This window comes from Schistocerca gregaria, chromosome 8 (genome assembly GCF_023897955.1).
Source record: "Schistocerca gregaria isolate iqSchGreg1 chromosome 8, iqSchGreg1.2, whole genome shotgun sequence".
In the NCBI taxonomy this organism is placed as follows: Eukaryota; Metazoa; Arthropoda; class Insecta; order Orthoptera; family Acrididae; genus Schistocerca; species Schistocerca gregaria.
The window spans coordinates 505724744-506301459 of NC_064927.1; the positions used below are offsets into that span (position 1 = coordinate 505724744).

General features: G+C 43.6%; 2 protein-coding genes and 1 pseudogene across 19 annotated transcripts in view; all 3 read left to right on the forward strand.

The window, feature by feature from the left end:
* Positions 1-19585: 19585 nt before the first annotated feature.
* On the forward strand, positions 19586-341396 carry LOC126284515 (mucin-17-like). Of its 18 annotated transcripts, none has more exons than XM_049983491.1 (26): positions 19588-19716; positions 95311-95585; positions 103211-103267; positions 120163-120465; positions 131216-131347; positions 139525-139612; positions 162037-162176; positions 169538-169628; positions 189044-189364; positions 216609-216671; positions 217032-217109; positions 217188-217400; positions 217479-217619; positions 217696-217830; positions 217909-218067; positions 237899-238048; positions 243219-243361; positions 261931-262117; positions 281928-282105; positions 300809-300974; positions 310131-310340; positions 317288-317541; positions 324972-325133; positions 329428-329514; positions 336592-336699; positions 340583-341396. In XM_049983491.1, the coding sequence occupies exons 1-26, from the start codon at positions 19638-19640 to the stop codon at positions 340809-340811; spliced, it is 4149 nt and encodes a 1382-aa protein (XP_049839448.1). In that variant the 5' UTR covers positions 19588-19637; the 3' UTR covers positions 340812-341396. The 18 variants fall into 18 exon arrangements, with proteins under 18 accessions (XP_049839459.1, XP_049839448.1, XP_049839449.1 ...); XM_049983492.1 differs by lacking the exon at positions 216609-216671 and adding an exon at positions 216897-216959; XM_049983495.1 differs by lacking the exon at positions 217032-217109 and having other exon boundaries at positions 217323-217400.
* Positions 125190-125307, forward strand: LOC126285472 (5S ribosomal RNA; annotated as a pseudogene).
* A 30026-nt stretch (positions 341397-371422) lies between the features above and the next one.
* Positions 371423-576716, forward strand: part of LOC126284568 (uncharacterized) — a 207753-nt gene continuing 2459 nt past the window's right edge. Inside the window, exons 1-5 of the mRNA XM_049983581.1 lie at positions 371423-371645; positions 524996-525207; positions 558783-558987; positions 573324-573527; positions 575272-575475. Of these exons, the coding sequence (XP_049839538.1) occupies positions 371594-371645; positions 524996-525207; positions 558783-558987; positions 573324-573527; positions 575272-575475 (877 nt within the window). The 5' untranslated portion in view covers positions 371423-371593. The remainder of the gene's footprint in view (positions 371646-524995; positions 525208-558782; positions 558988-573323; positions 573528-575271; positions 575476-576716) is intronic.

Consider the following 576716-nt stretch of genomic DNA (forward strand, 5'->3'; position numbering starts at 1 on the left):
ATGTTTCAGATAACCACAACCGGAGTTATAGCGACAACCTCCGATCTACTTCCCTTCACAGCTGCCTCAGGAAAATCTCAATTACACAGTGAAGATATTAGTATTTTTCAATAAAAAATAGTAATAAAACTGGAATGTATGCTTTATTCATTGCAGTAAACCCCATTTGTTTACTAAGTTCCAGTACGGAGAAAAAAATCCTGAATTTGAGCAATATTTTCGTCCGTCGCCCTTTTGCTCCCCCTTCAGCGACTGCTGCTAAATTATAAGAAGGCGGAATGTATAGACTCTACATGTTCATCTGTATACACATTTTATTTTAAAAATGTTATGTATGAATAGAGCAAGTTGTGTTTCTTGCGATGGTTGTCCCTGAATCCGTGCTGACTGTCTGAGATAAGACTGTTTTCCTCCAGTCGCGTCAAAGTGTGAAAGTTTACACAAGAAATTATGCTCTAGGATCGTGGAGCATTCTGCTGCTACCAATATCGGCCTGCAAGTTTTTACACTCTAAGAAGTAGAAAAAAAGACACGTCACGAAGTAATTATCCAAACTGAACGAAAATCGGTAGATGTGCCCTACAGACAACTAAATTATCACAATTTTAGAAAAATTGGATGATGTGTTCAATAGGAAAAGCTTCACAAACTGAATGAGTCAGTAACACAATTGATCCACCCCATGCCTAACTCGGACTTACAGAGTTGTTGGGTGTGCTCCTGAGGATATCGTGCCAAATTCTGTGGAGAGATTCGGCCTCCTTGCTCGCGAAGTTAGGGTTTGGCAAGCAAGAAAACAAGCGGTAGGGACTCTCGCCACCTGCGATCGGACTTTATCTTGCTGAGACGTAACACTAGGATGGTTTTGCCACAAAGGAAACGAAACGGGGCGTAGAATATGAGCGACGTAGAGCTGTGATGCAAGGGTGCCGCGGGTGACACTAAAGGAGTCCTGTTATGAAAAGAAATGGCTACCCAGAACATCAAACTGGTTCAAATGGTTCTAAGCATTATGGGACGTAACATCAGTCCCATAGACTTAGAACTACTTAAACCTAACTAACCTAAGGACATCACACACACCCATGCCCGAGACAGGATTCGGACCTGCGACCGTAGCAGCAGCGCGGTTCCAGTCTGAAGCGCCTAGAATCGCTCGGCCACAGCGGCCGGCCCAGAACATCACTGCTAGTTTTCGGGTCACTCAGGGGCGACAGTCAGATTGGTATCCCACTGCTGTCCGGAGCGTCTGCAAACACGACTTCACTCAGTCCGAAGTGGGACTCATCACAGAAGACAATTTTACTCCATTGAGTGGGATTCCAGGCCGAATGTGCCCAACACCGCTGCAGTTGGGCTTGTTGGTGTACAGAAGTCAACGGCAACGCAAGCTCACCCTCCTTTTCGTGAGCCGCCTGTTTTTTCCTTCTTTTGGTCACTGAAGCGCCAATTACACGTGGGATCGATGACGATGGTGAATCCGTGGCTCTGGATGCCTCTCTGACGATTGCTCGATGTTCAAGATCTGTCCTCTCTCTAGGTCGACGGTTTCCTTCTTGGTGCTGTGTTCGGCCACGATTCTCCCATTCCTGCCAACATCGTCGAATAGTGGCGTAGCTGCTGTTCAACTGTCGAGCGATTCGCCGATTACCCCAACTGGCGTCTTTGAGCCCAACTACGCGTCCTTTCTCAAATGCTAGCGTCTGCGTATATTGTTCTCATGACTGCGTGCGTGCCATACTGAGCTACCGACAAGGGAAACTCCACATCACACCCCCTCAGATTTAGTGGTGAAATGGCCCAGTAGGTAGCCCGTCAAAAACTGAAGACATATCAAGCTTGAAAACAAGAAGGTGTACTGAACTGTAGAAAAAGAAGCAAAACAGAAATGGCGGACGGTTTAAGCAGAAGACGTGCAACATTGAGCGCCTTGCAGGAACAAAAGCATCGTGGTGGTCACGGTGCCTGACTGCTAAGCGAACTGCGTGTTCGGTCAGAGGGTTAGCTGCCCTCTGTAACAAGAAAAACTGAGTTAACCGATCGACGACGAACTTAAACGGGTGTCTTACGACGCCCGCCCCGAGCAGATGCAGCGAACGAAAGCGAATAAAATGAGATATTAAAAAAAAGCGGAACATCCCTGTTCACATCTCCCTTGTGCCACACTTTTTTTCACAAATTTGTGAACTTTCAGTCCGGTCAGTGATGAGTCTGTTCTCCTTCTGTAATATTGGCAGTTGTACTATACACTAATTACAAAACATGAGTCATGTGGTAAGAATATATTACTGTTGCAAGTAAATATGATGAATAGAGAGAGCAGGCGAAATGTCGCGTAGAACTCTCACAGAAATGAAGACGACAAATAAATGGTTGTCAACTGTGTTACAACAAACGATTTCAAGAGTCAAAACTTCCAAAACGAAACGGAAGAGGCATAAGATGTGGTACTTGAGTAGAAGAAATGGTAGTTACGTACGTCTGGAGGTCCCACCTTTACATCTCGCTGTTGCAAACGGACGTTACACCACGATACGGACACAAATTTGAATATGACGCACAGACGCGTCGATTACTGGACGGACAGTTCATAATTTTGTGAAACAAACTGTGTGTCACGAGCAACATTTGAACACGGTTCTGCCCCTTTGCCCACCCACTCCGTGACCAGATAACCACAACGCCGTGCTTCTTATTATTGCCTCCGTGTTGAACATCTTGAGCTTGGACCGTTCACTGTTTTCATTTTTTTTTCTCACAGTTCAGTGCACTTCCCTCCTGTTTTCATGCTTGATCTGTGTTCTGTTTTTGACGGGCTACCTACTGCGTCATCTAACTCTCAGGCGGGTGCGATGGGTAGTTTCCCATGTGACTACACGGAATGAAATTCGCAACGACTTTATGCCCTAGTATCGGTATCTCCCCTGTTTACTATCCTTGCCAATTTCGCGGCGAAATTGCGCTACAGCGTCACAAATTCATCCATAGGCCGCCAAAGTTTACAATTTTGCATTTGATGAATTCTTCTCGGGTTATCAGCCGAGTGGTGGCGTCGTCTTGTCGCAACGTTTCAATGAGTTTCGTACCCATCACCTTCTGGCGAAGATGATGGGTACGACAGAAGATGATGGGTAAGAAACTCATTGAAACGTTGCGACAAGACGACACCACCTCTCGGCTGATAACCCGAGAAGAATTCATCATTGGAATACGCCGAGAAGGACTGCAATCGCATAAATTTTGCATTTTCTGTCGACAGCTGTTTGGATATCAGTTTCTGACCTATTTGCATAGCTCCTTCGTGGTGCGGCGTTTTTTTTTACCTTTAGTTTTTCCCCTTTAAATTGTGCATTAGGCGCCGATCTTTCTAAGATTTCCTAATAGATCTTTGGCAGCATCTGAGCGTGGAAATTGTTATATGCCTTCGCATGGCTCTTTTATGCACGCACGAGTTGATATTAACTTTTCTTTATCAGTTTTCCTTCAGTCTGCTTGGTAGTAGTCTCTATTTTCGCAATACTCTCCGAATCGTATCATTCAGCCAACTTGGATTTCTGCGCCTTTTATTGCTTTACTTGGTACGCATTTACCAATACCCCACTTTTTAAGTCTATTACGTCTTCCAGTTTTATGTGGAGGTACAAACCTTTTTGGTGACACAAAGAGTTGTTGGAACGCCTAAATGGACTCCCAGCAACATGTTCACCAATTGGAACTTTCATCGTCCGTGGAAATATTTCTTTCTGCGTGTCTTCCTGGTGTGAGATATGACGTGGGAGCAGACCTTTGCTGTCAATCATATAGAGCGGTCTGCTTTAAAACACCTGATAAGTGCGGGAAGATAGTGACACTCGTCGGCTGGTTTTATGACTTTGTTCTGCCTTGTTGTTTCGATTCCGCAGCTCCAAAATATGGGCCCATAGAAGCCGCTCTAGATGGATTCACCCTCAAACTGTACATTCCTGTAAGTCTTGATCCTGATTCTTCACATCAACACTGAAATGCCGCCCTGTATGCAGGCTTCAAATCATTCGCTTGAACCAGGGCACTGTGCCGAGTTTTCGCAGCCTTTGGTACAGCTTTCTGAAATGGTAACATAGGGTGCTTCTACTTCCCTCAATGAACAACGTTAAACACGTAAGAGAGCGAGATGTGCAGCTACCGCCTTTGCACAAACGTGGCATCGGTAACAATGATTTTTTTTTTGTACTGGTACGTATTGCACAACAACATCAGTTCAGTCGGAACTTGCTTTTGATGCTATATTAATACATTCAGTCACAAAGAGGAACACGTGTGACCCTGTCATGAAGTGTCGACAACTGACCGATACTTCTGGTTAGTATATTTGATCGTGACACTGTCACATAAATGGTAGATAAGCCATTGAACTTATTTAAATTATGATCGAAACAAGTATCTGGCAATAATTTCTCTTACATTTTCCAATTTTCCAGCAATCTAATGAAAGATTATGGTTTAATACAGTTGTAAATACAGCGACGTATGGAATACTTTGGTTAAAAGTGGACTATAGAAATCTGTTGATGTAAGTTATGGAAGCAACTTGGACATGACGCTAACGTTAATCAATTGGATGCTTAAAATTACTGCAAAAAAAGAAATGTATACAACTGAATTCTAATTACTCTTTTCCCTTACCATTGATTGTAATTATACAGAAACAACCGTTCTCACGTCACTTAAAAATTTTTAGTATTTTACTTCAAGAAGATTCTGAAACTACTAATCAACCAAGTTCTACAAAAAAATGTACCGCTTTACAAAATAATAATTTCTTTGTAATACAGCAATAAGCATAAGTACGTAGACAATACTTACTTAAACAGAGTTCAAGAATATATCTCAATGCCGTTGACAGATCCCATGAAACTGAAATTACAGTTTTAACTACAAAGGATTAATTTAGAAAAATCATTACAATTCTGTAGTTTACTGAACACTGGCGTTGAAGTACGAGGGTTGTCCACAAAGTTCGTATCGGTCGCTGTATGGAAACCACAGTGAAAATCACAAACATTTTATTTGCACGAGTTAGTTACACTTTCCAGATACTTCTCTACATAGCCACCGCTCCGACTTAGACATATGTCGGAGCGTTATACTAAATTTCCAACACCAGCGTCATAGAAGGCAGCCGCCTGTGCTTTCCGATAATTCTCTACGCTGATCTACAGCACGTAGCCTGCGCCCAAGTGTTGTCTTCGTATCCAGCGTTTGATGTGAAGAGAGATGATACTCAGGATCAGCCAATTAGGGCTGTGTTGTGGGTGATCGAACACATCCCATCGAAAAGGCTGCAGGAGCGTCTTCACTGCCCCTGCAGAGTGCGACTGTGAATTGCCACGAAGAAGGAAGTGCGTGGCAGTTGCGTCAGGTGGGCTGCATCCATTAAGGCGAAGCCTCTCAGCGGGCCCTCCTACTTGGTGGGAGACATTGTTGTTCTAGGCACCTTTACTCGCTCATGACTGAAAAGAGCGTCTTGATGCGATCGACGGTCATACTAGAGAGACTATCCAACAGATATGTGCAAAGCTTCATCGGGTTTTCACTGTGGTGTCCATTTCACGACCGATCGGAACTTACTTTCTGGACAGCCCTCGTATATCCAGTAATTACTTTAGAGTACAGTCTGTCAGTTATTGACTGACGCGCAAAAGCAGACGGTGGTAGTATTGCGTACACAAGCTATAAAAGGGCACTTCATTGGCGGAGCTATGTGTGAAAAGGTTTTCGACGAGATTATGGCTGTTCGACAGGAATTAGCAGATTTTGAATGCGGAAGGGTAGTTGGAGCTAGACGCATGGGACATTCCATTTCGGAAATCGTTAGGGAATTCAGTATTCCGAGATCCATAGTATCAAGTGTGTGCCTAGAATACAGTTGCATGCTAACCTTGTTTAGGGCAGTAAAGCTGGTAAGCTTTTGAAAGTCCCAGAGCGACGGTATCTCGCTACAGTACGGCAGTGACAACACGAGGCGGCCGCAATGAAAGCACTTCGCTGCCGAGACTGGACCAGGTCAAAACACATGGGTGTAGACATCAGACTTCAGCAGAATGTAGTGTGTCAGAGCAACCAAATAGGGTCACGTCAACTTCGTCACGTCAAGAAAGAAAGGCGACGGCGAATGCAACAAATGGTATCAAGAGCTTCTATGAACCAGTTTCATGTACGTCTGTATGTACACTACTACTACTGGCCATTAAAATTGCTACACCACGAAGATGACGGGCTACAGACGCAAAATTTAACCGACAGGAAGAGGATGCTGCGATATGCAATAGATTAGCTTTTCAGAGCATTCACACAAGGTTGGCGCCGGTGGCGACACATATAACGTGCTGAAATACTGTTAGTTTCTAACCGAATTCTCATACATAAACAGCAGTTGACCTGAGTTGCCAGGTGAAACGTTGTTGTGATGCCTGTGTAAGGAGGAGAAATGCGTACCATCACCTTTCCGACTTTGATAAAGGTCGTATTGTAGCTTATCTCGATTGCGGTTTATCCTATCGTGACATTGCTTCACGCGTTGGTCGAGCTCCGATGACTGTTAGCAGAATATGGAATCGGTAGGTTCAGGAAGATAATACAGAACGCCGTGCTGGATCCCAATGGCCTCGTATCACTAGCAGCCGAGATAACAGGCATCTTATCCGCATGGCTGTAACGGATCGTGCAGCCACGTCTCGATCCCTGAGTCAACAGATGGGGGCGTTTGCAAGACAACAACCATCAGCACCAACAGTTCTACGACGTTTGCAGCAGCACTGACTATCAGCTCGGAGACCATGGCTGCGATTACCCTTGACCCTGCATCACAGACAGGAGCGCCTGCGATGGTGTACTCGACGACGAACCTGGGTGCACGAATGGCAAAACGTTATTTTTTGGGATGAATCCAGGTTCTGTTTACAGCATCCTGATGGACGCATCCGTGTTTAGCGACATCGCGGTGAACGCACATTGGAGGCGTGTATTCGTCATCGCCATACTGGCGTATCACCCGGCGTGATGGTATGGGACGCCATTGGTTACACGTTTCGGTCACCTGTTGTTCGCATTGACGGCACTTTGAACAGTGGACGTTACATATCAGATGTGTTACAACCCGTGGCTCTACCCTTCATTCGATCCCTGCGAAACTCTACACTTCAGCAGGATAATGCACGACCGCGTGTTGCAGGTCCTGTACGGGCCTTTCTGGATACAGAAAATGTTCGACTGCTGCCCCAGCCAGCACATTCTCCAGATCTCTCACCAACTGAAAACGTCTGGTCAGTGGTGGCTGAGCGACTGGCTCGTCACAATAGGCCAGTCACTATTCGTGATGAACTGTGGTTTCGTGTTGAAACTGGATGGGCAGCTGCGTGTGTACACGCCATCCAAACTGTGTTTGACTCAATGCCCAGACGTATCAAGGCCGTTATTACAGCCAGCGGTGGTTGTTCTTTATACTGATTTCTCAGCATCTATGCACCCAAATTGCGTGAAAATGTAATCACATGTCAGTTCTAGTATAATATATTTGGTCAATGAATCCTCGTTTATCATCTCCATTTCTTCTTGGTGTAGCAATTTTAATGGCCAGTAGTGAATTAAACTGGGAACCTAGAAACGACTGAGAGGCTTTGTCCTGCCGCAGCCCTCAGTGGTTTACAACACCACAACAGGCCACAGCAGTCCACCCATACAGCCGCCGCCATCACCCCCCCCCCCATCCACACCGAACCCAGGATTATTGTGCTCTTCGGCCCCCATTGCTCCTCCCCCCTCCCCCCCTCCTCCCCCGGGGGACGTCTCATATCAGATGAGTGTAATCTCAATTTTAGTTTGGTAGAATAATTAACGTGTGCGTGTATGTGGAATCGGTGTTTGACAAGAAATCACCAACACAGTGCAACTGAGGCGGAATAACGGGAACCAGCCCCCATTCCCGAGGTAGGTGGAAATCCGCCTGAAAACCCATCCACAGGCTGGCCAGCACAGCGGACCTCGACACTAATCCCCCGGCGGATTCGTGCCCAGGAAGCAGCGCGGTAGACCACACGGGAGGCCGGGCGGGCGTAGCCAGTTATATACACTCCTGGAAATTGAAATAAGAACACCGTGAATTCATTGTCCCAGGAAGGGGAAACTTTATTGACACATTCCTGGGGTCAGATACATCACATGATCACACTGACAGAACCACAGGCACATAGACACAGGCAACAGAGCATGCACAATGTCGGCACTAGTACAGTGTATATCCACCTTTCGCAGCAATGCAGGCTGCTATTCTCCCATGGAGACGATCGTAGAGATGCTGGATGTAGTCCTGTGGAACGGCTTGCCATGCCATTTCCACCTGGCGCCTCAGTTGGACCAGCGTTCGTGCTGGACGAGCAGACCGCGTGGGACGACGCTTCATCCACTCCCAAACATGCTCAATGGGGGACAGATCCGGAGATCTTGCTGGCCAGGGTAGTTGACTTACACCTTCCAGAGCACGTTGTGTGGCACGGGATACATGCGGACGTGCATTGTCCTGTTGGAACAGCAAGTTCCCTTGCCGGTCTAGGAATGGTAGAACGATGGGTTCGATGACGGTTTGGATGTAACGTGCACTATTCAGTGTCCCCTCGACGATCACCAGAGGTGTACGGCCAGTGTAGGAGATCGCTCCCCACACCATGATGCCGGGTGTTGGCCCTGTGTGCCTCGGTCGTATGCAGTCCTGATTGTGGCGCTCACCTGCACGGCGCCAAACACGCATACGACCATCATTGCCACCAAGGCAGAAGCGACTCTCATCGCTGAAGACGACACGTCTCCATTCGTCCCTCCATTCACGCCTGTCGCGACACCACTGGAGGCGGGTTGCACGATGTTGGGGCGTGAGCGGAAGACGGCCTAACGGTGTGCGGGACCGTAGCCCAGCTTCATGGAGACGGTTGCGAATGGTCCTCGCCGATACCCCAGGAGCAACAGTGTCCCTAATTTGCTGGGAAGTGGCGGTGCGGTCCCCTACGGCACTGCGTAGGATCCTACGATCTTGGCGTGCATCCGTGCGTCGCTGCGGTCCGGTCCCAGGTCGACGGGCACGTGCACCTTCCGCCGACCACTGGCGACAACATCGATGTACTGTGGAGACCTCACGCCCCACGTGTTGAGCAATTCGGCGGTACGTCCACCCGGCCTCCCGCATGCCCACTATACGCCCTCGCTCAAAGTCCGTCAACTGCACATACGGTTCACGTCCACGCAGTCGCGGCATGCTACCAGTGTCAAAGACTGCGATGGAGCTCCGTATGCCACGGCAAACTGCCTGACACTGACGGCGGCGGTGCACAAATGCTGCGCAGCTAGCGCCATTCGACGGCCAACACCGCGGTTCCTGGAGTGTCCGCTGTGCCGTGCGTGTGATCATTGCTTGTACAGCCCTCTCGCAGTGTCGGGAGCAAGTATGGTGGGTCTGACACACCGGCGTCAATGTGTTCTTTTTTCCATTTCCAGGAGTGTACTATGAGCAACTTGTTAAGCAAGCACAGCAGGAGGAAAACCACTGATACCTTCGTTATAGCAAGCCCTGTGCGGTCATGACGAATGACATCGGATAAACATTAGCCACTACTTTGCTCCATAAGCACCCCAGCAGTTTAGCTCATAAGAGAAGGCCCTGCAAGCGGCGAACTGTCAGTTGTTCGCCCACTGCTTGAATACTGCCCAGCAGTGTGGGATCCGTACCAGATAGGGTTGATAGAAGAGATAGAGAAGATCCAACGGAGAGCAGCGCGCTTCGATACAGGATCATTTAATAATCCCGAAAGCGTTGCGGAGATGATAGATAAACTCCAGTGGAAGACTCTGCAGGAGAGACGCTCAGTAGCTCGGTACGGTCTTTTGTTGAAGTTCCGAGAACATACCTTCACCGAGGAGTCAAGCAGTATATTGCTCCCTCCTACGTATATTTCGCGGAGAGACCTTGAGGATAAAATCAGAGATATTAGAGCCCACACAGAAGCATGCCGACAATCCTTCTTTCTACGAACAATACGAGACTGGAATAGAAGGGAGAACCGCTAGAGGTACTCAAAGTACCCTCCGCCACACGCAGTCAGGTGGCTTGCGGAGTATGGATGTAGATGTAGATGTAGGTGTACAGAAGCCGGATGGAAATATGTGTGCATTATCAGCTGCGTTGACCTGGCTGAAGGCCGCTCACCACGCGATTCCTTAGAGGGCATTGACAGACTATGCCAACCACGAGCCAAGACGCTACTTGTATTTTTACGGAAATAGGTAAACTAATCCTGAATCTTCTGTCAGTGCGCCTATTGATGACCATACGTCACTACCATTGTTCCGAGGAAAACTGGCCAGGAACGAACTACCGACCTACTTACGCCGTCCTAATAGTCGCCTCTTGCGATATCAAATGTCAGGCATTACTTCTCACCACGGACAACACAGTCGCCGAAAGTCTTCACTTAACGACCGAGAGCAGCGACGTTTGCGTAGAGTTGTCAGTGTTAACAGAAAAGTAACACTGCCTGAAACAATCGCAGAAATCAGTGTGAGGCGTACGACGAACGTATCCGTTAGGAGAGTGCGGTGAAAGTTGGCGTTAATGGTCTACGGCAGCAGGCGACCGTCGCGACTGCCTTTGGAAACAGCTCGACATTGCATGCAGCGCTTCTCCTGGGCTCGTGACCATATCGGTTGGATCTTAGAAGACTGGTCAGATGAATTTCGATTTCAGTAAGTGCTGATAGTAGGGTTCGACGGTGGCGCAGACCACACGAAGTCATGAACCCAAGTTGTCGACATGGCAATGTGCAATCTGGTGGAGGCTCCTTGGTGCTGTGGGCTGTGTTTACGTGGGCTCGGTCCTATGGCCCAACTGGAAATGATTTCGTTCGGCTACTTGGAGACCATCTGCAGCCATTCATGGCTGGAATTTTTGTGGATGACAATGTGCCATGTCATCGGGCCACAATTGTTCACGATTAGCTTGAAAAACATTCTGGATAATGCAAGCGAATGGTTTGGCCATGCAGATAGCCCGGCATGAATCCTATTGAACATTTATGAGACATAATATATATGCCTCTTCGTGTACAAAATCCCGCACCGGCAACATTTTCGCAGATGTTGACAGCTATAGAGGCAAGCAAGGCTCAATATTTCCGCAGGGGACTTCTAACGACTTGCTCAGTCCACGCCACATTGAGTAGCTGCAGTACACCGGACAAAAGGAGGTCCGACACGACATTAAAAGATATCCGATGACTTCCGTTACCTCAGTATATGAGTATACTTCAAATTGCAATATTATGTACGGAGGATTAATTTAGAACAATTGTCATAGTTCTGTACTTCACTGAAAACTGGCTTTGAGATATATCATCAATAGCAAACAATAATTACTTTAAAACACAGCCTGTCGATTACACACTGAAGAGCCAAATTGACTCGTACACCTACCTAATATCGTGTAGGACCCCCGCTAGCCTGCAGAAGTGCCGCAACACGACGTGGCATGGACTCGACTAATGTCTGAAGTATTCCTGGAGGGAACTGACTCCTCTGAATTCTGCAGGACTGTCCATAAATCCTTAAGAGTACGAGGTGGTGAAGATCTCATCTGAACAGCGCGTTGCGAAGCGTCCCACAAATGCTCAATAATGTTCATGTCTGGGGAGTTTGGTGGCCAGCTTAAGTGTTTAAACTCAGAATCGTGTTGCTGGAGCCACTCTGTAGAAATGCTGGACGTCTGTGGTGTCGCATTGTCCTGCTGGGATTGCCCTAGTCTGCCGGAATGCACAAAGGACGTGAATGGACGCATGTGATCAGACAGGAATGCTTTCGTACGCGTCACTTCTCAGAGTCGTATCTAGACATATCAGGGGTCCCATATCACTCCAACTGCACACGCCCCACGCAATTACAGAGCCTCCACCAGCTTGAACAGTCTCCTGCTGACATGCAGATTCCATGGATTCGTGAGGTTATCTCCATACCCGTATACATTCATACGCTCGCTACAATTCGTCCGATCAAGCATCATGTTTCCGATCATCAACAGTCCAAAGTCGGTGTCCACGGGCCCTGGCGAGGCGCAAGGCTTTCCGTCGTGCAATCATCAAGGGTACGCGAAAGGGCCTACGGCTCCGAAAGCTGATATCGATGAGGTTCCGTTGAATGGTTCGAACGCTGACACTTGTTGATGCCCCAGCAGTGAAATCTGCCGCGATTTGCGGAACGGTTGCACTCCTGTCACGTTGCACGATTCTGTTCAGACGACATTTGTCCCGTTCTTGCACGATCTTTACCCGGCCGCAGCGATGCAGGAGATTTGACGTTTTATCTGATTCCCGATATTCACGGTACACTTCTCAAATGGTCGCACGGGAAAATCCCCCACTTCATCGCTACCTCGGAGATGCTGTGTCCCATGGCTCGTGCGCCGACTATAACACTCACGTTCAAACTCACTTAAATCTCGATATCCTGTCATTGTAGCGGCAGTGACCGATCTAACAACTGCGCCAAACACTTTGTTGCCTCGTATAGGCGCATTGTGACTGTTTACATATCTCTGTATTTGAATACGCATGGCTATACCAGTTTCTTTGGTGCTTCACTGTAGTATGATGTGAACTGCAACTGACGAAGTCTCCAGACAGCTGTAAATAATGGTCATATCCTTCCAGTGGCGCTTCAGTGTAATATCCTCTTTTATAACTTTATCATTATTACGTTATTTTAGTTCACTGACAAGACATAAAAAAGAACACTACTCATGTAAACTGAAATGAGACAATGGCAGGCTGCACACACTGTTCAAATTCCAGATGAATTATATTCAGTTCATAACAACACATACTGATGTTTACAATTGTAAATAATACTGAACCTAGAGTTGCCGTGTGTAGACAGAAGTATTTGTTTTCGACGTCCATTCAGTCTCTCTACACATTTGGCTCACACGTAGCACTTTTTGACCGAGTGTAGGTTCTATCCAGATCAACATAAAACGTCTAATAACACATTATGGAACCTCATAGAGGACTCTGACCGGCCAATAAACATTGTCGGAGGCCATCACATCACTACTTGTACTGCGTGGGCCGCTGTTCATGTGTCTTGTTTCCAGACTGCTCTATCCGATCTGGGGCGAGTCTTGATTGGTGAACACACAGTTGTCGCTCCTTCCACCTTGTCCTTTGTCTTCTTTACATCTTTCTACTATAGAAGGACGTCTATTCCGCTTTTGGTGTCGAACATTACAGAAGTTTACCTACCGACTATCCTCATACATGAATCTTCCTTTTTCGAGAAGCTATCGCCAACGAAAATTCATTAGAAATTTATGAAGTCTGAAAGAAGTTTGGTCCTTCATTTTCAGTAGTTAATAAATAGACAGTTAAGTCAAAAAGGCGATATAGTTCTCTCAAAGATGATGTATGTAAAGCAGCTGATCACGTTGGCGCTGTGGTTAAGGCTGCGAGCTAACATCCAGAGAAATTCGGGCTCACATGCGGTTCGTCTTCGTCCAAAGGCCTTGGCTCAAACTAGTCTGGAGGTTGGACCGCACGTGTCGCACTACACGGCCTAAATGAAACACTTGTGACCCGTCGGTTAGATTGTCTGGTTGATGGCAAGTTTGCGAAATTGTATGAAACATACAAGGTTAATATAACATATAATAACATTAATAATAATATCAGGAGCTAGATTAAGGACCCATAAATGATGTAGGCCACACAGTTGCAATTGGGTTAGAATAAGGTTTATTCAGAGAGCAATCTAACAGCGAAAGTGGTCGTATTTAGAATTACTATTACACTCGAGTGCATTCCCATGTGACACAGGTCACAATCGCATCGCGAATTACAAGTCCAATACTCCATCTCGTTCACTACGGGGAAAGTTAGAGTCCACACCAGGCAGGCGACTGGTCGCCGCTCAGAGACTGAGTCCCGTTATGCAACACAACGCGAAATTTTCTACATTATTTTACACTTTAACATACTCAAACAATCAAAGCCTGACCACTTTCACGTTCTAAATAAAGTAACAATAATATCCATTACATTCTTTTACATAAAACAAATACAATTTACTTCTTAACTTTGAATGTCATGGCCAGTAGCTTTGTACCAATGTGCTTTCTGATAAATAAATAAAGAACAAAAGTAACTGTTATGCACTAAACTTAACAACAATTATTCTATTACCTAATGATTCAATAAGGTGTCGTGATGTCATCGTTCAACGTGTTTAGTGTCGAGGAAATGATGATCTGATACTTAGCTGAAAGTACTGATTATTTAAATTTACTGTATCTTTTAAACAAATAAAGTTATGGAGTTGATATTTACAACATCTGTCATTTTTATGATGCGCTTCTGTATGAAATGTCAATCGCTAGCATCGACCAAAACGTTGAGATTTTAGCATTCAGGTCTTTGTTACAAAACTTGTTAATTTCATTTTAACAGTAAATCATAAACTATTATAGATATGATCAATATTTAAGTTTTATTGGGATCACCCTGAAAATTTATGAAGGATGTTAGATTAAAATTACTGCGGCTTCATTCCCTAAATTACTACAAAATTAAACAGTTTTTATAAATGTTTCCGTTTATGGCCAATTTTAGGTCCGTCATATTTAAGATTGCTATGTCTCCCTGGCCACAAACAGCTTCTCCAGGGTTTCCCTATGACGCCTGGCTCATTCGGAAACTACAGCGCTTAGGCCTCATTCAGCACAATAGACGCCTGCGGACTTTCCCCAGCTCGTGGTGAATCTGCGCCCTTTGTGGCAGCCGGTCCCGGACGACAGGGTTCGCTTCAGAGTTTCTGAAGTCTGACTCTCTCGGCCATATACTTAAATGACAGCAAAACGCTCGTTAACTCACAAGGACGAGCAGAGTTGAAATTCCTGTTCGATATCGAGGATTATGTTTTGTTTGCTTTCTTTAAATCGCTTAAGACGAATGGAGAAGGAGGAAAGATGAAATGTGAACGTTGCTTTGATACCTATCTAGTCTTTCATTCCATGAGCAGATGATCAGCGGAAGACGTGTGTGACGTATGGTGAATTCATTTCTGAGCTACTGACAGCTCTCATGAGGAGTAACAAAGGTAAGTTTTCCCTCTAGTTTTGTAAATGTATATATTAAAAATCTTCTTAAATTGGTGTACATCATTTATAACGAATTGCTTGAGAGAATATATATGAATATTATGAAAGTGCAGTTATAACTCCTTGAAGAGGCGACTACAAGATGACTATGGATGAATACCACCTATTATTCTAATTGCTTTAGTGAAATCAATGTTTTGTCCTAAAGTGAAGAAACATTCGCGGACCGGTGTGGCCGAGCGGTTCTAGGAGATTCAGTCTGGAATCGCGCGACCACTACGATCGCAGTTTCGAATCCTGCCTCGGGCATGGATGTGTGTGATGTCCTTAGGTTAGTTAGGTTTAAGTAGTTCTAAGTTCTAGGGGACTGATGACCTAAGAAGTTAAGTCCCATAGTGCTCAGAATCATTTGAACCATTTGAAGAAACATTCAGGATGTTGATACCTTGTACATAAATGAGTGGTTCCGTTTGTTTCCTAAGCTAGCAGTAAAATGAAGAGCAAACATTTTCAACGTTTGCGTTTGAGGAACCCAGTACCGTGTTTCTCCCAGTTCAGATTTTTAATCAGTACTCTGGAGGATCAAAAATAACCGGAATTCCTCTATAAAAATAATGTACTTTTTTACTAATACAACTTTAATCTCCACAGTACCGTACACTAGCACTAATGCACTTGTCCAGAGATTCACTCTAGTGTTGGAGGTACCTTTTAAATTCGTTCCATTTAATACCTACTAGTGCCACCGTAACGTTATATCTTACATCGTCGACATCGAGAAAACGCTTTCCTTTCTAGTACGTTATCACCCCAGGGAGAAGGAAAAAGGACGACGGGGATAAAACTGGTAAACGGAGCGGACAGATCAAGGTAGTCTCTTTCGTTGAGGTCGAAAGCCGGTGAACACTGAGAGCCTTGTACGTAGGGCCTTTGTCATAATGCCCATACCACTAGCTGAAATTCCACGAAGCTGCATGTTTCCACCCCAAACTTCTGCTGCGAAGTGTACCGCCAATCCAGTGGCCGGCCTAATAGAAATCTTCTTGAAACTTCCTGGCAGATTAAAACTGTGTGCCCGACCGAGACTCGAAGTCGGGACCTTTGCCTTTCGCGGGCAAGTGCTCTACCAACTGAGCTACCCAAGCACCACTGACGCCCCGTCCTCACAGCTTTACTTCTGCCAGTACCTCGTCTCCCACCTTCCAAACTTTACAGAAGCTCTCCTGCGAACCTTGTAGAACTAGCACTCCTGAAAGAAAGGATATTGCGGAGACAGGGCTTAGCCACAGCCTGGGGGATGTTTTCAGAATAAAAAGTCACTCTACAGCGGAGTGTGCGCTGATATAAAACTTTGTGCCGGACCGAGACTCGAACTCGGGACTTTTGCCATTCGCGGGTAAGTCATTCTAGAAACATCCCCCAGGCTGTGGCTAAGACATGTCTCCCTAATATCCTTTCTTTCAGGACTGCTATTTCTGCAAGGTTCGCAGGAGAGCTTCTGTAAAGTTTGGAAGGTAGGAGGCGAGATACTGCCAGAAGGGAAGCTGTGAGGACGGGACGTGAGTCGTGCTTCGATAGAGCACTTGCCCGCTAAAGGCAAAGGTCCCGAGTTCGAGTCTCGGTCCGGCACACAGATTTAATTTGCCAGGAAGCTTCCTATCCGCGCACACTCCGCTGTAGAGTGAAAATTTCATTCTAGAAATCTTCTTGTAACACACCCTTTCCTGGCCGCTCCGCCCATGGTGTCTAGTGGTTAGGTGAGGTAGCCGCCGCTGCCGGTATCCTGTTTACCTGGAGAATGCGGTTTTTCTTCAGCCAAGATCTTTGTGTCGTGGCAGACGCAGCTTGTTGCAGGAGCACAGAAGGCGGTAGCAGGGACTGTCCAGTATAATGCTTACTTTTTGCTCCTGTTTTCGGACTGGCTGAAAGGCACATATTTCAATCAGTTTCCTGGAGCTGAGGGGAGATGACGAAATGCGGGTGTTAGCCCACATGCGCGAGGGGCGGACAAGTGATGTAGGCTCTTGGGCGCAGCTTGTGTGTTCAATGGCGTATATCAGAAGTCTGGCGCAGCCGATCTTTCAGTGTCAATGAAGTGTTTTAGTGGAATACGAACTGTGCCTTCGGCCAGGAATCTCATTCACGAGTAGAACTGCATTGAGTGATGCGTCCCGCTTCGAACTGAGACCCGATGCCTAACAGAGGCATGTCTGGAGACGCCGCAGACAGCGCTTGCTGCCGACCTATATATCGCCCGACAACCAGGAATGGTGGTCTGGGCGTGCCGTGTCTTTGGTTGGCATCAGCGGCACCCTTACAGCACGCCGGTACGCCGAGGATACCCTACGTCCCATTTTGTTGCCCTTCGTGGCAAGCAATCGTGGGATTCCACTTCAGTAAGATACTGCCCATTCTAGAATGAAATTTTCACTCTACAGCGGAGTGTGCGCTGATATGAAACTTCCGCTGTAGAGTGAAAAATTTCATTCTTGAAACAACACCCATGCTGTGGCTAAGCCATGTCTCCGCAATATCCTTACTTTCAGGAGTGCTAGTTCTGCAAGGTTCGCACGAGAGCTTCTGTAAAGTTTGGATGGTAGGAGACGAGGTACTGGCGGTGAGGTCAGGTTGTGAGTCGTGCTTGGGTAGCTCAGATGGTAGAGCACTTGCCCGCGAAATGCAAAGGTCCCGAGTTCGGGTCTCGGTCCGGCACACAGTTTTAATCTGCCAGGAAGTTTCATACTGCCCATTGTTTGCAATAAAAAGATATTATTATTACTAAATATCATTAAATTTTCAATGAAAACACATTTTTGCATTATATAATACGATTGTGTTGTTAGAAATATTCTACGCTTATATTGAATTTTTCTTGGCTATCGGACTTGGCTTACATGTCAATTGTAGTTGCAGGTAGCGGACTCCGGGAACACCGGCGCTTGTCATAATCAAGGAAATCCCCCTTATACAGGGTGTTACAAAAAGGTACGGCCAAACTTTCAGGAAACATTACTCACACACAAAGAAAGAAAATATGTTATGTGGACATGTGTCCGGAAACGCTTACTTTCCATGTTAGAGCTCATTTTATTACTTCTCTTCAAATCACATTAATCATGGAATGGAAACACACAGCAACAGAACGTACCACCGTGACTTCAAAGATTTTGTTACAGGAAATGTCCAGAATGTCCTCCGTTAGCGAGGTTACATGCATCCACCCTCCGTCGCATGGAATCCCTGATGCGCTGATGCAGCCCTGGAGAATAGCGTGTTGCATCACAGCCGTCCACAGTACGAGCACGAAGTGGCGATGTGCGACTGAACGCACTTTAACAGAAATTTCTGGTTCGTCGTCAGTCAAATATGAATGACTTTCAAGGCGTTTGATACAGGTCATAACATGCCTATTAGAAATAAAAGGCGCGTGATATTTGTCGTAATAATAAAAATTAGTGAAAAGCCAAATAACATTGGAAGTTAAATAAAAGTTCATGCGAATACACGTGTCTTTGCTGCATATTACAAATGTAATATGTACCAAATAATACCACTAGTGAAACTCCCTGGCAGATTAAAACTGTGTGTCCGACCGAGACTCGAACTCGGGACCTTTGCCTTTCGTGGGCAAGTGCTCTGCCATCTGAGCAACGAAAGCACGACTCACGCTCTGTCCTCAGTGCTTTACATCCGCCAGTACCTCGTCTCTTACCTTCCAGTCTTTACAGAAGCTCTCCTGCGAACCTTGCAGAATTAGCACTCCTGAAAGAAAGGATACTGCGGAGACATGGCTTAGCCACAGCCCAGGGGATGTTTCTGTAATACCACTAGTGTTGAAAAACTGTAAATTAAAAAAAAAAAGATTATCGGGAATCGATCGAGCGATCCACGGATTACGGAGCTTCAACGCTAACCACACGATCGCCGCTAGCCCGTGTTCGGGGCTGCAGTGGGCCGGTACATCATTAACACGTAAAACCTCCCTTTCGATTTTTCTCGAAACCGCCCGAGTAGTGCGCCTTACTGCTTGCCCATTATGTTGTCCTGACGGACTGTTAGAAGCGTACAAATTTTGAAGTAAAACAGGGATCCGAACGCCCTGACCTCCCCTTATCAGTTCGATTCGATGTTCAACCGACTTTGGGCCATTGCTGCTGTCAGAAATGGCAGCTCTGTGTAGTAAATTTCGCGCCCTGTGTACCACCAAATCAGCAACAGATTTAGTCGTTTACTCTTCCTACTGCGCCGCACATACGCGGTACGTAACGTGGTGTTACTTTCCGCCGTGTCGCAGCTGTAATGGCGACCAGCCGACGCACGGCGCAGGAGATTGCGCCCCGGATAAGCGAGCGACGCGGAGCGTGATAAGCCGAGATAAGGCGGCAGCTGCGGCGGCGGCTGGCGGCTGGCGGCGCGCCAGTGCACCTCTGCACACCGACGACTGCCCCGCGCGCGCCGCCCTCTGCCCGCAGACATGGCGCCGCCGCGCGCCCTCCTGGCGTTCGCCGTCTTCTGCTCGGCCGTCGTCGCCGCCAGAGCTGCCGCACCCGACGGTATGTCAGTCGCCGCGCAAAGTCTGACAACAAATCCGGTGAAGTGGATTCGCACACCGAGGCTTCCGTACAAACATAATTACGTACAAACACAGTTCACCCATCTCGAGAATCTGGACGATTTTTACCTGCTATCGACGTTGATACTGCCAAGATGTCGGCCCCAGGATTTCCAACACTTAGGCTAAAGTATAATTTTAAATTGAAAGTCTGACAAAAAATATCAAAATTAAATATTTTTTTCGCATGACGTAATTACAAAGCAACAATTTTCTTTTTTTTTTTTAATTTACTTGCTCTGTCGACCCGTGTTGCTCACCAAATTTCATCACGATCTTAGGTCAACGGGAAGTACCATACAGGTGTCGATACGTTTGCGAGTATCAAAACGGGTGACATAAAGGGCCGTATTTTTTTATTGCACTGACTTAGAAGATTCAGATCGGTACACCGCCAAGGTATTGTTGGCCTCAGTAAGTGAGATAAATTTGAAGCTGGTACCTCTACCCGTTCCTGATGTAGAGTCGTCTTAACAGCCGGACTCACGGACACAGACAGACAGACAGTCTGACAACAAATGGGAAAAAATAATTTTCGGTGTGATATTTTCACAAATGTACAATTTTTGTATTTTTTTCTTTACTTGTAACCTTGAAATCTTGCTTCTTGCCAAAGTTCGTGATTCCAGATCAACGGTAACTACCCTATAGGTTTTGATAAGTGAGTTTTCGAGCAGCAAAATACATCACATAAATGGTCGTATCTTTTGATTGCTTTGCCTCAGAAGCTTCAGTTCTTCTTACTTCTCCGAGGCACCGTACACCCTAGTGTATGACGTAACTTTTAACTTGACACCTCTGTCCATTCCTGAGAAAAACGGATTTTAACAGTCGGACAGACATACGGGCAACAAACGGATCCTACAAGGGTGCCATTTTTACAGGCTGAGGCACCGGTCGCTAAAAAATAAGTAACCTGTTTACTATTTGTAAAGTCGGCGAGACCATACTTTGTCAAGGTTTTTTCGATCACGCTGCGGAAGTTTGGCTGGGAAGCCCTTACACGACTTCCGAGTTGTTCCCTGGCGATTTCCATATTTTTGGAGGCACTCGTCACCGTCAATTTGCATCGGACGGAGAGGTGCATGCGTGAGTACAATCACGGTTCCGTAGGCAACTGCAAATATTTTTCCACGAACGCATTGAGGTCTTGCCTCACGATGGCATAATGTATTAACAGTTAAGGCGATTACTAGTAAATAACAGACAGTTTACTCACCTTTTTCAATCTCAGTCGTTTCCATAGGCCAAGATCAGGCAGCAGAATACCAATTGGCAATAAGTGCAAAATCACAAGCAGCGACTGTGGTTCGAAATGCTCCGGTAAGCCTTAAAACAGATCGGTCTACATCTTCCGCAAGATATTCCTACATCGAACCTAGCAAAGCTGGTGCGCCCTCGCTTCTGCCTCAAAGCTTTTGGTGGCTATAGAAATAGCATTGTGGTGGGTCATGAGAGCCAGAAGTGATATTCTGTAGGTTGCAGTTCCTGTTGATTTTAAGCTATGCATAACTTTAGACAGTTTTGTGGTTGCATTGGTGATGTGCTATTGGGAAACTAATTCTTCGCCTAGGTACAGCCACAGGTACACAACCTACATAGAGACAGCATAGTCCGCTAACCGTATAGTTGGGTTTCTGTAAGTTTCGATCTTCTTTCATAAAAACGTATTTTGCCTAGTTCACTGTTACTGACGTCCACCCCCAGTAGCTGAGTGGTCAACGCGACAGAATCTCGATCCTAGGGGCCCGGGTTCGATTCCGGCTGGGTCGGAGATTTTATCTGCTCAGGGACTGGATATTGCGATGTAATAATGATCATCAGTTCATCCCCATCGACGTGCAAGTCGCCGAAAAGGCGTCAAATCGAAAGAACTGCACCCGGCGAACGGTGTACCTGGCGGGAGGCCGTAGTCACACGACATTTACACTGATACTGACAATTTGTTTCTGTGTATCACTGCTTCAAACAGATCAGGAACCAGACTTGACACCTCACATGGTAAATCTGATTCAAAAAGAAAGAAGCGTTGTACCATAGACTCAACGTCAGCATCGTGCGTTTCTAGAGAAACATGGAAACTGTAGTCCATTTCAGTCCACATACGAGTCAACAGGTCCCTGTTTATCGCATAGACAGCTTCAACAATTCGATTTCTCAGCTCTTGAGGAGTAGCTAAAATAGGTGGGATGAAGACTCTGTCTTTTAAGTATGCACATAGAAAAAAAATCGTAAGATGTGAGGACTGGTGACGTGGGAGGAAAAAACAATGAACAGGATCTTGTTGCCACTTCTTCCAGTCAAACGTTGTGGGATGGTGTTATTAAGGTAAAGCCACACTTCAACGTGAAAGTGAGGAATGGCACTGTCTTGGTCAAAATTGAAATCATTGGCGCCTTCATGAAGTTGATGAAACAACCAATTTTGCAGAATGTCAGTCCTGTCACGGTTTCGCCCACAAAAAAAAAGGTCCATAAACTTTGTGAACAGAAAGGGAGCAAAACACACTGAGTTTCAGTGAGTCTTTGTCATGTTCGACAACAGCGACAGTGTTCCGTGATCCACAAATTCTTGCTTTATGGTGATTTACTTTACCCGACAGATAAACGTTGATTCGTCTGAAAAGATGATCCGTTCGGAAAAAGTGTCCTCTGCCGTATTAAATGGAAATTGGTAGCTTGTGTTGTGGTAGCCGGGTTGCATTTGCTGCAGTAACTGCGACTTGTGGGGCCGCATATGCGGGCGTGACTCGGGACACGCCGCACCGCTGTCTGAGGGGGCTCAAGGTCCCCTGGCCCGCTAGCCTTGTGGACACCCGACGGCTCGGATGTGCTCGACATCGTCATCAGGCGTGTGTGGTGCCCTTTCCCTTGCATACACGACAAACTCTGTAACCGCCCCGTTAAACTGTTAAAAACTTAGTCAGTGGGGTCGTAATTTTGAAATGAGAGTTAGTATGAATGTCGCGTAATAAATATTGCGCCGTTGCGACAGAGGCAGAGGTAATTGTGTAAACGAAGCCACTGAATATTAAAAGTAACGTTATTAAGGAATACACGTGACTGACTACACAACACAAGGCGGCATTCGTGATTGAGTGGCTCAAAACGAGAATTAATACTGTAAGGGAAATGGGTCATAAGTAGTGCTCGGATTTATATGCGCCGAAAAGTGTGAATGTATGCATGCATCCATGCATTAAGAATCTGGTAAATATGCCCTAAAAACTTTAAAGTATGCACAATAAATAAAATTCATTATTTCAACATTCTCACATCTTTTAATCCTCCTAAAGTAATATTATTATACAATTATTCTTAAAACATTAATTAACAAAGTTAATATTTATTACTGTCTGTTTGTCTCTTTCTCTTATTCTATTTTAGCATCAGTTGCTTTTATTGCAATAAACAAATTTTTTACAGTTTTCTGGAAGAAATGATTTCCTTCTGTCACTTAAAATGTTTTTATACGAAGAGAAAGAGCTCTCTACATCACACGAAGTCACAGGACAGTACCGAAAAGAGGCTATGTCACTTACAGAATAACCATCAAGCTGTTTTTCAGATTCTCCTTGTAACACCTTATTCACATCCCAAAGAAACATTAAACCTGGATTCCTTACTTCAGTTTTCTCAATTCTGTTACGAAGACACTTTTCTATTTCTCCTGGTATGTCTCCGACGACAGCTGTTTCGTAGACCTCAAGGGCAGAAAACAGAGGCACTGCTTTTTCTTCCAAGCGTGTGATTGCGGCTGGGAGTTTCACTCTGCAGACTCTCCTCATTGCCAGCTGGGACACTTGCTGCTCCGTTTCTGTCCACCACGCCCAGCACCCTCTTCACACACAGCTGCTTCTGTACGTGTTCGCCGCCTCGTGATGATCGGATATGGGGCTAAACGAATACCTGGCATCATTTCAGTAAATAATTTTACTCTTGATGGCGCCTTCACAAACACTTTTTTCACAGAGGAAATTAAGGTATTTACTTCTGGAAAATACGCTCGAATTTCTTCAGCCAGTTGGTGAAGAGCATGTGCTAAACAAGTTATGTGAACTGTCTTGGGATAAAATACCTGACAAGCTTTAGCAGTATTAATCATTTATGCTGCTGCATCTGTAACTAACACCAGGACTTTTTCCTCGTTTTCTTTAGCAGGCCACAAAACGCGTAATGCATCACGAACAACCCTAGCAATAGTAGAATGGTTTCTTTTTTCCAGTGCTCTGGAGACAATGAGATGAGGTTTTCCTGGTTCAGATTCCGCCATTTTTCCGACGACAATGTTGGCAATATATCTCCCACATGAGTCAGTCTTTTCATCTACAGATAACCACACGTTTGAATCCCCAATATTATCTCTGATCTCTTGTATTACCTGAAAAGAATTATTTTATTGAAAATTTGTAAAGAACAGCCATGGTAATATGGGTCTCACTTTTCTTTGGGGGGGGGGGGGGGGAAGGATAAGTATAACAAAAAATGTTTCTTGATCGTAAACTAAGTGACACGACAGGCCATACGAAATTTTATGTTTCGATTTTAAAATATTTTTGTGTAATAGATTAAAAATTCTTAAAAAATTGAAAAGTTTTAATGAAACTTAAATGGAGGGTGGCAGATATTGGGGTAGCTGACATGCAAACTAATTTCATTAAATAAACGTTTAAACTTACCTCTTCGTAAACTTTGCCAAGATAGTTTTTCCTTATTGTTGATTCATCATGAACTTTTCGTTTGGTATATTTTTCGAGCAACCCTCGAAATTCTACATTATTTAATTTATTGAAAGGGATGTTGGCTGACACTAAAGCTTTGCAGAGATCTTTCGAAAAATTATCATTGCCATCATTTCCACTTCTGCTTGCAGAAATTGCTTCTGGTAAGGTTGTCTGGTTGTTGGAGATATTTTTATTAGCAGCGTTTCTATGAGCAGCTGTTTGTAAACGTTGTGTAATCTGGAATTTTTTATCACAGGGCACCTATAGCAATGATATTAAAATAAAGTGAGTTTATTTTCATTAAGTAAAAAACTAACTCGAAAATCACATTGATATTTAACTTTGAGAAAGCAAAAATAGAACTTACTCTGTTGTTAGAGTAAGATTTCCATCAATCCACTATCGAAGTAAATAAGCTTTACTGTTCTTCTCCTTCGGCGTTGTGGCAATATTGTCTCCTCCTGCGCACACTTCAGAAATCACGAAGAGAAGCACACTAGTTGCTGATTTATAGGTAGCTGACAATGGAACTTTTTCACTCTTGGAAATGTTGCCGCAGGCGGCATCGTTTGTTACTAATTACAAACCGTACTGACTTTTATGACGCGATGGCCGATCGAACTTTAAAGGTTTGCCGCATGATTGCCGATCGCTATTTAGTTTTTGTTAAGCTGTCTAGAGACATTTTTATAGTACAGGAACCGCTCATTGCCGACTGCTATGTTAGCCTCATTTTTAGGTGCCCTTTTACGGATTTGTAAATATGACAGAAGTAATTCCAATCAAACAAAGCAATAAAAGAGAAATTTACTCAGGTCGTACTCTTCTTCTTAAACTATTGTGGTGAAATACTTGTATTTCAAGAATCATTGCTGCAAAAGTAAAATATATGCATACATATGCAAAAGTTATTTATAAATGCAGTAACCCCTTAAATATGCATTTATATGCACTACCATGCAAATATGCAAAAATCCTAGCTCTAATCATAAGTATAGTTACGTCGGTACACACTTGTTGCATGCGGATAGCGGCACGTACGTTCTAAGTACTATCACTCCCCGTGGCCGCATAAAAAGAATTGTGATTAAAATGCATTTATTCACCTGAGAAAGAAAATAATTGGACTTCGTAATTACTTGAAACGAAAGACTGCAGGTTCCGAATGCCGCGGCAAATATGATGTAGATTATGAAATTGATATTGGCGGCAACGGAGGGAAAGATATGAACACATTCACATACCTCTACTGTTGAGCAGCGCCGTCTTGAAGATCGTCGCCTCCACCTAAGTCCTACATACAAAATTAAAATTATAATAATAATAAGCTTCCAGAGTTACAGGAGCTGCAATCCATTGTACCGTAAATGAGAAAATCGTATTCTTTCAGAAGTTGCTTTCATTATTAAGCACAATTTCACTTGAAATTACAGAGCACTTCGTTTACACGTCTTATAACCAGGACATGAAAACAACGAAAGGTAACTATTACTAAAATTAATAAACGAAGAGCGTAAATCTTCTTTTGTCCGTCAGTGTCAAATGCTATTCAAATGAATCTTTGGTATGAGAGTCGAATAATTATCTATAGTTTTATCAATCATCATCATCATCATCATTTAAGACTGATTATGCCTTTCAGCGTTCAGTCTGGAGCATAGCCCCCCTTATAAAATTCCTCCATGATCCCCTATTCAGTGATAACATTGGTGCCCTTCTGATGTTAAACCTATTACTTCAAAATCTTTCTTAACCGAATCCAGATACCTTCTCCTTGGTCTGCCCCGACTCCTCCTACCCTCTACTGCTGAACCCATGAGTTACTTGGGTAACCTTGCTTCTCCCATGAGTGTAACATGACCCCACCATCTTAGCCTGTTCGCCCTGACTGCTACACCTATAGAGTTCATTCCCACTTTTTGTTTGATTTCCTCATTGTGGACACCCTCCTGCCATTGTTCCCATCTACTAGTACCTGCAATCATCCTAGCTACTTTCATATCCGTAACCTCAACCTTGTTGATCAGGTAACCTGAATCCACCCAGCTTTCGCTCGCATACAACAAAGTTGGTCGAGAGATTGAACGGTGCACAGTAACTTAGTCTTGGTACTGATTTCCTTCTTGCAGAAGAGAGTAGATCGTAGCTGAGCGCTCACTGCATTAGCTTTGCTACACCTCTCTTCCAGTTCTTTCGCTATGTTGCCATCCTGTGAGAATATGCATCCTAAGTACTTGAAACTGTCCACCTGTTCTAACTTTGTTCCTCCTATTTGGCACTCAATTCGTTTATATTTCTTTCCCACTGACATTACTTTCGTTTTGGAGATGCTAATCTTGATACCATAGTCCTTACATTTCTGATCTAGCTCTGAAATATTACTTTGCAAACTTTCAATCGAATCTGCCATCACAACTAAGTCATTCGCATATGCAAGACTGCTTATTTTGTGTTCACATATCTTAATACCACCCAGCCAGTCTATTGTTTTCAACATATGATCCATAAATAATATGAACAACAGTGGAGACAGGTTGCAGCCTTGTCTTACCCCTGAAACTACTCTGAACCATGAACTAAATTTACCGTCAACTCTAACTGCTGCCCGACTATCCATGTAAAGACCTTTAATTGCTTGCAAAAGTTTGCCTCCTATTCCATAACCTCCTAGAACAGACAATAACTTCCTCCTATGAACCCCGTCATATGCCTTTTCTAGATCTAAAAAACATAGATACAGTTCTCTGTTCCACTCATAACACTTCTCCATTATTTGCCTTAAGCTAAAGATCTGGTCCTGACAACCTCTAAGAGGCCTAAACCCACACTGATTTTCATCCAATTGGTCCTCAACTAATACTCGCACTTTCCTTTCAACAATACCTGAGAAGATTTTACCCACAACCCTGATTAAAGAGATACCTCTGTAGTTGTTACAATCTTTTCTGTTTCCATGTTTAAAGATTGGTGTGTTTACTGCTTTTGTCCAGTCTGATGGAACCTGTCCCGACTCCCAGGCCATTTCAATTATCCTGTGTAGCCATTTGAGACCTGACAATCCACTGTATTTGATGCGTTCCGACTTAATTTCATCTACCCCAGCTGCTTTATTGCACTGCAATCTGTTGACCACTTTCTCAAATGTGATCCTATTTCCATGATCATTCCTATCCGATTCTACCTCGAAATCTGAAACATTACTGATCGTATTGTCACCTACATTGAGCAACTCTTCAAAATATTCCCTCCATCTGCCCAAGGCATCCACAGGATTCACCAGCAGTTTTCCTGACCTGTCCAAAATACTTGTCATTTCCTTCTTACCTCCCTTTCGAAGACTGCTAATTACACTCCAGAATGGGTTTCCAGCAGATTGACCCATAGTCTCCAACCTGTTTCCAAAGTCTTCCCAAGATTTCTTCTTGGATGCTGCAATTATCTGTTTGGCTTTGTTTCTTTCTTCAACGTAACTTTCTCTGTCTACCTGAGCTCTAGTATGTAGCCATTTTTGATACGCCTTCTTTTTCCTTTTACAGGCTGCCTTGACTGTGTCATTCCACCAAGCTGTTTGCTTCATCCTACTTTTACACACTACTGCTCCCAGACATTCTTTAGCCACTTCTAGTACTGCGTCCCAGTACCTTGTCCATTCCTTTTCCAATGACTGTAATTGACTACATTCAACTAACTGGTACCTTTCTGAGATTGCTGTTATGTACTTGGTGCCTGATTTCCTTATCCTGAAGTTTCTCCACTCTTATCCTCCTACATATGGACCTGACCTCCTGCACTTTTGGCCTCACAATACCAATTTCGCTGCAGATTAAATAATGATCAGTGTCATCAAAGAATCCCCTGAATACACGTGTGTTCCTCACAGCCTTCCTAAATTCCTGATCTGTTATTATATAGTCAATGACAGATCTGGTTCCCCTGCCTTCCCAAGTATACCGGTGAATGTTCTTATGTTTAAAAAAGGAGTTTGTGATTACTAAGCCCATACTGGCACAGAAATCCAAGAGTTGTTTCCCGTTCCTGTTGGCCTCCATATCCTCTCCAAATTTACCCATAACCTTTTCATACCCTTCTGTTCGATTTCCAATCCTGGCATTAAAATACCCCATGAGCAGAACACTGTCCTTGTCCTTTACTCTAACAACTACATCACTGAGTGCATCATAAAAACTATCCATCTTATCTTGATCTGTCCCTTCACATTGCGAATATACTGACACAATCCTAATTTTCTTGCTAGACACTGTCAAATCTATCCACATCATTCGTTCGTTTACATACCATATTGCAACTACGCTGGGTTCCATTTCTTTCCTGATGTAAAGCCCTGCACCCCATTGTGCTATTCCTGCTTTGACTCCTGACAGGTAGACTTTGTATTCTCCCACTTCCTCTTCTTTCTCAGCCCTTACCCGAATGTCACTAACACCCAAAACGCCCAGCCCCATCTTACTTGCAGCCTCTGCCAGCTCTACCTTCTTCCCAGAGTAGCCCCCATTGATATTAATAGCTCCCCATGTCATTACCATTTGTTTGCCAAGTCGTATCTTACGAGTCCCTGGTTTGTCTGTTAGAGGTGGGACTCCGTCACCTCCAAAGGTCTGAGGCATTTTGCTCTGATTGTTGCCAGCATCATATTTAAAGTACCAGGGAAGCAGGTTGCCAACCTTACTCGCCCCGAGTCCCATTGAGTTTTACCCCTAACGGTTGAGGGACTAACCGGTGGATTTGGTAGTGTTTGCCGTATGAGCACAAAGGTGACCACGACTCAGAATATGTCCGAGATGCCCAGCCTTATTCCAAAGTAACTGGTATCCCGACCGTCGGGACCACTTACTTGGCCACTCATACGTTGCCCGTGGTTCATGAACTAGGACATGACTACAGGAACCCTCACCATGAACCACAATAAGAAAAAAACTATTGTTTCCTTACAACTTTCACGAAGTCATAAATGTGCTCTTGCAGAGGCGGCTTCTTACTTAATCGACAGCGGAATGCACATTGCTGTTGAACAATAGATTGACATAGCGCAAATTCCAGCACACAAAATTATCTCTCTTTTGGTGTGGCCGCGCTGCTACAAACAGCGCAACTGTGCCAAAACTTTGAAGCTCTCTGTCTCGAGAGACATTCGCGATGTGTTTCGATCTTTTATAGTTTGTAATACACAATTAAATCCGTTCTTTCTTTTTGAATCACCCGGTACATCAACATTCCTCGGTTCTCTGCTTTTATAGTTCTCTTCATCAGTCCGTATAGAAAAACAACTAGTAGCGGTTATTGTTCTGTTTCCAATTCGTCGGTCTGAGGTAATTCCAAGTACCACTTCATTAGCTAGCGTTTGTCCCACGTATTTCCAGTTATTTTCTCACTGTGAGAGCTGAAGACTTCCAGTCTCTTTGTCCCGCCATGATGCAACCTCTGCTAGATGTCAAAGATAAGATATTATCGACTGACGCGTTTCTTACATTTGTTTTGTGATGTTATTGACGTGTCTGAGTGTTTCACAATGAAACTAAGTGTATTCTGTAGTCTGTACTGAGCTATCTTTGCCGGGTACGTGTCATCGTTCTGTCGGGCGTCATGAACAAAACAACGATAAAAAACCTATTTCTGTTTGAAGTATTGCTTCAAATCAAGCTCCGTTCCTGAGCCATCAGCGCATCTGGGTCCCAAGCGGGTAACCTGGGGTATGTCACCACACCAAACGATTTAGTGTGAAGATCCAGACTACGTGTACTCAAAAAAACTTTGAACATAGCTGCTAAGGTTCAGTGACCGTGTCAGAATTATATTAGAACAAATAAGCCCTCGGTCACAAATATTAAGTCAAAATTGACCAGGTTTCGACGTTACTATGAGCGTCGTCTTCTGAATTAAACTAACTGTTCTAAAACATAATAGATATATAAGACATTAATAAACTAAAGTGTGCACTGACAAGTCACATTCTAAAAAAAATCTAAGCCAGAACACGAGAGTGTCTCTTCAAGCTCGCGACCTAGCATTAGCAGCGATACGGTCCGTAACCAGGTTGGTCGGCTCCAATGGGATTCAGTGACGACTTCCTGGACGCCTCACACGCTGTTAGGACGCAAAGATAATTGATATATACTTCTGACGTCGTCAACGTGAACATTTAATAAACTCTCACCTGGCAAGATCGCTAAAATCATTTACTCATACAGGTGACCGGTTTCCGGAATTCCTTGTTGCCGTCTTCGGATTTATCTTCTTCCTGGTTTTTAACAAGGAGTGAAAATCCCCAACCGCATGGCTAGGCAAATCCTTACACACTTCAGTGTTCCTAATACTACAGATCTCCCCCACGCTGACGATATCAGAAGTATGTAAGGATTTGCCTAGCAGCCGGTCGGGGATTTTTACTTCTTGTTAAAAGCCAGGAATAATATAAGTCCGAAGATGGCAACATATAATTGCCGAAACCGGTCATAAACATGAATAAATGATTTTTGCGATCTTGGCAGTTGATAATTTACTTAGTGCGCAGAAGACAACTGAGTTCAAAAGTACCAAATTAAATATTGAAGGCTGCAGTTAACAGCCATCATTCAAAGTCTTCTGCATTTCGACCAGTTCCACATTAACTACGTTATCTTTTGTGGGGCATTCCCACTGGTCTTGCAAACAGTAAATTCAGCTGAACAAGCAGATTTCATCAACCCAGATTTCTGGAAGGCGTTCGAAGTTACAGAATATAACAAAAAGGTATGGCCTACTTTCAGGAATCATTCGTCACATTTAGAGAAATAAAATGTTTTATATGGACATGGGTCAGAAAATGTATTATTTCCACCTTTGAATTTATTTTCTACTTTGTAATTATATTTGGTGTGGGATACACAACTGGTTTGAATCAAACTGAACAAAAAAATTCAAATTGTTGTGCTGAATAATTCAATGAGAAAAAGTTTAGTGAGGAAAGAGAAATAACGAAGGGAGGCCCACAAGGTTCATTTTTGGTACCACTACTATTTCTTATTACAAGCTGTCAGGAATCTTCAAGATATCATGTAATCGTGTCGCCAACAGAGATTTTCAGTCAACGTTTAGCCCGAATCGGTGATGACCGTTTGTTAGAGCCTCATGTTCTTCCACCATGGCTCAGTGGAGAAACTTAGCATTCTTTCTTAGATAATACTCTACCTGTTCTGTTAGAACATGTGCCTTTTCGAGCACATCAAAACATGTACTTTACGCAAGATGGAGCTCCTTCTCAATTAAGTCTTTATTTTCGGAGGTTTCTAAATAATAGACTCCATGACAGATGGATAGGTAGAAGTGTACCAGTTCCTTGGCCACCTCGGTCTCTGGCACTAAATACAATGGGCTTTCATTTGTGCAAGCATTTGAAAGCTGTTTTTGTGAGAAACCCCAGTGCAAGATATACAGAGTATTAGTGCCCATATTGTGAAAGGCTGTGAAACGACACACAGTTTTTCAGTGATACATGAGCACATCAGGAGTCAATGCAACGGTGGGCTGATGCATCTATCCTTGCTAAAGGAGGGTACTTTTAACATTTCATTTAGGAAAGTGCTTCACACTGTGATAATGCGTTCTTGTTCTGTATGTTAATCCGATGATTAATGTGTTTAAGAGCTCTAACATGAAAATAAAGCACTGGACCCATGGCCATATAACATATTTCCTTCATCTGTGTGAGGAACGTTTCATGAAAGTTTAGTCATACCTTTCTGTTACACCCCGTATACCACACTACCGACTAATACACAGGATGTAACGGGTGTAAGTGCAGATACTTCTATGGGTGACTGATAATGGTGCAACGAACAACATTACACCAGTATTTACGTCATGTGCAGGTAACTATAGATATTAGATGTCGAATGTTTTTAGGATTGTTAGTACTTCCAAGTACAGAGGACAAGAGCAAGCGATTAATATTTATTTTCCTCTTGGCAGTTGATCAGGTGCTGAAAAATTGTGGACACATGGACGCAAAACTGTTAGTCTATATTGACAGGCATAGTCCACTTACTGATGCAGTAATGGCTGTGCAGAAAACATCAGGTCGTAAAGTTTGTGAAGTGTTTGTAGGAAAATTGTTTGACACAGAGAACAAACCAACTTACACACGGATGTGTACATATTAAGGAACCACATATAAAAATATCTGCACATATACCCTTTTCACCCTGTATGCCAGTGACACTAAGTACTTTTTACTAATAGAATATAGTACTTTAAACTGAATGGCGAAAGTTCAGCTGAAACGAAGGTACCATGAACGGTGGTATAAGGAAGCGTAAAACTAATACAGGTGTTCTCAGTACACGAGAACGATTTATCAGATAAGACAGCAACACTATCAGACTGTCCACTGACGACGCTGTTTTCCAGAGGAAACTACAGTCTCTGGACTGGACTGTCGTTGGTACAAACAATTTAGTTCAAGATACAGGTGCATTTACATCTACATGTATACTCCGTAAGCCACCTTTCGGCGTGTGGTGGAGAGTACTTTATCTACCTCTGCCACTTTGCACTTTTCCTGGTCCGATTGCGAGTAGCTCTCGAGAAAGAACTACTGCCAGCAAACCTCCGCCTCTATTAGGACCATGAGAAAAGGGTTGAGCCATTGGGAAAGTGCAACAGAGATGCTAGGCAAATTCAGTCTGGAATCTTTGAAAGAAAGACGACGCTCTCGAGCAACCAACTTGGGTAAATATAGAGATCTGGTACTCGAAGATGACTGTGGAAGGATTTAATGTCCTGAAGACAGCACGATTTTTGGAGACAGAGCACAAGCACAGATTGTGTCATGGATGGGGAAGTAAATCTGTCTAACCATTGCAAAGGAACCATCCCGGTATTTGCCTGGAGCGATTTACAGACCCGGATGTGAATCATCATTCTCCCGAATGTGAGTCCAGTGTGCTACCCATCGCGCCACCTTGCTCGCTAGGACTGTGAGGCACGAATGGTGCCACAAGAGTTAAATAATAGAGATTATATTGCATACAGGGGCATACAGAAATCAGTTTTCTCTCACTAATACGTGTACGACGTGCTCTACAGTACGCAGTTACATGGTGTCCCAGAAATGCTGCGACAAACTACAACCTGTAGAGGGTGTATTGAGGAACAACTTATGAATAGGAACCAGTGTCGAGAAACGTCATGCAATGACGCTACAGAGCGTCGAAGTTACAGGTGCCAGCGCCTGCCACTAGGACACTCTTGCGGCAGGAAATGTGACTTTGTACGCTGATGAACCATAAACCGATCATCTTGCAATGTTGTTTGGTATTTAGTGACTCATTGTCAGGATCGCCAGTGAAGAAGATGGAGCTATCTGGTGCATAGACTGTGGATGAAGCCCGACCAACATGCATTGATCAAAAATGATAGTGCATTGAGAATGGCTAGTTTCTAGCTGAAATCTAGATATGCCAATAAAATTTCAAAAGGACGACTGATAGCCGTAATCTATTATTTAGAAGTCAGTAACAGTCGTTGAGTGCAACAGCCTCTGAATGGAGGGTAACCTAACTATTAGTTATTTCCTTTCCTGTTCTACTTGCAAATAGAGCGAAGGAAAAACGACTGTGTATAGCCCTCCGTATGAACCCTAATTTCTCGTATCTTATCTTCGTGGTCCTTAGGAGTGCGATATTGCGTTATATGTAGGTGGAGGTAAAATCGTGTCGCACTCAGCTTCAAATGCCGGTTCTCCAAATTTTCTCAGTAGCGTTTCTCGAAAAGAACGTCGCCTTCCCTTAATCGATTCCCATTTGAGCTGCCAAAGGATCCCCATAACACTTAGGTGTAGTTCGAACCAACTGGTAACAAATCCAAAAGCCGACCTCTGAACTGCTTCGATGTCTTCCTTCAGTCCGACCTGGTACGGATCCCAAACACTCGAGCAGTACTCAAGAAGAAGTCTCACCAGCGTCCTATACGCGGTCTCCTTTACAGATGAACCACTCCCTCCTAAAATTCTCCCAATAAACCGAAGGCGACCATTCGTATTCCCTACTACAATCATATCCTCATGCCATTTCATATCGCTTCGCAACTTCACGCCCAGATATTGAAACGACCTGCCTGTATCAACCAGGACACTATACTACTGTATTCGAACATTATAGTTCTACCTACACATCCGCATTAATTTACATTTTTCCACATCTAGTGCTGACTGCCATTCATCACACCAACTAGAAATTTTGCCTACGTCGTCTTGTATCTTCCTACAGTCACTCAACTTCGACTCCTTACCGTGCAGCACAGCATCATTACTAAACAACAGCACAGCTGCCCACTCTGCCCGACACATCGCTTGTGCACATAGAGAACAACATCCGTCCTATCACACTTCCCTGGGACACTCCTGACGATACCCTTGTCTCTGATGAACGCTCGCCGACGAGGACAACATATTGGGTCCTGTTACTTAAGGAGTCTTCGAACCACTCACATGTGTGTGAAGTTCGTGGACGTGCTCGTACCTTCGTTAACAGCCTGCAGTGGGACCCCGTGCCAATGCTTTCCGGAAATCTAGAAATATAGAATCTGCCTGTTGCTCTTCATCAATAGCTCGCAGTATGAGGATGGGGAGTCTTTTAGAGAGGAGCGTTTCAATTTTTTGTGCTCAGACAGAAGCATTTTTCAGCTGGCTCCTTTCATTTGGCTGTTACAGCAGCAGGGGCAGCTCACGTAAAACGAATTATCTAGGTAAGTAAAGTTTTGGAAGTTTATTCATATACACTCCTGGAAATGGAAAAAAGAACACATTGACACCGGTGTGTCAGACCCACCATACTTGCTCCGGACACTGCGAGCGGGCTGTACAAGCAATGATCACACGCACGGCACAGCGGACACACCAGGAACCGCGGTGTTGGCCGTCGAATGGCGCTATCTGCGCAGCATTTGTGCACCGCCGCCGTCAGTGTCAGCCAGTTTGCCGTGGAATACGGAGCTCCATCGCAGTCTTTAACACTGGTAGCAGGCCGCGACAGCGTGGACGTGAACCGTATGTGCAGTTGACGGACTTTGAGCGAGGGCGTATAGTGGGCATGCGGAAGGCCGGGTGGACGTACCGCCGAATTGCTCAACACGTGGGGCGTGAGGTCTCCACAGTACATCGATGTTGTTGCCAGTGGTCGGCGGAAGGTGCACGTGCCCGTCGACCTGGGACCGGACCGCAGCGACGCACGGATGCACGCCAAGACCGTAGAATCCTACGCAGTGCCATAGGGGACCGCACCGCCACTTCCCAGCAAATTAGGGACACTGTTGCTCCTGGGGTATCAGCGAGGACCATTCGCAACCGTCTCCATGAAGCTGGGCTACGGTCCCGCACACCGTTAGGCCGTCTTCCGCTCACGCCCCAACATCGTACAGCCCGCCTCCAGTGGTGTCACGACAGGCGTGAATGGAGGGACGAATGGAGACGTGTCGTCTTCAGCGATGAGAGTCGCTTCTGCCTTGGTGCCAATGATGGTCGTATGCGTGTTTGGCACCGTGCAGGTGAGCGCCACAATCAGGACTGCATACGACCGAGGCACACAGGGCCAACACCCGGCATCATGATGTGGGGAGCGATCTCCTACACTGGCCGTACACCTCTGGTGATCGTCGAGGGGACACTGAATAGTGCACGGTACATCCAAACCGTCATCGAACCCATCGTTCTACCATTCCTAGACCGGCAAGGGAACTTGCTGTTCCAACAGGACAATGCACGTCCGCATGTATCCCGTGCCACCCAACGTGCTCTAGAAGGTGTAAGTCAACTACCCTGGCCAGCAAGATCTCCGGATCTGTCCCCCATTGAGTATGTTTGGGACTGGATGAAGCGTCGTCTCACGCGGTCTGCACGTCCAGCACGAACGCTGGTCCAACTGAGGCGCCAGGTGGAAATGGCATGGCAAGCCGTTCCTCAGGACTACATCCAGCATCTCTACGATGGTCTCCATGGGAGAATAGCAGCCTGCATTGCTGCGAAGGTGGATATACACTGTACTAGTGCCGACATTGTGCATGCTCTGTTGCCTGTGTCTATGTGCCTGTGGTTCTGTCAGTGTGATCATATGATGTATCTGACCCCAGGAATGTGTCAATAAAGTTTCCCCTTCCTGGGACAATGAATTCACGGTGTTCTTATTTCCATTTCCAGGAGTGTACTTCGACACCGTAAGTACGCCTAATATAAGATTAACACAAAATTATCTCCCATTCAACTCAACTTCACCTTACACTACTCTACATAAAATTGCTCTACGGTTATAGGTTTCATCAACAGTGTAGAAATAGGTAAACAACAATTCAAGGCGACAATGACAATTATGTATGTCGTTTCTGAAAGTATAATAACAGACATTCGGGAGGACGACGGTTCAAACCCGTATCCGGCCATCCTCATTTAGGTTTCTCGTGAATTCCCAAAATCGTTTCAAGCAAATGCCGGGATGGTTCCTTTGAAAGGGCATGGCCGACTTCCATCCCCAACCTTCTCTAATCCGATGGGCCGATGACCTCGCTGTTTGGTTCCCTCCCCTGAATCAACGAACCGAGCGAAGTATAATCGTTTAGAAAAGACAGCTTGTACAACAGACAGAGATAATGGACTACCGCAGTGGTCACGGATATACCTATGACAATGCTGCACATAAATTATCTAGTTAACAACTACTTTAAAAGAAATAATTTGCTATTTGTAATAAGATAATATCAAGAGGGAGTCCATCATTCGTGGTTAAAAAGTTAGCTTCGTAAAATATAGGTATGAAGCAGGGCATCCATGATGCCCTTCTGTCTGTGATAGTTAAAACTCTTTGTTATGTTAATATTTTTCACAGATAGTTTGAACCAAATCGATATTCCACGTCAGAAGCCAGTTAAAAAACCTTTCTGACAGTAACTCATCCATCCCTGTACGATTTGTATATGTTGAGAAAAGGGATGTTAACCTGAGAAATAATATATATGACTTGCAAGGACCGATTTCGACCAAGAAACGTTACGACAAACTTTCAGTTAAGTAGACGTTCCTTTTTCCATGGCAAAACAGAACCATTGAAAAAAACAACTAAGAAACATTACAGTAACGAATTTTTCGAAGCCCACTTGTTACCATTGGAGAACGTCGCCTGCATCGACCGAAGAAAGCAAACAGCTCTCAATTCCGCAGACTAGCACTCGAAGTCGGAAAGGCCGGCGAATATCGGCTGCATGCAGGCCACACCGAATTGCGACGATAATGTCGGTTATCGGCCGAATCGTCCGACATCAGACTATTGTGACTGCAGCGTTAGTCCTATGCCTTAATTGGCGAAAGATAGCGTCATTATGAACAGGACGATGAAAAATATTTGCGTTCAGGTGCAGAACAGACGTACTATCGGCTTACTATACTCTACGCTCGAACACAGTATCGACCTTAAATTATATTCTATTGTTTCTGTTATGGTAGTCTTCCGTGTTGCTGCTGCTTTGATACAGCTTACCTTGCTAGTCTATCCTGTGCACGTCTTTTTATTTCTGTGTAACTATACTGTTCAACACTCAGCTGAACCTGCTTACTGCTGCTCGCTGTTGAATTTTTGCACTATGCAATCAAAAGTATCCGGACACCCCCAAAGACATACCTTTTTTATATTAGATGCATTATGCTGCCACTTACTGCCAGGTACTCCATATCAGCCACCTCAGTAGTCATTAGACATAGTGAGAGAGCAGAATGGGTCGCTCGGCGGAACTCACGGACTTCGAACGTGGTCAGGTGATTGGGTGTCACTTGTGTCATACGTCTGTACGCGAGATTTCCACACTCCTAAACGTCCCCAACGTCCCTAGCTCCACTGTTCCCGATGTGATAGTGAAGTGGAAACGGGACACGTACAGCACAAAAGCGTACAGGCCGACCTCGTCTGTTGACTGACAGAGACAGCCGACAGTTGAAGAGAGTCGCAATGTGTAATAGGCAGACGTCTGTCCCGACCATCACATAGGAATTCCAAACTGCATCGGGATACGAGTACTATGACAGTTAGACAGGAGGTGAGAAAACTTGGATTTCATGGTCGAACGACTGCTCATAACCCACACATCACGCCGGTACATTTACCGGCGTTGGTTTAAGAAGCGTAAACATTGGACGACTGAACAGTGGAAAAACGTTTTGTGGAGTGACGAATTACGGTACACAATGTGGCGATCCGATGGCAGGGTGTGGGTATGGCGAACGCTCGGTGGACGTCATCTACGAGCGTGTGCAGTGCCAACAGCAAAATTCGGAGGCGGTGGTGTTACTGTGTGGTCGTGTTTGTTATGGAGGATCTAGCACCCGTTGTCGTTTAGCGTGGCACTATCACAGAACAGACCTACATTGATGTTTTAAGCACCATATTGCTTCCCACTGTTGAAGAGCAATTCAGGGATGGCGACTGCATCTTTCAGCACGATCGAGCACCTGTTTGGCGGAGTGGTTACACGACAATAACATCCCTGTAATGGATTGGACTGCACAGAGCCCTGACCTGAATCCTAAGCAACACCTTCGCGATGTTTTGCAACGCGGACTTCGTGCCAGGCCTCACTGACCGAAGGCAATACCTCTCCTCAGCGCAGCACCCCGTGAAGCATGGGCTGCCATTTCCCAAAAAAACCTTCCGGCACCTGATTGAACGTATGCCTGCGAGAGTGCGAGCTGTCATCAAGGCTAAGGGTGGACCAACAGCATATTGAATTCCAGCATTACCGATGGACGGCGCCACGAACTTGTAAGTCATTTTCACACAGATGTCCAGATACTTTTGATCACGAAGTGTATCTCCCACTCTTCCCTCCATTGGAAAAATAACTATTGTTTGATGTCTCAGAAGTGTCCTACCAACCGATCCCTTCCTTTAACCAGGTAGTGCCATGGCTCGGTCCATGTAAATACTGCCACATTCACTGTAACCAATTACCTTAGTACAGATATATAATCACACTTAGGGTCCTTGAACATCTTGAAGTCACTCAACATTTCGACGAATGTACATCGTATCGACTAACGTAGGTTAAGCACCTCTGAAGATAGGAACAATTTACCGAAATTGATAATGTTAATATTTCTTATATGTATCTCATTGTGGCGTCATAAATTATCGCAAAACGTTTACAAAGGTCACATATTTCCAATTGGCAATATGTTTTTTTTAAAAAAAAAAACTACTTTCATTGTCTCGTTTCCCAATATATTTCCCTCTTATCGCCTGGTTTAATTCGGCTACATTCCATTACCCTTGTTGTACTTTTGTTAATGTTTATTATATAGTAGCCTTTCAAGACACTATCATTCCGTTCAACTGATCTTTCACTTCCTTTGCTGTTAGGTTTTTGTACATTGATTACTTTCCTTTCCAGTTTTCTCCTTGGTTTCCTTTACGGCTCACCGAATGTACAGACTGGATAGGTAACATGTCTGTAGGTCACACCAGTCCGCCTGTCTCCTCCCCGCCCCCCCCCCCCCCCCAACCATCTCCCCGTTCCGCATTTTCGTAAGATTTCTGTAAATTTACTAATACTATAAATGCAGGTTTGTCTTATTTCAACCCGTCTACTATAAGGCGTAAGGTCAGTATTGCCTTACAGAAAGCTGCGTCCTCGAAGTCGAACTGTACCGTACATTTCGTAGTTCTACTCAGGGAAGTACAAGTAATGAACCCATCACAACCTACTAAAATGGACAGTGTTGGCATCGCCAGGGAACATTTAGGGCAGCCTCAGAGAGCCAAACTGAGGGCTATAAACCAGTAGCCACGACGCTCGCTACATATTTCCTCAGTCAGCAACTTGTTCGGTTTATCGCACTCAGACGTTAGGAATGTTGACCTTTATCAGGAGTGCGATGGATTTAATCTGTGTCTAAACGTTTCTCAGAAATGGAAATGATTGACGTTTGATATAGATAAACGATGCGGTCTAAATTTCTTTTGTACTTCCAGCAACAAGTTCTAATAAAATAATGATTTATTTTTTTAAGTTAGTTTAGAAACCGACAAAAAGGTTTTTTATTTTATTTTTATCTCGGAGTGGAACTATTATCGTCTCTATCTGAAGAAGTAAATACCGCAGAACACCTTTCAAGTTTGGGTTCCATACGCGACGTTTAAAAATCGCTACGAACTGAGTTACCCCATTTCAACATGTGTCGCATCTCGCACAGTCTTACAGTTTCATCACCATAAATTGTTTTTATTACTGTGCCATACATCGATTTACTTAAAATCTCTGTATTAATATTTGGATGTCTGAATCGGCCCATCTGGAATAACAGATCAACTATTACAGATCTTTGTTTCGTTTTTTCATGTTATTCCGTTCGCACAAAGGAAGCTGTGTCCAGGAATTTAACTTCTCATACAGCTTAGTGACCTAAAAATATATGATTTACTCAGCTTACGTTTAAGCCTTTGTTCACCAAGCGCTCTTCATCCAACATGACGAATTTTATAGTCTGTGTTTCAAGAGTAAGAAATTATTATGCGAACTAATACCTACATCAGAAAACATCTTACACATAGACGAATTATTATACTTACCGAAATTATATTCGAGCTGATGTTTCCTACTTTAGCTACTCTCATTTCAACACACCTTCCGCTTCGCAGTCACTACGAGTAGCTGAAAGCAATTTCTGCCAAACAATGTACAATCAAATTGTAACCAAAGATCAACAGGTTTTCAATTACACTGTTCTGCTTAGAAATGTCTGCATTGGCATTTGCACTATTACGGAGGAGAAACATCTCTAAACAGTAACCGACGAAAAATATCACTGTAGGTTTGTTTCGATGTTCATCTTACAGCAGCTGTTATAAGCAATTATTATTAATTGTCCAGTATTAAGCTTACTGCAGCTAAAGAGAATTCTTCACCAGACGCATTTTGCTTTTCTTTATTAAGTATCGTCTGTGGCCATTCTGGAAATATGGGTACATAATAGTCTAAATTTTTGGTATCTACAGATCGGAAACAGTATTTCTTTATAAAACTGCCGTATGTATTTTGTATTGTCCTTCTGAATCTTTGATGGGTTCATCTCATGCTTCATATGAAAAGTTTTTTTAAATTCTTTTAACTTGGTGACAAGTTATTGTTGATTCAAAACTAGCCTCCACATCACTCTCAGCAGAAAATTCTTCTAAATAATAGTTTCATCGAAGGATAAATCCCATCTAAGATTCGTAAAAAGAAGATTTTGAAGTTTTGTAAAGGATCAAGTGGAAAAGCTAGATCAAAATCTTTTGTTTGTATCAGCTTTCTTATTGAACTTATGGAATTTAGTATTTTGTGCCAAATAACTAATGAACACAAACACTTACATTATTTAGTATAATTTAATCAACTCAAATCCTTATTGAGTTGGTTTTTGTAAATGTTTAACACGGTGTTATATACACCTACCAATTGAAATCTCAAAGGCCTTGGGCCATCTGTCCTACTCTCCCATCCAGTATCGGTCAATGTGTTCTGAGTTAAACCTTGAACTTGTTTTAAAAGTACTGCCCATCGAAAGCTAAAAACCGAAAAAATTAATTATATTTTTTAGACAAGATGGAAGAAATTAGCGGTTTCCAAGAATGCTCTTGCCATATCATTAACAGCAACATTGGGAGAATGACTGCTACACGCGACATGGAATGCTCGCTAATTATACTGTTTACTTCTGAATTACATTCCTGCTTAATCGCCCATAATATTGGACCCATTGACGCATCTCTGCTCTCTGACATTCTGCAGATTTAAAACCAAGTCATTAAATTCTCCAATTATAAAAGGAGACATTTGTATTCCTGATGATCTTTTGACTGGTAAGTCGCCTAAAAAATTTCATTAATTTTAATTTCAGGGTCAAATTTATTGATTGAAACATATCTGATTTCGAGAGTCATCTGCTCTACCTTACCAATGTATGGAGTGCAGTCTAAAATTTCGAAAAAAATTGTATTTTTTATTTCATCGATAATATAAGACTTTACACTTTTATACAGAACGTCTATTATCTCGATTTGTATATTTTTCCCGAGCTTCCATAATGGGATCAAATACAGATAGCAAGTCAATCATTTTTCAGAACTGGCCGCTATTATAACTTGTCGATTGTACCTTGAAAAACCAGACCACTTTTGCCAATCATTTTGTTAATTGTTATGATTAATAGAAATACCTCTTTCCAACGATTTCTTTCGGCATTAGTAATTCCTTTAGCATCAGCAGCTATGATTTTTCAACACTTCAACTTTTGATTCATTTCTAGCGATGACTTTTGTGCCTGTATATAGAACCCTGCTCTGAAGGAGATCTGACTAGACACCTGAAACACTTGCAATAGGAACAATAAACGAGTACACTAGCTAGTCTCAAGAAACACGGTCTCTATTGCTTAACATTCTTGTACAATAATTTGATATAAAATGTCGGCAAATGTCATTGGCAGGAAATTTGTAATTCTGAAATGGTTTAGGTGGACTTTGTCTTACTAAGACACCTATTTTGGGGTCTCTTAAAATTCGTGGGCAAAATGCTGGACCTAAATAGCCAGAGTTTGTAGACGTTTTCTGAGGGCGTCACGTTGTTGTCACTTTCTTGAATGCTTTCATCTGGTGAAGACTCAGAGAGTCGTTAGTTACAGTTTATTTAGAAATCTCGTACGTTTGTTTGCAACTGTCATCCTTTGACGATTCTGTATTTGCCGTATTGATCATACATAACTTTGGATTTTCGGGGTCGTCATTTATTTTGGTGCAGCTCTGGATACATTTTTTTAACGCGCCAGTTTGTTTCTGCCTTTTGACTTCCTTTCCTGGGATTTTTTTGTTTGTGCCGGTAATCAGATCGTCTGACATTTTGGAAAAGGCGTGTGTATAACTCAAATTGAACTATATAAACTATAAAAATATAAAAAATCAAGATTTATCCTTGCTCTAAATAAGATTATACCCTAATTAACATAACGCTAAAATTATTCTCCCGTCAGTCGACATGAAAAATATTTGTGGGCTACACAAAATATTTTTCGTATCCTAAAAACAAATATTAGTGATTATATAAGTATTTTATAATAACAAATATTTGAGCAAATCGTAAATAGGGATTAAAACATTTTTCTCACATCTACAGCCAAAATGGCGCTCCAGTCAAATGTCCGGGTTGGCCACCCCTAGACCGTTTTCTGAGCGTGCAGCACATTTCTGTGGTCCTAAAAAATAAAACAACAATGTGTGATATGGTATAAGGCAGCCGAACAACAAGAGCAGACACCATGACAGAACTGAAGCTCACCAGCTAATGACGTGCATATGTATTTTATACAACTTACATTTACTTCAAGAAGCTTATTTAGAACTTTCTGAACTAATTATGCCACTGTAAAAAAATTATCATTATTTTTTATATATTACCTATTATGCTCGTTATAAGCACTTAAAATTTTCGTTTACACTTTGTGACAAGTATAGTTGTGTATTTTTTGCTTTATTATTTAATGTTCTTTTACCCCCACCCTTCGACCATACTTCTGATGTGTGTGTCATTAGTTGATTAGTTCCAGTTCTGGCATGATGTGTGCACTTGTTGTTTGGCTTCCTTATACCATTTTTGTACAGGCAATATGAACCGCTTCTAAGCGGCTACTATCTCTTGATGATTCAACGTATTCATTATTTTATTACATATTGTTTTATTTATTTAGAAGCATAGCAATTGTTGCATGCGTCTTATTTCTGAAACTCGAAAATAATTCGATAGCCTTACACCGATCAGGCAGAACACTATGACCATCACCCTACTATCGATATAAGCCCTTCCAGGCGACACCACAGTCACCTGGCGAGGAAAACTGCTGGTCAGACACACGCACGGTGCACGTAACACCAGTGAGTGCCGCCGGCCGCTGTGGCCGAGTGGTTCTAGGTGCTTCAGTCCGGAGCCACGCGGCAGGTTCGAATCCTGCCTCCGGCATGGATGCGTATGATGTCCTTAGGTTAGTTAGATTTAAGTAGTTCTAAGTTCTAGGGGACTGATGACCTCAGACGTTAAGTCCCATAGTGCTCAGAGCCATTTGAACAGTGTGCCGTCCGTCTGTAAAATGAGGGAGGCGCGCGATGTATGTGAGTTTAACCGATGGCAGGTTGTGATGGCCCGGAGACTCGGCACGAGCATTTCAGAAACGACTTGTCGGGCGTTCGAGGTGTGCTGCGGTGAGTGTCTTCAACACGTGGCAAAACCACGTCCAGACGTGCAGGCGTCGTCGGGTTGGGCGGCCACCCGTCATCACAGGTGTCGGACATCGTAGGCTGGGCAGACTGGCGAAACAGGACAGGCGGCGAAATGTGCGGGACCGACATGACACTTTCAAGCTGGACAGAGAACAAGGATGCCTGAGCACGCAGCGCGCCGAACACTCCTAACTATGGGCCCCCACAGCCGACTGCCTACGCGTGTGCCAATGTCGACACCACGGCGACTGAAACGGGCACCTGATCATCAGCACTGGACGTTTGTCAACTGGCAGAGCGTGTCATGGTCCGATGAATCTCGATACCTTCTTCATCATGTCGACGGGAGGGCGCGAATCCGTCGCCTTCCAGGGCAACAGCTCCTTGACACCTGTACTGCGTGACGGAGACATCTGGCGGCGCCTCCGCTATGCTCTGGGGAACACTCACGTCGCAATCCGTGGCTCCAGTGCAGCGCGTGCAAGGCACCATGGCGGCCAGAAGTCTCGTACACTCGTTGCAGACCACACACACCTCTTCATGACGATCACGTTCCAGAACGGCAGTGGCATTTTTCAGCAAGGTAATGCGTCGTGTCACAAGGCCAGAAGTGTGATGCCGTGCTTCAAGGAAAGCACAGGCGCGCTCCACTTGATGTGCTGGCCTCCCCGGCCGGCAGATCTGAACCCTTTCTAACACATCTGGGATGTGGGGTCGGAGCTCATCGCCCCCCTCCCTGGAATTTACAGGAATTATGTGACTTGTGTGTGCGGATGCGGTGCCGTTGTTATCCGTGACAAAGGTGGACACACAGGCTATTAGGGAGATGGTCATAATGTTCTGGAAGATCAGTGCAAGTTTGTACCACTTACTCATCTTTAAATTTTCAAAATTTTTAAACTTCTCGTTTTTCTAAGAATGGAACCTAGTGCCTGAAACCTGTTAAGGAAATGAAATTGGTTTTTCGCAACTGATTGCTGATTATTCCAAAAAACGATACACTAATAATAAATCTGTGAAACCGTTGTTTCTCTATGTCTTTCTTGAGACAGTTTTTCTTAATATGTTGGTATTTTTCCCACATTATCTCGCTTTTGGAAGAAACTACAAATAGTTTTCGTGTGTGTGTGTGTGTGTGTGTGTGTGTGTGTGTGTGTGTGTGTGTGTGTGTGTGCGTGTGTGTGTGTGTGTGTGTCTGTGAAAAACTGCAGGCAAGGCAACGCATTCACAGGTTGCCAACACTCACGCTGATCTTCAAAACTACTACACGGATTTTATGGGGATTTCGCTGGTAACTTCAGCGTAGATAGGGGCACGAAAGAAAAAATTATTTGTACATTTAACTCTTCAGGCTTTCCCCGAGAGATCTTGACATGTGGAATAATCTGGTCTACTGCTGGATGTTTCTGTCGCTCTGGCACAATATTTCGTCCTGGTCAAGAGGAAGGCAGATGGCACTTTGGGGCACAGTGTGTACCGTAAGCCCACCCACACTGACTTATATCTTCAAGCCAGTAGTTGCCACCACCCGGCACGGAAGAATGGAGTCTTGAAAACATTAGTTCACAGGGCTAGAGCTCTGTCAGATACGGAAAGTCTGGCCACAGAGATAGGACATTTACAGCTGGTGTTCAGCACAAATGGATACTCCTCCACAGACATCCAAAGGGCACTTCGTACTACCAGCCAACCACAGGGTACACAAGAGGAGGCGAAGAAGGTGGCATACCCGCCATATGCTGGACCTATTTCTGAAAAGATCAGAAGAATTCTTTCAAAATATGATATAAAGTGCATAGCCAGATGTCAGTTTCCAACGAGCACTACATTTCGGCAAGGAATCATGTTGTCATCATCATGTGATAGACTGGCTAACTAGGGCTGTCTAAGCAAGTCTAAAAGGGCACCTGATGATGGAAACGTTGTCGCTTACCGGAAATATTGTGCCCATTGGACACTGACATCCGGCCTTTCACCAGTGAATTATTCTGGCAGTCTCAAAGTTAGTGCAGTAAAACAAACCATGAATGGTAGCTCGTTTCGCACTTCTTAAGTCAATAAATACAGTCACTGGTCGCGCAGACATGATGAACAAGTTAGTTTAATTCCGGCACACTGGAACAGCCATGTTCTGAAAGGATGTCGGCACCCATGTTACACCGTCTGCTCAGACCTCGTATCACTGCCAGTATCAGTGCATGTATTTTATATCAGCAGAGATATGGCGCTGGCAATGTCGTGGATGAGCTAGTCCCTTATCTCCAAAACGCGTTCTCATAAAATCTCTAACATCGCGTCTTTGTTTCAATATTCGCTGTAAAAATCCCCTCCCCTTAAGAAAAATGAAAAATCTGATCAGGTGGACATTCGAGCAAGTGAAATACGAGTGAAATGTGTTAATTAAAAATCCTAGGTCAAGATCGGAAAAAACTAGTTTTAGCTCATTGACTAGCAATGTTCAGAGTAATATAAAATTATTATTTTGTTCAGTGGCTGATACATAATGAACAAACTATTTTTATATTGATCTGAAGGTGGCTCGTAAATGAGGTGAGACTAGTATACGATAAAGATATTTTTGCGATCTTGACCTAGGATATACATTTTAACGTAACCCTCCCTTGTCACCCTATTTGACAATGTCAAATAATAACAAAATGAATAAGAATGATCAGCTGATGAGTTTGTTCTTTAATTTCACACACATGGCCGGGCATCGTGCTCGACAGCAGCCGATATTTCTACAGACGAGTATCCGGTCATGATCAGAGATACTGCTGTGCATGGAAACTTAAATTCTCAGTCGTCAGGTTCATACAAGTCACAGATCAGACGGTGTATGCAGGGAGACTACCACACTGTAAATAATTAGAGCCACCACACAAAATGAGATAGCTAAAATAAGACCTTATTGACAGTAAAATATTAATTACAACGGCTGATGAAGTAGCTCTGTTGCTGACCCACCGTTGCTTCCTCGAAGGAGGGAGAAACTGCAGAACTGCAGGTGAAATTAAAGAAAAACCCACGTGTCTATTAGTAAGTAATTGGAAGTGAAATCCAGATTCTCTCTGTTTTCATATTCCATCGGATGACCGGCACCAAGGCAATGTCGTGCAACCGCAGATTTGTTTAGCTGTTGTAAGGGTGTGTGCCGCTTGCATTCTGTCCACGCGTCGTCTATGGTTCTGATATTGTCGCTTATGAATGACGAGAAATCTCGAGGAAAAAGGTTCGGAGCACCTACTTGTAATCAGGATGGGAAACAGCTTGAAGAATTGGCAATGATCAGAGGCATGAGGCTGCAGAAGACAATGGAAGCCACTACATTAAAGACAGCCAACGCGTATTCACAAAACATAGGGCCCGTGACTGGAAAAGTGTCATGATGATCAATCTTTATTGGCAAAAGATTCCGGATTTGTCAATCATTCGGACCTCCGGAAGGAGACTTTGTGTATTCTAGGAGGGGGGATTGGGGGGGAGGGGGGAGAGAGGTGAGAAAAAGATTGAATAACCAATGGAAGAGAAGAATTCTGCTACTCGGGCAGAAGACTGTCAGAAGTTTGAACGTGACAGAGAAGCTAGAAAATCTGAAAAGAGAAATGCAAAGGCTCAATCTATAGTGGTAATTAGCGAAGTGAACTAGAAACAAAATAAGGATACCCGGCCAGACTAATATACGGTATTATCAAAAGCAGGAGAAATCGAATAGCGGGACTAGGATCGGTTATGAATAGGAAGGTAGAGCAGAGAGTTTGCTAGCGCGAGCAGTCCCGTGTGACGGCTCTTCTCATCAGAATCGACAGTAAATAAAGTTAAAGTATCATGTCGACTTAGCAAGCAGAAGCTGAAGAGGTTGATCGAATACGATATTGAATCTTTAATTCAGTGTAGAAAAGAAGTTGAAAATACAGAGCGACTCCTTGCGTGCCAGAGATAAAAAAGTCTTTCACAAAATTTCGTCCGCAGGGTACTTTCGTCACAAAAAGGACGTTAAAGAGTGGCAATCTGGCAACACTGTAACCACATCTATGGTAACTACCCCTGTGTGATGTGACCTATAGTGGCTTCAGAGGATAGAGTTTCGGGTTAGCGTGCAGGAAGTCGACAGCTCGACCCTGGGTTGGGCCTTATTTTTTTATTTGCTAATTTCATATTGTAATATACACCATTTTTTTAGGCCACATGTATCTTAAATTTACATCATTTTGAACGCTTAACACAACAAATGCATAGTTAGATAAATAAGAAATAGACAGTGGAAACAAATGACCTGTCACAGGATAGTATATCTACAAAAGGAATGTCAATTTCGTGATACTAAAGATGATAGCACAGTACAATAAAACCACACCTACTTGTCATTTACATTACATGTAATATGAGCGCTCAGATGTCACACATTAGCAGCTAGTGACAATAACAATGTCCTTATTAGTGAGCGCATCATGTTCACAACAGAATACGTTGTCCTCAGAACAACAGATGCTGAATGCGACCTCCCTGCACGTCGAAACATTGCGCAACCCGCCGGACCGTACAGCAGCAAAGCCGCGCCCACAGTTGCAAGAGCAATTCTGCCAATTCTTCCGCATTCGTCCGCGGAGTAGAGTACACGTGCTCCTTCAGGTGCCCCCATAGGAAGAAATCCAGGGGATTTAGGTCAGGTGAACGCGGTGGACCTCCACGTCCGAGCCGTTTCCAGTCCAAATACCGTCGCACGTTCATTCCAGAGTATAGAAGTGCACCATCATGTTGCAACCATTTCCTCCGTCGAACATGTACTGGAACATCTTCCAGTGTAGCAGACAGACAGGTTGAGAGCAATGCATGATACCTTCGTATAGTAAACTAGTCAGGCAATATGTAGGGGCCCAAACACCTGTCACACAATATTCCGGCCCAGACGTTGATACCAAAGCGAACTTGACACCCACGGTTGTGGGTGACGTGCGGGTTAAGCTCACACCGATGGTGGCCATTGTGCTCCCTCACGAGTGATGGCTGCTTCATGCGGCCATATTACGATGTTGACGGAGACATGGTCGGCCTCCTGTTGTTGTTGGAGCCGTCCACAGAATGGCGACCTGCAGGCTGCAGGCGTTATGTGAGGGCACAACGACAGGGGTGTGGCCCGTCGTCCTGCAGCTCATTAGCGACCGTGCGCTGCGAGGCAGCAGGTGCCACGTGTACTGCACTCAGTGTTTCGGCGTATGACCTCCAGAATAGCTTCCTCAGTAGCTGGACTACGGCGACACCGTGGGCGACCTCTGTCACGCGATGGCGGAAGGAGAGGACCTGACTCCCGAAGGCGCAGCTCCAGACAACGAAACACACTTTTATCTGGATGGCGTCGACGAGGATATCTAGCAGCATATTCATGAAAGGCAACACCACACCGGTTATCAGATGCACCATGGACCAGAAGCATAACCACATATTCATCGTCTGTGTATGACGAGGCGTGTACGCATGTACATTGGAGCCTGTCACGGGTGCGTTACTCCGCTCGCAACGACTCCCAGTCTGCGGGACAGCGCACACAGTATACACACACCGCCAGTCCTGCGAGCTGTTCCACCTAATGCGCATTACCCCTCTGACAGATACTGTTCTGCACGATTCATCCCGACACCGCTAATTGTGAAATGTTCAGTTTCGAATTACATTGTTTCCATAACGGCAATAGCCGTGATATTCCTACAATCCCATGTGTAGAATAATAATAATAATGCATTGAGATACATACTAAACAGCACGCAGTCACCAGACTCAATGTTGAAAGGCATAATTAGTGGGACCGTGGTGATAACACATACCAATAGTAACTGAGTTTGCCGGTCGGTGTCGCCTAGCGGTTCTAGGCGCTACAGTCTGGAACCGCGCGACCACTACGGTCGCAGTTTCGATTGCTGCCTCAGGCACGTATGTGTGTGATATCCTTAGGTTAGTTAGGTTTAAGTAGTTCTAAGTTCTGTGGGACTGCTGACCTCAGATGTTAAGTCCCATAGTGCTCAGAGCCATTTGAACCATTTTAGTGACCGAGTTTGGACATTACTCGCAAAGCACGTTGCTAGTTCTACTGGTAACGTAAGTCCGTAACGAAATGTAGTGGACCTAAACGAGGCAAGAATAATAGTTGGTGCTAATCTATGGGACCAGTGGGGGAGGGTACAAAGAAAACAGGTTTCTCATCTAGTACATGAAGTGGTGAGGATAAATTCATGCCCACCGCGTGGATACGGCTTCTTCCAAAGCTGACTACTCCTCCAATTCTAAAATTGTAGTATGTAACTGCAAATGTTTGCTAGAGGACCCGCTGCAATCACTGTTGACGATTAAGATGCCAGATGCCGTATCCCCTGGACTACAATTACCAAGTAAAAAACGTGTGCCTCAACCCAGGATCGAACCATCGATCTCCTGCATGCTAGCCCAAAACTCTATCCACCGCAGCGACTCCACATCATATCTAGCGTGGCTGACAGAGGTCCTCACGATACATGTGGTTACAGTGTTGCCAGACTGCCACTCTTTAACGCCCTTTTTCTGCCGGACGTACTCGACGGACGAAATTTTCTGACAATTTTTAATTTTTTTTTTTTTTTATCGCTGGCGTAAGAGGTGTCGCGCTGCAAAACCCGACTGCGCGAGTTCCGCTTCACCCTGGATAATAATCGAGGTGACTGGAACGCTGTAGTATTGGAAGGAAGAGAAATCCTAGTTACGTCAGAATGAAATGAAAGCAGAGAAAGAATGATTGAGTTCTGCAATAAAATTCACCTAATAAGAGCGAATACACTGTTCAAAAACCGCAGGAGGCGGAGGTATACTTGTAAATGGGCTGGAGACTGGTACAATCAGAGCTGCATTACATCATGGCCAGACAGAGACTTTGGTATCAGATATTGGATTGTAAGGAGTATTCAGGAGTATATATAGACTCAGCTCACAACTTAGTAAACTGGAAAGAACACGCGGAAAATGTTGTGCTTTTTATTGGCAGGACACTTAGAAAATGTAACAGACCTACTAAGGAGACTGCCTACACTACGCTTGTCCGTCCTCTTTTAGAACACTGCTGCGCGGTGTGGGATCCTTACCAGGTAGGACTGAAGGAGGACATCAAAAATTTCAAAGAAAGGCAGCACGTTTTGTATTATCGTGAAATATGGGTGATGCTGAGGGTATTAGATAAGGATGTGAGACACTTAAAGTAGTAAAGGAGTTTGTTATTTGGGGAGCAAAATAACTGATGATGGTCCAAGTAGACAGGATACAAAATGTAGACTGGCAATGGCAAGGAAAGCGTTTCTGAAGAAGAGAAATTTGTTAACTTCGAGTATAGATTTAAGTGTCAGGAAGTCGTTTCTGAAAGTGTTTGTATGGAGTGTAACCACGTATGGAAGTGAAACATGGACAATAAATACTTTGGACAAGAAGAAAATAGAAGGTTTCGAAATGTAATGCTACAGAAGAATGTTGAAGATTAGGTGGGTAGATCACATAACTAATGAGGAGGTATTGAATAGGATTGGGGAGAAGAGAAGTTTGTGGCACAACTTGACCAGAAGAAGGGATGGGTTGGTAGGACATGTCCTGAGGCATCAAGGGATCACAAAGTTAGCATTGGAGGGCAGCGTGCAGGGTAAGAATCGTAGAGGGAGACCAAGAGATGAATACACTAAGCAGATTGAGAAGGATGTAGGTTGCAGTAGGTAGTGGGAGATCAAATAGCTTGCACAGGATAGATTAACATGGTGAGCTGCATCAAATCAGTCTCAGGACTGAAGACCGCAACAACAACAACAAATAATGGGAGAGAGTGTCACAGAAATGATACAGGATTTGTGCTGGAAATCATTAAAAGAAAGGCGTTTTTTGTTGCGACGGAATCTTGTCACGAAATTCCAGTCACCAACTTTCTCCTCCGAATGCGAAAATATTTTGTTCTCACCGACCTACATACGGCAGAACGATCACCAGGATAAAATAAGGGAAATCAGAGCTTGTACGGAAAGATATAGGTGTTCATTCTTTCCGCGCGCTATACGAGATTTGAATAATAGAGAATTGTGAAGGTGGTTCGATGAACCCTCTGCCATGCACTTAAATGTGATTTCCAGAGTATCCATGTAGATGTAGTAATGGTGAAGAGTGGACTGCAGTATAAAAGTATGTTTAGGAAGTATTAAAGACGAAGGAAGTGAGATGCTGAAGTGAAAGGAGGGGGTGGGGGTGGGATAATGAATAACGTCACAGGGAAATCAGTTGCAGACGAATGGAAATCTTTAAAAAGAGCAGTCACAGAAACTAAGAACATAAATGTTATTACAAGAAAGTTACTTGCAAAGAATATTTGGCTAACAGGAGAACTATTTCAACTGATTGCCAGAAGAGGAAAGTACCAAAATGTTCGGGAAAAGACGGGAATACAACAACATAGGTTACTTAGGAATGACAGAAATAGGAAGAGCAGAGAAACCAAGGCGAAATGGCTGCAGAAAAAAATACGAAGACGGTGCACATCAAATATACGGAAGGAAAGATGCTAAATTAAAATGGCCCCAATGCAACCCATCTTGAACCGTCTAAAATCACATAAATTTAAATAAGTGATCGATTATTATTTCCATTCCGAAATAATGATAGGTAGGAATGATGGTGAATTGTATAGTTCAGAGAAATTCTGACCTAGAGCACTGCAATGAGATTTATCGACTCAAAGGTAAACATGAGCATCAACTTCAAATACGAGCTGTATGAGAACCATAAGTGCTGTGAGTTATTGACAAATTTACGGATAAAAGTAGATATATACACGGACACAATCCAGTAGGGACCTATCTGAACGAAGTGAAGTGAGGCAACTATGTGTGACAGGGACACATGTTAATTGTGATCGAAGCTAATGTGTTAGTGATCAAACTCTTTTCCACTCTATTGCCAATGAAACGAAACTGCTACTAAGTGCATCCGCTGTGGACATCAGGCTATTCCATCGGGGCGTGAAATCAATTGACGGATTCCCTGTCAGCCGGAGCAGTATGCATTACCACAAACAGCGAAATTGAGCGTGTGGACGACGGCTGCGATTCGTGGCCCGGTGCGCTGCGATGGGGCTGATGACGTTCGAGGTAGAGGGCTCCAAATTCGATCACAGAACTCTATTTGTCACGGAGTAAGACTAATAAAATGCTCTCCGACAAAGTACGGAAGAATAAGCAGCGAGCGACTCCTGCGACGATCAGGATGGCTACCTCGTTTTCTTTGCCACAGCACCACCAGAAGTTCTCCTCCCCGGCAGTGTGTGGTCCCTTAGGAATTCACGCATTCACACGGCTGTTCCCGCCGGTCTCCAGGGCGGCTGTAATCGTGAGGTGGGGTAAGAGTCAACCTTCCAGTCGCAGCCTCCACGAGATGTCTAGGCAGGCAGCCCTCTGGCGTGGGCCACCAACGGACTCTGCTAGTTACACAGTCTAGGCGAGTCCCTACAACGGCGAAGCCTCAGCAGACAATGCCACAGGCTGTAGCGTGTGTCCTCTGTCCTCTCGCCGCTCTGGACAACAGCCCTCGCCCCTGCTAAACGGTGCCCGGAGCGTCCGCTAGCCGCCGATTGCTGACTTCAGAAGGAGAGCCACGGGTGACGAACTCAGGCCCTTGTCCCTACGGCCCAGTCTGTTTACCGTCGCGCCCGTGCGGCTACTGTGTACGCGGGCCGCATTTCTGGAAATCCGTCAACTTTCTCCCCTCGCCGACAATGTTCAAAGCTGGCAGCTGGAAAACCTATAGCGGTCGCGAGGTGGAAGAAGTAGCAATTAAAATATACTTGTCACCCTTGCTAATTATTTCCCTTACATGGCGGTAAGGAGCGTCCGATCACTGACTTACGTAACATAGTATATTAAAGGCAGTTTGCACATATGCAGGATCAAACATAATAATAGAAGATCGACTGGCGAGATGGATCTTACTAACACTGTGGGAGCGCCAGACCGCCTGCCATCCTTCAAGGAGTTATTCTTAGTACAGAAAAATCAAAACAACTTTCGATGAAATTGAAAGCAAATGTAATAACATTACTGCAATTTTTTATAATACTAATGAAACAAGGCACTTAAAATTCACTGTTAAGTGACGTAACATGGAGACAGTCCTTACAGCCAGTAATTTTTGAATGGGCGGTAGACTCCCACATGAGACTTAACCTCTTTAATAGGTAGGCCCTAGGCAGCACCTAGACAACACGGTTCACAGGGCTGGGACATCTACCATACGGATAGCAAGGTCAGTTATGCACGCAGAATCTCTAGGTCTGACAGACTAGTGGCCACTCATTCACTTACGACCAAACCACTGCCCACGTCAGTGCTCTTCTAACTTATCTAGCCTAAATGACTACAATGCCACTTCAACTAAGGCATTAGCCAAATCAAACTATATAGTTCTAGAGAGCAATTCAAGTCTCAAACAGCTATGATGTACACAGGGTGGTCCATTGACAGTCACAGGGCCAAATATCTCAGGCATAAGCGTCAAACGAGAAACTACAAAGAACGAAACTCGTCTAGCTTGAAGGGGGAAACCACATGGCGCTATGGTTGGCCAGTTAGATGGCGCTGCCATGGGTCAAACGGATACCAACTGCGTTTTTTAAAATACTAACCCACATTTTTATTACATCTTCGTGTAGTACGTAAAGAAATATGAATGTTTTAGTTGGACCACTTTTTTCGCTTTGTGATAGATGGCGCTGTAATAGTCACAAACGTATAATTACGTGGTATCACTTAACATTCCGCCAGTGCGGACGGTATTTGCTTCGCGATACACTACCCGTGTTAAAATGGTTCGTTTACCAGTTTCGGAAAAGGTCGATATCGTGTTGATGTATGACTATTGTAGTTTTTTCGTTTCATGCTAATTTCGTGAGATATTTGGCCCGGTCACTATCAATGGACCACCCTGTACGTGCAGACTGAACCAACGAATGAAAATTTGTACCAAGGGGAGGCTTCGAACCTGGGTCTGCTGTTCACTAGGCACCTGCGCTAACCAGTTCGCCACTATGGCGCAGTGGCTTTGCCCTAGCATGCCTCTCTCCCCTGTCCACATTCCCATTCACGCCTCAGGTAACTTGCTATTCCCCCTAAACACAGCCCAAATAAGATCTTATAATATTTCATTCTAATGACACTGACTGTAGTTAAACTTTGATCTTAATTCTAAACAAGACTCAGCCCCTTAACACTAGGAGGACACCAGGCCAGTCAACACAAAGTTGCCTGGGCATACGATGGTGGCTTGTCCACAGGCAGGTAAGTAAGCCTAGGTGTTTTACTGACTTTACTACCCACAAGTGAAGAGACGAAAACGCAGCAAGGTGGGTAATGCAGTGATCAGGCATTAGCAGGAGACACAACAACAACAACACTCAAACTGCAGTGCTCCACTCGTAGTTGTACAGGGTGAGTCACTAACTGTTGCCACTAAGAATAACCCCGGAAATGTGATAGGAGCTGAAAAGTCTGTGGGACGGAAGTTGCATGGGACAACGGCGGCCATAATATGACGTTGGTTTTTGTTGCTAGGTGGGGTCGCTACTGAGATATCATGGTCAACTATGTTTTTTTTTTTAAATGGGATGCTATAGTTTGGTACTTATTTTCTGATAGCGGCTACCGAGACGAATCCAATGATGTGTAACACTAAGGTCTTTGAAGGTCAATGAAGGTCAGAAAGGTGGCATGGACGTCCATTTACAGAAGGTGATCACTATGGGTATGAATCCAGTGCTGCAGTCTTCTTATCATGGATTGACTGGTATTCCTTATCGCTTCGGCACTTATCGAAGCACATGCTCTGACAATTTTCTCTCGCATATCTTCAGGTGTGGTTGGAACGTCTTTATAAACAATGTCTTTTACGAATCCCCGTAAGAAAAAATCCAGAGTTGTCAAATCTGGCGAACGAGCCAGGCACGACACATCTCCTCCACATCCAACGCAACGATTTGGGAATTGTCTGTGCAACACATTTTTAGCCATCAACGAAATATGTCTCGCAAACCCATGGTGTTGACACCACATTCTGTTCCTTGTTCCTAAAGGTATTTCTTCCGATAAGAAACCTAATGTTTCTTGCAGGAATGTGGTGTACTTCGTACTTATAAGATTTCCATCGATGAAATATGGGCCTATAATTCTGTCCTCCAGAATCCCACACCATACATTCACTGAACGGATTTTGGTGTGCAACTTGCCGCAGCCAGCATGGATTTTCAGTTGCCCAATGACGCAAGTTATGCAAATTAACATTTCCATGGTGATTAAAATTCTTCTGGGTATTATGGCGCGTCATTTTTAAAAACTAACAACAACAATAAACTAAAACCGACGTTTCGGCCGAATTGCAACGGACTTCCTCAGGGCACTGAACAAGGCCGTTGCAATTCGGCCGAAACGTCGGTTTTAGTTTATTATTGAGTTTTTAGCAATGACGCGCCATAATACCCAGAAGAATTTTAATCACTATGACACCGGCCGCGGAAGACTACGTTCTTATAACATTTCCGTGGTTCGTGAATGTAGCCCCGTCAGTAAATAAAATCAAATTAATAAATGTGTCATCCCTCTGAATATGAAGTTGGGCCCATTGGCAGAAATCAGTGAGACGCATACAATCTGTACCAGTTAATTCTTGGTGGAGACTGATACGGTAAGGATGATATGGATGACGGTGCAGATCACGGACAACACTACTCTGGCTCGTGGCAGATTCCCTTGCGATTTGAAGCGAACTCGAACCACAGTGCCAAGAGTAACAATTTGCGTTCCCTCGTTAGTAACTTTCCTGTGTAGGATATGTTTCCGATGCGTTAAAGATCCAGTTGTTCTCATTTTGTCATACACATATTTAAATGTACGACGTGTAGGGTGAGAACGCTGAGGACATCTTTCAGCGTATAAGTCTCTAGCTACCACTGAATTTCGTTGGCATTCTCCGTAAATGAGAAGCACATCGACTTCTTCTTCGAAGGAATACACCATTCACATTCACTTGATTCGACAATACTAGTCTTACCGTTCCTATTAAGGTTGTATTGCGAAACCGTCGACTGGTGTTTACATGTCAATGGCACGTTAGATGCATTCGCCGTATTCGGTGATTATTTACTGTTTGCACGATATACGAGAGAGAATTGTCAGAGCATGTGCTTCGATAAGTGCCGAAGCGATAAGGAATACCAGTCAATCCATGATAAGAAGACTGCAGCACTGGATTCATACCCATAGTGATCACCTTCTGTAAATGGACGTCCATGCCACCTTTGCGACCTTCGTTGACCTTCAAAGACCTTAGTGTTACACATCATTGGATTCGTGTCGATGTCTCGGTAGCCGCTATCAGAAAATAAGTACCAAGCTATAGCATCCCATTTAAAAAAAAACATAGTTGACCATGATATCTCAGTAGCGACCCCACCTAGCAACAAAAACCAACGTCATATTGTGAAACGCCCCCTTAGAAAAATTATACAAGACTGGTCTATATGAAACGTCCCCTTTGTAAAATTTCTACACGACTGTGCTTAAGCTGCCACACAATATTTTTAGCGCCACGCAATCTGACTTCCAAAAATCCCTACGAAAGAATGGCCCTGACTAACATTAACCTATACGTTTCACAAATCACTTACCTCACAAAAATCTTCGTTACTCAAGCTACTGCAATACAGCCAGCGCCACTACTGCCAGCTAAATAAAAGATTCAAACTACGGAAGGCACTAACTACTGATAGGCATAGTTAGCAAATGAAAAATTTTAATAGCGAACAAACAATGTATTTACCTCACTAGTCATAATATATATAGCAGTTCATGACACCAATTCTTACAAATTTCAAAACTCCGCCATCTCTCTCCCCATGTCCACCACTGCTGGCGGCTCACCTCCAACTGCGCAACGCTACGCGCTGTTAGCATCCAGCTGCCGCTGCCCAACACTACAATGGCGAGTATTACAACAATGCTAACCAGCCACAGACTGCACACGGCACAGCCAGTGATTTTCATACAGAGCGCTACGTGGCGGCGGCGTTACCAATAAAAAAAACTTACACAGCCTACTTACAATATTATGGCCCCCGTTGTCCCATGCAACATTTGTTCCACAGACTTTTCAGCTCCTATCATACCTTCTAAGTTATTCTAGGTGGAAATAGTGACTCACCCTGTAGTCGAATACAGTGCAAATAGCATGTGGACTAAATCCAACATAGGCCACTAATAGAAGTTCTCCTTAGTTACTTATAATGAAATAAAAGAGTGAACACGGCGCATATCAATCGAACAATTTAAATTAGGCACACCAAAGCGCGTGCATTCTAGACCGTTTAAGGAACTGAATGCGGAGCAGCAAAATAATAAAAGTTCACTGTGTAACTCTAAAAGTACCCCTGACAAAACAGTGCAATAGAACAGCAAGTATAGATCGTGGACTCCACAACAGTTTTACACACACACACGCACACACAGACACACACACACACACACACACACACTTGCGCGAGCGTACGCACACGTTATATAGTCTCCCGATTAGCAACAAAATGGTCTCCCGATTAGCAACAAAATGTTATTGTGGAACTTCTTAGCGCAAGAGTAAATCCAGTTTCCAAATATGTGATGTTAGTTGCTCAGGGGTGCACACTAAACCACGTGCAACATTATTCAGCACTGGTCTTCCGATCGGTACAATACGCAAACGTGTCTGAATAATACCATCAAACCTTCGAGGAAAAACACTCGAAGCACATTCGCCTATCAGGAAAGTACCAGATAATGTATCAGATTACTCTTCTGCAAGCAACGGGGCGATGGAAAAGCTGCCACAGTGACGTCTACAGAGATACTTTCACGACTCACCGGCACAGGGCGGTAAAAATATTACCCGACTACCAGACGCAGCCAGTGCGTCCAGCCAGCTCTGCTCTGTTGAATGTTACTAAAGGAACGAACCACATCCCCTGCTGCCGCAGACAGTGAGGTGGTGTCACTTCCAAAGAGACCACTGTGCGTGAGGGAATATTATTCCGTGGAGCGGGAACTCGACGAAGTTTATAGGCAACCTCCTGCCTGACCTATTCTGCCCTTTTCTCAGGAAGGCGTGTCACAGCTGTAACTCTTTACCTAGTGATGTCATCAAGAACTTCATCCTGGTGCGGCGGTCCCTCCGAGTTTGTAAGGTTTACCCAAGATTCATAAGAGTGGTATTCCTCTGCGTCCCATTGTCAGCAACTTGGGCGCCCCTACCTATAATTTGGCGAAATATTTAGCTTCAGTCCTCAGGCCATATGTGAGAAAGTGTGAACATCACATATCAAATCCGTCCGACTTTATTCGTCGATTAAAATCTTTGTACTGTGGTCCTTCTAACTTGCTCGTCAGCTTTGGTGTTATATCTCTCTTTACTCAGGTTCCTCTTGAAGAGTCCCTGTTAGTAATCGGTAGAAATTAGATGAAGAAACCACCAAATTATGTCGTCATTTGTTGACTTCAATTTATTTTCTTTTTAATGATGTATATTTTGAGCAAACTGATGGAGTGGCTATGGGGAGTCCACTCTCCCCCATAGACGCCAACCTTTTTATGGAAGACTGAGGAGATGGCACTCAAAACTGCGTTTGTTAAACCAAAGTGTTTTTTGAGGTACGTTGATGACATTTTTATGGTTTGGCCACATGGAATTGATGCTTTGAATCGCTTTTTAGATCTTCTTAATTGTCTCCATCCGAGTATTCAATTTACTATGGAAATCGAAAGTGATGGTAAACTTCCATTTCTTGGTGTTTTACTTCAAAGAAAGGAGGATGGGACTTTTGGACACAGTGTGTATCGGAAACCTACTCATGCTGACCGCTATGTTCATGTGACAAGCTGTCATTCACCACACCAACGTAGTGGAGTTTTGCGGACTCCGGTGAAAAGAGCTTATGCCATTTCTGACGAGGAACATTTGAAGGAAGAAATTGATCATTTGAAGATTGTTTTCAAACAGAATGGATATACGGAACAACAAATAATCCGTGCTCTTCAGTTTGGCCTGTCACGAGAGCCAATAGAGGATACGTTTGAAGCTGTTGCTTATTTACCCTTTTGCGGGAAGTGCACCATCTAAAATTTGAAGAATTTTAAGAAAATATGATGTTAAAGGTGTTTCTACGCCGGTGGCCAAGACTAGAGCCCTTCTTGGCTCAGTTGAAGATTATTTGGGATTGAGGAAGCCCGGGGTTTATGAAATTCCGTGGAAAGAAGTCTACTGGTCAAACTATTCGAAGTATTCAGGACCGGTGCGTGGAACATCATCGGCACACTCGTTTGTTCCAGCCTGAGAAGTCGGCAGTGACGGAACACTGCCTTAACGAAGGACATAGGACGATGTGTGACAAAACAATTGATCTCTCCTGTTTCTCGTTATTGGGAATGTGTTCTTAAAGAATCCATTCAAATCAGATTCTCCAGTAACATTATTAACAGGGATAAAGGTTTTCCTCTAAGTTAGATACGGACTCCGATTTTGTCCGCCATTAAACAATAACGGTCTTCTTTTCGATCATTGGATTCTCCCAACTAGTGCTGTTGCGATTTATCGTTTCTGCCGCCTTCTCGCAGCGGCGCGCTGCGTGTGTGCATGCCGCCAGGAGGCGCTGCCCATCATCTCACGGAGGCGCGGTGCTCTGTCCGCGGTGTATAAAGGATCCCGTCGTTGTGGCTGGAATTGAGTGCACTAGCATTAACTCACCTGAAGATGGCGGCCAGCTCGCCCGCCGAAATATTGTGTCTGGACGACGACATGATGCGGGTGCAAACCCCGCGAAGAATATTTACATACCAAACTGTCTCTATTTTGCACACAAAAAATTTAACGACTCTGCCTATTAAAGTGTGGCGAAGCGGAAAGACTGGAAGCACACGGCTTCGACGTTTTTGAACGAACCATCGTTAATCCCACATGACAACGAAGCTGTACCATCCAGTACGGTTTTCTGTGTCAGGACTTCTGCGCAACAAGGCAGATGTTGACGGTAGGCACAGTGTATCTCACTTGCAAACTTTTCCTAATGGTAGTGTGTGAAGAGCCTAGTTCACCAGTGTCTGGTAAATGCTCGCATGGACCTGGTTGTTAAGACCGTCGCAGGTGCGGAAGTAGCACTCAGAGCCCTGCGATTCTTGAGCATGTAAACCACAAGTGTGTCCGCAAATTCTCACATGGACCTTGTTACTATTGTTGTAGCTGTGAAAGCAGTACACCAAACTCCTGCTATTCTTGAGTGTATGAGACAGTGATTGGTGTGTCGCTATATACTCTGCCACATCCATTGTGGTCGACATTTCCAACGATGCCTGAAAGGGAACTGTCCTGTAATCATCTTGGTATTGAAGCTCTTTTTTCCGTGTTTGCTTTAACAATATATATGTTTTTGGATAGGGTCCGCCTTTAGCAAAACACAGTTTTGTTTTTTAACCCAAACATGTTTCACTGCAGTTGCAGCATCCTCAGTGGGCTTTTATTTTCCATCTGTTAAAGATAAAGAACGTTCTTTGTTGTTTTGTATACATGTAGCTATTAGTTTTTTTTATAAAAAATGTAATTATAGATATTTGAAAAAACACATAAATTATGAAAATCCATTCCTTTTTACCACATGGTGTGGTTTTTCTGACGTCTTGTGTTTCTACAATGACCGACAGTTTGTCATCTGCAACCACTTATACCTTAAAGTAGATAAATTGTTTAAGCCAAAATTACGATTTGAAGAACTATGTTATTATTATGCCTGAAATTATTTAATTCTATGTGTTTGTGTGTGTGTGTGTGTGTGTGTGCGAGTGTCTATTTACATGGTGTTTCACTTACTCTTTTTTCGTCTTCATCTCTGTCAAACACTGAATATTGAGTTGCCACTGCCACTGTCACTGTCACTCACTGTTTCACTGTTTATCAGCTATAAAAACAAAACATGGCTGGCAGTGGAACAGCTGGAGGTGTAAAAACAAGATGGCTGACAGTGGAACAGTTGAAGGTGTTCCTGGCGGCTGTTTTGAACCTTTCAGAGGTGACTGAGATATTTTTACTTTTTTATTATTTTTTTTTATTGTGTGTCTGTGTGTGTGTGTGTGTGTGTGTGTGTGTGTGTGTGTGTGTGTGTGTGTGTGTGTGTGTGTATAAAAGGGAGAGAGAGAAAGAGAGGGAGAGAGAAAGGGAGGGAGAGAGAAAGGGAGGGAGAGAGAGATTTTAGGTTTCAGGATTTTTTTTTTTTTATTTTTTTTTGGTGGTTGGGGGAGGGGGGTTAAGATCTCTATAGGTTGGTTTTGTCTGTTAATTCCTTGAGGGCAGAGAACAGAGTGCCATTGCAGAGAGCTGTGTATTCATTTATTATTTGTTTGCCTTCTACTATGGCTTTTTGTATCTGGTAATTTTCTTCGATTATCAGTTTCTGTGAGGGGCTGTTGCTGCATTTGAGAATGTCCTGTGTTCGTTATGCACTTTACACTGAGGTGACAGCGATATGTACGAATACGGATTACGGTGTTATTGCTGTCACAAGGTATAAAAGGGAAACGCATTCGAGAAACTGATACTTGTACTCAAGTGATTCCTATCGGGTTTTCGACAAGATTATGGGAGCACGAAGCAAATTAACTGAGTTTGAACGCGGAATGGTAGTTGGAGCTGGACGGAATGGGACATTCCATTTCGGAAATCGTTAGGGAATTCAGTATTCCTTGATCAATTGTGTCAAGAGTGTGCCGACAATACCAAACTTCAGGCGTTACCCCTCACCACGGACGACGCAGTGACTGACGACCTTCACTTAACGACTGACAGCAGCGGCGTTTGCTTAGTGTTGTCAGTGCTAACAGACAAGCAACACTGCGCAAAAATCAATGAGGGACGTACGATGAAAGTATCCGTTAGGACAGAGCGGCGAAATCTGGCATTACTGGACCGACGGTCGGGTCCGAGTGTGGCGCAGACCCCACGATGCCAAGGATCCAAGTTGTCGACAACGCACTGTGCAGGCTGGTGGTGGCTCTGCAGTGGTGCGGGCTGAGTCCACATGGAACGGAGTGGCTCCTCTGGGTGTCCAGCTACCTGGACACCATTTGCAGCCATTCGGGGACGGCGTGTTTCTGAACAACGGTGGAGTCCTTACAGGTGACAATGTGCCATGTTACTGGCCCACAATTGTTTACGATTGGTTTGAAGAGCATTCTGGACAATTCGAGGGAATGGTTTGGCCACCCAAATCGCCGAACACGAGTCTCGTCGAGCAGTTATGGCAAATAACTAATAGGTCAGTTCGTGCACAAAATCTTACACGAAAATCTTTCGCTATTACGGACGGCTATAGAGGCAGAATGGCTCAGTATTTCTTCAGGGGACTTCCAATGACTTGTTGAGTCCGTGCCACGTCGACTTGCTGTGTGTGCGCCGGGCAAAAGGAGATGCGAGGCGACGTTAATCCCACGACTTCTGTCTCCTCAGTGTATTGTACACTGACAGACAGAACAGAAATAAGACCCTCTGATAAAAGTGCATGTGTTTCCTCTGAGGGCTGTTGCATTACTTCGTGTTTTATGTTGTACGTTTAGGTGATTGTGTAGTACAAGTTGCTAGGGGGTAACAACTCTCTGTAAACCGACGAATGCGCCAGATTTTCTCAGATTTTTGCCGTCGTGCTCACTGCGTAAGATCTAGGTGCGAGGTAGCACTGTTGTTTTGCTACATCAAGAAACCTTAACAGGGAATATAAAACAGAGCGACATAATGCGACAGTTACAAAGTGGCTTCGTAAACGATCTGTTCAAAACTATCGCCTCCGTGTTTGGCGCTTCATTAAAAAAAAAAGTTTCCCTTTCTATGATACCTACCTGTTTGCACTATCTGTCAGTGTACTAGAAAACGTATCAGTCTTTCGTCGTAGTTTTTATATTTTTCTTTAACATTACTTTCGATAGATAAAGATCTTCTTCAGATCGGTCAAAAACGATAAAAATAAAGTTCTGAATTGTAGTGGAGACAGAGTAACTTGATGGGTCAATATTACCAGGAATACCTACATAAAACCTGAAAGACTTTGACTTGAGAAAGCGTTGGATATCGTCGTAGGGCAACATACTTGTGTTCAAAATGGTTCAAATGGCTCTGAGCACTATGGGACTCAATATCTGACGTCATCAGTCCCCTAGAACTTAGAACTACTTAAACCTAACTAACCTGAGGACATCACACACATCCATGCCCGAGGCAGGATTCGAACTAGCGACCGTAGCAGTCGCTCGGTTCCAGACTGAAGCGCCTAGAACCGCTCGGCCACATCAGCCGGCCATACCTGTGTTAATAAATTGTTATATGAAACATATAATTTTTTGCCACTCAGTATCAGAGCCAGTTTTCTGAGGAGAAATTACGATGAAAGGGAGAGACAATCATTTGTACGTTAACCAAATGATGAAGTAAGGTATAATAAAAGACTTAAAAATCTCTGCAACCTAAGGGTGGAGCGTACTATGAAGTAAATCGCTGTTTCCTTTATTGCAACCATGTCACACTTAATCGCCATGGAATCGAAAGCAGCGTCATCGTGAACACTAAACTACTGTCTCAGAACTTGTCATGAGTTGCTACGCCATTTCTATTTTGCTTACTGTCGTGGACATCTTGGTGTAGTGATTCAAAAGTGAGTATCTAAATACTACCGATTGTTACTGCAAGTTAGATCAGGTCGTACAGTAATATCAGAAATTTAGTCCGCCTTGATGCAAAACACCGTCTTATTCGATTATTTCTTTATTATCCCAAACTAGTTTTGGGGACAAATATCACCATCATCAGTGGGGTTTTTTAATCTAAAACATGCAGAAAATGTTATGGTTGTACAAACACAGTAAAACATTATTACATTTTTACAAATCGTCTTTTGAAATATACTTTTAAATTGACACTTTCATACTACCTTATTTATTGTATTTTATGAAAGTATCAATATGAAACTATACTTCAAAAGACTATTTGTGAAAATGTAATAAGTTTTTGCTGTGTTTGTACAGCCATACCATTTTCTGCATGTTTTAGATTAAAAAAAAACACTGATGATGGTGATATTTGTCGCAAAACCTAGTTTGGGATAATAAAGAAATAAACGAATAACACGGTGTTTTGCATCAAGGCGGACTCGATTCCTGATATTACTGTTTCTCTATGCGAACACGGACCAAATGGAAGAGTTCCAAGACAATATTATTAGCTACTGCTTAAAAGGGAAATGTTAACTCCTTTTACGTGGGGAATGGTAACCTGCCGTGATACGTTGTTCTCATCTCCATAATGTATGGTTCACTTTTCAATCAACAAGCTGCACAAGATTACTCTAGAGGCGTTAAGTCTTCGCTGTGGTCACTTGAAGAGTGCGCCCGCTGCCACGCCATTACAAACCAGCGGAAAATGGTTCAACTGGCTCTGAGCACTATGGGACTCAACATCTTAGGTCATAAGTCCCCTAGAACTTAGAACTACTTAAACCTAACAAACTTAAGGACATCACACACACCCATGCCCGAGGCAGGATTCGAACCTGCAACCGCAGCAGCCTCGCGGTTCCGGACTGCAGCGCCAGAACCACACGGCCACCGCGGCCAGCCAGAAACCAGCGGAGATGCCGAGAATATTTACTTGAGTGCTGTTAAGCGTTTACTCTCGAGAGGCACACAGATAAGAGAATCCGTCTCTGTCCGACAGAAACTTATGTTGTCTCATATTTCAAGGAAAGCATTGCATTAACAATATGAGTTGAAAATCAGTTATCTCTTCTTATCACTCCCTGATGCGTGTAGGCGACCATCGGCACAGCAAGCGTAAGAATAAATACATTTTATTTTGAACCGAAAATTAGTGAACATTAAGAGGCTCTGAGCTGAACTTTCCTGTCCCCTTTTAGAATTATCGCTTTCCTAAGCAGTTACAGTAGTGTCGGTTCGGGATTCGAATCCGTGCACCTTAGACACGTGGTCAGTACTCTTCCATTTTAGCCATCTGAACTCGATTAGTTCACTGAGGCCTGTTCTAATTTATTTATTTATTTACTTATCCGGTGTTACTAAAGAATACATAAAATTCACAAAGTATAACATAGACAACAAACAGGAGAAATACTTTCCATCTGGGGGTTACATTCGCAGTTTCACAAGACATTCTTCGTTCCGTAATCGAAGCGAATCCTTCGAACAACAGACAAATGGTAATTTCCTTCAAAGGTGCAAATAAAATTTGCGCAGTAATTAATGCACATTTGTCGACGAACGAAGAGAATAAAATGAACCCCAACAAAAAAAGTAAGGCATAGGAAGTGGTAGAAAATACAGTATACAGAATTCCACAAAATCATGTTAAATTTTCAATTGGCGGTTTTAACGCATAATTAGGGAAAGTAAAAAATTGGGTACACAATTGGAACAGTCAAAATGGAAACAGATTGGTGGAAGTGTGTAGAAATTTCTACCTCCAAACAATGTCAACTGACGTTAAGAAAAAAACCACCCAAAAACCTGGTGATCGTCCAACAAGAATGTGTGTGAATTCGTTTCGGCCATATCGACATACAGTAACCACATGAAACGGATATTGTAAATGCCGGCGTCGGTGGCCGAGCGGTTCTAGGCGCTTCAGTCCGGAACCGCGCGACCGCTCCCGTCGCAGGTTCGAATCCTACCTCGGCCATGGATGTGTATGATGTCGTTAGGCTAGTTAGGTTTAAGTAGTTCTAAGTCCTAGGGGACTGAAGACCTCAGATGTTAAGTCCCATAGTGCTCAGAGCCATTTGAACCATTTGATATTGTAAATGTTCATGTACGCAAAGCAGCAAATACCGAAACAGACCCCTACCTAACCCGAGTGAAACTAAAAGACCCAAAACTTCTGCAAAGGGATGTCACTAATTCTTAGATCTGACGGTACTCAAATCCAACTACTGCTATTGGCAAACGAGCTCGACAAAATACAAGCAGAAAATGGGTAACAGCTCAAGCACAGGTTTATCAGAACTGTTCAAAACCAAATTCCTTTACAAAGTCGGAAAAAACATACACGGCAGAATGAAGATTGTGAACAAGCGCTTCAAACTTAATTAGACAAACAAAAAGACGCTGTGAGAAGAGTCGACTCCATAAAACGGAAAAAAAACTCCTCAAAAAAGAAAAAAAAACGGTACCAGGAGTCTTTATTGTTGTTGTTGTGGTCTTCAGTTCTGAGACTGATTTGATGCAGCTCTCCATGCTACTCTATCTTGTGCAAGCTTCTTCATCTCCCAGTACCTACTGCAATCTACATCCTTCTGAATCTGCTTAGTGTATTCATCTCTTGGTCTCCCTCTACGATTCTTACCCTCTACGCTGCCCTCCAATACTAAATTGGTGATCCCTTGATGCCTCAGAACATGTCCTATCAACCGATCCCTTCTTCTGGTCAAGTTGTGCCACAAGCTTCCCTTCTCCCCAATCCTATTCAATACCTCCTCATTAGTTATGTGATCTACCCACCTAATCTTCAGCATTCTTCTGTAGCACCACATTTCGAAAGCTTCTATTCTCTTCTTGTCCAAACTATTTATCGTCCATGTTTCACTTCCATACATGGCTACACTCCATACAAATACTTTCAGAAATGACTTCCTGACACTTAAATCTACACTCGATCTTAACAAATTTCTCTTCTTCAGAAACGCTTTCCTTGCCATTGCCAGTCTACATTTTATATCCTCTCTACTTCGACCATCATCAGTTATTTTGCTCCCCAAATAGCAAAACTCCTTTACTACTTTAAGTGTCTCATTTCCTAATCTAATTCCCTTAGCATCACCCGACTTAATTCGACTACATTCCATTATCCTCGTTTTGCTTTTGTTGATGTTCGTCTTATATCCTCCTTTCAAGACACTATCCATTCCGTTCAACTGCTCTTCCAAGTCCTTTGCTGTCTCTGACAGAATTACGATGTCATCGGCGAACCTCAACATTTTGATTTCTTCTCCATGGATTTTAATACCTACTCCGAATTTTTCTTTTGTTTGCTTCACTGCTTGCTCAAGATACAGATTGAATAACATCGGGGAGAGACTACAACCCTATCTCACTCCCTTCCCAAACATTGCTTCTCTTTCATGTCCCTCGACTCTTATAACTGCCATCTGGTTTCTGTACAAATTGTAAATAGCCTTCGCTCCCTGTATTTTACCCCTGCTACCTTCAGAATTAGAAAGAGAGTATTCCAGTCAACATTGTCAAAAGCTTTCTCTAAGTCTACAAATGCTAGAAACGTAGGTTTGCCATTCCTTAATCTAGCTTCTAAAATACGTCGTAGGGTCAGTATTGCCTCACGTGTTCCAACATTTCTACGGAATGCAAACTGATCTTCCCCGAGGTCGGCTTCTACTAGTTTTTCCATTCGTCTGTAAAGAATTCGCGTTAGTATTTTGCAGCTGTGACTTTTTAAACTGATAGTTCGGTAATTTTCACGTCTGTCAACACCTAATTTCTTTGGGATTGGAATTATTATATTCTTCTTGAAGTCTGAGGGTATTTCGCCTGTCTCATACATCTTGCTCACCAGATGCTAGAGCTTTTTCAGGACTGGCTCTCTCAAGGCCGTCAGTAGTTCCAATGGAATGTTGTCTACTCCGGGGGCCTTGTTTCGACTCAGGTCTTTCAGTGCTCTGTCAAACTTTTCACGCAGTATTGTATCTCCCATTTCATCTTCATCTACATCCTCTTCCATTTCCATAATATTGTCCTCAAGTACATCGCCCTTGTATAGACCCTCCATATACTCCTTCCACCTTTCTGCTTTCCCTTCTTTGCTTAGAACTGGGTTTCCATCTGAACCCTTGATGTTCATACAAGTGGTTCTCTTATCTCCAAAGGTGTCTAATTTTCCTGTAGGCAGTATCTATCTTACCACTAGTGAGATAAGCATCTACATCCTTACATTTGTCCTCTAGCCATCCCTGCTTAGCCATTTTGCACTTCCTGTCGATCTCATTTTTGAGACGGCTGTATTCCTTTTTGCCTGCTTCATTTACTGCATTTTTATATTTTCTCCTTTCATCAATTAAATTCAATATTTCTTCTGTTGCCCAAAGATTTATACTAGCCCTCGTCTTTTTACCTACTTGATCCTCTGCTGCCTTCACTACTTCATCCCTCAAAGCTACCCATTCTTCTTCCACCGTATTTCTTTCTCCCATTCCTGTCAATTGCTCCCTTAAGCTCTCCCTGAGACTCTGTACAACCTCTGGTTCTTTTAGTTTATCCAGTACCCATCTCTTTAAATTCCCACCTTTTTGCAGTTTCTTTAGGTTTAATCTACAGGTCTTAACCAATAGATTGTGGTCAGAGTCCACATCTGCCCCTGGAAATGTCTTACAATTTAAAACCTGGTTCCTAAATCTCTGTCTTACCATTAAATAATCTATCTGAAACCTGTCAGTATCTTCAGGCTTCTTCCACGTATGCAGTCTTCTTTTATGATTCTTGAACCAAGTGTTAGCTATGATTAAGTTGTGCTCTGTGCAAAATTCCACCACGCGGCTTCCTCTTTCATTTCTTTGCCCCAGTCCATATTCACCTACTACGTTTCCTTCTCTCCCTTTTTCTACTACCGAATTCCAGTCACACGTGACTATTAAATTTTCGTCACCCTTCACTATCTGAATAATTTCTTTTATTTGATCATACATTTCTTCAATTTCTTCGTCATCTGCAGAGCTAGTTGGCATATAAACTTGTACTACTGTAGTAGGTGTGGGCTTCGTATCTATCTTGGCCACAATAATGCATTCACTATGCTGTTTGTAGTATCTTACCCGCATTCCTATTTTCCTATTCATTACTAAACCTACTCCTGCATTACCCCTATTTGATTTTGTGTTTATAACCCTGTAGTCACCTGACAAAAAGTCTTGTTCCTCCTGCCACCGAACTTCACTAATTCCTACTATATATAACTTTAACCTATCCATTTCCCTTTTTAAATTTTCTAACCTACCTGCCCGATTAAGGGATCTGACACTCCACGCTCCGATCCGTAGAACGCCAGTTTTCTTTCTCCTGATAACGACATCCTCTTGAGTAGTCCTCGCCCGTTGATCCGAATGGGGGACTATTTTACCTCCGGAATATTTTACCCAAGAGGACGCCATCATCATTTAACCATACAGTAAAGCTGCATGCCCTCGGGAAAAATTACGGCCGTAGTTTCCCCTTGCTTTCAGCCGTTCGCAGTACCAGCAAAGGAAGGCCGTTTTGGTTATTGTTACAAGGCCAGATCAGTTAATCATCCAGACTGTTGCCCCTGCAACTACTGAAAAGGCTGCTGCCCCTCTTCAGGAACCACACGTTTGTCTGGCCTCTCAACAGATACCCCTCCGTTGTGGTTGCACCTACGGTACGGCCATCTGTATCGCTGAGGCACGCAAGGTTAAAAATGACAAAGCGTCTGGTCAAGACGGTCTTGCTGCAGGACACCTGAAATTAGGAGGCCAAAAACTTTTAAAGAAATTACATTAATCATGCAAGAGTTTTGGTAAACTTCGAAAATTCCCTATGACTGGAAAACTGCATTTATGCATCTACTACATAAAAAAGCAGACAGAGGGGTTTCTCCTTTCCCAGTCCCATGTAAAATTCTATCCCATTCTCTCGTAGACCGAACACACACCAACTTGAATGCAAGTTTTGTAAATATCAAACGGGTTTCAGACCAAATAAATCTTTCCCGTAACAAGTTCTAGTTCTGAAATTAATTCTCAGGCATCAAAAAATTTATTATAAGACAGCATCGAATATCTTACACGATTTTAAAAAGTTACTGATTCGAGGCGTGCTCCCTCGGGATGGTAGATCCGCAACTATTCAGTACTGTGGAAACATGATCTTTTTTTTTTTTTTTTTGTCGGTCTCAGTTGCACGAATATACAATTTTTGTGCAGTGATTATCGATGTCGGACTGACACGCCCATTTGCAGAACACACACCTTGTTGTTAAATTTAACTAATCATACAGTGTGGTGCCAAGAGGCACGAATAGCTTCTATACAGAAAGTCGAACTGTGGGGAACAGGTAGGCCGTACTCTCTCTGTTGCACCAAACTTTGGTTGTATCAGTCAGTCAGTTCATGCAAGTGAGACATATAAATAAAAAAATTATCAAATTTCCTCGATTTTGAAAAATCTTATGACTCTGTGAACTGTAAGCCTCTCTTCCAAATTCGGGAAGAAAAAGGTCTGAGCCTCATAACCACTGTAGTTACTAGTGAAACATTAAATTGTGCAAAATCTGAGGTTAAATTCAAGGAAGTTATTTTGGAAAATTTTAAAATTAAAACGAGAATAAGACAAGGTGACAGACTCTCTTCACTTTGTGTTAGAAGAAGTAATCCGAGAGTAACGAGAACTGAAATCAGAGATTAAAATTGACGAACCTCTCAAATTGGGAACATTCTCTGATGAAGACAGACTGTTTAGCTTTTTCAGACAACTTGCCGATTCTGTGTCAGGTCATTGATACAGAGCACAAACAAATAGAAATTCTTAAACAGCGGAAGTAGTAGGGCTGAAAATATCATTTTAAATAGCAATTATTAATGAATAATGTTTAACAAATTTATTGAAGGGTTATTCCTGTCACTAAGACAGAAACAATGACAATGGAAAGGAAACACGTAGGAAGAGCAAAAATAGGGGTAGGCAGTAAGATAATATCATTCGTTTAAACATCTCTGTACAGATATATCAATATAAGAGGTGCAGCAGTGAAATGGATTATCTTGAAAGCTCCGCCAGCGTTACAAATTTATAGCACGATGTAAAAGAAATACGACGTGACTCACATGCATGGTGGTCAGAAACAATCTGGAAAGCTTGTAAGCATGTTACAGGGTAGGCCGTGCTGAGAAACAATTAGACACAAAAAAAATTCGATACGTTGCGCCGTTTCCGATTTAATTAGGATTGACGTTAGCCAATTGCGCCGCTTCGCGCGCAAATGCAAGCACTTACACGCGCTCACTAATCATTACAACGGCTGGTAGGATAGAAGGGTTACTACATAATTATGTACCAAACATACTCCCAGTAAAGTGCAGCCACCATATAGTTTGGCACCCAGAGTGAGGTCAGAAAATTTTAATCATCACAGTAAATAAATTACTTTTAACACTCTTGCTCGAAATAGATTAAATTTTAAATTTGTGTAACTATTCATTTACCCTGCCGGTTTCTGTTCTGTGTTCTAATATACTAAAGAGATGTAGTTTATTATCTCCCAATTTTACTTTTTCAGTTTTTTAAAACTAAGACATTGAAGTTAGACTCAACATTTTGAAACATTTCGTGGAGCTTTCATACAGACCGTAGTTGAATGTACCAGTAAATCATCCTTCTAGGCGCGCAGTCCGGAACCGTGCGACTGCTACGGTCGCAGGTTCGAATCCTGCCTCGGGCATGGATGTGTGTGATGTCCTTAGGTTAGTTAGGTTTAAGTAGTTCTAAGTTCTAGGGGACTGATGACCACAGCAGTTGAGTCCCATAGTGCTCAGAGCCATTTGAACCATTTTTTGAAATCATCCTTGAACTGAAGTATATAGTAGAAAAACGCAGTGACGACACAGCGTTAAAATTCAGATTCCGAGATAGTAGTTTGGGCTGACTTTTAAAGACCGTGTTTGGTGATTTTAGCACTATAACCTGTACGTTGTGAAAATATTCCTTGTCGCAAATATCGCTGGAGAGGAAGTCGCTTGTGGTGGGATGGACAATTTTCAGAAACGGCCTATCCCACCACAAGCCTGCAGAGGTCGGCTTCGGGATATCGGGGTGGTCATTCGTTTTTCACACATAAAACTCTGTCCTAGTCGCATTAGTACACACCAACACGACCGATGTCACGTTCATTTGTCAAACTGATTAGAACGTCCGAAAGCAGAGACGAATAGAATACGTACAATGCATTTTCCGTGCAACTGCCTTAATGGAACGGCTCGGCGTCAGTATGTCAAAATGGACGCTTCGAGATAAGGGAAAGGAGTATGTTCGCATAGTGATACGTAGTGATTCGTGCCTGTCACTGTCGCAGGCCAACAGGACCGATGTCACGTCACTTTGAAAAACTGATTAGAACCTTCAAAAGCAGCAGCGAACTCACGGTTGTATTTCACAGAAGAAAACAGTTCCAGCGTTTTAAATGTGTGTGAAGGGAGAGATGGGATGTGCCCAGAGGGGAGAGAGACAGAAGGAGACATACACACAGAAATATTTGACTTACTTTAGAGATAGAACACGCCGTACGGAATAGAAAGGTACTCGAAGGAAATCCGTTATGACACATTATATTCAGAATCTTTCGTGCGGCTTTCCAGCTTCGCCATTTCGAATAAAATATTACAGTTTCCGATAGCAGTACCTATCTTAGCCAACAGGAAATAACGCGGCTTAAAAACCGATTAGATTAGGCACATCGCAACGAAAGACTTCGACTATAACATACGTCATAATGGATTTCTTTCTAGTTCCCGTTCGATCGATATGATGTATTCCATCTCAGGTGCAAGTCAAATTTCATTTTATTCGTGGTTTATACTCCTGAAGCCTCTTCACAGGTGCCTAAACTAAGTTTTTTTTAACGAAGCGTGAAGTACTGGTTACAGCATGTGCTGAATTCCAAACAAGATAACCATTCACACAGGTTTCTCAATTTTCAGGGAAAGATAAGCGTAAGAGTTGATATGATAAAATTGTTAAGTCTTCGTTGCTAAGCGATAAAGTAATCATATATTTAGAAAAATACCAGATATTCAAAGGATTTCCCTACAGCTTCGAAAGCACGAACAAAATGGAAACCACGGCTCATTTCCTCCTCCGTCCTTGTCCGTCCTGGTACAGCTGCAATCACCACGATGCTTACCGGATATCAGAAAACTCCTCCCTTCGTTGAGAATTAGGCGCTAGCCTTACTGTTGTTTTAGCTTCCTCTCGCAACACACTTTGTAATTTGAGTAATTTGAATAGACTAACCCTGATCATATTATTTTATTGTATTGCACTGTATGGAACTGGGTACCTAGAAACGACGGAGAGGCTTCGTCCCCGCCGCAGCCCGCACTGTGTCACAACCCCACAACAGGCTACAGCAGTCAAATCAAACGAGTGTAATTCCAATGTTTGCATGGCAGAGTAATGATGTTGTACGCGTACGTGGGGGAACTGTTTGCCCTGCATAGTGTAACTGAGGCGGAATAAGGAGAACCAGCCCGCATTCGCCGAGGCAGATGGAAAACCACCTTAAAAACCATCCACAGACTGGCCTGCACACCGGACCTCGACCCTAATCCGCCGGGCAGATTCGTGCCGGCAGTCGTAATTAACCTTGGCCTCTCACTTAATCACTGCCATTGTTCCAAGCTATTAACAGAAAGTGACAAGGAGGTTGTTTGGGGTGGGGGGAGGGGGAGGTACCACACAGCTACATAAATAAGAGCCATACGAAGCAAGTAAAGCTCTGCGTTCTGACCCGTACGAGCCAACCGGGAGCGACCGACCGCCGAGTCAACCTATGCGGATGCGGCACTGAGAAGCACGAAGTTGGCACACCGCTCTTCGGGCCTTCGGTTTTGCAGACCTTGGAGCCGCCACTTCTCCTTCAAGTAGTTCCTCAGTCGCCATCACGATACTGAATGCACTGCGTTTCAGTCCTCCTAGCAAAGAAAAATCCTTGACAGTACTGGGAATCGAACCTGGACACTCTCACCAGCGAGTTACGGAGGCGGACAACAGTTATTGATGGTCTCAAATAAACAGATAAATTAAATCCTCAGACACAGATAGAAGAATCTCACTTAAACTATTAATGTGATGGCACTGAAATGAGTGTCAAAGCGTGCTTAAACTGTTGTTGTTGTTGTGGTCTTCAGTCCTGAGACTGGTTTGATGCAGCTCTCCATGTCACCCTATCCTGTGGAAGTTTCTTCATCTCCCAGTAACTACTGCAGCATACATCCTTCTGAATCTGTTTAGTGTATTCATCTCTTGGTCTCCCTCTACGATTTTTACCCTCCACGCTGCCCTCCAGTACTAAATTGGTGATCCCTCGATGTCTCAGAACATGTCCTACCAACCGATCCCTTCTTCTAGTCTAGTTGTGCCACAAGCTCCTCTTCTCCCCAATTCTATTCAATACCTCCTCATTAGTTATGTGATCTACCCATCTAATCTTCAGCATTCTTCTGTAGCATCACATTTCGAAAGCTATTCTCTTCCTCTCCAAACTATTTATCGTCCATGTTTCACTTCCATACATGGCTACACTCCATACAAACACTTTCAGAAACGACTTCCTGACACTTAAATCTATACTCGATGTTAACAAATTTCTCTTCTTCAGAAACGCTTTCCTTGCCATTGCCAGTCTACATTACATATCTTCTCTACTTCGACCATCATCAGTTATTTTGCTCCCCAAACAGCAAACCTCATTTACTACTTTAAGTGTCTCATTTCCTAACCTAATTCCCTCAGCATCACCCGATTTAATTCGACTTCGTTCCATTATCCTCGTTTTGCTTTTGTTGATGCTCATCTTATACCCTCCTTTCAAGACACTGTCCATTCCAACTGCTCTTCCAAGTCCTTCGCTGCCTCTGACAGAATTACAACGTCATCGGCGAACCTCAAGGTTTTTACTTCTTCTCCATGGATTTTAATACCTACTCCGAATTTTTCTTTTGTTTCCTTTACTGCTTGCTCAATATACAGATTGAACTATTGAACGTTTACAAGTCATTGGACCGTCAGTCACTGACAGGAGGACGGGAGACAAACTCGCCTTATAATTACTGTAATCCTCGAGGAAATGAAGGCGAACAAGAGAAAATTTCGGCAAATGATGCTACGATGGATAGTTTAGGTTAGGATTAAGGCTAGGGTTAAGTGAATGGCACTTTGTATGATCCTGTGGTTAGACTACAGTCGTACTATCGAAATATTCACTAACCGATTTGTCGTGGTAAGTGAGCAACAAGATGTTTAAACACTTTTCTCGTCGAACACCAGCTACTTACTCTAATCTTCTCAGACTTCAACGCACAGGACCTCAGTTCGAACACGGCGCCCAAGGTGTTGGTCCGTACGGTCCGGAGGCTGGCATTGCCTATGGCGGGAGCGTGTGTGACTTCCCTCACTGCAGTCCGACGTGCGAGGCACTGTTCACCGAGGACGCTATGTATAACTTCGGGTCCTACATATTACAGTCGACAGGCCAAAGTGGCACTATTGTTATGGCCAGTCTTGTAGTTTACGAATATCCTCGCTCAACTGACTAGGGCAGATCCTTTCCCTCAGGTCGTCCACCTGATTGCCTACAGCTTATTCTACATTATTTTACATTTTAAAATATTTAAATAATCGAAGCTTGACACTTTCATGTTCTAAATAAAGTAACAGTAACATCCATTACATAATAATTTTTTAATTCTTTTGCATAAAACCAATACAACTTCCTTCATAGCTCTCAATGTCAGGGCCAGTAGCTTTGCACTAGTGTGCTTTCTGATAAATAAATAAAGAACAAAAGTAACTATTACGCACTAAACTTTAAAACAAATGTTCTATTAGCTAATGATTCAATAAAGTGTCATGCTGCCATCGTTCAATGCGTTTTGTGTGAAGGAAATGACGATCTGATGCTTAACTGAAAATACTGATAATTTAAATTTACTATGTATTTTAAACAAATAAAGTTACAGGTTGATATTTACAACATTTTTCATTTTAATAAGGTGCTTCTATAGGAAATGTCGATCGTTAAGATTGACTAAAGTGTTCAGATTTAGCATTCACATCTTTGTTACATCATCATCATCATCATCATTTAAGACTGAGTATGCCTTTCAGCGTTCAGTCTGGAGCATAGCTCCCCTTATAAAATTCCTCCATGATCCCCTATTCAGTGATAACATTGGTGCCTCTTCTCATGTTAAACCTATTACTTCAAAATCATTCTTAACCGAGCCCAGGTACCTTCTCGTTGGTCTGCCCCGACTCCTCGTACCCGCTACTGCTGAACCCATGAGTCTCTTGGGTAACCTTGCTTCTCCCATGCGTGTAACATGACCCCACCATCTAAGCCTGTTTACCCTGACTGCTACATCTATAGAGTTCATCCCCAGTTTTTCTTTGATTTCCTCATTGTGGACACCCTCCTGCCATTGTTCCCATCTACCAGTACCTGCAATCATCCTAGCTACTTTCAGATCCGTAACCTCAACCTTGTTGATGAGGTAACCTGAATCCACCCAGCTTTCGCTCCATATACAACAAAGTTGGTCGAAGATTGAACGGTCCACAGATAACTTGATCTTGGTACTGACTTCCCTCTTGCAGAAGAGAGTAGATCGTAGCTGAGCGCTCACTGCATTGGCTTTGCTACACCTCGCTTCCAGTTCTTTCACTATGTTGCCATCCTGTGAGAATATGCATCCTAAGTACTTGAAACTGTCCACCTGTTCCAACTTTGTTCCTCCTATTCGGCACTAAATCCGTTTATATTTCTTTCCCACTGACATTACTTTCGTTTTGGAGATGCTAATCTTCTTACCGTAGTCCTTACATTTCTGATCTAGCTCTGAAATATTACTTTGCAAACTTCCAATCGAATCTGCCATCATAACTAAGTCATTCGCATATGCAAGACTGCTTATTTTGTGTTCACATATCTTGATCTCACCCAGCCAGTCTATTGTTTTCAACATATGATCCATAAATAATATGAACAACAGTGGAGACAGGTTGCAGCCTTGTCTTACCCCTGAAACTACTCTGAACCATGAACTCAATTTACCGTCAACTCTAACTGCTGCCCGACTATCCATGTAAAGACCTTTAATTGCTTGCAAAAGTTTGCCTCCTCTTCCATAATCTCGTAGAACAGACAATAACTTCCTCCTATGAACCCGGTCATATGACTTTTCCAGATCTATAAAGCATAGATACAATTCCCTGTTCCACTCATAACACTTCTCCATTATTTGCCTTAAGCTAAAGATCTGGTCCTGACAACCTCTAAGAGGCCTAAACCCACACTGATTTTCATCCAATTGGTCCTCAACTAATACTCGCACTTTCCTTTCAACAATACCTGAGAAGATTTTACCCACAACGCTGATTAAAGAGATACCTCTGTAATTGTTACAATCTTTTCTGTTTCCATGTTTAAAGATTTGTGTGATTACTGCTTTTCTCCAGTCTGATCGAACCTGTCCCGACTCTCAGGCCATTTCAATTATCCTGTATAGCCATTTAAGACCTGACAATCCACTGTATTTGATGCGTTCCGACTTAATTTCATCCACCCCAGCTGCTTTATTGCACTGCAATCTATTGACCATTTTTCCCACTTCCTCAAATGTGATCCTATTTCCATCGTCATTCCTATCCCATTGTACCTCGAAATCTAAAACATTACTGATCGTATTTTCACTTACATTGAGCAACTCTTCAAAATATTCCCTCCATCTGCCCAAGGAATCCACAGGATTCACCAGCAGTTTTCCTGACCTGTCCAAAATACTTGTCATTTCCTTCTGACCTCCCTTTCGAAGGCTGCTAATTACACTCCAGAAAGGTTTTCGAGCACCTTGACCAATAGTCTCCAACCTGTTTCCAAAGTCTTCCCAAGATTTCTTCTTGGATGCTGTTTGGCTTTGTTTCTTTCTTCAAAATAACTTTCTCTGTCTACCTGAGTTCTAGTATGTAGCCATTTTTGATACGCCTTGTTTTTCCTTTTACAGGCTGCCTTGACTGTGTCATTCCACCAAGCTGTTTGCTTCATCCTACTTTTACACACTACTGTTCCCAGACATTCTTTAGCCACTTCTGGTACTGTGTCCCTGTACCTTGTCCATTCCTTTTCCAGTGACTGTAATTGACTAGATTCAACTAACTGGTACCTTTCTGAGATCACTGTTACGTACTTGTGCCTGATTTCCTTATCCTGAAGCTTCTATACTCTTATGCTCCTACATATGGACCTGACCTCCTGCACTTTAGGCCTCACAATCCCAATTTCACTGCAGATTAAATAATGATCAGTGTCATCAAAAAATCCCCTGAATACACGTGTGTCCCTAACAGCCTTCCTGAATTAATGATCTGTTATTATATAGTCAATGACAGATCTGGTTCCCCTGCCTTCCCAAGTATATCGGTGAATGTTCTTATGTTTAAAAAAGGAGTTTGTGATTACTAAGCTCATACTGACACAGAAATCCAAGAGTTGTTTCCCGTTCCTGTTGGCCTCCATATCCTCTCCAAATTTATGACCTTTTCATACTCTTCTGTTCGATTTCCTATCCTGGCATTAAAATCACCCATAAACATAACACTGTCCTTGTCCTTTACTCTAACAACTGCATCACTGAGTGCCTCATAAAAACTATCCATCTTATCTTGCTCTGTCCCTTCACAATGCGAATATACTGACACAATCCTAATTTTCTTACTAGACACTGTCAAATCTATCCACATCATTCGTTCGTTTACATACCTTATTGCAACTACGCTGGGTTCCATTTCTTCCCTGATGTAAAGCCCTACACCCCATTGTGCTATTCCTGCTTTGACTCCTGACAGGTAGACCTTGTATTCTCCCACTTCCTCTTCTTTCTCACCCCCTACTAACAGCTAAAACGTCCAGCCCCAACTTACTTGCAGCCTCTGCCACCTGTACCTTTTTCCCAGAGTAGCCCCCATTGATATTAATAGCTCCCCATCTCATTACCATTTGTTTGCCAAGTCGTATCTTAGGAGTCCCTGGTTTGTCTGTTAGAGGTGGGACTCCATCACCTCCAAAGGTCCGAGGCATTTTGCTCTGATTGTTGCCAGCATCATATTTAAAGTACCAGGGAAGCAGGTTGCTAGCCTTACTTGCCCCGAGTCCCATTGGGTTTTAACCCTAACGGTTGAGGGACTAACCGGAGGATTTGGTAGTGTTTGCCGTATGAGCACAAAGGTGACCACGACTCTGAATATGTCCGAGATGCCCAGCCTTCTTCCAAAGTAACTGGTATCCCGACTGTCGGGACCACTTATTTGGCCACTCATACGTTGCCCGTGGTTCATGAACTAGGACATGACTACGGGAACCCACACCATGAACCACATCTTTGTTACAGAACTTGTGAATTTCATTTTAACAGAAAATCCTAAAACATTATAGATATGATCAAAATTCAAGTTTTATTGGGATCACTATGAAAATTTATGAAGGACGGTGGATTAAAATTACTGTCGCTTCATTAAGTCCGCCATATTTAACTCTGCTACGTCTTCCTCATCGCAAACGGCTTCAACGGGGTTCCCCTACGACGTAGGTTCTCGTCTCTCTCACTCGCACACTACAGCGCCTAGGCCTCATTCAGCACAATAGACGCCTGTGAGTTTCCCCATCTCGTGGTGAATCTGCACTCTTTGTGGCACACGGTCCTGGACGACAGAGTTCGTTTCACAATTCCTGAAGGCTGACTCTTTCGGCCATATACTTAATTGAGAGCGAAATGCTCGTTCACTCACAAAAGGTAGGGTGAAGTATTTTGGACAGTCCTTGGGCTATGGACCATTTATATACCGAAGAAGGATCTTCTTAGAGTCATTATCCTACAGTACAGGGCCAATATAAGAATTGGTAGGTTGTTTTGGCATTTGATGTGGTCTAGGGTGTGCCTTAGGGGATTTATGGAGGCACAATTAGTTCATCGGCGGTTCGATAGAAAACCCGAGAAAAGCTTACTCTACCATTTTTTCGTACGGAAGACTAGCAGCAGATTCCAAGACGGCTAAGCACAGAAGAGGCTCAAATTTTTACCATATATTCCTAAGATCCCTATCTCGAACAACGTTGAGAATTTTCTTGAAATCTTCATCCATCTTCGAGGTACAGGGGTTCATACTTACTCTACTTTTACACGCAAGATACGCACGCAAAATCCGACAGTAGCGAACTCTAAATAATAAACAACCGCAGCGAATTGCTCGAAGCTCACCAGTATACTCTGTAAGTATTAATGTAGAAACGACAACTTTTCCGTTTTGGGAACTCTTTATCCGTTGTAGAGAAACACGTCAAAAACTTGGTTCTTAGGTACCAAATCCGAGCAGCTGTTTGCAAGACGGCTACGCTCAGCAAATGGCTGAAATTTTTGCGATACATTCCTAAGATCGTGATCTCGAACAGTCTTGAAAATTTTCTTGACTTCTTTGTCCGATTCCGAGATTCACTCAAATTTACCCTACTTCTACACGAAAAATACGCTCGTAAAACCTGGTACGAGGTGGAAACGTGGTTTCGAAAGGGATGCAGCACGGATATGTCTCCATTATCATCATAAGGGTACTGGAGACCGCCTGTTAAGGTACTGAAGCACACAAAAAAATTTATTTGCACCTAAAATTCCGTCTGAGGTGTAAAATTAGTTTTGCGTTATTTCAGTTTCAACTAAGTAAACCATCAATTTTTTTAACCAATACATTTCATATGCGTAACATTTCTTGCTTCAACAGGAAAAAGGAGGGAAGCGGCGCAAAAATACTCCTATTGGAGTCAAAAAAAGACGAAGCTGCTTCTGTTTGGATGACTCTGACTGCAAAGTGGGATACCAAACTGCCTCATTCTACCTTACTTAGTAGCTTTAAAAATTTTCCCAAAAATTCTGAGATGGAAACATATTTGCGCTTTTTTATGCTGAGAGAGGGGGAGACTGTGGCAGCGGGAAAGAGACAGAAGAGGAATAAATACTGGAAGATAGTAGACAGCGAATATGGTACTGAAAGAACGAAGGAGACAATGGCAGTGTGACAGAATGAGAGGGACACAGTGCCAGCGGAACATAGTTGACAGTAGAAGAACTGCGCTAGGCAAAAAGTGAAGTAGACGGTGCTAGTGGGATAGAAGAGAGAATGAGGAAGTGGGAAGGGGTGAGAGACAGTGATGACGAGAGACAGAGCGTGTGAGAATGACAGCGAGGAAGAGACAGATAGAGACAGTGAGAAGAGACATCAGCAGAGGGAAGTACGAGATGGTAGAGATAGAGAGAGGAAGAGGGAGACAGTGACAGAGAAGACAGTAGTAGTAGAAGACAGTGACAGAGAGACGGAAAGAGATAACGTCAGTAAGTTGGGCTGAATGAGTGAATGAAAATGGATAGGTAAGAGTGGTGAGTAAGAGCGATGGAGTAACTCATGTAACAGCTGGGGGAGCCTCCGGTGAGTTGCATCTTAAAAATAACGCGAATAAGTTCGCGCGACAAAATGTTCAAAGATGCTGAATAAAGGCAGATTGAGGCAGCCGGAACCCCATTTTTCAGTCATATTCTCATGTTCCTAGCGTCGATAGGAGCATTTTTCCACTCTGAAGTTAAATTCGTCTACAATTCCCACAGTGCAGTAGACGTCACCTCTACGAGATCGCTTGTACACCCTTCCCTAACTGTCACGTGATGCAAGAAAGGAATGAAGGTGAGTGTTTAGCGTACCGTCGAAGGAGAGGTTAGTGACGAAGCACAAACTGGGATATATGAAGGACAGCAAAGGAGCTCGGCCGTGTCCAGAATCTGTCCTCGAAGCTGTCTGAAGTAACCACAGAAAATCTAAAACTGGGTGGCCAGACGGGAGTATTCACCGACATCCTCTCGAACGCGAGTGTCTCTCAGTCCACGGGCTGGAGACGAGAAGAGAGGTATCGTGTGCCGCCACCGTATCTGCTTACGGCGGCAGCTTATCGGTTTGAAAGCCACTACAGATGTAGCTTCTCCCGATAGCAGTGGAGCAACAGCACCGCACATGTGCTGGGTGTGGTCTCTGCACGATATCTACTGTGATAATAAGGACGGGGATTTCCCGAACTTTCAGGTATTGGCCGTGTGATGGCGAACGCCCCAGTTCTCAACGTTTAGCCCCTTTTGTTGAAAAATACGAAAGTAGGAACACACAGTACTACACTGGCGGACGCTCTTCTCGTCAGCCTAGGAATATGTCGCGCTGACATCACAGTTGGTATAAGGAGAGTAATTTTTGGACAATTGAACAATGGAAAAACGTTGAGTGGAGTGACGAATCACGGTAGACAGTGTGGTGATCCGACGGCAGAGTGTGCGTTTGGCGACTGATGTTTTAAGCACCTTCTTGCTTCCCACTGTTGAAGATCAATTCGGAGATGGATTACATCTTCGAACACGATCGAGCACCTGTTCATAATGCACGGCCCGTGGCGGAGTGGTTACACGACAATAACATCCCTGTAATGGACTGGCCTGCACAGAGTCCTGACTTGAATCATATGGAACACCTGGGGGATGTTTTGGAACGCCGACTTAGTGCCAGGCCTCACCGACCGACTTAGATACCTCTCCTCAGCGCAGCACTCTGTGAAGAATGGGCTGCCATCCCCCAAGAAACCTCCCAGCTCCTCACTGAACGTATGACTGCGAGAGTGTAAGCTGTCATCGAGGTTAAGGGTGGGCCAACACCATATTGAATTCCAGCATTACCGATGGAGGGCGCCACGAACGTGTAAGTCATTCAGCCAGGTGTCCGGATACTTTTGATCACACGGTGTACTTCTGTGTAGTCGAAACGTGAAGGAACAACATCAGCTAAATCAATACCAGGCAGACCTCAATTACTGATGTAGACGGACCATCGATCATTGCGGATGGGTTGCAAGAAATCGCTTGAAATCAACGGAAGAAATCACACGTGAAGTCGAAAGTGGTACCAGCTTTCCTACTAACACAATGAATGTACGTATCGATTTTTTTTTTTTAAGAGGATTACAGTGGTCGAGAAGGTTCACATAAGTGATACACTACCGTGACCAACCCTAATCGATGTTTGAGGTGGTGTAAACAGAGCGGCAGTGGATGACTGTTAAATGAATCACGCTATGTCCTGTGGCAATCCGCTGGGAGGTTTTGGGTTACGCCAGTGAAGTATAGAGGAGGTCGTGTTACCGTATGGGAGAATTTTTACTGGAATTGGTATGGCTCCCCTATTGAGCTCAAGAAAATGCTAAACGTCGAAGAACATGAACACATTTTATGGCGTTGGTTACTTTGTACAGTAGAGGAAAAATTGGGGGACGTTGACTGTTCGTACAATGCACCCTGCCATGGAGCACTACCTGTCACGCTATGATAACATTCCTCAAATGGACTCGGCTCCCCAGAGTCCCTACCTTGAACCAATTCCACACTTATGGGATGAGTTAGAACGTCGACTTTGATCCAGAACGCAGTATCCAACGTCACTACCTTCTCCGGTTTCGGCATTCCTCCACAGAAGTTCGGAAACCTCACTGAAAGTGTCCTCTGCAGAGTTGAAGCCGTCACGAAGGCAAAGGGTAGACACATCCATGTTCACTAATAGGTGTCCAGACACTTTTGGTCATATAGGGCATTCTGACGCGCCTTTCGGAACCGTACTGGTGGGCTTACCTGTGTCTGAAGTGACAGTTGTTGTGTTTAAGTGTTGACCCACTCGTACCTCAGTTCCATCTGTCATTTGTCACCGCTAGCGGCCGCCGCTTTAAATGGAAACACCAATCCCGCTTTCGACTCTGAAGCGGCGCAAAACACTTGTCTCTGCCATCGATGCTACCGCAGCCGCTCGGTCGCGCTTTAGTGGGGACTGGTCTGTACTTTGACGCTGGCGTATCAGTAGGCGTTTATGACGGTGTAAAAGCACTTGCAGTGCCCACTTTAATGTCACGGTCGATGTGACTGTGTGACGTCACTATCAGGACGAAATGGAGGGGGGATATTGATCGACACCTTCTCACACTACAGCCTTCATAACAAACTCGGAAAGAAAATATGACGTCCCTCACATTCACTCTAAAGCTATATTCAATGGGCACCAGGGATTTGCTTGTTAGAAAACACCTATGTTATATATCTTTGCACAAACTGTATGAGGCAGCGTTCATGTTGGCGTCCCTCACACAATCCATCAAATATCCTTGTTACCCACTCGTTTCCGTGTGAATGTGAGAATCGTTTCCATGCTACAGAAGGACAGATGCGGCATATCAGTTTATTCAAGCGTTTCGTGCAACAGTGCAGAGAGAAACTTAAACAGTAGCTTTCTTTTCATTCCCAGAGGTTATTGGCTTCAGCACATGTGGGTAGCTACTGCACATTGCGTCATTTTACAAGTCACGCAAAATCTGAATGTAAACCCAGCTCGTTTATCATCCCGTTATACTGTTTCAAGGTGTGTTTCTCTGTCGCTTCAATGCAGCTACTTTGTACACGATTCATCCCATGAGATTTTCTTTCCAGTAGCACACGTAGGTTTTCCAGTGTGCGATATATACTCAGATAGTACAGTCGTATTTCACGGATTCCTTTTGGGAGGCAGTTACACTTACGGAGACATTTGAGACTCACTGTGAAGCAGCTCCTACTTCAAAACAATATTAAGGAAGGGTTGATATATGTTCAGAAATAATCGCCAGTTTTCACATTTTATTTAGGTATTGAGCTAGAACGTTTCTTAAAAGGAAGAGTGAAACTTGTAACACGTTTTTAATGTGTGTAAAACATTACCAGTGATATAAAATGAGCTTATAAGAATGGGACGCAACTATTTTCCTAATAGTGAAATTATTTTACTCATTTAGAAGTTAAAGACTAGTTATCTGTAAGATATGGAAATAAGATATTTGTCCCATTAAGTATATTAATGCCATCGTAAATAGAGTACATTTTGTAACGTGACATAGGCTCCATTCATACGTTTGTAGTAGTTCAAATACTTGACAAGAGATGTCAGTTTCGTGGTGTAGATTAAGTTGACTTCACGTTCATTGAGTACGTTAAGTTGTGATGAAAAACTTACGAACATTTGAGTAGTATATCTATAGTGAACCAAGCAACTTCTGATCCTGAATAATATCTGAACGATCTAAATTGCGTAAATTGGCGCCATGTTCAAAAGCATCCAAATAAATTGAATTACTTTTTTTATAAAAATGTAGGTTATTGACATTACTGGTTTAACTTACAGTCATTCACGTCTGAAACATATGAGCACTTTTTTAAATGAGCTAAATTAAAAAGTGAGTGATCAACTTTAACACTGCACACGTGTCCAAGGGAACAATGCTTACACAATCCACCTGCACATCTGATTGATATGTAAACGTAAAATTTCTGATATTATAATCTAAAATACACCCTGTCTTCTGCAAAATGTCACACCGTAACAATACTTAGGTAGAAAAACCCCTCAGTACAGTGGATTTCTAAATTGATCTCAACTTCCCCCCTCAACAACCAACAAGTTCCCATTCATAGTCTGACATTAGGTATGTGCTTTTCGCAAGTGATATAATTATCGAATCTGAACAAAATGGTTATACTACCTGTAATCTATCAAAGATACGTTACTACCCAAGTCCAACAGGATACCTACGGGTTCATGATTCTAGGTACCACACCTCTTCCATCCAGGATGAAAACCACCACAACAACTAATAAAAAAACTAAACGTGAGTATATACACTAAGGAAACTTTTTCCTACCAAACAATGGGATCCGAACCCCGCCACTCAAATGCAACCACACTCCGTCACTATTGTTTCACTAGGGAGGTAGATGCTGGAGTGATAAGCCACAATTTAAATATAACTACACTTTCCGCATCAAGTTATTCATTATAAATATGCAATAACATGTAAACCCGTTTGGTACCTTTTAACAGAACCTCCATCAAGAACAGTTAACAATACCAAAAATTTCAGTTAGAGACCAGTGAAACTTGAATGCTAAATTAAAAATTAAAAACTAAAAACCAATAAAATTTCCTTAAAATTTGAGTTCAGAAATATCAAAATTTTAGAACACAGAAAATGAACATTGTTGAACTGACAGAACATATAATAAAACAGTCGTCTTCAAAACGGCAACATAAATTACAACAGTTGCACGTGACTCATATTACTGTTCCAGCCTCTTCGGCAAGACATGTAGCAAAACGTTCAGGCTCGGTTTGAACGCGGCGACAGCCTGTCGCATGCAGGCAGCAAATCTGAAAAGCAAACGTCGCTACGAGATTTAATGTTATCATTCAAAGGCTATGAAAGCTGCAGTCGATTAGAGGAAAGTCTGAGGTGGCCAACAGGTTGATAACAACATAATTGAGTAACGCCTCAGCAGCTTAAACAAGTTAAACGCCAGTCTAAATAGATGTAAATGGTCCTCTTGAGAACTTGAATGCATTTACACTGATCACAAACAGAACATAACTTACAGAGTTGTTAGCTTACTCAGGTTCTAGCCTGTAAACCACGACGTGACAGAATTTAATCAGTTCATAAACAAACCCGTTTGTCTCATAGCACAGAGCACGGCTAACCTTAGTCAGAATGCGAGTGCAATGTGTTAAGGAATGAAATTTTCACTCTGCAGCGGAGTGTGCACTGATATGAAACTTCCCGGCAAATTAAAACCGTGTGGCGGACCGAGACTCAAATTTGGGACTTTCACCTGTCACAGACGAGTGCCCTGCCGACCGAGCTACCGAAGCACGACCCACGACCCATTCTCACAGATTTACTTCCGTCAGTACATCGTCTCCCGCCTTCCAAACTTCATAGTTCTCCAGACTAGCCTGTAGAACTAGCACACCTGGAAGAACCAATATTGCGCAGACATGGCTCAGTCACAGCCTGGGGGATATTTCCGGAATGAAATTTTCGCCCTGCAGTAGAGTGCGCGCTGCGCAGTTTTAATCTGCCAGAAAGTTTCACGTCAGCGCACACTCCGCTGCAGAGTGAACAGGTCGTTCTGGAAACATCCCTCAGGCTGTATCAGAGCAATGTCTCCGCAGTATCTGTTCTTCCAGGAGTGATAGCTGAGTAAGTTACGCTGGAGAACTTTTATGAAGTATGCAAGGTCAGCGATGACGTACTGCAGGAAGTAAGGCTCTGAGGACGGGGCGTGAGTCGTGCTGGGGCAGCTTAGCTGGTAGATCAGTTACCCACGAAAGACCAAGTTCAGTACGAATAAGTATTCTTATTGATGTCCCTACTGTTCCTGCTCATGCTCCAAATAGAAAATATAAAGTACCAATGTCCTTATGGTTTGTTGAGAATAATGGTTTTTGCGGTAAGATGGCTAAATTTTAGGTGGTAGACTGTAAATCTACTTATATTTTGTTTCTTACCATATTTTGGTCTTATATTCGATTATGATTCTAGACTGCAATTCTAGAGGTGTAAATATTTACTAAGGCCTAAAATATTATTCTTTTAATTATAACCTTGAAGGTTATTAGTTTAATTAACTTAAGTCATTAGCATAATGAGATTAAGGTTGATGTTGAAATCAATCCTATTGTTGAAATTATTACGGTTATAGAAAGAATAATTCTTGATTTTTGAGACTTTATCTTTATAGATCATGAATTTTCTGTGTATGACATAATTAAGGCTGAGAACCTAATACATATGTAATAATAAAGTGTAATTGTAGTTAATGCAACTATAATAGTTATGATAGTTGTCTTGTTGTTTTCTATTAATGATTGTATTACAATTCATTTTGGTAGAAATCCAAGAAATGTTGGTAAACCACCTAGAGATAGGAGAGATAAGAATATTATGAATTTAATTTCAGTTTCTACATTTCTGGCTGAATAAATCTGGTTCAAGAAGAATAGATTTAATTGCTTGAAAAATAAAACCATGATTATTGTTAGTAGTAAATAAATAATAAAGTATAGTTCTCATATGTTTTCTCTGATTGGTAGGGATCTAATTATTCACCCTAAAAGTCTAATTGAAGACTATGCTAGAAGTTGGCGTAGAGATGTTTGATTTTAACCACCTATTGCTTCAATAATGATTCTTAAAATGATAATGGTTCAAATGAAAGTTCTTAGTTGAATACAATATGATAATACCATTATTGGGGCAATTTTTGTCATGTTATTAATGTTAGACAGTTATTTCATCTCGAAGCTCCTGTTACTTCTGGAAATCATAAATGAAAAGGTGCAGCTCCCGAATTTGAATCTCCGTCCGCCACACAGAATTAATCTGTCAGAAGGTTTCCAGGTATGAATGTTTCGAATCACAATGGAGTTTACTGAGAACCAGGATGACGGAACATGACGAAATACTAAAGGTACAAAAACTCTGAGTAGCACAGGATAATGGTAAGTCAGAAGCTCACCAAATAAAGCACATAAACCCCGGCAGATAGAGTGCAATGCCGAGCGGTGGAAATCCAGACCTTAGAGCCGGCAGAGCGTTTGGAGTCTCGCCTTCAGAACTGCGGTCTCCCTCCAGCACCAGCAGCAAGCAACGGCTCGTAACAACCGGCAGAAACCACGCCAGAGGTAAACACGTCCGCTATACACCAACAAGCAAACCCAGCCGGTGAACCAGTCCCTCGGTTAATCAAAATGCTCACCGCTGCCCAGTAAAAGCCGCATTGCGTCATCGCACCGCAAGCCATTTAAATCCAACGAAGACAAGCCAACCTTCTTCTCTAGACGCAGAGCATGGTCACGCCTTTACACACCAGCTTGCATGTGGCTGTCGTCTGGCGAGACGCATGCGCGCCAAACAGCTGGCAGCGGGTCAAAGACCATAACCCCACAAACACAGGAATCGATAGTATCTGCGCCACAGCTCAGTATCCCCATATTTATTACTGAATGAGCAAACTCTGTTCAATTAATCACCTCTTTTAGACAATCTTACAACCTCTACGTAGGAGAAGAACCTTGATGCCTTCATTCCTAAATAGATAATGACACAAACACCCATTCCTATGCACATAGGTCAACTCCGGTGTATACTTATTCACAGTTATTGTCGTATATTGTAGAATAACAATGTTAACAGTAACAAAATTGTCAGAAGAGATAACTTTTATCGTTAGAGTCAAGAACTGATAGATTTAGAATTTGATTATGTGCTTATCTTTGTATGGTTCACACCTTTAGAATCAGTTGTGTTTTAGAAAATGGCCTTATAATCCGAAACCTAGAGCGTATAACAATAATAATAATCGTCAATTTAGTAATGGGAGAACAACAGCATATTGCCTTAATTATCTGTTATTACCTTTATGTTGTAATTTCATGTACTGACACGTTCCATTTGCTCCTCATTTTGGTCCTACGGAACTTGACGGGTAAATAAATAAATGAACGAAGGAATACCAATTGTCAGCCGCTGGTGCTGAACTTGTTAGATCTGCACCTTACTTTCTCGTCGTTCTATGCTCACGGTCACAGCACATAAACACATTTACTTCAGTTAATATTTCCAAGTCGGGAAGGAACCTTATCGTTAGGGTAAGGTTATCACTAATAGCGATCAACTTGTTAATTCATAAATTTACTGGTTTATTAAGCTGTAGCATTTAATAACATAACATTCAGGAAAACACACCGTTAAAATGGTGGCTTCTGCCATTTAATTTTTTGATGCAGGTGACTGACACGCATATGTCTAAGCTCGCCAGCGGCCGATCACTGCCACGTGAACCCGCTAGTATTTAACAGTACTACCTGGAGCCACTACCGCTCTGCATATTGTTACGTCACAATACAACAAAGCGTACAAAATCCTTCCCGATGGGGGAGTGAGTTCTTACAGACAACGGACAACGCGAAAAAAACTGTACCTGTAACATTGTCATAGCTTGTAGAAAAACGGAGATGATTCCTTCGAAAATCTTGCGGCCAGTATTCTCTCCCATCCATAATCAGTTGCTTTCAATGTCTAGATTTGGGAAAGTATTTTATCAGCAATTTAGTTTCCTTTCTTTAGGTTTCCTCCCATGGCCATAAATAAAAATCAACGTTCCTTTGCCATGTTTGCCGTCTTCCAATTGACGGTCAACCTACTTCAGTGTGCTAGTATTGTTTCCTTTCTCTGCGTCTAGCAGTCTTTCTACAGACACCTCACATAATTCACTACCTGTAGTTACCTGCATAATCCTAACTGAGCAGCGAACTGCTCTGCGTCTGTCAGTATAGGCTATCCGTTTTGCGTTTACGCGCCCATACATCACACCGGCTCCGCTGCCCAGGCCAAAGTAAACATTACTGGTTCACTCGTGCCAAAGGTATTTGAGGAGGGGGGGGGGGGGGGGGTACTAACTAACCGAAAAACATACAGCTAAAAATAGCTATAATTATTAGTCTGCAGAAGAAGTAAACACTGATGTACACTCCTGGAAATTCAAATAAGAACACCGTGAATTCATTGTCCCAGGAAGGGGAAACTTTATTGACACATTCCTGGGGTCAGATACATCACATGATCACACTGACAGAACCACAGGCACATACACACAGGCAACAGAGCATGCACAATGTCGGCACTAGTACAGTGTACACTCCTGCAAATGGAAAAAAGAACACATTGACACCGGTGTGTCAGACCCACCATACTTGCTCCGGACACTGCAAGAGGGCTCTACAAGCAATGATCACACGCACGACACAGCGGACACACCAGGAACCGCGGTGTTGGCCGTCGAATGGCGCTAGCTGCGCAGCATTTGTGCACCGCCGCCGTCAGTGTCAGCCAGTTTGCCGTGGCATACGGAAATCCATCGCAGTCTTTAACACTGGTAGCATGCCGCGACAGCGTGGACGTGAACCGTACGTGCAGTTGACGGACTTTGAGCGAGGGCGTATAGTGGGCATGCGGGAGGCCGGGTGGACGTACCGCCGAATTGCTCAACACGTGGGGCGTGAGGTCTCCACAGTACATCGATGTTGTCGCCAGTGGTCGCCGGAAGGTGCACGTGCCCGTCGACCTGGGACCGGACCGCAGCGACGCACGGATGCACGCCAAGACCGTAGGATCCTACGCAGTGCCGTTGAGGATCGCACCGCCACTTCCCAGCAAATTAGGGACACTGTTGCTCCTGGGATATCGGCGAGGACCATTCGCAACCGTCTCCATGAAGCTGGGCTACGGTCCCGCACACCGTTAGACCGTCTTCCGCTCACGCCCTAACATCGTGCAGCCCGGCTCCAGTGGTGTCGCGACAGGCGTGAATGGAGGGACGAATGGAGACGTGTCGTCTTCAGCGATGAGAGTCGCTTCTGCCTTGGTGCCAATGATGCTCGTATGCGTGTTTGGCGCCGTGCAGGTGAGCGCCACAATCAGGACTGCATACGACCGAGGCACACAAGGCCAACACCCGGCATCATGGTGTGGGGAGCGATCTCCTACACTGGCCGTACACCTCTGGTGATCGTCGAGGGGACACTGAATAGTGCACGGTACATCCAAACCTTCATCGAACCCATCGTTCTACCATTCCTAGACCGGCAAGGGAACTTGCTGTTCCAACAGGACAATGCACGTCCGCATGTATCCCGTGCCACCCAACGTGCTCTAGAAGGTGTAAGTCAACTACCCTGGCCAGCAAGATCTCCGGATCTGTCCCCCATCGAGCATGATTGGGACTGGATGAAGCGTCGTCTCACGCGGTCTGCACGTCCAGCACGAACGCTGGTCCAACTGAGGCGCCAGGTGGAAATGGCATGGCAAGCCGTTCCACAGGACTACATCCAGCACCTCTACGATCGTCTCCATGGGAGAATAGCAGCCTGCATTGCTGCGAAAGGTGGATATACACTGTACTAGTTCCGACATTGTGCATACTCTGTTGCCTGTGTCTATGTGCCTGTGGTTCTGTCAGTGTGATCATGTGATGTATCTGACCCCAGGAATGTGTCAATGAAGTTTCCCCTTCCTGGGACGATGAATTCACGGTGTTCTTATTTCAATTTCCAGGAGTGTATTTAGGACAAATTTCATTAAGGAATAAATATACTGAGAGGCAGTAGTTAGTATACCCAGTTCTTTGAAGAGGTTTCTACAAGACGTCCGTTAGTTTACTCCACAAATAATACTATTACACGCTTTTGGACTCTGAAAACTTTTGTTTGACTTGAAGAGTTACCCCAAAATATTATACCATATGACATTATAGAATGAAAGTAGGCAAAGTATGCAAGCTTTTTCACTTGTATGTCGCCTATGTCTGCTAACACTCTAATTACAAATACAGATTTGTTAAGGCATTTCTGTAGTTCTGTGGTGTGCTCCTCCCAACTGAATTTATTATCAAGTTGTAATCCCAGGAATTTAAGACTGTCAACCTCTTCTATCTGCTGTTCTTCGTACTTTATGCATATGCTGGGTGGAAACCTCTTACAGGTTCTGAATTGCATATGGTGAGTCTTTTCAAAGTTTAATGTCAGTGAGTTGGCTTTAAACCATTTATTAATATCCATGAAAATATCATTAGCAGATCTTTCTAGAACTACGCTCGATATACTATTTATTGCAATACTCGTGTCATCTGCAAACAAAACGAACTCTGCTTCTGGCAGTGTAACTGATGAGAGATCATTAATGTACACAAGAAAAAGCAATGGCCCTAAGATGGATCCTTGTGGGACACCACATGTAATTTCTTCCCATTCTGACGCGTCTGGAAACGTCATCCAACGACACTACAGAGGGTCGCAGTTATAGGTGACGGAGTCTGCTCGTGTAAGTATACACAGATTGATTCTCTGATGATGTTACAAATTTTCAGGGATGATGGAGAACGGTAAATGTATCATTTTGAGATAAAGGACCCTGATCTGGGAACGAACAAGCTGAAAATCGTTCTGGCCCCTCTGAAATGTACCGGTACTGTTGTTGATAAGACTGTAGGGCAGGCAACTTTCAGAGTTGGTAGTATAGATAAAACCAAGGAAAGAAGCGTCCATTAAATACGGGCTCTGATATGTATACCTTAAGGGCTATGCAGTTGTTCAATTGAGGAGAAGTTGTCCACAGTAGTGAGGATAGACAAGTGCTTATAGGTCTTCAGGTGTTGATTTTAGAGCCCATGCTTACCGAACATTTTTTCTTGTTTTGGTCCATACTACCATCTCTGAAAGTTACCTACCCTATAATCTTAGCAACAACAGTATCTGTAGATGTATTTCACTGTCTTAAAACTTTCGACTCGTTCCTTTTCAGGCCAGGGTCCACTGCCTCAGATTAATACATTTACCCTTCTCCATCGTTCCTGAAAGTACATAACAACATCACGGTACCTCCCTGTATATGTGTACATACTGTACATATACAGGAGCCAGCCCTGTAGCTTCTATTCTCTATAGCATCGTTGGATGACGTTTCCCTGCACGAGTTCCTATCCTCATTTTGTTCCTCAAGACAGTTTCTGCGTCCCCTACGTTTGTCGGTGTACTTTTGAAACACCCTGTATATTTGGAGCAACGAGACGGCATTTTATGGTGGCAGCGCGTAACTGCTGGGCATAGGACAGTCGATACTGAGGAACTCACCTGGCACTGTTTTCTGACTGTTGCAGCCAACTGCGACCTGCTGTTTGAGGGCGACCCAGTCTCCAGCTCCAGCTGGAATAGCGCCCTCAATGCGTCCAGATACGTAGGCGACCTCATGGACACCACGGAAGCCCAAGTAGAGTATCTGGTGCTCACCACGAAGGAGGTGACCGCCTTCGCTGTCGACAGCCCGTCCGACTACATCGATGTGGTTTTCGATGAGGCCGCCAGCACGCTGAAACTCGTCGTCAACGAGGAGTTCGCCAGTTATGAACAGCAAATGATCTCTGCATCAGATCCGGTAATTCGCAGTGTGCTGTTGACTTTCAGAGCCTGGAAGTCGAAGAATTTACATCATAAAAGAATGGAAAGCAACATCCTTTTACCACCAAAACCCATTATACAAAAGCGCCTACTTCAGTTATCCGAAGGACGCTTTCCCTGGTCGATATTTGATTAAAAGATTAGCGCAAGATATCTACTCCCTGAAATCAAGTCGACTGTGTGAATAAAATATATACTTCCTCTTCAGTATTTGTCCCGTCCTTGGCAGGGCCTATTACCAGGGTACTCACCCCCCCGTGATTTGACTTCCACCTTGTAGCCATAGTCATAAGTTACTCTAAGTGAGAAAAGTCGTATGTTTTTATACAGCAGAGTTAAACAAGGTGTACCAGAACTCCACCGACAAACCTCAGGGATCGCAGTTGAAAGGTGACAGCAGTACGTGGAGCTGGGAGTGGTAAGGTAATGGGCTGCAGAAAGTAAAGTCATTACAGAACAAATTTTGTTTTATTTACCACTGGTGTCCGCAAAGGAAATTTGACACAACTGAAAAAAATGAAAAAAAAAACAGCTTCCAAGTAAATCTTAATACAGATTTTTTTTAAAAATTCATTAGCAAGCGAAAATCAGTTACAACTACACAATTCAACCAATATCCAAACAAAATTTACTACTACTGAGACCAGCTACGGAAGCAGTCTCCCAGGAATTCCGACGATATTTAATTATAAGATAATTTCCAAGCTTAACAAGCTTCAATGACTGAAACTAGTAAAAAAATTACAGTCTGTTTCTCTGCAGTAAGGCCGCTGATTCGCATATCCATCCGAGTCAGCTTTTTACTGGTGACTGCGTGTCTTAAAAATTACGAAAGCACACCACGCTACCCTGCCTTTTTAATACAAAACAAACAGAGCAGATTTAAACAAACACCAAATACAAAATTACGCAAAACGGTATACACCATAGAACATTAAACTCACGCCGAAAGTAATATTGCCGGTTAAGCAACACTCGGCACGCCACTGATGAGCAGGGGACGCCTACTCGTCATCTCCGAATTCGTCCAAATTCGTGGTACTCGTAGGGCGTGGAAGTGCCCCAAGTGGCAACTCCAGACGGCCCAGCGGTTAGGAAATAAAAGGAACTTCGATACGCGTCTATCACCATGTGCACCTTGTCAATTGTCCCTGTGATACTGTGTTTGACTCAGCAGTACCCGGTACGGTAGCTCAGCGCGTTCGGTCAGAGTGGTATCTGCCCCCTGTAATAAAAAAAAAAAAAAAAAAAAAAAAACGAATGAACGGATCATCAATGAACTGGAACTAGTGTCAGAAGACGTCCGACCCGAACAAATGCAACGAACAACAACGAACAAAATGAAATAAACAAAAAAAAGCGGTAAGAGATCGGATTTCGCATTGAAAGGGTCGCAGGTTCGACTCCACCAAGTGGCAAATATTTTTGTGCTCGTTGGCAACTCGAAGCCGGAGTTCCCACTTCACGCGAGTCGTTCCCGTACAGGGGAGAACATTTTAACTGAAAGTCACTGTCTGGAACCGGCGGATAAACACAGTATTGCAGTGCCTGTGTTGTTCAGAGGAACGATGCAATGTTCCCTCAGACACGTCTGCAGGTCCCAAGGAACAGGTGTTGCCGTGACTACAGCATGTATGAAAAAAATGAAGCGCATTCGTAGTTGCGAATGCAAACGACCATCAGTTGCACACTATGTGATCAAAAGTATCCGGACACCTGGATGAAAATTACTTACAAGCTCGTGGCGCCCTCCATCGGTAGTGCGGGAACTCAGTACGGTGTTGGCCCACCCTTAGCCTTGATGACAGCTTACACTCTCGCAGGCATACGTTCAGTCAGGTTTCTTGGGGAATGGCAGCCCATTCTTCATGGTGTGCTGCGCTGAGGAGAGGTATTCATGTCGGTCAGTGAAGCCTGGCACGGAGTCGGCGTTCCAAAACATCCCAAAGGTGTTCTGTATGATTCAGGTCAGGACTCTGTGCAGGCCAGTCCATTACAGGGATGTTACTGTCGTGTAACCACTCCGCCACAGGCCGTGCGTTATGAACTGGGGCTCGATCGTGTTGAAAGATGCCATCGCCATCTCCGAATTGCCTTTCAATAGTGGGAAGCGGGAAGGTCCTTAAAATATCAATGTAGGCGTGTGCTGTGACAGTGCCACGCAAAACGAGGGGCGCAAGCCCCTTCGTGAAAAATACGCCCACACCGTAACACCACCGCCTCCGAAGTTTATTGTTGGCACTACACACGCTGGCAGATGACGTACACCGGGCATTCGCCATACCCACACCCTGCCATCGGATCGCCACATTGTGTACCGTGATTCGTCACTCCACACAACGCTTTTCCATTGTTCAGTCGTCCAATGTTTACGTTCCTTACACAGAGCGTGGCGTCGTTTGACATTTACCGGCGTGATGTGCGGCTTATGAAGAGCCGCTCGAGCATGAAATCCGAGTTTTCTCACCTCCCGCCTAACTGTCATAGCACTTGTAGTGGATCCTGATGCAGTTCGGAATTCCTGTTTGACGATCTGGATAGATGTCTGCCTGTTACACATTACGACCCTCTTCAACTGTCGGCGGTGGTCACCAGACGAGGTCGGCCTGTACGCTTTTGTGCCGTACGTGTCTCTTCGCGTTCCCACTTCACTATCACATCGGAAACAGTGGGCTTAGCGATGTTTAGGCTTGTGGAAAGCTCGCGTACGGACGTATGACACAACTGACACCCGATCACCTGACCACGTTCGAAGTCTGTGAGTTCCGCTGAGTGCCCTAGTCTGCTCTCTCGCGATGTCTAATGACTACTGAGGTCAGTGGTATGGAGTACCTGGCAGCAGGTGACAACACAATGCACCTGATATGAAAAAGATACGTTTTTCGGGGTGTCCGAATACTTTTGATCACGCAGTGTGTAAGGGAATGACAACAACGGAAACTTGTACGTGCATGCACATCGGAAGGGACGTTGCATCGTTCCCCTTGACAACACAGGCCCTGCAATATTGTACTTATCTGCCGACACAAGGCAGCAGCTTTCAGTTAAAATGTCCTTCCCTGTCCGGATACTGCGAGTACATGATGTGCGTACGACGGCAGCAGCGACGATATATGGGAGTTCTCGTCTGGCCATGAGTCACGCCCGGGTAGCCAAAGCCGCTAAATCGACCGCCAGCGCAAAGCGGGAGACCTGGGTTCGTGTCCCATTCCGGTACAAATTCGCACTGTCGTCATTCCCTTATACAGCTGCCTGAAACTGCGAATGCATTCCACGTGATTCAATGCGGCTCTAGTCGCTGCAGTGCCTCTTCCTCCGGGTATGCACACAAAGGAGCATCGCATTCCTCTGGTCAACACAGGCAGTTCAGTACCGCCAGTGAGAAGGTCTCTGAACGCAGTCGGAAGATTCTGAACGCAGTCGTAACCCATCGACATGAGCAGGTGCACATCTGAGTAGTAAGGACCAAAAGGAGGGAAAAAAGGTTCTAATAAACATGGGCTCTACGACGCACACGTTCACAACTATGAACACCTGTTCGTCTTCGATGCTGTGAAACACATCTGTTCTACTGCAAGCTCTTTACATATTTTGGAAGGACGTAATATAGACCAAAACAAAACAAAAAAATAATGGAGAGTAAACATTGGTCTAAGATACATATCCTGAGATACTTTCATGAAATGGTGGCCAGCAGCTCTTATATATTTGAAAAATGTCATATTACCGCCTCGAGCCGCTGGTAAAATTATTTATACAAGCAGTTTCAGTCATCTAACAATCATCAGATACCTTATACCAAATAAAACAAGTAACATTACAGGATTAAACAGTCGCGAATCTGTTAGCTGATGTAAATGTTATAACACACATGTAATGGAATGTCCCCCATTAACATAAACGTGCTCACTAAAACCACGATAAGCAAAATGTAAAATCGTCTTCGGCAGGTGATGAAACCACGAATAATACACTGAAATTAAAACTAAACCATAATTCAGTGATGTGACTCATTACGGAAACCACATCTCATAAAGTCGCAAATGGTTCACATTTCTGTAAAGTTACCTGTTGTCATATCGTAATAAAAACTGCATCGCCAGTCTATAAAAACTGTGGTAGGAAATGTACTCAAGAATGTAACTTCTCAGGTTATGAGTCAAGTAAAGGCGTAATCTTGAAGCAAAGTTTATAAATGGTAGATACGTGTCAGGCGAAGGCATAAAAACTGCTCTTACTTTGAACATGTAGATTACTCAGAAACACGAATTTTTTTTAACAAACCTTCCCAGCAAAGAACCAAGTTAAGCTACTTATAAAGTGAACCTTAACAGAAGCCTGAAGAACTTCTTGTGACCAGTTACATCCACTCTATTAACAAATTCGTCTGCATGACTAGTGGATTTGTGTATATTTATTATGTAACATAGTGTGAGTATTGTGTAATATTTGCCTTCTCTACATCTTAAGACCGATATAAATTAATATTTCACGTTCCTTTAATTTGTGAAGGTTTGAACGCAGCTGAGTAGCATTTACCTTATGCAGTTTAGTATGCACGTATTAACATGTCTCTTACAGTATACTGGCTGATCAACACCCTCGAGGAGACTGCCACTAAGGTTTTATGAAATCTGAACGTAAAATTTCTCGTGTACAGTATGTACTCCACATTATATTTTCCTGCCATATTCCACAACTATTTCCACATTGTAGTGCCATGAGACGAAAGATATATCAAATCTGTTCTAAACGTCTTTTATGCATCTGTACATAAAATCATACACGGGGTCTGGACAAAAATTTGGGAACACCACGAGGAATGAATTCTTGAACGTAAATGAAGCCCGCAGGTTGCGCTGTTGTATTTGACCACGAACGCCATCTTTACAATATCTTCACTAAGTCGCAAGCGTCAGTCGCGCTCAGAATAGTATTCTGTGTAGTTGTGAGCTCATAATGTTGGAGCTAAGTAAATGCGAACGTGGGCCAATTATTGATGCTCTTATACACACATCAAAAATGGTTCTGCATCACCACGGTTCCCAGAACTCGTGACGACAGACGTTGACTGTGGATAATGTATCAGACACAGTCCCCTTGATTGTTTAGAGATGTCACTAAACCCGCCCAAAGATGTAAACAACCATGCATGAGCAGCGCCTGTTAGATGGAGGGTGTCTGACAGCCGATCACTTCCAGTCATTCCACTAGGAAGGAGGTTCAAAAAATATTCAAATGTGTGTGAAATCTTATGGAACTTAACTACTAAGGTCATCAGTCCCTAAGCTTACACACTACCTAACCTACATTATCCTAAGGACAAACGCACACACCCATGACCGAGGGAGGACTCGAACCTCAGCCGGAACCAGTCACACAGTCCATGACTGTAGCGCCTTAGGAAGGAGGTACAAGGCTCGTGTTGTCTGTAGTTCAACCATGCCTAGACGCCAATACCGCGCTTCGATCGCGTCTGCATTGTTACTTTGTGTCAGGAAGGGCTCTCAACGAGGGAAGTGTCCAGGCGTCTTTGAGTGAACCAAAGCGACGTTGCTCGGACGTGGGGGAGATACAGAGAGACAGGAACTGTCGATGACATGCCTCACTCAGGCCGTCCAAGGGCTACTACTGCAGTAGATGACCGATACCTACGGATTATGGCTCGGAGGTACCCTGACAGCAACGCCGCCATGTTGAATAATGCTTTTCGTGCAGCCACGGGACGTCGTGTTACGACTCAAACTATGCGCCGTAGGCTGCATCATGGGCAACTTCACTCCCGACGTCCGTGTCGAGGTCGATCTTTGCAACAACGACACCATGCAGGGCGGTACAGATGGGCCCAACAACATGCCGAATGGACGGCTCAGGATTGGCATCACGTTCTCTTCACCGATCAGTGTCGCATATGCCTTCAACCAGACAATCTTTACAGGCGTGTTTTGAGGCAACCCGGTTAGACTGAAGGGGTTAGACACACTGCCGAGCGAGTTCAGCAAGGTGGAGGTTCCCTGTTGTTTTGAGGCTGCATTATGTGTAGCCGACGTACGCCGCCGGTGCTCATGGAAGGCGCCGTAACGGCTGTACTAGAGTGGCCAGCATGTTCTCCAGGCATGAGCTCTATGGAACATGCCTGGGATAGATTGAAAAGGACTGTTTATGGACGACGTGACCCGCCAACCACTCTGAGGGATCTACGCCGAACCGCCATTGAGGAGTGGGAGAATCTGGACCTGCAGTGCCTCGAAGAACTTGTGAATAGTATGCCACGACGAGTACAAGCATGCATCAATGCAAGAGGACGTGCTACTGGGTATTAGAGTTACCGGTGTGTACAGCAATCTTGACCACCACCTCTGCGGTCTCGCTGTGTGGTGATACAACATGCACTGTATGGTTTTCGTGAGCAATAAAAAGGGCGGAAATGGTGTTTATGTTAATCTCTATTCAAATTTTCTGTGCAGGTTCTGGAACTCTCGGTACCGAGGTGACGCAAAACTTTTTTTAATGTGTGTTGTCGGCTCTTCAATAACCGTGGCAGCCCGAGCGTTTGGTGTTGGAAGAGGCGCCGTATCGAAGATTTATACCGCATACAGGGAAAGCGGAAAAGTGTATGTGGACTGATCGTGACAGATGGGTGTTTAAGCGGATTGTGACGCAAAATAAGAGGAAAATAGTTGCAAAAGTTACTTCAGAACTGGATGCCGCTCTCTTGAACCCTGCCACACCAAACCAACTCGAAGGGAGTTGCAGAAATAGGGAACTACACGTCGAACAGAAACTCTAAAACACTCATAAGTGATGCAAATTCTCACAACAGGAAAACGTGATGTCGAAGTCACAGCACCTGGACTACGGAGAAAAGCAAGAAATTCCTTTCGTTGTGTGAGTCTTGCTTCGAACTTTTCCCACTTCTTATCGAGTTTGTGTCCCAAGAGCAAAACATAGCGGGGGTTCTGTGACAATTTGTGTAGCCGTGTCGCGGTAATCCATTGATCCAAGTTTGCATTACTGACAAGGATTTTGTAAAGATTTTGGCCCATCAGATGTAGGCCCGTCCCACGGTAGGACGTTTGTCCCCCTGTGGTCACGCTGCGGTCCCAGACGGCACAACACAGGTCACGTCGCCCAGGATTGGTTTTGCGGGCACAACCGTGACTTGTCGCAACCCGCCCTGTCACCGCGGTCACATGATCAACATCATTGCTGTTTTCTTGTCTAGTTTGGAGATAAATGTGCGTGATCGGTATTCACTTTCATCATCGTTAGCTTGGCATATGTATTATTCATTCCGAGCCGATTGCAAGTTCTTCTGAATGCCAGCGTGTTTCATACACTGTATTAGGTATGGTAACGTATTGTGTTTTTGGTGTTTCCACGTTTTCGTCCAGCCCCTGTACCAGCTGCACGAGCATCAATTACATCATTAGCTTCCCGTCTTCGAATGGTAACTCTCTCTTCTTATTCTTCTGAAAACGTTTTGTCTCAGGGCGTTGTCCTTATAATTTTCAGGCGTGTGCTATGATGCCATACTCATCCCATGTGTACGGATCAAACGAATAAAGAAATTAAATCCAGTATTTGAATGTTCTGTTTCAGTCTATAATCGACATCCGCATCACGTTAACGTGCAGCGACACCAATACGGCTGGTTTTGTAAGTACTTAAGATCTCTCTTACATGTTTTTACTAAATGCTAGATATTACAAATTCTCTGGTCGCTTCTGGTTGTTACTTTTTCTTCATTTAATGTTCATTTGCTTAAGCTGCTGTATTTGCAGGGAATCAGACTATTTGTTGTTATATTTTCCGCACAACTTACTGTTGCAGTACACGTATCACTGTAATAAGTTCCACAGTCACGTGCCTATGTGATACGTGTTCTCTCAGTCAGCCACATCCATTCTGCAATATTAGTTAAGCCCTATGTTGTATAAGGGATTTTGAAATTAAACAGTTTATGAATAGCTTTGAGTTAATGGTATCTACGGTTCACGAAAAAAGATCCTATATCGATCTCAAGACCAATCAGTTAACTTGACGACACACACCATTTACAATTTTCACTCGAATTACCCATTGCTCTCTTAAATTCCGTTCGGCCACTGTAATTAAAAATGTATTGATTCGCATTGCTCAACATTAACAGCTGCAACGATGTACACTTTTGTGAGAGACATTAAGACAGATCTACGTGGTGAATACTGCGCACATAGTTGTTTTAATTTTGACATTAAGATCCATCAGTCTTCTAGTCTGTTACGTACCTGCCAATGACGAGGAAGAAATCGTGCTTCTTTGTTCCATATTGCACCCGACTCCGTACATTACAATTGTTTTGCATAGTAGTCACGCTGACGATGGTAACAGCGCTTATCGAAACCGGTCATCGGGAATAAAGTTTACTGTAGCGATCTTGGCAAACAGGTTTACCTTCTCTAATGTTTTGAAATAAATACTTTGCTCTCCTCATCGCGCCAACGACGAGCCGCGCTCCGACACGTACTTGTTCACCTCATGGGCCGATCCTTCAGACGGACTGTCTACGCGCCTTTTTTGCATGCGCCGAAAGCTCTTCTCGTCCCTTGACGGTCCAGCAGAGATGGGTGAGGGTAACATTCGATACATCGTAGGGGTATCGACATCTGAGCCCTTATGACGTGTACGTTGAAACTTTCTGTTGGTATTGTTTAAAAACGTGTGTTTATTGTTTTCCAGCTGAATTAAATGGAGTCAATGGAGATGCGAGAGTATGAAATGATCGCACTCCAAACCGTACGCGGCTTGCCTTCATACCGCGAGCTTCCAGTATTTTTATAGTCTCTCCAACGACCCCTTGTAGTCCTGTGCTACACTCTCCCCTTCTACCTCTCTTGGCACAGTAAATAACTTCAGGTGTGTGTCAGAGGTTTTTCTTCGGGTGTTTTTCCATTTCTGAGGGAGACGCCCTGGCCATTCTGATAAGGAAAAGCTCCTACCTCTTCGGATAATTACGCTTTTCTATATGACTTTGTATCTCAAGTCCCTAATATATGGGAGAAAGGCACCTACTCGTAAGAATAATGCAAAACCGAGAGAAGTAGATGAAGTTAAAACCGAATCGCCACTGCTCAGTGCTTTAGCAATGACGATTAGAAACGAAATTCGGTTAACTTTACATATTTTTATTACGTAAACTAATTCTTAATGAACAGTAGTTAGCGGAAAATTTGGAAAAATAGTTCCTCATCGGAACAAGAATAATTAAATTGAAACTGAACTTTACACTCGCTGTTACTAGCTGAAATGCACTGCAGAACTCAATTAGCCTTTCTCTTCCCTCATTTCTTGTCCCAAGCCCATATTCTCCTGTAACCTTTATTCTATTCCTTCCCTAAGAAGAGCATTCCAGTCCTCCACGACTATAATGTTTTCATCTCCCTTTACATACTGTATCCTCCTTTCAATACCCTCTTATACTTTCTCTATCTTTTCATCTTCAGCTTGCGTCGTCGGCATGTATATCTGAACTATAGTTGTCGATGTACGTTTGCTGTCGATTCTGATGGTAACCGTTTGCAGTAACACACTCTCTGCCCTACCTTCCTATTCATAACGAATCCTACTCCCGTTTTACCATTTTCCGTTGCTGTTGATATTACCCTATACTCATCTGACCAGAAATCCTTGTCTTCTTTCCATTTCATTTCACTGACCCCTGCTATGTCTAGATTGAGCCTTTCCGCTTCCCTTTTCTACATCTACATTCATACTCCGCAAGCCATCTTACGGTATGTGGCGGAGGGTACCCTGAGTACCTCTACCGGTTCTCCCTTCTATTCCAGTCTCGTATTGTTCGTGGAAAGAAGGATTGTCGGTATGCTTCTTTGTGGGCTCTAATCTCTGATTTTATCCTCATGGTCTCTTCGCGAGATATACGTAGGAGGGAGCAATATACTGCTTGACTCTTCGGTGAAGGTATGTTCTCGAAACTTTAACAAAAGCCAGTACCGAGCTACTGAGCGTTTCTCCTGCAGAGTCTTCCACTGGAGTTTATCTATCATCAAGTTTTCTAGCTTCCTTATCACGTTCAGGCTTCTGACATTCCACGCCCCGTCTTGGAAAGTTATCCTTTCATCGGTTATTCATGCTCCGTCTATATCCGTCCATAATTGCGATACTGTTTCCAGTGCCTGGATTTTGTGCACGAACGTCCCTCTCGATTGTGTCCCATAAATGTTCGACGGGATTCATGTCGGGAGATCTGGGTGGCCAAATCACTCACTCGAACTCTATAGAATGTTCTTAAAACCAGTCGCGAACAATTGTGGCCCGGTGTCATAGCGCATTGTCACCCATAAAAATTTGGAACGTGACGTCGATGGTCTCCAAGTATCCGAACAACAACCATGTCCAGTCAATGATCGGTACACTTCGACCAGAGGACCCAGCCCGTTCCATGTAGACACAGCCCACGGCGTTACGGAGCCACCATCAGGTTGCACATTGCCTAGCTGACAACTTGGATTCGCGGCTTCATGTGATCTGCACGACTCTCGAACCCTACCATCAGCTCTTGCCAACTGAAACTGGGATTCATGTGACCAGACTACCATTTCCAGTCGTCTATAGTCCAGCCGGTATGATCCGAGCCCAGGAGAGGTGCTACAGGGGCTGTAGTGCTGCTAGCAAAGGCACTCGGATCGGTCGTCTGCTGCCACAGTTCATTATTATTATGTCGTATTCTGCCTAGTGGCAGGTCCATGTCTACGTACGGAGAATTTCTGATTCCACTGTTCCCTGTCTTCAGCTTCTTCCTTCAGTCTGTTGTATCTCCTTCCATCTTTCATGTCGTCCAGATGTTGAATTCTTCTTCTTCCTCGTCCTGCGTTTCCTCTGAGTTTCCCTTCGATGACATCATGTATGAGTCCCTCGTGTCTAAGTACATGTCCAATCCAGTTGGCCTTTCTCTGAAGAATTGTACGCAGAATACTTCTCTTCTCTTCTACTCTTCGCAGTGCATCGTAATTTTTTATGCGACCTGTCCACTTGATCTTTTCCATTCTCCTCCAGCACCACATTTCAGAGCTCTCTAAGTATTTTTTCTCCTTCTTTCTCATGGTCCATGTCTCTGCTCCATACAGTGCAATGCTCCAAATGTAGGACTTTATCAGTTTCTTCCTCAATGCCAAACTCAACTTGCTGGTCAGCAGCTTTGGCCATGGTGATTCTTCCTCGTGTTTCGTTGGCGCAGTGGGCACCTTTTGCGATAAAACTTCCCAGGCACTTGAACTGATTCACATTTTCCAGTTCCCGATTGTTATATCCAAGTGTTTCTCACGTTTTGATATGCGCATCACTTTTGATTTTTCGACGTTGATTTCCATGCCGTACTTTCTTTCCGTTTGCACCAAACTGTTCATCATGTGCTGCAGGCGTCTCTGACTTTTGGCGAGCACTGCGTACTTGATGGTGTTGGTGAGACGTCCTCCTACTCTGAAGTTTGCGCATCCTTTCAGCGCTTCTCTCGCCAGCGTTTCTCCATACAGGCTGAAGAGACCTCGCGACAGACAACATCCTTGTCTCACTCCCCTTCCTATTTCTACACTGTTGGTTTCTCCATAGTTCAGTAGTACCTTTACCCTTTGTCCCAGGTACAAGTTCCTTATAAGTCCCCGACCTCTCCAGTTGATTTTTATTTCCTTAAGGACGTTCATCAATATACTCCAATTGACTCTGTCAAAGGCCTTCTGCCAGTCTATAGAACAAAAGCAAATTTCGTCATTAACGGTCACAAGTGTCTCCGACAATATCCTCATGATGCCAATAGCGTCTCTGGTCCGTTTTCCTTTCCTGAAGCCAAATTGATCTTCTCCCATCACTTCTTCAATTTTCTTTTCCAGCCATCCATTAAAACACCAGATATCGCCGCACTGTTCAAATCAAATGGGTCTGAGCACTATGGGACTTAACTTCTGAGGTCATCAGTCCCCTAGAACTTAGAACTACTTAAACCTAACTAACCTAAGAACATCATACACATCCATGCCCGAGGCAGGATTCGAACCTGCGACCGTAGTGGTCGCGTGGTTCCAGAGTGTAGCGCCTAGAACCGCACAGTCCTGACGGATGCGTTCGTCGTACGTCCTACACTGATTTCTGCGGTTACTTCTTTCAGTGTCGGTTGTCTATTACTAGTGACAACGCTACGCAAACGCCGCTACTCTCCGTCGTTAAGTGAAGGCCGTCGGCCACTGCTCTGTCCGTGGTGAGACGAGATATCTGGACTATGGTGTTCTCGCTACTCTCGATACTGTCGACCTCGGAATATAGAACCACCTAACGATTTCCAAAACGGAATGACCCATGCGCCTGTCTGCAATTACCATTACGCATTCCAAGTCTGTTAATTTCCGTCGCGCGACCATAATCACGTCGGAAACCTTTTCACGTGAATCGCCTTAGCACAGATGACAGCTCCGCCAACGCACAGCCCTTTTGTACCCTGTATGCGCGGTACTGCCGCCGTCTGAGTACGTGCGTATCACTGTCCCATCACTTACATCACCTCAGTGTAAACCATACTCTTAACGTGTCCCGAAAGGAATTACTCAAGGAGCGTCAGGTTAGACGAATGCGCTGGCCACGCATCAGCTCTTCCTTGTCCTATGCAGCGTTCCTCAAAATCGACATGAGTGCTCAAGTGTGGTGGGGCTCTGCACAGAGAAGGAGACAGACTACCAACACTTCTCGGAAGTGTGGTGTGCAGCAAGTGCCAGTCAGCTGCTCCAGTCAACCTAGGTCGCAGTACCGCAGGTCCTTGAAGATGGTCATCCGCAGGTCGCGCCCACATGTTCACGGAGAACTTTTGTCGGTGCGTTCTAACAGCAAGCGCATGCGGTTTCTCATAGTCCCAGATGTGGCTGTTCCTGCTGTTAAACTACCCGTCACGTGTAAATAAGGGCTCATCTGCAAATAAAACATGTATATGTGGAAGGCAACAGTATTCACTCTTTCGTGTGGAAACCACTACACAAACTGCATCGGATGTGGGTAATCTGCTGGTCCTAAGACTCTTTTATAGATGGTACGCGTGTAAGTTGTACTCCTGTAATACTCCCCAAACAGATACGCGACCTGTTCCCATAGCACGGGCTGGGATGCTTGAGGTTTCACTGCAAAATCAACGTATCAATTCACCCTCATGATGTGGTGTTCTCACGTCACGCCTGCGGCCACCGACATGCAGAGGACGCAAACTCCTTGTTTCTTTTGGGCTCCGCTGAGTTGCAGCCAAGGTGCTGTAATGTGGGTGACTTCTGTTAGAAAACTGACTTTCACATGAAATCCATATTCCACATTTCACGGAGTAATAACGGCAAGAAAATCTCAATTCAGGACTAGTAAGATGCACGACACTGAATGTAACAGTATTACAACAACACAGGCTGAATGCAACAGCGGTAAGATGCAGGTCGCTATAGACACAGCACTGCCAGACAAGTTGAGTAACCGGACTGGTTCAACACCAGAAAACAGCGACATCACTAGGGTCTGCGGAGAAGTTGTCTTGGAGCGGTGCGCATAACTCATAAACGGCGGCCCAAAAGTATCTGTTCCTTGACAAAAAATTATAGCGTTTGTGTGATCGATCATCCCTCAAAGACGGTCAGCGAGGTTCTAAAACACACTGTGTACAGAAACTAACTGATTAGATGCCTTTGTTTCTTGTTTGTGGCCCTCCCCCTGCCCCTACGTCTACAACACTTTCCTATGGAAACGTCTGCTGCAGGTTCCGTTACCCGACGTTGTCACGATCGAGGGGACAGAAAGACACTTCACGTAAGCGATTATTTATGTAGAAAGAGAGAAGCGGAGTTAATTTTCAGGGCAGCATGTTTCCATAGTCACCAGTAATAGTATTCCACCATTTCAGTTTGCTACCCCTTTAGCGTGATTCTGTAGAGATTAACGTACCTGCCTTTCACAGCGTATACTTTTGGCTGTTATTGGTTGCTGTTTTAATATTTAGCAAACGTGTCGGCACCTGCGAGGCAGCAGTGCTGTCATGAGACGCCGCCTCGCACCCTCAGCAAGGGCGAGCGCACTCAACTAGCACTCCTTCTCATGACCCACATTCCCATTGCCAAAGCACCTTTTGATTCGTGAATGTATAAGTAAGGAACAAGCTGTCAGAGTTATTTTTGCTATGAAATGGCATGTACTGGTTCTGAAACTTAGTTAGATTTTACTCTTTCTTGTTAAAATTTGGTGTTTTAAAAAAATGTATAACTTATTGTTTGTCATATTGTTTATACCGTGAAATCTGGTGATGGGCAGAGCCCGAAACATCATATTTCGAATAATTTCGTTTCATACTCGCCTCCTACGTTGCCTACTCAGTGGCGGAGATATATATATATATAACAGGGTGTTACAAAAAGGTACGGCTAAACTTTCAGGAAACATTCCTCACACACAATTATGTTATGTGGACATGTGTCCGGAAACACTTACTTTCCATGTTACAGCTCATTTTATTAGTTCTCTTCAAATCACATTAATCATGAAATGGAAACACACAGCAACAGAACGTACCACCGTCACTTCAAACACTTTGTTACAGGAAATGTTCAAAATGTCCTCCGTTAGCGAGGATACATGCATCCACCCTCCGTCGCATGGACTCCCCGATGCGCTGATGCAGCCTTGGACAATGGCGTATTGTATCACAGCCGTCCACAATAGGAGCACGAAGAGTCTCTACATATGGTACCGGGGTTGCGTAGGCAAGAGTTTTCAAATGCCCCCATAAATGAAAGTCAAGAGGGTTGAGGTCAGGAGAGCGTGGAGGCCACGGAATTGGTCCGCCTCTACCAATCCATCGGTCACCGAATCTGTTGTTGAGAAGCGTACGAACACTTGGACTGAAATGTGCAGGAGCTCCATCGTGCATGAACCACATGTTGTGCCGTACTTGTAAAGGCACATGTTCTAGCAGCACAGGTAGATTATCCCGTATGGAATCATGATAACGTGCTCCATCGAGAGTAGGTGGAAGAACAAGGGGCCCAATCGAGACATCAGCAACAATGCCTGCCCAAACGTTCACAGAAAATCTGTGTTGATGATGTGATTGCACAATTGCGTGAGGATTCTCATCAGCCGACACATTGTGAAAATTTACAATTTGATCACACTGGAATGAAGCCTCATCCGTAAAGAGAACATTTGCACTGAAATGAGGATTGACACATTGTTGGGTGAACCATTCGCAGAAGTGTACCCGTGGAGGCCGATCAGCTGCTGACAGTGCCTGCACACGCTGTACACGGTACGGAAACAACTGGTTCTCCCGCAGCAGTCTCCATACAGTGACGTGGTCAACGTTACCTTGTACAGCAGCAACTTCTCTGACGCTGATATTTGAGTTATCGTACGAAGAATTACCTCGTCCATTGCAGGTGCCTCGTCGTTCTAGGTCTTCCCCAGTCGCGAGTCATAGGCTGGAATGTTCCGTACTCCCAAAGACGCCGAACAATTCCTGTCGGAACACCTTCGTTCTGGAAACCTGTCTCGATACAAGCGTACCGCGCCACGGCTACTGGCCCGTGCTAATCCATACATCAAATGGGCATCTGCCGACTCCGCATTTGTAAACATTGCACTGACTGCAAAACCACGTTCGTGATGAACACTAACCTGTTGATGCTACGTACTGGTGTGCTTGATGCCAGTACTGTAGAACAATGAGTCGCATGTCAACACAAGCAAAAAAAAATGGTTCAAATCGCTCTGAGCACTATGGGACTCAACATCTGAGGTCATCAGACCCCTAGAACTTAGAACTACTTAAGCCTAACTAACCTAAGGGCATCACACCCATCCATGCCCGAGGCAGGATTCGAACCTGCGACCGTAGACGTCACACGGTTCCAAACTGAAGCTCCTAGAACCGCACGGCCACACCGGCCGGCCAACACAAACGCCGAAGTCAACATTACCGTCCTTCAATTGGGCCAACTGGCGGTGAATCGAGGAAGTATAGTTCATACTGACGAAACTAAAATGAGCTCTAACATGGAAATTAATCGTTTCCGGACATATGTCCACGTAACATCTTTTCTTTATTTGTGTGTGAGGAATGTTTCCTGAACGTTTCGCCGTACCTTTTTGTAACACCCTGTATAAGGTGGACGTCATCTGTGAATAGGATCGTGGCTGCCTGGTGATGAAACCAGTGACAGAACTGTCAGATGTGGAAAGTCTGTTGCTATTAATCCCGGTACGCGCTGTAAGTGATAAGACTAGTAACAATTGTCACAGGAGAATGTTCCAACGGGCGTCTGACGTACCCTGTACTGGTGGGCCAACTGCCCGGTACTGACACGGCGGTCGCCTTCCACAGTGTTAGTCACATTTTCCTCCAAGTCTGGTGTCCTTCATGTTTTACTCCTTCCTGACACGACCTCTCGCAGACAAATGCCGAAACGCTGTTGCAAACATTGAGTACTTGGTTGTTACCTGCGGGGATGCGTCTCCTGATACAACCAAGCTACCTGGCGCCCATTGCCATTTCCCTATCCTTAAGTAAAACAAATGTCGGCAAGCTCTCGATTCGAATACAGAACCATTGTGTACAATGCTGTATCACATCCACTACAAGGTGAGTCAACAAGAGAAATGAATCGGACACAACATTAGGAACTACTATGGTAGGAGATGGCGCTAGGGTATGACTTACGAGGTATGAGGAACAGTGCCACACTCTAGGAGGAAACCATGCATAATGTAACTGTGGCAGCATGTCACAGTGCGCATTAGACAGCAGTCTCTATAACCAAGTATGGCTGAATAAATGGTTCACAGCAATATACATATATAATTACCCTATATATATAGGGTAATTTTTTCCAGCATGTACAAACACTAGGGACTGACTGATGATTATATACATATAATCGATCAGTCCCTAGAGTTTGTACTTGTCACATCAGTTGTTGTTGTTGTGGTCTTCAGTCCTGAGACTGGTTTGATGCAGCTCTCCACGCTACTCTATCCTGTCCAAGTTTCTTCATCTCCCAGTACCTACTGCAACCTACAGCCTTCTGATTCTGCTTAGTGTAGTCATCTCTTGGTCTCCCTCTACGATTTTTACCCTCCACGCTGCCCTCCAATACTAAATTCGTGATCCCTTGATGCCACATAACATGTCCTACCAACCGATCCCTTCTTCTGGTCAAGTTGTGCCACAAACTTCTCTTTTCCCCAATCCGATTCAATACTTCCTCATTAGTTAAGTGATCTACCCATCTAATCTTCAGCATTCTTCTGTAGCACCGCATTTCCAAAGCTTCTATTCTCTTCTTGTCCAAACTATTTATCGTCCATGATTCACTTCCATACATGGCTACACTCCATACAAATACTTTCAGAAATGACTTCCTGACACTTAAATCTATACTCGATATTAACAAACTTCTCTTCTTCAGAAACGCTTTCCTTGCCATTGCCAGTCTACATTTTATATCCTCTCTACTTCGACCATCATCAGTTATTTTGCTCCCCAAATAGCAAAACTCCTTTACTACTTTAAGTGTCTCACTTCCTAATCTAATTCCCTCAACATCACCCAACTTCATTCGACTACATTCCATTATCCTCGTTTTGCTTTTGTTGATCTTCATCTTATATGCTCCTTTCAAGACACTGCCTATTCCGTTCAGCTGCTGTTCCAAGCCCTTTGCTGTCTCTGACAGTATTACGATGTCATCGGCGAACCTCAAAGTTTTTATTTCTTCTCCATGAATTTTAATACCTACTCCGTATTTTTCTTTTGTTTCCTTCACTGCTTGCTCAATATATAGATTGAATAACATCGGGGATATACTACAGCCCTGTCTCACTCCCTGCCCAACCACTGCTTCCCTTTCATGTCCCTCGACTCTGATAACTGCCATCTGGTTTCTGTACAAATTGTAAATAGCCTTTCGCTCCCTGTATTTTACCCCTGCCACCTTCAGAATTTTAAAGAGAGTATTCCAGTCAACATTGTCAAAAGCTTTCTCTAAGTCTACAAATGCTAGAAACGTAGGTCGGCTTCTACTAGTTTTTCCATTCTTCTGGAAAGAACTCGTGTTAGTATTTTGCAGCTGTGACTTATTAAACTGATAGTTCGGTAATTTTCTCATCTGTCAACACCTGCTTTCTTTGGGATTGGAATTATTATATTCTTTTTAAAGTCTGAGCGTATTTCGCCTGTCTCATACATCTTGCTCACCAGATGGTAGAGTTTTGTCAGGACTGGCTCTCCCAAGGCTGTCAGTAGTTCTAATGGAATGTTGTCTACTCCTGGCGCCTTGTTTCGACTTAGGTCTTTCAGTGCTCTGTCAAACTCTTCACGCAATATCCTATCTCCCATTTCATCTTCATCTACATCCTCTTCCATTTCCATAATATTGTCCTCAAGTACATTACCCTTGTATAGACCCTCCATATACTCCTTCCACCTTTCTGCTTTCCCTTCTTTGCTTAGAACTGGGTTTCCGTCTGAGCTCTTGATGTTCATACAAGTGGTTCTCTTATCTCCAAACGTCTCTTTAATTTTCCTGTAGGCAGTATCTATCTTACCACTAGTGAGATAAGCCTCTACATCCTTACATTTGTCCTCTAGCCATCCCTGCTTAGCCAATTTGCACTTCCTGTCGATCTCATTTTTGAGACGTTTGTATTCCTTTTTGCCTGCTTCATTTACTGCATTTTTATATTTTCTCCTTTCATCAATTAAATTCAATATTTCTTCTGTTACCCAAGGATTTTTACTAGCCCTCGTCTTTTTACCTACTTGATCCTCTGCTGTCTTCACTACTTCATCCCTCAAAGCTACCCATTCATCTTCTATTGTATTTCTTTCCCCCATTCCTGTCAATTGCTCCCTTATGCTCTCCCTGAAACTCCGTACAACCTCTGGTTCTTTTAGTTTATCCAGGTCCCATCTCCTTAAATTCCCACCTTTTTGCAGTTTCTTCAGTTTTAATCTACAGGTCATAACCAACAGATTGTGGACAGAGTCCACATCTGCCCCTGGAAATGTCTTACAGTTTAAAACCTGGTTCCTAAATCTCTGTCTTACCATTATACACTCCTGGAAATAGAAATAAGAACACCGTGAATTCATTGTCCCAGGAAGGTGAAACTTTATTGACACATTCCTGGGGTCAGATACATCACATGATCACACTGACAGAACCACAGGCACATAGACACAGGCAACAGAGCATGCACAATGTCGGCACTAGTACAGTGTATATCCACCTTTCGCAGCAATGCAGGCTGCTATTCTCCCATGGAGACGATCGTAGAGATGCTGGATGTAGTCCTGTGGAACGGCTTGCCATGCCATTTCCACCTGGCGCCTCAGTTGGACCTGCGTTCGTGCTGGACGTGCAGACCGCGTGAGACGACGCTTCATCCAGTCCCAAGCATGCTCAATGGGGGACAGATCCGGAAATCTTGCTGGCCAGGGTAGTTGACTTACACCTTCTAGAGCACGTTGGGTGGCACGGGATACATGCGGACGTGCATTGTCCTGTTGGAACAGCAAGTTCCCTTGCCGGTCTAGGAATGGTAGAACGATGGGTTCGATGACGGTTTGGATGTACCGTGCACTATTCAGTGTCCCCTCGACGATCACCAGAGGTGTACGGCCAGTGTAGGAGATCGCTCCCCACACCATGATGCCGGGTGTTGGCCCTGTGTGCCTCGGTCGTATGCAGTCCTGTTTGTGGCGCTCACCTGCACGGCGCCAAACACGCATACGACCATTATTGGCACCAAGGCAGAAGCGACTCTCATCGCTGAAGACGACACGTCTCCATTCGTCCCTCCATTCACGCCTGTCGCGACACCACTGGAGGCGGGCTGCACGATGTTGGGGCGTGAGCGGAAGATGGCCTAACGGTGTGCGGGACCGTAGCCCAGCTTCATGGAGACGGTTGCGAATGGTCCTCGCCGATACCTCAGGAGCAACAGTGTCCCTAATTGGCTGGAAGTGGCGGTGCTGTCCCCTACGGCACTGCGTAGGATCCTATGGTCTTGGCGTGCATCAGTGCGTCGCTGCGGTCCGGTTCCAGGACGACGGGCACGTGCACCTTCCGCCGACCACTGGCGACAACATCGATGTACTGTGGAGACCTCACGCCCCACGTGTTGAGCAATTCGGCGGTACGTCCACCCGGCCTCCCGCATGCCCACTATACGCCCTCGCTCAAAGTCCGTCAAGTGCACATACGGTTCACGTCCACGATGTCGCGGCATGCTACCAGTGTTAAAGACTGCGATGGAGCTCCATATGCCACGGCAAACTGGCTGACACTGACGGCGGCGGTGCACAAATGCTGCTCAGCTAGCGCCATTCGACGGCCAACACCGCGGTTCCTGGTGTGTCCGCTGTGCCGTGCGTGTGATCATTGCTTGTACAGCCCTCTCGCAGTGTCCGGAGCAAGTATGGTGGGTCTGACACACCGGTGTCAGTGTGTTCTTTTTTCCATTTCCAGGAGTGTATAAGCAATTGCATCCCCGCTCTCCTATTGTTTTATTCATTATTAAACCTACTCCTGCCTTACCCCTATTTGATTTCGTGTTTATAACCCTGTAGTCACCTGACCAGAAGTCTTGTTCCTCCTGCCACCGAACTTCACTAATTCCCACTATCTAACTTTAACCTATCCATTTCCCTTTTTAAATTTTCTAACCTACCTGCCCGATTAAGGGATCTGACATTCCACGCTCCGACCCGTATATATATATATATATATATATATATATATATATATATATATATATATATATATATACTGATGTGATAAAAGTCATGGGGTAGCGATATGCACATCTACATGGCCGTAGTATCGCATACACGTGTTATAAAAGGACAATGCATTGGCGGAGCCAGTCTATGGCAACTTGTGGAAAACCTCCCATATCCTGAGGTTCTCCAAACCCAATGAGCCTCCATCGACCATCCACCTCTTCCTATCGTCCTGTGTGTCTCCCCTCAGTGTTATGCAAGCTCTTGAAATCCATCCTTACCCAGCACATCCATCACCACCTCCACCAACATCACCTCCTCCCCAACACCCAATGCAGCTTTCGATGTTCCTTCTCTGTCAACAACCAACTTCTATGCCCAACTCATATCCTCTCCCTCTAGCTTAACTCCCGTCACTTCGCCATTTTTATCTCCCTAGACCTTGAAAAGGCCTACGACCACGTATGGCATCCTGGTCACCTGTTTAAACTCCAGGCCTAAGCTCTTCCTATCAACTATGTCCGTCTGATTGCCTCCTTCCTCTCCCACCGCCCCTCCTACATTACCGTCGATGACGCTGATTCCCACATCCTCTGTGGGTGGACCCCAGCGCTTTGTCTTCTCTACCTCCTGTATGCAGCTGATTTGCCCCCAACCCCCCCCCCCCCCTCCAGTACACCTCCTGCAGTATGCCAACAACACTGCTTTCCTTGCAATCGCTCCTACCGTTCAACGGTCTCAACGCCTTCTCCGCAATCACCTTGACCGTTTTGCATATGGCGGAAACAGTGGCTCCTCAAAATCAATCCTTCCAAGACACATGCAATCATCATAGGTCGTACCACTCAATCCCTCACTCTGGCTCCTTCATTTTTCCCTTAGCTCTTCTCCACCCTCACGTACCTTGGACTCACCATTGACTGTCTCTTCACCTGGATCACTCATCTCTGCTCTATCCAATCCACAGCCCACAACTGCATCTGTCTACTTAAACTCCTCTCTGGCCAGACATGGGGATAGAACCCCTCTACCATCCTCCACACCTACAAATCCTCACATCCATTCCTCTGTTATGCTAGTCCCACCTGGATATCCTCCCCCCCCCCTGTAAATTCTACAAGTCCCACCAGATCCTCGAGCCCCATGCACTCCACCTTGCCATCTGTATATGCCTACCATCCCCCATGCGGATCCTGTATGACCTGATTCCTTTCCCCAATCTGCTCCTTTTCCTTGAACATATCCGAGTCCTCTACACCTCCCACCGACTTGATCCCCCCTATCCTACACCCACTCTCTGCCGTGCCTTCACTGTTGCGTCCCCCCTACCCTCCACCTCCACGCCCTTCAACTCCTCTCCCATGGAGGCTTCCATCAACTCCCCCTTCAGAATAATGACCTCTCTTCCTCCATTTATCCCTCCTATCTACTCTGATCCTCACCTCCCCCTCCCTCCCTCTGTCCTTTTCCCTGGCTCCCTCCCCTCTTCCATCCTGTTGCCTTGTCCCTACCTACCTTCTCTTTGACTCCTTTCTCTCCCCCAAGTCCTTTTGCTTTCCCCTCCACTGCCTTCCCCACTCCTTCTCCCATCTTTCTTGCCACCCCCCCCCCCTTTTTCTGTGTCCTCTCCCTCCATCAATTCCTCCCTTTTTTGCTTTTTCTCTCCTCCCTCTTTTTCGCCCCCTCATCTGTCTGGATCCTCCCCCTCTCCCCCCTCCCCCGCATATGCCTTCGTACTCTATAGTGCAGTGTTTCCGTGAGTGTTCAGTGTTGTGTGTCCCCCTTTTTAAGTGTTGCGAACAGCCACCATACTGTCGCTACATGTGTTTTTAACTGTTGCGAACAGAAACCAGACTGTCGCCATTTTTTTTAATTGTGCCTGTCTATTTAGTATGTGTTTTAATCAGCATCACCAACCCACTGCTTTCATATTTCTTAGTAACTTTTCCGCCATGTTTCAGTTTTTAACAGTCGCCGTTTTACCTCCTGCATTCCTTGTTATGATATCTCCTCATTCCGTTTTTTATTTTTTTAACTTTTCTGTAGGCTGCAGAGCGGCGTATTATGTTGCTGTCAGACCCCACCCCCCTCTGCCGTGAGGGGGCGGGGATAGAAATTCAATAAAGGAAAAAAAAGCGGAGCCGTCATTTGTACTCAAATGATCCATGTGAAAAGGTTTCTGACGTCATTATAGGCACTAGAGGGGAAATAACAGACTTTGAACGTTGCATCGGGGCTTAATTAAATAGAATGCAAATAATTTTAATTTTAGTTCCTGTTTGTCCGGTTACGCAGTCTCTTAACCGGTTGGCCCTGAACAATATTAGTATGCAATCTGACTGCATAGAATAACAACAAAGAATGAAAGGAAATTTCCGTTAACACAATTAATTAATTAAGTCCCCAGCAACTATAAAAGCTACGAAACAAGAAAGCATAAGTGTAACTGTTCTGCGTGTGGAAGTGTGATTCAACGTACACATCTGGCACGGTTCTTCCTCAATACGACAAGATGCTTTAAACGCCATTTACACTGAAGTAATTAAAAAAAACTAGAAATACTATAATTGCATATAGAAACCAGAATTACGGTCTAACACAAGAACAGGAGCCAGATGCTTTGTTGACTGAACCTGTGACCAAGAGGCCTAAGACATTTAAAATAAAAAAATTTCTTTACCTTCATATATATTGACGAAAAATACACTCTGATCATTACAACATCCCCAATCCAACAACACCTAGTGTCTTGCCCAACAGAACAACTGCACACGACGTGGTCACAATTAGTACTCTAACTACGGCTACCTCAGAACCACAACTGCCCTCAGCAGCTTCTCAGCTGCAACTGGCAGTGGAGGCGGCTGAATAATACATTTGGCGCAATCTCTGGCGCTGTGACTCAGTGCAGCCACCTTTCAACGAGGAATGGTAGTTGGAGCTAGACGCGTGGGTTTTCTACTTCGGAAATAGTTCGGTAATTTAATAGTTCTTGGAAACCGTTTTCAGCCGAAGAGCAATAAGATTTTCATGGATGGGGCCACAGTTGTTCGCGAGTGGTTTTAAGAACATTCTGAACAGTTCGAGCGAGTGATTTATCCGTGCAGATCGCATGACATGAATCCCATCGAACATCTATGGGACATAATCGGGAGGTCATTTCTTGCACAAAATCCTGCACAGGTGACACACTCGAAATTACTGACGGCTTTGGAGGCAGAAGGACTCAGTGTTTCTGAAGCGAACGCCCAACAACTTGAGTCCATACCACATCGAGTTCGTGCATTATGACGGCCGACAGAAGGTCCGACACGATATTAGGAGGTAGCCAATGACTTTTCTCACCTCAGTATATATAAACAAGCCAGCCACAAACTATCTGCAGATCCAACATTTCAATGACATAAAGGCCAGTACATTTTAGCCATTTCATATTTCTCCAAGTACATTATAGCACAGAGGAGACCCCCAACAGAATGACCGAGGTTGTGTTATGAAAGTAAAGCAGCTATTAGCACGGATGTTAGTTGAAAGTCACTGTGCTTCATTGGGCATAACTCTCTTGTAATTGGGACGACTTTCCATTTCTGTGAGTTGAAAACCAAATCGTACCGTTTCATTCCCGGAAAGATAAAACAATGCTAACTGACAATAATATTCAAAGTCCTTAAGCGGTCAAAGATGACAGTTTCTTAAAGTAAACTGATCTGTTGTGTATTGCATGGCATGCTGTACTCTTCATGCCCCACATCTGTGTCCTCAGGGCTTCAAGGTTACGGTGAAGGATACGAACAACCATGCGCCAGAGTTCGACAAATCCAGCTACCCGTTCGACCTACCCATGCCGCTGCCTTCAGACATCGATCTCTCTTGCCTTGTGGACGTGATCAAGGTGACGGACATCGACTTCAGCAATTCGGACATCACCATCGACTTCGACGGAGATGGAGCCAAACTGTTCCGTGGAGAAGCGACCTACTTGGGAAGCCGGAACTACGAGATCCACGTGTACAGCACGACGGCTATCGAACTCAAGGAGACCACAACCTTCACGATGACAGCAAAGGTAGGCTATTGTCTACTAATGACACCACACGTGGCCCGATAGGGGGACAATGGTCTTCAACGTGACTGCGCAGCAAGTTGTAGCAGCGCAGTCTAGAAGTGCTCGGAGACACTACCTTCGCAGCAGACACGTCTCTCTCTGTACGCCTTCTACTGACCGCACGGCTCACTCGTAGGCCAACCGTTGTTCCTCATGTACGTAAACGATCTGCAGTGTAATACACGACAAGCAGAATCAGCTATTTTTGCGGATCACACTGGTTTTGTGATAAATCCAATGATACGTACAGCAACAGAGGAAATTGTAAAAAATATTCTTAAAAGTACCATTGATTTTTTTTGCGAAAAGTCTGTCTCAATTTCAAAAAGCCACAAGATATTCAGTTCTTTCCATCTAGAGGTATTACACCAATGATAAGTGTAACGCATGGTGAGGAAATAACAAACAGGGTGGGACCTACAAAATTCTTAAGTGTCCATACCGATGAGACTTTAAATTGGAAAAAAGCACATTTTGGAACTCCTAAAATAACTTAGTTCATCTACATTTGCGCTTAGAATCATTGCAAATCTTGGGGAGAGACAAATCAATAAGCTGAGATATTTTGTTTCACTCAGTACTGTCAAATTGAGAATATTCTGGGGACATTCATCTTTAAGAAAGAGAGTATTCATTTCTCAAAAAAGTGCTTTAAAATTAATAAGTGGTGCTCACTCACGATCATTTTGTGGACATATTTGTAAGGAGCTGGGCATTTTGACTATCGCTTCATAGTATATTTATTCCCTCATGATGTACATAATTACAGTACCAGAAAATGACATTCATTCTCCACATTAAAGTTGTCTTTAGCACAAAAAGATGTGCACAATGAAGCAACAAAAGTTTACTCAGCGATATAAAATGCTTGACAGGAAGAGAATTAAAATTTAAAAACAAATTGATAAAGTTTCTACTCGAGAACTGTTTCTATTCTGCAGAAGAATTTCCATTATTTTAATTTTTAAAGGTAATGGATAGAAATTGCTACCTCACATCTCCATAATTTGAAAAAAGTAAGCCGGCCGGAGTGGCCGAGCGGTTCTAGGCGCTACAGTCTGGAACCGCGCTACCGTCGCAGGTTCAAATCCTGCCTCGGGGATGGATATGTGTGATGTCCTTAGGTTAGTTAGGTTTAAGTAGTTATAAGTTCTAGGGGACTGATGACTTCAGAAGTTACGTCCCATAGTGCTCGGAGCCATTTTTTTTTTTTAAGTAAATAAAAGACTTGGAAGTGTTCAGCTTGTAGCCATATTTACAAACTAATGTGTGACGTGACTGCAAACTGGCTTGTTCACATCATTATGATTTAAAGTGCAAATGATCCACGGAGTACGATAGTAACCGTGCAGAGTGTGGCAAGACACAGTAGTTGTAGTCCTCACAGAGAACATTGCGACAGCTTATCGACGGTAGGAATAAGTGCACTCTCTCCAGCAGACCCATTTCTCACAAACGTCAGGAACTTGTAGGAACTGTTCCAGAGTGAACTGCCTCTGTTTGCGTTCTTTGTGAGGACAAAGAGTGTGTCTCCCAACGGAAGGCCTGCAGTACAAGTTTGTGAGCTCGAGAAGGGGACGTGATTCGCCCTGGAGCCCGTTGTCTATTGAAGACCAAAGCGTCTGAGAAACTGACGACAATGCAACATCGTAGGTCCAGGTAACGCGAGAAGAAACCTTGCACGCCTGCGGGAAAGTCGTTCCCACACAAGTGCCTGTATATACGGATAACCAATTTATTTCGTATTTTAGTGTTCAAACTGTTGCCCAGTTATCAGTTGTCCTCATTCAAATGGCTCTGAGCACTATGGGACTTACCTTCTGAGGTCATCAGTCCCCTAGAACTTAGAACTACTTAAACCTAACTAATCTAAGGACGTCACACACATCCATGCCCGAGGCAGGATTCGAACCTGCGACGGTAGCGGTCTCGCGGTTCCAGACTGCAGCGCCTAGAACCGCTCGGCCACAGCGGCCGGCTGTTGTCCTCATTGAGACGACTGATATTTCATATGAATGTCTGTGGTGTCTGAATAAGGCGATAGTCACTTTATAGCAGCATCAGTGAGGAGAATATCTTAAATACTTTTCCAGAATCGTCAAATTATTTTTGTTTTACTGTCACTTTCATTCCGCCTACTGGTGGCCAGTCGGCCAACTTAGCACCTTTTAACCATCGGATTGTGCAGGATTTCTACAGTAATACAAAATAACTTATGGCGTTAGTAATAGATGGTGATATTTATGACAAGATGACGGGACGGGATGTAAACTCTATCTATTATGAGGATTCTATAAGAGGCGATCAAAAACTTTCCTTGCTAAGGCCGTAAAGTCCAGAATAGGTATGCCAATAAGGCAAAATCGCCAGGAGTATTGACGCAATCGAGCCACCGACGCACCGGATTGAGGGCACCAGTTTGGTAAAAGACTGTATCCTGCTGCGTGCACAAGTCCGAAACTGCCTGCCACACATCCTCTCTGACAGGAATCGTCGACCCCTCATGCCTTTTCTGAGGGACCGATGACGTGAAATTCGCGTACTAGAGATACGAACTTTTGGCGAGTGCTCCAATGTCTCCCACTTCAGTTGGCGTAATTTCTGCGTTGCGACATTTGCCGTCTTGGGCTGTGCGGTATCATGGATCAGCAGCATCCCTTGTCAAAGTTTTCGAGGGCATACCGCTTTAACTGCGGCGATATGCGGTACCATTCACAGTGATTAGACTCCAGGTTCCTTCGGATCAGCAAGCTTTGGGCTCCGGTAATCAAAGAACGGGATGAGCGTCACCTTTCCAGCCCTTGAACCTCTTGGGACAAGAGGACGGCGGATGACACCAATGCATCACCGACGATGCCAGGGTTGCCAATGGTGATGTAACCTTCCCCTCACTTATCGACCTTAATGACAGTGAAAAATGTTCACCGAAGTCAATCTGTCGGTAAAGAGGGAGGAAAGGGTTACATCTAAATGAAAGGAAAAATGCAAATGAAATTGGGAGAAATTAATTTAGAGAAGAGGGTGAAATTAATAAAGAAAGTAAATGTGCAGTCGTTACGTTAAGAATTAATTGGCGTTAATTAGATATTTGAGATTTGGGGGAAATTACAGTCGCCCGTCCCATGGACAACTACTATAGTAACTGCAAATAATTAGCACTAAAAACGTGGCAACTGAAGGTTGACACGTGCTGCGGGAAAACTGAATGTTTGTCAGAAGTAATAAATTTCGCTACACTCTGACTTAATTTAGCAAAAGAATTTATAAAACTGGAAATTTGAAAGTTAATTTAGTGACTGAAATTAATAGTGGCCTTTGTTTCGGAAGCACTACGAAATTCAATAAAACAAGGTTAGTCTTGTGCTACCTCAAGAATCATTTCAAAAGCTACTTGAATCTACGCAATTTGTAAATAAGATATTTAACTTTGAACTTGAATTAAATGATTCTGGACAATTAACAATAGTAAAATTTAGTACGTACCAAGCTGAGCTACAGTCATAGGTAAGCTAAAATATGGTAACAAAACTCGCATTTCTGCTTGTGTAATCTAGATATTGTAGCCAGCTATGAATACTTTAACTGAACTTTGAAATTCAAGCAGTGAAATGGAATGATATTGCTTTAATGCTGGCGTATGAATTTCAACGACACTCGGGTTCATTCCAGAAAAGGAAGCGACCCTGCTTGGTAATGCAATTGGGACAATCAGCAACAAAGGTTCATGCTAAGTTGCTGTATTTTTGTGATGCAACAGTCTGAAAATCTGAGGTCTGCCATACAGTTATAAAACTTTACGTGCTTCCAGTCTTCCTTGTTGGTTGATTGAAGGTTTGAAGCCGTCGATCGGGGAGGTGGCGACAGTCACTCATTGTCGGCCGTAGTTGTTGCAGAAGCTGGATGTTGGCGCCCCTTCTTCTCGACACGGTCACCGGGCGAAACGGGCTCTTGATGTGCGCCAGCTAATGTTTAAAGGCCGCGCCACCGTGTCAGAAACTATCATAGCAAGTCGAGCGCAATTACATGCTGCCAAACTCCGAAAGCGCGGCAACTCGCGGGAGCGTCACACAACACACCTGCTCCACCGCCCTACTCCAGCCAGACTCTGCTCTGCTCTCTGCCCGCGCGCCACGCGACAGAGTTAACCCTACCAAAGATCCTAAACACTTTGGTTCTCCACACGACCTATCGATGTAATCGTTCGATAGCATAGTTTTCCCTAGGCCAGACTCGGCGTAAAAATACAAATAATATTTACAAAACAAACCACAATTACAATATATAAAGACACAGAAATTTCGTATTTTCAGGTAACAAAATAAGGAAAAAAGTATAGTACAATAGATGGAAATAGGAGTATATGCATTTCCGGCGCTACAGTGGCACCCACCTGCTTCCGTCGCATGTAACGATGCGTTCAGTGACCGTGTCGCCTTCAACACTCAAACGCATCAGGTGCTTCAGGCAAGCAGCCATCTGGTTTGGTTTTTGTTGGGCATTCAGCAGCCCGTATATCCACTGCTTGCAGACTTCACGGTAGCCTGGCTCTACCCAGATTACGTGCTGCACGCTATCGAAGTTGATGTCGAAGTCCTTTGTTAGCGCGCTAATGGTTATGTTCCAGTCCGCCCTAATCATATTATCAACCGCTCGTTTCTATTTAATTTTCTCTACTGGATGAAACTGGCAACGGCCTTGCCGCAGTGGATACGCCGGTTCCCGTCAGATCGCCGAAGTTAAGCGCTGTCGGGCGTGGCCGGTACTTGGATGGGTGACCATCCGGGACGGCATGTGCTGTTGCCATTTCTTGGGGTGCACTCAGCCTCGTGATGCCAACTGAGGAGCTACTCAACCGAATAGTAGTGGCTCCGGTCAATGAAAACCATCATAACGACTGGGATAGGGGTGTACTCACCACACGCCCCTCCTATCCGCATCCTAACCTGAGGATGACACGGCGGTCGGATGGTCCCGATGGGCCACTTGTGGCCTGAAGACGGAGTGCTAATGGATGAGGCTGGCCTCCCAGATCAACTGGCGTCTTGTCGAAACGCGTGCAGCACGGAACTTGGCGCACAATTCCACAGTCTGGTTTTCGACAGACGTGCTGCCCCATACGCACTCTTCATTCTCCAATGGTTGTCTACCGTTGTTTGTCCTTCAGCAGCCAAGGAAAGAATAACAGCACGTTGGTCCCGATTGGACGTGTTTGGTAATAACGTCGCTATAGTTCATGTTCCCACATTCACCACACGCGCGTCGGAAAGCATGAATGCCACACTAACCCCTTTTCTACATGTCGCTGCTGAGTTGAATATACACAGCTGCAACGCCCTCAAACGGAAACGTTTTGATCACCTGTTATATGGTGGGGGCTAGCAATTGTTGATGTCGGAAGTACTGCAAAAATATAGGGGAAAGGACGTGGTTGCCGGCGTGCGAAGAGACTGTCAAATGGAGGCGCAAAGAGACTTCATTTGGAATGGAATGGGTGTGGTAGGTGATGAATGGACGGAAGGATGGATTTTAGGGATGAGTTCATGTTCTCAGAGGGAAGGCGACGTATATAATGCTGAAAAAGGGACATGGAATGCTTGGAGGGGCATAGATGGAAAATGTGAGGTATTTATAGAGGCGCAGTAGCAGACCATACTGTTACCTGTCGCACCATTTGGAGTTACTAAAGAAGAAAAGAGAAGACGGAAGATTAAAGGAACATTAATACGAGGTCGCAGATAAAATAGGCTTAGTTATAAATGTTGGCGGCAACTGCATTGGGCGGAAGTTGTATTGAGGTGGAATACAAAGTAGTCAGCTAAGGAGATTTGGGGTAGCGTTTGAGGAGATGGAAAATATGGATATTTTACAAGACTATGGTAACAAATCTGACCATACGTTCATCTGTAGCACTGTGACAGAGTGAGTGGGTGGAGTGGATTGGGGTATATCCAGGACGGATGGAGGCAGTGAGCTCACGATTCTGTGGAGGTGGTTAGTTAATGCAGGTGAGCAGACGAAGCAATCACGTAATGATATTCGAACACAGCATCAGTGGTGGGCTGCTTCACGCAGTCACGTCCATTAAATACGTAGGGGTAGCGGTGCTAAGCGATGTCAGAGGGGACGGCCTCCCAGGTCATTAGTATTGCAGGTGAATAGGCGACTTCTGTTTATTGGGAGAATTCCAGAAAAGTGTAGCTCATCTGTTAAAGAGACCACGTATACAACAACAGTGTGACCCGTTTTTGAGTATTGCTTGAGTGTGTGGGATCCCTCACCATGTCGGATTAAAGGAAGATATCGAAGCAATTCAAACGCGTCTTCGCCGATACCCCAGGAGCAACAGTGTCCCTAATTTGCTGGGAAGTGGCGGTGCGGTCCCCTACGGCACTGCGTAGGATCCTATGGTCTTGGCGTGCATCAGTGCGTCGCTGCGGTCCGGTCCCAGGTCGACGGGCACGTGCATCTTCCGCCGACCACTGGCGACAACATCGATGTACTGTGGAGACCTCACGCCCCACGTGTTGAGCAATTCGGCGGTACGTCCACCCGGCCTCCCGCATGCCCACTATACGCCCTCGCTCAAAGTCCGTCAATTGCACATACGGTTCACGTCCACGCTGTCGCGGCATGCTACCAGTGTTAAAGACTGCGATGGAGCTCCGTATGCCACGGAAAACTGGCTGACACTGACGGGGGCGGTGCACAAATGCTGCGCAGCTAGCGCCATTCGACGGCTAACACTGCGGTTCCTGGTGTGTCCGCTGTGCCGTGCGTGTGATCATTGCTTGTACAGCCCTCTCGCAGTGTCCGGAGCAAGTATGGTGGGTCTGACACACCGGTGTCAATGTGTTCTTTTTTCTATTTCCAGGAGTGTAGTTCATTGCCTTTGTTGGAGTCTTGGCCTGGAGATAACGACACTTCTGTCTTAAGAAGGATGACGAAAAAAGTATTAATATAATTTGCATTCAACTCGGAACTGACAACGTCATTCAGCCTAGCGATAAAAATATTTTCCAATAGTGTAAAGCATTTTTCAGAGAATTGTTCAAATGTTCAGATGTGTGTCAGGTGGCTTGCGGAGTATGGATGTAGATGTAGATGTAGATGTAGAAATCTTATGGGACTTAACGGCTGAAGTCATCAGTCCCTAAGCTTACGCACTACTTAACCTAAATTATCCTAAGGACAAACACACGCACACCCATGCCCGAGGAAGGACTCGAACCTCCGCCGGGACCAGCCGCACAGTCCACGATTGCAGCGCCTAAGACCGCTCGGCTTTCAGAGAATTGTCGGACTGTATAATTTACGACAGCTCTTTGTCATTTCAGGTTATCAGCGGTACAATATTGTTAAACTTCGATCATATCTGCATTGTCAGTTTGCATCGCCAGCCGAGGTGGCCGAGCGGTCCTAGGCGCTACAGTCTGGACTCGCGCGACCGCTACGGTCGCAGGTTCGAATGCTGCCTCGGGCATGGACGTGTGTGATGTCCTTAGGTTAGTTAGGTTTAAGTAGTTCTAAGTTCTAGGGGGCTGATGACCTCAGCAGTTGAGTCGCATAGTGCTCGGAGCCATTTCAGTTTGCATCTCCACATTTTACGAATTTGATCAAGCATGCTTGGTACGGAGCACCATGTGCAGAACAAGGGCCACGACCATTTCTTACTTCATTCTTGTTTTGTATGGATAAAACTAGCAATTGTTGTGAAATGCCTGAATGCATTAATATTTTGCCATACGACCACACGTAACAAGCAAGTAACTATGATATTGATGGAAGCTGAGGATATGAATTAAAATTTGCACTACAGTCGAGACTTTAAACCAAGTCTTCCTCCTTACTAGAGAATAATGGTAACCATCACACCGCCACTACACTATACCGAGCGCTGCTGCACGGACCGCCTATGCTAAAAGACCTCCCAAACACAAACTTCATTTCATTTCTTAAGCTTATTTCCCCCTCTTAAATCGTCACTATTGCTGAGGGTCTCCGGCCTTGGAATACCACCCAGCACTGTACACAATCCGGAGATCCTGAACCTCAGGTGTACGTGATCTATAGATCTCATAATTAAATTTTCCTCCAGACACCTGAGTCTCATCTTAGTGACGATCTAAGAGGGGACAAATATAAGAGGATATGAATTGAAGTTCGTGTTGGGGAGCGCATTTAACTTCGGTTATCCGTGCAACAACCCTAGCCGTAGTGCTGCATTTCTGCCTAGGAGGGAAGGACACCAGGATTCAACGCCTGGCTCTTATACAAATTTTAATTCATTTCTTCAGCTTCCATAATCATCGTAGATAAAGATGGGACTCAAATATCTCGAGACAATTTAATCATAAAACAAGTAACTGTTTCATTGTTAGCGAAATATACGTTACTCAAAAATTACCGTAAGAATTGTTACAAAATACACACATCAAAAAAGTTTTGTATCACCCGGTTCCCAGAACTCCTGAAGACAGACATTGACTATAGATATTATATCACAGACACAGTCCCTAAACTCGCCCAAAGATGTAAACAACCATGCACGAGCAGCGCCTATTAGACGGAGGGGGTCCGACAGCCCATCAGTTCCAGTCATTCCATCAGGAAGGAGATACACGGCTCGTGTTTGTAGTTCAGCCATGCCTAGACGGTCAATACCGCGGTTCGATCGCGTCCGCATTGTTACTCTGTGTCAGGAAGGGCTCTCAACAAGGGAAGTGTCCAGGCGTCTCGGAGTGAACCAAAGCGACGTTGCTCGGACATGGGCGAGATACAGAGAGACAGGAACTGTCGATGACATGCCTCGCTCTGGCCGTCCAACGGCTACTACTGCAGTAGATGACCGCTACCTACGGATTATGGCTCGAGGAACCCCGACAGCAACGCCACCATGTTGAATAATGCTTTTCGTGCTGCCACAGGAGGTCGTGTTACGACTCAAACTGTGCGCCATAGGACGCATGATGAGCAACTTCACTCCCGACGTCCATGGCGAGGTCCATCTTTGCAACCATGACACCATGCAGCGCGGTAAAGATGGGCCCAACAACATGCCGAATGGACGGCTCAGGATTGGCATCACGTTCTCTTCACCTATGAGTGTCACATATGCCTTCAACCAGACAATCGCCGGAGTGTTTGGAGGCAACCCAGTCAGGCTGAACACCTTAGACACACTGTCCAGCGAGTGCAGCCAGATGGAGGTTCCCTGTTGTTTTGGGGTGGCATTATGTGGAGCCGACGTACGCCCAGGTGGTTACGGAAGGCGCCATAACGGATGTACGATACGTGCGGCAAAAATGATTGACTTTAACATTTTATTTAAAGAAAATTCTTCCAGTGCACCGTAGAAGCTAAAATTTGGACAGCGCATTTCTTTGGATGTATTGCTCTTGAGCGAAAAATTTCAGCGTAGGTTTCGACAAGTCGGGTTGCATCATTCCCTTGCCAGAATTCAAGAACAAGTTTTAATATGCCGCGATGGGAAAACTCTAATACGAACCATTCACAGAAAAATGGATAAACTGGCTAGAAACTGACCTCTGGGAAAACTAGATGTGAGGAAGTTACGATGTGATTAACGCACAACACGGCCATTCTCCCTTGTGGTGGCGAAGCTTGGGCTACTGGGACCTTGAAGGGTACGCCTGCCCTCGCGTTACAATGCAGTCCAGCATCGGACCACTGCAATTTCCGAATACCACACAATCTGCGAATCGTGCCATTCGACCATCTCGCCAAATGGCGATCAGCTATGAAGACCCTTGCAAACTCTGGCGCTGATGATGCTGTATCACACGAGCGCACGACATATGCCTGTCCTTCACTCAATATCTGTCGCTATTCACGTACGTCCGTATATCGTACCATTCCCAGTAACAACTCTTAACTCGAATCACATTGGTGCACTCTTGTCGGCGTTCTAGATGTCACGGAGAGTTGAAACTCTAAGCATGTACATGCTCACCGCTGGCGTGTACGAGTAGGAAGTTGCATTGACATCGGACCACGTCTTCTGTGTAATTCATTTGTTTTGTCAGGATGTGTGTATCATGTAAGACGAAAAACATGTATCATGTGGCTTCGGCCCAGCTTCATTGCCTTGATGAGACCTATGCACGTACAATATACCTTGCAAATTGATTTTCTTTTTTGTTGCTGCTTGTCTATAACAGACTTGAATTGTCGTATGCAAGCAGCATACGTCCACGTAAATATTCATTGTAAAAATTAGTAAAAAAACAGTCTAGACTGCAAGAGTCAGTACACCACAGTCGCTGAAACTGACTGTTCTGAACATTGTCAACTTTGGCTGATGGTGCTTTTCTGAATATGGCTTAAGTCTAGGCCGAAACCGGTCATTTTAAATAAAACAACCATTGCGACCTACACTGTTTTTCACTAATTTCATATCGCTCACAAGATCGATGTTCTCCGAAAATGTTACCAAAAATGTTGTATTCGCTATAAGCTTTTTAACTAATGATTAAATGAAGACACGTATAAAAAATTTGTCCTACGTCTTTGAGAACTGTTTCACTTAGATCCACTTCTCTGGTTGCTCCGTTCTAAAACAGACATTCAGAGTTATTAGAGATTTGTGTAGGACGCCGCAGTAATTTTAAACAAACACATTACCATGTTAGACCACAATTTTGCTGCGCTGCAGTGTTTTGTGGTGCCATTGTGTAAATTTTGTTTTCCGCAGGACAACGGCACTCCTCAGCTGTCGTCTAACCCGGCCACCATTACCATCAACGTGAACCAGCAGACGTCGCCCCCCACGGCTCCCAGGTTTCTGCAGGCTGCGTCTCACAAGACAGTTGCCGCGGACGAGATAGTGAGTACACTGGCTTAACACACTCAGCGTCGACAGCTTCTCACGGAGCTGTCAGACGCTGCTTTGTTCCGCCTTGTAGGCGCTAGGAGGTATGCTTTCTGCATCCCAAGATACTGTCATTTACATGGTCCATAACGAAATTTTGCAGCATTTAGTTAACCAACTTCGCTTTTGGAATAAGTGACTATCTTTCCGAAATATTGTCAACAGGTGTTCTTCCCTTAGTTTATATTACTTTCCAAAGTAACCAAGATCCTAATATAACACATTAACTGGGTACGATCTCACTCCAGATACATGAAAATTGGGGAACGGGGAGGTGCACCTTAAACGTTTAGAAGAAACTATAAACACATGATACAAGTTCGTAGGCTTCTATGGCCGGTGTCATTTTCGACAATATAATTTTCGCTATTGGGTCGAGTCACTGTAACTGCTTCACGCCAGTTCACTGCTGCCTACTGGTGACTGTTTTCCACCATCTACACATTGATCTACATCGATACTCAGCAAATCACGTTTAAATGCCTGGCAGAGCGTTCATCGAACCACCTTAACAATTATCTATTATGCCAATCTCGTATAGCTCGCGGAGAGAACGAACACCTATATCTTTCCATATGAGCCCTGATTTCCCTTATGCTATCATGGTGATCGTTTCTCCCTGTGTAGGTCGGCGTCAACAAAATATTTTCGCATTCGGAGGAGAAAGTTGGTGACTGGAATTTCGTGAAAAGATTCCTCCGCAACGGCAAATGCCTTTATTTTAATGATGTCCATCCAAAATTGACACTCTGTCCTCTATTTCACGATAGTACAAAACGTACTGCCTCTCTATGAACTTCTCCAATGTACTCCGTCGATCCTATCTGGTAACGACCCCACACCGCGCATATACACTACTGGCCATTAAAACTGCTACACCAAGAAGAAATGCAGATGATAAATGGGTGTTCATTGGACAAATATATTATACTAGAACTGACATGTGATTACATTTTCACGCAATTTGGGTGCATAGATCCCGAGAAATCAGCACCCAGAACAACCACCTCTGGTCGTAATAACGGCCTTGATACGCCTGGGCATTGAGTCAAACACAGTTTGGATGGCGTGTACAGGTACAGCTGCCCGTGCAGCTTCAACACGATACCACAGTTCATCAAGAGTAGTGACTGGCGTATTGTGACGAGCCAGTTGCTCGCCGACCATCGACCAGACGTTTTCAATTGGTGAGAGATCTGGAGAATGTGCTGACCAGGGCAGCACTCGAACATTTTCTGTATCCAGAAAGGTCCGTACAGGACCTGCAACATGCGGTCGTGCATTATCCTGCTGAAGTGTAGGGTTTCACAGGGATCGAATGAAGGGTAGAGCCACGGGTCGTAACACATTCAAGTGCTGTCAATGCGAACAAGAGGTGACCGAGACGTGTAACCAATGGCACCTCATACTATCACGCCGGGTGATACGCCAGTATGGCGATGACGAATACACGCTTCCAATGTGCGTTCATCGCGATGTCGCCAAACACGGATGCGACCATCATGATGCTGTAACCAGAACCTGGATTCATCCGAAACAATGACGTTTTGTCGTTTGTGCACCCAGGTTCGTCGTTGAGTACACCATCGCAGGCACTCCTGTCCGTGATGCAGCGTCAAGGGTAACCGCAGCCATGGTCTCAGAGCTGATAATCCGTGCTGCTGAAAACGTCGTCGAACTGTTCGTGCAGATGGTTGTTGTCTTGCAAACGTCCCCATCTGTAGACTCAGGGATCGAGACATGGCTGCACGATCCGTCACAGCCATGCCTGTCATCTCGACTGCTAGTGATACGAGGCCGTTGGGATCCAGCACGGCTGCCGTATTACCCTCCTGAACCCACCGATTCCATATTCTGCTAAAAGTCATTGGATCGCGACCAACGCGAGCAGCAATGTCGCGATACGATAAACCGCAATCGCGATAGGCTACAATTCAATCTTTATCAAAGTCGGAAAAGTGTTCCATTACCTATGTGCCCTGCCGAGAAAACGCAGTCTTTGGTTAGCCTTCCCCACAAAATTTTCTATGTTTTCCTTCCAATTTAAGTTGTTGGTAATTCCTAGGTATTTAGTTAAATTTACGGTCTTTATCGTGTAACCGAAGTTTAACGGATTCCTTTTAGCACTCATGTGGATGACCTCACACTCTTCGTTATTTAGGGGTAACTGCCACAAATGTATCTTTTCTAAATCATTTTGCAATTTGTTTGGTCTTCTGGTAACTTAACCAGACAATAAACGACAGTGCGATGTGCAAACGTCCTAAGACGGCAGCTCAGATTGTCTCCCAAGTCGTTTATACAGGTAAGGAGCAGGAAAGGGCCTATAACAGTTCCTTGGGGAACGCCAGAAATCACTTCTAGTTTAGTCGATGACTTTCCGCCAATTACTACGAAGTGTGACCTCTCTGACAGGAAATCACGAATCCAGTCACATAACTGAGACGATATTCCGTAGCCACGCAATTCCACTACAGGCCGCTTTTATGGTACAGTGTGAAAAGCCTTCCGGAAATCCAGAAATACTGCCATTTTCGGTTACTTGGTGGCTAGCGACGTCACATATTTGTGATGTCATGGGACACTTTGAAGAGGCTGTTATGGAGGCTGTGAGGTACTCTGTTTCCTGCGCTACCTCAGCGGCTAATGGGAAGCCAACTCGAGTAGTGATTGGTTGTCTGTTGCCTGTGCCACTCCTGTAAGAGGTTGGTGGGCAAACACTCTGTGACGGGAAGGCACCGTGTACCCAGGGAGTGGTGTCCTCCTGCAGTTCTCTCGCTGCCGCCGTCTGCGCTGTGAAACCGGGACCAGTCGGTGCTTAGATTAGATTAGTACTTGTTCCATAGGTGATGAATACGACACTTGGCAGTGACGTGGAACGTGTCAGGTACGCCGGCTCTACTAGGTCTGCAAGGTTCGCAGGAGAGCTTCTGTGAAGTTTGGAAGGTAGGAGACGAGGTACTGGCAGAAGTAAAGCTGTGAGTACCGGGCGTGAGTCGTGCTTCGGTAGCTCAGATGGTAGAGCACATGCCCGCGAAAGGCAAAGGTCCCGAGTTCGAGTCTCGGTCGGACACACAGTTTTAATCTGCCAGGAAGTTTCATATCAGCGCAAACTCCGCTGCAGAGTGAAAATCTCATTCTGGTCAGATATAAAGTGTTTCATTTTACTTTTTAGATATAATCTACACAGGTTCAAAATGATAAAATTTTTACGTGCATTACTTCAAGATCTAATGAAATCGGTGATTTTTTTATATAGAAGGCTGTGGATTGCTGTGTTACAAAGGTTAAATTACGTCTTTGTATTGGTATCACTGTGTAAAACAGTATCGTGTCGTTTCATAGTATAAACACGCGTTGCATGCCGAAGTGGTAACTTTTTTCTGAGGAAAAGTGACGAATAGATTGGTAAATGTCTCAAAAAGTAAAGTATGACGCCAAAACGAAGTGTTTTTAAGAAACGTATCTTTCGTGGTAATAGATTGTCGAATAAATAGAAACACTGTTCAACGTGTGGCGTGTGAAGTTACAGACAATGAAATACAGGCAAACTCGTCAGTATCTAGAGAAACACCCATTAGTGCTTCGAAGATTAACATAAAACGTTGATACACAATTTCCTCGAAACGAAAGTGATGTAAATGGTAAGTTAGGTTATATTTTGATAGATTTACACAACCTAACAAGGGTATTAGATGAATGTGTGTGTTGTAAAATATGTAGAGGGCCAGTTAATTTACATTACAACTGTGAGCTATCAAATGGACTAGCGAGGAAACTTATCATCAATTGTGCCAGTTGTAAATATACTCATTCATTCTGAATTCTGATAAGCGTAAAGATATGTTAGGTGGTTTTATGGATTAAGAGCTATTGGCAAAGGACACACTGCAGCAGAAACAATGTGTGCCGTGATGAATGTGCCACGCCCACCTTGCAAAATCGACAAGTTTGCAGGATTTATTGGAGCTGCTCTAGAATCTGTTGCACGTGAGTCAATGAAGGGTCCTGCAAACGAAGCTGTTGAAATAAATGATGGTACGACTCAACACATGGTGCATAATTCTCTGCACTGCAAGCACTTTGCTGATTACAAATGCTGGTCCTTAGTATAGCTGTGGAATTGGGACAAATCAGCCAGCTCCACCCGCTCCATAAATATTATTCTCATGTTACAATAACTGTCTCGTTTTGCAGGAGAAAAAGAGAGTCCGCCCATCCCACTGTAACGCTCGAATCAGCCGGTGCGCCTATGATGTAATGCTGGGTCTGGCTGCCTCAGAGATGCTTCTGACGCCAAAATGTAGACGCTCAAGGTATCTGGCCTCTGCAGTGACAGTCTTAAGTTGAGGTGATGTGTTGTCCTCAGGATGTTGACTATGGTCGTTAAGGAAGACATCATCAACACATGAAACAGGCTATTCCACGCGTAGAGTCATTCCATAGAGGTAACGCCCCCTCGGTGTGTGCTGACAGCAGAGAGAAGGAAGGAAGGAACTTTAGGGTTTAATGTCCCATCGACATCAAGGTCACTAGAGACGGGATAACGCAATAGGCGGCCAGAGCCCTTTGGCGGCAGGGCCTAAATGTTGATATGCGATATCGACGAAAGCATGTGCACCATCTTGGCGTGACTCTGCACTTCAGGGCAGGGTTTGATGGGGCAGACACGGTGTTTACTGTCAAACAGCTGCTAGCATGAGTTTATTAGAAGTAGATACCTTATGGGTTGCGAAGCAACTCAAATCGCTTGATACGGGCGTCTTCAAATCCAGTTTGTGTACCGATTAGGTTCCTTTCAGATTACGCTGAAACAAAAGCTCGCTACTTGGCAATCATATAGAACAGCTCGCTCACCGATAGATCATTACCTACAGATTGGAAAATTGCGCAGGTCGCACCAGTGTTTAAGTAGGGTAGTAGGAGTACTCCATCGAACTACAGACCTATATTATTGACGTCGGTATGCAGTAGGGTTTTGGAGCATTTACCGTATTCAAACATTATGAATCAGCTCGAAGGGAAGGATCTATTGACACGTAATCAGCATGGTTTCAGAAAACACCGTTCTTGTGCAACGCAGCTAACTCTTTATTCGTACGAAGTAATGGCCACTATCGACAGGGGATCTCAGGTTGATTCCGTATTTCTGGATTTCCGGAAAGCTTTTGACACCGTTCCTCACAAGCGACTTCTAATCAAGCTGCGGGCCTATGGGGTATCGTCTCAGTTGTGCGACTGGATTCGTGATTTCCTGTCAATAAGGTCGCAGTTCGTAGTAATAGACGGCAAATCATCGAGTAAAACTGAAGTGATATCAGGTGTTCCCCAGGGAAGCGTCCTGGGACCTCTGTTGTTCCTGATCTATATAAATGACCTGGCTGACAATCTGAGCAGTTCTCTTAGGTTGTTCGCAGATGATGCTGTAATTTACCATCTAGTAAGGTCATTCGAAGACCAGTATCAGTTGGAATTCGATTACTCGATAAATAATACAATTCTCAAGGCTGTCAATTCAACTAAGTACCTGGGTGTAAAAATTATGAACAACTTCAGTTGGAAAGACCGCACAGATAATATTGTGGGGAAGGGGAGCCAAAGGTTGCGTTTCATTGGCAGGACACTTAGAAGTTGCAACAAGTCCACTAAAGAGACAGCTTACACTACACTCGTTCGTCCTCTGTTAGAATATTGCTGCGCGGTGTGGGATCCTTACCAGGTGGGATTGACGGAGGACATCGAAAGGGTGCAAAAAAGGGCAGCTAGTTTTGTATTATCACGTAATAGGGGAGAGAGTGTGGCAGATATGATACGCGAGTTGGAATGGAAGTCATTAAAACAAAGACGTTTTTCGTCGCGGCGAGATCTATTTACGAAATATCAGTCACCGACTTTCTCTTCCGAATGCGAAAATATTTTGTTGAGCCCAACCTACATAGGTAGGAATGATGATCAAAATAAAATAAGAGAAATCAGAGCTCGAACAGAAAGGTTTAGGTGTTCGTTTTTCCCGCGCGCTGTTCGGGAGTGGAATGGTAGAGAGATAGTATGATTGTGGTTCGATGAACCCTCTGCCAAGCACTTAAATGTGAATTACAGAGTAGTCATGTAGATGTAGAAAGCAGAGCCGTACAGTGTCAGTTCGCCTGCGTAAGTACAGTGGCCGAAGAGACTGCCCCGCCCTGGTCACTTATGCGCTGCAACTGAAATGAGCCTGTAGGTAGGCCACCAGCTGGGACGTTCCAAGAACCTTAGAGCCAGCAGTGGGCTCGTAGGTGGTGCAGCCCAAGTCTCGTGGTAGCTGCTCGCAGAACGACGCCACCCTGTCGCCAGGTGTACTCCTCCCCATGTGGATGGCGCTGCCAGGGTGACATGACTCTGGAAGGAGTTGGTGGGTGAGTATGCAGTTTCCTAACTAGCGGCTGCGCCGAGTTACCGCTTCCCAGAGGCGCAGGAAATGGTCCGCTGTTGTCGTGGTCGTCGCCTCTCTGCGGGAGCGGGCGCGTCATACGCCCGCTCATGCCCGCGACGGCGTTTTCGTCGCCTCTGCGCTCACTGGTTTCCACGACCATTTTGCAGCAACCGTGGCACTCGCAGCGACACACGGTGGTGGTGCTACTCAACTTACAGCACCTACCAGGTAGCAAAACCAAAAGGATAACATTTTGTGATGAAAGCAAAATTAAGTAAAAAATTCTAAAATGTGGAAAAATAGCAGCGCCAGTAACAATCCAATAAACCACCTGAAGATGGAACTAATTTCTGGCATCAGATAGAGATACTGAACTTAGTCAATGGTACTATCGCATTAGCATTACAAAAGAACGTAAAGAAAGAACAACTGGTAAATTTTACTGCCCGTTCTAATGCACGGAATAAGAAATTTGGAAACAATAACGAAGGATACTCTAACAAGGGAACCTCCCCATCGCAGCCCCATCAGATTTAGTTTTAAGTTCTTTTCATAGTTCCACACAACTTCTTCCTGTTTTCTCGATTGATCTGTGTTCAGTGTTTCAAGGCCTATCCACTGTGCCAACTTATAACTAAATCTGAGGGGGGTGCGATGGGGAGGTTCCCTTGCAAGCATCCAAAGTGAGGAAACGAAGCTTTTCACACATCCAGGCGTAAATAGTTGATAAGATAGCGGAATACAGAAACACGGACAGAACTGCAAGTTAGAGCAGTATTAGGACTGATGGCAGACGCGTCCTCACAGCCGCGAGCTCCATCACGCCGCTGCAGGACTCGGAGAGCCGGGCTGGCTGTCGATCAAAACCGCCGTGCGCATTAACGACCTCAGTTACGCGATTCGTATACTTGTAGAAAGCGTTTCGCATACGTTTATGTTGGATAATACCAGACACAGACACACAAATTTCCGTCCCTAAAGTGGAGGTATCGGGATCTAAGGGTACGGAATCCGGCCATCCTCTGCCCTTGAAAAATGTCCAACCAAACCCATGAAGATACGGAATAAGGCCATTTGAAAGGAGAGTAAGATGAATGGCTTTAAATCAAAATATTTAAGAATACGGATGACAATGCAAATAGCAAATCAATGGCTCTAGAATGTACCGCAAACAAAACCATAGAAATACAAGTCAGAGGGAAGTAGCAATGTAGGAAGGCCCAAAAAGTGGATGATTTAATCTATTTTTTATAAATACAAGCAACACAAAGAAGAATATCTCTCATTGCCTTGTCAAGCTCCATTACATAGCTGTGGTCATCACAACTGTGTGTATGTGTGTGTGTCTGTACATTTTTCCTGAAGCGAACTTCGCAGGGCAAGTTTTGATTGAAGAAAGAAGGAGAGTCTTTTCGTATTTCTTTCCCAAGAAACTAAACCCACAAGACAACCACAAGCACACGATATATAGCTCAGTTAAGGAGTACTCTTATGACACTGTACTAAATGCCCTGGGTAAGAACACACAGAACAACAACTTCATGTATTTCGTCAAGAGTCAACCATATTTTTCTCTGACGTACGTTTTACACTCTTTAAAAAGAGTAAGTACATAAGAGCGAAAATACAGCAATATCTACATCGTTGAGTTTTCTATGGAGGTTAGCTTCTGTTTACTTCGTTGCCTGATGATATATCTGTTACTCTGTATCTGTTTCAGGTGCCTGGCACTGAGGTAGCTTCGGTGACAATATCGGAAGGCTACGACACGGATGTTAAAGTGACTCACTATACTTTAGATGAACCAGGTAACGTAACTTATTTTTTAAAATATACAGTTTGACTAAAACGAATGGAAGCACACAGAGGGGAGGAGGAAACGAAATAAAGGTACTCCATGTTATTTCAGTGATAACAAAAGCGAGACGAACTTGGCAGTATGACATCACTTACCAGAATGACGGTGCACCTATGTGGCTTGGATTCGGTTGAGAAGAGTCTCACAAAGGCGCTGTGTCCCCTCCAAAGCCAAGTTGGGCCGTGACTGTTCCAGCTGGTCACTCATATCCCGCATACTGGCACTGCAACGGAGTTGACGTCTGACCCACGCCCTGTCACGAGCAGATCTGGGGATTTTACTGGCCATGGGAGTACCTTGGAGGACTAGGGGTCAAATGAGTCAGAAGGGATAGATAACTCCATCAGAATTTCTAAAATCGTTGGGGGAAGTGACAAAAAAACGACTTTTAACGTTGGTGTGTAGAATATATGAGTCTGGCGATATATCATCTGACTTTCGAAAAGCATCATCCACACAATTCCAAAGACGGCAAGAGCTGACAAATGCGACAACTATCGCACAATCAGCTTAACAGCTCATGCATCCAAGTTGCTTACAAGAATAATATACAGAAGAATCGGAAACAAAACTGAGGATGCGCTAGATGACGATATGTTTGGGTTTAAAAAAGGTAAAGGCACGAGAGAGGCGATTCTGACTTTGTGATTGACAATGGAAGCAAGACTACAGAAAAATCAAGACACGTTCATAGGATTTGTCGACCTAGAAAAAGCATTCGACAATGTAAAACGGTGCACGGTGTTCTAAATTTTGAAAAAAGTAGGGGTAAGCTATAGGGAGAGACGGGTCATATACAATATGTACAACAGCGAAGAGAGAATAATAAGCGGTGGCGACCAAGAACGAAGTCTTCGGATTGAAAAGGGTCTAAGACAAGGATGTAGCCTTTCGCCTCTATTGTTCAATCTGTACATCGAGGAAGTAATGATGGAAATAAAAGAAAGGTTCAGTAGTGGAATTAAAATTCAAGGTGAAAGGATATCAGTGATACGATTCGCTGATGATATTGCTATCCTGACTGAAAGTGAAGAAGAATTACATGATCTGCTGAACGGAATGAACAGGCTAATGAGGATTATCGACTGAGAGTAAATCGAAGAACGACGAAGGCAATGAGAAGTAGTAGAAATAAGAACAGCGAGAAACTTAACATTAGGATTGATTGTCAGAAGTAGTTGGAGTTAAGGAATTCTGCTACCTAGGCAGTAAAATAACCAATGACGGACAGGGCAAGGAGGACATCAAAAGCATACTGGCAACGGCAAAAAGGACATTCCTGGCCAAGAGAAGTCTACTAGTATCAAATATCGGTCTTAATTTGAGGAAGAAGTTTCTGAGATGTACGTCTGGAGTACAGCATTGTATGGTAGTGAAACATGGACTGTGGGAGGACCGGAACAGAAGAGAATCGAAGCATTTAAGATGTGGTGCTACAGACGAATGTTGAAAATTAGGTGGACTGTTAAGGTAAGGAAAGAATCAGAAAGGAATATGTGGGAAATATTGACAGGGAGAAGGGACGGGATGAAAGGACGTCTGTTTAGACACCAGAGAATGACTTTCATGGTAGTAGAGGGAGTTGTCGAAGGCAAAAACTGTAAAGGAAGACAGAGATTGGAAAACATCCAGCAGATAACTGAAGACGTAGATTGCAAGTGCTACTCTGAGATGAAGTGGTTGGTTCAAATGGCCCTGAGCACTATGGGACTTAACATCTGAGGTCATGAGTCCCCTAGAACTTAGAACTACTTAAACCTAATTAACCTAAGGACGTCACACACATCCGTACCCAAGGCAGAATTCGAACCTGTAACCGTAGTGGTCACGCGGTTCCAGCGAAACTTCTGCACCGCAGTCAAGACAACCTTAGCAATATGTGGGCGGGCATTATCCTGTAACAGAGCGAAACTGTTTCGATTTCCGCTGCGGAAGTTTCGCCCGCAGGCCCGTACATATCCTCCCTACTCTACCGATCTTCCCCCATATGTTTGCTATACTTCTGGAGCCCTGAAGACAGACATTCGTGGTCGTCAGTTTCCTTCAGAAGAAGAGGGGCGCGCATGGGTACATAAATGTTTCCATAGACAACTGCAAACGTTTTCCCATGAAGACATTAGCGGTCTTGTGTCACAGTGGGATAGCTGTATCAAAAGTTACGTTGATTACCTTTGAAATAATAAACAGTTTATACACGTTTTTTTTCATCTGTCTCGTTCATTTGTTGAATCTTATAGATATTCTGAATAGGACTCCCTCTTCCCAAACAGCGGGTTGGAGCTTAGTTGTTTAATGCGTCTCATGCTACTGAGGAATTACACAGGACGGCATCGGATCTGGGGTTTCGAAAGTAAGTGGAATTCTTCACTAACATAGCGCCCCTGAACATGAAAATGATGTGAATTTTTTTCCCGTCACTCTCAGTTGTCTCTGCACAGTTACCCCTGCTCCCCACGCTATTACTGTTGATTATTATTGAAATTTATGTAAATATGTTTGTCTGTAGAATCGTGAAGTAGAGGGAGAATGAAATTCAAAGCTTGCGCACCATTATTGTCACAGAAATCACCTGTTGAGTGAGAGAGGTAGAAGATGGTGCTTATCCGCGTTTTGTGAGTGGAGTTATTTCATCAAAGCCGGGTTCAAAGGTCAGGAACGCAGTGTTTGAATAGCCCATATACATTTCGTTACATTGTTGTGTAAATTAAGTGATGAGTAAAAGACGTCGACAATAACAGAATTTAAGCGGAAATCATATTTTGCTTATTTCGGCATTAAGCTCGAAGATCATTTGAATAAGTCATTTGCTCCACACAGTGTGTCATACATACGAGGTGCAATTAATAAGCTAGAAGCTATATTCGCAGGTCACTAGGAGAGTGATACTCCTAGTTTCGGATATTTTGCTGTTGGGCCTACTGTGAGCCTCTCCAGCTGCAGCTCAGAAGTTGCTCATTAGTTTGCTTTTGGGAGCAATGACTATGATTTAGGGCGACAAACGGCAGCCACCTGCCGCAATGTGACCCAACCACCTGACAGAGTGTAACTGCTGCCTGTACATGTCTGCCGCCTCCCATATGCGATTATTCGATATCCTATCAGGTCAGCCAACTGCCACACGATAACTACAGCAAGCAATCAAACGTCCAGTTGTCGATGTTTCGCTTCTTTCACTATTGCTCTACATGAAATAAAAATTAATGAAAAAGGTCAAAAATAATCCGAGGACACCTCAGAATGCACATACACCAATCTGCCATCTATAGATATGTGAGTGGGTTTAAACGTTGAGCACACGTAAGGTCTTATTTCGAAAATGAATTCAACATTTACAAAACCAAACCAGAACTTTCTCGCTTTCAAGACATTAGCATGATGACTATATTAAACGATTAATAGTAGGAAACACCGACGGCAATACTTGTACCCTTCACATATCCACCAAATCATCGACTTTTCTCTGCTACGCTGTTGATGAAATGAACTTGTATGTGAATTAGGCTTTCATATTTCTAGTCTGGGACATATTATCCAACAATAAAACAAATAATAGCTCCCATCCTCCAATTCTAATCGAGATTTTCTGGAGGTTTTCCTTGGTTGTAAGGACAATTCTGGAACTCCCGAAAATTCTCAGTTGGGACTCCGTCTTCCCCATTACCAATCCTCCTAGTCTTCTTTTCTTCTGTTGTGATAAACAAATAAGTTGATAGCAGATGTCCACCTTTCACGTCTTTCTTATTTCCTCTTCTTTTCTCCAGAGGTCTTACATACCCGATCTTTTATAATGTTGGCTATGTACCTAAGCAGGAATGAGAAAGTTCGCCGCAGATCCGGCACAAAAAAGAAGGATGGCTGGACACTTGTTAAGATATCCAGGAATAATTTCCATGGTAATAGAGAGAGCTGTAGAGGATGAAAACTGTAGGTGATGTCAGAGATTTGGATACACCCAACAAATAATGGAGGACGTAGGGTGCAACTGCTACTCTGAGTCGAAGAGGCTGGCACAGGAGAGAAATTCATGACGGACCACATCAAGCCAATCAGAATATTGGACAAAAAGTTCGCAATTAACTTAGTGTGATAAATTTGGTTAAAATCACAAACTTTCGGTAAATGCCTCCATCATCGTCGTCAGAGGTCAAGTCTTACAGACTACTGACATGGTGGGAACGGTATGGGAGTGGTATGGTGCCATGCCCCATTACAAACACACCTTAAAAATACATTTACTGTTAGCCTCTTCAGAACATTAAACACTTTAACACGGATGGTCCATTTAGAAAACTTTAAATAAACTGCGATAACCAGTATTAAAGAACATTATCAACTTCACAACTCTGATTGCTGACAGTAAAATAACATTGGCGATAAACAATTTGAACGTAGAATTATATGAATCTTGAATTTCGATCTTTTCTCTTTAAAGCAAATAATTACACCTCATAATACCACAAACGGCTGAATCGAGAAATCACTCAAGACAATCAGTTAAACATCAGATACCACCGTTGCAAATCCGTTGACAAGCAAGGGATAAAGAACAGTACTTTACTTGTGGGAGGAGTTTATGCGCCACGTTAATGGCATTAGTTTTACAAATGGTACATCCTTCAGTGCACGTGCTGGCCTTTCTCTTTACAATAGTCCACGTCATGGCACTTCCAGTTGGAATAACTTACGATACCTGTAACATAAACCTATTACCAACTTACATAGACAAGAACTCACAGCACTGAATGAACATGTTTAATAACGGCAACAAACATACGTAGCCCCAATCACGTGAGCTAGCACGCACAAACACGTACACAGACACACAAAGAAAATTTGAAATGAAGAGCAGTTACAAGTATTAGAATTATTCCTTGGCATTAAACGCCACATATCCATTCAATTTTAACATTTTAATTTAACCATCTGTGAATTAAGCAAATAGATGATTGCTACCTCTCATACCAAATTAACAAACCAACAATTTGAATGACTTCAAGGCGCTTCAAATGTTGTTGTTGTTGTTGTGGTCTTCAGTCCTGAGACTGGTTTGATGCAGCTCTCCATGCTAACCTATCCTGTGCAAGCTTCTTCATCTCCCAGAACCAATTGCAACCCACATCCTTCTGAATCTGCTTAGTGTAGTCATCTCTTGGTCTCCCTCTACGATTTTTACCCTCTACGCTGCCCTCCAATACTAAATTGGTGCTCCCTTGATGCCTCAGAACATGTCCTACCAACCGACCCCTTCTTCTGGTCAAGTTGTGCCACAAACTTCTCTTCTCCCCAATCCTATTCAATACTTCCTCATTAGTTATGTGATCTACCCATCTAATCTTCAGCATTCTTCTGTAGCACCACATTTCGAAAGCTTCTATTCTCTTCTTGTCCAAACTAGTTATCGTCCATGTTTCACTTCCATACATGGCTACACTCCATACAAATACTTTCAGAAACGACTTCCTGACACTTAGATCTATACTCGATGTTAACAAATTTCTCTTCTTCAGAAACGCTTTCCTTGCCATTTTCAGTCTACATTTTATATCACCTCTACTTCGACCATCATCAGTTATTTTGCTCCCCAAATAGCAAAACTCCTTTGCTACTTCAAGTGTCTCATTTCCTAATCTAATTCCCTCAGCATCACCCGACTTAATTCGACTACATTCCATTATCCTCGTTTTGCTTTTGTTGATGTTCGTCTTATATCCTCCTTTCAACTGCTCTTCCAAGTCCTTTGCTGTCTCTGACAGAATTACAATGTCATCGGCGAACCGCAAAGTTTTTATTTCTTCTCCATGGATTTTAATACCTACTCCGCATTTTTCTTTTGTTTCCTTAACTGCTTGCTCAATATACAGATTGAATAACATAGGGGAGAGGCTACAACGCTGTCTCACTCCCTTCCCAACAACTGCTTCCCTTTCATATCCCTCGACTCTTATAACTGCCATCTGGTTTCTGTACAAATTGTAAATCGCCTTTCGCTCCCTGTAATTTACTCCTGCCACCTTCAGAATTTGAAAGAGAGTATTCCAGTCAACATTGTCAAAAGCTTTCTATAAGTCTACAAATGCTAGAAACGTAGGTTTGCCCTTCCTTAATCTAGCTTCTAAGAAAAGTCGTAGGGTCAGTATTGCCTCACGTGTTCCCATATTTCTACGGGATCCAAACTGATCTTCCCCGAGGTCGGCTTCTACTAGTTTTTCCATTCGTCTGTAAAGAATTCGTGTTAGTATTTTGCAGCTGTGACTTATTAAACTGATAGTTCGGTAATTTTCACATCTGTCAACACCTGAATTCTTTGGGATTGGAATTATTATATTCTTCTTGAAGTCTGAGGGTATTTCGCCTGTCTCATACATCTTGCTCACCAGATGCTAGAGTTTTGTCAGGACTGGCTCTCCCAAGGCCGTCAGTAGTTCCAATGGAATGTTGTCTACTCCGGGGGCCTTGTTTCGACTCAGGTCTTTCTGTGCTCTGTCAAACTCTTCACGCAGTATTGTATCTCCCATTTCATCTTCATCTACATCCTCTTCCATTTCCATAATATTGTCCTCAAGTACATCGCCCTTGTATAGACCCTCTACATAGTCCTTCCACCTTTCTGCTTTCCCTTCTTTGCTTAGAACTGGGTTTCCATCTGAGCTCTTGATGTTCATAGAAGTGGTTCTCTTATCTCCAAAGGTGTCTAATTTTCCTGTAGGCAGTATCTATCTTACCACTAGTGAGATAAGCGTCTACATCCTTACATTTGTCCTCTAGCCATCCCTGCTAAGCCATTTTGCACTTCCTGTCGATCTCATTTTTGAAACGGCTGTATTCCTTTTAGCCTGCTTCATTTTCTGCATTTTATATTTTCTCCTTTCATCAATTAAATTTAATATTTCTTCAGTTACCCAAGTATTTCTACTAGCCCTCGTCTTTTTACCTACTTTATCCTCTGCTGCCTTCACTACTTCATCCCTAAAAGCTACCCATTCTTCTTCTACTGTATTTCTTTCCCCCATTCCTGTCCATTGCTCCCTTATGCTCTCCCTGAAACTCTGTACAACCTCTGGTTCTTTTAGTTTATCCATGTCCCATCTCCTTAAATTCCCACCTTTTTGCAGTTTCTTCGGTTTTAATCTACAGGTCATAACCAATAGATTGTGGTCAGAGTCCACATCTGCCCCAGGAAATGTCTTACAATTTAAAACCTGGTTCCTAAATCTCTGTCTTACCATTATAAAATCTATCTGATACCTTTTAGTATCTCCAGGCTTCTTCCATGTATACAACCTTCTTTTATGATTCTTGAACCAAGTGTTACCTATGATTAAGTTGTGCTCTGTGCAAAATTCTACCAGGCGGCTTCCTCTTTCATTTCTTTGCCCCAGTCCATATTCACCTACTACGTTTCCTTCTCTCCCTTTTCCTACTACCGAATTCCAGTCACCCATGACTATTAAATTTTCATCTCCCTTCATTATCTGAATAATTTCTTTTATTCCATCATACATTTCTTCAATTTCTTCGTCATCTGCAGAGCTAGTTGCCATATAAACTTGTACTACTGTAGTAGGTGTGGGCTTCGTATCTATCTTGGCCACAATAATGCGTTCACTATGCTGTTTGTAGTAGCTTACCCGCATTCCTATTTTCCTATTCATTATTAAACCTACTCCTGCCTTACCCCTATTTGATTTTGTGTTTATAACCCTGTAGTCGTTATCAGGAGAAAGAAAACTGGCATTCTACGGATCGGAGCGTGGAATGTCAGATCCCTTAATCGGGAAGGTAGGTTAGAAAATTTAAAAAGGGAAATGGATAGGTTAAAGTTAGATATAGTGGGAATTAGTGAGGTTCGGTGGCAGGAGGAACAAGACTTCTGGTCAGGTGACTACAGGGTTATAAACACAAAATCAAATAGGGGTAATGCAGGAGTAGGTTTAATAATGAATAGGAAAATAGGAATGCGGGTAAGCTACTACAAACAGCATAGTGAACGCATTATTGTGGCCAAGATAGATACGAAGCCCACACCTACTACAGTAGTACAAGTTTATATGCCAACTAGCTCTGCAGATGATGAAGAAATTGAAGAAATGTACGATGAAATAAAAGAAATTATTCAGATAGTGAAGGGAGACGAAAATTTAATAGTAATGGGTGACTGGAATTCGAGTGTAGGAAAATGGAGAGAAGGAAACATAGTAGGTGAATATGGATTGGGGCTAAGAAATGAAAGAGGAAGCCGCCTAGTAGAATTTTGCACAGAGCACAACTTAATCATAGCTAACACTTGGTTTAAGAATCATGAAAGAAGGTTGTATACGTGGAAGAACCCTGGAGATACTAAAAGGTATCAGATAGATTATATAATGGTAAGACAGAGATTTAGGAACCAGGTTTTAAGTTGTAAGACATTTCCAGGGGCAGATGTGGACTCTGACCACAATCTATTGGTTATGACCTGTAGATTAAAACTGTAAAAACTGCAAAAATGTGGGAAATTAAGGAGATGGGACCTGGATAAACTGAAAGAACCAGAGGTTGTACAGAGTTTCAGGGAGAGCATAAGGGAACAATTGACAGGAATAGGGGGAAAAATACAGTAGAAGAAGAATGGGTAGCTCTGAGGGATGTAGTAGTGAAGGCAGCAGAGGATAAAGTAGGTACAAAGACGAGGGCTGCTAGAAATCCTTGGGTAACAGAAGAAATATTGAATTTAATTGATGAAAGGAGAAAATATAAAAATGCAGTAAATGAAGCAGGCAAAAAGGAATACAAACGTCTCAAAAATGAGATCGACAGGAAGTGCAAAATGGCTAAACAGGGATGGCTAGAGGACAAATGTAAGGATGTAGAAGCTTATCTCACTAGGGGGAAGATAGATACTGCCTACAGGAAAATTAAAGAGACCTTTGGAGAGAAGAGAACCACGTGTATGAATATCAAGAGCTCAGATGGCAGCCCAGTTCTAAGCAAAGAAGGGAAGGCAGAAAGGTGGAAGGAGTATATAGAGGGCTTATACAAGGGCGATGTACTTGAGGACAATATTATGGAAATAGAAGAGGATGTAGATGAAGACGAAATGGGAGATACGATACTGCGTGAAGAGTTTGACAGAGCACTGAAAGACCTGAGTCGAAACAAGGCCCCTGGAGTAGACAACATTCCATTGGAACTACTGACGGGCTTGGGAGAGCCAGTTCTGACAAAACTCTACCAGCTGGTGAGCAAGATGTATGAGACAGGCGAAATACCCTCAGACTTCAAGAAGAATATAATAATTCCAATCCCAAAGAAAGCAGGTGTTGACAGATGTGAAAATTACCGAACTATCAGTTTAATAAGCCACGGCTGCAAAATACTAACGCGAATTCTTTACAGACGAATGGAAAAACTGGTAGATGCAGACCTCGGGGAGGATCAGTTTGGATTCCGTCGAAATGTTGGAACACGTGAGGCAATACTGACCTTACGACTTATCTTAGAAGAAAGATTAAGAAAAGGCAAACCTACGTTTCTAGCATTTGTAGACTTAGAGAAAGCTTTTGACAATGTTGACTGGAATACTCTTTTTCAAATTCTAAAGGTGGCAGGGGTAAAATACAGGGAGCGAAAGGCTATTTATAATTTGTACAGAAACCAGATGGCAGTAATAAGAGTCGAGGGGCATGAAAGGGAAGCAGTGGTTGGGAAAGGAGTGAGACAGGGTTGTAGCCTCTCCCCGATGTTATTCAATCTGTATATTGAGCAAGCAGTAAAGGAAACAAAAGAAAAATTTGGAGTAGGTATTAAAATTCATGGAGACGAAGTAAAAACTTTGAGGTTCGCCGATGACATTGTAATTCTGTCAGAGACAGCAAAGGACTTGGAAGAGCAGTTGAACGGAATGGACAGTGTCTTGAAAGGAGGATATAAGATGAACATTAACAAAAGCAAAACGAGGATAATGGAATGTAGTCAAATTAAATCGGGTGATGCTGAGGGAATTAGATTAGGAAATGAGACACTTCAAGTAGTAAAGGAGTTTTGCTATTTAGGAAGTAAAATAACTGATGATGGTCGAAGTAGAGAGGATATAAAATGTAGACTGGCAATGGCAAGGAAAGCGTTTCTGAAGAAGAGAAATTTGTTAACATCGAATATAGATTTATGTATCAGGAAGTCGTTTCTGAAAGTATTTGTTTGGAGTGTAGCCATGTATGGAAGTGAAACATGGACGATAAATAGTTTGGACAAGAAGAGAATAGAAGCTTTCGAAATGTGGTGCTACAGAAGAATACTGAAGATAAGGTGGATAGATCACGTAACTAATGAGGAGGTATTGAATAGGATTGTGGAGAAGAGAAGTTTGTGGCACAACTTGACTAGAAGAAGGGATCGGTTGGTAGGACATGTTTTGAGGCATCAAGGGATCACAAATTTGGCATTGGAGGGCAGCGTGGAGGGTAAAAATCGTAGAGGGAGACCGAGAGATGAGTACACTAAGCAGATTCAGAAGGATGTAGGTTGCAGTAGTTACTGGGAGATGAAGCAGCTTGCACAGGATAGGGTAGCATGGAGAGCTGCATCAAACCAGTCTCAGGACTGAAGACAACAACAACAACAACAACCCTGTAGTCACCTGACCAGAAGTCTTGCTCCTCCTGCCACCGAACTTCACTAATTCCCACTATATCTAATTTTTAACCTATCCATTTCCCTTTTTAAATTTTCTAACCTACCTGCCCGATTAAGGGATCTGACATTCCACGCTCCGATCCGTAGAACGCCAGTTTTCTTTCTCCTGATAACGACATCCTCTTGAGTAGTCCCCGCCCGGAGATCCGAATGGGGGACTATTTTACCTCCGGAATATTTTACCCAAAAGGACGCCATCATCATTTAACCATACAGTAAAGCTGCATGCCATCGGGAAAAATTACGGCCGTAGTTTCCCCTTGCTTTCAGCCGTTCGCATACCAGCAAAGCAAGGCCGTTTTGGTCATTGTTACAAGGCCAGATCAGTCAATCATCCAGACTGTTGCCCCTGCAACTACCGAAAAGGCTGCTGCCCCTCTTCAGGAACCACACGTTTGTCTGGCCTCTCAACAGATATCTGTATCGCTGAGGCACGCAAGCCTCCCCACCAACGGCAAGGTCCATGGTTCATGGGGGGCGCTTCAAATAAGAAGTAACTACTTGACTAATGCAAAACAAGACTACATGACTTGATGTTACAATTCTGGAGCAACAGCTGTGCAGACAGTTTTAGTGAATTACTCGTACTCCACACGCGCTCAGTAAGTAAACGGCTAGTTCGCATCATCGGTTTACGAGAAGCAACAGGGTCAGCCCACTTAATCGTATTACAGTTATAAACAATTCAGTGATCATCCACCCAGGTAATCTTTACGTAATGGTTGAGGAAAAGGAACTCCGTTTAAAGCACAAAATATCTAAAGTACGGTGAAACAACAGTGCATGACAGTTCTTTAAATATGCACGCCGTACTATATTACAGCCACCTGAAGCTAAGACATTTCTTAACTGGCGAGAGAAACTTGAACGGTACAAAGTCGGCAAAATATCAAATCACGTAGACCAGCCAGCGGTTTCATAACATATACGCTCAGTAGTGCAATCCGGTCACAGAATAGTGTACAATAGCGGAACTGTACTCGTACTCCGACTGTACCCAGGCTGTGGGACACACTTATGCTTGAAACACCTTTTAGCCATCAAACCAAAAGCGGTCACCGCTGCTGGTGGACGCCAGTGCAAACTGCAAACTGTCCCCTCACACTGGAGTCCATACTCTCGTCGGACTCAATACTCAGCGACACCGCCGTCTCCGTACTCTCACAACAACGGACAACGCGCCCCTCACTGCAACGCGCTCTCTCTCTCTCTCTCTCTCTCTCTCTCTCTCTCTCTCTCACACACACACACTCTCTCTCTCTCACTCTACCAGCAACCGCGTGATCCGTCGGCTCGCGGGATATCCTCGCACCACCGCAGAATCAAACTTGAAGGACTCGAGAGTAACCGACACGTGACGCGCGCTTAAGTAGCCTTCCAGTCACAGACCCTCAGACCAGCGTCTCTGATCGGAAGACTCAACAGCGGACGACCATCGATACCCAGAGAGGTACTACTGTGGCCGCGAAGCCAGTGCGCACGGCTCACCGACAAAATTGGAATATTGAGTTTTTATCACAATTTCAAACGGTACGTTAACTGAGAAAAATCCAAGAACTCTGTCGCTGAAGACTTCATAGCCATATAATTGAAAAGACTGCTGACTCGAGACGAATCTTGCTTGTCTATACGTCCCTTTCGTTAACTCACCCCTCTATTATGATGTTCAGGAGCCTATAATGGCACACACTCAATAAGTTTCTTTCTTCTTTTGACCAATGATTTCTATAGACTTCTCTTTCTCATCCACTCTTTTAAGAACCACTTCGTTTGTAGCCATGTCAGTCCACATTATTCTGAGCAACACCATGTATAACACCATATTTCGAAAGCATTTACACAGAAGAGTCAAAGAAATTGTTACTCCTACCTAATATTGTGTAGGGCGCAGCGAGCACTCAGAAGTGGCCCAACACGACGTGGCATGGACTCGACTAATGTCTGAAGTGGTGATGGAGGGAATTGACACCTCTGAACCCTGCCCGAGCGTCCATAAATCCGTAAGAGTACGAAGGGGTAGAAATCCCTTCTGAACAGCACGTTGCAAGGCATCCCAGATATGCTCAATAATGTTCATGTCTGAGGAGTTTGGTAGCCAGCGGAAATGGCACTCAGAGGAGTGTTCCTGGAGCCAGTCTGTAGTAATTCTGGACGTGTGGCGTGTCGCATTGTCCTGTTGGAATTGCCCAAGTCCGTCGGAATGCACAATGGACACGATTGGATGCAAGTGATCAGACAGGATGCTTACGTATATGTCACCTGTCAGTCGTATCAGAACTCCACATCACTCCAGCTGCACGCGCCCCACACCATCACAGAGCCTCCACCGGCGCTCACCTGCCGACAAGCAGAGTCCACGGTTTCTTGAGGCTGTCTCCACGCCCGTAAACCTCCATCCGCTCGATACAATTTGAAACGAGACTCATCTGACCAGACAACATCTTTCCGGTCATCACCAGTCCAATGGCGGTGTTGACGGGCCTTGGCGAGGGATAAAGCTTTGTGTCGAGCAGTCATCAAAGTACACGAGTGGGCCTTCGGCTCCGAAATCCCATATCGATGATCTTTCGTTGAATGGTTCGCACGCTGACACTTGTCGATGCCCAGCTTTGGAATCTGCAGCAATTTGCCGAAGTGTTGCACTTCTGTCAAGCTAAACGATTCTCCTCAGTCGTCGCTGGTCCTGTTCTTCCAGTATCTTTTTCCGGCCGCAGTGATGTCGGAGATTTGATGTTTTACCCGATTTCTGATGTTCGCGGTACACCCGTAAAATGACCGTCCCGTCGCTCGTGCGCTGACTATAATACAACTCACTTAAATCTTTCCAGAACGACACTTTCACTCTGCAGCGGAGTGTGCGCTGATCTCAAACTTCCTGGCAGATTAAAACTGTGTGCCAGACCGAGACTCGAACTCTGGACCTTTACCTTTGGCAGGCAAGTGCTCTACCATCTGAGCTACCCGAGCACGAACGTAGGAGACGAGGTACTGGGAGAAGTAAAGCCGAGAGGAGGGGGCGTGAGTCGTACTTGGGTAGCTCAGTTGGTAGAGCACTTGCCCGCGAATGGCAAACGTCCCGAGTTCGAGTCTCGGTCCGACACACCGTTTTAATCTGCCAGGAAGTTTCACTTAAATCTTGATAACCTGCCAATTTAGCGGACTAATCGAACTAACAATTGCGCCAGAAACTTATTGTCTTATATTAGCGTTGCCGACCGCAGCGCCGCATTCTGCCTGTTTATATCTCTGTATTTGAATACGCATGCCTATACCAGTTTCTCTGGCGCTTCAGTGTAGTTTCTTCTATCTTCAGTCCCAAGAGATCAATCTTAAATCTTGATAACCTGTCAATTTAGCAGACAAATCGATCTAACAACTGCGTCACACACTTATTGTCTTATATTAGCGTTTCCGACCGCAGCGCCGTATTCTGCCTGTTTATATCTCTGTATTTGAATACGCATGCCTATACCAGTTTCTCTGGCGCTTCAGTGTAGTTTCTTCTATCTTCAGTCCCAAGAGATCAAACCTCACTCCAAACATTGGCTTTGAGCTACATGTTCCTGATTTCGAGATAGGTGTTCTACGAATTTAAGATTTCCTTCTTCTTGTTGAAGACAGGTTTTTCTTGATCATTTCTACTTCTGATTTCTGCTTTATGACATGCATTCTTACTGATCTTATTTACTAAATAAGTCAATGAGTCAACTTGCACAAGTAAGTCGTTAACTTTGTAAATTTCGACTTTCAGTTTCTCTTTTTTATCAGATTTCAATACATTTACTTTTTATTTATTTATTTCCATACTATTCTCTCTCTCCACAATCATAACCATTTTGATTAACATGGCTCCTAGGTCCTCTGCATTTTAGCGAGGACATTTGTTCTGGGGTGAGCTCTGCAGCATCCAGTGTGGCGTTGTAGTTAGTGTCGTGTGATGCAGGTCACCAGGTCAAACCCAGTCACTAGCGATTTGCCATTTTTGGAAGGTCCGAGAAATTTACCTTCGTAGTGTTTCCATATTCCGAAATATTCGATATTTATATAAATAGCAGCATTCTCTGTCCGGGAGTTGAGTATTCCTCTGATTGTACTTTGGGACTCCCAATAAAGATGCTTTCAGTGCTAACTATTGTACTTCGATGACGATCCTGCTTTCGAATTCTGATCTGACTGTGGTTGCATCACAGGTATTATCGGTTTCATAGGCTTCATCTGACAACTTTGTGGTGAATGTGAAAATTTTGACCTGTTGTTTCCTTCAGTCAAAAACAAATGAGCCTCAGACAAGAGTGGCTCTTGACAGGGGACAGTAAGTATTCCAGCAATAAGCTGAAAAGTAAGACTGTGGGGAAGTCAGTAAACAGAAATCAAGTTTTATTGTTATGTAGTTCTGATACCAGAGGTTTAGGTTAACATTTTGCAGGATAAGCTAAGACCAAAATACTAGGCCGTCAATTATTTAAATCTCCTGATGGTGTGGGTAAGGTGACAGGGGATTTAGGATCATTTTGTTTAGACATCCCCAAGGAAGATGTTCTTATAGTGAGTGTGATGGGCAATAGAATAAACAGAGATCATAAATACGGAATAGAGTATGAAGTAGTAAATCTTGCACCAGCATCGAGTGTTGGGTTTCTATCTGAGATACCCTGATCGACCTCGTTTGATCTTTTCTGTCAGCAGAGTTGATTTGGAGCTGGAGCAGATGCTTACGTCGGGTGCAGGCTCATGTATTCGCATGGTTCCTGTTGACTCTGTAAGTAGACGGGATCACACTATTCGTTGCCTTCACCTCAAAAGGGAAGGAAAGGAGAAACTGTCCGCACCAATATCAGAGATCCTTGAGGAGGAGGTACTGTCGTGAGTGATAAAATGCCAGTGGTTAGAGGTTTCCGAACAGTATCAGGATAGAGAGGACACGAAGAAATCTTCAATTTAAAAAAGGAATCTAAATAACATGATTCTGGAATACGACATCAGTAGAAATAGTTGTTAGTTGAAATTTTTTAGTAATAATCAGAATGTTTTCCACCCAATTATATCTGTGACAGCGTGAAAATCTACCTATCACATTGATGAAAATATTAGAAGATTGAGAAATAAAATTATTTAACTAATTATATGATAAAACCCAGTTGATACGATCTGCTTCTCTGAACATTAAGTGACTACTGGTATACTTGTCTTAAGTGTTACAGGACACAGTTTAGCAGCTCAGTGAAGTAAAAATGGAGAAAGGAGAGTAGCCACATTTACCTGTTACTGTAATAAATTTAAAAAAATAGACATTCACAAATTCTGCTTAGGGCAGCATGTGGAAGCATGTGCCACTGGACTAGAATTTCGCAAAACATCTTTTATAATAGTAAGTATATACCGAGCATCTGCAGGTAATTTTATTCCATTCATAAGTCGCCTTGAAGCGATGTTCGCCTACTTATTACAGTCAATAACAGTATTGTTCAAACCTAATTCTGATGCAAACATCTCAATTATGGTAGATAATTGCTCAAAAGCAAATAGAAAGGTCTGATAAACAAAATTATCATACGAAACCAATCTCAGTGTCTTCTAAGACCATGACATACAGGTCTTTCTGTTTATGGTTGACAATAAACATTTCTATTAATAAAGTCTGCACCTTTTTTGAAAGTTGTTTCGCTGAAAAGTAACGCAAACTCTAGAAACAATCTATGTGGATTACTCAAGAAATAAACCTATCTTGTACAACAAAAAGGAAACTGTAAATTGTATCTGTCAGTCAGGAAGAACTCAGATGTTGATGATGCAGCTCATTACCAGACATGATGCAAATTATTGAAGATAGTAATATAGACAGCAAAGTAAAAACATTACATGAGAAAGATAGAGGTAACGAGATAAAGACAAAACGGGATATAGTGACGGAGGAGACTCGAAGAATGAATGTTTAAGGATCAGATTGTATTAAGAATAAATACGTTCGGAACATGTGTGCAGCTTTGCAAAACTTTTTTAACAAACATTTCAAACTGTTACTGAGAAGACGTAGGTTGTCTGGTTCGGTAGATACTGCCACGGAATATCTCAAACCAGCCATACAAATAACTTCAGTAATATGAATATGAGCATTACTACACCAGTAGAAGTAACATCCACTATAAAACGTTTGAAACCATTCTTGTGGTTACAAAAAATATGAACAAAATTAATTTTAAAAAGTTCTGAGTTTAATAACATGTTAAGTTCTTTGTGTAAACAGTTATTTATAACTAGAGCATTTCCCAAATGGCTGAAGAATGCAGAAATTAACGCCTTGTATTAGAAAGATGATGAAATATGTCAAATTCCCATCCAATTTCACTTTTTCTAGCGATCCTAAAATTTTAGAAAAGGTGGTAAACCATAGGCTTCTTAATCATCTGATTAAAAACAACATAGTTCGGATTTCTGAAGGCTTCCAATATTGAGAATGCTACTTACACCTATAGCGAGAATCTTCTTAATTCATTAGACAATAATTTCAAGGCTATTGGCATACTTTCAGATCTGTCAGAGTCATGACTACATAAACGGTGATGTTCTTTTCAGTAATTAGAATAGTATGGTTTCACAAGAAATGCTGCATAATTAGTCTTTGATAGGAAACAAAGGATGTCAGTAGGAAAGCGTCCTGTATTAAGTTGTCAGTCGTAATCCAAGTGGGAACTAGTTATTTGCAGTGTCCCACAAGGTTCCATCTTAAGACCCTTACTTATTCTTGTGTATATCAGTGTCCTTTCATCAGTAATATTACCATATGCCAAGTTTGTTTTCTTTGTACATTAAACAAACATCACAATAAAGGACAAATCAAGTGTAGTTTTAGAAAGGTGGTTTAATGAAATTTTCTTGGAAATTAATAAATGGTAGCTAGTCATTCTCACTAAATTTTGAGATAACACACTAAATGCAGTACAGAAATCATAAAAGAATTTCTCTAGTACATGGCAAAAATATGTCGGTAAGAAGAAAGAGGTTGGAATTCACTGGATTACAGCTTTATAATAAAGTCAATGGGTAGCAGCACACCACAGACGTCCTGGACCACCTAAACAAATCTTCCCAATATGTTTCCATTAGCATATCTCTGTTTCCTCTGTGAAAATGTACAGTGCATTCTTGTTTTATGACACGTTCCACGTCCTTCATTATGTCCTCACTGTGTATGTATGGAATGAAAATTACATCTAATAAATCTAATTTCAAACTCTCTGCGGGTCGTCTCTGATTTTTCAAAGAGCCTGTAGCATATACTAGTTAAAGATAATGGGCAATAATGCACAACCTTTTTGAATCTGCACTACTTCCTTGTTTATCCTCCAATCAATAACAGCTGTCTCATTTTTGTTAAGGTTCCATAACACTCTTTCATCTTGATAGTATATTCCCACATTTTTTCAAGACGACAAACATTTTGTCTCGTTTGACAATATCAAAGGCTTTCTCTGTGTCTATCAACTGCTACGCACGTAATTATGTTCCCTTTCTATCGTTTCTCTACAGCTAGTATTGCTACTCTGATTTTCCGGAATCCAAACATCCCCAACTCCCCTAGTATTTGACTCAGAAGTTTCGACACAGACAACCGATTCGTCTCTGCTTTGGCAGGTCCCTTGTGCACAACCTAAAATGAAAGAATCGATGATTTTTAGCACATTACCCTTTTCCATCTCCCTGTTTTCCAGTAAACCAACTCTGAGGTTCATAATATGCCGCCTACTAAGACCTGAAGGGATCCCTAGAAAACTGAAACAGGGCATTTCTCGTCTTTATTCGAAGGCTATTTTTTTACACCTCCGATGGTTCACAAACGGAAATTATAGTGACAATCGATAACGTTTTATTTGCAACATTTAGCTACGTCTTCCAACTACTTCTCTACACAGTGGCTGCTCCGACTTAGACATTTGTCGCAGTGTGATGCCAACTTTCTCATACCCTCTTCATAGTAGGCAGGCGCGCTGCAATTTTCCACCAGTTTCCTGCACTAGTCTCCTACTCTTCATCTGTGTCAAAATGATGTTCTCGTAATTAGCTGTTCATGTGAGGAAAGAGATGAAACACAGACGGAACCAAGTCCAGGCTGTATGGTGGGTGATCAAACGCTAACCATCGAAAACCCTGCAGAAGAATCTTCACTGCAGCTGCAATATGCAGCTGAGCACAGTGAAGAAGAAACAGGGAAAGCATGACAGTTACATTATGTGGGTTGCACGAAATCAGGCGAAATCCCTCAGCAGGACTTCACACTTAGCAGAAGCACTAGTTTCTAGGCACATTTACACGCTCACTATGTGTCCAGAATTAAAAGTGCGACACAATGCGACAGTCGGGCGTACTAGAGACACTGCACAGCACATCTGAGCAAAACGTCACCACATTTTCGCTTTGGTTTCGATTTCGTGACGGAACTGAGCTTGAAAACAAAATAGCCCTCGTACATGTGGTTCGAAAACGCTTATTTTCCGAGAAATCGAAAAAAGAAGCTGTTACCACTGCCGCTTATGCTCTCCAGTGGAGGACCTGTGTTCAGTTTCCGTGTACACTGGTGTCCAAAATGAAAACCGAGCGGGGTGGCGCAGTGGTTAGCACACTGGACTCGCATTCGGGAGAACGACGGTTCAAACCCACGTCCGGCCATCCAGATTTAGGTTTCCCGTGATTTTCCTGAATCGCTTCAGGCAAATGAGGGGATGGTTTCGTTGAAAGGGCACGGCAGACTTCCTTCCGCATCCTTCCCTAATCCGAGCTTGTGCTCCTTCTCTAATGACGTCGTTGTCGACGGGACGTTAAACGCTAATCTCCTCCTCCAAAAATAAAGCAACAAACGGAAATTTTGAAGGTTCCGTTTATTTTTCCACGAAGCACTATCAAATGATTCAAATGGCTATAGCACTATGCGACTCAACTTCTGAGGTCATCAGTCGCCTAGAACTTAGAAATAATTAAACCAAACTAACCTAAGGACATCACACACATCCATGCCCGAGGCAGGATTCGAACCTGCGATCGTAGCGGTCGCTCGGCTACATACTGTAGCGCCTAGAACCGTACGGCCACTCCGGCCGGCGAAGCAGTATCAACAGTCGATACTAATGTAGAAACAGTATTAAGAATACAGAACGAAATCAGCTGTAACGTGCATAACGGTCTACAAAAACGTTCTTCGTTTTTTTTCCAACCACCCAGAATCTCACAATAGTTAATATACTGAGTATGGGGTGTGACCACCTGTGGCATCTATCCAAGCGTGACAACGACAGGGCATGCTGTGAATGATGTCACCAATCTGATGTTGAGGAAATAACGCCCATTCTTTCTGAAAATCTGCTCACAAGTCTTGCAGAGTGCTTGGTGGATGCTGACGTGATGCAACCAGTCTCCATACTGCATACCAGACGTGCTTTATCGGATCCAAACTGGGAGAGCGAGCAGGCCACGCCATGCATCCAATATCTTCTATTGCCAAAAAGAATATCAACCACCCATGCTCTATGAGGTCGAGTGTTATCGTCCATCAGTACAAACTGTTGGCCCAAAACACTTCGCAACAACACCGCATGAGATCCCAAGATCTTCCCACGTTGCCTGACAGCAGTTAAATCTTGCTGAATCACCAGAACAGTTTCATGGAGAAGTGTTAGAGTGCTCAACATAATCCCTGTCCACACCGTTATGGATCCTCCTAGGTATCGGTCTCTTTACAGAATGTTCGGATCCCGAAATCGTGTTCCACCTTGCCTCCAGAAGCGAATCCGTCGAGAATCACTCTCCAGACCAAATCGGGACTCATCTGTGGGAAGAACATTGGCCCACCGCTTGACAATCCAGGTTGCACATTGACCACTCCACTCTGGACGTTCCTTTCTGCAAAGACGCACCAGAGGTAAACGCACAGCAGCTCTCCGACAATAAAGGCCACACTGCTGAAGCCTCCTGTACACCGTTTACCTCGATACGACACGCCCAGTGGATGATGCGAGGTCAGATGCAGGCTGCAGTGCAGTGCTAAGGCCATACCACCGTGCCCTTACAGCCAAATAACGGTCCACTCTTTCTGTCACACATGGTCGACCGTGCCCTTACAGCCAAATAACGGTCCACTCTTTCTGATGTCACACATGGTCGACCGTGCCCTTACAGACAAATGACGGTCCACTCTTTCTGATGTCACACACGGTCGACCGTGTCCTAGTTTCCGGGATACTGTTTCGGTCTCTATAAACTGACGCCTCATCTGAGAAACAACAGAACGATTGACATTAAGCCATCGGGCTTCATCGGTTTGCGACTCTGCTGCTTCCGTTCTTCTTATGACCCTCCACCGCAGCGAGTCTCGTAGGGTTCTTCTTTTTGCCATACAGCAACGTCGGTGACTGTATACATAGCGACTGTGTATGTGCAACTACCCGGCAAACACTACCCCCCTTAACAGGTGCCCTGACGTCATTGCTGGTGTGGTTGTCCGTCGACCGGAATCATAAGGACATCTGTTGACAGTTTCCATAACTCTTCCCCTAATTAGTCTAAGGACGGTGAAATAGCAGTGTGTTACTTTAATTGGTTGGGAAGGGAGTGAGACAGGGTTGTAACCTCTCCTCGATGTTATTCAATCTGTATATTGAGCAAGCAGTAAAGGAAACAAAAGAAAAGTTTGGAGTAGGTATTAAAATCCACGGAGAAGAAATAAAAACTTTGAGGTTCGCCGATGACATTGTAATTCTGTCAGAGACAGCAAAGGACTTGGAACAGCAGTTGAACGGAATGGACAGTGTCTTGAAAGGAGGATATAAGATGAAGATCAACAAAAGCAAAACGAGGATAATGGAATGTAGTCGAATTAAGTTGGGTGATGCTGAGGGAATTAGATAAGGAAATGAGACACTTAAAGTAGTAAAGGAGTTTGTTATTTGGGGAGCAAAATAACTGATGATGGTCCAAGTAGACAGGATACAAAATGTAGACTGGCAATGGCAAGGAAAGCGTTTCTGAAGAAGAGAAATTTGTTAACATCGAGTATAGATTTAAGTGTCAGGAAGCCGTTTCTGAAAGTATTTGTATGGAGTGTAGCCACGTATGGAAGTGAAACATGGACAATAAATAGTTTGGACAAGAAGAAAATAGAAGGTTTCTAAATGTAATGCTACAGAAGAATGTTGAAGATTAGGTGGGTAGATCACATAACTAATGAGGAGGTATTGAATAGGAATGGTGAGAAGAGAAGTTTGTGGCACAACTTGACCAGAAGAAGGGATCGGTTGGTAGGACATGTCCTGAGGCATCAAGGGATCACAAAGTTAGCATTGTAGGGCAGCGTGGAGGGTAAAAATCGTAGAGGGAGACCAAGAGATGAATACACTAAGCAGATTGAGAAGGATGTAGGTTGCAGTAGGTACTGGGAGATGAAATAGCTTGCACAGGATAGATTAACATGGTGAGCTGCATCAAATCAGTCCCAGGACTGAAGACCATAACAACAACAACTTTGAATTTTGGACACTAGCGTATATCTTGTAGTACACTTTTTTCTTACGATTTTACTCTTGTTAGTTACTGGAAAGTACACAAAGAAAAAAGTATAGCGCACTGGACAGCAGGTAGCGCTAAATAACGTGCCATAGCCTCTCCGCGTGCTTATTATCTCTTTGGGTGGCTCAATGAAGTTTGTCTCCTTCGCAGACGTGACCCCGACAAGCGACGCGTTCGCCGTGGACGTGAGGGCCGCGGCGGACGGCACCGCCACCGTGAGCCTGCGGTGGGCGGAGGGCGTGGCGCCGGAGGCCCTCCAGGACCTCAAGTACGCCCTCGTAGTCCTGCAGGTGAGTCGGTGGCGCGCTCCTCTGTGGGGGTCAGCAGTGCGCTGTTGCCACAGGCGATATCCACGAGAGCGTCGGTAGGTCTCCGCAGTAATAGCTTACCAGAAAAAATAGTATTCATCCCGTCGAGAAACGCAGACTGGTCACTTTGGAGTGCTGTGAATGATGTAGGTCCACCTTCGTAGCTGAGTGATCCGTGAGTCTGACTGAAATGTGGAGGATCCGACTCAACTCCAGGTATTCTCAGTGGATTTTTCTTGATGGGACGACTCGAACAGGGTGCTCTCAGCCTCCTGACGCCATTGGAAAGGCCTCTTGAGTGAGAAGTAACAGATCCAAATGTCTGGAGAGGAGTCTCCTGACCCCATGCACCTCCGTACCACGTCAGAACGACGCTGTATGACGGAGAATGACACCGCACCAGCCGGTCGGGTGGCCGAGCGGTTCTAGCCGCTTCAGTCTGGAACCGCGCAACCGCTACGGTCGCAGATTCGAATCCAGCCTCGGGCATAGATGTGTATGATGTCCTTAGGTTAGTTAGGTTTAAGTAGTTCTGCGTTCTAGGGGACTGATGACCTCAGATGTTAAGTCCCATAGTGCTCAGAGCCATTTGAACACCGCACCAGTCGGCTCCCTGTAGTCCTTTGGTCCTGTACCCGGAGTTCAAATTAGTAGATGGTGTAGAACTAGGTGGTACTGCAACGCACTTCCGTGCCCGTAATTGGTGGAGACGGAATGGTGTGATCGGTGGAACCAGCGCAGTCATATGGATAGGGTGGACAAATGTGTAGACCTGACAGAATGGCAGAAAGGCGCTATCGTGTTCGAACATGTCCGTGGCCTCATAGCGAATGAATTTGCCCCACTTGTCGGAGTACAGGGACAGACTTTCTAAAATGTCTGTAAGGAATGTGTACCACTTGCCGAGAGTGGTGTCCATGATGAATGAAAACGGCGCTGACAGCTGACAGAACTTGGTTTTGATTGACCACACTACCGACTTCAAGACTTATAGCCACATCGTCAGGTACAGCCAGCGCATTTAAGAAATGGAATATAATTATAAGCACCCTGTTTACAAGGCGAAGACGGCCAATGATCTCTTCAGTGCTGATTCACACCATGCTCGAACTCTTGGGAATCAGCGAAAGGCAGGGAGTAGCAAGGGCGACGGGTAAGAGCCGTTGCATTCGTAGTGTGTGGGTAGGTTGAGAGTTTGCGTCTGACGAGAGGCGTGCTCGGATAGTCAGTGCAGGTGCAGTTACCAACCTATTGAGATTGCTTAGTGGTCACATTAACTGCCTACTAAGCATGAGACCCGGGTTCGAGTCCCAGCCCGACGTAAGTTTTCAACTTTCCCGCTGATTTACATCAGTGCCCACTCGCGGCCAGTATCTGTAATTCCTTTGTGTCTCACTTTATAATTATATTTTAATTCTGAAGTATGTAGGTTGCACCTGAAGATGTGGCTGTAAGCCCTGATACCGGTGATGTGGTCAATTAAACTCAAGTTTTACCGGCTGTCAGCGGTGTTTTCATTCATCGTGGCCTTCAGCAGCTGTGAAGGCCCTGCATATAAAATCGTTCCTGAGGACAGTGGTCGTAATATGATCCTAGCCAACAGGGACCGAAAACTATTGTTACACCGTGTCCATTACAATATTATGTACTGTCGTCAGTGAATGCAGGTCCATCCGAGCCAGTTTCAGAGCGACATTGCGAAGGCAGCTGCATGGAGTGGACATTTGGTGCTAAGTACCCCACAAAAGGCCGTCGGTCACAGCAGCATTTGAAGATGCGTGCCCTCGAAGTTCCAGATAGCACAGAACTGGATTGTAGCTGACTGGAGACATGTAGTGTGATTATACGAGCCACAGCTTTGCTTCCTTTCACGTGATATAAGAGGTTAAGTGTCCCGACTGCCAAAGAGGCGTTTTACCCGCAGTGTGTGGAGGAGGTACTGCTGACTGGCTCGCAGAGGGGCTGTGATTCCTGGGGGTGCTTTCCGTGTCATATGACCGAGGACGTTTATTTCAATATCCTCGATCACCAAATGCTGCCCTTGCTTTTACATCTTCATGATGCTAGGCCATTCCCTTCTTCGAAGGGGACACCACGTCTGGACACATACGTTATTGGCTTGACGAACACTGGGGTGGCCCTTCGCACTTTGACTGGCCAATTAAGTCATCCAATTTTAATCTCACAGAGGATGTTTGGGGCGATGTGGAACAGCGGGTCAGATGTAGAAATCAACTTTCGTGCAGTTTGGTAGCTCTGTGGATAGTCATCAACAATTGGCTTTAATTAGATGTGATATTACCTGAAGCAACTTGCGGACTCTCTTCCTCGCCTGCGTGGGGTCACTATCATTTTCCTTGGTGGGGGGGGGGGGGGACGACTAAAGTTTTGTCTGGTGTGCTTAGAAACATCATTCAGCGTAATCAGCTACACGAAATTGTAAATGTTGTCCCATGCTGTTGCTTACTGAAACAGAAGAATGTTAACAAACACTCTAAAGTGTAAAAACTGTATTAAACGTTTCAAAAAATGGAAAACAGTACTAATGTATGACGCAATAAACTTATTGAAGCATTTTATTTAGTAACCTCGTGCATTCAGAACGTACCATATTTTTCAGCCGTAAACAACCCAGTCTTCTTCTCCTGAAGAAATGGCTGATATGTCGTTATGAGAGTACTATATCGAATAAGCCACAGTCGTCATTCTTCAGCGTTTTTTTTTTTTTTTTTGGGGTCAGCAGCCTACTGACTGGTTTGATGCAGCCCGCCACGAATTCCTCCCCTGTGCTAACCTCTTCATCTCAGAGTAGCACTTGCAACCTACGTCCTCAGTTATTTGCTTGACGTATTCCAATCTCTGTCTTCCTCTACAGTTTTTGCCCTCTACACCTCCCTCTAGTACCATGGAAGTCATTCCCTCATGTCTTAGCAGATGTCCTATCATCCTATCCCTTCTCCTTATCAGTGTTTTCCACATATTCCTTTCCTCTCCGATTCTGCGTAGAACCTCCTCGTTCCTTACCTTATCAGTCCACCTAATTTTCGACATTCGTCTATAGCACCACATCTCAAATGCTTCGATTCTCTTCTGTTCCGGTTTTCCCACAGTCCATGTCTCACTACCATGCAATGCTGTACTCCAGACGTACATCCTCAGAAATTTCTTCCTCAAATTAAGGCCGGTATTTGATATTAGTAGACTTCTCTTGGCCAGAAATGCCTTTTTTGCCATAGCGAGTCTGCTTTTGATGTCTTCCTTGCTCCGTCCCTCATTGGTTATTTTACTGCCTAGGTAGCAGAATTCCTTAACTTCATTGACTTCGTGACCATCAATCCTGATCTTAAGTTTCTCGCTGTTCTCATTTCTACTACTTCTCATTACCTTCGTCTTTCTCCGATTTACTCTCAAACCATACTGTGTACTCATTAGACTGTTCATTCCGTTCAGCAGATCATTTAATTCTTCTTCACTTTCACTCAGGATAGCAATGTCATCAGCGAATCGTATCATTGATATCCTTTCACCTTCTATTTTAATTCCACTCCTGAACCTTTCTTTTATTTCCATCATTGCTTCCTCGAAGAGTAGGGGCGAAAGGTTACAGCCTTGTCTTACTCCCTTCTTAATACGAACACTTCGTTCTTGATCGTCCACTCTTGTTATTCTATTCCCTCTTGGTTGTTGTACATATTGTATACGACCCGTCTCTCCCTATAGCTTACCCCTACATTTTTCAGAATCTTGAACAGCTTGCACCATTTTATACTGTCGAACGCTTTTTCCAGGTCGACATATCCTATGAACGTGTCTTGATTTTTCTTTAGCCTTGCTTCCATAATTAGCCGTAACGTCAGAATTGCCTCTCTCATGCCTTTACTTTTCCTAAAGCCAAACTGATCGTCACCTAGCGCATTCTCAATTTTCTTTTCCATTCTTCTGTATATTATTCTTGTAAGCAGCTTCGATGCATGAGCTGTTAAGCTGATTGTGCGATAATTCTCGCACTTGCCACCTCTTGCCGTCTTCGGAATTGTGTGGATGATGCTTTTCCGAAAGTCAGATGGTATGTCGCCAGACTCATATATTCTACACACCAACGTGAATAGTCGTTTTGTTGCCACTTCCCCTAATGATTTTAGAAATTCTGATGGAATGTTATCTCTCCCTTCTGCCTTATTCGACCGTAAATTCCGATTCTAATACTGGATCCCCTATCTCATCTAAATCGGCTCCTGTTTCTTCTTCTATCACATCTGACAAATCGTCACCCTCATACAGGCTTTCAATGTATTCTTTCCACCTATCTGCTCTCTCCTGTGCATTTAACAGTGGAATTCCCGTTGCACTCTTAATGTTACCACCGTTGCTTTTAATGTCACCAAAGCTTGTTTTGACTTTCCTGTATGCCGAGTCTGTCCTTCCGACAATCTTATCTTTTTCGATGTGTTCACATTTTTCCTGAAGCCATTTCGTCTTAGCTTCCCTGCACTTCCTATTTATTTCATTCCTCAGCGACTTGTATTTCTGTATTCCTGATTTTCCCGGAACATGTTTGTACTTCCTCCTTTCATCAATCAACTGAAGTATTTCTTCTGTTACCCCTGGTTTCTTTGCAGCTACCTTCTCTGTACCTATGTTTTCCTTCCCAGCTTCTGTGATGCCCCTTTTTAGAGATGTCCATTCCTCTTCAACTGTGCTGCCTACTGCACTATTCCTTATTGCTGTATCTATAGCGTTAGAGAACTTCAAACTTATCTCGTCATTCCTTAGAACTTGCGTATCCCACTTCTTTGCGTATTGATTCTTCCTGACTAATGTCTTGAACTTCAGCCTACTCTTCATCACTACTATATTGTGATCTGAGTCTATATCTGCTCCTGGGTACGCCTTACAATTCATTATCTGATTGCGCAATCTCTGTCTGACAATGACGTAATCTAATTGAAATCTTCCCGTATCTCCCGACATTTTCCAAGTATACCTCCTCCTCTTGTGATTCTTGAACAGGGTATTCGCTATTACTAGCTGAAACTTGTTACAGAACTCAATTAGTCTTCTTCCTCTTTCATTCCTTGTCCCAAGCCCATATTCTCCTGTAACCTTTTCTTCTAATCCTTCCCCTACAACTGCATTCCAGTCGCCCATGACTATTAGATTTTCGTCCCCCTTTACATACTGCTTTCAATACCCTCATACACTTTCTCTATCTGTTCATCTTCAGCTTGCGACGTCGGCATGTATACCTGAACTATCGCTGTCGGTGTTGGTCTGCTGTCGATTGTGATTAGAACAACCCGGTCACTGAACTGTTCAAAGTAACACACCCTCTGCCCTACCTTCCTATTCATAACGAATCCTACACCTGTTATACCATTTTCTGCTGCTGTTGATATTACCCGATACTCATCTGACCAGAAGTCCTTGTCTTCCTTCCACTTTACTTCACTGACCCCTGCTATATCTAGATTGAGCCATTGCATTTCCCTTTTCAGATTTTGTAGTTTCCCTACCACGTTCAAGCTTCTGACATTCCACGCCCAGACTCCTAGAACATTATCCTTTCGTTGATTATTCAATCTTTTTCTCATGGTAACTTCCCCCTTGGCAGTCCCCTCACGGAGATCCGAATGGGAGACTATTCCGGAATCTTTTGCCAATGGAGAGATCATCATGATACTTCTTCAACTACAGGCCACATGTCCTGCGGATACACGTTACGTGTCTTTAATGCAGTGGTTTCCATTGCCTTCTGCATCCTCATGTCGTTGATCATTGCTGATTCTTCCGCCTATAGGGGCAATTTCCCACCCCTAGGACAAGAGATTGCCCTGAACCTCTATCCACTCCTCCGCCCTCTTTGACAAGGCCGTTGGCAGAATGAGGCTGACTTCTTATGCCGGAAGTCTTCGGCCGCCAATGCTGATTATGTATCAAAATTTAGGCAGTGGCGGGGATCGAACCCGGGACCGAAGACGTTTTGATTATGAATCAAGGACGCTACCCCTAGACCACATGTATCTTAAGAGATATAGTGCACTTTGGAAACGATCACAATTTGAATGGATGTGTGATATACACCATCTGATCAGAAGTATCCCGACGCCTGTTAGTGAACGTCAGTAAGAGGTTTGTGTCCACCCATCGCCTTTATGACGTATTTAACTCTGCTGAAGGTTCTTCCTTTGAGGTGCCTGAATGTCTGTGGAGGAATTCTAACCATTCTGTCTTGAGCCGAAATTCTAAAGCTAGGTCGACGTCCTAAGTTATCCCAAAGTTGTGAGACTTGAGTTTCTCCTGGCGTATACAATTTTCAATCAACTTACGGGAATTCTGACAGGTAAAATTTACAGCGACCGGTCTCTGACTTCGGTGGTTGACCAGTCATTTCGTACCGTCAGAGTAACAAATCCATAAGGAACATTTCAACTCTGCTAAAGCCGAGGAAGTGTGCTGTCGGTGATGTGATTGCGAAGTGTAAATGCGGAGGAAGAAGCAAAGCTGAACCAAAAGTAGGCACACTTGATGTAATGACGGAGAGGGTCCGTCGAGCGTTGCGATGGGAGGTTGTAAAAAGTCGCGTAAAATCAGCAGACTTGCGTTTGGCGAATGCAAGGAGAACGTTACCTTCCACTGTGTGATGTGCCAACATCTGTTATCGAATGGGAGTGTTCTTCGTGGTTAGGACGTGGTCCCCTCATTGCGCTTACGAAAACTCTAAATGCGGAAGGATACGGATACGTTTTGCAGCAATGCGTGCAGCTTACAGCAAAGGAACACTTCGCAGACGGCTGATTGTATCAGCAAGACAACGCATACTTTCTCAAAGCACCGTCTCTGAGGCAACGGTCTGTGGACAATAACAGTCCAGCAATGAACTGTTCTGCTCAGAGTCTCGAACTGAACCCAATGGAACAACTTTGGGATATTTTCAAACAACTTACGGGAATTCATCCAAGAAAAAGTTACAGCGACCGCCAGCCGTGACATCTGATGGTCAATGACGCGTTACATAGGATCGTCTGGATACTACTGATGAGAGAACGTACGCCGCGCGCGGTAGCCGTGCGGTGTGAGGCGCCTTGCCACGGTTGGCGCGGCTCCCCCTGTCGGAGGTTCGAGTCGTCCCTCGGGCATGTGTGTTTGTGTTGTCCTTAGCGTATGTTAGTTTAAGTTAGGTTACGTAGTGTGTAGGCCTAGGGACCGAAGGGCTCAGCGGTTTGGTCCCATAAGGCCTTACCACAAATTAAGTTAAATTAGACCCTGTACGACGCAAGGGATGAGTGTCTCGTAATGTGGCGTGCGCCCTTTCTGTGCTGATCTGCTCGCTCTCTGGCCCACAGGCGACACGTGAGAGGGAAGTCTCGACCAACCAGATTGCCACCACCGTGGTTCATCTCTCGCTCCCGGGACTGCAGGATCCGCCGACGACAGGTGAGTTGAGCGTCAACGCAGCCATCACGTTTGCTGTAGATGTCTGTCTCTCCTGTCTACATACATATAAGGTTATTTTTATAGGAGAAAGGTAGCACTTACATTCTACACAAGAACCTAAACGTAATCAGAGGGGCGTTCGATAAGTAGTGCAACACACTTTTTCCAAAATTATTCCCCACTTCTTGAGAATACGAAACCCTATTTTTGGACACAATCTCCATCAGCGTGACAGCATTAAGCCGTCGGCACACGGAGCGTGCATCCGAACGTTGAGCATTGAGCGTGCCGAGTTTCTGACGTCAGAGCGAGGAATAGCACGCTCGGGAGTCTTTCCGAACGTGCAGAGCAGTACCTGGCGTGTCAGATATTCTGAGCGTGCGTCTGAGCGTTGACCAATGAGATGGCACAGCGCCACCTACGTCACACGCACGCCGTCTCCCTTCAGTACAGAGTTGTGAGGCATTCGTTTCAAGCCTATATGTACATATGCCGTTTCTGAGCACCAGCAAATTGACAAACACTGGAAAACCCGTTGTTAGCTGTGTGATTCGTTGCAATAAAATAATGAGAAACATCATATTCGTGGCAAAAGAGTTATTGTAACTTGCGTATTATGAGAGTACGCTATCTGAAGGCAGCGACACACTGAAGATCCACCCAAAACGCATTGTTCTTGGTACAATTTGTTACATTCAAATTTCAATTAGTAGCATATTTAAGATTAAGTTTTTCAGCGCGGCGTAGCATAATACAGGATGATTCAAAAATAATACTACAACTTTAGGAATTTAAAACTCTGCAACGACAAAAGGCAGAGCTAAGCACTATCTGTCGGCGAATTAAGGGAGCTATAAAGTTTCATTTAGTTGTACATTTGTTCGCTTGAGGCGCTGTTGACTAGGCGTCAGCGTCAGTTGATGCTAAGATGGCGACCGCTCAACAAAAAGCTTTTTGTGTTATTGAGTACGGCAGAAGTGAATCGACGACAGTTGTTCAGCGTGCGTTTCGAACGAAATATGGTGTTAAACCTCCTGATAGGTGGTGTATTAAACGTTGGTATAAACAGTTTACAGAGAATGGGTGTTTGTGCAAAGGGAAAAGTTCTGGACGGCCGAGAACGAGTGATGAAAATGTAGCACGCATCCAGCAAGCATTTGTTCGCAGCCCAGGAAAATCGACTCGCAGAGCTAGCAGAGAGCTGCAAATTCCACAATCAACTGTATGGAGAGTCCTACGAAAAAGGTTAGTTATGAAACCTTATCGTCTGAAATTGGTTGAAGCACTGTCTGCAGCTGATAAGATTAAAAGAATCGATTTCTGTGATTTTATCCTTGCTCAAATGGAAACAGATGAATCTTTCATTTCAAAGATTGTGTTTAGTGATGAAGCAACTTTCCACACTAACGGGAAAGTCAACCGTCACAATGTCTGTATATGGAGCACTGAGAATATGCGGGAAACAACTCAGTATGAACGTGACTCGCCTAAGGTGAACGTTTTCTGTGCCATTTCAGCCAATAAAGTTTTTGGTCCCTTTTTCTTCGAAGGTGCTACTGTAACTGGACTACAGTATCTGGATATGTTAGAGAATTGGCTGTTCCCTCAGCTCGAACAAGAAGCACAACAATTCATATTTCAGCAGGATGGAGCGCCACCACATTGGCACTTATCTGTCTGTAACTACCTGAACGTCAACTACCTGAGGCGATGGATCGGCCGCCAGGCAGCCCGTGACAGAGCACTTCATCACTGGCCTCCAAGAAGCCCTGATCTTACCCCCTGCGATTTTTTCTTATGGGGGTATGTTAAGGATATGTTGTTTCGGCCACCTCTCCCAGCCACCATTGATGATTTGAAACGAGAAATAACAGCAGCTATCCAAACTGTTACGCCTGATATGCTACAGAGAGTGTGGAACGAGTTGGAGTATCGGGTTGATATTGCTCGAGTGTCTGGAGGGGGCCATATTGAACATCTCTGAACTTGTTTTTGAGTGAAAAAAAAACTTTTTAAATACTCTTTGTAATGATGTATAACAAAAGGTTATATTATGTTTCTTTCATTAAATACACATTTTTAAAGTTGTGGTATTCTTTTTGAATCACCCTGTATTATTTCATGTAAGAGGTGTGGTGTTGGTTTAGCGAAATGAGTAGCATCACTTTCCAGTGATGCCGGCATGGTAGCTCAGCGTGTTCGGTCAGAGGGTTAGCTCCCTCTGTAATAAAAAAACTGAGTTAATCGATCAACAACAAACTTAAACGGATGTCCTACGACGTCCGCCTCGAGCAGATGCAACGAACAAAATCGAACAAAACGAGAAAAAAAGCGTGTTCGGTCAGAGGGTTAGCTACTCTATGTAACAAAAAATCTGAGTTAATGGATCAACAACGAACTGAAACGGGTGTCTTACAATGTCCACGCCGAGCAGATACAACGAACTAAAATGAGATTTTTTAAAAAAGTGGTGAATTGTTTATGGGGGCGGTGGTTCGCTTCTTGACACTTGAAATTTTTTTTCCTCTCATTCGCGTTTTTATTAGGTTCTGATACTTTATTATTAGTTTAATATAAGTATATACTATGATATTTGATGTTATGTAGATTTAAGTTCACCTTTTTTCGAGTGGTGACTTTGTTCGATTGGCTTAATGTACAGGACAGCTTGCGCTACGTGTATAAAGATATTTTTCTCCTTTTTCTTTTACGCTTTGTAACTGACATGTTGCAAAGATTCTGCTAGTGGGTAGGAACAGTGATCAAGTGAGACTGACCTTGGGGTTTTACTAAAATGTGGGAATGATGAAATAATGCTTATCTTATGTGGAGAAGAATTCCAAATTTGTACCGCACTCTTTGTAATGGATCTTTTATAAGTCTGTTTTCTTACTGAGTAGACATGGTACTTTCCTTTTCGTGGACGATGGAGGAAGCGTGCGTTGTAATAGAGCTAACGTCGGAATTTTGCGCGCGCCCGTTTGGTAAACAGTGTGACGTACGAACTTGAAATATCCGTCAACTGCCGCTGGAGTGCGTTGCGACCGCGTATACCACGTGAGTCGCACCGTTCCTGAGTGTTCAGTAGCACGTTGAACTTGGCACGCTCAACGTTAACGTTTCGACAGCGCGGTCCGTGTTCCGACGGCTTTACACCTCCTTACTGTATGTCCCGGCGCCTTGCTGCGCCAGTAACATCCCAAAAACCACACACTGCTTCCCACGGAGAGCGTTCTTCATTGCGGCAAACTGGTGCAAGTCGGAGATCGCGAGATCCGAGCAGTTGGGTGGACGACGAAGAACAGTCCAGTGACGTTTCGTGATTGCCTCTCGGGTGCACAGAGGATGTGAAAGGCCTCCCACTGCCATGGAGAAGAAGAAATTCGTTGGCATTTTTGTGGCGTCGGACACGCTGAAGTCCAACACTGCAGGAACCACAGCCGTGGTGTGCGACGCGCCGGAAAGCGGGAGATGGGACAGATTCGCACGAATTTGTAGCGATGCTGACAGGCGAGTGCTTTTGTTCACTGCCAGAGCTTCGTAGACATTGTGCAAGCGCCTCCGAATATCTGCACTGCTCTGATTTTGCGCCAAAAGAAACTCAATGGCAGATTTCTGGCTGGAACGCAGGGACGTTACAGGCGTCAGTGTGAAGGGTACGTATAGATCTTCCACTTATTTGAACTTCATTCCACGGTGTCACACAACCAGATCCGCATTTTTTGAAGCTAAAGTGGCCGAGAAAAGATGCGTTTCATTACTTACTGAACGCCCCTTGTATTTCCAAGTGAGCTTTTCATCTACCTCCAGTCCTAAGAATCTAAAATATGCCATTTTATCGAACATTTTGTAGCCCTGTGGCAATAAAATTTCGCCTGCACAAGAGAACAGAAACTATGAAAAAACTTAAAGTTGTCATGAATCACAATTTCGGGTTTCACACCACAGTGGTTAACCAGCAACTGACCTCCTGCCGGCGGTATGCAGTTGCTTGCTCCATCCTTAAAACTTATCAACCAGCTACGGGGAGCCTTTTAGTTTAATGCAGACCTCGAACCACGATTCAGTTCAGTATTCTCACATAAACGAACACTGACTGAAATGAAATAAACGGCAAGTGATGTTTGAAGGTCTGCTCGCTCGGGAATGTCGAGTGGGGCTCTGCGGTGTGGTAAGACGCTATGTGGTTCTGTAAACTTTGAATAAACTGAAATCAGAGTCTGCTGGCCATTAGCAGGTCAGCGAGGATAATGCTTGGCTATTTTCTTGTTCGTGCGCCAAGACTCTAAGTGCTGACTTTCACGGTATTTTCAGAATGTTAAAGCGCGTTTTCCATGTTGAGATGTTATGCTTGTGACTTTGTAAAGTTGGTGATCTTCAATGCCTGGTACAGAATCGGTTTTTCATTGATACATCCGAATAGCAGGGCTTTCAAACGCATCACATGCTCGTTCATTGAGCTCTTTTCATTATTCTTCCAGATATGTAAGTTACATTTGGTTGCAGTACTTTTATACGATATGCCTTGTACATAAGTGCTGTGTTTGCCATCGTGGCTGGACTGTATTCTGGGAGCAATTACATGTTTCTAATAAAATATTTTCAGAGTCATTCGAATTTCATACCCACCATTTTTCCCATTCTGACGATTTTACGCCGAGATACACTTTGCAATCTGAACTAAATCACTCCAAGTAAAGTGCATTTTGCCTTCAGCAAAGACAGCCACTTTCCTGGGTTGTTTCTACAATCAACATTACGTTATTCTGCAAATACGGTCAACAATACCTTCCATACTTCTACGCATGATTTTTCAAGAGAGAAGGTAGCTCAGTCACTGGCGGTACTGAAAGATCTTGGGTTCGTCGTTTTCCATGAGGAATGACGTCTTGTATTTGTGAGTTACGCCAACAGACTGGATCCAGCACGCCCAGTGCACGAAACTGAACTGTAAGCAGAGTTGCTTACACGTAACTCGTGTAAATCCATATGTTTATTGCAACTTGTCAGGGTCACAGAGATCAATTAATTAATTATGTCAGACAGAGTAAATCTCTCCTGTTACAGGCGATATTTCCTTAATGCTGTTGACAGATTGCGTTGTTGCATCAATTTGTTGTTGTTGTTGTTGTTTTGGTCTTCAGTCCTGAGACTGGTTTGATGCAGCTCTCCATGCTACTCTATCCTGTGCAAGCTTCTTCGCCTCCCAGTACCTACTGCAACCTACATCCTTCTGAATCTGCTTAGTGTATACATCTCTTGGCTCCCTCTACGATTTTTACCCTCCACGCTACCCTCCAATACTAACTTTGTGACCCCTTGATACCTCAGGACATGTCCTACCAACCGATCCCTTCTTCTGGTCAAGTTGTGCCACAAACTTCTCTTCTCCCCAATCCTATTCAATACCTCCTCATTAGTTATGTGATCTACCCATCTAATCTTCAGCATTCTTCTGTAGCACCACATTTCGAAAGCTTCTACTTTCTTCTTGTCCAAACTATTTATCGTCCATGTTTCACTTTCATACATAGCTACACCCCATACAAATACTTTCAGAAACGACTTCCTGACACTTAAATCTATACTCGATATTAACAAATTTCTCTTCTTCAGAAACGCTTTCCTTGCCATTGACAGTCTACATTTTATATCCTCTCTACTTCGACAATTATCAGTTATTTTGCTCCCCAAATAGCAAAACTCCTTTACTACTTTAAGTGTCTCATTTCCTAATCTAATTCCCTCAGCATCACCCGACTTAATTCGACTACATTTCATTATCCTCGTTTTGCTTTTGTTGATGTTCATCTTATACCCTCCTTTCAAGACACTGTCCATTCCGTTCAACAGCTCTTCCAAGTCCTTTGCTGTCTCTGACAGAATCAATTTATGGGTCTAGATTTTGTATGTGAGAGGGCAATTCAATTCAGGGCGTTTTATTATTGACTGTTGCATTTAGTCCGGTTTCAGTACTTGGACAGGGAGCTTACAGTCTTGAGCTTTTACTGGTATTTCATACTCTGCCCTCACGTTACCTATTCTGAGATAGTCATTTCCGACCATTAGTTTCCTTTCTCAACATTCTCATTTTAGAATCTTCTACCTTTTGTGTAACTTTAACTCTCAAGGTTTTGACACGCATACGCTAGCCTTCTGGCTAGTGATCGACAAGGCACGTGCAACTGCCCACTGAGTCATGTTTTCCGACCAAGAGGCGGCACTCCAGGCCTATAACAACCTCGTTGAAGCGCGTCTACGTTGCCTTAGGTTGTGATTTTGTTTCCACAACCATAGCTGTCAATGGTGCTTTCCGTGTATCAGTACTATCCAAACAGACAATTTTACAATTGGGATTCTGAGACCCAAAGGAAGTCCTCGAATTGTGAGAGCTACATGAAGTCTATTTTACTGAGAACATTCTCAAATTTCATGATAGATAGCAGTCGGAGCGAGCTTTCTCGACTCTTCCTCAACGTATGTGATCGAATCATCGAACAGCCACGTACAAAGATATTTAAATTTCATTTCTCGCTAGGCTTGTGAACTACCAGAGTAAAATCTGGCATTCTCAAATAACCCAAGCTTCGTGGGAGTTTTGTTTTCTCAATATTGATTGTTAGGCTCCATTTCTTATGTTATTCTTCCGTGTTAATCAGTAATATTTGTAGATCCCGTGTGTTGCTCGCCTTCGGTATGGTGTCCACACCACGTCGTATTCAATGTATCGAAAAATACTTGATACGCATCCCGCGTTAATGTTTTTCAGTGCTTTCTGAAATATTTTCTCTGGATAAATATTGACCAGCAACGGTGGAAGAATACAGGCTTGTCCAGTTTTTCTGTGGAACTGCATTTTACTGGATAATACGTTATTTTTTAAAAAGATTGGTTCCGTCCGAATAGACCTCTGAAGGCCCAACGGTGGCGACTGACCGCCGCGTCATCCTCAGACGGTAGGCACCACTGGACGTGGATGTGGAGGGCCACGTGCTCAACATACCGCTATCGCGGCCGTTGTAAGTTTTCCTTATCGGTTCCGCTGCTTCTCAGCCAAGTTGCGCTTCGACTGGCCTCACAAGGCCTGCATTAACGCCGTTTGCCAACAGCGCTAAGTGCTAGCCGAGACCGACAGCGCTTAACTTCGGTGATCTGACGGGAACCGATGTTACAACTGCGGCAAGGCTGTTGCCAGTGCATTATTTATTTTTAACTAAAATGCAGGTTTTTCTAATCAGTATTCATTGCTTTACGAATTTTCATTGTTACAACCCATCAAAAGCTGTTCCACATTCGATAAAAAAGACATGTAAATTTACTTTGCTAAAGTTTGTAAACAGTTTCTCATAATCTATAAAACAGAGACATGCGTTGCTCCCTCTGCATAACAGTTTTAGATCAGTTTTTGTGTATGACAGTTTCTTCTCTTATACCTAAAATCATTTAACAATCCAAACATACAAACAGACAAGGAGGCCATATCATATTCACTGAGAGAAATCACAACTGGGCTTCCGCAGGGTTCGATCCTAGGTCCACTACTCTCCTTGCTCTCCATTAATGATCTAACAGTTTATTTGAGTCAAGAGAAAAAAGTACCCTTTTTTTGCAGTTGATGCAAACATTATAATGTCTGATGGGATACCGCACTCACTGGTTATACAATGTTACTTATAATCCGTCTTGATTGCAAAAATTTCACGGCCATCATTCGGCATAACAAAAATTGTCAACATGGGGGACAAAGAAATCAGTAAGTTAACACATTTTGTACTTTTTGATTTAATAATATTCTGGGTAATTTCTCAGTTATGTAAGAAATATTCATTTTACAAGAGAAACTAATTAGAATTACATGTGGAATTCACACACATAAATCTCGTGTGCATCCGCTTAAATTGTTGCAGCCTCAGATTACTTTATTAGCTCTGAAATTTGATGTCAACATTCCATTGCAGTTTGAGAATAACAGACATACTGTCACGTTGTAACTACATTCAAACCCAAATCCTAAATTAGGGTCGTCGACGGAGTGCAATATTTGTCACCGAAACCATATTTATTACGAACCTCAACGCGCGGCCAAAGCAGAAATGAACCGAGCCCCTGGGCGGAACTTGGTGCTACTTATACGGATATAGAACATTCCAGAATATACAAACATTAAAACAAAATAAATTTCGAGAACCTCCCGGCAACGATAACAACTGTAGCACGCCAGCCAGTAACACTAAACGCTATTCCACAAGTCATGTAGCACAGTTCACCCCACCGTTCCCTCTCCTGCACAAAAATCGATCCACTGTTTCAGAATTTCTCACTGCAGCCGACTGCAGCTCCCTGGATCTAGGTTTTGTCGGTGGTATTCTGTACGGGAACATTCTAGTCGCGTTGTTGCATCCGCTTCAATATGATGAGCGTCTAATGTAGCCCCTCCCGTCGGAGCTTTGTAGTCTTCGAGTGCGTCTTCAGTTTCCTTAAACGAGAAACCCCATCTTCGGTCTGCGCTTCAGGACACGGTAGGCTTTCCTACGGAGGACGTGGACAACGTCTCTGTACTGCGCTTTTGTCTTCTCGATGAAGGTTCATAACCCTCGACTTCATATGTGACTTTCAACAAGCGGTGAAGGAACGATACGACCCAAGGTGGCGTTTTAGTAACATTTCCGATATAGACATTTCACTAACAGGTGTAAAAATCCGTACCGAGACTCCAGAGCTTTATCCTACCGGTCGGTGCTTGGCGTTATAGCTCTCTCAGACCTTCTCCTGGGTGCACAGAGTCTGTATGTGAGCCAACTGTTTTGCTTCTTCGTTCTTGATGATCGGGTGTCTCATGTAGTCATCCTGAGTGTCATATCCATTTCTGAGCAGAAGGAATTGTGTGAAATCAGTAGTCTCTTCTGTGTTTTATGCGAATGTCACGACGGGTCAGTCTCTCTGTTAGACGTCAGTGCACGTCGACAGCATATTTACCAATATCTTATTTAAGCGTACTTCGAGACCATTCGTTTCTGGGTTGTAGACTGTTACCGTCCTGTGGACTATGTCACAACGCAAAGCAACATGCCGTCCCGACTGAAAAACTTCTCCGAGATCAGGGGCATCAAGCAGGATGTTTTGTGATTCAAAATGGTCTACATGGAGCTCTGCAGTTTCCGGAGCTTTGGCAGTCAACGCAGTTTTATTGATAGCGTAGCAGGTCAGGTAGTCACTGCAGACTATTATTAATCATTCCCGTTGTCGACTTCGGGAACCTCCCCAAGAGGTCAATTTCAGTTAGCACCTCATACCCGGAGATAACGGCGGTAAGCGCTTCTGCCACTGACATTCCTCACAGTGGCTCACAAAGTGTTCAGCGGATTGGTTGGGGTCTGGCCTGTGGTACCTGCGTCTGATTCTGTCTAAAGTCTTCACGAATTCCATGTGGCCAGATGTAGGAGTGTCGCGATGACACTTCAAGATAGCTCGCTGTAGATGATCTGGAATGAAAATCAAATATTTCCCCCCCATTGGGTCATAGTGCCTCTTATACAATGTTCTCTTTAATAACTGGAATTCTACTTTGGTCGGTTCCTTCTCCATCAAGGCTTCAAGACTTTTCAGCAGTCCTGGATCTTGCCTGTGTTCAACAGCAATATCGTTTGGCGCAGAGATGACTAATTTCATCCACACCAGCTGTCTTCCGATAACCAACTCCTTGAAAGGCAGTCAGTGTCCATATGTTTGCGTTCAGTTTGTATACCACTGTGACTTTGTACTCCTGAAGCCTGTTGCCCATGTCGCCAGTTGACCCAACTGATCTTTCTCACTAGTGAGCCACTATATAGAATAGTGGTCCCAAGCAACGGCTAGACACCTTTTCTTAGCCGGGGAGCAAGTCTTCTCGTACTCCACAAGCACCAGCTACCCGTCAGAAACTTCCTGAATTTGTGCTGCATCTACCCACCCTGCTAGTGTCAATATGAAGGTTGGTCTTGGCATGCAGTGCTAGGACTGAAGAGGATGGATGTTAGCGCCTCCTGAAAGATCTATCCTATACCTCGTTCCAGGAACAACATTTGCCACCAACGACCTCAGTTATTTGTTGGATGTATTCTAGTGTCTTCCTCTACAGTTTTTGCCCTCTACAGGCCCCTCCAGTATCATGCAAGTTACTCCATGATGTCTTAACAGATTTCCTACCGACCTGTCAGTGTTTTCCCTATACTATGTGGACAACCTCCTCTTGCATTCATTATCAGTCCAGACTCTTCTGTAGCATCACATTTAAGATACTTCGATTCTCTTCTGTTCCGGTTTCTGCACAGTCCATATTCCACTACCATACAACGCTGTGCTCGAAACGTACGTTCTCAGATACTTATTCCTCAGACTGAAATCTATGTTTGGAACGCCCATTTTTACCGGTGCTTGTCTGCTTTATATGTTCTCCTTGCTCTGTCCGTCATCGGTTATTTTTCTTTCTAGGTAGCAGAATTCCATGACTTCATCTACTTCATGATCATCAACAAAAGCAAAACGAGGATAATGGAATGTGGTCGAATTAAATTGGGCGATGCTGAGGGAATCAGATTAGGAAATGAGACACTTAAAGTAGTAAAGGAGTTTTGCTATTTGGGGAGCAAAATAACTGATCATGGTCGAAGTAGAGAAGATATAAAATGTAAACTGTCAATGGCAAGGAAAGCGTTTCTGAAGAAGAGAAATTTGTTAACATCGAGTATAGATTTAAGTGTGAGAAAGTCGTTTCCGAAAGTATTTGTATCAAGTGTAACCATGTATGGAAGTGAAACATGGACGATAAATAGTTTGGACAAGAAGAGAATAGAAGCTTTCGAAATGTGGTGCTACAGAAGAATGCTGAAGATTAAATGGGTAGATCACATAACTAATGATGAAGTATTGAACAGAATTGGGGAGAAGAGGAGTTTGTGCCACAACCTGACTAGAAGAAGGGATCCGTTGGTAGGACATGTTCTGAGGCATCAAGGGATCACAAATTTAGCATTGGAGGGCAGCGTGGGGGGTATAAATCGTAGAGGGAGACCAAGAGATGAATACACTAAGCAGATTCAGAAGGATGTAGGTTGCAGTAGGTACTGGGAGATGAAGAAGCTTGCACAGGATAGAGTAGCCTGGAGAGCTGCATCAAACCAGTCTCAGGACTGAAGACGTACATTCTACACACCAACGTGGATATTTGTTTTGTGGCCACTTCTCCCGATTGTTTTAGAAATTCTAATGGAATGTTACTTACCCCTTCTGCCTTATTTGATATCAAGTCTTCCAAAGCTCTTTTAAATTCTGGTTCTAATACTGGATCCCCTATCTCTTCTATATCGACTCCCGTTTCTTGTTCTATCGCATGATCAGACACGTGTTCCCACTCATAGAGGCCTTCAATTAACTCTTTCCGTCTGCCTCTCTCCTGTGTATTTAACAGTGGAATTCCCACTGCGCTCTTAATGCTACCACAAAAGGCTGTTTCGACCTTTCTATATGCCGAGTCAGTCCTTCTGACAATATTTTCTTTTTCGATTTCTTCACATTTTTCATGCAGCTATTTCGCCTTAGTTTCCCTGCTCCTTCGATTTATTTAATTCTTAAGTGACTTGTATTTTTGTATTCCTGAATTTCCCCGAACGTTTTTGTACTTCCTGCTTTTATCGATCATTTGGCGTATTTCTTCTGTTGCCTATGGTTTCTTCGTACCCAGGTTTTTATCCAACTCTCGTGATTTCTATATTTAGATATTTCCATTCTTTCACCAGTGAACTGCCCACTGAGCTATTCCACATCGCAGTATCTTTAGCCTGAGAAAACCTCAAGCATTTCTCTTCATTCTTCCTAATTAGTCTTTTATACTTCAGTCTATTTTTCCGCACTACCAAAAAGTGATCTGAGTCTATATCTGCTCTTGGATACGCCATACAATCAAACATCTGATTTCGGAATCTCTGCCTAACCATGATGTAACGTAAATGAAGTGATGTACTGGTGCAGAAGTCCTGTGTGACTCTCCAGTAGTACGAGCACATTAAATGAAAACTTTTCATATCACGAATGTACCGGGTACTAGGAACATCTATGACTGCTCTTATTTTCTCTTTATCGGGAGGAACGCCATTTTCTAGGTGCACCTAGATTTTTTTTCCTTGGTCGGCGAAGAGGAATTTTTGCATTCGGGCAGAAGCTTCGAGTCCTGGAAACACTTCAAAACGGTTATCTGGTCGCTCAGACGCCCTTCAAATGTATTCAAAGAAACGAAAATTTCATCTAGACATATCGTTTATTTAAGGTGTCGAAGCATGTTGTTCGAATTTGGCTGGCGTTTTACTGAAATACTTTATCAGCTGAGGAGCTGGAAGTGGTAAGATGCCAGGCCATAAATAACGTTAAACTTAACCTACAAGAAACAAAAATGTATTAAATAAAAAGGTCCCCAAGCTGTTGTTAAAAAATTTCTTCTAACATGTGAAATTAACAAGATCAGATAAACGCATGACGTCACTCAGCTATTCTGCCACTACATAAATTTAAATACAGCACAGTATGACCTCAATTATAGACAAAAATATTTTTATCAACACAAGGTTCCAAAAGCATACATCAAGCAATACAAAAACGTTTAGTTAACGATATAGTTAACACTTGTATGCATAGCAAAAGAGAACAGGCAAGCACGACTCTAAAAGAATGTGAAATATAGTCCAGAGAAATGTTATTTGATCCTCTGTAAATAATCAACTAGAATGCAAAATTCAGCCAACGAAAAGTTAGAAAAGTATATGGCTTGATTTTAAATTAAGATTACTCAGGCTAGTTTTATAAATGAATGTATGACCAAAATCCAACAAGAATGCCCTCAAGGCTTCACTTAAAACAGTAAACAGTAATATTAATCATTAGTACCAAAATTAGTTGCGTAAAACGAAGACAAATATTGTTCACAAAATACAAACCAGTATTAAACCTAATTATCCATCACAATCTGAGAAAAATAATGATGTCCATACCTACAATACTTTTATTACCCATTACTGAAGTTGTCTGCGCCTCAGAAAAAAAATTCAATAGCAGCTACAAAAATTTTTCATCATTTGTCCAGTAACATAAAATATCTGACAGTAAAGTAAGTTTTAAATCTAACCTATAATCCTATCTTCTATAAATCTCTTACTATTCCATGGACGAATTTCTATTTGAAAACTGGTAGCCTGTTAAAAAAAACTAGTTTTTAAATGTAGTTGCATGAGTAGGACTAAAAAATATGTTAATTGATGATAACATTAAACATGTAAACATGCCTCATTACGTATCATTTCGATAAAAGACCGGTCAAACTAATATTTTCTCTGCAATCTACAGTCCAACTGACATGTATCACTTCATAACTAGTATCGTTATTCAGTGCATAGTGTTAATATTCGGAGACTGAGGTTTATACTTCGTAGCATCATACTTTATTTTTAACAAAACAAACAAAAAACGTATTTAAGTATTGTTTAACGTTATATGTCTTGTAAACAACAGCATAAACTTCATTAACATAACTTATAAAAGTTCTTTAATAATACAATTTAAATAAAACTCGGTCCTAATTTGACGTTACTTTAATATTCGGATACTTCTCAGAACTAATTACTTCAATACAATTTTTTGCGAAAAGTATAATGTTTCAATGTCTTATCGGGTAGCCATTCTATTGTGTTACATCTTTCAAACGCTGTGACATTTTGCTAATCATATTTTTTAAATAGTCAGTACATAGATCGTTCCATTCTCTTTTAATCGACGCTTCAAAATTTCCTTGGAAGTTATTGGTGTTTTTCTCATACGTCGCTCTAGTTCTCCCCATGAAAATGGGAATGGAAATACATTGACAGTAGCGTTGAGGTCTGCTGATTAAGGTTGTGGTTATGAGAATTTGGGGCAGTTCTACAATAAATATTTCTGCCCAATGCCAGCCTTATGTTTCGAGCCATTACTACTACTACTACTACTACCACTACTACTACTACGTGATCAGGCCCAGTGGATGGCACGCATCTACAAGTTTCTTCCTCCACTGTATTCTGTCCATTGCTGCTATCCGCCATCCGTTCACATCTATTGACACTTGGTTTAAATCTTCATGGAGGGATTGCAGCGCTTCTTGGGTCTCCCTGGCGGTCTCTTTCCTGTAGGCGTGGAATCCAGGAGCTTCCGAGGCCATCTGTGATCCTCCATCCAGGCCACGTGGCCGGCCCACTGTATTCGTTTGGCTTTGACAGTTCCTGCTATGTTGGGCTGCTGGTATAGTTCCTCAAGCTCTTGTTGTATCTGATCCTCCATTCCCCTGTATCTGCATCCAGAATCAGACCGAAGATTTTCCGAAGCACTTTCTCTCAAAAACGAGGAGCTTATGTAGGTTATGTTTCCGGATACACTCCATGTCTTACAGCCATATAGAACAACAGGCTGAATCAGGGTTTTGTACAGTCAAATCTTGAACAGTCTGTAGAGATATCTGGGCTGAAGCAGTTGTGCTAGGCTGTGGTAAGATCGGTTTCCTGCTTGTATTCTGTCATTGATCTCTGCTTTACATGACGAGTTCTCAGTGGAATGTGCCCCTAGGTATTTGAATTCTTGTACTCTCTTGTAGGACTGGTACCCAACCTGCAGTGATTGTAGATGATAAGCAGTCTGACAATGACCACGCATCATAACGAGGTACTCTCTCTTGGCTTCGTTTACGTTTAACTTGAACGTGTTTGATAACCTTATTATTTCAGCATTTTTTTTTACATATATTTGTACATAATACTCTCTATGAACACTAATTGGCCAGGTTCAAATATGGATATACAGCCCCAGACTACAACGTTGCCACCTCCATGTTTTACAGTTGGCATAACATTTGTGACTTTACTTCTTCTGCCACACGATCCTTCGTCGATTCGTCCCAAAAATTTTAAATTCACTTTCGCCGGTAAAAGTGACGACGTCCCACCATGTTTCTTCCTTCATAATAAACTCCTCCCGCACAGGCTATGAAGGCCCAAAGGCACTGACTGGCCGCCGTGTCATCCTCAGCCCACAGGCGTCACTGGATGCGGATATGGAGGGAGCACGGCGTTCTCCCAGCCGTATGTCAGTTTCCGAGACCGAAGCCGCTACTTCTGAATCAAGTAGCTGCTCAGTTTGCCTCACAAGTGCTGTGTGCCAACAGCGCTAGGCAGACCGGATGGTCGCCCATCCATGTGCTAGCCCAGCCCGACAGCGCTTAACTCCGGTGCTACTACTGAAGCAAGGCCGTTGGCCCTTCATAAGAAACTCTTTAGCAAAGTCTAGTCTCTTCTTTCGATATTCTGTTCATTCATCTACGATTTCGTCCTACGCACTCTTTCATTGTTCCCACTATCTGCGAAATGTTTGAGGAGGTACCTTCACTCCAGTCTTATTTAGAAGCACACTTGCCAATTTGGATGCACTAGGTGTAGGATCCTTCTTTAGTTCTCGTATTAGAGTCCACTTGTCACATGCGTCCAACTTCTTTCGTTGGCCCTTCTGAGGTACAGAGTCTATACGGTCCTCGTTTTTGAATTGTCTGACGACATCTGCCAGAGTATTCTCACTCACGTTATGCAGAACAGCAGTTTCTCTACATGATTTACCCTTCTCCTTATGAAAAATGACAAGTTGTCGTATATCAAAACCGAATTAGTTTTGCATCGCATTTTACCACCTCGACGGTCAACCGCTCTGTAAACCAATGGTGCCTTCTGACTCAGAGTATAACTTGCGTGAACGATCAAAACAAGTGCTACACTGTCAACCGTCTGAGTACTACAGTAATGTGAAAATCGAACAATGTTATTTAACAACTGTTACAAATTGTGTAAAAGAAGTTCGTACTGTTATTTATTGAACATCTGCCGTAATATATATTTTTTATTTTTTGTTAAGAATAAAGTTATGATGGTACAAAGTAAAATCTCGTGGTGTCCGAGTACTTATGTTCCTCACTGTGAAATCTTTCTAATTTATTAGTCTTCTGTGAATAACTCTAAATTTCTTAGGTTGTAGCTCTTTAAGCTACTGATTAAATAACCTTCGTATCTTGAAATTTATTGTTTAAAGAGAGGCATATCCATTGATAAAAGTCGCAGCACAACAGAAATGCAGTGTAATAAACCTAATTTTCTTTAAGTTGTTGTGGTTCCATGGTAACAGAAATTTAAAAATTCTATTGTGATATTATCTGGACTACCTGCCGTTTTATTAATATTGTTATTTTTATTAGCGAATGTCCCTACCGGAGCACGGTAAGCAGGTGATTTTTGTTTTTCTTAAGGTTCTCATTACTCGTCTTTTCCCAATATTTCTTTATTACCTCCCCGAATGCCTTCTTTCGTTCTTCAATACACTTTGGTCGTTATGGTTTTGGTTCCCTCTCTGGAGTAAACTTCCACTTTTCCACTTATCAATTTTGCTTCTGAATGTATCCCTGTCTGATGTGTTTGTTGCATCAATTTTGGCTTTTGTCAAATCCTTCTTAACTTCAGTTCCCCAGGGTATTGATGCTTTAAGTGATGTCACATAGTCCATTAGATCACGTAGTCTATTAGACATATAGTTAGTCTGTTTCCTCGTAATCTGCCTAGGTCCATATAACTTCATTCGTCACTTTCTGATATCAGTTTCGATGTTTGATACTTTTCCTGCTGTCTCCATAGTTTGCAGTCTGTATCCATCTTGTGTATATCGTGGTCCCAGAATTGTTCTAATAATCTTTCTCTCTACTTTCTTAATTTCTGGTATATCTAGTTTTCGATTCCGTGAGAGTGTTTCACCCGCAAATGTGACTGTCGGTTTGATTGCTGTGTAACAGTGTCTGATTTTGGTGCTTTTTGACAGGCATTTTCTGTTATACAAATTTGGACGCTTTCTTCATTCTCTTCAATCTGTTTTTGTGCTATTTTTTCAAGTCCTGTTGGTTCAATAATTTCACCGAGATATTTAAAGTGTATGGCTCGCTTGATTTCACTATAATCTGCTTAAAGTTTCGGAATATCTAACTTGGAACACATGAATTCGGGAGCTTTGCAGGCCATCCTTCTCTGCACATTCTTTGATGGTCTCGATTTGTTTTACTGCTGTTTCTTCACTGTCATTTAGAATCGCTAAGTCATCTGCAAACGTTAAATGTAGAATGCCCAGTTTTCCTTGACCTCTTCTTACTTCGATTGGCTTCCAAAAGTTTTGTTTTCTTAGTTATATGTTCCATTCTTTCATTACTTTATCTGAATCTATGTTGAATACTGGTGGCGATACTCCATATCCTTACCTTACTCTTGTTTTAACTAAGGATGGTTCCGAAGTTTCATCTATGAATTTAATTTTTTGATTTGGTTTCTGCCAGTGTTTTTTCGATCAATTTCGAGTTTTGGCATCTAGTCCGCGTTCTTCTAGACCTTTGAGCAGAGATTGTCTATCTGTAGAATCGTATACTTTTTAAAAAATCAACGAATGTGCAGACTGTTGGTTTCGACCTGATTGCTTTCATTTTTAAAACAGTTTTAAGATTAAAGATCTACTATTCTTAATGTTTCTGTTTTTCTTAGTATAACTGTTTTTTGATTGCACTGGTATCCCTTACTCAAGAAGAATCACGAAATAGCGATTACTCGAACAGCTAGCTGTAAGTACTTTGCATATCCTGCCGACGGTCAAAATGTTGTTAATACCTCCAGAAGTCTCGCACATAACCTTGGGTTCTGTCTCATTGTTACAGGCATTATCTTTCATTTACCGATACATTACATTATGAAATTACCGTTGTAGTGCCTGCAGCAAAAACATATCATATTCGGTGCAATGTTTTGGCGCGTTTCCTTACTATAAATAAAAGCAAGCACAAATCGAAGGAGCGCGACATAGTCCTCAGGCGTTCTTGGCAGAAACATTGGTTGCAAATTGGAGTCATAGTACGTAAACGACATTAAGCCACCCCTGTCTGACAAGGAGGCTGGATCCCCACCAGTCAGTCAAGAGTCCTGCATCGCAACTGGCCTGAGAGACATCGGAATGACATTATTACAGCTAAATTGGTTGTCCCAACTGTCTCCTGTTCGTAAGGCACACCGCTTGTCATCAAACTGTAACACAATGAAGGTGGCATCCAACAAACGTCAAACTGACATTATTTACTACTCGCTTGGATATGTTGGCTGATTGTGAAGTTCGATTTAACCTCGTGTAAGAAGGAGACGCGTGTAACAGAGAGTGTTATAATTCGTTCACCCCAGCTGGTAGCCTATTGAGGCTGATTTATTGCCCTGCACTATTGCTGATGATTTGGTCGGGATCCCATCACTGGTATACGGGTATGGAATCTGTGGATCCTTTGATGGGCATGCTGAAGGCCATGCAGGATGTTAATCAGCTACAGAATGAGCACCAGACAGGACAGGCACATAGATCGTCCAGCCACGCAGGATCGTAAAGGCACATCTCTTAGTCGAACCAGGAACTGTGTTTGTTTGCAGTGCGACAAGTATGCACACGGACATTGTAAATACGCCTGTACCACCAAAATCACTGTATAGCGACCATCTTTGCAGGTTCTGTCTAGATGTCACCAGCGAGATGTTTACCGAGTGTGGTGCGCCCACCAGTTAATAACAGGCACAAGGGTGCCACCACGTCATCTTTCCAAACGAGTTTCATTTCCTCACACAGACGTATGTGGAGGTTCCGAGAAGAAAAAATGTTGCCAGATTGTATTTCTCATGATCACATGGGCCCAGCACCTATTGTGATGATATGGGGTACCACCTCTGTAATTTGGACATCAGATGTTACATTTCTGCCATGTTAATGCCAGTGGCTGTACCCTACTTCTGAAGTGTCCTTGATGCTATCTACCAACAAGCCTGTGCTGTCACCATCTACCTCGACACACGGCATGTTTAACGATTGCACTGGCCAGCACATTACACATATGTCTCACCTACTGGAAGCATCTCAAAACGTTCAGCCAAGATACTGCCACTCTACTACTTGGCAGCCACTACAATTCATAATCCCTGGTATACTCGTAGATTTGAAGCAGCACGGAATGACATACCGGTGTCTGCCACTCAAGCTCACTTCGACTCGATGCTCAGGCGAGTTAGAGCTATTGTTGCCGCCTGAGGTCATACCCTGTATACCCTCAAATCATCTTCAAAATTTAATCATATGTTGCTCCTACCACAGCATATGTGCGTATCAAGTAAAATTACGTTAGTTTCAATGCATCCTTTCACAGGCCAATGGTGTATTCTGCAGAGTTACGGCTGTCCACATTTGTGGAAACCATCGTAAACGAATGCTGGAAGGTAAGTGTTTGAAGCACTGTAGCCTCATCAAGTTTCTACTCGTTGCAGCATGCCCGACTCTAGAGCCGTGCCCCACGACGGTGGAGTCCACACCGTGTCCTGAGCCGGAAAGCCCCACCACACTGCCTCCAGAGCCGTGCCCCACTAGCCCCGAGCCACAGCCGTGCCCAACAGCAGCGCCGAGCTCCACCACTGAACAGTGCCCGGAATGCCCCTCAACAGCTGAGCCTACATCCTGCCCTACCAGCTGTCCCACGAACCCTTCGTGGCCCACGACGTCGTACCCAGTGTGCAGTTCTTCGAGCATCACGGAGCCGTGTATCTGTGAAGCTCCTTCACAGTGCACGTCGGCCGAGAACACCTCTCCTGGTACAGTATTGCTCGCACCTTCTGCCACACGTGTTCCCACGCACTAACAGTACACACTTTCCAGATTATACACAGAGGATTCTTGAACACAGGATGTGATCGATTGCATATTGCACTCTTCTTCTGGTTCTCTAGACATTTTAGTACAAAGTGTTTTACACAGGAATGGTCAGTTCCCATATTACAAGAAAACTGCCACACATTTTAACTCTTACTCTGACGAGAGCAGTAGTCATAAGCTCTTCATCTTCATCATGGGAAAAATATCAAGGTGTGACCAAGAAATATGCTGATCCTTTAGTCCTTTTCCACATATTCACCATTCAATGCAATACATTTGTCGCAACAGAGGTATTGGTTGCAGATATCTGCATTTTGTCTGTTCAGGAAATATTCCAGCTTGAAAATAACCTCGTCCTTAGCCTGGGAAGAAGTGACTGGGTGTCATGTCAAGGGAATGCAGAGCATTGAAGCAGCGATTTGCAGAAGCAGCAGAATGAGTTGGTTCAGTGTTGTGTAGAGGAACCCTGCAGGTGGCAGCATTGGCCATTATCAAAATGTCGTGCGAGCTGTTGATCCATGACTGATTTTTCATCTTCTCCACTATCGCCCCAAATGTGATAAGCAACACTTGGAGCACCAGGACATCTATTTCTGCTGTGATTCCCAATTCTTCGCAGAGCTCGTCTCCTCCGTTCTTAGACACTCAGATGTGTTTCAATACACTGGAGGCGTCTGCGCCACTCAAACACTCTGTCGTATGATATGCATTGTAGCCGTACACTTCCATCAATTCAGCGCGGATTGTTGAGGCGTTGTTCCTCCTCAAATTCGAAAAACTAGCCACAGCCCGAGATTCTACATTATCAACGAGCTGCGTTATTCTTTTTTTTTTCCTCCTCTAGTCGCGTGTTATGGTACAGAGGCGTGGGGATTTCAAAGTGTTCCCCTACTGCAATCATCTACCTGCGAACAAACGAAACCTTAAACATGTAACTACTTTTTTTTTCAAAGTTAATTAAAGTTTTGTGACTACCACCTCTCCTGCAGGTGTCCCTTACACAGTCAATCACAAAATCTCTTTGTTATGCCTAACACTGCGTGCATTCCATAAAATGTAGTGCACAGTAAGTTCTGATACACTCGCTGAGAGACCCAATCCATGGGCAATCTAGTCATAATGCAACCGTCTAAGGATCTTGTGTAGGCCAACAAGAAAAACTGTAGAGGAGTTAATTTCAGATACGTCCGACAGAGTATGCGGCTCACCTCAACCTGTACATCTTCCCCTAAAATGTACTTGCGTGCCACTGTGCAATAAACACGTTTCTTCACGAGCTCACACTGGCAAAACGTCAACAAGTCTGCCAGTATTTACTGCAAGAAAATTAAGTACCATTGCCCTGTTAAGTGGAGAGTAAAGCTAAACACTCCAGTTAAGCCGCAATCAATAGTACCACCCCGTACATTGATTCCGAAACTGTGCCGAACTCCACTGAAATGTGTGACGTGAGACTTTAGTTGACATCACATTTGTCTATTTCGAACTTTCAAACTTTGATATTTGTAAGAGTTTAAACAGGATTTTGTTTTTCTTGTGATATGAAAACGAAGCATTTCCGATGTCCACAAGCTAAATTTCATATGCTGATTCGTTTCCCACACATCTAGATATGTAAAAACAGGGACTGTACAATACTGAAAAAAGCTAATCAAGTCTGAGGAACACAATTTCCTACTTGTCAGATGCACAACACTAGATCTTAAACAGTTAGTCATTGAATTTCCATTCATTGTGCAGTACATCGACAAATACAAATACACCTTATAAGACATACTGCCGTAATATGATGTTGCTTACCACTTAATATAAACATATACGCCCTTAATATACAGTGACGGAGGAAAAAACTCACATCAAAAAGTAATTATGTTGAGTAATGATATTTCGAAAATACGTTTGTCTGGGTAACATATTTAAGTGATCAACATTGTTAGATCACAGGTTAATATAAGCGCCAGATAAGCCATTGAAAATGTGAAATGCTGGTACATTAATAACCACTGTAACCGCCAGTTCGTTTAATGCAAGCATGCAAACGCGCATGCGTTGTTTTGTAAAGGTACCGCATTTATGTTTGTGGGATGGGGGATGGAGTGGTAGAGCACTTGCCCGCGAAAGGCAAAGGTCCCGAGTTCGAGTCTCGGTCCGGCACACAGTTTTGATCTGCCAGGAAATTTCATATCAGCGCACACTCCGCTGCAGAGTGAAAGTCTCATTCTGGAAACTTTGAGAATGATTGCATAAACGAAATACAACACCATTAGAAAAATTTGCCGAGGGGAGCACAGTGTAGATCTGTAACTCATGCTCAGAGCATGAAATAAATTGAAAAGTGATTTGATAATGTCCAGTTGGTACTAAAACTGAAACATTGTATTTATCAAACGATAAGGAAGTAAAGGAGAAAATGAGGGTCTTAAACCATTTTACAATTATAAATAATCATAATAATTGAAGATGAAGGAAAAGGTATCCAAAAGAATTTACTCAACTATTTACAGAATATTTGCAAACTAAGACAGGAGATTTTCTGTAAGTCGTGGATGAAATTACAGAACGGATCGGTAAGTGTGGATTACCTATCTCCCTGGGATTTACAAAGATGGAGAAAGCTTTTGCACCTTTTTTGACGAAATCTGTATTAGCAGTCCGTTAAATAGAAGACAGCGATTCATCCTATTATAGCATACCGTCATTCATATACACCAATAATACAGATTCTATTATATTTTGTCGGAACACCCTAAACTAAGGATCGAAAGGGGAGGTATGGAACGAGATTCCAAATCTCAAAAACTATTCTCAGTAGCTGCACAGAAAGTTTTCATATCCTTATACTCCAAAAATGAAGAATAAATACCTGTCAATTAAATTTATCCAAACCACCAACATTTTGCTGAAATCATTGCGCTATCTGCACCTAATACAGATAAACCAAACCCAATTTGAAAGAAAAAAGCCCTGAAAATCAACTATATTTAGCCTAAAGTAACGTATGATCCACAAATCGAAAAGGAAATAACACAAATTAACAATGAAATTTTAGCACCAGTTGATGAATATTTGTACGTAGGAGAGTAACGAGTGGATGGACAAGAGAAGAAATACAGACCTTTTGATACAAAGAGTTTACGTGAATAGGCTTCCAGTTAAAATAAAGAACTTTAGGGTTAGTATATACTACCAATTTTGAATTACAGCAGCGAAAAATCGAAGCCATGCAAATACTCCAGGTTCTTCAGTGCCCAAAGGAGAGATTCTTGTTGCAAATTACTGAAAAACAAACATCTGTAGGGAAACAGACTAGTATGAAGGTGATTACATCAATGAAAATTTAAATTGAGGTGGTATAGCGAGACAGGAACTCTCCTCTCAGTTATTCTTCGTAGCAGTAACGCCCGCGTTCACGCAAAAAAATATAACGAAATTTTAACTTATTTGTTAAATAAATTTGAAGTCCGGCAGGTAACTTTAAGAGAGGGGGAAAAGCGTGATCGCCCGCTACAGAAACGAGTAAGAAGTCTATTTATTTAATGGTGGAATAACTAAAAAAACTATAAATTTTGTCTGTGGCCAAAATTTACCACATAGTAATGCTCATCAGTACAAGCAAATAAGTCCCCTCGACAGCCGAGCGGTTCTAGGCACTTCAGTCTGGAACCGCGCGACCGCTACGGTCGCAGGTTCGAATCCTGCCTCGGGCATGGAGGTGTGTGATGTCCTTAGTTTAGTTAGGTTTAAGTAGTTCTAAGTTCTAGGGGACTGATGACCTCAGATTTTAAGTCCCATAGTGCTCAGAGCCATTTGAACCATCTGAACTGCTCTGAAATACTGTGACATGGTAAGTTCCTATACATAAGCGAACTTTATTCAGTACGATACTATTTAATGTAAAGCTATATACGATAATGCAGTGCCTGTGTCGTTCAGAAGTATGGATGTCCAAAGGAACAGACACCCACATCTACATCGATACTTCACAAACCACCGTACGGCGCGTGGCGGAGAGTATCCTGTCATTTCCCCTCCTGTTCCACTCGCAAATAGAGCGAGAGAAAAATAACCGTCTGTATGCTTCTGCATGAGCGCTAATTACTCGTACCTTATCTTCGTGGTCCTTACGCGCAATGTATGTCGCTAGCAGTAGAATCGTTCAGCAGTCAGCTTCAAATTTCTCCGTAGTCTTTCTCGAAAACAATGTTTCCTTCCCTCCATAGATTTCCATTTGAGTTGCCGAAGCACCTCCGCTACAATTAGGTGTTGTTGGAACCTACCGGTAACAAATACAGCAGCCCGCCTCTGAACTGCTTCGATATCTTCCTGCAATCCGACCTGCTACAGGTCCCAAACATTCGAGCAGTAGTCAAGAATAGGTCGCACCAGCGACCTATGTGCAGTCTCCTTTCGAAGTCCACCATTCGTCTTCTCACATGCTCATTCCACTTCATATACCTTTGCAGCGTTACGCCCAGATATTTAAACGACCAGGACGCTAGTAACTATCCGACAATTACAGGTTTTGATCTCCCTACTCACCCGTATTAACTTAAATTTTTCCATATTTAGGGCTAACTGCCTTTCATCACACCAACTGGAAATTTTGTGTAACTCGCATTGTCTCTTCCCACAATCACTCAACTTCGACACCTTACCGTACGCCACGGCATACTCGGCAAATAACTGCAGATTGCTGCCCACCCTCTCAGCCAAATCATTTATGTATACAGAGAACAACAGCGGTCCTTCCCACTTCCCTGGGACGCTCCTGACGATACCCTTGTCTCTGATCAACACTCGCCGTCGAGGAGAACATACTGGGCTCTATTATTTAAGATGCCTTCGAACCTCTCACATATCTGTGCACTTATTCCACACGCTCGTATCTTCGTCAACAGCCTGCGTAGACTACAGAAATTATGATATACACGAAATGTATTCGCATTTGCGAATGTGGGCAACCATCAGCTGTAAAATGGAATGACGGAAATCAAATTTTGTGTTCCATCATCTTTCGGGCGTGCACTCGGGACAGCGACAATTCTTCTTGCGATATTTCGGCTAGAAACCTACCAGCCATCTTCAAGGCGAGTCGGAGACTGAGTTCATAGCGTTTGCACGTGCCTATTTATACGGAGAGTCACGTGATACAAAGCTGCTGAGGACTGAACGCGCATGCGTCAAAGATATAAAAGTCGCCACTGCTGCGCAAGTCATAGATAAGATGTATATAGCAAAGATAAACATATAAACGCAGAGTGCAAACAAAATAGTGCTGCTGCGAATCCACTGTGCTTGTAAATAAATAATTAATCTTTAAAAGTGGTACCATCTGTCGGAAGTGAAGATGCAGAAATTCTTTCCGAACGAAGGTGTGAAATAATCGGTTTCCAAACATTGTCAAGATGAAATCCTTCGTCACGGTTTAGCAGGTTGTCGGCTAGTTGTATTTCTACAGCTTCCACAACTATAATAATACAGCCGAAATATCGCAAGAAGAATTGTCGCTGTCCCGAGTGCACGCCCGAAAGATGATGGAACATTACGTCCGCCGGGAAAACTTCAAGAATCACATCAAATTTTGTGTCGGACTGAGACTCGAACCAGGATTTCGCGCTTACTGCGAGCCGTCGTCGTCTCAGCATCAATCTATCCGAGTATGACTCACAGCCAGATCCACGTACTACGTATGCAAGCAAGTCTGAAGGAAATTTGCGTCGTACTTCTGAACAACAAAGGCACTGCAATAACGTGATTATCCGCCGGCACTGGACAAATGACCTTCAGCGAAAAATTTTTATTTATTTATTTTTATTTATTTATTTATTTAACCTGGCAAAATGTCTCCCTTTTACGGGAATCTACATAACGAATGATAAAAACAGTTGGTGGAATTTGGATCTGGCAGTAAGTCGTGTTGGGACACGCAGGAAACCCGGGTTCGAGTCCCGGTTGGCACATCCGCTACGGTCATTCCATTAGACAGCTGATGGTTGTCCATATTCGCAAATGTGAACACATTTCATGTAATTTTAAGCTTTCCCGCTGTCTAAGCGCTCTATCAGTGAACTACCCTACTGTGAGTGGTCGAATCTATCTGGCTCAACGGCGCACACTTTGCTGGGCGTCTACTTTTCCAACACGAGTAAAATATTGTACAGCCCACAACACAATGTTGCCAAACATATGAAAGAAAGAGCAAGACGCACAAATACTGTGGTGATGTCGACTTACAGTGTATTAACTGTAAGTCGGAAGATTGCAGAAGGTAGCGGGAAGGGTAGGAAGCAAACACGGCCCCCACGTAGACCGCCAAGGGGGGAGGTGCTGCGCGGGAGAAGCAAGCCACGCCAGGCCCGTGCAGTGTTGGGTCAGGCACGGACGCAAACACTCGCTTTAGTGTCGTTCGTGAACAAAACTGAAACCGTCTTACGTATTTATACGCTTAATAAAGATCCTAACTGCAGTAACACATCAGAACTGCAGCCAAGTGACGCAGCAGGCAAAAGTAGATACCCCACGCGGTACTGTCGGCTAGCTAATGAGCTAATGTCGGTCGCAACGAAAAACGAAGGACTACCGCCGAAGCTGTCCGACTTTTACCGACTTCTACCGATTGTGGATTAGGTAGAGGTCGGCCAACTTAAAGTTGGCACATTGTATGTACACTGGCGGAAAAAATTGGTTCAAAAATGGTTCTGATGGTTCTGAGCACTATGGGACTTAACATCTGAGATCATCAGTCTCCTAGAACTTAGAGCTACTTAAACCTAACTACCCTAAGGACATCACACACGTCCATGCCGGAGGCATGTTTCGAACCTACGACCGTAGCGGTCGCGCGGCTCCAGACTTAAGCGCCTAGAGCCGCTCGGTCACTCTGGCCGGCATGGAGAAAATTGCAAGAATCACAAACAGTTAATGTAGAGTAATTAAATGTCCTGAATACATTTGTCTAGGTAATATATTTAAATGCTTAATATTCCAAGACCACAGGTTAACGTAAGCGCGATGTAAGCAATATCAAATGCGAAATGTCGGTACGTTAATAACCGGTGTAGCAGCCAGAATGTTGAATGCAGACGTGCATGCATTGTGTTGTAAAGGTGCCGGATGTCAGTATGTGGGATGGAGTTTCACTCGGTTGGTCAGTACAGGGACGGTTAGTGCTGGACGCTGCAGCTGTCTCGATTGGAGACCGCAAAAAGTGTGGATAGCTCTCGTCTAGGCATGGCACTGCGAATGATTTGCTGTGGCGATGGCAGTACACTAGCGGACGCTTGTAAACTAAAAATAACGTGTAATATTTGAACAATCTCTCGTTACTTGCTGCATCACCGTGCACGAAAGAAAGCATTGCACAGAAACTGTGTGTGTACTTGTTTGTTTTGTTTCATCAGCCTTCTGACTGATTTGCTGCTGCCCGACACGAATTCCTCTCTTGTGTCTCAAAGTAACTTGTCTTACCTTACAGATTTTACCTTTTGCAGCTCCCTCTAATACCAGTGTAATTATTGCCTAATGTCTGAACATATCCTTCTTGTCATTGCTTTCCAAATGTTCCTTTCCTAGCCCATTCTGAGGAGAACCACCCTGTTCCTTACCTTATCAGTCCAGCTAATTTTCAGTATACTTCTATAACACCAAATCTCAAACGCTTCGATTCTCTTCAGTTCCGGAAGTCTCACAGTCATATCATACAATGATGTGCTCAAATGTACTTTCTCAGAAATTCTTCCTAAATTAAGGCCAGCAGTGCCCCCCTATGCCTGTAATAATACATGGATTACAGCAGATATTATTGAGATTATAGAAAACAGGAGACTGTGCAAAAATGCAACTGATGAACAAGGAAAAGCTGAATTCAGAAAACTAAGGAATTTAGTTAATAGAGAAGCTAGGGACCCAAAAGAAAATTTTCTTGAGGAAATGTGCAGGGAAGTGGAAGAAAATATGCAAAATGGAAGAACTGATTTAGCTTACAGAACAGCAAATCAATTTTTTAACAAATGTAAAACAACACTCTCGGGCTCAATAGAAAATAAAGAGGGGAAAAAGCTGTTTGGTGAAGACATAAAAAGAATACATAGAGGAGTTGTATGCAGGAACACCTCTTTCTCAGGAAGTAATAGGAAGAGAAGAACAAGTAGACGAAGATGACAAGGGAGATGACATCCTGCAAGAAGAATTTGACGAAGCTCTAAAAGAACAATGGGACAACAAAGCAATGGGTATTGATGACATCGCTGCAGAACTAATAAAGAATGCTGGTGACAACATGAAAACTTGAAAACTCTTTCCACTAGCTATGTTTCCAGTTTCGCACCTGGTCATCCGATGCATCATGCCTTGAGTTCTGATATCTGTAGCCACCACAGTCGCCTCTGTGAGCAACATAGCCACAAAAACTACCGTAATGTCTCCTGTCAATATTATTATTGCAGTGTCGTCCATTGTGTCTATTATTATGGTTTGAATGGGTATCTGTATTGGATTCGTTGTCTCCTGATACTCTACTATCACCTTCTCCTCCTCCTGTTGCTTGTAAATCGTATAACGTGTCTAATTGTCCTAAGGCTGACTTCATTGCCTCTACGTCATCTCTAGAAATTGCTAAAAACTTATCCTGAACTCCTGTCGGTAGTTCACTTACGGTCACTGGTTCACCTAAATACAAGTTCCTCTCATATTAATCTTGAAAAAATTTGTTTAAGTTCTGGTCATGCGCTCTCAAACCTTCTACCTTGGTATAGACTGTTATGTACTTTATTTTTCTTCCGTCGTGACCAATATTGTTGCAAAAATTCCTTTTAAAATTCAGCAAAGGTTGTACACTTATGTCCTATTCTCATACCCCAGGTACCAGCTTCACCTCCAATCTTGCTGCAACAAAGCGCACCTTTCTCTGTTCATCCCATAATTCAGATAACACGCCCTTAAATTGATCTAGGAAATCTCTAGGATGCCATTTGGTTCGAAATTCTTAAAACTCCCTATACCAAGGAAGACATCATTTTGTATACCAATTAAGCTACCTTCGGTAATGCTCCATCACGTAATGGTGATTTCACTTCGCTCTTCACCTGCTGACCGACCTGCTCCTTAAGTCTTTCCTACTTCACTGCACACCTCTGCTATTCGCCGTGCATAAGCATCCTGGTTTAGTGCAACAGCTGATACCCTGTGTTTACAGTGTTTCACTTCCTCATTCAGTTGTTCGAAATGCTCGTCGTATACCTCAACCTTTTTAGTAAGTTCTTGCTTCACCTCTTTGACATACGATTCTACCCTTTCAAAACGTTTACCAATGGCTGCAACGTTCTCCTCAAACCGAACGGTAAGTTCATCTATCCTTCGACTCAGCCAGTTTCCTTAGAGCCTCATTAGTCTTGTCGATCTTTTTACTGACTCGTTCGTTTATCTACTCCACTGATTGCTTGATATCTTCCTTTAATTGTTTGTTATTCTTGCAATAATAATTTCTAGTTGCCTAGTGATCGCCTAATATCTTTCTTTAATTGTTTGTTCTCATGCTCAACCGATCGTATAATATCTTCCTTCAATTGTTTGTTATCATGTAATAATGCTTTGAACGTGTCAACGATAGACAGGTGAGACCTAAATCTACACTCATCTCGTTTGGGCGTCTCCATGACTGGTGATGGCACTGCATTTGGACTTCCCAACTCTGTTGATAAAGTATTGTCCCCTATACCAGAATCCTATGACATTTCTCTACTATTTGCTTCTGTTTTCGTCTTCGCCTTATTATTCGCCTAAAAGGTCTGCTTCCACCTCCCTGTCTACTGTAGTTGCACCAACCTCATTATTTACCATATTGAACCACCAATAAGTCACCCAAGCAAGAAATAAACAAATCACAATAATACTCGTAGCACAGAATGGACGGCAATAACCACAACCAAACTACAACGCCGTATGCATTCAATGCTGTAATTCGCGCTCAGAAGCACACATAACATACAAGATCATGTAACAGAAGAAAAAGAGTGAAATATTAGCTAGCGTCAATACTGTCCTGCAGTTGTATTAACTGCTGTTATAATTTTAGACCACTAAGTAATCAGGGTCTGACAGTGACATTTACTTTACTACATGATCAGCAAAGTAAGTAATGTCCCGTACCTTAGTGATACAAATGAATTTTAACTGTCACTGTTTGTGATTACGTAATTATAGAACGCAATCTGCACTGCCAGTTAATTACTCTCATTGTTTCAGTTGCGTGAGGTAACGTTGTGATGCGCAACTTACTTTGCGTTGTCTTCTGGCTCCGTAGTCGCGGCTGTTCCGTAGCGCCGACTCAGTTGACGCCGTCCCGCTTTCAGCACTGCACCCTCTCTGCAAAGCGTGGTTACGTTTGCAGAGCCGTTCCTAGGCGCACCTCACGTCGTATACGGTGATGGCTGCCAAAATGTTTTCACTTCCGCTCATAGGTGCCGCTAGGGTCGTCATAAGTATGGAGTACATTTACTTCGTAGCAAAAGTTCTTTGCACTATCACTAATCGGACGAGCGTATTTACTGTGTCACAAGTTCTTTGGCGTACACATCCTACAGCTCGCGTTTGTCACTCAACAATCCAAATTAACAGTCACTGTTTATATACACGCAGTTTAGTCTCCTAACTATACGGCACTACTCATCCGAAAATTGCAGGTCCTGAATACATGTAGCCATTTAACACGCCCGGGGGTAATAATGCTCTCGTTTCTTGACCGTGTGCCCTGTCCACACCACGTGTCTGATACTCCCGCGGCGGTCATCCTATTCTGCTCCACACTGCTGCTGGCTTGCTTCAAATTATGAATCTAAATATACAAACGGATTTAGGGGAGCCACTCAACATTAAACACAACACTCTCCTATGTCTCGTATGAACAACTATATTCTGAGACGATAACATAATCGCAGGTTGCGCTGTTTAGATTCTAAGTCATAAGTGTTTATCCCAATTAACATTCTTGATGACTATCTGTTCACAATTATCACTCGGACGAGCGTACGCGTGGCCGACACGACGCTGGTGAGTGTTGATGATGCGGAAGCCGAATGATCGCACGAAAGTTCTTACTCTCGTCATGCACACCCGGATATTTTGTAACAGCCCTCCTTGACACCAGTAATAATATAACAGTGTTCATAAAGTTAAATTTTCAGTTCTCACTTGTGCGAGCGTCGTGGCGCGGGTGATTGTTGCTGATGCGGAACGCGATGACGGAACGCACGTTCTCACGCTCACTGGCACCAAAAAAAAAAAAAAAAAATGGTTCAAATGGCTCTGAGCACTATGGGACTCAACGGCTGTGGTCATCAGTCCCCTAGAACTTAGAACTACTTAAACCTAACTAACCCAAGGACATCACACACATCCATGCCCGAGGCAGGATTCGAACCTGCGACCGTAGCAGTCGCACGGTTCCGGACTGCGCGCCTAGAACCGCGAGACCACCGCGGTCGGCGCACTGGCACCTAAATGCTCTTTTTTGTGGTAAATAGTATTACTGATTCACATTAGTTCATCTGGGAGACCGAACACGGCGTGGAAGATTGATGCTGTAGGGGGTACGACACGCGACGAGCGGACACACAAGTACGTTATCGGCGGCACTGATCATATTTAATTACTTCTTTGCAGCCCTTTTGACAGAATTCACTTCCATATCTCATTACTTTACTGAAACAGCACTTCTAGCAACACTTGAACCTCCGTAACAATGCCTTTTACATGTAACAGCTCCGTGTCCCGTGCTCGACTCTGCAAACGCGCTGCCAGCAAAGATACTCCACAGTCAAGCCAGCGATATGACAATACTCTTACAGAGCCTACCGGTAACAAATCCAGCAGCCCACCTCTGTATTGCTTCGATGCCTTCATTTAATCTGACCTGGTGTGAATCCCAAACACTCAAACAGTACCCAACAATGGGTCGCACTAGTGTCTTAAATGCAGCCTCCTTTACAGGTGAACCACACTTGCCTAAAACTTCGCTTAATAAATCAAATACGACCAATCGCCTTCCCTACTCCAATCCTTACAGGCTCATTCCATTTCATATTGCTTTGCAGCGTTGCGCCTACACATTTAACCGACCTGACTGTATCAAAGAGAAAATTAATAATACTGTAGTCGAACATTATGGGTTCGTTTTTCCAAGTCATCTGCATTAATTTACATTTTTCTACATTTAGGGCTAGTTGTCATTCGTCACACCAACTAGAAAATTAGTCTCAGTAATCTTGCATCCTCCAATAGTTACTCAAAGACGACACCTTGCCATACACCAAAGCATCAGCGGCAAACAGTTGCAGACTGTTACTCACCTTGTCCTCCAGATCATTTACATGTGTAGACTACAACAGCTGCCCTATCACAGTTCCTTGATACACTCGTGACGATACCCTAGTTACATACATGAAAACTTATTACGCGTGCTTGTAACTTTGTTAACAGTCGTTAGTGTGGCACCGTGTCAAATGCTTTTCGGAAATCTAGCAATATCGAATCTGCCTGTTGCCTTCATCCATAGTTTGCAGGCTCTCGTGTGAGAAAAGGGCTAGCTGAGTTTAGCACGTGTGACATTTTCTAACACTGTGCTAATTTCTAGTTAGAAGCTTTCATCTCTTAAGGAAATGTATTATGTTCGAACTAAGACTATGTTCAAGGATTCTACAGCAAACCGATGTTAGACATTGGTCTGTAATGTTGTGGGTCTGTTCTTTTGCCCTTCATAAATACATGAGTCACTTGCCTCTTTTTTCCAGTCACTTGGGACTTTGCGCTGGGCGAGAGATAAAACGAAGTTAAGTAAGGGGCCAACGCTGTAGATCACTGTTTGTAAAAAGGAACAGGGACTGTACCCAGGCCTGGTGAATTATTTTCTTTCAGTCTTTCTACTGTTTCTTTACACCAGCGATTCTCGTTACTGTGTCTTCCATACGGAAGTCTGAGCAATGGTCAAACGAGGGTTACAAAACTGAAACTGAATTTCGTCTAGGCAAAGTTAGTGAGTCGTTGGCAGAGGCGCCTCTCATCATCGCATGCGATGAAACACGAGTTCATCGCTCCGAATCGGAAACAAAATGGCAGTCGACGGGCTGGCGCCGCACAGCCTCTCCTGCGAAGAAAAAGTTCAAAGCCGCAACTTCAGCCGATTAAGTGATGGCGACGGTCTTCTCGGATCCTGAAGGTGTTACTCTGTTTTATTCCTCGCTCGTGGTGCAACGACCAACTATGAAGTGTATTGTGCTACCCTCAGAAAACTGGAGATGCGACTCCAGCGTGTTCGTCGCCACGAAAATACACACGAGTTTCTCTTTCTCGATGGCGACGCTAGATATCACACAAGTTGTGCACCAGAGAGGAGCTCACAAAACTTCCTTTTAGTGTTCTTCCTCATCCATCTTACAGCCCAGCTCTCACATCTTTCAACCCCACCTGTTGGGCCCATGAAGGACGCACTCCACTGGAAGCAGTACACGGGTGATGGGGAGGTTACTGGTGCAGCCAGACGTCGATCAGTAGAGTCGTACCGCGAGCCCTCCCATAAAGGTGGCGCCAGACCGCCGCATTGAACGGAAATTATGTTGCAAAGTTGGGTTTTGAAGTCAAAATAGTAGGGAATAATACGGTGTATTGTAAACACGAATATAACCAACCTCCTTTCAAAAAAATGTGTTGCATTACTTACTGAACGCCCCTCGTAATTTCAAGAAGTTTTATGTAGTCGCCGTGAGTGTCTGTATGTTGCATCAGAACCAATTTTCATTTCGTAGATTTCAGGTGATGGCAAACAAAACGTTTACATCTGAAATCCTCAGTTTGGAATATACCGATTGTCGCAATCGATCTGTGTTTTAAGAAAATAACGGTAAGTTCAATAGAATTATATTACTCACTGAAGGCAAATCCCAGAAACGGCTGATTTCCTTCCCGAACCTGAGTTTGTCTCTAGTGCTCTCGTCGTCCACGGGCCGTTAAATCCTAATTTCTTTCCATGCACCCTCCACTCCCCCCACCCCCCGTGTTCGGGGTGGGCAACACACTTGCTGAACTTTGCCTCGCAAATGTACGACCTTCATTCCAGATTTCCCATTGCTCACATCCGTTGTTGTTCTACCTTATCAAGAACGCCTCTGCGGGGGTCTTTCCTAACTCATTCGAATCGCGTCAACAAAAGAGGACTCATAGGGCTGAACACATGTTATGCAGAAGTAAGTGTCCTCCTGTTGCATCTTGTACGGTAATCCAACAGTCATTCAAACTCATCTGGTGATTGTGAGAATGATGGAGTGTTTGCAGGATAGTGGTAAACATTTCTCTTGCTCGAGAAGATCGTCGTTTCCTTCTACAAATACGTCCGGTGTAAGGCTGGTTCTTACAGTTGTCTTTCTGCGTTTTGTGCCGGATTTGGTGTTTACTCCCTGCGACGGGTAGTTTCAACTCTTTTGTACTCGCCTTGCCGGTGTCCTTCAGTCAAGAGACAGTTCTTTTGAGAAAACAGAAATATATTTATCTGCATAAATAGCTCCTGTAGTACTCAACAGTATTCAGTTTCATCGGTAAAAGAATTCACTTTCTATTTAACATATTGTATAGTAGATCCACCAATAAGCCCGCCCGGCTAGCCGCACGGTCTAACGCGCTGATTCCCGAGCAGAAGGCGTGCCGGTCCCCGGCGCGAATCATCCCGGCAGATTGATTAGTGTCGAGGTCCGGTGTGCCGGCCATCCTGCGGTTTTCCATCTACCTCGGCGAATTGCGGGCTGGTTCCCCTTATTCCGCCTCAGTTACACTGTGTCGGCGGTTGTTGCGCAAACACTGTCTCCACGTAGGGATACACCTACCACGGTGGGGGGGACCAAAGAGGGCTACGGCGGAGCGATACCTCTGCGTCGTTTCTAGGTCCCCAGTTCAGTGCGCATACACAGATCCAGTAATACATGTGCACATATTTCAAAATGATGGCAGTTTTATGCAGGGTGAATCACCTAAATAGTGTATAAATGGAAACAGCTACGATGTGCTCTTTTCACAGAATGGACAGGTATTCAGGGGCTCGTACTTTTAGCCAATTAACAGATTGTAATAATTCTTAGAAAGCTTATTTTTGTGCAGGTATACGCCTTTTTAAATGCAACAATGCGTATTGACATTACCTAGCTCAAAATACGGTGAATTTGAATGTCAGTGGTGTTTGTTGCAGAATTCTGTTGTAAGTCGTTTACGAGATATCGTATTCTGAAACGATTCCACACTGAGGATTGTTTTTGCCATTCAAGTTGCGTAGTTGCTAGGTATGATGCCGTTCTGTTTGCTTACAGTCTGCTTGTGTGGTCCTGGAGTCCGTTGCGACGTCTTAGTCTGTCGGCGTGAGTGGACGATAGAATCCACTAATGCAGAAGAAGCCGACATGTTCAGGGTCTACAGAGGGTGCAGGAAGAACGCACTTCGTTGTTGTGCAGTGTATGCGGCAACGTATCCAAATAGACGGCAATCATCTCGGCAATTATTTATCAACTTCTTCAACCAGTTACTTGAAAGCGATAGTGTGACACCTACACAACGTAACAGAAGGAAACAGGTGAGGGCAGAAGAGGGGATAATAAACGTGTTTGCAGTTGATCCGCACGGTAACTCCCGCGCAGTCGCACAAAGGAGTCTGGCAAGAGCCCGTCGACACACGTTCCATCCACATCACACCTCTGATCATCAAGAACTGCATGGGGACGATTACGAGAATAGTGTTACCTTCTGTACGTGAACACCAAGACAGGATACACCAGAGGTATAATGTATCTTGTTTAGTGATGAAAGGACGTTTATCAATGGTGGTCAGGTAAACAGCCGAGAAATACACTAGTGGTCTCTTCAAAATCCTCGTTGTCGTCGTCAGATGGAACGTCAGCATCCATGGAGTATAAACGAGTAGTGTGATATAGTGAACATCAGCTCATTCGCCCGTTCTGAACGCGCCACATAACAGACCGTATTCCACGGAGACGTTGGAAACAGTGGTACCAACACGACGGCCGTCGAGCACACTGTGCCCCAAGTGCTACAGTTTGTCTTCGCGAATTGTTTCCAAATCGTTGGACTGGACGCAGAGGATCTTCACCTCGGCCGGGCCATTCCCAGGACATTTTTCTCTGGGGAAAGCTGGAAGAAGCTGTCTACAAGGACATACCAACTGCACCCGATGATATCCTACGACGTATTATTAAGCATGCTCGGACATCTGCGCTGAAATGTTGGCACGACTGCGCCAGTCACTCTGTACCATACTGGAAGCGTGCGTTGGCGCCGCGGGTGGTCATTCTGAGCACAATCTGTGATGGTCAGCTGTCTCGTTACTGGTCAGTGCTACCGCGGGTATTGTACAAGCCTTCCACAGCATGGTACCTCGGAAATGACTCGCAATCCTGCAACAAACACCGACACTTAATTTACCCTACTATTAGTTTCTTAATGTCCAGAGACAGACATTGTACCCTGAAAAAATGTATATTAGTAAAAAAATATTTTTTCTAAGTATAATTACAATATGTTTATAGGCTAACAATGCGAGCCCCTGACTGGAAGACAAAAAAGATCTGGGCGTTTCAAAAACATTTTATTTTATTTTCTTCGTTTTAGTGAATATAGGTATTTTTCTTGTTTAAGAGAACGCTCTGCAAATCTGCCTCTCATTCCAAACAATGATTGTCCTCCACTGCCTTAGTATGTAACCCACTCACTGTTCGCCACAGAACAGGAGGTAGCATCTCAGGGGTTCTTTTGGTCGTGAACTGCGCCGTAAAGTCAGGATCAGAGTTATCCATAAGGAAGTGTGAATATACAAGGCGTCCCAAGAAAAACACGGACAAGCCTTACAGACAGGTTTCTCACACTCAAACAAGAAAAAAAGTCTACTAAACATGAACTCTAAACTGCACACTTTAAGAGCTATGAGCCCTTGTTCATCTTCTATTCAATGAAAAAGATCTCTTCAATTGCAAGGACTTTGCTTTCTACATTTTTGTGAGGATGTACTATGGAGCAACCCAAGAAAAAAAATCTAGTAAAATTAGTGCCTAAAATGCATACTTTCTGCTGAACAAGTAAGCCGTAAGGTACGCATTTTAGAGTTCCTGTTTATTAGACCTTTTCTCTTGTTTTGATTGATACTATCTCCTCAAAAAACATGGAAAGCAAAGAGATTAAGTAGAAGAGATGTATTTTATAGTATCGAAGATGAACAATTGCTCATAGCTCTTTAGATATGTATTTTAGATCCCATGTTTATTTGACATTTTTGTCTTGTTTTGGTGTAAGAAACATGTCCCTAAAGCTTGTCGGTGAGTTTCCTTGTTTTTTTAGTGGGGTGGGGGGGACACTATTTTTTTTCGATCAGGAGCTGTTTCTCCAGATCATTGCCGGCATGACACAACAAGAACAAATTGAACATGCATTCGAAGACGAAAATAATAACCGTATCTCGTGTAGTTTCGTTGTAAAGAAAGGCAGACAGAAGATGAGGATGTCCTGTTAATGAAGATGCTTAATTGAAGTGCACAGCAAAGGAAATTACGCGAGTAACAAGAAGTAGAAGACGATCACAAAATGCCTTTATTGTCTGTACTCAACCCACAAGTATTCTCAATATAAGAGATGCGGGAGAATTATTTTCAGAAACAAGATGTGTAAGCAAATGAAATATTTGGAGTACAAAATTTGCGATAATTATAAAGTGCTTTTGATGTAAAAACAGAAAAATCACTTGTATGTATACATTACAGTTACAACCAAAACTGTAAGAAAAGCACTGTAAACAACTACCTTAATGTAATAAATCGTTTATTTCGCAGTCAGCAATGAAGTAAAGAAAGAACCACTTCCTTTGCTGCATTATCTTTAGAGCTGCCGGGGCATCCCAGCGCGGTAGGGCTCTTAACGCACGTGACATGAATGTAGTTGCTTCGTTCAAATTCCAGAACCAACTAGAAACAAACGTGCATGTCAGCTACACTGTTAAACAGACTAAATTTACAATAATACCCGAGTGTGCGACTAACTGTAGTTTGAATGGCTTCGAACCATGCACAGTGAACTCACTAGCAGTGCAAAAGTTGTACATCCCCAACATATTGTGGTATCTCGTAAAAGTCAACCTCGTGAGCACAGCGAACCCTATGTGGTCCTGAAGTTTATAAGTGTTGCCACAACTGCAGGAGGAAGACGACCAGGGAGTTTGGTTCTTTAGTGTCTCTAAGCTTCCAACGAAGAGGAAGAGCAGTTTAGAGACAAACAAATGAAAAATTGCTGTCTGGATCGAAGAAAAGGACAAAAACTAGAAAATAATATTTAGTAGTATGTTACCTTACGGCAGGTCTTGTCGTGGGTTAAGACTCTTCCACTTTTGTCTCTCCATAGCAAGTCTTTTCATTTCTGAATATTTGTCTCCTTTTATATTGTGCAGCCTTTGATATCTTCTTTTTCCTCTTGCCCTTTTTCCCTCCACCATTCCTTTTATTCCTTCCTGCAATAAACAGTCCCTCCTCAAACAATGTCCAATCCAGTTCCGTTTTCTCTTTCTGATAACTTTTGGCACGTTTCTTCCTTCTCTAACTCTTCTTAACACTTCTTCATTCCTTAATCGGTCTTCCCATTTCACTTTTTCCATCCTGCATATCTACATCTCTAGTGCCTCCAGTCTTCTTTCATCTTCCTTCCTCAATGTCCAGATCTCCACACCATATAGTGCAACGCTCCAGATGTAACATTTGGCAAGTCTTTTCCTCAGATCTTTGTTTAGTGGTCCACAAAGTAATTTCTGTTTCCTTTTGAATCCTTCTTTAGCCATCGCAGTTCTTTTCCTAATTTCTGTTGAGCAATACATATCATCCATTGTTACCCTTCCCAAGTAACTGAAGTTATTCACTTTGTAAGTAGGCTGTTTAGGTTTTTTTATTGGTAACGCCACGTAGCGCTCTGTATGAAAATCACTGGCTGTTCTGTGTGCAGTCTGTGGCTGGTTTCCATTGTTGTAATACTCGCCATTGTAGTGTTGGGCAGTTGGATGTGAACAGCGCGTAGCGTTGCGCAGTTGGAGGCGAGCCGCCAGCAGTGGTGGATGTGGGGAGAGAGATGGTGGAGTTTTGAAATTTGTAAGACTGGATGCCATGAAATGCTATATATATTATGACTTTTGAACACTAGTAAGGTAAATACATGGTTTGTTCTCTATCAAAATCTTTCATTTGCTAACTATGCCTATCAGTAGTTAGTGCCTTCCGTAGTTTGAATATTTTATTTAGCTTGCAGTAGTGGCGCTCGCTGTATTGCAGTAGCTTGAGTAACGAAGATTTTTGTGAGGTAAGTGATTTGTGAAGCGTATAGGTTAATGTTAGTCAGGGCCATTCTCTTGTAGGGATTACTGAAAGTCAGATTGCGTTGCTCTAAAAATATTGTGTGTCAGTTTAAGCACAGTTTTCTATAAATTTTTCTAAGGGGACGTTTCATATGTCGACCCTTAGCCGAGGAAAACTCACTGGAATCTTCTGATTTTTTCCTTGTAGTTTGTGTAATTAGTGTAGCTTTTGTTTATTGCTAGCGCGTAATCATAGAGAGAATTTCCTTTGTAGTTCCATTCTTTCATTGTTGTACAGTAAAACAGTTGTGGCATGCATGTAGTTTTGCACGAAGTATTTCGCAGCTGCCCTTGCAATTAACTAGATATTATTTTCAGTGCTATGTTAATGTGTTCTCTCATTTTTGCTCTTCAAATTGTGGTTTTCTGTGTTATCGTGTGAAATATTGTGACAATTATGGCGTGTGAAAAACGTAACACTTGGCTCCAAAGTAAACTGCGAAATAATAGTGACGACGAGCGTAGCTTACCAGCACCACTGTGTAATGAATTAACAGACATTCTAAGTAGTAATTTGGTAACTATGCATAGGGAAATGGAGCGGGCGTCAAATAATGGTGTAGACAGTGAAACAGGTAGTGAACAGGGAAGCATTATCGATCGATCGGTCGGCAACAGCTCGCCTCAGGAATTGGGAATGACAGGACACAATCTTGCAAATACTGCAGATTCAGGTTTTGGGTCCTCACCGTTTTCTAAAATAAGTCAAGACACATTTTCTTCTTGTCAAATTGTGAATGTTGCTGGTGCAACTTCACTGCCGAAAAGCACTGAGGAACATGTTTCAGACACCAGTGCACTGTTATTACAGTTAATGTAACAAATGGGACAAAGGCTACAAAAGTTAGACACAACGCTTGAACAAAATCAGAAACAAATGGACAAAATCTTCCAAAGTTAGACACAATGGAACAAAATCTTCAAAAGTTAGACACAATGGAACAAAATCTTCAAAAGTTAGACACAATGGAACAAAATCTTCAAAAGTTAGACACAATGGAACAAAATCAGAGACAAACACAGCAAAAGTTAGACGCAATGGAACAAAAGCTTCAGAAGTTAGACTCAGTCGAACATATGCTTGAACAAACACGTGAAGATTTAACTACTGAATTCCATAAAATCAAATCGAAATGTCAAAAAGTCTGTAATGACGTAAAAACACAAATTTGTGAGCATATCCAACCATGAAAATGCATTATAGAATCATGAAGCAGCCATAAAAGAACTGCAAACTATTGTTCATGAAAATCATGAAACCTTGCAAGCTAAAATTGACTCAGTTGCATCTACCGATTCGGTTACGCAACTTGCAAAAACTCAAGAAAACTTAAAGGACACAGTAGATACTCTGAAAATTGGTTCAGAAAGACACATGGAGGAAATTAGTTCATTATCAGAGAAAGTAGTTGAACTTTCGGATCAGCTAAATAATTTATCTACGAAGGTAGATGATAATCTGAATGACACAAAACCGATAGTCTTTAATGACACAGTAGAGTGCGAACAAATTAGGAAATTCAAACAAAATCTGAATCAAATTAATACGCAACACCAAAGAGAAATCCGGGAAGTACAAGATCAGCTGACACAGGTAATACAAGAATTACATATTTGAGAGAACACTCACACTCCAATACGGGAAGAGGGACATAGAAATACGGAACAGCCACAAAATAATAACACAGTGCACTTCGAAAATTATGAAAAAAATTGGCAAGGTACACCGAATTTTGAGATGGAACCGCCGAAACGACGTAACAATGACCGACATGCGACTCGCCGACATGATGATTTTGACTATAAGCTGTTCATTACTACACGTAAATTCAAAACATTTAAAAATTCTGGCAACGACATTCATCCACAAGCGTGGATTCATCAATTCTCTCATTGTTTCCCCCCCAACTGGTCATTAGAGCACAGATTAGAATTTATGTGTGGCTACTTAGAGAATGAACCAGCTGTAAGAATGCGATCGGTCATTCACGATTGCCACAGTGAAGGAGAATTTCACCATGCCTTCCTCTCAGCATACCGGTCTCAAGCCACACAAGACCAAGTAAAGCATGGCATCATAATGATGAAACATTTCGAACAATCTGAATTTTCCAGTCTTGTGAAATATTTTGAAGACATGTTACATAAGAATCAGTATCTTTCAAACCCATACAGCCCGTCAGAACTCATCCGCATTTGCTTAATCATATTGCCTGAACATTTACGGCATATTATTTTGGCAGGCCGTTGCAAAGACGACATTGAAGCTTTTCAGGGACTCTTACAAGAATTAGAAATTGACACTGACAATCGCGGAACGCGAAAACAGGAACACAACAATTACAGGTCACATCCGTTTCAATTCCGCGATGAAACAAATAATAACTGGACACGACAAGGCTATTCTCACAACACAAATTGTGATCAAAACAGACACCACCCATTTGACAACCGTTGGCAGAGTAGTAATAATTACAGGGAAAGATCACCTCTCCGCGGTAGTGACTATCACAGAGACAATCAGAGAAACAGACAATATGGGAACCAAAATAATTATTATCAAGGAAGACAGAATAACTTAAGACGCAAGGGTCTAGCGCGCAGTTACGATTCAGAGAGAAATTCTCCACCACGTGACCGACAAGAAAGAAACTATGGAATCTACCGACATGACGACAGACGATATGATCGTAACGACAGAACTGGATTGCATCAGAACTGGCGAGCTTCAAACAGGGCAGGGCCTTCTCGTCAAGCTGAATTTGTAGAAGTTAGGTCTCCAAATCCCAATAACGACACAATAGGCAATGACTCATACCGCTGGCAGCCACAAAACGTACTTATGAAACGTCCCCTTAGAAAATTTTATAGATAACTGTGCTTAAACTGACACACAATATTTTTAGCGCAATGCAATCTGACTTTCAGTAATCCCTACAAGAGAATGGCCCTGACTAACATTAACCTATACGTTTCACAAATGACTTACCTCACAAAAATCTTCGTCTTCGTTACTCAAGCTACTGCAATACAGCGAGCGCCACTACTGCCAGCTAAATAAAAGATTCAAACTACGGAAGGCACTAACTACTGATAGGCATAGTTAGCAAATGAAAGATTTTTATAGAGAACAAACCATGTATTTACCTTACTAGTGTTCAAAAGTCATAATATACATAGCACTTCATGACATCCAGTCTTACAAATTTCAAAACTCCGCCATCTCTCTCCCCACATCCACCACTGCTGTCGGCTCGCCTCCAACTGCGCAACGCTACGCGCTGTTCACATCCAACTGTCCAACACTACAATGGCGAGTATTACAACAATGCAAACCAGCCACAGACTGCGCACAGCACAGCCAGTGATTTTCCTACAGAGCGCTACGTGGCGTTACCAATAAAAAAACCTAAACAGCCTTCTTACAACTTGCTCTATTTCCTCTCCTCCTATTTTCATACGGCATTTTCTCCCCTTTCCTCCAATTATCATACTTTTCGGTTTCTTCTTGTTAATCTTCATTCCATATTATTCTAAGTTTGTGTTTAGATCATCTAACATTTTTTCCATTTCTCTTGCACTCTCTGCCATCACAACCATGTCGTCTGGAAATCTTATGCACTCCACTCTCCGACCCCCTATACAAGCTCCTCTCCTTCCATCAAAACTTTCACTAATAATTTCCTCCAGATATATATTGAACAGTGTTGGTGATAAACAACAGCCTTGCCATACACCTCTTCCCGGTTCTACTTCTTCGCTCATCACACCTCCTATTCTTATTCTTGCTCTCTGTTTCAAATATAAATTTCTACTTAGCCGTCTATCTCGCCAGTCAACTCCATGTTTCCTTAGGTTTTCCATCAGTTTGTCCCATCTGACACAGTCAAAAGCCTTTTCAAGGTCAATGAACATAACATACACCTTCCTTTTGTTCTCCATGTACCTCTCCCCTATCACTCTCAGTAGCCAAATGGCATCTCTAGTTCACACTCCTCGCCTGAAATCAAATTGTTCATCCCCTATTACGCAATTCAGCTTCCGATTTATCCTTCTATTGAACCTCTTCAGCAAAACTTTGGCTGCATGCGATATCAGGCTCACTGTTCTATGTTCCTCACACTTTTTGCTGTTTTTGTTTCTTTTCTATGGGTATTCAGAAGTCCTTTGGCCATTTACCTGTCATGTATGTTTGATTTGCAAATTTCAGTCAACTCCCTTTTCCCTTCTTTCTCTAATGACTTTATCTGTTCCACAGGAATCTCATCAATTCACATTGCCTTTCCTTTTTCATCTCCTTCATAGATTCTTCAATCTCACTAGTTAGTATTGCATTTCCTTTGTCATCATCTGGAACATAATCTTCTTCTTCTATCCCAAGGTCTTCATCATGTCTGCTGTCTGCAGTGTATAGCCATTCTATATATTCTTCCCATCTTATTATTATTGTTGCGATTCACTCACCATTTTACCGTCTGCTGCCTCTACTTCCGTTAGTCCATTGTTGTTTCTCTTTTCCCTGAATGTCAAATCCATTGCTTCTTTGTGCATTAAATCCTATTTTCCTTTTTTCTCTAATTTCTCTATCTTGTCACACTTTCTGTCAGCCATTTCTCCTTTGCTTTTTCTGTCTCCCTTCTTAATTCATTATTTAACCTCCTGTAGTTGCGCTTCCCGTCTTCTGTGTTCACAGTTTTCCATTTCCTGTGATCATCCAACTTGGTCTGGTGTTACCCATTCTTTCTTTACTTTTTCCTCTCCTTGACCCCAAGCATTTCCTTAGCTGTCTTTTTGATCCAATTTTTAAAACAGTCCCATCTTCCTTCTGTGCATTCCGTTTCCTGTCTTTGCATCATGATTTCACAATACGCACTCTCTAATTTTTCACAATTGTCTTTGTCTTTCAGTTTCTCAAAGCTAATGTCCTCTCTCTTCTGTCCTTTCCAGATTTTTTTCAATTTAACTAGAACCTCAACTATCACAAATATATGATCTGAATAATTATATGCCCCTGGATACCTTTTGACACTCTTTAGGCAATTTCGGTATCTTTGTTGTATCATTATATAATCAATTTGATATCTTTTGTTGTCAAATCGAGATATCCAAGTCGTCTTTTGTGGTTATCAAATAGAGTATTTCCAACTACCACGAAATTTTCATTGCAGTATTCCAACAATCTTTGCCCTCTCTCATTTCTTTCTCCCAGTCCAAATTTTCCCAGAGCTTTTCCTTCTGGTCCTTCACCAACTACTGCATTCCAATCACCCATTATACCAATAGATGCATTTCTTTTCTCTGTCTCTGCTAAGTTTTCTATAGTCTCATAACATTCATCTGCGTGATTACTTGTTGGCGTATAGACCTGGATGATAACTTCCATTTTCCCTTTCAGTCTCATCATCATTATTCTTCTACTAACATATTCAATCTTGATAACCTTGCCCTTCAGTTTTCTACCTATCAAAATACCAACCCGATACATTCCATTTTTATCTTCACCTAAATAGTACAATCGGTAGTCGTCACTTTCTAGTGCTCCTTAACCACCCCATCTCATCTCACACATTCTGAGTACATCCAATTTGTTTCTTGTCATTTCATGTTTGGCGTTTTCTAATTTCCCTTCCTGGAGAAGGGTTAAAACATTCCAAGTCCCAATCTTCAATGAGTCTTCCTTCCTTTTCCTTTTGTCCTAATCTCTGGAGTCCTCGTTGTATTCCCCTCCCGGAGATCTGATTGAGGGGAAGCTTTACCTCTAGAATATTGTACAAAGAGGTCCATCCCAGGAACGTCTAGGGCAGTAATTCGAGTGGTGGCATCCCGTTGCCTTCCACTGTCCTCCACATCCTGTCGGTTCGCTGACTCAGTTTCCCGCTGGGGTTCGTTACCCGACCTTCCACTGGGTTGCTCAGCTTAACGGGGGCACCACGTGTAGGTAGCATTGTGATGAATTGAGGTGAGACAGCCTAAGAGAACTCTCTTGTTGAATTCTTGTATTCGCATCTCACCCCATTTTTAGCCAAAGGCGCAAGGTTGTAGCAGTAACAATAACGAAATTTGAAGCCTACCTTACGATGCCCCGTTATTAATGTTAGTATTTTAAGATTTTACTATCATCAGAAATCATTGACATATGACGTAGAATGCCTGCCATTCCCACTAGCTTCGCTGAACACAACATGTTGCATATTCAGGACTTTCGATACAGTCAGCTGGTGATACTGTGTTCAGAGAAGATAGTGGGCATGGCAGGCATTCTACATCATATGTCAATGATTTCTAAAGGCAGTAAAATCTTAAAATGATTACATTAATAATGGAGCATCGTAAGAGTAGCGACACTTCATGCTAGGTAGACTTCAAATTTCGTTATTATTTCTGAACATTTAAATATCATTTTCTAATTTTTTTACCTTTTCTTCGATTCAGACAGCAATTCTCCATTTGTTTGTCTCTAAGTTGCTCTTTCTCTTTGTTATAAGCTTAGAGATAGTAAAGAACCACACTCTCTCGTGGTCTTCCCTGCAGTTGTGGCCAACATCATCGGCTACCCTAAAAATATGTTTACCAATTGGCTCTTCTGACTGTACAGAATAACCAGTGAACTGTCGGCCATGATGACGACTTCTCAGTTCACAGAATCTCCAACTGACTGTTCACAATGTCCAGTGACAGAGTGTCCGCCCACTTCCCCAAACAAGATCCAGCAACTGACTCTACTGATTGTCCAGAATGTCAAACTACATGTTCAAGCAGCCCATCGACTTGTCCTCACACAGGTTTGCCACATGACTCTATCAAATGTCCAGAAAGTCAAATGATATGTAGCCCATGGTTATCAGCTTCTTATTTCATAGGTTCTACAACTGACTGTTCACTATGTTTGACGACAGAGTGTACACTAACTTCTACAACTGACTGTTCGCAATGACTGATGACAGAGTGTCTGATAACTTCCACAACTGACTTTTCACAATGTCCAACAACAGTGTGTCCACTAACTTCTACAACTGACTGTTCACAATGTCCAACATCAGAGTGTCTGCTTACTTCTCCTAACACAGATTCACCAACTAATGCTACTAAATGTCCAGACTGACCAGCTACATGTCCTACTAGACAACCAACTTGTACTGACACAGGTTAGCCACCCGACACTACTGAATATCCAGAACATCCAGTGACATGTAGCCCATGCTCATCAGCTCCTTATTTCACAGGTTCTCCAACTAACTGCTCACAATGTCCGATTACAGAGTGTCCATTAACTACTACAGCAGACTGTCCACAATGTCAGACGACAGAGTGTCCACTAACTTCTCCTACCACAGATTCACCAACTGACATGACTGAATGTCCAGAATGTCCAACTACATGTCCAACCAGCCCACCGACTCCTCCTGACACAGGTTTGCCACCTGACACTACTGAGTATCCAGAATGCCCAGTGACTTGTAGCCCATGCTCATCATCAACGTATTTCACAGGTTCCACTACTGACTTTTCACAATGTATGATGACTGAGTGTCCACTAACTTCTACTACTGACTGTTCACAATGTCTAACGACAGAGTGTCCGCTAACTTCTCCTAACACAGATTCACCAGCTAACTGTACTGAATGTCCAGAATGTCCAACTACATGTCCATCCATCTCAACGACTTGGCCTGACACAGGTTTGCCATCTGACTCTATTGTATATCCAGAACGACCAATGACATGTAGACCATGCTCATCATCTTATTTCACAGGTTCTACAACTGACTGTTCACAATGTCCAACGACAGAGTGTCCGCCAACTTCTCCTAACACATGTTCACCATCTAATGCTACTGAATGTCCTGAATGTCCAACGACAGAGTGTCCGCCAACTTCTCCTAACACAAGTTCACCAACTGACGCTACTGAATGTCCAGAATGTCCAACTACATGTCCATCCATCTCAACGACTTGGCCTGACACAGGTTTGCCATCTGACTCTATTGTATGTTCAGAACGACCAATGACATGTAGACCATGCTCATCATCTTATTTCACAGGTTCTACAACTGACTGTTCACAATGTCCAACGACAGAGTGTCCGCCAACTTCTCCTAACACATGTTCACCATCTAATGCTACTGAATGTCCAGAATGTCCAACGACAGAGTGTCCGCCAACTTCTCCTAACACAGGTTCATCAACTGACGCTACTGAATGTCCAGAATGTCCAACTACGTGTCCATCCACCTCAACGACTTGGCCTGACACAGGTTTGCCATCTGACTCTATTGTATGTCCAGAACGACCAATGACATGTAGACCATGCTCATCATCTCCTTATTTCACAGGTTCTACAACTGACTGTTCACAATGTCCAACAACAGAGTGTCCGCCAACTTCTCCTAACACATGTTCACCATCTAATGCTACTGAATGTCCAGAATGTCCAACGACAGAGTGTCCGCCAACTTCTCCTAACACAGGTTCATCAACTGACGCTACTGAATGTCCAGAATGTCCAACTACATGTCCATCCATCTCAACGACTTGGCCTGACACAGGTTTGACATCTGACTCTATTGCATGTCCAGAACGACCAATGAAATGTACCCCTTGCTCATCATCCCCTTATTTCACAGGTTCTACAACTGACTGTTCACAATGTCCGACGACAGAATGTCCGCCAACTTCTCCTAACACAGGTTCACCAACTGACACTACTGAATGTCCAGAATGTCCAACTACATGTCCATCCATCTCAACGACTGGGCCTGATACAGGTTTGTCATCTGTCTCTGTTGTGTGTCCAGAAAGACCAAGATGTGTAGACCATGCTCATCATCTCCTTTTTCACAGGTTCTACAACTGACTGTTCACAATGCCCGACCACAGAGTGTCCACCAACTTCTAATACAGGATCACCATCTGAGTGTACTGAATGTCCAGAATGTCCAATATGTCCAACCTGCCCATCGACTTGTCCTGACACAGGTTTGCCATCTGACTCTATTGTATGTCCAGAACGACCAATGACATGTAGCCTACACTCATCATCTCCTTATTTCACAGGTTCTACAACTGATTGTTCACAATGTCCGACGACAGAGTGCCCGCCAACTTCTCCAAACACAGCTTCACCATCTGACAGTAGTGAATGCCCACAATGTCCAACGACATGTACAACATGTGAGCCTTGTACCACTGCAGAGCCAACTTCTACCACACCAGGTAAGGTAGCTGAAAACAGTTTTGGTACTCTCTGTGACAAGTGAATCTGCATGCAAACTGACAATTTGCAGGTCGCAACGCAAAGACTGTGTTGACATTCCACTGAAAGCATGATACAACGTATTGTTCATGACTGCTTCAATAACTGAAAACCTGACCTTACTACAAAAGAAATTTTGCAATACTTCTTCTCAGTTGTGTTTTCATTGTTACTACTACATTCATCGTAAATTATTGAAGTAGAAATCTGAATTAGTCTAAATAATGAAACAGAAACCTATGTTACCTAAAAAAATCATTATAACATTTATATAGCCTAGTTATGGATATTTATCCATTGTTCAAAAACACAAAACATCTCACTTCTTTTGATAATATTGGATGTGTATCTCAGGCAAACCAGGACAAAGTTATGATTCGACACTAGTACATAATATTATTCTGAAATATAGGCTATGGCCAGATCGCTTGTAAATCTTTTTATTGTTTGTCACTTTCGACACATCTGTGCTGTCATCATCAGATCTGAAAGTTTAATAAACGAAAATTCTATGTCAAGGTGGCTAATAATGACATGATCTGACTTAAAAAAACTTTTTCACATTACTGAACTATTAGAACATACCTTGTAGTGCAATAAAGAAGTTCATTATCTTTGTGCAGATGGATGTTACATAGTGATGTAGCAACGTTCTACAGCAAAAGGAAGCAAGGTACATCAGTATGTCAAACATAAAATACCACAAATGGAAAATATACATCATGTCATTCTGGTGTTCTCGTTCAGTTAACTTGTTCAGTTAACACTACAATGGCGACCGAGATAGTTCGATATTTGTACAGATAAGTCCGTATACAGCGGCTTACATTACTCGACAATCGACTTGTACTCGAATACATGTCGAACTATATGTTCCACAATATAGATTCTTTGTTCATTCCACTCTCATTAAAGTTACCTATGACAGAATTGCACCGAATTATTTTGACTCTGTCGAGAAGCTCTTGAGTGGACATGCTCTTTTGTAGACTTCAAGCACTGCATGATTTGCATGTATTATTTCTATTTTATTTTACTTGTAGTGAATGTATTTAAGTGACTGTTTTTAATTCTTCAGTGTGGTATGGCCGTCTACCGTGATGTGTCTACTGCTGGGTCTACATTGAACTAAATCTCGAGTACTGTAATAGGCATAAACATTGAGCACCACATCATTTGCACATAGATTTTCTCAGTCGTGTATCAGGAAGTTCTTACATAAGCAATATTGAAATTTTTACCATATCAGATATGATTTCTAGATGTACCTTGTGCCTATTTAAACTAAAACCTGAATATGTGAATGTTTTGTTTAAATTACCGCTACTAGTCACAAACTTTGTTGACTTTTGTATTACTTATTTATTTAGCGACATGTTTCGAGGAAATATCTTATCTACAGACTAAATGACATTACAAAAAGAACTTTACAATAAGGTCATACAAATGTTACAGTCTTTTCGTAAATGCTGTGTTCATCCTGTAGTAAGAGGCGACGTCACTTTGGAAGCTGGACTGATGTTTGCACGGAAATGTTTTGTAACGGTCACTCACTTTGTTCTTCTGGTGTGGCAGTCTTGTTCTGATGTGTTGAGGTACTTCCATTTACGTGGCTCTCTTGGCTTTCTTGGTCACTGTTCATAAATTGTCACTAACAAAGCAGTAACTTGAAAACACGATCACAAACAGTTCTGTAGTGCAGTGGACAAGATGGCGGTGGAAATACAGCTTGGTTCGATTTGACTATCGATTTGTTGATCTATGTGGTGTCAGATGTTTACATAAATATTTATTTTAATGAATACTTTATATCATGATGTGTTGAATAATATTGTAACAGGTGCTCAATCTCTAATGTATTTCGTCAACCAACACCTGTAATACGATATCAAGACATGTAAACATCTGACCGCACATGGATCGAAAACCGACAGTCAAATCGAACCCAGCTGTATTTCGACCGCCATCTTGTCCACTGCACTACAGTACTGTTTGTGATCGTGTTTCCAAGTTACTGCCATACTAGTGACAATTTGTGAACAGTGACCAAGAAAGCCAAGAGCGCCACGGTAATGGAAACACCGCAATTCATCAGAACGAGACTGCCACGCCAGAAGAACAAAGTGAGTGTCCGTTACAAAACATTCTCGTGCAAACATCAGTCCTGCTTCCAAAGCGACATCGCCTCTTACTAAGTTTTCTCTTCTTCCACAGGAAGAACACAGCAGTTATGTAAAGATTATATAACATCAGTATAACCTTATTATAAAGTTCTTTTTGTAGTGCCATTTAGTCTGAAGATAAGGTATTCCCCCGAAACATGTCGCTAAATAAATAATACAAAAGTTGAAAAAGTTTGTGACTGGTGGCGGTATTTTTTTTAAAAAAAAAAACTTTACATATTTATTGAGACAGTCACAGTCGAAAAATAGTTAAAATAACTTCAGATTCTCTAAAACTTGAATACTACAACAGATACAAACTTTGGCTCTGTATCATATCTACATCTCAGACTCCACAACACATATCAATCTGTTTGTGAGTGAGCATATAGTATACAAGAAATTACGGTGATCCATTTTTGTAAGCCTTACCGATATCTTCTTGAGTACACATCCCCTTATGTAGATTTTGACAACTGCAACATTTGTAAGTAGGATTTTAAAAATTTATTTTTTGTCATGTATTATAAAGTAATAATGTAAACATTGTAATTCATTATTATAGCACGTTTGACTTCTTTATGTGTGTTCACTTGCTATCATGCTGGCAAACACTGCATCATTCGCATATAGGACCCTCATATTTCATTTATAGGTCATTAACGAACATTTGTATTACAGTACTATTTCATGTCTGACTTCTTAATTTATCTACAGTTGGGTCTGTTATTAACTAACGCTCGAGTACTGTAATGAACACAGACCTCGAGAACCAACTCATACTTTAAGTTAGAGTTCTGTGACACTTTTATTAGTCTTTTATTGAATGTGAACATGTACAGTAGAGGAATGCAGCATCATTGCTGTCATGTCAACCTATTGGTTGTGCATCGCATTATTCTGAGTTTATTTATTAAATAGCACCCTCGTGCATAGACCTTGAGTATCACATCAGTTGCCTGTATGGTTTTTTGTAGTTTATTTTGTGTGGTGTGATGATTACTTTTATCTAAACCTAACAGTCTGTCATAGAATGATTCTGTAAGAAGAGTCGTGTTCATTGCCGTATCGTAAAGACACATCTGGGAGCAAAAATTAGTACACCTTAAAAGACAACGTCAGTCTGATACGATGACGGTATATTGCCACTTGGGGGGGACATTGGATGTACTGGTAACGGCTTCAGCGTCGTCCACCAACAGATAGTGTAGCGGCATAGCCACAAGAGCGCCATACGTGTCTACCCTTTAACAGGGAAAGCTCAATGCCAAAAGGCTCCGTCAGGTGCAGACGTGTGGAGCTAGCAGGCAACAGTGCCACAGACACACACTCGGGCCTTCTACAGCGGACTGAGCGACAGACTGTGAGCTCCTCAGTGTCTTGCATTCAGCCCGATCCACTGACTGTGGTCTCTATTGTTTTGTACACAGTTACCATGGTGGTCTTTTTCCGTAAGCTGCTTTCGATACATATACTGTGTGTAGATAAATAAGCTGAGCTATATTTTTATCCTAACTTTACATGGTGATCTATTTCTGTCAATTGTTGTCGCAGCATATACTGTGCATAGATTAATAATCTGAACTACATTTTCATTGTAAAGTTATAGTTTAAAAAAAAATTACTCTGTATATTTTCAAAATACAATTTATCGTAAAATAGTATTTTTAAAATTTTTACCTAATCTGTCGAAAACAATTTGAATGAGATTGAAGTGAAGAAAGAATTTTTTGCTGTTGTTGTTGTGGTCATCAGTCCTGAGACTGGTTTGATGCAGCTCTCCATGCTACTCTATCCCATGCAAAGCTTCTTCATCTCCCAGTACCTACTGCAACCTACATCCTTCTGAATCTGCTTAGTGTATTCATCTCTTGGTCTCCCTCTACGATTTTTACCCTCCAGGCTGCCCTCCAATGCTAAATTTGTGATCCCTCAAAACATGTCCTACCAACCGGTCCCTTCTTTTTGTCAAGTTGTGCCACAGACTCCTCTTCTCCCCAATTCTATTCAATACCTCATCATTAGTTATGTGATCTACCCATCTAATCTTCAGCATTCTTCTGTAGCACCACATTTCAAAAGCTTCTATTCTCTTCTTGTCCAAACTATTTATCGTCCATGTTTCACTTCCATACATGACTACACTCCATACAAATACTTTCAGAAATGACTTCCTGACACTTAAATCTATGCTCGATGTTAGCAAATTTCTCTTCTTCAGAAACGCTTTCCTTGCCAATGCCAGTCTACATTTTATATCCTCTCTACTTCGACCATCATCAGTTATTTTGCTCCCCAGATAGCAAAACTCCTTTACTACTTTAAGTGTCTCATTTCCTAATCTAATTCCCTCAGCATCACCTGACTTAATTTGACTACATTCCATTATCCTCGTTTTGCTTTTGTTGTTGTTCATCTTATATCCTCCTTTCAAGACACTATCCATTCCATTCAACTGCTCTTATAAGTCCTTTGCTGTCTCTGACATAATTACGATGTCATCGGCGAACCTCAAAGTTTTTCTTTCTTCTCCATGGATTTTAATACCTACTCGGAATTTTTCTTTCGTTTCCTTCACTGCTTGCTCAATATACAGATTGAATAACATCGGGGAGAGACTACAACCCTGTCTCACTCCTTTCCCAACCACTGCTTCCCTTTCATGTCCCTCGACTCTTATAACTGCCATCTGGTTTCTGTACAAATTGTAAATAGCCTTTCGCTCCCTGTATTTTACCCCTGCCACCTTCAGAATTTGAAAGAGAGTATTCCAGTCAACATTGCCAAAAGCTTTCTCTAAGTCTACAAATGCTAGAAACGTAGGTTTTCCCTTCCTTAAACTAGCTTCTAAGATAAGTCGTAGTGTCAGTATTGCTTCACGTGTTCCAACATTTCTACGGAATCCAAACTGATCTTCCCCAAGGTCGGCTTCTACTAGTTTTTCCATTCGTCTGTAAAGAATTCGCGTTAGTATTTTGCAGCTGTGACTTATTAAATTGATAATTCGGTAATTTTCACATCTGTCAGCACCTGATTTCTTTGGGATCGGATTTATTATATTCTTCTTGAAGTCTGAGGGTATTTCGTGTGTCTCATACATCTTGCTCACCAGATGCTAGAGTTTTGTCAGGACTGGCTCTCCCAAGGCCGTCAGTAGTTCCAATGGAATGTTGTTTACTCCGCGGGCCTTGTTTCGACTCAAGTCTTTCAGTGCTCTGTCAAACTCTTCGCGCAGTATCGTATCTCCCATTTCATCTTCATCTACATCCTCTTCCATTTCCATAATATTGTCCTCAAGTACATCGCCCTTGTATAGACCCTCCATATACTCCTTCCACCTTTCTGCTTTCCCTTCTTTGCTTAGAACTGGGTTTCCATCTGAGCTCTTGATGTTCATACAAGTGGTTCTCTTATCTCCAAAGGTGTCTTTAATTTTCCTGTAGGCAGTATCTATCTTACCCCTAGTGAGATAAGCCTCTCCATCCTTACATTTGTCCTCTAGCCATCCCTGCTTAGCCATTTTGCACTTCCTGTCGATCTCATTTTTGAGACGTCTGTATTCCTTTTTGTCTGCTTCATTTACTGCATTTTTATATTTTCTCCTTTCATCAATTAATTTCAGTATTTCTTCTGTTACCCAAGGATTTATACTAGCCCTCGTCTTTTTACCTACTTGATACTCTGCTGCCTTCACTACTTCATCTCTCAAAGCTACCCATTCTTCTTCTATTGTATTTCTTTTCCCCATTCCTGTCAATTGCTCCCTTATGCTCTCTCTGAAACTCTCTACAACCTCTGGTTCTTTTAGTTTATCCAGGTCCCATCTCCTTAAATTCCCACCTTTTTGCAGTTTCTTCAGTTTTAATCTACAGGTCATAACCAATAGATTGTGGTCAGAGTCCACATCTGCCACTGGAAATGTCTTACAATTTAAAACCTGGTTCCTAAATCTATGTCTTACCATTATATAATCTATCTGAAACCTGTCAGTATCTCCAGGCTTCCTCCATGTATACAACTTTCTTTTATGATTCTTGAACCAATTGTTAGTTATGATTAAGTTGTGCTCTGTGCAAAATTCTACCAGGCGGCTACCTCCTTCATTTCTTTGCCCCAGTCCATATTCACCTACTACGTTTCCTTCTCTCCCTTTTCCTACTACCGAATTCCAAGTCACCCATGACTATTAAATTTTCGTTACCCTTCAGTAACTGAATAATTTCTTTTATTTGATCATTCATTTCTTCAATTTCTTCGTCATCTGCAGAGCCAGTTGGCATAAAAACTTATACTACTGTAGTAGGCTTGGGCGTCGTACACAGGTAACACAGGTAACCTGTAACACAGGTAATTTATGATAGTATATATCGATTGTCGAGTACAGCAATGTAAACAACTGTCTACAGACTTATCTGTACAAATATCGTTCTAGCTCAGTCGCCATTGTGATGTTAAGTAAAGGGTTGCTCTAGGGCGTCAGCACAACACGATGTGTGTTTTACATTTGTGGTATGTTTTGTTTGACAAGCTGATGTTCCTGGCTACCTTGTATTGTTAAACAATGCAACATCACTACGTGACTTGCAAGTTTGTAAAAATGTGAAATTTCCTTAATGTGTTAGAAGGTACATTTAAATGCTTTAATAATGTGTACAGTGTTCAAATGAGACCATATATGAAGTTGCCACCTTGACTTGTAATACTTATTATGACAGCATAGATCTGTCCAAACGGGTAATCAATAAATATTTACAACTGGTCTTGACATAGCTGATATTTCATTATAATATAACAATTTAGATCGCCCTAGTAGTTCACACAGTACCACACATATTTAATACTAGTACTCAGATTTATCCCTGAACCATTTTGGAAGAATGTTATGGTGATTCCTTCAACAAATTAAAACAGGATTTTTTTTGTTTGGGAAGTGGGGTGGGGGGAATCAGATTTTTGACTGATTTGATGCACTCAGCCACGGCCTTCAGCTTCTGTCAATTTCTTCATCTCAGAGTGGCACTTACTCTCAGCATCCTCAAATGTTTGCTGAATATATTCCAGTCTCTCTCTTCCTCTATAGTGTTTATCCTCACAGCCATTTGTGTACTATGAAAGTTATTCCCTGGTGCCTTAACACATATCCTATTAATCCATCCCTTCTTCTAATGAGTGTTTTCCCCATATTCCTTTCATTGCCAGATCTGCAGAGTGCATCCTCATCTTCATCTTGTTAGTCTACTTATTGTTTAATATCCGTCTGCAGCACCATACCTCAAACGCTTCAATTAACTTCTTTCTGATTTTCCCACGGTCGATGACACCATTCCGTACATTGCTGTGCTCCAAACAACATTTTCAGAAAATTCTCCTTAAATTATAGGCTATGTTTCGTACTATTTTAATTTTTTAGCGAGCAATAACCTCTTCATCTGTATTAATCTGCTTCTTATATTGTCTTTATCGTCAATCTCACCTCTGCTAATCCTCACCACTTTCTTTATTTTACTCTGAACCCACATTTCGTACTCTTATATGGTTCATTCCATTGAACAGATCTTGTTTTTCCTTCTCACTGTCAATGAGAATGCCGATGTCATCACCAAATATCGTTAATATCCTCTCACCCAGAAAATAAATCCCACACTTGAATTTTATCTTTATTACCATCATTGTATCTTACATGAACAGAATGAACAAATGGAGAGGGGGTCGGCAGGGGGGTGGGGGAGACTGTATCCCTGTCTTACAATCCTTTTTAATCTGAGCACTACGATCTTTTTTATTGATCTGTCTTGCTTCTCCTATCTATTGTAAATACCCTTCATTCCCAATAGCTTATGCCTATTTTTCTGAGAATTTCAAACATCTTGCACCATTTTACACTGTAGAACGCTTTTTCCAGGCAGATAAATACTACGAATGTGTCTTGATTTTTATGAAATCTTGCTTCCATTGTCAAGTGCAGTCTCATAACTGCTTCTCTGCTTGGAGGCCAAACTGATCAGCACTGCAATCCCATATGTGCATTCAAACATAACAATTGCACTTCTACAACTACTGTTGCTATTGTACTGACTAAAGCTCAGCGCCTCCACGCCCGCAGCTCGTGGCCGTGCAGTAGCGTTCTCGCTTCCCGCGCCCGGGTTCCCGGGTTCGATTCCCGGCGGGGTCAGGGATTTTTCTCTACCTCGTGATGGCTGGGTATTGTGTGATGTCCTTAGGTTAGTTAGGTTTAAGTCGTTCTAAGTTCTAGGGGACTGAAGACCATAGATGTTAAGTCCCATAGTGCTCAGAGCCATTTGAACCATCAGCGCCTCCACATTAACTGCTCAAAGGCGAAAACATTTTTAATACGTATACCCGATTCCATTTGCAGCTTCACGTGTTACAACTGTTCTAATTCCGCATTGTGGCGTACCAGAGAGGGTTTTCGGTAAGAAAACTATAAAGTAGAAATCATCGTTAACCGGAACTGATCTGTTATTATCAGGCCACAGGAAGGCAAACGCACAACCATAAATTGATTAAATGGATTTACACTAGTCATGTGCACCACTGCATTGTGTCCAAGTGAAATCTGTCCCAGACTATGGAACAGTTAAAAATTAAGTTGCACAACAAACAAATGTAAACCATAAACACGGCTATTTAGTAGGAGTAGTCCGTTTGGACAATAGTGTACCCATACAACAGTGTGAAATTCAACCGCAGTTTTATTCATCACAAGTTAACGTTATTACATGGAACTGTGACCTTAAGAGAACAAAATGTTTATTCAGTCAAAAAGAAAATGCGACTTGAAATAGCGGTGGTATCAAAGAATGTACAGGAGACTTTTAACATGTGCCAGTGACATCGAACAGTGCACCAACACGTTATCCTGAATAAATTCCCCACATTAAATAATTCATCCAAGTCTATCTGAAAATAAGTTCATCGATAGCAAAGTTCAGTCTCAAAAGCCTATATTTATTCGCAATAAATACACATCACCAAATTGAAAATTGATGCCCTGAATATTTTCAATGCCCCATCCAGTTTATATCCAATGCTGACACTTTATCAGGTGGCACAACCTTATCACATTATCTGACCGTGGACAGACACCGAAAAACGCTCAACATCCGTTCCTTATGCTCCCTCCACAGCTATGTCACGTGCCTAACCTCTCTAGTCAAAAGAGTTACTACATGGCTCTACACCTTCAAACTCTAATTTTGTACAGGTTTTGCTATGTATTCTATGTCAGTACACTTGTTTGATGTGTATCATTTGAGTATTATTTCTGTTTGATTACTTTGCTAATTATTAACATAGCATTACCTGGTATATTCAGCACGAGCCGGAACAGCTGTCTTCTTCTTGTTGGTGATTTTGATGATTAACAAGCGAGTGGTTGAAATACCTCTGAAATAGCATCAAGGACTCCATCGAGCTTAAAGTTCCTATCTGACACACACATCACCTTCAGCACTCCACGTGGCAGTGTGTAGATTGTTTGAAATTTAATGCTGAACACTGGTGCTCAGTCTGTGGCTCAGGCATTGCAGGCCATTAACTCCCTTCCCTCTTTCGACCAGAGAGTAGTGGTGAAAGCTCCTTCCTTCCACGAGAGCTAGAAATGAATAACTCCGAAAGTATGATGGGAGCTGAAAAGTTTGTGGGACAACGGGGGCCCATAATATGACGTTGGTTTTTTTGTTGCTAGGTGGGGTCGCGTCAGAGATATCGGGGTCAACTTTGTTTTTCTAATTGGGATGCTATTGTTAGGTACTTACTTTCTGATAGCGGCTATCGAGACGAATCCAATGATGTGTAACAGCAAGGCCTTTGAAGCTCAACGAAGGTCACAAAGGTGGCATGAACGTCGATTTACAGAAGGTGTTCGAAGAGATGGTATCAATGCAGTGCTGCAATCTTCTTATGGCCGAGCGGTTCTAGGCGCTACAGTCTGGAATCGCGCGACCGCTGCTGTCGCAGGTTCGAATCCTGCTTCGGGTATGGATGTGTGTGATGTCCTTACGTTAGTTAGGTGTAAGAATTTCGAAGTTCTAGGGGACTGATGACCCAGTAGTTAAGTCCCATAGTGCTCAGAGCCATTTGAACCCTTTTTATTAATCTTCTTGTTATGGATTGAGTGGTATTCCTTATCACCTTGGCATTTATGGAAGCACATACTCTGACAATTCTCTCTCGTATATCGTGCAAATAGCAAATATTCGCCAAATACGGCGTATCCATCTAACGTGCCATTGACATGTAAACACCATTCGACGGTTTCGCAATACAACACTAACAGTAACGGTAAGACTAGTATCGTCGAATCAAGCGAATGTGAATGACGTATTCCTTAGAAGAACAAGTCGATACGCTTCTCAATTACGGAGAATCCCAACGAAATTCAGTGAGAGCTAGAGACTTATACGCTGAAAGATGTCCTCAACGTACTCACCCTACACGTCGTACATTTAAAAATGTATATTGTAACAAATAAGCCCTCGGTCACAAATATTAAGTCAAAATTGACCTGGTTTCGACGCTACTATGAGCGTCGTCTTCAGAATTAGAGTAACTGCTCTAAAACATTAAGTATATAGTACATTAATAAAATTAAAGTTTGTACTGACTTGAAAAGATGCAGTACTTACAAGTCACATATTAAAAAAGATCTCAGCCGGAAAGGCGACGTCATGAACACTTGTGAGATGGCGAGCCGTTAGGGCTGCTCGTACTGTGGACAAGTGTTGCAACGAGACTGGGGTGCCCACTTTAGAAAGTGCGGGCAAGTAAACATGGTGTTGCTACGAGCGCCATCTGGCAGCCGCAGAAACAACTAGGCTACTGTACATTCAAAATTAGACACATGAAATTGTGATGCAGCTGATTCAGGCATAACGTAAGCATTAATAATAACAGGATGAAGTTACATATTTATCTGCTTTAAACAGAGATACATTTTGTAACGGAAAAAAACGTTAGTTATGACATACAGTAAAACAGCAAAGATGTGACAGGAAAACAACATTTCGGTAAACTGCATGAGGAAATCTGAATCAAAGATCAAGCAATGGCTTTATACAGTCAAAAAATATTTTATTTCGCGGCTGCAGCAGTTCATTGAGAATGAGGCCATCATGACAAGTCAGATGTTTGAAAATCTGCAATTCCTCTAAGACATCTAAACTACGCCCCTTCTTTTCGGTATGCAGAATATTGTTATCGCCTATGGCTTTAGGCACGTGTCCAGTAATTAACAGGTGATCGGCAAAGGATGAATTTAGGGGACTGGGTCCATTATTTCTCAAAAGATGTTCTTTATATCTGATGGTGAAAGCACGTCGGGTTTGCCCTATATAATAGGAGGAGCAGGTATCGCAGATGATCTTATAAACGCCAGAACTTTCTGTAGGAGAGCGAATGGATTTCAAATTATGAATGAAGTTTCTCCTTAGATTATTATTAGTAGAGAAGGCAACATTGCAGTTGTATTTGTTGCGAAGCTTGCGCTGAATCTGATAGGAATTGGGTCCTATGAAAGAATAGAAAAACATTTCTTTGGGTTAATTTCAGTGCATGAGGTGTTGAGCGTGGTAGTTCTGGCAGTTTTCTTATTGAGGATATCGTCCACTATGTTAGGCGTATATTCATTATTGACTTCTATGGTTTTAAGTAAATTAATCTCCTCATTAAACTTTTCTGTTGAAAGTGGTATGGAGGTGGCTCTGTGGACGGCAGAGTGAAAAAAGGCCATTTTTTGAGACTGTGGATGAAAAGAGGAAGCAGGCACGATTTGGTCAGTATACGTTTCTTTTCGAAAAATATTGAAACTGATGTTATTGTCTTCTATTGTAAGAGTCAAGTCTAATATGTGCGATAAATTGAGAACAACTGGATCTTTAACGCCTCGGAAACATATCCGTCAGAGAAACGTTACTAACGAGTAAACGCAAATTGGTACTCTTGCCACTGTGGTTCGAGATCCGTGAGTTAGTTGGCGTCAAATCGGAAGGGAATCTGGCATGAGCCAGAGTAGTGTTGTTCGTGTTCTACATCGCCATAAATATCATCCTTACCGTATCAGTCTCCACCAAGATTTAACTGGCACGGACTGTACGCGTCGCATCGAATTCTGCCGATGGACCCAACTTCAGATTCAGTGGGATGACACATTTATTAATTTGAATTCATTTACTGACGAGGCTGCATTCACAAACCATGGAAATGTTAATCTGCATAATCTGCATTACTGGGCAACTGAACATCCACGCTGGCTGCGGCAAGTTGCACACAAAAATCCGTGATCGGTGAATGTACGGTGTGGGATTCTCGAGAACAGAATTATAGGCCCTATTTCATCGAAGGAAATCTTAATGGTAGGATATAAACCATATTCCTTCAAGAATCATTAGCTCAGAATGTGGTATCAACGCAATGGGTATCCGGCACATTTTTCGTTGATGGCTAGAAATGAGCTGCAGAGACAATTTCCAGATCGATGGATTGGACGCGGAGGAGGTGTGTCGTGGCCGGCTCGTTCACCAGACTTCACGCCTCTGGGCTTTTTCTTATGGGGATTCGTAAAAGACATTGTTTATAAAGACCTTCCAACTGCACCTGAAAATATGGGAAAGAGAATTGTCAGCGCATGTGCTTCAAAATGGTTCAAATGGTTCTGAGCACTATGGGACTTAACTTCTGAGGTCATCAGTCCCCTAGAAATACTTAAACCTAACTAACCTAAGGACATCACACACATCCATCCCCGAGGCAGGATTCCAACCTGCGGTCGTAGCGGTCGCGCGGTTCAAGACTGTAGCGCCTAGAACCGCTCAGCCACCCCGGCCGGCGCACGTGCTTCGATAAGTGCCGATGTGATAAGGAATACCACTCAATCCATGATAAGAAGATTGCCGCACTGCATTCATACTAACAGCCATCTCTTCGAACACCTTCTGTAAACCGACGTTCATGCCACCTTTGTAACCTTAGGTGACATTCAAACGACTTGCTGTTACACATCATTGGATTCGTCTCGATAGTGGCTATCAGAAAATAACTCACGGGTGGTCCGCTCTTCCTCTGATTCCACGTGGCTGTTCACGACCACTCTTTGCAATGCTCGACCGTCTCCATCCACCAGCACGTGAGGTCTTCCCGCTCTTCATTCAGCTGCGGCTGTTGCTTCGCGTTGCCACGTCAGAGTCACATCGCCCACGGTCTACTTGGGCAGCATTAGAAGGGCTGCAATACTCACGTGACATCCAGTGACACGCCCACTTTCGAAGTCATTGATCTCTCCCGACCAACCCATTCTGTACTTACTGACAACACAGTACTCCCCACCTAATTCAATACCGCTTGATCCGCCCCTCGTGACATTAGTGGTCAATTATGCATTCCGTAGGGATGTCTGCATACTTTTTATCACATAGTGTACATCCTCTTGCCTACCTGCACGCTACTTCTTTTACAAATACTGTCCAAATATCACTAGTTACTTACTTTAAGAACACATTTACAGAAAACGTATACATCTCAGTACCAAGTACCTCTTACTGACTTATTTCACCACTGATAACTTTTTCTCTCAAAACGTAATCGTTTCTCATTTCTCTTATTACAAAATCCATAATACTTCCTAAATTTCTGATAATCATTTGCGCTCTGTAGTTGCCTTTCAGTCTACATATATTGAAACAGTGAAGAAGGCGAAGAAGACTAAGAAAGGAGACTCAGTCCTGATAGACACAAGAGAATGACTGACAACATGAGAGGAAAGTGAAGTAATACTTTCAGAACCTCGGGCACCTCGTGATACTCAGTCATCTGACACTGCAAGCAGAACATACGCCCTCTCCATACTCATTATACTCCTCATTGTTTTTCTTACTGCATTAATTCTTTCCTTCCTAGAAATGGGGCTACCACTATCTTCCTGTTTTTGTTGTTGTTGTTGTGGTCTTCACTCAAGAGACTGGTTTGATGCAGCTCTTCATGCTACTCTATCCTGTGCAAGCTTCTTCATCTCCCCATACCTAGTGCAAAGTACATCCTTCTGAATCTGTTTAGTGTATTTGTCCCTTGGTCTCCCTCTACGATTTTTCCCTCCACCCTTCCCTGCAATACTAAATTGGTGATCCCTTCAGGTCTCAGAACGTATCCTTCCAACCCATCCATTCTTCTAGTCAAGTTGTGCGACAAATTCCTCTTCTCCCCAATTCTATTCAGTACCCCCTCATTAGTTACGCGATCTACCCTTCTAATCTTCAGCATTCTTCTTCAGCACCACATTTGGAAAGCTTCTATTCTCTTCTTGTCTACACTGTTTATCGTCCATGTTTCGCTTCCATACATGGCTACACTCCATACAAATACTTTTAGAATAGACTTCCTGACACTTAAATCTATACTCGATGTTAACAAATTTTTCTTCAGAAACGCTTTCCTTGCCGCAGCCACTCTACATTTTATATCCTCTTTATTTTGGCCATTATCAGATATTTTGGTCCCCAAATAACAAAACTCATTTACGACTTTAAGTGTCTCATTTCCTAATCTAACTCCCTCAGCATCACCTGATTTAATTCGACTGCATTCAGTTATCCTCGTTTTGCTTTTGTTGATGTTCATCTTATATCCTCCTTTCAAGACGATGTCCGTTCAACTGCTCTTCCAGGTCCTTTGCTGTTTCTGACACAATTACAAAGTCCTCGGTAAACCTCAAAATTTTTATTTTTTTCCATGGACTTTAATTCCTACTCCAGATTTTTCTTTATTTTTTCCTTTACGGCCTGCTCAATAACCAGCTTGAATAACATCTGTGATAGGGTACAACCCTGTCTCACTCCTTTCTCAACCATTGCTCCCTTCCATGCCCCTCGACTCTTATATCTGCCGTCCGGTTTCTGCACTAATTTAAATAACCTTTCGCTCCCTCCATTTTAGACCTGCCACCTTCAGAATTTGAAAGAGAGTATTCCAGTCAACATTATCAAAGGCTTTCTCCAAGTCTACAAATGCTATAAACGTAGGTTTGCCTCTCCTTAACCTAAGGTAAGTCGTAGGGTCAGTATTGCCTCGCATGTTCCAACATTTCTATGGAACCAAAATTGATTTTCCCGAGGTCAGTTTCAACCAGTTTTTCCATTCGTTTGTAACGAATTCGTGTTAGTATTTTGCAACCATGCTTTTTAACTGATAGTTCGGTAATTTTCACACCAGTCAACACCTGCTTTCTTTGGGATTGGATTCTTCCTATCTCCCTCTAATGTTACATAATCTCCATGGAAAACAACATTCCCTTTATATTTATTGAGAAAATCCATTCGTACCAGAAGGTCTACATTTAGATATCGTATAACCAAAAAAAGGTGATGCAGCTAAACTCCTTTAATCGTTATAGACAATATCACCTTTTGTTTTCCCGCTATTTCCTATTGTTACTATTACAGGGATATCAGAAACTTAATACATTTCTTGTCTGTGAGAGTATTTACAAACTTTCGTGATACTGCACCCGGATCACTGTCACTATCTAGTAAGCATTGAATTTCTTCACTTTGCATTGATATACTTATTACTGGATGCCCTGCTTTTTCACCTTTACAACTAATTTCAGCTTCTTGTAATAAGTTATGCACAACTTCATATCTTTCAAAAACTTATCAATGACTGGATATTGCACATACATTAGTAGAATTGAGCCCCAGACTGAACTAATCCGCCAACGAAGGAGAACTAAAAACATTTTACTACATTCGTCTTTTCTCTTTCCCTTTGAGCATCACCAGTGTCTTCGCTTACCATACTCTGTGCACAGTCATTTTTGTCCACACTGTCTCCATTTGATAACTGACCCCAACAAATTCCTCCACTATAATCGTCAGCTTTTTTGAATTTTTTTTTCTTCTTCTTCCAGTTTCCCTTCCTTCAGCTCCTGAAAATTCCGATAACTCTTACCTTCAACTTTCTGACAATCCCTCATCCATTTCATTGTGTATCACTTACTTTTTAACAAATTACTTTCCTGGCTTACCCCTTTGTCTTCTGTGCTGAGACTGAATGTCCTCTTCAACTCCTATTTGTCATAAATCTGGTCTATGTCACCACAAAACGTATAAACTCGAACTTTCTGAACATCTTTCTATTGAAGTGTATCATGCTTTTTCTATGCATCACATTCCATAGCCAATTTAGTTTTGCCCACAAACGGTTTAGGTAGCAGATACCAATTTATGCTCCCCATTGTGCAAATGCAAGTATCTATATAGGTGGGAATTAGTTTCCTGTATCCTGTCGTCCTGGATTGTTATTGAACCTCACTCCAAGATTCCGTCTAGTATATAGTTTTAAATTGTCAACTTCTGTTGAAGCTACATGTAAATGGTCCCTTGGTCTCTATTCACGATGTATTTGGAGGAAATCTGCGCCCTCTCCTGGCTCCAGTAACACCATTTTTTCCCTGTCCAGTTCCATTCTCTTAACACTTACATTTGTCCTAGTTCCCACATTTCTCCGGTGCGTACACTCTTTATTGGCCTGTTCCCCTTCTTACAGTAGCTTGTCTACTCTTTCCAGAGAATTAATTGAATTTTCCTTCATCATCTCTAGGAGCACCAATAATTTTATTATCCAGTGTACAGGTAATTTACTGTCCAAACCCATTATGATTTGCTCTGGTTCTAATTTATTTGCCAATTTGGGTAAATTGGTTACCCAACTGATTACGCATTTATGAAAACAACGTCTTTATTGATTCCCTACTATGATTAAAATTTCCATCTGTTGCAATTTGTCCCGAATGATGTAGATTGCAATCACTACGCAGAGACTTGTAAAATACAAACTAGCATGGAGAGCTGCATCAAATCAGTCTTTGGATTGAAGAACACAACAACAAACACAATAACAATAACAACAAGAACATCGAAAACTTATTGAAGGACGTTCTGAAGCAAAGTACACTGAGGTGACAAAGTCATATGTACATAAACGCCGGCCATGGTGGCTGAGCGGTTCTAGGCGCTATAGTCTGGAACCGCGCGACCGCTACCGTCGCAGGTTCGAATCCTGCCTCGGGCATGGGTGTGTGTGATGCCCTTAGGTTAGTTAGGTTTAAGTAGTTCTACGTTCTAGGGGACTGATGACCTCAGAAGTTAAGTCCCATAGTGCTAAGAGCCATTTGAACATTTTTTTTGTACATAAACAGATGGCGTTGGTGTCGCGTACGCAAGGTACAAAAGGGCAGTGCATTGGCGGAGCTGACATTTGGACTCAGGTGAATTAATAGACTTTGAAAGCGAAATGGTAGTTGGTGCTAGACGCATGTCCATTCCATTTCGGAAATCGTTAGGGAATTCAGTATCCACCATCTCCAGTGTCAAGAGAGAATATCACATTTTAGGCGTTACCTCTCATCAAGGAAAACGCAATGCCCGACGGCCTTCACTTAATGAAGAGTTGTCAGCGCTAACACTGAGTGAAAGAACCGCAGAAATGAATGTGGAGCGTACGACGAATATATCCATTAGGGCAGTCGGGTGAAATTTTGCGTTGAGCTGTGAAATGGAAATGAGCGTTTGGCGCCTTGGTGCAGGTCTTGCTACATTCGACGCCACATTGGGCGACCTGCACGCCGGATGGGGATAAAATGATGATGATGACAACACGACACCCAGTCCCTGAGCTGAGAGAATCCCCGACCCAGCCTGGAATAGAACCCGGGCCCGTAGGACGGCAACCCGTCACGCTGACCACCCAGCTATCGGGGCGGACGTTGTGGGCTATGACAGCATATGACCGCCGCGAGTGGCTATGCTAACAGCACGACATCGTCTGTCTGAAGCGCCTCTCCTACGTACAGCACGACATCGTCTGTCTGAAGCGCCTCTCCTACGTACAGCACGACATCGTCTGTATGAAGCGCCTCTCCTACGTACAGCACGACATCGTCTGAAGCGCCTCTCCTACGTACAGCACGACATCGTCTGTCTGAAGCGCCTCTCCTACGTTCTGGACTAAATCAGTTGGACTCTAGACGACTGGGAAACCGTAGCCTGTCAGATGAGTCCCGGTTTCAGTTGTTGAGAGCTGCCTGTAGGGTTCGAGAGTGGCGCACACCCCACGTAGCATGAATTAATATGGTCAACAAGACATTGTGCAAGCTCGTACTGGCTCCATAGTGGTGTGGGCTGTGTTTACATGGAATGAATTGGATGCTCTGGCCCAACTGAATCGATCATTGTTGGAAATGTTTACGTTCGGCTACCTGGAGACCACTTGCAGCCATCCATGGACTTCATGTTAACAAGCGACGACCTATTGATCAGAGTGCACCGTGTCGCAGGGCCACACTTGCTCCTGACCAGTTTGAAGAACATTCTGGGCAATTCGAGCGAATGATGCGACCACCCAAACTTTTGCGGGACGTAATTGAACGGTCAGCTCGTGCATAAAATCCTGCACCGCCAGCATTTTCGCAATTATATACTGCTACAGAGGCAGCATGGCTCAATGTTTCTGCAGAGGAGTTCCAACGACTTTTTGAGCCCATGCCACGTCGAGTTTTTGCACTTCACCGGGCAGTAGGAGATCCGACACGACATTAGGAGGTATCCTGTGGCTTCGTTCACTTGAGTGTATGTCTTTATTCACTGACTAAATGTATACAGGGTAAAATGTACGGCCAAACTTTCAGGAAACATTCCTGACACAAAAAGAAAGAAAATATGTTATGTGAACATGTGTCCAGAAAGGCTTACTTTCCATGTTAGAGCTCATTTTATTACTTCTCTTTCAATCACATTAATCATGGAATAGAAACACACAGCAACAGAACGCACCAGCGTGACTTCAAACACTTTGTTACAGGAAATGTTCAAAACATCCTCCATTAGCGAGGATACATGCATCCACCCTCCGTCGCGTGGAATCCCTGATGCGCTGTTGCAGCCCTGGACAATGGCGTATTGTATCACAGGCATCCACAATACGAGCACGAAGAGTCTCTGCATTTGGTACCGGGGTTGCGTAGACAAGAGCTTTCAAATGCCCCCATAAATCAAAGTCAAGAGGGTTGCGGAATTGGTCCGCCTCTACCAATCCATCGGTCACCAAATCTGTTGTTGAGAAGCGTACGAACACTTGGACTGAAATGTGCAGGAGCTCCATCGTGCATGAACCACATGTTGTGTCGTACTTGTAAAGGCACATGTTCTAGCAGCACAGGTAGAGTATCCCGTATGAAATCATGATAACGTGCTCCATTGAGCAGTACATACTGACGAAACTAAAATGAGTTCTAACATGGAAATTAAGCGTTTCCGGACACATGTCCACATAACAGGAATGTTTCCTGAAAGTTTGGCCGTACCTTTTTGTAACACCCTGTATATAAGAAGTAGTCGTTATGTTTTTTACAGATTGTTTATCCGTTTGTACGGCTCTTGGGAAATGTTGCGGAGCTAGTCAGTATTTGAGTGAGCAACAACTGTGTCACCAGCTCGCAGCAACGAGGCAACATTTCATAATGGCTGGAGAAACGCCAAAGGAGCAGACAGCGTCTAATGCGGCTGCTCTTCCTCGAAGTTTCTCGGGTGCATGTGCTACTGATCGTTTAACATGTTCGCAGCTCTGCCACCTGGGCCGCCGATAGAGTTCGAGACTAGCAGGTACAGTGCTACCGTCTCTTCCGTCTACGTGGGGACGCTGGCGAGCCTCAAGCTGCAGGAGTACGAGTCCGGCAGCTACAGCCTCGACTGCCAGCTGATGGACGCCACGGGTAAGCAACTGCTCTCCAGCAACTGCTCTCCAGCCGCGTCGTGTACGGACTGATTCAGGCAGAAAGAGCAGATTTAAAGACGGAAACACGTGCCGCATGTCACTGGATACAAGAAGGTTCAAAGTTTTATGTTCGGAAAGACACTGCACCATACACTCAGCATGAGCACAACACACTGCTCGAGAAACATCGAAAGGGTAGTCCACTTCATTCCACGCACGAATCATCAGGTACCTGTTTATTGAATCGACAGCTTCTAAAAGTCGACATCTGACATCCTGAAGAGTAGCTACCATAGGACAAAGACTCTGTGTTTTATGTATCCCCACAGAAAAAAATCACAAGGTGTTAGGTCTGGCGACCTGGGAGGCCAAAATCAGTCAACAAGATCTTGTTGTACACCTCTTCCTATACAACATTGTGGGATGGTGTTCTTAAGATAACCGGCCGGAGTGGCCTAGCGGTTCTAGGCGCTTCAGTCTGGAACCGCACGACTGCTGCGGTCCCAGTTTCGAATCCTGCCTCCGGCATGGTTGTGTGTGATGTCCTTAGTTTAGTTAGGTTTAAGTAGTTCTAAGTTATAGGGGACTGATGACCTTGCAGGTTAAGTCCCATAGTGCTCAGAGCCATTTGAACCATTTTGTTCTTAAGATAACACCGCACCTCAAGGTGACAGTGAGTCTGGGCGCCGTCATGCTTAAAATAACACCGCACCTCAAGGTGACAGTGAGTCTGGGCGCCGTCATGCTTAAAATGAAATCAGTGGGGTCTTCACGAAGTTGAGGCACCAATCAATTTCGCACCATATCCTGGAATAACTTTCCTGTCGCTCTTTCCTCCGCAAAGTTGAAGGTGAACGAACTTTGTGACGATGAACGGCACAAAATACATTCAGTTTCAGTCTCTTTCATTTTCGACGACATTATCGTGATTTACTTTATCCGACAATTGAAACGTCGATTCGTCCAGCAGGTGACTCGTTCAGATAAGGTACCCTCTGCCATATCCTGGAGAACTGAAATGCAAAATGCATGCCGCCCATTACGGTCGCCGAGACGATATTGCTGCATTAACTGCAACTTGCAAGGCGCCATATGCAGGCGTCGTTTGAGAACTCGCCACGCCGTTGTTTGAAGAATACTTGAACATGTAACAGACACGGTAAAATGCAGACTATCGCTGTGTGCTTGTAAAGCAAAATCGATAAAGAAAGTAGTGGATAACTGTAAGTCGCCAATACACATTCGATATTTTTCGGATCACTTTCACTTTGTCGTACTAGGAAGCCATTTCTTTCGCATTACCCCCGCAATACAGTTCTTTAAGAGAGATACGAGCAAGTACAGTACAAAACCAAAACAATTCCGGGGACTATCCCTTCTTTTCCTCTGATATGCGACGCGAACATTCCAAATACTCTTGCATTTATCTCCACAAACCTTTAAGCGAAATTCATCCTCAGTATCGAATGCAAATACTGAAATGCCTATGAAACACATGTACGAAGTATGTGATACTTCCGAGCAGGATGGGTTAATGTCTACAATGAGCTTTCAGAAAAATTTTACGGTGGACGAATTTTAGTTCAGGATAACATAAAAACTTAAATTTTGGCCGATGACATTGTAACTTCGTCAGATACGGCAAGCGGACTTGGAAGCTCAGCTGAAAAACACGTGATAAGACGAACGTCAACAATATGAAAACAAAGGCAGTTGGGTTTAGTATTATTATTATTATTATTATTATTATTATTATTATTATTATTAAAACTAAACATGATTGTCTTACTGGGTTTGCCGCGATCGTTCTTTAAATAAAAATATGTCATTTCAGTCTTTGATCGCATTTTTTTTATTTTCAATGACCGGTTTCAGGCTAGCTGCCCATCTTCAGATCGTGTATTTCAGTTACAGAGTAACCTGTCAGAACAGAACTATTGGTTCGACAGCGAACGAATAGTTCTGTATCGACAGGTTACTCTGTAACTGAAATACACGATCTGAAGATGGGCAGCTAGCCTGAAACCGGTCACTGAAAATTAAAAAAAATTGCGATCGAAGACTGAAATGACATATTTTTATTATTATTATTATTACTATTGTCATCATTAGTGGCAGCAGCTTCAATAGTTCAAGTACTGCCAGAATTAACTGTACTAGTTTTTAGTCACTAGTATTCACTCAGATTACACCACTTCACTCATTTTATTACTGTTTGTCACATTAAAATTGTTATTTCTTAGGTAACTATGGGGTAAAAAAAAGGTATTGTACGTGTGAAATCCTGCTACAAGGTAAAAGAGGGCCTGATGGCCCTAATAAGCTTACGTTAAATAAATAAATAAAAATAAAATAGGATTGAGTCACGTGGTACTGCGAGGATTAGATTAAGAATCAGACATAAGCAGCGGTAGGCGAGTTTTGATACTCGGAAAACAAAACAAATGGTTATTGCTCATGTGGAGAGGATATAAAGTGCACATTGGCGGTAGAGAGAAGAACCCTAACATTTAGTGTATTAGAATGTGTTTTCGGGAAGTTTTGTCTGGAATGTAGCCTAATACGGATATTAAATGTGAACGATAACCAGTACAGAAAAGAGTAGCACAGAAACTCTTGGAACTTAGTGGCACAGGAAAATTCTGAAGATTGGATGAGTTGTTCGAGTAAATAATGAAGAGGTGAGAGACGAAATGGGAAGAAAAGACAAACAACTTGATTAAGAAAACGGTTCTGTTGACAGACACATTTTGAGGCAACCAGAAATCATCATTTCGGTAATGAAGATAAAAATTGTAGGAGACCGAGGTTTGAATACCGTAAGCACTTTCCAGTGAATGCCGGTGACAGTATATACAGTATAGACTGACGTGAATAGCCGCATCAAAGATCAGAAGTATGCGGACACCCACAGACAATGTGGAACTGACCACTAGATGCCACTAGAGGCGAACATGTATTAGGCATCATTAGGTGTAACCTAAGTAACAAACCCATCAAGGACATTTCAACCTTCCTAAAGCTGTCCTAGTCGACTATAAGTGATGTGATTGAAGTGAAAACGCGAAGGAAAAACAAAGACCACGCAGGCATCGTGCAGTGAGTGACAGAGACCGTCGACCATTGCAGCAGTCGCATGGTACCAGTGGAAGGAATCTCTCAGAAGTCCTGCGAGCAGCGTGACTGTAGGTATGGTGTAGGAGAGACTGGGGCGCAGCGGTGTGCTCAGTGTTCGCGACACTTGAGGTGGTGTCAAGAGTGGAAGACTGCAAACGAGTGATTTGGACTCATCAATCACGTATAGCCTGAGGCAATGCGGTGGTACGCTTTGGCTTTGGTGAATTCCTGGAATGATGAGCAAGCTGTGTCAACACTATTACATCTCGACTGGCCTGGTAAATCGCCGAGCCTTAATCCCATACGTGATGCCTGAGACTATTTGCTATTTGGGACATTGGCTGAAACTTAGCAGTCAGTATCCCTGAAATTTGTTTTCAATGTTTTTCGCCGTGGAATGCCTGAACAAAATATTTTCAGTCTACAGGCCATGTCACTTCGAATAAAGCAGGCGATCGTTCGACGATCTTCGTCAAGAGTAAGGAACCACTGACTGGCGAGGACAGCACGGTGTTAAATACGTTTCAGGTGCAACTCACAGAGGGAGGCTAGTCAGTCGCGGGAAGAGGCCCAGCAGACCGCATTCCTTCCACACCGTGGGGCAACAGCCGATCGGACGCGTGCTGCAGAGGCACGGATTGAGAACAGTGTTCTGGTCCGTCTCCAAGTTGCGAGGTACGTTACGCCCAGTTAAAGACGGCATATATCCTGAGATCCTGAGAAATCAGTACCCAGAACAACTACCTCTGGCCGTAATAACGGCCTTGATACGACTGGACATTGAGTCAAACAGAGCTTGGATGGCGTGTACAGATACAGCTGCCCATGCACCTTCAACACGATACCACAATTCATCAAGAGTAGTGACTGGCGTATTGTGACGAGCCAGTTGCTCGGCCACCATTGACCAGACTTTTTCAATTGGTGAGAGATCTGGAGAATGTGCTGGCCAGGGCAGCAGTCAAACATTTTCTCTACCCAGAAAGGCCCATATAGGACCTGCAATATGCGGTCGTGCATTATCCTGCTGAAGTGTAGAGTTTCGCAGGGATCGAATGAAGGGTAGAGCCACGGGTCGTAACACATCTGAAACGTAACGTCCTCTGTTCAAAGTGCCGTCAATGCGAACACGAGGTGACCGAGTTGTGTAACCAATCGCACCCCATACCATCACGCTGGGTGATACGCCAGTATGGTGATGACCAATACACGCTTCCAACGCGCGTTCACCGCGATGTCGCCAAACACGGATGCGACCATCATGATGCTGTAAACAGAACCGGGATTCATCCGAAAAAATGACGTTTTGCCATTCGTCGTTGAGTACACCATCGCAGGCGCTCTTGTCTGTGATGCAGTGTCAAGGGTAACCGCAGCCACGAGCTGATAGTCCATGCTGCTGCAAACGTCGTCAAACAGTTCGTGCAGATGGTTGTTGTCCTCTTGCAAACGTCCCCATCTGTTGACTCAGGGATCGAGACGTGGCTGCACGATCCGTTACAGCCATGCGGATAAGACGCCTGTCATCTCGACTGCTAGTGATACGAGGCCGTTGGGATCCAGCACGGCATTCCGTATTACCCTCCTGAACCCACCGATTCCATATTGTCTAACAGTCATTGGACCTCGACCAACGCGAGCAACAATGTCGCAATACGGTAAACCGCAATCGCGATAGCCTACAATCCGACCTTTATCAAAGTCGGAAACGTGATGGTACGCATTTCTCCTCCTTACACGTGGCATCACAACAACGTTTCACCAGGCAACCCCGGTTAACTGCTGTTTGTGCATGAGAAATCAGTTGCAAACTTTCCTCATGTCAGCACGTTGTAGGTGTCGCCACCGGCGCTAACCTTGTGTGAATGCCTTGAAAAGCTAATCATTTGCATATCACAGCGTCTTCTTCCTGTCGGTTAAATTTCGCGTCTGTAGCACGTCATGTTCGTGGTGTAGTAATTTTAGTGGGCAGTAGTGTAGTTTGTCGTCCAGTGTGCTTACTTTTGTAGTCTCGTATATGAAAAACAACGAGACCGCCGGCTGTGTTGCAGACTACGTGGCGTCCCGGGTGAGCGTCGATCCGCTGGACGTGACCGGCTGTCAGCTGACCATCGATGCATTCCTGCGTGCCGGCTCCTACGCATTCAGCGTCCGCGCCAACCTCGCCGGCACCTCCTCTGTCGCGACAACGGAGGTGAGTTCCAGAGACAGCCGCTTGCCCTGGCACGAGGGCCAGAGCCGAGCGCTTCCTTTGCTACACTGGCACACCTCCAGAATATTGACTCGTCTTATCCACTGGCTCACCCCTAAGAGCACCGACAATTAGTTACGCAAAAGTAACCTTTAATTATGAAAAGAGTAGATAACTTACGAAAATGTTTTGTACAGCACTGAATGCAGTATACCTTCTTAAGTTCTATTGCCGCGTAAGCTGTTAATTTCCGACATTCTCGCCTGTGACATGCGCAAATGAGTTATTCCAACAGTCATCGCGAAACCAAATCTGCTGCTACAGTTTAGAGACAATTCGGGACCAAGCATCGCAAGCCATCACCTCAAAGACAAGACAGTGGCTGGGTGTCGTGTAGGACAGCGGGCAGGACCGGCCAGCAGTCTCTCAGGCAGCCGTTGAACAAGTTCGGCGTTTCTACCACACCGTAATACTAAATGTCAAAGTGGTGCAAAGATTGGCAACTTCCGGGATGAGGTTTTCACTGTGCAGCGGAGTGTGCGCTGATATGAAACTTCCTGGCAGAATAAAATGTGTGCCGGACCGAGACTCGAACTCGGGACCTTTGCTTTTCGCGGGCAAGTGCTCTACCATCTGAGCTACCCAAGCAAGTTACCTGCAACTTTCGCAGGAGAGCTTCTGTGAAGTTTCGAGGTACTAGCGGAAGTAAAGCTGTGAGGACGGGCATGAGTCGTGCTTGGGTAGCTCAGTGGTAGGGCACTTGCCCTAGAATGGCAAACGTCCCGAGTTCGAGTCGCGGTCCGGCACACAGCTTTAATCTGCAGGAAATCTCATTGGCAACTTGCTTTAAATGTTCATAAACGTAAAACTGTGCATGTTACAAAATGAAAAAAAAACGTAATATGCCACTACTATGATATTAATGGGACACAAATGGAATCGGCCAACTCCAACAAATACCTGGATGTAACACTTTGCAGGGATATGAAAGTAAATGATCGTATAGGCTCAGCTGCGGGTAAAGCAGGTAGTAGACATCGGTTTTTGGTAGAAAACTGGAGAAGTGCAATCACTCTATAAAGGAGATTGCTTGCAAATCACTTGTGCAACCCATTTTAGAATTTTCTCAAGTGTGTGTGACCCGTACCAAATAGGATTAAAAAGGGATATTGAACGTGTACAGAGAAGGGCAGCACGAATGATGACAGGTTTCTTTGGCCCGTGGGCGGGTGTTACAGTGATGCTCTAGAAACTGAACTGTCAGGCACTTGAAGATAGACGTAAACTAACGCAAGGAGGTCTATTAACAAAGTTTCAAGGACCAGTTTTAAATGATGACTCTGTGAATGTACCATAATCCCCTACGTATCGACACACACGGATCGCGAGGACAACATTAGAATAATTGCATCACGCGCAGACGCATTCGAACATGATTCTTCCCGGGAAGAAACGCCCTGCCATGCGTCTTGCGGCGGTTTGCAGAGCCTGGATGCAGGTGCAGATGTACGTTAGGCGCAGTTCTAAGCTGGCACACCTCGCTGATGTACCTGGACTACGAGTGCAGGTGTCCCGAACTTGCTCAGCTTGTGCATCAGACACTACTGGCCGATCCCAGCGCGATACACAGCCAGTTTCGGTGAAACGATATTACCAATCAAAGCAGTTTCTCTTTGAGTTGGTGGCTTGCTACATTTAGTCAAAAATGGCTCTGAGCACTATGGGACTTCACATCTATGGTCATCAGTCCCTTAGAACTTAGAACTACTTAAACCTAACTAACCTAAGGACAGCACACAACACCCAGCCATGCTATATTTAGTCCTTAACTGTCTCTGATCTGTAGTAGTGGATTTGAATTCATGAAACCACAAAAAAAAAAAAAAAACGCTGCGCACAATCTGTACCGTTGTATGACTCCACGATGACTGTTAGAATAATTCTTTCTGACGCGCCACATACAAGGAACGTTGGAAAGTAATATTTGTTAGGCGGGGATAAAACCTGAAGATATACTCACTTCAGTGCTGTATCAAATTCCTGCAATTTTTTACCCCTTTCATAATCAAAGGTTACTTCTGCATAAGTAATTCATAAACATCCTGTATTTCTGAGGTTGTTTAGGATTATTCTCTGAGTGTTTTGGTAGGAGCGATTCATGGTCTCCTACGGTTCCTTACATACCAACTGAATTTCATTTGATTTCTAACCCCCCCTTCCTCCCCCCGCCCCCATTTATCTTTGTATTTCACTGAAAATACTTGCACATCACTTCCAAGCTCGACAGAATGCGTTCTGTGCCTTGTTCGGAAACACATTTGTTCCGTCCATTCACAGTAGCTGCTGTTGACGAAGATAATTACGATGATGATGATTATGATGATGATGAAGTTTGGCTTGTCAGGAGCTCAACTGCGCGGTCATGAGCGCCCATACGAAGTCCCAATTTTTACACAGTCCAATCTTTTTGCTCAGTCCAACCTACCCACTGTCACGCATGGTGATGATAATGATGATGAAATGATGAGGACAACACAAACACCCAGTACCCGAGCACAGAAAATCCCCAACCCAGCCGGGAGTCGAATCCGGGACCCCTCGATCCAGAGACAGGGAGCTGCAGTTGACAACAGTTGCTGTGTAAGTCGTCACACATAATACGTACCTGTAACCAATACTAATTTCGTGGAAAGAAGTTAAGTGGTACCCTGAGTACCCTGTTGACAATATCTAACGTTTACAAATTATTGTTGTAAGAAATTGTAACGTTCTTTTAAGTAGTACCCAAAAGTAGGTAACTAACTGAGATTTATATATAATACCTAGAATTCAAGGTAAAAGAGGTAGCTTCTAGATGAAGCTGCTTGTTTAAAGCAGGTTTCAAATCGGCATCAGAATATCACTCTCATATTTCTCCTCCTTGCGCTCCTTACTTTGGCTGTCTGTAACAATGTGTCTTCCTTTCACGAACCAGATGGTTCAAATGGCTCTGAGAACTATGGGACTTAACTTCTGAGGTCATCAGTCCCCTAGAACTTTGTACTATTTAAACCTAACTAACCTAAGGACATCACACGCATCCATGCTAGAGGCAGGGTTCGAACCTGCGACCATAGTTGTGGCGCAGCTCCAGACTGTAGCACCTAGAACCGCTCGGCCACTCTAGCCGGCTCACGAACCAGATTTACACACAAATAAAGCGTTGGATAGAACAGCTGTAAAGGAGATTTCACTCATTTGTTAAACATCAAGTTGGCAACAGTCTTTAGGTGCAGTGATGCTCTTAATGGGATTAAACCTAGGTTCATCTGTGAAAATACCCTCCCACATTGTGAAATGTCAGAAGCCGGCCGCTATAGACAAGCGGTTCTAGGAGCTTCAGTACGGAACCGCGCTGCTGGTATGGTCGCAGGTTTGAATCCTGCCTCTGACATGGATGTGTGTTATGTCCTTAGGTTAGTTATGTTTAAGTAGTTCTAAGTCTCGGGGACTGATGACCTCAGATGTTAAGTCCCATAGTGCTTAGAGCCATTTGAACAATTTGAAGCTTCCCACATGCACTGCTGTATATCGGCATACAATTAATTGTGTTTATTAGAGGCAGTAGGGAACTGGACATTCCTTCTAGGATGTCTCAAAAATCTCTGATTCCTTTTCTTTCAGGAAGTCTGAATCCGTGAAATGAGGTTTTTTTCATTGCTTCCTCACCGAACGTTATTGCAGCATTGTCAAATCAGTAATAAAGATGTAGTACTTTAGTGCGTAAAGAAATAAGCTATTGAAACTTCCTGGCAGATTGAAACTGTCTGCCGGTCCGGGACTCGAACTCGGGACCTGCGCTTTTCGCGGAAAAGCGCTCTACCGACTCAGCTACCCAAGCACGACTCACAATTCCCCCTCACAGCTTCAATTCTTCCAATACTTCATCTCGTGCCTTCCAAACTTGACAGAAGCTCATCTACGAACCTTAAAGAACTAGCACTTCTGGAAGAATAACCTCTTCATTACTTAAAAGTCTATCTTCCATTCGGTTGCATAACCTTAATAGAACTTGATGTTTTCGCTGGGTATCAGAAATACTGCGTAATTTTACGATTCACTTCCACTGAAACTCTAACAGAAATCCACACTTCGCCTTGGTTTTTCAAACACTGAATACGAAATTGAACAAACGACGCTGCTACATAACATTAAAGTCAATGCCTTCTCAAAATGTACTTTAAAATCTGACCACATAAGGCTACAATTTATTTCTGTACTTCTTAGCAGTCACATGTGAACAGACTTCAACAATCCTACAAAGGTCGCTATTCCAGTCACTTTTGGAGAAGGCTATAATAATGGCCGTCATGACACCTGTAACGAATACCAACATACCATTTAAATACGCCCCAGATACAGACAAAATCTAATATCATTACCTGCTTTTGATAATAATGTCACTGATGTGTGATTTTTTTGCCTTTTAATATAAATAAAATGTGAAACGTCCCCTTAGAAAAAATATACAAGACTGTGCTTAAACTGACACACAATATTTTTAGCGCAACGCAATCTGACTTTCAAAAAGCTCTACAAAAGAATGGCCCTGACTAACATTAACCTATACGTTTTACAAATCACTTACCTCCCAAAAATCTTGGTTACTCAAACTACTGCAATACAGCGAGCGCCACTACTGCCAGCTAAATAAAAGATTCAAACTACGGAAGGTACTAACTACTGTTAGGCATAGTTAGCAAATGAAAGATTTTTATAGAGAACAAACAATGTATTTACCTTAATAGTCATCAAAAGTCATAATATATATAGCAGATCCAGTCTTACAAATTTCAAAACTCCGCCATCTCTCTCCCCACATCCACCACTGCTGGCGGCTCACCTCCAACTGCACAACGCTACGCGCTGTTAACATCCATCTGCCCAACACTACAATGGCGAGTATTACAACAATGCCAACCAGCCACTGACTACACACAGCACAGTCAGTGATTTTCATATAGAGCGCTACGTGGCGTTACCAATAAGAAAAATAAACAGCCTACTTACATAGCCCTCATGCTCCCCACAAAAAATTTTACAAATTGTTTTGGGCAGTGGCCAATACAGATTTGAAAAAAAGTTTCATAATTACAATAACAAAGAAATGAAATGCACACACTTATCGATACAATGTTGATCAAAAGCTAAAATTTTCTCACAGTCCATAAAGACAGTCCTGATCGTTCGTCACAGTAAAATTGCAGTGTTTTTCTCAAAGTCTGAGCAGCAAAAGGGAATGCACATGGAAGTAGTGGATTTCCATGCAGTCTCGAAGGAGTAGTGTTGTCCTTCCAACGGAAAGACAGTGCTTACTCTTGACATGCAGACAGGTAATGGGCCACAACAGAGCAAACCCACAACAGAGTCAGTCGAAGTTTTGAAGAATATTGGTAGGTAGGTCATCACAGAGCAGACCCACTGTAGTCCTGGGGTAGAGAGTATGGTATTGGTGGGCCACCAGAGGTGCAGACCCACTGCAGTCCTTGTAGAAATAATGGTGTTGGTGAGTCATCAAAGATGTAGACCCACTGTAGTCCTTGTAGAGATGGCCAGCAACCATCTGTTGCGACTGTGCAGGTGCACAATCATCATCGAAGAGTCTTGCGGAGAATACAGCAAGTCCATAAACGACCATTTGTTCACTCACAAAGTTTTTGAATTGTCCTTAGAACCAGCAATGCTGTTAACCAGTCCCTTGCTGAAATAACAACACACGTCCAATCACTAACAGTCCTCTTTTTTTCACATATTGTGCATATACTATGACCAACAGAAATGTGTGCAGTGAAATGAATGCTTACAAGTTACTTAATTTGATGAACTGGTGTCAATTACAATATTATAACATGAGAATGCAATAACAAAGGTACAAAATACATCATTAAAAACATAATAATACAGATAACATTTGTAGTAAAACAGGCTTTACAAAAGAATAGAAATAAACATGCACATCAGTGTTACAAAAATTATGACATAAATACATACATAAAGATCAGAATAACTTTTGAAACATCAACTTCACATATGAACAACAAAACAGAACAGATAAATAATGTCTAAACATCTTTACAAACTAAATAACATATTATCAGGAAAATTCTACAATGTAACTCTCATCAGATAAACACATAAAGACAGGAAGAACACAAATACCCAAGGGTACACAAACACATAGTGGGATAGCACAAGAGGAAGGGCAGGGTTTGTTTTCAGTGTGACATTTGGTACTGCAGTCCAACCCAAAACTTCATTCCACAGATCTTTCGTCTTATTTCAACATTTGTTTCCACCAAAAAAATCCTATCCAAGCATGCTTTCTGTATTTATATGTTCACATATTTCTTACCTCATTATTTATTTTCCAGTATCTTACCTCATCATTTATTTCCAAGAAAATTATACCTATACCTGCTTTCTGTACATTTTTCGTATAATTTATCAATGTATTTCTTCCAATTCATCACAACTCGTTCTCTCATATAGTCTACCCCCTCTTAAGCTAACTTAAATCTACAGAGCTCAGATGCTAAACTAAGGGACGAGGCAATGCAGCAGCACAAAACAATTAATTCAAACAGCAATGAAAAAAATGGAAATTGTCAAAGCAAGCTACAGTAAATCTAAATTACCAAACAATGCAACATTACAACTAATATGAGCCAATGTGCAGCAACAAGAAAAATAAATTAGTAGTAAAACTAGCCTAACAGAGTAATACAAAGTCAAATTCAGTAACACTATGCCTGGCAAACAGCAACAGCAAATGCAATAACTTATATCTAAACATGACAAAGCTCAAGCAGAAAAAACATTACAGAAAAAATGGCCATGTTTAATACCTATATTACATCTTAACACTGGAGTGATGCAACACAAAAACTTACTCTGTAAGAAAGTTACCAAGTCGTTAAAAAAATTAATTGTACAATTCCTGTGAGGGGAAATGTCTATTTGTGTTCCTCCTTTTTATGAAAGTACATCATAAAATTATTCTTTACTGGGTCTGTAGACAGAAAATAGTTATATTAGTACATGTATTAAATTTTATTTTAACCAATGCTGCAGTGCAGCAAGAAACTAGATATTAAACAAAATGAGCAAATATATATATAAAGCAACAATGAAACGTCGTTCACTAGACAAATGGCGTCTCCAAAGGCAAAAAAATTCTCTCAACTAGAAAGACAATAGATGTAAAATGTTTCTCATCATTTCATTAGGCATTTTAGTAAATATCATAAATTAAGAGCTCCACAGTATAATCATATGTAGCAAGTTTGAGCGTGTCGTATTTGCGATGCCTTCTACAAAGGAATGTCAATAGCGAGGATAATGGCCTCCTTTTTCTTCCCTGTGCCTCTGAAAGGCACACACTAATGGCTTGTTTCCAGGTGGCTGTCGCGCAGCTGGGTTCCCACGACGCATTACGTGCAGGTGGTCACTTAACTTTCTTACCGAATTATTTACGACACTAGTTTCCGCTACAGTGGCAGTCTCATATAAAAAATTTCGCAGGTCAAGAATTTGCGTTACAGATCTGTAGAAACAAAATCCTATTGATATAACAGTGTTCAAAAAAGTTTCGTCGGCATTGTAATACATTCACGCATTTACATGTATTTCATAACTCTTAAAGTACGATTCTTGGTTTCCAACATCCTTTTTCACAAATCAGAGTCCCTAACCACTACTCATTACTCCTTACCTTACTACATATATACATATTCGTCAGCACTTCTTCAATATTTCATCATAATAAATACACAGGATAATCAGATTCCTCATATAGCATCATCTCATTGATCATAAACATACCCTAAAAGCATAATACACATCGTCGTCGTAATAATATCATAACACTTTAGTCAAATCTCAAAATAGTCATAGCTTTCTGCAATAATTTCAAAACCAAAGAAGAACTCCCTGCTCATTTCAATAGAGTCATCTACCTCAAACATACTTTAAAAGTCATGACCCCATACCAAATGCGTCATTCAAAGCTCTCATAGTATCACAATGGTTCCAAAAAAAATATGAATAGTTCACAAAGTACAGACAAAATACAGTTTCATAAGTGTGAAGTTATCCAACAGTGTACTTACGTAAACATCTGTCACTGACGTAGTAAAATAAATGTTTGTCTCTCTCAGTTAAATAATCAGATAGCTGTGCAATTTATGTGTTAGAGAAATATGGTACCGATGTGTAAAGTTGTATAAGCAAATACCATATTAGCTAGGGCTCCTTGTGCTTGCCAGACACATGGTACACAAAGTAGACGTATACCCCCCTGAGGATAATGTAATTATAACCTCAGGTGTTACAGATTACAGCAATGGAATGAAATGTATCACGGAAAACTTTCTTTGTAATTGAAAAATCTTGAAAAATAAGTGGTTTAAGTACAAAATTAATCACTCAAATGCGTGTCCTGTAGCGCTAAATGTGCGTCTTGCTGTAAAATAATTCTGTGGAAGTGTCGTAGTCATCGTCCTCTGTAAGCAAAGTTCTGCTTAACTCAATGTAGTTACCTCATCATAAACGAAAGTGAAATGCTTTGCGTATAGATATCGTAGTTCAAAAAATGGTTCAAATGGCTCTGAGCACTATGGGGCTTAACATCTATGGCCATCAGTACTCTAGAACTTAGAACTGACTACCTAAGGACTAACCTAAGGACAACACACAACACCCAGCCATCACGAGGCAGAGAAAATCCCTTACCCCGCCGGAAATCGAACCCAGGAACCCGGGCGCGGGGAGCGAGAACGCTACCGCACGACCACGAGATGCGGGCGATATCGTAGTTATTACGTACCTTACCGTGATCAAGAAACTACTGTGCTGTAACGTATTGTTGTGCTACGAAAAAGGCTGTCTCATTGTAGCTATACCACAAAAGTTACTACTAAAACATGTTTTACTTTCCAGAATAATTCAGAAAAACTGTGCAGATATAAAACAGAAACACTCCAAAAGCAACATTGCGAATTGTCACTCATTAGTAGCGTCGTGATAAAATCGTGTAGCTGTCACATAAACTAACCACTGTTTCATCTGGTATCTCACAGAAAGTACTTTAAATCCAGAATGTATTTTCAAGTAAACCAAAATGTTGCATTAAAATCTCATTAGTAGTACCAGTATATGTTCTAAGTATGTAAGTCTTATAGTCGTTACCTAATCGTGCAACCAACAAGCAAGAATGTACATACACAATAACACTGTGTCGTCTGTTCACAATAACAATGCATTCGTAATTTCTGATTAAATGACTTCTCTTGGTTCTTGACTGGATAGTTAACTGCAAAACATTGTTGCATGTTAACAGTTTCTCAGTGTGACAAACTGTACTAGTAGTGTGAAAAGTTTTATGGCAAAGACTAAGTTAAAAAGCAAGTTATCCCTCAATAAATGGTTTTACATGTGAAATGTGGTGCAATCCTTTGCTCTTCCTAGTGGACAGAGTTTAAACTTCAAAGCAATTATCATGTTGTATACGTCGGTAAGGAATGCTAAAATTTTTCTCAGGGTTAAAGTCTATGTTATTTTTTACTGCACCAGCCGGCGCACGTGGCTGCCTGCGGTTCGAGTCATTGTATGTCTCTTTGTTGGCGCGCGTCGTTATTGGGATTAGGAGACCTAACTTCTACAAATTCACCTTGACGAGAAGGCCCTGCCCTGTTTGAAGCTCGCCAGTTCTGATGCAATTCAGGTCTGTCGTTACGATCATATCGTCTGTCGTCATGTCGGTAATTTCTGTAATTAATTTATTGTCGGTCACGTGATGGAGAATTTCTCCCTGAATCGTAACTGCGCGCTGGACCGTTGCGTCTAAAGTTATTCTGTCTCCCCGGATTATATTTATTCTGGTTCCCATATTGCCTGTTTCTCTTATTGTCTCTGTGATAGTCACTACTACGGAGAGGTGATCTTTCCCTGTAATTATTACTACTCTGCCAACGGTTGTCATACGGATGGTGTCTGTTTTGGTCACGATTTGTGTTGTGAGAATAGCCTTGTCGTGTCCAGTTATTATTTCTTTCATCGCGGAATTGCGACGGATGTGACCTGTAATTGTTGTGCTCCTGTTCTCACGTTCCGCGATTGTCAGTGTCAATTTCCAGTTCTTGTAACAGTCCCTGAAAAGCTTCAATGTCGTCTTTGCAACGGCCTGCCAAAATAATATGCCGTAAATGTTCAGGTAATTTGATTAAGCAAATGCGGATGAGTTCTGAGAGGCTGTATGCGTTTGACAGGTACTGATTCTCGTGCAACATGTCTTCAAAATATTTCACAAGACTGGAAAATTCAGATTGTTCGAAATGTTTCATCATTATGATGCTATGTTTTACTCGGTCTTGTGTAGCTTGAGACCAATACGCTGAGAGGAAGGCATGATAAAATTCTCCTTCACTGTGACAATCGTGAATGACCGATCGCATTCGTACAGCTGGTTCATTCTCCAAGTAGCCACACATAAATTCTAACCTGTGCTCCAATGATCAGTTGGGAGGAAAAAAAATGAGAGAATTGATGAAGCCACGCTTGTGGATGAATGTCGTTGTCAGAATTCTTAAATGTTTTGAATTTACGTGTAGTAATGAACAGCTTATAGTCAAAATCATCGTGTCGGCGAGTCGCATATCGGTCATTATTACGTCGTGTCGGCGGTTCCACCTCAAAATTCGGTGCACCTTGCCAATTTCTTTCATAATTTCCGAAATCCCCTGTGTTATTATTTTGTGGCTTTTCCGTATTTCTAAGTCCCTCTTCCCGTGTTGGAGTGCGAGTGTTCTCTGAAATATGTAATTTTTGTATTACCTGCGTCAACTGATCTTGTACTTCCCGGATTTCTCTTTTGTACTGTATATTGATTTGATTTTGATTTTGTTTAATTTTTCTAATTTGTTCATACCCTTCTGTGTCAGTGAAGGCTACGGGTCTTGTGTCATTCAGATCATCTACCTTTGTAGATAAGTTAGTGAACTGATCCGAAAGTTCGGCTATTTTCTTCGATAGTGAACACATTTCGTGAGTGTGTTTTTCTGAACCAAGTTTCAGAGTGTCCATTTGTGTTTAAATCGAATCTACTGTGTCCTTTAAGTTTTCCTGAGTTTTTGCAAGTTGCGTAACCCAATCGGTGGATGCAACTGAGTCCATTTTAGCTTGCAAGGTGTCGTGATTTTCACGAACAATAGTTTGCAGTTCTTTTATGGCTGCTTCGTGATTCTGTAATGCATTTTCATGCTGCAAAAAAATAGGATGAAAATGCTCACAAATTTGTGTTTTTACGTCATTACAGACTTCTTGACATTTCGTTTCGATTTTATGTAACTCAGTAGTTAAATCTTCACGTGTTTGTTCAAGCGCGGTGTCTAACTTTTGAAGCTGTTGCTGTGACTGTTTTTGATTTTGTTCCATTGCGTCTAACTGTTGCTGTTTTTGTCTCTGATTTTGTTTCATTTGTTGCATTAATTGCAATAATAATGTATCAGTGTCTGGAATCTGTTCCTCTATGCTTTTCGGCAGTGCATTTGCACCGGCAACATTCGCATTTTGACAAGCAGAAAATGTGTCTTGACTTATTTGAGAAAACGGTGAGGACGCAAAACCTGAATGTACAGTATTTGCAAGATTGTGTCCTGTCATTTCGGATTCCTGAGGCGAGCTGTTGCCGACCGACCGATCGATAATGCTTCCCTGTTCACTAATTGTTTCACTGCCTACATCATTATTTGCAGCCCGCTCCATTTCCCTATGCACAATCACCAAATTACAACTTTGAACATCAGTTAATTCATTACACGGTGGCGCTAACACACTGCTTTCGTCTTCACTGTCATTTCTCAGTTTACTTTGGAGCCTAGTATACGTTTTTCACACGCCATTATCGTCACAATATTTCACACGACAACAAAGAAAAGCACAATTTGAAGGGCAAAAATAAGAGAACACATTAACATAGCACTGAAAATAATATCTAGTTAATTGCAAGCGCAGCTGCGAAATACTTGGTGCTAATCTACATGCATGCCACAACTGTTTTACTGTACAACAATCAAAGACTGCAACTACAAAGGAGATTCTCTCTACAATTACGCGCTAGCAATATAAAAAAGCTACACTAATTATACAAACTACAAGAAAAAATCTGAAGATTCCAGTGAGGTACCCTCGGCTAAGGGACAACATATGAAACGTCCCATTTGAAAAATTCTCAAGACTGTGCTTAAACTGACACACAATATTTTTAGCGCAAAGCAATCTGACTTTCAAAAAGCTCTACAAAAGAATGGCCCTGACTAACATTAACCTATACGTTTCACAAAATCACTTACCTCACAAAAATCTTGTTTACTCAAACTACTGAAATACAGCGAGCGCCACTACTGCCAGCTAAATAAAAGATTCAAACTACGGAAGGCACTAACTACTGATAGGCATAGTTAGCAAATGAAAGATTTTTATAGAGAACAAGCAATGTGTTTACCTTAATAGAGAATTCGCGGAGAATTAAAAAAGTTGAAGGAGGCGCATCCCCGAGCGTACCCCCAGAAACTCAGCACTGCCTACAGCCACTGAGGATGCCAAGAAGCAGGCCATATCCAGAATGGTGGCAGAGTTCCGCTCAGTCGACACACAGTTGCCGCATACTAAATGATTTAATGCGGGCGCTTCTTGAAAGCAAATAAGGCGTGTGACGCAGCGGTAATGCTTGCCCAGGCTAGTCTCTGTCTCAGAGAAAGACGGTCACATAAAATTAATTTCATAGTTCCGACCACAGATTCGGACTGCCTACAACATTTCGACCTCATTCGTAATAATCTCAGACAGAAACAATAATTAATTTAAAAGTTATAAAACTTAATTGGTGAATATGGGCTTGCAGGCTTTGTCAGCGAATGTAGATGATCAAGTTTTCTCAGCTTACTATTAGCAGAGTCAAGGCGCCGTTGTATGGCCTAAAGATGACGAGTAGGAAACTTGTCGAAACGTTGCCGCAGAACGGCGCCTTGACTCCGCCGATAACCCGAGAAGACTTCATCGCTAATCAATGAATTTATGCAGTCACATTATTTTTCCTCGGGAAACGGATACTACCGATGGACTGCCTACTTGGAGGACGAAATAATTTCCACATTCATCATCTGTTTACTACACCAATTGCTCATGATGGCGAAATTCTTTAAAAGTTCCTGGCCGTTACATTTGAAAATAAGTTGAGACCGTGCGGTTGCAGACACATACCAGTTCCTCCTTCGTTCGGCAAACGTGTGCTCCGACCTGGGAGTACCACTCTCCAAGCTCATTCGGTTGTTGATCTTGGACGAGTATACATCGCAGACAGCAGCAGTGCGGCAGTTGCCTCCATTGTGGTGTCCGAGCCTTGCCTTCCACCACACTAGGAAGAGCCTTTGGTTAAGACTGTCCGCTTTGGTCAACATGTACGTCGTTAGGAAATGCACAGCAACTACATTAGTTGCTTTCGTGCGATCACGTTGCTTTTCAGAGCGACAATCAGGCATTGGGACTTGACGTTCCCACTGCGGTAAGTTCTGGCGTTCGGTCCCGTGCGTGCACGTAATACGCAACTCGGGCCAATAACTTTTTTTTTAAGTTAGACATTCCTCGCTCTCTCTAGCGGACCCACTTGACCTATTCGCATTTGTTTTCTCACCGCATAGTGCCACTGTGCTAGCCGACGTTCGGGCCAGCGTCTTTCTGCATCACTAACTTTCACTTCAACCACGTACTGCTGCCCGCAGACTGCATCCTCCATCGGGCCAAACAGATGGAAGACGAAAAGTGCGAGATCCAGATTGTAGGGTGGATGAGGAAGAACAGTCCAACGACGTTCTGTGGGTTCCTCTCAGGTTCACAGATTTGTGTGAGGCCTTGCGTTGTTCTGGAGAAGAAGGTCGTTTGCATTTTTGTGGCTATGAAGGTAGCACAATATACTTCAGAGTTGATCCTTGCACCATGAGCGGGGACGTCAAACTGAGTAACCTCTTCAGAGTCCCACAAGACCGTCGCCATAACTTTACCGGCCGAGGGTGCGATTTTGAACTTTTTCTTCGGAGGAGACGTGATTTGGAACCACTCCGTGGAACGCCGTTTTGTTTCCGGTTCGAACTGATGAACGCACGATGTTCGACAAAAACTTGTCACGATCAACCTTGTAAGGCGCAAGCCGTTCCGCACAGGCGGTCCTCCGTTCCTCTTTACGGTCTCCTGTTAGGCGGCGAGCTACCCGGCGGACACACAGCCTGACTGTCATCTGTCCACCACCCTGAGTGAGAGTGTCCGCACGTTCCAGCACTGCCGAAGTAACAGCTGTGTGCTGCCGGCCGGAAAGCGGGAGATCGGACACGATTGCGAGACCTTGTAACGACGATAACAGACGCCTGGCCCAACGACTCAACGTGCTTTTGTTCACTGCCAGTCTCCGTAGACATTCTGCAAGCGCCTGTGAATATCTACGACGTTTTTGGTTTCCCCGCCAAAAGAAACTCAATGACAGCTCTGTGCTTGGAGCTCACCTCCTTCACAGACGCCATTTTGAAGGCTGCGTGTAGCGCCTACGCATGTCAGAACTTCAAACTATAGGGGCTGAAGCGGGATCATTCCACGCTGTTCCACAAAAAATTCCCCATTTTTTCAATCGAAATTGGTCCAGAACAAAATGTGTTGCATCACTCACTCAACGCCTCTCGTAACTCTGCCATCCCTGTACGTATGTTCCGTTATGGAATTCGTTGTTGACAATAGTGATTTATTCAGAAGAAACTGGAACACTCATTTAATGGATACTAGAGGTTAAAGAGAACTGCCACTTGGATAACACTTTTCCTGCATTGTACAGAAAAGTGTGCGTTAATCAGTAGCCTTCATCTACATTTACCTTCCAGAGGGGCTGAAGAATTGCGTGATTAATACCGAGTTTTGAAATCTACGTTGAATGATTTCCTTGTGCCACACACCTACTTCCTACATGAATTCATCGCAGTTATTGAGAATTTGTGTCTAGAGTGTGTTAATTATTCGCATATTCTTCCACTTTCTTTTTGTTTTATTAATCCTTCAGTTGTCTCCTTCATAAATTTTGTAATAATGACCTTGTAAACTATCTGCTGTCTCGTTGCATGACAAAGTAGCATTTGCTCGCACTGTATCGCAGACCTCGATAAATAGTGTAAAAACTTTGCTGACTGGTTAAATTTGTGTATTTAGTGGGGTAAAGAGCAATTATAACTAATGAAAGCGATATGAAAATTAGAAATCCAGTTTTCAAAGTCAGTATAGAATTCAGTGGCATCAAATCAACATAGTTTAGCCCATTTCATTTCTATAACATTCTGTGGTCATCCCTGTAATCTTCTCGGCCATAGCGATTTTGGAAAAGAACTCGCTTATTATGACATTTATTGAGGCTTCGAAACATCTGGAAGAATCGACATGGATTCCGCAAACAACAATCATGTGAATTCCAGTTCGTTCTGTTCATCCAGGAGATGCAAAACCGGTGAATAGCGGTACACTGGTCCACTGAATATTCCTTGACTTCCCAAAGGCGTTCCATACAACTCCGTACTGCCGATCCGGCAAACTTTTTGGCCAAGGGAGTGTTTGGCAAGATCAAAGATAAGCAGTAAAAACTCTCGCCGTGTGCGGACGGGCATTATATAGCTGAAATGTAAGTCCAGGATGGCTTGCCATGAAGGGCAACAGAATGGGCCGTAGAATACCATCGGCGTAGCGCTGTGCTGTATTCGTGCCGCAGATGTCAGCCAAAGGGGTCCTATGCAGACTCTCCCGGCTTAATAACAGATCATATACTTGTCGGGTCTTCAGCCGGATCAAACTGTCGTCTGCGCACAGTACTTCCGCGGGCCACTGGCCGCCCTCGTCAGGTGAGAAAAGATGAGCCGCTCTCGCCGATAACTGTTATCGACGAAAGCGGCTCATCTTTTCTCACCTGACGAGGGCGGCCAGTGGCCCGCGGAAGTACTGTGCGCAGACGACAGTTTGATCCGGCTGAAGACCCGACAAGTATCTGCTGAGTGGGGTCCTGCTGTGGCACCCCCGGACCGTCGGCAGCCCGCCGCTGCCCTGGCACCTCCAGACACGTCCTCCCTGGTCATCGGTGCTCAGTTCGAAGCGGGCCTCGACACTGAACAAAACTCTGCTCCATTCAGTGACATTCCAGGTACCGATGGCCAGTCTGGTAAGGCTCGAGTACTTTTGCTTGTGAAAGCAACAGATCGCATTATCGTGTAGCAACAACACGTTGTGGAGTTCTGTTGGTCATTTGTCTTACACTTCGACCGAAAGGTGTTCCAGCTGTAGTCAACAAATACTAGCTGCCTGAGGTGTAGTTCATAATGTAAGACACCCTTTCTGAGCCACCAGATACAAAATACTGTGTTCACACTGCTCTCGTCTCGAGTACATGTCTTTTGTTAGGGCTCATCCACTAATTTCTTCTTAAGAAGATAATATAAGGTATTATAACTTATCATAAGTAGCAGTATTGCCTAGGAATGCACAACGAGTCTGTTGACGACGAATAAGCAAGAATGAAGAAGTAGTCACCCCTTTGATTTTTGTAGCTCTGAGTCAGAGCATTCAGTACTCCTACACCCTTCGGAGTCTTACCTGTTGAATGAAAACGCCCCAGGACAGTTCAGTGCTTACAGTTCGTCACATATCTCAGTGCCGGCCGCGGTGGTCTAGCGGCTCTAGGCGCGCAGTCCGGAACCGCGCGACTGCTACGGTCGCAGGTTCGAATCCTGCCTCGGGCATGGATGTGTGTGATGTCCTTAGGTTAGTTAGGTTTAAGTAGTTCTAAGTTCTAGGGGAGTGATGACCACAGCAGTTGAGTCTCATAGTGCTCAGAGCCATTTTGAACATATCTCAGTTATTGAGACTTCCCGAAGGTGAAAAGTCATTAGTGCCAGAACGATCTTTCTTGAAATAATAAAATCCTTCTCTGGCGTGTTTTTCCCAACAAAAAAAAATTACTCGCCCCACACACAGTACACAGGTTTCTTGTTTCCTCCGGTGCCTTCACCGCTCTTTTAGACCCAAAGCGAACAATATGTCACAGATTTTGGACTTTTTCCCAAATACGACTGTATTTTACAGTGCTTAAACAATGTTTATAAGTTTCAAGTATGCAAAATCCAATATGTAACGCTAACGGAAACACTAGCACCTCAAGTAATGAAATGGTAATTGGTAGACACACTTATAACGCTACGCCGCCTGGACCACGTTGGACGGCTTCTGACGCCAGACAGCCGTTGCTGTATGGCTGATAGCTGGTAGCCACTGTCGGGCGAGGAAAGTCTCGAACATGAATTTTTCTGATGTTGACGCAGCCGAGAGCTGTTGTGTAGAATTATTTTGCTATTCCTGGTGGGTTAGACAGTGAAGCGAATAATTTTTGAGATTCCATTACACCGATACCATTAGCAGACAGCTGCAACGAGAAACTTCCTGGCAGATTAAAACAGTGTGCCAGACCGACACTCGAACTCGAGACCTTTGCCTTTCGTGGGCAAGTGCTCTACCAACTGAGCTATCCAACCACGAATCACGACGCGTCCTCACAGCTTTACTTCCGCCGGTACCTCATCACCTACCATACAAACTTCACAGGAGCCCTCTTGGAAGGTGGGAGGTGAGGTACGGCGGAAGTAAAGCTGTGAGGACGGGTCGTGAGTCTTGCTTGGGTACATCAGTTGGTAGAGCACTTTCCCACGAAAGGCAAAGCTGCTGAGTTCGAACCTCGGTTTGGCACATAGTTTTAATGTGCCAGGAAGTTTCATGTTAGTGCACACTCCGTTGAAGAGTGAAAATTTCATCCTGGAGTTGAAATGTGGTTTAAAATATAAAAGAATCAGAGGAGTCAAACTCGCGACTTGTTCTACATTGTGCGACGTTTACCGTTATTCCATGAGCTGATAGCATAGATCGTGCGTGGCCAGATGTAGAATTCTGGGGACGGCCGGTTTCATTGCCCGCTCTAAGTGGATGACTTGGGATTAGTCTCTGTGGTGGTGGTTGGCGGTCAGGTTTTATGTCTAAGATTGTAAGAAGGGCAACAATGAGAAGCTTGGTTTCAAACGTCAACAGCACAGCGCACTACAGTGAACTCCAGGACAGCAGTAGGTAAACGGTGATCACCAGGTACCATCATGGACAGTCTCACCATTACAGTGCGTTTGCATGCAATAAAACTACCACTCAGTAGCCACTTGCAGCATTCAGTTTACTATCATCACAGGTAACCTTCCCATCTGGAGGCTCGCACTAAGACTCCACTCGCGTCCTCAGTGGCCTACCTACACAGTTTCACCGTACTGTGAGCAGCACTGTTCAGATCCAAGACTTGGAAGCAGCTCGTGATAATCGCGGGCGTGTTGCATAGTGGAGTATAGATCTAAATGCAGATGCAGGAAGTGCACAAGCGTGTGGAACAAAAACGACATGAGGTGTGAAAATGTGCCTTGTTGTGACAGATGGCGCTGGCAGTGTCAACGACCATCGCGTGCGATGACTCGAAGTCTCCCATCTTCCCCATCGCGCTGTTGGTGACTTCTCAGCCCGAGAATCAGACAGCAGCGACGAACATCCTGCCCCCCACGGAGCTGGTAGACGGCGCGCAATGCAGCTTCAATTACAGCGTCGACCCTGCGAAGTACAGCGGTAAGTCCTTGCTGAAACATCTATAGATGAATTTTGTGTAGGATCAGATCAGTCCTTAGGCAGTACTGCGTCTAACGTACTCGTAAATCTTCTGTGTACTACAATGCTCTCCCTGACTTATAGTTCGTGAATTACGCAGCACAATTATTACGTTGTAATAACTTTCTCACAGTTTAAACAACGTTAAAATATATAGTAAGAGCAAATGCGTTATATTTGCAGATAAATAGTATTTATCCTGCAAAGTTGGCCTCAATGTCAGGTCTGGTTCCTTTGTTACTGTATAACCTATTGAAAAGATTTTGTCTCGGGTCGTTTAAATGACAAGTCGCTGGACCTTGCTTTTAACCTACTTCTTCTTTTATTTTCATGTTCTTCAAACACAATTCGCTATCCCATATTTGAAACTTTTCAGGTATACAGTGTGCTGCTGGCTTGAGCCGCGGGGACTGCGGCTATTAGTCAGCGCACCTGACAATGGCGCCACCTCTGATGCCGAAATATCGCACACATTGGACACTATGAACCGGCAGTACACCTGTGGACTGTTCGATCAGGTTAACAACGTGTTATCTGGGTGCGGGAGTAGGGCCGAAGCCAACCGTGGCCGTGATCTAAACATTCATGGTGGTGTCTGTTTGTTCTATATCGTGTCTCCCTACCACTTTCGCGCAACGACGCTCTGAGCGTGTTTTTTAGGGAATTAACTAGTTTGAACCTGGGACCTGTTGCTGGTAAGGAGACGCCAGACCACACATGACATGTAGAATTCAGAAGATTTCAGTGAGACTAGCTATGATATAACCAAATACTTAATGATCTCAGCGTCAGCTCCACTGCACTCCCTGTAAAAGAATCTTAATACTAACTAAATGTAGTGGAAAGGGTTCAAGGCTTTCCTATTTTTAGTTAGCTGGTAAAATAACGTCGAAAAAGCAGTTAAGTTTACCATTGGAAATTTTATTCTACTCACAAAACATCGTTTATAAATTGCACTATTGATAAAAGGAAATGTTTTAATACAGGATGGTAAAAACCAACTGCGTTCAACATCAATGTGAACGAATATTCCCTGAATGGGTTTCCAAGTTCTACAATCGATCGAAGGATGACCTATGCCATATCACATCTATAATCTAGGTTTAAATTAAGTTTCACAAAAGAGAAAACTATCAAAATGGTCTACAGTGACCCTTAATTATCTTTAATTACTTATCTAACTTGTAAATTTCAGTAGCTGATGTGGCTTCTCAATAACTATATAAAAGAAAAATCATCGCGTTTCAGATCTGTTCTTCAAGTGGCAAATGTGAACACCATGAGTTTTAATTAACGATCGACACTAGTATTACGCAAAAATGAGACTTCTGCAGTTCTGAGTGAAGCCTTATGCGCTCAAAAATGTGGCATCGCGTGCGTTCATTACCTTGTCGGTGTTTAGGCAGCGTCAGGGCAGCGGCGGGCAGCACAGCTCCGCTCACCTCGCCATCTCGGAAGCAACTCTCCCCTAACTTCTCCTTACTACAATTTACCGAAGTTGGTTTAAAAAAACTATCTGGCTATGTTTTCCTCTAACAATCAGGGTCTCAATGTTAACCTTAAGCTCCGCCGACAAAAATTATATCTGTCCAATGAGAAACGTTATACTTTTCGTGGTGAGGCAATGTTTTTAAAGTTTGCAACGTAACAGAGACGCGAAAAACTCTCACGCTAAAACCTACAGCTGGTGTGGTCCTTTTAGCGTTATCGTAAGATCTATAGTGTTCTTCTGGAGGGCTCTAGGTTAGGTTAGTGTTGTTTAACGTCCCGTCGACAACGAGGTCATTAGAGACGGAGCGCAAGCTCGGGTTAGGGAAGGATGGGGAAGGAAATCGGCCGTGCCCTTTCAAAGGAACCATCCCGGCATTTGCCTGAAATGATTTAGGGAAATCACGGAAAACCTAAATCAGGATGGCCGGAGATGGGATTGAACCGTCGTCCTCCCGAATGCGAGTCCAGTGTGCTAACCACTGCGCCACCTCGCTCGGTGGGAGGGCTCTATCTTTTAACATGGGCTGGGGAGTGGTCCTAATGTAACAGACACGCGAAAAGGCTCACGCTAAAACTTGCGGGTGGTAGTGGCCCTTTTTGTGTTATCATAAGATCTATACTGTTTTTCTGGAGGGCTCTAGCTTTTAACATGGGCTGGGGGGTGGTCCTTGACGTAACAGAGACGCGAAAAAGTCTCACGCTAAAACGTGCGGGTGGTAGTCTTAGAGGTAGGCTAGCGACGTGGGTGTCCAGTCCGTCCCTTATCGTAGGGCCTTCTAGCTTAACACGGTTCTGCTCTCGGCTTCTGTTCTCGTTTCTCCCCTCGGAACTGCGTCGGTCTCACGGTGGGAAGGTACGACATGCATTTAGGCATTCTTGTGTTAGTCTGTGGTATTCCATTTGCTCACTCGTTACTCGTATTACTTTGGTTAATTTAATATCACGATTTATTCGGAGCTATGTGACATACTACTGGATTTGCTTATCATGTCAGGGTTTCCATGGAAGGTGTTGGATTTGCCTGATACCTTACAGTAAATTCACTGGAATGTTCATTAAGGCACCTGTGCGCAATCAAAGAACAAAGACAGCGTTCCTATCAAGCTACTCTAATGACAGTAAGTGATGAGGATGGTCTGAGAGAACATCTACTTAGCGTGCAACTATCATTGGTTCAAATGGCTCTGAGCACTATGGGACTTAACATCTATGGTCATCAGTCCCCTAGAACTTAGAACTACTTAAACCTAACTAACCTAAAGACATCACACAAAACCCAGCCATCACGAGGCAGAGAAAATCCCTGACCCCGCCGGGAATCGAACCCGGGAACCCGGGAACTATCATTGGTCCCTGCGGTCAGACAATGCGACCTGACAGATATCAAGTGAATAAACATTATGACTTGTAGGCTCCACTATCTCATGAAACATGTGTCACACTCACGCTTGTCCATCAGATCGATGCAACTGACACGGAGACTGTTGAAACCGTGCTAACTGCGGTGGCCATTGCTGCACGGTCCAGTGGGTACGTGCGCAGGCCCACATCTCCGGCGGAGCGCTGCATCGAGGTGTCAAGAAAGAACTCCGACACCGTCGCCGGCTGATCCAGCCCGTTCTGCGCATTTGCCTCCGTTCAGTACTGCCAGAAATGGCCTCCCAGCGCCACACACTCAGACCGGTGCTGATGTGACCCCAGTGACTCTCCCCATACGGCTCTGCGGAGCTAACACGATGACCATTTGGGAAACACTTGTGTGGAAGATGTATGCGACGATTTATGCATATGAAAACGTTGCCTCCGGTGTTACGTGTGCTACATACATGACGACAAACTGCTCACGTATTGTGTCTACAATCGCGCCACACACAGCATCTAGACACAGCACTGATAGTCATACACAGCGTATCTACAAATCTACATCTACGTCATTACCCTGCTGTTCACAATAAAGTGCCTGGCAGAGGGTTCAATGAACCACCTTCAAGCTGTCTCTCCACCGTTCCACTGTCGAACGTCACGCGGGAAAAACAAGCACTTAAATTTTCCTGTGCGAGCCCTGATTTCTCTTATTTTATCGTGATGATCATTTCTCCGTATGCAGGTGGGTGCCAACAGAATTTTTTCGCAAGCGGAGAAGAAAACTGGTGATTGAAATTCCATGAGAAGATCCCGTCGCAACGAAAAACGCCTTTGTTTTGACGATTGCCACTCCAATTCACGTATGATGTCTATGACACTATCTCCCCTATTTCGCAATAATACAAAACGAACTGCCCTTCTTTGCACTTTTTCAATGTCATCCGTCAGTCCCACCTGATGCGCATCCCACACCGCACAGCAGTACTCCAGGATAGGGCGGACAAGAGTGGTGTAAGCAGTCTCCTTAGTAGACCTGTTGCACCTTCTAAGTGTTGTGCCAATGAATCGCAGTCTTTGGTTTGCTCTACCCACAATATTACAAATGGAACAACATTTTCTATAACTCTCCGCTACTCAGTTTATCGAAGGGGATGTGTATGTGTGAAAGACGGAGAGAGAGAGAGAGAGAGAGAGAAGGAGACAGGAAGAATTCTAGTATGCACTGTCTCATCAAAAATATCCGCGCACCTCTATGTAAAGCGGAATTGTCCACTAGATGTCACGAGAAGCGGATCGGCGACTATAAATGGAGGCGGCGAGTGCTGTGCTGTCAGTAGAGAACCAGTAACAGCACAGCATGTACGTAGTTAGTGTTCAGTGAATTTCAAAGTCGACTAGCCATCAGTTGTCACGTGAGCAGCAGATACATCAGGAATATTTCAACCCTTCTGAAGCTCCCCAAGTCGACTGTCGGTTATGTGACTGTGAAGTTGAAACGCGAAGAAAAAGCCACAGACCCGGCAGACTTCGTGTGCTGACCGACGAGGATCGCCGAGTGTTTGTAAAAGATCGCACGAACTCGACGGAAGGAGTCACTCCTGACTTCCAGTGTGCTATCAGCAATGCACCTACAACAGCTAGTGTAGCTAGGGAGTTGAAAAGAATGGGGTACAGTGCTCGAGCAGTGCTGTGGTCAACGTTAAGCGACGATTGTGGCGGTGTAAAGAGTGAGTGACTCCAAACGAGTGATTTGGACTGATGTAACCTGTCAAAGCGACTGTAGGGTTTGAATTTGGTGAATTCCTGGAAAACGATACTTGCCGTCATGTGGAGCGCCAACAGTGAAGTGTGGAGGAGTTGGTCTTACGGTATGTGGGTGTTTTTCGTGATTAGTTACGGTGTGGGCCCCTTAAGCAAAAGCTGAATTCAGAAGGACACGAACACATTGTACAGCATTGCGTTAGGCGTCCAGTGGGGGAACAGTTGGGAGATGATGGCAGATTGTATCAGCATGACGATGCTCCCCATCACGAGTGCGTGAGGCAATCTTTTGTGACATTGCTGAAATGGTCTTGAACAGTCCCTCCTCCATTTTCATCAAAAAAGCATAACACGAAAACGTAAGGATTCCTTGACACTAAGCTACTTTGTGTGCCAGTTCCGTTAGGACTGCGTATCTCAAATTCCAACCTGCAGCGCAGTCGTATGGCGAGGTGCGGCGTACTATCCTTGAAATATCAGCAACCTGTGTGGGAAGTCAAAGCACTGACATTGCTACACAGCAGGCATCGTGGCCCTGAATGTTACAGTAAGTACGTGTGTGACACTCGTCGGAAAATGGCAGCGGAGCAGTGACGCGACATCAAGTTTTTTGAGTCTTCCAGCGTTTGTAGTCGAGAATTCGTCGAATTAGACCCGAATACCGAGAGGAACATTTCTGGTTGCACTTCCACGACGACACCGTAGCCCAAATAGTGAAGATTGTCCACGAGGATTTGGCCAACAAATGGATCACAGTCCTCGATCACCCACCGTATTCGCCGGATTTGGTCCCAGCCAACTTCTGGTTGTGCCCTAAATTGAAGTTGGCAATGGACGGACACCGTCATGACACAGATAAAGACAGCCAAGAAAATTGTACTGCAGTGCAGTATTAAATGCAACTCCAAAAAAGGACTACAGTGACTGTTTCTAAAGACTTTTAAAACGATTTCAGCTGTGTTTTGATTCAGACTATTTTGAACAATTACAGCGATTTTGTAAACGTAATCCATGACTTATTTTTCGTATCCACAGCTCTAACGGAACTGGGACACACTGTGTATATGTTACTTTACCACTGAACATCAAACAAGTGAAATACAGCGCAAGAACAATCCTTAACACGCGAAAAAGGACAAAATTACGTACAAACTTGAGATTGGTGGGAACATGACTCAGAGGCTCAAATTTTAAATTCATAACACTTTATTACTATACTTTACATGTATTAAATATCCGCAACCAAAAAATTAATAATAAAGTTGTTACAAAAAAAGCGCAACGCGCCCCCAGGCCCGATATTATTCGGACAGCGCATGCCTGCAGTATCATGAACAGTTTGCTTACAGTTTGCTGTAGTTAATTTCTAAAACAAGAAACAAGCATACATACAACAACAAATATAATATTTTAAAGACCACACCCTCCCGAGCTAGGAAATGTAATACACAATTACAGGAATTATTATCGAAGAATATTTTAATTGACAAGGAAATCTCTTTAAAACTCCAATTTTCAATAGAATATGCATGCCTTGAGCTGGTGGTGCTCCTAAAATTACTCAGTAGTTAATTTACTTGTAAGATGTAAAGCCCTAAGCAGCAGCCATTCAATTGCAAAACAATTTGCGGACAGCTACTGTGGAAGGCTAATGGACCAAAGATTGAAAATTAGAGTAATTACCTAAGGGTCCGTTTTAGTAAGCTCAGCACTGCTTAAGATTCTCAATAAAATTTAAATCACACCACTGCTTTAAATAAACTTTAACAGACGTATACGAATAAAACCCCTGTTTTTCGAGTGCAGCTAGCATATTGACTAATAATGGTAACATACAAAATTCGTATAAAAGCAATAGTCAGTGCTGTTAGGATCTGGGCGAAACCCATTAAAACAATTAAAGTACGGACGACGGACAAAGTTTTACAGACTTGCAAATGCTCACACGTGTCATTTCCAAGCGAAGTTCATCTTTGTTCAACCACACAGAATAACTTTCTATCAGCCACAACGCCTTTCCAATGTTACGCCGTATTCCACTTTTTGCGAGCCACGCAACGCTGCCGTCCAGTGCGGTTGCCACGGTCGACTCAACCTGCTGCAGACGTGGAGCTTTCTTCGTGGCCAGTGCCGTATCTCCACGCAAGCCCGCGCGCGACGGGTTAATAGCACTTAACGACCTTGCTCCATCTGCACTGCTGTCTACCACAACTATTAAAGTACACTTCGGCACCGCACCACGTAGCACCTGGCGTAAACTCAGATTCGAGCGAAGCGCAGAAAGCCGCTGCCACATTCATCTGCCCGTACCACAACTGGATCCCCTGGCCACTTTTTCCTTCTTAAGTCTTCCGCGCTCCGCTCCTGCCACTTTGCAAAGAATGTCACAACGGGACGGAAAGCAATAACACAGTCTAAAGGCCCCCGTAAATGATCAAACATTTTTCATACTTACCTGCGCTTGCCAAATATTTACCTTGTACGGTGCTTTTGGACGTGATTATCAAGCAAAGATCGTGTCTGACGTGCTTCCGATAAATATTGATTTACAAAAAGTTTGTCAAGACGGCGGGCGTTGTTTGTGTCGATATTTCGCCGCATACGTATAGTGAAAAACTGTTTTATTACAATTTATCGCACTTATGATTAATTTCTACAACTATGGAAACTAGGATCGTGGATAAAAACAAAAAAAGTGCTGATACTTACCAAAATGGTAGCTGTATCACACCTTCCCCAGCCATATATTACGCAGGAAAAGATTATGAACGAAACCAGTATTTTGCGCATGACATATAAACGGGAGTGCAATGAAATAAAAGAAATCCAAGTTCTGTGGTTTTCTACGGACGATGTGGGCTATACGTTCCCACGTTATGGTATTTTAATGAAGTGTCAATAGAGGACCAAGAACAGGTGACTAAATTTTGCCACACTTGCGTCCTCTTCTTCGACGTGTGGCCGAAGTAACTCGAAAGTTTGCGCACCTGCAGAAAGTTGATGAGTCATCAGCTTTTGGGTGTAACATGTCCAGTAACAGGTTTTCATGTGTGTATTTCCCTCTCATTTTTAACAGTTTTCGGGCCAAGCGTCTTGTTTCTTTCTTATTGTTCTTCTTTAAACACAGTGACAGAGTCTATAGAAATGCTTTATCTGCATTTGTAGCTGTTCCCACTACTACCAAAGTACGTCATATATTTAAAGTGCCTACTCCAAAAGAAAGGTTAAATTGGCAAATTTCTCGGTACGTGTACGACTTGTTCGACCCATCCGTAGCGACAAGACAAATTTCCTCTTTTACGACAGCCTTAACACGCTTCTGAGGGTCTCATTGGCCATTCGAGGAACGTTGATGTAATCGTCGGGTTCTGCGAGTAATGTTTCCTTTAGCATACTTTCATGGGCAAGCCTCTCTCTCATTTTAAGCCATTCCCTGGACCAGTGTCTTGTTTTCATTTAAACACTGTGCCAAAGTCAATGGCAGAACTGCACTGTCTGCACTGGTAGCCATTCTCACAACTGTCAAAATAATCACGAACACGAACAGCACCTGCTTCAACTGGCCTGAGGCACTTGTTACGTACAGATATGTACTAAAGAAAGTCGTTTTCCTTTAATAATTAGAAATCGCTAGTAAAGACCAGAAGACCTGATGTTTTGCAGTAAGACGCCGTATATCTAACCAACAACGCAAAGTTTTGTTCGCTACACTTGCTGCCAAATCAGTGAACGTGGAACGTAGGAAACTTGTGCAGAATGTAATGCCCGCACTGTTTAACGCACCGAATCTGCCGAAACATCTGTAACTGAAAGAAAGTCCACATAGGCGTGATAAAAAAAAACGTCAAAAGCAATTAAACTGTTCCCAAAGCAGCTGAAACCAATTCCACAATTGTTGCTACATCTGAGTCACAAACAACAAGAATCTACAACATAATTCGTTTTCGAAACAAAAATAATTACATTTAGAAAAATATTCGTGTATTAGAAAGTTGAGTGATGTGGAAGAATGGGCGAATCATTAGACTATACAAAGGCCCTTTACGTGTCGAGGAAAGTGTCTACCGTAATAAGAACAAAGAACAACAGAAGTACATGCACCTCATGCATGAAATGTGTGTTTGTTTCAGCGGAGTTAGTTGCAATTATACACATATTCGAAATTATTTTTGCTGGCAATATTGTAGCTTAGGTCACTGAATCAGCGAGATTCGGGTGTTTTTACCTTTATTTCACATCAATTCGTTACTCTTGCAAATTTACTGTTGCTTCGAACTCAAAAATATATCATCTATTTCGGTAATTAAGCAGCAAAATAATTACACACGAACAATATCCTTGTGAAGTATGTGTCTAGCCCGGCCGGTTAGCCGTTCGATCTGACGCACTACCAGCACGACTCCGCCCGGCGGACGAGTGTCGAGGTCCGGTGTGCCGGCCAGCCTGTGGATGGTTTTCAAGGTGGTCTTCCACCTGCCTCGGGCCGGTTCCCGTTACACTGTGTCGGCGATTGCTGCACAAACACTGTCTCGAAGTACGCGTACACCACCATTACTCTACTACCACGCAAACATTTGGGCTACACTCGCCTGATGTGAGACGCTCATGGGAAAGGGAGGGGGGGGGGGGGTGTCCACTGGAGGCTGAATCGCACAGTAACCCTCGGTTCGGTGTGGGGCGGCGGTGTGGTAGGTGGACTGCTGTGGGCTGTTGTGGGGTTGTGCACCACCCACTGCTATTGCGGGGACGAAGTCTCTCCGTCGTTTCCAGGTCTAACACAATGTGAGCATCTGCTTTCTCACCTCTTGGAGGGCTTTTGTCGCTCTAGCTGTCAAACGGTAACAACGTTTGCACCAACGTGCTGCAATTCCGTGTATTAGACTGTGGCAACTCACTATGATGCGACTGCGGATCGTCTCAGACTTGTCCGCTCGGTCTCGACCTGAACCCGCTGGAACACGTTTGCGGTTGAGACAGTAGCTACGAGTAGTTCGTAGTTGTTCCACTTCTCAGGAGATAGTAGGGCGTAATGTTATAGCGGTTAAAAGTGACCACATAGCATACGGAATGTCATCTTATGCATGGAGAGCTTTTATTACCTTTATTACCTTGGGGCTAAGCGTATTGTCAATAACACGTGCTTGAACATAAACGCAAATCCCACATAAGCCCGCAGATGGCGCTGTTGTATACGACCACAAACGGCCTCTGCGCTGTTGTATACGACCGCAAACGGCCTCTGCGCTGTTGTATACGACCACAAACGGCCTCTGCGCTGTTGTATACGACCAGAAACATCCTCTGCGCTGTTGTATACGACCACAAACAGCCTCCGCGCTGTTGTGTACGACCACAAACGGCCTCTGCGCTGTTGTATGCGACCACAAACGCCCTCTGCGCTGTTGTATACGACCACAAACGCCCTCTGCGCTGTTGTGTACGACCACATACGGCCTCTGCGCTGTTGTATACGACCACAAACGTCCTCTGCGCCGTTGTATACGACTACAAACGGCCTCTGCGCCGTTGTATACGACCACAAACGGCCTCTGCGCTGTTGTATACGACCACAAACGGCCTCTGCGCTGTTGTATACGACCACAAACGTCCTCTGCGCTGTTGTATACGACCACAAACGGCCTCTGCGCTGTTCTGTACGACCACAAACGGCCTCTGCGCTATTGTATACGACCACAAACGCCCTTCTGCACTGTTGTATACGACCACAAACGCCCTCTGCGCTGTTGTATACGACCACAAACGGCCTCTGCGCTGTTGTATACGACCACAAACGGCCTCTGCGCTGTTGTATACGACCACAAACGCCCTCTGCGCTGTTGTGTACGACCACAAACGGCCTCTGCGCTGTTGTATACGACCACAAACGTCCTATGCGCCGTTGTATACGACCACAAACGGCCTCTGCGCTGTTGTATACGACCACAAACGGCCTCTGCGCTGTTGTATACGACCACAAACGCCCTCTGCGCTGTTGTATACGACCACAAACGGCCTCTGCGCTGTTGTGTACGACCACAAACGGCCTCTGCGCTGTTGTATACGACCACAAACGTCCTCTGCGCCGTTGTATACGACTACAAACGGCCTCTGCGCCGTTGTATACGACCACAAACGGCCTCTGCGCTGTTGTATACGACCACAAACGGCCTCTGCGCTGTTGTATACGACCACAAACGTCCTCTGCGCTGTTGTATACGACCACAAACGGCCTCTGCGCTGTTGTGTACGACCACAAACGGCCTCTGCGCTATTGTATACGACCACAAACGCCCTTCTGCACTGTTGTATACGACCACAAACGCCCTCTGCGCTGTTGTATACGACCACAAACGGCCTCTGCGCTGTTGTATACGACCACAAACGGCCTCTGCGCTGTTGTATACGACCACAAACGGCCTCTGCGCTGTTGTATACGACCACAAACGCCCTCTGCGCTGTTGTGTACGACCACAAACGGCCTCTGCGCTGTTGTATACGACCACAAACGTCCTCTGCGCCGTTGTATACGACCACAAACGGCCTCTGCGCTGTTGTATACAACCACAAACGGCCTCTGCGCTGTTGTATACGACCACAAACGCCCTCTGCGCTGTTGTATACGACCACAAACGGCCTCTGCGCTGTTGTGTACGACCACAAACGGCCTCTGCGCTGTTGTATACGACCACAAACGTCCTCTGCGCCGTTGTATACGACTACAAACGGCCTCTGCGCCGTTGTATACGACCACAAACGGCCTCTGCGCTGTTGTATACGACCACAAACGGCCTCTGCGCTGTTGTATACGACCACAAACGTCCTCTGCGCTGTTGTATACGACCACAAACGGCCTCTGCGCTGTTGTGTACGACCACAAACGGCCTCTGCGCTATTGTATACGACCACAAACGCCCTTCTGCACTGTTGTATACGACCACAAACGCCCTCTGCGCTGTTGTATACGACCACAAACGGCCTCTGCGCTGTTGTATACGACCACAAACGGCCTCTGCGCTGTTGTATACGACCACAAACGGCCTCTGCGCTGTTGTATACGACCACAAACGCCCTCTGCGCTGTTGTATACGACCACAAACGGCCTCTGCGCTGTTGTATACGACCACAAACGTCCTCTGCGCCGTTGTATACGACCACAAACGGCCTCTGCGCTGTTGTATACAACCACAAACGGCCTCTGCGCTGTTGTATACGACCACAAACGGCCTCTGCGCTGTTGTATACGACCACAAACGTCCTCTACGCCGTTGTATACGACCACAAACGGCCTCTGCGCCGTTGTATACGACCACAAACGGCCTCTGCGCTGTTGTATATGACTACAAACGGCCTCTGCGCTGTTGTATACGACCACAAACGTCCTCTACGCCGTTGTATACGACCACAAACGGCCTCTGCGCCGTTGTATACGACCACAAACGGCCTCTGCGCTGTTGTATACGACCACAAACGGCCTCTGCGCTGTTGTATACGACCACAAACGGCCTCTGCGCTGTTGTATACGACCACAATCGGCCTCTGCGCTGTTGTATACGACCACAAACGGCCTCTGCACTGTTGTATACGACCACAAACGGCCTCTGCGCTGTTGTATACGACCACAAACGTCCTCTGCGCTGTTGTATACGACCACAAACGGCCTCTGCGCTGTTGTATACGACCACAAACGTCCTCTGCGCTGTTGTATACGATCACAAACGGCCTCTGCGCTGTTGTATACGACCACAAACGTCCTCTGCGCTGTTGTATACGACCACAAACGGCCTCTGCGCTGTTGTATACGACCACAAACGGCCTCTGCGCGAGCTACCAGTCGTGATCATAATGATGGTCTGCCGGCCACGGTGGCCGAGTGGTTCTAGGCACTTCAGTCCGCAACAGCGCGACCGCTACGGTCGCAGGTTCGAATCCTGCCTCGGGGTTGTATGTGTGTGCTGTCCTTAGGTTAGTTAGGTTTAAGTAGTGCTAACTTCTAGGGGACTGATGACCTCAGAAGTTAAGCCTCATAGTGCTCAGAGCCATTTGAACCATTTGAATAATTGGTCTGTGCGGTTGTGAGTGCGCTATGTCGGAGCTACGTGAATTCGAACGTGGGCAAATAGTCGGTGCTCATATGGTAGGAGCTTCTGTAACCAAGGTTGCCCAAGTGTTTGATGTTTCATGTTCAACGATACTGAATATTTATAGGGCACAATGGGAAAGTGGAAAAACATCATCCGCTAAATCACAACGCGGACGGAAGTGTGTGTTGAGTGATAGTGACGGACGGCCGTTGAAGGGTATTGCGACGCAAATTAACAGGACGGCAGCTGCGAAAATCACTGCAGAGTTGCATGTCGTGCTCGCGGACCCTGTCAGTACCAAAATAACAACACGAAGTTGCATGATAAGCTGGAATTCCAAAACCATTCATCAGTAGTCCTAATGCTCGTAATACGAAAACGTGGTGCCGGAGACATAAAAGTTGGACCACGTGGTGCCCAAGCCGTAAAACCTGGACCAACGACCAATGGGAGAAAGTCATTTGCTCGGATGAGTCTTGCTGCACAACTTCTGGCAGAGTTTGTGTTCCAAGAGTAACTCGTGGCGGGGGTTCGTCGATCATTTGTGCTGCCGTATAGCAGAATTTCACGGGATCCGTGGTTACTCTGCAATGTCGTATTACTGCCGAGAATTATGCAACCATTTTGGTCGAACAAATCCATCCCATGGTACAATATTTGCCGCCTAATGGTGGTGCTGTGTTACAAGACGGCAGGACAGGCCCCGTGTCCAGGCAGCTCGCGCCATCCAGGAGTGGTTTTGTGAGAGCGAGAGTGAGTCGTCGCATCTCGCCTGGACACCCCACTCACCAGATCTCGGTGTCTTTGAGCCTTTGTGGTCTACGTTGGAGAGAAGGACACTCGATCGCTGTACTCTTCCATCATCAACTTGCCTCTGTTTTACTATATCCTTCCAAAACCATACAGGACCTGTATTTCTCCATTCCGAGATGAGTGAGAGCTATTTTGAAACCGATTCTCACGGTGAAAGACTTAACACTCGCGTCCAGTCTCAACCGCTCAGGCCTTCTGTGACCACCGTTTTGACGCTGTGCTCCACGGCTCCAAGCGGTCCACCATTCCATGTACACACGTAGAACAGTCCCCATTGGACGTGGGATATTTTTGTGGCCACTGTTTTGACGCCATGATCCATGGCTGAGAGTGGTCCACCATTCCTTGTCGACACGTTGGACGGACCCCGTTGATACACCAACAGATCAAGAAACTTGATTCGTGACGTAGTCGTGAGCACGGCCGCACATGTTGGCTCGTTTCTGCCATTGCGTCACGTCTCCATCCTACTGCTGTTACCCCGACCACACACACCTGTTCACAGTGTGTTATTTTCCTGTCCTACAGGCTTTCATGTTTTTTGCGAGCAGGCGTTCAGTAAACCGACTGCCCTGAGGGAACCTGAGAGCTTCGAGATGTAGTTGCGCACTCAGACAGAAACCGCACAAAAACGGAGCTTTTGCTGAAATTCCAATAATTACTTCGATACTGATAATCGTTAATAAGCTCTGACTTGTCTCACTGATACTTAAGGAACCACAATACGTCAAAGGGAAAAATGTTTAGCTATGAGGGAATGCGAAAAATTAGCCAAATTCAAAGAGTAATCTCACTGCCACCGAATAAAGAGACTGTCATTTGCGTAAACTGCTCTCACTCCTATTTCAAGAACGTTTCTAATTAAGCTCAAATTTAATTCAACGTAGCATGTAACATGACCATTGAACATAAGCAATACTCCACGTACAAACTACTAAACACTTCGTCAGAATTCAAATTCATTATCGTTACATTTGCTTGTAACAATTACATTAATGCACCACTTAAAAGTTCCCAATTCGGCACAGTATTGATTAGTGCGTGACCAAGCCAAATATATCACGGCATTGTTTTATATTATTTAACATTTTATACGTGGTTGGTTAATCTTCGCCCGTTGATGCGTACCACATTCTCGCCCGGCCATCTCCTATCCGTTGTAGGTGACCAGTTGCCGGTTGGTAGACTGACAGCGTTAGCAAGTGACACATATCGCGCATTCTTCAACGTATTTTATACAATGTTTAAATCCAGCATTTCCCTCATTTTGGAGCATGGTTGCATCCTCAGCCGTCTATCAGACAATAAGCAGGTTACGAGCTGCTTACGAAATAAGCTCAAAGGCCAAAAAAACAACGCACCACTGAGGAATTATTCGAATGAGACGGTAATCGGTAGATGTAATGTACATGTAATGTACAAACAAATGATTACGAATTCAGAATAATTGGATGACTTATTCAAGAGAAATATCTTCAATAAATGAGCAAGTCAGTAACGCGTTGGTCCACATCTGGCCCTTACATAACCATTTATTCGGCTTGGCCTCGATTGATGGAGTTGTTAGATGCCCTCCTGAAGAATATCGTGACAAATTTTGTCCAACTGGCGAATCAGATTCTCAGTACCCGCAGCCAGTTGTAGGGCTGTGCCCATAATACTTCAAGCGTTCTCAACTGGGAAAGCGTCCGGCGGCCTCGCTGCCCAGAGTAGCGTTTAACAGGCGCTGAGGAAAGAATTAGACGCTCTGTTCTTGTGCGGGCGGGCATTAACTTACTGGAATATAAGCTTAGGATGGCTTCCCATAAAGGGCAACAAAACGGACCCTATAACATCGTCGACGTACCGCTTTGCGGGTTCTGCCGATGAAAAACAAAGGAGTCCTGTTTTGAGAAGCAACGTTATCCAAGAACTCCATTCCTCTTTATTGGGCCATATGGCAGGCGACAGTCAGGCTGGTATCCCACCACTGTCCAAGGCGTCTCCAGATATGTATTTGTTGGTCATCGGGGCTCAATTGGAAGTCGGACTTATTACTGAAGACAATTCCATTCCAGTCAATGAGATTCTAGGCCGGGGATGTGTCTGGAGACGCCTGGACAGAGATAGGATATCAGTCTGAACGTCGCCTGTCATATGGCCCAATAACCAAGAGCGGAGGTCTAGGGTAACGTTGCTTTTCGAAACAGGACCAGTTTGGTTGTCACCCGAAGTATTCTTGCGGCACACGCCGTTCTGCTGCCCTTCATGGCAACCTGTCACGGGTTTACCTTTCTTCTGCTTGTCTTTATACTACCTGGCCCAGGAAGCTCTCCAGACATCCCACAGTTGAGAGCATTTGGAGCGTAGTGGGCAGGCCCCTCCAACCATCTCTGAATAACGACGATCTAAAGTGCTAGCCAGAAAAATTTCCCTCGGGAGAACAGCCACAACACCATCAATCAGTGGCAGGCCTAATAACTGCTTGCGTAAGGGCCGAAGGTGGTATGACGAATTATTGATTTCCTCAGTGTGTGAAGCTCTTTCTCTGGAGTAAATCATCCAATTTTTCTGAAATTATAATCATTCGTTCGTCTGTACAGGTACATCACATCTACTTATTTCCGTCCCATTCGAATAATTCTTTTGTGGGGCGTATTTTTTGTTCCGGAGTGCATTTTACACAACGATTAAACGCAGAATTCCCCACGCTATTAGCCGGCCGGAGTGGCCGAGCGGTTATAGGAGCTACAGTCTGGAACCGCGAGACCGCTACGGTCGCAGGCTCGAATCCTGCCTCGAGCATGGCTGTGTGTGATGTCCTTAGGTTAGTTAGGTTTAAGTAGTTAAGTTGTAGGGGACTGATGACCTCAGAAGTTAAGTCCCATGGTGCTCAGAGCCATTTTTTGAATCCCCTTCTTTTACCACGGTTGCACTTTCAGCTGTCTCTTTATCAAATGAGGAGCAGGTCGCGAGTTGGCTTACGAAATAAATTACCATTGTTGCAATAATCGGTCCCCTGCAACATCCGTGACTTACGTCAGCGTAGGATGGATGCCACGTGACTGCCAGGCATCTGTTTCCACACGAACTAAAGCTCTCCGAAGTGACATATGTGCTTTCCTGATGGCGTGACTAATATTTTATGCAAGTGAATGGCTACATACAAGAACTCAGGTAGACAGAGAAAGTTATGTTGAAGAAAGAAACAAAGCCAAACAGATAATTGCAGCATCCAAGAAGAAATCTTGGGAAGACTTTGAAAAAAGGTTGGAGACTATGGGTCAAGCTGCTGGAAAACCATTCTGGAGTGTAATTAGCAGTCTTCGAAAGCGAGGTAAGAAGGAAATGACAAGTATTTTGGACAGGTCAGGAAAACTGCTGGTGAATCCTGTGGATGCCTTGGGCAGATGGAGGGAATATTTTGAAGAGTTGCTCAATGTAGGTCAAAATACGATCAGTAATGTCTCAGATTTCGAGGTAGAATGGGATAGGAATGATCATGGAAATAGGATCACATTTGAGGAAGTGGAGAAAATGGTCAATAGATTGCAGTGCAATAAAGCAGCTGGGGTGGATGAAATTAAGTCGGAACTCATCAAATACAGTGGAACGTCAGGTCTTAAATGGCTACACAGGGTAATTGAAATGGCCTGGGAGTCAGGACAGGTTCCATCAGACTGGACAAAAGCAGTAATCACACCAATCTTTAAACATGGAAACAGAAAAGATTGTAACAACTACAGAGTTATCTCTTTAATCAGCGTTGCGGGTAAAATCTTCTCAGGTATTGTTGAAAGGAAAGTGCGAGTATTAGTTGAAGACCAATTGGATGAAAATCAGTGTGGGTTTAGGCCTCTTAGAGGTTGTCAGGACCAGATCTTTAGCTTACGGCAAATAATGGAGAAGTGTTATGAGTGGAACAGGGAATTGTATCTGTGCTTTATAGATCTAGAAAAGGCATATGACAGGGACGATCGTAGAGATGCTAGATGTAGTCCTGTGGAACGGCTTGCCATGCCAATTCCACCTGGCGCCTCAGTTGGACCAGCGTTCGTGCTGGACGTGCAGACCGCGTGAGACGACGCTTCATCCAGTCCCAAACATGCTCAATGGGGGACAGATCCGGAGATCTTGCTGGCCAGGGTAGTTGACTTACACCTTCTAGAGCACGTTGGGTGGCACGGGATACATGCGGACGTGCATTGTCCTGTTGGAAAAGCAAGTTCCCTTGCCGGTCTAGGAATGGTAGAACGATGGGTTCGATGACGGTTTGGAAGTACCGTGCACTATTCAGTGTCCCCTCGACGATCACCAGAGGTGTACGGCCAGTGTAGGAGATCGCTCCCCACACCATGATGCCGGGTGTTGGCCCTGTGTGCCTCGGTCGTATGCAGTCCTGATTGTGGCGCTCACCTGCACGGCGCCAAACACGCATACGACCATCATTGGCACCAAGGCAGAAGCGACTCTCATCGCTGAAGACGACACGTCTCCATTCATCCCTCCATTCACGCCTGTCGCGACAACACTGGAGGCGGGCTGCACGATGTTGGGGCGTGAGCGGAAGACGGCCTAACGGTGTGCGGGACCGTAGCCCAGCTTCATGGAGACGGTTGCGAATGGTCCTCGCCGATACCCCAAGAGCAACAGTGTCCCTAATTTGCTGGGAAGTGGCGGTGCGGTCCCCTACGGCACTGCGTAGAATCCTACGGTCTTGGCGTGCATCCGTGCGTCGCTGCGGTCCGGTCCCAGGTCGACGGGCACGTGCACCTTCCGCCGACCACTGGCGACAACATCGATGTACTGTGGAGACCTCACGCCCCACGTGTTGAGCAATTCGGCGGTACGTCCAGCCGGCCTCCCGCATGCCCACTATACGCCCTCGCTCAAAGTCCGTCAACTGCACATACGGTTCACGTCCACGCTGTCGCGGCATGCTACCAGTGTTAAAGACTGCGATGGAGCTCCGTATGCCACGGCAAACTGGCTGACACTGACGGCGGCGGTGCACAAATGCTGCGCAGCTAGCGCCATTCGACGGCCAACACCGCGGTTCCTGGTGTGTCCGCTGTGCCGTGCGTGTGATCATTGCTTGTACAGCCCTCTCGCAGTGTCCGGAGCAAGTATGGTGGGTCTGACACACCGGTGTCAATGTGTTCTTTTTTCCATTTCCAGGAGTGTAGAAGAGGAGGCAAACTTTTGCAAGCAATTAAAGGTCTTTACATGGATAGTCGGGCAGCAGTTAGAGTTGACGGTAAATTGAGTTCAAGGTTCAGAGTAGTTTCAGGGGTAAGACAAGGCTGCGACCTGTCTCCACTGTTGTTCATATTATTTATGGATCATATGTTGAAAACAATAGACTGGCTGAGTGGGATTAAGATATGTCAACACAAAATAAGCAGTCCTGCATATGCGGATGACTTAGCTGTGATGGCAGATTCGATTGAATGTTTGGAAAGTAATATTTCAGAGCTAGATCAGAAATGTAAGGACTATGGTATGAAGATTAGCATCCCCAAAACGAAAAATAGTGTCAGTGGGAAAGAAATATAAACGGATTGAGTGCGAAATAGGAGGAACAAAGTTAGAACAGGTGGACGGTTTCAAGTACTTAGGATGCATATTCTCACAGGATGGCAACATAGTGAAAGAACTGGAAGAGAGGTGTAGCAAAGCTAATGCAGTGAGCGCTCAGCTACGCTCTACTCTCTTCTGCAAGAAGGGAGTCAGTACCAAGACTAAGTTATCTGTGCACCGTTCAATCTTTCGACCAACTTTGTTGTATGGGAGCGAAAGCTGGGTGGATTCAGGTTACCTTATCAACAAGGTTGAGGTTACGGATATGGAAGTAGCTAAGATGATTGCAGGTACTAGTAGATGGGATCAATGGCAGGAGGGTGTCCACAATGAGGAAATAGATGTAGCAGTCAGGACGAACAGGCTTAGATGGTGGGGTCATGTTACACGCATGGGAGAAGCAAGGTTACCCAAGAGACTCATGGGTTCAGCAGTAGAGGGTAGGAGGAGTCGGGGAAGACCAAGGAGAAGGTGCCTGGATTCGGTTAAGAATGATTTTAAAGTAATAGGTTTAACATCAGAAGAGGCACCAATGTTAGCACTGAATAGGGGATCATGGATGAATTTTATAATGGGGCTATGCTCCAGACTGAACGCTGAAAGGCATAATCAGTCTTAAATGATGATGATGGTAAGTAAACTTAGTGAGCACGTCACTGTCGCTTGCAGTGAGCTCAGTGCATCGGCCACTCTCGTTGCAGACTGGGTGCAAGTGGACAGAGCGACGGGCGAGATGAACGTGACCGGCCTGGACTACGAGAGCGCGACCAGCCTGTTCATCTCGCTGTCCGTCTCCTGCGAGCCTGAACCAGAGCAGCAGCAGCAGCAGCAGCAGCAGCGGCGGCGGCGGCTACGTCACACGAGGGACCAGCCAGACTGGTGAGAGGCAGCAGCCGTGTAGTGCCGCCCACGCACAAGTTCAGGGCTTCAAAATTACACATTCTTACAGCTGGAAACACACGCCAAAGCGCAGTGCTATGGTAATCAGACCTCCACTTAAAACCGTTTCTACACTGTTGGCCATTACAACTACAGAGAGGGTATACAGTATAGCAGGGACAATACATGATTAAAGTTGTAGGTAATTTGTGAATTTACAGGTTGAAAAATTTAGTACATACACAGATCTGCCCCTTCAGACAGCAGCCCCTTTTTTAGCCCAGTTGATCATACTGCTCGGCTTACAGATGCATGTGCGCCAGTCCATGCTGTGTCAGCCCTGTGCCAGAATATGTATGTGCACAACAAAGAACGCCCTAATTTTAAAATTAAATTCACCAGGGGAACAGTGAAGAACCCACACGCTTTTGTAGTTTTAAATTTTTGGAATACGTGTGGTCATTGCAATAGCGGTAGTTGTGCGAATGAAGAGAAATCGCCCTGAAAAATGAACCAAACGACGTGAAATAATAACAATGAATTTTACGATACGTCCTTGAATATACAGTTCCATGTACATAATTCTGACCAAAATTCTTTACGGTGCGTTGCAATACCTCCATGTATATAATATTTGACATAAAAATGTAATCTTTGTGTACTTTTTGTTTTCCATTTTCTTCAAGACATACAAAACTGTTAATTGGTTTTGTTACCTCTGAAAAGACTACATACCATTATTCATGAGTAAAGACTGAATTTCGTAAGTACAATCATGTTCTTTGAAGCGTTTGCCCCTGTGACTCGTTTACAGTGACCGCAAATGCATTTTTAAAAGGCAATTTTCTTGTCAATTGAGAAGGCATGCTCGTCTAAGATGGTGTTAAGTTCACCCGTGGTATTGCAAGTTTTCTTCCTGTCAACCAGCCGTGCATTAATCGTAAATCCATTGAGTTTTGTTACAACCACGTGTGCTTCATTGACTAAGACCTGTTTAGCATTCAGATCAACACGAAAAGTGTTTTTAGTATAAGTTTGTATGGTGGTAATCCTGACGGATGTAATAAATGTAAGAATTCTACAGGATGTTTGTCGTGTCTGAAAGTATATTCGTTTAGAAATGTCTGCTTGTACGAGTGACAGAGATAACGGCTATCGCGATGGTTATGGTCCTTAAATATGACAATGCTGTATAAAAATCATGCAATTAATAATTACTCTAAAAGAAATAAAATGGTATTTATAATAAGATGATATGAAAAGGGAGTCTCCTATTCGTGATTAATAACTTAGCTTCGTAAAACATACGCGTGAAGCTTGGCGCCTATGATGCTCTTTTGCCCATGATACTTAAAAGTCTACTTTATGCTGAAGTTTTCCACAAATAGTTCGTTTTGGCACAAAATCGGTATGCAGTGACAAAAACCTGTTAGAATACCTTTCTAGCGATACCTCAGTCATCCCTGTACGATTAGTATGTGTTGAGAAAAAGAGATGTTGACTTGTAAATGGGTCTCGTCCATGGCAATGCAGATTATGTTCAAGGGATAGAAAAATAGCGAAACAGGAAGGGAAGATTAGAGTCCTTCAGGCTGAACTGCATAGTGCTAGGGAGGAACTAATGAAATTAATGGGGGGAGGGGGGGGGGGAGGAGGGTGAAGACAGGTGGGAAGTGGTAGCAAGGAACAGGGGCCACAGAAAGAAAACAGTATCAGACAATTTCATCATTGGCACAAACAACAGATTTGCCTTGCTACCTCAGTCAGCTAAGGAAGAGGCTCAAGTAGATGTAAGTGTGCTCACTACTCAACAGACTTTCACTAGGAAACCCACTGTTGCAAAAAAAAGTAGAAAGTAGGAGGAAAGTTCTGTTGTTAGCTAGTAGCCATGGAAGAGGTGTGGGTCAGATCTTGCAGCAGAAATTAGGTGACAGGTGGCAGGTCACAAGTATTTTCAAGCGCAGTGCATGTCTTAGCCAAGTAATACAGTATGGAGGATCATTGTGCAAGGATCTTACAAATCAGGATCATGTTGTGGTAGTGGGTGGAGTGGGAAAAAGTATTGATAGACATCAGGGGCTACAATATTGAGTGTGACCTGGTAAAAATAGTATCTGCAACGAACCATACAAATGTTGGCTTGGTTCTTAGTTTCTTGCGGTATGACCGGCCCCAACTGAACAGCTCTGTCAGGAGGGTCAGTATGGAGCTAGAACAGCTACTTCGGGCAGCTACTTTGTCAAGCATAGGTGTGGTTCCTGTTGATGGTATTGGTAGATGGGACTTCACAATACATGGCCTGCATCTCAATAGGAAAGGGAAGGGTAAATTGGCTGGAATAATAGCAAAATCTTTAGGGGGCACTGAAACTCATGGGGGTACTTCTTTAGGCTAATTCAGTGTCCAATGAGAAGTTCAGACAGGCAGGTACTAGAAATGAGAAAATATCACAAGATTCTTATAACAGTACAGTGAAAAATAAGGTTGGTACGTCACAAGATTCACATAAAAGCACAGTGAAAAATAATGTTCATATATTGCATCAGGATATCAGGGGATTAAACAGCAAAGTAGATGAGGTTCTTGTTTGTTTAGAAGATTTAAAAACTGAGGGTGGAATAGATGTACTATGCCTGTCTGAACATCATACAATCTACATCTACATCTTCATACATACTCCGCAATCCACCATACGGTGCGTGGCGGAGGGTACCTCGTACCACAACTAGCATCTTCTCTCCTTGTTCCACTCCCAAACAGAACGAGGGAAAAATGAGTGTCTATATGGCTCTATACGAGCCCCAATCTCTCTTATCTTATCTTTGTGGTCTTTCCGTGAAATGTAAGTTGGCGGCAGTAAAATTGTGCTGCAGTCAGCCTCAAATGCTGGTTCTCTAAATTTCCTCAGTAGCGATTCACAAAAAGAACCCCTCCTTTCCTCTAGAGAGTTCCTGAAGCATTTCCGTAACACTCACGTGATGATCAAACCTACCAGTAACAAATCTAGCAGCTCGCCTCTGAATTGCTTCTATGTCCTCCCTCAATCCGACCTGATAGGAATCCCAAACGCCCGAGCAGTACTCAAGAATAGGTCGTATTAGTGTTTTATAAGCGGTCTCCTTTACAGATGAACCACATTTCCCAAAATTCTACCAATGAACCGAAGACGACTATCCGCCTTCCCCACAACTCCCATTACATGCTTGTCCCACTTCATATCGCTCTGCAGTGTTACGCCCAAATATTTAATCGACGTGACTGTGTCAAGCGCTACACTACTAATGGAGTATTCAAACATTACGGGATTCTTTTTCCTATTCATCTCCATTAATTTACATTTATCTATATTTCGACTTATCTGCCATTCTTTACACCAGTCACAAATCCTGTCCAAGTCATCTCGTATCCTCCTACAGTCACTCAACGACGACACCTTCCCGTACACCACAGCATCATCAGCAAACAGCCGCACATTACTATCCACCCTATCCAAAAGATCATTTATGTAGATAGAAAACAACAGAGTACCCACCACACTTCCCTGGGGCACTTCAGGTGATACCCTCACCCCCGATGAACACTCACCATCGAGGACAACGTACTGGGCTCTATTACTTAAGAAGTCTTCGAGCCACTCACATACTTGGGAACCAATCCCATATGCTCGTACCTTAGTTAGGAGTCAGCAGTGGGGCACCGAGTCAAACGCTTTCCGGAAGTCAAGGAATATGGCATCTGTCTGATACCCTTCATCCATGGTTCGCAAGATATCATGTGAAAAAAGGGCGAGTTGCGTTTCGCAGGAGCGATGCTTTCTAAAGCCGTGCTGATGCATGGACAGCAACTTCTCTGTCTCAAGGAAATTCATTATATTCGAACTGAGAATATGTTAGAGAATCCTGCAACAAATCGATGTTAAGGATATTGGTCTGCAATTTTGAGGATCCGTCCTTCTACCCTTCTTATATACAGGCGTCACCTGTGCTTTTTTCCAGTCGCTCGGGACTTTACGTTGGGTAAGAGATTCGCGATAAATGCAAGCTAAGTAAGGAGCCAATGCAGTAGAGTACTCTCTGTAAAACCGAATTGGAATCCCATCAGGCTCTGGCGATTTATTTATTTTCAACCTATTCAGCTACTTCACAACCCCAGGGATGGCTATCACTATGTACTCCATACGGGAGTCTGTACGAGACTCAAAAACGGCGGTATGTTTGTACGATGCTCCTGCGTGAAAGATTTCTCAAATGCTAAATTAAAAAATTTCAGCTTTCGTTTTGCTGTCTTCCGTTGCCAGGCCAGACTGATCAGTGAGTGGCTGGATCACAGGTATGGAAATGGTGAATGTAGGTGGATATAAGCTTTCAGCAGATGTAAGGAGAGACACTATGGAGAGAGGAGGAGTTACCATATATGTTAAAATCAATCATGGTGTTAAAAATTTGGCAACTAAAACATTTTGCGTAAAGCAACATATAGAAGCATTTGCATGTGAACCTAAATTAAATAATGGCACTTTTATAATTGAGCCAAGTATAGGTCCCCATTCGGAAATTTTGAACTATTCTTGAAAAACTTGTGTTCTTTGTTGTGCTGCCTGTCAGACAAGCGAAAGCAAATTATTGTTTTTGGGGGCTTCAACGTAGATTTTCTGAAAGAGATCGATAGAAAGCTTGACCTTGAAGCATTACTTGGTTCTTTCAATTTGACGTCATTTATTGATTTTCCTACTCAGGTGGTACAGGAAAGCACCACACTGATAGATAACGTTTTCATAGACCAAGATTAATTTAATCAAATAAAAACTTCTCCTGTTAATAATGGTCTGTCTGATCATGATGCACAGCTGGTTACATTATATGATATAGCTCCATACAGTAATACAAAACAGTTCTGCAAAACAGTGCGTCCCATTAACGATTTAACAATTCAAAATTTTAGGGAAAGCTTGCAACAATTAGACGGGGATGAAGTGTACAGGGAACCTGATGCTAATTTAAAATTTAACCTATTTCATGATACCGTTGTGAGTATATTTGAAAACAGTTTCCCTAAGAAAACAGTGAAATATAATTGTAAGAAACCATGTAAAAATCCATGGCTTACTAAAGGGATAAAAATACCTTGTAAACAGAAAAGGAAAATGTATCGTATAGCTAGGAGGAGTAATGATCCCAAAACAGTGAAACATTATAAAAACTACTGAACTGTATTAAGAAAAGTTATTAAAAAGTCCAGAAGTATGTGCATTATGTCTGAGATTAGCACATCTCATAATCAAATTAAAACAATTTGGAATATTGTGAAAAGGGAAACAGGGCAACTGATAGCACGGGAAGAGTATTTTTATCAAACAAAAATGAAATGTTTGTTAACAAGAAGTCAGAAGTAGAAAACATTTTAATAATCATTTTTAAGTGTTGTAGAGAAAATAGGATCCAGCCTTTCATTAGAAAATGCAAGGCATTACCTATGCAATTTGATAAAATTGAAATTCAACCCACCTCTCCTACTGAAATTAGGAAAATAATAAATTCTCTCAAAAGTAAAAGCTCACACGAAATTGATGGCATTTCCAACAGATTACTAAAAGCTTGTTCCCAAAAAATAAGTAGGATTCTCAGCCACATATGTAGTAGCTCACTGAACCAGGGCATTTTTCCAGATAGACTGAAATACGCTGTTGTTAAACCATTGAATAAAAAAGGGGATAGATACGATGCTAACAACTACTGCCCAATGTCACTTCTAACAGTTTTATCTAAATTTCTTGAAAAAGTAGTGAATTCAAGAACAGCATCACATATATGTAAAAATGAAGTACTAACAAAATGTCAATTTGGTTATCAGAAAGGCTTTTCAACTGAAAATGCTATATATGCTTTCACTGGCCAAATATTAAATGCATTGAATAATTGAACATCACTCATTGGGATATTTTGTGATTTCTCAAAGGCTTTTGAATCATGAAAGCATGAAATTCTTCTAGATAAGCTTAAGTATTGTGGTATGAGTGGGACAGTGCAAAAGTTTTTTAACTCAAACATATCTGAAAGAATGCAGGAGGTTGAAATTAACAGTACAGATAGTCTGGAAAAAGTAGCAGAGTCCTCTAACTGGGGAGGTAACAAGAATAGTGTCCTGCAGTGTTCAGTCTTGAGTCCCGTGTTGTTCTTAATATATATTAAAGACTTGTCACTCTACATTCATGAAGATGCAAAGTTAGGTCTTTTTGCTGATGATACAAGTATAGTAATCACACCAAAGAAGCAAGAATCAGCTAAGGAAACTGCAAATAATGTATTTCATAAAATTATTAAGCGGTTCTCTGCAAATGGACTCTCACAAAATTTTGAGAAACCACAGTTTATACAGTTCTGTACAGTAAATGGCATAACACCATTGATAAATATAGACTATGGATGGAAGTCTGTTGCTAAGGCAGAATGCTCAAAATTTCTGGGTGTGTGCAAGAGTACAGTGTGCAAAATTCCTTAGCTATGGACATTGATGAGAAGATAAACTGGAAGGACCATGTGGTGAGCTTAGCACTAAACCTAAATTCAGCATGTTTTGTACTTAGAATAATTTCAATAGTTTGTAGTAATGTCTGTGCCAGATTAGTATATTTTGGCTATTTTCAGTCCATTACATCCTATGGGATAGTATTCTGGGGAAAAACAAATTGTCATCTAAATGAGATTTTCAAATTACAAACACGCGCTATTCGGATAATGATGCAGAGACCACCTGAAACACATCGCATGCCCCTTTTTAAAGCATTGAAAATATTAACAATTCCATCATTATACATTCTGAAATGTCTGTTGGTGATCAAAAGAAATCAGGATGAAAGGAAAAGCAATACAGACTACCATAATTACGATACACAGCAATGTAAAGATCTCCACATACAAGCTGTAACAAGGACCTGAAGTCAGAAACATGTATGTAATCAAGGCATCAAACTTTTTAATGCACTACCAAAACATATCAAAGAGCTGGAAAATGAGGATAAACTTAAAACTGTTATAAAGAACCACATGCTTGACAAATGTTATTACAGCATAAGTGAATATCTCTGCGCAACTGTATAAGAATATATGTTTAACTTAACGTGACAAATGAAATTACATCAGTGAATATGTCTGTCAAGCACATAAGAAATTATGTTATAAAAACACTTATTAATTGTATATTGTATTAAACATAAGATAGATTCATATGAATTAAGCACAGATAAAAATTTTGTAAAGATATTATATAGTTGTTAAAATGCACCCTGACAAATCCTATATCACAAATGTGATCATTGGGCTGGTAACAAATAAGTAATTGATGAGAAATTGAATTGGAAGAAACACGTCGACGATCCGCTGAAACAGTTAGGTTCAGCTACTTATGCCATTAGGGTTATTGCAAATTTTGGTGATAAACATATCAGTAAATTAGACTACTATGCCTAAATTAGACTACTATGCCATTCACTGCTTTGATATGGCATCATATTTTGGGGTAATTCGTCATTAAGAGAGAAAGTATTCATTGCACAAAAGCGTGTAATCAGAATAATAGCAGGAGCCAACCCAAGATCACCTTGCAGACATTTATTTAAGGAACTCGGGATATTCACAGTACCTTGGCAATACAAACATTCACTTATAAAATTTGTCATTAATAACGCATCCCAGTTCAAAAACAAGAGCAAAGTGCATAGCTTCGACACTAGAAGAAAGGATGATTTTCACTATTCTGGATTAAAATTTACTTTGGCACAGAAAGGGGTGAATTACACTGCTACAAGAATATTTGCTCATTTGCCAAATAGCATTAAAAGTCTGACAGATAGCCAACCAATATTTAAAAGCAAATTAAAAGAATTTCTGAATGCCAATCCTTTTACTACATAGATGAATGCTTAGATACAAAGTGGTAACGGTAAAAAAATTAATTAAAAATTACCTTGTGTAAAGAAAACTTATGTTAAGGTGAAATCTTAAACACAATTACGAAATGTCGTATTCATGATCTATGGAAGAAGGATTAATGTATGTATGTATGTAGAAATATTACAGATGATGAAAAAGTAGCTCGATGGGAGAATGTAACAAACGGTACGTTTATCGTAAAACAGCAAGAATTTTACACAGGAGTTCAAAACTGTAGTTACAAAAGCTACTGACTGATGGAGCTGCAATTGCAATAGGTAGTGCCTTTAACTAGCACTTCGAAGCCCAGAGCGATCGGCTCCACCGTTGAAATGTGAAAGGACGTTAGCGGCCGAGGTAAGAAGTTCAGATTACGAATTCAGTTGATCAACATGTGTTTCTGGCGCTGGGATAACATCGATTAGAAAACAGTATTACGGCAACATTGCGCAGTTTTTCAAACGTCATCCATTGTCCCAATGCGACCCACAGAGAAAACCTCTTCGCCGAATTCGAACGGATAGTGTGGCTCATGATTTGGCGGGGAATGTCGACCTCAGGTCAATCCTCAAACTGTCCTCACAGTGCGCCAAGGCAACACAAAGGCGCCAAGCTATAGGAATTCGCAAATTTCCTACTTGTGTGGTTGAAGACCCACGTTCAGGAATTTATTAACAATCATTCCCGCAGAAACAGATCAGTTATCTACAAGCATTAACAACGAAAATAATTTGCTAGGCAACATACTTGCAATGAAACAAATGATCAAGTACGTATTGCATAACTAATAATAGTTAATCATTGGTTTCACAGTCAAAGTATACAATATCTAATCGATATTAAATTATGGTGGCAGAAAAATGAGATGATAGGCAAAATATATTACTGTTACAAGTTCATCAATTGCAGTACCGTAGTTGAGGAGTGGCGCTGTGCCAGTCCTTTCGCAATGCATGACCGCGTGCTTTCAGTTGATAAGAGGGCTGGAGAAATTGCTGTCCAGGATTACGCTACCGCAGCTTCTTATCGATGTCGGTTGGGGCGGCATGGACGATAAGCGGTGTTGTGTTATCTCGCTGAAAGATGCCGCTCAGAGGCCTTGAAACAAGGGGACATCCCTTAACACCTCAGAAATGTTACGGCTGCTCTCCAAATTACCGGTTATGTGAAGCAGAGATGATGGTTTTGTGTACCCAGTGGCACCCCATTCCATCACCTCAGTATGATGATGATTATGAAGGAGCCTACACAAATGGAAGCGTCCATCGCGATTATGTATTAAGAACAGCGAGTCGTCTGTCTGTACAATTCTGTTACTGTGTGGATCACTGTCAATGCATTGATAGTCCGTTGTGCTCCGAACGTCGTCGCGTTGACTGCGAGCTGTTCTGTCAATTGCCTCAAACTACATGATGTGGTTGCCTGCTCCTCCTTGGTCGAGCAGACGTGTCTGTCCTCTTAGGTGCTAGCTGCTTGGAGCCCTTGAAATTTTGTATCACTTCAAGTTTTGCTTTCCTCAATCCGTCACTTTCACACTTGCACGACAGTCGTTGCGTGTACCAGCCGGAATATGACGGGCCTCATTCCTGGATAGACCACACCGCTGTCACATTCCAAGTGGTCGTAGATGTTTTTCTCTTATACACAATCTTCTTGCAAATAACTAACATTCATATGCTTTTTCTGAATAAGATGCGTACTACAGAATCTTTCTTTATATACAGAATGTAGATGAAGTTACTCTACCTATTTCGTAGAACTGCACCGAAATATTGATCATTTGCATACCTAGGGTTTTAGTGTACGATTCACTATACTATCTCATAGCTCCCAACGCAGTTTAAGTAAGATATCTAAATGTTTTGTAAAGAAAGTAAATAATTTATAAATTTGTTTAATGTAAACACACACACTCGTGGCAACAGTCACTTGTATTAATGAAATACACATTTGTATGAGCTCAGTCATCACCCTGACAAGTTCCGAAAGTAAACACGTTTCGCCATTTGACAATCTGCTAGATTCATATATTTCATTCTGTTTATATCTTCCGCCAATGGCAGAGAACCGTATACTCGCTGCGCCATGAGTGGTTGAAAGCCAGATGCATTAATGATGGACGCAAAGGCACGCGTATTTCAGTATAAAATAATACCAGATGAGTACCCGACTTTGTGCTGCTATGTACTTACTCAAATCTCCGTCTCTCTTTGTCGACCTCCTATAACCCCCTCTTTCTGTCCCTGTCTTATTGCCCCTCTCTCCGTCTACTCTCCTCGTCTTTCCTTTCTCTGTCCATCTTCTCCTTCCTCCTATCGCTGCACATCTCCTCCTCCTCCCAATCTCTCTGTCTAGCTCTTCCTTCCCCCACCCCCACCCTGCCCCCTTTTCGTCTCCTTCTCGTCCTCCTTCTCTGTCCATCAACACGCTATCTCCTCCACCCCCACAGGGGATTGGTGGTTCTTACCCCCACAGTATTTCTTTCCACATAGTAAATAATACGTGTACCAACTTTGGTTGATATCGATCCAGGGGTTTAGGAGGAGGTTTTCACCCGTTGCTTCACACATGTGTGCACATGTCACACGTATTTCACTTATATTTAACATATTTCACACAAATAGTTGTACACACATTTCGTCTGTATCTCTAGCGAATTCTGACCTGCAGTTTCGTTTTTACGAGGCTCGATGTTTATATCGTTGTCTCCTGAACTATGCGCCGAACAATGATATTATATTGCAGGTGCATTGGCGCATGTGGATACTCTCTGTTGAGAGGTGTATTGCGAATAGAATTAGCAGTAAAAAAGAAATCAACTAAAAGTCATGCATGAAGCTTCGGTTTTTCACGAATCTCTGTTTTTCACGAATCTCCCAAACTATGAGTTGTACAATGTTATAATTGTGCATTAACATTCAGTGGTCTATGTGAATACTGTCTGCAAAATGTATTGCAAATAAAGTTAGTAGTATAGAAGTAATCAATTGAAACGTCATGCCCGAAGTGGCAATTCAACTACTCGTGCGTGACGGGCGGAAATGTAGTAAGAGATAAAAAAATTTATTTCATCATTTTGTGTGGAGTGTGAACGATAAAGTGTTTTGTAAATTATGTATAAAGCTTATTGCAAGTTACTAAGTGCTCACATTCTCAAATACTGGAGCAATATAGTCAGGGTATTGGCGCGTCGTGAGCTTTGCTACTTTTTCACCCACACCCCTACAGTTTTGGTAGGTTTGTGGTTCTTACCCCAATCGTAAGTAGTATGTGTACCAAGCTTGACTGAAATCGATCCAGTGGTTTAGGAGGAGATGTGGACCGTACATACATACATTTCCATAATATATTAACCTTTTCCCAGCCAATTCGCCTCCCCACTTCTATGTCACATGCAATGCACACACCTCTTGGTCCACCTCCTCCCCCCCGCCCTCTCTGCCCATCACCTCTTCACCTCCCTATCTGTCCATCTGCTCCTCCCACCTCTTAGACCATCTCCTCTTCCCTCCCCTCTTTCTGCCCATCTCCTCCACCTTCTGTCTCTTTATCTATCTCCTCCCCCTCTCTCTTTATGTCGCCTCCTTTGCCCTGTCTCCCTATCCATCCCCTCCTGTACCCTCTCTCCTTATCCACCTGCTCCTGCCCCATCTGTCCCTAACCATCCTGTCCTGCCCCTCTGTTCCTATTCATCTGTTCTGCTCCTACCCCTCTCTCTCTCTCTCTCTCTCTCTCTCTCTCTCTCTCTCTCTATCTCTCTTTCTCTCTCCTTGTCCTCATCTATCCATCTCAACCTTTTCTCAGGCATGTGTAGCCCCTGCAGAAGAGGTTGCTCAAGCAGGCTTGTACTACAAACATAACATGCCTCTTGCACAGCACAGCTTATGTACCAACTGCTTGAATGTCCTTCTTTTCCTATGACATATAGGCTGCCATGCAAAGCAGGTCGATAAATCAGGCTGATACTACTCCAACACAACATACCTGCAGTGCTGGGTAGTCTATATGTCAGGGGCTGGAAACCTGTTTCTTGCCCCTGATGTGTAGATTGTCTTGCAAATCATGTTGATAAGGCAGTTTTGTAGTATTTCCACACAAAACACCTCTCTAGCAGGGCAGCCTATACGACTGGTGCTTAAAAACATGCATGTCTGCGTCTCTGTAAATATTAAAGATATGTTGATTCTCTTGTTATGAGGAGTTTGTATGTGGGATATGGCTCCCTTAAGTCCAGGACATGGGAGAGTGCGCCCTTGAAACTTGCACAGTATGTTTTAAGATATATGACACAATATTTTTAAATTATGATGATCACACAGCACACTAAACATAAAAGACAGCTTTCACTTCCTCTCTCTCTCTCTCTCTCTCTCTCTCTCTCTCTCTCTCTCTCTGTGTATCTACCTCGCTCAGCCATTCAATACTCTATGTGGTACCCTTTCTGGTTGATAATGTATGACGCTCGTTGCTGCACTGACAGCATTGACCTTCACCTGTTTATCTCTTATTAGTAGTACATTAATACATTTACAGTAAAGAAAAGAAGGATTTGCAAAGCGTATTGATAAACTGGAATATTTAGCAAACCAGATAAACTCAACAGCAAACGAAATATTTAGTCAACTCAGAATTGAAAAATCAAAGATATACACTGCTGCACTGATTCAGAACAATACGAAAAATGTATTAAAAGAAGCAGTGGCATGTACACAATAACGCTGTTCCTGTTTCTAGACATTCTAAATAACATCGACATAGTGTGACATGAAGCCCTCGTGCACAAACTCCAAACCACATGTTCAACATAACAGCACGGTTCTTGAGATTCAAAAGTTTCCATGTTTATTTACCTGATGCTGACAGTAGAATGAGACCAGCAGAGGTCGGGGCTTCACAAGGTTCACGAGCTAAGTGCCCTTCCTAGGCAGCTAAAGCTGAGTATCACGATTTCAAAATACGTAGATATATCTGCTCTGCAACCTATGAAAGTCATTACTCTGTAAAACAATGCATTTGAGTGAGATCGATGTTTGAAGATTTTCATACCTAAAGAATACAAAGCCAGAAGTTGATGAAGAATCAGTACTGCATAATGAATTATTATGTCCAGCAAGTTCACAAGTGACATAAATGAGGTATTGTTTGAAAAAATACCCGTACTAAACATTTGCTTGAAATGAAGTGAACATAGCCGGGAGGCCCCACCTGTGAAAGTTTAGCTGTCAGGTTGCAACTCTTTTTTAGATGACGCAGCATTGCGCGACTTGCGTGTCGATTATGATGAAATGATGATGGGTACAACACAACACCCAGTCTCAGAGAGGGAATCGAACCTGGGCCCTTTGCATGACAGTCAAACGTACTGACCATTCAGCTGAGGGGGTGGACTAAGCTCGAAGAATATACACTGATAAGCCAAATCATTGTGACCACTTGCCTAACAGTGTTTTGGGCCAATTTTGGAACGCAATGCAGCAGTGATTGTGCGTGGTATGGACTCGACATGTCCACGGTACGTTTCTGGAGGTATATGGCAACAGATGTCTCTGCAAAGACCACACACATACTGCAAAGGACAGGCCGGTGGTTTGTGAGGCCGGAGCTGGTGCCAAATGGCTTTCCAGATGTGTCCCATCGGGTTGAGCCCAGGAGCGTTAGATGGCCAAGACATCAACATGAATTCACTATCATGCTCCTCAAACCAGTGTAGCACGATTGGGGCCTTACAAGATGGATATTTTATGCTGCTCGAAAATGCTGCCACCATCAGGGAAGAAACCAATCATAAATGGATTCAGGTGGGCAGCAATAATGTTCACATAATCCACAGCTGACGTTATGCCTTGAGATACTAGCACAGGTGCTTTGGAAGCGCAGGTGAATATCACCCACAATATAACAGTGCACTGCCTCCAGTTGCCTACACCCGTGGCACAGGGCATGTTTCGAGCAGCTGCGCATCTAGACACGGCCATCGACCAGATACATATATATTCACCCGACCATGTGACACTTTTCCATTGGACCACGATCCAAACTCGATCGTCTCTTGCTCACTGAAGTCGTAACTGACGAAGTCTTTGGGTCAACATCGGAATAAGTAGTTCTCATCTCCTGTAGAGCCCTGTGATCAATGAAATACGCTGAGCGGCGTGCCTCGAAATACCTGTGCGTGCACCAGCACTGTAGTCTCTTGTCAGACCTGCTACACACACCCGCCTAACCTGCTTTACAGAGCGGACAAGCCTTCTTCAGAACTTCAGCGTCCTGTGATGAGATGCAGACGTCCAACACCTTGTCGCTTACTCATTGTTTCGCCGTCCTTCAACTGATATCCACAGATGTTCACGACATTAGCACGTGAACGGTGTACCAGCTTCTCCGTTTCCGAGATGCTCGTTCCCTTTGTGAAAGTCACTTGTGTCAGTGTATTTTCCCAGTCGCGCATCGTATGTATCGTCAGTAGAAGGATTCCCCATTCGTCTCTGCTCTGCTTACATATTTTCCTTACCACGCCACGTGCTCGTAATGCCACTAGGTGGGCAGTGTTCATAATTTTTTGCGCCGTCAATGCAAGGTAAACCATACAGTAGTCACAGAACCATATTTTCCAAAATAGAAGTTGCCTTGTCATCGCATATTCTTCCCACATACGCCATGGAAGTGCAAATGTGTCGTAAAAATAGATTTCCGGAAAGCTTTTGATACCGTTCCTCACATGCGACTTCTAATCAAGCTGCGGGCCTGTGGGGTATCGTCTCAGTTGTGCGACTGGATTCGTGATTTCCTGTCGGGAAGGTCGCAGTTCGTAGTAATAGACGGCAAATCATCGAGTAAAACTGAAGTTATATCAGGTGTTCCCCAGCGAAGCGTCCTGGGACCTCTGCTGTTCCTGATCTATATAAATGACCTGACTGACAATCTGAGAAGTTCTCTTAGGTTGTTCGCAGATGATGCTGTAATTTACCGTCTACTAAGGTCATCCGAAGACCGGTATCAATTGCAAAGCGATTTAGAAAAGATTGCTGTATGGTGTGGCAGGTAGTAGTTGACGCTAAATAACGAAACGTGTAAGGTGATCCACATGAGTTCCAAAAGAAATCCGTTGGAATTCGATTACTAGATAAATAGTACAATTCTCAAGGCTGTCAATTCAACTAAGTACCTGGGTGTTAAAATTACGAGCAACTTCAGCTGGAAAGACCACATAGATACTATTGTGGGGAAGGCGAGCCAAAGGTTGCGTTTCATTGGCAGGACACTTAGAAGATGCAACAAGTCCACTAAAGAGACAGCTTACACTACACTCGTTCGTCCTCTGTTAGAATATTGCTGCGCGGTGTGGGATCCTTACCAGGTGAGATTGACGGAGCACATCGAAAGGGTGCAAAAAAGGGCAGCTCGTTTTGTATTATCACGTAATAGGGGAGAGAGTGTGGCAGATATGATACGCGAGTTGGGATGGAAGTCATTAAAGCGAAGACGTTTTTCGTCGCGGCGAGATCTTTTTACGAAATTTCAGTCACCAACTTTCTCTTCCGAATGCGAAAATATTTTGTTGAGCCCAACCTACATAGGTAGGAATGATCATCAAAATAAAATAAGAGAAATCAGAGCTCGAACAGAAAGGTTTAGGTGCTCGTTTTCCCCGCGCGCTGTTGGGAGTGGAATGGTAGAGAGATAGTATGATTGTGGTTCGATGCACCCTCTGCCAAGCACTCCAATGCAAATTGCACAGTAATCATGTAGATGTAGATGTAGATGTACAGCTAAAATGAAAACTGAGAGTGTCCGCCCTGAAATGCCTATGAAAAACCAACAACAGGCTCGGCCTGAGTCCTGTCACTACACTGTCAGCCGAGTTGGCCAGTGTGGAAGTACCCTCGTGTGTGTAACCGAAACATTTTCTAAGTATTCAGTTCAAACAATGGTTCGAATGGCTCTGAGCACTATGGGACTCAACTTCTCAGGTCATCAGTCTCCTAGAACTTAGAACTAGTTAAACCTAACTAACCTGAGGACATCACACACATCCATGCCCGAGGCAGGATTCGAACCTGCGACCGTAGTGGTCTCGCGGTTCCAGGCTGAAGCACCTAAAACTGCTCGGCCACTTCGGCAGGCTAAGTATTCAGTTGGGCTCGTGAATATCAAAGAGGTTTTGAAACATTGTCCAGTGTTTGGACTCTGACAGAATTTGGGTAGGCAACAATGAACTGTTCTGCATTTAAAAATATCGTTTGTTCCACATACCAGCGACTTCAGTTTAGAAGTGTGGAGAAACAGTTTGAATAATTTTCGTGGATTTCCTAAAGGTGAAACGAACACGTGATGCTGGTCGACTTACTTACGTTCTCCTACTGACATGTGTTACTTTAATAGTATAATGCTGTGAATAGTAAGGAAGGATATTCAGTTTCTTTTAATAGAAGAAATTAAGTCTGAAAAAACTGAGAAGTGGACATTATTTCACTGCAAATTCCTGCCTGCACAACTTGTGACTGCTTTCATTTAGCGTTAAATGCAACAGCTGTGTTTATTGGCTCCTGGACAGCGACGAAGCCAATATTCTGAAATCCAACCACACACTGGCAAGTCTTATGGACTGTGTTTTTCTTATTTTACCTAACTTTTCCGCTGGTACATGTGAAGACTCACGAGTTGCAGTTTTGTGGTAGCAGCACTGATTAACTACTCCATTAGCCATTTGTTCCACCTTGTGCACCGAATGCTTCACGAGCTAAATTAAATGTAATACAATGAGTGTGTCAAATGAAACAATACGTTTCCCGAAGTCCTTTCAGGTCTCAAACATCTGTGACATGTATACGCAGACTGAAGCGACAAACGAAAATTTCTACGAAGTCCAGGATTCGAACCCGGGTCTCCCGCTCACTGGGCAGATGCGCCAACCACTGCACCACCCTGGCTTATTGGCTCTGCAAGACTGCACGGACTACCCTAGCAGTCCCCCCCCCCTTCCCTTCTTCAATCCAAATTTTAGGGGGAGTACCAAGTGTTCTGAGGCGTGAATGGAAAGTTGGACTGAGGAGGCAGGAATGCTGGTTAGTCCGTGCAGTTGTGCAAAGTTATTGTGCCAGGGTGGCATTGTGGTTAGCGCTTCCGCCTAATGAGTGGCAGACGCGGGTACAAATCTACATTCGTCGCTTCAGTCTGCACGTAAATGTAATGAGGAGGTTTTCCTGTGGGATGTCCACCTCGGCTTCGTGCCTACACGTGTGCCTAGAGAAGTACACTACTTTCCATTAAAATTGCTACACCAAGAAGAAATGCAGATGATAAACGGGTATTCATTGGACAAATATACTAGAACTGACATGTGATTACATTTTCACTCAATTTGCTTGCATAGATCCTGAGAAATCAGCACCTAGAACAACCACCTCTAGCAGTAATAACGGCCTTGATACGCCTGGGCATTGAGTCAAACAGAGCTTGGATGGCGTGTACAGGTACAGGTGCCCATGCAGCTTCAACACGATACCACAGAGTAGTGACTGGAGTATCGTGACGAGCCAGTTGCTCGGCCACCATTCACCAGACGTTTTCAATTGGTGAGAGATCTGAAGAATGTGCTGGCCAGGGCAGCAGTCGAACATTTTCTGTATCCAGAAAGACCCGTACAGGACCTTCAACATGCGGTTGCGCATTATCCTGCTGAAATCTTGGGTTTCACAGGGATCGAATGAAGGGTAGAGGCACGGGTCGTAACACATCTGAAATGTAACGTCCACTGTTCAAAGTGCCGTCAATGCGGACAAGAGGTGACCGAGACGTGTAACGAATGGCACCCATACTAGCTCGCTGGGTGATACGCCAGTATGGTGATGACGAACAGACACTTCCAATGTGCGTTCACCGCGAAGTCGCCAAACACGGATATGACCATCATGATGCTGTAAACAGAACCTGGATTCATCCGAAAAAATGACATTTTGCCATTCGTGCACCCAGGTTCGTCGTCGAGTACACCATCGCAGGCGCTCCTGTCTCTGATGCAGCGTCAAGTGTAACCGCAGCCGTAGTCTCAGAGCTGACAGTACATGCTGCTGCAAACGTCGTCAAACTGTTCGTGCAGATGGTTGTTGTCTTGCAAACGTCCCCATCTGTTGACTCAGGGATCGAGATGTGGCTGCACGATCCGTTACAGCCGTGCGGATAAGATGCCTGTCATCTCGACTGCTAGTGATACGAGGCCTTTGGGATCCAGCACGGCGTTCCGTATTACCCTCCTGAACCCACCGATTCCATATTCTGCTAACAGTAGTTGGATCTCGATCAATGCGAGCAGCAATAAACCACAGCGATAAACCGCAATTGCGATAGGCTACAATCCGTCCTTTATCAAAATTGGAAACGTGACGGTACGCATTTCTCCTCCTTGCACGAGGCATCACAACACCGTTTCACCAGGCAACGCCGGTCAACTGCTGTTTGTGTATGAGAAATCGGTTGCAAACTTTCCTCATGCCACCACGTTCTAGGTGTCGCCACCGGTGACAATCTTGTGTGAATGCCTTGAAAAGCTAATCATTTGCATATCACAGCATCTTCTTCCAGTCTGTTAAATTTCGCGTCTGTAGCACGCCATGTTCGTGGTGTAGCAATTTTAATGGTCAGTAGTGTAGTAACCCTACACTAATTTTTAATAGACCATAGTGGGCAACAGCTTTACGGCGCTGACGTGGTTCCTGTGGACTGTTGTGCTGTTCTGTGCGTAGGCGGTTTCTCGACTAGACTGTTTCCCTGTGCAGGCCAGAGTATCTGTTCTACGACAACACCAGCATGAGTGTGGTGCTGCAGATCGAAGACGTCAACGACAACCCACCCGTCTTCACCGCCGGCGACCACATAGTGGTGGGCTATCCTACTGGAGACCTGCTGGAGCGCGTCCAGCCTGGACCAGTCGTCACACTCAAGGTAAGTTCACCCCCCCCCCCGCCCCCCCCCCCCCCCCCCCCCGCACACGCACATATATTTATTTAACAAGTAATGTGTACATTGATAAACCCTCCTCTGGGAATTACGAGGGGTCGCATTATCCATCTAAACCACAGCTACTATTTTCATTAATTTTAATTGGTTAAGTTCTGGCTCATACTTTACATTATTTGCTATTGTTAGTTGTTACAATTATTAGATTTATTCTGCCGCTTAGAGCGCACAAATGACGAGTATCCATCAACAATGCGAGGAGGTGGGCAGACTGCAACGAGGGGTGTTCAATAAGTAACGCAACACATTCGTTTTCTCGGCCAATTTCGGTTGAAAAAATGCGGAATTTGTTGTGGGACATCGTGGAATATTCCCCTACACATTCATTAAGTGCCGATAAGTGGCGACGCTAAATGTAGCCTACAAAATGGCGTCTGTAACAGAGGTGCGTTCCAAACAAAGAGCAGTCACTGAGGTTCTTTTGGCGGGGAAACCAGAGCATCGCAGATATTTACAGACGCTTCCAGAATGTCTATGAAGACCTGGTACTCAACAAAAGCATGAGGAGACGTCTTCCATGATCGCAAGAAGCTCGCGCGAAGTTGTCCGATCTCCCACACGCCGGCTGGCCGCACACAGCTGTGACTCGTGCAGTGCTGGAACGTGAGGACACTCTCATTCGAGGTGATGGATGGGTCCACAGTCAGACACGGGCGTATCCTTCTGCATGACAACACAGGGCCTCTCACAAATTGCGCACAAAACAGTTCTTCCTCATCCACCCTACAGCCCGGATCTCGCACCTTCTGACTTCCACCTGTTTGGCCCAATGGAGGAGGCACTCCACGTGAAGCAGAACGTGGACGATGGAGAGGTCACTACTGTAGCGAGCCATTGGCTCCGACGTCAACCGGTAGAGTGGTAACGTGTGGGATCACAGGTCCTGCCAGTATGGTGACATAAGCCCGTCCATTGATCAGAGGTTATGTTGAAAATAGGGTTTTGTAAGCAAAGTAGTGAGAAACAATATGGTGTATTGGAATCCTGAATAAAACCAATATGCTTTCAGGAAATAAAATGTGTTACATTACGTACTGAGCGCCCCTCGTATCTACGAAACCACTTTAGACACATAATCTGTGTCGTAACTATTCTGCATTACAAATTCAACTACTTACACCACTGGTAATTAATATCAGTGAGCTAAATAATCAGTTCTAGGTGGTGATCTTACATTTATATTATTTTTGTGCCAATTTAGGAAGTGGGGAGACAGCTTTCGACTCATTTCCTTTCCACTGACTACACCTATTCTACCTTTCAATACGTAGAGACGTCGTCATCTCTCAGTCTTAGTCTTCTACACCTTCTACATCCTGTCAGGCACCAGACGTTACACCAACGTACCGGGCAGACCATACGTATTACGTGACAGATCACCGTCTTTTTGTCTTATCAGTAATTATCCTTGATTCAGCATCTTCGTGTTGCAGTCGCTCACCTGCGTATAGTGATTTTCTGGACTATTTTTTCGTTTGGTTCTGTCTGCCATACTCTTGTTGAGATTAGTTTAAGATATTACCCAACACACACACACACTTCCTTTCACCTCAGTAAGTGTGTTAATTTCGCTGTTCCACCTACCTGTAACTGAAGATCGCATGATCATCTTGTATGTGTGGTGAAAGGACAAGGTAGAGGCACCAGAGAGGCTCCAACACAACCTTCCATTGAGCTGGGCAGCCTAGATGTCAGGTTCAAATGGTTCTGAGCACTATGGGACTTAACACCTGAGGTCATCAGTCCCCTAGGACTTAGAACTACTTAAACTAACTAATCTAAGGGCATCACACACATCCATGCCCTAGGCAGGATTCGAACCTGCGATCATAGCGGTCGCGCGGTTCCAGGCTGAAGCACCTAAAACTGCTCGGTCACACTGGCAGGTATTGTAAAACCATTTCTTCCCCCTGGCGTGTAGGCTGTGCTGCAAAGCATGTCGATAAGGCAGTCGATACCATTCACATATAACAAAACTGTCATGCAGGCCATCAAGTAGAGCAGGGGCTTATGAAACTCGCTTTTACCTGTATCTCTGATCCTGGTTGAGCGAGGAGGTTATAAACCCCACAGCGCTGATACTTGAAGTTTGCTGTTTGTGAACAAAATTTTGTTGAAACCGATCCAGAGGTTTGGGAGGAGTCCCTGACATGCATACTTACACCCTGCTTTATTATATGTATATCTGGGTGTGTTGCCTTCTGATGGCAACATGGACTCTACCAGGTGTTATAGCCACCCTCCCTCCCCCCCCCCCCCCCCAAAAAAATCCTGAAAGTGTTACACACTGTGGTGAGCATTCATGATGCTGATGTATCAAATGAGGTCATGTATGTGCTGATATACATGGCTGCATTGCAACGTATCCCCTGGTGTCAACGCATGTAATTCACTATCTGATGATGTATCAATATTTCAAGGCATGTCTCATGCCATAGCGGAGTCTTTTGTGCTTGTGGGTAGAAGCCATACTGTCTTAGCTGTTGAAGCTTTGCAGCATGGTTACTGGCAGATTCAAACATTCTGTCTGTTGCTGCAGTTGATCGCATCTGTGCATGATGTAGGTCCATGTCCTCAGGACATTCCTGCACATGTAACTTTTTTTATTTAATTTTTTTTTTCGTTTGGCACAGAGGGCATGGGAGGACACTTGATGTATTGCCATCTGCTTTTGTCACAGCACGTTGCGCCCATTTACATCATATGTGACACAGTAGAGGAATAACAAAGGGTGTTCAGGTCCAGTGTCAGGATGAAATGAAACAATCCTATGGCATTGGGAGGCCCCATCTGGGGAAGTTTGGCCGCCGACTGTGAGTCTTATTTCAGTCGGCGCCACATTGGGCGACCCATGTGCTCGTGATGAGGATGAAATGATGATGAGGACAACACAACACCCAGTCCACAAGCAGAGGAAATCTCCAACCTGACTGGGAATCGAACCGGACCCACTGCATGGGAGGCAAGCACGTTACCATTCAGCTAACAGGGTGAACCCAGTGTCAGGATGTGTCAATACCTTTCAACCAGGTCACACAGTGAACTATGCCATCCTTTCCAGATACGTAATGAATGTAGTATTTGCACATATGTATATTGGGAATGGAAACATGTAGGCATTTCACATTGAATGGATGCTGTGGAATATACCTGCGCTAAGAGCCTGGCATACATGTAGCAACCACACAATCACAACACATGCAGCATGCTTGCTGAATGTACTGATGGCCATCACTGCAGAAACGACACATTGTTGTCTGGCTAAGGACAGAAATGGATGGGCATATGCTGGGGGGATGCAACATATCTGCTTATGGGGTGTTACCTGTCTGATTGTCCATAAGGAGTCTGACATGAAGGCTACCCTCCAGATCAGGTCTATACTGCAGGTCGATAGTATTTCCACACAATGTACTTGTTGTGCATGGCAGCCTATATGGCAGGAGATTAAAGAGGTCGCATGTCCATATCTCCTTAAATATTATAGCTTGAGCGTTATAAACCCTACTACGTTGGTCTTCTTGGGCAAGGAGTTTGTGTCCAAATTTGGTCTGCTTCAGTCTAGGGCCTGGGAGGAGTTCCCAGACATACATATGTATTTGCAGCTTTATATATATTAAGATTCAGAGAGATAGAAGGCAGATGGAAGATGTCTACCACTAAACTCGATGGGTGTATAAATGGACACACAAGAACTATCTGCTTTGGAGACACACAGTACGCAGTCGTTGAATATGCGCATGACCATGAGTCAAGGGCTAAGGTAATTGGCTACACACATGCGCTATTTAGATCCTCACATTTGGTACTGCACTGATGGCCACTAAAACTACAAAATGTAGGCAGCATGCAGTAAATATTACATTTGCATGATATGTACTACTACAGACTTGGCTAAGCAATTGATCACCAATGCAGAATAAGCGCCAAAGTTGGTAGGCTAATTTCTATATAAGGAAAGATTACAAAGTGGGTTTCTGATTCTGAGATTGCATTAATATTTTGTATGTTTGTAAGAAGATGGTGTTTTGTCTTTTCTAAGAAACTTCTACCAGAACATGTCGAAATTAAGTAGTGGCAAGACTTGGGTCAATCATAGCCATGGTTTATTGTTCGGTGATGTTGCTGTTTGCATCAATCAGGGTCGGACTCTCATGTGAATATCAGATCAGTGGGTTTAGGAAGGCCATACTTCACACCATCCAAGATCTTAATGACACAACATGAACAGCGGGATCTACAATGATGCAGCTCTGTTATGATATATGATATGTAGATTATAAAACAGTTCACATCTCGTTCTTTACCGAAATGAGTGATTACTTACACTTCTTCGCGTTTTTAGTTGGCATGTGCGTTTCCTGGAATCTGGTCACATCCTGGAGTTCGCACTATAATTTCACTTACGAAACATGAGCGCGTTTCCCTGTTCCGAAGCTTTTTCTTCACACTTTTCTTGTTGTTTGCCCTTATTGCTGTGGAACACTACTAGCCTTCTGTCACTAGTTGCAGATATTTGATCGAAAACTTTGGTTTAAATCCGTAAACTCTCTCTCACTCTGCGAATTTCTTAAATATCCTGAGAAATCGCTAATGACTTATAACTGCTGCGACTATTCACGGCCTCCTACACTTCGACCAGGGGTAGGTTATTATCCTTAGCACAAGACAAAAGAGTCTCAGAAAGAAGTACAAACTTTAGCCAACAGATGAGACACAGCGTACAATGTTACAATGCTACTTTGAAATATTATACTGTCGTTGAGAACGGCCGAAATAACATTACAACAGTCGAAACAGTATGTGTAATATGAGTATAGCAAAACAGAAGGCATGGAGATTTGGTTGTTACTGAAATCACAGCCAGACACTGGTAACTTACTATGATGGCTGAGAATTTTCGACAACTTCTTATTCATAACGTTACATTATATGCTGACTGCCCCACTGAGCAAGCTGAATCAGTTGTGATACACTGGACTCGCATTCAGGAGCACGACTCGTCCATTCCCCTACCAGACATGCGGTTTTAGGTTTTCCGTGATTTCCCTAAATCGTTTATGGCAAATCCCGGAGTATTTCTTTCCAAAAGAGCATGGCCGATTTCCTTCTCTGTCCTTTCGTCATCAGACTTTTGCTCTGTCTATATCACCCTCGTTTGCGCTGCAGAAGAGTTGATGAACTGAGAATGCCATTTACACGTTGTCTCACCAAATTTTAAAGCAGTAAATAACAAAATAGTATCAGTCAGTATTTTGTGTGACCTATGTAAGGCAGCTGACTGTGCGAATCACACTCTCCTGGATAAAGTAAGGTTTTATGGAACTGATGGTATAATGGTTCAAATGGCTCTGAGCATTATGGGACTTAACTGAGGTCATCAGGCGCCTAAAACTTAGAACTACTTAGACCTAACTAACCTAAGGACATCACACACAGTCATGCCCGAGGCGGGATTCGAACCTGCGACCGTAGCATCAGTGCGGTTCCGGACTGAAGCGCCTAGAACCGCTTGGCCACAGCGGCCGACAATTGTATAATCAATGGATAGATAATGTCATATCTAACCAAAAGAATGAGAAAGTTCTACTTAATAATTCAACTGATGTAAGCAGCAGAGACTCTTCTGACTTTGGAGAAATCCCTTCTGATGTTCCATAAGGCCCAATCTTAGGTCCACTATTGTTTCAATATATGTAAACCACCTTCCTTCTGATATACAACAAGCGGAATTAGTACTTCTTGAGGATGACACTGGTATTGTAATCAATCCAAATATACATAAATCAAGAGAAGAAATGGTAAATAATATTCTTAAAATTATAAGGGACGATCAAAAAGTTTTCATTGAAAAGCCGTTCTCTCCAGAATCGGTATGCCTGCCATTACAGTGAGCATCGAGGCAATCGTCTGACCGACGCACCAGCTTGAAGATACCAATTTGGTAAAAGACTCTGTCCTTCTGTGTACAAGTTCGTTACTGCCTGGTACACACCTTCCTGCGATAGGACTCGCCGAGTTTTCAAGGCCTTTTTTGAGGGACTAAGGGCGTGATAATCACATGGGCAGAGATCAGAACTATAGTGTGGGTGCTCAAGTGCCTTCCACTTGAGTTGTCGTAACTTCACCATTACCCAGTGATGGAGACATCAGGTTCCTCGAAATCAGTAAGCAAAAGGGCACGTACTTCAGAGAGACACAAAATCCTCACTGATATCTTGCCTACAGGTCGGTGCTTGTACACCCACATCAGAGTCGTGCTGCGTTTTACGTATGCTGCAACAGCGATGTGAAACCGAAACTTTTTGATTGACCGTTATATTTTGGTTTCAGATACTACTCCAGTAACACCACTCTCTCTTCGATCAATTTATGTGTTATGTCTACTGCTAGTTACGTCACATGCCTATGTTATTTTTGGGCTGTGTAGACAGTATTTTTCTCAAAGTATGGTGGTATGTCTCCAGAATTCTAGATTATATGCATCAACTTGGATAATTGTTTAGTTGTTACTTCCCTGAATGCAGTTTCTCCTTGACAACTCCTTCTATTCTGTGGAAGAAGTTGTATTTATGTAACGTGTACAAGGTGGTGTGCAGGAATTCACAACTGTGCTAAAAAAAATGTTAATGGTCAACACATAGCCATATTTTCAGGCAAAAGTGTAACGTGAATGTAATAGGAATAGGATACATTGCTACTCACCACAAGGAGGAGGTGTTGAGTGCAGATAGCTACAATGAAAAGCCTGCTAAATTTTTAGCTTTTTCTGCTTCTTCAGAAGCACAAACCACACGCACACTCACACAAGCACAACTCACCCACATACATAGCTACTGTCTACTGCCACTCAGGCCCAATTGCACTTTGCGCCTGCTTCTGACGTGAGCAGCAATTGGTGTTCGATGATGGGAGTAAGGAAGAGAAAGGGGAGGCGTATGGACACTGGGGTTTGTGTGGGCGAAGATCAGCTTCTCCTGTGGGAGGGAGCAGGGCCGTAAGGACGATGATATTTAGTTTGGGGGGTGGGGGGGGGGGGGGGGGGAGCGCTCAATTGCACGGTCATCAGCGCCCGTACAAAGTCCCAATTTTTACACAGTCCAGTTTTTAACTCAATCCAGTATAGAACAGTCACGAATGACGATGATGAAATGATGAGGACAACACAGACAGCCAGTCCCGAGGCAGAGAAATTCCTCAACCTGGCCGGGAATCGAACCTGGGAACCCGTGATCTAGAGGCAGCAACGCTATCGACTAGACCACGAGGAGAAGAATTGGGGTGCAGAGGGGCAGGAGTAGGGACAGGAGGGTATGTGTGGGGGCAGCTCACCTACTGCTGTGCGTGTGGGGACGAGGCAGGCTGCTGGGTGCACAGGGCAGAGAGGAGGAGGCGGCACGGAGGGTGCTGGAGTGGGGGCACGGAACCGCGTGAAGGACGGGGACTGCTGAAGGTCGAGGCCAGGTGAGTAGGAGCTTGACAGGTTGGCAGTCTACTCACTGCTTCTGCCTCTGACTCAGCAAGTCCTCTATGTAGTGCGTAACTATTTGTCTTTTCCCTATTGGTGGCATTCCATCGTTTATTCTGGATGTAAAATGGCTCATCCCACATCATTATACACTACTGGCCATTAAAATTGCTACACCACGAAGATGACGTGCTACAGACGCGAAATTTAACCCACAGCAAGAAGATGCTGTGATATGCAAATGATTACCTTTTCAAGGCATTCACACCAGATTGTCACGGGTGGTGACACCTACAACGTGCTGACATGAGGAAAGTTTCCAACCGATTTCTCATACACAAACAGCAGTTGACGGGCGTCGACTGGTGAAACGTTGTTGTGATGCCTCGTGTAAGGAGGATAAATGCGTACCATCACGTATCCGACTTTGATAAAGGTCGGATGGTAGCCTATAGCGATTGCGGTTTATCGTACCGCGACATTGCTGCTCGCGTTGGTTGAGATCCAATGACAGTTAGCAGAATATGGAATCGGTGGGTTCAGGAGGGTAATACGGAACGCCGTGCTGGATCCCAACGGCCTCGTATCACTATCAGTCGGGATAACAGGCATCTTATCCGCATGGCTGTAACGAATCGTGCAGCCACGTCTCGATCCCTGAGTCAACAGATGGGGACGTTTGCAGGACAACCACCATCTGCACGAACAGTTCGACGACGTTTGCAGCACCACGGACTATCAGCTCGGAGACCGTGGCTGCGGTTACCCTCGACGCTGCATCACAGACAGGAGCGCCTGTGATGGTATACTCAACGACGAACCTGGGTGCACGAATGGCAAAACATCATTTTTTAGGATGAATACAGCTTCTGTTTACAGCATCATCATGGTCACATCCGTGTTTGGCGACATCGCGGTGAACGCCCATTGGAAGCGTGTATTCGTCATCGGCGTATCACCAGGCGTGATGGCATGGGGTGTCATTGGTTACACGCCTCGGTCACCTCTTGTTCGCATTGACGGCACTGCGAACAGTGGGCGTTACATTTCACATGTGTTACGACCCGTGGCTCTACCCTTCATTCGATCCCTGTGAAACCCAAGATTTCAGCAGGATAATGCACAACTGCATGTTAAAGGTCCCATACGGGCCTTTCTGGGTACTGAAAATGTTCGACTGCTGCCCTGGCCAGCACATTCTCCAGATCCCTCACCAATTGAAAACGTCTGTTCAATGGTGGCCGAGCAACTGGCTCGCCACAATACGCCAGTCACTACTCTTGACGAACTGTGGTATCGTGTTGAAGCTGCACGGGCAGCTGTACCTCTACACGCCATCCGAGCTCTGTTCGACTCAATGCCCAGGCGTATCGAGGCCTTTATTACGGCCAGATGTGGTTGTTCTAGATACTGATTTCTCAGGATCTATGCACGCAAATTGAGTGAAAATGTAATCACATGTCAGTTCTAGTATATTTGTCCAATGAATACCCGTTTATCATCTGCATTTGTTCTTGGTGTAGCAATTTTAGTGGCGAGTAGTGTAATCAATCGTACAAATTATCCACAGATCGCGAAACCGATTATCTGACTCGAGTGTTCTCTGTTCGCAGGCCACCGACGCGGACGAGGGCGTGAATGCGGAGCTGCGCTTCAGCCTGGACGCGGCGGGCAGCCGCTACTTCACGGTGGGCGCCGAGACGGGCGCCGTGTACGTGCGCGCCGACGCGCCGGGGCTGCCGGACTCCGGCGCCTCCTTCACGGCGACCGTCGCCGACCTGGCCGGCGCCGCAGGAGCGCTCACCGACACCGTGGTCGTGCAGGTGCGTGGCCCGGCCGCCGCCGACCAGCTCCGCCTCGCCGCGCGCCCCTTTCACACTGCACTGTCTCGCGCCGGTAAAACGCACAGCTCCGTTCACGTCACCAGCTGCTGTACTCGACTGGCTACGTTCCGAACTCGAGTCGAGTGGAATGTGATTGTACAGTGAATCGCCACAGAAACCGGTGTAGGCATGCGTATTCAAATACAGACATTTATAAAAAGGCAGAATAGGGCGCTGCTGTCGGCAACGCCTGTATAACACAAGATCCTGCAAGCACGTTTTTGGTTTTGGATAACAGTGACTGTAATGAGCGACTTCGTTTCCTTCTCTTCACCGTACTACAATTAACATTAATTATTTCTTTGACTGAACTCCTTTGCTGTGGCACGATGCGGTTCAATCGGCAGGACACTCAGACTGAAACGCAAGCACGTAAAACAGAACCCCCGCAGATAAGGGACGAGGTGTTTTGAGATCTGGCGTCGGATCAAGACAGGGAGAAGTGGCTGGGTGCATACTCCTTTTACGGTCTGTAGCCGCTCCTCATTCTTCTACTACAATCGCAAATAAAAGGGTCGCACTCCACCTGTGGTCAACCTGATAGTCCGGGCACGCGCCTGCACTACACACTTCACCTTTTACCTTCACGACACACTTATTTACCTTCAGTGTTAACTGCGAGTCCCTACACCCTCGCAAGTCGTGCATTTCACTTCACTCTTCTGGCGTCCCAATCTTCCTGTGAATAAAAGCGTTGTTACTCATTAGACCATTAACATAAATCGTAAACACTACTGGCCGTATAACACTCCCTTGCTGTAACCTCGAAACTACCTTTACATCTTCCGATTTATTGCCATTCGGAATGACGTATATTGTTCTATCTGTAAGGGAGTCCTGAACCGTAGTAATCGACTGGTTCTAACCACCAATTGTCCAGCCTATTGATGTTCTCGTTTAGTCAGTTTTTTCAGTCGAATGAAACAAGCGAAGGAAATTAGTCTCTACAGACACGTTAGATTTATAAATATTTTTACTCAGTCTCCGAGTTTGAGTGATTTCCTTTACATACCTTTCCAGCCTTCGCGGTTATATATGAACCTTGACTAGGGCTGTCAACATTCTTTAGACACGAATACCGTATTTTACTTCAAGTAGTGGCGAATAATTTTTTTTTTAAATGAAGTATTTCCGATGTATATGTATTTCTTTACCTGGAAACAAATTTTTCGTACTTTTGTGACCAGTTGTTTTTAAAAAAGTTCATAACCGGTGCTACATTATAAAATTATATTTAGATACAATAACAAAAACTTCTTTGTTTAAATTTATTAAAGCTCTGTCTCCTCCTTCCCGCTGGTTTGCATCCGTCACCGATAATTGTATTCTGGTAAACACTGAGGTGAAGTGAACAGAAAGCCTATAAGATAAAAAAATTTAAATTGTTTGGTGGCACACTAGCTTTTTAAGCATATATTATCACCTGTCAGAAGCTTTTGTTGCCAATAGTATTTTTTTAATTTTCTTTGATTTTTTTTAATTAAGGGGACTTGGAGCACCCTATCCGGACAATGTTAAATTCAGGAACTACTGTAGCCATTGACATCATACTTTCACAGGACATTAAACTGTATGTTCTGAGTCTACTGAACTACATTAATTGAATTTCAGCCACTGCTTTCGGAAAGACAAATCTTTACACAGTAAAAATTTTCTGTACTTTTTTGTACATTATCCTAAATAATTTTAACTATACATAGTAACACTATGTCATTTTAATTCAGTTATTGTTGTTGTTGTTGTTGTCTCCAGTCCTGAGACTGGTTTGATGCAGCTACTCTATCCCGTGCAAGCTTCTTCATCTCCCAGTACCTACCGCAACCTGCCGGCCGCGGTGGCCTCGCGGTTCTAGGCGTGCAGTTCGGAACCGTGCGACTGCTACGGTCGCAGGTTCGAATCCTGCCTCGGGCATGGATGTGTGTGATGTCCTTAGGTTAGTTAGGTTTAAGTAGTTGTAAGTTCTAGAGGACTGATGACCACAGCAGTTGAGTCCCATAGTGCTCAGAGCCAATTTGAACCTACCGCAACCTACATCCTTCTGAATCTGCTTAGTGTATTCATCTCTCGGTCTCCCTCTACGATTTTTACCCTCCACACTGCCCTCCAGTACTAAATTGGTGATCCCTTGATGCCTCAGAACATGTCCTACCAACCGATCCCTTCTTCTAGCCCACTTGTGCCACAAACTTCTCTTCTCCCCAATCCTATTCAATACTTCCTCATTAGTTACGTGATCTACCCATCTAATCTTTAGCATTCTTCTGTAGCACCACATTTCGAAAGCTTCTATTCTCTTCTTGTCCAAACTATTTATAGTCCATGTTTCACTTCCATACATGGCTACACTCCATAGAAATACTTTCAGAAACGACTTCCTGACACTTAAATCTATACTCGATGTTAACAAATTTCTCTTCTTCAGAAACGCTTTCCTTGACATTGCCAGTCTACATTTTATATCCTCTCTACTTTGACCATCATCAGTTATTTTGCTCCCCAAATAGCAAAACTCCTTTACTACTTTAAGTGTCTCATTTCCTAATGTAATACCCTCAGCATCACCCGACTCAGTTCGACTACATTCCATTATCCTCGTTTCGCTTTTGTTGATGTTCATCTGATATCCTCCTTTCAAGAGACTATCCATTCCGTTCAACTGCTCTTCCAAGTCCTTTGCCGTCTCTGACAGAATTACAATGCCATCGGCGAACCTCCATGTTTTTATTTCTTCTCCGTGGATTTTAATACCTAGTCTCAACTTTTCTTTTGTTTCCTTTACTGCTTGCTCAATATACAGATTGAATTACATCGGGGAGAGGCTACAACACTGTCTTACTCCCTTCCCAACCACTGCTTCCCTTTCATGCCCCTCAACTCTTATACTGCTGTCTGGTTTCTGTTCAAATTGTATTTTATCCCTGCCACCTTTGGAATTTGAAAGTGCGTATTCCAGTCAACATTGTCAAAAGCTTTCTCTAAGTCTACAAATGCTAGAAACGTAGGTTTGCCCTTCCTTAATCTAGCTTCTAAGATAAGTCGTAGGGTCAGTATTGCTTCACGTGTTCCAACATTTCTACAGAATCCAAACTGATCCTGCCTGAGGTCGGCTTCTGCTAGTTTTTCCATTCGTCTGTAAAGAATTCGCGTTAGTATTTTGCAGCCATGGCTTATTAAACTGATAGTTCTGTATTTTTCACATCTGTCAACACCTCCTTTCTTTGGGATTGGAATTATTATATTCTTCTTGAAGTCTGAGGGTATTTCGCCTGTCTCATACATCTTGCTCACCAGATGGTAGAGTTTTGTCAGGACTGGCTCTCGCAAGGCCGTCAGTAGTTCTAATGGACTGTTGACTACTCCCGGGGCCTTGTTTCGATTTAGGTCTTTCGGTCCTCTGTCAAACTCTTCACACAGTATCGTATCTCCCATTTCATCTTCATCTACATCCTCTTCCATTTCCGTAATATTGTCCTCAAGTACATCGCCCTTGTATAGACCCTCTATATACTCCTTCCACCTTTATGCTTTCCCCTCTTTGCTTTGAACTGGGTTTCCATCTGAGCTCTTGATATTCATACAACTGGTTGCCTTTTCTCCAAAGGTCTCTCTAATTTTCCTGTAGGTAGTATCTATTTTACCCCTAGTGAGACTCGCTTCTACATCCTTACATTTGTCCTCTAGCCATCCCTGCTTAGCAATTTTGCACATCCTGTCGATCTCATTTTTGATACGTTTGTATTCCCTTTTGCCTGCTTCATTTACTGCATTTCTATACTTTCTCCTTTCATCAATTAAATTCAATATTTCTTCTGTTACCCAAGGATTTCTACTAGCCCTCGTCTTTTTACCTACTTGATCCTCTGCTGCCTTCACTATTTCATTCCTCAAAGCTACCCATTCTTCTTCTACTGTATTTCTTTCCCCCATTCTTGTCAATTGTTCCCTAATGCTTTCCCTGAAGCTTTCTACAACCTCTGGTTCTTTCAGTTTATCTAGGTCCCATATCATTAAATTCCCATATCATTAAATTCCCACCTTTTCGCAGTTTCTTCAGTTTTAATCTACTGATCATAACCAATAGATTGTGGTCAGAGTCCACATCTGCTCCTGGAAATGTCTTACAATTTAAAACCTGGTTCCTAAATCTCTGTCTTCCCATTATATAATCTATCTGATACCTTTTAATATCTCCAGGATTCTTCCACGTTTACAACCTTCTTTTATGATTCTTGAACCAAGTGTTAGCTATGATTAACTTATGCTCTGTGCAAAATTCTACCGGACGGCTTCTTTGGTTCAGTAGACTAAAGATATGTGTGTTATTACTCCCTAAAAATTTGAATACTCTACTCGAAGTGGTTTCCGAGATTTAGGGGAAAATGCAACAGAAAATTTAAATTTTCAGGAACAGCTTCTAAAGTTTCAAAAGACTGTAACTCACTTAATATATGCTTAACTTTTTACTTTTAGTCACTCAGAAGCACCCTGTACCATACTGTATATTAACCTCTTGATCTTCTTCCAAGTTTTTTCTTCTTTCTGGACTCCTTAGGGCCAACTGTGCTACATACTCTGCTTTGTCAATGCGAAACTTGGCCGTCCGTTAAAGTTCTCTGATGCAGTTTCCTCCAGGATTAATTCCCATATGCTGTAGCACTTTCACCCTATAAATGTAGCCATCATTAAAAGCAATAACAGTATCACTCAGTTTGACCATGTGGGCACTTCAGTAATCTATGATTTGCCAGGTCTCTGTAAATGAGTTTTATGATGCCCATGACTACTGCTGGGATGGAATGTTTATGGCTGTATGAACTTTTTGACTAGTGGGCATTGCGGTAATTGCACCATGAAACAGGTCCAGGAGGACAAAGGTGGCGTACTGCTTTTTCATCAGTTGACAGTCCATGGAAGAAGTTATACCATACTGCCTGCTTCATTTTCAACAGATCCTCAGTATTATTTGTAATGGCCATCCATAATACTGCTGTAGTTCATCAATCATTTTGTGTGTCAGCCTGTCTCTTATAATTTTACCATCAGAAAGTTTCATGTCTCTCAAACTTTGTTTCACCTTCCTCAACCTGGTGGCCATGTTCTTCTGGATATGACCAACACTGTTAACCTTTATAAAACGGTAACCCAGAGCCTTCTATATAAAAAAATTAGCGATTTTATTAGATTTGAAGTAATGCACGTAACATTTTCAACCGGTGTAAATTATATTTAAAAAAGTAAAATAAAATACTTCCCACGTGAGTTTATAAGTGATATATATAATCATTTTACTCGGAATATTGAAAATTTTATAATGAGATAAAAATCTGAAAATGTAGGAAAAAATTCTTCCGTTCTAACTCCCCTTGAAAAAAAAATGGCTCTGAGCACTATGCGACTGAACTTCTGAGGTTGTCAGCCGCCTAGAACTTAGAACTAATTAAACGTAACTAACCTAAGGACATCACACAGATCCATGCCCGAGGCAGGATTCGAACCTGCGACCGTAGCGGTCGCCCGGCTCCAGATTGTAGCGCCTAGAACCGCACGGCCACTCCGGCCTGCTAACTCCCCTTAATACAGTTTCCTATATGAATCATCTTTGCAGATATTGTACATCGGATTCAATTTATCTTGATCAGTTTTTATCCAGTTACATCATTTCTTTCGTTCCCGCAACGCCGAGTGCTACGGTATTCAAATCTAGACACAAAGTTCACAATTAAGAAAACGTCCTTTCATTTACAAGGGCGAACTGAAGTAATAGCTGCTTATTGGCAATCAATAAAAATCAAAAAAGCGATAACATAGTGCAGTCAAGAATAATGATTTAACAACGAAAGAAGAGAAAACGATGGGATGTTTCAGATTATAACTGAATGCGCCAGATTTCGCCGGCTGTTTTTATTCGGTTGCTCCCATAGGCTGGTTTCACTCAAAAGAACGACTGAATAATTCAACCGATATGGAAAATTACAGCCAAATGAGTTGACGGCTTTCCATCAAACGACTGAATCGACATTTTGCATTCGTTTGTTCCCATCACTACCGGACCTAATCACAAATATCTGTGAACTCGTATTTTGCTCACTAAACGACAGTGTGGGACTGTAGTGAATACTCTCCATAAGTCGAGGAACACGCAGTCTCTCTCTATGGCGCTCCTGCTCTCATGTAGGAAAAGATCGAGGTGAATTTCGCAAGATCTTTGTCTGCAGAATTCGTGTCGACTGTAATAGGGGCGATTTTTCTTCTACAAAAACGCCTTAACGGCTATGTGGCCCTATTGACAAACAAGCTTGTATTCTGTTTGTCGAGCGAAGTGACGCAGTGATTAGCACATTGGACTCGCATTCGGGAGTATGACGGTTCAAACTTGTTTCTGGCCATCCTGATTTATGTTTTCCGTGATTTCCCCAAATCGCTTCAGTCAAATGCTTGAGTGGTTCCTTTGAAAGGGCAGGCCGATTTTCTTCTCCATCCTTCCCTAATGCGTTGGGACCGATGACCTCACTCTTTTGCTGCCCTCTCCCAAATGAACCAACCAGCCAATGACAAAAGCCCTGCTCACCTTGTCCAGATGCATTTGACTGGCTACAACTGTAATTCCTTAGTATCATCTATTTTTTGACTGAGCGAGGTGGCGCAGAGGTTAGCTTACTGGACTTGCATTCGGGAGGACGACGGTTCAAACTCGCGTCCGGCCATCCTAATTTAACTTTTCCATTATTTCCTTAAATCGCTTCATGTAAGCGCCGGGGTGGTTCCTCTGAAAGGACACGGCCGATATCCTTCCCGATCCTTCTGTAATCGAATGGGACCAACGGCTCCCTGTTTGGGCACCTCCTCAAAGCGACCAATCGGCCGACCGTCTGTTTGTGGCTGGGCAGGTGAAGCCGCTGAAGGACGAGGAACTGGTGCTGGTGGCGACGGTGGAGGGCGCGCTGCCCGAGGACGCGGACGCCGTGGTGCAGGGCCTCTGCGGCGCCACGGGCCTGGATGTGCGCCTGCTGAGGGCGTACGCCACGGCGGCGGAGGGCGGCCGGACGCTGGCGGCCAGGGCGCGCTCCGGCAGCGCCCTCACCATGCTGCTGTACGCCCTGGACGACCAGCAGGCGCTCGTCACCGTGCAGCAGTTCCAGACGTAAGTGCGCGCTCTGCCCGAGCTGCCTGGAGCACGTTCCTGAAGAGGGACGCCTGGATACAGGACGAAGCGAACAAATACACTGACTGATAAAAACACTGAAGCACCATGAAACACGATCGGATTTTGGCGTAACTTCGTACATGTACACACCACTGGCGCATATGAACGAGGGGCGTTCAATAACTAAGGCATAACAATTTTTTTTTTCTGAAAGCAGGTTGGTTTTATTCAGGAGTATAATACACCACATCGTTCCCCACTCTTATTTTTCAACATAATCTCTGTTCAGTGCAATGGCCTTATGCCACATTGCTGCCTCAATAACCTCCCCACCATCCACGTACTGCTTCTGGTGGAGTGCATCATTCATTGGGCCAAATAGACAGAAGTCAGAAGGTGCGAGATCCGGACTGTAGGGTGGACAAGGAAGAACATTCCAGCGAAGTTCTGTGATTTCCTCTCGGGTGAGTAGAGTTGTGTGAAGTCTTGCGTTGGCACTGAGAAGGAGAAGATCGCGTTTGATTGTGACTCATCGATCACCTCAAATGAGGATGTCCGCACGTTCCTACAGTGCTGAAGTCACAGCTGAGTGCGGCCGGCTGGCACACAGGACATAGGACAGGTCTGCACGACCTTGTTCCTACGATGACAGACGCCTCGCCCAACGACTCACTGTGCTTTTGTTCCCTGACAGGTCTCCGTAGACCTCCTGCAAACGCCTGTGAACACCTGTGATGTTTTGGTTTTTCACCAAAACAAACTGAATGACAATTGTTTGCTTTCAACAAACTTCCATTTCAGACGTTATTTTCAAGGCTATGTATCGGACAGCCATCTACCGGAGCCGCATGAGAGGTAACACACAGGAAGACAGAGTGTCGGTGACATACCGTTCTGTTGTCAGAATTGCCTCAATCACTAACAACTGTGACATGAAGATACTCCCGATGGTTCCCCACATTATAATGCCAGGAATGACGCTGCTGTGACTCTCCAAAACCTTGGAAGGATAGGAACTTTTCCTAGGTCGCCGCCAGATTCGCCAACATTGATCGCATGGATCGGTGCAAAACAGTGCTTCGTCACTGAATCGAGAATGTTCCACGATGTCCCACAACAAATGCTGCATTTTTTCAATTGAAATTGGCGGAGAAGAAAAATGTGTTGCATTGCTCATTGACTTCACACCATAAATTATTGGAGCTGCAAATCTCTGTACAAGGTATAACGGCCATAAGAATGCAGTAATGTTGCTTATCTTTAGTGTCGTTACCTGCCCTGGTAGGGTACATAAGAGGCTTGATGACCATCGGATGTTGAGTGATGACTGTGAAAGACATGGAGATGCTGCGTGCTTGTCTGAGACAGTTTTGTCAACACCTGACAGAATTTCAAAAGAGCTTTTCTATGGGTCTCCATCTGGCCAGCTGGATGAATCAAACAACATCCACAATTGTGACAGCAGCCTGAAGTTGGACTGCATGGGAACACGAGTGTGGTATACTCTTCGTCAAGGTTCCGGTGGACTGCATCGGACCACCTGAAGGGGGGAGTAAACACTGTAGCTCCTTCACAAATCCATCTGTTCGTCCAACATGTTGTGTCATATCAGAACACACGTTGGATACTAGGGAATCACCGTCCCATGAATAGGTTGCCGTCAACAACCCAACACAAACGGTTGCATTTCGTGTGATTCTGTGACGGGAAGCGTGGGCTTCTGAAGAATGGCGTTGCATTGTGTTCAGTGACGAGTGACAGTTTTGCAGTGCTTTGGGTAACCATCGTCGGCGAATACGGCAGCGACCTGAGAACAGTTTCCATTCTTCCAAGTTTTTGGAGAGGCATAGCACTTTCATTACTAGCATTATGGTGTAGGGATGCATCAGGTATGACTGCAGCTGGTAGTGGTTGAGGCAATTCTGACAACAGAACGATATGTCACCGACTTACTGTCTCCCCATGTGTTACCTCCTATGAAACAGTATCGTGGTGGCCATCTCAACAGGACCATGCTCATCCACAGATCACACTTGCCTCTATGAACTACCTGTGTGCTTCAGTTTTTTGTGAGGTAGTGTACATGGACTTATAATAGATAGTGTGTCGAACTGGTTAAATGTTTCATGAATTTATTACCTCATCAGATTTATATATACTCAAACTTTCGACAACTTCCTCTGCTGTCATCGTGAGTTACCTGCAGGCCTTGTGATACTTTATTTACTTGCCCGAATTATATTGTTGAGACGTTTCGAAGTCACAGATCTTCCAGGTCTGTTGAAATACTTCCGGAACACTGGTAATTTCACGCCAATGGTGTGTTGGAACGAAATGTGGTTGGCATCCCTGCACACACATATATTTAAAGCGTAACTGCTGAAAGTTTCATTCATCCCTGCCTGTTAGTTGTTGTTCAGTATTGTGTAGAACGTTGTGTCGCACAGTCTTCGAATTTCGAAATGGCAGCAAGCCGTCTGCATCAAATTTTGCGTGACATTCGAGAAAACCTTTACAGAGGCACACCAAATTATGGAAGAAGCCAATGGTGATGAGTGCTTAAACAGCACTCTGTGTCAAAAATGGTTAACAGGGTTTAAAAACGGCCAGACGAAAGTTCAAAATGACCGTCGTTCAGGATGCCCTCCGACGCGTGCCGACGACGCTGGTGTCAGGAACGTCAACGACACTGTGGGTGCCAACCGAAGACATAGTGTCCGAGAGATTGCAGAAGAATGCAACACTTCAGTCGGATCATATCATTAAATCCAGTGGCAGTACTTTGGAATGCACCGAGTTCTGCCAAGTTCGTCCCACAGTACACGAGTCGAGATCAGAACGACCTTCGTCTCACAATCTGTGAACAGCTTTTGGATCACGCAAATGAGAACGAGATGTTCCTTAAGAGAATCTCAAGAAACACCTAGAGTCCCACATAACACAGATTGCGCGGCGCTTATGTCCTCTCCGTGTAGAGGTCGCTGTTGTCGTGTTGTCGTCCTGGAGAGCAGTCGGTCAGCGTGCGATTGGCTGACGCCTTCTCCACAGCCCTCTCAGCTCTCTCGTCCCCGACTGGCGTTCTGCGTTCCGCCGCAACACTATCCTCACCCGTGGATCCTGTCTCCTCTGCAGAAAGCGCACGACTTGCCATTACTCGTCCACTTGGCTGTTAGTGGCCTGTCAGTTGTAGATATAGGTGTCCTGCAAGGGTGGACGGGGCCAGGGAGGGGTCAGGGTGTTTTGCCAATCCCCCTAACCAACAAGTGTACGGCAGTAGGACTCCATTCGCCTGTTTTGGGAAAACCTGGATTGTCTGGTGTCAGGAGGACGCAAACGCAAAAGCGTAGGGGTCTATTAATAGTCAGTAGTTCAGATATGATGGCGACTGCAGCCATGAAATCCGGAGACGCCTGTTGCTCGGTAGACAGTCGATGTCAAACCTTGACGAGGTTATAAGTTCCAGAGATATAACACTAGCAACAAAGATCCGTATTGTGAGGGCTATGGTCTTTCCAGTTGTGATGTATGGATGTGAGACCTGGACCATTAGAAAGGCTGAACGGCGAAGAATTGTCTCCTTCGAATTGTGGTGTTGGAGGAAACTTCTTACAGTTCCACAGACTGCAAAGAGAACCAACAGATCAATATTGGAGCAAATAAAACCAGATTTCTCCCTCGAAGGTCTAATGTTAAAACAAAAGCTGACCTACTTTGGACAAACAATGCGAAGGCATGCCTCGCTGGAAAAAAACATTAATGCTGGGGAAGACTGAAGGAACTAGAAGAAGAGGACGTCAGGGCAAGAGATGGATCGATGGCATCACAGAAGCAATGTGTGCCAACCTGAAAGGTCTACGGGAGAAAGTGCAAGACAGGAAAAAGTGGCGTGATTTGGCTCATGGGGTCACGAAGAGTCGGAACCGACTAAATGAATAGAGAGAGAGAGAGAGAGTTCAGATATATGTCAAATGACGGTACCCCTTAGGGAAATGGCCTGGAGGCCTCATTCAGCATGTTGAAGAGGCTATTCAAACAGCTATTGAGGGAACAGGGTGCAACCACCTGCATGTCATGGCACATGTTGGAACAAACAATGCCTGTCATCTGGGCTGTGAGGTCATTCTTTAGTCATTCCAGTGACTGGTAGAGAAGTTTGAGAAGACCAGCCTTGCATGTGGAGTGTCAGTGAGCCTCACAATCTGCAGTATTGTCCCCAGGCCTGATCGTAGCCCTTTGATCCTATGTCGAGTGGAGGGATCGAAGCAGAGACTCTGAAAGTTCTGTGATAAGCTAGGCTGCAATTTCCTGGATTTGCGCCATAGGGCTGAAAACTGTGGGGTCCCCCTAAATGGGTCAGGTGTGCACTACACAACAGAAGCGACTACTCGAATAGCTGATTGTGTGTAGTGTGCACACAAGGGTTTTTTAGATTAGGCGACTCTCCACCCAGTTCAGATAACAATAGCTGTAAGAAACCTGGAAGTATCAGTGTAAGATCGAAAGAAATGCCTCCCGCAGGTAAGAGTATTAAAATTCTAATGGTAAACTGCAGAAGCACTCGCAACAAAGTGCCAGAGTTTGAAGTGCTCATGGAAATCAGTGGAGTTCACTTAATTCTAGGTACAGAAAGCTGGTTGAAACCTGAAATTATAGCAGTGAGAGTTTTGGGGAAAATTTAAGTCTATAATCGAAAACATAGGCGAATGGGAACTGGAGGTGGTGTATTTGTTGCAGAAGGCAAGAAACTCAAATCCATCAAGGTAGACATGAAGCTGCATGTGAGATTGTTTGGACAAGACACAGTATCAAATGATAATTGGATCTTTCTATCGCCCATCAGACTCATATCCTGATGTAACTGAAAATTTTAGAGAAAGCCTCAGTTCATTTGTATGTAAGTTCCTCAGTCATATTGTAATCATCAGCAGATACTGTAATCATCCAACAATTAATTGGGAAAATTACAGTTTTCTTAGTGTTGGATATGATAAGACATCCTGTGAAACTTTACTAAATGCTTTCTCTGAAAACTGCCTAGGGCAGATAGTTAGGAACCCCTTTCGTGATAGAAATATGCTGGATCTAATGGCAACAAATTGACATGAGATCTCTGTGGGTGACCACATTGAAACCGATATCAGTGACTATGATGCATTTTGGCAACAATGATTACTAAAGTGCAAAGGACAACTAAAACAAGCAGATAGATATATATGTTCAGTAAACCAGACGAGGAATCGGTTGTGTCATATCTCAGTGAGGAACCTGAAACTTTCAGTGCAGGGCAGGAGCATGCGGAGGAACGCTGCCTCAAGTTTAAAAGAACAGTTGACCTTGCACTGGATAAATATGTACCCAGCAGAACAGTTGATAATAGGAGGGGACCTCTGTGTTAAACAGTCTGTGCAAAGAAACTTCTAAATAAACAGAGATTACAACATAATAGGTGTGAAACAAAGCATAGGGCTAGAGATAAACAGATGCTGAATGAAATGCATTTGGCTGTCAAGAGAGAAATGTATGATGCCTTCAATGACTTCCGTCACAGAAATGGTTAAGTGATGTTTCAGAGAAGCAGAAGAAATTCTGCTCATTTTTAAAGGCTGTTAGTGGCACCAACGTTAGTGTCCAGTCCCTAGTGAATGAAATACGAAGTGAAATTGAGGGTAAAAAAGCAAGAACTGAAATGTGTAACTCCATTTTTCAAATGTTCCATTACAAAGGAACACCCAGGAGAATTGCCCCAATATAATCTCTATCCTGAGCAAGCCTCTTCATCTATGAATAACTATTACAACTGACAACCATTTGCACCTGCTTACTGTATTCATGCCATGGTCTCCTCCTACAATTTTTGCTTCCCACATTTCCCTCAATTACCAAACTGAACATTACTTTACGCCACAAAGTTACAATATTTTAAACAGTGATGTTCTGTTCATAAGACATTTACACTGCATAACTGAACAATTTTAATTGATTTTCTATTTGACAGTTATTGGTCACATTATCTTCCATTTTCAGTGTTCATGTAATGACAGGAGCAAGGAATCATATTAACTATTTTGGCACATTGATATCTATTAATTACTATGAGAACTAAGAAGTTGCCCTCATGAGTCGGTACTCTAACTGCTCGAAGTAATCTTCAGAAAAATGTTGAGAATAATCTCTCTCGGATCCCAGTTTCTGACACATTTTAATTGCATGACTCTCCAGCAGTACAGATGACAATTTGAAATCATCCCCTATGATCAGGTAATTTACCCACAATGCACTCTTAAGTTAGCAAATTGTTACTATCCCCACTGCTAGCCCTTATTATGAACTGACTGTCCATCTGGATACCGAGGAATTTTTTACGTTGGATTTCTTTAACAATCAGAACATTAATGAAACCCCTCACAAAAAATTCCTAGGCTCTAGATGGATCATCAATTGAGACAGACTGAGGAAACTGATCAGATGTTCAAGAAACTTAGCTCAGCATTCTTTTCACTGAGAATCATTTCTCACTTCGTTGACAGTGAAATAACGCTATTGTCATATTTTGCATATTTCCATTCTATGACCTCCTACAGTAAAATCTTCTGTGGAAATACTGCAAGTGTTAAAATTTTTTTTGAACTTCAAAACTGTGCAGTGAGATTAGTATATCAGGTTACTAAAAGGTGTAGGCATCTGTTCAGGTCTCTCCAGGTATTTACATTTACATGTCAATACATATACTCCATGATGATATCTGTAGTCAGCAACAGGGTATACTTCTAGACAAATTGTGACATTCACAATCACGACAGAAAAGAGATGAAACAACTTCACCAAAGCTCTGCAATTCCCACGAAAGTACGCAGGGAAGGAAGTCCACAAATCAGAAGTAAATGATACAATAAGCTTCCCATCAATATAAAAAAGGAAATGACACTGCAGAAGTGCTAATATTCAAAAGGAAACTAAAAACATTCTTCATTATAGCAAACTTTTCATAAAATGAGTGAATTCTTAAAGTTAAAATGAATTCTTTATTTTAAGAATAGGGGAAACGACTTAAGGAAAAAACTACACTTTTAAAATAAAAGTGTAGTACTTTTATATAGCTTATGAAGATTAAAATGTTGTATTCTAATTTAATTTATGAAGATTAAATGTAAATTTATTTATTTATTTATGTCACAAAGGTAAAATGTGTAATTTTACTTATTCACCATTTTTAAGTCTTCACATAATCGTACACCAGTTCTCATGTAACAAATGAACATGTAATATTATATTCTTTGGCTTAACAGTTCCTTGTACCCTTAGTACACCCAAAAAACATTTAATCTGCAGAATTAAATAAAAAATCAAATTGAACTGGAATTCTGAGCTAAGTAACCTGCCCACTGCTTTTAACAGTTTACCTGGCTAACTCAGCTTTTTGCACTCAGGCTACTTTCGTCTTCGGAGATCAAAGTGGAGAACCTGCCGCCAGAGGCAGAAAACCAGGAGCCCACTGATGTCACCGGCTATATGGCGGCCATCATCACTTTGGCTGTCCTCATCGCAGTGGCCCTAGGTGGTGCTGTGGCAGGCTACTACTTCTACTTCAGGTGAGAGAATATACAGGATTGTACAAGGAAACTGCAAAGTTTTTACTGGGGCAAAACACATTAATAATAGAAACAGCAAAAATTAGCTCAGCCTGTTGTGTCGAAGCCAATAAAATGCCTGCAGATAGCAGACAAAGAGGTGGAGTGAGAGCCAACTGGCTATTGAGTGTACTGGTGTTCAGTGATGGTAGACCATACTGCCTCTCTCATTTTTACTACACGTAAAATTGAGTGAAAGCCTGGTGTGATGTAGTAACAGAAAGTCATGATTTTCGTCAGACATTCCATAAGTTATCTAGAGAGTGCAGTGGTGACTACTACCTTATAGGGTTATGGGTAGCGATACGCTTCAGGATATCAGTACAGATGCTCTCAAAGCCACTTCTGAACTATTGCCCCGGAGGGGACTCTACTGCTGAACACTTGGAGCACAGTTATGACCAACAGCTCTTCACTCATTTAATCATTTGTTCATTCAAACATTGTGCTCTTTCATGTTGTCATGAAAGAGATGTTTCAAGAATACAGAATTAGTCATACATAAGTTAGTAGAAGCTCCCACTGCAGAAAGCTTCTATGAAGTATACCAACAACCAAAGATTCATAGTGACACAACATTCACATAAAACTACTTCTAGATTATTTTATTTATCAGATGTTTCTCTACTAGGAGTTCTCAGGAGCATTTTTGTAGTGTGTGCAATGAGTTAGCTAAAAAGAAACACCCACTATAAAAAAAATGCATTTTAAAGTGGAGTGTTATGTGCTCATTTCATAGCAGGATCCAACATTAGTCTAGTGTGATATCTCATGTAATGGTATGCATTAACAAGGAAAGCAAAGTGTGAAGAAAAAGTAGTGCTCCAGTAGTGATTGGGTAGTGCATACAGCAATTGAAAGAGCAGGCTGTTCTACAAAAATTTACTGAAAGTGAAATTGCACTGCTATGTATGAGTACTGTGTCAACAATGCAGACTCTCATTCACTCTCTAACACGGTCAATAACAACAGACATCAAAATATTAGTTAACATTATTCATCATGTCTTTCTTGTTCAACTTGCGCTTTCCTCTTCTTATGTGTCAGCCCATGCTGTGCTCACTGTGTGCCGTTATCATGCAACAGTATAATGAGTGGAGTTCTGCTCATTCATCGCGTTTTGTTTTTCCTGTTAGTATATATTATTTAGCTAAATGTAGCACTATACTAATTAGAGACAGCTTTACTGAATATGCACTTGAAGCCACACTTTATAAATTTTATCTTTACAAAGACACAAGCGGACATTTTCCGTGAAACTGAGTGCTGCATGAAACATGTGGTGAATATTATTTGCTTCAGCTAACTCCATTTACACAATGCAAAAACTACACATCTGCCAAAGTACCCACAGAAATACATGTGTTGACTGCTAGCACAAACATCCTGTATTCTCATAACATGTAAAGCTCAAAAGTGGTCTGAATGCCAAAGGCTGTGTGGTGGTAAGAATTCAAACAAATAATTTTTTTATAAAAACTGTATCATAATTTTTTTATAAAAACTGTATCATGAATGATAGACAGTTTGGGTTCCAGAATGAAAAATTTACAGTGTCAGCTGCATTTGAACATATTAATATAATCTCTGCAGGTCTAGATCAAGGCGAAATCCCGGTTGGTGTTTTTTGTGACTTATCTAAAACTTTTGATCTTGTCAACCACCACATATTAATAATGAAGCTACACCACTATGGAATTAGAGGAACTGCTCTTGATATCATAAAGTCATTTCTTCAGAAAAGAAAACAAGCAGTGGAAGTGTCACACAATCAAGGGAAACAGCTATCCCATTTGGCTGTTGTGGTCATTATGGGACTCAAGTCTGATTTACGAAATAAAGTTGGATTTAGAAACAAATTATCAATCTCTGTCCTTCGTCTCCTACTATGAATGTTTCTGTGGTGATCAAACCAAAGTTGGACATTACAATAATGTCCTGTATGGTGGGCAAGGATGTGGGCACTGCTGGTGAACTTCTGCATCTGAATATGTCCAAGGCAAAGTAACACCCTTCATTTACACTACTGTGAATGGAAATTTGAGGCAAATGAGAAGACATTTTTCCTGTATAATGAAACTGAAGATGGGATAATGTATTTTATTCCAATATTTCTCCTATTACTCCTCACATAGTCAAATAAAACTAATAAAGGTGATCAAGAAATCATGAATACCTGAAAAACAAACAGAAGTCAGATTTATTTCCAAAAGACATTAACAGTAAGGAACATAGCTCAACATAACACATCAATTATGTTATGCTTGTGTTCATAAAATGAAGTGTACTGATGTGCAGTTAACAAAGTTGAACTGTGATGGGAAATTGACACCAGTTCTGATTTTTAAATAAATAATGTGACCTGACTAACTATATGTTTGATACTGATAGTGGTAAAAATTGGACTGTGACTGTTGCTGCTGTGAATGTATGGTGCAGAGAGTGAAATTCACTATAAAGTTTCTTAGTACCAGTGTTGTGAAATACTCACCATGCACATGCAGAAATCTCAAATGATGCGTCCTGCATGCCATGTCCTCACATCCTCACATTTCATGCAATTCCCCAAAAGTACTGTACATGGAGTATGCACCTAAAACCTGAAAATCACCAATTGAAACTGGTAGCACTCTCCTCTGGCAGATGCACATCACCCTCTGTACCATAAAGGCTCCCTCCACAAGATGGGAAAAAAACTGTTCCTCCAGTCGCAACGCATTTCAAGGCAACAAACATGTGTTCACTGTTACGTTTTGTGATGTCACAGTCAGCACCCCAATCAGCACACTATTCAGTTGAACCAAATGTCGTGCGGCGAGGGCCTCCTGGCGAGTAGACCTGATCGCCTGGTGCAAGTTTTTTGAGGTGGCACCACTTCAGCGACTTGCACGTTGATGAGCATGAAATAAGGATGATCAAGACGACACAAGTACCCAGTCCCTGAGTGGAGAAAATCTATCCACTCACCTACGGTGGCGGACCATTTGCATGTGTGGGAAACAGTGTGACTTGCGTGCCTACGAGGCCTCGTGAAGACACAGTGTCAGGTGTCCTGCGGTGCTGCTCCATTTTGGCCTAACTGATATCAATCTTATGCTAAGGTTCCCAGGAAACAGCACGAGGACCCTCGCAGAAATGGCAGAGGGCACTTTTCCTCGGAGCCTCGGTCAGGTGCACGTCGGTGAAAGCAGTCGTAAAAAGTTCTGTCTCGAACCTCTGCGACAATATGCCTTGGCCACTCTGGGTTTGCTACTTCCTATGGCCAGTGGACCCCCATGGTTTGGGCCGTGTCCTCTACTTTGGCTTCTGCTGTGCAAAAGCACCAGCTGGAGTCTCCCTTCACTCTGTCAATGCCTGCTCTCACAACACACTGTGTTCTCCACACTGGCCAATAAACCCCCCTTGCCACAGATAGGCTGTCCAACAATACAAGTGCACAGCCTCACCACCTCTAATATCTTCTTGCAGCTAGCTACCATTAAATTCAGTGTCACAACCACTGCCAACCCTCACTGACCATATACCCTTCCTAAACTAAAGAAAGTATCCTAATTGTATGTGTCTACCTGACTAAATAAATAAAGCAGAAAAAAGGCAGTTAGGAAGGTCTAACCATCTTTCAGTATCAATAACTGTGAGTGCCCTTGATCACAACCATCCGAGAATAAATCAAAGTTGAAATCTCCTAATTGTTTCTACTAACTCTCATCAGTGCCCCCTCTAATTGATGTACGAAGTTTGAAACGTTTGGGAGGCCGTACAAAATCAGACCTGCTATCTCACATGTTTCCAAGCCTGTTACTGAAGTGATGTAAGGCACTCAAGGAACTCCAGTATATGATTCATTGATGTCTGTGGCCTCGACCATTCACTGGTTAAGTATACAGTCCATCCTCCTTTCTTTATAATATATAGTATATCAACAGTAATCTGATACTAATTTCTATCAGTCTAAGTGCATTTGTTCAATTACTGTGACGTCAAAATGATGTTTTCTTATGTATAGCCCATCTGTAGAAACACCTTTCTTATTTAACGAGCTTCATACACTCCAATGGAAAAGACGAAATGTATTATTATTGCTGCCACTGTGTAGTCCAAGCTCCCACTTTTCCCCCACTGACTGCTACAGTTGTGTATTGACCAGCTCTGTCTTGTGTAATGAGCAGCTCTGTTATGAAACACAGTATAGTTGTATAGAATAGTCTACTTGTTGACAATGTGTACACAGACTAAATCTCATTTATGTTCACAGGCCAAGACTGGGAGTTCATAAGCAGACAGATGATTACACTAAGTTTGAATCTGATGCAGATAAAGACAGTCCTTTAGAATCACAAATGTGAGTACATTGTTTACATTACTGTTTATTATTTACAGCAAGTGTTCTTATCCGCTACATTCTAAAATTGCGTTGTTTCAAAGAAAACCTCAGTTGTGAATATGAAATTTCAAAAGCATATCAGAATGGTTTGACACTTTAATACATTACAAATTTTTAAAAAAGGAAGTTTTGTTGATGAAGCCTGGAGGTTTTTTTTCCCCATGGTACTGTCATTGCATGTAGTTGTCAGTTATGAATATTCAGTTATACATGCTTACAAATATAATATCACTGATGTGCCCACTACTGGTGAGATCTGGGAGGCAAGGAGGCTGATTTCGTTTCTGAAAATGCAAAATGTCGTAACACCTGATATATCTTCTAATTTGTTAGATTTCTAAGGCAATTCTCCATAAACAGAATCACATGCATGCTAGTAGTGCTCTCCTGAATCATTCTGATGGCAGATTGTACCAAAACTATCATGACTTTTAGCTGGGAGAAGTTTCCTTATTTTTTTATAAAGTGATTTCTGCTTTCTATTATATTAAATAATTATTCTATTCACCGATGAGTGTCACATATGCCTTCAATCAGACAATCGTAGGAGACTTGTTTGGAGACAATCTGGCCAGACTGAACATCTTAGACACACTGTCCAGCGAGTGCAGCAAGGTGGAGCCCTGCTGTTTTGGGGCGACATTATGTGGGACTAACATACGCTACTAGTGGTCATGGAAGGCGCCGTAATGACTGTACGGTATGTGAATGCCACCCTCCGACCAATAATGCAACCATATCGGCAGCACAAGGTGAGGGTTTCGTCTTTGTGGACAACAATTCACACCCCCATTGTGCATATCTTGTGAATGACTTGCTTCAGGATAATGAAATCACTCGACTAGAGTGGCAAGCATTCTCTCCAGACATGAACCCTATCAAACATGCCTGGGATATAATTCTTCATGCTTTCCCGGCGATATGTTGACATCTTGGATATTCGATAAATCCAGTCGGAAATTCGCGTCGTTCTCGCACGATATTTCAACAGCGTACCTCGCAGTCTTTTTCAGGTGCTACCTGAGACTGGTCCTTGGGTCGATCGAGTCCAGTATTTATGCCTGGGAGGAGCTGGGCGTTCCCTAATCAGTCCGCGCCAAGTCGAGTGTTCCATCTGTGGTCCGCGCCCGCCAGACGCGGCTACATTGTCCCTCTCTGGTCGCCGGTGTTCCCTCCACCGTCTGCGCCCGGCCTGGCCGTCTTCTGAAGTCGAGGTCATGATCTGGGGTGTGTCAGATCTGCTCTCTAATGTCCAACACCTTGTCTCACGGCTGTTCCCTCGGTCTCCACTTGTATTTCTTGCAGAATCCCGGAGTGTCCTGCATTGAGTTTCCACAAGCTCAAGCGCAGGATTCCAGGCAGTGCTGATTTGGTATCCCGAGTCACGGTTGATTAGATTGTCTGTGACCTTAATCTCAATTGCTTCTTTAATGACACTGTCCCAAAATCTTGAGGTCTGTGTCACAATCTTGGTGTCATTGTAATCCATTAAATGACCAAGTTCCAGACAATGCTCTGCTATGGCTGATTTAGTTGCCTGCCTGAGTCTGGTAAGTCTCTGGTGTTCTTTACACCTGATGTCCACAATTCTGGTGGTCTGGCCAATGTATGACATCCCACACTGGCATGGTATGTTGTAAATACCTGGCTTGCGTAGCCCCAGGTCATCTTTTACATTCCCAGCATAGCCCCAATTTTGGTGGGTGGGCAAAATATGCTCTTGATGTCATATTTCTGGAGAATCCTGCTGATCTTGGTAGAGATAGGTCCGGCATATGGCAAGTATGCCCTCTTCTTTGCCTCTTCTGGTTCTTCTTCTGGATCCTTTGGCCGGTTGGCAGGTTGAAGTGCCTTCTGGATATCTCTAGAGGAGTACCCATTCCTGCTGAACACTGATTGTAAGTGTTCTATTTCTGTGGCCAGACTATCAGGATCTGACAGAGTTTGTGCTCTGTGGACCAGTGTTTTGAGCACTCCATTCTTCTGTGCCGGATGGTGGCAACTGCTGGCTTGAAGGTATAAGTCAGTGTGCATAGGTTTGCGGTACACACTGTGCCCAAATGTGCCATCTCCCTTTCTCTTCACCAGAACATCCAAGAATGGAAGTATTCCATCCTTCTCCATTTCCATTGTGAACTTGATGTTCGGATGGCAAGAGTTCAGATGTAGCAGGAACTCATCTAACTTCACTCTACCATGGGGCCAGATGACAAAGGTATCATCCACATACCTAAAAAAGCACTTGGGTTGATATGTGGCTGAAGATAGTGCTTCCTCTTCAAACCTTTCCATAAATAGGTTGGCCACCACTGGTGATAGAGGGCTGCCCATTGCCACCCCTTCTGTTTGTTCATAAAATTGACCCCCATATAGGAAGTACATTAATGTCAGTACATGCCTGAACAGGTCAAGGAGAGCCCCATCGAACTTCTCTCCAATAAGCTCAAGTGACTCCTTCAGTGGTACACGTGTAAAGAGAGACACCACATCGAAACTAACCATGATGTCTGTGTGTGTGATGTGTTGCTGGCCCATTCGTTGTAGGAAATCCTCTGAGTTCCGGATGTGATGGGCACATTTACCCACATGTGGTGTCAACATCTTCTTCAGGTATTTCGCAGTAGGGTAAGTTGCTGCACCAATATTGCTAACAATAGGTCGCAGTGGAACCCCATCCTTGTGAATTTTTGGGAGTCCATAAAGTCTAGGTGGTGTTGGCACTTTGGGACGCAGCTTCTTGATGACTTGTTCAGGCAATCCTGTCTCCTTCAACAGAGCCCTGGTCTCTTTGTCCACTTTCTCTGTAAGGTCGCTAGCTATTGACCTGAAATCCAACATTTCAGGTGATGAAAGGGTGGCACTGAGGCGACTCCGGGAGGATGACAGCATTGTGGTGCTGCCCGCAGACAAGGGGAACTCCACAGTCATCCTACAAAAAACAGAATATGACAGAAAGGTGCAACAACTTCTGGAGGATCCTGCAGACAGGTCAATAGCTAGCGACCCTACAGAGAAAGTGGACAAAAAGACCAGGGCTCTGTTGAAGGAGACAGGCCTGCCTGAACAAATCATCAAGAAGCTGCGTCCCAAAGCGCCAACACCACCCAGACTTTATGGACTCCCAAAAATTCACAAGGATGGGGTTCCACTGCGACCTATTGTCAGCAATATTGGTGCAGCAACTTACCCTACTGCGAAATACCTGAAGAAGATGTTGACACCACATGTGGGTAAAAATGCACATCACATCCGGAACTCAGAGGATTTCCTACAACGAATGGGCCAGCAACACATCACACACACAGACATCATGGTTAGTTTCGATGTGGTGTCTTTCTTTACACGTGTACCACTGAAGGAGTCACTTGAGCTTACTGGAGAGAAGTTCGATGGGGCTCTCCTTGACCTCTTCATGCATGTACTGACATTGACGTACTTCCTATATGGGGGTCAATTTTATGAACAAACAGAAGGGGTGGCAATGGGCAGCCCTCTATCACCAGTGGTGGCCAATCTATTTATGGAAAGGTTGGAAGAGGAAGCACTATCTTCAGCCACATATCAAACCAAGTGCTTTTTTAGGTATGTGGGTGACACCTTTGTCATCTGGCCCCATGGTAGAGGGAAGTTAGATGAGTTCCTGCTACATCTGAACTCTTGCCATCTGAACATCAAGTTAACAATGGAAATGGAGAAGGATGGAATACTTCCATTCTTGGATGTTCTGGTGAAGAGAAAGGCAGATGGCACATTTGGGCACAGTGTGTACCGCAAACCTACGCACACTGACTTATACCTTCAAGCCAGCAGTTGCCACCATCTGGCATAGAAGAATGGAGTGCTCAAAACACTGGTCCACAGAGCACAAACTCTGTCAGATCCTGATAGTCAGGCCACAGAAATAGAACACTTACAATCAGTGTTCAGCAGGAATGGGTACTCCTCTAGAGATATCCAGAAGGCACTTCAACCTGCCAACCGGCCAAAGGATCCAGAAGAAGAACCAGAAGAGGCAAAGAAGAGGGCATACTTGCAAATATGCCGGACCTATCTCTACCAAGATCAGCAGGATTCTCCAGAAATATGACATCAAGAGCATATTTTGCCCACCCAACAAAATTGGGGCTATGCTGGGGAATGTAAAAGATGACCTGGGGCTACGCAAGCCAGGTATTTACAACATACCATGCCAGTGTGGGATGTCATACATTGGCCAGACCACCAGAACTGTGGACATCAGGTGTAAAGAACACCAGAGACTTACCAGACTCAGGCAGGCAACTAAATCAGCCATAGCAGAGCATTGTCTGGAACTTGGTCATTTAATGGATTACAATGACACCAAGATTTGACCCAGACCTCACGATTTTGCACAGTGTAACTAAAGAAGCAATTGAGATTAAGGTCACAGACAATCTAATCAACCGTGACTCGGGATACCAAATCAGCACTGCCTGGAATCCTGCGCTTGAGCTTGTGAAAACTCAATGCAGGACACTCCGGGATTCTGCAAGAAATACAAGTGGAGACCGAGGGAACAGCCGTGAGACAAGGTGTTGGACATTAGAGACCAGATCTGACACACCCCAGATCATGACCTCGACTTCAGAAGACGGCCAGGCCGGGCGCGGACGGCGGAGGGAACACCGGCGACCAGAGAGGGACAATGTAGCCGCGTCTGGCGGGCGCGGACCACAGATGGAACACTCGACTCGGTGCGGTCCGATTAGGGAACGCCCAGCTCCTCCCAGGCATAAATACTGTACTCAATCGACCCAAGGACCAGTCTCAAGTAGCACCTGAAAAAGACAGCGAGGTACGCTGTTGAAATATCGTGCGAGAACGACGTGAACATCCGGCTGGATTCCCGAATATCCAAGATGTCATGCCTGGGATAGATTATGGATGACGTGACCCACCAACCACTCAAAGATCTATGCCAAATCGCCATTGAGGAGTGGGACAATCTGTACCAACAGTGACTTGATGAAATTGTGGATAGTAAGCCACAATGAATACAGGCATGCATCAATGCAAGAGGACGTGGTACTGGGTATTAGAGGTACCGGTGTATACAGCAGTCTGGACCACCACATGGCCTCCATTCCAATTTTCTATACGGGTTCCGGAACCCTTGTAACTGAGGTGATGCAGGACTTTTTTTGATGTGTGTATAATGTGCGTAACTAGTTTCATACATTAGAGAGATACCCACCTACCTCCATACATTTAAAATGCTGATGAGAGAGTGTAATAATAATTTGTATCCAGTTTCTCTTTTGACTACATTTTTCCTGAGTTGTAAAATACTAATGGATTTAGTAATCACTTATCTTTGACATAACCATTGACTATCTGCTCATTGTATTTTTGGGAATGTTTAAAAGAACCAGATATGAACCTCAGCTTTTTCAGCACTACAAACTGTACACATATGGCTGTGTTTTTTTTTTAATAAATACTATATTGAGACTCAAAATGTTGTAGCTAGTTGAAACTAGAAATAAAATCCCACAAGGGACTACAAAATATCTATAATTTTCTTTGCTATGCAAGCCATAAAGTAAAATTAATCCTCTTTGTTAGTATTATTAAAAAATTAATAATCAAAATAAATTAAAAGAAAACTTTCCTGCAAAAGATAATGGGACGAAGGTTCCTACTAGATGGGAGATCCAACACCAAGAAAACCTCATCAGCACCATCAGCAGAAGATGATTAACTTCCTATGGGCACCTGTACAGAATGGACCCCCATAGCCTACACTATAAGATCTGCAAAAAAAGGCAACAACAGTAAAACCATTGGATCATTGTGAAAGAAGCAAATAGAGAAAGACCTTACAGAGCTTCTTATGTAGCAAGACATAATAACTACCAGGGGTTACTACAATTTACCTATCAAAACCAGACCTTCCTAATATCCCTTGTAGAAGTGAACTACCATGAGACCAGGAACTGTTCTGGAGAATTCACAGTGGAGCTTAGCACGAAAATGAAGAAATACTGGGTTAACAGAAAAACTCAAGGTACTAACACCTGTTCAATTTTACTAAGACCACAGCTGTACAGCAAAAACTCAAGAACTGCAGTGCACAGGTGGCCAAAACAAGTTGAAAAAAAATGTAAAAATGCTGCTCTTCTTCAATGTGACATACAATCAAACAACAAAAAGTATTTTTCATGACATATTAAATGAGTTGCATTGCAAACTCTTAAAATAAAAATATTTGGGTCCTTCTCAGACAAAACAGCCCTATTGATTATGTGATTACACTAGGTGCAAGCAGAAGGGGTACATGGGTCCCTTCCCAGGGTGGGGTGTTGGTGGAAGGAGCAAAGGGGAGGGGGGGTGGACAAGCTGGCAACAGCTTTAAGATACCTTTGATAGTGGTGACCCATCAAAATAATAGGCTATGGTTGGTTCTCCATGACATTGGAAAAGAAACCATACCACTCCCAACCCAGTATTGGCTGGACAAAAGGAACTGGAAAGAAAGGAAGAAAGTAATTCTAGTATCCGGTAGAATTTGTAGATGATAAATGATTGTAATTAACATTAACATTAAAATTATTGTAATCTGTAGATAATAAATGATTGAAATTAACATAAATATAGTACCAACAAGAAAAAAATAAATTTACTGTGATCTGGTTTGTACTTGACTATTAATTCACTGGTTTGTGCTCTCGAAAATGTCTTTTCTACTTTAAAACAACTTCAATACCAATAGTGATGGTGTTTTCACTTTCTAGTCATATATTTCTCATCTCACATAGGGCCTTGTAAATAAGGCAACCATTATTTGCAGTGGTTTTGTAAACATACAATGGAAATTAACAAAGCAAGTCAGACTGACTATACTTTGTCAAAAGGAATGAAGGAAGATTAGAGTTTAATGTCCAGTCAAGTTTGTAAAAAAGCCTTTCTTCTATTCATAAATCAACCACCAGTATGCATGTATGAATGTACATATGTATGGATATACATATCTAATAGCAAAGCTGACACCTATGTTTATCTTTTTTGTTTCAGTCCACAAATAACTACAACTGTTGAACCTAATGTATCAACAGTTAGTGAAATAATAGAACCAGTAAATGAAGTGACTGTTGAGAATGACATGATAACAAATGAAAACAGGTACTGTAAAATTATTTGTGCTTCCCAAAAAATTATGTCACTTTTAATGGATAGCTGGAGATTTCCTTCCAGAGATTTCACAGTGAAGTAGACACTAATTCAAGCATTAAAGTGAAGTTTCATTGAAAACCACAGTCTAATACTACCTTCCTCTGACATGTCAACTGATATTTGAGGTTATGGGGACTTATAGGTTAGGATTAAATCCAAACTCTGACATGATTGACATTTTCTGTATATACACAACTTTGACAGAGGTCATAGTCATGTTAAGAACTACGTCAACTTCTTGAGACAACTGTAGTTTTGTCAGTATAAGGGTCACTCTGAAAGTTTTGCAAATCATTTATTGTCTTTTGAAAATTATACTTCTACATCTTTTCAGTATACTCTAATCTTCATGTGCTATGTAATGATGCATCTATTCAAACCATTTGCTGAAGATTTTGTAGCAACCCTCTTTTATTGTTTTATGCAACCCCACATGACAGAACACTGTTGTTGGCCAGTTCACTCTGAAGATGTGAAGCACCTTGCCAAAATGTCACAGAATAACTGGCAAACTGTACAAATATATCTTAGACATATTGCACAAATTTTGTTTATGGAACTACTTTAGCACATTATTGCAGTGAGTCATATATTAATCTTTTCATTGAGTTATATTCTGGAAAGTAGTTACTTGATATCTCCTGTTAATTTCATTGTTTCTGGTGGTGAAACACACTTTATAAAGCAACATTTCTGGACATTTTTGAAATATTAGCTACTGTAAATGGAATAAACTAACAGAGACACCCATATCTGTATGATGACACCAATAATTACAAAAAGAAAGATTGGACACTTGGGTAAGTATGGAAGAAATAAAGAGGATTAAGTACTATAAATGGAATAAGCTTATAGAGACGTCCAAATACTGTATGACTACAGTGCTAACTACACAAATTGGCTAGGGGCAGGAAAATTTTGCGAAAAACATAATCCAGAATTAGCAGTTTTTAGTGCAATAATATGAAATCGTCTACTTTTATGACATATTGTGAATTTTGTAATTTTGCAGTGTATAAAAATGCCATAAAAACAAGGTGTAATTTACTAATACTCATAACCAATAGTTGCTGAACGTTAAAACTACATTTTGGCTTCTAATGTCCTCAAGGCTGAGGATTCCTGCTTTGATCAAAGTTATATGAGTGAAAGTTGAGCTGTGTATGACCAACATTGGTTGTATCTTTGTTTGTTAAAGGGAGATCATCGTCTTTGTCACAAGAATGTGGTTAAAGATATTGCAGTAGATCAATATGAAAGATATTGGACAGTAGGTTTATGTATTACCCTTCTTATATAGAAGTGTGGCCTGTGCTTTCTTTCAACTACTGGTCACAGTTTTTTTATTCAAAGATTGCAGTCGTTGTGGTTAAGAGGGCTAACTCTGTCACAAATTATCTTGGGGAAAGCAGCAGTAAAAGTAGCATAACTGTATAGATATTCTGGAGTTCTTCATATTTTAATTTTCATCATCACAGTTCCTTTGTTGTAGGAAACACTATATGCAGAGTATTGTCAGAGGTATGTCCTACTGAATTCAGGGATCACTACTTCATCAGAACCACAGTAGACTCGCTCCCCCTATTCTTACATGACTTAGATATTACTTCAGTCTCATTCCTTCAAGTGAAATGTGTAACATTTTCAGAGATGTTACTTTACTTGTGATTTTCTTAGCCAGAAAGTTAATGTCAATATGTGTTGCCCTCCAAACAGTTGCCAAGAATTAATGGCTCAATTGTAAATATTAACAAACTACTATTTATTTCTGATTGATATCTGAGTGTTAGAGATGTTACAATCCACAAACATTCCTTAGCCAGAACACAACTTACATCATGATATTAAAAAAATACAGATTTTTCTCCAATCTGCACTCTTTGCTGCTATCAATTTTTCATATTATTGTCAAAAATCATGATGAAGTCCCAATAATGCAGTAAAGGCAGTAGTCATATGAGTACATTGCCCATTATTTGTATTGGTCTATTTACAGAGCATAGTAGTTATAAATGGTGCTGAGAGATGCAAGTCAGGAGAATCAGCTTTTGGAAGACCACAAATATGTATTACAGTATTCAAATTCTGTTGGAAGATGTGTAGGTGTAAGTGTGTTTATGTGATGTGTCATTGATCTGTAAGTGAATGGTTGCCTGTCCTCATTATATTCCTTATAATGTTACACTTGAAGGTGAAAAGTTAAATTTGCCATATAACATTTAACAGATAAGTAATCATTACATAGAATAATATGTAACAATTTTATTTTACAATGTTACACAATGCCAGTAAGTATGCCCACTCTACTGATAAGTGGCAGAAGTGCTGCTACAAATAATCCCAGAATACCCATGTGTTCATACTACTACATCACATGGCCCCATGAGAAACACTGAAAACTCTTTCTATAGCACATGTCTTTTTGTTAAAAATTCATCATATGTTGTAAATACATACAGTTCACCATGTGTAAGTCATAGAGCTATGACAGATTTAGTCAATAATGTTCTATTCTTCTGCACAATTTTGTTAGTGTATCTATTCAGATGACATGAGCGCCTAGACGTGTATGATTTTATACATGTTCAGCTCACACACTTTGATCAGTAAGACTTTCTCCAGGTTAGTACCAATGATATATGACTTCATTATCTGTGGCACCACAGTAAGAGATGTATGGGTAATGAGGTTGTCTTCGTACCCGACACTTGTGTACACGTGTGGCACCTTTGTCTTAATGCCATCAGCTAACTATCAGAGTATATATTGTGACCACAGTCCACAATAGCTATTCAGTATAAGATATAATTTAAACAATGCAGTAGTTGCTCTTTGAATTAGTTTCCATGCCACTACAAACTGCCTTCTCTACAATAGTATCAGAGGCTGAAGTAAAAAAAAAAGTTGCTGCTTTTAAGAACACACTACAAATATCTTTCAGTCAAATGCAAATGAGAAATAACATTTACATTAAACATAAACAATTGGCAACCATTTGGAATGGACTAATTATGGATGTTACCTTTTTTATCACCCACGATATCCTACATTCCTCTCAAGTGATTTTGACAACATTTGTTTCTCTTAAATCCTCTTTTACTTTTATTACATACTTTTCTAATGTATTTGCTCACATATAATTACTTTCAGTTTCATATTTATACTTAAAATTTTTTTCATAGCACTCTATTTTAACATCAACATCAATTTTTTGGCATCAGTGTGTGCAAAAGGGATTGAAATTTGCTGAATAATTTGCAATCACCAATTCCTACCTTATTCAACCATAAATTTTACATGAATATGGGGTTGTAGCTGTGCTTAGAATTTTTTCCCTTTTTACTTGCTGTTTTTGAATTCCATATAATGTTTCTCCTCAGTTCATAATTAGGGGTTACTATTAAATAATGCGTTATTAAAATTTTTGGCAGTAATTCACTGTTTAATTTTTCTGTGCTACAGCAGTTAATTTCACTTTTTGTTAATAACAATCCACAAAATTTCTAATGATCTTTTTTAGTCTTAATATAATGGAGCAACAGTTACAGAGCTAAGTACAAGACAAATATATTTAGGAATTAAAATCAACAGATACATATGTTACATTATACCTTGTCCTGTCAACACCTGAGAATTGTTGAAGAACAATGCATAAATTCTAAATGAACCAACTACTAAGAAACCATCCTTGTCTTTCTTACTGTTCCGTAGAAGACATAAATCAGAATCTTTCAATTTTGTGTTATTAAATTCTAGAAACTGTATAATGTTTCCTGTTACGGCCAATTACCTTTCGAGGAGGCTCATATGACTACTTTAATTTACTTTTCAGCAATGGAGTACTGGCACCAGATTCAGAAGATGATTGGTCAAGGAAGAGATCCATGACCATTCGAGGAGGTCCAGATGACTATAATGATGAGGAAGCATCTGGAACACCAAGAAGATCAGAAAGTTCAGACAGCCTTGATGGAGATGAAGCTCATGCTGAGTCTGAGCGACGTAAATCCGCAGTTCACTTTAATGAAAACGTGGAGTGTATTGAAGTGGAGCGCCTCTGATATTGAGTGCAGTGTGACTCCAAAGAAATTTCTGAGAGGGACCTAGTGCTTCATTTAGCTCTGGTAATCATTACAGTTCCTCTTAACGCCTGCCTAGTGCTTGTGATAGCAAATTAACGCCCTTGAAGACTGACGACATGGACTGTGAACCTGTTATCTACATGAAATGCATTGATATTAATCAGAATAAAGATAAGAAATAAGATTTGTTGGAACTATTTTTTTGTGGCTGTGTGAATTACAAGTATTTCCCATATTAAACAAGTACTTTTTTTTTTTGTAGCTGTCGGTTGTGTTAATTAATGATTTTTGTGGAGACTGTTGATACTAATAATTAGTTGGCTGATGTTCTTTCAGTGATTTTGTATATTCAATAACACTGTTTAATTTCCATGTTTAAAAGTGGTTGTACCTTATGACAGTTTGGTAGAAAAATTTTATATGCTACTTGTAGTTTGTTTTTTTTTTTACTTATAATATTTTAATATTTCATTTCATCAGTTATCATTTTATTATACACTGTTAGAATGTATAGATAGAACTGTAAATAAGGAAAAATTAAATAATTTTATTTATGACCTATTATCAGTTTACTATTATTAATTGAAAAATTCCATCCACACACTGCAACTGATGATTAAATGTCATCATTAATTAAACCATAATTTAGCATAGAGATATAAAAATAATTGTTTATCTACAACTTTCTAAGTAATCATCTCTGTTCTCACTGACTATAGAACCTAATAACTACTAAACATAAAATCAGAAAATTATCTGGATCTAAACATTTAAACATATAACACTAAACTTTTCCCACTATTTTATTGATCATTATGGAACCATACTGCATTAACAGGACATGGAATATATATATATTCTGGTCCTTCATAAAATCACTGAGTGGGTTTAAGGTTTCTAGCAAGATCCTCATTCACGATTATGGTGTGGCAGTAGAAGACAGAAAAAGGAAAGCTGATGTTTTCTGAGGTTTTAAATTTCACACTTAGGAAATCATTATGCAAGAAAATCATACAGACATTCTGTCATTTGGCCATCTCACAGACTCTCAGGGAGAACGCAGTAATTGGCATAACTAGTATAGAGAAGCAGCTGAAAAAGTTGAAAACAAATTAGTCACCGAGTTCGGATGGAATCTCAGTTTGGTTCTGCATCCAACAGTAACATATGGCATTGCCCCTTATTTTCCTTACACTTATCATTAATCTCTTAACCAGTGCACGGTCCCAAAAGACTAGGAAAAAGTGCAGGTGACTCTTGTCTCTCAGAGGGGTAAAAGAATGGACCTGCAAAATTACAGGCCAATATTTTGCTGCAGAGTTCTTGAGCATATTCCAAGTTTGAACATAACAGATTTTCTTGAGACAGAAAAGCTTCTGTCCACAAATCAGCATGGATTTAGGGAGCACCACTTGAGCAAAATTCAGCTTTTCCTTTTCGCACATGATATACTGTGAACTGTCGATGAAGATCAACAGCAGATTTCGTAGACCTACATTCCCAGAAAGCATATGACCCAGCACCCCACTACATACTGTTGACGAAGGTCAGAGCATACTGCCTCCAAACCATCCTGTTAACTTTCCAGAATTTCTTAACCTCAAACCTTGCCTCACTGTCATTCCCCAAATCCCTCAACAAGCAGTCTACCTTCATCCACAGAAAGAACAGCAGTCCACCATCTAAAACCTGACCCCGACCTTAAAATCCTACCTGCAGACAAAGTCTCCACGAACCACAAGGATTATGTGACAGAAGGACTCCATCAGCTGTCAGATACTTTCACCTCCAAACCATGCCACAGTGATCCCATACCAGTAAGCCAACAGGATCTCCAGTCACTACTCAAATCCTTAGGCTCATCCCAGAACCTCTCCCCAGAGTCCATCTCTCTACTTACCCCTACCACTCCCCGCAATCCCACCTTCTACATGTTTGATAAAGCCTATAAAACCAACCACCCAGGACGCCCCATTGTGGCTGGTTACTGTGCCCCCACAGAGAGAATCTCTGCTCTCGTAGACCAACACCTTCAACCTATTACCCAGAATCTATCCTCCTGTATAAAAGATACCAACCATTTCCTCGACCGACTCTCCACAGTTCCTGTCCCTTCACCACACGGTGCCCTTCTTGTCACTATTGATGCCACCTCTGTGTACACTAACATTCCTAATGCCAATGGCCTTACTGCTATCGAACACTACCTTTCCAGATGCCCTATGGATTCCAAACTAACAACCTCCTTCCTAATCTTGTAACCTCCCCCTCACTTATCGACCTTAATGACAGTGAAAAATTATACCGCATGTACCTAATGGAAATTTGGGAAAAGCAATCGTCACCGAAGTTAATCTGTCGCTAAAGAGGGAGGAAAGGGTTACATCTAAATGAAAGGAAAAATACAAATGAAACTGGTGGAAATTAATTTTGAAAAGGGGTAAAGTTAACAAAGAAAGTAAATGTGCGGCCGTTACATTAACAATTAACTAGCGGTAATTAGATATTTGAGATTTGGAGGAAATTACGGTCGCCGGTCCTATGGACAATTACTATAGTAACTGAAAAAGAAAGGTTATTACACATATAATTAGCACTAGAAGCGTGGCAACTGAACGTTGACATGTGCAGTGTGAAAAACTGAAAGTTTGTCAGAAGTAATAAATTTTGCTACACTCTGACTTAATTTAGCAATAGAATTAATAAAACCAGAAAATTGAAAGTTAATTTAGTGACTGAAATTAATAGTGAGCTTTGTTTCTGAAGCACACCGAAATTCAGTCAAATACGATTAGTCTTGGGCTACCTCAACAATCATTTCAAAAGCTACTTGAATCTACGCAATTTAGAAATAAGAGATTTAACTTTGAACTTGAATTAAATGATTCTGAACAATTGACAATAGTAAAATTTAGTACGTACCAAGCTGAGCTGTAGTCACAGGTAAGCTAAAATATGGTAACAAAACTCACACTCTTAATTTCTGCTCATGAAATCAAAATATTGTAGCCAGCTATGAGTACTTTAACTGAACTTTGAAATTAAAGCAGTGAAATGGAATAATATTACTTTAATGCTGGCGTTTGAATTTCAATGACACTCGGGTTCATTCCGGGAAAGGAAGGGATCCTGCTTGGTAATGCAATTGGGACAATGAGCAACAAATGTTCATGCTAAGTTGCTGTAATTATAGTTATGAAAATGGAACAGTTTGAAAAGCTGAGGTCCGCCATACAGTTCTAAAACTTCACATACTTCCAGTCTTCCTCATTGGTTGATTGAAGGTTTGAAGCTGTCAATCGAGGAGGTGGCGACAGACACTCACTGTCGGCCATCGCTGTTGCAGAAGCTGGATGTTGGCGCACTTTCTTCTCGACACGGCCACCAGGCAAAACGGGCTCTTGATGTGCGCCAGCTAATGCTTCCTGTCTGTGACACCTTGTCAGAAACTATCATAACAAGTCGAGCGCAATTACATGCTGCCCAACCCCGAACGCTCGGCAACTCGTGGGAGAGTCACACAACACACCTGCTCCTCCACCCTACTCCCACCAGACTCTCTCTCTGCCCACTCTCCACGCGACCGAGTTAACACTACCAAAGATCCAACACCCTTTGGTTCTCCACACAACCTATCGATGTAATCGTTCAATGGCATAGTTTTCCCTAGGCTAGACCCAGCATAAAAATACAAATAATATTTACAAAACAAACCAATTATACATCGACATAGATGCATAAATATATATAGAAATAGTAAAACAATTACAATATATAAAGACACAGAAATGTCATATCTTGAGGTAACAAAACAAGGAAAAAATTATAGTACAATAGATGGAAATAGGAGGATATGCATTTCTGGCGTTACAGTCTCCATGACCAACTATGTCCTCACCCACAATTACTTCTCCCTTGAAGGCATTACCTACAAACAAATCTGCGGTACAGCTATGGGCACCAGCATGGCACCATCCTCTGCTATCCTATTCATAGGCCATCTAGAGGAAACCTTCCTAAAAACCCAGAATCCTAACACCCCCTCCCCCCCTCCCCCCTTGATTCAGATTCATTGATGACATCTTTGCTATCTGGATTGAAGGTGCGGACACATTATTCACATTCCTCCAGAACCTCAACAACATCTCCCCCGTTTGCTTCACCTGGTCCTACTCAACCCATCAAGCCACCTTCCTAGATGTTGACCTCCACCTCAGAGATGGCTACATCAGTATCTCCATCCATATCAAACCTACTAACCACCAGTAATACCCCCACTTCGACAGCTGCCACCCATTCCATGCCAAGAAGTCAGCTTCCGTACAGCCTAGCCACCTGTGGTCGTCACATCTGCAGCAGTCCCTCTCAAAATATACTGAGGGTCTCACTGAAGCCTTCACTGACCGTAATAATCCTCCCATCCTCATACAAAAACAAATATCCCGTGCGTTATCTTACCAGCCTTCAACCACCTCCCAAAGTCCCACAGTCCAGCCACACAGGAGGATTCCCCTCGTAACTCAGTACCATATAGGACTGGAGCAACTGAATTACATTCTCAGTCAGGGTTTTGATTACTTCTCGCCCTGCCCTGAAATGAGAAATGTCCTGCCCACTATCCTTCCCACTCCTCCTACCATGGTATTCCATTGTCCACCGAACCTACACAATATACTCATCCATCCTTACACAACCCCTGCTCCCAATTCCTTACCGCATGGCTCATACCCCTGTAATAGATGCAAGACCTGTCCCACACCTACTCCAGTCCGGTCACTAACATCACCTACCCATCAAGTCATACGATTTTCAAGCTAAGCTGCAACCACTGTGCTGCATTCTATGTAGGCATGACAACCAACAAGCTGTCTATCCTCATGAATGGCCACCGATAAACTGTGGCCAAAAAACAAGTTGACCACCCTGTTGCTGAACACGCTGCCAAACATGATATCCCTGATCTCAATGACTGCTTCACAGCCTGGATCCTTCCAACACCAGCTTTTCTGAATTGCACAGGTGGGAGCTTTCCCTGCAATACATCCTATGTTCCCGTAACCCTCCTGGCCTCAACCTTTGTTAGTCACTGTCCTCACCCATCCAGCCCCCTCCCTGTTCCCACAGCCGTCATTTCACCACCGGACCTAGTCTTTTACTTTGTTTTTATTTCTGTCCTTTCCACTACTTACCCCCTCCCCCCCTCCGCACATTCTCCCCTGCCCTCCGTCTAAACTGCAGCACCTCAGTGTCCGCCACTCCCACCATACTATTCCTCCCCCTCCCCACCCCAGCCCCCTCCTTACGCCCACCCATCATGCACTGGTGCTGCTGCTCGCAATGTGGTTTCAGTTCTCTGAGACTGCAGGTGTGTGTGCAAGTTGTGTTTGCGTGAGTGTGTGTGTGCGTGTGTGTATGTGTGTCTACTGCTGACAAAAGCCTTAATGGCCGAAAGCTATAATTGTGTGAATCTTTTTGGTGTGCCTATCATGACTCAGCATCTCCGCTATATGGTGAGTAGCAACTTTCCTTCCCTGGTATTGTAAAAATGTAATTTATTACAAGTGAGTAAGAAAAACAATCCTGTGAGGATTCACAGATACAGATTAGTGGCATGCTGCTTGACACAGTCACAAGGATTAAATACCTAGAAATAATGTTGCAAAGCAATATGAAACGGAATGAGCACATAAGGACAGTAGCAGGGAAGGCGAGCGCGTATCTTCAGTTTAGTGGGAGTATTCTAGGAAAGTGTAGCTCATCTATACAGGAGATTGCATACACACAGTATTCAGGAATTCCTGTTACAAACTTCTACGAGTGGTAGAAGGGTGCTAGTACATAAATATGTTGAGTAGGTACCCATGTCCAGAAACATGCTGTTTCTGCTCTACAATGGTTCCAGTTTAACTGTGTTTGTTGAGGGAAAGACAAAAGTCTCAGAGTTGCTTGTCTTGGTATGCAATAGGGTAGACAGAATGATGTGTACTACATCAGATGGTCACCTGACATCACTTAAAGCCTCTCTTGCTACGAAACCCCAGAGACAGAGGAATCCGTGCTGGCATGAGAAACTGAACAGACACCAGGTGGTATAGAGAGTGTGCACCAGGACATGCTTTGTTGGTACACTGCCTGTAACATCAGTAGTCATCACATTGATCTGCTGTAGTAATGCATCAGTTCTGTTCTGTAGAAACAGTATGATGGGTTCTTTTTGTCTTGCAATGATGTAAAGACTTGACATTTAGGTGTAAATACATACATACATGCTTAAGTGGTAAGGAGATGTTTCATTATGTTTCCTTTCAAATTGTTACCTATTAATTGTACTGTGTGATGCCTAATTCAGTCCTTCAAGCAGAAGTAGATGAGCTAACAACTGAACTAAAACAATCCTAGAATGGAAATGGTACATTTCCAGACACGAGTTCCTATTCAAAATATTATGTTCCCCTCTACAGGTCCTAGAAGTTGGTAACAGGAGTTTCTGAAAACCATGTAGAACACAGTGCAACCCATTCTTGAGTACTGCTTGAGTGTTTGGGATTCCCACCAGGTTGGATTAAAGCAAGACATCAAAGCAATTCAGAGGTGTGCTACTAGATTTGTTACCATTATGAAGGTTTTTTTTTCCAAAACACTATTGAGAAAATTTTGCACATTTCACATTAAGATCATAAAGACAAGATAAGAGAAATTTGTGCCCATATGGAGGCATATAGATAGTCATTTTTCCCTCACTATTTGTGAGTGGAACAGGAAAGGTATGATTATTAGGTAGACTGCCCTTTCTTTCAATGTGTAATGAAAGCAGGTTGTGGGTGCATGCATGTTGTCAGTTTTTGACAAAGTCCTTGTTGGCCAAAAACTCACTTTGCAACAGTCTTTGTTGTGCCTAACTGGGACTCAGCATCTCCGCTATAAGGTGAGTAGCAACTATCCTTTTCATAATATTGTTACCATATCATACATACTCTAACAAGATGGGTAAGCATAAGATTCTTGGAAACAGTCCTGGATATCAGATCTCTTTTTCTACACCTACATACACATTCTGTATCTGCATACATGTTATGTAAGCCACTGACAAGTGCATGACAGAGTGTGCATAGCAAGGCAGCACTCGTTAGGGTTCATTCTAATTCCAGTAGTGTTTGATGCACAGGAAAAATGATTACTTAAATGTATAGGTGACATACCATTTATCATGCCTGACAGTTCCTTAATTAGCAATAAGTAATCAAATTCACTTGCAGGAAATCAGGAAATTGTCATCAAAAGATTTAATTTCACTGTGTGGTAGCACAAATCATTTATACATGAATTAAATGTGAGTACCCTGCAAATAATTGAAGATATACTTAAGTCATCTGACTCAGATATCTTATCTACATAAACATTCTGTATCACTATGTCCTTCCACATTGATCATGTGGGAAAAGTAAGATTAGTGCTGTAAACTAGCAGTTTTTGATCTTATGCAAACATTTTCAAAATGTGGTAATTGTGGATATCAGTGACGTTCATCACAAACTGCAGATAACATAGTCACCATTTAAATAGACTTACAAAAAACTAACACAGAAAGTACTCAGAGAAACCATGAAAAAACGTTTGTGTTAAGCACTCTGTAAATGGCCAAAATTATTGTTATAACAGTGACTACAAAATCTTGTGGGGATCTGGATCACTCCAGTATGCTAACAAAACTTTTTTAGGTAACTGCAACAACAAAAACAAACAAGATTAATGATAACTTATCATCCACAAAAAAAGGATTCCAAATTCTTGAAACTACTACATAACAGCATTCAGCACCTAAAAATACATTGCCACACTTTGAGTTAGTGAACCTTTAACTCAATGTTGATACTATGTGTGGCTGAACATTTGATAGATAAGTACTATATAATGTCAACTATGATTTTTGGATGTAGTTTCTAATATCCCCATCCAAGTTAATTTATCCACAGATAATAATAATAATAAATTTAATATAACAACCTTGAGCATTATTATGGCTTGCTACCTACATCACACTACCATATGCCAATTATGCAGACATCTATATCTATATATATTAGGAAGTAACTATCGTAGAACCCAATTCCAGTTGCACGTTGTCTATCTAATGGCTTTCAGGGACGACAAAAATTTGATTTTCAACATTTCACTTGATGTTAAAAACTGACAATGCTGTCAAAATTTACTCATTAAGAGGTATGTAATCTTATGTTAAAAGTTAAACACAATAAGAAAAGTACTATAGTTAGAAATTATGTGTTTGTCTTGAGGCAATGTAACTGACACTGCACAAATACCCAGTCTCTGTTTACCAATTATTTGAGAATAAAGTACTTACTGATTTCCAGCAAACTTTAACACATTATTTCAAACACCTACAACACCTTTTCTCGCTGACACCTTGGGCAAAATAATGAAAGAAAAAGGTTTTTTTCACTGTGCATGCAGTAAAACTTCAGCAGCAGACAAGATGTTTAAATTTATTATTTCTTTACTACCAACTCTACTCACGACACAATTTTTAGACAGTATCCACACAGAACATTGACAATAACTGCAAAATTATAGCATTACATGACATGTAGTTCAGAAGATGCGACATCAAAAGACATTTAGATGCACAAAAAACTAGCTTCTCCTTAAAATGGCACGTAGTAAAATTTCAGCATCAATCATGACATTTTAATTTATTACTTTTTTAGTACTGACTCCATTAATGACAGTTTTCAGATAGTATCTACATATACCACTCAATGCACCTGCACAATTATATTGTTGCACAACACACAGTTCAGGAGACATCACATCAAAAACAATGAGATGTATGGAAAAACTTGCTTTTGATTAAAATGGAGCACAAATTACCCAGAATATATTCATTCAGTATTTCATAATGAGAGCACTTAGTAGCTTAAACAGACTTTAAGCATAATTTCAAATCTTTTCTAAACTTTTTCTTGCTAATACACTTAACATCAAATATTTAACCCGTCAACTCATTTGTGAGTAATCAAGTGTTTTGAGCTGTATTATACATTGTAGTTCAAGTCATTAAAGAATAGGGATTTATTTTTACACTCTAAATACTCACCTTTTGTGCAGGATAAATAAGCCAACTATTTTCAGCAGATCAACTTGACCCTTACACTTTTAACTTCGATTTATTCACAAATGCATAAGACAAAAACATACTGTCTGCTTGTCAAATCAGACACCACACAACATCTCTCATAGCCTCTGGATTTACAGTATAATACCAGTTATGACAGTCTTTTTACACTGTTTTAAATTTTAAAAACAGTTGTTCTAGGTCTTGAAGTGACTGCACAAACTTTTTTTAGGGGGCAACCCCTTTTTTTTTTTTTTTTTTTTTTTTTTTTTTTTTTTTTTTTTGTCTCATTTTTCAATGACACATTAAGTTTAAAACATAGATAATATCTTACTATAATACAATGTTTTCAGTTCACAAATTTGGAATTTATTTCTCTGTTACTGTTGACTGTCAACATTTAACCAAATCTGTATGACATTTATTTATTTGCTTATCTACTAACACATTTGCTTCAGTAATTAACGTCCATTTTTTGCAAAAGAACACATAAAAATTATGCTGCTAAACAACAGTTCATACATTAATAACAAGGCTTTTTTGATAGCTGAATTTTTTAAATTTACATTAAATCAAGCTAGTAGTATTCACATTAGTTCGGTATTTTATTGGTCACTGCATACATGCACAGAATCAATAATATACTTTGCAACATAAAATGTGAAAGAAATACTCAGTATTACATATTTATGAGTACTGTACAGTTCATAGTATGTCAGAATTGAACAGTTAAGTAATTTCCTATTGCATCAGTTAATCAGTTACATTTCAATTGCTTCTGCAGCTGAATGGTTAGCATTACTGCTGCTTATGGTGCACAAGAACCCAGGTTCAGTTTCTGGTACCTCCTTAGAGAGACCAAATGAGGAGCTGCTGGAACAGAGAAGCAGTGACATGATCAGGATTAGTTTACTGGCAATGCCAATCTCACGTCTCACAATCGTAGAATGCTCCTTGTACTGCCTTGCAGGCAGCAGTCAGAAACTATAAACAGTGCTCAGGTCTAAACTTTTGGCAGTATTTACATTTTGCCACTTACGTCTCAAGCTACAGTAGTTCTTCCTGCGAAAGCAACAGTAAAAGTAGTGTATTAGCAGTTTGTTTATGTATAACACAGGACAGAGGTTTTGCATCACTGCTGCAGTTTATACACAGATCAAACAATGCTTTGCATCACCTCAGTTCCAAGAAAATTGAAATAGTGATCAACATACACATCATTTCTGCCCTTTTTATTGCTCATGAAACAAACACACTGCATGTTGTACCACTATACAGCAAGACCTTCAGAGGTGGTGGTCCAGATTGCTATACACACTGGTACCTCTAATACCCAGTAGCACATCCTCTTGCTTTGATGCATGCCTGTATTTGTCGTGGAACAATATCCGAAAGTTCATCAAGGTGCTCTTGGTCCAGATTGTCCCACTCCTCAATGGCGATTCAGCGTAGTTCTGTTCAGTAGTAGATTACAATACATATTCTGATTAACAAAATTTATAATTCCATTCATTTTTCAACTACGCTTTTCATATTTTCTGTAATAGTTTGGAAATCCATATTTGTTGTTGTTGTTGTTTTGGGGGAAGAGACCAAACAGCGAGGTCATCGGTCTCATCGGATTAAGGAAGGATGGGGAAGCAAATCGGCCGTGCCCTTTGAAAGGAACCATCCCAGAATTTGCCTGGAGTGATTTGGGGAAATCACAGAAAACCTAAATCAGGGTGGCCGGATGCGGGATTGAACCGTCATCCTCCCGAATGCGAGTCCAGTGTGCTACCACGGCACCACCTCGCTCAGTAAATCCATTTTTGTCCTTGACTTTTAAGAATACTGATTGTCCTACAGATCTCCAGTTGTTTCTTTCATCATAATTGGCATATACTTCAGCATTTTGCATTTATCTGGTCAAAATTTTCATTCTAATAATACATTCGAAAATATATAATTTTTTTTCTATAAATTTTCCTTACGCCTTGAATATTGTTTTCTCAGTAAATGATAATTCAAGCTTGCCATAAACATAATCTGGTGTTTTCCTACTATACTGTATAGGCACAATAAGTGAATTGACTTTTTGCTATCCTTCCTAGTGTTTTAATTTTTTTGCCCCACACTATATAATGAGGTGACAAAAGTCACATCACATACATCAGGTATACAAGAGCAGTGCATTGGTGGAGCTGTCATTTGGGCTCAGACAATTTATGTGAAAAGGTTTCTGAAATGATTATGGTCGCACCACAGAAATTAACAGTCTTCAAACATGGAATGGTAGTTGGAGCTAGATGAATGGGACATTCCATTTTGGAAACTGTTAGGGAATTCAATATTCCAAGATCCATAGCATCCAGAGTGTGCCAAGAATACCAAATTTCAGGCATTACCTCTCACCACAGACTATATAGCCTCCACTTAACGACCAAGAGCAGCAGCATTTCCATAAAGTTGTCAGTGCTAACAGACAAGCAACACTTCGTTAAATAATTGTAGGTATCCATATGCAAAATATGAAGAACGTATTTGGTAGGGCAGTACAGTTAAATTTGACTATGGCGGCAGATGACTGATGCAAGTGCCTTCGCGAAGAGCAAAATATGACTTGCAGTGCTTGTAACCATACAGGTTCGACCCTAAGCTTAAGAACTGAGACCTGGTCAGATAAGTCACAATTTCAGTTGGTAGGAGCTGATGGTAGGGTTTGTGAATGGTGCAGACCACAGAAAGTGATGGACCCAAGTTGTCAATAAGGCAAATGTGTAAGCTAGTGTTAGCTCCATAATGGTGTGGGCTGTGCTTACATGGAATGAACTGGGTCCTCTGGTCCAATTGAATAGATCATTGACTGAAAATGGTTATGCTCAGTTACTTGGAGACTATTTGCAGCCATTTATGGATTTCATGTTTCCAAACAATGAACGAAATTTTATAGATGACAATGCGCCATGTTACAGGCCACAGTTGTTCGAGACTAGTTTGAAGAACATTCTGGACAATTCGAGTTAATGATCTGGCCACCAAGATCACCCAACAAGAATCCCATTAACATTTATGGGCATAATTGAGAGGTCAGTTGTTGTTCAAAACTCTGCACTGACAACACTTTCGCAGTTATGGATGCCTGCAGAGGCAGCATGGCTCAGTATTTCTCCAGGGGACTTCAAACATCTTGTTGAGGCCATGCCACATTGAGTTGCTGCACTAAACCAGCAAAAGGAGGTCTGACGTCATATTACGAGCTATTCCATGACTTTTGTCACCTCCGTGTAGTTTCCCTGAACTCTCAAGATGGGAACTTCCTCAGCAACATTTCCTCATATTGTAGTGATTCAAGAAATTCTGTGTAAATTCTAAAAACCACACGGCCTTCTACCATCTCAAACACGCGGTATTCTGAATATGAGTGTAGGATGGTAGAATGCTACCTACTGTGCATCACATGTTTGTGTGTGCAGGTTTAAAATTAGTCACGGGAAGGAAGTAGACGCAGCGGACGAACGGCATCAACAAATACCTGTCGAGCAATCCGTAGATGTTTTAGTGAGTGTGTAAGGAAGAACCACGGAGTTTATATGCAGCTCTGTGCTTATTGGGTCATTGAATATTGTCAAAACAAAGACAGTCGAGAAAGAACTCAAAAAACTCTTGACATAATTTTGCAACAGGCAAGACTTATTTTCTGATTTATGTTAAGAAAAATTATGATATCAAAGAAAACTTTCTTTAACTGTAATTTAATTTGTTTCTGACATTTTACTGTATGAGGGACTTACCAGAAGTTATATATTTAGGTTGAAAGTGAGAGTCTTATTGTGTATGAAAGTCAAATACATCGTTAATCGATGGAAAGCAAAGTTTGTATGTCTACTTATTTCATAAGTAGAAAGAGTCTAAAAATTCCTGTGCCTGTTATTTGATGGAGAAGAAGTCAAGAGGGTTTTCAGCAACCAGCTATCCATTAAAGAAGAGTGGCTGCAAATTCCAAGTAAGTCACCTCGTAAAGAAGTGGAAGGTGGTTTCGGGGAATAAACTGAAATAACCCAGATTCACACTCACACTTTAAGTCAGAAACATTAGAATATTCTGGGCTTATCCTCTGTTACAATACTCTGGACCCTTTTCTTTCTTTTCCATGTACAATGGAATCATCCAAGAAGGTCTCTCTCAATCTATGATCTGAACAACTGCCCCTCCTTTCCAGTGTCTTCAGAATTATATTATAACAACTTAGAACAAGTAGAAATTTACCATATGACACAGAGAATTGTTGCTTATGTTAATGTGGACGCCATAACAGAGCAATTTCAAAAAGCAGGAAGACATGGCAAGGCAGCAGTGCAACAATGTAGAGAGGCATTGGGCAACTAAATGTAGGGTTAGCAAGGTGTTGACTATTAGACCAACAAATAACACACAACACAGAAAAAATTGTAGCAACCGGTACAGCAGCTGACGAAGCATGAGGCTCAAAGAAGAAGAGTTGCCTTCAGTTCATAGACCAGGTGAGTAAAATACATTTCGGTAGATTGGATGAAGCTGATGCAGTGTATTACAAAGACAGCACAGATAAAATGAAAAGAAATTCAGGAATGTTACTGAGGTTCCCTAGGAAACAAGTGGAAGTTGTTAGGGCCACAATATCAGGAATAAGCTGAACTGCCTACACACCAGATTCAAATGACCAGGTTCTTAAATTATCATTGGAAAGACTAGAGCATTTCGTCAAAACATACGTAAAAGTAATGGATATGGGGATAGCTTCATTTGTGACTATCAATCAGCAGGTATCACAACTGTTAGCAGTATTTGGGCAGATTGAGGAGGAGTGACAAAATTATAAATTCAGCTGTAAATGCACAAAAGAAAATACTGCAGCCTCATATAATGGAGGGATTGATGGGGTTATAGGGTCAAAACAACAATGCCATCGATCGTTAATCATTTGTGTGTCAAGCCAGGAATAGTCCCCAGAGAGACAGTACACAAGAGACAAATCCCAATGGACTCAACAGTATCTGAGAAACTAGAGAGCCAAGAGACAGAAGCAAGCAGAAGTGAGAGAAGGGTAAAGGATTGAAAGTGGGAGAGTTTCCCTATCCCCACCCTCAAAACAGCTGGAGACCACCAGAACACATTATGTGACCAGAGAAATAACCTCTGCTTCCAACCAGTGCTTCCACAAACTCCATTATTAGAAGAAAACTAGCTACAAGGACCAGATAAAGACTCAGGAAAGGGAATAAGGATGGTGAATCTGTCAAGCAGTGACATATGTAGAAGGATAAAAAGAAAAGGGTGGAAAGGACACGAGCCTGGTCGGACCACCAAGCCACGGCAGCCGTGGGCCCCTCTGATCGAAGAATGGTCCACCCTTCCAGTCACTCAGTCGGTCAACGAGACTATTGTGCTCTATGTCACAGACAGCAGTAAAAACCACTTTCACAGGTAAAATTTAAAGCCAAATCAGCTGCTTTGGCACTGTCCACAAGGACCAGAGGAAGCATATCAACAAATTTAAGGTTTTGCCATAAGGTGGCCCAACTTGGTAAACGATGAGACAAGCACCACACCAACAGTGGGGTGGATCTTCTTGTTGCAGATGCCACTGTGGGTCAGCCACGTATGGCCAATGCAAAGCTGACAGAGGACAGTAGATTCCCTCTAGGAAGCACAAAGGGAAGCCTGCTACACAGTTGTGGTGTCCTTTATGGTTCACAGTTTATTCAGAGAAAGCAGGACACACCAATCCACATTTCAAGCCTCCAACGATTATCGGCATATAGTTGACCAAAGATCTTGTTCCAGTACCCCACCTCCAAAGTTGGTATCCTGGTAGCAAACTTGGCCAAATGATCAGCATGGTTTTTCACTGGGATCCCAAAGTGATGAGGGGTCCATACAAAGAGGACCGATTGCCCAGCATGGTGGAGGTCACACAGGATATCCTGGATAGTCACAACAAATGATTGTGAAGGGTAGTACTGCTCATCAGCCTTAAGATGACCCAAGGAGTTACTGCCAACTAAAAATAACTTGCCAGTGCAAGAATGATGGTGGCTGAGGGACCAAGCAATGGCCAACAACTCTGCAATGAATACACTGCTTTTACTTGGCAGGGAACATAGTTCACTAAATCTTGCATGTGTATAGACAAAACTGGTTTATCTGTTGACCATAGAGCCTTCAGTGTATACCATGTCTGAGCCTGTGAAATATGTCAAGGACATCCAGCAACAAGCAGCAAGACACCAAAGTGTCTAATGAGTCTTTCAATCCAAAGAAAACATCAATGCAGATCCAACAATGGGGTACACAGCATGTGGACACCTGTGATTTCTCCCTGACAACAGGAGACAGTGTGAAAATGATGGATTTCAGAGAAGAGACTCTTTGTGAAGACTGCCTTCACAAGCAGGCCACTCACAGGGCTGGTCTGAAAGACACCTGTCACAAATCAGGCCCTGCAATAGTGTGCAGGGTCCAACATCCGAAATTCTGATGGCAATAAGGAGCCCTACACAAGGCTCCCATAACCAAGATGCAGCAGGATTAGAGCTTTGTACAGCCACAAAAGTGTATAGTGGTTTGCACCCCACCTGGCATTACTGAGACAGTTAACAGTATTAAGGTGTGACCAGCACATCTGTTTAAGTTGGGGGAAGATGAGGAAGCACATCAACCAGGCATTGGAGACAAATCCAAGAAAAAGATAAGACTCCATCACATTGAGCATTTGGTCCTTGAGGTAGGTTTCTGGCTGGAGATGGTCAGTACAACAGTGACAGAAGTGCACGGCACATGCCTTGGTAGTGGAAAACCAGAAGCCACTGGTGAGAGCCCAGCATTGTGCCTATCATATGGCACCCTGCAGTCAGTGTTCAGCAACATCCACAGTTGAGGAAAAACAGTAGATGCAGAAATGGAATCATTGAAGTGCTGCCAAGTCTGTACTGAGTTTTTCAGCCCAAACTGCAAGTACAAAAAGTCAAACAACCTGATGGGGGTAATTATAGTCATCTTTAAAATTTCATTTTGGCCAAGAAGATGAGTAACTGGTCAAGTAAGCCTTTTGACAGTCTATAATACTGAAGAAAGCACCCAATAACAAATGAGAGAAGTCCTGTGTGTTCAACACAAGATACTGGGTGTGAATAGTTCAAGCATTGAAGCCTCTCTAATCTTCAAACAAAATGTACCATCTTTTTTCTGAACCAAATGGATCGGGGAAGTCAATGCACTGTTTGGAGGATGTATGATGCCATTTGTCAACAATTCATCTAGGGCAGCTTTTGCTAGCTGTAACTCAGCAGACGATAGTCGTGGTACCCTGTAAAAGATAGGAGGCCACTCTGTAGTTTCTAATCCATACACTCAGTCTCCCTTAATGCTGTAGTGGGTATGGGGTTGGGAAGCACTAAACACAAACACATGGGAAGGCTCTGTCAATGAGTGCATTGTCACTAACCTGTGGGTGTGTCACTGACACAGAAAGAATGCTGTTGTGGAGAGTGGACAGTGTCTTCCTGTGATGATTCCAGCTGTGTAACACAGTGTTTGATGTTTTACACAGACCCTCTTCAGGAGCAGCATGTGTTCTCATCAGCTTTAGGGCCCACCTAGTCCGAATCCAATAAAGCTCACATGAGCAACTCTTAGCATATCTGTATTCATTGTCATCCCTTGATAGTTAATGAAGTTTTGTCCCCTTGTCTGTAGGTTCTACATGTAGTGCCAAATGCCCATGAGACTTTAAGTTATGGTGCCATTCCCAAGCTTGGGTTTTCCCTGGGACTGGGTGACATGGTTCTTTATAAGGGATTTAGTCAGCTTACTGCTGTGAGAGGGAGACTTGAACTGGCTAAGATGTTAAAAATCCCTGGTAAAAAGGTACAGGAGTGAGAGTCAGCTTGAAATTAAAGCTGTTTAAAGCATTATGTGTGCTGAGTGCATTTGATTCAACACTTATCAATGGTTCACTGTTCAGTAATGCCTTAGTTTACTCAGTGTGCTCGTAGCTTATAGCTTTATCAAGCGCACGTGCCCTGTGGACTGAGATGGAGAAGATAGTTTGTGTCGCCAAGTACCTTGAAATCATTGGGCAGTACGTGGTCTCCAAATTACAGCAAGGTGGAATAATGAAAACCATTAACTATCAACAGGACGGTGCTGCACTGCACTAGGCTCTCGTAGCATGAGAACAATTAACCATATGTTCAGTGAGCACTGGTGCGGCCTGACCTAATGCCTACAGCTTTTTTTTCCCCCCTTTGGGTGAGGGGGGGGGGGGGGGGGGTACATCAAGTCAGCAGTGTGTGGACAAAGACCACAGAATCTGATTGATCTATGAGGCAGATTACAGTGGCCTTTCAGCAAATCACTCCAGAAATACTGCTTGCCACTTGGCACAATGTAGACATGTGGTATTACATGTGTTGCGTGTTGAATGCTAATGTGCTCTGATACTAATACAAACTCCAGACTGTCCTAAATATATATGTATTGTTAACAAGTGATAACTTTGCCATTTCTTGTATACATGTATGTATGTACTGTTGTTGTTTTGTTGTGGTCTTCAGTCCTGAGAATGGTTTGATGCAGCTCTCCATGCTACTCTATCCTGTGCAAGCTTCTTCATCTCCCAGTACTTACTGCAACCTACGTCCTTCTGAATCTGCTTAGTGTATTCACCTCTTGGTCTCCCCCTATGATTTTTACCTTCCACACTGCCCTCCAATGCTAAATTTGTGACCCTTGATGCCTCAGAACATGTCCTACCAACCGGTCCCTTCTCCTTGTCAAGTTGTGCCACAAACTCCTCTTCTCCTCAATTCTATTCAATACCTCCTCATTAATTATGTGATCTACCCATCTAATCTACAGCATTCTTCTGTAGCACCACATTTCAAAAGCTTCTATTCTCTTCTTGTCTAAACTATTTATTGTCCATGTTTCCCTTCCATACATGGCTACACTCCATACAAACACTTTCAGAAACGACTTCCTGACACTTAAATTTATACTCGATGTTAACAAACTTCGCTTCTTCAGAAACGCTTTTCTTGCCATTGCCAGTCTACATTTTATATCCTCTCTACTTCGAACATCATCAGTTATTTTGCTCCCAAAATAGCAAAACTCATTTACTACTTTAAGTGTCTCATTTCCTAATCTAATTCCCTCGGCATCACCAGACTTAATTCGACCACATTCCATTATCCTCGTTTTGCTTTTGTTGATGTTCATCTTATACCCTCCTTTCAAGACACTATCCATTCCGTTCAACCGCTCTTCCAAAGCCCTTTCCTGTCTCTGACAGAATTACAATGTCATCGGTGAACCTCAAAGTTTTTATTTCTTCTACATGGGTTTTAATACCTACTCCGAATTTTTCTTTTGTTTCCTTCACTGCTTGCTCAATATACAGATTGAATAACATCGGGGAGAGACTAAAACCCTGTCTCACTCCCATCCCAACCACTGCTTCCCTTTCATGTCCCTTGACTCTTATAACTGCCATCTGGTTTCTGTACAAATTGCAAGTAGCCTTTAGCTCCCTGTATTTTACCCCTGCCGCCTTTAGAATTTGAAAGAGAGTATTCCAGTCAACATTGTAAAAAGCTTTCTCTAAGTCTACAAACGCTAGAAATGTAGGTTTGCCTTTCCTTAATCTTTCTTCTAAGGTAAGTCGTAAGGTCAGTATTGCCTCACGTGTTCCAATATTTCTACAGAATCCAAACTGATCTTCCCCTAGGTCGACTTCTACTAGTTTTTCCATTCATTTGTAAGGAATTCGTGTTAGAAATTTGCAGCTGTGGCTTATTAAACTGATAGTTTGGTAATTTTCACATCTGTCAACACCTGCTTTCTTTGGGATTGGAATTATTATATTCTTCTTGAAGTCTGAGGGTATTTCGCCTGTCTCATACATCTTGCTCACCAGATGGTCGAGTTTTGTCAGGACTGGCTCTCACAAGGCCGTCAGTAGTTCTAATGGAATCTTGTCTACTCCCGAGGCCTTGTTTCGACTCAGGTCTTTCAGTGCTCTGTCAAACTCTTCATGCAGTATCGTATCTCCCATTTCATCTTCATCTACATTCTCTTCCATTTCCAGAATATTGTCCTCAAGTACGTTGCCTTGTATAGGCCCTCTATGTACTCCTTCAACCTTTCTGCTTTCCCCTCTTTGCTTTGAACCGGGTTTCCATCTGACCTGTTGATATTCATATAAGTGGTTCTCTTTTCTCCAAAGGTCTCTCTAATTTTCCTGTAGGCAGTATCTATCTCACCCCTGGTGAGATAAGCCTCTACATCCATAGATTTGTCCTCTAGCCATCCCTGCTTAGCCATTTTGCACTTCCTGTCGATCTCATTTTTGAGACGTCTGTATTCCTTTTTGCCTGCTTCATTTACTTCATTTTTATATTTTCTCCTTTCATCAATTAAATTCAATATTTCTTCTGTTACCCAAGGATTTCTACTAGCCCTTGTCTTTTTACCTTCTTGATCCTCTGCTGCCTTCACTACTTCATCCCTCAGAGCTACCCATTCTTCTTCTACTGTATTTCTTTCCCCCATTTGTGACAATTGTTCCCTTATGCTCTACCTGAAACTCTGTATAACCTCTGGTTTAATCAGTTTGTCCAAATCCCATCTCCTTAAATTCCCACCTTTTTGCAGTTTCTTCAGTTTTAATCTACAGATCATAACCAATAGATTTTGGTCAGAGTCCACACCTGCCTCTGGAAATGTATTACAATTTAATACCTGGTTCCTAAATCTCTGTCTTGCCATTATATAATCTATCTGATACCTTCTAGTATTTCCAGGATTTTTCCATGTGTACAACTTTCTTTTATGATTCTTGAACCAAGTGTTAGCTATGATTAAGTTATGCTCAGTGCAAAATTCTACCAGACGGCTTCCTCTTCCATTTCTATCAACCAATCCATATTCACCTACTATGCTTCCTTCTCTCCTTTTTCCTACTGTTATATTCCAGTCACCCACAATTATTAAATTTTCGTCTCCCTTCACTACCTGAATAATTTCTTTTATCTCATCTTACATTTCATCAATTTCTTTATCATCTGCAGAGCTAGTTGGCATATAAACTTGTACTATTGTAGTAGGTGTGGGCTTCACATCTATCTTGGCCGCAATAATGCGTTCACTATGCTGTTTGTAGTAGCTTACCCACACTCCTATTTTCCTATTCATTATTAAAGCTACTCCTGCATTACCCCTATTTGATTTCGTATTTATAATCCTATATTCACCTGACCAAAAGTCTTGTTCCTCCTGCCACCGAACTTCACCAATTCCCACTGTATCTAACTTTAACCTATCCATTTCCCTTTTCAAGTTTTCTAACCTACCTGCCTGATTAAGGGATCTGACATTCCACGCTCCGATCCGTAGAACGCCAGTTTTCTTTCTCCTGGTAACGACGTCCTCTTGTGTAGTCCTCACCTGGATATCCGAATGGGGGATTATTTTACCTCCGGAATATTTTACCCAAGAGGTCGCCATCATCATTTATCCATAGAGTAAAGCTGCATCCCCTTGGGAAAAATTGCAGCTGTAGTTTCCCCTTGCTTTCAGCTGTTCGCAGTACCTACACAGCAAGGTCGTTTTGGTTACTGTTACAAGGCCAGATCAGCCAATCGTCCAAACTGTTGCCCCTGCAACTACTGAAAAGGCTGCTGCCCCTCTTCAGGAACCACACGTTTGTCTGGCCTCTCAACAGATACCCCTCCGTTGTGGTTGCACCTATGGTACGGCCATCTGTATTGCTGAGGCACGCAAGCCTCCCCACCAACGGCAATGTCAATGGTTCATGGGGTGTACTGTACTGTAAACAAACAAACAAAATTGCATAGTTTCTGTTGTGATAGTGCCACAACATTTAACAATGCCGCCACGACAGTACGCACAAACAGCGATAGAGGCGCTCCGCAAATCGGCTGAGCGCTTTAGCGCCACCTAGCTACGAACAGCGCCGGCCGCATGTCACGGCACGGCAGTCGAATATGAGAGACTGAGTTGTAATCATGTGATCAGCTATTGTTTCTAAGAGAGAGTGTGAATATCCACACAATTATTGTGATTAAAGGTTATAACATTTTTTGGCTACGAGGTCGGGATATTTTCACTGCGTTGTGGATTTGCGTGTTCGTGACGGGGCAGACGTGGAACAGCTTATGCAAGCGCTCATTGAACAACAAACACAGCTGACGGCAGCGATTCAGGCGTTGTCGACGTCGCTTACTCATCGTCTGTCTTCCTCTTCTCCGCCTCCATTCCCTCCTTACGACGAGGCCGCTGAAGACTGGGAGGATTATGAGAAGCGTTTGCGGCAACACTTCTTGGCTTTCAGCGTTATCGACGCTCCTATGTGTAAGTCGTTATTTCTATCTTGGATTTCCCCTCGAGTCTATCAGCTGCTATCTCAGTTAGCCCCTCTGCGGGAACCTGCCTCCCTGGCCTTCCAAGAAATGTGTGGCTTATTGTCTGCCTATTATCGAAAAAACACCCACGTCGTTGTCGCCCGCGTGGCGTTCTACCGGTGTCGTAAACAGACCCATCAATCTTACCGGGCTTGGGCGGCGGAACTACACGGTCTGAGTAGGAAATGTCAGTTTGTCACGGACGCTCATCACGAGTCTTATGCTGATTCAGTGGTTAGGGATGCTATTCTACGGCTTGCTCCTGATAAAGAAGTTCGGCAACGTGCCCTACAACTGCCAAACCCGTCGTTGTCGGAAGTTCTAAGCATCGCTCAATCCTTTGAAGTGTCTCACGCTGCTGGCGCGCAAATAGACGCGTGGTGTGATGTAGGCGCGGTACAGTCAACTCTCGACAAGGACAATTTGCCTGTTGCACAGGAGAACGAAGATGTGGCGGCGGTTCACTCGCGTAAACAACGTCGCGTTGGGCCGCAACGCTCGCAGCAAAACCAGCAACCACAGAAGCCGGTTCGATCCAAAACGTTGGGCCACGTGTAATTCATGTAGGAAAAAAGGCCACATTGCTTCTGTGTGTCAGTCCCATAAAGTTCCTGTCGACGAGGACGAGGCGTCGGACATGGATGTTCACTGTGTGCTTTCTCAAACAAATAAGTTGTTTGTTACTGTTCGTGTTCTGAATAAAGACATCCGCATGCAAGTGGACACTGGCTCTGCAGTAACTCTCATTCATTCTCGCACGTATTTGGCGTTGGGCTCCCCTCCTTTGTCTCCAGTTACGCGAAATCTGAGGACTTATAATCAACAGAAAATTCCTATCATGGGCCAGTTTGATGCTTCCACTGCCTACAAGTCTGTTGTTCAGCCCCTCACGTTATATGTGGTGGATCATGCGGGCACTGAAAACCTGTTCGGTTATGATGCTTTCCAGTTGTTCGGGTTCTCCATTGATGATGTGCACCTCATATCTGAGGACATTCCGTATCAACACCTGGATGGATTGTGTTCTGAATTTTCGTCCGTGTTCTCTGCTGGTCTGGGTTGTGCCAAGGATTTTGCAGCCCACATTACTCTTAAACCTACGGCTCGCCCTAAGTTTCTCCGGGCACGCCCTATTCCGGTGGCGTTGCGTGCACCTGTCAAGGCTGAGCTAGACAGGTTAACAGCTTCAGGGATTCTCCTTCCGGTTACCTCCAGCGAATGGGCATCGCCGATCGTGGTGGTTTCTAAACCAAACGGGAGTCTGCGATTGTGTGGTGACTTTAAAGCCACTGTCAACACTCAGAGCCTCATTGACACTTATCCTCTTCCTCGTCCTGAGGAGTTGTTTACCAAGCTCGCTGGGGGCCAGTTCTTTTCCAAACTTGACTTATCGGAGGCGTACCATCAGTTGCCTTTGGACGCTCCGTCCAAGGAATTTCTCGTTATCAACACTCCTTGTGAGTTGTATCAGTACCAGCGATTACCATTTGGCGTCGCTAGCGCACCGGCCATTTTTCAGCGGTTTTTGGAACAGCTCACGGCTTCCGTTCCTGGCTACATCAACTATCTGGATGACATTGTTGTCACGGGAGCCTCCACTGCGGAGCACCTTCGTAATTTACGTTCACTGTTTCGGGTTTTGCATTCGGCTGGGTTGCGGTGCAATCTGGACAAGTCACAGTTCTTCCAACCCTCCATTGAGTATCTTGGTTTCCACTTGTCCCGTGAGGGTATACGCCCTCTCCGTCAGCACGTTGCGGCCATTAACGCTCTACCCCGGCCGTCTACGGTCAAAGAACTTCAGGCGTTTCCAGGCAAGATTGCTTATTATCACAAATTCATTCCATCCGCAGCAGCGGTAGCTTATCCTCTGCATCAGCTGTTACACAGAAACGTCCCCTTCTGTTGGTCCGACGGGTGTGAGCAGGCTTTTGTCCGCCTGAAGGCTCATTTGCAGTCGGCGCCTTGTCTTGCCACATTCCGTCCGGGTCAGCACTTGGTTCTGGCGACTGACGCGTCACAGTATGGCCTAGGGGCTGTTCTCGCCCATCGGTATGAGAATGGGTCGGAACGACCCATCGCCTATGCTTCCAAGACCCTCAACGAGGCGCAATGGCGTTACTCTCAAATCGAAAAGGAGGCACTCGCTATCATTTATGCTCTAAAAAAGTTCAGCGTTTTTTTGTATGGTTCTAAGTTTCACCTCATCACCGACCACAAACCGCTGGTCTCTCTGTTCAGCCCCTCGGCGTCACTTCTGGATAAGGCAGCTCACCGCCTGCAACGTTGGGCCTTATACTTGTCTCGTTTTCATTATGAGATTCACTATCGCCCCACGGCCCAGCACACCAACGCTGATGCATTGTCGCGATTGCCGATGGGCCCCGACCCTGTTTTCGATCGTGATGAACTCCTCTGTTTCCACATTGATGAGGAAGAACGTCGTGCGGTCGAGGGCTTTCCACTTACAGGTTCGCAGGTCGCGTCGGCTACTGCGCGGGACCCGGTCCTGCGTCGGGTGATCGGTTTTGTTCAACGAGGTTGGCCGGACAGGACCAAGGGCCGGGCATCGGATCCCCTTCGCAACTACCATGGCTTGCGCCTTCGTCTGTCTGTTCATGATGGTGTTGTTCTTCTGGCCACGGATGGCGCATCTCCACGGGTCGTGGTGCCAGCCTCTCTTCGCAAAGATGTTCTTAAACTGTTGCACGGAGGCCACTGGGGTATTTCTCGGACTAAGTCCCTGGCCCGCAGGCACGTTTATTGGCCCGGTATTGATTCGGACATCGCCCATATGGTTGCTGCATGTGGCCAGTGTGCTCAACAACTGGCGGCACCTCGTACAATGCCCTCTCCGTGGCCTGATCCAGCTCAGCCATGGGAACGAGTGCACGCCGACTTTGCTGGCCCCTTCCTCGGTTCTTATTGGCTACTGTTGATTGACGCCTTCTCGAAGTTTCCGTTTGTTGTTAGATGTCCGTCGCCCACCACTGCGGCGACGACGCTGGCTTTGTCCAAAATCTTTGCGCTAGTAGGTCTTCCATCCACGATCGTCACGGACAATGGCCCTCAGTTCTCTTCGCAGGCCTTCCGTGATTTCTGTACTGGACAAGGGATTCGTCATGTTACCGCACCTCCCTTCCATCCGCAATCGAATGGGGAGGTCGAGCGCCTTGTCCGCACTTTCAAATGCCAGATGAAAAAATTCCTTAGTGATTTTTCCACAGATGACGCCCTGCTGCAATTTCTGAGTTCTTATCGCTTCACAGCTCTGGGTGATCGCAGCCCTGCTGAACTCTTGCATGGCCGCCAACCGCGCACTCTACTGCACCTGCTTCACCCTGTCAGGCCTTGTACTGTGTCCCCTAGTGCGGGAAAATACTCGGTGGGCGCCGACGTGTGGGCACGAGGGTATGGATCTCGCCCTAAATGGATTCCAGGGGTGGTCGAGGCTCTTCGCAGCCGCCGGCTTTGTGAAATACGTATGGGCGACGGCACGGTTGTTCGCCACTACGACCAGATGTGCCCACGAGTGGTGGCCACGCCTGTGCCACCGCCCCATCCTTCGCCTCCACCAGCTCGAGACGCCAGTCCTGTCGCTGCTGCCGATCTACCGTCCGTGTTGATGCAGCCGCCGTCGCTGCCGCTTCCAAGTACTCCGGAACCGGCCCCAGTCGCGACGCCGCCTTCTCCGGGACCCATCTCGCTGGAGCACACTCCCAGGTCAATGACACCTATGGATGCTGCTCCGGAGTTTTCACCCATCATCTCATCCAGGAGGCACGTTCCTCGCACGAGCTTCCGTCCTGGACATTTTCGACCATACTCCCGTGTCTCTGCGCGGGATCTCCTCGGGGCCTCACAAGAGGCCATGGATGTCTCTGCGCTGTCCATGTCTCCAAGGAAGTGAGTGTTTATTTTTTCAAGGGGGGAAAAGTGTTGTGCCAGTGCCACGACATTTACAGTGCCGCCACGACAGTACGCACAAACAGCGATAGAGGCGCTCCGCAAATCGGCTGAGCGCTTTAGCGCCACCTAGCTACGAACAGCGCCGGCCGCATGTCACGGCACGGCAGTCGAATATGAGAGACTGAGTTGTAATCATGTGATCAGCTATTGTTTCTAAGAGAGAGTGTGAATATCCACACAATTATTGTGATTAAAGGTTATAACAGTTTCTTGTGTACAGTGTTTTACTTTTCTGACATCTCAAACAGATCATCCTGTAGTACCAGCAGGAAATACAGTGAAGATATTATAAAGCAGGCCTACTTCACTACATATAAAAATATCTTTAGGAATGTAGTTAGTGCAGTCAAACTGATGCAAAATGATAGCCCTCTTAAATCAACATAAGGCAAAAGTAAATGAATGTGGAAAATTATTAATTCAATCACTGCTGGATACAAACAGTTGTCAAGTAATATTAATCTAAAAGTAAATGAAATATTAGTTTCCAACAACAAAATAGCTGATGAATTCAACTTCTTCTTCACAGAAATAATTGAAATGTCACAGTGCACCTCAAGAATAATCATCCCCCACAACTGCGCCCAAATATCTGCACTGACTCACTTTCTCAAAACTGATGTCAGGAGAAAAGGCATAAAAAAATAATTCAAACCCAAATAATGTCATCCACAGGACAAGATAAAATCCCACGATTATTCCTCCATAAAGGCAGCAAACTTATTAATAAACTGCTGTCCCACCATATAAACTCCTCATTCCAGAATAAAAGATTTCCAAATTAACTCAGAACTGCAAAGTCATACCAACACACAAAAAAAGAAGTAAGCAAGATCCTAGCAACTACAGGCCAATTGCAAGACCCTCAGTATTTCGCAAAATATTTTATTACACTATGACCATTAGACTAAATACATTGCAGGGGAACAGGAAAATTTTGTACCCAGCACAGTTTGGTTTCCATGGAAAGAAAACTACAGCTGTTTTACCATGATGCAACACAAGACTTCCTAGATTTTACTCCAAGTCTTGTTGACAAGAAGTCACCAGCCATAGGCATCTCTCTTGATCTCTCAAAGGCCTTTGACGTGGACAAACACACTATCTTGCTGCAAAATTTATATCGTAATGAAGTAAGAGGAACTAGCTATGACTGGTTTAAAAGTTATCTCAAACTGAAAACAGTATGCTCAAATAAATGAGACCAATCCTTGAAGAACAGTCAGCACTTTACTTTCATCTATACATACCATAAAACATAGATTCTACTAGAATCATTCTTAGGCCCCTTCTTGTTCACACTTTAAGTAAATGACCTTCGCTTCCACTTACACAAAACAGAATCCTTCTTTGTGCTGATGACATCACAATTCTCATATCTGACACAAAAGAACCAGTCCAGATTACAACGAACAGAAGCACAGCCCAACTAAACTCATGGCTTAAATCCAATGACTGTTCCTTAATGTAAATAAAACAACTGGCCCAATCTTTCATATTGCTCAAAAAAACTCCACTGGTGTCCCCCCCCCCCTCCCCTCCAACACCACCATCACCTACATCACTGAATGATAATCATCTACAGTCTGTCACTGACACACTCATATGAAAATGCAACAGTGACATATCCAGTATGAAAATGAGTAAAGTCTGTTTTATGATTAGATCAATAAGAAATATAGTAAATACTGGTACCCTGACATCAATGTACTGTTGTCTCAGAAGAAGTAGAAAAAAAACATGTAAACTGTTGTTTAAGAATCTGAATATATATCCCTTCTGTGCCAGTATATACTAGACTACAGATCTTACAAACAAAAACATCAATAAACAGGACAGGAACTCAGATTGGTACTACCATGTCACAAGGTCAAAAAACTCACTAAGGTTGATTCCCTGTGAAACTAAATGGTACAGTAAAGGTGTTAAATATATGGGGAAAAAATGTAAATCATCTTCCAACAGAAATGGAGCTAAAGGATTATAGAATAAATCCAAGATCATTTCTAATAATGCACTGATTTTACAAAATACAGGATGGCACAATTAAGCAACACTATATCTGAACAACGTGAGGCATATGTCTAAGTCAGTTTGTCCACTTATATATATGATAATGTGTATAAATAAACAACAGATTGTAAATTTCATGGTTGTAAATACTGGAATCTGTAGCCTACATGAATAATGTGATAATGCTCTGTCTCCACAGTCTGAATATTCCTCAGCTGCTTGTGTGTATGTGGCATGTGTGTGTGTTCTTTTTTTAAATATCTATTAATAATAAAAGGAAATGATAGATTGTTACTTACCATAACGATGACACATTATGTTACAGACAGGTACAACTAAAAGACACTTACACATTAGCCTTAGGCCAAGCCTTTGTCAGATAACGAAACACAAACACACAATCATTCAGACAAGCAAGCACGGATCACACACACACGCACTTACTTTAAAGTAAGTAGCAGTCTATCTTTACCTTATGTTGTCAATATTCTATCCTGGAGTTCCCATTGTTTAAAAGGCTATTAGTTGTTTCTTTTATGAATTCTTTAGTATGGATTTCCTCTCAGATTAATACCCACTATGTGAAGGAATATGCATTTACATAATTTATTTAATATCTTTTAGAAGCAAAGTGTGGTACATTTCAAATGTAACCAACATGAGACTCTATCATTTACCCACTGTAACTTGTCAGATATCATGATGCAGCTACTTTCAGCACAATGTATGATCTAAAGGACCACTATAAATACAATACACAGTGATTTTAATACTTATTTAGTTGATCACCTTGCACAGTGTTCATTATTACCAACATAACATCTAAAATTTTTAACTGTGGATGTAGTTAATTTACTGTGTCTTGTGGTTTGTAAAATAAGACACATGGTCTGTCAATCGAGTCTGCTTCATGTACCCATGCCTCAATACCGGTCTCACCATCCTAGTGTCTGACAGAGATGGAGCACAAGTTCTAACGCTGTTCAGTGTTGTACAAATTCTAGTTTCTTAATAGATACATTCTTTAAGATTTCGAATCAGTACACTGAGTCCCGAATTTTGTCCGGAATTACTTTAAACGGAATTTTATTTGTTATATCTGCAGCTATACTGTCATCCTTCCTGGTAAACGACTATAATCATTTCTCTGAGTCCGACATCAGCCACGTTAAATTTCACTAGGTCTGTCACATCCTCAGGTTGATGCACTTTCATCCGTGCGGCGTAAAATCACGAGATTTTATTGTTACCTCGGAGATTCAAGCGCCTGGCACCTATACCTTTAATGGTAAAGTAGCCTCAATGATGGCCAGAAACAATAACATCTTAAGGAACTGTCAGCAGCAACTTTAGACCCACCGTACTTGACATACAATGAATGTTTCTCCAGTCGTTGAAAGATAAGAAATGCAGTTCTTCGCTCTTTAGCTGTATTCCATGTACCAGTTATAAATTTTTGAGCAAGCCATATCTGTGGGCACTTCCTGATTACAAAGGCAGCCTCTCTCTGAAGTTTTTGTTGCAGGAATGACAGTGGAGGGCTTTAGTTTTATTGGTTAGAAGAGGCACCACTGCATTCAGCTTCCCTGGATGGGCCTTACAGGCACATTATCTCAAAATTTTGCGGTGGGCATACACCTCCAGCACTCTGAACACTCAAACCGCTTAGCTTCCACAGCATTACGCTTACAACACAAGAACAAACAGTGTGCCTAGCATGATGTACAAGCCTGCCATGTAAATTTACATTATTTGCTGATGGTACCACAATTTTTATCAACAGTAGACCAGACAACAATCTTGAGGAACTCATTAATCACATACTCTCATTTGGTTAATTGGTTCAAGGTGAATGGTCTCTCATTAAATTCCAGTAAGACCAGCTTTATTCAATTCTGTACAAAAACAGAAAAAGAGAGAGAGATAAGTGTGACATGTGGTAATCAACCAATAGTAAGAATGGAAAGAACAAAATTTCTTGGAGTGCAAATTGACAAGAAAATGAACTGGTCTTCACATATTATTGATCTCTGTAAGAGACTTAGCTCTGCTACCTATGCTTTATGGGTTGTCACTACATGTGTTGAACCTAACACTGCAAAAGTGGCATACTATGTCTATTTTTATTCTCTCATTGAGTTCAGAATTATTTTTTGGGGCAACCAGCAATTAGCAAGGAAAGTGTTCATTGCACAGAAGCGAGCTTTAAGAATTACATGTGGATTGTGCCAAAGAGACTCATGTAGAAATAGTTTTCGTAAACTTAAAATATACATAACTAGATGCCAATATATTTTTCTCTCATGTGTTTTGCTCCTAAAAATATGGAGATCTTTCAAGCAAACAGTAATTATCATGGGCATAACACACAGAGGAAGAATGGCATACACAGTGAGCTCAGAAATTTGAGCTTGGCACAAAAGGGTGTCCACTACACTGGAGCAAAACTCTTCAATGCTCTTCATCCCGAAATAAAGGCAGACGTTCATAACAAGAGTAAGTTTAAGAAAGGGCAAAAAATATTTCTGCTAGAAAAAGCTTTCTACAGTCTAGATGAATTTTTAACTAAATAAATTGTAATATTTTAATATTATATAATACAAGTTGACATAATGCCACTAAGAATGTTATTTAACCTGAGCTCTGTATCTGTGTGTGCTCTGTATCTGTTTTCTGTAGTGTTTTAATGGTTCTAAGAAAATACGTATTTTCTTTTTCTGTATTGCTGCCCAAAGAATTTACTGTATAAATTTTTATATAATTATGTACTCAAATTTCTGTATATACTATAAGATTATCAGATTGTATTTGTAAACAACTGACTCGTTCCACGTCCATGTGTATCCAACACAGTTGGACCTATGGAACACGAAAGAAATCAAATCAAATCAAATCAAATCAAATCAAATCAAACCAAATCCCCGTCAGCGCCAAGCGCCTGCTTCGTAACGGTACGGCTGCCTTCGGTCGTGTTCGGTGCGAGGTTGCTGCTCGCTCCCTGTACCTGATGCGCCTGAACGGTGGCGCTACCTAACGACAAGTCCGTGAGGTTCCGCTTTTCGCTTGTCTTCGCCACAGACAGTAGACTGTCAACCATCCAGCGCGCGGGAAGGTATCTGGCCCGGCCACGGTTGTCAGTCAGTAGGTGTGTTGTGGCTGTGAAGCGGCGAGTGGCGGGGAACCGTACAGTCGCGAAGAGGATGGGAGAGAGGGAGGCAGCGACACAGCCGAGCGCCAGGCGCAGCAGCGCAGGTTAGTCCGCGGCTCTTCAAACTACGGCAGCGGCTTGCTTCACAAGAGTGCCACACGAGGAACGAATCGGCAGGGGTTTCGTAACCGATGTTCTACACAACAATACTTCGCCAGTGCTGCACGCGGAGGTTTCGTTACGGATGTTCTACACAATAATAAATTTGTACCTTTTGTGAGGGTGAGAGGAGAGGCGCGGAGGTATCTGTCGCGTAATCATCCAGCACACCGCACTGCAGTCGCAGCTCGTGTACGAATTTCGTGTCCTTTTCAGCCTAAAGGTGCAATGGATTCTATTCTTCTTTTCAGAATTCAGAAGCTGTGTATATTACCTTGCTATTAGTTCACTGCAAGCACCGCACTGATAATTTTTCCAACTTTCCATATTTTGGATGTCAATCAACCCTTACGCCAAAATGTTCACACACACACACACACACACACACACACACACACACATACTGATTTCTACTATTTGATCTGAAATTAGTTGAAACTACTTTGCCCTATTTCCGTTAGCATTTCTAGCTGTCTTAGCTGCAACGCCATTGTATTTTCTTGATGGGTGGCACATGCATTGTTACATCGAATCATCACTAAAGCAAATGCGTGTCTATGAATGACGTTCGATTACTTTTTGTAGGTAGCATTTTTTAGTCAACGTAAGGTGCGAACATTACTGTTATTTTTGTAGTTTCCTTTATACTGTCTAGTTGGAGAAGGTTAGTATGGATTTTCCACAGAAATAATTCATTGGGGTTGAAGTATTACGTATTTTCGCCATTCAGTAGACTGAGCGGTCCTTTAAGAAAGTTCGATAACTTTAATTTAGCTTCTATTATTCATATGTGTAGAATTTGCACTAAATAATCTAACACTGAATGTGTGTTGTTAACTGACATAATGACGGTATTAACTAAACAACTCCTTTAATGTCCGATGCCTAAGGAAAAAATCGTCTGTTTCTTTGGAAACGCTTTGCAGAGGGACTGTAAAGCGGCCTTGACATTAAGAATATTCGTCTTTATGATCTGAATACATTTTGTGCATACAGTTTAAGGGATTTTGTGTTACTGTAGTCATTAATGCAAAACCTTTTGATGGGGAATTTTTCCGCGTTATCGGTTAATTTATTCAATTTTCTTGAAGTTAACGCACAGAAGGTTTCAAACATTAAAACTGTCGTTTCATTCGAACTTATCATTACACAAGGCAGTTTTAGGTGAAGGTGTCAGTTGGCACTATGGACTGCTGTAGCTAAAACATGTAGCAGCAGCCCCACCTTGTTCGGGACATTCTGTATTTGGTGACGTGTCGCAATCGTACTTCCAGCTATGTAGCGTACTGGTGCTTCGGTTTTGAGGCATAATGTTCGAGGGAAGACAACTGCTGAATTCGTTTGACATCGAATTCATTGTTTTTTTTTATGACAGTTTACTATAATCGCTCAGAGCACATCGAGGAAAGTAATTTCTTCTAGCATCGCCGATTTGCAACAATGGCTTGACTTATTACTATAAATCAAATTTTCAAAGTTAAATCATATAGCCTATATACAAACAGAGAACACCTTGCATGACTAGAGACAGGATGTTCATACTTGCACGACATGTACATTAGTATGTTCTACAGAAATTAGCATTTCACTCACCTCAGTTCAGCATGTGTCCTGTTGCCTGGTAGACACAAGGTTCGCCATGGGCCCTGATAACTTGTCCCATGTGTGATGCCATCGATGCATATAATGAGAGTATGGCGTCCTGTGGTATAGTCATTCATGCTGCATTCACCTGGTTCCAAAGTTCATCTGTGGTGGTTGGCATGGGGTCAAAGTGCTCCAACTGTCGTTTCACCATATTCCACAGATTTTCGATTGGTGACAAGTCTGGTGATTTTGGGGGGGAGGGGAGGGCAAAAGGCTGACATCCTGTGACACGTGTTCGTGCAGCAACATGTGGTCGTGGATTGTCCTGCTGAAAAATGGCGTCTCGGGCGTAATAAACGGAGACAGACTGTCACCCCTGATAGTGTACAATGTGTTATACTGCTCTACTGTTGCGCCAGAGCCGATAAGGTAGCAGATCTGTCCTGCAATGGCATTCGGATGAGGTGTCGATCTTTTCAGGGGGTGGTCTGGGTGGTGAAACCTGACCCATCTCGTTGTGTTCTACGGTCTTCCATGAACCATTCGGGCCGGCCGCGGTGGCCGAGCGGTTCTAGGCGATTCCGGAACCGCGCGACTGCTACGGTCGCAGCTTCGAATCCTGCCTCGGGCATGGCTGTGTGTGATGTCCTTAGGTTAGTTAGGTTTAAGTAGTTCTAAGTTCTAGGGGACTGATGACCTCAGATGTTTAGTCTCATAGTGCTCAGAGCCATTTGAACCATTTTGAACCATTCAGCACACACCCGTTGCTCTGCCAAAGTACTTCATTCCCCACGAGTAGCAATTTCCTGGATGGATGCACCACATTTTCTCATCCCAATAATGCGTCCTGTTTCAAACTCACTGATTTGACAGTACGGTTTGCGTATATGTCTGCAAGGCATTCTGCACGTCTGCTCGAGTCACACTGATCCATTACCTTAGGTTTATAGCGACAAAAGCCGCAGGCACATTTTATCGGTAGGTGGTCTTGCACAGCAATATCAACGTTGACCTTGAACCCATGGGCCGACGTGGTTCAAATACTAATGATTTCTGCAGAACGTAACAAAGTACATGTCCTGTGAATATTAATCTCCTATCTCTAGTCGTTCGAGATGTTTTTTTCTGAACATCAGTGTGTCTATAGGTAAAGCATAATCATTCAGTGGCATTATTAGAAACTGTTGATCATTACTTCACTCCCAAGATAGCCATGGGTGTCCTACATCAATTATAAATAGTCGTCAAAATAAATATTACTTATTGCCAAATTGTAACATCGAACTTTATGAACCAGAAATACAGTCCATGTTTCTGCTTTAAGGGAGTAATATGTGCAGTCTTTGGTAATTGTGTCACATGTAAACATTGCACTGGTTGTGCCGCACGTCATTATGAGACCTGTGTTGCTTCATGATTGTTCAGACAACAGTAACGTATGATTAGAGACTCTGTGTAGTCACTCTAATAGAGCAAGCAATGGAGGAGGTGGACGTCGAATGTCGCTGTGATTCAAAGTGATGTGTCTAGAACTTGGAATAAGCACCTAGTGAGAGGATCAGTTGACGATCGTCACAGTAGTGTCCGCAGAAGAAAAGCAGCAGGAGTGAGCGATCGATAACTGCGTATAGCAGCAAGCAGAAACCCTCAACACAATGCTACACGTCTGTGGCGGCAGTTCCAAAAAGCTACAGGAGTGCAGGCGTCGACACAATTGATACAAAGTAGGCTCCGTGAGCAGGGGTTGCTTGCCAGAAAGTCCCTCGAGATCCTTCCGCTAAACTGGGTTGAGAGAGGGGTCGTGTAGCGTGGGCACAAAACCATTCTTTGTGGACGAGCCAGCACTGGGACAAAACACTCTTTTCTGATGGGAACCGCATCAGCCCCGACCCTGACAGTACTGACATTTGTGTGCGGAGATAATGAGGACAACATTTACACCCTCAATGTATTGCAGACGACCACCCTCATCAAGGCAGCTAAGTCGTGTTTTGGGCGAGGCATCGTGTATGGCCGCAGTACAACCCTTGTGGCAATAGGGAGGAGGATGGCAGGAGTGAAGTATCGGAACGACATCCTTGCATGCACTGTGGCTCCATTTGGTTAACATATTCGGGCGGAATTCATGCTGATGAAGCCCCCATCGTCACAATCTTGTGAAACCTTCTTAGTCGAGCACAGAAGTAAGCAGATGGAATGGCGTCCGTATTTTACAGATCATAACTGCATTGAGAATGCACGAGACTTTGCAATCGGCCTGTCCCACGAGAGACCTTACGGGTCGTCGTGGAGGTCGTTGTGGAGATATGGAACAACATCCTGCGGGCTTGTCTGGATAATTCGGTAAGGAGTCGGCCTCACAGCCGAACTTGGCTTCAGTTGCAAGGAGGGGCAGTTGGACTCTAAACAGTGTATTATGCAAGATGACAATAAGAAGAAACGGCTTGTTTGGAACGGAGTCGTTTGATAGGCGTCTTTTTATTGTTTTTATCGAGTAAAAATGTGTGCATCTTCTTTTTGATGGCTGTACCTGACAGAACAAAGTCAGTTTTGTTTCCAGTATTCACAATAAACAATATGCAGCATTTATTTTGACCATTGTATTTTTTTCCATACAACAATTCTTATTTGTACGAAGTTTGATTGAAACTGATCTAGGCATACGAGGGCTATGTCGGAACACACACACACACACACACACACACACACACACACACACACACACACACACACACGTGCTGACACACATCCATACTGTACCTTGTCTAGATGAGTGTTTCTTTGCGTGGCGCCTGCAGAAATTTTTTCAGGAGGGAGCAAAGCTCTAAAATTGGCATTTCTGATGCAAAGGAGCTGGTCAGATTCAAGATACGCGATGCCATCAGAACTAAATGTTATACGTGGCACAAAAAACTCATTACATCCCAGTGAAGTGATGGTTATCCACCCAGTACATGAATAAAAACTCTGCACTCCAGATTCCAGAGGGGATGTGGGGCAAGGGCCCTCTTTTGTCCCCCACCCCATCTCACCCCTTGTGGACGTCTATGCGTCTTCGTATGAAAACGAAGTAACTATAGAACGATGGACAAAGTGGCAAAGTCTGTTACATGTCACCATCTCGTGAGGTAGAGTTCTGGAGTTCTAATCCCTTCTCTGTAATGGTAATGGCTTTAGATAAATTTGTACATATTGTATATGTGTCCGTAGTTCCAGAATTCTGATGTCTGGTTCAAATGGCTCTGAGCACTATGGGACTTAACATCTATGGTCATCAGTCCCTTAGAACTTAGAACTACTTAAACCTAACTAACCTAAGGACAACACACAACACCCAGCCATCACGAGGCAGAGAAAATCCCTGACCCCGCCGGGAATCGAACCCGGGCGCGGGAAGCGAGAACGCTACCGCACGACCACGAGATGCGGGCTCTGATGTCTGGTTTTTGGCTGTTAGCGTAATGAGAAAAAGAGTACATTACATCGTTTAACATTAGTTTGTAAAGTATGCTATGTGCAAACTTGATTTGGCTGGCGAGTTTGTTGTATGCCCATGGTGCCGAAAACCAGTTTAAAAAAGCCTGCATAATACCTCGTGTCTTGTGGACTACTCAGGCCGCTGCACCCTGAATTCTGAGGTGACAATGATTCCTGAGTTATGCGCAGTGCCGGTTTAAGGACCAAATGACACTAGCAGCTGCTTTGGGCATCAAGCTAAGAGAGGCGCCTCTAAGTACCCCTAGTGCAAAATTTGTACACAGTATCATTAGTAGTAGCGAAAACTATCCATTTCTACGCTCATTACATTTGGATTTGATTTTTAAAGGTCTTACGAAGAGACTAAGAAATAGCAACTAATATTATGATGGAGCAGCAGTAAAGGGAGGGGTGTGCTGCGAAATGATACGTCGCTTGGGTGGAAAAATGTACGGGGAGCAGCCGGCCGGAGTGACCGAGCGGTTCGAGGCGCGTTAGTCTGGAACCGCGCGACCGCTACGGTTGCAGGTTCGAATCCTGCCACGGACATGGATGTGTGTGATGTCCTTAGATTAGCTATAGGGGACTGATGACCTCAGATGTTAAGTCCCATAGTGCTCGGAGCCATTTGATTTGTACTTGAAGCACTAATTGATATGTCACTCGTGTGGAAAAATTGAGGGGAGGCGCTAAATGATATGTCCCTTGTGTGCAAAAATGGAGGGGGAGGGTCACCAAAGGATATGTCTCTTGTGTGGTGCAACGCAGGGGGGAGTGCTGAACGCTATGTCACTTCTGTGGGAAAATGGAGGAGGGCACTAAATGATCTGTTGCTTGCGTGGAAAAACAGAGGAGAAACGCTAAATGATAGGTTGCTTGTGTGGAAAAATGGAGGGGGCACTAAATCATATGTCGCTTGTATGGAAAAATTGGGGGAGGGGCGGCACTGAATGATATGTCACTTGCGTGAATAAATGGAGGGGAGGCGCTAAATGCTACACTGCTCATGTAAAAAAAAAAAAATGGAGGGGCACATTAAACGATATGTCGCTTACGTGGGAAAATGGAGAGGGACAATTAAATGATGTATTACAGAGTGAAAAAATGGAGGGGGAGCCGCACTAAATGATACGTCAGTTGAGCGCAAAAATGTTCTCAAACCTGCACTGGTTAGCCCAGTCGAAGGGCCTCAGTAGTTAAGACACTGATTCTCAAACCGGACGAGAGGGTTTCAAACCCCCGTCAAACTATCGAGGTCTAGGTTTTGCATACTTTCTCTGCTTCACTTAAGGCAATTTCTGGGAGTTCCTTTGAGGAAAACGTTGCTAATTTGCGTCGGCAGCCTTGTTCAATCCGAGCATGTGACATCTCGTGGGCTCCCAAGTCCTTCATGAGTATCTGTGTGACTAGCACAGGTTCCCAGGCTATTGCTGTACCTTCTTCCTTTCCTGCACTGCAGTCTTTCATCTCTGAGTATCCATCTTTCTCGTACTCTCTTTATATTGATGGCAACATTTAATGTCGACACAGCTACTCCCTGGGTTCTGCATTCCTTCCTCTGAATATTTACTCTACATCACCTTTTGACTGAAGTACTTTCTGGGTCCCCTTCTGGATCTGACTTTTATTTCTCCGATTTTTCTGCAGTGTGGACTGGCAAGCCAAGAACACGTTAAATAGCGCGTTCTGCATGCAGTGTTGAAGAACATCTGCACACAATACCTGTGCAGACTCATATGCACTTCAAAGTTAGTGCAGTAGCCAATCCGATGTGGTGGGGTCGTAATGTTTTTTCGTTTGGTCCCATGACAACAAGGGAATCACACTGCTGATGCCTTAGCTGTTATGGCGGGCGCCAGGACTTCCGGCAATGCCTGCCATGCCACATGGACTTTCCTGCGGCTGGGTGCTGCTTGTGGGTGCACCTTGATAGAAGTAGATGAAGTCAGGGCAGACGTTCCACAAATGAAATATATGAGTTTACACCAAAACAATGACCATTATGATCCGGACATCTTATCAGAGTGGAGCAGAAATTCCAATGCGGACACTTATAACCCTATTGCTTTCCCTGCCTTGGCTACCCCATAGTAAAAAGAACAAGCCAGACTTCTGGGAGCGAAACAATTTATGCAATATTTTGTATTTACTCGTGCTGATGGCGATATTTTTATCGTGACGAAACCATTGTTTTCTGTGCGACATCACTGTTGATTAAAGCCTCATCTGCTGTACAGTCTACAGCTCTTTACGCACGTGAATGTGTGGGTAACATACCAGTGACCATTGCCCAATACAAAACTTTAAATATGGTCCAAGAAATCTTTTGTGGTTGGCAGGAGAGCCAAGTTCGTGTTACTAAGAGGCGGCCGAAAGGCACGCGTTTTAGCTCACGCAGGTTGGCGTGAGGTCTGGAACAGGACAACCAAATTAGAATTTGGAAAAACGGGCGTAGCTGGTGGAATACTTAGCTTTAATCCATTAATGATGAACGTCGCTCTTGACGGTACATAGTTCACAATATCAATTTTTGTGTGTGTGTGTGTGTGTGTGTGTGTGTGTGTGTGTGTGTGTGTCATCAGTCTACTGACTGGTTTGATGCGGCCCGCCACGAATTCCTTTCCTGTGCCAAACTCTTCATTTCAGAGTAGCACTTGCAACCTACTACCTCAATTATTTGCTTGACGTATTCCAATCTCTGTCTTCCTCTACAGTTTTTGCCCTCTACAGCTCCCTCTAGTACCATGGAAGTCATTCCCTCATGTCTTAGCAGATGTCCTATCATCCTGTCCCTTCTCCTTATCAGTGTTTTCCACATATTCCTTTCCTCTCCGATTCTGCGTTCCTTACCTTATCAGTCCACCTAATTTTCAACATTCGTCTATAGCACCACATCTCAAATGCTTCGATTCTCTTCTGTTCCGGTTTTCCCACAGTCCATGTTTCACTACCATACAATGCTGTACTCCAGACGTACATCCTCAGAAATTTCTTCCTCAAATTAAGGCTGGTATTTGATGTTAGTAGACTTCTCTTGGCCAGAAATGCCTTTTTTGCCATAGCGAGTCTGCTTTTGATGTCTTAACTTCATTACTTCGTGACCATCAATTCTGATGTTAAGTTTCTCGCTGTTCTCATTTCTACTACTTCTCATTACCTTCGTCATTCTCCGATTTACTCTCAAACCATACTGTGTACTCATTAGACTGTTCATTCCGTTCAGCAGATCATTTAATTCTTCTTCACTTTCACTCAGGATAGCAATGTCATCAGCGAATCGTATCATTGATATCCTTTCACCTTGTATTTTAACTCCACTCCTGACCCTTTCTTTTATTTCCTTCATTGCTTCCTCGATATACAGATTGAAGAGTAGGGGCGAAAGGCTACAGCCTTGTCTTACTCCCTTCTTAATACGAGCTCTTCGTTCTTGATCGTCCACTCTTGTTATTCCCTCTTGGTTGTTGTACATATTGTATACGACCCGTCTCTCCCTATAGCTTACCCCTACTTTTTTCAGAATCTCGAATAGCTTGCACCATTTTATATTGTCGAACGCTTTTTCCAGGTCGACAAATCCTATGAACGTGTCTTGATTTTTCTTCAGCCTTGCTTCCATTATTAGCCGTAACGTCAGAATTGCCTCTCTCGTGCCTTTACTTTTCCTACAGCCAAACTGATCGTCACCTAGCGCATTCTCAATTTTCTTTTCCATTCTTCTGTATATTATTCTTGTAAGTAGCTTCGATGCATGAACTGTTAAGCTGATTGTGCGATAATTCTCGCACTTGTCAGCTCTTGCCGTCTTCGGAATTGTGTGAATGATGCTTTTCCGAAAGTCAGATGGTATGTCGCCAGACTCATATATTCTACACACCAACGTGAATAGTCGTTTTGTTGCCACTTCCCCTAATGATTTTAGAAATTCTGATGGAATGTTATCTATCCCTTCTGCCTTAATTGACCGTAAGTCCTCCAATGCTCTTTTAAATTCCGATTCTAATACTGGATCCCCTATCTCTTCTAAATCGACTCCTGTTTCCTCTTCTATCACATCAGACAAATCGTCACCCTCATACAGGCTTTCAATGTATTCTTTCCACCTATCTGCTCTCTCCTGTGCATTTAACAGTGGAATTCCCGTTGCACTCTTAATGTTACCACCGTTGCTTTTAATGTCACCAAAGGTTGTTTTGACTTTCCTGTATGCTGAGTCTGTCCTTCCGACAATCATATCTTTTTCGATGTCTTCACATTTTTCCTGAAGCCATTTCGTCTTAGCTTTCCTGCACTTCCTATTTATTTCATTCCTCAGCAACTTGTATTTCTCTATTCCTGATTTTCCCGGAACATGTTTGTACTTCCTCCTTTCATCAATCAACTGAAGTATTTCTTCTGTTACCCATGGTTTCTTCGCAGCTACCTTCTTTGTACCTATGTTTTCCTTCCCAACTTCTGTGATGGCCCTTTTTAGAGACGTCCATTCCTCTTCAACTGTACTGCCTACTGCGCTATTCCTTATTGCTGTATCTATAGCGTTAGAGAACTTCAAACGTATCTCGTCATTCCTTAAAACTTCCGTATCCCACTTCTTAGGGTATTGATTCTTCCTGACTAATGTCTTGAACTTCAGCCTACTCTCCATCACAACTATATTGTGATCTGAGTCTATATCTGCTCCTGGGTACGCCTTACAATCCATATCTGATTGCGCAATCTCTGTCTGACCATGATGTAATCTAATTGAAATCTTCCCGTATCTCCCGGCCTTTTCTAAGTATACCTCCTCCTCTTGTGATTCTTGAACAGGGTATTCGCTATTACTAGCTGAAACTTGTTACAGAACTCAATTAGTCTTTCTCCTCTTTCATTCCTTGTCCCAAGCCCATATTCTCCTGTAACCTTTTCTTCTACTCCTTCCCCTACAACTGCATTCCAGTCGCCCATGACTATTAGATTTTCGTCCCCCTTTACATACTGCATTACCCTTTCAATATCCTCAGACACTTTCTCTATCTGTTCATCTTCAGCTTGCGACGTCGGCATGTATACCTGAACTATCGTTGTCGGTGTTGGTCTGCTGTCGATTCTGATTAGAACAACCCGGTCACTGAACTGTTCACAGTAACACCCTCTGCCCTACCTTCCTATTCATAACGAATCCTACACCTGTTATACCATTTTCTGCTGCTGTTGATATTATCCGATACTCATCTGACCAGAAATCCTTGTCTTCCTTCCACTTCACTTCACTGACCCCTACTATATCTAGCTTGAGCCTTTGCATTTCCCTTTTCAGATTTTCTAGTTTCCCTACCACGTTCAAGCTTCTGACATTCCACGCCCCGACTCGTAGAACATTATCCTTTCGTTGATTATTCAATCTTTTTCTCATGGTAACCTCCCCCTTGGCAGTCCCCTCCCGGAGATCCGAATGGGGGACTATTCCGGAATCTTTTGCCAATGGAGAGATCATCATGACACTTCTTCAACTACAGGCCACATGTCCAGTGGATACACGTTACGTGTCTTTAATGCAGTGGTTTCTGCATCCTCATGTCGTTGATCATTGCTGATTCTTCCGCCTTTAGGGGCAATTTCCCACCCCTAGGACAAGAGAGTGCCCTGAACCTCTATCCGCTCCTCCGCCCTCTTTGACAAGGCCGTTGGCAGAATGAGGCTGACTTCTTGTGCCGGAAGTCTTCGGCCGCCAATGCTGACTATTTATCAAAATTTAGGCAGTGGCGGGGATCGAACCCGGGACCGAAGACGTTTTTGATTATGAATCAAAGACGCTACCCCTAGTCCACGGGTGCAAGAAGACAATATCATTTTCTACGATCTAGCAACGCGCCATTATCAGTTACAATATCAATAGTAACTGATAATGGCGCCTTGCTAGATCGTAACAAATGACGTAGCGGAAGGCTATGCTAAACTATCGTCTCGGCAAATGAGAGCGTGTTTTGTCAGTGAACCATCGCTAGCAAAGTCGGTTGTACAACTGGGGCGAGTGCTAGGAAGTCTCTCTAGATCTGCCGTGTGGCGGTGCTCGGTCTGCAATCACTGATAGTGGCGACACGCGGGTCCGACGTATACTACCGGACCGCGGCCGATTTAAAGGCTACCACCTAGCAAGTGTGGTGTCTGGCGGTGACACCACAAAATCATCTTCCAGAGAGACCCTATGCTGCAAACAGACGAAGAGCTACAGGCTAATCTCGAGCAGCATGGTGTACATTCGTCCGATGCGTCCAGAATTCGTACAGTCGCACAGGATAGGCCAATGCCCCTTCCTCGCTTTGTTTTGGACAGATTATTTTCTTATTTCGTAGACAGTATGAATATGCCCCAAAAGGGCGAAACACATTATTGAAATTAAATAACTTTGCAAACCAGACTGTTTTTCGGCTTGAAATAATTCGAAACGGTAGCTGTGCCACCTGGCTAGGATGGAGTGCAATAATTTTTACCTTATTTCCTCCTCTTCTGCAATTTTCATTGCTCTACAGGAAACGCACTCCATTGATTGCCATTCCCCACCACTCCATGGTCATCGTTCATTGTGTGGAAACAGTGCCAGCCCCAAGAGTACATCTGGAGAGGTCTGTACACTGGTTCACACAGATGGCAGTGAGTGGATTCCCCTTTCACACTACGTTGGAAACAATAGTGGTACGGGTGCAGACGGCTTCAGCGATCACCATCTGCAACGTTTATTTACCTCCCAGCAGGTCGCTTACTTACTTGGGTTGACCAAGTAAGCAACAAATCCACCCCCTCCCGTTTTTCCTACTAGGAACTTCAGTGCACACCACCCCCTGCAGAGGAGTATCACTTCTAATTGATCAAATTGTTCATAACCTTGACCTGTGTCTCCTCAACGATGGTTCTCCTGCCCACTTCAGTGCCGCCCATGGCACCTTTTCGTGTATCAACCTAACGATCTCGTCCTCCAATCTCGTGGCTTGGGCACTACATGACGATCTTTGTGATACGCCCACTTTTCAGTGATGCTGTCACTTTCTTCCCAACACCAGATGGACCAGTTACCATGTTGGATGCTTCGGAGTGCCATTTGGCAAGTATGTGCCTTTAATGTTACCTTCGCCCCCTCTCTGTCTGATTGTATTGATGAGGTGTTGCATGACGAACCTGACACGGTCGCCCACGCCACTGGAACTGTTATTCCTCTTTCTGCATGTCTCCTCTGTCGTCGGCCTGTACCATGTTGGATCAAAGACATTGCAATACCTGTTTAGGACCGCCGAAGAGCCCTGTAGCGTTTAGAGCAACGTCCTTTGCAGACCAACCTCATGACTTTTAGATGATTTCGCGCTAAGGTCCACTGTGTAGTCGAGCAAGAAGCAACGCTGGCAGCACTACATCTCCTCCCTGACAGAACGTGCCTCCCCGTCCCAGGACTAAACAAAGCTCCATAGTCTTTCAGGCTGCCAAAGATCAACAACCGTTCTGGTCCTTGTGCCTGTGTGTCAGCTCTTGATGAACACCTCGCGACCTACTTTGCAACAGCATCGACGTCCGCTTCTTATCTGGCTACCTTTCTACTGCAGAAGTGGTGAGTTGAAAGACATCCCCCATGTTTCATCTCCTCCCTCTCTCTACAACCTACCAGTGTCCCCAGGCCACGATTCAACTCATAATCGGATGATTCAGCACCTGAACGATACTCAAACGCTACATCTGTTCAGGTTCTTCAACTTTACTTAAGATGTCTTTCTGTCATAGTGGCAAGATAGCATTATTATCCCAATCCTTAAACCAGGCAAAAACCCATCGTCTCAACAGCTACCGATTAGCCTCACTAAGGTGCTCTGCAAACTACTTGAAAACATGGTTGAGAGCAGATTATGGTGGTTTCTCAAATCTTGCGGCCATTTGTACCCCAATCAGTGTGGTATCTGCTACGGATTATCCACAACCGATCATCTGGTTAGGTTGGAAACAGTAGTCTGACAGGCTTCTTCTAAACGCCAACACCTCAGCTCAGTCTGTTTTATCTGGATAAGGGTAAGGACACCACTTGGCATCATCACATTTTACTTACCCTGCATGGCTGGGTAAAGCCCATATGTTATGTCTGAAAACCACGAGAAAGCTCAGACAGAGGCCTGTCGTCATCCAGGACTACATGATGGGAACTGCACCAACTGTAGAAGTCGACAGCCAGGTGATTGCATTGCTTCTGCCCGTTATCCTCACCAAACACTTCATCCACTCGTGGCGAGACTGCCAGTCCAGGGTACGCTGCTTTTCCGTCTTGCTGAAAATACCCGTACAGTCGTTCGTCTTCAGTGAGGTGACCTACATGTCGATTAAACAGTTTCTTGGTAATCCAGTTAGCGTTGGCATTTGGTGAAAGAATCGTGTTACGATGCAGACACGAGACACTGCACAGCAAACATCAGCTCTGAGATCATGCAACGGCTCTTGAAACTAAGCTGAGGATTTTTTGATGCACAATGGTGCATTTTCTGTGAATCTACATGCCCTAACAGACTGAATCAGCCCTTATCTGAAGAAATGAAAAAATGAGGATCGAAAAGTGCTGATACCATCTCACTCAAGAACCACAAGCAACATTCAAGACTCGAAAAGTTCATATGGAGAATGTAATTCATGCACAGCAGTTATTTTTTCAACGATACATATGCAAATACTTTTTGATAATGTGTCGATACGACGATCTCTTAATTCGTGCGGGCACAGAATGTGATTTCCAAACTACGATCCAGGCTTTCCTTCACTCGAACAGTGATGTTTTCTGGTGTCGGAAACCTTTTTACCATTAAGTTTCATATTGCCAGCTTTGCTGGGAGTCGTGCCGAAACATTTACAGCCTTAAACTCTTGCACAAACAGTTGGGCAGCCTTCCACGAGTTGTGTTGTGCCCAACATCCGTCAGTGAACATGTGCTGTTTGGTCGTGAACACCGTTTTATGTTGGATCCTGCTGCTCGCTAAAAACGTCTGCTCTTCTCACTAACGGACGACGATTCAGGTCAGCATCTAGCCCTACTAATTAAGGTTTTGTGTGGTCGCCCTCTGTGATTTTCGCTGCAGCCACATGCCAGGATAGTTCCTTTGAGAAGACAGGGCCGAAGTCCTTCCCATCGTTGAAACAATCAGACCTTGTGCTCCGTCTCTGATGACCTCATGTCGAAGGGACGTTAAACCCTAATATTCCTTCCTTCCTTCCTTCCTTCCTTACTTCTGAACAAAGCCCATGTGCAGACATGTGTCAGCAAGCGATTGATGCGTCGGAATCGCACTTTCGAGCATTTTCAGTGATGGGCAGTTCCCTTGTTCATTACCAATGTCCCCCCTTCGGAGTATCGAGTCCTGCCTCGGGGCATGTGTGTGTGTGTGTGTGCGTGTGTGTGTTGTCCTTAGCGTAACTTAGTTTAAGTTAGACTAAGTAGTGTGTAAGCCCAAGGACCGACGACGTGAGCAGTTTGGTCCCATAGGAACTTACCACAAATTTCCATTACCGATGGCCTTTCCCGTGTCAGTCGCACAAAAGATTTCCGGGCTCGCCATATGTGAGAAAGGCCCGACCAGGGAGTCGGGAGTGCTGCAGATCTGGCCTGCGTCCAGCTGATTAACATGGAGAGACTGAGGAGGCGCGGTGCGTGTCGGCCGTCATGCTGCGAGTTTCTGTCAGGAATTCACAGCAATCTATGCGGTACCGGCTGCTGGATGCAGTTTCTTCAGTAATTTTTTTATTGTTGTCACGTTGCGATGTAAATAAAAGTGCCAACGTTTCAGCCATCGGCTCACGCAGCCTGCATCGAGGTATCTATTTGTGATGTGTTACGACAGTGCTGTGTGTGGCTTTCACTAAGTTCATATCGTTCCATTGCGGTAGGTCACGAGCGCCTTGGCGCCGCACATACGCTGCCGGTCAAAAATCTGAATTCGTGAAGGCGGCAGTGAGGTTGACACGGAAGTCTACTACATGGCTGGCTGTGCAATTGCTTCGCATTTCGTCGCAAGTGCAAGCACTGAGAAAGAGTAACGCCATCTACATACGGTACGTACACCGTCCAGTCAAAGTGTGGCGATCGCCTATGTTCGACCTCAAGGTGCAGCAACCACTCGCAGACGGAAGCTGGCGGCTCTAGCAGCAGAGGATGCAGAAAACTTGTCAGGGGGCGCGGAAAACAGTGCAATAGTTGCCGTAATTCGGAAACGGACCGATTTATCTAACATCTAAAAGGGCACGGTGATTGGCTTTCGAGTCGAGGTTGGAAGGATCCGCGGAACGGCTAAGTTTGTAATCTGTTGGCATGCCGCCAAGGTTAAGGTGTACCGCGCATGGCATAACGGCGCCATCCGAATACGTAGCGCACCACGGGCCATACTCGTAAGAGGACAGGGACGGAGTTGTGTACGGGCGAGCAGGCGTGCTACCGTTCAGCAACTGAGCCGAGCCTCAGTGCTCTGCGAAGAACGCCGGACATTTGCCACGCCGGACCTTTGCCACACTTGCCCCTTCGCCAGGTAGCTTGAGTAGCGATCCCTCAGGTACGGGACGCCCTCCCTCGTACTTCTTCTGTCCACTTTCAAACCGCCGTCTCCACATCTCACTCGATACAACCAGTAGGTAAGGCACCTTCTTCTTCGACATCTTGGCCAAATACACAGCTTGTTTTCCAAAATCGAAATATTTATAACTTTTGGGAAACGAAAGAAATACCGACGATTATGTCAGTATGTAATTAGTTTTGCCAAGTACAAATATAGATCCCTCTGTCTGTACGCTAGCTTCCTTTCACGCTTACTGATTGCGATAGAAACTGTCCATCGCCATGGGAGCAACAAGAAAGGAACAATGTAAAGAGGATGCGGATGTACCCTAATCATTTCTTTTTGATCACTGCATTTGTGTCTACTTTGATTACTACAACTGCATGTCCGAAAGACAATAAGGGAAACAGAAATGGGTATGTGAATGTTTGGAAAGAAAAACGGCATACTCCATATTAATTTACTCTTTAAAATGCGGTATCTCTTGCGGCGAAACATTAGTTAATAAAGTGTAGCGGGACAGTGTTCAAAACATGAATGAAAATACGTTCACTAAATAGAGATAAGAACATCTATGACTGACATGTCATCTAAAGTCTACATACAATTTTAAAATGTTAGAAATAAGGAAATGAAGTAATACAGAATTCTATGCTTGTAACGTACGTTGTTGTTCTACATTGTTTAGCTCTGGTATTTACAGGGTCACAGAGAAAGCATCCCAGGTTTGGGAGGGAAAAGCCGTAATTGTAATGATGTGCACTACAACAGAAACAAGAAGCACAACTTCAGGAAAAATAATGTAATGTGTGTTCCAGCTCACAAGCGACATGGAAGCAGGTACTTCCTGTGACTTAGTATGGACAGAGGCTGTATTCGAAAACCGGAATAAATTAATTACTGGCTCCTTTTACCGACCCTCGGTCTCAGATGAAACAATTACTGAACAGTTCAAAGAAAACTTGAGTCTCATCACAAATAGGTACCATACTCATACAACTATAGTTGGCAGTGACTTCAATCTACCTTCTGTATGTTAACAAAAATACATTTTCAGACTCTATTGTACATAGAAAACAACTTCCGTATTTGTTCTAAACGCTTCTTTTAAAATTATTTTGAGCAATTTGTTCACGAGGCCATTCAAATTGTAAATGGTTACGAAAACACACTTGACCTCTTAGCCACAAATAATCCTGAGCATCACGACGGACACAGGGATTAGTGAACACTCAGTCGAGAGAGGCTCAATTCCGTAACGAAGAAATTCACCAAAACTAAACGTGAAATATATTTATTTATAAAAGCAACTAAAAATTCGGTTGACGTCTTTCTATGAGACAGTCTCCAATCCGTCCAAACTATGTAAGCGAAGACCATATGTGGCTTAAGTTCAAAGAAATAGTATCAACAGCACTCGAGAGATTCATACTAAGAGACGGAACTGATAAGAGAAAAGTAGAGATAAGAGACGGAACTGATCCCCCATGGTACACAAAACACGACAGAAAGCTGCTGTAGGAGTACCGAAAACGGCAAGTATAATTTAGACGAACACAAAATCTCCAAGACTGGCGAAGGTTTACTGAGGCTCGAAATTTCGTGCAGATTTCAATGCGAGATGCATTTAATAGTTTCCACAACGAAACTTTCTCTAGACATGTGGCGGAAAATCCAAAGAGATTCTGGTTCTGTGTTGTGTAAACCAGCGGAAAGGCTCAGCAAGCGATGAGGAGGAGGAGGAGGGGAACCCAACCCTTCGAAGCAGCTAAAATCGTGGCAAATGTCCGGCGTGGCAAATGTCCGCACACCCTCTGTGAAAGGTGGCTCTGAGTAGGGAAGACGGGTTGCTAACGCAAGTGCTTAGATCTGAAGATGATCCAGACTGATCGAAACATGTAATCTAATTAAAAATGTGCAACTCAGACTGAACAGTAAATGAGAATTTTCTTTAAGTTTATCCCTTCAACAGTGCATTTACTTTTCTCACAGTACAGATTGCTTTCTTTTTGGTGGACTATTGTTGAATAACGTGTTACAGTTTTCGCGGCTCCTGTATTTCTTTTGCATCGCTGTTTCTTTGCCAGTGGCTGTAGACTAATAGGATACAATGTTACTGTTTAGCAACAGCAGGAAAAACAGGCTGTTTGAGAATGAACATACCGGTTCCAAGGCGTTGTACCATTTATTACGTTCATCTTACAATTGTAAATAATACACCAAATGAAAGAGAAACTCAAACAGTTTTGTTTGTATACCTGTGCGCAGTTTGAAGAGCATGGAATGACAAAGAGTGAATGAAAAAACGTCTTTCACGTTTAGCCCCAAGAAAAATCCCTGCGGAAACTTTATGGTCCTTTCTTTTACAGTGAATCAACTGTGACTGATGTTTCTTATCTCGATGTGCTACAGCTGTGGCCCGTGCCTCAACGGGAAGAAGCTGAACAACACACCTTTACTTGGGAGCAAGACGGCGCCCCGCCTCAGTAGGGCGATGTATCCGAGCAGGTGCGCGGTTGACGCAGCATTTTGTGCGTGACCTCCACGTTCACGCACGATCTGACGCGATCCTGTGTGTGTGCCTCCGATACCAGCTGATCTGTCCGACTTTAGAAAGTGTTATTTCAACAGTTATTCCTGACACACTGATCAAGGTTTCGGAACAACTCGATATGAGATCGTTGTTCACACTGAATAATTGTAAGAAAATCTGTTTACGTTTCTCTTTCATTTGGTGTATCATTTACAATTGTAAGGCGAGTGTAATATGTGCTACAAAGCCTTAAACCCGTATACTTATTTTGAAACACCATGTATTAAGGGGAGACAGAAGGCAATTTTCTTTTTGTCCCTATTCTACCGATGCTATTTCATCATTTGAAAAGGTACACTTTTTATTTTTTCACTAATAAAATTTCACTTATTATAAAATAGTTTCCGTTGGGTTAGTGGTTCTCAATTTACTTGTAGTAACTTACTACCATCCTGAGTACAATTTGCCAAATTTCATATTTCTAACGCAATTACTTTAGAAAATAATGGTACCTGAAAGTTAAAAAATGTAATGATTATAAAGGTTCCGCCTCGATTGCAAATTGAAACCGTATGTTGACCTAGGTTTCGGAGGATTTTCTTTTGTGGAAAGTTTATGGGAAAAAATAGCGCATACACCTTTTTTCATGGTTTCTATACCTCCAACGTTTCTTCTTACGGCCAAGCCATAATAATTCTGTAATCGATGTAGTTCAACATTTGTCAGGTGAGCTATACCACCTATCTTCTTACCATTATCGTCAACCTGAATCCCATTCTCTTCTGGATATGCCCAATGCATTCTAATTTAGAAACAGAAGCAGAAAGTAACGTACAAGGAATAAAAGCCTTTGCATTATCTTTGCATAGTGCAAAAAAGTAGGCGTGGCATTTAAATGACAGATCGCACAGAGAGTCATGAAAACCACCATACTTCACGAAAAACTGTCGTATTTATATGAAACAATAACTGTTTTGCGTAGAAAATAGCGGGCATTTCGAATACGCAAAAATCTAAAAATTTATTTTTTGAGCCGGTTTGCCTCCCGTCTCTCCTTAAGAGACTGAAAGATAATGTCATCTAGTGTCTGCGAAATTCGCCGACATGGAAACGACAAGCACTGCACAATAAGTAAGCGTATTTGTTTTGTTTCTATGCGCCTCTGAGTTGAAAAAAGTAGGTTCTATTGCAACGTATATAGCAATGTAAGTATCAGTTATTGATGTTGGATCTGATGATAAAATGTTGTTATCATTAATTTACTTCCGAATACAGTACATATTTATTTGCCACTAAGACTTTTTGAAACCACCCATACAGTGGTGTAGGACTGGGTGCCTTGTTTCACTCCATGCAGTCATGCAGCCTGGTGCAACCCCTTTGTGAAAATATGAAGAAAATAATTTATCGTGAGTCACTAAACCATAAAAAATAATAGGAATTTAGCCAGTCGCTCTGTAGCACAAAGATTCAAAAAATAGTTAAAATGCCTCTGAGCACTATGGGACTTAACTTCTGAGATCATCAATCCCCTAGAACCTGTTGCTGTGGTCTTCAGTCCTGAGACTGGTTTGGTGCAGCTCTCCATGCTAATCTATCCTGAGCAAGCTCCTTCATCTCCCAGTACCTACTGCAACCTACATCCTTCTGAATCTGCTTAGCGTATTCATCTCTTGGTCTCCCTCTACGATTTTTACCTTCCACGCTGCCCGCCAATGCTAAATTTGTGATCCCTTGATGCCTCAGGACATGTCCTACCAACCGATCCCTTCTTCTAGTCAAGTTGTGCCACAAACTTCTCTTCTCCCCAATTCTATTCAATACCTCCTCATTAGTTACGTGATCTACCCACCTAATCTTCAACATTCTTCTATAGCACAACATTTCGAAAGCTTCTATTCTCTTCTTGTCCAAACTATTTATTGTCCATGTTTCACTTCCATACATGGCTACACTCCATACAAATATTTTCAGGAACGACTTCCTGACACTTAAATCTATACCCGTTGTTAACAAATTTCTCTTCTTCAGAAACACTTTCCTTGCCATTGCCAGTCTACATTTTATATCCTCTCTACTTCAACCATCATCAGTTATTTTGCTCCCCAAACAGCAAAACTCCTTTACTACTTTAAGTGTCTCATTTCCTAATCTAATTCCCTCAATATCACCCGACTTAATTCGACTACATTCCATTATCCTCGTTTATCCTAGAACCTAGAACTAGTTAAACCTAACTAACCTAAGGACATCACACACATCCATGTCCCAGACAGGATTCGTACCTGCGACCGTAGCGGTCTCGCGGTTCCAGACTGCAGTGCCTAGAACCGCACGGCCACTTCGGCTAAGGCTCTGGAGTCATAAGCTAAAGATGATTTTTTTTTTCAATGCTCATGAAAATGAACGTGGATTTTATTTTTATTCTCTAATATAGATTTAAATATATATTTCATATACTTCATGTCGTATGGGATGCCCTGCAACGTGCTGTTCAGAAGAGATGTCCGCCGCCTGGTACTCTTACGGACTCATGGACAGCCGTGCAGGATTCGTGGTGTCACTTCCCTCCAGCACTACTTCAGACATTAGTCGTGTCCATGCCACCGTGTTGCGGCAATTCTGTGTGCTCGCGGGGGCTCTACACGGTATCAGGCAGGTGTACCAGTTTCTTTGCCATCTTCAGTGTATAAAACGAACAGCAAAACCAACACTCTTCACTAGTGGAGGCCTAAAGTTATTTTCCCTGCGATGACTCTCCACCCCATGACCCTGAGCCTATGGGACTTAACTTCTGAGGTCATTAGTCCCCTCTCCACCGAAGATGGTGTGTCGCGGAAATACGAGGGTTGTTTTTTTTAAGTAAGGGCCGTTTTTATTTTTAAAAAAAGATACCAATACCTTTGTAAAAAAAAACTTTTATTTTCTGATTCTACACATTTTTACCTATTTTTCCACATAGTTGCCTTGTTTATTTAAGCACTTGTCATACCGTACAACTAAGTTTTTAATTCCCTCTTCAAAGAATTCGGCCGCCTGCTCCGACAGCCAAGAGTTCACGGCCGCTTTCACTTCATCGTCGTCAATGAAGCGCTGCCCGCCAAGATGGTGTTTCAGGTACCGGAAAAGGTGAAACTCGCTAGGAGCAAGGTCGGGGCCGTATGGTGCATGGTCCAAAACTTCCCAGCCAAAAGAATCATTCAAATGCCGAGTCTTTTGAGAGGTGTGAGGCCTAGCGTTATCGTACAGGAGCAAAACTCCTTTTGTGAGCTCTGCGGAGCTTCTTTAGAGTTGCACAGTAGGCATCTGAGTTGATTGTCGTTGCTCGTGGCATTAAGTCCACTAGCAAAACACCGCGCCGGTCCCAGAACACAGTTGCAATAATCTTGCGCTTTGACAGCGTCTGCTTGGCTTTGACCTTGACGGGTGAGGTCGTGTGTGTCGCCATTCCATCGATTGTCGCTCGCTTTCGGGAGTGGTATGGGATACCCAAGTTTCATCTCCAGTGACAATTTGACTCAACATGTCATCCCTTCTTCCTCGTAACGAATCAAAAATTCCAATGAAGTGACAAATCTTTTCCCTTTCTGGTCCTCTGTGACGAGTCTGGGTACCCACCGAGAACACAGTTTCTTAAAGTTTAGGTTTTCAGACACAATTTTGTACAAAACCGATCTTGAAACTTGTGGAAATTCCGAAGAAAGAGTGGAAATTGTGAATCTTCTGTCTTCACGAATCTTTGTTTCGACTGCAGCCACCAAATCATCAGTGATCACAGAGGGCCGGCCTGAGCGTTCTTCGTCACGGGCGTTTTGACGGCCATTTTTAAACTCTCTAACCCATTGACTAACTTAACCTTTGACGATGAATTTCTGCAGCTGATAGGCTTCTCCCGGTCAAAACACGTATATCACTGACCGTATCTCACACGCGGCGGGCGATTCAATAATCGTAAACATTATAAAGTAGCACAGCGATGCGTACACGCCAGCTGCAGAGCTGCAACTTGCATCAGTGTGAGCGGGAAGGATGCCGGCAAGTGGCGCGCTGGCTTGTTGCGGCGTCCGCGCCAACTACGGGACTATACGCGCGAACGGCCCTTACTTCAAAAACAACCCTCGTAGCTGTATCGTCTGCGAATATCCCGAGGTCGCAGCTGACGTTAGTCGCCCGTGCACGCCGACTGCACCGCCCAGTAGGAAAGGAGGTGCTGGAGTAGCGGCGAGGTGCAGCCGGGCGCGCAGTGCTCTGGAGGCCGGCCGCCGTGACGGCTGGAGCGCCACTTTGCGCCAATTGGGACTTCCTGGGCAGGCCGGCAGTTGTGGCAGCGCCGGCCGCCGTCTCGGCTCTCAGCGCTCAACGCTGCTCGCGTTGCGACCACCAGGGGTCGCCGGGCAGCCTCCAGCCAGGGCGCTAGCAGTACTCTGAGGCAGCAGTGGGAGCCAGTTTCTTCTAAACTTTTTTTTTTGCCCAGGAGCAAAATTAAAAATGTATCAAGGGGGTGTTGCTCACAATGGGAGAATGCGAACTTCTCGTCACCGCCTCACCGATTTGATTCACATTCACAATGTGGGGCACGTACACTGACCTCACACAAGTCGTGGGACGCCTCCTGCTACATCTACATCTACATTTATACTCCGCAAGCCACCCAACGGTGTGTGGCGGAGGGCACTTTACGTGCCACTGTCATTACCTCCCTTTTCTATTCCAGTCGCGTATGGTTCGCGGGAAGAACGACTGTCTGAAAGCCTCCGTGCGCGCTCGAATCTCTCTAACTTTACATTCGTGATCTCCTCGGGAGGTATAAGTAGGCGGAAGCAATATATTCGATACCTCATCCAGAAACGCACCCTCTCGAAACCTTGCGAGCAAGCTACACCACGATGCAGAGCGCCTCTCCTGCAGAGTCTGCCACTCGAGTTTGCTAAACATCTCCGTAACGCTATCACGGTTACCAAATAACCCTGTGACGCAACGCGCCGCTCTTCTTCGGATCTTCTCTATCTCCTCCGTCAACCCGATCTGATACGGATCCCACACTGATGAGCTATACTCAAGTATAGGTCGAACGAGTGTTTTGTAAGACACTTCCTTTGTTGATGGACTACATTTTCTAAGGACTCTCCCAATGAATCTCAACCTGGTAACCGCCTTACCAACAACTACTTTTATATGATCATTCCACTTCAAATCGTTCCGCACGCATACTCCCAGATATTTTACAGAAGTAACTGCTACCAATGTTTGTTCCGCTATCATATAATCATACAATAAAGAATCCTTCTTTCTATGTATTCGCAATACATTACATTTGTCTATGTTAAGGGTCAGTTGCCACTCCCTGCACCAAGTGCCTATCCGTTGCAGATCTTCCTCCATTTCGCTGCAATTTTCTAATGCGGCAGCTTCTCTGTATACTACAGCATCATCCGCGAAAAGCCGCATGGAACTTCCGACACTATCTACTAGGTCATTTATATATATTGTGAAAAGCTGATATCATGTCGGACCTCCTTCTCCCGAGCTCGGTGCAGCAGCTCGACGTGGCGTCGACTCAACAAATCGCTGAAAGTCCCCTGCAGAAATACTGAGCCATGCTGCATCTACAGCCGTCCATAACTCGAAAATGTTGCTGGTACATGACTGTGCGCGAACTCACCTCCCGATTATATGTCCCGTAAATGTTCACTTCGATTCATATTGGGCGATACTGGTTGCCAAACCATTCGCTTGAACTGTGCGGAGTGTTCTTCAAGCAAATTTCAATCATTTGTGACCCGGTGACATGTTGTGTTGGTCATCCATAAAAATTCCATCGTTATTTGCTGCAAATGGTTTCCAAGTAACACAACATGACCATTTCTGGTCAATGATCGGTGCAGTTGGACCTGTGGACGCAGTCCATTCCGTGTAAACACAGCCCACAACGTTATGGGGGCACCACCAGCTTGCACAGTGGCTTGTTGAGAACTTGGGTCCACGGCTTCGTGCGGTCTACGCGGCGCTCTAACCCTGCCATCAGCTCTTACCAGCTGAATTCGGGACTCTCCTGACCAGGCCACGGTTTCCCAGTCGTGCAGGGTGCAACCGATGCGGCCACGAGCCCCGGAGAGGCTCTGCAGTTGACATCTTGCTGGCAGCGAAGGCACTCGCGTCCGTCGTCTGCTGCCATTCACCATTAACTCCACATTTCGCTGCACTGTCCGAACAGGTGCGTCCGTCGTACCGTACGTCCCACGCCGATTTCCGCGTGTATTTCACACCGTGTTGCTTGTCTGTCAGCACTGACGGCTCTATCTAAACGCCGCTGCTCTCGGTTTTTTAGTGAAGGCTGTCTTGGTATTTTCGGCACTCTGTTGGCACTGTGGATCCCCGAGTACTGAATTCCCCAACGACTTCCGAAATGGAGTGTCACATGCATCTAGCTCGAAGTACCATTCCATGTTCACTGTCTGTTAATTCGCGTCGTGGAGTCATAATCACGTCGGAAACCTTCTCACACGAATCAGCTCAGTACAAACGACAGCTTCGCCAGTGAAGTGCCCTTTTATAACTTGAGTACGCGATACTACCGCCATCTGCATATCCGCATATCACCGTCCCATCACTTTTGTCACCCCATATGCAAACAGGATAATGCAACTCTCCAATAATTTTCGAGAAAATACAGGTTGAAAATTTTAGGAGTGCTAACGAGTACTGTAAGATAAAAAGCGACGTACCGTGAAGGAATTAATCCAATGGAACGAAAATCGGAGACAAACAAATGATTACAGTTTCACAAAATTTGGATCATTTATTCAGGAGAACGAGCTTCACAAATTGAACAAGTCAATAACGGGTTGCCTCGAAGGGCAACAAAACGGGGCGTTTCCAACCAGAGGACTGAAAAACATTTCCAAGTCTTCCAGGCAGTACTGTTACATGGCTGTCTTTAACACCATACTACATCACTTAGCGTAGTGTAAACTCACTCCTATCTTGCCCTCCGTCGTATTACGTCTTGCCAAACTAGTAATTGGTGGGCAGGAGAGGAGGAGTCCAGTTTAACATCAGACTTAGCTAGAAATGCGATACTTCCTCTTTCAAATGGCTCTGAGCGCTATGGGACTTCACATCTGAGGTCCTCAGTCCACTAGAACTTAGAACTACTTAAACCTAACTAACCTAAGGACATCACGCACATCCATGCCCGAGGCAGGATTCGAACCTGCGACCATAGCGGTCCCGCGGTTCCAGGCTGTAGCGCCTAGAACCGCTCGGCCACTCTAGCCGGCACTTCCTCTTTCCTATCCGCTGTTCAGTGCGTGTAATGAGACCAATACGCATGACAGCTCCGCTCCCAGCTACTGCTGACCTCGTATCTGTCTAGTGGGGTGAAGGTGAAGTGACGGATGGGGGGGGGGGGGGGGCAGCGAGGGCACGTAGGCCGGAAGCCGTGGCCTGCCGGATGTTCGTAGCTGGCGGCGCGCGACGTGCGTGGGCGACAGGTGCGGGCGCGTTAGAAGAACCCTGCAACGACAGCGCGAGCTGCTGCCGTGTTTACGTCCTTCAGCCGTTCTGTCACGCTTCACTCCATACTGCATCTCGAGCCTGCGGCCTACCACGTTGCTATTACCCCGCTTACGAACTCACGTTGCGAAGCATTACTGTTGATATTCTTCCTTCTGACAAGGGAACCTCCCCATCGCACCCCCCTCAGATTTAGTTATAAGTTAGCACAATGGATAGGCCTTGAAAAACTGAACACAGATCAATCGAGAAAACAGGAAGAAGTTGTGTGGAGTTACTAAAAAAAATAAAAAATAAGCAGAATATACAAACTGAGTAGTCCATGTGCAAGATAGCCAAGATCAAGGAGTCTGAGCTCTGGAGCGCCGTGGTCCCGTGGTTAGCGTGAGCAGCTGCGGAACGAGAAGTCCTTGGTTCAAGTCCTCTCTCGAGTGAAAAGTTTGCTTACTTTATTTTCGCGCTGTTATGATCTGTCCGTTCGTTTCAATGACGTCTCTGTTCACTGTAATAACATCGTCTCTCGCTGGTGGCCAGCCGCCAGCAGTCTCTAAGCGTTCTCGGGCTCAGTTTAACGCTCAGAAGTACGATCCGAAAACGTTCCCCTCTCTGGCCACACCGTGGGAGGAACGTAAGTCTCAGAATGGCAGTAGCAGTTATTCGCCCCGCTTCTTAGTTTGTACGAAGGTTGATGGAGAGTCTTTTCTCTCCACAAAGCCTCAGTTCTTCGTCGAGCATTTAGAGGACAAGTTTAGGGAGGTGGAGGACTTGTCAAAAATGCGTTCTGGGTCAGTCCTGATACAAACGGCATCCTCTGCCCAGTCACGACGGTTACTCGCTTGTGACAAGTTGGGGGACGTTGCCGTTACGATAACACCCCATAAGAGTTTAAATATGGTCCAGGGAATTATTTACCTTAGGGATCTTCTTTTGCAGTCTGATGAAGAGCTGCGCGCCAATTTAGAGCGCCGAGGTGTACATTTCGTCCGGCGCGTTCATCGGGGTCCGAAGGAAAATCAGATTGCTACAAGTGCCTTCATCTTGGCCTTCGAAGGGGATACATTACCGGAAAAGGTCAAGGTGATGGTCTACCGATGTGACGTTAAGCCCTATATCCCTCCCCCGATGAGGTGCTGGAAGTTCGGCCATATGTCTTCTCGCTGCACTTCCAGCCTCACATGTCGAGATTGCAGACGCCCATCACATCCTAATGCTCAATGTGCCCCGCCTCCCATCTGTGTCAACTGCGGGGAGCACCATTCACCTTGCTCGCCAGACTGCCGAATTTTCCAGAAAGAGCGTAAAATCATGGAATACGAGATCCTAAACTGACTAACCTATACTGAGGCCAAAAGGAAATACGACCGACTCCATCCTGTGAGAATGACATCTTCCTACGCTGCTGCTACAACACCTGTGCTAGCCCCGTCTGTTTCTCCAATTATGGCCGGATCGACGAGTAGAACAACTCCTCCTGCCCCCTCGCCAGTGGGGGGCTTTATCCACCGGGTTGCTCCTGCGCCACCTACCTCAGGAGCACCACCATCCCACCCATCGGGGACGTCCGTCCCCACTTCTAAGCCGGAGAAGTGTCCAACTTCTTCGGCTTCTCACGCTCGCAAAGGGTCCCTTGGGTCCCTCCCTTCCCAGGTTTCGGCCAGCGAGAAGGCTGACGACCGACAGTGGCGTAAGTGCCCGCAATCAGCTGGCCGTAGGGCTTCACGATCCTCCTCCGTCCCGGAGACTGAATCGGTGAAGCCCTCCCAGCCGGTGCGACCCAAGGAACGGCGTGAGAAACCCAAGAAGAGCTCTCAGCCCAAGGAACTCGCGGTGGCAGCCATCCCAGCGCAACCTTCCAGCTCTGCGTCTGAGGATGCGGTGGAGATTCTGGCGTCCGCTGAGGACCTCCATCTCGCCGGTCCATCAGACGCCATGGAAAGCACTATCACAGGTGCTAAATCGGAGGCAGCAGGTGACCCAGTGGCGTAATCTCCCTTCCCAGTCCCGTCACGCCTTTCTCAGCCGTGGACAACACCATCCCCCAGTGGAACTGCAGCGGTTTCTTCCACCATCTAGCTGAGCTCCGACAACTTATCAGCCTTCACCCTTTCCTCTGCATCGCTCTGCAGGAAACTTGGTTTCCGGCAATGCGAACCCCCGCCCTCCGTGGCTACCGGGGTTATTATAAGAACCGGGCAGCTTATGAAAGGGTGTCTGGTGGCGTCTGCATATGTGTCCTGAACTCTCTTCACACCGAGTCGGTCCCTCTTCGAACACCTTTAGAGGCTGTCGCTGGTCGGGTGTGGACGCCACAGGCTGTTACCGTCTGCAGTCTTTACCTTCCACCGGATGGTGATGTCGCGCAGCATGTCCTGGCTGCTCTGATAGCCCAATTGCCTCCACCTTTCCTGTTACTGGGCGACTTTAACGCCCATAACCGTCTGTGGGGTGGGTCAGTGGCAACAGGTCGAGGCGCCATCGTTGAGCATTTATTGGCGCAGCTCGATCTCTCGATACTAAATGATGGTGCCTTCTCACACTTCAGTGTGGCGCATGGCACATATTCCGCCATTGACCTTTCGATCTGTAGCCCTAGCCTCTTACCGTCTGTCCAATGGAGAGTGCATGACGACCTGTGTGGTAGTGACCACTTTCCGATCTTTCTGTCACTGCCACAGCGTCAGTCTTCTGGGCGCCCCAGCAGATGGGCTCTGAATAAGGCTGACTGGGACTTGGTCTCCTCCACTGCCGCTATTGAGCCTCTCTCTAACGATGACATTGATGCAGTGGTTCAATCGGTCACCACCGGCATCGTTACTGCCGCCGAATCTGCCATTCCCCGTTCTTCTGGGTCCCCTCGGCGGCGGACTGTGCCTTGGTGGTCGCCTGAGATCGCTGAAGCGATTAAAGCTCGCCGGCGGGCGCTCCAGCGTCACAAGCGACATCCCTCAATCGACCACCTTATCGCCTTCAAACGGCTGCGTGCGCGAGCCCGCCGCATTATCTGCCAACGCAAGCAGGAGTGCTGGGAGCGGTATGTGTCCTCCATTGGCCTCCATGTCACTCCATCGCAGGTCTGGGCCAAGATTCGACGCCTCTATGGCTATCGGACCCCTGTCAGCGTCCCCGCGCTCTCACTGAATGCAGCTGTTTGACTCCGACGTCATTGCAAACCGCTTGGCAGAGCACTTTGCTCTGAATTCCGCTTCTGCCAACTACCCCTTGGGCTTCCGCTCCATTAAAGAGCGGATAGAACGTCAGAGTCTTTCTTTTCGCACCCACCATCCTGAATTGTACAATGTTCCATTCAGTGAGTGGGAATTCCGCACTGCCCTCGCCGCTTGTCCTGATACAGCTCCTGGGCCAGATAGCATCCACTCTCAGATGCTGAAGCACCTTTCAGGGGACTGCCAGCGACGCCTCCTCGACCTTTACAACCGCATTTGGGTCGAGGGTGAGTTTCCGTCGCAATGGCGGGAAAGTCTTGTTGTCCCCATTCTGAAACCGGGGAAGAACCCTTTGGAGGCGGACAGCTACCGTCCCATTAGCCTCACCAACGTTCTTTGCAAGTTGCTTGAACGGATGGAGAGCCGGCGCTTGAATTGGGTCCTGGAGTCTCGGGGCCTTCTGGCTCCGTCTCAGGGTGGGTTCTGTAAAGGCCGCTCCGCCGCCGACAATCTGGTGAGCCTGGAGTCGGCCATCCGTACTGCCTTCGCCCGCCGTCAGCATCTGGTCGCTGTCTTTTTCGACATGCAGAAGGCCTATGATACGACATGGCGTCATCACATCCTTTCTACGCTTCATGGATGGGGCCTTCGGCGCCCTCTGCCGATCTATACCCGCAATGTTCTGTCGTATCGTACCTTCCGCGTGCACGTCGCGGCCTCATATAGTTCCTCACAAGTCCAGGAGAACGGTGTGCCACAGGGTTCTGTTCTAAGTGTCTGTTTTTAATAGCCATTAACGGGCTCGCTGCGGCCGTGGGAAATTTTGTCTCCACTTCCCTGTATGCTGACGACTTCTGCCTTTACTACAGCTCTATTGGCATTGCAGCTGCTGAACGTCAGCTACAGGGCGCAATCCGCAAGGCGCAGTCTTGGGCTGTAGCGCATGGTTTTCAGTTTTCGGCAGCCAAGACCTGCGTTATGCATTTCTGCCGGCGACACACTGTTCACCCGGAACCGCGGCTTTATCTTGACGGAGAGCTTCTTACAGTGGTGGAGTTACATAGGTTTTTGGGGGTGGTTTTTGATGCCCGGTTGACTTGGCTGCCTCATATTCGGCAGCTTAAACAGTCGTGTTGGCGGCATCTAAATGCTATGCGATGCCTGAGCCACACCAGCTGGGGCGCCGACCGATCTACTCTCCTACGGCTTTACCAGGCGTTAATCCAGTCCCGTCTGGACTACGGGAGTCTGGCTTATGGCTCAGCATCCCCATCTGCGTTGCGGGTGCTGGACCCAATACTACACAGTGGGATACGCCTTGCCACTGGTGCCTTCCGGACCAGCCCTGTGGACAGCATACTTGTGGAGGCAGGTGTCCCTCCCCTGCGGTTACGCCGCCAACGTTTGCTGGCCGCTTCTGCTGCCCACGTCTTTAGCTCGCCTCGGCATCCCAACTATCGTCTCCTGTTCCCGCAATCGGTCGTCCATCTTCCAGAACGTCGGCCCCGGTCAGGTTGTACGATCGCGGTCCGAGTCAAACAGCTTCTTTCCTGGCTTGGGTGTTTCCCTGTTCCACCTCCTTTCCGGGCCCCTCTGCGTACACCCCCGTGGTGTGTGCCTCGCCCTTGCCTTTGGCTCGACTTGGCACATGGCCCGAAGGACTCAGTCCCTCCGGAGGCCTTCCGACGCCGCTTTTATTCCATCGTGGCCACGTATCAGGGCTCTGGCGTTGTATACACTGACGGTTCGATGGTTGCTGGTCGTGTTGGTTATGCACTAACTCTAGGGGACCATTCTGAACAACGTTCGTTGCCGGCTGGCTGCAGTGTTTACACGGCTGAGCTGGTTTCCATCTTTCGAGCCCTAGAGTATATCCGCTCCTGCTCAGGTGAGTCCTTCGTTATCTGTAGCGATTCCCTGAGCGGTTTACGAGCTCTCGACCAGTGTTTCCCTCGTTCTCGTCTGGTGATGGCTATCCAGGAGTCCCTGCATACTCATGCCCGTTGCGGCAGATCTGTGGTCTTCGTTTGGACCACGGGCCATGTTGGGATACTCGGAAATGAAACTGTTGACCACCTGGCGAAAGAGGTCACTAGTGCACCATCTCTGGAGATTGGCCTCGCGGCGACTGATTTACGGGACACTGATTGGCGCAACGTGCCCGTGCCAAACAAACTCCGCCGTATCAAGGAGACGACCACTGTGTGGCGGTCATCCATGCGAGCCAACCGCAGGGACTCAGTCGTCCTTTGTCGGCTCCGCATTGGCCACACCCGACTCACGCACAGTTATTTACTGTGTCGTGAGGATCCCCCTCTTTGCCGTTGTGGGCGTCCTTGACGGTGGTCCATATTCTGTTGGAGTGCGCCCTTTACACTGTGCTCAGGCAGACTTTTGCGCTGCCTGATACGCTCTCTGCACTTTTATCTGACGACTCTTCCATAGCGGACATAGTTCTGCGTTTTATTCGGGAAGGGGGATTTTATCGCTTAATGTAAGTGTGTGAGTTTTTGTGTTGATTCTGGCCTATGGCCTACGATTTGTCTGATTTTTTTTTCATGTGTTTCTCGGTGGTTGGCTTTTCCCTTTTTGTTTGTATGGTCGGCCAACCACCGTCACACTCTGTGTGATTTTAGTTCGTCTTGTCTGGTCTTTGTCTACGTTTCTGTTGTTCTGTGTCGTCTGTCTTATCGTCTGTTGATCGTTTTTATTCTCTGTGGGTGTTTTTAGTATTTGGAAAAAGGGACCGATGACCGTAGCAGTCTGGTCCCTTTAACCCCCACAAATCAACCATCTCTTCTTGTTCAAACTATTTATCATTCACGTTTCACTTCCATACATGGCTACACTCCATACAAGTACTTTCAGAAACGACTTCCTGACACATCTATACTCGATGTTAACAAATTTCTCTTCTTCAGAAACGCTTTCCTTGCTATTGCCAGTCTACATTTTATATCCTTTCTACTTCGACCATCATCAGTTATTTTGCTCCCAAAATAGCAAAACTCCTTTACTACTTTAAGTGTCTCATTTCCTAATCTAATACCCAGAGCATCTCCCGATTTAATTCGACTACATTCCATTATCCTCGTTTTGCTTTTGTTGATGTTCAACTAATATCCTCCTTTCAAGACACTGACCATTCCGTTCAACTGCTCTTCCAAGTCCTTTGCTGTCTCTGACAGAATTACAATGTCATCGATGAACCTCAACGTTTCTATTTCTTCTCCATGGACTTTAATACCTACTCGGAGTTTATCTTTCGTTTCCTTTACTGCTTGCTCAATATACAGATTGAATAACATCGGGGACAGGCTACAACCCTTTGTCACTCCCTTCCCAACCGCTGCTTCCCTTTCATGCGTCTCGACTCTTATAACTGCCATCTGGTTTCTGTACAAATTGGAAATAGCCTTTCGCTCGCTGTATTTTACCCCCGCCACCTTTAGAATTTGAAAGAGAGTATTCCAGTCAACATTGTCAAAAGCTTTCTCTAAGTCTACAAATGCTAGAAATGTAGGTTAGTCTTTCCTTAATCTTTCTTCTAAGATAAGTCGTAGGGTCAGTATTGCCTCACGTGTTCCAACATTTCTGCGGAATCCAAACTGATCTTCGCCGAGGTCGGCTTCTACCAGTTTTTCCACTTGTCTGTAAAGAATTCGCGTTAGTATTTTGCAGCTGTGGCTTATTAAACTGATAGTTCGGTAATTTTCACATCTGTCAACACCAGCTTTGTTTGGGATTGGAATTATTATATTCTTTTTGAAGTCTGAGGGTATTTCGCCTGTCTCATACATCTTGCCCACCAGATGGTAGAGTTTTGTCAGGACTGGCTCTCGCAAGGCCGTCAGTAGTTCCAATGGAATGTTGTCTACTCCCGGGGCCTTGCTTCGGCTCAGGTCTTTAAGTGCTCTGTGAAACTCTTCACGCAGTATCGTCTCTCCCATTCCATCTTCATCTACATCCTCTTCCATTTCCATAATATTGTCCACAAGTACATCGCCCTTGTATAGATCCTCTATATACTCCTTACACCTTTCTGCTTCCCCTTCTTTGCTTAGAACTGGGTTTCCATCTGAGCTCTTTAATATTCATACAAGTGGCTCTTTTTTCTCCAAAGGTCTCTTTAGTTTTCCTGTAGGAAGTATCTATCTTACCCCTAGTGAAATAAGCTTATAGATCCTTACATTTGTCCTCTAGCCATCACTGCTTAGCCATTTTGCACATTTTTGAGACGTTTGTATTCCCTTTTGCCTGCGTTTTTATATTTCCTCCTTTCATCAATTAAATTCAATATTTCTTCTGTTACCCAAGGATTTCTACTAGCCCTCGTCTTTTTATTTGCTTGATCGTCTGCTGCCTTCACTACTTCATCCCTAAAAGCTACCCATTCTTCTTCTACTGTATTTCTTTCCCCCATTCCTGTCAATTGTTCCCTTATGCTCTCCCTGAAACTCTGTACAACCTCTGGTTCTTTCAATTTATCCAGGTCTAATCTCCTTAAATTCCCACCTTTTTGCAGTTTCCTCAGTTTTAATCGTAACTAATAATACACAAATCATAATAAAATTTACAAAATAATTAGTATTTTGGAACAGAGTATGGGGGACCCTGTTTCAGAGCAATGGGAAGACATGAAAGCTTTATCCCCCTAATAGCATAAGCTAGCCGACGAGTACCTGACAACTGTAGCGACATGAGTGGCCACCGACCGTTTATTTTCAAAGGCAAGCAGCACAATGTCAAATTCACATACCAGTTTATCAGCGAAACCACGGTCTGATAAAATGTATCTAGTGGACTAAAATGTGGGCTGTGTCCACCCTTCGCCTTTATCACAGCTTCAACTCTGCTGAGGGCACTTTGAATGAGGGGTTTGTGTGCCTCTGGAGGAATGGCAGCCTGTTCTTCCTCAAGAACTGAAAGCAGAGAAGGTAGGTTGGACGTTGAGATCTGAAGCAAAGACGAGGTTCTAACTCATCCCACGGGGTTCAGGTCGACACTGTGGGCAGGGACGTTATTGTCCACGAACCAATGCCTCGCAGATCCTGCTTGGTTAAGGGGTCCCCTGTCGTGCTAACACAAGCAGGCATTGTCTCCGAATTGGTCGCGCTGTACAGTGCTGTAACGTATCCTCCCGCTGCTAGCGTTCTCTTAAGCGCAATAAGGGTACCACATCCTTATTCGATCAACTGACAGAGGGAAAAGTTTTTCTTTCCAAACATGCCCGATGAAGATTTACTCAAAGTGAGAGGCGTTATTTATATAATCCATCCTCCTTACAATGAAATTTATGGAAAAGTTGCCCTTTCTAATGTCAATTTCAAAAGTTCATTTAATGTACGAAGCGTATGGATTTAAAGCGGCATTTTTAAATAGGTGGACTATTATGTGCATGTATTTTTCCAATAAAGCGTTTACATAGTTTAAAAATTCTTTTGCCCACCTTTTTCGTGATTTTAACGTATGAATGTTTTCTTAATTTGTCGTGTTTCTACAAATTGTGAAACTAGAGATGAAGACTAATGGTTTGTGAACGTTTTGAAGCGGTTGTTGAAAAATAGGGGCAAATTTCTCCCCGTTCCTGGTGTACAACATCAGCTTTAAAGTTCCTGCATCAGTAATGTGTATTAAATCTAGCCGAAGATAGTTATTTTGGTTTTAATTGACAGTGGTGCATGTGTCGATGCTGAAGGATCTTTGGTCACCTCCAGTCATTACTGCACAAAAATGAAGTGATATGTTTATTCTCCACTGCGATGTATAATACTTAGCTAGAAAACTGCTGAAACGCATCGTACCGTTTTCCCTTGCGAGTGAAGTCAATGACGCAAAAGGTGTTAAGATGATTTGGTGAAACTGTTTTCTTCTCATAATATTTCCATGGACGTCCGCTGAAGTTACAGAACACTCTTAACCACATAATTTTCAGTCTTTTTTTTCCCTTACTCTCTCCATGTCACATATCACACACACGCACTACTGCCCTTCAGATATTGTATTTCAGATATTTTTTTTTTCATTTACTTTGTCAGTGCTATACTGAGAATTTAGAAATGTCAGAAAAGCTGACGTCCTATCCGCTGCTGGTTACCCTTTCCGTCTGTACACTCTTGTTTACGAAACACGAACGTAGCTTGCTTCGAAAGGAGGTGGAACTGTCTTTATTGTGGCGCGTCCGAGGCCCACGAGAACTGACGTCTAACTGACGCCATCGCCTGCCCAGGAACAACCCGTGACGCCGTGAGACCACCGCGCTGCCCTGCAGTAAGGCGACCTCAGTGCTGCGACCGCCATCCACACGATACCTCCTTCTCTTCAGTTTTGCTCGTGCGCTTGACGCAACGCAAAGGCGCATAGTTTTCCATTCTGTGCGCTAGGCAAGAACCAAGCGTCATTAGATTGTTCACAGAATGTACATGTAAAGTATTTAATAGTGTTCTGCTGATTGTTTCTGCCCGCGACTAACATCGAGGAAAAAAAGATCTGGACTTGACAAGACACTACAGACTTATTCTGGATGTACTACTTCAGAAGATAGGCTCAATAAAAATACGAGACGCGTTCAGCGAGTGATGAAAAATAATTTTTTCTCGATCAGTTTCGGTTGTCAAAATGCGGAACTTGTTGTGGGACATTATGAAATATTCCCGCTTCAGCCCCTACCGTTTCGTGAAGTTCCGATAGGTGGCGGCGCTTTACGTCGCCCTCAGAACAACGTCTGTAGCCGCTTTCCAACCAGTGAACCGTCATCGAGTCTGTTTTGGCGAAAAAACAAAGCATCGCACATATTCATACGCGCTTGCAGAATGACTACGGAGACCTGGCAGTGAACAAAAGCACGGTAAGTCATTGGGCGAGGCGTCTGTCATCGTCGCAAGAAGGTCGCGCAGATCTGTCCGATCTCTCGCTGCGACTCCTGCAGTGCTGGATCGTGCGGGCACTCTCATTTCGAGATGATCGACGCACGATAATCAAACCGCTCACTGCACAACTGGACATCTGTTAGTACTGCTGACACACTCGTCCACAGTTTGGGGAACTTACTGCCACAGGCCCGCCCGATTCCTCGCCGTCTAGCAGAAGACCTTGAAGAGCAACGAAGAACCGTCTGAGCGGAATTGCTTGCTCGTTACGAGGCGGATAGTGACAGTTTTCTGTCGAGCATCGTCACATACGATGAAATACGGGTTCATAACTTCTAGCCAGAAACAAAACGGCAGTCGATGGAATGACGTCACAACACCTGTACTCCGAACAGAATGTTCAATCCTGCACCCTAAGCCGCTAAAGTCATGGCGACCATCTTCTGGAACTGTGAAGGATTTATTCTGTTCGGCATTCTCCCTTATGGTGCAACGATCAACTCTGAAGTACGTTGTGCTACCTGAGCCGTGCTCACTCCCAACTATGCGTTTTTGTGAACTTCGCTGTATATCTGTGTTTGGTTTCCCGCCCTTGTTGCGGTTACGTCGTCGTTCTTCTTCCAGCAGCGATGCGTATCGATATTCACACCGTGTACCATCTTTGGTTATGTGCGTATAGTTTCCAGCTAGGGGATCTGTAGCGAGTCGGTCGGTTGCTACGGACCAGGGAAGTTACATCCGCGCGGTGCAGTCGGCTGGGGCCGCTGGCAGCCTCTGCGCAGTGTCGGAGCGTGTGTGGAGCTGTCCGATCGCTACGAGCTTCGTGGTTCACCGGCCCAGGACGTCAAAGTCGAGTAGTGGTTTCAACTACCCAAGCCACGTCCACTCGTGTTGTGTGGTTCGCGTCGGTGGTTGGCTGTTGGGGAGGTTTCCCTGTGGGCAACACCGAGTGTTTCTATTGCTGGAATATAGCCGCTATGCAACTATATTGGTTGATTACAATTGAAGTGCACCAGCGGAATTTTCTGCCTTGTGGCCGTTAGTGTTTTGGTTACCTGCCCTGGCCACTGACGTAAAATTGTTCAAATGAGTCTGAGCACTATGGGACCCAACTTTTGAGGTCATCAGTCCCCTAGAACTTAGAACTACCTAAACCTAACTAACCGAAGGACATCACACACATCCATGCCCAAGGCAGGATTCGAACCTGCGACCGTAGCGGTCGCGCGGTTCCAGACTGAGGGCCTAGAACCGCTCCGCCACCCATGCACTGACGTAAATTCAGGCAGTGTTCCATTTAGGTGAACTAAATTAGCGTATTTCAAATTCAAGTGCACCAGCGGAATTTTCTGCCTTGTGGCCGTTAGTGTTCTGGTTACTGCCCTGGCCACTAACGTAATTTCAGTCAGCGTCCTTTTCTCACCTGTTGTCGCTGTCCAACACGGTGTGTAGTTTTGACAGCTTAATACATATTTGATTGTGAATAATCACGTTGGTAACTTTTTGCGTTTGAGTTCTCATATGTCGATTGGTGGGAAGCAAGTCGATTTGTCGGTCGGTCCGTGGCTGCCCCCCGGTTGGGTTCCGACGGATCGAGTGTAGTTGGGCCGTCCATCTAAGTGAACGAGGGCAGACCTGCCTCCCTGGAGGCTTCTGAATGCCGTTTTCTTTATTGTCCTTCTCACCGGTGTTTAATTGTCTGTTAATAATCTAGCATAGCCAATTATTTAAAAAATTCTTGCTTTTACTGAATTTTATGTAATTTTTGAATTTTGGAAACTGAAGGAGCGACTTGATCGTGTTCGTCGCCACCAAAATATAAACGAACTTCTCTGTGACAACGCAAGGCCTCATGTAAGTCTGCGCACCTGAGAGCAGCTAGCAAAACTTCACTGGACTGTTCTTCCAGAGTCACCCTATAGCCCACATCTCGCACCTTCCACCTGTTTGGCTCAAATGGCTCTGAGCACTATGGGACTTAACATCTGTGGTCATCAGTCCCGTGGAACTTAGAACTACTTAAACCTAACTAACCGAAGGACATCACACACATCCATGTCCGAGGCAGGACTCGAACCTGCGACCGTAGCAGTCGCGCGGTTCCGGACTGAGCGGCTAGAACCGCGAGACCATCGCGGCCGGCACCTGTTTGGCCCAACGAAGGATGCTCTCAGCGGGAAGCAGTACGTGGATGGTGGGCAGGTAACTGACGCAGCGAGACGTTGTCTCCGACGTGGACAGGTAGAGTGGTGCCGTGCGGGCGTGCAGGCCTTGCTGGTAGGGTGTCGCAAAGCCGGCGCATTGAACGGTGATTTTGTCGAAGAATAGTGTTTTGTAGCGAAAGGAGCGGGGATGATATATCGTATTGGAATCCTGAATAAAACCAACCTGCTTTCAGAAAACAATGTTTTGGCATTACTTATTGAATGCCCTTCGTATAACAGCAGCCGATAGAATAGGGCCGGCCAGTGTGGCCGAGCGGTTCTAGGCGCTTCGGCCTGGAACCCCGCGACCGTTACGGTCGCAGGTTCCAATCCTTAGGTTAGTTAGGTTTAAGCAGTTCTATGTTCTAGGGGACTGATGACCTCAGGTGTTAAGTCCCATAGCGCTCAGAGCCATTTGAACCATTTTTTGATAGAATAGGTAATAATAAATACCATCTATGTCTGTAGTCCGCAAGCCACTTTACGGTGAGTGGCGGAGATTATTTTGGCTACCGCCATGATTTTACCCACATTCCTTTTCCGTTTGTGAGTGACATCTGGGAGGAATGACTGTAGATAAACGTCCAAATGAACTGCAGTTTCCCCGACTTCCCAGTCTCGGTCATTTTCCAGATGTATGTGGGAAGAAGTTACGACGTTGCTCTTCGAACAGACACTGCCGGGACTTGGACAGACTCCCCGTGATGCACAACGCCTGCCTGTGGAGTTTTTTGAGTAAATCCGCAGGCTGTCGTGCCCGCAAACGATCCCGTGACAAAACGCGCCGCTCTCCGTTACATCTTGTTCATCTCTCCCATTAACCCCACCTGGTAAGGGTGCCAGACACGTGCAGTAGTCGAGTCTCTTATAAGCTGCTTCCGTTCGTTGATGAGTCTCATTTCCTTAGCATTCTTCCAGTGAATCAGCCTGCCATCTCCTTTTCGTGTGGTTAATTCTTTATATGTTATTTTCACTTAGGTCGCTGCGAAGGGACGCTTTTGGGTATTCCACCCTTGTTACTGTATTCGGCGATTCATCGGTATTAGCATAATCGAGCACTAAAGGGTCATTCAGTTTGTTTATGCACAGTGCTTTATTTAGGTTGAGGGTTGTAGAGCCTTGTATCGTAGGAAGCGAGGGGCGGGATGTTGTTATGGGTGGTCGGTATGCTCTCCCTGTAACACAAACGCACACATGAATTCACACGATTCTTTGTTTACATAAACAGATAGCTGCTACTTAACATCAATGGAGTCCATGTGTTGTGGTACAAGCTCGTCCGTATAGTCCTCTTGCACACTATCGGAAATCTTTCTATTCCAAACTTTAGTCACACTGCTGAAAAGTACAAGCGCCGCTAAGTACTGTCGTAGAGTAACCTCGCTCTGCGAATGAATGACAGAGGCCAAAGTAGAATGTCAGTTAGTGCCTGAGCCAGTGAGCCGGTGACTGAGTGAGTGAGGCCCTCCGGTCAGCATCGCCGGCCTAAACACTTGGTGCCGACAGGGCGCTGGCGGCCTGTTGCCTGCGAGGCTGTCTCTGGCCTCTCTCCTGATAGACGCACTTGATTCGGCGCCTACTATCGATCTTCGCGCTACACCTTCGCCGACCATGTGTGCTGGCGACAGCACGAGGGTGAACTACTAATCACTGCACCAAGCGTCGATGCTCTCCAGGTCGTACTACATTTTGCCACCATTTTCTGAGACTGCCAGTTGCAGTTCGAAGTCTAACAAAGACATCTAACTGAATATTACTGCTATTTCTACCAGGTAGAATTTCTTCACAGTTAACTGCAATTTCTGCTGAAAGTCTGATTTTGCAGCTGATCCTCTCCACCAGCTCATTATGTATAGTGTGGACAGAAATGGTCCTTAGGACACAACCGGCTGGACACTCTACTCCAGTGTCTGCAGAGAACTCTCCTCACTGTGAGAATATTTTGGACCAAGTCGCAAAACTCGTTAAATGTGGGAACGTATTTTCTTTGTAAGGCATTGAAATCGTACTTTTCGAAAGTCTAGAAATACCGAAACGTCAAATTTCTTGTATCCTTCACATTCAGAAAATCGTGTACGAAGAACACGAGTTGAATTTCGTACAGCCGTTGCCTTCGAAAGCCTCGCTGATTTTCATGGACGCGGTTATTTTCGTCCAGGCAGCTCATAATGTCGTTCGCATGCTTCTCGTAGAGATGTCTCCTCTGCATTAAGTGCTTACGAAACGCTTTCTTCATTTTTTTATCGTACTCTCGTAACAGCACTGTCAGCAAGCATGCATCGGTTAAGATTCGGTTTGGCGTCTTGTCTTAGCTGCGAAAGTCCACAAAAGATTGTGGATCGCTGGACGTAATAATTCAGTTGTGAAGTACTAAAATCTATTCTAACAACTTCGGAGGAAGTTTTGATTTTTACGTCCTGTTCACGCATTGATCATTGAACCGCATGCTGACTTGACACGCTTGGGACGGAAAATCAGACGAGAGCTTTCGATGGAGCGATTCTGGTGCACAGAGGAACATTATAGCGAAATCGCGGGAAAACAAACCAGGCTGTGGAATTTTATCCGCATTCCCCTGTGAATGAACTTTCACGAACTTACTGTTTTAAGGAATTCGGGGGGTGGAAGGAAGTGGAGTAACCATGTGCAAAAGTATCGTTTGTGCCATCTCGAATTTTGTAGCGAAGTAGCAGACAAATCCTCCTATGAAAAAGTTATTTTGTAAACCATAATAAACGCAAAATTAAAAATAAATCTATTCAACAGCCGTCAGATAGCTTTTTAATGATGTTGTTTCTCCAGTGCCGTAAATTTACTGACTAAAGGGTTTGTGTCATACTACTGCTAAGGCTACATGCCAATTTTCAAGCTACACTGTAATCAAGAAGTATAGCATATTCACTGTGCAGTTCACGTTAAACAGGTGTCCGAGTTACACTTCTGGTACATTGCCTACAGATTTGGTAGTGTGCTGCTCGGCACAATTAAATCTATTAAATACCGAGGCGTGACGTTGCAAAGCGATCTGAAATGGAACGAGCATGTTAGCCCTAGAAAGCCTAACGGGAGGGGGGGGGGGGGGCAGGGGGGATTTGTTGAAACCACAATTTTTTTATGTCCCCTGCTTGTGTCCAAGTAACTTTCATGCTACATGTTCCCTTTGAGATATTGTTTGTTGGCTATTTTATTAAACGTTGGTGTCAATATATTTTATAGAAAATTCCTGCTTTGAAAGAAAAAATAAAGAAACTAATTATGGGTCCAGCAACCCCCCTTCCCTTAGGCTTCCATGCTATAGAAAATTTCCCTTAGCAGGATTTCGTATTTCTCATCTCTACAACAATGCAAGTTAGTTTGTTGTTGGCTGGTATTCTTGATATTCACAACAATCGGTTTAGTTTCAGAGGAAGTGATTGTTGTAAACTTGCAGTTAGTTAGTGCAATTCCCAACACGTAAGCCTCCAGTAACTTTGGTGTCCTACACAGCAAAAACGAAACCAAGGAAGAACTTACTGATGTTGTCAACAATGCACCAAGATAAAGGCACTGTTGGACGAGAGAAGAGTAAAACCGAGATAAATGCATATTATAATTCCACTAAAGGTGGAATTGATACCATTGATCAAATGGCGCGTATGTGCACCTACAAGAGAGGAACAAAGAGATGGCCTCTATCTGTATTTTACTCTCTCATCGACATTTGTGCTATCAATGTAACTACCATATTCATCCAGCAACATCCAAGATGGAATGAAGAGAAACACAACAAACGGAAACTTTATCTTCTGCAAGCTGGGATGGAAATAGTGAAATTGCAGGTAGAAGAAAGAAGTGCCAATGCAAGAGGGTTATCTAACCAAGTTGTTCAATCAATGGACAGTATTCTGCAAAAGAAAATCAAAGAAGTGACAATAGAAGCACGTCAGCCTTCTGCAGGGAAAGGTCGGTGCCATATTTGCGTAAGAGAAGCTAAAACAAAGCAGCAGAAGTAAAACAATCTAAGTAAATCAAAACAGTATTGTGGACAGAGTCATAAACATGTGTGTAACACACATTCAGAAAAAATTGTGAAGTGTGTATCTTGCCTTGAAGTTGAGGACTCAGAGTAGTCTATTGTATATGAACACATATGTATTTTGTATTGTAATATGTCAATTTTTTGTTCACTCAATCCAATATTTATAACAATTAACAACATTTATAAACCGATGCCTTAGTTAAAATACATAAACCATTTTGAAAGTTGTAATTTTTCGTCAGTAAACTTATTTAATACCTGTGGGCTCGCCGAACCCCCCCCCCCCCCCCCCTTAGGCATCGAAGTTAGGAAAAAAGGCTTGGGCATCCTAGGGATGGCGACAGGTCGACTATGGTTTATATGACAATTTTAGGAAAGTGTAGCTCATCTATAAAGAAAACACCGTATAGCTCGGCATATTCTCGAGTACTGCTCGAGTGTTTCGAACCTACCAGTTGGGATTACACGAATACATCGAAGCAGGAGAGAGGCGTGCTGCTAGACTTGTTACCGGTAGAGGTCCGGTCAACACGTGAGGGTTAGGGAAACGCTCTGTCAACCCAAGTGGGAATCTCTGGAGGGAAGACGGCGTTCTTCTCGTGGAATGCTACTGAGAAAATTTAGAGAACTGGCATTTGAAGGTGACTGCAGAATGTTTCTACTGTCGCCAAAGTATATCTCACGTAAGAACCACAAAGATACGAGAAGCTAGGGTCGTACGGTGGCATATAGAGAGTCGTTTCTCCCTCGCTCTTTCTGAGAGTGGAGCAGGAAATGACTAGTAGTGGTACAAGGTACCCTCCACCAAGCATCACACGGTAGCATGTCGTTTTTCACACCCGTTGCTGCAGATCTCTCAAGAGAGAGAGGTGGGGGGAGGGGGGGGGGGGTAGGAGGAGGATATTACCCATGGGCATTGCCTCCATCGGCAGTGGACAAAGCCGAAAGGTGGGTTGGACTTCAGCTGGGGGTTATGGCTTCAGGGTGGGAAGGTGAGGAGAACTCCCTCCCCCCCTATCCGTTCCATTCGCGAATGGCTTGTGGGACAATGATTGTCGGTAAACCTCTATATTTGCCCTCACTTTTTTTTTTCCATTGTGGTCATTTCGCGAGATGTCTGTCGCAGGATTTAATAAGTTGCGTGACCGTCCCTTCACCATTCGCTGCCATAGTTTCAACAGTAAACGGAACGTGCAGTCGTGAGCCGCCATTAAGACTGCATTATGTGGAAAAGTGGAGCATCTACAACAGTGGTCGTCAAACTTTTCTGCTCAGGGCCCAGTACTGACACTATGGGGCAGCCACTTGAGCCGCATCGTGCCAATCTTATTGTCAGTTGGTAACATACGTAAATTGTACGTTATGAAACCTGAAAGACTAGCTACAGTAAGGGCGCAATATGTACGTTGGCCGCCAGCCCGCCCAGTACGGATCGTTAAAAATCAGTAGCATTAGGAACATTTCGTGTCCACTTTTCTCTGTTTCAAATTGCTGCCACCCTGAAAGACCCCAAAGATGCGACGCTGTAATGGCTCGATGAAGTGTTGTTGTCTTGTCTTTGTGCGCGAATAATTTTGAATGCATTATACAATCTGAGACACGATCAGAAAATGTCACTGTTTTCAATTATACTCATTGCTTATCATTTCTTGCTACATATATGAACGGCTTTCGAAGAGCGCCGTCTCTATGACGCGCATTCACGAATCCAGGTTACTTCCAAGTCAAAATTTATACTGTGGCAACTGATCGGTGCGAGTCGCGCATGCCTGTGACTCGTTCAGTACTTGAAGACGAACAATAAAACATTCCCCCTCATACATCCTGTGACACAGCAGTGGCCGCGCTGTTTACTCCACTGCCCCTACGGAAAGAGGCCAGCTTTACGTAACTCACGGCCGAATTCGCCAACGTCAATTAAAATTAAGCATTTCTTAATCCAGGGCGTGCGGAAAAGTAATGCCTCCGAATTTTTTATATGGAGACTCATAAATTTTTAAAGAAAGGAACAAAAGTTATCAACATTCTATATTTTTACTCTTCATGACTTTACATTTATTCCTCAGCGTAGTCACTCTTGCGGCTAATACAATAGCCTCACCTCTGCTAACACCGCTTCATCACTATCAAAGTGAAGTCCTTGAAGGTCTTCTTTAAGTTTTGGAAACAGGGCGACGTCTTGACTGTATCGTGGATGATCGATGCCAGTGAACCCGAGGAGTCAAAAATGGTTCACATGGCTCTCAGCACTATGGGACTTAACATCACTCCCATACAACTCAGAACTACCTAAACCTAACTAACCTAAGGACATCAAACACATCCATGCCCCAGGCAGGATTCGAACCTGCGACCGTATGGATCGCGCGGTTCCAGACTGAAGCGCCTAGAACTGCTCGGCCACAACGGTCGGCCCCGAGGAGTCGGATCGTTGCAGACGTCGCAGCGCTCACGTGTGCTAAGGGAGGAGAAGGTGCTCCATGTGCCGACGAACTCCTTGAATCTCGATTGCGGCGCGCTGTTTCTCCCGCACCTACATAGTTACGTTACAAACTGCCCTGTTGCAAGCTACAATTCGGTGCTTTCCAGAGACAGAGAGCTGCAAATATGTAAACGTGAAGGATAAAGATGTATAATTATAGTAACGTTTTTTTTTTTCATTTAACTAACCTTTAGAAGTGTTCACAAAAAAATTCGGTGGCGTTACTTTTCAGTACGCTCTGTTATTACTGTGTCTGCAAGTAATGAGGAAGAAAACTACACTTTTAATAGGCTCTTAATGTACGTTAAGGTTTTTGGATTTGCCTGTAATTTGCTCGATACTTGTTGGTACAAAATATGACTGACAAGGAAAACTCCCCATCGCAGCCCCCTCAGGTTTAGTGGGAACATGGCCCAGAGGACGGCCCGTCAAAGACTGAACACAGAACAGGCATGACAACAGAAAGACGGTGTTGTGGACTGTGAGAAAGAAAAGCAATATAGAGGCAGTGAACGGTCCAACAACAAGAAGTGCAGCATAGAGCAACAAAGTAGAGAAACGGCGTCGTGATGAAGTGGTTACGATGTTGTACTGCCATGCGAGTGAGCCATGGTCAAACCTCCCGAGTGCTATCTTTTTTTTTTCGGTGTTCGTTTTATTCAAATTTGTGTCTGTGACGAGGTATACACTCCGTTCTCAACAGCGAGGTGTAAGGTAGGGACCTATAATGACAGTTGATTCTGCACAACCACTCTGTTAGCAGCCGAAAGGAAGTGTCTCTCTAATGCGAATCGCAAACGTTCGATGGCAAGGCGACACTCAACCGATTCCTCGACCGGAAAACACGTCGGCCGTGCCATACACGGCATTAGTGGGAGTACATGTGTCATAACGATCTCTTATCGATGCACCTAATTTGTACGCCTGGGAAGTGAGAGAGGTGTGCGTCCTTGCCCGATATAGGTGTTCGTATGAATGTCAACGGGACCACTCCCGAGGAAATGATGAAAGCGTAGTAGTTTGTCACATAAGCTGCAACAAATGAACGCAACAGTTGCACTGTCACATAGTCTCTCTGTGCTCTGTCAAATATTGGTTTTAAACGTTTTTGAAGTTGCGTTCCGTTTCTAAAGCCTTCACTCTCGAATTCCATTGTTGTAACATTTTCACAGCCGTTTATTTGGTGTTTTCATTTCTGTGAGATGTCTATGTGGCATCTCGCCTGCACTCACCATTCATCACATTTATTTGCGACGGTAACGTATTCTTACCACATGACTAATATTCTATAACCAATGTATAATACGACAACTGTCAAGACTACAGAAAGAGAACAAAGATTTGAATGACCGGACGGACAGTTCATAATGTGTACAAAAGTGGGAACGAAGGGGTTTTGAACACGGCACGCTCGCTTGGCAGTCCACCACCATGAACACTAATGCACGACCCCGTTGCTGTTTGAAGCTACTCTTTACTGCTCTTCTTGTTCTTCTGTTCTATTTTGCTTTTTTTTTTTTACAGTTCAGTACAGCTTCCTGTTTTCATGCTTCATCTCTGTTCAATTTTTGACGGGTATTATATCTCTTAAAAAAATAATGTGTAACTATTTATTTTACAGGAAACACTATCCTAGTAAAATTGTTTGTCCTTTGATTTATCGTGATGTGTTACTGATTTTTAGTGAAGTTAGTTTTTACGTTTAGCTTTCAAAAAAATACAAAAGAGATATAATACGCAAAATAATGAATTTCGTAGGTTACCAATTACGTATTATATCTGGTTTTATCGAGCGCCAGGCTCCCTACAAATTTCTGTAAATGCAATAGCGTAGTATTACACAGCTCCAGTTCACTGATCTGAAATTATTAGTATCATAGAAAATATAGACAAGTTTTAATAAAATTATTTCACTGGATTCCTTCAATTAATCTCATTGAATATTTTTACATAATTTCTTCCACTCCGGCTATCAGACATTGTGCTGTGAAAAAATATTTATAAATATACCGTGTAATGGCGGCTAATTGTTAACAGTCAGAGATCGCTGTTACGCGCTCTGCAGTAGCTGGAAACATGCTAAATAATTTTCATTACATATTCTTTTCATAAGATAAATGTGGCGTAGGTTCTTGAAATAACACACGTAGATGACTTTATACTAATACATTCTTACTAGGACACAGTTTACACCGTTAAATATTTGCAATTACGTTGAGACAGAAACAAATGCTAGCGCAGCACAATAGCTTGCGTACCTTATTCCAGGTAACACCAGAACGAACAGAACAAAGCAGACTAGACAGAAGAATGGGCATTGCATTGTGTTTTATACTCGTAGAAAGATAATAATACTTCTTTTAATTACTTACACACTATAATCTCATACAATAAAAATAATGTCTTTTCTGCATCTATCGATCTACATTGGTTAATTACTTACACATTATAATCTCATACAATAAAAATAATGTCTTTTCTGCATCTATCGATCTATATTGGATATTTTTACAGTTAGTGTTATTATCTTTCGCAGATAAATCGATGTTTGCAGTTCATTTTGGGTCACATACAGTCATTTTTTTATGTTTCACCTCGATAATGGTGAATATTGCAAAAGGGACACTACACGGGCTATCCATTGGGCCATCTTAACCACTAAATCTGAAGGGGGGATGGGGAGAGGGAGGGGTTGGTGTGCAATGGGGAGTTTCTCTTGTGAGAACGGCGGGCTGCATGAGTACTCGATTCGGGCTGCGTTGTTTGACGACTACCAATCTAAAGGGAAGAGAGAGAGAGAGGATGGAAGAATTGCTGTTGTACAACGTCTCTCGTAGCGCCTGCCGCTGTAGTTTGTTGAGCGTTCACGTAACGTTCCTGCGCCGCCTCCACGATCCTGTGACGAAACGCACCGCTCTTCGTTGGATCTTCTCTACATTTTCGATTAATCCAACCTGGTAATGTTTCCAGCCAGATGAGCAATACTCAAGAATTGGTCTTATAAGTGTTTTGTAAGAAACTTTTTTCGTGCGTGAATTACATTTACTTAATACTCTTCCAGCGAATATCGACCTGGAATTTGCTTTTCATAAAAAAAAAAATTGTGTGTTCGTTCCATTTCAGGCCGCCCCGGATGGTTACCCCTAGGTATTCCACGGAAGATGTCGTTCACACACGCAACTAAAGCAATGCCAGAGCTAGTGGCGAACTGCAGTGGCACTGCGGTTGGACGTGTGGACACCCAGTTTTGAGTGGCGTCACTCAAGTGACGCGGTTTTTTTCGTAGAGCAAGAAGTGCAACTCTTGTTGTTTGTGACGCCACTGGCCTTTCCCACCAGTGAGTAGCATCATAGCATCATTCTACCCCCCCCCCCCCCCCCCCCCCTGGTGGTTCTATTTCGTAACACGAGCATTCTTTCGCAGGTGTCACGGAATAATTGCTGTTATGCTCCATTTAATTTCCGCGTGTTTTCATTTTATTGCTGAAAAAAGTCAAAACAGTTTTCGGCAGACACACTTTCGCAGCATCCTCTCTGTCTCTCTCTTCCCTTTAGACAGGTGATCGTCACACAACGCGTCCCGAATAGGGTACTAATGTAGCGCGCCGTTCTCAACCATATTTTATACCAAAGTGTGTCTAGCACATGACAGCCGAATCCAAAAACCATAGCAAACATTAAGAGCCGCTTCGAAGTATATTTTTCTTGCTCATTACTTGCAGACACAGTAATGCCAGACAGTGCTGAAAAGTAACGCCTCAGAATTTTTTTTGCGAAAACTCCTAAAGCTTCTTAAAATGAAACAAACGTGCAAAATTTGCAAATGAATGAGGTGTCCCACTGTCTTGAAAGGTTTTTGGCTGAATAGATAAATAAAATTAATATGTAATCAAAAAAGCGAGTCCGCTGTGGCCGAGCGGTTCTAGGCGCTTTAGTCCGGCCTCGGGCATAGATGCGTGTGATGTACTTAGGTTAGTTAAGTTCAAATGGCTCTGAGCACTATGAGACTTACCTTCTGAGGTCATCAGTCGCCGAGAACTTAGAACTAATTAAACCTAACTAACCTAAGGACATAACACACATCCATGCCTGAGGCAGGATTCGAACCTGCGACCGTAGCGGTCACGCGGTTCCAAACTGAAGCGCTTAGAACCGCACGGCCACACCGGCCGGCTTTCCTGCATCATTTGGTGTGTCTCTGTACAGCTTTTCTTGAGTTTCGAACAGAAAGGTTTAGGTGCTCGTTTTTCCCGCGCGCTGTTGGGAGTGGAATGGTAGAGAGATAGTATGATTGTGGTTCGATGCACCCTCTGCCAAGCACTCCAATGTAAATTGCACAGTAATCATGTAGATGTAGATGTACAGCTAAAATGAAAACTGAGAGTGTCCGCCCTGAAATGCCTATCAAAAACCAACAACAGGCTCGGCCTGAGTCCTGTCACTACACTGTCAGCCGAGTTGGTCAATGTGGAAGTACCCTCGTGTGTGTAACCGAAACATTTTCTAAGTATTCAGTTCAAAAAATGGTTCGAATGGCTCTGAGCACTATGGGACTCAACTTCTCAGGTCATCAGTCTCCTAGAACTTAGAACTAGTTAAACCTAACTAACCTAAGGACATCACACACATCCATGCCCGAGGCAGGATTCGAACCTGCGACCGTAGCGGTCGCTCGGCTCCAGACTGTAGCGCCTAGAGCCGCAAGGCCACTCCGACCGGCGGTTAGATAGGTTTAAGTAGTTCTAAGTCTAGGGGACTGATGACCTCAAATGTTAAGTCCAATAGTCCTTGGAGCCATTTGATTTGAAAAAAGCGAGTCGTATAAACTTGGTGGCTTGTGAGATCAAGCCCTGTACGAACTATGGAATGCATACGGGAAACAGTCCCCCGACTTAGGCTGTGATGTGGCAGCTGGGTTAAACTAAAAATTGGAGTTATTCGAAATGCGCACTTTAACGAGTACAATAATATTCTAAACTCTTGGAAGAGAAGTGCCTCTGCAGTTTCTTATATGCCAGCGGTTGCTTGGTTTGCCATAACTCAACACGTCGCTCTTAACGGAACTAAATCGAGAGATGTAAAGGTAATATCCGGAATACAACAGGGAAGTGTGACAGGACCGTTGCTGTTCACAGTACTTATAAATGATCTAGTAGAACGCGTTGGATGCCCTTTCAGGCTATTCGCAGATGATGCAGTTGTTTATACCAAAGTAGCAACGCCAGAAGATAGTAAGAATTTGCAGAACGACCTGCAGAGAATTGATGAATTGCGCAGACTCTGGAAGTTGACCCTGAACGTAAATAAATATAACATATTGCGCATACATAGGAAAAGAAATCCACTACTGTACAGCTACACTCTTGATGACAAACAGCTGGAGACAGCGTCTGCAGTAAAATATCTGGGCGTAACTATCCAGAGCGACCTTAAGTGGAATGACCATATGAAACAGATAGAGGGAAAAGCAGGCACCAGACTCAGAATCTTAAGGAAGTGTAACTCATCCACGAAAGAAGTGGCTTATAAAGCGCTTGTTCGCCCGGTTCTTGAGTATTGGTCATCTATCTGGGATCCCTTTCAGGTAGGACTCATAGAGGAGACAGAGATCCAACGAAGAGCGGCGCGTTTCGTCACGGGATCGTTCGGCTGTCGAGAGAGCGTTACGGAGATGCTAAACTAACTCCACTGACAGGCGTTACAAGAGAGGCGTTGTGCATCACGGAGAGATTTACTACCGAAATTTCGGGACAGCGCTTTTCAGGAGGAGTCAGTGGAACAGGGTTGGAAGGATCAGATAGTGGTACCGAAAGTACCCTCCTCTACACACCATTATGTGGCTTCCGGAGTATGACGTAGATGTAGATGAACACAGAGCATTCTCGTCTTCGAATGTTATTTCCTTCGTAACTGTGTTTGTGGCCCCTCCTTCACTACTGGGCGAAATCTGTTTGCGGATCCGACATTTGGGTTTTCTTTGTGTTCGCCTCTTGTCGCAGCTCTAATGCCATAATCTGCATTATAACATTAATACCCGCTCATAAGATTTCAGTCAACGCCATATTGAAAGCTGTGCAACTGCGTAAAATTTGTGGCGTCTGTGAACGGTAATTCACGGTGTCACTAGGGATGCAACGAGCTGCGGCGTCTGTGTGAACCTGGCTTTAGTCGCCAATTGTCAATCCTGTCTAGCTCTTACTTATTTCGCAACACGCCTGCCGTTGCAGCCTTCCTAAAGATAAAGGCATCATCTGCGGATGGCCTCTCTTTAGGTTCCTGTACTGCGCTTGCAGACTGAACAAGATGGCGCTTACGCCACAACCCTCTCCACAGCCTCCTCCACTAGACTGCCTTCTATGACCTTCGACTATAACAACTGCAGGCTGCTGTTTCTGTACAAGTTGCAGTTAAACTAACATTCCCTGTATTTTATACCTGCCACCTTCAGAGTTTGAAAGAGCTTATTTCAGTGAACGTTATGAAAAGCCTTAAAAATACCAATCACAGTATTTCGCGTAGTTTCGGTCCGTGAATCGCTAAGATTACAAAGATTCAGATTCGGTAGAAGTAGTCTATTCATAAGCCGACAAGACATCAACTTTCCCGTGTGTTCAGTAAGGCCAAAGGCAAGGAAGGAAACAAACCAGCACACTGTTGTGTATACAATTTATGTTAGAAAATATATGGAGGGTGATTCATCGATGAGACAATACGCAACAAAGGTCTAATGAACTTCTGTCCGTAAATGCATGGTTTCGGTACTAGAATCCGTTTATTCAATCGTACATTGTTACAGAGACTGCGGTCTAAAACGCGATGTACGATGCAGCCACAGTTACAGTATGTGCTGAAAATGGTTTCCACGCGTCTCAGCGCATCCGTGTATGTGCCGAAGCGTGTTCTGTCTCACACTTTCACATCGGCGATCCTGCACCCGAACAGTGTCAAAGGCAGCATGAATACACTGCTCCAGTTTATCCACATGTCGAACGGGCTCTGCTTACACGATGCTTTTGAGATGTCCGCATAACTGAAACTCGCACGGGTTGAGGTCCTGTGAATGAGCAGGCCATGCAAGTGGACTCGCCCGTCCAAGCCGTCGGCCAGGCAAGACGCCATTGAGATGCGTCCGCACGTTAGCGGAGAAATGGGCTGGAGCACCATCGTGCAGCAGCCACATAACCCTTCGAATCATCAGTGGCAGCTCTTCCAGCAGGAGAGGCAAAGTCACCCGCAAGAAATGGTTATGCGACGTGGAAGGAAGACTGGTCGTCAGTTATCCCGGCCCACACATTCCGGCTGCACCGATGCTGATAATTCGCTGTCACCATACCATGGGCGTCTGCATACTATCCCACAGAAGACTGTTATGCAAGCTGGAGATACTACTTCGCGTAAAGGTGGCCTTATCTGTGACCACGATGGGTGACACAAATTCCGGAATCGTGGTTGCCTGGTGAAGAAACCAGCGACAAAACTTCTCCCGATGTGGAGACCCTGTCGCTAGTGAGCCCTGCACTCGCTGTAAGTGATAAGGGCGGTAACAACTGTGATGGACAATGCTCCACACGCTCGTCTTGCTTACTTTGCCAACTGCCTGGTACCGACACGGCGTTCGCCTTGGACAGCGTTAATCAAACTTTCCTCCAAGTCTTGTGCCCGAACATTTGGAGTGCGTCCTTCAAGATTTCCTGCTTCCTAAAACGACACTGTTTCAGACAAAAGACGAAACACCGTAAGAAACTTTGAATGTTGTGGTTGTTGTCAGCGGGGGTAGGTTTCCTGATACAATCTTGCTGCCCGCCACCCATTGCTATTTGCCTTTCCGTAAGTGAACACCATGTAGGAACCATTGTGTACAACGGTGTATCACACTCACTACAGGGTGAGTCAGCAAGAGAAGTGAATCGAACACAACGTTACCAGTTACTATGGCAGGAGACGACGACGCTAGGGTATGACGTATGAGTAACATTACCACCATCTAGGAGGAAACCGTGCATACTGCAACTGTGGCTGCATGGTACGGCGCTTATTAGACCGCAGTCTCTGTAACATAGTATGACTGAAAAAGTGGTCTCTGTCATGGAAACCATGCATTCGTGCAATAAGTTCATTACCCCCTTTTTTGTTCTGTATCCTCTCATCGACCAATCCTTAGAGTTCGTACACCGTGTAAAAAAATCATCCTGTACAATGAGAAAGAAAATATATATGGGAGAAACATTTTTTTTCTAGTTGTTTGCATGCGCTCCGAACGTAGTTTGCCAGAAAGTAATCGGAACCACACATTTTTCACAGCACAGCACCGCATTTTCTTTCTCGCAGTCAGTTTTAACAGAAAACCTGCAAATTGTCGTTAAAAAAATACACTTACTGAAGAAAAATACAGCTCCAAAAAAAAGTAATGTAGAGTAATGAAATTTTGGGAATACATTGTTGTTGTTGTTGTTGTTGTCTTCAGTCCTGAGACTGGTTTGATGCAGCTCTCCATGCTACTCTATCCTGTGCAAGCTGCTTCATCTCCCAGTACCTACTGCAACCTACATCCTTCTGAATCTGCTTAGTGTACTCATCTCTCGGTCTCCCTCTACGATTTTTACCCTCCACGCTGCCCTCCAATGCTAAATTTGTGATCCCTTGATGCCTCAAAACATGTCCTACCAACCGATCCCTTCTTCTAGTCAAGTTGTGCCACAAACTTCTCTTCTCCCCAATCCTATTCAATACCTCCTCATTAGTTACGTGATCTATCCACCTTATCTTCAGTATTCTTCTGTAGCACCACATTTCGAAAGCTTCTATTCTCTTCTTGTCCAAACTAGTTATCGTCCATGTTTCACTTCCATACATGGCTACACTCCAAACAAATACTTTCAGAAACGACTTCCTGATACATAAATCTATATTCGATGTTAACAAATTTCTCTTCTTCAGAAACGCTTTCCTTGCCATTGCCAGTCTACATTTTATATCCTCTCTACTTCGACCATCATCAGTTATTTTACTTCCTAAATAGCAAAACTCCTTTACTACTTTAAGTGTCTCATTTCCTAATCTAATTCCCTCAGCATCACCAGATTTAATTTGACTACATTCCATTATCCTCGTTTTGCTTTTGTTAATGTTCATCTTATATCCTCCTTTCAAGACACTGTCCATTCCGTTCAACTGCTCTTCCAAGTCCTTTGCTGTCTCTGACAGAATTACAATGTCATCGGCGAACCTCAAAGTTTTTACTTCGTCTCCATGAATTTTAATACCTACTCCAAATTTTTCTAATCTAGGTAAAATATTTAAGTGATTAGCATTGCAAGACAACAGGTTAAGGTAGGCCCGAGATAGGCCATTGCAAATGTGAAATGCTGGTACATTAATAACCGATGTAACTGCCAGAAAGCTGAATACAAGCAAGCAGACGTGCGTGCATTGTGTTGTACAGGTGCTGGACATCAGTTTGTGGGATGGAGTTCCGTGCCTGTCGCACTTGGACCGTCAATACAGGGATAGCTAATGCTGTTTGTGGGTGACGCTGGAGTTGTCGTCCGATGATGTCCCACATGTGCTCAGACTGGAGGGAGTTCTGGTGATCCAGCATGCCAAGGCAACATGTGGGCACACTGTAGAGCGTGTCGGGTTACAACAGCGGTATCTGGGCGAGCGTTATCCTGTTGGAAAACAGCCCCTGGGATGCCAGCACGACAGGTCGAACGACCAGACTGGCTCACAGTTTTGTAGTCAGTGTGCGTGGGATAAACTCGATAGTGCTCCCGATGCCATGCGAAACCGCACTCCAGACCGTAACTTTAAGTGTAAGCGCAATGTGTCCAGCATGCAGACACGGTGGTTGCTGGCGCTCAACTGGCCTCCTGCTAAGGGCGGTATTACACTATCAAATTTCTTTGTCAAAGATTTGATCAAAGATGTGATCAAATATTCCGTCAAATATATTTGACAAAGATCTTTGACGTAGCGCTAGAAGGGGTATTACACTGTCATCAAATTTTTCGTCAAAGTTCAAGATGGCTGACAACAACTTGTTATTAGCCGCAGCAGTTGCACGTACCGTAATTGCATTGTGTGCACATGCGGAAAAGAAGTGGGGGGAAAAAAAAGGAACCACACATACGAGGTTGACAGTCTTACATTCCTGGGATTACAACTCGATAATAAATTCAGTTGGGAGGAGCACACCACAGAACTGCAGAAACGCCTCAACAAATCAGTGTTTGCAATACGAGTGTTAGCAGAGACAGGCAACATAAAAATGAAAAAGCTTGCATACTTTCATTCCATAACGTCATATGGTATAATATTTTGGGGTAAATCTTCAAGTCAAACAAAAGTTTTCAGAGTCCAAAAGCGTGTAATACGTATTATTTGTGGAGTAAATTCACGGACGTCCTGCAGAAACCTCTTCAAAGAACTGGGTATACTAACTACTGCCTCTCAGTATATTTACTCCTTAATGAAATTTGCCCTAAATAATATATCTCTTTTTCCAACAAACAACTCAGTTCATACATACAATACCAGGAACAAAAATGATCTGCACAAGGACTTAAAAGCACTTTAGTTCAAAAAAGGATCCACTACTCAGGAACACTCGTCTTCAATAATTTGCCACCTAACATTAAAAAAATTTAGTTACAAATAAAGATCAGTTTAAAAGGAGCCTGAAAGACTTACTAGTGGCCAACTCCTTCTACTCTACTGCCAAAATTTTTAATAGAAACAATGCTATTAGTATTGTTATTTCAGCTTAAAAAACTGACATGTTCCACATCCACGAGGATCTGCTCAGCACGGATCTATGGAACGAAAAACTAATCTAATCTGGGTGAAGCCGTGGGTTTTCCGACGACACGATAAAAACATTCAACAAAACTTGTTACGTGAGCTTACAGTGGAAGACGTCAAGTCGTACATCAATTACTTAAGAATGGATGAGCATACATTTCTGTATGTGCTCAGTGAAGTGTATCCTCATATCACAAAGCACAATATTCACTTAAGAACTGCTACATCTTCAGAAGACAGGCTCACTGTAACACTCCGATTCCTTGCTACAGGAGAGGGTTATGTTAGGTTGGGTTAGGTTAGGTTAGGTTAGGTTAGGTCAGGTCAGGTCTGGTCAGGTCAGGTCTGGTCAGGTCTGGTCAGGTCAGGTCTGGTCAGGTCAGGTCAGGTCAGGTCAGGTCAGGTCAGGTCTCCAATCTTCTTAATCTACTTTTGTATTCAGGGTGCCTCACGTTGTAAAGCGCCTCATCAGCTTCATACATCTCTATTAATTTTGTAGTTGTCGGCACACATCAATTGTATTTACCGGCAATGTTTATAAAAACACTACAGATGACAGAACGCTACAGCGATGCTAGCGCTCCATATGGTAACATGTCACATTGCAGTGAACAGAAGACAAGCGATTTCTTTGATCAAATCTACAGCGAGGCCCTAGATTTGATCAAATATTGGACGACAAAGTCCCTATTACACCATCAAATATCTTTGACAAAGATATTGGACAAAGAAATTTGATAGTGTAATACCGGCCTAACCAACACACGGCCGTTGCTCGCATCGAGCTAGAACGAGCTTCCGTCAGAAAACACAACAGACAGCCACCCTGCCCCTCAGTAAGCTCTCGCTTAACACCACTGAAGTCGCTAATGGTGGTGGTTTGCGGTCACAGGGCGTCTGGCTCGTAGCTGTTCCCCAGGTAACCGATTTGCAACAGTTAGTTGCGCCACTGTAGTGCCAACTGCTGTTGCAGATGCAGTGCGTTGCGCCAGAGCCGTACACCGAATGTGATGGCCTTCTCTCTCTGTACAAGTGCCATATGGCCGTCCGGAGCCCGGTGATCTTGCGACCGTACATTCTCCTGACCATCGCTGCCAGCAATCGTGTACAGTGGCTACATTCCTGCCACGCCTTTCTGCAACATCGCAGAAGAAACGTCCGGCTTCTCATAGCCACATTTCACGACCTCGTTCAAACTCAACGAGGTGCTGACAATGGCGTCTTCCTCACCTTAAAGCCATTCTTGACTTACATAAACTCTCCACGTCCAAACTGTAAGTTAACAAACGCTCATAATTATTACAGCGTGTATTTAAAGCAAAACTTATTTGCATCCTCATAATGGCGCTGCTAGCGCCATTCTTATGCGACTGTCGCGTAATTGGAATAAATATCGTCTTACACATGGAGAAACACGCCCGTCAACTTTCCTTTACGCCTCACAACTCCTTCTTAGTGTTGCGACTTTGTTTTCCGGCAGCTTCTATACCCCATTACCGTCCGAATGTTCATTAGAGCATCGTTTAAAATTTTGATGTAAATCGGTGAAGAACTTTTCGAATTTTTTAATACAAAGTTTTCCCTTTATGCATTACATATATTTTTATATGCTATATGCATTTAGAAAACATATATCCCATGTCCGTCCGAATGTTCTTATATTGTCGTGTAAAAATTTGAAGGAATCGATCAACTATTTTTCGATGTCTTTGGTAACAACGTCAAACAACGACTTGTCTTTACGTAGTAGTATACATTATACATGTTGTTTTGCCTCCCTTGAACATTCTTCTAAGATAAATCGTGGAGTCATCGTGTCTTCCTAAATTTTTAATGAAATGAAACTGACTTTTCTCCCAGGTCTACTTCTACCACAGAATTCATGTTAGTATTTTGTAACCATGACTTATCAAACAGATGATACAGCAATATTCATATCTGTCAGCAGCTCCCCTCTGTGGCTGTGGGATTGTTTGATATTTTATTAAAGCCTGACGGTAATTTGCCAGTCTCGGATATCATGTACAGCAGGTGGAATAGGTTTGTCATTGTTCGTTCTACCTAGAATCTTAATAAATGTGAGAGAATATCTGCTACTTCGTATACTTGTTTCAATTTAGGTCTGTCAGTGCTCCTGTCAAACTACTCTCGCAATATTGCATCGCCTATCTCACCTTCATCCATCTTCTCGCCACTTCCCATTATATTGTAATGAAGTTTCTTCCCTTTATATGCCTGTCTATGCAGTTTGCAATATTGCTGAGCCAAATAAAAGCTGTGCGATGTAGTTTTGTACGACGCCATTGTCCCAGAGTAGAGCCCTGATCGTGCGTCAGAAAGTGCAAACTAGACCACGGGATCACCTGACCGTGAGATTGTCGTCGGCGGCGCGACCACGTAATCTCAGATAAGATTAGCCGGCGTCGAGGGAGCGATCGCTCTCGGCAAGTTATCCGGGAGGCGAATACAGGCCCTCCTTATCGCTGCTGCCGAAGGCTGCGTCACTGATAAGTTCTGCTGTGTGTAGGTGGGTGACTGTGCAACTGTAGCTAGGGATAGAGCAGCAGCGACGAACGGCGGGGAGGTTTATGGCTCTGCAGAACCTTGGGAGGGGGGTTTCCACTGAGGATTCTGACTAATAGCTTAACCCGCGGTTTTACTGAAGCTATAATTCAGAAATGACAATATTTTGCGCACGGGCTGTTTATTAAATGTACGAGTATGTATTCACGATAGCGATTTTGTCCTGTTGCGGCAGGGGGGCTCACGAAATGTGTCAGCGTCTGTTTCGTGTATACTTTGAGTCGCACTAGATATTCCGTTGAGCATCTCAACAACAGTAGCAATAGATCTTGGAGAAACATATGAGTTATGAAGTCACGCGTAAATCACGACGCCGTCGCTAGGAGACCAATGTTTACAAAATGGCCGGCAATGGACGCCTATAACGCAGCAGCGATCGGCATTTGTCTTACGCTTTCGCGGAACGAAAAATACGGGTCTAGTGAAGCAGGGGATACAACCCGTCGGCTTTGACCAATGACGTCATAAATTAGCAATAGGTAGTAATGTCTTCACTTCGAGGCATAGATAATAAAGCAGTTCTGTGTTCCGGAAAGCGCTATCATCGTACATTAAAATAATTATTAGTAATGATATTGAGGTAATTTGGAGTGTTAGTTTGTTATTGTAGAACAATTTTTAGTGTCTTATTTTCGTTTATAGGAATGGATTTGTCTGTTTGTGGGTATGTAACTTTCGTTACTGTCTGTCTAGGCGAGCTTCGGTTATTCCTCGATATTTCCGTGTGATAAGTTCACTTTCTCACTAGCTTCTTTCACTGTATTTCACTATTTTGACATATTTCACTGTTTTATTCCACCACTATGTGTAATTTCGTGTTGTGAAGTACGTAATCGAAATTTCTCAGCTGTCGATCTTCTTTCGTTTCCCAGCACTGTTAGGATCAGTACGACATTTTCGTATGTGTACTTGCTATATTACAGTCGAAACCCCTGACACAACTACAACTTGTATCCCGTCGTTCACTTCGCCTTTACACTGACGACACAACTAAAATTTGTATGCCGTCCTTCACTTCGCCTTTACACTGACACTGTATATGTCAATTGGCGAGCAAGATACAAATGTTGCGTATAGCTATGTAGCTCAAGTAACGAATGGGATACTATTAGCGTCCAAGGCAACAAGAAAATTGTACCCCATAGTGAAGTACGGGATACAAATTGAACATGTGTCGTCTTCTTGTCTCCGTGTAGTGCAATTGAGGTACAGGTTGCAAATGTAACTTACGTCAATTTCCACCTTTTCGTTACCAGTGTACATATATAGAGGTCAACGGAAGTCTGGTATACCTATATTACATACGTAGGTCCTTCTGTCACCAGTAGTACTGATATGTACGTAAGAAAGGACTGTTAGTAATAGCGGAGACGAAATAAACAACACGTCTACAATTTGTATCCCGTGTTCCACCTTGGGTTTCTGAAGCGGAGGATACATCGTTCAGGTGAAGAACAGGACAGTAGTGCTAGTGAAAACGAAGAAATCCACTTACGACAAACTCCTATTCTGTACTGTACTTAAGCAACACGCTTTGAGTGAGCTTTTAATTTGTATCCGGTGTTTCATTTACGGTTTAGTGAAGCAGGGGATACATAGTTCAAGTGAACAACAGGTCAGCAATGGTGGTTGAAACTAAGAAATCGACGTACTCTGAACTTGTGTCCCGTACTGCACTTAACGGTATGTATTCTTTGTTAGTAATATATTTCATTCATTTCTTTCCATTGTATTTTGCGGAGAAATACTAAGATACAAACACGCGATATCGTTAACGTGAAGATACTACTGGCTCTTATACATGTGAAGTACAGTTTATCTCTCTTGCATTCCTTTGTTTCTGAGCATTCTTCTCACCTCTTTCATCTTTGTAATAGATGCTCTCTGGCTAATTCTGACGTTATTGGTCAAAGCCGACGGGTTGTATCCCCTGGTAAACTAGACCCAAAAATACTGTTGCGACTCAGAACGTGATTCGACAACAGTTAAACACACGGTGGACCCTTTGCAAGAGAACCATTCACAGGCTGTATGGTCGATTTATACAGGAAGGATCAAAACTAGAATCGAAACGACCTCGGCCGAAGGGGTCAGAGTTTCTCTGCAGAGAAGCCCCGACAAATCGTGCAGAAAGCAGCAGTGCAACTGGACACATCCAGACGCCCTGTTCAGCTGCTTCTTAAAAGCACCATCGGATGTACCAATGCAACAAGACCTCTCCTCAGAAGATCACTGCAAAACACAAGCTGCAGAGACTACTGTTTGCCCGCTGGACGGAGTGTAGGGAACTAACTCTGAGCAACGTTTCGTTTTCAGATGAGGCAGATTTTCATTTGGACCGTCTGGCTAACAAACAAAACGTCGCTTTTGGGCCACTGAGAATCCGCAGGTGCTTCATGTACTACAACATCATACTCTGAAGATTATAGTGTGCGTCGCAGTTTTCAGTCGCAGACTTATTGGACCTCTTTTCCTAGAAGAAACTAAAAACAGAGCGCGTTATTTGCGCATGCTCCGTAATAACTTCGTTCCACAGCGTCTTGTTTATGCACTGCCCTTCAACACGCAATGGTTCCTGCAGGATGAAGCAAGGCCACATACTGCAAACACTGTGCTGCATTTCTTACACGAGCGCTTCGACATGCGTATCATTTCAGTTTTCCAGGTCGTTTTGATGATGGACAATTTTGCTCACGATCAGCACTTCTGAATCACTGTCCAGCAACTCTCACAAAACCGTCATCGTCTTAAAATACCATTTGGTTGTGACATTCCTTCAGTTTTGCGAAGAGGTGGTAATCACACGGTGTCAGAACAGGATTATATAGTGGGTGTCTTACTGTTGTCCTCCCTAGATCTCTGAACTTTGTGGTGGTTTACTCGCTGTCATGCGGCCGGTCTTTACCATGCAACAGCAAAACATGCACGCAACACATTCGAGCACGAAGTTTATTAAGGTCTGCCGCACTTGCGTCAGAACTGATAGGGGTTCCGTGTGGCATAATGTTCACAAGACGTCACTTTTCCTGCTGAAGACGCAGTTTCCAATTTCTTCTTCTTCGGCGAGTTTGCACGATGCCATTCTATCGATCGCCTTTTCGTCTCTGGTTCAAAGTGATACTATCAGGTTGCATCTCCCGTCACACCTCTTGCAGGGAAGTTATATCCAGAACTGAGTATAAATCAAAATCCCCATACATTCACAAGCGAAGTAAAAAGTGCCTTTATGAACCACTCTGACAATTTATCAAAATATTAAGAACCGGGAACATAGATTTCGGTTACTAGTAATATTTAATATTAGGCTCTGATTTTTCCAGTATATACACGTATTACTTTTCTCTGAAATCAGTGAAGCTGTATAATTAAAGTTATTTAATTACAGTGCAGCCGCCCGCAGAAGCCCAGTGTGGGCTGCAGTTATCGTACGTCAGCGAAACTGGGCAGGTATTCTACTGCGTTAATGCGGATCCTGTGTATGTTGGAAAAAAAATTAGTTCCAATTTTGCCCACCAGGTGCAAATCTGGCGCTGTGAATACAAGAAAGGCGTATAAAAATGTTTCATGTGTAATGGATTAGGAACGTAATATGGGCAGAAAAGCTCAAACAAGTGAGAAAGGCATAATGCTGATTTTATTATTAACCACCGCTTACACAATTTGCTCAACATGAGCACAGGAGACATCGACTAGATGCTCTACGGCACTAGATTTGCACCTGGTGTCCAAAATCGGAACTAATCTTTTCAAGCGCAAATCGGTTCCGCGTTAATCAGAATCGTCCAGTGCGTATATAGACTATGCTTAGTATGAAGTGGTTGATAAAAGCAGTAGATGAATGGTGTCAGAGGAAGAAGCGTATTTATTTTATTTTATTTTATTTTTCAACGAAGCTGCCTTTCTAATACTACGCATAACCTCCTGCTTCGTAATTTATTAAAAAAAGTAATTCCAATAATTAACAATGAGAGTATGTTAGTAGAAATTGTAGCTGGTTGTTGTTGTTAGAATAGTTTTCAGTAATCAGGTTCAAACGGATGTTTGTTGCGTTAGGTATCCAAATATGAAGAGACTCACTAGGCAGACTAGCATTGAGACTGCGTCAGACTGGCCTTCGGAATGAAGGCAACGAAAACGGAAACAGCAATAGCAGAAGTAGCCAGCAAGGTTAGGTACATCTGTCTGTTAATATAAGACACTAATTTGTTTGTCCCTAAGACCTGCAGTGACTGGAAGCTGAAGTACAACCTTAATTATTAACTCTTGGCAGTATATCAATTTCGTTATTGGATGCCGCGCTTTACTCTCAAATTACGCTAGAAATACCGTACACAAACCAGTCGGTAATTCTTTCAGGAACATTATTTAAAATGTCTTCTCTTTTTGTGTATCTGTTAGGATTCATTATAATACTCGTATCTTTCGAAAACGGGTTTGTTGTTCTACAGGAAAGGTTATTTTCTTGTATGACAAACAGCAGTGTCCGTAACATTGAAGTCTGTGGATCATAATATTAATACGTGAACACGAAAATTGATTTACCGACTTTCAATATTAATTATACAAGTAGGCCATTGAAACTTCTACATTTCTAAAGGTACTTTGCCACAGATGTGCGGAAAGAAAAAATCATTTGTGTACGTAGCCGTTGAACGTGGTAAAAGGAAGTAGATGCTTTCATATTTATAACTCTGACGAATCCTTCTCTATCACGCATTATAATCTCCTATCCCCCCATGAACCATGGACCTTGCCGTTGGTGGGGAAGCTTGCGTGCGTCAGCGATACAGATAGCCGTACCGTAGGTACAACCACAACGGAGGGGTATCTGTTGAGAGGCCAGACAAACGTGTGGTTCCTGAAGAGGGACAGCAGCCTTTTCAGTAGTTGCAAGGGCAACAGTCTGGATGATTGACTGATCTGGCCTTGTAACAATAACCAAAGCGGCCTTGCTGTGTTGGTATTGCGAACGGCTGAAAGCAAGGGGAAACTACGGCCGTAATTTTTCCCGAGGGCATGCAGCTTTACTGTATGATTAAATGATGATCGCGTCCTCTTGGGTAAAATATTCCGGAGGTAAAATAGTCCCCCATTCGGATCTCCGGGCGGGGACTACTCAAGAGGATGTCGTTATCAGGAGAAAGAAAACTGGCGTTCTACGGGTCGGAGCGTGGAATGTCAGATCCCTTAATCGGACAGGTAGGTTAAAAAATTTAAAAAGGGAAATGGATAGGTTAAAGTTAGATATAATGGGAATTAGTGAAGTTCGGTGGCAGGAGGAACAAGACTTTGGGTCAGGTGAATACAGGATTATAAACACAAAATCAAATAGGGGTAATGCAGAAGTAGGTTTAATAATGAATAGGAAAATAGGAGTGTGGGTAAGCTACTACAAACAGCATAGTGAACGCATTTTGTGGCCAAGATAGATACGAAGCCCACACCTACTACAGTAGTACAAGTTTATATGGCAAATAGCTCTGCAGATGACGAAGAAATTGAAGAAATGTATGATGAAATAAAAGAAATTATTCAGATAGTGAAGGGAGACGAAAGTTTAATAACCATGGGTGACTGGAATTCGAGTGTAGGAAAAGGGAGAGAAGGAAACTTAGTAGGTGAATATGGATTGGGGCTAAGAAATGAAAGAGGAAGCCGCCTGGTAGAATTTTGCACAGAGCACAACTTAATCAAAGCTAACACTTGGTTTAACAACCATGAAAGAAGGTTGTATACATGGAAGAACCCTGAAGATATTAAGAGGTATCAGATAGATTATATAATGGTAAGACAAAGATTTAGGAATCAGGTTTTAAATTGTAAGATATTTCCAGGGGCAGATGTGGACTCTGACCACAATCTACTGGTTATGACCTGTAGATTAAAACTGAAGAAACTGCAGAAAGGTGGGAATTTAAGGAAATGGGACCTGGATAAACTGAAAGCTTGCACAGGATAGAGTAGCATGGAGAGCTGCATCAAACCAGTCTCAGGACTGAAGACCACAAAAACAACAACAACAATGCATGAATATCGAAAACTGAAGTGCTACCGACTTCTGCTCTGCGCACCGAGTAGGTGCTATGGTAGAAATGACACACGAACATAACAACGTTTCGTGAAATCGTATTCTAGGGACGTTCATATTAAATACTGCAGACAGTTCATTTGCAGAAACATACGCAATCTGGGCAGCTACAATGCCACAACTGCTACGTGGTTAATGTTCCATCAGTGGAAAACAAAACGTAGTAACGAGGCCGACGCGGGCAACAAATGTTTTTAATTAATGTCGTTTTTTCACTTACTTTCGTCTAAGAGGAAACGGAACTAACTTTTTGTTTGTTTGCCGCCACGACCACAAATTCTGAGTTCTTCCTAATTTTCAGTTTCTTCATTTTGAATAACTACGACTTCCCTTATTATACTGAAACTATATTTGTTTTAGGCTATGCCTCGAACAACAGTAAACGATGGGACTGAAAGACGAAGAGCTAGAGCGACAAACTCTTTGGATCGACAAAGCCTTAAGAATAATGTGGACGATGATAATAATAATTATGTTTTTGTTTTGAAAGAAATGTGCATCGTACGTAATTCCATCTAATTCTGAGAAATATAATTAAAGTATGATTAATTTACAGTGCAGATTTTGTAATGCAAATCATTTGGCATCTGAGGTTACTTTACGCGATAGAACGGCACTCACACTGTGGTGTCGTAAAGGAATACTTAGACTGCCGCTGTTGACACAAAATTTGTTTTTCAGTGTACTGTACAACGACTCTCTTAAAACAACTGATCAATTAAAGAGAAATCAAAGAATTATTTCAAGAATGCTGTAGCTGCAACGGAGAATTTGCTATGAGCCACTTTTGGGTGTAAAACTTCAGACACAATTTTCCGTTGCATGTATCACTTTAAGATAAATGACATTGATCACAGATCCGATCCACTGACTCTGCCGGTCGAATTCCGACCACATGCGATACTAGTCTATTTTAATAACCGAGCGGAGTGGAGCAGCGATCCAAACACAGAATTCGCATTCAGAAGGGCGGCGTAAATCCCCGTTCGGCCATTCGGATGTATATTCTCATGATCCAGTAAATCGCTTAAGGCAGATGGCGTGGCAATTCCTGCGAGGAGTGCACGGCCATTCACGCTGAGCACTGATCTGTTATCCCTTAACCGTTTCTCTCAAGCACAAATCTTTCCCCTTCTGCATATCGTGGATTACCACAACTTTCTACGTTCTTTGCGCTACGTCTGACGTGTACAGTATATTAGCTGCACCACTATTACAGTAAAAATCCCAGTTTCTTTACTTCTTTTTCAGAAAAAAGAAAAAAAAGGAAGAGATGGTTTACTCAGTCTTGGATGGGTCACAGACAAAAAAATCTGTATGCGCAGTTGGGGTGCCTGCCGTACATTTTTTGTGAAAACGTCGGGAAAAAATGATAACATTAATTTCGTATATAATATAATTTAATTATCAATCTGTTTAATGCAATGGTTACACAGAGTAATATAATGGTCACAGCATAGATAAATCACAAGTTTGAACTGTCGCTGGCCGTCATATGCCCCACGGGCCAGCTACGTAATCGACTTGCACTGTTTTTCCATTTCCTTTCCGACGTTGCCGTAGGTCAATGTAATGCCGATTTTCTGCTACATTCCGGCGAAAATTGTTATTGTCTCACATTGGGCCCTACTAGTTATCCGTTAGCTCTTCATAATGACGCCCAAACCAATGTTCTAATAAAACGCTTTTCCACGCTACACCGATTTTACGCAATGCTAATTGTAACAACCACGCGCATCGCGTCTGCACTGGTGCGATGACGTCACAGGTAAAACAAATACCGGCCGGCGAACACATGTAGGCATGATGTATCCGTAGCGAGCCAGCCATTGTTAATGCATTGTTAGTCTCGTAGTTTTCTTAGCTATTCAGATCTGACAATTTGTCAATTGAGTTTTGGAAGTTCTATGGTCGAGCAAATAGACGTTTCGGCGGCAGTATCAACTTGTAAAAGAAATAAATGGGGTGGCGTTAAGGGAAAAGGTTGCAAGTCATCGTTTAAGTGATTATTAAGGCTGCTGATACGTGACGTCAGCTGAGTGTGGCGGGGCTGTCTGCGCTGACTCGGGCAGACCTACCTGCTGTAGCCTCGGGCGTGGCTTATCCGCTCCCAGCGTTATCCGGCGTGTGACAGATGACCGCACATACAGATAAGCTTCCCCGCCGCGGAACCTTACGCAATTCGTTTTCGTGCTAAAGACTGGGAGTCGCCTTGAGAGTAAACGCTGTGGTTTCTCGGAACGAAATCATCCACCTACCAGTAATCCCATTTCTCAGTCGTTGCAACTTGATCTCGTCTCTTGGACCCAGTATGTATTTCTCGGTACACTAATGACAAGATAAACTTTCAACGATGGCGTTCCTTCCCAATTACTTTACAAGGAAAGTCTGTGTATCACTGGTGAAATACCAAAACCTTCGCTCGAGATTAGCCGGGCGGTCTCAGGCGCTGCAGTCGTGGACTGTGCAGCTGGTCCCGGCGGAGGTTCGAGTCCTTCCTCGGACATGGGTGTGTGTGTGTTTCCATCCTTAGGATAAGTTAGGTTAAGTAGTGTGTAGGCTTAGGGACTGAGGACGTTAGCAGTCCCATAAGATTTCACACACATTTTTGAACCTTCGAGACTGCTGCGACAGTGAGTAATACACTAGACATGAGATTCGTCCTGTGGGATATCGTGCCAAATTCTGTTCAATTAGCGCTTTAGACCTTCAAACTCCCGAGATGGTTGTAGGGCCCTGACCACAATGTTGCAAAATTCTCATTTGGGGAGAGTTCTAACTACCTTGCTGGCCGAGGTAGGATTTGGCGAGCACGGAGGCAAATTCTCGTCGTGTGCGGGCGCGCGTCATAGTACTGAAATATAAGCCCAAGGTGACTTGTGAAGGGCAGCAACCAAAGGGGTACTGCTGCGAAGTGGCATTGCTCCCCAGATCGTCACTCCCAGGCTGTCTCCGTATGGCGGGCGACAGTCAGCTTGGTGTCCCACTGTCGTCCAGGTCGTATCCAGACACGTCTTCGGTGGTCGTCGGCACTCAGTTCGAAGCGGGACTCAACACTGAAGACAATTTTACTCCAGTCAGTGGAATTCCAAGTCGAAGACGCGTGTGGAGATGTCCAGGACACTGATACCAGCCTGACGTTCGCTCGCCATGTAGTCCGACAACCTGGAGCGATGGTCTCGGGTTCCTTTCGGTTGTCATCCGCGGCACGTTTGCAGCGCAGTGGTACTCCGACGATAATCTGCGGCCATCCATCAACTCTGTCAAGCAATGGCAAGCCAAATTCCAAACGACAACTGTCACCCAATGGCAAGCCGAATAACTGCCCGCATGAGGGCCAGAGGTGGACGAACGCGTTATTGACTTGTTCCATTCGTGAAGCTCTTTCTCTTGAATAAATAATGCAGTTTTTCTGAAACTGTAATCATATGTTTGTCTGTGCATGTACAAAGCAGTTGTTGAAGATCGTAGCTTATATTGGTACGAATTACCCTCTGCCACGGACTGATCAGTGGCTTGTGGAGTACATACGTGTTGTGTACATAGTCCCGCGTAGTCAACGCGTACACAACTTTCCCACTAGAGCGCGCCCCGCTAAGCACAACAGCGCAGGAGCAGCGCTCGTCCGTCTCCGCACTACGAGATGGCGCTGTCTTAGAGACGGATCAAATTCTGCTTCCGCCGATCCGCGTATTAATATGTAACGCAGACAGTGAGACTGCTGCTAACGTAGAACCTTTTCTCATCGCGGATCACACTCGCGCAGTGATACCTGAACGCGCGAGGTATTATAACGATTGTACAGACCTCCGATTAGTAAGTCCGCAACAGTCTGCCTTAGTCTGCATTAGTCTGTACCAGTCTACATTAGTCTGCGTTAGTCTATAGTCAAGTTTCAGTCTGCGCCTAATAAGATTATCATATTCCTGTACATAGCCGTGAAGAGAAATGTATAGACACTTTGTCAAGTATCAAATATATGTGAGAATAAGATTAACGTACCAAGACCAAAGGAACTTCAGATTGTCAATTGTAAATAGCATCCAGAATCAAGTTACGTAATGTATGCTTTTTATTATTTTAATAAATGTGTGTGAAAATTAATCAAGTTCCGTTTAAAGTTGGTCACCGTCAATCTGCTACTCTAAGCGTGCAAATGGCATTTCTATCGTCTGACCTAACGGCAGAAGATAAACACGCCACATTAAGAGCACGAGACATATTGCTGACACTCGCCTACTTCGGTAGAGCTACAAGTCAAATAATCTGATGGTGTGTGTACCGAAGGTCTAACAGTACGCACACCACCATATGCAAACGTGGAATATCCCGCGAAAAAAATAGGTCCATAGTGGGAGACCCGGTGATGAATGACAAAGTACCCACACGAAAAGTTCTTCAATGCTAAGAGAACAATCTGCGCTATCCGTACGATGAAAACGTCACAAATTTCGTTGATCCGGTGGGGAACGTGGACGTGGAACGCCAGATGAGGTGATACGGCCTGCCTGGCACCGACTGGTGGCGGGACCAGTTGACGTGTGCGGCCCGTCCGCAGGAGGGCGGAATGGGGCCACCGAAAGTCGCGCATCGCCTCTCGCCTTCCAGTAATAGTGGCAACAGTTCTAGGGCGGAGAAGGCCTTGAATAGAGAGCGAAGCAACCGCCGAGTTAGTCGACGTTACGTCACGAGCCGCAGATTCCTTCGGCCAGCGCTATTTCCGTCCGTAAAGCGCCTGCTTTCTGGCGCTGGAACCGTTGATTCCGCTTCCCGTAATAGACGCGTCTGTTCGCAGCACTGCGAGGCAGCTTCAGCGTCGGTATTCTTTTCGCGACATCAGTGGCCCGCTAGTAGTTCCCCTAGAGCGGCGGTTCCCAGCCTGGGGTAATTACCGCCTGGGGGTAAAAACCAAATCGATATCACTGTGCCTGTCACGAAACTAAATTATTTGAAAACATCATCATCATCATCATTATTATTATTATTATTATTATTATTATTATTATCATCGTCGTCGTCATAACTACTTTTTTCGAATACTGTCGTTAAAGTAGGGGGTGGAAGTTATTTTGTGAAACGTATATTTGAACAAGTCCTCACAGTACAATCGTATTTTGTTTTGTAATGTGCTTCTATGACAGTAAAATAGCGAGGTATACGTGTAACAAATGCCAAATGTCTAATAAAAATTTCTTCTCGAATTGTACATACTTCCTGAAATGTCCCAGAAATTGCTTCATTACTCACATTGAAGCAAATAAACGAGCTAATTGACAGTATGACACAATAGTAACTGTGTAATGGCTACTATCGTGTTGCAGACAGTATTACATATTATTATTATTATTATTGTTATTATTGTTATTATTATTATTATTATCATTATCACTTGTTGTTCTTATTGTTAGTGACAACTTGTTTCTGTTGGAAACATGTTTCCTGCGGTGTTTCGCAACATTGTCCGACTTTTGTTTATTGTTGTCTCTGTACTCAACGGCGGCAAACATTTCTCGAAATGTAATGATAAGTGGTGGTGCATCGTTAATACTCAAAGGTTCTCGCAATTAAAATGAAAGGTGATGACGTAGTTGGTGGACGAAAAAACAGTACAAAAAGAACTATCGGAGTAACTTGCTACGGGAGCTATGTCTGATTTCCATAACTTTTCTTGAATGTCATCGACCGATGTTGAATGTCTGACAAATATGGTAGGACCATTTGTTTTTAAAAAACCGGAAAGCCGTTACAGTCCATCAGAGACTTGCCGTTACCTTTCGTCTTTCGGCAGCGGGAGTTTCATTTTGAAGCCTTGCGTATTTATTTCACATTTCGAAGACAGCTAATTCTCAAATAGTAATTAAAGTTTGTGGAGCACTGGTGACAGTCCTGAGCGATTGCGAAAGGGTCAGTAAATGAAAAACAGTTTTAAATATGCATGCAACCGGACTTTTCTTCATTTGCTATGATTTCACACATGTCATCTAAAACTGCTTCCTCAACAGTGTCGTCAGTTTCGGTGTTGCTTGTGAAAGTGACAACCAAATGTAGCAGCAGTTCTCTGCAGAGCGTCTTATTTTTTATTGTTATCCTTGTCTTGGTTGCTTCGTATATTCCACAAGCCTCGCCCACTGCACTTTTTCTTCTGAAAAAATTATGCAGCAAGCGAATACATAGCACCTAAGAACTCTATACAACAGACGACATAACGCGAGATGTAAACATACCTTGGCGCCGAGCAGCCGTGTCGTGAGGTAGCTGGCCGAAACATTGTTTCCTTTGATCCGTAGGGACACTGTTACGGAGAGCTATTTCCGTTTAGAGAAACACATTTCCAAACGGTGTACCAAGGTACGGAGTACCCCTTCACGCTGAGCCAGATGGTGACAACTCTCAGCCTATAAATATAGGTCAGTGTGAGTACGTTTCCGGTAAACGGCATGTCCCAATGATCGGCGGTCGCAGTATATATTACCTGGCTGAATTCCCGTAAGCTTTTTGAAAATTTTATGCGCCAGGAGAAACTCGGGTTTCACGTACCATTATAGCTTTTTTAAAAAGGAAAGGAGCAAGGTTGAAGCAGTTGCTACTAAGTGACTGAGTGGAAGGTTACGGCGGCACAGTACGCACCTCGGCGCCTAGGTTCCAGGCCACATAACATTGGTAAACAAAGAGGCGTGGACTAGCGAGAACGGCCGCAGTCGGCGCCAGGTGGCTAAGCTAATCACCTGGCATGGTCGACCTTCCTGGCCAGTTGCCAGGATCATACTGCCTGATAAATGTTGCTGATTGCGTGATTTCGTTTGTTTCTTCTCTGCCTTGGATGAAGAAGCGTTAATATCTATAGTTTTCAAATGCGAAAATTTGCAGCTTTTCTGTAACAACCGTGAGAAGCACGATTTCACAGTCATTTGTAAATAACCGAAAAACGTGCCTTGAAATTCCCGAATTGTTTTGCACAACATCTTTAATTCACAACGTTCACTTTTATCATAATTAACACTATGTTCCCGGCATTATGGCAGTTTCCGCAACAGCTCGGGTTTCAAAGAAATACAGCGCTTCGAAAATCCCCATTATATATTTCTAAGATTTGTAGAGGTAACTTCCTACAGCCGTCTGAAAACATGTTTGCCGGGGTAGTTACGGTGGAGCGCTGCTTACGTAGAATCGACTGCTGTCATTAGACGTCCAATCCTATCTCTCGACCCAGTTCGAGCTCCATTCACTTTTCTGTGACTGCAGAATACACCGACGTGATCGTTCTCTACTGCGAAGCTCACCGTAATGTGAGACCCGCTCGTCCCGTTTATCGAGATCGTCCGACTCCATCGCGTACCCTTTACGTCCTCGAGCAGGCGCGACCGTGGTGTTCCGAGGAGACGCGGCACACCCCAGTTGTCAGAAGCCGCACTCCATCTCGCTGAAGAGAACGCGTCAACGATTACACGAACAATTTCTTTGGCTATTAATGGGTGAAATTGTAAAAGAGGTGATATACTGGGTCATGCCTAGCAAATTACTTGTAAAAGTGGTCCCGTTACCGACGTATTTTCAAATGGTTGTAGCGCGGAAATGGCAAGTTTCTGAACATGGGTTTCAATTTGAATACAGGGTCTGTCACGAAAGACGCGTGGGCGGGTCCGCGGAAAACGTGGAGCGGTTGCCGGCTGTTGGCGCTGCGTCTGCCGGTTGTCGCTATGCGCATTTCTCGGACACCAATACTTTGCGACTGAGTCTACTGGTGTTTTCTTTCGAGTTACTTCGTCAAGTTTAATCGCTTCAAATGTTATTGTTAGACGTCAGTTTCGCAACTGCGCCGAGTCCGGGACTTTCCCTGCCCTTATGTTGCTGGGCCCGGTCCTCAGACAGAAACACCGTCCGCATGTTTTCTATAGTGCAGCACTGAGTGTTTTGTTCTGAGCTTCTTGTCGAGTTTCCACTCGGTACAGTATGCACGAAGAATCAACAAGCGTTTCAAAATGGTTCAAATGGCTCTGAGCACTATGGGACTTAACATCTGAGGTCATCAGTCCCCTACACTTAGAACTACTTAAACCTAACTAACCTAAGGACATCACACACATCCATGGCCGAGGCAGGATTCGAACCTGTGACCGCAGCAGCCGCGCGGTTCCGGACTGAAGCGCCTAGGACCGCTCGGCCACAGCGGCTGGCAACAAGCGTTTCTTTTGTCGAGCTATGGAAAAACAGAATCGCACGTGGAATGTCGGCTTGAATTCCCTGTATGCATGCTCCCAATGATTCGACGATACGCAAACTAATGAAGAAATTTCAAGACCCTGGATCTGTGTTACACAAACGAAGGCGTCGCGAATGAAGTGTTTTGACCGAAAATGAATTAGACGAGATATGGGAGACCTTGGAAAGAAATCGGAGAAAATCTGTGCGCCGTCTGCCACTTCACGCTTCGGACCGGCTGTCACGAGCACGTGCTCACACAGGTGTGCACAGTCTGAAAACGGCAGTGCCTCAGGCGAGTAACTCAGGTGCTGTTCCTCGACGTCTTTATTGCAACTGGCCGTCACTGTCTGTGCTCGATGGCGAAGTTGGTCCTGAGTTTCCACCGCGCGGTCTAGGGCTCCTTGCCACGGTACGCGCGGCTGTCCCCGTCCGAGGTTCGAGTCCTCCCTCGGGCATGGCTGTGTGTGTTGTCTTCAGCGTAAGTTACTTTAAGTTAGATTAAGTAGTGTGTAACCCTAGGAACCGGTGACCTCAGCAGTTTGAGCCCATAGGAACTTACCACTAATTTCCTGAGTTGATTACTTTTCTAATGAAGCATGGCTGCATTTGTCAGGGTACGTCAATTCTCAGAACAATCGACGTTGTAACTCCGAAAATCCTCGCAAATTCGATCAACAACCTCTGCATGATTTGATGATAAGAGTGTGGTGTGCAATTAGCGCAAGACGAATTATGTGACCAATCTTTTTCCACGAAACAGAATGTTCTCACAAGTATGTGAACAATATAACACTTTTTTTTTTTCAAGTGCTACATCCTGCTGAAAGGTGTACGCTTATTTCATGCAGAACACTGCAAGATCACACATCGCCAATACTTCTGTGACAGTGCTTTTGATGACACGATCGTGGACTGAATTCCTCTTTCTCCAGATCCAAATCCGTGTGATTTTTATCTTTGGGGAATGTTGAAAGACAAGGTGTATGTAACCAATTGCGGCACGCTCGAAAACTCGGAAGACAGGATTCGGCTAGTCATTTCCCAGATTTCGGCAGCCGAAATTCGTCGAGTGTTTGCTAACGTGCTCAGCAGATGTTAGGCTGCTCTTACCACAGAGGGACATCATTTTGAGCACCTACTGTAAACAGAGGTAAGCTGAAGTTAATCATATGTCAATATTAGTTACGCTCGACTGAGGAACAGCCGACTACCAGCAGATTTCTGTCGTCAGCAGCTCCTGGTCGAGTGGCTAGCGTTGGTGCCTCTGGACCACGGGGTCCCGGGTTCGATTCCCGGCCCAGTCGGGCATTTTCTCCGTCCAGCGACTGGGTGTTTGTGTTGTTCCATCATCATTCGGGGAAGTGGCTAAATTGGACTGAATTAGTACGGGTGCTGATAACCGCGTAGTTGAGCGCACAAATCAGATATCATCGTCATCGTCGTCATCAGATTAGTGTTCGAGTTGGGCGCGGCGGCCTACAAGTTAGTAACGGGAGTTTCCCAACACACTGTATTTCCTGCCAGAAGCATTTTATGATTCAGCGTTCGAAGATACATTCAGACGGTGGGAGGGAGCAACACGCCTAAAGCGTCTGGCATCGATGTTCCGGTGTGCCCACGAAGCATCCAAGGGCTTGCCACCAGACGAGTCGAGAGGTAGCTCGGCGTCAAGCGACGCGTGTCCGGTGTGACTGCAGCTTAATAGAGATTTCCATACGGCCTTAACATATATGGGACTTAACATATATGGTCATCAGTCCCCTAGAACTTAGAACTACTTAAAGCTAACTAACCTAAGGACATCACACGACACCTAGTCATCACGAGGCAGAGAAAATCCCTGACCCCGCCGGGAATCGAACCCGGGAACCCGGGCGTGGGAAGCGAGAACGCTACCGCACGGCCACGAGCTGCGGACAGGGCATTAATACACGACTGGCCTTTAAAACTGCTACACCGAGAAGAAATGCAGATGATAAACGGGTATTCATTGGACAAATATATTACGCTAGAACTGACATGTGATCACATTTTCACGCAGTTTCGGTGCATAGATCCTGAGAAATCAGTACCCAGAACAAACATCTCTGACCGCAATAACGGCCTCGATACGCCTGGGCATTGAATCAAACAGAGCTTGGATGGCGTGTACAGCTACAGCTGCCCATACTGCTTCAACACGTTCCGTATTTCCCTCCCGAACCCACCGATTCCGTATTCTGCCAACAGTCACTGAACCTCGACCAAAGTGAGCAGCAATGTCGCGTTACAATCAAAGTCGGGAAGGTGATGGTACGCATTTCTCCTCCTTTCTCGAGGCATCACAACAACGTTTCACCGGGCAACGCCGGTCGACTGCTGTTTGTGCATGAGAAATCGATTGGAAACTTCCGTCATGTCAGCACGTTGTAAGTGTCGCCACCGGCGCCAACCTTGTGTGAATGCTCTGAAAAGCTAAACATTTGCGTATCACAGCATCTTCTTCCTGTCGGTTAAATTTCGCGTCTGTAGCACGTCATCTTCGTGGTGTAGCAATTCTAATGGCCAGTAGTGTAGGAATAATGGAGTGGCAATGTTCACGCGTCACTATAGCATATACAAATAATACAGTAACGACAGACGCTGCTGCTCCTACGACACAGAGAGCTGCTGTTGCGAGACCACTGCTGGTTCTCGTGCAGCTGGCACAGCCGCAGCGGGCCGTGCTTCCAGCTTCCGCCAGCCGGCCAGCCCTCTGCTGCTCCCCTCCCCGTGTGCAGGGTCCCCAGCTCAGCGCACCGTCCTTGCACCTAGTTTGGTTCTTCCTGCACAGGCGAAGCCGAAATCCGCTCCCGATACCAGGTTCCTATCGCCGCGGTCCGTAGCTGGTGGTGGAAGTTCCGGGAGAGGGGCGGTAGTCGTGTACGATTCCCGTTCGCGCTCTGTTTCCCTGGATCAAACTGCGGACACTTTCGGCGGTGTTTTTCTGAGCATGTGTCCGTAAGAAATTCTTTGATGATGGTCGTCAGATGGATAAGACAGTTAAGGAGGGGGGAGAGGAAATGAGCGGGAGCAGCTGCCTCCCTCCCTCCCTCCCTCCCTCCCTCCCTCCCTCCCCGTGCTCGAAACACAAGAAAAGTTACCTCCACCAGCCGAACTCTGATCCTGCTCCGACACACTGAGAGTGGTATCAGTTCGGTGTGTGTCAGAAGGAAGATGGGCCATTTTAACTCTGTGGTCGGCAAACGTTTTTGTTCAGAAGCCAACACTGACATTGTAGGGCGATACCGCGGGCCGCACATGTGCAGACAACCTACGTGAATTAGTGTGTTCGGAGCCCGCAATAGACTGACTAAGGTAAGGGCGCGTTAAGTTGTGGTCGGCCTTGAAGGACTGATCAAGAAGTCGGCATCAGTCGGAACGCTCCCTGTCGACTGTTTCACATTGCTGCCACCCTCAGAGACCCCAAAGCTATGACACCGTAATTGGCTGACGAAGTGTTGTTGTGTTGTGTGAGCAATTGATTAATAACAGTGATTTTAAATGCACTGTGCAGTATGCGACAAAATCATTAATATTTACTAAATGTTTTGAATGCCGCTTTTCTGCTAGTCGTTGGGTTGTACCACAAGAGCCTTAATTTAATTTCATATTCCTTGCCACGAATAAGAGGTCTGTTCAAAAAATTGCGGAACTTTGTCCAAAAAATTTTTCTATCCTTACCTCTTACTTACTGTGCGTGGTCTCCTTCGAAATACTCTCCTTCAATTGACACACCGCTCCCAACGCCGTTTCCACTTCCAGAAGCAGTCTCGGTACGCCCCTTGCTGGATCGCGCTAAGCGCCGTCTGTGGACTTTCTTTTATCCCGTCCATCGTTGCAAATCTTCGTCCTTTCAACGGGGTTTTCAGCTGTAGAAATAAAAAAAGGCCGCAGTAACCAAGTTTGGCGAGTACGGAGTACGAGGCAGCACAGTGATTTCCTTTATCGTGCAGTAGCCACGCACTAATATGCGGGAGCGTTACCATGGTGCAAGAACCATCTATTGTCTCGCCACACTTCAGGCCGTTTTCTTCTCACATTTTCTCTCAGGCGTTCAAACACGTCCCAGTAGTACCATCGATTAACAGTTTGTCCCTGTGACACGAATACACGAAGAACTAATTCTTTCAAGTCAAAGATGGCAGCATGGCTTTGACATTTGACAGGACTTGACGAGTTTTTTTTGTTCTTCGAGTATCTTTTCCGACCCATTGTGAAGATTGAACCTTGGCCTCAACTTTATAACCGTAGAACCGCTTCTCATCAGCAGTTATGATTCTCTTACGGAACATCTCGTTCTCATTTGCCCGATCCAAAAGCTGTTCACAGATTGCGAGGCCAACGTCTTCCGGGTCTTGACTCGTGAGCCGTGGCACGAACTCGCCGGCAGCACGATGCATTCCAAGATGCTGTGTCAAGATTTAATGGCATGGTCCAACTGAAGTGTTACATTCTTCTGCAATCTCTCGGACAATCAGTTTTCGATTGACACCCACAATTTCATTGACGTTCCTGGCATGAGCGTCGCTGGTTAGACGTCGAAGGGCGTACTGAACGAGAGTCGTCTTTAACTTCCGTTCGCCTATTTTTAAACCACGTGAACCATTCGTGACACTGACTTAAGCGCTCATTACCGTCGGCTTCCTGCATCAATATGGTTCAAATGGCTCTGAGCACTATGGGACTTAACTTCTGAGGTCATCAGTCCCCTAGAACTTAGAACTACTTAAACCTAACTAACCTAAGGACATCACACACATCCATGCCCGAGGCAGGATTCGAAAGCGGTCACGCGGTTCCAAACTGAAGCGCTTAGAACCGCACGGCCATACCGGCCGGCTTTCCTGCATCATTTGGTGTGTCTCTGTACAGCTTTTCTTGAGTTTCAAGCACAATTTAATGCAGACGCGTTTCTCCTTTAAGTCTGCCATCTCGAAATTCGCAAACTGAGCGACACGACGTCCTACTCACTAGAACACTGAACACTAACAGGCGTGCAACAATGAAACTTACTTACACCTTCACTTAGCTCACGGCCGAACTCGCCAACGTCAATTAAAAGTAAGCACATCTTACAAGGGAACCTCCCCGTCTCACCCCCCTCAGATTTAGTTATAAGTTGGCACAGTGGATAGACTTGAAAAACTGAACACAAATCAATCGAGAAAACAGGAACAAGTTGTATGGAACTATGAAAAAATAAGTAAAATATACAAACTGAGTAGTCCATGCGTAAGATAGGCAACATCAAGGATAGTGTAAGCTCCCGAGCACCGTGGTCCCGTGGTCAGCGTGAGCAGCTGAGGAACGAGAGGTACTTGGATTCAGGTCTTCCCTCCAGTGAAAAGTGTAATTTTTTATTTTCAGTTTATGTGACAAACTCTTATGTTTTCATCACTTTTTGAGAGTGATTATCACACCCACAAGAAAACCTAAATCGGGCAAGGTAGAAGAATCTTTTTACCCATTAGCCAAGTGTACGAGTTAGGAGAGTCAAACAACATATTCCTGTCATGTGACGCACATGCCGTCGCCAGTGTCGTATAGAATATATCAGATGTGTTTTCCTGTGGAGCTATCGGTTGACCTATGACCTAGGGATCAAATGTTTTCGGTTCCCATTGGAGAAGCACGTCCTTTCGTCTAATAATCGCATGGTTTTGCGGTGCGGTCCCAAAACACAGACACTAAACTTATTATAGTGAACGGAGACGTCAACGAACGAACGGACAGATCATAATTTTGCGAAAATAAAGAAAGTAAACTTTTCACTCGAGGGAAGACTTGAACCAAGGACCTCTCGGTCCTCAGCCGCTCACGCTAACCACGGGAGCACGGCGCTCCTGAGCACAGATTTTCCTTGATGTTGCCTATCTCACATGGACTACTCAGTTTGTATATTTTGCTTATTTTTTCATAGTTCCACACAACTTCTTCCAGTTTTCTCGATTGATCAGTGTTCAGTTTTTCAAGGCCTATCCACTGTGCCAACTTATAACTAAATCTGAGGGGGAGGTTCCCTTGTTAGAATATTAGTATCTCTGTATGTTAACTGAGGTTTTTGCATTTGGCTGTTACTTGCTACATGCAGTGTTATAAAACACGGCCGAGAAAGCGGCTTAACGAACAGTGACTAGTAGCAAGTGTACCCAAAACCGTATCTCGCGAAATCTGAAAGCAATGCCCCTACTCGCATCGAAACTAATATTATTTATCCCCCAACCCCTTCCCCTCCAAGCTGATAACCTACTGACGTTCTTGTAAGGAACTGTTAACTCAGTTTTGATCTGAATTGCCCTAAGACATTTTAAATTCACGTTCTCATAAACTTTCTTACTATTTTCTCGGGAATCTGCACAGATAGCACACACATAAGACTTATAACAATTCAGTATACAATACAAGTATTTCAGCGTTACGCTACTATATATTACCGGTCGATTGCTACAAATGAATTACTGTAACATGCCGTTCTTGGAAAGGTATTAGCAGGAGGAGGGTGAAACTTATGATTTAGTCAGAAAGCAGTCAAGTAAAGCTGTTACACTTCATTTTAGCAAAAAAATTATGATTTGCAACTTCAGTTTTTCTTCTTCTTAATAGTAGTGTAGAATACTACAAAACTGGTTCGTTGGATTATATCTGGGAGCAACAACAAGCTAATCTCAAAATTTCATTCCTATCTGATGAGTAACTTTAGAGAAAAGATAACGCAAGCAAAAATTTATTTTCGAGGAAAAGGGTTTAGAGAAAAATATGCACAATTGTTGCTATATTTAAATACTCTCTAAAACATGCCAGATCCACAGCTCTTTGCTACAGATTCTGTTTCTTGTCACTCCTGCTTCTTTTTATGCTTACTGTGCTTTCCCCTTCCTTATTGATAGCCTCCATAAATTGTTGCTATGTTTGAACATACCCTCTGAAACATGTCGGATCCAGAGCCATTTCCTACAGATTTCGTTTCTTGTCCCTCTTGCTGTTCCTTATGCTTACTGTACTTTCTTCTTTCCTTTTTGAGAACCTCCATTCTCTTTTACTCACACCAAGGTCGTGTGGAGCTGTAATGCAAAAAAATATTCTTTCCACACCCATTCCGTCGATGACTAATTTGGAAGATATATACCACAATTGAAATCGAAAATTACATCCACCACACCAACATACAAAGAATGTTTACAAAAGACTCTTCTTTTTGGGCATCTTTCCCACATAATTCCGTTCAGTGATCCATCTCTGTTCTGAACTTACGTAATCCACACCCTGAGTTTAGAGAAATATGTGGAAAATCGAAGATATGAGATTCAGTCTTGAAACTGTACGTTATTCATAACATGTATTCGCAGTAGCCAATATGGACAATCTTCATAATGGAATGACGACACTGAAAATTTGTGCCGGATGAGGAGTCGAACCCAGATTTCCCGCTTGTCGAAAGCAGTCCCCTTAACAACTTCGGCTATCCGAGCACGCTTGCGTCTGTCCGTGAAACGTATTAGGATAATCTAACGGAAGAAGTTTTCAACTGAAGATGGTTCATATTCTTAACTCCGATTACATTTCATTTACTGTATTTCATAGCAGCTGTAGTGACTGCGATGCCTGCAATATTGTACATTATTCATTTTGGGTCTCCCGTGAATGATGTAAGGAAACTTTGATCCACGTCTATTCGAGCGTCAAAATTCGACATGTCTCAACTCAAAATCAGTAAAAAATATTTGGCCTAAATAGTTTTCCATGACAGCTATAACCCCTTCTTTATTCAAAATTGCAAAAAAAAGAGAACTCATTGTTAGCATAATATCAGGTTCCTCTTTCCTCTGGCGCTACTCTCGGTGTTGTTCTGCATCTGTACCTAAATACACACGTTGTAAATTACTGTGAAGTGCATAGCAAAGGGTAATTGCCATGGTCGGGGTTTCTTCGACAATGGAGCCTGGCAATAATGACTGCTTAAATGATCCTGCGCGTGCTCTAATTAGTCTAAATTTGTCTTCACGGTCCCTACGGGGGTTTCACGTATGTAGCTGAAGAATATCTTCCGGCCCTTCACTCAGTACTTGTTCTTGAAAATTTTTAAGTAGCCTATCGCGGATAAGTTGCGTCTATCTTCAAGAGTCTGCCAATACAGGTTTTTCAACATTCCCGTGTTGCCATCAACAAACCTGTGACAATCCGTGGCGCCCTTCTTTGTAAACGTTGAAATCCCCTTTTAGTCCTATTTGGTATGGGCCCCACATGCTTCAGCAATATCCTAACAAGTGATTCACAAGCAGACTCCGTCCTGGACTGACTGCATGTTCCCGTTTTCACAGTGTCCAGTAAATGAACCGAAGTCTGCCACATTCCTTCCCTATGGTTGAGCGTAACGTGATCGCTCCATTGCATATTCCTACAAATTTTTACATCCAGGTATTCGTATGCTCTGAAAGAAAAGAAAGAAGATTGGGATTTGAATCCCCTTCGACAAAAGAGTACTTAGAGACGGAACACAAGTTCGAATTGGAAACAGGAGGCGGAAGGAAATCGGCTGTTTTCTTTCAAGAGAAGCTGTCTTGGAATTTGCCTTGACTGATGTGAGAAGACGATGGGAAACCTACATTTGGATAGCCGGACGGTATCTGAACTGCCATTCTCGCGAATGCGAGTCTAGAGCCCTAACCAGTACACCAACTCATCCACTGACGCTGTAGGCTACGTCCCGGCGTCGATTTCACCTTCTCGCTCCTTCTGGTTCTACATTCATCTATTATAGCGTACACAGAAAAAGTAGACTGCACTCCTGACGCGCAGAAGAAAACTTCAGGGAAGTGTCTGTGACCTGTGGCGTGAAAGTGCGCTTTAATCGTGAATGGCCCTCTACAGTGCGTTACGCTTTCGATTGTTTTTACCGCCCCCGCACTTCTTTCGAGTCCTCGGTTCCCTAGACTCGAGTCGGCAAAATTCGGAAGACTTCCGGAAAGCAACGCATCTGCATCATCAACCGCCAGCCGTTACACAATTTACGAATACCTACTCAAAGCATTACCAGAGGTGATAGTCACTCTAGATGCGGGGCGAAAGCCGTTTTCGTACACCTGAGAACAGGGCGGGCTGTTGTAGAACTCGATTTTCTCACGTCACTCAGGCTGCGAGTGGTGCAAACGAGTTTTCAGTTGAGTGTATCTGGTAGGGTACTTTCAGTTCTGGAAAGAGAATATTCACCGAACCTTGTACAGAACCGGAGGACTAGATTCTTAAACATCGGACGACCCATAAACCTGCGTAACTGGATACTTATTTCAGCCGTAATTGCGAGAATGTGCACCGCCCAATCACATCAATGTGACGACGTGTCAGAAGCCTGAGTAACCACGTTCTGCAGCGCAGACCGCTGGAAGACGTGCAGGAAGTAAGTCCGTGAGGTTCTGGAAGGTACCGACAGGGACGTGGAGCCATGCCGACTCCAGTGTGGTAGCCAGCTGCTTAGTTTTTCGGCTGGAGGATCCGTGGCGCGAACAGACCGATCAAAGTGGTCCCTCAGATTCTCGACTGGGCTTAACTCCGAGGAGTATAGTGGCCAAAGGACACGATTCACTCATCGAGCCACGAGTGTGCATTGCGAGATGTGTGACAGGTTGCGTTGTCCTGCTGGTAGATGCCATTGTGCCGAAGAAGAGTATACTGCATGTAGGGGTGGACACGGTCGCCAAGTACACATTAATACGCGTATCGATTCATCCTGCCTTCCAGAATGTCGAGATCACGTAGGGAATGCCACGAAAGCACTCCGCACTCCGCATGCAGGGTGTTTGCTTTACGGCACTTCAGCCCGTACACGCCAACGACCTTCTGTCCGGTGGAGCGTAAAACGCGATTCATCTGGAAGGGCCACCTGTCCCAACTCAGCTGCGCTATTGGCGTGCACACATGAGCCTTCGCCGCCGGTGAGCGGCAGTCTGGGTGGGTGCTGCAACCAGCGCCTCTTGCGGAGGCCCACACGCAGCCTCGTTCGCTGAACGATCGCTGATGAGACGCTGCCGGTAGCCGCTTGGATCGTCTGGGTGGCCAGCTGCTCAGCAGCTGCACATCTAATCGCCCGAACACATCGCAGCCGTCGTCAAAGGCTCGTAGGGCACCGTAGTTGCCTCTGCGCGGTTTTGGATAGCGCAATTTTGCCATTCACGGTATACTGTAACCACTGCAGCCCGCAGACAGTTAACAAACTGAGCCGTTCCGGAAATGCTTCTGCCCTTAGTGCGAAAACTAATGACGGTGTCCTTTTCTACTTCAGATAAATCGCTCCGTTTTGCGCGTTAACGGCAATGACAGCACTGACTTTCGCGTCTCTCCAGGACGTTTTATATACCCTCCACTTCTGTGGGTGGCTATTGCCCGTTGACGTAGAACGTGGCGGTGATCACGTTATTGTGACTGGAACGTGTGTAAGCTATCGTGACCGGCTTACGCCTAAAGAGGCTGTCTACAGGGATCGATCGTTTGGTTACGGTGCCACATTAGCTGACTTTAGTTTCCTTGCGGACATTGTAATATTATTGTGAGCCTTTGCCTCATATCCTGTGGGAGAATCTGTGGCAGTGGTATTCTGCTGTTCGGTTTACGGCCGAGGAAAAACCTCTCCGCCGAAAACCCTTAGACCGACCTGATACTCTTATGTGAAGGTATTATGTCTCCTGTTTCTTGGTATAACCTACTTGATCTATTAATAATTCCTGCTCTCGTCCAGTCATATCTAATGTAAAGTCCTCAATGCTTTCTTTCTAAGCTAGATGACGAAAAGTTCCAATTATTGTAGTTGACATGCGATCTTCATTGTTTGCAAGTGCCGTATGGAATTTCTGTGATATGGCTTAGAGAATGACGTGAGGAGCGATTATGTGTTTCAGGTGTGGGAAGTAGAAGCTTCTAAAGTCGTGCTGAGGCAAAGATTTCACGGATCCAAGGTATGTTAATCTGTTGAGCCCACATTTAGCGCGTCTTCGTAAGTGTGTCCTGGTATTTCGCCGGTGTTGAAAGTTCCGTGTTATGAGGAGTCATGTACAAGGTCTCCAGCAATCGTAGCATCCTCCTGTCGGTAGACATGATCTTCTTAGTCTGACGGGCTGACATTGGCCATGCCTGCATTCTTGGATTTAATTTAGCTCGGCAGCGCCTCTTTACCACTTTCAAAACACCGTAGAGGCTCGCCGCGCACTACCAGTTTTTTAGCGAAGATAGTGCCTTTCCAGGAAACGCACCTCCCGCCAGGAGGCCTGCGTGAAAGTCTTTTGCTTCGTCCTATTCGTCGCAGAAATGGGGTGGCCCCTCATGGAAACTGTGGTATTTTCTCTGCAGCTGTTACTCGGAGCTAAATAGGCAGCCATTGAGTATAAAAACTATTTGATCCTCAGATATGACATTCTGAAAGGCTATCGCCGTAACAGGAGTCCAATTTCTGAGTGACAGGAGGGGTATCTCAACTACATAATCACTCACAGATTCTAAGAATTGCTACAGTCAGCAGTGCGCTACTGAAATGAACCGTTCCATAGTGGACACTGTCAAAGATAGGAGAAGTAAGTGCAGATGAAACACTTTGACCTTTCCATTCGCATCAGCTCGTGCGCGAAAATCTTTTAATGAAGAGCTTGATTCTTTGGTGAAAGAGCCTCCAATAAAAAATTAATGGCAGATGGTATGCCACTGTCCAGCCGATAATTCCCGTGAGACCTGTATCACCTTTCATAATATTAGCAGAGTTGATACAATCATAACGAGAATTAGAATCAACCACAAGATTTACCATCTCAATTGTTGAGAATTTGTTTTGCAAACAAGCTCTAATGCGACTGCACTGTCGGAGCTTCTGAATATACACTCCTGGAAATTGAAATAAGAACACCGTGAATTCATTGTCCCAGGAAGGGGAAACTTTATTGACACATTCCTGGGGTCAGATACATCACATGATCACAATGACAGAACCACAGGCACATAGACACAGGCAACAGAGCATGCACAATGTCGGCACTAGTACAGTGTATATCCACCTTTCGCAGCAATGCAGGCTGCTATTCTCCCATGGAGACGATCGTAGAGATGCTGGATGTAGTCCTGTGGAACGGCTTGCCATGCCATTTCCACCTGGCGCCTCAGTTGGACCTGCGTTCGTGCTGGACGTGCAGACCGCGTGAGACGACGCTTCATCCAGTCCCAAACATGCTCAATGGGGGACAGATCCGGAGATCTTGCTGGCCAGGGTAGTTGACTTACACCTTCCAGAGCACGTTGGGTGGCACGGGATACATGCTGAGGTGCATTGTCCTGTTGGAACAGCAAGTTCCCTTGCCGGTCTAGGAATGGTAGAACGATGGGTTCGATGACGGTTTGGATGTACCGTGCACTATTCAGTGTCCCTTCGACGATCACCAGAGGTGTACGGCCAGTGTAGGAGATCGCTCCCCACACCATGATGCCGGGTGTTGGCCCTGTGTGCCTCGGTCGTATGCAGTCCTGATTGTGGCGCTCACCTGCACGGCGCCAAACACGCATACGACCATCATTGGCACCAAGGCAGAAGCGACTCTCATCGCTGAAGACGACACGTCTCCATTCGTCCCTCCATTCACGCCTGTCGCGACACTACTGGAGGCGGGCTGCACGATGTTGGGGCGTGAGCGGAAGACGGCCTAACGGTGTGCGGGACCGTACCCCAGCTTCATGGAGACGGTTGCGAATGGTTCTCGCCGATACCCCAGGAGCAACAGTGTCCCTAATTTGCTGGGAAGTGGCGGTGCGGTCCCCTACGGCACTGCGTAGGATCCTACGGTCTTGGCGTGCATCCGTGCGTCGCTGCGGTCCGGTCCCAGGTCGACGGGCACGTGCACCTTCCGCCGACCACTGCCGACAACATCGATGTACTGTGGAGACCTCACGCCCCACGTGTTGAGCAATTCGGCGGTACGTCCACCCGGCCTCCCGCATGCCCACTATACGCCCTCGCTCAAAGTCCGTCAACTGCACATACGGTTCACGTCCACGCTGTCGCGGCATGCTACCAGTGTTAAAGAGTGCGATGGAGCTCCGTACGCCACGGCAAACTGGCCGACACTGACGGCGGCGGTGCACAAATGCTGCGCAGCCAACACCGCGGTTCCTGGTGTGTCCGCTGTGCCGTGCGTGTGATCATTGCTTGTACAGCCCTCTCGCAGTGTCCGGAGCAAGTATAGTGGGTCTGACACACCGGTGTCAATGTGTTCTTTTTTCCATTTCCAGGAATGTATAAACTTTATATTACTGGCGTGTTCCAAACATAAAGGGATAATCCTTCAACTGAAGGAGATCTGTTCTTGGGTCTGGGCCGTGAGTGTGTGCCTTGAAGAGTGGCCGGGTAACACAGGCGTCCCTAGGTTGTGTAGGGGCAGGGGGTGGAGAGACAAGAGGTGAAATTACGCTCCCCTTTCCTGCAATCTGCAGTAAAAAGAATTTTTATCCAAAATGGTTCAAATGGCTCTGAGCATTATGGGACTTAACTTCTGAGGTCATCAGTCCCCTAGAACTTAGAACTACTTAAACATAACTAACCTAAGGACATCACACACATCCACGCCCGAGGCAGGATTCGAACCTGCGACCGTAGCGGTCGCGCGGTTGCAGACTATAGCGCCTAGACCCGCTCGGACACTTCGGCCGGCCACAATTTTTATTCATATATCATATATGAAGTGGATAACCTTCAATGCTCTGGAATACAATAAGTTTATCGAGTCACCTGTAAAAGTTAGTTCTTGTGACATGCTACGACTTGAAACTAACCTACTCATTTGTGTCAAAAATGGCAATTTTAGTGTCTTGCATCTTCCCCCTCCACGCGGATAAATTTCTGCAGACCCCCACGGCGAAATTTCGAATTCTAGAGAAGAATATAGTTACGCTCTGCCAGAGATATGAAAGTTTATTTTGCTAATCTCAATGGCAGTCAGCGTTACGAAGAAATGCAAAAGCAGTGTCCTTCAGAAAATGTCGTTTGACCTTGCTTGCACTACGTGCTGTACGTGTTGTAAACAAAGCGTGCGAGGTGGGACTGAGGACGGCGCGGATCTCGCACGCAGTACAAGGATTAGAGCGGCGTGCCCGCCGTGGCCACGGCCGCGTGCCGCTGAAGCGGCGGCCCTGTCAGGCGCGTGCGCTCCGCAGGCACCTCGGAGCCCTCCGGCACCCTGTCGTGGCGGGCGGGGGTTCAGCTCAGCGGCTCCACTTATAAAGGCTTCGTCTAGTCCCGCATCCTGTCTTGCATTTACGAACATTTGAGACAAATAAATTGATCGAGTCAATATTAAGAGCTCAGATGGCAGGAAGGGAAGACTGAAAGGTGGCGGGGCTGTACAAGGGAAATGAACCTGAAAAGAGAACATGGAGATGAAAGATATGAAACAGCGAAAAGAATTTGAGGGAGCCCTATAAGACTTAAGTGGAAAACAAGGCCCCTGGAGCAGAAGACACCCCCTCGCAATTACAGAGAGCCAACCATATCCTTGAAAAATCTGTTCCACCTGGTTAGCAATAAACACGGTGTTCCACGAGGAATGGTAAATATTCAGGGATATGACAGCAACGATAATTTGAAGTAAAAAACCTTTATATGGACATATGCTATCTTCTGAATTGTTTCCGAGATAGAACACATGTGATGTGCGTACGTTTTTGGACAGGGTCCACCTGTAGCAAAACACAATTTTGTTCTTTAACCCAAACGTGTTGCAGTTGCAGCATCTTCAGTGGGCTTTTATTTTATGGCTTTTTACCACATGGTATGGTTTTTCTGGTGTATCATGTTTCTACAGTGACTGTTTTGTTCCAGAGTTTGTGATCTGCTACCACTTACACGTTTTCTTTTTCCTCATCTTCATCACTCTCAGATACTATATAGTGAGCTGTCACTGTTTACGAGCTGTTTCACTGTTTACCAGCTGTTTACAGGTGGTAGACATTGGCAGCGACAGCTCAATATGTAGTGTTTGACAGTGATGAAGATGGGCAAAAAGAAAACGTGTAACTGGTATCAGATGACAAACTGTGGAACACAACAGTCACTGTAGAAACATGATACACCAGAAAATCCACACCATGTGGTAAAAAGCCATAAAATAAAAGCCCACTGAAGATGCTGCAACTGCAGTGAAACATGTTTGGGCTAAGAAACAAAATTGAGTTTTGCTAAAGGCGAACCCTATCCAAAAACACATGTATTGTTAAAGCAAACACGTAAAAAAGACCTTCAACCCCAAGATGAACATTTGATGTGCACTGTCATTGTGTTATTCGACACACTGCCGGATTCATACATGCACAACAGTTAATAAACATTACAACATGCATGTTTTGTAACATTGTTCTTGGGGCGATCAAAAATTAGAATAAAAGCTCTTAAAACAGTCTAGGATCGCATGTAAGTTGTTAAAATTTAAAATTTGTTAATCAGATGACCGGTTTAGATCGTGTTACGATAACCATGGGACCATTAAAACTCCCCGATGACGCCCGCAGAGGGCGGTGAGGAGCACGCAGCTACGTAGCGGCGGTGAGCACCGCAGCCCAGCCGTTAGTTGGACTCGGGACAAATCGTAACTTAACGGCAAGAAAGGCTGTCAGTGTGGGAAGCTGTTGTGTGCCACCACAGCGACGTCATTCAGACGTTCAACAGCTGTCGCGAGGCACAAACTACCGAAGATCCTGTGACGATCACACAATACAGTGCAGCACTCCACTATTCGCAAATTTTATGAACCCATTTGTAGGGAGGCTGCTAAGTTGACTGAAGAAATTATCGATTTGTGGATCTGCCAATCACCAGGTCTACTTGGCGACACAGACGAAAATATAATTCCGGAAACTTGTTTTCGCTGTTGCGTTTACAGGTTAGGACTGAAACGATTTTGCTAGCACGATAGTATTTAGGTTTTCCGAGTGTCATTTATTAACACGAATAGTGCCTTGATTAACTGTTACCATTTCGTCAGCACGATTAAATATGTTTATCAGCACCATCGTAATATAAAGATATAGTATAATTTTCTTACATATATCACTGAACTCTCAAAGTGAGGAGATTAAATAAAAATAAAAAATAAAAAATTGTTAAGAGCGTCAAGAAACTGGTCCTTTCGTTTTCTTATTACCCTATTCTACCAAATACCGACGGCCAATTCAGTTAAAAGAAATTTGCTTCAGGTGTTCAACATTTTGGAAACACACGCTGACTGTTTTGGTGGAAGCAGTGTTGATCAAAGAAAGTCATTAATTTTGAGTTCGACTAGGCTTTGGAATTTTGATAAGGAGAAACGTCATATACAACGTTTAAATGGGTTCCATATGTGATTTCGCGTAAACCGATTTTCCGATGGCGCTTCTGGTTGGTCATCCGAACACTGTTCGTGTGGAGAAAATGCAATCGGCTGCCGAATTTCCACTCCTACAGTCTTTTTTGCTCCATGTAAAAGCTCTACCGAAATCCAAATTCCAATCGTGATTGGATTCTGAAGTTAGTAGTTGCTTTTGAAGATGTTTTTTAGAACGGAACAAGTTTGTGTGGGGTAAAGGAGAATAAGAAGTGTTGGAAAGACCAGCACTGTGTTCGTTTATTTAACTGAAGGGATGCACGTTTTATCTTTTTTAAATGGAAAGACGTACATGAAAGATGATACAGGATCTTTCCAAAAGATTTACCCGATTTCACAGTTCGAAATCTTTCACATGTACGCCTATGCACATGGAAACTTGCTGTTAATTTTAACTTGCATGTAGAAAATAATTTTTTATTTTCAAAAGAACTCTCCGATTTTACAATGTTACACGTTTTACATCCAAAAACATACAACCTTGAGGTACTTTTTACGAATACGTTTAGAATCAAAGTTTTCATTTGTCTTTCGCAAATGTTCAGTGTACCTATCAGCAGACGCACTGCTAACATTCAGACGACAGTCAAACTCTTCCCATAGTTTTGCGAACACGTTTGGAGTTGTGCTGCGTCGCAGCTCACCCAAATTTGTTGGAAAGGGGGGGGGGGGGGGGGCGGAGGCACATAGAGGGGCTCTTTCACATGAAATTGCGCCGCACAGTTAGTTGTAACGGAACTGATCCTGTTGAAACAGAGAACGCAGCACGACTTTTGTTGCTGCCTTATTGGCTCATCATCAACATGAAGAAGCGCGCTCCATCTAGTAGAGAGATCGCTATCGCCAAACACAAGAACGTGGAACTCAGCTGATGCGTAAGCTAAAACTGATCAAAGTTTCTATTTTCATTCATTCGTGTAGAAGATATAGTGTTGTAAATCATGATGATTTTTGCTGAAACACAATGTGTCTTTGCAGAATTAGCAAACTCGAACAGCTTGGCAACAACCGTACATCCTGTGTAAGTGGCAAATTTGTAAACTGCTACACCTATCTTCTCTTGTCCGCGAAGGCTCTCGTACACAATCAGTAGCTGGTGAAAAATCATTTCCTAATTCTGTGCGTAGAAATATTTCTAGTCATTTCAAGTTTCCAAAATTCTGAAGTAGGGCCCAGTGATGTTGAAGTGATCAATTCGCAGTTTTTTGCGCTATATGAGTGTGTGTAATAAAACAGTTTGGCACGCATCATCTGGCGTGGATATTTAAAAAATTCCTTTTTTTCCCCTGAAGGCCATACAGTCGTATCTGTGTTTTAGGAATGTTCTACTATTGTACTGGGTAAGGTTACATTTATTGAAAAGTTTGATAATTTGTTTTCGAACTTATATATTATTTTGATGAAGGAGAGCAGCTATATTAATTGGTAGTGGTTGATGACATCTGATTATCTCATATATGAATCAATTCCCTGATCTGCAGACATTTCACGAGGATGATTTGATAGGTCTGGTAAAAATCAAGAAGTTTGGTTCGTAAACAACTCACCTCACTTTTCGACATATTCTCCTATGATGGACATACGTTTCGTCCAGCGATCCGACAGCCATCGATAAAATAGGTTCCGTCAAACTTGGCAAAACACTCATCCACTGCAACTATCACTTCCTCATTTGATGAAAAGTTCTCCTCAGCCAGCTAAAGTTTGAAGTTAGGGAACAGAAAGAAGTCATTTAAGGTAAGTCTGGTGGATAGGATGGACGAGGAACCAATTCAAAGCACGGTTCATGCACTTTCGCCATTGTTGACGCGGTTGTGTAGGATCCATTTAAGGTTCTGGCGTTCTCCAAGTAATCTATGAAGATTATTCGTAGGGAATCCCAAAAACCGGTGGTAGTCACCTTACCAGCTGACAAAATGGTCTCTGCCTTCTTCGGTGCACTTTCACCAGCCTTTGTCCATTGTTTTGAAGCAGTTTTAACTTCGGTGTGTAATGATGTATCCAACTTTCATCAACGGTCTTAAATCGGTGCAAAACGTCTTGCGGATTGCGATTAAACATCGCCAGACATTGTGTTGAAATGGACGCGCTTTTGGTCGTCTGTGAACAATCACGACACACACCTTGCACACAGCTTCTTCATAGGCAATTCGCTGTGCAAGATACTATGCACTCGCTCGTTTGAGGTGCTCACAGCCCCAGCAACCTCACGATATTTTATTCGGCGGCCTTGCATTAGCATGTCATGGATTTTGTCGATGGTTTCCTTGGCGGCGATCTCAACTGGTCGGCCGGAGTGCGCTACGCCTTCGGTGTACGTCCGACCACGTTCAAATTCATTAATCCAAAAGTAAATGGTCTTCAAACATGGTACAGAGTCCGCGTGAACTTCATCGAGTTCTGTTTTGATTTCTGCGGCAGGCCTACCCTTCAAATGAAAACGTTTAATAACAACACGAATCTCGGTTTTCTTCATTTTCAGTCGCAGTCGACACACTGACCAACTGAGGGCGGACAGCAATGAGCTGAACCCTGTACATTGTTGATGTTTTGTTTCGATCCTTGGAATGCTCGAGCTAACCAACCATGAAGGTGCCCCTTTCTTACATGGAAATTTATCATACTTATCAAACCACCATAGGATATTCGAAAAAATGTGATTGATATTTCGTACTATTACTCCATCTTATTTACAATAAGGATTATCTGGAACGTGTATTCAGTGAAAATGGTTGGGGAATGATCTATGATTAGATCTCATGCAAAATGTGAAAAGACAACTTTTCATTTTCCTTAATAGTGTGGACCAGGGCTTGGAGGGAATGTTTGGCTGTATTTGTCCATAATATTTGCCGTTACTGCGTGCCGATGATTGACACTCGTTTCCACATTGGCACCTTGTTTTTTTTTATATAACAAATTTTCTTCAACTCCTCCTCTTCTTCCTTCTCCTCCTTCTACGAAATCGCTCACGTCCGTAATGAAACCGTCATGTCTATTTCTATAACTATGCCGAAATCGCGACTGCTGATTTCAAGATGCCATCCGTGTTAACAACTGACGCTCGGAAAACAGACATTTGAATAGCCTTTTGTTAAAAGGACATGTCACATTTTTAATGATTTTTCACTAATTCACTGATTATGAAATCCTGAAGATATTCCTGTCATTCTATAGTGAAAGACCATAAATATCTTAATTGCAAGCAAGTTTAAAAATCTGTTATTTCCTTCGTGTTCTGTCAAAAGGTCAAATGTCCTAGACGTCTGTCTTTTTAACAAAACACTTCATGTTACGTTGTTACTAGAGTTGGCAATGCCTTTTGGCGACGGCCGGGGTGGCCGTGCGGTTCTAGGCGCTGCAGTCCGGAACCGTGGGACTGCTACAGTTCGAATCCTGCCTCGGGCGTGGACGTGTGTGATGTCCTTAGGTTAGTTAGGTTTAAGTAGTTCTAAGTTCTAGGGGACTGATGACCTAAGATGTTAAGTCCCATAGTGCTCAGAGCCATTTGAACCATTTTGTCTTTTGGCAGCTGTTAGGGGAGAGCTTAACAATACACTACCGTTGAAAAAGTTGGCCCCTGCTAGTTCAGAGCACAACAATGCACTACAAAATCTTCATTATTGTGTATATATTTTACTGTTTGAAAACACATTAAGCACCATTGTTTCCTCAGATGAATATGTTCTTGGAGGGAAAAGAAAATCAAACCCCCGAAGCTACAAGAGAAATGTAATAAAGCAGGCCAGACTGAGAGGAGCATCTTAAAAGGATTGCACTAGAAAGAATATAGATAAACAAAATAGTTGGTGGAGAATGAAGGTAATTTCATATTATTTAGTATTTTTGTCCGGTAAGTTAAATCAGTTCTAGTAGAAGACAGCTGTCTCCCCAGAAATATCATTCAACCAGAGAAAGCATAAGTTCGCTACATCACGTAATTTGTAATTCTAATGATCCTGGCTGTATTGTGGGATTGCCATTCATCAGTGACCTGCTCAAACTTAACTTTAATGTTGGCCTAAGCCAGCGTGTTGAACCATCTAGATATGATTGCTATTCTCCTGGTAAAGTGTCCATGAAAAAAGGAAAATGTGGAGGACCTTCACAAAACGATTCATTGTGTGGAAGATAGCTGCGGTGAATTTTATGTGGACGTTCTGAAGGACGCTTTCGTGGAAGAAAATACCGATTAGTGGACTAATATGAACTTGTTACACACATCTTTTTTTTCTTTTTAATTTCCTTTCCAAGCATAATGAAAAGGTGGGGTCATACACAAGCATTAACGAACCAATATTTTAAATGTATATGTTTGTTGTTTTTTGAGAATTTGTTGAAAAGGCACAAATCCGAAGCTTTGAAATGTAATAAAATTATCATTCTTCTCAATATAAGCGATGCCAGCTCAACCATCCTCTTTAAGAATGTTAGTACTGTGATCTGGAACGGAACATTCGGAGAAAACTCGTGAAATGTAATAATAAATAAGTTTTTTCTTCGTACCCTAAAATTCATTCGATAGACATCCGTCCATCTAACGAATTGTTCGTTTGTTCGGGGTAGCAAAATCCATTCACGGAGAATATGTAAACACGACAGCAAAAACTGGTTTTCGAAATTACATGTAAACGTGTTTTTTGGCAGACCAGTAGAAACGGTAGTTTAGTGGGCGAGCTGAGCAGCGGTTCATGTAAGATGAGTGCCCGGAGGTCGCCGCTTTAGAAGACTGACGGAAGAGCCGCGAAGAGTGCGTGTTGATTGCCGTTAAGGTCGCCTGCTTTGTATTCGGCCTGCGAGTCTCAGGGCTGGCTGGCCCATCTTCCCACGGAGGCAGGGGAAGCGCTCCAGGTCAACAGCTCATTGTCTCTCTCCCTCTCTCTCTCCCTCTCCCTCTCTCTCTTTCTCCTTCCCTCAGTCAGAACTGAAGCGCGCATAAAGTTAGCTCGTATTCAAAACCTAAACCCTGACTCACAATCTTTGTAATTTTCTACATTTATGGTACGTGAAGTTGTTCGATGCCAATTAATCAGCTTTGAAGTTTTCCGAACGTCGGTAATACCCTAAAGCAGGGTTTCCCAGTATGTGTTCCGCGGAACACTATCATTCCGCCGGAAGTGAGTAAGTGCTCCACAAAAACTATTTATGACATGACGTCTTTTTCCAACATTTTTCTTGTTTTTTAAATTGTATTATGGTTTATGTATAGATAGGTAAGACTGCAATTTTAGTAATCACTTAATAAAACAAGTTTTCCTCATTTACAAAGATTTTATTAATTTCATTAACCTTCAAAATAAACAATGTCTTCTATCAAAGTAGCAGGTTTCTCAAAGCTTACCGTCACCTAAAGTAAGGTAGATTTTTTTTTTTTTCGAGAGGTAATGCGCCTGCAGGGGCCAATGCTCGCCTATCAAGTATGAGTCGTCGGTTCGATTCCGGGCCAAAATTATTTTTAAATAGAGCTGTATGTTCTACGAGCATTTCAGAGAAGCTTGTAATACATGGAAAAAATCAGCAGCGCTCAAGACTGGTAATTGCTCTTTCGAGTCTCGTTTCGGTCATGATATTTTTTCCGTTGAGTTCGAATACCTATACCATTTAAATATAAAAGTCATCAAATAGGTGCTAATTAAGACATGTAATTGTCATTTCGTATGAAAATGCGCGTGTTCTTACTTATAATTACATTTCGCACGGAAAGATCCAGTTATCATTGCTAATTGCAAACATAAATGCTTAATTACCGATGCTTTATAAAATATTGTTAATAAATATTGTTTAAATTTTTTAAATATAATTTTTTCATTCTTATGTATTCCACGCTTCACGGAAATGCTCTTGGAACATGCATCTGTCTTTAAAGATAACCAATATCGAATCCAGGTAGCACACGTGGTATGCACGGATTCTGCCACAGAACCATAAGGCCTGCCGAAAAACTGATTTTACTTTAGGGTGGTAAAGACAGTCGGAAAACTTTAAAGTCGATTTTTCTCGAGAATTTTTGAAAGTTGCAGCGAAATGCCCTGAGTGATTGATATTTGCATCGTACATTTCACGAACCATAAATTTTTTTTTTTTTTTAAAAGAAAATACAAAAATCCAACTGTCGTGTGGTCTCTTTGTCAGTGGCAGTTGGCGCGGTAGCTCAGCGTTGAAGTGACAGGCTACGAGTCAAAGGGTCTGGGATTCGATCCCCGGTCAGCTCTAGAATTTTTATCTGTAACTTATCACTTCTTTCACCTCTGGAAATGGTTTGCAAATGTGAGAAATGCCGAGTTGTACTGTAGTTGCACGCTATAACTAGCCGGGTGAATACGTTCTAAGGAAGTAAGCTACACACCACCTACAATAGGACCCCGTCTAATAAGGCGCTGTGGTGTTCAAAACAATCTTCAGCTCGACGACAGCTGTACTATCTCGCCGAACGTGATGATTCGTCGCCAACTTCAGCCCAACCGCGTCATTGTCGACCACCGATTGGCTGACTGGTCGAATCGTAGAATATCGAGATTTGTGGGTCATGCGGATGTGACAATGGCCCGGCATTGAGGAGCAGGTACACTCATCATCGAGGTGAGGTTCCGGTCGACAACGAATGCCCCCCCCCCCCCCCCCATAAGGGTGGCTCGCTGCATCGTGCACCGACAACATCGTAACCACTCCACGTCTTCGTGTGTCATCCGACAGCGGGTAATGGATCGAGTGCGGCATTTCGTCACGCCGCAAGATGGTAGGAGACCAGCAGCAGCAGCAGCAGCCGGACCGAGGAATCACCGTCCCCACGGTTTGGACAGGGACCGCACTGTGCTCAGCTCAGCGGTGAATCGCGGCTCTGCACCGCCCGCCATGGTCGCCACCTGAGAGAGCTCCCATTCTTCCGGCTGTTTACAGAGGCACAGCGGTGTTAGTCCAGACTTCGTGCTGTGTGGGGCCACTGGATATGACATCAGGTCCAGGTTGGTAGTGCTTCAGGGAATTCCTGACAGCAGCCGGCCGACGTGGCCGAGCGGTTCTAGGCGCTTCAGTCTGAAATCGCGCGATCGCTGCCGATGCAGGTTCGAATCCTGCCCCGGGCAAGGATGTGTGTGATGTCCTTAGATTAGTTAGGTTTAAGCAGTTGTAAGTTCTAGCGGACTGATGACCTCAGACGTTAAGACCCATAGTGCTCAGCCATATGAGCACTATGGGACTTAACTGCTGAGGTCATAAGTCCCCTAGAAGTTAGAACTACTCAAACCTAACTAATCTAAGGACATCACACACACCCATGCCCGGGGCAGGATTCGAACCCGCGACTGTAGCGGTCGCGCGGTTCCAGACTGTAGCGCCTAGAACCGCTCGGCCACCCCGGCCGGCTCACCACACAAATAGCACTTATGTAAATCGAACCGGTGAAGTGAAGCAGTTACGCTTGTAGGGAGGGCGTAGCCCCTCTCAGCCAATCTCTTATAGAACACCGCTCGTGCTACCGAGTACTTGGTGCACGCCAATGTGACATGATTCAAACCCGCCACCCGCCACCGCCGCTGTGTGCTGATCGCAGGGTTCAGAAGCGATGATTTTCAACCGGTATGAGCGGGCAGGGTAACATTCACGTTCCAGCCTCGTGTGGCTGACAGACGTCACGCGACGCCTACTTAGCTTCACCGAGGCGAACCGTGGCCGAGAAGAGACGTTCGGTCGTGTGTGCTGGCATACGTAACATTCCAGTCGTGATACGCAGCTGGCTTGACCGTCGAGTTGAATTGGTGTTGCGGGAAGCTATCGTTCCGTAATGCCCCTTTTAGTTTCATGATAGAGATTCGTGAGGTCCGCTTTCTTTGGACTAAAGGGCATGATGGCCTTTTATCCAAAGTAAGCAGACGTCAGCGCCCAATGTCAGCTCGTCTTATCGCATCCAAAACATATCTATTAGTCCTATTATCAAGCGCCGGAAGTTGTCTCTGAGTACCAATACGAGCCGAGAAGTCTGGGTGTTGTAACAGATAGCCACCCTGATGGCCAGTAACTCCGCCAATGCCGTTTTTAATAGGTCACTGCTCGTCCACCCACGGGAGTGTCTCTGCGAAGTGTATGCATGTTGTTGAGTGATCCCCGCGGCCTGCAAGGCTCCCAGATCTATCCCCAATAGAACGTCTGTGGGGCCAGTTCGGACGCCAGCTCCGACCGCTGCCAGTACAAAAAATGCATGGAGGATATGAGAGATAAGCTGCGAGCCACGCCATCCTGCCGCAGCACCGTGCTGTGGCGCTGCGAGCGAGGCACGAGGCAGTGTCAGAGTGTGTAGGCTACCTGCGCCTGTGAGAGCAGCGCACTGCACATCGGCTTCGGTTGCCGCGTTTTTTGCCGACGCGCGGCGCAGCCGGCCAAGGCCGTCCGGACCTCTGCCCGCCGCTGCCGGCCGCACCACGGTCTGTTGCTCTCTCCGCTCCCTTAAATACTCCCTCTCTCGAGATCGATTCGTATTTAACGGTGCGAAACGTCAGAACATTCCGCGCTGCATTTCAAACAGCGGCATTTACAATAGGCTACGAATGGAACGGGGCGGCGCGGAACGGGACCTCAACGTCGAGAATTCTCGGTAACAGAGTTTCGACGCTCACTTTCGTGAGTGGACGCTGGCGTCGTCTGCTAATGTAAGCAATTAATCTTTTCTTGGCCGGCTCACTGATACCATATAGTGGTATGTTTTGAACTTTTGCGACTTTCTAGCTTTTGTTTATTTGGTTGCTTTGTTTTCGACACACATTGCTGAGGTTCCGTGACGAGTTGCATATTTGTCGCATGACTATTGTTCCACAAAAGAGGCCAAGTATCTGAAAGAGAAGAATAATTTAGATTTTGCAGTGCCTGAACAAAGAAAAGACCGACACTTTACATAAATGAGAACATACGTTGATGAAGCACTTTTTAATAAATAAACCTTTTTAACCGCGAAAAAGTCCGCAGCTCGTTCTCGCTTCCCGCTCCCGGGTTCCCGGGTTCGATTCCCGGCGGGGTCAGGGATTTTCTCTGCCTCGTGATCACTGGATGTTGTGTGATGTCCTTACGTTCGTTACGTTTAAGTAGTTCTATGTTCTAGGGGACTGATAACCGTAGATGTTAAGTCCCATAGTGCTCAGAACCATTTGCACCATTTTGCACTGTGATAAAATATGCTTTGTGAAATAAGAAACGTGCAGTTGTTTTTGACAAAAAATTGTTAAAATAAAAAGGCTATATTTTTAATTTCATGTTTGAACTGTTTGTGTGTGTCTACTTTCTCTTGAAAATAGATGCCGTTGGTTTGAAATGTTTGGACGACACTTTTCCCACTGTTCCACGTCTCAACAGTTTACCACACAAACTTTTGGCCGTTAATAAACTTAATCATTGTGTGATTGTAGGATTTTCCGGCGTGTCATGATTTTGAAACGTTCTCGCACATTGTCGTGTGGCGCCGTCGAAATGGTGCGATATTCCCTTGTCAACCACCTTCAGGTGGTCCCGATGACATCTGGACCACTTGAAAGTTGCAACGAGCCAGCTTGTCGAAACATCGCACTGTTTTGACGACGTCACCTGGTTGAATGCTAGGGGACATTTCAGAAACTTTATCACTGTTAGTTCCTTAATTCTGGTAGTACGAGAACACTTCAGGAAGTACGGTACACACTAGTAGGCCAATCCAAATAACTGCTTTTTTTTTAATGCTACACTACAAAAAGTGGCTCTGAGCACTATGGGACTTAACATCTGAGGTCATCAGTCCCCTAAAACTTAGAACTACTTAAACCTAACTAACCTAAGGACATCACAGACATCCGTGCCCGAGGCAGGATTCGAACCTACGACCGTAGCAGCAGCGCGGTTCCGGACTGAAGCGCCTAGAACCTCTCGGCCACTCTAGCCGGCGCTACACTACACTACACTTTAGAGTGTCACATGCACATGACGTTGTTGTTCAGCATAATCAGCAAGTCTGTGTAAACGACGGTCGCAATGTTCTACCAATCGTTCAGTTCTTCGACGATAGAAATCCGTTCCTTCGTTTCGGAGCCACTGGATAATCGCTGCATTAGTATCCCCGTCGTTGGAACATCACTTTCGCCCCCGATCTTCTTTCATCTTTCCGAAAAAATGGAAATCGCACAACGCAAAATCTTTCTTTCTTTCCGATCAGCGTCACTCACATCTTTGCGTTCTTTCCCAGCTGGTTGGCACAATTTCACTATCGCTAGACGAGATATTCGTTTAGTTCACATCAATAAAGACTTACCTCCTGTTCTTTAAAGCCTCTCACTCCCATGTATAAAAAGCTTCAAATATCTCATTAATTTGCAAATGAGTCAATGTGGTAAATGTTTGAGATTAAGCATGCAAGCGAGGAAAATTTATGAAAACTTTGAATTTGTTTTGAAGTTTGTTGCAACTTTCAACGTGCTCTTATTATGAAACACTAAGAGTAGTTTCCGCTCCGTTTTGAGCAAAATCTAGTTTTTCACCCATCTTAATGTTTACGACTTCATATTTCCGTACTATGTGTTGCGAATATGTTAGTAGTAAAGAAGTAATAAATTAAAACATTATTCCCGATGCTGAAGTTTTACTGAGAGACTGTAGTAAGTGGTAAATATTTTTACTTTTGTCATTTTGTGGTGGGTTGTCAGCGAGAAAGTGCTTCGGAAAGGTTTGAAATTATGTGAAAGGTTTGTTGAAAATCGCCGAGTGGTCTCATTCTCAAATACTGGACGGGTGTACGAGGGGTGTTCAGGATTCCAGACACCGTGTTATTCCCCACCCTTTTGGCTAAGAAATCTATTTTTCAACATGATCTCCGATTCAATGCGGCGGCCTTAAGCTGCCTTCCGGAGGGGGCCAGTAAGTATGCCCACATCGTACAGCTCCACTGCTCCACGTCGGAGCCAGTGTCTCGATGCATCAATAACCTTCCCGAAACTCACGTACCGCTTCCTGCGCAGTCCATCCGTCTTCGGGCCAAACACACGGAAGTCGGAAGGTGCGAGGCCCGGGCTGTGGGTGGGTGAGGAAGAAAAGCAGCTCCTTCCGGGTCCGCAGACTTGTGAGGCGCCTTGTGTATTCGTGCGGAACGGGCGGTTCGTCTGCATTTTTGCGGCGCCGAGTACAGTGAAGTCGCTTCCTCAGCTTTCCGGGTCGCCCAGCTGCGTGCGGGAGGCCGGGCAGGTCTGCGCAGCCATGATGACACACGCCTCGCCCAACGACTCACCGTGCTTTTGATTGGTGCCAGTCCTCCATAGACATCCTGCAAGCGGCTATGAATACCTGCGATGCCTTCTTGTAGAAATAGTAAACAAGTAGTCAGTTGAAAAGAAGTAGTAGGCTTATTATTAAAATCCCTGCACTAGCTCTACTTTGGGGAAGAAATACCATACCACAACAGCCATGTTATGCATCTTTTAATTTATTATGAAGGTGAAATTTTATGTTTTACTGTCGCCGTTCGGCTATATTTTAGCGTACCTCTGCAAAAACATGTAATCCAGTTGTCCATGTTTCCTTCTGAAGAAGTTTTTATAAACATTGAAACCATGATAAACCAATTTGCAGCTGATCGTCTGTTTAGTATATCTACAAGAAGATTTCATTCTACGGTAGCTGCTCCAGCCATGTTCAAAATCTTAAAATATTTGCGATGCTCTGGTTTTCCGCCAAAAGAAACTCAAGTCCCACAACAAATTTCGCATCTTTTCAATCGAAAGTGGCCTAGAAAAAATGTTTTGCATTACTATTCTAACAACCCTACCACAACAAAGGTCAAAATTTAATAATGATTGTGGAGTTGCTCACGCTGCTAAATACTGCATTTTTGGGCAACAACAAAGTTATTATGTGGCAGGTGTCATTAGAGCACAGTTAATAAAGTCATTTCATGTAATAATAAATAAACTAGGCACTCATCTTTTCGTGTTTCCCAGCTGGTCTCGTTGTAAAATCATGGCTCAATCATCGAAAATGCCTAGGTTTTATTCTGCTATATTCAAAAGTTTTGTAGATGTGTTTCACAAACCATTCTTGAAGATTACACTTTTGCAGGAAAATGGTGATGTAAAAAAGTAATCAGCAATCCGAATTTAAGCTACACTTCCTTTTTATTGCTTTTGTTGGAATATCAAGTAATACACAAAACATCACTTCACAATACAAAGCATACTTGAAAACATCTTCCTCACTGTTAAAGTTCACATTTTATAAGCTGACTACAATATGCGTCTTTCCAACATGACGTCCAAGACTTGACTTTTTAAGGTCCGACTCTCTAACAACTAATAATCGCTCACGCGCCCAAAAATCAGAGTTACAAGTACGACAAAGATCATAGTGACAAAAGAAAGAATACACATAAAAATAATATCATTGCAACATAAACATATCGATGTATCAAAGTACCTCTGCATTAATGAAATCAAATCTGAATGTTGTCTCAGAAATATGTTAACTACTTTACGCAAACAGTAGAATATTACTGGTATCGAGAGGTTCAGGTGAGCTGCCGTAATGGTTACGTAATTGAAATACCATTACAGTATCAAACGCCTGTCGTAGTCTGGGTGAACAGGCCGTGACCTGATTCATGCTGCCTCAAGACAAATACACAGTTTCTGCCTGTGGTACCTGACTTACTGCGTTAAACTGTTACCATAAGATTGTAGGTCTTCATTCTAAATTTTTTATTTCGGTCAATCACTGTGTGAGATATTGAAAATCAAGTCTTTGTAGTCATTACCTGTAGACTGGCAACTTGCATCCGGCAATGTGTTCCCGGTTATCTGCTTGCTAATACAGGTATCTGACACTATTTGTGCAATTTTTCTTCTGATTGTACTTCATTATAGAAAACTGCGTAATTTGCAAAAGTGTGAGATTTCCATTAATATTGGAAAATGTGACATTACTATTGTCCGTTAGGTCGTTAATATATCAAATTAACAGAAAGGGTTTCAGTAAACTTCCCCATGCCACAACTGAAGCTATTTCTACATCTGCCGATAGCCTGATGCGTCGTCCCTGCTAAATTCCTTTGGTACAACACAGAGTCATCTGTTACGGTGTCACGGTGATTACCTGCTCCATTCTCATTCGGTAGGCTTCTGCTCTAACGGCCTAGCCGTCGACAAAATGTGCACCATCATCTTTCTCTCTTAGTTCTGTATCATGGAACTCTGGCTTCGTCAAGTACTCATGCCTTTCCTATCCTCTCCAGTGGCAAAGGAGGCAATCAGAGAAGACGACACAACAGAGGAACAATTGTCGTGCTTATTGTTTTCTGCAGACGGTGAAGCTGTATGAGATGCCCTTTTGCTGTCCAAACGGCAGCAGAATTTTGCAACTGCGGTTTCCACGTTTCTAATCCAACATCTTGCTAGGAGCCGCCGTATTCTGAGACATCTGGCGCATTATGTCACAGGCGAAAGTTCTCTGCCTTTTACGCCATCCGTAATTCTTCCTGAAAGTAGTCGTATCGCCGATTTCACTGCAATTTGTGGTGAGCTGCTGTTGCGGAACAGTAGGATATTTTTTCTTCCTATCTTTATTCTGTGCTGCTGACAGCAAATCTTGAGATTTTAATAACACGACATTTTCACAGTTTTAGGGACGTTACGACTGACAGATTAGTGTCATGCGGTTGTTGTTGCCGTTGTTACCGCGTGGACAGGCGGGCGCTGTTCTTGCCCGTCCTGCTCCCCCATGGGTTTATTTGACTCGGATGTGATGGTCCATGACTGACTGGCCCAACCGCCACAAGTTTATGTTCCTACAATTATTGGGTGGCACCTGAGGATTAAGCACGAAGCTTCGATACTGGTCGTACAAAGCGGATTTTTATTACATAAATATTTTCCTTAGTTGCGGATGTTCACCTAATCAAATATTTCGAGCGACAAAAGGAGTGGAGCGACAACTGGATCCTGGGGAATACCAGCGAACAAAGGTTTTCGTGGTGACGTAACCGACATCACAGACAACTTGTTGAGATCTGCTAATACACATCTTGTAGGGACCGCGCCAGCACGAAGAAGTGCCGCAACACGACGTGACATGGACTCGACTGAAGTCTGAAGCAGTGTTAGAGGTAACTTACACCATGAACCCTGCAGGGCTGTCGATAGAGCCGTAAGAGTACGAGGGGCTGGAGATCTCTTCTGAACGGTACGTTGCAAGGCATCCAAGATATGCTCAATAATGCTCATGTCTGGGCAAGTGTGGTGGCCAGCGGAAGTTTTTAAACACCGAAGAGTGTTCCTAGAGCACTCTGTAGCAGTCCTTGACGTGCAGGGAACGCATTGTCCTGCTGGAATTGCCCAAGTCTGTCGGAATGCACAACGGACATGAATGGATGCAGGTGATCAGAGAGAGTGTTGACGTACGGGTCACCTGTCGGAGTCGTATCTAGACGTATCCGGTGTCCCGTATCACTTCAACTGCACAAGTCTCACACCACTACAGAGCCGCCACCAGCTTGAACAGTCCCATGTTGACTGCAGGCTCCGTGGACTCATGCGGCTGTCTGCATACGCGTCCACGTCCATCCCTCAATACGTTCTGAAACGAGACTCGTTCGACTCGGCGACATGTTTACAGTCGTCACCAGTCAAATGTCGGTGTTGACGGGCACAGGCGAGACGTAAAGGTTTGTGTCGTGCAGTCGTCAGGGGTACAGGAGTGGACCTTCGCCTCCGAGAGCCCATATCGATGATGTTCCGTTGAATGGTTCACACGCTGACTCTTCTTTATGGCCCAGCACTGAAATCTGCAGCAATTTGTGAAAGGGCTGTGCACTTCTCTCACTTTGAACGAGTCTCTTCAGTCGTCGTTGGTCCCGTTCTTGCAGGATCTTTTTCCGGTCGCAGCGAGGCCGGAGATTTGATGTTTTACCGGATTTCTGATATTCGCGGTACACTCGTGAAATGGTCGTACGGGAAAATCTCCACTTCGGGCTACCTCCGAGATGCTGTGTACCTTCGCTCGAGCGCCGACTATAACACAACGTCGAAACTCACTCAATTCTTGATAAGCCGCCATTGTAGCAGCAGTAACCGCTCTAACAAGTAGGCCAGGCACTTGTCTTACATAGGTGTTGCCAAACGCAGCGCCGTTTTCTGGCTGTTTACATATCTGTGTATTGAGTACGCATGCTCAACCAGTTTCTTTGGAATTTCAGTTTGGTATTTCTGCGTAGTATCTCCAGGTTCTTATTCAGTTTGTCTTGAATTTCTTTAAAGTTTTTGGTCTCGCATGCTACCACCGAGACACATTTTACTGTATCTGATCTCCGGTGAATATTTTCGTTCGCCGCTTCGTGTTTTCCGAACAAGCACGGGCAGATAGCTAGAAGAGGCCGTGGAGAAAACCTGCAACTTGGGATGAATAGGGAGGGGAGGGGAGGGGAGGCGCGGGAGGCAGAAGTGTGTGCGTGTGACCACGTGACGCCACGCACGAGACGCGGCTGCGTATTCAGGACGCGCCCGGGCTGCTGGACTGGCGGAGACGCCGGAATGAGGCGCGCACGGGCTCCCAGGAGAGGCCGGCTCCTACAGGCTGCGCCGACACTTGCTGCAGGCGCGATGCAGGCCGACCTCTTCGTCAACAGGTGCTACAGTACACGATTTGATTGGCAGAGCAGGGAAGCGTCTTACGTTCGCTCTGAGTTACATACGCTGACGGAAAAGACAGTGTTACTCCATAAAGCACCAATCCGATCTTTATCCACCCTTGAGATGTTCACCATAGTACTAGCTGCGTCCCATCTTGTTACCCGCGGTTAAACACTCGATTATCAAGAAATGTTAATACCGAAACACACCGACCACGCGTATGCGCCGTCACAAAAGTTATCTTTCGCAGGTATTGAGGTGTGAACCACTTGCGTCCCAGCAAATACATGACATCCATGGAGGAAAAAAAATGAGACGATGAAAGATGATGGCAGAATATATGTCGCTCGCAACTCACTCCTTTAACTACGGAGAAAACATTTTTACGCGACCGATCACCGAATTACAAAATGTGCCAGTAAAGGTGTAAGCAGGCTGTTTAGGTTTTTATATTGGTAAGGCCACGTAGCGCTCTGTATGAAAATCACTGTGCTGTGTGCAGTCTCGTGGCTGGTTTGCATTGTTGAAATTTGCTATTGTAGTGTTGGGCAGTTAGCTGTTAACAGCGCGCAGCGTTGCGCAGTTGGAGGTGAGCCGCCAGCAGTGGTGGATGTGGGGAGAGAGATGGCGGATTTTTGAGAGCGGATGATGTGGGCGTGTGTCCATCAGAGAGAGTAAATTTGTAATACTGGAAATCATGAACTGATACATATATTATGGCTTTTGAACACCATTAAGGTAAATACATTGTTTTTTCTTTATCAAAATCTTTCATTTGCTAACTATGCCTATCAGTAGTTAGTGACTTCAGTAGTTAGAATCTTTTATTTAGCCAGCAGTATTGGCGCTCGCTGTATTGCAGTAGGTTGAGTAATGAAGATTTTTTTGAGGTAAGTGATTTGTGAAAGGTATAGGGCCATTCTTTTGTAGGGATTATTGAAAGTCAGATTGCGTTGCGCTAAAGATGTTGTATGTCAGTTTAGTGTTGATCAGAATAGGTAAAGAGCGAAATGTCTCAGTACGTTCAGTTCTGATCAGCTGTTTGAAAATCAAATAATGTAAGAGGTTTATCAGCACAGTCATTCATTAATTTTTCTAAGTCGACTTTTCAAATGTAGTAAATAATTTCGTGACTGTTCGCGAGTTGCCTAGCACGGAAAAGATCATGATTGCCTTGGTGTGTATGGAGAGCCACAAATGTGCTGTAATACGTCTATGAACAACATTCTGGGAATCCTCGTTCTCTGCATATGTACACTATGTGATCAAATGTATCCGGACACCCCAAAAAACATACGTTTTTCGTATTAGGCGCATTGTGCTGCCACCTACTGCCAAGTAATCCTTATCAGCAACCTCAGTAGTCATTAGATAGTCACATGATTGGGTGTCACTTGTGTCATATGTTCAAATCAAATGTGTGTGAAATGTTGTGGGACTTAACTGCTAAGGTCATCAGTCCCTAAACTTACACACTGCTTAACCTGAATTATACTAAGGACAAACACACACAAAAATGGCTCAAATGGCTCTGAACACTATGGGACTTAACATCTGTGGTCATCAGTCCCCTAGAACTTAGAACTACTTGAACCCAACTAACCTAAGGACATCACACACATCCATGCTCGAGAGATGATTCGAACCTGCGACCCTAGTGGTCACGTGGTTCCAGCCTGAAGCGCCTAGAACCGCACGGCCACACCGGCCGGCTGACAAACACACACAACCATGCCCGAGGGAGGACTCCAACCTCCGCCGGGACCATGTGTCATAGCGTACAGGCCGACCTCGTCTGTTGACTGACAAAGACCGCCGACATTTGAAGACATCTAACCAGACCATCAGACAGGAATTCCAAACCGCATCAGGCTCCACTGCAAGTACTGTGACAGTTAGGCGGGAGGTGAGAAAACTTGGACTTCGTGGTCGAGCACCTGCTCACAAGCCACACATCACGGCGGTAAATGCCAAACGACACCTCGCTCGGTGTAAGAAGCGTAAACATTGGACGACTGAACAGTGGAAAAACGTTGTGTGGAGTGACGAATGACGGTACACAAAGAGGCGATCCGATGGCAGGGTGTGGGTATGGCGGATGCCCGGTGAACGTTATCTGCCAGCCAGCAGTAAAATTCGTAGGCGGTGGTGTTATGGTGTGGTCGTGTTTTTTATGGAGGGGACTTGCACCCCTTGTTGTTTTGCGTGCCACTATCACAGCACAGGTCTACATTGATGTTTTAAGCACCTTCTTGCTCCCCATTGTTCAAGAGCAATTCGGGGAAGGCGACTGCATGTTTCAACACCATAAAGCACCTGTTCATAACGCACGGCCTGTGGCGGAGTGGTTACACGGCAATAACACCCCTATAATGGACTGGCCTGCACAGAGTCCTGACCTGAATCCTATAGAATACCTCTCGGATGTTTTGGAACGCCGACTTCGTGCCATGCCTCACCGATCGACATCGATACCTCTCCTCAGTGCAGCACTCCGTGAAGAATGGGCTGCCATTCCCCAAGGAACCTTGCAGCACTTGAGTGAGTGTAAACTGTCATCAAGGCTAATTGTAGGCCAACACCACACTGAATTCCAGCATTACCGATAGTGGGCGCCACGAACTTGTAAGTCATTTTAAGCCAGATGTCCAGGTACTTTTGATCACATAGTGTATGTGGAGATTTCCGCCCTCGACACACGCCAGCACCACAGTAGACCTGGCCACGCGAAAAACATGGTGTGCCCATATGAATACCTGCCAGTTTTAACGTCTGTCCTTGACTTATTTCTAGTGATCCCGATAATATCACATCCAGTAAAATTGTTAAGGGTATAATGATGATTTTATGCTATAGGGAAGTTTCTGCTGTTCTAGCTTTATAAAACGTACTTATTTAGTTTGTCAAAACAATTAACAGCTGAATTCTAAGCCAAACACAATGCATTCATTTACAGATGATAGAGCACAGCAATCAGTCATCCTTTTTTGCGGGTTGTACTTGGCAAATCTAGATTTCGGCTAGTGTCGAGTCTTTATTAATGCAATGACAGTAATAAATAATGCATTGATAGAATGAAATAATGCAGTGATAATGGCTAGGCACTAGCCGAAATGTGAATCTGCCAAATAAAACCCGCAAAAAGAACGAGTGATTGCTGTGCACTATCTCTTGATCATACGACAGTTGCTGAGTGCACCCACGTTCCTAGTGGAAGGTAACCTGACAGTGCCTTAATTTGATTTATGTCGCTCATGGATAACTTTTTAGTCAGGTTACTCATCCCACAGGAACAGTAGTCACGTTGACCATCCCATGGGAAACGTGACTTTTTTCTTTGCTTTTTGGAGTAAAAGGTAACCTATCTGTTAATTCAGGGTATAGGCTATTTTCATTCCAAACTTCATCCACATCCGTCGAGTCGCTTCAGCGTGAAGGAATAACAAACACAACTTACTCGACGAAGAAAGAAAATGAGCAGTTTCTAGTTCGGTGCGCTACGTCGCCACCTGGTGTCACGCGTGTCTCTGTCACCAGGGGACACGCTCGCATATCGTAATTAAATTAAGCCTCTCGAAAAGCCTACCGTGTTCTTGCGTTACGTTCACCGAATCAGTAAATATCTTTTACTACACACTTTTAAAAGTAGCGTATTTGTTGATTCAGCTTATAAGCTAATCCCATTTCAATTTTTATCCAAATCCGTATAGCCGTACCATCATGAAGGAGTAACAAACATACACGCAGACATTCGCATTTATAACACACTGGCTGTTATCCGCGGCCGCTCTCGCATGTCGGTATTATTATTACGGTGAGTGATGGTGAGCAATGAGCTAGTAATGCTGGAAACTTGTGGTAAGTTCATACGGGACAAAACTGCTGACGTCATCGGTCCCTAGGCTTACACACTACTTAATCTAAGTTAAACACACACACACCAATGCCCGAAGAACGACTCGAACCTCCGAGGGGGTTAGCCCAGCGAACCGTGGCATGGCGCCGCAGACCTAGCGGCTACCCCGAGCGGCTTAAATTAGTAGTGCATAAATGTCTGTGTATTTAATGCTGCAAAGACGGATGTATAAAAATTATGCAGTGCCGGTATGTACGTACATGATGAATGTGTTTTGTTATTTTGCTGTCTGTCGACTCTGAAAACGTACACTATATTTTCTAGTTATATTTAAAAGATGTCTCAATTCATTGCATTTGTACAGATGTAGGGTTTATAAGGGTTCTTCTGGCTCACGTAATACTGGATGTGAAATTTTGCCACCAGAGCAACATATATCAACCGTTTATTCCTTCCATTTCAATGCATTATAGTGTCTACATTTTTTATCCATCCCCCTACTATGATTAATTTATGACTGACGTAGTTAATTTATAGATCGTAATCAAATCCACCCTCACTAAAAGCCCACCACGTTCCACATGCTAAAGGTACGACGCCTCTTTATTTGTCGAACAGTCTTTAAATGCCGCCGTCGTTCTGAGTTCGAAGTGTCTACGAAGCTATCAGAAACGGTGACGATCAGTGTTGATACACTACTCTGTAGCTCGTAATGCCGCCTGACATTCTGTGTCTTAAGGTCTGGCGTACCTGAGATTGCTCAGAGTTTTGTAGCGGTCGAGTAACTATCGCAGCTCGAGCTCTATTTGATCTAAGCGCTAACTTAGACTTTCGGTTTTAAAGAATATCGTAATATTCTTAAATTTGTCGGTCAGACCGTCGGAATTTATTGTTGTATCTCCACAAAAAACTTACTAGCATAAACTGCGCGCACAGTAACGTTGGATTTGATTGTGACGGAGTAATCTACTGTATAAACCCTAAGAGTAACCGACCATCACACCAGCGTCGTGTAGATCCCACTCAACTGTATATCATATTTAAAAATGTTGATAAGTGCGTGACGGAGGGTACTGTGTGTACCACAGTACATCCATCCTTTTCGTGTTGCAGTCCGACTGTAAGTCTCCGTGCGCTCTCGAATCTCTCTGATTTTACTTAACATGTTCTTTTCCCAAGATGTACGTAGGAATGTACACTCTCGGAACGTTTATCAGTAAACAGTTCCGTGATAGAGAGTGCCTCTCAAGCAGCGCCTCCCACTGGAGGTAGGTAAGCTTTTCCGTAACGCTCATACCTTTTTAATTATTTTTTTTTTATTAAACACTGGCCTACAGAATTTTCCCTGACAATGACAACTCATACTGAACCTATTCATTTATCAGCCACAATATACAAGCTCAACGCAATCTGACTGCTATACATTGACAACATGTCTTCCAATAATTAACACAAAAGAATGGCCGTGAATTGCAAGAAATCCTAACAATAATATGAATCCAAAAAATTTGTAATTAAAGGAATATGAAACTATCTCCAACTCTGTGAACTGCTTAAACTCATTTCAATCATGAATCCCACTGTTGCAAGCCCCATTCTTTTTCATAAGTCACTTACCTCACAGAAAATCTTCATAGCATGACCTACAGCAGGTACTAACAACGGCCATTAAACAAAAAGATTCTGACAACTTAGACTCTAACTACCAGGAGGCATATGGTTAGCAAACAGAAAGATTGTGTTGAAGAGCAAACACTGTATTTAGATAATTTTACCTTATTCATGTGACATCCAGTTCCAAAAATCATATTGTTGTCAATAATTCCACTGCCCAAATATTATCAACCATACATCCATCCTCATACATTTCTTTGCCTATTTTCTTATAAACACATCATTTCCTCTCACTTGAGAATGCATGTCCTAACAACACAGTCTCCACTAAGAATATCATGTCCATACACTTCTCCTTCTACTCGCTAACCGCGATTCCGTCCAACCACAGAATCTCTTGCGGAGGGCGCATAGCATTATCAGCGATATTAACACAGTCTATACGCTGCCAACGTACAAACAGCCCACTTACATGCTTACTAAATGAACCTGTAACGGTACGCGGAACTCTTATCTGAATCTTCTCTATTTCCTCGTAGAGTCCTACCTAGTGTGGATCCCAAGCAAACGAGCAACGTTCAAGTATTGGTCGAACGAGGTTTTTGCAAATTAGTCCCCTGTCGATGTACTACATTCCCTACGGATTTTTCCAGTGAATGTCTGTCTAGCATATGCTTTACCCCGCGGTTAGTCGTATGTGGTTGTCGCACATTAAATCGCCCCGTACGCATACAACTAGATATTTTATGGACCATACTTCCAGAAATTCTTCTGCAATCGTGTAATCATACAGTAATGGGTCTTTCTACCTGTTTACGAGCAATACGTTACATTTGTTTACGTTGAGCGTCAACTGCAAAAACGTGCACCAAGTGTCGATCCTCTGCAGCTCATCCTGCATTTTGCTATAATTTTTCAGCGTTGCGGCATCCATCTTGCCTGCACACCGAGGTGACAAAGTCATAGCTTAGCGATATGCACGTGTAAGAGATGGCGGTAGTATCGAGTACACAAGGCATAAAAGGGCAGTGCACTGCAGGCTCTGTCATGTGTACAATGTAATCTGTAAGGAGTCCGTAGGCCGTTACTTTAACTTTGCACTCGGCACAGGTCGATAGGGCGAACAATCGATTGCGATGTGTTGCGAGAGCGAGTGTCGAGATGCGCCAGAGTGGATGGCGGGAATGGTGTGTGTGTGTGTGTGTGTGTGTGTGTGTGTGGAGCCCATTGTTGGAATACAGGGTTTTTAACCGAGAAGGGTGTCACCATCGCCGTGGTTAAACCCCTAAATAATAAATAAATACCGGCAAAGTGATGAAGTATCATTACGAAAGTGATCAGTGACGTTACCAGTGCGTCTACCGCGCCGGCCTAACCTTGGATTACAGTGTTGGATGCAGTGATGGATTAGCGTGTGACGATAATGGAAAATGAAGAAAGCCTGTGCTGAGATCAGCCGTAATTAGATATGTATGACGAAGGCAGTGGCTGTCTCCTTTTGTGTTTTGAGAAGAATATAAGTTCGTAACTAGTAAAGCTGTGTCGGTGTTCCTTATTACCATACATTCAGCATTATAGTATTGAACAGGACGAACTGGAAAGTAACAACTGCCGCTGCAGTCAGTTCCGATTACCTGCCCCATTAGGTTCACGGTCATGTTAATAATAAATATTGGGCTGCTATTCGATCAGATCAGGTCGGGATAAAAAACGGAGGTGTTATAATCCGACGTGAGTATGGTCACACGACAGGTATTAACAGAGTATTACTGCGGAATGGTAGTTGGAGCTAGACACTTAGGGCATTCCATTTCGGAATATTTCGAGATCCACAGTGTCAAGAGTGTGCCGAGAACACCAAACCTCAGGCATCACCTCTCACCACGGACAACGCAGTGGCTGACGGCCTTCGCTTAACGACCGAGAGCAGCGGCGTTTGCGTAGAGTTGTCAGTGATAACAGACAAGCAATACTGCTTGGAATAACAGCAGAAATCAACGTGGGACGCACGACGAAGGTACCTGTTGGGAGAGTGCGGAGAAAACGAGTTAGACGGAAAAAGTTAGTAAACTATTTCTTATTTCAAAAGCAATCGTCTACATCTACATTCATACTCCGCAAGCCACCTTACGGTGTGTGGCGGAGGGTACCGTGAGTACCTCTATCGGTTCTCACTTCTATTCCAGTCTCGTATTGTTCGTGGAAAGAAGGATTGTCGGTATGCTTCTGTGTGGGCTCTAATCTCTCTGATTTTATCCTCATGGTCTCTTAGCGAGATATACGTAGGAGGGAGCAATATACTGCTTGACTCCTCGGTGAAGGTATGTTCTACCGAGCTACTGAGTGTCTCTCCTGCAGAGTCTTCCACTGGAGTTTATCTATCATCTCCGTAACGCTTTCGCGATTACTAAATGATCCTGTAACGAAGCGCGCTGCTCTCCGTTGGATCTTCTCTATCTCTTCTATCAGCCCTATCTGGTACGGATCCCACACTGCTGAGCAGTATTCAAGCAGTGGGCGAACTAGCGTACTGTAACCTACTTCCTTTGCTTTCGGATTGCATTTCCTTAGGATTCTCCCAATGAATCTCAGTGTGGCATCTGCTTTACCGACGATCAACTTTATATTATCATTCCATTTTAAATCACTCCTAATGCGTACTCCCAGATAATTTATGGAATTAACTGCTTCCAGATGCTGATCTGCTATTTTGTAGCTAAATGATAAGGGATCTATCTTTCTATGTATTCGCAGCACATTACACTTTTCTACATTGAGATTGAATTGCCATTCCGTGCACCATGTGTCAATTCACTGCAGATCCTCCTGCATTTCAGTACAATTTTCTATTGTTACAACCTCTCGATACACCACAGTATCATCTGCAAAAAGCCTCAGTGAACTTCCGATGTCATCCACAAGGTCATTTATGTATATTGTGAATAGCAACGGTCCTACGACATCCCCCTGCGGCACACCTGAAATCACTCTTACTTCGGAAGACTTCTCTCCATTGAGAATGACATGCTGCTTTCTGTTATCTAGGAACTCTTCAATCCAATCACACAATTGGTCTGATAGTCCATATGCTCATACTTTGTTCATCAAACGACTGTGGGAAACTGTATCGAACGCCTTGCGGAAGTCAACAAAAACGCCATCCACCTGGGAACCCGTCTCTATGGCCCTCTGAGTCTCGTGAACGAATAGCGCGAGCTGGGTTTCACACGACCGTCTTTTTCGAAACCCATGCTGATTCCTACAGAGTAGATTTCTAGTCTCCACATAAGTCATTATACTCGATCATAATACGTGTTCCAAAATTCTACAACTGATCGACGTTAGAGATATAGGTCTATAGTTCTGCACATCCGTTCGACGTCCCTTCCTGAAAACGGGGATGACCTGTGCCCTTTTCCAATCCTTTGGAACGGTACGCTCTTCTAGAAACCTACGGTACCCAGCTGCAATCGTCATAACTGTTAATACATTTATGCCACCGTGAGACAAGACGGATAGTGCCTTCATGGGAAAATATTTGGGGTGGCCTACGGAGCCGTGATCGTAAGCAGGCGTGCACCTCGTTGTCCGAAGCAAATCAGTGGTCACGAATGTCTTCCTTCAGGGCTCCAGGAATATAGAAATCGCATGGGGAGACATTGAGACTATATGGAGGATGTGTAAAGGCTACCCAGCGAAATTTTTGCAGTGTAGTCGAAACAATTGAAATGGCTCTGAGCACTATGGGACTTAACTTCTGAGGTCATCACTCCCCTAGAACATAGAACTACTTAAACCTAACTAACCTAAGGACACCACACACCATGCCCGAGGCAGGATTCGAACCTACGACCGTAGCGGTCCCGCGGTTCCAGTCTGAAGTGCTTAGAACCGCTCGGCCACTCCGGACGGCGAAACAACTGAAAGTTGCCTGCCCTATTTGCTACGATAATTCCGGGTATGTCATGGCCACAGATATGAGTTAATTTGTAAATTTGATAAATGCGCTCAAGTCTTGGAATATCGCTTTAACATTGCCTTTATGACTTACACTTTGTAACTATGTCAGAGACGTTAGCTTCACTTTGTAAGAGTACAGTCAGAGTGAACTAGTAGCAACTGTGTGTTATTGTACTTGGCTTGAAATGGACGGAAGCTGGACTGTCCTGGAGTGGAGGCATCATTATTTGGAACAGTTTTTGTAACACAATGTTTAAAGAGAGATATTGTATGAATGAGAAAAGGTAACATTTAAAGGTAAGATGGTTTGTTGTATTTGTAATTATTTAGTATGCCGATTATTATAACAGTGCTTATGATTTAGATATTCTGTAAGGTTACTGTAATGAAGTATGGTTCTTTCTTTCACTGCAATGATAAGTGCTAAAGAGACGTTCGCGAATTAGTCATGTGTGAGAAGTGTGGAAAGCGGTATTGTTACTATGAGTAATGAAGCTCTGTTAAAACTTAAAAGTGTGGATTCAGTTATTTCTTTGTCGGCGAGATTAGTACCCGATTTTTCATATGCATTCGTGATTTCATTTGACTCCACACTCGTGTTGCACATCGCGAGTTGTACGCTGAGTAATATTTTCAAGTATTAATGAAATGCCGTCTCGCATTCCACATCGCGAGCACTGTGAGAAACTCAATTTTGACAGTTAGATTATTACTTTACATATAAAAAAAGGATTTGCAAAGCACATGAGCGATCCATTGTGCACAAGTAAGCCATAAATTTCATTATCATTTTTGTTCATATTCATAATCAGGCACAATGATTGTCAGAGTGCATTTACGAGAATAAGTTCAGAGGTTTAATGCGAGTGCAATATTTTATGAAAATGCTAAATTGTGATTTCAAAGAGATTTAACAAGTAGTCATATGCGTTTTATTCAGTGGTTATTTGGTGTGTAATTACGATAATGGTTCTTGTACAGCAGTTGTTTTCTAAACTAAGATTCGCAACATTCAGAGCCAACATTTAACACGAAGTCAGTTTGTGACAGAGCGTACGTAAATTTTATTGAGAACAGATTTCTGTTTCGCAGTCGTAATGTTTGATCGAGCGGTCACTCTGGTTTTCACATAGTGCTGCGGGAGCTTCACATATGTCCATCGCAAATAAGCTTCGAATATTTTTGGTCAACATCTCTCAGTTACTCAGATTTATATATTTTACCGTCTGACCTTACAATTACGTGAGTATTAAAACATTTTAAAGGAAACTTTCACAATTTTGGCAACATGTGGGCGGACATTAATCATCATTCAAAGTACCTGGGCGTTTGGACTTAATGGCGCGCTTCAGCTTTTGCAGAGTCCACGTACCGCTCGCAGTGTGTTAACTGAAGTGCTTACAAACATCCAGAATGTCGACGGACGGTCGTCATTGTGTTGCGGGACAATGCCCACCCACGCGCTGCCAATGTTATTTCGACTACGCTTCTCTGGGAAGCCCTTACGCACCCCCCATACAGACCCAATCTCTCCTAATGAGATTTCTATACTTCCGGAGTCCGGAAGAACGACGTCCGTGACCGTCGAGTTGCTTCGGACCAAGAGCTACACGACTGGGTACAGTCAGTGTACCCTAGGCAACCGCAAACATTTTTCCGTGGAGCATCACAGTCGGATTAATGTGTTAACGGTTACGGCGATTACTTTTGGAATAATAAACAGTTTACTAACTTATTTCCATCTGCCTCCTTTTCATTTAACTGCCTCTTACAGCATGGGTCGCACAAATGTTTTGTAAGCAATGTACAAAGACTGCGCTCATTCTCCCAGTGAGCTACTAAATGACAGAATCGTGCCACCTGTTTTACCTACGGCTAGCCCTACGTGATCATTCTATCTCATAACCGTACGGATTGTTAGAGCCGGGATATTTGTATGAGTTAATTCAGTTTAATCGTAACTAATTGATACTGTAATCCATTAAAAAAATCATTTTGTACTCAAAAGTAAGTAAATTGGAAAGTATAGTAGCTGATGGCTATAACATTTACTTATTTCTTTATTTATTTGACCTGATCTGGTTAGGACGATCAGGCCCTCTCTTACATCCGACCAGGATTACACAAATATAGCACATAATCAAAAAGTGTATTGAGGTGATGACATGCACAGGAGATACACTTGCTGAATCGATAAATGTTAAACTTGGATAAGATACTTTAGAAGAGGTGCGTGAATGTTGCTGTCTAGGAAGTAGAAAGATACGAGAAAGATATAGTAGGAAGGATTTACAGGACAGAAGGGTTTTGCTTAACAAAAACTAGCTGTAAACTTACGGAAGCAGCCGGCCGCGGTGGCGGAGCGGTTCTAATCGCTTTAGTCCGGAACCGCGCGACTGCTACGGTCGCAGGTTCGAGTTCTGCCTCGGGCATGGATGTGTGTGCTGTCCATAGGTTAGTTAGATTTAAGTAGTTCTAAGTTCTAGAGGACTGATGACCTCATAAGTTCAGTCCCAGAGTGCTGAGAGCCATTTGAACCACCTTCCGGAAGTATAACACTGAGACGGAAGAAGGGTTTGGAGCACAGCTCAGTAATGTGGGCAGTGGGGAAGACAGAAATTAAACTATTAGAAAACTTTGAATTGCGGTGCCACTGAAGACTGTCGATGATCAGCTACGTTAATGGAGTTAGGGACTGAAGACTCCCTGCAACAAGCAACCAAAAAAATTCTGTAAAAAGGACGTAATAAATAGTGTGTGTGTGTGTGTGTGAGAGAGAGAGGGAGAGAGAGAGAGAGAGAGAGAGAGATAGAGAGCGCTTGGCTACATACTACATGTCAGTGCTGAAAACTTGAATCGAAGGGGTGACAGAACAAAAGCACCACCGGCTGGGCCCTAGAAGAATACATAAAACACATTCTTGACAATGTGGAATACCACAGTTGCCTTGAAATGAATATTATGACCTTCAAACCATAGGAATGGAGAACTTCAGTAAACGAACCCAGAGTCGAAGAACGGAACAAAAGTTTTTGCATTGCCATATTGTCCAAATAAAATTTTAGTGACGTAATAATTAACTGTGGCTGGCAGCTGTCATTGTAAAACGTATTTATAAGCAAATACATATCATTAATGTAATAAAAACTTAATTTCCTCCTGAATCGGACAGTTCACGCTGGCAAGCGCCTCCCTGCAGCTAGCTTGTCGCTCTGTATATCTGATGCCTTTGTGTTGCGCAAGTTGGCAGTGGTCTGCCGTTGCAGAGGGCCGCGGTTCGCAGCCAGCCACTTTCACCGCAGGAGCGCCAGCACTTCCGCGTCACAGGCCGGGCTCTGCGCGCCCCTGTAGCGTTAACATCTAACCCGCGTATAAAACAGTGCAGCGAGTCTCGTATCGCGGCCTAACGCAGAACGCCTGTAACAGACAGAACACCCGATAATACACCATTACGAGATAAGTGGTGAACACATAGGGCAAAGAAATAGGCGCCCCCAGGGGAGAACACACTAATATGCGTTTCACGCCCAAGAATTATGACGTTTTTGGAGAAGGAAAATCTCAACCATAAAAATCAGTATGGATTCCACAAACGGAGATCGTGGGGAACTCAGCTCTTCTGTTTCTGAGTGAGATCTGTAGCGGTGTATGCCACGGCGCTCAGTTTGACGCAGTGTTCCTTGGCTTCAGGAAGGCATTAGACACCGTCCCGCATTGCTGTTAGTGAAGAAAAAAAACGAGCTTATCGAGTATCGGACCAGATTTGCGACCGGATTCAAGACTTTCTTGCAGATAGATCTTAACGCGTCACTCTTAACGGAACAAAATCGACAGATGTTGTTTCCGGAGTAACCCAAAGAAGTGTGATACGATCGTTATTCTTTATGATGTTTAATCTAGTAGAAAGCGTCGGATGTTTCTTTTAAGGCTGTTCTCAGATGATGCATTTGTGTGTAACAAAGTAGCAATGCTAGAACTCAGTGTTTATTTGCAGAATGACCTGCAGACTGTACGACTACAATATTGATGGCAAATTTCTGGATTCAGTATCTACCGTAAATTATCTAAGAGTAACTATCCAGAGTGACTAAGTGAAATGACCACATAAAACAAATAGTAGGGGGAGCTTAGTTAGCTGTACCAAAAGTACCCTCCGCCACATACCATTAGGTGGCTTGTGGAGTATGATGTAGACATAGATGAATATTGTGTAATACCGCAGCTACAGCGTCGACGCCAGCCGCGGTGGTCTTGCGGTTCTAGGCGCGCAGTCCGGAACCGTGCGACTGCTACGGTCGCAGGTTCGAATCCTGCCTCGGGCATGGATGTGTGTGATGTCCTTAGGTTAGTTAGGTTTAAGTAGTTCTAAGTTCTAGGTGACTGCTGACCACAGCAGTTGAGTCCCATAGTGCTCAGAGCCATTTGAACCTTTTTTTTTTAACAGCGTCGACAACAGTCTCCTTTCGTCGGGAAGGAGACTCCACAAGTTTTTTTCACGTATGAAATACTCAAATTTAGTCGCTCAACTGATGATTATATCCCACAGAGCAACCAAATTTCGGGGATGTTGGGCGCAGAGAGTGCTGAAGTAAACTTCCTCCTTCACGTTCGCGGTAACCTAAATGAGTAGGCCCAAATCAGGCTACGAAAAACACCCCCAAAACACCGGAGAACCGCCTCCGGCCTGAAATACACCCTCCGCCCACTGCAGGCTAGAGTCCTCGTTGGACCGTCGGCACACTTGATGCCCCACATCGCCTGAAAATGAGGCAAAATGGTGACTGGTCGGATCACAACACAGGCCTCCAGCCAGCGACCGCAGAGTTCCTGTGTTGTCGTGCAGCTTTATATGCTGCTGTCAGCATTGGCCTTTAGCGAGACGTCCGACTGCGTGCAGATCCCTTCGCAGAAACTGGTTGAGATGGACCTGGACTCTTAGATCCTTTTTCACCGCTGTAGGCGAGCCACCATACTGCGCTGCTTCCATACACTTGGCTGGCACGTACTTACCACTTCGCTGCCATGACTTCGGCGTCAGCGCTGGAACGTCACATTACAGCCAGGCTTCATGTCTACACCATCTACGACGCTGCAAAGCGTTTGTGCTTCTAAGGGGGCCAGTAAAATTTTGTCCAGTGGGACTATGAAGCGGTATAAAATGGGACTATCACATATAATCAGTATTATGGAAAGTGAGGTGAATGTGAGAGATTTGTTAGAGGGGGTCTGGGAAAGTGGAGAGCATCTATAAAGGAAGTTATATGGCCAGGGCTCTCCAACCTTTTAGCTTACAGGATCCACTTAAGAAGACGAGTGTTCTTGGGCTACACATAATATACTTAACACTAACCGCTGAGAATATATATAGAGTTAACACATTGAAGTAACTAATTTACAATTTGCTAATTTAGGAGTCTGTATTCTATAAAGGCAAGATGGAATTAAGTTGACATTTTATACATGAATTCATTAATAATTTTATATAGAAGTAATTACAAATCATAGAAGCAATGTCATAGAATTAATGTGACATATGACTCTAGATTTGGGAAACTAATGTATCAGTGTCAGGCTGAATCGAAGTGCTTGCACTCCTCACGGTGTTCTGTTTCTATTTTTACGCTTTGTGTGCTTTACCGCTGAAAATAACTGGTTCTAAACGTGCGTGCTTCCATATAAAGACGGCATATATAACACGTGACTGTGCAGCAAGCGAAATTCGTCTCTGGGCAGGTATGATTCGGAAAGATCCAAAAAAGATACATGATCAAATTATTGTTGTAGTTGGAGGTCAGGTTGCAACTCTATGCATTCTACCTCAAGAAAATCTCCTGGCAATGTATCTATATTGTTTGCAAAAGGTATCGCTAAAAACAAAAATATTTATTATTTTTTCTAAAATCATGAAATCTATTCTCAGATTCATGAATCATTTAGAAAAGTATGGATGCGTATTTCATCCCGTATTTTAGGAATACATAAAGGGATTTTTTTTTTTTTTTTTTTTTACCTATCGTGTGATAAATTGCCACTTCTTGGATCGCATTGGTACTTTCTTTGGGCCGCACGCAGCCGGCAGGCTGGACACTCCTGTTTACGAATTCCGTTCAGAAAGATGCGGAAATATTGCCAACAAAGTTTTCTAAGCCTTTCCTCTCATTTATTGTGCATGGTCTTTTTCGAATTGTGATACACCGCTCCCAACGTCGTTTCCACTCACGGAAGGAGTCTTGTTTCGCCTCTTGCTGGATCGCGCCAAGCACCATCTGCGAAAAAAGTCCGCAGGGGCCGGGTCTGGGTAGTACGCAGTAACTTCGAATTTTGTGCAACAGTCACTCGAATGTGTGGATGCGTTATCTTGATGCTAGGAGCCACAATTGTGTTGTTGTTGTGGTCTTCAGTCCTGAGACTGGTTTGATGCAGCTCTCCATGCTACTCTATCCTGTGCAAGCTTCTTCATCTCCCAGTACCTACTGCAACCTACATCCTTCTGAATCTGCTTGGTATATTCATCTCTTGGTCTGCCTCTACGATTTTTACCCTCTACGCTGCCCTCCAATACTAAATTGGTAATCCCTTGATGCCTCAGAACATGTCCTACCAACCGATCACTTCTTCTGGTCAAGTTGTGCCACAAACTTCTCTTCTCCCCAATCCTATTCAACACCTCCTCATTAGTTATGTGATCTACCCATTTAATCTTCAGCATTCTTCTGTAGCACAACATTTCGAAAGCTTCTATTCTCTTCTTGTCCGTACTATTTATCGTCAATGTTTCACTTCCATACATGGCTACGCTCCATACAAATACTTTCAGAAACGACTTCCTGACACTTAAGTCTATACTCGATGTTAACAAATTTCTCTTCTTCAATGTTTTCCTTGCCATTGCCAGTCTACATTTTATAACCTGTCTACTTCGACCATCTTCAGTTATTTTGCTCCCCAAATAGCAAAACTCCTTTACTACTTTAAGCGTTTCATTTCCTAATCTAATTCCCTCAGCATCACCCGACTTCATTCCAGTATTTTCCATTATCCTCGTTTTGCTTTTGTTGATGTTCATCTTATATCCTCCTTTCAAGACACTATCCATTCCGTTCAACTGCTCTTCCAAGTCCTTTACTGTCTCTGACAGAATTACAATGTCATCGGCGAACCTCAGAGTTTTTATTTCTTCTCCATGGATTTTAATACCTACTCCGAATTTTTCTTTTGTTTCCTTCACTGTTTGCGCAATATACAGATTGAATAACATCGGGCAGAGGCTACAACCCTGTCTCACTCCCTTCGCAACCACTGCTTTCCTTTCATGCCCCTCAACTCTTATAACTGCCATTTGGTTTCTATACAAATTGTAAATAGCCTTTCGCTCGCTGTATTTTACCCCTGCCACCTTCAGAATCTGAAAGAGAGTATTCCAGTCAACATTGTCAAAAGCTTTCTCTAAGTCTACAAATACTAGAAACGTAGGTTTGCCTTTCCTTAATCTAGCTTCTAAGATAAGTCGTAGGGTCAGTATTGCCTCACGTGTTCCAATATTTCTACGGAACCCAAACTGATCCTCCCCTAGGTCGGCTTCTAGCAGTTTTTCTATTCGACTGTAAAGAATTCGCGTTAGTATTTTTCAGCCGTGACTTATTAAACTGATAGTTCGGTAATTTTCACACCTGTGAACACCTGCTTTCTTTGGGATTGGAATTATTATATTGAAGTCTGCGGGTATTTCGCCTGTCTCATACCTCTCATGATTCAAATGAAATGCTGCATTCTCCTGTAATCTCTCGGACAGTCAGTCTTGGACTGGCACGCACAGTTTCGCTGACGCTCCTGACATGAGCGTCGTCGGAAGACGTCGAGGGGCGTCGTGAACGAGGTCGTCTTCAACTTCCCTTTGACTCCCGTCCGACCATTTTTAAACCGTGTGAACCATTCGAATACGACTTAAGGACTCGAATACGGCTTAAGCACTCCTCACTGTAGGCTTCCTGGATCATTTGGTGTGTCTCTGTAAAGGTTTTCTTGAGTTTCACGCAAAATTTAATGTAGGCGCGTTGCTCTTCTAACTCTGCCATCTCGAATTTCGCAAGCTGCGCGACACAACGTTCTACTCTACACAGCGCTCAACGATAACTAAACAGACACGTAACAATGAAATTTCCTCGCAACCAAGTTGACACTCGGCGCGCTGGCTGATGGGAGCGCCTGTAAATGGGAAATGTCTTTGCAGTCGTTCCAATCAGCCACCGCGCCGTTTGTCAACTTTGTTTGCGCGTACAATACACATTAAACACAGGCTCGTGCAGGGATGCCAACTGCGTTTCGCTCCAACATACCATTGGCGCGAAATTACTAATATACTGGATTTTTTTTAAAACAGACCCCATATGACGCTATTGCGATCAATTCTATTGTTCCAGTGTTTCGAGTCCTTATAACATAGGTACTTCGAACGAATTCGCAGACGTGGAACGGGGATTTTCTTATGTCCGTATATCGCGTACGAAAATGCAACGCAGGTGCTCGTAGAACTTGGAATAAAGACGATGTACTTCTCGAGTATCCTACATTTAGATGACATTCGACGCGATCTCTGTGGCCATTCTGCTGCCACCAATGTATACCTCTTGTAGACATTACGAGAACATGATAGCAGACGTGAGCTCATCTGCATAGCCATACATACAGTCTTTTTTCCCTCGTTCAGTTGCGAATGGAGTACGGCAGAAAGTCGCTAATTTTTTACACGAAATACTCACTGCCATGCACTGTACGGGTTCCTTCGGAATATACCTGTAGGTGCATAACGTTTTTCTTCTATTTTTCGGGTAAAGGTATGCAGTCATATATGTTCCGCCCTCAGTCACAAAAAAATAACTTGGTAAATTGTGGGCCAATACGTTTCGGACCATGTGACTCCATAAGCGGGTCCATTGGGCAGTTTTTTCGCACACTTACGGAGCGTCTCTCCCTTAGCTATGTCTTCTGCCCCTATGGATTGGTTAAGGTGACCTCATAGATAATTGTCCGCAACATCGAGACGAACGGATCGTAGAGCTGGGGACTCTGGCCACTCATCCATGTGTAATGGTACGAGGGAACTTGTTATGTCAGGCCAAGCAACTTTTATTGAATGCTGCGCTACGCTTTAAAGTGATACAGATACGTGACACCGTTATTCAACATAATAACAAAGTCTCTGCAAACAACGGTCGGACCTTTCTACCACTTGTTAAATTCCACGGCGGTACAAATCCTCTCTTTGGTCACGGAGTCATTCGAGAACCGCTGCGAGAATGTCCTCATCGTTGGAAAACCTCCCCTGCCCTCTCCCCCGCCCCTCAGAATGTTCTTCCTTTCTTAGACCATTACTGCCGAATGCAAGCAGACATTAGTTAGTACCCCCTGCCATATGTTGCCCCTCCGCCCTTCTCCCATATTATCTCGTAACTTAACTGTAGAATGAAAGATCTTTCTTGGAATACTTTTATTTTTAAAATGCTGAAAGCTGAATTATGTTTAGTTTGTGTTCGTGTGTTTTAAATGAATGACGAATGAATTCACAGTGCATCGCAAGTGCTATCTGCTACTCCCCTGTAGAAAAGAAAGCTAACTATCCATAATGAGGGTAGACACTTTGTAAATAGGATGTTTAGGTTTTTTTTTATTGGTAACGCCGCCGCCACGTAGCGCTCTGTATGAAAATCACTGGCTGTGCCGTGTGCAGTCTGTGGCTGCTTTGCATTGTTGTCTGCCATTGTAGTGTTGGGCAGCGGCAGCTGGATGCTAACAGCGCGTAGCGTTGCGCAGTTGGAGGTGAGCCGCCAGCAGTGGTGGACGTGGGGAGAGAGATGGCGGAGTTTTGAAATTTGTAAGACTGGATGTCATGAACTGCTCTCTCTCTCTCTCTCTCTCTCTCTCTCTCTCTCTCTCTCTATATATATATATATATATATATATATATATATATATATATATATATGACTATTAAGGTAAATACATTGTTTGTTCTGTATTAAAATCTTTCATTTGCTAACTATGCCTATCAGTAGTTAGTGCCTTCAGTAGTTTGAATCTTTTATTTAGCTGGCAGTAGTTGCGCTCGCTGTATTGCAGTAGCTTGAGTAACGAAGATTTTTGTGAGGTAAATGATTTGTGAAACGTATAGGTTAATGTTAGTCAGGGCCATTCTTTCGTAGGGATTTTTGGAAGTCAGATTGCGTTGCGCTAAAAAATATTGTGTTTCAGTTTAAGCACAGTCGTGTATAATTTTTCAAAGGGGACGTTTCAACTTGTTACAAAACATGGTCCCCTGCATTACTACTACTGTTCGTAAATCACTTGATTGCTACACTCCTTACTTCTGAACTGGCATAAATTGGACAACTTCAGGCTGTTAACGCTAGGTGACTAACTACGCTAGTAACAATAGCCCTTATGTAGTTACTGTTGTGTCGTGCTGTCAATTACTTCATTAACTCGAGTAATGAACCAACTTCTGGACTACTGTAGGTACCATCTACAACTTGGAGAAGACATTCTCTTGGGATATTTATCATTTATTACGTTTATGTCGCATTTTGGTCATCAGCGATGTACGGACAAAGCACAACATATGTGTGTAGTGGGTGGAGTGTGTGAGTAGCCTGTAATCTCCACCGTATTTATGCTACTAATCGAGAAAAAGTAATTATTGAAATATAATGAGTACCAGAGTCTTACAGAGTTGTGATAATAGTAATGATCTTTTGAAAATAACTTAGTTTCGTGACTGAAACGGAATCGAATCGTTAAGTTTTCCCCCCTCACAAAATTTCATTTTACCCGCCATGCGGTAGTTACCCCCAGGTTGGGAGCCACTGCTCTGTTGCGTGGACGTTGCCGTCTGTGGCCGGCCATCCTTCCCGATCATCGTCTCCCCCATTTGTGCGGCCACGGTCAAATTGTCGGCACTATTTCCGTACGGCCGCAAAAATGGTTCAAATGGCTCTGAGCACTATGGGACTCAACTGCTGTGGTCATCAGTCCCCTAGAACTTAGAACTACTTAAACCTAACTAACCTAAGGACACCACACACATCCATGCCCGAGGCAGGATTCGAACCTGCGACCGTAGCAGTCGCACGGTTCCGGACTGCGCGCCTAGAACCGCGAGGCCACCGCATTCGGTCCATACATCGCCAGAATTCCACGGTGAACCTGTATGCAATTTAGACGTACTGCCTCGTGTACTTCAGATTTGGAGTGCGACGCCACTTCCGTCGCACACTGTGACGTACCTGCTGTTCGTACCGCAGCAGAGCAGTGTCTGCAGGGAAGCCGGAACGTGTAACCTCTTCTGAGAACGCTACACACGTGGTGTGCAGTGGTCCCACCGTGGGGCAACGAGTGTAACATACTTTACGAGCTACCGACGTAAACATAATCTCGTGCATATAGGACAGTCTGACTGGGAAAATTTGCTGGAGCCTTGGCAGTCATACACCACATGCTTCCAGTTATTGGCATGCGTGTATCCTGCAACAAATCCGGACCAGGGGTGTAAGTTAAATCCACGTAGACTACATCTTCTCACTGCGATACAACCCTGTGTGGGTTTTAGCCTCATCAACAAGTTTGCGCCATCTGTCCTCTCCAGTGCAGTTCTCCGGTATCCTCGGATTCTGAGAGATTTTATACCTTCTTCCACATGACCTATCAACAGTCTTCGTAGCCTTCCTCTCTGTCTTCTTCCGGTAGGCCTCCACTCAGAAATATTTTTAGTTGTTCTTCCAATATCCATGCTGTGGAAATGCCCAAGCCAGGCTATTCTTCTAGATCTCCTGAACTGCCCCATAGATCTTATCTACGTTCAAATACCCCATCAACACTCGTTAGCGGCAATGTTTCTCATCCGTAGGTTCCAACTTGCCTCTCATGACCTTATATAGTTGTAGCTTCAGCTGTCTATTTAATAACCTACTGGCCAACAATTTCTTAAAGCATCTCTTACGACTTAGGATGTGCAGTTTTATTTCATCTGACATGGAATTTGTGCTGTTAATATTAGACCCCCAAATAGTCAAAGTTCTGTACATGTTCGAAATTGAAACCGCATGCTGAAAGTTTATCCAGGTTATTATTTTCCATCCTGGTGAATACTGAATACTGAAGATAAGGTGGATAGATCACGTAACTAATGAGGAGGTATTGAATAGGATTGGGGAGAAGAGAAGTTTGTGGCACAACTTGACTAGAAGAAGGGATCGGTTGGTAGGACATGTTTTGAGGCATCAAGGGATCACAAATTTAGCATTGGAGGGCAGCGTGGAGGGTAAAAATCGTAGAGGGAGACCGAGAGATGAGTACACTAAGCAGATTCAGAAGGATGTAGGTTGCAGTAGGTACTGGGAGATGAAGCAGCTTGCACAGGATAGAGTAGCATGGAGAGCTGCATCAAACCAGTCTCAGGACTGAAGACAACAACAACAACAACAACAACATCCTGGTGAAATCATGTACTTAGTCTTCATTTCATTTATAGAAAGGCCTCTAGGTTCTTTCATCTCTTCTATCATAATGGCCTTTTATTATTCGTGTCAAACTTAAGTTCTTCAGGTGTGAAGTCTAGAAACGTCGAATGTAAACCCTAGTTAACAAGTAATAAATAAATAAATTACCACAATCACGATGCACTCTAAACCTTCGAACTTTCGATCGTTCCTCGATCTACTAACTGCTGTTAGCAGCATCTCTACAACGGGTTTTGCTGTTATATTTTATTCTGGGAATGGGAATAACATAAGTTATTTCTTTTATTAATCATTTAATGCCTGGTTAATTTTCTACGTTGTTTCTTGTTAATGATACCTCTCGTTTTTAAGCAAATATGTTCAAATAGAATAGGGTTTCGTACAGTGGCAGAATTAAATGCTATTTCTTCTTGAGTTTCACAGACTGTCAGATTTCAGGCAGAACTGTAGTTCCTTGTTACGGCTAGTCCGCACTTCTCGCGTATCGCTTGCACGCGCGCCGACCGATTCAGTCACGTGATTGTTCTAGTAGTGCCGTGATAACCGTGTCGAGCTCTGCGGCCGAACGAGGAATCTTACGTCTGTCCGCATGCGACTATCTTTTGCCTAGTCGTAACGAATGTACTGAAAGTTAAATGGAAGCTGACGAGACACGTGATCAGGTGTACAGAGGTTTGACGAAGCGTTGGAAGTTCTTTGCTGGACTGGAGGAGATAAAGAGAAAGATGGAAGGCTTGGAAACCACTGGCGCCGACAGACGTGTCAGTGGCAGCGGGTGTGTATGTATACAGAGCACGGTAGTAGCTAGAACAGGCCGGGCTGGACTTTCTCCTGGCTCGCCTTGCGCTAAAGGCAGCACGCGTGTGGTGGCTGCCACAGCCAGTCTGCACACACAGGCGCAGCCTAGAGCCCGTTTCACACGAGCGGCTTCCCCGAGAAAATCGACTGCTCGTTGTAGGTGCGCGTCACGTGCTTGCGTGTAAGTCACCGGCCAATCACGACGCCACGGGGATCTGTGACGTCTGTGATCAACTGACTGTGCCGGGCGTGGAGTTGTAAACTCTTGCGCATGCGCGGAAACAGGGGACTGTGACGTCGCCTGCTAACGTCGGAAGTTAACATTTTCTCGCCGAGCTCCCTGCTCATATAGTATTGGACTTTGAGCTTTTGTGTCTTCTTACTCTTAATAATTATTGTTTTGTTTTCGTGACATAATGCAGAGATTGCACAAGGCATTAATTTTTTTTGCTATTAACACTCTCCCATAAAAGGGACGAAATATTTGAAGGCAAAAAGATATTTACGTTGTAAATACCTGGACAAAGAAAAAACTTGCTTCACGCATAAATAGCAACGTTCATATTTTAACGTTCTTAATGAAAGTTTTTTCAACTTTGAAAAAGTCATATCTACCTAAATGTACACACCGGGATGCCGCTCAGTTTTGCAACTGATGTCAATTTTTTTGCAATAAAATAACAAACAAAATACAAAATTGACTTTATACCCTTATTATACACTCTTAATATTGTATTATGTATTTTTAAGTTAAAAACTTGTACCCAAAGGATACTACACAACTACAGGACTACGAGCAAGGCCGATATTTGGGGCTATGAACGCCACAATTTTCAACCTAGAGCAAAATTTCCAAAATTGCTTTGAAACTCATGATGTTATCTAACGTAGTACGTAGAGATATTTAAAAAAAATGGTTTTAACAAAATGGTGGCACTCTGAAGTGAAATTCAGTTTTTCCGACAAAGAAGTAGTTATACAAAAGTGCACCATTAACGAAACTAAAATATATCGCAGAAATCTGCCGCCCTACAGTGTATAAAACGCCGGCTCATAAGCTACAAATCGGTGTAATGTAAATGCATGGATATTTCATGAATTATAGCTCCATCCAACTTAAAAAATTTTGTTTCGAAAAAGCAAGCGTTTAAAGTTCCAACTTGTGTTTCTTAATACTGAAATTATATATGCCAGCACCATACAGTTGGCCTTCGTTTTTTTCTCTTTTCGCCGATGACTAAGCATTCATTTTGACGAAATTATAGCGATTAACTGGGGTCCGCGTACCAAACGAAGCCTTTCTTTGCATGACTGGGATTACTTTTCGAATCTTTTCTATCCGTATAAAAAAGAAGTGAAACGACGAGTGAAGCAGACGCGACACAAACAGGGGCTTTCAGACTTTTATCATAAGTGAAAAGTTTTACGAAGAGAAATGTTGTTGAGTATAGTTTTTTAGTTGATACTAATGCCCTCTGTGATACTATCTGAAACTAGCAGGACCTCTGTTCCTACAGTATTGCATAGGATGCATTCGCGCCCTCGTGTGCACCCGCCACCCCCACCCTCTCCCCGCCCCGTGCTGTAAATCGCGGTTTTCACATATTTCAATGTTTATGGCACTCGTTATAAGTATGAATCTTAAAAACAGGCTCTCTTGGGAATATTTTAAGCCAATAAAATTAAGCAAACAAATTCCACTCTCGTCTACCCCCTTAAAAAGGAAAAATAATTTTAGATGTATCTTAGCACTTAGAAAGAAAAGGCACAAAGTAAAAAGGCGCCTTTTACAGTCTTCTACATACTGTTTAATATGTTTGTAAGTATATATTTTGTGGAGAAAATAATTATAGATTTTTTTTTAATGTTCAGACAACACTTTACCAATTCTCTCAGTTGTCAGTTTATCATACGACCTTTGTCAAGAACATTTAGTATGAATTATTATTTTCCTTTGGTCGTTATCGTTGCTTGTTCCTAAATGCTGTTACCGTATTTCGGATTTTTCGTAAAAAGCATGGTCCTCCACACCCTTACTTCAGCTCTCACAACAGGTGCAACTTTGTCGCTGACGCGTAGTCGAAAACGGCCGCTCGTGAAGGGTGAGATTCGGCACAGAGGAAAACAAGATAAACATGAATGATAATGGACGTTCCTGTCCATCCTGGAGGGGGGCTCAGGCTAGTTAATGGTTAAAGCGACACACCACGATAAGGACATCGCCGCTCACAGCAGCGGTTTTTCTCGTCATTTTATTTACGAGATTCATGTATGGCACGATGAGCGTTGTCAGCTGTATCATGCAGGTGTAAATAAACAGAAATGCAGTTTTAACGTGTTACTGTGGGTCGTTTGCGTCAGACATCATGGCACAAATTGTAAGATCAGTATCATGATGTATAACCTCAAATGGAAATACGATCGAAACCAAGCCTACGCTTCTAGTTGTAGATGTAATGTGACTCTAGCGAAGTGGAGTAGAGTGTGTTGAACCTGTGATTGAGTCTGTTCTTGTAAATGTTACAACACAGAGAAGATAGTTTACTTCGAAGGTATAAATTATCTTGCAGTATCAGCCAGGGCCAGCTTAACTTACATCTGTTGTAGAAGATAACAATGGAGAAATCGTTTAGCTGTATTCTGATAAAATTCGTATAATGTGGCTTTCTGAGTTCACAGACATATGGAACCTGGCGACTAAGCACAGATGCAAACTACTAAAAGAAATCGCTTAGAGACCCCCACCCCCTGCGGATATCGACGACAGTGGTACCTGGGTTGTTGGAACCAGCTGGTAACATCGTCAGACCAGTCTCCCTTCCTTGGCATTTCCTCGCCGATCCCTGTTCAATTTGTGGATTTCATGGTAGCAGTGCGCCGAATCGCGACTGCGCTAAGAGATTTGCAGATGTTTGATATGTGAGAACTGTCTCCTTACAACGGCGCCGAGACTGACAGCGAGCCGTTGTGTTGGGTTCGACAGAGCAAAAACTGCATGGCGATTATGTAGCAGCTGTCTTCCCCACTAAAGTACGCTCTCGTATGCCAGCTGGTAACAGACAGCCGAACAAGAACTCTCCCAACTCCCCCGCCCCGTCGGCAGCTGTGGCCGAGCGTTTGTAGGCGCTGCAGTCCGGAACCGCGCGACTGCTACGTTCCAAGGTTCTATTCCTGCGTCGGGCATGGATGTGTTTGATGTCCTTAGGTTAGTTAGGTTTAAGTAGCTCTAAGTCTAGTGGACTGATGACCTCAGATGTTAAGTCCCATAGGGCTCAGAGCAATTTGAACCATTTTTTTTTCTTCCCCTCTCCACAGATTCGCCGTGATACGTAACAAGAGACTTAGTGAACATTCACCGACACTGCTGGAAGCAGTTAGCGGCAACTTGATAGCACAAACAGTCGGGGCATGTGCTCAATTGCAGGAAATTTTAAAACTGAGCAAGTTCCAAACAAAAATCGGTGTGGCTACAAAAAAAGGCTCTGAGCACTATGAGACTCAACTGCTGTGGTCATCAGTCCCCTAGAACTTAGAACTACTTAAACCTAACTAACCTAAGGACATCACACACATCCATGCCCGAGGCAGGATTCGAACCTGCGACCGTAGCAATCACATGGTTCCGGACTGCGCGCCTAGAACCGCGAGACCACCGCGGCCGGCGGTGCGCCTACAGAACAGACTTACACTGAAGATGAAAACATCGTGGACACATGAACTACGCAGGTTGTAGACTGTGAAAATGAACAAATATTTAGGCAAGTATAAAGATGTAGGGCCGTAACAAAAGAAAAAGAAGTAATACGAGAGCCGCGAAGCTGGTGCTTTGTGATTTGTTCGAGAAATTAGCTTCAGCTTTTGTTATTTTGAAAGGACAATCCAGCTGTCTCTTATACACTGAAGAGCCAAGGAAACTGGTACACCTCCCTAATAACGTGTAGGGCCCCCCGCAAGCACACAGACATGGTATGGACTCTACTAATGTCTGAAGTAGTGCTGCAGGGATCTGACACCATGAATCCTGCAGGGCTATCCATAAATACGTACCAGGGGGTGGAAATCTCTTCCGAACAGCACGTTGCAAGGCATCCCAGATAAGCTCAATAACGTTCATGCCTGGGAAGTTTGTTGGCCAGCGTAAGTGTTTAAACTCAGAAGAGTGTTCCTGGAGCCACCCTGTAACAACTATGGACTTGTGCCGTGTCGCATTGTCCTGCTGGAATTGTCAAAGTCCGTCGGAATAGACAACGGACATGAATGGATGCAGGTGATCAGACAGGATGCTTACGTACGTGTCACCTGTCAGAGTCGTATCTGGACGTACCAGGGGTCCCACATCACTCCAACTGCACACGCCCCACACCATTACAGAGCCTCCAGCAGCCTGAATAGGCCCCTGCTGACATGAAGGGATCATGAGGTTGTCTCCACACCCGTACACGTCCATCCGCTCGATACAATTAGAAACGAGACTCGTCCGACAAGCCAACAGTACAATGACGGTGTTGACGGGCCCAGGAGAGGCGTAAAGCTCTGTGTCGTGCAGTCATCAAGGGTACACGAGTGGGCCTTCGGCTCCGAGAGCCCATGTCGATGATGTTTCATTGAATCGTTCACACGCTGACACTTGCTCATGGCCCAGCAGCCGGCCGCTGTGACCAAGCGGCTCTAGGCGGTTCAGCCCGGGACCGTGCTGCTGCACGGTCGCAGGTTCGAATCCTGCCTCGGACATGGATGTGTGTGATGTCATTAGGTTAGTTAGGTTTAAGTAGTTCTGAGTCTAGGGGACTGATGACGTCCGATGTTAAGTCCCATTGTGCTTACAGCCATTTGAACCAATGTCCCAGTATTGAAACCTGCAGCAGTTTGCGGAAGGCTGGCACGTCTGTCGCGTTGAACGACTCTCCTCAGCCGTCGTTGGTCCCGTTCTTGCAGGATGTATTTGGGCCCAGAGCAATCTAGGACATTTGATGTTTTACCGGATTGCTGATATTCACGATACACTTGTGAAATGGTCATACGGAAAATTCCCCACCTCATCGCTTCCTAGGAGATGCTGTGCCCCATCGCCCGTGCGCTGACTTGAACACTACCTTCAGACTCACTTAAATGTTGGTAACCTGCCATTGTAGCAGCAGTAAGCGATCTAACAACTGTGCCAGACACTTGTTGTCTTATATAGGCGTTACCGACCGCAGCGTTCCGTATTCTGCCTGTTTATATATCTCTGAATTTGAATACACATGCCTATACCAGTTTCTGTGGCGCTTCAGTGTACATATCCCTGTAATTTTCAGTGAATTCCTGGGTTGTTTTTATCGTTTCAACTGCTTCAGAAACCAAAATAACACCGTTTCCGTCGACGTCCAGATAGGCTTAAGAACGCACAACGAATCGATATAGTTTGGTCAGATGATTTCAGAGACCGTGAGGTTTTAAATCTTTGATTTACCTGTCGTTATGGGCGATTTTTTCTGAGGCAGTCGCGCACTGACAAGTTCTCCTGTTATGGAAACACGTTTGTTGTCAGTCGGTTCTCGTGCTCATCTTCATGGTCGTCCAGGGTTCGTAGAAGAGAGCAGTTCAGCAGAAAGAGCAGCCTGCTGTGAAGAGCTTGAAGAATACCGCCGCACAGATTCACTCTTAGGCGTCTGTTAGCAAGCAGCGAAAACAGCAGCTGAAAAAGAATGCTTCTTTCGAACACTGGAAGGTCGTGAATGCTGCGTCGAAAGATTCGCTTTTGGTGGTCTGCTGCAACTCGTGGTGATCGATAAACTTGGCTGTTTGACTGGCGCCAGTGTGGAATAACACTGAAGTGAGAAAAGGTCTTGCAGTAGCTATATGCACACATACAGATGGCAGCAGTGTGGCCTGCACAAGGTACGAAAGGGCACGGCAGTGATTCGTGTGAAAAGGCAGACTTTGCCACTTTGACGTGTGCTGCCCACCGTACACTTCCACGCGCATTCTCGCCAGGTCCTTCTTATTTCAAGGAGAAGGCACTTTGGGTGGCCCGATTGCAGAGTAAGTGGTTGCCAACGCTTCCTTGGTCTGTACGAAAAATTTCTTTTGCTATAAGTCCCTCTTGTTCGTTTGTGAGAGCCATATTCCTTTATTTTCGTTGGCGAACAAATATGGGCGTGGCACCTGAACAGAATACAAGAACGAGGGATGCATTTCGTCGTGTTGTGTAAATAAAATTGCATTCCGTATTTTTGTGGTACATCCAGTTTACGCAATAAATAAAGCCAAGACTAAAATCTCGTTACAATGACGACTCTGAAAATACAAGAAAACGCTAATTCCAGTAGCCAACCGAAGTCACAAATGGTTTTATTCACGAACATGTTCCTGTTTCATTGTCATTGAACGACTTGTGTTTTTCGCAACTAAAATTTTCTTAAAATTTTATTTTTGTGACGTCCACAGCCTCAACGTATTCTGAGAATGAAAACATAATCCAGGTAGGATGTATTCATATAATAAAAAGAATACAGCCTACGTGGACCATATTTTCATTCTCAGAATGTTCTTGTTGTTGTGATTTTGCTTAAATAATTTTGTGCGAGCGGTAAGAGACCGGCAACAGTTTGTAACATGTGTCTAGTCTTAAAAGTCACCTCTCCTTCCCTTCTCTCTATACGTCTGTCTCGCAAGGAAAAGAATCGGTCGTGTTGACCGCTACCGTGACGGCATAACTGAAGTGGGTTCCTCATTTCAGTTGTGTGCTGTGCGCTTTCGTTTGATTTCCTATATATATTTTTTGATTTTAGTAGGGAAAGAAAGCACAGTGCACTACTTTTCTGTGCTACGCCAATATCTACTGTGTCCATTTGAATCTACAGTGGAAGCTGTAGTTGTCAGCGGTAGGGAGCCTTTCTCTTTTTCCAGTATCCCTCCATCCTGGCGTTATGAAGGTCTTTTCCTGGCGCCAGATTCGTTCTCACTCCACGGCGCAGTCGGGTGGCCTGAATGAAGTTCTCACTTATCCCTGTTGTCCTCATTGGGGCGGATATTTAAATGTCCTCCTTCTTCTCCGAACAAATTTCGTTCACCTCACACTGGCTGTTTCTCCTCGGGAGACAGCGGTGAGGTTTCTTGAGGGAAGTGTAGGACTGTTCGTCCTTGCATCATCTGTTCTGAAGGCCCTCTCCACAGTTACCCTGAAAATATGAAAGACGAAGCCCGTATAAGTAAGAGGAAACGGTAGACCAGAAGAGCACGTGAGCAGGGCATGCAGCGAGACAGAGGGAGAGGGAGAGGGAGAGGGAGAGGGAGAGAGAGAGAGATGGCACGATCAGTAGGTCATACATTCGAAGTGTCTTCCGAGCGGGAAACGGTAAATGCTGTAAAATAATCAGAAACTGACATGAACCTTTTGACACACAGTTGGCACCATATATATTACTTCTCATCATCCCTTTTTCTCGACACATCCTAATGAAGTACCGTAAGAACGATTTCTGACACTGCATACCGATTTTGCGCTGAAACTTACTATTTCAGAAAAATTGTAACATCAGTGACTTTTAGCTATGGTAGGCAAAAGGGCATCATGGATGCCCAGCATCATCCTATATTTTACGAAGCTAACTTCTTAAATACGAATAAGAGATTCCCTTTTCATATTATCTTTATAAAATTTAGGCCGGCCGTTGTGGCCGAGCGGTTCTAGGCGCTTCAGTCTGCAACCGCGCGACCATTACCGTCGCAGGTTCGAATCCTGCCTCGGGCATGGATGTATGTGATGTCCTTAGGTTAGTTAGGTTTAAGTAGTTCTAAGTTGTAGGGGACTGATGACCTCAGCTGTTTTAAGTCCCATAGTGCTCAGAGTTATTTGAATCATTTGAACAAACACAATTTTATTTATTTTTACTTTCCTGTGCGAATACACCTTCCCAGATCTGATTTGCATCCCCATAGTGGTGCTAATAGCGGCACAATTTGAATAATCGTCTTTCAGATGTGGAAACACACCTATTAACTTCCGTTTTCTCGCACAACTCCTTCTTGGTGTTGCTATTTGTTCTCCGTCAGTGTATGTTTATAATTACAGTAATGTTTCAGGATCTGATAATTCTTTTGTAAATAAAGACGCAACTGACTTAAATGTACGTTGCAATTTTCAGTTGCCCAAGTGACGATGGCAAAATAATATAGGCTATTAACTACGTAGAAGTGACCTTTCGTCGAAGAATAGAAAAAGTAACCCTGTAGTTTTAAGGAGAATGATAGCTTTCGGTTTGGAGAAACGCAATGTCATACATGCGTGGCTCGTGCTGTCTGGAAGCCGGGCGGCGTGTGACGTCACGTGGGAAGAGGCGCTGGAGGATGCCGGCAGCGCGCTGGCGCATGCGCCACCCGCGACCTTCCTCTGAAGTCCTGAGTAGTGAGCAGTGCTGTCAACCGGAGACCCCTACACGTCGTTCCAGAGGCGTACCAGGCTAGTGCAAGCAGGCTGGCCAACGCGAAAGCGCTGTCCAACCTTTGCCACCTTCAAATCCCTGATCGCCGAAAAAAGGTGAACATTTGCAGGTGAACTGATGCAGTGCGCCGCTGACTTTCAGCGACTTTGTAGTGAAATAGTTGCTCTGTGTCTACTTTGTTACACCTTTATTTATCCATCGCATCAAACCTTAGTTCAGTTTGTCATTGTTTCACTCTTGCTAATTACGTTTATGTGTTTAACAGGGCAATGAAGGAAAGGCTGAAAAGTTGGTAGAATGTGCTTAAAGGCTATTCAGAAGAAACGAACCTGAAGACAGTACTGTGGAATGAGCAGAAGTAGTATCATATTTCCCATTTCATTCGTGCTAGTCGAAACAAGGCATCTATTCACTCGGATTTACTAAGCTCATACCTGTTAAGCGTTTTACGCCCGCATGGCGACGTGTGTTCTTGCACGGTGTAGCTGTAGGTCTTTTCATTTGTTACTAGGAAGGCTGCAATGTATTGTTTGCGTAATTATCAGAAGTTATTTATTGGTCCAGAAAGATCGGTCCCATAATTCGTTTTTCATTAATTGTACAGCACATTCCTGTTTTTACATCATGTATAAGCTCTTAGTGTAGCTGATGAGGAGCCCGTTGCAGTACAGACGACGAGCAACAGTGTCTGAACCACCGTCTGTTTGTGCACACTTCTATGAGCAATTGCTGCTGACGTGTGTGTTTCTACGTAACTGGCACATTTTGAGCGAAATAAGTTGCATTAATGTTTATTGACGGTGTTCATGCGCCTAGTACTAATTTTATGAACTGGGCTGAGCTACTAAACAGAAAAATAACTCTATTATTTGCGACAAATTTCAATAGGGTGCGGTATATTATTGAAAAGCTGTGATTGGTATACCTAGTTCTTTGAATGGGCGTCCGTAGTATGTTCTTTAGTTTGTATCACAAGTACTTCGTATTGCACGCATTACTATGGTTTTACGAGGTATTCGAAACTATTATGACAGCAACGACAACATGCTAGCTCCTTCATATTCACGATGCTAATGAATATTTGCTTAGCTGCTTCCCCAGCTCCGTGGTATGTTCCGTTACACTGAATTTATTTGTTGTTTTTTTTGTCCTTTTCGATCCCTTATGATTAATCTTCGCAAAATATTCGTTAACAGCTGTTTCTAACATGTATTCGTTCTGATATTGTGCGGAACAGTCTCGGGATCTGCAAACAAAAACAGTTTTTGCCGTATCGAATCACTTCTGACAAAACTGGAGGTAGAGGTTAGACCGCGGGAACAGTGACAGTTGCAGCAAACAGGTCACTGATAAATGTACGTGGCGCTATCCGATACACGGTTGCCAGCACGCAGCCCCACGTTTTGCTGCTCATTACTTGTGAACCCCGCGGTGACGTCACGTGTGACGCCGGCTGCCCGCTCGTGAAGACCAAGGACGCAGGCTGGGAGGCGCGAGCCGCGATGTTTCGCGTTGTTAACCTCAGCACGCAGGCAGGCGCGGCTGCGGAATGAACTGCGAGGTGTAAGTGTACTGCTACTGGCAGATTGCCCCTTCCCTTGTGTCTAGGGTTCTTCGGCCGACGTTTGTTTGATGATTTATTTTTTTTGACGTTTTAGCAGGACGAGTGTCAAAGCTTCACCCACCATTGCTGATGGTGGGTGAACTTCATCCAGGAACGAAATCCTAGCACGTGTTCCAGTTTCCGTGTCATCAAACACCATCTAGAATTAAGATCACATGTCCCTCTGGCCAGAAGCCACGACACTGCCAAGCATGAGGTACTCGGGCGTCGACGAAGAGTCAACTGTAGAGTGGAATGGCGCTCTGTTGTCTTCACTGCTGAGACTGCCTTCTGTCTCTGTGCGAGTGACTGACGTACACGTGTGGACATGGTGAGATGGCTACTCCAGAATGCATTCAACCACGATACTCTCAATTCCCATTCCAGACTTCATGATGTGGGGCCAATAGTCAGAATTCGCGGTCTAATCTACATCTGTATGGATACTGTGCAAATAACACTTAAGTGCCTGGCAGAGGGTTTCTCGAACCACCTTCACAGTAATTATCTACTCCTCTAATCTCGAAGAGCGCGCGGCAGAAACGAGCACCTATACCTTTCCGTGCGTGAACTGATTTCCCTTCTTTTATTAAGTGATCGTTTCTCTTTATGTAGGTCGGCGTCAATAAAATGTTTTCGCATTCGGAGGAGAAAGCTGATGACGGAAATTTCGTTAAAAGATTCCGCCGCAACGAAAACCGTCTTTGTTTTAATTATGTTCAGACCAAATCCCTGTTTCTCGATAGTAAAAAACGTGCTGCTCTTCTCTGAACTTCCTCGCTGTACTCCGTTAATCCTGTCTGGCAAGGATCCCACACCGCGCAGCAGTACTCCAAAAGAAGACGGACAAGCGTAGTGCAGGCAGCCCCTTTAGTAGATCTGTAGCATTTTCTAAGTGTTCTGCCAATAAAACACAGTCGTTGACTTGCCGTTCAAAATGGTTCAAATGGCTCTGAGCACTATGGGACTTAACTGAGGTCATCAGTCCCCTAGAACTTAGAACTATCTAAACCTAACTAACCTAGAACATCACACACATCCATGCCCGAGGCAGTATCGGAACCTGCGACCGTAGCGGACGCGCGGTTCCAGACTGAAGTGCCTAGAACCGCTCGGCCACTCCGGCCTGAGGCTCGCCGTCCCCATAACATTTTCTGTGTGTTCTTTCCAATTTAAGTTGTTCGTGATTGTCATTCCTTTGTATTTTGTTAAATTCTCCGCCTTAAGATTTGACTGCTTTATTGTGTAAACGAAATTTGACGGATTCTTTTTAGCATCATATGGATGACCTCACATTTTACCGGCCAGAGTGGCCCAGCGGTTTTAGGCGCTTCAGTCCGGAACCGCATGCCCGCCACGGTCGCGGATTGGAATCCTGCCTCGGGCATGGATGTGTGTGATGTCATTAGGTTAGTTAGGTTTAAGTAGGTCTAAGTTCTAGGGGACTGATGCCCTCAGATGTTAAGTTCCATAGTGCTCAGTGCCATTTGAACCACTTTTTTTTGTACCTCACACTTTTCATTATTTAGGGTCACCTGCCAATTTTCGCAACAACAAACAGATACATTTTCTAAATCGTTTTGCAATCTGTTTTGATATTCTGATGACTTTACTAGTCGATAAACGGCAGCGTCATCTGCAAACAACCTTTGACGGCTGCTCTCAGATTGTCTCCTTATAGATCAGGAAGCGCAGACGGCCTATAAACTACATCGGTGTTTGTTCAGGGTAAAGTAACCAGTGGCCGCTACCTTCTGTAGACTGTTATACCCATGCTGATGTCATTTACTTGGCAGGTGGGTGTTGTCCTTTTCCAGCTGGGCAGTCGGCGTCCAGACGCGGCTTCTCTAACGCCACGTGCCCTTCAGGCTTCCCTCACCAGGAATACCACCAGATCTCTGACCAGGAATACCACCAGATCTCTGACCAGGAATACCACCAGATCTCTGACCAGGCGTACCACCAGACCTCTGACCAGGAATACCACCAGATCTCTGACCAGGAATACCACCAGATCTCTGACCAGGCGTACCACCAGACCTCTGACCAGGGAATACCACCAGATCTCTGACCAGGAATACCACCAGATCTCTGACCAGGAATACCACCAGATCTCTGACCAGGAATACCACCAGATCTCTGACCAGGAATACCACCAGATCTCTGACCAGGCGTACCACCAGATCTCTGACCAGGAATACCACCAGATCTCTGACCAGGCGTACCACCAGATCTCTGACCAGGAATACCACCAGATCTCTGACCAGGCGTACCACCAGATCCAGAATGGAGACGGATACTGGCAGAAGTAAAGCTGTGAGTACCGGACGTGAGTCGTGCTTCGGTAGCTCAGTTGGTAGAGCACTTGCCCGCGAAAGGCAAAGGTCCCGAGTTCGAGTCTCGGTCGGGCACACAGTTTTAATCTGCCAGGAAGTTTCGTACCACCAGATCTCTGACCAGGAATACCACCAGATCTCTGACCAGGCGTACCACCAGATCTCTGACCAGGAATACCACCAGATCTCTGACCAGGAATACCACCAGATCTCTGACCAGGAATACTACCAGATCTCTGACCAGGAATACCACCAGATCTCTGACCAGGAATACCACCAGATCTCTGACCAGGCGTACCACCAGATCTCTGACCAGGAATACCACCAGATCTCTGACCAGGAATACCACCAGATCTCTGACCAGGTGTACCACCAGATCTCTGACCAGGAATACCACCAGATCTCTGACCAGGAATACCACCAGATCTCTGACCAGGAATATCACCAGATCTCTGACCAGGAATACCACCAGATCTCTGACCAGGCGTACCACCAGATCTCTGACCAGGCGTACCACCAGATCTCTGACCAGGAATACCACCAGATCTCTGACCAGGCGTACCACCAGATCTCTGACCAGGAATACCACCAGATCTCTGACCAGGAATACCACCAGATCTCTGACCAGGAATACCACCAGATCTCTGACCAGGCGTACCACCAGATCTCTGACCAGGAATACCACCAGATCTCTGACCAGGAATACCACCAGATCTCTGACCAGGAATACCACCAGATCTCTGACCAGGAATACCACCAGATCTCTGACCAGGAATACCATCAGATCTCTGACCAGGTGTACCACCAGATCTCTGACCAGGAATACCACCAGATCTCTGACCAGGAATACCACCAGATCTCTGACCAGGAATACCACCAGATCTCTGACCAGGAATACCACCAGATCTCTGACCAGGAATACCACCAGATCTCTGACCAGGAATACCACCAGATCTCTGACCAGGAATACCACCAGATCTCTGACCAGGCGTACCACCAGACCTCTGACCAGGAATACCACCAGATCTCTGACCAGGCGTACCACCAGATCTCTGACCAGGAATACCACCAGATCTCTGACCAGGAATACCACCAGTTCTCTGACCAGGCGTACCACCAGACCTCTGACCAGGAATACCACCAGACCTCTGACCAGGCGTACCACCAGATCTCTGACCAGGAATACCACCAGACCTCTGACCAGGAATACCACCAGATCTCTGACCAGGAATACCACCAGATCTCTGACCAGGAATACCACCAGATCTCTGACCAGGAATACCACCAGATCTCTGACCAGGTGTACCACCAGATCTCTGACCAGGCGTACCACCAGATCTCTGACCAGGAATACCACCAGATCTCTGACCAGGAATACCACCAGATCTCTGACCAGGAATACCACCAGATCTCTGACCAGGAATACTACCAGATCTCTGACCAGGCGTACCACCAGATCTCTGACCAGGAATACCACCAGATCTCTGACCAGGAATACCACGAGATCTCTGACCAGGAATACCACCAGACCTCTGACCAGGAATACCACCAGATCTCTGACCAGGCGTACCACCAGATCTCTGACCAGGAATACCACCAGACCTCTGACCAGGAATACCACCAGATCTCTGACCAGGAATACCACCAGATCTCTGACCAGGAATACCACCAGATCTCTGACCAGGAATACCACCAGATCTCTGACCAGGAATACCACCAGATCTCTGACCAGGAATACCACCAGATCTCTGACCAGGAATACCACCAGATCTCTGACCAGGCGTACCACCAGACCTCTGACCAGGAATACCACCAGATCTCTGACCAGGCGTACCACCAGATCTCTGACCAGGAATACCACCAGACCTCTGACCAGGAATACCACCAGATCTCTGACCAGGAATACCACCAGATCTCTGACCAGGAATACCACCAGATCTCTGACCAGGCGTACCACCAGACCTCTGACCAGGAATACCACCAGATCTCTGACCAGGAATACCACCAGATCTCTGACCAGGAATACCACCAGATCTCTGACCAGGAATACCACCAGATCTCTGACCAGGTGTACCATCAGACCTCTGACCAGGAATACCACCAGATCTCTGACCAGGCGTACCACCAGACCTCTGACCAGGAATACCACCAGATCTCTGACCAGGAATACCACCAGATCTCTGACCAGGAATACCACCAGATCTCTGACCAGGAATACCACCAGATCTCTGACCAGGAATACCACCAGATCTCTGACCAGGAATACCACCAGATCTCTGACCAGGCGTACCACCAGATCTCTGACCAGGAATACCACCAGACCTCTGACCAGGAATACCACCAGATCTCTGACCAGGAATACCACCAGATCTCTGACCAGGAATACCACCAGATCTCTGACCAGGAATACCACCAGATCTCTGACCAGGAATACCACCAGATCTCTGACCAGGAATACCACCAGATCTCTGACCAGGAATACCACCAGATCTCTGACCAGGCGTACCACCAGACCTCTGACCAGGAATACCACCAGATCTCCGACCAGGCGTACCACCAGATCTCTGACCAGGAATACCACCAGACCTCTGACCAGGAATACCACCAGATCTCTGACCAGGAATACCACCAGATCTCTGACCAGGAATACCACCAGATCTCTGACCAGGAATACCACCAGATCTCTGACCAGGAATACCACCAGATCTCTGACCAGGCGTACCACCAGACCTCTGACCAGGAATTCCACCAGATCTCTGACCAGGCGTACCACCAGATCTCTGACCAGGAATACCACCAGACCTCTGACCAGGAATACCACCAGACCTCTGACCAGGAATACCACCAGATCTCTGACCAGGAATACCACCAGATCTCTGACCAGGAATACCACCAGATCTCTGACCAGGCGTACCACCAGACCTCTGACCAGGAATACCACCAGATCTCTGACCAGGAATACCACCAGATCTCTGACCAGGAATACCACCAGATCTCTGACCAGGAATACCACCAGATCTCTGACCAGGAATACCACCAGATCTCTGACCAGGAATACCACCAGATCTCTGACCAGGAATACCACCAGATCTCTGACCAGGAATACCACCAGATCTCTGACCAGGAATACCACCAGATCTCTGACCAGGAATACCACCAGATCTCTGACCAGGCGTACCACCAGACCTCTGACCAGGAATACCACCAGATCTCTGACCAGGCGTACCACCAGATCTCTGACCAGGAATACCACCAGATCTCTGACCAGGAATACCACCAGTTCTCTGACCAGGCGTACCACCAGACCTCTGACCAGGAATACCACCAGACCTCTGACCAGGCGTACCACCAGATCTCTGACCAGGAATACCACCAGACCTCTGACCAGGAATACCACCAGATCTCTGACCAGGAATACCACCAGATCTCTGACCAGGAATACCACCAGATCTCTGACCAGGAATACCACCAGATCTCTGACCAGGTGTACCACCAGATCTCTGACCAGGCGTACCACCAGATCTCTGACCAGGAATACCACCAGATCTCTGACCAGGAATACCACCAGATCTCTGACCAGGAATACCACCAGATCTCTGACCAGGAATACTACCAGATCTCTGACCAGGCGTACCACCAGATCTCTGACCAGGAATACCACCAGATCTCTGACCAGGAATACCACGAGATCTCTGACCAGGAATACCACCAGACCTCTGACCAGGAATACCACCAGATCTCTGACCAGGCGTACCACCAGATCTCTGACCAGGAATACCACCAGACCTCTGACCAGGAATACCACCAGATCTCTGACCAGGAATACCACCAGATCTCTGACCAGGAATACCACCAGATCTCTGACCAGGAATACCACCAGATCTCTGACCAGGAATACCACCAGATCTCTGACCAGGAATACCACCAGATCTCTGACCAGGAATACTACCAGATCTCTGACCAGGCGTACCACCAGACCTCTGACCAGGAATACCACCAGATCTCTGACCAGGCGTACCACCAGATCTCTGACCAGGAATACCACCAGACCTCTGACCAGGAATACCACCAGATCTCTGACCAGGAATACCACCAGATCTCTGACCAGGAATACCACCAGATCTCTGACCAGGAATACCACCAGATCTCTGACCAGGAATACCACCAGATCTCTGACCAGGAATACCACCAGATCTCTGACCAGGAATACCACCAGATCTCTGACTAGGCGTACCATCAGACCTCTGACCAGGAATACCACCAGATCTCTGACCAGGCGTACCACCAGACCTCTGACCAGGAATACCACCAGATCTCTGACCAGGAATACCACCAGATCTCTGACCAGGAATACCACCAGATCTCTGACCAGGAATACCACCAGATCTCTGACCAGGAATACCACCAGATCTCTGACCAGGAATACCACCAGATCTCTGACCAGGAATACCAACAGATCTCTGACCAGGAATACCACCAGATCTCTGACCAGGACTACCACCAGATCTCTGACCAGGAATACCACCAGATCTCTGACCAGGAATACCACCAGATCTCTGACCAGGCGTACCACCAGACCTCTGACCAGGAATACCACCAGATCTCTGACCAGGAATACCACCAGATCTCTGACCAGGAATACCACCAGATCTCTGACCAGGAATACCACTAGATCTCTGACCAGGCGTATCACCAGACCTCTGACCAGGAATACCACCAGATCTCTGACCAGGAATACCACCAGATCTCTGACCAGGAATACCACCAGATCTCTGACCAGGAATACCACCAGATCTCTGACCAGGAATACCACCAGATCTCTGACCAGGAATACCACCAGATCTCTGACCAGGCGTACCACCAGACCTCTGACCAGGAATTCCACCAGATCTCTGACCAGGCGTACCACCAGATCTCTGACCAGGAATACCACCAGACCTCTGACCAGGAATACCACCAGATCTCTGACCAGGAATACCACCAGATCTCTGACCAGGAATACCACCAGATCTCTGACCAGGCGTACCACCAGACCTCTGACCAGGAATACCACCAGATCTCTGACCAGGAATACCACCAGATCTCTGACCAGGAATACCACCAGATCTCTGACCAGGAATACCACCAGATATCTGACCAGGAATACCACCAGATCTCTGACCAGGAATACCACCAGATCTCTGACCAGGAATACCACCAGATCTCTGACCAGGAATACCACCAGATCTCTGACCAGGAATACCACCAGATCTCTGACCAGGCATACCACCAGACCTCTGACGAGCTGAACGCGGGGGGGGGGGGGGGGATGAGGCGGGAACTTACTTATTCTCTAGGACCGGCAAAAAGTATTGCAAAAAAAAAAGCGCAAGATACTTCAGACAAAACAACACGCAAGATACTTCAGACAATCTATCGCAGGATGCCATTTGGAACCTTTGTGATCGTTTTCATGCGAGAGTATTCAGCTGCATTGCCTCAAGAGGAGGGCACACTGTGTATTGGTGCAACGGTTTGGGCGCTTTGCACTGTGAATGTGTGTTACATTTGGTCTGAATTTATGATAATACTCCTACAGTGATGAACTACCTATAGCCTCACTTGTCAATAAAATTACATTGTCGTTTAGGGTGTTACATTTATTTCGGCTCTTTATTTTATTGTTATTAATGCTTAGACAACTGTGGTACGTTAATAGTGAGAGTGTAAGCAATTTATGGTTGGAAGGAAGAGAAAATAAGAAACAGTGACACACCCCAGAACCGAACACTGGATCTGTGTGTTATGAGAGGGTTACTAATATTTTATCCTATGACCTATTTTGTCCTGTACAGCCATCTATATGTAAGAACTATTGTTCTCAAGAAATGTGCTGTTTTAAATATTTTCAAGAGTATGTGTCCAGTGTCATGAGTGTGAACTGATGAATAAGTGAATGACTTTTGCAGATAGCCGACGTCTACCTTCCGTGTCTCCGAAAACATCGATAACGTGAAACCAACTCGCCCTTCCTTCGCGTAGCATTAGGGTCAAGACAGTCGCTTAGATACAGTATTTCTTGACTTCCGAAAAGCATTTGACTCTGCACCACATATACACGTAATATCGATAGCACGATCATATGGGGTACAGGCGAAATGTGTGACTGGATTGAGGATTTATTGGTATGGAGGGCGCAGCGTGTTATGTTGAGTGGAGAGTCATCCGCACATGTCGAAGTACGTGGGGGACTTCAAAAAGCAATCTACACGTTATTACTGACTACTGCTTTCAATTCAACACTTTGAAGTGCAGTGCAGCAGAAATGTGTCACATTATTTTTCAACATATTCGCCAAATCTCTGTAAACAATAAGTGGAACGCTCTACCAGTTGTTCAGTTGCTCGACGACAGAAATCCTCTCCTTAGTCACGGAGACATTCTGCGGTTACTGCGATTCAGTTCCTCAGTTCTCTGGGCATTGTTGTCTGTGTCGTGTCGAGGACCTTCCTTCCCATCACAATCACCCACGCACGGCCTTATTGAAATGGACGGCACCTTTTCACTACGGCTGTATGCGAAGTTCCATTCGCTCCATGTACCGCCAGAATTTCACGGTGAATATGCGTGCAATTTAGACATTTTGCCGATAGGAATCGTATTGTCCCGTGTACTTCAACTTTAGAGTACCGGTACGTTTCCAGTTGCAGCCCCACTTCACTCGTACATTGTGACGTATCTGTTATCCGTACTGCAGCAGAACTGCGTCTGCGGGAAACCCAGAACATCTACTCTCTTCTGACAAAGCTCCACTCTTGTTGTGCAGTAATCTTAGCGTAGGACGAAATGTGTGACTTACTTTTTGAATTCCTCTCGTAACTTCAGGTGTGCCCCAGGTGAGTATGTTGGCATCCTTGCTATTTACATTGTACGTCAATGACTTTGCAAGCAATATTAATAGTAACCTCATACTTTTCGCAGATCATGCCAGTTATCTATAACGAAGCACTATGTGAAAAAAGTTGCGCAGATATTCAATCAGATCCGAGAACAGCGACGAGGGAGAGTACCTGAAGTGATGCCACTCCACAGTAAAGCCCTCCACATTCTGCTAGACTGACTAAAAACACTATACTGGACTTTCGTTAGGAAGTCATTCAACACCCACCCCATTCACCCGATCTTGCGCCCTCAGATTTTCAGCTACTCCGCTCTCTATCGAACAACCTTCAAGGGACTTCCATTCCGGATGAAAATGCGCACCGAACATGGCTCGACTTCTTCGCCTCTAAACCACGTGATTTCTACAGTCACGGAATCGAAAAGTCACACCAGCGTTTAGTGTGTGTTGTGAATTTTGAAGGAGATAATTGCTCTGAGCACTATGGGACTTAACTACTCTGGTCATCAGTCCCCTAGAACTTAGCACTACTTAAACCTAACTAACCTAAGGACATCACACACATCCATGCCCGAGGCAGGATTCGAACCTGCGACCGCAGCAGTCGCGCGGTTCCGCACTGCGCGCCTAGAACCGCTAGACCACCGCGGCCGGCTTTTGAAGGAGAATATATTATTGATGACTAAAGTCTCTGTTAAGCGTATTAGTTATGTTTATTAAATTTATGGAGAAACGCATCAACTTAACACGTAGGATTAACAGGCGATATTGAACGTATGCAAAGAAGGGTAGCAGGTTTGTTTCATCCATTTGAGAGACTGATGGAGCTGCTGAAAGTATTGAACTGTCAGACACTTTTAAGACAGACGCAAACTATCGCTAGATAGCCGTAGCGACCTTCAGTACTGATGACTCTAGGTATATACTGAAGCCCTCTTCGCGTCGCTCCCATAGGGACCGCTCAGACGAGATTAATAACAGCCCCCACTGACGCGTTTACCTCTCGCATGGTATCAGCTCTGGAAAAGCATATGTTTGGCGTCATTTTTGATGCCAGTAATTCTAACGACTTTATGATGATAAAAAATAGAATATTTCCACAAAAATAACTACGATTTATTCAGACACCCGTGAACCATGTTGAAATTATAATTCCGTAGTTGCGTGCTATAATAAGTTACATACAAGTTGTACTAGCTATTTTTGGAGTCCGAAAACTTATATATTAGTCAATTTGTTTAGTTCCAAAAATTATTTTAACACAAAATATTCATGTAGCGCACACCATGTAACAATACTATAATTAATTAATTTTGAAAAGCTCGCTGTGGCTCGGAACATAGATATGGCATACTCATCTGGCCAAAATTCAATCAAAGGTTCTGGAAGTGCTTTGTGTAGGGCAACTACGGGCTGTTCAAAAGTCTCTCCGCAGTACCGTATGATAGTTAGCCTGCCCGGGTTACTGCCCTTCAAGTGGACTCTCCCAACATTCCACTGCTTCGTTTATGTGAGCCAGCGTAAGTGGTATCGTTGGTGTGTGTCGTTACGTGTTGACGTGAACGTTTAAGTTTAGTTCCTTTGTTCGTGTGTTTCGTTTCTGTCAGTGTTAAAATGCTAACCATTGAAGAAAGTGTTTTTAGCCGAACAAGTGTTCAAAGGTGGCGGTAAATCCACAGTTTCAGTTCGTCAAACATTTGATTGAGTTTTCCGGGAGACAACACTCGCACATCGCGATATTGTGCAAGATATGATTAACAAATTTCGAAGTACGGGTTCTGTGACAGATGCACCGAGAAGCGGTCATCCTAGCGTTTTGTCTGAGGATAAACTACTCGATATTTCCGATAAAATTTCCACGAGTCCAAACAAGTCAGTAAGAAAACTCGCCCAGGAAATCGATGTTAGTGTCGGAACGACCCACACAGCTGTAAGGAAAAAATTAGAACTTTTCCCATACAAAGTGACAGTCTTGCACTAAATGAAAAATACTGATCATGGCAAGAGAATGCATTATTGTCAATGGTTCAAAACTTTCTTTCAACAAAATGGAACGGATATTCTTAGTGAAACGTTGTTCACTGATGAGGCGTGGTTTCATTTATGCGGGTACATGAACTCGCAAAATTGTCGTATGTGGAGTACTGCAAATCCATTGTGTATTCATGAGGAACCACTTCATTCTCTGAAAATAGGAGTTTGGATTGCAATTTCTAGGCGTTGGATTGTGAGTCCCTTATTTTTCAACGAAACAATAAACGCACAGCGATACTGCAATGAGTTTCATTTCGGTATATTCACTGCGACATACGGCACGCACGGCTAACAATCATACGACACTGCGGAGAGACTTTTCGAACACCCCGTATTATTAGTAGAGCAAAGAATGCCTGCAGTTCTGTAGAGTCATGTCCAATCCAGCGTTCAAGATACGAGTGAAGAATTTTACGGTCACGTGCACGATTATTGGTATCCATTACTATTACGCTCTTCATGTGATTGGTGATAGAAAGTCTGAGAGTCAGCGCTTGTCTGTAACTGTGGTCTAAGATGACGTAGAATGTAATTATGCAGTGCACGTGTTATATTCCTTAAAACTTGCTTGTGCACATCAGGCGGTACTGCGTCGTATGTTTGTTATCTGACCCCTTATGGGTACAAGAGCGGACGCACTAGTTTCCTGAATACCATTATCATCTTCACATTCACTCACATCCACTTCACCTCCGACCTACATATCTCCCTTTATCTTTCCTAAATCAGCACCACTTTTATCCTCTTTCCCAAAAATTGACTGATTATTCCTACTGATCTTCTGTGAATCTGGTAATGCCTGCTCGAGACTGTAGCCCCTTTCAAACGTATATCATCATCTATGACGAACATAATAATATCACGTCTTACCTTAACAAAACGGAATTCCTAATTGTGAAGTTGTCATAACAATACACGTGTACGTATTTTGTACGAATTGTTTACAACAAGGGACGTATAAATGTTGATTTAGAAGAGCATTGTTCCCAAGTTTTTACTTTCGTTATAAAGTTCAAATAAACACTGAAAATCTTATATTGTACTACGAACCGTGATATAAACGTAAATATTTTATCCAGCTATGATAAAAAAAGTCCATAAAAAGCATGTCTGGAGTATGAGAAGCCTGCAGCCATATTAAAACTGTTTCTTTGTAGTCAAACGAGCAAAAAAGATCCCTGGGCCCTGACACCGTGCGAGGGTTAAGCAAACATTGTTCCTGCGCTGCATACGTGAATGAAACGGCAAAAAGCCATAATTACTGGTACAATGGGAAGTACCATCTGCTATGTACTTTATCGTGCTTTACAGAATGCAGATGTAGATGTAGGCAGTGCCACATTGAGTTAGAGATAGGGAAAACCGACCGGTTAAAACCGATACCTGTATTTTAATTCCGACTAACCAGTATTTTTAGGTATTTATTTGTTCTCGGTATAACAAGTGCTTTTTACCTTTTTCTAATAACCGGGTAAGAAATCGAAATATCTATTAGGCGTAGCAGCAGTACTAAATTTTTTCGTTTTTAAATAAATCTTTTTTTTAAAAGCGAGTAGTATTTGTTAATAAAATGTGCATTGGTTTGAAATATAGCGTATTTATAGAAATGTGAAAAGTGATGAGTGCAGTTTTAATAACAATGCCGACAGAAACGAGCAACAAACACACGGCGTAAGAATTGATACGGCGTATTGCTGAGACAATAATGTGCGTGTTGCCATGTCGCGTGGCCTATACGGTGAAGACCTGCCCCCCCCCCCCCCCCCACCTTGTTGTCTATACGGTAGTTCTTCGCTGTCGTAAGCGGACATCTGTTGTGTATCAGAATGGCACCAACCAAAGACTGTAAATATTTTACGAAGTGCATCAGCAGTGAAGTACAACGCTTTATTTGCTTTAAATGATTAAACATTTGTCACCCATTTCTATGAAAATATAAGAGGAAGGAAATTATGGCAACAGCAATTCAGTCACAGTTCACAATAAATATAAAAAGTAGCTGACCTGCTATCTGTCTTGAGCCATTGAAAACGGACAAATTAAGACGAAAAACAAGAGTTCTTCAATCTCTGTTTACACCTTTTAACACTGATTATTCGTAATGCCCAAACAGTGACATGATCACTTATTACAACATGATTTTTTGAGCAAAGTTTCAAAAAATTAGAATCAGTGGGAGAATCCTGGTGATTTTTTTGTAGTATAATGAAATAATAAGCAATCAGTTGCATACAAGAAATTTAATTTATATGCAGATTTCGGGCACTTAGTGCCCTCCTGCAGAAGGCTGTACAGGAAAATACACCACAAATAAGTAGAAGTCGAATATTACAGTTAGGGATCAAGAGGGTTAAAAAATTTTAAATATTAAAAGATAAAAATAGTACAATGCCTATCGCATTGTTTGCGAGTGTCAATATTAAAGTAAATACAGCAAAAATGCCATGTTCCTAAAAATATATGAAGGAGCAATAAATAACACAATACTGAAACGATTAATACAAAAAGAGCTCTCAGATGCCTACATGTAGTTCACAGTGTGTGCATAAAACTAGTAAGACGAAGCGAAACATAAAGTGCAGACACACCAGAACATGAGCCAATCAGCCAACGATATGCGTTTCTTGAAATTAGTCCCAGATTTGGGGTGGAATTGCGATAAAATAATAAAACAAAATAACTATAGTTGCCATAAGGCATAAACAAAATGTAAGTGGATGTCAACCATGTAGTAACTGGTTGCTTATTATTTCATTATACGAGGATTGCCCACAAAGTAATGCACCGCATTTTTGCTTCAACAATTCTTTATTGAACATAATGAGAATGACACACAAAAAAGAATGGTGTTTTATCTACACATCTTATTTTTCCACATAACCTCCATCCCGTTCTATGGCCTCCCTCCAGTGCGTGTATGCCCCGTCGGTACCAATCCTTGCACTGGTGGCGGAGCCAGTGCTCTCCCGTGTGAATCACCTCCTCATCTTCATCCTCAAAATGCCTTTCACGAATGCGTCTGTCCTCAGAATGACATCATCATCTAACAGGCGTGACAGCCGTGGATGGTCTCCCCGACTGCTCCAATTCGTCTGGCTCCGCCGAACCGCTTCAACCGCGTCTGACGACCTCACCCTGCACGCCCAGCGACTAATTGTACTTCTGTCGACAGCAGAAGCTCCACAGCCTTTGCAAAAGCGTTTGTGAATATTCCCCACAGTTTCTTTCTCTGCAGTGAGAAATTGAATGACGGCACGTTCTTGTAACGTACATTTCTTGTAACGTACATCACCTACAAACACCATTTTGAAACTGTCCTGCAGCCACGTTATCTGTCGGAACTGAGTGACGGAAACGTGGCGCACTCACTCAGGAGACTTCAAATAATACATACGTAACGTTTTGGGTCCGTAGTATTGTTTTCGGCTGAGAGAAAAAATGCGGTGCATTACTTTCTGGGCAACTCTCGTATATGAGTACAGTTGTTAACGTCTCTACATCTACATCTACATCCATACTCCGCAAGCCACCTGACGGTGTGTGGCGGAGGGTAATCAAATACTAAATTTTTTGTAATGTTCAATCACTTATAACTTTTTAGAAAAGCAGTGAACGGCGGAGAGACTACTTTTGCTTTTATTTTCTTATTTAATTCAGTATTTTGAGTCTATGTACGAGGGCTATCAACAAAGTAAATAACGTTTGGAATTAAAAATAAATAAAGTATTGGAATTTTTTTTATTATATACAGATGAAACCGACACTTGAATACTACTTTTCTACATAGCTGCCATTTAAATTAAGGCACTTATCGTGGCGATGGACGAGCTTGGAAATTCCTTCGTCGTAAAATTCGGCCGCCTGCGCCTTTAACCGCGTGGTTACCTCTTCTTGAAGCTGTGCGTCGTCATCAAAACGCTGCATAGCCAACCACTTCTTCATTGCTGGGATTAAGTGGAAGTCGCTCGGTGCCAGGTCGGGACTGTACGGCGGATGAGGAAACAACTCCCACTTAAAAGATTCGAGAACTTCACGAGTGGCATTTGCCGTGTGGGCCCGGGCGTTGTCGTGAATCGGCAAGATCTTTGAGCCCAACTTTCCCCTGCGCTTGTTTTGTATTGCTCTTCTGAGGTTGTGCAGAGATTGGCAATACCTTCGAGAGTTTATTGTGGTGCCTCTTTCCAGGAAATCCACAAAAATCACACCTTTTCTGTCCCAAAAGAGAGTCGCCATCACCTTCCTTGCCCACATTGTCTGCATGCATTTCTTGGTTTTTTGGGGTGAATTTGACGCCCCCACTGCATTGACTGCAATTTTGTCTCGCAGTTCACATGCGTAACCCATGTTTCGTCACCAGTAACGATGCGATCGAGTAATGAGTCGCCATCTTTCTCGTAAGCGTCCAAAAACGTTAACGCTGCAGCCATTTGCTGATTTTTGTGAATCTCTGTCAAGATTTTTGGTATCTATCTTGCAGAAAACTTGTGGTAACCAAGTTTGTCGGTAATGATTTCGTGCAACAAACTTCGTGAAATTTGTGGGAAACTCATAGAGAGTTCCGTTATTGTGAAATTACGGTTTTCACGGACCGCGGCGTCGACTTTTTCGACGTGTTCGACAGTCACTATGCTGGGTCTTCCACTTCGCTCTTCGTCATGAACGTTAGTTCGGCCATTTTTAAATTTTATGACCCATTGACGCACTCCACCTTCAGCGATTATGTTGTCCCCATACACGTCACAAAGCTGCCGATAGATTTCTATCGGTGTACAGTTTTTTGCTGCCGGAAACCTTATTACAGCACGCACTTCACACTTCGCGGCATTTTCAATTAACGGTGACATTTCAAACTGTCTCAGTAACTCAACGGAGTACAGCACGAACCTCTCACTAGCACGGCAGGATGCCGACTGAGCGGCGGAATGCCATGACACCAAGATGGCCGCGCTAGCCCCGCCCCTAACGGACACAAACGAGAACGTAATGTACTTTGTGAATAGCCATCGTATCTCGAAGCTGAGTGAGTCAAAATTTTTCGATCTTTGTTCGATTTCTACGTTTATTACAGTATACAACAAGTATAAAGAACCGAAAATCGGTTGTTTCTCAAACTGGTTATTTTGTACGGTTTAAACATCAGCGCCACCTTCGACGCTTACTCAGTTCGCTGCCTGTGTGTCCGCAGGGCTGAAGATGGCGGCGGGCGCGGTGTCGGCGCTGCGGTCGTTCGTCAGCAAGACGACGGCTACGCTGAAGCCGGCCGCCGCGGCGCTGGGCGGCTCGGCGGCGCCGTGCGTCGGCTTCCGCGTCGCCAGCAGCGCCGACGCCGAGAAGCTCAGCGTCACACTCATCGGGGGCCGCCACCTGCCGCCCTCCTCCAACGGATACGTCTTCAAGGTCGGCCGCCAGGCTACGCTCACATCTCACCCGCTAACCCCGTGTGTAGAGTCCGTGCAGAATAAAGTGGCCGGCGGCAGGGCACGCGTGGAGAGGGGGCGTGGTGTGGGTAGCGGGCAGACACTGCAGGAGAAGTGCCGAGCGCTGGGGGGAGCAGCCTCCGAGCCCACATTTGCACGGTGGCCATTCAAAAACATTTACCGTCATCTTTGCTTTGGGCAGATGCAATAAAACAGAGATTTCCAGGGTGCCCGAAAAGTCTTCCCGTGATTACATAAATTGATAACTCGGGCTAGAAGTAAGATACAAATATGAAACTGTTGTCTTAATTGTTTTTCCCAGGTTCGACTCCCAGTGGGGTCAGGGATTTTCTCTGCCTCGTGATGACTGGGTGTTCTGTCATGTCCTTAGGTTCGTTAGGTTTAAGTAGTTCTAAGTTTGGACTGATGACCATAGATTTCAAGTCCCATAGTGCTCAGAACCATTTGAACCATTTTTTTTTTCTTTATTGTTTACAAACTACCAAAGTTTTCTTCACACGTCAGTAAACTTCCACACGAGCACCCTCGGTAGCACGTAGCACATCTAGGCGATATTCAGTTTCTGTCCACACATTAGCCAACATCACTGGAGGGGTCGATTCGACGACTGGTTATCCGTCACCACAGGGTTTAGAGATCTGGTACACGTGTTTGGTAGACCTCGTCCTTGTCGTAACCCCACAAAAAGAAGTCTAATGGGATTTTGTCAGGAGAGCGTGGAGGCCAAACCGTTGGCCCATCGTGAGCAAACCGTCGCCCAGGAAAGGTCGTATCGAGATAGGCTCGGACGTCCGAACCCCGACGAGGTGGTGCACCGTCTTGCTGAAACAAGACATCGGGGTGATACTGAAGCAGCTCAGGAACAGCATGCTGTTGCAACATGTCCAGATACTCTGCAGATGTGACAGTAGACTCACCGAAGAAGAATGGCCTGATAATTCGATCGTGCAATAGTGCGCACCAAACATTCACCTTTAGACTGCATCTGGTGCACTCCATGACCTCGCCAGGGGTTTGTGAACCCCAAATGCGTACATTATGGCGATTCACTACTCCACTGGCAAAAAAAGGTCACTTCGTCGGAAAAGGCAACTCGTCTGAGAAAACCATCATTGTCCTCAATACGTGATAGCATTTCGACCGCAGTCATATTGACATGTACTGTCATTGAGCAACAAGGACTGAACGATTTGCACTTTGTATGCACAAAACAACAAACGTTTGTGTAAAATGTCATGGAGAGAGCTTTTTGGTGTCTGTAATTCACGTGAGGCCCTGCGCACCAATTTCTTCGGACTTCGCAGAAAAGACTGCCTTACAGCTTCCACCCTGTCTGCTGAGATTCTTGGTCGACCAGACCTCAGAAGGTCAGCATCCGATCCTGTGTTCTTGAACTTCTCATACCAGGCTTTAATGCTCTTGACATCAGGTGTATTCCTTCCAAATGTTTTCTGCAAGTGTCTCTGCACTGTGGTTGGTGATCGTGTCTCATGGTATCAGAGGACACACTGTGCCTTCTCCTGATTGGTTAACATGGCTTCTTGGGCACTGCACCTCATCCACTACTGACGTACTGCGAACCTAAAACAGAAAAAAAACTTTGATAGTTGTAAACAATTCGACACAAGTTTCATATTTGTATCTTACTTCTAGCCTGATTTATCAATTTACGTAATCAGGGAAAGTCTTTTCAGACACCCTATATTACCCCCTGGCCCCATTAGTAAGAGAAGTGTGATGAGTGGTGGATTTTGAGTAAAACCTACATTTATCTTGTTTCCATATTAAAATGTTCTAGACTGATTTATCATTTTATGTAATCAGGGAAAGTCTTTTCAGACACCCTATATTTCCCCCTGGCCCCATTAGTAAGAGAAGTGTGATGAGTGGCGGATTTGGAGTAAAACCTACATCTATCTTGTTTCCATAATAAAATGTACTTCTCTTGCCAAAACACAGCAGAGTTTACCCAATTCCAATCCACTAACATGTTGTGCAGGTGTAATGTCAAAGAAATTCTGAAACTGTGGTTTATTAAGTTTGTTAAGTAAGCAACTGTGGAAAAATAAGGTCAATAGCTTATGAAAAAACACATCCTCAGTATAAAAGTAAACATATAATGTCTTCATTTATGCTGTTCTAAAACCCACTTCATTTCTCGATCCGCCAGCTATCGATGGTCCTTAAAAATTACATTCTTTCCTCAAAAAAGTCTGTAATTGCGCAAAACTATAGACCTATATCTCTGACGTCCATCTGTTGTAGAATTTTAGAACATGTTTTTTGCTTGCGTATCATGTCGCTTTTGGAAACCCAGAATCTACTCTGTAGGAATCAACAAGGATTCCGGAAACAGCGATCGTGTGAGACCCATCTCGCTTTATTTGTTCATGAGACCCAGAAAATGTTAGCTACAGGCTCCCAGGTAGATGCTATTTTCCTTGACTTCCGGAAGGCGTTCGATACAGTTCCGCACTGTCGCCTGATAAACAGAGTAAGAGCCTACGGAATATCAGACCAGCTGTGTGGCTGGATTGAAGAGTTTTTAGCAAACAGAACACAGCATGTTGTTATCAATGGAGAGACGTCTACAGACGTTAAAGTAACCTCTGGCGTGCCACAGGCGAGTGTTATGGGACCATTGCTTTTCACAATATATATAAATGACCTAGTAGATCTCGTGGTCGTGCGGTAGCATTCTCGCTTCCCACGCCCGGGTTCCCGGGTTCGATTCCCGACTGGGTCAGGGATTTTCTCTGCCTCGTGATGGCTGGGTGTTGTGTGATGTCCTTAGGTTAGTTAGGTTTAAGTAGTTCTAAGTTCTAGGGGACTGATGACCATATATTTCAAGTCCCATAGTGGTTCGAGCCATTGGAACCATTTTGACCTAGTAGATAGTGTCGGAAGTTCCATGCGGCTTTTCGCGGATGATGCTGTAGTATACAGAGAAGTTGCAGCATTAGAAAATTGTAGCGAAATGCAGTAAGATCTGCAGCAGATAGGCACTTGGTGCCGGAAGTGGCAACTGACCCTTAACATAGACAAATTTAATGTATTGCGAATACATAGAAAGAAGGATCCTTTATTGTATGATTATATGATAGTGGAACAAACACTGATAGCAGTTACTTCTGTAAAATATCTGGGAGTATGCGTGCGTAACGATTTGAAGTGGAATGATCATATAAAAGTAATTGTTGGTAAGGCAGGTACCAGGTTGAGATTTGTTGGGAGAGTCCTTAGAAAATGTAGTCCATCAACAAAGGAGGTGGCTTACAAAACACTCGTTCGACCTATACTTGAGTATTGCTCATCAGTGTGGGATCCGTATGAGATCGGGTTGACGAAGGAGATAGAGAAGATCCGAAGAAGAGCGGCGCGTTTCGTCACAGGTTTATTTGGTAACCGTGATAGTGTTACGGAGATGTTTAGCAAAATCAAGTGGCAGACGCTGCAAAAGAGGCGCTCTGCATCGCGGTGTAGCTTGCTCGCCAGGTTTCGAGAGGGTGCGTTACTGGATGAGGTATCGAATATATTGCTTCCTCCTACTTATACCTCCCGAGGAGATCACGAATGTAAAGTTAGAGAGATTCGAGCGCGCACGGAGGCTTTCAGACAGTCGTTCTTACTGCGAACCATACGCGACTGGAACAGAAAAGGGAGGTAATGACAGTGGCACGCAAAGTGCCCTCCTCCAGACCCTGTTGGGTGGCTTGCGGAGTATAAATGTAGATGTAGAATTATGGGATAAGATAGTAGATAATGAAGTTTTGCGCAATAACCGTATGGCAAAATACTCTCCTCTTTGCGTGCTATCATTTCGATATCTAAAAGCGTTTGTGGCATATGAGGAATGCTGTAGACATTTTCTTGTGGCTTTATCTCTAGTGCGCACGATCGCAAAAGAGTGTGCTACATCACACCAATTTTCTCGAGACAGGTGAAAGACAAAGACCGCCATCCAAATCCAAAGAAAAATTCAGCATTTTACCTAAATTTCCTACGCAGCCATATATTATGTAATATGCATCAAACACAAAATCATAATTTGTTTCATTGGTAACCTCTTAATGCAAATATCGTTATAACTATTACCATTAAGAAAATGACGGGCACGTTCAGCATGAAGCTGACATATAAAACTATAAGTAACACAGAAATTTTTTTACTGAATAGTTTCTGTCAAATCGACTGAGAAAGATTGCAGGGCGTGCGCCTAGATTCTGTCATCAAGCACTTCGTCGACCGGCCACAAGGAAGCAAACAGTTCTGCCCTCCACTTCCGAACAGCCCATACAAACTGCCCAGTACTTTGGTTACTGTGCCTCACCGCCATATCCTGTGTGAACTCTACCACACTCTACAACTGTGAGCCATATGTGAAGCCGAGCTCAATGAACACCTGACGCTGTGGACTGCTTGTTACAGCCTCACAGCTGACACGAGAATTGCAGTTGGCCATGCTGCCTACACTTCAGGCACACATCGCAGAAGTTCTGTCAGCTCACTGTGCGTCTTGCCATAAACGTGCTGCTCTCGCAGAAGATGTTGCGTGATGGTAGGTTCGTTGATTACACCTTTTGTGATTGGAAGGAGAATCGAGAGTTCTCTGAATATGTGGAGTCATTTCGCAGATTTTTAGGGACGCCAAGATTATTTATTGACATGGCGCATTGTGAGCCACTCACAGTCACAATGCAAAGAGAATACACGAATTAAAAACGCACTGGCGCTCTGCGTACACGTCAGAGCGACCTCATTGTCCTGATTCTCCTGCCTCACACGAAATTCCAAACTTCACTTCTGAAACTGAAAAAACAAACCTAGTTTCCAAAAACGAACTGCGGAGACTGATTTGGCAACCAGCTCTCAAAACTGAAGTGACGCCACGAACCTGGTATCCGGCTATTCTGGCCTTCTTCCCTTTCACCCATTCAAAGACTAGGGACGGCAACACTACCTTTTATGGGATAGAGAAAAACTTACGACTGGTGTTCAGTAAGTAATGAAACATGTTTTTCTCAAAGCAGGTTGGCTTTATCCAGGATTTCAATACGCCGCATTGTTCCCCTCTCCCTTGGTCACAAAACCCTGTTTTTCAACATAATCTCCGTTCAGTTCTGCGGCCTTACGCCACCTTACTGCGAGGGTCTGTATGCCTGTGTGGTATCACTCTACTGGCCGACGTTGCTGCATTAACGACGTGTTGCTTCCCAGGAATGCATCCTTCATTGGGCTAGAGAGATGGCTGTCGGAAGGTGCGAGATCCGGAATATAGGGAGGGTGAGGATCCACCGATGACCTCGAGTGAAAGTGTCGGCACGTTCCCACATTGCAGGAGTCACAGCTGTGTGCAGCCGGCCGACGCGCGGGAGATTGGACGGGTTTTCGCGATCTTGTTGAGACTCAAGTTGGATCGGGAATATTCACACAACAAATTTCGAATTTTATTCAACCGAAATGGCCCGATAAAAAATATGTTGCATTACTTACTGAACACTCCTCTTATTTCTCTGTCATATCTTCCGTGACACAAGCATCTTCCCTGTCATTTCGCGTCTCACCCACGCGCACCCAGCTAGTAATCACAGAACAATATACGTTACCCAGTTGGTTTCACGCCATATTGAAGCACATTGCCCAGACATCACTTTCCTAAATCAGTACCACGCAATTTTAAAAATTAAATAAACTCGAAAACTCGCCATTGAAGATTTTCAAGCAGGATTAAGTACAAAGTTCAGTCTTGACAAAGTCGTCAGCAGCAGAGAGCAACATAGTACAATAATACACACATTAAAAAAAACTTTTGCATCACCCCAGTTCCCAGTACTCATGAAGATAGACGTAGAGTGTGGATATTGTATCACAGACACAGTCCCTTTGATTGTTCAGAGATTTCACTAAACCCGACCAAAGATGTAAACAACCGGGCATAGTTCAAATGGCTCTGAGAACTATGGGACTTAACTGCTAAGGTCATCAGTCCCCTAGAACTTGGAACTACTAAAATCTAACTAACCTAAGGACATCAAACACATCCATGCCCGAGACAGGATTCGAACCTGAGACCGTAGCGGTCGCGCGGTTCCAGACTGAAGCGCCTAGAACCACTCGGCCACTCCGGCTGTCTAACTATGCATGAGCAGCACCTATGAGACGGAAGGGGTCCAACAGCCGATCATTTCCAGTGATTCCAGCAGGAAGGAGGTACACGGCTCGTGTTGTATGTAGCTCAACCATGCCTAGACGGTCAATACCGCGATTCGATCACGTCCGCATTGTTACTTTTCGCCAGGAAGAGCTCTCAGCCGGCCGCTGTGGCCGTGCGATTCTAGGCGCCTCAGTCCGGAACCGCGCTGCTGCTACGGTCGCAGGTTCGAATCCTGCCTCGGGCATGGATGTGTGTGATGCCCTTAGATTAGTTAGGTGTAAGTAGTTCTAACTTCTAGGGGACTGATGACCTCAGACGTTAAGTCCCATAGTGCTTAGAGCCATTTGAACCAAGAGCTCTCAAGTAGGGAAGTGCCCGGGCGTCTCGGAGTGAACCAAAGCGATGTTGTTCGGTCATGGAGGAGACACAGAGAGATAGGAAATGTCGATGACATGGCTCGCTCAGACACCCAAGGGCTACTATTGCAGTGGATGACCGCTACCTACGGATTATGGGTCGGAGGAACCCTGACAGCAAAGCCACCATGTTAAATAATGCTTTTCGTGCAGCCACAGGACATCGTGTTACGACTCAAACTGAGCGCAATAGGCTCCATGATGCGCAGCTTCACTCCCGACGTTCATGGCGAGATCCATCTTTGCAACCACGACACCATCGGGCGCGTTACAGATGGGCCCAACAACATACCGAATGGATCGCTCAGGATTGACACCACGTTCTCTCCTCCGGTGAGTGTCGCATATGCCTTCAACCAGACAATCGTCGAAGATGTGTTTGCAGGCAACCCGGTCAGGCTGAACGCCTTAGACACACTGTCGAGCGAGTGCAGCTAGGTGGAGGTTCCCTGCTGTTTTGGGGTGGCATTATATGGGGCCGACGCACGCCGCTGGTTGTCACGGAAGGCTGTATGATACGTGAATGCCATCCTCCGACCGATCGTGCAACCATGTCCTCAGCATATTGGCGAGGCATTCGTCTTCATGGATGACTATTCTCGCCCCCATTGTGCACATCTTGTGAATGACTTCCTTCAGGATAACGACATCGCTCGACTAGAGTGGCCAGCATGTTCTCCAGACATGAACCCTACCTAACATGCCTAGGATAGTCCACCTCCGTAGCACAGCTGTAGCGTTACCGCCTACCACGCAAGGGGGCCAGGGTTCGATTCCTAGCAGGGGCTAGGGTGTTGTGTGTCCCTCATTTTTATCATCATTGACACGCAAGTCGCCGAAGTGACGTCAACTAAAATGACTTGCAATACGGCGGCCGAACCCCGAAGGGAATATCCCGGCCAATAAATGCCATACTATCATTTCATTTCATTATGCCTGGGATAGATTGAAAAGGGCTGCTTATGATCGACGTGACCCACCAACCACTCTGAGGGGTCTACGCCGAATCGCTGTTGAGGAGTGGGACAATCTGGACCAACTGAACTTGTGGGTAGTACATCACGACGAAAACAGGCATGCATCAATGCAAGAGGAGGTGCTACTGGGTATTAGAGGTAACGCTGTGTACAGCAATGTGGACCACCACACCGCCTGTGAAGATCTCGCTGTATGGTGGTACAACATGCAATGTGTGGTTTTCATGAGCAATAAAAAAAGCGGAAATGATGTTTATGTTGATCTCTGTTCCAATTTTCTGTACAGGTTGCGGAACTCTCCGAGCCGAGGTGATGCAAAACTTTTTTTGATGTGTATATTTTAGACTAACAACAAATGGCAAGAAAAATAAGAAGAAAACAATGGCCGCCTTTATAACTGGAAAACCATCTGCAATAATATAAGCGATTAAGCGATCATATACTTAAACAATGGAGGCACAAACAGAGCAGTATTGTGTAGTGAATAATGTTACAAGCGTGAACGATAAACTACATTCTACTGGAATAAGTAATACAGACAAGTGCACAAAATGTACACTTGACACACTATATTATCGTTTCACTATACAGTATATCAGGAGAAGTGTAAACATATCGAAACACGGGTAATTTTATCAAAAGAACTGACGATAGGGAAATCAGCATTAACAACTTAATCTTCCCAGAAGGGGTTTTGTGTGCTACACGAGAGAAAAATGTTGTTTTACAGTTGTTTGGAAATTGTATTCCCTAACTGATAAATAAAGTTGGGGAATGACCAGTGTTTATAAATATGTAGAAAAGCGCAAAAATAACAATAAAAATATATAAAATAAATATGTAGAAATAAAGAAAACAAAAACAAATTGAAATATGTTAAATATTGTATTTCAGAACCAGGGTGTAGGGTAATATAAAACAACTACGAGAGTATTAGAAAGACTGAAATCAATGTAGGCGATCGCTGCTGAGGGTGAAGTACGGTTGGGACTTCAAGGGCCACGAGGCCGCTTTAGTAGCCCTGAAGGCATCAGCAGAGCTCTGGAAATGGCGAAACGAGGTTCTGAGAGACGCCAAAGCTAGCAACGTCAGTAGGAGGGAACACACTTTAGAGTAACAGGATGCACAGAGAAGATTTACTTATTTTATTTTCGTTAACAGATTAATCTCTTTTAACGAATAACACATTTAACTCCAAGAAAAGAAAATTATTTCTTTAACGAAAAAATCTTAAGTTGTACCGAAACTTCTTCACGGTATTTTGTTTTCTCTTTTAAAGTAATTAAAATACATTTTAAATTAAACCTTAACAGTTTTGATGGCAGAAACTTTTATTTTTGTGGTTTCCGGTTTCGGTCAGTTACCGACCATCTTCAGATCTCATACTATGATCAGTTTTGATGGCAGAAACTTTTATTTTTGTGATTTCCGGTTTCGGTCAGTTACCGACCATCTTCAGACCTCATACTATGATGATAGGCGGTGGTAAAGAACGGAGCAGGCATTACGAACTCAACGAACGTTAACTGACAACTGAAGATGGTCAGTAGCTGAGCGAAGCCGGAACCACCGAAATAAAGGTCTCTTGCGATCGAGACTGTTTATGTTCAATTTAAAGTTCTAAGAAAAACCGCTGTTCTCCAAGGGAAATGTTCTCAAAAATTACTAATTAAAATGCAATATTTAAAAATTGTGCAGCGTGAAATTATGTAATCGCAAAGTCGCTGGTTCGAATCTCGCTATCAGCATATGTTACTTTACTTTTATTTGACAGTTTAATTAACAGTTATTGACTTATTATTTTTAATAAAAGTAACGTCTTTTTGCTTTCAGTTACTGGCTGTAGGAATACAAATTAAAATTTGATGCAGAAATGCGAAATGCCGTATTGGTAAAGGAAAACAATTATATACACTCCTGGAAATGGAAAAAAGAACACATTGACACCGGTGTGTCAGACCCACCATACTTGTTCCGCACACTGCGAGAGGGCTGTACAAGCAATGATCACACGCACGGCACAGCGGACACACCAGGAACCGCGGTGTTGGCCGTCGAATGGCGCTAGCTGCGCAGCATTTGTGCACCGCCGCCGTCAGTGTCAGCCAGTTTGCCGTGGCATACGGAGCTCCACCGCAGTCTTTAACACTGGTAGCATGCCGCGACAGCGTGGACGTGAACCGTATGTGCAGTTGACGGACTTTGAGGGAGGGCGTATAGTGGGCATGCGGGAAGCCGGGTGGACGTACCGCCGAATTGCTCAACACGTGGGGCGTGAGGTCTCCACAGTACATCGATGTTGTCGCCAGTGGTCGGCGGAAGGTGCACGTGCCCGTCGACCTGGGACCGGACCGCAGCGACGCACGGATGCACGCCAAGACCGTAGGATCCTACGCAGTGCCGTAGGGGACCGCACCGCCACTTCCCAGCAAATTAGGGACACTGTTGCTCCTGTGGTATCGGCGAGGACCATTCGCAACCGTCTCCATGAAGCTGGGCTACGGTCCCGCACACCGTTAGGCCGTCTTCCGCTCACGCCCCAACATCGTGCAGCCCGCCTCCAGTGGTGTCGCGACAGGCGTGAATGGAGGGACGAATGGAGACGTGTCGTCTTCAGCGATGAGAGTCGCTTCTGCCTTGGTGCCAATGATGGTCGTATGCGTGTTTGGCGCCGTGCAGGTGAGCGCCACAATCAGGACTGCATACGACCGAGGCACACAGGGCCAACACCCGGCATCATGGTGTGGGGAGCGATCTCCTACACTGGCCGTACACCTCTGGTGATCGTCGAGGGGACACTGAATAGTGCACGGTACATCCAAACCGTCATCGAACCCATCGTTCTACCATTCCTAGACCGGCAAGGGAACTTGCTGTTCCAACAGGACAATGCACGTCCGCATGTATCCCGTGCCACCCAACGTGCTCTAGAAGGTGTAAGTCAACTACCCTGGCCAGCAAGACCTCCGGATCTGTCCCCCATTGAGCATGTTTGGGACTGGATGAAGCGTCGTCTCACGCGGTCTGCACGTCCAGCACGAACGCTGGTCCAACTGAGGCGCCAGGTGGAAATGGCATGGCAAGCCGTTCCACAGGACTACATCCAGCAACTCTACGATCGTCTCCATGGGAGAATAGCAGCCTGCATTGCTGCGAAAGGTGGATATACACTGTACTAGTGCCGACGTTGTGCATGCTCTGTTGCCTGTGTCTATGTGCCTGTGGTTCTGTCAGTGTGATCATGTGATGTATCTGACCCCAGGAATGTGTCAATAAAGTTTCCCCTTCCTGGGACAATGAATTCACGGTGTTCTTATTTCATTTTCGAGGAGTGTACGTCAATAATACTGTTCAATCTCTAGAAATAAAAAAAGCAGCTTCATTTTCTATTCGACGTTTCAGTTTTTCACCAAATTGTAATGTATCGTAAATACTGAAATTTTTATACTATTGTTACTTAAAAGACTGTTAAATTTATTTAAAAATTATGATTCAACAGTTGCTAAGTAACACTTTTAATTGGTAATGGATATACAATTTACAGCGCTCGGAATTCTTCACATATTCAAAGGTTTTTTTCTTTTTTTGTGAATTGTGACGTACTCATGTCTGGGTACAGACCAAATTCTGTAAGTATGAAGAAAAGGGCCAGGCCGTAAGGTTCCCATGTTAGTCGAAAGTTGCAACTTGTTTACAGAGGCGGCTCAAATCGATGTTGGACGTACGACGATTGTATCCGTTAAGAAAGCGCGGCGACATTTGGCGTTGATGGGCTATGGCAGCAGACGACCGACGCGAGTGCAGTTTTCTAACAGCACGACACCGCCTGCAGCGCCTGTCACCGCATCGGTTGGACACTATACGACTGGAAAACATTAATCTGGTCAGATGAGTCCCGACTGAATTGGCGAGAGTTGAAGATAGTGTACGATGCCATGGGCCCAAGTTGTCAACAAAGCACTGTGCATGCTGGTGGTGGCTCCATATGGTAGGGGCTGTTATTACATGGAATGGGCTGGGTCCTGTGGTCCAACTGAATCGATCATTGACTGGTAGTGGTTACGTTCGGCTACTTGGAGACCATTTGCAGCCATTCATAGACTTCCCCCCAAAAAACGATGGAATTTTTATGGATGACAATGTGCCATGTCACCGGATCACAATTATTCGTGATGGATTTGAAGAACATTCTGGACATTTCGAGCGAATGATCAGGCTGCCCAGATCGTCCGACATGTTTTTATGGGATATAGTCGAGAAGTCACTTTCTGCTCAAAATCTTGTAGCGACAAAACTTTCTTAATTACGGACGGCTGCTATGGCCCAGTATTTCTGCAGGGACTTCCAGTGACTTGTTGAGTCCACGGCACGTCGAGTTTCTGCAAATAGAGCGCCGACACGATGTTAGGAGGTGCCCCATAGCGTTTGTCGCGTGAGTGTACAACGCTAGGGGTGGGGAACAGTGTGGGGGCACACCTGCCTCCCAAATACCTTCTTCACCTGTGCTTCATGCTTCCGAAAAAGCACGGAAGTAAAATTTCTTAAATGTTGTTAGTGACTGACATTGAAAGCGTGCTGTGTATTGACATGTTTAGTAAAGACCGTACTGCAACAGTCACGTACACTCAGCACAAGGACAGAAAACAGCACAAAGCAGAGAAAAGTACAACATAGCAGTGGCCACTTCACACAGGACTGTTAGCTGGGTCGAGTTGGCTGCAGCCAGAAACAAAATTACTACCGGCCGAAGCCTTCGCAAAGGCAGCGGATTGGCCATCTTAACAGGGTAACGCACGTAATACGCTTATATTGCATAGTTTAAGTTATTGATCATTTTAAGAGCCTCTCGAAATTTTAGAGCAGTGAGCGGATATCACGAAACAAAGTGTTCTTTTCAGTTCGAGACTGATGTACCTTGAGTATCGTGCGGAAGAGAACAATGGATACCTAGAGTACTTGAAGTAACGGACTGAGAGGTAACCGCTAAAGAGGTAACATAGTGCTCAAGATCTCAGTGTTCGGTTAGCAACGTCCACTCCCACAAGAGTAATACGCTTGCCTTAACGCGATGTCCGTGCTAAAAGGAAAATTTTACCCCAGTGCAATATGGTAGTATACTCTTTCGTTATAGTTCAGCTCTCTCTCTCTCTCTCTCTCTCTCTCTCTCTCTCTCTCTCTCTCTCTCTCTCTCTCTCTATCCTCTGCTCACACCTGAACACAGAATTCAAATCATATATGCATATATGTAACGAGCCCAATAATCCACTCAGCCTCAACACATCAAGTACAGCTGACAGAACAGCGTTTTGAAAAATACGTTTCCATAATGTCTGAAGTGGAAAGTGTATTATCTGTTGAAACCCTTAGCAATAAGACACAGATAAACCATTCAAAATCTGCGTATTGAAACCATTCAAATGTGCGTTTTGCTTAGCTAGAAATGGAGAGACGCTTGTTGGCAATAACTTAAGTAAAACAGGAAAACAAATGGGTCAAGGAACATGTAGGACTACGTATTATGGTAGATGGTATTTTGTAGATGTTCCCGTATAGAACCTTAGCACCAAAGAAAACGTGGGATTTAGCAGGTCCCTACTCCACGTAACAAATATTCATAAAAAACGACATTCTAGTTTTGTACCAAAAATGAAATATCAGTCTACCAAAATAGTTCCCTTTCCAGAATATTGTCCAACCTAGAAAGTTAAGTTTGCAAGTGCCTAACAACTGTTAAACATGTGTAGTCCACGTCAAAAACTTACTCTAAGTTATTTGACCCAAACAATGCAACAGCCAAGTGCAGTGTGTTTTTTTTTTTTTTTTTTTTTTTTTTTTTTTTTGTCAAGGAACCAGGTTGAAAACAAGAGCAAACCACTGAAATAAAAGCACGTTGGTTTAACATCATTTTAAGTACATGCCCAGTACCAGTTCTACATTGCTTTGATACATGAGCAAAACATACATTATCTTGCATTCCAAATACAATTCGGAGTATTGTAACAAAACATTAAAACTTGACAACTAGAGCAGAACCACCTCACTGGCGTTCTAAACAGGAACTGGGTCCCCGTTCGCCTATTGCACTGCCTATTGTACAAAAGGCAGCAAACAACCATCAATTAAGAATCGTTTCAGAACGTTACTCTTACAACAGAGATTCTTTCTTAGTTTAAACTCGAAGAATTATCTACATAACCACGAAAAATAAATGACATCTGTTTCCATCTGTACTTGTACAGTGTGTGGCATTACAGTATCGAAAGGGTGCATACTGCTGCATTAGTTAGCAGATACTAGTATTGTCAATATACATCCACAAATCGGAATAAAAGATGCTGTCATACAGGCGAACTGCTGAGACCTTCTACATTACCGGCGGAGAAAACACGCTGACTGAACAACATCTAAAACTGTGTGCTTTGTTTTACCTAAAATACGCAGTCTTCTACGGCTCTAGTTACGTCACTATTTATTTATTTATGGATTTAATGTAGCGTTAATGTAGTTTTCAAGGCGTGTGTAGTTGTCTTGCGGTGTGAAGAATCTCTCCTAGCCGTTGGCTGACCGACTGCCAAGTACGACTCGAGAGTACACACTGTCTCACGCATAACTCACATTAGCAACGCAAACTAGTCACAATTGTACCTGCATAAGGTCAGTAACGTGTTGTGACACTAGGCAGCTCAGCTAAAGAGCACAAAGAAATATTTGCCTTCATCAACTTCTTCTTCCGTTCGTGACACTACCAACGCTCCTAACGAATTACTTGTTAACCTTGTCTTAGTGGGATATGTTCATGCTAGACCCCTGGAGCAACGAACACCACCCCACTGATCACTCCACTGCTATATCCGTACTTGCAAAATAGTGCCAAGTATTTGGAGGGAGCTTACCATTTACACTGTCTTGTATTAATGTTTTCTCAGATCTGTCGTCAATTATACACCTCTCTGCGAGATGTTGGTTGTCTCACTTCGGCTCCTATAGGGGTACAATGTTGGGTCTTGAGCCAAGCTTGCTTTAAATGTACTCTCTATCGAAAACTTTCGATCGTTTACTTTAGTTTGAAATGTAATTGTTAACTGATATTCGTCACTTGGGCAGAGTAACAATCACACTAACACTCAAAATGATTCACAAAAACTACCTCCAGTGCTACTACATAAGCCAGCCAAAACGGTATAGATTCTCCCCTTTCGCCTGCAACCCCAGCTAGCACCCCTGTGTGACGTCACATCTGCCTGCCACAAATGAATCGGTGAGTGCAGAAACCAATTTTTCAGGAGAGGCAAAAACGTCATAACTCCTCAAACTATCAAATATTTTTACCTTTTTTTTCTCTTTTATAACATACATTTATGTTGCTGTCATGCAAAAAATTCCTAATTTCGACATTAATTAGGCCCAGGAAAATTTAAAATTTGATCCGGACTTATGCTGTTTCTGCACTCAACTAGTTTTTACAGACAGCTGAAAACTTGGAAAAAGATAATCATTCATTTAAAGTTTGCAGTTTTTCATATTATATCAAAATGAAGTTACAGTGTTGAAAAGTTATCAGAAAACAGGAATATAACAAAAAAACGCTCTTAAAATACATCACTCTCGACCAATGTATGATTGTCATGTGCAATGGTTGGCCAGGTAAATAGTGTATCATAAAAAACTTTTAAGTTTTCAGGAATATTAAGTATCATCTTCTTGAGGTCTTCCATTTTCTTGATGGTGATTGTAATTTTCGCTGATGGTTAGGCTGCAATGCTTGAAGGAAAATCAATAACTATGTTCCGAGAAGCAGGTTTCAGCGGCTGATTTCTTTAGAGTTATAGCGCAACTCTGCATATCGAGTGGGACCAAACTTGAATTTTGCTTCTTTTGGCACACTCCTCAATCGACATTCTCTGCTAATGGGTTTATTGTGTAATATTCCTTCCATCAAAATCTTTTACGCCAGTAGTGAGTAGCTTGGCGATGCAAAAGTTGTTACTGGACTGAGCACACAACTCCTCATATTCACGAGGTGTATACATCCGATCAGTTTTACATATCATCCTCTTCCATGTCAAATCAACACACTTTAAATAAAAATTTGACCTCACCCACTTAGATTTTGCTGAAAGTTTGTATACTTATAGTGGGTGCTGAGACTAAGAAAAATTACAAATTTCAATTTTTTTATCTCAAACCATTCCTGAAATATGGCTATGTAAACTTTTCAAAAACCAGCCAAAACTGTGTGAACGGACTATTTTTAAATTGGCCTAGGAGCTGCTGTAATTGAGTTAGAGAGCTGGGAAAGTTGTCATTTTGAAGCATTTTTCATGCTCTTTGCAGTGACATACAAGAAAACATAGCTTTTAATTAATAACCTTTTTCAAAATACTAATTAATATCTTGATTTAATTTTTTGCAAAAGTACATAATTGAAAATTTTCAAAATATACCCACAACTACTTCATACTGTTGTAAATCACATGGTAAAATATAAATGTGGGATGATGATGGGTTCATTGTACTAAAACCACGGTACATAATACTGCTGTAGGCACACTGAGCCTTAGAAGGTGAGTGACTGTACAGACACCAAGCACTGTGCCTGTTTCAACTTGCTCGCAGCTAGCCTGCTGCAGACATACGCAGGAACACAAGCCCGCTCAGACTTCATACAGCGGCTAATGAAATGTGCATTTCTTGACTGCAAGTATTACATCAATAGTCTACTTACAAGTTTTTCACACCTCATTTAAATCTTAGCTATAAGTCCCACACTCAACATTTCGTTTTGCCAGTTATTAGACTATTAGTTTAAACTCTAAGAAACTAAAAAAAAAACAATCAGTCAATTATTAAAAAAATGTTGTTTAGTTTTGTTTCAAGAAGGCGATATTTTGATATTTCTAGTATTTTTTTACTTACTTTTCAGTATATTTTAATGAAATTCCTGCTTGTTAAAGGTCAGTTTGGAAAAACTGCGACTGTTCGTGATAAACAAGAGTCCGGAATATTTTTTTTTTTTTTTACATTGAACCCATCATCAGCCCACATTTATATTTTGCCATGTGATTACCAACAGTATGAAGTAGTTGTGGAAATATGTTGAAAATTTAAATCAAAATAATAATTAGTATTTTGAAAAAGATTATCAATGAAAATGAAATGTCGTGTGACGAGGGCCTCCCGTCGGGTAGACCGTTCGCCTGGTGCAAGTCTTTCAATTTTACGCCACTTCGGCGACTTTCGCGTCGATGAGGATGAAATGATGATGATTAGGACAACACAACACCCAGTCCCTGAGCGGAGAAAATCTCCGACGCAGTCGGGAATCGAACCCGGGCCTTTTGGATTGACAGTCTGTCGCGCTGACCACTCAGCTAGCAGGGGCGGACGATTATTAATTAGAAGCTATGTTTTGTTGTGTTTCCCTGGAAAGAGGATGAAAAATGCTGCAAAATGATAACTTTCCCAGCTCTCTAGCTCAATTAGAGCAGCTGCTAGAGCAGTTTAAAAAAAGTCCGTTCACACATTTTTGGCTGGTTTTTGAAAAGTTTACGTAGCCATATTTCAGGAATAGTTTGAGATAAAAAATTGAAATTTGGAATTTTTCTTTGTCTCAGTACCCACTGTAAGTATACCAAATTTTAGCAAAATGTAAGAGGCTGACGAAAAATAGGTGTGTTTATTTGACATGGAATCACCCAGTACCAAAATCTCGATCGTTTGGAAGATATGAAACCTTCGTTCAAAACGCCCTGTATCTGCAAGAGCAAGGCAGAATCTTATCATGGTGTTATCCCCATTCTGTCCGCAGGTGCCATCGGAAAAGAAATACAGATTTTTAACATTTGATAGAATATTAGTGTCAATGTATTTCAATAGCATGCTGCATATCTCATTGGCTCCTTTGTGGGTTACTCCTTCGTGGTACAGGAATATTTCTTATTTCATTGTTTTTAGGTTTATTATCCCAAAACAGTTCACCCAAAGTTGCCTTAAGTAAAATATGTCCTGAACTAGGATCGCTGGAATCGGGAGATTTTGTATAAAATCAAATGAAAGTGTGACTGTGTCTTCACATTCCGCACCTAACTTGGTGATGCTTCGAAGTTTGTTGTAAAATTTCTTGGCTTGTCTTTTCTGGGTAGTAAGTCCAGCAAGAGCAGCCTCTTTAGCTGTCTCACCAACTGTAATGAAAACATGTCATGAAAATATCTAAGACAAAACTAAAATTTAAAATCCAAATCTTTTGTGGCACAGTGGGTAATGCTGGTGGGGAATTACGAAATATGATCGTGTATTTTAGAACAAGCTTTGGCAGAAATCGTGTTCTTCTTGAGAATTTTACCTCGTTTATGCTGAGGTGATTTACCCTCTATTAGGAGATCAGCGTGGAGGGTAAAAATGGTAGAGGGAGACCAAGAGATGAATACACTAAGCAGATTCAGAAGGATGTGGGTTGCAGTAGGTACTGGGAGATGAAGAAGCTTGCACAGGACAGAGTAGCATGGAGAGCTGCATCAAACCAGTCTCAGGACTGAAGACAACAACAACAACAGGGGATCAATAAGCCTTCGAACCCTGTCCTCAGTAATGCCTTAGAATGAATTAAACGCTTTCTTACATACCCTTTTCTTTTTTCCTCTGTATAGTAGGAAATATTCGAAACTGGCTGCTGTTTCTCTAGGCTGTTCAGAACGAGGCCTACGGTGGTTAATGGTGTGTTTTTCAATCAGTAGTTGTAAGAAAATATCTTGCTCTTCTTTTGATTTCAACTGATTCAAATTAGCAACAAATTCAGATTTTTCATCATCACAAAACATAGTAAAGCATTGTAATTTACAGTTACAATCTGCACCAGTTTTTCTGGATGGGATGAGACGCCCTTTCCAGTTGATGTATTCAACCCCACGAACTTTAGAGGTTCTAATGACGTTTCTTAGATGTTTTTCTTCATTTCTCCTCCACTTCTTAGGAGCTGTTTCGTGGTCACTTTCCTCGTTGTGGTAGTCACAGACGTGTTGAACATAGAACAGGAAATGTTAAGCACGAACTTGGAACGCGTTGAAAACAACAAAACAAAGACTTCGATAGGAACAGCTGTCTAGGCTGGTAAGCACATGTCACATGCTCGGTGAAAGGGGCTTGCGATCTAGCGGTGGGAGCAGAAACCACGTCACTCACTGACTCGTGTTTTTTCTGCACCCAGCGTTCGAAAAAGACGCCCTGTATCTACGGATCTACTCAACAGACTAACGTGGTTCTTGCACTCAACACGCATCTTGCCTTTCTCAGCATCTTTTCATCGAAAACGATTTTTCGCATTTTTTTGACTGGGATGGTTTCTGAATTCACGGATTCAAATAGTGCATGCACTAGCTTGCCACAGGTGAGACTATATTTGCAGTTAGTTTGCTAGCAACTTAAATTAGTGACGATGAGATGGCAGTGTCTGGCCACATCACCCAACCTTTGTTCATTCTACTGCCCTGTGGCGAGGCTTTTAGTCATGATGCAACAAATTTCAGTGCAGACCCACCTTCACCCACTGTAGACTGCAGACAGTGCTCCACACCTATCTGTAATTATAGTCTTGCAGTACAGATAAATGGACTTCATTCATCGGCGTCACTCCTTCCTCTCTTCGTTTCTGCTGAATAGGCGTCACCAGGAAAGTTCTGGGGAAACAACTGCCGTTTCAAATTTTTGCAGTCACGTTCCTCTACCAGTTACTATGTTGAATACATATTTTGACTCCCAGAATTAAATTTGTAATGCACGTGTTGACAGAATGGCAGTGTGTAACTTTCTTTCACGAAGTCAAGAGTGTGGTATTCATCAACTGCGTACCTTCATCACGTTAGGCCTTAGGAAGGACCACCGACGCATTCGCATGAGTACAAGCTGCTGGGAAGTTTCAAATCAGCGCACACTCGCAACAGAGCGATGATACATTCTGGGTATAAGTTAATTTGTTCGGCGACTGACTTCCTCGAAGAAGAAAAAGAAAAAAATTAAAATCATGGGAGCGGAACCAACAGAATACTCAGTGTCAAACGGCATTACTCAGATCATTGATTCCACCATCAAACTCGCTTTGAAATGATATCAAATTGCCACCCTCATGACATTCAATCTCTTGTCTGGCAAAGAATAAATCCTGTCCAGAATATGCTAATGCATAATTACATACTCCTGAAACTTGCGACGTCAGAGTAGATGTTGGTGTCACAGGTGTTACTTAGGTGTACTATATCCATTTAGAGCTTGACAATATTAGCCTGATGCAAATTCAGTCAACTAGCTCTTAATGTAGAGAAATGCAGACTTGTGCACTTCAGAAGACATAAGAGTGCGGTACACCTTGACTGACGTTCTGGTGAGTGACAAGTGGCGTCAGCTGTATCAGAAAAATATATGCGACTATCAAAATGAAGCGGAGCAACTGCCTACAATCAGTTGCAGGTAGGCTACGATTCATTAGTAAGATACTGGGAATCTGCAGTCTGCCTGCAAAAGGACGAAACGCCTTTAGGCTCGTACTTGAAAACTGCTTAATCCTCACAGTACCGAGGGATGGGGTGTACTTTACGCCCACCCTTCGAAAATTTTGTAATCTAGTAACGTGCTTTATATTTTAAAATTTTAAAATTGTTTATTGTTTATCATGATTTCTTATACCAGATAACGTAATTGTTTTAATTTTTTGAGAAAAACTTAACCCAAAAATTTAATTCTTAGTACTGAATGTGACTTTTTTCAGGACACTTCTTACATATCTATATATCTTTAAGAAGTATGTTATGAATAAAAGTCAATAATAATTAAAGAAAATTCTTTTGTAGAGGTCATAAATCCCCCTCCCCCCCCCCCCCCAAGTCAAGGCGAATTTGATGGCCAAGACATCACATGAATTCACTATCATGTTCCTCAAACCGTTGCAGCACGATTCTGACCTTGTGACACAGACAGTTATCCTGATGGAAAAAGCCATTGATGTTGAGGAGGACATGAAGCGTAAGGGGTTGCAGGTGGTCTCTGGTGACTTCCGCAGCTGTTGTGGTGCCTTCGATTATCACTGCAGCTCCCACGTCCCCCATAACACAACACTGCTGGTGCGCTGCACGTCTCGAGTAGCCGTTGTCCTGGATGACGATGTATCTGAACACGACCATCGACCTGGTTTAACAAGCAACGCGATTCATCTGACCAGGCGGCACGATTCCATTGAACTGCTGTCCGATCTCAGCGATCCCGCGCACAGTACAATCGTAACTGACGATCAACATGGGGACATGTAGTGGTCCTCTGCTGTTCAACAGTGTGCTCCGAAACACTTGTGCCTGTGATATCACCGTACTCTGTCGTCAGATCTGCCATAGATTACCGCCTATCCAGCTTTAGACAGTGGGCAAGCCTTCTCCTCTTATTTTCTGTGATGAAGTATGGACGTCCAACTTCTTGTCACCTATTCGTGATTTCGTCATCCACTTTCTACAGATGCTCAAGACAACAGCCGGCTATCTTCACCATTTCGGACATACTCATCCCACCCGCCGTGCCACACCAACTTGACCTTTTAGAACTCGCTTATGGCACCGAATTTCTCCAGTTGCACCGTTTATCTCCGCTAGAATGGTTCCCCATCCGTCTCTGCTCCTCTCAGACACTTCCCTTACCACATCATGTGTTCTCAACGTCACGAGTCAGTATTCAGTCACAATATTTTGACTCGTCAGTGTATATAGGGTCTTTCATATGTTATGCCATTTTTAAAAAAAATGCAATAATTAAGTAAAAAATCCAACGAAATAAAAAAAATCTTTTTTATTTTCCTTTTACATACTGCCCCACTGAAGCGTGGAAAATTATCATACATATTTCTACTTCCCCTGTTTCAGTAGGCAGTTACTCGCTCTATGAAATTTGTGATGACCCTTTCACAGACATCTCTGTTGATGCCGTTGATGATACGATAACTTCTTCCTTTAAGTTGGAGAACTATTGGTGGTTTCTCCGTTGGACTCCACATAATCTCATAAAAGGAAATTAATGGAGTAAGACCCCAAGTCGCTACGAAATGAGGTCACAGACAGGGGATTTTTTATGAAGCAAGGTTATTGTGTAGCGGAATGTGTTACCCCATTCTGCTGAAACTGCACGTTGGCTATATCCACTATAGAAGTTGTTTCTGACCACGACAACGCTCACCGTTTTACTGCATTGCCGTCGAAAAGGAGGAGCCCTGAGCACACCACCTACCGTAACTTACACCAATTATGGTTCAAAGGCGAAGTATGAGGCTCTCTTGGATCACCCTAGGTTTTTATTGACCCTAAATACGGCAGTTTTGTCGGTCAACGAATCCGCACAAATGAAAATGTGCCTCGTGACTATAGATCACACTTTTTGCAAAATTGTTGTCCGCTTCTTGTTTTGGGAGAATCCATTCGACGAAATTTCTCCGTTTCAAGTGGGTTTAAGATATTGCGTCAATTGAATCTTGCATGGTTGCACATAAAGATCCTTTTTTCTAAATTCTTTGCAAAGAGGCTGTCGAAGTTCCCAGTTGATAAGCAACTTCAGCCACACTGCCCTGCACTAATGCAACATTTTATTCCGTACGAAATTTTGTGGCTGCAAAGGACCCGGTTTCCTCGAATTTCTTTGCCAAGCGCAAAGGTGTTGGTGCTATAGGAACACGATTACGTTCGAAGATCCCACGAATTCTACAAACAGTCCCTGCATAGCACCCCTTGGTCCTGTAGTGGGTTTTCACAATGATAACACGTCACTCCTTTGTGACCCGCTCCATTACAACAGAGATCCTGAAATACACAAACAACAATTGATCAAGTAATCGGAATGACAGACGATATTAAAAGTAATAAATACAGTGCTGTTAACTTGAAAACAAATTTTTACCACTCAGTTTTAAAAGTGCGTAATATACGATAGACATTGTACAAAGGATAACAGCGTTGTTCAAAGGCTTGATCGACTGGCGAAAAAGTGTACCAGTGAGATGATAAATCTTAACCAGCAGGCACGGGTACCTAATGAGAAACCCTACATCGAAATTAAAAGGAGAGACTACCGCAATGGTAACTTACCTCCCATCACGTCTATGGTAGCAAAATTGCAAATACAGCAGAAACTTTGTAGTCACAGTGGCTCGCCTTAATGACAGGAGATTCTGGCAGCATCTCCACCTCCTCAACAAGATCCCACCTTCTTCATTAGAATGCTGTCGTAAGGAAAATGTTAAGAAGATTGTTTTCATTTGCAACAGAAGTCACCGTCAGTGAAACCACGATACTATTAAAGCGTGTGACATTTCTTGGCATTGCATTACCAGTGAACCTTCAAACCCTTTTTCTGAAGGGTGACCTGAAAGTGTATAAATTCCTATACGATTTTATAGCACAAAGACAAATACGAAGTGTATTCGGAAATTAAAGTCCGATTAGGCGCGAAATGAAACCCACTGTAAAAATCCGATGAAGTTTTGTACAGATGTGTTGGGCAGGGTCTTTAGTGTGCCTGTCGATCGCTTCACGTCGCTCTTTTCAGTTCAGAGCGCAAAGTGATCACGTAGAAATGCCTACAGCAACAGGGTCTCCCGCCAAGTATGTGGATCTGCTGAGAGATTTCGCCCCAAGCTATGCAGCCCACATAACATAAATCCCTTGCATTTCTTTCTTAAAGACAGTTTTCAACCGCATTCTGCAGGGACAATGAAGACGCTCCTGCAGTGTTTACGATGGGAAGTGTTTGATCACCCATAATACAGCCTTAAATTGGTTCCCTCCGTTGTTCATCTCTGCTCACGTGAGCCGCTAGCTTTGAAGGCAACATATTGGCACAAACAACGAAAGGCAGACCAGCTTAGGGAATTGGCAGAAAGCACAGGCTGTGATGACGGTACTGGAAAGTCTGTACAATGCCACGACAGGTGTCTAAGTCGGAGCGGCAACTATTTAAAGAGGTAGCTGCAAGGTGTGGCTAACTGTTGCGTATAAAAAAAAAATTAATTTTCCCTGTGGTTTTCATTTCGCAACTGATCGGACTTTACTTTCCGAACAGCCATCGTAATAATACATGAAAACCACTCATTTTTATTTTTTTATAGTATAGTAAATAAGTTTGCTTTATGTTATCAATCCTCCATTTACACACATCAAAAAAAGTTTTGCATCACCTCGGTTCTGAGAGTTCCGGAACCTGTACACAAAATTGGAATAGTGATCAACATAAACATCATTTCTGACCTTTTTATTGCTCATGAAAACCACACATTGCTTGTTGTTCCACCATACAGCCAGACCTTCAGAGGTGTGCTCCACATTGCTGTACACACAGGTAACTCTAATACCCAGTAGCACGTCCTCTTGCATTGATACATGCCTGTATTCGTCGTAGCATACTATCCACAAGTTCATCAAGGCACTGTTGTCCCACATTCTCCTACTCCTCAATGGCGATTCGGCTTAGATCCCCCCCTCAGAGTGCTTGGAGATCCCTCAGAGTGGTTGGTGGGTCACGTCGTCCATAAACAGTCCTTTTCAATCTATCTCAGTCATGTTTGATAGGATTCATGCCTGGAGAACATGCTGGCCACTCTAGTCGAGCGATGTCGTCATTCTGAAGGGAGTCATTCAAAAGATGTGCACGACGGGGCACGAATTGCCGTCCATGAAGACGAATGCCTCGCCAATATGTTGCCGATGTAAGTTGCACGATCGGTCGGAGGATGGCATTCAGGTATCGTACAACCGTTACAGCGCCTTCCATGACCACCAGCGGCGTGCGTCGGTCCCACATAATGCCACCCCAAAACAGCAGGGAACCTCCACCTTGCTGCACTCGCTCGACAGTGTGTCTAAGGCGTTAAAACTGACCAGCTTGCCTCCAAACACATCTCCAACGATTGTCTGGTTGAAGGCATATGCGACACTTACCAGTGAAGAGAACGTGATGCCAATCCTAAGAGGTCCATTCGGTATGTTGTTGGGCCCATCTGTGCCTCACTGCGTGGAGTCGTGCTTGCAAAGATGGACCTTGTCACGCACGTCGGGAGTGAAGTTGTGCATCATGCATCCTATTGCGCACAGTTTGAGTCGTAACACGACGTCCCGTGGCTGCACGAAAAGCATGATTCAACATGGCGGCGTTGCTGTCAGGGTACCTCCGATCCATAATCGGTAGGTAGCGGTCATCGACTGCAGTAGTAGCCCTTGGGCGGCCTGTGGGAGGCATGTCATCGACAGTTGCTGTCTCTCTCTATCTCCTCCATGTCCGAACAACATCGCTTTGGTTCAGTCCGAGACTCCTGGACACTTCCCTTGTTGAGAGCCCTTCCTGGCACAAAGTAACAATGCAGACGCGCTCGAACCGCGGTATTGACCGTCTAGGCACGGCTGAACTACAGACAACACGAGCCGTGTACCTCCTTCCTGCTGGAATGACTGGAAGTGATGGGCTGGCGGATCCCATCCGTCTAATAGGCGCTGCAGAATATCCACAGTCAACGTCTATCTTCAGGAGTTCTGGGAAACGGGTTTATTCAAAACTTTTTTTGATGTGTGTATATTAATGAATGTATGTTAATTTTCGTGGATCATCGACTTAATTTCAGGTAAAATGAATATAACAATTAATTGTTGTTATAATGTAAACAATATAAACGTCACATGGCATTGTTGGTTGGGTTTCAGCCGTCTGTCGGAAAAGATTTCTTCCTCAGTGCACAGTGTCCCCTCTTCCTAATGATATGTGAAGGTTTGATGGTAGCAGGAATAAAATACAGGGACCGAAAGGTTATTTAGAACTTGCACAGAAACTATACTGCAGTTCTAAGAGGCAAAGGACGTGAAAGGGAAGCCAAGTTGCGAAGGGAGTGAGACAGGGTTGTAGCCTGTCCCCGACACTATTCGGTCTGCACATTGAGTAAACTGTGAAGGAAAACCAAAGAGAAATTTGGAAAGGGAATTAAAATTTGCGATTTGCAAATGACGTTGTAATTCTGTCAGACACGGCTCAAGACTTGAAGGAGCAGTTGAACGGAATGGGTAGTGTCTTGAAATGAGATAATAACGGATTGTAGTCGAATTAAATGAGGCGAAGTTGAGGGAACTAGATTTGGAGATGGTTTTTGCTATTCAGACAGCAAAATAATTGATAATGGCTGGAGTAGGGAAGATACAGAATGCAGACTGGCAATAGCAATAAAGCATTTCTGAGAAACAGGAATTTTGTTAGAATCTAATATCAGAAGAAGTGTTAGGAAGTCTATTCTGAAGATATTTGTCTGAAATGTAGTCTTTTACGGAAGATAGAAGTGGACAATTAGCAGTTCAGACAAGAAGGGAATAGAAGCTTTTGAAATGTGGTTCTGAGAAGAATGCTAATGGTTAGATGCGTAGATCGAATAACAAATGAGGAGGCACTGTATCGAACTGGGGAAAAAAGAAGTTTTTGGCATAATTTTTTACGAAATGAAGGAATGTGTTGAAAGGGCACTTCCTGAGTAACTGTTAGTTTGGTAATGGAAGGAAGTGTGGTGAGTAAAAGTTGTAGGGGGAGGGGGAGACCTCGGGAAACAATGCTTCGTTGTGAGAGATGAGATGCCCTCACTGGGTGGACTAGTTGCATCAAAGGAGTTTTCGGACTGAAGACGACACATGGGGGTGATACGTGAGGGTAATGGATGCGTGTATAGTGTGATGTTATGTCTATGTTGTTACAATGACACTTCCTTCCTTGTGATCAGAAGATGTCTCCTTTCACGTCATTACGACTTGCCGTGCAAATGATCCATGTAACTAACTAAGTGAAAGGTTTCAGGCACTTGCACAATCAGTGTTAAAAAATCAGTCTGATGCTAGGTGTATGGGTGATGTTCAAAATCCATTAATAAATTAAAGAACTTGAAGAACCGTCTTTCAGGGCAGACACTACAGATATTCTTTATCCCGCTATTCCATAGAGATCGTTCTGATAAAATTGGGCAAATAAACGGATCGAAATGATTTATTAGAAGCAGTAATTTTCCCATCCTCCGTGTTTGAATCAAATGGGATGAAGCCCTGGTATACATACTGGTGTGCAAAACTTACAAACGGCAGCCGATAAAACAAACTTAAAACTGCATTGTGTTAACACATTCTTCTGTCGAAAGACAACAGAAACGAACAGAAGGAAAATAACTTTTCTTTTATGGCCCAAAAATTCAGCAGAGCGTGTAGGAGACAACGGATTTTTGTTATGCATTCACTTTTAATACATTATTTTACACGAAACCGTTGAAAATGAAAATAACAAAGTTGTGTTACGATCTAAAAATTGAAGCGAACGTGTCATACATTAGAAATGAATACGTACTTTTACAGAGATACGTTCAAAATTAAAATTACGCTTTCGTTTTACGACCTAATAACTTGAATGAGTAGCAGATAAAAAACACGTACGGTTTTAATACATGAATCTATAGGAAAACGTAAGAAATGAAAATGAAATAGGTATTTCGGTGCACGAACTAATAACTAAATACAGACGAACAAACACAGAACTGGATTTGCTATTACATAATTTTACAGACTAGTGTGGAAAAATAAAATTTGTTTTTTAATCTAATAGTTAACGTTTAAAGTACGAGGGCTATCCACAAAGTACATTACATTTTGGAATTAAAAATAAATAAAGTATTGGAATTTTTTTATTACATACTGATGAAAGCCACACTTAAATACTACTTTTCTACATAGTTGCCATTTAAATTAAGGCACTTATCTTAGCGATGGACGAGGCTGGAAATTCCTTCGTCGTAAAATTCGGCCGCCTGCGCCTTCAACCACGTGGTTACCTCTTCGTGAAGCTGTGCGTCGTCATCAAAACGCTGCATAGCCAACCACTTCTTCATTGCTGGGATTAAGTGGAAGTCGCTCGGTGTCTAGTCGGGACTGTACCGCGAATGAGGAAACAACTCCCACTTTAAAAGATTCGAGAACTTCACGAGTGGCATTTGCCGTGTGGGCCCGGGCGTTGTCGTGAATCGGCAAGATCTTTGAGCCCAACTTTCCCCTGCGCTTGTTTTGTATTGCTCTTCTGCGGTTGTGCAGAGTTTGGCAATACCTTTGAGAGTTTATTGTGGTGCCTCTTTCCAGGAAATCCACAAAAATCACACGTTTTCTGTCCCAAAAGAGGTAACCACGTGGTTGAAGGCGCAGGCGGCTGAATTTTACGACGAAGGAATTTCCAGCCTCGTCCATCGCTAAGATAAGTGCCTTAATTTAAATAGCGACTATGTAGAAAAGTAGTATTTACGTGTGGCTTTCATTTCTATATAATTTTTAAAAAATCCAATACTTTATTTATTTTTAATTCCAAAACGTAAAGTACTTTGTGGATAGCCCTCGTATTAGTGTCTGTGTAGCTAGATGTTGCATAATAAGTGTACACAATATCTTTAACCCATGTAAGTTCTGAACAGTTTTGTACTGGAGCTACTGCTGTCACCATAGCTCTTTCTAACGGTATTAGCGAAGCTTTTACGTATTTATCGACAGAACTGAACTATGATATTTATTAACACATCTTCCTGTGAGCGTACTCTCCGATAACGTTTATTTCCGCGATGACTAAATATTCTAAGAGCAATGTCAACATTCTGAATCACGGACCGTAACCTATCTTTTCGTAAAAATTTACTCATTTACACTGCTATATCACTAATCGCAGATATCAAAAGTTCGAAATGTACACATTTACTAGGGAAGGAAGGCGTACAAGTTGTTGAGTACTGGGAGAAATGTTTCGAATCTACATTTTTCCCTTCCAGTCAGAAAACTTCTTCAGACTCCGCTTCTTCATCATGAAGTTTGCGTCTTCGTGATATTTTATAGGTACATTTATAATCTGTATCAGCCAAAATCTCCATGGATCTATTTTCATAATAGTCGAACATGCCACAAATAGATGCAATAAATCCTACAGGTGATTCATATAATTCATGCACTATTTTAGTATCAATATTTACTCTTTGCAATTCCAGATTTACACTATTCAATCTCTGGAGTATGCCCTTCCAAACTACCGTCGTGAATACTGTTTCTAGTCTGCTGACCGAGCGAGGTGGCGCAGTGGTTAGACACTGGACTCGCATTCGGGAACACGATTTGGGTTTTCCGTGATTTCCCTAAATCGCTCCAGGCAAATGCCGGGATGGTTCCTTTGAAAGGACACGGCCGATTTCCTTCCCCATCCTTCCCTAAACCGATGAGACCGATGACTTCGCTGTCTGGTCTCCTTCCCCAAAACAACCCAACCCATCCCTAGTCTGCTGAGTTGATACAATAGAGCTAAAGTCTCATTTCGCACGTGTGGTTGTTCAAACGTAACATTGGCAATATGTGTGAGGTCATTGATAAGCTCTCCCAGTTTCATATAGACTTACACACGCTTCCTCTCTTGCTGACCAACGTATTTTTGATAAACGTTTTACCGTTTTGCTTCCTGGTTTCATAGGAGAAAGAAAGAAATTTATCCCAGCGCTGTGTAGAAGCAGAGAAAAAATTATAAAGGTTTTGCACTACACTGAAAAATGAACATGCTTCCCGACAATAGCTTGCAGCACTTCTAAGAATGTGCTGCGCAGGGCGCGTAATGCGCTTTCGGATTTCATTCTTTAATGCTTGCCCGCAAACCAGTTCCTGATATGTTGCTTGTCATATGACTGGCCTCTACAGTCAGTAATAGCAATGGAATTTGTAGACATGACTTTTAGTACGGCCTCAGATAAGTTTTCGGACTTGTGTTCCGGGTTTGGTAAAAACTGAAGGAAACATTCAGAAGGTTTACCGTTCTCGTTCACATATCTTAGTATGATAGATAATTGATCAAGATGTGAAATGTCCGCAGTAAAATCTACTATTATAGAGAAATATTTGGCCTCTTTTGTTTCACTTATGATAAATTCTTTTTATTCGTTCAAATAAAAGCTCTATTATTTCATCACAGATTGTTGAAGAAAGATAACTTGTATGTCCCTGGATTTCCATATCGTTCAGTGTGCTCTGCGAGTAAAAGATAAACTCGGCTATAAGTTCAAGTTGACCATTATGTAATGAATAGAATCTTTCAACGTGTCCACGTAGCGGAAGTCCACGACTTGTTAGCTTCTTAACTGCCGCAAACATCCTTTTCAGCACACTGCTCCAGTACATTTTTTCTGTCTCAACATATGACTCGAAATGATTATCTATTGTTCCAAGTGACTTTTTCTTCTTAAGAGTGATAACTCAGAATTTTTGTGTTCAAGTGAATTTTCATGATGAGATAAAATATTAGAAATATTTTTCCAGTCTACAGTACCATTAGTAGCAATCGTGACCTCATCTCCGAACAATTTACATAGTGCACAAAAGACAGCACCGGTGCTACAGGAGTATACTAGAATATCACACAAAGATGATTCACCATTTAAAAGTTTGCGATAAAATACATTATTTTTGAGTGAATATTTGGTTTTTCGCCTATTGATGTTCTCGAACTAGAAAAATCACCGTTACAATTTTGATTAGTGCGCCACCTTGTCAGAGAATGTCGATTGTTCATTCATTGACACACCATTCTGCAGGATCATCACGAACGTGATAATTTCTTTTTGTAACGTCTAACTCGACACTTAGTCTTTCGTGAAACTCGAAATAAGGAACAATTTGCTTTTCTTCATTTTTAATTTTTGTTTCGCCTGTATTTACTTCTTTTACAACAGCTGCAGTGCCAGAAATATCATCCGTACTACTTGAACTCCAAGTCGAATCTGCAACATTTTTTTGCGAAAAATTTATCTCTTCTGCCAAGCGTTTGTAGAGTATTGGCTTCTTGTTCTCGCCTTTCCTTCGATAATTTCCGAAATGCCGCCCCACTTAATTTTGCATGTTTGCTTTTTTCACTATTATTCATGTTAAGGCACTTATAGAATTGTCAGCCAGACAGTCAGAACAAAAGAAAAAAATTGTAAAAGGAAAGAAAGAAAGACTATCCAGTTCCAATCGTACTACACTGCACATGAGCACAAAGGTTTTTCTTTAAACTCAGCACATGAGCACAAAGATTTTTCTTTTAAACACGAAGCGATGAACTCACCAATTCGGACTGCTCGACGTAGCTGTGCTATGAAAGAACGACAATGCAGAATAATTTAATTTCATTGCCGCCTGTTTCTCTGTTATCAGTGAACAGTAGAAGTACAGCTGCTGGCTGGAATTCGTCTCGTAAAGAAAACGGAACAATCCCTTTTTTGGCTTCTGTTTCCCGCGTCGCGGGAGATTTGGCTGGGACGCAAATATGTTCAGAATATTCTTGACACTGCCTTTCTAATTTAAAAAGCAAATAATATTTGCAATTTCGTTGCACTGGGGTGTACTGGATCGACTCTTATCCCACTTATCCTTATAACATTTTAGCAGTTTCTGTGGGCGGAGATGACAGACTAGGAAGTTTACATAGTCTTGTTGGCAGTTGATGTGGTGTGTTGTCATTTATGTGAACACTTGCTGTTATGTCTACCCGCAAATGCACCTTTTCTTCCAACATAAAATAAAAATAACCTTTCCTCGAAGAAAAAAAGCTTAGTTAAGAAGTTTAATACAAAATTTGCAATGCGAAGCACTGTTCGATTGCACGGAGTGGGAACTTTGATATCGTGCAGGCTGCAGCACAATAAATGAGACAAACGAAAAATAATTTCTTCTTCTTTTTTCGCCAAAAAAAGTAACTAAGTAAAAAATAAATAAAATTTTTAAACTGTTGTGAAGTGTATTTCACACGTTATTAGATATTCTGCTTATGTTCTTTTCGTATAAAAAAAAAAAAAAAATGGCTCTAAGCACTATGGGACTCAACTGCTGCGGTCATCAGTTCCCTAGAACTTAGCACTACTTAAACCTAACTAACCTAAGGACATCACACACATCCATGCCCGAGGCAGGATTCGAACCTGCGACCGTAGCAGTCGCACGGTTCCGGACTGCGCGCCTAGAACCGCGAGACCACCGCGGCCGGCCCTTTTCGTATAAATATGTGTTTAAAATGTAAAACATTCCTAGTATCAACGTGTTTCACTAAACACGTGTAATTAAATCAAAGCTCAGATATTGAAGACCACAGAGCTTTTACATTAATGACAGTAATAGAGGGTTGACTTGATACTTCCCCGTAATTTCTAGAAGAAATTTAAGTAGAGTCTGGTTTTACGTACTGAGGTCCACACATGCTAAAATATTTAAGAAACTGCTGATTAGTTTATCAGAGCTTTTCAGGGGTCCCGTTATTTCACGGGGAAAATATGGTTGGGTTAAGTCGAAGCCGACAACATTCTTGGAATAATAATGTTCAGACATTGTATTGTAGATTGCCGTCCTGACAGCTTACTTCAAAATATTTTGAACAGTCATGAAGATGATACCAGACAGGAACTGAATGTTAAATTTACATTCAGTCACGAAGTAAACTATGTATATTTCCGGGCTTGTATTGTCGAATGTCGTCCTTAAGGCTTATTTCAACTATCAAGTTTCTAGCAATATCAAAAAATTTTTTTAGTTTGTAAGCACAGTTATTTGAAAAAGTAAAAGGTTAAAATGAGTACAGCTCAAAAAATGCCCCCCCCCTCTTAAGGTGTCGCCCGTGCCTAGTGGGCCTACATGTAAATCCACTACTGATCGATGGAACGCAACGTACTGGTCGCTGGACAGAAACAGCCCCCCCATGCAGTCGTTTGGGCCTACATGTAAATCCACTACTGACCAATGGAACGCAACGTACTGGTCGCTGGACAGAAACAGCCCCCCCATGCAGTCGTTTGTCGTTGTGACACTGTGGATCATGAGATTGCGTGCCTTGCAGACCTGTTAAAAGTGGTTGCACTTGCTCCCGCTATTTGACGTGGGTCGCTCCTTGAGCGTTGCACAATGTAGCGGTCATCTGCTGCTGTAGTAGACATCCTCTCCTTCGGGCAGCAGTCCCTGTAGTTCGAACCAGTGCTGTTAACCATAACAATAATGTCCTCCTTCCACTTTCCCGACGATTCTTCCCCGTGTCAAGTCATCCACGCTGTAATGAAGAACGCCACCACCAGCACAGCTGTTCGCCGTCTTTTCCCGCCCCCCTCCAGCTGACACGTTTGGCGCCACAGTCACGCTGACCGCACACCATGTGCCGCCCAGCTCTGTGCACGGCTAGGAGTGTTACTTTATCTATCTCGTCATAATGTTTCGGAGAACAGTGTTGTACAATAGAAATCTGCCATACATTTCACGATGCGTCTCATTGTATATAGGGTGAAAATTAATAAAACCGACAAACTGCGGGGACAGATTCCTAAAAATGGAGGAAAAAAGGTCCTATAAACGTGTGTCCAGAAATCTGTTGTTGCCACGGTAGATGGCACTGACGAACGAAAGTTGCTCTGACCACATGTCGCCTGTGCCTTGCGTATTTGAGGCTGTGTGATCGACGCAGCAGAATGGTCCGGTATTCGTGTCGGGAACAAGCCGAGAAGGTGTTTGTGTACGACCAAGTAGATGGAAACGGTCGAGAGGAGGCACGGTTGTACCAAAACAACTGCGGGTCCTTTCAGACGAACAAGTCTGCTGGCGGTGGCGGGCTGCGCGTACGCCAGATTTGGAGAGCCGGGTTCTACAGGATCCCGAGCACAAGCTCCGGGCACGTGGGCCGTCAACGCGGCGTAAGCCAGAGCAGGACTAGTGTATCCTGCACGACGGCCGCTGCCACCACTGTCACCTGCAGCACACAAGGAACACACACTGCGTAGTTAGAGGAACTACCATTCGTCAGCGCCGTCTACTGTGGCAGCGATTCATTACTGGACACATTTTCCTGCATTTCCAGTCAGGAATAGGTCCCTGCTTTATTCACGTGCACGCTGTGTGAGACCACAGGCTGAGCTGTGCGTTCCGCTTGTCGGCAGCTGCGGCTATTCCCCGGGAGGGAGCGGCACGAGACGGGCGTGGCCATGGAGTCGTGGCCGAGCTACAACGCCAACTTCAGCTTCTCGCTGCCGGCCGACCGCCGCGGGCCGGGCGCCTGCTTCCTCGTCATCACGGGATACGCGCTGGAGGCGCGCGGCAGCCGGCGCGTCATCGGTGCCGCCACCTGGAGGCCTGACGACCCAGGTGGGTGCGGCCCACAGTACAATTCCCTTCATGTTCAGTTACGACCAACTCCCGCCACACGACGCTCTTCTCTCATTGTTCCATTCCGGTTTTTTGTTGTTGATGTTAAGTATAATATGTGCGGCCCAAAATAAGTATAATATCTTCGGCCCAAAAATGCCCCTCTTCTTCCAGTGTGGCTGAGGTAAGCTAAAAGGTTGGACACCATCAAAGTATGGACTTGTTACTGTTTACGCATTCTAACGGGCATGTGACATTGACTAAACTCGATTTCGCCCGATCACCATCTTTCTCTCTCTCTCTCTCTCTCTCTCTCTCTGTCTCTCAGATCTTTATCAGCATTTGCCTCTCTTCCCTGGTCCGCTAGAGGCCAAGCGCAAGCGCTGTTCCTCCAGATTCTACTTTCGGTAGTATTTCAATAATTATCAAATTTTCAAATTTTGTAAAATACGAAGGTCATTCAATAATTAAATAGACAAATTGGTCCGGAGAAAAAAAGCTTTTATTTTTACAAAACAATACTTTCTCTACTTTTCAGCATAATCACCCTCAACATTTATGCACTTGTCCAAAAGGCTGCAAGCTTTTTTTCTATTCCGGCCCTAAAGAACTCTTTATCTTGATATTTGAACCAGTTTCCCACAATCTGTTTCACGTCCTCATTGTCCTGGAACCTCTTACCATGTAATGCCTCCTTCAGTGCACCAAACAAATGGAAATCACTAGGTGCTAAATCAGGACTGTAAGGTGATGAGGCAGTACATTCCAGCCCATTTTGTCGACAGTATGCGGTTTAGTTGAACAATATGAGGACGTGCATTGTCTTGCTGGATAATCACGCCTCTCCTCTGAGATCCACGTCATCTCTCTCTAGTTTAAAAGCATATCCGAGCAGTATTTGCTGTTCATTGTCCGCTGTTCTTCGAGATAATGACAAAAAACTGAACCTTCAACATCCCAAAACACTGTCAACATGACTTTCTGTGCTGATGCCTGGATTTTGATTTTTTTCTTAACACGTGATATGGTGTGCTTCAACTCCACGCTTTGTCTTCTTCACTCTGGCTCATAATAGTGAACCCAAGTTTCATCATAAGTTAAAATTTTGTTGAGGATGTGTTCACCTTCTCTTTCATTACCTTTCTTTAGCTCTGTGCACACCCTCAACCTTGTTGTGTTGCTGCATCAACTCCTTTGGGACCCGTCTTGCTTATGTTTTACGGTACTTCAGTTTGTCACAGGTAATGTTACGAACTGTACCAGTACTAACCACGGCGGTAGGCATGAACAATGTCATCGATTCGACTTTCAAGTTGTTTTGTTGTGGTCTTCAGCCCTGAGACTGGTTTGATGCAGCTCTCCGTGCTAGTCTATCCTGTGCAAGCCTCTTCATCTTCCAGTACCTACTGCAGCCTACATACTTCTGAATCTGCTTAGTGTATTCATCTCTCAGTCTCCCACTACGATTTTTACCTTCCACGCCTCCCTCCAGCACTAAATTGGTGATCCCTTGATGCCTCAGAACATGTCCTACCAACCGATCCCTTCTTCTAGTCAAGTTTTGCCACAAACTCCTCTTCTCCCCAATTCTATTGTACACCCCCTCATTAGTTATGTGATCTACCCATCCAATCTTCATCATTCTTGTGTAACAACACATTTCGAAAGCTTCTGTTCTCTTCTTGTCTGAACTATTTATCGTCCATGTTTCACTTCCATACATGGTAACACTCCATACAAATACTTTCAGAAACGACTTCCTGTCCCTGAAATCAATACTCAATGTTAACAAATTTCTCTTCTTCAGAAAGGCTTTCCTTGCCATTGCCAGTCTACATTTTATATCCTCTCTACTTCAACCATCATCAGTTATTTTGCTCCCCAAATAGCAAAACTCATTTACTACTTTAAGTGTCTCATTTCCTAATCTAATTCCCGCAGCATCGCCCGACTTAATTCGACTACATTCCATTATCCTCGTTTTGCATTTGTTGATGTTCATCTTATACCCTCCTTTCAAGACACTGTGCATTCCGTTCAATTGCTCTTCCAAATCCTTTGCTGTCTCTGATTGGCGAACCTCAAAGTTTTTATTTCTTCTCCATGGATTTTAATACCTACTCCGAACTTTTATTTTGTTTCCTTTACTGCTTGCTCAATACACAGATTGAATAGCATCGGAGAGAGGCTACAACCCTGTCTCACTCCCTTGCCAACCACTACTTCCCTTTCAGGCCCCTCGACTCTTATAACTGCCGTCTGCTTTCTGTACAAATTGTAAATAGCCTTTCGCTCCCTGTATTTTACCCCCGCCACCTTCAAATTTGAAAGAGAGTATTCCAGTCAACATTGTCAAAAGCTTTCTCTCAGTCTACAAATGCTAGAAATGTAGATTTGCCTTTCCTTAATCTTTCTTCTAAGATAAGTCGTAAGGCCAGTATTGCCTCACATGTTCCAACATTTCTATGGAATGCAAACTGATCTTCCCCGAGGTGCGCTTCTACGTTTTTCCATTCGTCTGTAAAGAATTCACGTTAGTACTTTGCAGCTGTGACTTATTAAACTGATAGTTCGGTAATTTTCACATCTGTCAACACCTGCTTTCTTTGGGATTGGAATTATTGTATTCTTCTTGAAGTCTGAGGGTATTTCGCCTGTCTCATACATCTTACTCACCAGATGGTAGTTTCGTCAGGACTCTCTCTCCCAAGGCTGTCAGTAGTTCTAATGGAATGTTGTCTACTCCCGGGACCTTGTTTCGACTTAGGTCTTTCAGTGCTCTGTCAAACTCTTCACGCAGTATCATATCTCCCATTTCATCTTCATCTACCTCCTCTTCCATTTCCATAAAACTGTCCTCAAGAACATCGCCCCTGTATAGACCCCTCTATATACTCCTTCCACCTTTCTGCTTTCCCTTCTTTGCTTAAAACTGGGTTTCCATCTGAGCTCTTGATATTCATGCAAGTGGTTCTCTTTTCTCCAAAGGTCTCTCTAATTTTTTTGTATGCCGTATCTATCTTACCCCTCATGAGATAAGCCCCTACATTTGTCCTCTAGCAATCCCTGCTTAGCCATTTTGCACTTCCTGGCCATCTCATTTTTGAGACATTTGTGCTCCTTTCAAGTGAAGGAGTTAAAAGTGCAACTGGTCAGCCGGAATGCTGTTCGTCAGTCACTGAGTCACGACCTTTCTTGAACTGCTCCACCCACTTGTAAAAATTTGCATGATTCATACAACTTTCACCACAAACTTTAGCCATTCTAAAGTGTATATTCACTGGTTTCTCCGCTTCAGCAAGTAAAAAACGAATAACTGAACGTTGTTCAACTAATGTGGACGTTTCAAGGGTACTCGCCATCTTGAAATGTATGTTTGAGGTGATACCCAGAACAATGTTGATACATCGGCTGATCAGGGCTCATCCCAGTGATGCCAAATTAAAGCCATAAAAGTGTGAAATTTGCCCCACTAACTGTTTTTTCCCCAGACCAATTTGTCTCTTTAATTATTGAATGCCCTCGTAAGTTTAATGAAAGTGAAGCATTACTGAAAAGTTTTAGGTAATAAACTATTTTGATGGAAAATAATCCACACAACAAATTAAATATATCACTGTAGTAAACATTAGGTTGGTTCATATGTTTGTAGCGTTTTTGTGTTCTGTGTTGGTATTCTGGTGCCCTTTAGAAGAAGTACAGCAGATGTACAGTAGAACAGTTCAGATACAGTGGTTGTTTGTATCTCCATGACACTGCAGCCTCTCATAAATTAGCATCTGTTAGGCAACAGTTTGTGCGCAATAACACCCCCCGAAATGGACTGACCTGACCAGATTCCCGACCTGAACGCAATGGAACACCTTTGGGATGAGATAGAATGTCAACTTCACTCCAGAACTCAACATTACTGTCTTCTCTGGTTTGGCTCATGAGGAAGAACAGGCTGATATTTCTTCACAGACATTCACATACTTTGCTGAAAGTGTCACCAGCAGAGTTCAATCCATCATAAAGGTGAAGGGTGGACACACCCCACATTAATAGGTGACCAGATAGTTTTGATCAGGTTGTATATAATAAACAGTAGATTTTATTTCCTTGCTATAAATTAGTAATACTGCATAAATTACTAATTTTAAATAAAAGGAAACTGTTATGGTTAAGAGTAAAAAATTCCACTTTAGTTTTTTTAACGATAATTTACCTGATGTGAACAGAGAATAGCTGTCTAAAGGCACAATTATTAACCCTCAGTCCTACTAAGCAGCCACAGCAGGTCTATATTTGAATTCTTTTTTACTTCCACAGCAGATTGTGCCAAATGAGGCTTGGAAGTAGCACAGTTACAGGTCGGAGAGGCAAATAAATTACATATCCCCCCCAAATGCTTGCCTCCTCCAGCATGGCACATGGCACCAGTCATAAGTTGGCTGTAATTTGCATAAATTGGAAGCCTTCGGTTGAGTAGCATATTTGCTTCAGCACATGCCCACTGGCCTTTGAGTTCTCGTAACAAGTAACGCTTTGACAAGCTGTCAGGGCCGGTTTGAGAACATTTATTCACAGAAGTGACTTATCGTTTGGTGACCCCTTTCCCTCGTAGAGGTTCACCCGTGTCAGTTTTCGCTCCTAATTGTGAAACATCCTGTATACAAATCTCGAAGCCACCCCATCCGCTCGGTGGCTGCCTCTCGACCGTTTCCTTACAGTTATAGAATGTGTGAAGACTGTGATTCTACACTGTCACTAAGTATCACCAAAATACCCTAAAAGTACCGTGTTTACTAATGCAGTCAAAATCAAGTCGTATCTAAATAGACGTTTCTCCAAATTTTACTTCCCAACAAAATATCTGACCGTGCATTTATCCCAGTTTAGCATAGAATAACCATATTAAATAAGATTTCAGGACATTGACAAAAAAATTGCTTCTACCATCAATAAACAAAAGAATACCAAAGTTGAGTGATGAACCCACAATTTTACACGACTCTCATTCAAAGTAATCACAACCCGTGTGGTTTGACAGCTACCCACCTTCGAATTACCCACTATAGAATGTTAGCACCAGTAGCATGCGAGCTTCACTGTCATTGGTCAATGTTTAAGAAATTAATGGCAGGCGCCCTTGTCCAAGTAGCAAAACATTACAATACTTCTGGTAAATGTTACAGCACAAGAATTTAGACACCCTCCCCCCCCCCCCCCCCAAAAAAAAAAAAAAAAGTTATAAAAAATACACATGCAGCGACAGCGGATTTAAAATGAAAAAAATTGAAATAATTAAAAGGGAAATGGCTACTGCTAATGAAAGTCAACAATGTCTACATAGAACACACCACTTCGTGGAGAACACTTTAATTCTAAAGAAGACAAATGTTATGTGAATGTCAGCCAAAAGGAAAATAAATTTCAAATTAAAATTGCTTACTATAATTTTGAGTCTTTGAGAGGAGAGCGATACTTTTAAATCTTATGTGTTGTGACGATGGTCATGATCTCGATGTAATTGTTGTTACAGATGTCCATATATGCACAGTTTTAACGTTTCTGGCACACACAATTTAAGTGTACTTATGCCACACACAGTTTATAAAACTTGCCGACCGTGACGTCTGTAGAAAGTCAATTCATATTATAAGAGCTGCGATCGCGAAAAAGTGCCCTGGGCAGGAATGTACTCACTCACAACAGACAGTTCGCGTAAGTTCAGAACAACTGTTACTGCTTATAGGCGTCAGGTAGTTCATTGAAATGCGAATAAATACAGTTCACAGTACTCGAGTGTACAAAAACACAGTCTAAATACAAGCTCAGTTCAATTCACAGACACAGAGCTACAATACCGTCCATTCTCGGTTGCGTTGTCATAGTTACTTTGACTCACGGCATAGTCTCAGTATTAACTTCGCCCAGTTTCTACACTCACTATTATCATTTCACATCCTGGTATAAAACAGTTATTAAAAACATACATCACTTGCCACTAAACTCAATCTTCGTAAGCAAAACCATCATGCTTCTTTATTATTCTCCACTCCATACTTATTATGCATCACAGACTTCTCCTATTAATTATCGATTTAATTACACAGCAACAAATATCTCACATTCCTTGTTTTTCCTAAATAAATAATACAGCTTCAAACCAAAATTATTCCTACAGCACCCTACTACCATTCCATACAAAGATGTTCACAAACAATTTACCTCTACTCCTTGATTTCCAAACCACTCCTCTATCTCTAATTCATCAATATCCTGAAAATTGTCACTTTTGGGTAAAATAGTCATATCCGGTTATTCTTTACTGACTCCTTTTCTAGAAAGATTGATAGTTGAAGAGTTGTTTTGATAGATACAAAGAATAGTAAAAGAGTTGGCAGCAGTGCAGAAAACTAAAAGGGAAATAGCACTACTATAGCTCGGGGCCCTGTGCATGCTACGGCACATATTCAGTTAGTGTAGTGAATCCCCTGAGGACTTACACCCTGGGTTTATATGGTTTCAAATCTACTATATTCTTCAGACCAAACTTCTTTCTTGACTTTGGATACACCAGATAATAAGCATTCGGATGTGGTATACCCACTACCTCAAATGGACCTCTATACACATTAAAAAAACTTTGATATCCCATTGTTAATCTTCTTAGATTTTAGTTAAGTCTTCACCAATACCAGATCTCCCACCTTAATTTCAACCTTCTTTAATTTTTTATCTTGGTGTCTCCTCCTCTCCTCTAACCTCTTTTCCACTAATTCTCGCAGTCTTTTCTTCTTCTCAGCCCAACTTAACTCATCCCTTGGTGGAAACGACAACTTCTCTACAAAACTCAAGGATCTTTCTCCCTCCATACTCTCATACAGGGTAAACCCAGTTACATCATGAGGCACTGTGTTCATTACATCCTCAATATTTTTCACAACACCTCCCCAGGAACTGTGATTATTACTATAATATGTGCGGCATAACCTTCCTATTTCTCTCATATAGTGCTCCACCGGGTTCCCGGCTGGGTGGTAAGTTGATGTATATACTACCACCATTCCCTGGTCAGTAAGACCTTCCTTCCAATGCTTACTAGTGAACTGGGATCCGTTCTCAGAAAATATTGCTTTTGGCTTACCAAATTTTACAAAATAGTCCTTTTCAAGTTTTGTCAGAATTGCCCTACCAGTGGCTTTACACAAAGGGTACAACCTTATAAATCTAGAAAATACTTCTAATACCACAAAAATGTAGGAAAAACCTCCTTTTGTCTTATGGCAAGGTCCCTAACAACTTCAGCCTATAACCCTCCTCACTTATCCTCTCAAAGGGTCGTAGAGTTCGACAGCTAATAACTCCATCAAATCATTGGGTTTTACATTCTGCTTAGGAAACTGGCATGTCTGATTGTAACCTTAGCTCTCTGACACTTATCACATGTCCTAATCCTGTTATTTACTCATTTTACCATGTTGTCAAAGGCCACACATTCTCTTAATTTCTGTATACATTTCCTTGCACCTACATGCCCAAAACTCAAATGAATGTAGTCAACTATTTCATCAATGCAGTCACTAGGCCAACACACCTTCAATCCTCTTGAACTTTCATTAGTTTGCCTAAACAAGATCCCACCATGCACTTTATAGTATTTCAGCAGTTTATCGTTACCATTTGGCATATCTAACTCTCTCTTAATCATTTCCCCGATCTCATCATGGTTTTGATACCTCCTCGTGTATTTACATATATTTTCTATTTTATTTCCCCTTGAACTCCCTTAATATAGAATAATTTCAGATGCTCTTCATCTATATCTTGTCCTATCTCCCCATTTTCCCCTAAAGGTAATCTGGATAATGCATCTGCAACTTTATTTTGACTACCCTTAACATACTTGATTTCAAATTCAAACTGTTGCATGATCACTACCCATCTTGTCATCCTAGTATGCATCAACCTAAATTTCTTGAAAAATATCAAAGCCCTATGATCAGTATATATGATGGTTTTATTTCCCCACAGATAATCCCTAAATTTTCTAAATCCCCAGATTATTGCCAAAGCTTCTTTAATGACCTGCTCGCAAATGCAATTGTTCTATGATCTTCCTTCCCACCTTCTCCAAAATCCTGAAATAATTCTAGTCCAATACAATATCCAATAGAATCAGTCTCCAAACAAAAAGGTCTAATAAGGTCAGGATGATGCAAAATTCTATCCTCTTTTAAAGCTCCCTTCAGCTGCGTAAAAGCTTCCTGACACTCACTGGTCCAAACAAATGGCACTTTAGGACTCAATAACTTATTTAAACTTGGATTGTTAAATACTTGTCCTGATACAAAATTTCTATAAAAGTTACATAAACCGAGAAAGGACTTTAATTGTTTTCAATGCTTCAGAGATGGACATTCTTTACCAGCTTTGATCTTCTCAGGGTCAACTTTGATACCTCTAGTGGACAAGATTCTACCTAAAAACTTTATTTCCTTTCTCACAAACTCACATTTCTTAAGTCTAAGGGTCGTGCCCCCTTTTCTCAAAGCCTGAAACACATCATCCAATAAACTACAATGTTCCTCCCATGACTCAGTGGAAATCAACAAATCATCTACGTACACAGTTATTCTAGAACTCAACCCTGCTCCCAAGACTTGGTCTAATGCTCGAATGAATATGGACACACTAATATTCAAACCAAAGGGTACTACAGTCTATTGGTAACATTTCCCATTTACCAAAAAGGCCGTATAGTTCCTATACTCCTCCACAAGTGAAACTTGCCAGTACCTCGCCATGAGATCGAGGCTAGTCATGTAGTTCATATTATAATACTTCTGCAATATCCCATCCATATTTTCGGGGTGGTCGGTCTCTCTACTCACTATGTAGTTCAAAGCTCTAGCATCAATAACCACTCTTACACTACCATCTTTCTTGCCCACCACTATTAAGGGACTACTGTATTCACTCTTGCTACTTTCTATAACTCCATAGTCTACCATTCTCTCAATCTCTTTATGTACAGCTTCCAGCTTCCCTCAACACAAATGGTATAGAAAACGGCTTTCTTGCAAAGGGTTCATGTGGTTTCACATCTAATTTACACTCAAAGTTCTTAACTTTACCAGGTCTATCTGAAAATACCTCTCTATTTATCCATAATACTTCCCTTAACTCTTCTTTCTGTTGTTTACTTACCCTTCTACCTTGTCCATCTGGTTCTTCAATTCTTCTATTATCTCTCTCTCCTCTCTGCTATCCCTATAATCCAAGTTCAACTCTAAATCTCCCATATTGACTCCTACTGTCATCACTCTCATTTTCAACTGACCAACTAAATCATTGCTACCCACTATCATTCCATCAAATTTCACACTTTTTTCTAATCCTTCATTATAAATAGTGGCAAAACTGTCCCCACAATTTACTCCTGCTTTACTCTGTGTCAACCAGTCTCTGCCCAGGATAATTTCCACACTGAGCCCAGGAACAACAAAAAAATTATGTACTAAGCTTATGCCCCCAAGTTCAAATTCTAAGATAATCTGTCGCTTGACCGCTTTGCTCAACTTGCCCGTAGCACCCATTATTTTTAACCCCAACAAAGGTACATCCATTGCCTCATTACCTTCCTTTATACAGTTGTAGAACTCCTCCGGTACAGCACTTATTTCACTCCCTGTATCCAAAAGAGCCTTTTGTTCCCTACCACAGGTTTTCATTTTCACAGAAGGTTGCCCAGCTTTAATATCCCCCACATCTTCATCTTCATGTAACAAATCTCTTTCAATATTATCATATTCCTATTTTCTACAACCTATCACTGAGCTTTCCTCTTCTCTTGACTCCCTTCTAATTGCATATAAACTCTCTTCCTCCTCACTACAAGTTGCCACATCCTTATCCTTGCCAATAATAAACACATTAGGCCTAATTTTTTTCTCCTCATCAGCATCTACACCATGGTTCAGGGAATCGGTAGAAATCTCTCCCTCAATAACTTCAGAACCTGGCCCATTCTCTTCCCCTTTACTTCTATGCAAATTACTCTGGAAAAGAAACGTATCCTCCGGTACCTCTTCTTCTCGCCCTTCACTGTCGCTACTACCACTACTTGTCTCTTCCTCCTCACTTTCAATACTTTCCATTTGTATCACTTCATTCTCCTTCTCCCTGTCTATTTGCTCCTTTTGATATTATGTAACACCATCATACATATGAGAAAATACCTCCATACATGAACCTCCCAATTCTATATTATTCCCACACTTAATTTTGGGCCCTATCTCTTCAATTACCAATTTATGACTTCCACACGCCCTATCACCATGATTAGTATTACTATTGCTCCACATCACAAAACATCTGACATCATTGTGGCAACTGGCAACATTGGTAGGCCCTGATACTTGACCCGCCCCAGCATGGGCCCTTACTGTTGCGGTGTACCGTTTCCCGTATTAAAACTTCCTCTCCTATTATAACCTCTACCATTACCCCTAAAATTCCCTCAACCTCTTTCTCCCCTACCTCTCACATTTACCTGATTCACTCTACTGGTCTGTTCCCTGTTCTCTTGGTATCTCCAAGAATCTCTACTTAAATTAAAAGAACGATTTGTCTGCCATCTATCCACACCTCTCACCCTATTCAGAAAATCTTTCAGATTATTATTATGCCCTATTAATCCACATCTCCTATTAGGAGGTAACTTCCCCATCAATACTTCTATTGTATCTCGATCACTCCAAGTACTGTCCAAATGCTTGAACCTATTGATCCGTCTTTCACAATATTGTCTCCTGCTCTCCCTATTTCGGTTATCATACCATGGCGCCTTCTTAAAAGCCTCGATTACATCACTCCACTCTAGACCAGTACTCTGCTAGAAAAGCTGACACAAAATCCTCAAACGTTTCATATCTATCTGGTGCATCTGCTTCCAAATCTAAACTCTCACCCTTTAAACATGCACTTGCCCTCCTTAATTTATCTTTCTTAATCAACTCTACAGTAAACTGACTTTGTAAACTATTCACAATAGCCACTGGATGGACGTTGCCTTTGGGATCAAATACTATATTATTAAAATTACTACCATCTCTCATATGTACTACTACAGATGGAGGTGTACAATTCCTATCTTCTACTTTTCTTTCCAAAGTTCCTACTCTTTTCTCAATCACAGAAGTGGACTCCCTGATTCTTCCCATTTCTACTTGAGCTTTCTTACTATGTTCCTGTAAAATACTATCACAATATCCCTTCACTTCTGTCTGTCTTTTATCACACACTTCAGCCTGTGCTACAATATTCTTATCCAAGCAATCTACCCTTCCATTTACCTCCTCCCTAAAACTCTTTTGCTTTTCCATCAGCTCGAATTCAGTTTCTTTAAATGTTTCTTTAACATCATCTTTAAATTTGTCAAAATCTTTGCCTATATCCAACTTTATATTTGAAATCGTCTTTTCTATCCCATCATCTAGCTCCCTTTTAAAATCCTCAAACCTTTGTTCAAATTTCCTATCTAAATTCTTTAGTTCTTCTCCCATATCCTTTTGTGATTCGCTAACAGCTTCCATTTTCTTATTTATACCCTCTATATCTTCTCTTGAACCTTATGGCCCCCTTTCATTCCTCTCATTTCCGCTAACAGTACAGCAAACATACTTTTTAGCCCTCCTGTTCCATCTACATCTTTATTAACCTCTGGTTCTGTCTTAATTACTGTATCCTTTTCCACCTTTACCATAGCAATTTCATGTTCTTTATTTTCCCTTTGCTCGTCATCCCACACTTTAAAACTAGCTACATGTTCATCCTCTTTAATAGTCATCTTGTCTATTTTCTGGTCCTAACACAAAAAACCACTCACACCAATTATCAAAATTTTGAAACTGAGATCTGAAGATTTCAATTCCTTAAGACAGCGTCAAAATATCCTGTCCTGTCACTCCACGATATATGTGACGACTGTGATTCTGCCCTGTCACTAAGTATCGCCAAAATACCCGAAAAGTACTGTGTTTACTAATGCAGTCAAAATCAAGTCATATCTAAATAGACGTTTCTCCAAATTTTACTTCCCAACAAAATATCTGACCATGCATTTCCGGGGGTAACAGACTGGGTACGGATTCCAGGCGTTCGAGAAAGTGGTTGGTGTCTTTGATGAAGGATGGGAAACCCAAACATCCTGGCCGCCCCATTGTATCTGGTTACGAAGCCCCGACAGAACGTATCTCTGCCTACGTAGATCAACACCTTCAACCTATTACATGCAGTCTCCCATCCTTCATCAAAGACACCAACCACTTTCTCGAATGCCTGGAATCCGTACCCAGTCTGTTACCCCCGGGAACCATCCTTGTAACCATTGATGCCACTTACCTATACACGAATATCCCGCACATCCAGGGCCTCGCTGCAATGGAGCACTTCCTTGCACGCCGATCACCTGCCACCCTACCGAAAACCTCTTTCCTCGTCACCTTAGCCAGCTTCATCCTGACCCACAACTTCTTCACTTTTGAAGGCCAGACATACCAACAATTAAAGGGAACAGCCATGGGTACCAGGATGGCCCCCTCGTATGCCAACCTATTTATGGGTCGCTTAGAGGAAGCCTTCTTGGTTACCCAAGCCTGCCAACCCAATGTTTGGTACACATTTATTGATGACATCTTCATGATCTGGACTCACAGTGAAGAACAACTCCAGAATTTCCTCTCCAACCTCAACTTCTTTGGATCCATCAGATTCACCTGGTCCTACTCCAAATCCCATGCCACTTTCCTTGACGTTGACCTCCATCTGTCCAATGGCCAGCTTCACACATCCGTCCACATGAAACCCACCAACAAGCAACAGTACCTCCATTATGACAGCTGCCACCCATTCCATATCAAACGGTCCCTTCCCTACAGCCTAGGCCTTCGTGGCAAACGAATCTGCTCCAGTCCTGAATCCCTCGACCATTACACCAACAACCTGAAAACAGCTTTCGCATCCCGCAACTACCCTCCCGACCTGGTACAGAAGCAGATAACCAGAGCCACTTCCTCATCCCCTCAAACCCAGAACCTCTCACAGAAGAACCCCAAAAGTGCCCCACTTGTGACAGAATACTTCCCGGGACTGGATCAGACCTTGAATGTGGCTCTCCAGCAGGGATACGACTTCCTAAAATCCTGCCCCGAAATGAGATCCATCCTTCATGAAATCCTCCCCACTCCACCAAGAGTGTCTTTCCACCGTCCACCTAACCTTCGTATCCTCTTGGTTCATCCCTATGAAATCCCCAAACCACCTTCCCTGCCCTCTGGCTCCTACCCTTGCAACCACCCCCGGTGTAAAACCTGTCCTATGCACCCTCCCACCACCACCTACTCCAGTCCTGTAACCCGGAAGGTGTACACGATCAATGGGAGATGCACGGCCAGCACATCTTGGCACAGTGTTACACCGTCCGAGTTATCTGGATACTTCCCACCAACACCAACCTATCCGAACTCTGGAGTTGGGAACTCGCCCTTCAGTATATCCTCTCTTCTCAATATCCGCCAGGCCTCAACCTCCGCTAATTTCAAGTTGCCGCCGCTCATACCTCACCTGTCTTTCAACAACTTCTTTGCCTCTGTACTTCCGCCTCGACTGACATCTCTGCCCTTACTCTTTGCCTTTAAATATGTCTGCTTGTGTCTGTGTATGTACGGATGCATATGTGTGTGTGTGTGTGTGTGTGTGTGTGTGTGTGTGTGTGTGTGTGTGTGTGTGTGAGTGTACACCTGTCCTCTTTTTCCCCCTAAGGGTAGTCTTTCTGCTCCCGGGATTGGAATGACTCCTTACCCTCTCCCTTAAAACCCACATTCTTTCGTCTTTCCCTCTCCTTCCTGAAGAAGCAACCATTGGTTGCGAAAGCTAGTAATTCTGTGTGTGTGTTTGTGTGTCTGCCTGTCTGCCGGCGCTTTCCCGCTTGGTAAGTCTTGGAATCTTTGTTTTTAATATATTTTTCCCATGTGGAAGTTTCTTTCTATTTTATTTACATCTTCATTAATTAGTACTATATTAAGTATACAAGTAGTGTTTTGAGCATACTAGTTGAAGTCTTGATGTATTTCAAGTTGTTAAGACATTTGATGTACAGGACTAATGTCGCCATCTACAAAGTCGTGATCAAAATTTTCCAGGCTTTCCTTAAATACTATTTCTTGTTATAGCTTGTGTGATTTTTTCAGTACGAGTATGTCAGTCCCTTGTGCCATGTAAGTCCAGCTGAGTCATTGCCGTGTCCTGGTTGGCAGACCCTATGAACACAAACTTGGTACTCCTTTCAGAGGGCGAGCTGTGGCGGGACCTGCAGCCGCTGGGGACGGGTCGCACGGGAGCGGCAGCTGGCAGCGGGTCCAGTCTAGCAGCGGCCGTGTCCAGACCCAACCAGTGCCTGCTCTGGATCACCCGCCAGCCTGACGCGCTGTCACTCGGGGTTGCCAAACTCAAGTGGACACTCACAGAAATACGAGACCTCGAGGCTCGCAAAGGTACTCACTTCGCTGCTGCTTGTACCGGCAGGTGTTCCTGCATCCTAGATTAGTGAACCCGTAAGAAGGCAAGTGATGGGGAGATGTGTTGAGCAATCAGCAAGCAAGCCACTGTTTATCTAAAATGTGTTCTGAGGGTCGTTTGATTGTTGAAATAAAATAGGTTATCCACTACTGGCTTGCTGGGATCACCGTAGCTTCTTCAGTCCTGTCGGCTGTCACTTCTGGAGATTCCTGTACGACCTTCACAGTTACTGTAGTAGTCTCGGGATCCCCAAAGACAATCCCCTACTTCATGCCATTACCCTTCTTCCACAACATTGACAAGGGGTTGGATTTGTGGGGCATTATCTAAAACTATTTGCATGTTATTTCTGTGTCACACTAATATTTATGAAGAGTATGAGTCATCTACAGCCTCTGGCAGTAGAGCAGATGGTGGGGGACAGTGAGGGGAGGGGGGGGGGGGGGGCATGGTGACAGATCATAAAATGAAGCGCATTTATTATAGGAGTCACTTGCCAATTTTTTTGGTCTCAGAGTGCACACATTTCTAATGAAGATTGTCTGTAATTGTACTAAACTGCAGTTTTAGCGTCACTAGTACAGTAGGAAACAGTGTGGCCTTTTAAAGTTTATATCCATGTCTCTATTTTTGCCTGATGATATTTGTTGCTGTCTAATAGGATATTCTCAGTCAATTCAATTTTTCTCTTTTTTTATTTAATATTTTTTTTTATTTTCAGTGAATACCTAACATTGTTGCTATATGAACACAATATTTTCTTGTGAATAATTCATTCAATACTGTAGGTGTATTCATAAGAAGTATGTACTTTTAGATTATGGAACCAAAGTGGCTGTACTCGTATTCTTAGCAATAACATGAAAAGACAAAGTTAGTGTCTGCTAATAAATTAACCTTACAGTGTTAGTATCAGATTATTCTTCCTAAAAACATTTTGTGGGTACCCATCAGTTGTTTGAGTTACAATAAGTTCTGTGTGATTTCTGTCAAATTAGAGTTTGAAGCTACCATACATTATCAAACTGACTGAATCAGTTATAACAGAAATGTAACAATATTATGAGAAAGAAAGTAGATACTCACGACATAGCGGAAGTGCTGAGTTGCAGATAGGCACAACAAAAAGACTCACAGTTAAAGCTTTCAGCCATTAAGGCCTTCATCAGCAATACACACACACACACACACACACACACACACACACACACAAGTGCAGTCTCAGACAACTGAAACCACACTGCGAGCAGCAGCATCAGTGCGTGATGGAAGTGGTGACTGGGTGGGGTAAGGAAGAGGCTGGGGCAGGCACAGTGGTTGCAGCTTAGCTTGTAGATCACATGACTGGTTGTTTTTGAACAGAATAAGTTTGTTAAATCTTGCTGAAGTGAACTGTAAGATTGTTGTTATCAAATAACTTTGAAATAAATTATATGTTTTTGCATCTTTGCTCTAAATACGGGGTTAAATTCTCTGGGTGTTAAACAATAAATTCAAGCATTATTGCATGGAGGAAATGTCGATTTTAGTAAAACTGAAGGTATTCTGAAGTTTTATGCAAATAATATATAAATACATCTGTGATGTCACATTCCACTCTCGCTTGTATTTGTGTGAAACATGACAAGGGTGTTATCCAACACTTTTCATGTGCCATATTCCTTGCTAATGATACATGTTGGTTCATATGGCTGCACTGTACCTGTATTTATTTTGCAGCCCGGGTGTATCTCAAGCTGGAAGTATTTGAGGGTGACCGGCGCACAGCATCTCACAACTCGAAGCCCTTCACACCTGGCATCTCAGTGTACCTGACAGCGGACGATGACGCAGTGCTGCAACTGCCGATGCCAGACTATGTGTCAGACCCTGACGGGCTTGCCGTGCACATCAGCCTGTGTATGAGGCCAAGTGGCAAGCTGGGTGAGTTTGCACACAAGCTGTGCTCTGCAAAGTGTATTTCTGAAAGGGCATTTGAAAAGTGCAATTCATATCATAGGTTCTGATGCACTAACACTCCAGAGCCAAGTGCATGCCATGTCTTACCATGGTGTCATTTATGACATGTATGTTTTAATTGTTCCTGAGTAGATCAATGAGTTTTCAGTTCCCTTTGGAAAACTACACTTTAAAAATTAATTAAAAAACCAAACAATAATTTTTGCTGGCAGAGAGTAAGCACCAACATGCACAACAAGCATTCCTCAAACCATTGTGACACAGGATGGGAACAATGGGGTGCTACATTGTCTTCCTGATGTTGTCGGTAAATTGCGATTGCGCTCATAAATTTGAGAAAGTAGACGTTAATAAATTTCGCTTAGAGGAGCATATGGAAGCATGTGTGACAGAATTTCGTAATAAAACCTATTTAATAATAGGTGTATACTCAGCACTTGCAGCAAATTTTAGTCTGTCCACCATGTAACATTAAAAATATGCACACATACCCATTTCATTCGTGCCCCCCCCCCCCCCCCCCCCCGCCCCCCTCCTCCATATACACCAAACGGGGTTTTTTGGTGGTTTTAACATAAATTTTCTGAAAAACTTTTGCAGTAAGAATTTATTGCAGACAGTGACATAGCAATTCAACGTAATTCCTACATTAAGCTAACCAACTATGATAGCTAATTGCCCAAAAACAGCATTAAGAATGTGAGAATGGAGGAAATATAGCAGCCTGTTAAAACATGTTATAAGTTTTTAAATTTGAATAGTGAATGTGGGGAAATAACACAGAGGCATATTTTAAGGTTTTTCTAAGAAATTTACTTTAACTTCTCCAGCCTTTATTTATAGCCCAAAAGAGATTTCATTCTGGATAGCCCAAATATTATGATTGCATCATTAATTACATTTTGATATGTTCATAATTTATATTAACTTTAATAACATTATAAGAGTTTACACATTAACTGCCTCCTCAAATTCAGAAACACAGTGATTCATTCCAATCCCGGGAGCAGAAAGACTTACCTTAGGGGCAAAAAAAGGGCAGGTATACACTCGCACACACACACACACACATCCATCCACACATATACAGACACAAGCACACATATGTAAAGGCAAAGAGTTTGGGCAGAGACGTCAGTCGAGGCAGAAGTACAGAGGCAAAGATGTTTTGTGTGTGTGTTTGTGTTTGTTCTAAGTCAGGTAAC

Coding starts and splice junctions, on each gene's coding strand:
- LOC126284515 (XM_049983490.1), top strand. CDS start 19,638: ATGGCGCCGCCGCGCGCCCTCCTGGCGTTCGCCGTCTTCTGCTCGGCC. Junction 120,466..131,215: donor CCTTCACGATGACAGCAAAG/GTAGGCTATTGT, acceptor TGTTTTCCGCAG/GACAACGGCACTCCTCAGCT. Junction 217,620..217,695: donor AACGACTGGGCCTGATACAG/GTTTGTCATCTG, acceptor CCTTTTTCACAG/GTTCTACAACTGACTGTTCA.